The sequence below is a fragment of the Meleagris gallopavo genome, chromosome 7, assembly GCF_905368555.1.
Source record: "Meleagris gallopavo chromosome 7, MGAL_WU_HG_1.1, whole genome shotgun sequence".
NCBI classification, from domain to species: Eukaryota; Metazoa; Chordata; class Aves; order Galliformes; family Phasianidae; genus Meleagris; species Meleagris gallopavo.
Window position 1 is genome coordinate 17,664,456 of NC_139410.1, and position 485,940 is coordinate 18,150,395.

The 485,940-nt window shown below is 37.6% G+C and overlaps 14 protein-coding genes and 1 long non-coding RNA gene across 53 annotated transcripts; 5 read left to right on the top strand and 10 right to left on the bottom strand.

Annotated features, from left to right (window-relative positions):
- Positions 1–7,430: 7,430 nt before the first annotated feature.
- SP5 (Sp5 transcription factor) lies at positions 7,431–9,700 on the bottom strand. Its single transcript, XM_085228297.1, has 2 exons — positions 9,103–9,700; positions 7,431–8,836 (listed from the first exon to the last, which is right to left on the bottom strand). The coding sequence occupies exons 1-2, from the start codon at positions 9,151–9,153 to the stop codon at positions 7,781–7,783; spliced, it is 1,107 nt and encodes a 368-aa protein (XP_085084423.1). The 5' UTR covers positions 9,154–9,700; the 3' UTR covers positions 7,431–7,780.
- A 16,555-nt stretch (positions 9,701–26,255) lies between these two features.
- On the bottom strand, positions 26,256–223,020 carry MYO3B (myosin IIIB). 2 transcript variants are annotated; one of them, XM_085228887.1, is made up of 37 exons: positions 222,791–223,020; positions 221,103–221,244; positions 218,362–218,427; positions 218,110–218,149; positions 195,352–195,535; positions 193,739–193,873; positions 192,221–192,325; positions 191,856–191,955; positions 188,248–188,324; positions 176,441–176,586; positions 154,160–154,225; positions 141,331–141,486; positions 128,171–128,267; positions 127,138–127,254; positions 126,245–126,349; positions 124,093–124,176; positions 123,185–123,387; positions 122,691–122,789; positions 121,989–122,103; positions 121,479–121,605; positions 121,127–121,337; positions 119,507–119,654; positions 119,121–119,274; positions 117,332–117,420; positions 116,154–116,283; positions 101,989–102,068; positions 97,343–97,420; positions 96,158–96,363; positions 86,883–86,994; positions 85,788–85,950; positions 84,958–85,038; positions 76,852–76,972; positions 69,989–70,052; positions 68,969–69,101; positions 29,189–29,295; positions 28,768–28,814; positions 26,256–27,491 (listed from the first exon to the last, which is right to left on the bottom strand). In XM_085228887.1, the coding sequence occupies exons 3-37, from the start codon at positions 218,366–218,368 to the stop codon at positions 27,356–27,358; spliced, it is 4,023 nt and encodes a 1,340-aa protein (XP_085085013.1). In that variant the 5' UTR covers positions 218,369–218,427; positions 221,103–221,244; positions 222,791–223,020; the 3' UTR covers positions 26,256–27,355. The 2 variants fall into 2 exon arrangements, with proteins under 2 accessions (XP_085085013.1, XP_031410159.2); XM_031554299.2 differs by having other exon boundaries at positions 68,969–69,104.
- LOC146543983 (uncharacterized) lies at positions 222,946–237,167 on the top strand. Its single transcript, XR_014884579.1, has 3 exons — positions 222,946–223,300; positions 224,894–224,979; positions 236,594–237,167. It is a non-coding gene; the product is annotated as an uncharacterized LOC146543983 (long non-coding RNA).
- Positions 232,170–328,013, bottom strand: UBR3 (ubiquitin protein ligase E3 component n-recognin 3). 10 transcript variants are annotated; one of them, XM_085228879.1, is made up of 40 exons: positions 327,446–328,013; positions 314,580–314,719; positions 314,223–314,381; positions 312,379–312,522; positions 311,732–311,781; positions 308,488–308,554; positions 304,560–304,690; positions 299,800–300,028; positions 298,829–299,008; positions 298,025–298,158; positions 296,041–296,127; positions 295,383–295,448; positions 295,209–295,298; positions 294,380–294,508; positions 294,243–294,295; positions 293,472–293,605; positions 292,916–293,003; positions 291,540–291,679; positions 288,968–289,064; positions 287,375–287,516; positions 285,610–285,714; positions 284,852–285,025; positions 284,628–284,657; positions 283,045–283,505; positions 280,868–280,956; positions 275,836–275,985; positions 275,293–275,426; positions 273,002–273,112; positions 270,967–271,167; positions 270,084–270,220; positions 266,706–266,791; positions 257,527–257,632; positions 250,127–250,227; positions 242,195–242,319; positions 239,074–239,181; positions 238,475–238,585; positions 237,559–237,735; positions 236,194–236,403; positions 234,945–235,084; positions 232,170–234,610 (listed from the first exon to the last, which is right to left on the bottom strand). In XM_085228879.1, the coding sequence occupies exons 1-40, from the start codon at positions 327,889–327,891 to the stop codon at positions 234,493–234,495; spliced, it is 5,580 nt and encodes a 1,859-aa protein (XP_085085005.1). In that variant the 5' UTR covers positions 327,892–328,013; the 3' UTR covers positions 232,170–234,492. The 10 variants fall into 10 exon arrangements, with proteins under 10 accessions (XP_085085005.1, XP_085085003.1, XP_085085004.1 ...); XM_085228877.1 differs by having other exon boundaries at positions 270,955–271,167; XM_085228878.1 differs by having other exon boundaries at positions 285,607–285,714.
- A 19-nt stretch (positions 328,014–328,032) lies between these two features.
- Positions 328,033–331,967, top strand: METTL5 (methyltransferase 5, N6-adenosine). 5 transcript variants are annotated; one of them, XM_010713722.2, is made up of 8 exons: positions 328,134–328,275; positions 328,425–328,588; positions 329,254–329,368; positions 329,803–329,984; positions 330,349–330,431; positions 330,716–330,767; positions 331,382–331,431; positions 331,853–331,967. In XM_010713722.2, exons 2-8 carry the CDS (start codon positions 328,480–328,482, stop codon positions 331,898–331,900), a joined length of 639 nt encoding a protein of 212 aa, XP_010712024.1. In that variant the 5' UTR covers positions 328,134–328,275; positions 328,425–328,479; the 3' UTR covers positions 331,901–331,967. The 5 variants fall into 5 exon arrangements, with proteins under 5 accessions (XP_085085025.1, XP_085085024.1, XP_010712023.1 ...); XM_085228899.1 differs by having other exon boundaries at positions 328,033–328,149; positions 328,429–328,588; positions 331,382–331,967; XM_085228898.1 differs by having other exon boundaries at positions 328,040–328,149; positions 331,382–331,967.
- Positions 329,045–339,629, bottom strand: SSB (small RNA binding exonuclease protection factor La). Of its 2 annotated transcripts, XM_085228893.1 has the most exons (13): positions 339,493–339,629; positions 336,802–336,876; positions 336,280–336,383; positions 335,935–336,109; positions 335,662–335,769; positions 335,464–335,564; positions 335,155–335,226; positions 335,027–335,069; positions 334,194–334,334; positions 333,636–333,819; positions 333,354–333,476; positions 331,961–332,065; positions 329,045–330,442 (listed from the first exon to the last, which is right to left on the bottom strand). In XM_085228893.1, exons 2-12 carry the CDS (start codon positions 336,865–336,867, stop codon positions 331,968–331,970), a joined length of 1,215 nt encoding a protein of 404 aa, XP_085085019.1. In that variant the 5' UTR covers positions 336,868–336,876; positions 339,493–339,629; the 3' UTR covers positions 329,045–330,442; positions 331,961–331,967. The 2 variants fall into 2 exon arrangements, with proteins under 2 accessions (XP_085085019.1, XP_085085018.1); XM_085228892.1 differs by lacking the exon at positions 329,045–330,442 and having other exon boundaries at positions 330,883–332,065.
- Positions 339,630–339,969: 340 nt separating this feature from the next.
- Positions 339,970–348,142, bottom strand: KLHL23 (kelch like family member 23). The gene is made up of 3 exons (XM_003207570.5): positions 344,245–348,142; positions 342,634–342,786; positions 339,970–342,097 (listed from the first exon to the last, which is right to left on the bottom strand). Exons 1-3 carry the CDS (start codon positions 345,455–345,457, stop codon positions 341,787–341,789), a joined length of 1,677 nt encoding a protein of 558 aa, XP_003207618.1. The 5' UTR covers positions 345,458–348,142; the 3' UTR covers positions 339,970–341,786.
- A 637-nt stretch (positions 348,143–348,779) lies between these two features.
- On the bottom strand, positions 348,780–358,157 carry PHOSPHO2 (phosphatase, orphan 2). Of its 2 annotated transcripts, none has more exons than XM_085228897.1 (2): positions 357,346–358,157; positions 348,780–350,082 (listed from the first exon to the last, which is right to left on the bottom strand). In XM_085228897.1, the coding sequence occupies exon 2, from the start codon at positions 350,078–350,080 to the stop codon at positions 349,346–349,348; it is 735 nt and encodes a 244-aa protein (XP_085085023.1). In that variant the 5' UTR covers positions 350,081–350,082; positions 357,346–358,157; the 3' UTR covers positions 348,780–349,345. The 2 variants fall into 2 exon arrangements, with proteins under 2 accessions (XP_085085023.1, XP_010712020.1); XM_010713718.4 differs by lacking the exon at positions 357,346–358,157 and adding an exon at positions 350,207–350,340.
- Positions 350,457–356,982, top strand: CFAP210 (cilia and flagella associated protein 210). 2 transcript variants are annotated; one of them, XM_085228890.1, is made up of 9 exons: positions 350,457–350,919; positions 351,403–351,629; positions 352,272–352,445; positions 352,539–352,732; positions 353,591–353,747; positions 354,280–354,419; positions 355,195–355,387; positions 355,856–356,020; positions 356,453–356,982. In XM_085228890.1, exons 1-9 carry the CDS (start codon positions 350,457–350,459, stop codon positions 356,771–356,773), a joined length of 2,034 nt encoding a protein of 677 aa, XP_085085016.1. In that variant the 3' UTR covers positions 356,774–356,982. The 2 variants fall into 2 exon arrangements, with proteins under 2 accessions (XP_085085016.1, XP_085085017.1); XM_085228891.1 differs by having other exon boundaries at positions 350,457–350,901.
- Positions 358,158–358,321: 164 nt separating the features above from the next.
- Positions 358,322–367,515, top strand: LOC100542537 (cilia- and flagella- associated protein 210-like). 7 transcript variants are annotated; one of them, XR_014884576.1, is made up of 10 exons: positions 358,328–358,609; positions 359,356–359,512; positions 360,806–360,945; positions 361,637–361,829; positions 362,359–362,523; positions 363,104–363,210; positions 364,271–364,443; positions 364,934–365,272; positions 365,550–365,616; positions 367,118–367,515. XR_014884576.1 is itself a non-coding variant. In XM_085228895.1 (7 exons), the coding sequence occupies exons 1-6, from the start codon at positions 358,512–358,514 to the stop codon at positions 363,182–363,184; spliced, it is 834 nt and encodes a 277-aa protein (XP_085085021.1). In that variant the 5' UTR covers positions 358,329–358,511; the 3' UTR covers positions 363,185–363,210; positions 367,118–367,515. The 7 variants fall into 7 exon arrangements, 2 of the variants coding, with proteins under 2 accessions (XP_085085022.1, XP_085085021.1); XR_014884574.1 differs by having other exon boundaries at positions 364,271–365,272; XR_014884578.1 differs by lacking the exon at positions 362,359–362,523 and having other exon boundaries at positions 358,322–358,609; positions 364,271–365,272.
- A 4,949-nt stretch (positions 367,516–372,464) lies between these two features.
- On the bottom strand, positions 372,465–397,705 carry PPIG (peptidylprolyl isomerase G). Its single transcript, XM_085228889.1, has 13 exons — positions 397,561–397,705; positions 389,590–389,669; positions 389,408–389,482; positions 387,021–387,128; positions 386,480–386,524; positions 384,438–384,525; positions 383,224–383,253; positions 382,977–383,116; positions 377,204–377,408; positions 376,023–376,190; positions 374,875–374,959; positions 374,057–374,193; positions 372,465–373,731 (listed from the first exon to the last, which is right to left on the bottom strand). Exons 2-13 carry the CDS (start codon positions 389,648–389,650, stop codon positions 372,621–372,623), a joined length of 2,253 nt encoding a protein of 750 aa, XP_085085015.1. The 5' UTR covers positions 389,651–389,669; positions 397,561–397,705; the 3' UTR covers positions 372,465–372,620.
- Positions 397,706–397,996: 291 nt separating this feature from the next.
- Positions 397,997–432,039, top strand: FASTKD1 (FAST kinase domains 1). Of its 11 annotated transcripts, none has more exons than XR_014884565.1 (17): positions 397,997–398,211; positions 399,650–400,297; positions 401,676–402,172; positions 402,507–402,575; positions 402,902–403,027; positions 404,273–404,665; positions 405,825–405,935; positions 406,555–406,686; positions 407,657–408,143; positions 409,766–409,880; positions 410,389–410,517; positions 411,247–411,378; positions 412,279–412,392; positions 412,689–412,830; positions 413,849–413,963; positions 414,904–419,514; positions 420,740–426,670. XR_014884565.1 is itself a non-coding variant. In XM_085228888.1 (16 exons), exons 2-15 carry the CDS (start codon positions 401,838–401,840, stop codon positions 414,991–414,993), a joined length of 2,490 nt encoding a protein of 829 aa, XP_085085014.1. In that variant the 5' UTR covers positions 398,628–400,297; positions 401,676–401,837; the 3' UTR covers positions 414,994–415,013; positions 428,338–432,039. The 11 variants fall into 11 exon arrangements, 2 of the variants coding, with proteins under 2 accessions (XP_085085014.1, XP_019472724.2); XR_014884570.1 differs by lacking the exon at positions 397,997–398,211 and having other exon boundaries at positions 398,627–400,297; positions 414,904–415,003; positions 415,509–419,514; XR_014884569.1 differs by lacking the exon at positions 397,997–398,211 and having other exon boundaries at positions 398,629–400,297; positions 414,904–415,013; positions 415,509–419,514.
- Positions 416,988–425,081, bottom strand: KLHL41 (kelch like family member 41). The gene is made up of 6 exons (XM_031554298.2): positions 423,972–425,081; positions 421,317–421,474; positions 421,119–421,226; positions 420,264–420,449; positions 419,073–419,219; positions 416,988–417,939 (listed from the first exon to the last, which is right to left on the bottom strand). The coding sequence occupies exons 1-6, from the start codon at positions 425,079–425,081 to the stop codon at positions 417,828–417,830; spliced, it is 1,821 nt and encodes a 606-aa protein (XP_031410158.2). The 3' UTR covers positions 416,988–417,827.
- Positions 425,706–436,838, bottom strand: BBS5 (Bardet-Biedl syndrome 5). Of its 6 annotated transcripts, none has more exons than XM_010713710.4 (13): positions 436,683–436,838; positions 435,854–435,936; positions 435,307–435,402; positions 435,161–435,226; positions 433,631–433,680; positions 432,753–432,880; positions 431,708–431,843; positions 430,610–430,705; positions 430,032–430,094; positions 429,354–429,488; positions 429,158–429,241; positions 427,803–427,826; positions 425,706–427,689 (listed from the first exon to the last, which is right to left on the bottom strand). In XM_010713710.4, exons 1-13 carry the CDS (start codon positions 436,742–436,744, stop codon positions 427,588–427,590), a joined length of 1,125 nt encoding a protein of 374 aa, XP_010712012.1. In that variant the 5' UTR covers positions 436,745–436,838; the 3' UTR covers positions 425,706–427,587. The 6 variants fall into 6 exon arrangements, with proteins under 6 accessions (XP_010712012.1, XP_019472720.1, XP_003207626.1 ...); XM_019617175.3 differs by lacking the exon at positions 436,683–436,838 and adding an exon at positions 436,121–436,388; XM_003207578.5 differs by lacking the exon at positions 435,307–435,402.
- A 315-nt stretch (positions 436,839–437,153) lies between these two features.
- LOC100543473 (uncharacterized) lies at positions 437,154–468,754 on the bottom strand. The gene is made up of 36 exons (XM_085228280.1): positions 468,601–468,754; positions 467,261–467,829; positions 466,433–466,453; positions 464,937–464,996; positions 463,801–463,854; positions 463,456–463,500; positions 462,690–462,716; positions 461,736–461,780; positions 461,118–461,162; positions 460,440–460,493; positions 459,092–459,160; positions 458,692–458,760; positions 457,427–457,495; positions 454,982–455,050; positions 454,489–454,557; positions 454,333–454,401; positions 453,138–453,206; positions 452,765–452,836; positions 452,131–452,199; positions 450,814–450,885; positions 449,844–449,912; positions 449,380–449,448; positions 448,072–448,140; positions 446,934–447,002; positions 446,208–446,276; positions 444,795–444,863; positions 444,041–444,109; positions 443,168–443,248; positions 442,496–442,531; positions 442,148–442,184; positions 441,460–442,017; positions 440,713–440,954; positions 440,186–440,276; positions 440,013–440,081; positions 438,987–439,175; positions 437,154–437,299 (listed from the first exon to the last, which is right to left on the bottom strand). Exons 1-36 carry the CDS (start codon positions 468,752–468,754, stop codon positions 437,154–437,156), a joined length of 3,702 nt encoding a protein of 1,233 aa, XP_085084406.1.
- Positions 468,755–485,940: the final 17,186 nt, after the last annotated feature.

The window sequence follows — 485,940 nt, forward strand, 5'->3', positions numbered from 1 at the left end:
TGCAAAGTGTTTTGAAATAGTGTACTTGCACACAAAGATTTTTGGCAGGGCAGGAGAGAGCACAAGCCTGCAAAGGCAGTGCAGCAGCTGCAGCCTGCAACACCATACAGAGAGGCTGGGGGCTGTACTACAAACTCTTGTGAGCTATGTGAGGAAGCTGCGGGGAGTGAGCCAACTAAACATTTCCAAAAAGTCTTGGATCTTGTGTCTCCCCTCTGTATTCAGGAAGCTAAGAAAGGAATTGGGACTCTTTCTTAATGTTGATATTTGTGAGCATAAGCAAAGGGTTCTTCCTATTTCCCTCACCTGAGTCCACATGCAGTACAAAACGCGGCTCATGCAAAAGAAAGGCTCCCCAGCTGCTTTGTCTTCTGTTCACCCTCTTGATGAATACATTAATGACCTTCAGATCCATGAAGCTCTTTTTTCTTCTTTCAGCTAAGATTTTTATAAGGCCTGTTAAAAAAAAAAAAAAGAAAAAAGATCCACCTCCTTGTTCAGTCACCCTTTGTATATTCAAGATGGCACAGATGTAGCAGTTCCAGTTCCAGTATTTACATGGATTAGCTGGTGGCACTGGCCAGTTTTAAACAGTATTGCAGAGAACCTAGTTTCCTTAACAAGATTGCTCACAGCTCTATTCCCTTTCTCTAATTTAACTGTTTTAGCACTGAACAGATCCTAGATGCTGGCACTTTGTAAGCAGCTTGTCAGGGCTGTCACACAATTTATTCAAGCATTTTATTAAGAAGCTCAGACATAGCCTGGGGTCTCACGTAGGCATATAAGAAGATTTGGTTAATATTTTGGAAAATATAAAAGTATAATCTTTGCCTGCTTAAAACTATTTCTTTCAGTTCTTTCAGAGCAAATGAACAAGATGAAGTCAGCAGAGCCACACTACTGCAGGATCATGTAATGCTGGGAAGAATGGACCTCCTACATTTGGCTGCTGAAGTGAACATGCGATGTTTTGTAACATGCTCAGTAAGCAGCTGTCATGCATTTGACTGCTCTTTGCAGGGATCAGCAAAAGCAAAGCACTTCTGCTGCTCCTGGTCATTCTGGAAGGCAAATAATTTTGATGCAAGTGGGAAAAAGGAAGCCATTTGCACACTCCTTTGGGATTAAGTAGTTGAGAACACCTGACATTTTCACTTTATCTTTCCTGGATAATCTTTGATGAGGGAACCATGTGCATTTTCCTCTCCCTTCTTCACATGTGCATCCTAGACGTATGGAGAGCTGTCTAAAACAGGGGAGAATGTGGCAGCATGACTGACATCTCCTTTCCATACAGACGAAAGATCTGCATGTGGAGATCACAGGCACACCATCTGATCCTGAATGAAGCATGTGGGATATGACCCCAAGTGAAGATATGGGCTCTGGTCTAATAAAATTTCTTTTAGCCAGCTTTGTAATTAGAGCCTGTTTTGCAAGTGTGCTCTCTGATGGCTGGCTCATGTTAAAAAGGAAAATGAAAAATGTCTTTGAGTAGGGTAGAGATTAATACTGGTATTTTGTTTAAACAGCCCAGCATTGCTGCAAGGACGGGGACTTGCAGATAATAGGAATCTACCTTCTGAAAGCACAAAATCATAGACACACACTGTTGCTTCTGATGAAATTGGTGATGTGGATATTTCTAAGTAGAAATATTTAACTTATGAATATTATCTCAGTTTGGAATATTTGAATATTATCTTTCTCCTTGTGGTTCATCCTTCCTCCCATACTAAATGCTGTGGTCACATCACGCTCACTTAGGACATCTCTGTCACTGTCATGGCAAAACTCTGTGATTCCCTGGCAACAGTATATTTCTAATGTTAAGAAAGTTTGCTGTTTGTTATGGGACAGGTTAGCAGTAAGGACAAATTATGATGTTGCCTAAAGTGAGTTACTTGCTCAGTATGGGCATCAGTGGCAGGCAAAAGCAGCAAGTGCTGTCCTAGAGAAGGGAGATTGAGGTGAGCTGGGTGGAGGCTAGGGAAGTTCCTACCTTCAGGCAGATTGTGTATTTTATTAGGCTAGAGAGAACAAATAAATCCAAACGGTAATGAATCTGTGCTCACTTGAGGATGGAGCAGGCCAGGCTTTGACCACATGATGCTGCATGCACTATTATGCTAATCATGGGGGGGGGGAGGGAACACAACAAAATACATGTAATGTGTTTTTCCATGATTCTGTAGCTGTAACATTTGCAGAAGACTGGACAGTAGATGCAGGTGTACAGCACTGCTGCTGGCACAGCTTCTATTTTAGTCTAGAGGAGGGGAGGAAAAGGTGCAGGAGAAGAGTTGCTCTAGTGAGCACACACTACAGTGGTTTTTAGCATATACTGTTACACAGGTAAACTGTTCCTAGTTTAGACAGAGCTGGATGGGAACAGCTATCATAAAACAGATTATTATGATTTCTTTGGCAGTTCAATTATGTCAAAGGAAGTTTGAGCCTTACTGCCTCTGATGGAGAAATCTGAACCCCTACAACTCTGTACAAGGCCTCTGCACCACCAAAGGGTGTGCTTGGACTGTTTATGAGTGCTGACTCAGGTCATGCATCAGTACAAACTCATGGAATATTTGGAGCACCTGGCCACTTCAGTGCTTGGCAGCACGGGATTCCCTGCACAGCCACCTGCAGGGATGTTGGATCCCTACCACGTACCTGTGTGCACAGTGAGCACATGGGGCCCGAACACTCAGCTGGGCTGCTGTGACTGGCATGACTGAGCAGAGGTGTGACAGCCAGCTGGGTTGGGGATGTGCTGGGATTTCATGTGTGCTTCAGTGAATGTTTTCCGCAACAAAATTAAGAGGTGAGAAGAAAAAACAGTGACCTCCAGGTCAAAGGGCAGATTTCACTATCACTATCCATAATCTCCCACTGAATTGTCACAGTAACAAGGTCAGAACTCAAGTTTTCGTTACCCATAAATGAACACACCCTGTATGACTTGAAATCAGTTGGGAGAGAATATTAACAAGAAATAAAAGCAATAATCTTTTTAAAAAGAACCTCTGAATTATACACAACTCTGCTAGTGATTTGCTGTGATCAAAGCCATTCAGCCCACCAGTGCAGGGCTTTGGATCCTTCTGACACCCGTGACACTTACCTGAGGACTGGGAGCCTGGCTGATTGTCTGACACCTCCTGGTCCTCCATGCAGCTTACATGCAAGGCTACTGAAGGTACCTGCGATGTGATCCTTTTGTGTAAATATTTTTAATCGGCTTGTGAGGAAAATCTACAAAGTGACTCCATCACATACCAGACTGGTGGGGCACACATCTCTATCAGGGAATTCACAAGAATCTCATAAGAAGTATGAAATAATCGGAGAAACTGAAAGTGGTAAGATCTGATAACAAACTCAGCATTATTCTTATGTTTATCCCGACTCAGTGCTGGGATAGGCTGACCAGATCTACAAAATGTAACAAGGCTGATTAAGAAGTGCCCAAAAATGTCCTGTAATCACCTGAACAGAGAGGGATTTACCCCACTAAGCAACTTGAGATGTTTACCAAAGCACTTGCAATATCACTGAGCAGTAGCAACATGGACATTTTGTCTGATATAAAGTTTCAGCATCTTCATTTTATATCCCCTATTTCTTCAGTATTTACAATTAATTTTAGAGATAAGTGCAAATTTACAAACTGAAATAGTTACATTGTAGTTACTGTAAAACTTCATACAATCTCTCAAATCTGCAAATAATTTAACGTTTAAAAAAAAAAAGAGATAAAAATACACCTATGATTTAGTATGGAAAGAAGGATCCCACTGTGAGTTTCTAGGGAGAGCATGTTTCACAAGAAATGCTAGCATGTGACTTTGGGATCCAGCAGAAATATACAAATGCATCATAGCCAACAGTGAGTGGAGACAGAAACTTACAATAGGAAATAAAGGGAGCTGCATGGTGTGGTGTCCAGACACAGAAATAGGGGCACCTGTGAGACAGGATCCATCCAGAACAATGTTAAAAATTGTCTAAGGTAGCTTAGCCCACTGGCCTATGTTCTCATACTGATTTCATGCAAAATTTCCCATTTCTTAATAAAGTGGATTTCTCAGTATGTAACCAGTGGAGCAAGGATTACTATTTCAGCCAGAGTTGATAGTTTTCTGATATTATAAAAGCACATTTTCGCACCAAAATATTTAAAAGATAACTATTTACCTTTCCCAAAACAAAAGCATCACTCTGACCCCACGTTCTGTCCTTTTCACTTACCTTATGAACAACACATTTTCTTTCATCTTCTGATGCATCTAGAAAGTAAACCCTTGGCAGCTATGTTTATTATCCCACAGTAGTAGTTGAGGAACTCCTCTATTTTTTTCTTGTTCCATGAAATACAGTTTTATACTCTTGTTGCACTACTGCAGTGAGGATCCAGTCAGTGCGGACCAGAAGGTGAATTCTGCAGCCCCCTCTCAGGTGACAGTCTAATTCAAACCAACATGACAACTTGGTTGAGATGAAGCCCCAGATTAGGCTCATGTGATTTTACCCTTAACTAAAAACAACCGGATAACAATATGTTAAAAAAATAATGGTTGGAGACAAAGGTTTTGTTAATATTGTCAGCTTAAAAGTTTGTCGGAGTGCAAAGGCCACTTCTTAACACAGAAAACATGCCCAATCTTAAGTTCTTAAGTTGTATTACAGCTTTTTTTTTTTTTTTTTGAGTAAAGTTTAATTAATTTGAATTAACTCTGAGATGAATTAGTTTATTTAATGTGTCTATTCTACCAATGACATTAAGATTTAAAATTCAGGACTGAATTGACCTTGAGCAGCATATGTACTCAAACTGTGTGATAAAGAAGAATATTAATCATTTAATTTGATAAAATGAACAGCTGTTCTAGTTGATTGGAAACAGCTAAAAGTGTAAAACGTACTTTGTGAATGCAAAATTAAAAGTTAATTTTATTATAGAGTGCAATTTGCCAACTAGAAATACATTCCTGAGATGTAAGCAATATATTTTTGTAACGCTCTACCCACACATCAGAAAGGTCACGTAGATTTAAATGCCATATTACTATAAAAGTTGAACGATTTCAATTGAAAAGTGATCATATGATTTAGCTATTTAGAGATGAATATGAAACAGCTCTGACGGATTTGCCCTACATCTCCAATGAACAGTTTAAAAGCTGTAGTGACATAACATTTCATTAAATACAAACTGCTTCTCTCACTTACCTTGTGCCATGGATGCCTAGTTTTCTACTTTTCCATAATTCTGTGGGATTTTGGTATATGTTTGTTGTGCTGTTTTTGTTATCTTTTTTTTTTTTTTTAACTTAGAGATCAAGATTTTACTTACCATTTAGCATCATAGATTTTCAATGAAATGCATCTCTTTTAACAGGTATTGAACTCATTTTGGTTGCACACATTTTCAACCTATGCAATCTCACGCTGTAAATGTATCTATCATGTGGACACTATATGAGGTGCGAGGGTACAATATTAACAAAACATATCTATACAGAAAATCAAGCACCTCCCCCACCTCCAAGCATGGTGCTGGCACTGCCGGGTGGTAGTTTCCTGCTTAATGCCTGAAGTGTGAGTCTACAGTAACCGAGCGAGCAGTGGAAGTGTTGGCGCGTTGGTACCAGTCCTGTTGTGAGGAGTGAGTTAGAGCCCCAGAGATTCTGGCCAGACCTGTCAGCACAGATTGCGGGTAGGCATACCTCAGCTCCTCATCTAACTGGAGAACTGATTTCCATAATGGCCCAACTTAGATGTGATTTTCAGGCTGTTTTTTCTGCTCTCCCAGCGCTGCTCCCCACTCCCTATTCAGGCTGAACTTGTGCCAGAAGGCAGCCAACACACTGCTCCACCTTACGTTAGTACTTTGCCTTGGTCTGGGCACTTAGCATAGCAGAGAAACGCTGCTATCCCTTGGCCACCTTTGAGCCATTATCCCATCCTGTAAGAGGATCTTTTGTACTCTGGGGTACCACCATTCCTCCTCCCCAGCTACCAACAGAAGCTCTCTCATTACTGTCAGTTTGAGGCACATCTGATCTGTGTACAGAACTGAAAGACTACTTACTGAAAGAGACCCTTTTCTACAGCAGCCTTGATTCTGCAACATTACATTCCTACTGTAACTAAATCTCAAAGCAACGAAGGAGGCTGTCTCTGCGTGCCAGGAAACATTCTGAAAAGCAGAAGCATTATGTTTTTTCCTAATGACATATTTAAGTGACAGTTGTAAACAGGATGTGTTGTTGTCTCAATGACTTTCAGAAGTAAGGACTCCTGAACCGGGCCCATCTGTCACTGCCTCCGCTGCCATCACTCACTCTGTAACACCAAAGGCACCTCACTATCCCCAAGCATGCTTCTGGGGACTGAATGCTGGGCACTGAGAGCCAACCAGCAACCCAAAGGTGTTTCTCACAGGGTTTGCTGTGGCAGGACAGGTCATAGAAGGTTCTGCAGTAGTAAAGAACATAACAAATCAGGTCTTAATTAAATAATTTGACCCTAACAACATGGTGACAGAAATGAATTCAGAACCATAATCACTATGATATTGTCAAATAGCTATACCATAGAAACTTCTCATTATTTCAGAGGTGAGTGTTCTTGTGGTATCATCTCATCTCATTATTCCCTGAGAGCACTTCTCCCTCCCAGGCCCAGCGCCCCCACAGACACACTTGTCCTGCACGCCCCGTCACCACCAGCACTGCCCAGTCTGCTGCCGTGCAGACCCAGCTCTGCAGCCGGGCACTGTGGGCTCAGGCCTGTGGGCATCCAGGAAACACAGCCGGCCTGGGGATGAAATAACACGGTTGCTATCTTAAAAAGCAGAGTGGAGTAGGATTCTCTTGGTTTCTTTCAGGCCATTTTCAGTTAGAAAAGTAGAGAACTTGCTATAGTAAAAAAACTCATCTTTTCACACTGCTTTATGCCTGAACTCACGCGATGCCTGACGGCACACAGGAGACCCCAAAGGCTGTGGCTGCCCACAAAAAGTACCTGGAAACACAGTTTGGGGCGCACGCCGGGAGGAAAGCGAGCCTTGTGCCCTCACATCCTGCGCTCTGCAGACAGGTGAGCCGTGTCGCGCCTCAGCCACAGCCGGGCAGGGGACGAGCAACGCGGCCCGCGCTCCTCCGACGGCCATTCCCACCCGGTGCTGAAGTCCGGACCGGACGGCGCGGTCCGCTTCCGCGCTCGCGGCCCCACAGTCGTTAACGGAACAGAGCCCGAGGGGCCGCCGCGGGCTGGGAGAGGCCGGGACTGCGAAAGGCGCCCACCGCGAGCAGCCCCCACCGCTCCGCCCGCCCGGCCTCCCCGGGGGCTGGGAGGCGGCGGCCCCGGGGCGGGGCGGGGGCCTGGGGCGATCAAAGGACGCCGACTCGGCGGGACCTCCCTACTGACCCCAGTGTTAACGCATTTATTTTCACGCTGCAATCGCGGGTCGCTGTACAGAAACATGCTGGGGCCCCGCGCGGAGCCGGACGAGGGAGGAAACACTTGTATTAAACAGAGCCGTTAAATAACCTGTACACGGAACATCAGTCTTTTACCCTGAAAGCGCCGAGCGCGGCCGCGGGCTTCCCCCTTTCCGCCCCGACGGCCTTAGGAGCGGCGCCCGTCCCGGGGCAGTGGCCGCGGGGCCCTGCGAGCGTCCTGCCCCGCAGCCCCGGGCTCCCCCGGCCGGGCTCCCGCTCGCCGTGCGCGGTGCGAGTCCCGGAGCCGCCCCGCCGAGCGCCCGCGGCGGTCACAGGTCGCGGCCGTCCTCCCGCTTGACGGCGTCGGCCGCCGCCTTCAGCTTCTTGTTCTGGTGCGTCTTGACGTGCTTGGCAAGGTGGTCGCTGCGCATGAAGCGCTTCCCGCACTCGGGGCAGACGAAACGCTTCTCGCCCGTGTGAGTCCGCAGGTGCCGCTGCAGCTCGTCGGAGCGGGTGAAGCTCTTCCCGCAGAAGAGCCAGTTGCAGACGAAGGGCCGCTCGCCCGTGTGCCAGCGCAGGTGTGCCTTCAGGTGCGAGGTCTTGCCGTACACCTTGCCGCAGCCCGGGATATGGCAGACGTGCTGTTTCTTCTTGCCCGGCTCCGCCTCCGGCGCGCTGCCCGCGGCCGCCTGGCAGTTGGGGCAGCGGCAGCGGCGGCACCTCCTGGCCGTGGCCGCCAGGGGAGACTTGGTCTGCAGCAGGGCGGCGATCTGCGTCTGGTACTGCGCGAAGTCCGAGTGGCCCAGTACCAGGCCCCGCGGCAGCGCGGCGGCGGCGGCGGGGAAGCGGTGGGCGCAGCCGGGAGGGGCGGCGGCTTGCGGGATGCTCCACCAGGGCAGGTCCTCGGGCGGCGGGTTGGGCGAGAGCTGGCGGCAGGGCTGCGCAGGCGGCAGCAGGTTGGAGTAGCCGGGCGGCAGCGCGGCCTGGGCAGCGTACGGGACGTAGGCGGGGGGGCAGGCGGACGGCAGCGCGGCCATGGAGGAGGGCAGCATCTTGACGGGGGAGAACTCGTAGGGGTAGGAGGGGTCGGCGGGAGGCGTGAGGGGCAGCTCGTGCCCCCCCCCGAAGGACGGCTGCAGGTGGCTCTTCTGCGGGGTCAGCCCCAGGCTGGGGTGCGGCGGCGGCAGCCCCCCCGGGGAGTGCGCGGGCATCTCGCCGCCCCAAGGGTGGAAGATCCTGGAGGGCGATCCGAGCGTCGGCTCGTAGGGCACCGGCAGGAAGTCAGCGGGCGCGGCGCCCGGCTGTCCGATGCGGCTGCAGGTGGCGGCCAGCAGGGCCAGCGGCGAGTGCTTGGCCACGTCCGGGGAGGCGCTGGGGGTGCGGTCCTGCGGCGGCGGCCGGGGCGCAGGGAGGGAAGCACAGCGCGTTACTCGCCGCCGCCCGCCCTACCGAAACTTTCCGCGCCCGCCCGTCTGTCCCGGAGAGCCCCCACCGCGCCCCGCGCCGCGCCGCCGGGAAACTTCCCGAGAGCGGCATCTCCGTCCCGCCCGATACGGCCCGCGCCCCGCCTGGGGCAGCCCTTCCCTAGCCTCGGCGAGGAGCCCCGTCTGGCGCCCGCCCGGGCGGAGGAGCCTCGGGCGCTGGCACTGACCTGGAGGAAAGCCTGAAGCGAGTCGTTGCGGAGGACGGCGACCGCGGCCATGGCTACTGCGCCCGGGGCGAGGCGCCCCGTCGAGGCATGGGTACTCCGCGGGACTGCCGGGCCGCCTGCGCTGCGCCGCGCTGCCCTCCGGCCTCGCTTCCGCGCCCGGCCCGCCCCGCGCCGCCGATCTCCGCGGCCCGTCTGCCTGTGCCGGGATCACCTCCAAGAATTTGATAAGGACTTTGCTGGGCCGCCAGCCAGTCAGAAGGAAGATTTATGGCTTTGAAGTTTGCCGCTACCCAATCATCAAAGAATAGCGGCTCTTTCAGAAGCGAAAGCAAATCCTTTGAATCCACAAAGCTCCTATGGTGTGTTTGTTGGTCGGGATAAAAGAACTGATTATTAGGGGGGATGGGAAGGGAGGAGATAAAGGCGGGACAATTAATGAAGTAATCACTATGTGGGAAATGTATATACACAAATAATTGGATTTTCTTGATCAAAGGACCCCGTACCGCCTGGAGACCCTCTCGCGGGATGCGCGAGACACTGGATCCCCCCTCCCTCCTCGTATTGGGCTTTTTTCTGTTTTTTTTTTTCCCTTTTTTTTCCCTTTCCTCCTCCCCCCCCCCGCAATTAAGGGGTTGCAACGCAACCCCGAGGTGACAGTGTGGCTTTATTATCGCCCGAGATCACACCGCAGTGCGGACGCTCCACTGAGCGGGGCCACCCGGTCCGGGCTGCGGAACTTCCCCCCGCAGCCTCCCGCCCCCGGGGGATACCCCAACCGAGCTCCGCGCGTTCCCCGCTCGCAGCCTTTGGGGACTTTCGGGAGAGGACCGGGCGGGGCCTGGGGAAGGAGGGCCCGGAGGCGCAAGAGCACGGGCAAGCGGGCAGAGAGCGGCAGACGGCAGAGGAGCGGCGCGGAAAAGTTTGCTCTCACCCAGCGGGCGCCGACGGCCACCGCCGCGCTCCTTTAAACGAAGGCAGAGTCCCTCCCGGCAGCGCCTTTGGCTGCGGGCGGCCCCGGGCTGCGGACGGGCGGAGCTCCGAGCCCCTCCGCACCCCCTCGGGGCCGGAGCAGCGCCGGGCCGCGGCCCTGCGAAGCCATCAGCCCGGGTAACTTGATCCTCCCCGCGGCCGTCGGGTGCGATTGCATTCACACCGCCGCCGCAGGCCCTTTAAACGCCGGCACAGAGATCCTTATCTGCCTTTCCCGTGGAAACAATCGCCGTCCCCTCAAAGACTTCCAAGAGTCGTAGAGCTGAATTAGGCCGCTGTCTTTTGAAGGGATTAAAGCGCCGAGTCCTCTCCCACGGATCCGCCCGGAGTACCGTGGAGAAGCAGAACCCGACCCCGTGTCACATCCCGCCCGCAGCAGCCGCGTAACGCCCGGAGGCCACCGGCACGGCGGGAGTGCTGCGACGGGACGGCCGTGGCGGGCGAGAGGCCCAGCAGCGAACTGGGCCTCGTAATTCATTGTACTGCCCGTCTCTGTGCTGCGCTAAAACTGCAAAGAGCACCGAGTTTGGGAGCAGGAGCGCTGCTCAGCCCATGCTTGGGGTGATGGCACGGCTGCCACAATGCCCTGGGTTTGGCTTAGTGGATTGATCCAGCACTGCAAAAGTGCACCTGTTACTCTGTGAGCTTGTCACTGCAGAACAGTTAGGTGTCAAAAAAACATTTTCTAAGAGCAGTGTTTTTCAGCATTTCAGGAGTCACTTCTGAAACATCGAATTCTTCAAAGACTACTGCTGAACGAACAGGAGTGCTCCACAAACCCATCTTCTTCTCACCAAGTGCAAGCGCTCTGTACAGAGTCTCTGAGGAAAAAAAAAGGCGGGAGAAAAAAGCCGAGTGGGACTGACGGTGTGTTGGGAAGGAGGTGCTGCCAAGGGAAATAGCCTCAAGACCCTCCTAGACACTCCGAACTTGTAAGGTAGCTTATTTTAGCAATGCATACATGTTAGTGAAAGCAGGCAGTGCTCCTTGTGCCTACTGACACCACATAGATGAGTGCCTACCAACATGGGGAGAGTTTTTGAGATGAATCCAGCAGAAAAACCAAACCTCAAAGTACTCCCACCACTGCCAGAAGTGGTCCTCGGGGCAGTGGTGTGCTCCCAGCAGGCAGCAAGCCCCAGCACAGCTGGCACACAGTTGGCAGCCAGCAGGCCCTGGCCTGGCTGCTCGCATGTGCTGGGGCCCCAGCACTGCAGGCACTGGGTGAGCTCTGGCTCTGGGTGGCACTGGTCCATCACACACAGTTGCTGCCGACATGGGACTGGGGTACCAAGGAGATCTGGGAAAAGCTTTGGCTGTGAAGATGAAAGAACTCTCACCTTAGCTGGGCAGAAAGATGTACAAAAGCAGCCCTGGAGGATGGACAAAAAGGTTGTCTCAGAAATGTGGTGCATGGTTTGCTTCTATTTCACTTCAAACTTTGATGCCTCACTGGTGCAGGTAAGTGCATAAATTATGCAAACTATTCAAACAAAAATTTACACAGAAATAAATTAGCATCAGCAAAATGATTCTAAATGTATATGGCAGTTGTCTTACACTTTCTGCCCTCACAGTGCTATACAAACACAAATATATTCTTGCTATAGTCTATGCAGCAGGACCAGTTTCCATCCCATCTTTACAAGACAACATCTGTAGTCACACACACGGCAGCACCAGGCTTAGAAAGAGGAACCCCTTGCCTTCCTCTCAGACATTACCAGGCTGTTGCTCATGAAACTCTTCACCAAACCACCCCAGCTCTGCCCAGAGCTCAGGATCCCAAAGTGAAGCAGCAGTGACCAGGGAGCGCCAGCTGAGACATGTCCCACTAGCTGGTCATGCCAAGCCAAAGCATCATCCTAAACTGGCCGTGAGTCACATTTTACATCACTCTTCAGTAAGCCCTTCTCACCCAGGGCTGCACTGCTTGGCCAGCTGTTTGAGAACACAGGACAAGGAGAGAAAAAGGGCATTCCTCTCAGAGGCAGGGCTGCCAGCATGTCCATGGCTCCAGCTCCAGCCTAACAAATAGCAGCATTTTCCTCACACTTCTAGAACACGTGAGATGGAGGGCAAGCAGAATAGGGTACACTATCGGGTCCCTCTCCCTCAGTAAATCTCACATCCCTGTTTTTCATCCTACTGCAGAAAGCCCCATACTCAGCTTTACTGAGCAGAGAGTATCACATATAATATATGAAAGAGAGAAGGCTCTGTGGTTAAGGACAGATAATGCAATAAAATGGAAATGCATTCTTAATCTAAATTACCTATCCCTTAGTCTAAATTAGCCAGTTCTTATGCTGGGAAATGCAAGAGAGAGAGATTATGATGCTGCAGTGCTGGGACTCCAGTGTCCAAATGGCACAGCTCTGTCACATGAGCTCCAAACCCAAATAATGGGATTCAGGAGAAATCTGTTACGGAGCATCGCATACTGCTTCTCAGGAGGCCACAGGAAACCAAAAGGGACCATTTTCCCACATTTTTCATCTTAAAATAAGAAAGGCTGGAGGAACAAACAAATGAACAAAACAGCCAAGTATCCATACTGATACACTCAAGTACAGAGTTATGCCACAGCAGAATTCATACAGCAGTGAGTGGAGAAGCTGCCCATAAGAACTGAGGCAGGCTCATTGCTACATTTTTCACGCTAAGAATACTTGGCACATGCAGTGATTCAGAAAGAAGCTGTTCCATAGTGCCAATGATTCTCTTTAATGAGATATAGTTATCAGTTGATTTATGAATTTCTCCTGCCTGTTCTCATTTACTTGGCTCTAATTTAAGGAAAAGATCATTTGCATTCTAGAAGTAAAACAGTGTTTATAAGAGAACAGAGTAATCAAAATCCCTCTTAAATCAAGATTTAGAAATCACACAGAGGGATTAGAGGTAGTTCTTCCCACCCTCCCCAGAAAGGATAACGAGAGTTCCAGCAATGTGCATAGCCTTATCCATTAAACTTGGCATCAAAGACTCAAAAAAACCCATTGCATTTCCAGTTTTATCTGGTTTTCCATATGAGTATAGTGTTACCTTATCTCAGGAATTTAATGTAGGAAGAGACAAAAGGAGCCTTCTGCCCCAGCCTCATGATACCCCGATGACCTCCTCCTGGGAGATGCTACGCTCCCTGTTAATTTAGATACCATATGCCTCAATGGTCATCACTTCAGTGGCTGCTCTCTATTTTACGGCCATCACAGAGATTTTGATCACATTGTCTACTAAAACAAACCACTTCCTTGGTTTGCTATTGCTCTGCCAGTCAGAGGCACCTCAGCTGATCAGTATTTGCTCATTCTTAGCTACAAACAGCACAATTCAGTCACCTTCGCTCTTTCCTTTGGTATATGCTCCACTGTTCTTTATAGGCTACTTGCACTGCTTGAGGTTAAGCATCAGAAACCAGAAAGCAGTAGCAGAGGGATGTAGGATGTGGGAAGCAGCTTCACAGAGTGAAGCAGCACCGCTGCTCAGATGCACCGAGGCAGGAGGGAGCAGCCTGGGGCCAGGACCTTCTTGTTAGACTGCAGCAGAATCTTCTCTCTGCTGATATTCCGGCAGCCTCTCAATTGCCAGATCCTGGCTCAGTTTGTGTGTTACAGGGTTGGATGCGTTTGATCTCCTTTTCCTGTGCAAGACAGCATTTCACAGGGGAGACAGAGGCAAAAGGCTGTCACTTGTGGTGGTGAGACAGAAAAGCAACTGGAGAGCTCACACTGTAGTAATGCTGAGATCTGCCAGGAGAACTAGGAGTGGGCATGGCTGCATACATGCTGGTGCTGGGGTCACAGGTAATGAGAATACCAAACTGAATGGAGCAACTCAGTTTGCTCTGAATGATTGATTGAATCTGTTTTCATCTCTGTAGGGTGTTCTTTTTTGGCTAAAATAACATTTCACTCAGAAGTCTCTACACGGGCATATTCTTACATCTATCTATCTATCTATCTATCTATCTATCTATCTATCTATTCAAAGGGTGGAAACTTTGTTTCCACTTTCTTGTTCTTCTTGTTCCCAGCAAGCAATCCAGATAGTTTTCACAGACCACCTTTTGCCATCTCTATGTACACCAGCCAACCTACCAGGGACAGGGAATGTCACCCAGGAGTAGGGCTCAGTGCCATGGGCACAGAGAGGGGCATCAAAGCAACAGGCCCAAATCAGGAGATTTGTCTGAATGACAGGAGCAGCTGTGGAGCTGGGGAAACATGGGAACTGATCAGTGAGCAAAGTCTTGAGACAGGCCTGAGAAGAACTGCGGTCAAACTGTGAGGTGCGTGTTTTGGGAGGAGCTGCAGTCAATCTGTTGTACTTGTCACTGCAGTGCTGAGCACACGGTCTTAAAGCATTTATCTTCACACCTCTTCTATAAAGAAGTAGTGTGTTATTATTCTGCTCTTATCAAAGGAAACCACAGGAGACAACACATCTTGCCCCACATCACATCCTAACCCTACTGAAGAGGCATCTAACTTGGGGCCATATTGTTAGGATGTTCCATCTCATTGCCCTTTTTTCCTCAATCTTCACCCCCAATTTCAAGTCAGTCTCTCCTGCCTCTTGTATCCTCTCTCAGCAGCTTTGAATTATGAGCAGATAACAATCTTTCTGTGGGAAGCTGCTGAGGAGAGGAGATAACAAGCATGTGGCTGTGCAAGCACAATGATAAGCCAACATGCCCACCACAAATATTTCTACCCAGTCTGGTGGACAGTATTTAGAGCAGCAGGTGGAAACTGAAGAACTGAGCCTTACACCTTTGCTTTTAAAGGCAAAATGTCCTTTAGGTGGGCATAGCGTGCCTCTGTAATTCTAACACTGAGTGTACTGAGCAGAAAAATTCAGGTACTTGCTAATTCATAAGAGACCACCAGACAACCATACTTCTGTGTCAGTTTGATTGGGAGATACTCACGTGTTTTCCCTTACTGGGGAAAACATTCATTCCAGATCCTTGCTGATTGGTGTTTGGCTGGTTCCCCAGTCCTACAGGCAGGTACAACATAACATGCAAGCTTGCATCATGGAAGTCTGGACTGTTTGTGGTGCTTTCTGTTCTTGGCCATTCAGAACAATTTAGGACACAGAAAATGTTTTCTGCCTCTACCTTGTTCAACGGCCTTCCTGCATGTCTTAACTTTCAGTCCAGGTTGTGTTGCTGTTATCTTCAGCTATACATGATATAGAGAGAGCTCAATGAAGACTCCTAGAGCGCTAAGAACAAGCTTGTATGCCACCCATTAGATTGTATGTGAGCTATTGTTAAACATGATTTTCCAGCTGCTGATTAAGTATTTTATCAAAACCCACAAACACTGTGATTTTAATGAAAGCACTCAGATTCAGCCTAGCTAAGCAGACAGATTATGTGTTTAATTGTAATTGGGCTATAACCATCTGAGATCTTTATGTACGGAGAAAAAAAGAGTAATCAATATTCAGATAGTTGGGCGAATCGTGCTTTTACAGGCTGGAGGTTGAAAAAAATCAGTGATGTATTTTGTTCTTTTGGTATTTGTCTGATATCTCTTGATCAGTTTAATTTGGAGGTGAAAACATAAATGTAAGGTATTAAGACATTATGATATTAAGATACATCATCTTTTGTGCAATTTGTCCGAAGAAGCAAAAAATTTCTTGTGACACAATGAAGCCCCAGAAAATATGAAAATAAGTTTTTTAGATAGCAACATTCTCAAAAACCAATCCTCTTCATACGAAGGCTTACAAACAGCATATTTATCACCTGTCTAAGATTTTTATCACCTACCAGTAGCCCATCTCTCTGGAGTCCCAACTACAAAGTTTGTAGTACACCGAACAATTGCTCTTTTTGAAAATCAAATCCCAGGGATGTTTCTTTCTGTTCTTCTATGCAATTTGGCAATTTCTGTAAACTCAAAGTGACTTATGAAAGGAAAGATTATTTCTAATCCTTACTGTAGGTTTATAAAATATAAAATATAGTAGTTTTACTGTCTTTAAAACCTGATTCCTTGCAATGTCGCAGGCCCACAAAGGAAAAAAAAAGTTTTACTTTGCACCATCAAAAAGTGAAGATATTCTGTGATTTCAGTCAGAAAGGGGAACCAGATTCCAGGATACCGAATTTTAATATCATGGCAATTTTCTATTGTTGAAAAGTGAGTGTTTAGAACATCTAGGAGTTTTAGGTCTGATACATTTTATTTGTCTTCAGTTATGGAACTCCAATTGCCATTCCATTTGTACCTTTCTAAAAGCAATTATTTGGATTCACAGTAACTATACCACTTGTCTCCTCAAGAAGCTTCCAAAGCATCTCCAAGTGGCTTTCTACTACAATATTACATGCATCTCTAGAGGCTCTCCAAGAAGATTTGAGGCTTCATCATAGCCCATAATAGGGATCATCTTAAAAATTTAAAATTCACTCAGGGTTGCCTCTTCCTTGAAACTAACGGTTCCCTCCTTCCTCCCCCCCTCCCCTCCCCTCTTCTCTCAGGTGGTTTCCTCACTTTTCTTCTAAATCTCTCACATTGTATTTTTCTACTTTGTTGTTCCTAAGTCCATTTTTTTCCCCCTTCATCAAAAATCTCTCATGTCTATCCTTAAAATTCTTCACCCAAGTGCCATCCAGATTTGGATACAATGGAGATGAACCCTGTTGGAAGCAGCAGGGTAAAACACGACGGCTCTGCCCTCTCAGAAATAACAAATGACGTGTTCTCTTTGGGTCTGTGCAGCAGTTGGGAGAAGCGGCGAAGTTGGCACCTTGTCACTGCACCGTGGCAGAGACAATGAAGAATCTGCCTCTAATTCTTTGTGACACGAAAGAAGACAGGAGAGGAAAAAGCCACGGCCACCTTCATCTTAAGTTCCTTCTTCCTGGGAAACCAGGGTGACTGTGGCGTTTCCTGCATGCTGTGGCTTAAGAGAGAAAAAGCAGAGGTATTTAAAATACAAATGTTCCCAAGAAAATGACTAATAGTCCTCAACAGTATGGTCTGGGTCAAAAACACCTTAAAAGAATAAAAAGTAGCCTTTAAAGAAAAGGAATCAATACGTGTTATAAACACTACATTTCCTTTGAAAGTTTGTATCGCTGTACTTTCAGCTGCCAGCATCACTTAGCAGGACCAAGTGTCCTTTTCTTATTATCAAAGCAAAGAAATATTTATATCCTCAGGACTTCCATCTGCAAATTGTAAGAAAGCATTTAAAAAATGTAAACTATAAATGAACAAGTAACTGGAATTTATTTCTGAAAACACTGCATCGAGTTACTAACAAGTTTCTAACAGAGACAGCTCTTTTAAATTACTTCTATTACTAGTGATCTACTGACAAGTAAGCTCACCTTCTTTAATTTTTCTGTTGCAAACGGATTCCAAGGTGTCTGTTCCTGTTGCATACTGCCTCCTATTTTCTTCATAGTTTGCAGATACTCTCTAAAAATCATTGGGAATTTCTAGCTAAAGTGAAGAAAATGCGCCAAAGATCTAAGCTCAACAAAGGTGGCCATTTCTAACAACTTATAGCAAACACAAACAACACAGCTGGCAGCTGAATGCTACAAACGGGGCCCCATAAACAGGGCTCAGCAATTTTGTTTACGATCACAAGCTCCCAACCAACACTTGTGCCACAGAAGAATGTCCATTAGTTGCTATAAAAGCAAAATTGGTAGTGCTTTGTGATTGAGGGGACATCCCGACAGGCACACAGGAGCAGACAAACACCAACACATCGGAGAGTAGTATAAATTCTTTAATTTGAATAATTGCCACTCTTTTTTTTTTTTTTTTTTTTTTCTCTCTCTCTCTCTCCCTAATATACAAGCACGTTTCATTTTAGTTAGAAACATTTTTTTCTGTGCTACATTGAATCACATTCACATTTTTTTTTCAGGCTTAGCTCCCAGTAGCCTCTCTACATAGCATCCGGTATGATCTTATATCATGAAGGAGAAAGCAAAATGCCCGAAACAGTAGTTAGAGCTGTTTTGTCCCACTGTTGTTTTCTCTAATCTTTTGTTCAGTGTATGGAAAGATGCTAACCTTTCTGGGCTATCTTAACTGCAGTGATGTGGGTGCAAAGCAAATGAGATTTAGTAGATATGTTTCTGTTGTCATTACTGAACTTCATATGCTTTGCAATGTAGGGAACATGTTTTATTTCTCCTAACTTGAAAGAGGTTTCTGTCTTATTGTTGCAATTTATTAAGGGCAAACAATCTAGGGCTTATAATAGGCCTGTAGGCAGAACAAAGCCCTTGTCAAATGGAAGGGTTGGCTGCTCAGCTGGGTAGCATGTAAATGTGCAAAAAGAACTGTTCTGTTCAAAGACACTAGACATGCTTTTTAAATAAAACATCTCCTATAATTGAGAGTTGCCATTTAAGTGTTGGGTCGGAAAAGTTAATTTTTCAGAAAATAATTTAACTGAAGAAAGAGGAGTCCAGTGCTTTTTTTTTTTTTTTTTTTTTTTTTTGTAAACTCATAATAAGCAAACCTTCACATACCATTAAGGTTACTAGAGCCCAAACATCATGTGCTTCTATACTAGCAGTTTATTTTCATTATATATCACTGTGTTATGCAAGTTAGAATAAGTTCACTGTGTGAACTTGATCTTATCCACAGCATATATTTGGGTTTGGTTTTTATACAAGACATTACTTTGACGTAGTATCATGTCTCAAAAAGTAAGACAGTTTCACATCATACAGCTCATTTTAAATTTCTCATTATGTGCCTCCTTTGTAAGAGCTGAAATTAAAATGACAGATAAAGATAACAACATAATAGGCGTTTTTTTGAGCACTGTTCCACTTGGGCACTGACAGTCCTTTTTTCCTCTGCTGCTGAAACGTATAATCAGGACAGTATCATCAATTAGATTTTTCACTTTAACTTTTCATAATGTTTCCAGACTTAGCTATTTGGCAAAGACAATTGGGACAGATTTCTTTATTTTTTCCTCTGGCCTCAGACTCAAAACCCCCCACTTCCCAAACTGTTACCACCGAAGAGTTTATTAAATGGCTGAAAAAGACAGCTGGTCCCACCATCTGTTAAAAATTTTCAGGGGCCAAATGAAACAGGTTACACCTTTAGCCATGCCAAGTCTTCCAATACCCCCTCCCTCTCACAGCCTGTGGAGGGCTAATCTGAATTTCACGCTCTGATTTTGCTATTGCTAATGTCTGAGCTTCTTATGTGTGCTTCTTGTAGTTGCTTATATTAGTTCTCGAGCAGTAACAAAAGCAATCCTTTCCTTTCAACCTCACTCATTTGCAATCAGCGGAATCCTGGGTCTATGGTTTCCTTTACAATAAGATACTGTACCTTGAAGGAAACCCACAGAGAACCTAATATCAGACTTTTTGGAGAAACAGTGAAAACCCAGGGTACATTTCTGTTGTTTTGTAGCCACTTTTCTATAAATGCTAATGGAAGTAATTCAGATGTGCCAGCAAAGGCAGAATCTGCAACACACTGCAGGTGTGAGGGGGCTGAAACAAAGGGGATGCTAACCCTAATGGTATTTCTTGTCATTAACAATTCTTTGATGTTCCTACTCCAGGCTCTCTTTTATCTTGTAGTTTTTCAGCCATCTTTGTTAACATGCAGTGCAACTAAATTTTTTTTTTCCCCTAACCTTTAAAGACATCTGCAAAATGTTTATGCTAAGTTAGTTTCCATAGCATCTTTCTGTAACTCACATTGAAGTAAAATGAGATAAAGCTTGCAAGGTTATCATTAAAACATCAGTAAGTTCCTATCATTAAGTGAAAGGAGCAGATCAATAAAAAGGAACTCTTAATGTTACTTTAATAAGGATGAGTTTCTCCTAACAGGACTGGGGATTAACTTCAGTGTAACAGAAGTGGTGTTTATAATATAGCAGCTCTGTTGATAAGAACCAGTTGGTTTTACTTGGACTCATTAAGAAAAGACAAATCACAAATATTTCAATTGTAAGAGATCAGTAACTTTCTGTACTAAAGAGCCTTTCACAATAAAAGATATTTAGGGGCATTTTAATTCTCCAGAAGGGATTTTTCTCCCGCTAAGTGGGCAATGGCATTCAGTCAAGGTGCTGTAGGTGGAGTTTCTCCGTATCCATCTGTCTTTCCACGACTTACAGATGGAAAAACGCTGTGTCTTTTAAAGTGTTCAACTCAGTAGGATGACAGTAAAATGAAATGAACAATCAAAGCACATAAGATGCCAACCTGAACTACTGCACAGCACTACCAGCAGACTCAGCGCTATGCTCTCATCCCACCGGTCATGTCCTGTTAGATCACGTCCCATTCTATCACAGTCTGTTGCATTATTGTTGCAGCATGCTGGAATGTTAAATGAGCAACATGATCAATCAATACCAATTTCCAATTGGAATTCAACTGTAAATCTGCATTGAGTTCAAAATGCTGAAGACTCTAACACAAGTAATCACAAGATACAGTTTCATGTAGCCTCTCATCTTGCTTTTCTTTCAAAACTTCATTTCTAACAGATCAATGTTATGAAATAAATTGTCTCTGCTTGCATTAAATACAGGAATTATCTTTGAATGTGAAGGTGAGCTTTCATCATACCAATCCTACGTATCAAGAATATAAAGAACAGTAGTTACATTCACTGTTTCTCTTTTAGTTTACTTTCATCTCGAGGCACAGAGACAAAGCAGTAGCAGTGTCCTTAATATACTTGTCCCAAGTTTCAGCTGCGTGGACTGACAGATTAAGCAGCATCTCTTGTTTCACCCACAGCATTCAGCAGTCTTGGAAATCTGTATGAGAACTGGGGATCTTGGATTATCAATTTTCTTAAATTATTAGATTATTTGTAATTATGCTTCTTAGCTGAGCTCATTCCTGTGGTGGTAGAAATTACAAAATCAGAAGTTTCTGTTTCAAGGACGTTGTGATCTCAGTAGGAGCTGCTCTGTCAGATCAGCGTTTACCTAACTGCTCCAGTTGCATTAACTGTGTTATTTGTTGCTTGTAACTGGGGGCAGCAGTAAGAACAGAAAGCAGTGAATAAACTACATCACACCATTTGTGAAAACAGCTCTTCTACATTCCCCTCTCCTTGCTAAGGACTCCAGCAGCAATCCCGTATCATCACCTCCCAGAATAGAGAGCTCTGTGAGAATCACATCCACCAGAACCACAAAGCCCTGCCACCCCATCCCAGGCTCAGCCATCCCATCGGCACATCTCTCATAAGAACGCCTCTCTTCTGCTACTGTTTTAGACAGATATCTTCACCTGACACTTGCCATGATCCGTAGGATGATAACTTTGGGACACAGCCCAGACAGGTTTCCCTCCCTCCCAGTTCTGTGCTCCAGCCCAGCTGACTGTCTCCAGTCTGTGTTGTGTCCATACTGGTTTTGCTGACAGCTTCAAACCCAATTTTCACTGGAGACTGTTCAGAAACTGGGCCTTTGGTCTTCTGCAGAATGCAAATGTTAATCTACCTACTTGCCATCTCCATTTCCCAACAACCTTACAAAATGCTATTTAAATTGTGGAAAAATAATCTCTCTCTGCATCTTAGTTAAAAAAAACGGCTCTCAAAAAAAGCAAGGGATTTAATCTACTGCTGGCCTGATCAATAATATGTAATCTAGTTTGTGGAAATGTAACTTCAAGATGTGTTTTTCATTTATCTGTTCCTATGTCCTCTAGCATCACAGCACGAGTGCTACAGAAAACATTTCCCCAGTAACACATTGCATGTATTTATTTTTCTGACTGATACTGGATTTATACGTGTAATAAAATAATTTCCAATAATTCTTGGGAAATTCATTAAGATGAATCATGGCATCAGCCTGAGTTTGAAGACACAGTGTGCCATTACTTTGAATTGTTGGCCTCTTCCCTTCACAGTTCCAGTCCCAGCACAAAGGAGACACAAAGCCTCTCACAGACTTTATAACCTCTAGCTCAGGCCTACAGGGCTGCTCCCAGGTCTTGGCTTCTCACAGCATCCCGTGCTTCTTCTGTCAGTCTGAAATCCTGCTTTGCTGTCATGCAGAAACATTTTCTGTTAAGTAAGCATTCTGCTGCAACTCCTCTCTGGGGTGAGCTGTCTTAAAGAAAAGGCACACTAACAAAACATACTCCTGATGCTAACAATAAAATTGATATTATTTTTAATATCTCGTTATCAGAGTAAAAAGTAGGATAGGTAAGGTTATTAGATGCCATGTCTTGTGCATATACCAGAACTAAAACTACTTAGTTGTTTCCTATATAGGATGACACTTCTGTGCCATATGGCCTTATTTTAAATCGTATGTACTATTATGTATCTGGTTAACCAGAAGACATTAAAAAATGCCAGAATTTGGTTGTCTCCCAAAATTCTCCTTCTGTTTTGAGAAAAAAAAAAAAATTAGGAATGAGAAATAAGAATATGGTTGACTTCAGCTATTTATTTCATTGCTAACTCTTTTACAGTGCAAAAGCAATATCCCTATGCATGTTCAATTCTTTTAAGAGAAGGGAACTAAATATTCAAATATAACATTAAACGCAAGCAAACAAACAAAAAGGACAACATTTAAGCTTGGAGCTTAAATCTGATTTCACATAAATACAAATCTGATATAAAATAGTGACTAGTACCACTCAGATACCTTGACTTCCAGTCCTTTGCTTCCACTACAAAATTACCTTCTTACTCTCTGTCCATAAGGTCAAATATCTTTTTGCTTAATTGTGTACTTCTTCATTTTTGCTGAAAAAGAAACTTGTGGATTTCTACTTACAGTTATGGACTTGAACTCTAAAATGTGAGATTTGATCATCTGTTCTCATACATGTGAAACCAAGTAAAGATCAACAGATACTGAAATGAGAGCACTGAGCATCAATGCTGTGGGAACTGGGCACACATGTATTGCTCCATCAGAGACAGCCACATCACCAGGTATATGAAACACCTTGATTTCCTACAGTTTACTGAGTTCAATATTGAATAAGACTGCTAAACCTACAGACACTACATTTCTTTTAATTTTTAATATTGTCTATATTTAAAGCTGTGTCTGTTTTTAAACAGAATAGAATATATAAATAAATAAAAAGATTTTCCATCACTGTAATGGATGGTTGATTATACTAATAAAGGTTAGAAATTACTCAGTTAAGACTACTGTTAAATAAGATACAGCAAAAGTTGAAGAGACCTGAATATGGAAAATAGCAACATGATGAGACTTCTTACAAATCCTTATGGTCTGTAGCCATTTATATGGAATGAGAAGTGCACCGGAGGTGTGTAAAAAGTAGTGTGAAGAAAATAACTAGTAGCTCCTTCTTACCCTCTGACAATGCTATTAGAAGGTGCCCTATTCCATTAGAAAGGACCATGTTTAAATAAATTCATTCTCTTTGAAACAAAAAAATCCACTTTGTTTGCATATGCCATGCACAGTTCTCATAACCACAACATATCAGAAGTTAGGAACTCAGTGGAATTAAAAGACGGTGGTACAAATTACTTGGAAGTACAAACACGGTTATATAATATAGAACAAAATATCACGTGAGAATATATTTCTAAAAGCATTATGCAACTACAGTAAATAACACAAGACAATCAATAGCTGTTCAGTACTGAGGGAAAAGTATCTGCTTAAAAAATGTGGTCATTGCCACCAAAAGGAACAACAGCTTTTGGTCTGACTGGTCTCAGCAAAGTTTCTAGTTTTACATTATATAGATGTATATTTTATAAGATTCTATGTAACAGCTCCTCAGATGGTGCGATGGGGACTACTTAAAAGATCCTCAGTACACAAAAGCCCTTTCCACGACTCTTATGGCATATGGGTGAGGGAGGTCACAGTGGGGGCAAATTTAAAAGGGCTGCAATTTACTTCTATTCTAAGGTCCTTTATCTTACTGAAGTGATGTAAATGTTTAAGTGAGAAGCAAGTTTAAAATTACCAAATGAAAGGGACTAATCTCCAAAAGCTCCCTGCCCAATGTGAGTTGGGACAGAGAGAAATTTTCAAGCTGCCATAACTGAAAGGCAGAACTGGCTGCTAGTGCCATTAGGGTCTGCAGAAGGGTCTACTAAAATCTCTTGCTGGTCGTCACTCTTTACTCTCCCATTCACTGAAAAGTGTTAAATGTATTACAGATACGGTCTATGAAATTTTCTTTTTCATAACAGGACTTAAAGTCTTTACTTTTATAAAATATTAAGAACAGGATGTTATGAACTATTAAGCAAAACACATTAATATTTCAGGATAATATACGTGAAAGAAAATAAATCAGAATGCAATAATAAATAATAAACCAAATGAGAAAATCTGAGCAATTTGTGTTGACATATGCTCACTGACCACGACCATCAGACTGACAGGTCTCCTGCACTGCTTCTCCCTATTTCTTGGGGCACACTATGCACCTGTGTTTGTATCTGATCTCGTATATTTTCAGAACTATCTTTTTTAAAATTCATTTCGTTTTTGCACATTTAACTGTGAAAATCTGTTCTGACCAACTGGTCACCGGCAGCACAATGCCGAGGAGATGGCCTTTAATAATCTAAAGGGATACATGTGCACTAAAGTAAAGATGAGAAAAACCCATCTCAAGGGCGTTACATGGTGAGTGTGAAGTGAATCAGACAAACAGCATATGAAGAAAGGGGTTTATTTTATGAAATAAAGCCAAGCACAGATCAGCTCTGTGCACAGTTCTGACTCAGAATGCATAACTCCGCAGTGGTTCTCAGATAGTAACTTCAGAATAAAAATATTAGTGACATTAAACCAATTTGAAAAGTTACATCAGATGTAGATAGTGGCATTTCATATGATAAGGAAAATGTTATTTACCCTTTCATGCAATTCAAGATTGCTCAAAATATGACACAAAATCTTTTGAAGTCCATTTCTGATGACTAAGATTGATGCAAACTCAATAATTGGGAAGAAGAAACAAGAAGAACCTAAGGAATGCATCTAGAGAGTGTTTGTCTTTTGTTTTGCTTGTTATTTAATGTTCTGAAGCTCTTAACTCAGCCCATTCAGCAAAGTACTTAATCATAACCTGAAATTTCATTGGTTTCATAAGGACTTGGGTTTCAGCTTAAGTGCTTCTCTGAATTATATTATTATATTATTTTTTTTACTTCTCTTTATTTCTTTATGAAATTAATACAACTACTCCACATAATGCATTACTCAGTGTAAGATAAGCTTTTGGTTATTAGACACATGATGTAACACCTAACCGGAAGGCTTGCTTCTGTTTAACTGAAACAATTGATAAACTCTCACTATACATAATAATGATGTGCATTGCACTAACAATAAAACATTATTTTCCCAGTGAAACTTTATTATCAGAAAGGAGAGATGAAACCACAAAGCACCAATACTGCTAGAGCTCCCTAAGACCTATGCCAGTATAAGAATGTAGTTTAGTTATTGGACTGTTTTCAAAATAATGTCATTTTCCATCCGGATATCTTGCAGATTAATGGGCCTGGAGAATATATGCATTATGTAGGAAAAGTTTTATGTTATTTTTTTTTATGAGGAATCATAACAAATACTTCTTGTTATATTCTGAGAAAAAGTAAAGAAAACTGACCTTCATGGTTGCACTGCATCTTCTAATGTAATGCAGCTTCATCTGCAGCTACTCACCAATTTAATGAGTCCTTAAGTTTTAAAGGCTCTAAAGCCCACACCCAGATGTACAGCAGAAGAGAGTAAGGAGTGAACTGAAGGACTGTTGCCTCTGTTGCAGGATTTTAACTATTGTCACACTGTGGGAGAAAAGTGAATGAAGGCTTGTCCTTGGAACAACAGAATCCTCTTGTTCTCATCTGCCCTGCCCTGACTTCACTACTGGGTTTATTTGATGAAACAAAACTTTTGCTGAACTATCTACCTTCTAACCCTATTCTAGCCTAGGGATGCTCCGACCACATTTGCGTCTTGTTTCCTATGCCATTTTTCCTCATCCTGTGGTCAAAAAGATGGATCCAGTGAACTTGGATTGCATGGACTGCACCTCCACAAGTAGGAAGGTTTGTTGGCACAGGTCATGGCACTCATTCGAGGGGAGATGAAAACAAGCATCAACATTAAATCTGTATAACAAATGGTCAGATTTACTCAGCATCATTTATCAAAAATTAAATCTGCTCAAAATTTTTTAAGGCAGTACACATAAGAAAATTTTATTTCCAGAAGTTTTTTACAAGAGATGTACAGAAAAGAAAGAAAGAATTGTCACAGATCAAAACCACGGGTCAAAAGCTGAAAGTAAAGCAAAGCAGTCAACTTTTCCACAGAAGTTGTTACCAGCAAAGTGTCTCTGTTCCATAGAAATAAACAATGGTTTCACTAGGAATTTGGAAAAAAAGTGAAAAGCAAGTAAAAAAATTTGCCGGTGACATTATTTCATGTTACATACAAAAGAGCTGTGGAAGGGGAGGAATCACTCAAGCACAGAGATTAAGCCCAGGTTAAGAAAGATATGAGATACTTGCACAGGTAACAAGAATACCCAATCATAACGATGGTTTCCATCAAAAGGGCTATATGAAGCAATCTGAAGTCATCTAATGTTAGCATTCAAACTGTTTTGCTTCTTATATTTGTAATAGTTTTTCCAGTTAAACTCATGGCAAACTAATACATCATAAGAAAAAATACTTGTGAGGTAAATTAAGACACGTATTACTTTAGATGAATTTACTCTGTACATTTTTGTAATGTTAAAAACCATTCACAGCATAGAAAGTTATAAACGATAGAGTTTTAATTAGACTAAGGAAATATAGAACATTTTCACCATGATCTCAAAAGATGCTTTTTAGTACAGTGTTCTTTTAATATAGATCAGTTCCTTGATCTTATTTTCCACACAACAGTTGTGCCAGCACAACAGACGGGATGGCACAGGCTGGAAACAGCAGCTGGGGGAGTGGGGAGGAAGGAGCTGGATCTGCGTGAACTAACCTTGCTGCTAAGGAAATGTGCTGGTTAACAACATCAACACATACAGGTAGTGCTGCCTCCTCTACTGGAATTGCTTACAGAAATACAATTTGTATCTGCAAAACCAGATCTAAATAACTGAAAGTAAGTTGCTAACTGAATGTGTATTTTTTTTAATGGATTACATAAGCAAGCACAAAGTTAATTAGAAGAGATTACCAGCAAGAAAATACTCTTAGCAGTGTTAGTCAACAGAATAAGTTCAGCTTTGAGCAAAAGACACTCTTCTTGAAGAAGGAGGAGATGGGGAACTGAGACAGCTGTCATCTTCAGGGATAGATTCGACAGCTGACAGTGATTTGTAATACTCATCCTCTCCATCAAGCACTTTGATTTGGCTTAAAGAAAACAAACAACATTTATTAAGTTAAAAAATCGGTTATGTCAATATCTTCAGAAACAGAAAATTCTTTATGGATGCAAAAATGAAGGGTACTAATACAAGAAAGGAAAAAAAAAGGCTAGAGTGATTTGAACAGAGAGATGTAGCTTTTACACCTGCCTTTTATGTTGCTACTGCTGCTATTGCTTATGATTGGAATTGGAATGGTTCTAAGGATCAGTGAAAGGCAATACAGTTTTTCTTTTTTAGCTATACAGAATGATAGACAAACTGTTTGCATCAAATGGGCATTTCACTCAAGCAATGTGGGTTGGTTTTTTTTGTCTGTACCATACATGTGGTATTATTTTGGTAATGCATTTCAGCTGACAGTTTACTGTGCATATGAACTAAAGAATACATCACTAATTTTTTTGGCAAAGCCTTTGACACCAAGGGTCCTTCATTTTCTAGTGAGTATGATGAGCAATGTGGTCTCATAGCAGTACTTTTGTTCCAAAACAGGAATATAGACTTTTTAAAATAGTGGAGAGAAATTGAGTAAATAAAATTCTGCTCAGTCATGCAAAATTTTGGGCTTTAACCTCGACCCAAAGACCTTCTATTCATCTGGTTATATTCAGAAGATCAATTAATAAGTGAGAAAATATTACAGAAGCTTCTAATATATTCTTGGAGTAGATGCTTTTGCAAGACCCAGTATATAGTGGTCCTCACCAATCCATGTCACCAGTCAGTGAAATGTTTTCGTAACTCAAAAGTAGCCAGTTGGACTTTCATAGACTGATTTCAATTTGTACCTATTTCCAGGTGGTAACTGTCCATGTGACAACAAGAACTGACTCAGCTGAATTGAGAAGAAGCAACACTCTCTTGGGATGAGGGGCCTCTTAAAATCTGCTCCCCCAGGAAGGCTGAAACCTATCGTGAGGAGCTGCAAAGCTGGTCATATTCTAGGTCAGAGGACTTCAGGTTAAATACCTTTCATCTGGCACCACTCATTAGTGGCAAACACATTTTAAAACATAAAGATTATTTTTGTAGGAGTACTCAGAGGAAGCTGGGGAGCTGTTTTTGAAAGAATCAGTCTGCAGACAGCACTACATACGAGTTTTACATTTGCTTCTGTAGAAAACGTCCAACGTCAATGCACAGAGATATGTTAATTGTTTATTTTTAGAAGCCTCTCTAGAAAGTTTTGCATATTCTGTAATATCACAAAGGACTTCTTCTGTTTACAGTTGCATAGAACTAAGAAGATAGATATTTACCCAAGTTTTCTTGGCTTCCTCTTGCTCCCTTGATATTCTAGAGTTCCCTGTGGAGAGGGCCAAGAACACACAGTCAAAGCAAAGCAGCAAGTCGTTAATTTTTAATTCAAAGTGATTTTGTGTTGAATGCAAGCAGATGCTGATAATATCAGAAGTCACAGCATAATTTTTTTGATCAAAGGGCTCAAGTGAGCCTGATGAAGCATGCATCTTGCTCGTCTTTGATAAACCACATCAATTATTCACCGTGAAGGCAGACATCCTGACATGAAAGCAACAGATAAAGAGCATAAGCACATGTTCAAGACGAGAGCAGAAGAACGTGGGGGTGGGGCTGGAGGGGCTGAAACAGGTATTAATAACAGAATTATTAACTGGAAACAAAGCCAGTAAAACAGCTTTATTGCCACTTTGAACTCACATTTAACTGGTTATAGTACATGTTGTCCTCAGGGCTATTCAGCATTTTGGGCTGCTGACATCGCCGACGAGGTGTTCTCAGCTTCTGTTCAAGACAGTTTTCTGAACCTACAGTAAGATAATACTATTTAGTTTTAAGCTGTGCCAGGTGCTGTGAACGTCTTAGGGTATTTTAGTCAGTAAACAGTCCTTTCTTCTGTCCCATTTGGTCCCAGATCTATTAGCAAGTCTTTCCTATTCAAAGTGAGCACAAGAAACTTGGGAAATCTTTGTTTTCTGTTTTGAAACTTAGTTCAAACGCAAGTTTTTAAGCATAGCTTCACTTTTACTTTTAAAACCCTTTTTTAATGCTTCCTTTTGTATAAATCACACAGCTCCATATTCCTTTCACTCTTTATCTGAGTATCTTCTGCTATCTAAGCAGGAAATGAGGGTACCGTGACCAGCCAGGGATACATCCTTCGCAGCAGCAAAGACATTTTTCTACAGTAGGAGGTAATAAAGCTCTTTGACTTATGAGACTTACTCTATTATCACCATTTTTATTATGTAGAAAGGCTACTTTTTGATGTGGCTCTCTGCTTAATCGGAGTAATCAAACTAGTTTGGAATTACACTTTCTTAGTATAATTTGTGGTGCACTGTAGAGTAACAGTTGCTTAAAGCCATCTGGAAAACAGAGGCTAAAGATGAAGGAAATATTTTGGAAAGAAAAGATTCTGAAAAGAACTAACAGCTTTTTTATTTTCATTTGTCTTTTTTTTTTTTTTTTCATGCTAAGGACGAAAGACATTATGGTGCACTATACTAAATTTCACCAGGAGTTTCTGTGGCACATCCTTCAGATTACCAGAACAAGTGCTTTCAGAAGCACTATTTACTGAGAGACGGAGTGGTGGGTAAAGAAAGCTCATTCATTTTCCACATAATTCTCTCAATATCTTTGACTTTTCTGACATCTCCCTCCTAAAAATTATTTTAATGACAGTGCGAACAGAGAGTTTTTGGTGGCACATTTGTACTCCATACTGCATGGCAAATGTGCTCTGACACAAAGGAGCAGCACAAAGATCAAGCAGTGCAGGACTTCTTTAAGCGTTTCAAACCTGAAGGCAGTGTGCCTTGTGCAGATGTAGGGCTCTCATCTCACAAATCCATGTTTAAGATTTGGTGTTAACAAGCATGTAAACAAAGAAGGTCTATCATACACTCAGGCTCACAGTCTGCAAATACTGCATTTTTCTGCAGTTACTGAGGGAGGTGTAGGAGGTGGTTGCGCTCGGGCCCTTGCAGCCTAAGGACAGACTGTTCTATATTTTCTTTCACTGTCTTTTTTCTGTCTCCACGGTAATCTCTAAGATATAGTTTCCTCTCAGTATGGAACTGTGATTCTTGTTGCGGGAGAGGCTCTGAGCCCACCATCATCTTCCCGCACAACGCCTGGGATTGATGGCAAGTTAAATGGCACCAGGGATCTGACTGCAGAGCTGGGTCTCAAAAATGATTTTATAGAGAAGGGTTACATTTTTTCAGTAATAAAAAACAAATTTTAACTAATATGCTTGTATGCTTGCTAATTATAATACCCAAACCTTCAGTGATTTATACTTTTCAAGTTCAGTAAACCTTTATATTCTATCTCAACAGACTGTGACAACTGACCTCGCTACTTCTATTGTATAAAATAAGGCAAGGCAGAAGCTGCTCCAGAAAATGCTTGAAGACGTGTGGAACTTGGGTTCCCAAGTGCTATTTGTGTCTTTGGAAAGTTTTTTTTCTGTTACATTTAGATAGCAGATAATGGTAATCTTCTCTCTGAAATCTCTGACAGTTTTACCAAAGGCTTGCTGCAGCCATGTTCTATTCTCTCTCTTTGCTGTGAAAGTTATTCAAATTGACCTTAGAGCCTTCTGCCATATCAGGTCAGTAGGCACAATCTTTGCAAGCAATGTGTTCAGTTGCAAGGCCATACAAATTCCTTTTTTTCAGCAATGTAATTCTTGAATAACACTCCAAAAAATTACTTTTTCAGTCTATCAAAAGGTCAGTATGAAAAAAGCCCCAGGCTTCACAGTTATTCATACTTCCACACATCTCTCTGCAGCTTGCCAAAAGTAAGTATATTCCACATAAATATTTGTAACTTCTCAAACAGTACTGTAACACGATGGGGGGTGCTTGTGTCCTTTCCCCCAAGATGCTGTTGAGGCCTTCATGTTATTTTTCAAAACATCTGTATGGTCTTCATTTTTAAAATGTCTTTTATTCATTAGGATTCTGAAACACTAATATTTTGTTCTAACTTTTTATATTGATGCTTAATTATTCCTGTATATCCCATGGGTGGTCTGCAGCTTGTGTCCTCCAAAGGAAATACCCTTTCAGTGGGCCCATTTGTCTTAGTGTTTAGCAGCATACTATACGAACAGTAAAAAATCTGGTAACATTTATCATAAACTACCATATCTGGAGAATACTGCATTAACATGTGCTCAACACTCAGCAGTTGAATAGGCAATTTAAATGGTGTTCTATAACATTTTGCTTTGATGGCAAACTTAAAGCATCCAATAGGAAAAGCTAAGAGCAGCAGCACCAATGTCATTAACAGGGCATTATTTGTGTTGCACCCCAATTGCGCCAAGAGCGGAGCACACCCAGACTCTCAAGTTTCCTACAGATTCAGAGTTTGGATAAGAGAGTGCACACACGCACTTCCTTCAGGCTGTCCTTCAGCACCAGTCTGAAATAGGGTAACGCCTTGCTTTTGTCCAGAAGAAAACTTTTCTTCCAGTGAGCAGAAAATTTTCATGTCGCAATTTCACAATTTCAATTAATAAATCTTTCATGACAGCACATAAACAAAAGGGTATATCTCCTCCTGACAAACGTGCTATGTCAGCTGATCTGGCCAGCATAGGGTAGACTGAGGTTCTGAGTGTCCTCCTTTGCTTGCTTGAAGCTAGAGAGGCACATATGGGTGAACATCCTTAAATCATAGAATGGCTGGGTTGGAAGGGACCTCAAAGATCATGTAGTTTGAACTCCCCTGCCATGGGCAGGGCTGCCAACCACTAGATCAGGCTGCCTAGGAACACCTCCACCCACAGCTTCTCTGGGTAACCTGTACCAGTGCCTCACCACCTTATGAGTGAAGAATTTCTTCCTTAATGTTGCTCACAGTGAAGGGAATTAGAAACTGGCAAATGGGTAAATTTGACTACAGTGTACGTACTTATAACTAAACAATCCAATGGGGTTTTTATTTAATCCTCTATTATTACTACTGGTTATTCTTTTTATTCATCAGTTATGGTAGAGACCAGGGGCTTGCACTGCTCAGACAGATTACAAAGATGTGTGTTTTCAACTAAACGTAAAGTCAGACATTTAAGTTACATTTTTCAGAACTGGGAATGGCACAATCGGAAAACAGCACCTCCAGGAGAGGCTTGGGAATCCTACGGCTATTCTGCTGAGCATGAAATAGACTGGGAGCAAAGCGGAGCGCTACTCTGCAGAAACAAGGAAATGGTTCTACCGTTGACTGCAGAACTGTTTTAGAGAGTTTTGTAAACTGAAGAATGTTTTGAGAACAATTTGAGATCTGGAAAATTTGCCTTACAGTGAAAAAAAATTAAAACGTGATGCTTCATTGTTTCAAAAGAAAGACAAGAGTGTTTTGAAGCAAATCTAAGCTCCTTTATAGAAGGATTATAGAAGGTGGAGCGCTTTTCACTTTAGGAAACGCAGGTCTGAAATGTTTGAAGGCCATGCGAGGAAGAAAAATCCAGAATTTAAATACAGCACAAAGTGAAAGCAATCAGTCAGGAGAAAAAAAATATTTAGCAGTATGATGGAAATTCAAGATGAGACTGGAAGATTTTAGAAAAGCTGTACTTTGACTAAATCTGAAGTTAAAAACTATTCAAGATATCAGATAGATCCATTCTGACCTAATGTGAATTCATTTTCTTTGTGAGTCAATCTGCAGAAGATTTTTTGTAGATTTTTTGATTTCTGGTATCTACTTTCACCTTCGAATTTTCATGTATTTCTTCTTGGTTCTTGTATGGCTGAAACAGAAATATTTTTCTTCAGTTTGCCATCACATCCACCACATTGACACTTTTCATGAGATTTCTTGGTTTGAAGATGATTAGCAAGTTTCATATGCCATACCTTATTTAGATGATTTTCTGTTTAGAAATCTTTCAACAAACTGCAAAGGACTTTTTCAAAGCTGCACAAGCTGACAGAGTCAGATATAGGGAAAGACTTTGAAATGCTCTTTAGTTACAAGACTTCTGCATCGAGGGTTTGGGCCCTGGCTGATGCTTTCAGAACAGCACTTGAAAAAAATGTTTTTCCAATGACTTCCTGTGAGATGTATGACTTCACTCTGATACTCAGAGTGAATCTCATTTAAATGTCCCATTTGCCCTGCTTGTCTCGATATTGAAAACTTGTAGACAGGCACTGGGCATACTCTTCAGAGGAATTGCAAATCATCAGATTCATTCCTGAAATGAAGTTGGGGTCTTCTTCAACTGTTCATGATTAAGACCTTGCTCCAAAAACCTCATGATGCTGGTGACCTTGCCAAACACTACTAATTCTTCCTATTTGTCGAATTGTGCTGAGAAAATGGTGACCTGCATTTGGAAGTTGTAAAATCCATAGATGCGAATCAGGTTGTCTTAAGACTGGAACAGCACAGAAAGGGCACTAAACTCTGGATGACATCTTACTTTTAGTAATGAAAGCACTGAAGGGATCTTTGTCAATGCGTCAGTGCTACAAAGCAGGCTGCATCGCTGACTCCCATGCTGAAGGGACTCCATCCACTCCAACTCACACTGAGGAGTGGAGTTGAGCAGTCAGTTTATTTCTGAAGCCATTCACCCAAAATAGGTTTGGAAGGCATCGGTCTTATATTTTTGTTACAGGTGAACACAAACTTAACAACACAGGATGAGCAGTCCTTCTGTAATTACTCAGACACAGGGAGATTTATCATATGAGGAGAAAGGGCAGCTTGGTACAGAAAAAGGGGCCATATTTATTATTAACGTAGTAAGCAAATAAAGTAGATAAATCAGTATGACCAAGAAAAATAGTAAGCATGTGTCTGATTTCCAATCTATAATATCAGATGAAACATGAAAGTGCAACCCTTAATTATAAGCAAATATTAGCACAGACTCATGGGATCTCATCATAACATTTCAAGGTCTACATTCATGAAAATTTAAGCAATGTTTAAAATCATGTTAATTTGTTCTTTGTTTGTTTCTTTTCCTGCCAGTCTAATTTATTCCAAAAGACTTTGGTTCTCAAATCTGGATATATTGATCATGCCTATATAAAGCATTTTTATAGCCTAGGGAGAAGAATTTTTGTGAAAAAAAATTGTCTTTGTTCTCCTTTGATAATTTATATTTATTTTGATGTTTTCAAGCATTTCCAGTTCTGAATCATTTTTCAAGCAGCAAGTTAACTTCAGTGTTTCTCTTGAAGTCTTGGGCAAATTCAGAAATGACCTCACACACAATGATAATATACATTCTCCTCCTGGACTGGCTGCTAAGCGGGTAATTAGGTGCAACATGCTGACTTCAAGGAACAGTTACATTTTCTTCTGTGCCATACAAGCCTCTTCAAGAAAAGGACCCAAGGGGCTAGTGATTCTGGTCCCACTCATATCAGTACTAAATGAGAGCGACTGAGCATCGCTTATGCAGTAAAAATGCTGTAACTGATGTAGGCTTTGTGATTTTAATTATTTCAACTTCATTTTTAAAGAAGAGAAATTTACAAAGAGCACATACTGCTGTCAGGCCACAAGTGTTCACACAAACACATTTTTTGCTTTCTCATTCTGATGGTTCTCCACCTTTTGCACAAATTTGTATCACACCTCAATTGCAAAAGGGAAGAAAAATGAAAAACTTGCTGGAGAAGAAGAGTGAATATTCAGGTAGTTATACTGAGCTATACTCAGTCAGGATCTCCAGTGAGCTCCTCTTGTGTCTGCCTGCAGTACTTAAGCCAGCCCAGACAACACTATCTTGCACATCCCTGTATGAAACTACATTGTGACTGTAGCATGAGCACACAGACTCACAGCACAAGGTATCTGCACACTGCTGTTACGTGCTACCTACTTTGAATATGTTAGAAACAAGGGCAGCATAATGGCTGTCATAGGTTTCACAGATCAAGTTCTGTAGAGTAATCCAATAGCTTCATATGGGAATAATGAAGCTACCAGGTCTATGCTATACATTATAAATATTAAATATAGTAGTTAAAAAAATCCCAACAACAACAAAACAAAACAACACAACAAGAATAACCAAAAAACAACCAAGAACTAGAGGCTGATGGAAAACACCATCTCTGAAATTAAAGACTGTCAGATGGGAAGAGAACACTAGAGCTAGAAGCAAGACAGAAAAAGGATGAAAAATGAATCAAATATGATACTGAGAAACTAAAGAGTAGAAGAAAAAGAAAGAAAACAACTACTAACGGTACAGCAGTAGAATCTAAGTTCTGGCAACAGAGGATTTGATTAATCTAGTAACATCAGAAGCCTGGAGGCAAATTGGCGGATTTAATACTATTAACAATTGTAATTCTCTCCAGGATACCTCATACTTACTCAGCAGTAACTTCAATATGTTCAATAAGGCCATCCGCTCTGTTGATATAGTGAGATGTAATACAATCGGGAACCATTCTTGCCACCAAATTCCCTTACTCCCTTCCTCTACAAGGAGTGTCCAGGAATATTTATAGGGGTCAGTACTTCTCATGCTGTTAGTGGCAGACATACATGGAAAGAACAATAAATCACACGTTCTTCAAGGAGTTAGAAGGCCTCAGCCCTTGCTCACTTGCAAAATATCCTACTGGAGCTTGGCTCAATTGTTTCTAAGGAAAAAGCTGTTAACTAATTAAAAAAATATATATCCATTAGTGCTTACGAAGAGAGATTAATTCTTAGCAAATCCTGCAATTCCTATGCACTCAAAGCTCTTGCTTGGATTCAGTAGGTAAGAATAATAACTTAGATTTAATTATCTTCAGTGCAAAGTGCTTTGTGGTCTAAGTCTATAGCTCTAAATGTAGTTACTGGATTCACTGAAAACACAGAAAATCTGGAGGAGCAAGAAGTCCTATCATAGACAGTTATAAAACAAAACAAAATTGAGCTTCACGATCACCTCAGATCCCCCACACAACTGTGGTGAACTAGAATTCTGTTTATTCAGATGCAGAGTGTTCCTAGTGCCAAGAGCCATAGACTGCTAGGGAAATTCATGTAGCTTCTTTGATGTCATGTGCATCCCAGAATCTGTAACACACTGCTAAAACTGTGAGTGCAGCCTTTTGTTTATAGCCCTAAACAGAACCATTTGAATACACACACTGAAAGAACTCTTAACAGGAGCAATGCGTTTTCTTCTACCCAGTGATTCATTACTTACAGCTTCGTTTTGGATACTGCAGTTCCATGCAAAGACATATGCTTTAGATTATAAAGCACATTAAGCAAATCATAAGTTTTTCAAGATGGTATGTAAAGGCTGTTTTTTGCATCTGTTTGTTGCCAAAGACCCAGATGATACTGTAATTAGAACAACAAATATTTTATGTGAAATCAATCATTTATCTGTCTCCGAACCCCAAGACAATGACTTTTAGATACACTGTCGGGAAACAAGATGCATAAATAGTTAGAATCTTGGCTTTGGTTGTTTTTTCCTCTTCCAACAAAATTCTGATCCTTCAGTTTTTGTCAGTTCTTTCAGTTTCTATTGTGACTGACTTAAGTATAGAATGAAAATGCAGAGATAAAACAAAGCTTACCAAAGAACTAAACCCTCAGTGACTGACACAGATGAGATCCAAACCTGTCATCAAATAGCATGCTTCTACAAGGACAGTCCTGAAGACATCTTCCTATAATCATTGAATATACACAACCTTTCATGTGTCCTGCATGTAATAACATCTACAAGAGAGTTTCAGAGGTGTGACAAACAGCCAGCTAATCAATCAAAGCCAAAGAGGTTTACATAAACACAACTTTAATTTTAGGAAAAAAGTCATGTGAAACCATCCTGAATGGCAGAAAGTAGTTCTGATCGATAAAGAAATGTTAACTGATTATTTTTCTTCTCATCCTTGAATATGACCCAAAGCAGTTACAGAAGCTGCTTTTTATTAGCTCTTTTCAGAAGAGACAGTTATTGATGAAAAACAGGATATTTCAGGTATGCTGGAGTTAGTACATATCACAGCACATTTCCTGGTTTTAGAAGACCTGTTTGATCCAGTAACTACCAGGTGATAAGAAATAGCTGTCTCACATTACCATGTGAAGTAAATGATGCCTCTCCTGCTCTTTGAGTGATGCTGTATAATCATTATGAGTGACTGAAAAAATTTGCAGGAGAAAAGCCTACTGAAAGCAATTAAATACAAAGAAATCACTTCCGGATTGGGAAATCCCAGAGCCACAAACCATGCTAGGCTGGAGTGTGTACTGGGCAAGTCTCTCTGCTTGCCCTACTTTTATACTATACTTTAAGCTTTTGCTCTTGGTTATTCTCAGAGAGAAAATTAGACTGAACAGACTATGCTCCTTGTTAGGTTTTCATTTGTGAGGCTTACAACTTTGAAACAACCAGGCAAGAAATCCACTCCAAATAAATGAAAGTAGCCCAGATCCCCAGGAAACATCTCAATCTGTGGTTGAGGTAACTCCTCACAGTCTCTGGATCAGTCTCTTCAGTGCAAAGATGATCTCAAAATTAGCATCTCATATTGTACTATGCATGCCTTTTTGATCACATGACATGAGATTAGCACGAGCTTTTGAAATGCAGTAGGAGAAAACTCAGGCAAAGAGAAATACAAAGGCAAGCCAGGCATTCTTCAATTTTCTAGACATGCTCGATTTTCCATTTCTGTAAGCATTAGTTTAAGATACTAGTCTTGAAGGATAAATGCTTGGAAGACTATACAGGCACTGTGTGCCCGGAGGTTTGCTGTGACACAAGCTTTTCTCATCAGCAGTATATCACAGCTGGGACTCAGCGTGTTGGTGCAGTTAATACATTTAATGACGTTAAGAATACAGGATTATAAAGAACCTCAAGTGACTGCTTAGGCTTCCTCATCTTCCAAAGTAAAAATCACATACCATGATGAAGATATGAAAAATTTTCAAAATTGCTCAGGAGCAAGAGATCTTTAAAAATATCTTTGGAAATACAGCATCAACAATGGAAGTATTATTTTTGCACAATAAAACAGCTCTTACTTCAAAGAACAATTAGGATGATGAGTGAGTCATCTGATTGATTAAATAGCTTTGGAATCTAAAGCATCATGACAGCATCATCAATTTCAGAAAAATCCGCCAATGTACAGTTGGATCTGTTAATGCACAAGTTTTCAAACTGTGGATCTCTCAAGAACTATCATGTGCTAATATGCTTCAGATAATTCACTGGACACTTGGCATTGGTTCCTCTTGTGGACTCCAGCCATAAAGCACAGAGGGAAAAAGATAGAAAATAACACTGTGGTTAACTTTCGAAAATAAAAAGTAAAAATATTCAGTACATTAGAGACCAGTAACAGATCAGAAATACCTTTCTAACACTGCTTCTCTACAGGGCCAAATGCTGAAGCTGCCAAAAACGCATCATACAAACGTAGGGAGCTGTGCAAGCAAAAGTAGGACAGGAGGCAATCTGCAAGTTCACAGTCTGTTACAATGTGGTTCGTAACAGGCATGTGTTTCAGAGTTGCTGTCCTAGCATATAGCCTGGATGCTTTTAAAAGTAATCTCTCACCTTCTTCCATACTGTAATAATAGCATTTTTATCCCATATCCTCAGAGATTAAGCCACTTGATTGACTTTGAATTCTGGACACACAGGAAATTTGTATTAATTTAGCATAATGATGAGGCGCAATAAAGGCTCTCTGGAACCACAACAGCACGGTCTCTAAGGTTTTGTTCGTTACAGAAACACAATTTGCATATCTAAAGGCTTGAAACCATGGGTCCATATTGATACAAGTAGTATCTCAAATTTGAGTGTAGCAGATTCAGCATATATTTCAAAGAATAAATGGTAGAAGACCAAGATAAAACTCTCAGTAGATTTCTTCATTAAGAAAGGTTTTTTTTCCTGAAATCAAGGTAGTTGGCAGCGTTACCTTTAAAGGAAATATTAAAGCTTCACTGAAAAAAGTGAAAAAGTGAAAAAGCCACTAGTTAAAAATTTGCTTCCTGGTTGCTAAAGTCATTTGGTTTGACATTGTCAGTGTTGGAAGTGAAGAAGGTATCCAGGTTAGACAAAGAAAACTAATGCTACAGGGCTGTGTGCTACAGAGACCCATTCTTTTAAGGGGGTGTAAATTGTTACCAGAACTCCTAACATTAGACCTAAAATTAGTGATGATTCCCAAGTGATCTACAAATCAAACTCAGGCCAGCAAATTCCCAGTGAGCATTTTGAAAGAGAAACTGAAGAAGCATGAGCAAACTATTCGGTCAATAACAGAAATAGAAAAATAAGTAGGACTGGAAAAAAGCTTCAGGCATTAAAGGTATCTGTGCTATTTGAACGAGCACCTAGCGTTTTTAATCTCTTTCCAAATCTAAATCAGTTAGCATTTACTTGTAACTTACGCTATGAATCTGTGCTATGGTAGAATGCTGACACATAAAAACAAAGGGTCATTATGTCAAGTCTCTGGAGCAGAGAGATGTAGTTCATTAACTTTCATCCAGAAAAGGTAGGTGAGAGCTTCTAGCAGTGGAAAGGTCCATTCAGGAAACAGAAGAGGTGCTCAAAGAAAACTCCCTAAAAGAGGGAGCTCTGCCAAGAGTTTCAGCACCGGCATGCTCACTCTCAATAAAGTAGTTCTAGGTTGTGTATTTCATGATACCCAGCTGTACCATCTGCATTAAGAGTTTGGGAGTGAATTCATAGCATCAGTTCTTTTCATCCAGTGCTTCCCAAAAACATTTAAAAGAAACTTTGGCAAAGAACTTCAGCTCACAGGAGTGGAGGAAGACATACAAGTGTGCATATACAAATAAAGTGAGTTAGTTGACTTTCTGATATTACAGTGACTAACTTACATGACAATATGTTTTGTTCCAAAATTACACTTCTTGACAGGGCACAGCTTGCTGCAGTACATCAGCCCACCATGTCATATTCCCCTCTGAACACAGCTTTGCACGAGTGTCACTTGTATTAAATTGGTAAATTCTACAGGATTGAAGTTGTTATTTTTCTTATGAACACACAACTGATTTTGGTGACTTTGATGACACTTTATTCCTCAAAGCTAAACAAACCCTCCTTTACCAGAGTGGCGATTTTCAGTTTCAAACTGAAACAATAACAGAGCTGATTTTTTTTAAATGTTCCAGCTCACTCCTTCCTGAAAGGAAGGCTCCTTCACGGTGTCTCAGTGCAGGTACACAAAATTTCTTGTTACTCCATACCAAATGATATACAAAATTTACTCTGGGAGTTGATTTGGGTATGTTTTCCACTTCATGACTACTTGATTATTTTTTCAGCTCTTTCTTAAAGTTCAGTACTACATTCTTGGCTGCTAATAAACTAATATATCCCTGCAGAATAGCTTGAGATATAACAACATCAAATTCTGTGTCCTGATTCTGCTCTTGGTCTGTGGGTACTGCAGAGCTAACAAAGTTTGAATTAACACTTTATTTGCTACTGTGCACTATCTCCTTGCATGAAAGATCAAAGGACCACATAGAGTTGCAATGTGAGTAAACTACTACATTGCAAGTATGCCTATTGCCATGCAATCCCACTTCTGATTTATCTGTCACTAGTACATGAGCAGTCTGGCCATATTAACATAACACTGTTCCATAACATATCCTGCTTCTCAGTAGGACTAATTAGCTTAGGCACGGGACAGCACTCATCCAACTACACTGCCTCCAGGGTCTGATTCACATCTAGCTTCAGCAGCTTTGCAAAAGCACTGGCATGCGTGGAGTCACTATATCATAAATTTATATTATGGTTTATTTTACACTAACTTTCCCATGGAGACAAAACCTAAAAATCAGCTTTACCACTGCGAACAGATTCAAAGTCTGCTGTAAGTAATGCTGCAATAATACTGACAATATCCTGCCCCCAGCAGCAAGGCTCATATCCTGGGAGCGCTAACAATGATGCACACCTTCACCACTACAATTAGTACCTCTGAAGCCAGTCTCAACAGTAAGCATACAAACAAGGGAACAAATGGAAAGTGCCATCAAACCACATTGATAATAACGTGGTTTAGAGAAACATGATTAAAATAGAACTGTGTAATAGAATCTCAAACTCTTCCCTTTAGAAAGGACTGTCTTAATTATTTTGATCATTCAAAGATCCTGTGAAATAAAAAAGCGACGAGAAAAGAGAAATAAGTATTTCTCTTACTTACAGAAGACATAAGAGATTTTAAAAGCCCAGTACTCCTTCTATCTACACAATACTTGAATTAACTCACAAAGCAGTTTGATTTCAGTGATAAGTGAGAACCATATCCTTCCCACAAACACACAGTAACACGGAGGAGTACTCAGGTTAATCTCAGATGGCAATTTCTTACGTTATATTTTTCAGTAAAATAAGCTCAAAAATAACTCTTGGTTTTACAGAAAGTATAATTTCCACATGTAGCTGCTCAGTATCGCCTAAATTAAATGTATGTGAAACTGATGGGTGGACAGAGGCAAACTGAAGATAATCAGCAAATTTATGTTTTCAAATAAAGTACAAAACACAAATCACTTTAAAGAGCTGTATAAAATTATCATTTAGAAAAAGAAATTAAATCACAATGTTGCAAAAAGCAAAGATATGACCCATGGACCACAAGTTACAATTCATTGTTTGCTTTCACAAGGTAGAATGGCAGGAAATTATCTCCTTCTCGTCATGCATTTCATTTTTGATTAGGAGATTTTGCATTATTTGTAACTTCAAAAACCAGCCACAAAAATATGAGGTGTCGAGGATATTTCTTTCCTCTGAAGATACTATTCTCTGTAAGAAATCTGTCTCCAACACCACATACTGCTAAACAAGATTTTCAGTTTTTACTGCAGACACTTATGTCAGCAATCTACATGAACTCAACACATTATGTCATTCCATAATGACAGATCACTCAGGGCCTCACATGATGGGACGAATAATCCTTAAGACAAAAGTTATTATTTAAAGATACACTGCTTTGCACTGCATCACCTGGCAGAGCCAGCAAAGGACTCACATCCCCAACACACTCTTCTCTTTCCTTCATGGCTGTCAGGGCTGCTATCAATGTGAACAGAGAACTTGCAACACTGGCCTAGAGAAGAATGAATTTTCCTGTCATCTCTGCTGCAGTGTTAAAGTTAGATGCTTAATAATAATGCTGTAAACTTCAAACTACTTATTTCACTGGAGCACAGCACACGGAAGGGAAGAGACACTCAATGACATTATGAAGAGCTGCATGATTTCTTTCTCCCTTGATACAAGCAGCAGCAGCAGCTATGCCATTGTGCAAGGCAGATTTGACCCTCAGGCACCAGCTGTGAATCTGGGCTCACAGAAAGGAGGCTGAGCCCTTCTGAGTCTATCCTGTAATGAAACAGCATGGCTGGAGAGGAGTCAAGGAGACAAGGATCTGAAAGAGCACACATGGACACCTTTTCTACCTTGATTTGTGGATGAGGAAAATATTCAGAAGTAAATGTTTTATGTCCTGTCATGAATCACATAATTGAAGAGGAGGCAAAAGCTTGTACTTGGTGTAAAACCAAAGGGAGAAAAAGAGCGATCCTGCCTGCAGCTGGACTTTACTTACCATTTCAAACAACTCTGGGCATTTTTATAGTTACTAATATTTAAAGAGAGACCAGTACAGCCACATAGCATGACATACTGAACAGCATCTTGCAGCATGTGATGCTGTTTTTCCACTTTTCAGACTCCTTAACAATTCTCATTGAGTATAGCTCATGGTAACCTGGGGATAAGAAGTGCTTTGCTACACTCTGCTAAGTGTAATTACTATGGCATGTAGCCATACTTCTAACATTTAGTGAAGGCTGAAACTATGGCATTTTAACATGGTGTCCACCAGAAAAATGTAAATATTGTCCCTACTCAATGGGAAAAACAAACAAAGTGACATCACAAGAAGTGTCTTTTTTAATGGCATCCAGAAAGCTCTTGATTTTAATGGCGTTTGAACATGAGAAACTATTATAGTAGAGCACAAAGTCAATAAAATGATCTCACCAGACTTGCCAACATGCATAAGGGTTTTTATCTTTAAAAATAGGCTAGTACTTAGCTGTATATGAGTGAAAATGCTTAAAGATTTCTGAAAGGTGTTCCTGCTTCTTGGCCATTAGCATGTCACACCACAATAATTTAAATCTCCTTTCAGTTCTGGGTACTCAAGATCACAGCCCTCCTAATTTCTAAAGTGGGAGACAGAGGGAGATTTCTGCTTATGTGGAAGAGAAACATTCTGACAAATATTCTTCTGTGTCTGAGTTAGAAGTTAGTCAGACTTCTTTTGTATTCTATTATTTCTTCACTAACACTGGAATTTTAGGGCAACAGAAACTTTTTTAAATGAATTCAGGTCATATTAGCTAACAGTTTCACCTGAAATTACATGAAAAAAACTTCAGGCATGTTGAAACAATTCATTCTGGCATCTCAAAAACAAAACATTTTGATTTTGTCACAAGGGGACTCCTTTCCCAAAACAGAGGAGGTAGTGCTGCCACCCCTGATATTCAAAAACTCAGTGATTAGGCCATGTTGTTAGATTGTGAAAGATGCAGCTTCAAACACCTCCTTTAACTGATTTGGTACAGAGACCTGAACCCAAACATCACGCTTCTCAGGAGAGTAACCTAACTGCTGGGCTAGAAAATATTCTTAGGTAGTTTTCTCTCAGCCTCGTTTGTTGAAAATGTCCCACTTTGCATAAAGTAGTTAAATATTCATTGAAACAGAGATTGAAAGCCAGGTGCTGGCCCGCTTTTCTTTTGACTGCTCAAATTGCCACAGTCTCAAGCCTATGCCCTACTTACTATTTCATGCACATTCCACTGATGGGAGAAAGGGAAAAAGAAAAAATGCTTTCTTCTCCAAACTTCTACATCTGCCTTGGGCATAGCCTACACCACTGAAAATACAGATTAGTGAAAGTTTTGAGCCTTACCTTTGGAAGGACAGTACAGAAGGCAAGAAATTATTACTTTCCAACATGTGGAAAAATTTAAAATAAAGCTATTAATAACAAGAAACAGTATTATTCAAAGGGAAAAAAAAAGTGAGAAATCTGCATCTATTTGTATCCAACGTTTATCCCTATTGGCACAATTAATAAAAACTATGCATAAATCACATGAAATTCATTAAATCCACGGGCTCTAGTTGCTGACTAATTGGTAAATATACTCTTGATAAAAATATAAAACGTATGCCAACTCCACATTTTAAAACTTGTTTCTGGTTAAGATGTCTCTGCTTCTCAGTTGCTTCACCAGCAGAGTTTCATTTTCACGGTAATTGGAGAAACAATGATGCTAAGAACTGTGCCAATATATCTTCAACTACAGAGTAGGAAAACAAAAGCACAGCTCTATTGAGCTTACAGACACTGAGAACCTGGCTTTTCTGTGTCTACAACAATTTTTAACGTACCTGTGAGTCTAAGACCTGCTGAAGTCAGCTGAACATTTCAGCAGACCCTTCTGGGTGCTTCAAATGCTTTATGAATGTGGCCTTTAGCACTTCCTTCTGCAATGTTGCCTCCAGCTAGTGCTACAGGACTGCATCATTGCTTAGTGAAACTTTGGGTGAATCAAACATAGCAAATTCTGATAGATTAAAACTTGAGGAACACCACAGACCCATGCCTGAAATAGACAATCTGACTGTTGGAATTAGACACAAATAAAAACTTCTTATGAAAAACCTGTGATTAGTTGTGGCTATAGCCATCTACCCCAACACATTCTAAGGTCACAGAAGATCCATCCCCACTCCTCCTGACACTGTGAAGCCTCTGCAACCTCCCCAGCCTAGCACACTCTGCTTTCAGAGGAAACATGAAGAAACAAGGGGAAAAAAAGGAGGACTGCATGCAGTCATCTACAGATATTATAAATAGGGAGCTCAGCAAGAGGCTGTAATACTTACAACTTCTTTGAATAAACCCATGGAAAGCCCCATCTGAAGGGTCTTTTAGCCACCAACACTGATGTCTCTGATTATGGAAGGCCTTCCTGACATCAAACAATCCCAGATGCAGAGAGGCCTTGGGAGTTAGCCCAGTGCTTTGTTTGGGCCCAACCTCAAGTTTTCCATATTTACATTTTTCAGAAACATGATTTAGAACAGATGTTATTGGACACCAGAGTTCTTTCTCCAGGGTTGGAATAGAAAAATCACAGCAGAAGAGCGAGATATGGAATAGCTCAATTTATATTTTGAGAAGATATTGATCTGCATTGCAAAGAAGGGGCAGATCCTGCACATCTCCAATTTTAGTTTAATTAGATTTACATTCAAACATTAGCACTTGCTTCCTTCTGTTAAGGCTCAAGCAAAATACTTGGTTTGATTGTGAACAGCCTTTTAATTAAATGAACCATTTGGGGCTGGAGATGGTTTAGGACCATCTCTGCTTGTATTCTCTATTTCTGCCATTGACTTTGACTGAACAACATATTCAAAGTACTTGCCCCAAACCACACTTATGGAGTGCATGTTTTAAACAAAGAATGAAATAATGTTGACAAACAATATTACGAAATTGATACAGCTTTAATAGTGGCTTAATGAAAGAAATGGGAATACGAAACTCCCTTCTTCTCTAGACAATGGGTGGTGAACTAAGCTGTCCACAATGGAGGGAAAAAGTTCAAAAAAACATTTGGAAACAATACAATGACATATGGTCCCATATGCTGAATCTATAATGCTTCCTAATTCCTTCAGGGTAAAATGTACCCTTCTCCTGAACAAACTCCAAGTAACTGGAATTTGCCTGTTAAGACTGAAGGAGGGAATAAAATTTGCCCTTTACACACAGACAGGACACATGGCTGTGAAGCAGCTTCTCTGCAGTTGTCATTCTACACATTGATTGGAGCAGCATTCGCAACTTATTTCCACCCTACCTTGTCCTGTTGCCACTTGGGGTTAACATATGCATCTGCAGTTTTCTTCACTGATTCACGAAGGTAACAACTGACTGCACTACCTCTGTTCAGAGATGAAATGGAATATTTTTTTCCACAATCCCTATTCTCACACTCCTTATTGATGCAACATTCCAAACTTCAGGGGCTCCAAAAAGGACATATACCATTATTTGCAGCCCTCTCTGGCCATTAAAGTACATCTTAAAGGTTATTTTATAGGTAATTTATTGCCAATAAACATTATAGTTGCTGGTTTTGAATTTGCTTCACTATGATTGTTCCAGGAGCAAGTAGTAAGTTGTAGCCAGTGGTCTAACTTCTTTGTATATTAGTAGTTTTGAAATTGTAAGTTATTAATAAGTTAGTTTTTAATTCTTGTATATATATAAAATATGTATAAAATATCTCTGTTAAATACAGCACCCTTGCCCCCTTGCCAACCTCCCTTCAGGAAGAAGCATCTTTATATTTTGTAAATAGCTATCTCTCCAGTCCTCTAGGACTGTCTTTACCCATTCAGCCAAATGCAGTCCTCTGCTGCAGATTCTTCCCATTTTGACTAGGTCAGGAGATTGAGCTGTCTGATCCATAACCCAGAAAAAAGGATGATTCTGTGTTTTACCCAGATGTGTTTGCGGTAAGAGAAGTGACGTGCAAACGTTAGAGAGAGTACCAGTGTAGTAACTGGCACCTCCACTGAAAAATGATCTGTGACTTATTTTGATTTTTCAGTTCAGCTGATGGCCATCAATAGGGACAGCCACACAAAAGATGTGTTTCAATACCCGAGACAGAGGAAACAGCGCACATCTACACAGGTACTATACGTGCTGTCCTACAGGAATGAAAAGTCTTCCCTCCTTGGGAAATTCACCTATCCTGAAGGGTAGAAATGATCATCCCTCTTCCAAATAAAAGTCAGAACTGGGGAAAGGCAAGTGGTGACTAAAAGTTTGCAACAGCTACTAAAGACCATTTCAAAAGATAAACCAAGATGTGTCTGACAAGTGAACAGAGAAGGGAGAGAAGGAATGTTATCTCCTGTGTGTTCATCTCCAAAACTACTCGTTCTTTTAGTTATTTGCTCTGTCTCTTTGTTTCTAGTCTCTATAGGTCAAAACACTTGGAGACAGACACTATCTCCGATTTTCGGTGTGTACAACATCTCTATCAGAACACAAATAAGCACCAGCAGTGTAGCAGCCTGCATTGATAATAAGAGTGATGCCTGCCAGTCTCCCCCCGCTGTAATGTTTTTTGTCTTTAAAAACTTACATTAACTTGACACTTGGTGCATTAGACCATCACCAACACTTGGAAAAGTCATCTTTCTTCTCATTTAATATTTGGATATGCTTAAGAGTTTGCGTAAAATATTTCCATTGAATGTTTGATGTAAAAATGCTCCAAGGCAGATAGATTTTTTCAGTTAATATTTCAAAATTGCTTCAAGACTGGATGAAGGATCTGATGAAATGCTTCTATGTTCTAATTCTCCAGCTGGAAAATGAAGTTCTATTTAATATTTAAAAGGTCTTTTACAAAATACACAGTACTATTTAACACTACCTGGGCTATTCTGCAGGAAAGGGAATGGAAACAAACATGCCTGAATACAAGGCCCTGCAGCCACTCTGCAGCTAATTCACCAAAAACCTTTAATGAACGTAACCACATCCTTCCTTACAAATGAGGCCCTTCCCCACAAAAAGCAGAGCCAACACGTTCTTGGAAGACAATTTGAAATGATGATTGGGAGATAAAATCATCAACTCACATAGGACAAAGATCACCTTTTTCTACATGGACTGAGGCTGGTATTTGCGTGTAAACATCCTTAGATTGACCATAAAGAAGGGGCACCATGTGCAATTAATATTTCCTGTAGAAGTTAAAGAAGCAGATGGGTTTATATCCCACTCATCGTTTGACTGATTGGCTAAATTGGCTTTACAAACAGCTGGGAATGTTTTATATCAATCTCCTTCACATCCTTTCTCTAGTGACTCCCTTTTCCCTCTTGAATCAAATTTCCTCTTGCTTTGTGAGGGCAGTTCCTAGCCAATTTTGCTCCATGTACGTGTAGAATGACTGATATCTGCTGACATATCACCACATCATTTGCTCTAGAATGAAACAGAACTTCAAAAAGAGATGGCAGGTTGCAGAAGAGTTGCAATTTACTGACCTGCTAACTACCTTGTCCTGACCACTCCGATCCAACTACAGTGGATGCTTATTCAATCTCAGATTGTTCTACCTTGCATCTACAGTGGAATATCACTAGCCATTGGAGGATGGTCCACAGATCCCAGCCTTTTTTTGTCAATGTGCAGAGGACAAGATTTGCTGTATGGTAATGATTAATTGATATATTTACTATAGAAAGACACAGGAACCATAAGCCTACTAGAAGAATTAGCCCAAACAGTGCACAAGACTGTGAGTAAGAAACATTTTAGACTTCCCATCCTGCTCTGTCAGGTACAGTTGTCTCTCAGTATAACTTTGATTAATATATATATGTATATATATATACACACACACACATATGTAATTTAATATATGTATTCTTCAAGCATAAATGAGGAAAACCAATTCTTTCTTTCATTTGGAGTCTTTTTCAGATCGCTAAAGCAAACAATGCAGATTATTCTCTTACTTGTAAGATCTTGCAGCACTAGCATATATGTTTTAAGCTTTCTCTGTTTTTCTGATCTTTCAAAGATAACTCTTCACTGCAAGCTCAATTCTATGACATATTTGTATCCTGCATCCTTTAATATTGACAACAATGACTCAGGAGAACCTAAGGGCTACAGATTTAGAAATCATGATGCACTAAATGCATCTCGTGTATCTTCTTAGGGCTAATTTGTCTGCAAGGAATACAAGGTTCACACTGTGTTCAGCACCTAGTTCCAATTCATATGAAGCCAGCTTCAGAGTGCTTGTTACCATATGGATAACATCCCAAGATACTTTCACCTATACATCCCATAACAGAGAATTACAAAAACCTGTTTTAGCCTAAAGACATGGCAAATTTGCTATTCATTTTGACTGCTCTTGATCAAGTAAGTTTTTTATGGAGCTGATGACATTTTTTTTTTCCTCTTCCTGTTGCAGTCTGCATACGAGAGTTGATTAAAATCCATCAGGGTTCCCAAGAATACATCCATTTTAGGGCCTAGCACTTTTACAGGCACATAGTCTTAGGCAAGTTAAAAACCCTCTGCATTTTAGTTTCTTTTCACAGAATCACAGAATTGTAGGGGTTGGAAGGGACCTCTAGAGATCATCGAGACTAACCCCCCTGCCAAAGCAGGTTCCCTACACCAGGTCGCACAGGTAGGCGTCCAGGCGAGACTTGGATATCTCCAGAGAAGGAGACTCCACAACCTCCCTGGGCAGCCTGTTCCAGTGCTCCGTCACCCTCACCGTAAAGAAGTTCTTACGCACATTCGTGCGAAACTTCCTATGCTGCAGCTTATGTCCATTTCCCCTCATCCTGTCTCCACGTACCACTGAAAAGAGACTGGTCTCACTGCTATGGCCGCCACATCTCAGATATTTATAAACCTGGATCAGGTCCCCTCTCAGTCTTCTTTTCTCAAGGCTAAACAGACCCAGTTCACTTAGCCTTTCTTCATAGGGGAGATGCTCCAGGCCCTTCACCATCTTTGTGGCCCTCCGCTGGACTCTTTCCAAGAGATCCCTGTCTTTTTTGTACTGGGGAGCCCAGAACTGGACACAGTACTCCAGATGAGGCCTTACCAGGGCAGAGTAGAGGGGGAGGATCACCTCCCTCGACCTGCTGGACACGCTCTTCTTAATGCACCCCAGAATGCCATTGGCCTTTTTGGCCACGAGGGCACACTGCTGGCTCATGGCCAACCTGTTGTCCACCAGGACGCCCAGGTCCCTCTCTGCAGAGCTCCTCTCCAGCAGCTCATCCCCCAGCCTGTATTGGTGTATGCAATTATTCCTCCCTAGGTGTAAGACCCTACACTTGCTTTTGTTGAACCTCATCTGGTTTCTTACTGCCCAGCTCTCCAGCCTGTCCAGGTCTCGCTGAATGGCAGCACAGCCTTCAGGCATGTCAGCCAATCCTCCCAACTTCGTATCATCAGCAAACTTGCTGAGGGTGGCCACTATCCCCTCATCAAGGTCATTGATGAAGATGTTGAACAAGACCGGACCCAGCACAGACCCCTGGGGGACACCACTGGTTACAGGTCTCCAGCCAGACTCTGCACCACCAACAACGACCCTCTGCGCTCTGCCAGTCAGCCAGTTCTCAACCCGCCTCACTGTCCACTCGTCTATCCCACACTTCCTCAGCTTTGTTATAAGGATGTCGTGGGAGACAGTATCAAATGCCTTTCTAAAATCAAGGTAGACTACATCTACTGCTCTTCCCCCATCCACCCAGCATGTGACAGCATCATAGAAGGCCACCGAGTTGTTGAGCACGACCTCCCCTTGGTGAACCCATGCTGACTATTCCTGATAACCTCCTTTTCTCCCAGTTGTCTGTTTTATAATGAAAGTTGTCTGTTTTATAATGAAAGGGATTTGCCATCTTAAAATTTTTTGGTAGTTTGTAGTTTTAGAGTGATCTGAGATGCTCTGACAAAAAGCAATACTGCTTTAGTATTGCTAAGTACTATGAAACCAGAACTTGACCTCCCATTTGAATTCAGATTCACGTTTAGAAGTTGCGGTTGAAAACTGCTAATTCTTACTTTAAGAATCAGATCTTAACATTGCAATGACTTTGTTTTCATCTGTATGCAAGATTTTAAAAATAGGACTGGTGTTTCCTTTAATTAGTATTTGATACAGTATTAATATTCCTATTTATCTTCTACATGCCATATGGATTAAATTCTCATTACTTTTGATCTTAATACTTTTAAAATATGTAAATCAGCAGACAGACACCCGCTTTAAAGCAGTGTTTGCACACCACATCTATTATTGCCTTGGGCAACAGAAAATATCTGCATTGCTAAAATTTCAGAATTGTGAGGAAATCTTGAAAAATCAGATATTAAACTGATCAATCTAGACAAATTATATAATGACCAAATAAACTGCAGCCTTTTACATTTAGGTACATTTTAAAATGACATTAAATGTGATCAAAGACCATTGCAGAACATGTACTTAAAATGGATCAAGAGAGTTGATTTCTGAAAGAAGGATGCTTTCACAGATTGAACTAATTCTAGACACAATGCTTTAGATTGCTTTTTGAAAACAAACAAACATACTTTTAATCTCAGACATTAAAAACAACAATTTGTTTTTATGTTTTTGGAAGATATTAAATCAATTCTATCTTTTCAACATTATAGTATGTTGCTCATTAATAGGTTGCATAGGGCAGTTTTTCTTAACACTGTGGTTAAGTAGAGAGCAGAAATCTATGGGAATCAGTGAAACAAAGAACAGGCGAAGAAGATGCTTTGGACTGTCATATCTGTTCACACTTGTAAAGAATCTCTGATTACGTGGGAAGCATTTGCATCTACAAGTTCAAAAATGCTACTCAACAAGTCCATGGAGTAGTATTTATGAATGCACTAGTTGGAAAACAAAAGCTTATTCTAGTCATTTTATATTGGGTCTTATATAATAAACTTGTAGCAAGGCTTGCTAATTCTCCCTGCCTACATAATACTGCAGAACTGTATGTCCAAGAGTTTCCAAAAGAAATTAAGAAAGCTTTGAAAAAACTGACTTCCACTCTCTAACTGGAAGTTGGAGAATGGGCAGTTTGTAGCTGCAACCACATCCTGTGTGTAGCTCCTGGATGCATATCCATCCTCAACCTTTAAGTTTTGGAAAATCTGAATTGATTCAGAAATACCACAAGAAAATGAATGTTGTGGTAAAAAAAAAAAAAGTAATAAAAAAAGCACTGTTCTTTAGTATCAGAAAAGGCAGTTCCAAGGAAACTAGGTTGTGCTGGGTTTATTAGTCGCTCTTTTTTTTTCTGACCTCATAAAAAAAATCCACTGAGTTCATGGAACGTTCTCCACTGTTTTAACTCAGCTGTGAATACAGGCCTGAAACCCAGCACCCTTATGCATTTCTAGCTCCATGCTTCTATTTTGATTGTTCTAGGAATCTGCACGACTAAAATTTGGTGCTTATCCAAATGTCATCTCAGACAAAAGGGAAAGCCTTAAGTTTGATCATGAGGCCATGTTTGGCACAGTTCATGCCGAGTGAAAACCCAAGCTCTTTAATCCTGTGCTGCAATGGCATTGTGGATCATGACTCTACTGGGCCACACCAAGCAGAAGGTCCATAGCCTGCTCCTAAAAAAGGCAGTGAAAATTTCTGGAGGCAAATAAATCAAAATTTGTCCCTTTCTCTGAACAGCAATTTAGTTTACAGTCTAGTCCACGTTGGCAAATTCTATCAATTCTTTATTTCTTACTATTACTTGGATTAAAGTCCCCAGCTAGAAATATTGCTATTATTTTACCAGAACAATTCATTCCATCTGGCAAACTGCTTTAAGAATTGCTGCACTGTGTTCAGAAACCTTTCCAGCAAGGAGATTTGCTGACATACATCTGCAGTACAGTTACATTTTTCTAAGTCTTCTAACTGCAAACACAGCCTGCCTGGTTCTGTGCATGGCAATTTCTCCAGTGAGAAGACTGCTAATTCTGCTGAACTACAGCAGGCTATTTCCCCCTCTCCCCTAGAATTCCTCCTGTGTAATACTACGGTAAAAGCACATTTGTTTCACAGAAACGTGCAAGCTATAGTCATACACATACACCAAAAAGACGACACATCAGCATCCTTGAACTTCCATAAACCTGACAAGCACTGCAAACATTATTCTGAAATTTCTACGCAACTAAATTATTTTCTCAAAGTTATTTGCAGAAGCATCATTAGTAGAGCATTACTTATCCAAATATCAACTGCACATCCATAATTGCGTTTAGATTAACTAGGTGACAGAATGTCTTACATGTCATTTAAATTTCTCTTTTAAGTGTCTTAATGGCACTGCAGAGGACAATGCATCAGTTAGTTATTACATCTTGAATACCTTCTGAACTTCTATCACAATTACTGCTCATTACTGTTTCACAACACAGATAATATAAACTCTTCGTCTTGAATACAAAACATCACACAGAAAAGACTATTCCCAGTTAGCAGTTACCTATACTGTTAAACACAATTTACTTTCCAATCCATACTTTAAACTTCTAATTCTAAGCAATCATTTAGAATCCACACTTCCATCTCTTTCACACTGAATGATCTTATTTAGGCAATGAGTGCTATGAACTTTAAACAAGAAATGTGAGTAACAACCACCCCACCGTGAAGGATTGGGCCCCTCATCATCAGCCTGTGACTGCTGCACTTGTTATATTCAGAAGGAGGAGATGCTACAAACAAGTCTGTGCTAATAAATCAAGGATCTCTTGGCTACTGAACTCACAGCTCTGTTCTCTAGTTAGTTCACAAGTATTTCATATCAAAGGGATGCAAATGTGGAGGTTTAGAAATAAAGGAATAGCTTTTGAATACGAGGCTAAATAAAAATCCCAATAAGCAATACTATTAATAATCTGTATCACTTTTATCCAGTGAAACTTTCTGAAAGTTAAGCATCATGCTCCACAGTAAGACTCAATGTTCACTTTCACCTCTGCTTCAGTTAGGGGACTTACTCAGTTCAATGACACAGCATCTACAGAAACTACATCAGAGTACTTTATGAAAGTGACCCCATTAAGATGTGTTCATGCAGCTATTACAAGTTAAACTTTGCCTTCCATTTTTTTTCATCACCAGGATCTGGAAAACTCCTGCCTCCCTCCTTATAACACCAGGACACATGGCACATGCACATAAAAATAATCTTGGACTTTCCTACTTGAAACAGCTCTGCAAGCACCTCTGCAACTGCCATCTGAGCTCTGCTGGCTTTGTGTCATGGCAGAGTCATGCCAAACAGCTGCATGGGTTATAACTCATTCCAGACTCCTGTGGCTAGACAGTTCTGGCAAGAGCTGAAGACAACTACTTCCTCATCTCCCCTGTGATGCTACCTACCCACAGGGAAGAAGAAAGGGTACTGTGGTAGAACACAGACTACCTTAATGACCCGCATAAGAGAAGGAGCAGTTCTCAGAAACTCTCACCTTCCTGACCTGGCACTACAGACCACACATTCACATGAGAAGATGGCATAATCAGAATATCAAATTAGTAAAGTCTATTGTTCTCAAACAGCAGAACTGTTTTAGATTAGTGAAGGCCTCCTTCCCTGCATTCCAGTAAAAAGAGGGCCTTGTTTCAGTTCTAGATCACTCCTGGCAAGTGGGCTGGGAACATGCAAAACACAATGCACACCAGCTTTCAGCACACTGTTGCCTTCCTGCTCCGAGCTCTGTCATCCACTTACATGAAACAGGCCTAGGCCCATCCCACCAAAACTTGTTTTGCTCAGTTTGTTTTTGTCTCAAAGGGTCCTTCAGGGGAAAGAATGTGGTAAAAAGTCCAGCCACGTTTATTCAAATTGTTTATATAAAACACACTTGGTGCTTCAATCTGTGGGAGCAGTATTTTAAATGTTTGTGTTTTTTGTTTCTGATTTGTTGTTCTTACTCAGTGTTCTGATGTTGGTATGAACAAAACCAAACAAGATCCCAAGCATTAGTTTAACTAATGTAAACCAGATACAATGGGCTAGATTTACACATCAGCCATGCTTATTCATGGTGTAGCATGAGGATACATGATGAACTTAAGCATAATGGGCCTAATTTAGAGTTACCCTGAAGTCTCTTCAGAGAGTACTCCAAGCATAGAAAGTGTGTTTTCTGCATGCCAGCTCCGTGTCTTTGCACTGACTCATCCCAGGATAGGAAGCCTGCTAAAGCAAGGCAGTACAAACCTGAACCAAAGCCATTAGGGTAAAACGCTGCAGTATGCAGGAAAAAGTCTCTGTACTACTGAATCCTCTCCTTTTCTCCCAGTTTCAGCTACTGAAAGCCATCTCAAATATCTAGATTATAGCCAGGTTCCTATGGCAAATCTTGCAAATCTTAACTGGCATGAATGGTTATTTGGAGAGTTACTGAATACTTTGGAGACTGTAGCTCTATTTTCCCTCAGAAAAGGGCTTTTGGAAACTCTTAATGATCTGATCCCAAGTTCTACTGAAAACTCTTATAGCAATGTTTATTTATTACATTGCAGATAATGAAAGTAAATAACGCTCCTTCAGACAAATCAGATCTGCATCTCTTGATTCTTCAGTTCAAATTCAGGATTTCCATGTTAGAAAACATCTCTTGACTTCCTTTGACTCTGTTTTAAGACCTCTCATGATTCCTTTAAGCATGTTTTTCTGCTGTGGTTGTTACCTCAAAGAGCAGCAGTGTGAGCCTTTGAACACCTACAGAGGACTGTAAGGAACACATGTGAGGGAGAAACTAATTCTTCTGTCTGTAACAAATGGAACTACAAATCTAAGGATATTCAGTAGTATTCTTACTACTGAAATTGATTTCTTTGGAGAAATTATTTGACAATATCAAGGGAATACCATGTCATTTATCTTTTTTTTTTTTTTTTTGGTTTAAAACTAAGACATAAGCAACAACACAAAACAATGTTTTCCCCCCAAAGTCTTATTATGTTCTATTTGACTTAAGTAGAGATCAAATTGGGAGACTTTTTTTTTTTAAATAGCAACAGGGAATAAAACCACTGAGTTTGCAATGGACTGGATCTTGAGAACCCACTAATAAAGGCTGACCTTAAATACTGATTTGAATTTGTCTGCCAACTTGAAGGATAAGCTGTGCCTTAATTCTCAGAAGCAACTATCAGTTCAGCTGAAAGTGGTTAAAGAATCATGCCCAAAAGCAAGGCACATCTTGTTCTGCTTCAGATGACCCTGCATAGTCATAGGACTTAAAGGAAAAGTAACTAGCACCACAAAAAGCTCTAGAAGAATGTGAACTTAGAATTCCTGCCAAAATCTGAAATGGTAGATGCAAAACAGTACTAGGTTAATGAATTCAAATTGAAATCTAAAGGCCTTAATCCCTTGCTTAGGCCCAACTTTGAATAAAGAGATGGATGGAAACAGAAGAAAAAGCCCATAATGTTAGAAGGTAAAATGGTGCAAAAAAATTGAACAATTTTTCGAAGACAAGATCTGCCTGAAAATTAAGTTTGACTCATTTAAAATCAAACTGTTTAACTCATGCGCTCAATGACTCCTCATTTAATCCACAAAGAAAATTATGGCATATTTCAACTCAGCATGAATTAGCAGTATAATAGTGATTTATTTAGATCCTGTTGAGATCATCATTTTTAGAAATATGCCTACCAAAAAGTAGAAGGCATTGTAGTTGTATAACTGCATTTAATAGGACAGTGAAATACAGAATGCAAGGCTGTAAGTGCTAGAGGTCCAGTAGGAGTAATCTCAGTTTTCCCTCTCCCAGTTAATTTTTTGGAATGTTGTTCTAAAGTTGAGTGAATTGCTAAGTAACTGCTATTTGGAGTCTTGTATTTTATTTTCTCTCTTCATTTCTTGTGACATTATGGACACACTTTACTATTTGTTTGTTTTGGACAGCCTCAAAAATTTATAAATAATAATTAAAAAAAGTTTAACTGAAGGAAAGGTTGCACTACACAAGGGAAAATTTCCCTTATTCCACCAGGTCTGTTCCTTATCTTCCAAGATTTTGGAGCAATTATCACTCTACTCTTTCAAAGGCACACACTTCATAAGCATAAAGAAAAACTATGTTCCAATAATGGTGCAAACTGTTGCAAACTAACAAGGCATTGGTATGGGTACTACAACAAAGGAGATAGTTTAATAAGTATTGACAATCCTTCAAAAACTTCTTGCCTTTCAAGACTGCATGAAAGATACCTCTCCTTCAGTAAGAAAGCAATGTACTCCTTTCAAATACTCTAATGCTAAAATTAAACTTTCCTCTTTCTTCAGCATGCATATGAGAAAGCAATGCTAAAGAAAACAGCAGTATACTTCACTGCTGTGGTTACTGAGTGTTCTGTCATTATTGAAACAAAATGCTTTTTTTTTTTCCCCTCCATCTTCCCCCCCCCCCCCCAATCTCATCTTCCTCTTTCTTCCTTCTCTGTCCTGGTTCTCTACACAGGCTTTCTGCTTTGATGGTGTATTCCTTCTATTCCACTTTTGGCTTGCTTTCTGTTCACATTGTCTGTCTATATGCCTCTCAGCTTTTCTCTGCATGTGACCTTCCCCATGGTTTCATCTGCTATGGTCAGTGTCTTTTGCCCTACCAGTGGACCACTTCTCCAGGAAAACATTCTATTTTTTTCAATACTTCTGTTAATTTTTTTTTTAAAACAGGAAGCTAAGCCAAAAATGTTGACTGCCCATCCTTGCCAATCACACTACAAAACACTGCAATTCTACAAATAACAGAATTTAAACTGCAGAATGACTGATATTCATTGTTTTTCTGACTGTGCATGTTTACTTTGTGGATGGGAAAAGGAGACTGAGTTTTTGTGAATTTTGTGAAACTATGATTTTCTTCAACATGTGTCATGACAAGCTTGTGCTGAACAGCACTGCTACGTAAGTAATTTTTGAATTAAAACATGTAAGGCTGTGAGTTGCCTATGATAATTAAGTATGATAATGAAAATCCTGCTTAATTTTCAAGGCTGTGAAACATCTCTGCTTTTGGCTGTCTCTGTTGACTGTTTCTATCAGTGAATGTTTCAGAACAGAGTACTGTTTGCAAGCTACTCTGTCTGCCCATGTGAAATTTCATTTTTCTAACATAGTTAAGCTCCTTTGTGCATGAAGGGGAGGAACTCACCCTTCTTGGGACCTAAATCAATGATCAAAAGGCACAAAGAATGATTCTTAACACAGTAGACAGAAAACATATTTACTATAGATTCCTAACAGCAGTTCTGAATACCACTGGCAGGGCCAGATCTTTAAGAGCTTATAAACAGCAGTACTTCCAATTTATCAGTTTCTTGTGAATGAAAGATTAATTGTAAGCACATGGAGAACAACAGATCAAAGGAATTGATATCACTTGTCTGTAAGTCTGATGAGCAAAATATAAGAGGTGGGCCCAAGCTGGAATCTTCTATCTGTACACCTTTGGGACACCAGATCCAGATCTGAACTTCTCTAAAAACAAATCAACAACATAAAGATTTTTTGTTACACAAATATCTCTTTTATGTTTATATTTTTAATTATAATGGCTGGTTATTTTGAAATTTTAGTACTACACCCATGTAAGCTGCTACTCAGATTAGTTCACAGGACTTTTTTCATGGACCTGCAGCAAACTTTTTTCCTCCCTGCAAAAAAGCCTTTCAGAGCCCACAAGCTGAATGTTATTCACTGGATAATTATGCTCTTTTTATCATAACTAAGAATATGCAGTAAAGAACAGCATTAAAAGAGAGTAGAAAAAACAATTGCACCATTTTGCTGGAGGGCATTTTTGCTGTTTGCAAATCCAGAACTAAAGAAAGAGGCTGGAACAATACAATATTTTTTTTCCTCATTTTGAATGTGTCTTGTATGTGTGCACATGAGGCAAACATAAGCACAGTGGTGAAAGGTGTCCCAAAAACAGCACTACTCTCACAAAGCCATGGCCAAAGAGCCAAAGACATACTTCACAACCTACAGAGAGAACTAAGTCCAGCTCAAGGTAAAGAATTGATATAGTTATCCAACCTAAATGTTAGGCAATCACACATTCTCCAAGTTTGTTTCCTTACAAAATGTTAAAGTGTCATCTTACACATTTCCCATCTGACAGGATCTTTCACCAGCACTCATAATGCTGTTCAGCTGTTCACAACTGTTTCCTCCACTCTCCTCTACAGACTTGGCCCAGCCAGGAGGCCAAACTACCACAGCAAGCAAGAGGCTACTTTTTGGTTATATAGTGTTTGCCACCTTTTCACAACGCTCATTGCTTATGCTTCTATGAGAGATGCTCTGTGCCAAACAGAACAAACCTTAGAGACAAAGAATTGGTCCTTTGATGTTTTTAGTAAGATAAATAATAGAATTCATTAAACCATTCTTGTAAGTTATTATAAAGTCTTGTTGCCTGTCTGATAGCATGTAAGAAAGCAGCTTCTCCTTCCCATATTGGCAACAATTCCTCCTGTGACTGTGGTATTCTTATCTTCCCTTAGGGGACAGGTGTTACAAGCAGGAAAGGTGGAAGTGTGGCCTTTAATTTCTGGTGAACTGCCAATGTCAGCCAACACATGAGCACAACTGGCTCTCAGTAATTCTCTCCATATGCAAGAAAGATTCTCAAGAAAGATTATCCTTGCCTGGGGACAGAAACGATCTCTACAAGATAGTAATTACTATTAGAAGCCAGTATTTGCTTTTGCTATATTCAACTTAGCCATTTTAAGCCAATTGAGATAATTCTTGAGAGAACTGAAATGTAAAACAGCTAATGAAGTAGAGCAAAGGAACACAATCATTGTTATTAGCAGAACTGAGTGATTCAGTAAGAATGAATACATTATCTAAGATAATTTCTTTCCACCCAAATACTTCACTACCAGTCCATCATTTACAGAATGGAAAACCTACTGATCAAAATTATTTGTGAATAACTTGTGAACATCTAGAGATACATGTGCCATTGCAAATATTTTGTCCCAAGTATCTATACTTTACTTGTCAGAGGCATTATTTTATTCATTTGCATTGATCAGCCATACAAATTATACACCATGGTTTCTATTAATCTGTGTATGACTTTCAGTAGTTAATCACAGTCTACAATTCTACACTGGGATAATTACGCAACTTAAAAAACAGAAAAAACCTGAACACATACAAAATACGTAAGATTTCAAAATCTCAATTTTTTTCAGAAATAAATTTGATACAGTGCTTACAGAGCTATCTCATACTTAACATACCATTCTGTCACCTTCACATTAATTACGCTACCACTTTTACCACTGCATTTTCTCTCAGTACTATTCATAGAGAAATATAAAGATGTAAGCAACTCCAGAACGCATACAGCATACAACATGCAGTGAAGATCTGAACTCCATCTATTTCTATTTACAGTTCTAATTTCAAATATCAGCAAATAACCAGAAACAACTTGGTAACTTACAGCTAGCAGAAGACATTTTTCTATCACAGTTAACGATGAATTGTTTAACCTTTCTTTTCTTACAAAAAGACCTGAAATAAAAACACTGCCAAAACTTTCTGGTGTTGGGAAAAAAAATTAAAACAGTATCTGAATCATCTTTTTCTTTGCGAAACACAGGAAATACCAAATATAAAGTAATATCAATTGTGGTTAAATAAACTCAGAGATAAAGGAACTACACTGAGAAGACAAATACAATTTTCATACTGCGGGGGTTCAATACTTTATGGAACCATTTAGAAATGAAGGAACAATGAATTGGGAACCATGTTATTTCCCTGGCTATCTGAAACATGCTGCTGTTTCAGAGGTCTAGCAGTGGTGGCTAACTAATATAAATAAGGCTAGAGAACTCTTAGAGAAACTTCAAGTATTAACAAGAGATCAGGGAAGTACTGTACGATAAAAAGTCTAACTACTGTATAATCAATGAATATAGAGATGTTATAATTGAGAAATATATAGGAAAGTTAAGCTAAGTAAGGTTATCCCAAGAGGAAGATAATAAATGGAAAATGCTTACTGATGTTGCCAGCTCACAACAGTCTCCACAAGGAGGGGTCTCTAGGGAAAGATCCTTCCTCAGTGGCAGTCAGCATTTAAATGGGATTTAGGAGAGGTGCAGCCATGCTCCACCCCTTCCAGTAGCACAGGTGAATTGTCTTCACCTGTGCTCCCGTGGCTGACTCATTGCTTGCCTCAGGTGGTCAATCAGAGGTTCAGGCCATGATTCAGCTATTCCCATACAACTACCAACAAAGGAACGGCAAAAAGGGGTTCTCAGACAGACCTGTACATCATGAAGAGAAAACCAAGACAGATACAGAAGGTGAAATGCAGTTTGGGTCAGAAAGATATCTCTGGACAATATGTTCTAAGGGGAGAAACAGAACTCCTTCTAAAACCTGTATCTGTGGCACAATATTATTATGTCTATTATTTGACTTCATTAAATTGATCATACTTTTTTTTTTTTGAATAAGAAATATACATTCTCTTTTTATTGCAATGCAGTTAACATGAGCTGAATATCAGCATATTATAGAACAAATAGTGAGTCCAGCTGTCTGTAACTTTTTATACATGCAGTTTACCCATGCAGTTAACATGCATTTTATTTTATCTCTCACCTTTGATACTAATCAGTCATGATTGCAGGTCAAATCCTTTTGCATAGTAAGTAATCACAATAACCAATCCAGAAGTAAACCAGTCTATAATGAAATTCACTGCCTAGGGCTAAACACAGAGCTAACATGTGTTTAACAAATCAAAGCTTTTATTTATCACTTGTCAACTGTTTGTGTCTTTGTCTGTTGGAGGGAAAAAAAAAAAAAACAATTAAGAAGCTGAACAGTAAAGAAAAACTTAAGAACAGCATAATTTATTTTCAGATTTGTTGGTCTTAAGAAGAATGTAGCCTGCAAATCTTGCCATCACAGAGTAGCAAAAGGTTTAACAAAGCATCTGTGAGAGAATCAGTTCAGAATACAAAAGTCATCAGTGTAAATCACAGATCACAGTTCAACAGACATGATTTATGTTTTGGAGTCAGATTTTCTGAATCTACACTGGAACTACATATTGAAGGACTGAAATACTACAATAGAGGTACTGTGATTCTCACCTCAATGGCCCATGAAGCTAACTGTACTGATCCAAAAAAATCAATATTGGGCTCTCCAAGGGATGGGCAGGTCCCCCCTGAAGCCTCTTGCAGGGTTCTACCACATACAATCCAGTGCACAGTAATAGTTTACTTGCACCAAGAAAATCCACCTGCATAAACAGTCTCACAACTCGAGGTGTTCATCATTTCTTATAATGACAGAAACAATAATGATTTCTTGAGATATAGTTTTATTTTCAGTTTATTTTCTCAAGAGACATCCTAAAAAAGTATATTTTCCTTCATATGATTTCTATTTATATATTTTCCTGAAGACAAAAATGAATGATTTGCAAATGTGATTTTTTGTTTACTATGCTCAAAGTCCAGTATAGATCACACAACTGAAGAGGATAGTAAAATGGTGATACTTGATCACTAAAGGGAAAAAGGAAAAGAAGCTACTTTTTCTCCTGCTCGTGTCCAGTCAGACTTTTATTCAAAAGAAGCAGACACTGCTGAGGGAGGATCCTTTCCACAGAAATTCATTACAAAACATATTTCATTAGCAACTCTTCTGACCTAGGATTCAACTCGTCTGCAATGTGGTACATAACAGGAGATTACTGTGGAAATCTCATAGCCCTTGTACAGAGCTACAGCAAGTTCAGTGCCACCAGATCATACTCAGTAATGCTACTCTGGCTTCTTCAGTGTTTCCTGTAAGGTTCAGACTGTTCCATGATCTTATTATTCTATTTAGTAAAAGAATGACCAACTCAAACCTAACCAACTCATAAAAAAACAAAAAACAAACAAACAAAAAAACTCAAAAAAGTCCTACCCCCGAAACCTTTGAATTCTAGATATGCAGAGAATTTTTTATGTCAGTTTTATTAAAATTAAGAGACCCAGTTTCAATTACTGTTTTGACTTTACTGGCTACAGTCAAGTTTTTCATGATTTACATTCCTTCAATGTAAAATTAGTCTCAGTGGGGGGCTTAAAAATGATGAAATGAAACTCCTGATTATATGACCAAAAATAATTCTAAATAGATGAAGACAAATAGAAAGCTGAGTTGCACAGAGACCAACAGCTGAATGCCTTGGGTTGATATCTCACTTGTGGAAAACGGCTTCCTTGGTTCAAAACATCCGTGTCTTGATACCCTATCTTGTCTGAGATACATCCTGACTTTTATCATAATACTTATTACAGTCATGCTAGGATACTGGCTTTCTCTGAGTTAAAGCATAAAAAGTGCCCACTACCAAATCACTAATGACTATTGCTTTGCCATTGCTGCCATCTTTTTTTTTTTTTTAAAAAAAACAATGCACAAATAGGAATTACGTGAGATTACAGTTAAAATTACAATACAAAATAAAATTACCATGCAGAGTAGGATATATTCCCTGCATTTAAGAACACCTGATGTACAAATGAAAGACATCAAATCAAGGCTGTACTCTAGGGCTGAGACAGAGGCAGCCTACAGAGTATTTTCAAAGAAAATCTACTTTGGAGCAAAGACCATACACCTAAGTATAATTGCTGTGGCTTGGGTGAGATTTTTTAATTTTGAGCACCCTATTGCCATAGCACCAAAGAAAGACAATGCACATGTATCTATGATTGGTATAATTTGCCTACTAAGATTATTCTGCCATTAAGACAGAACAATGAATACCTGAAACAATGTTTGTATATTAATATTGTCATATCGTTTCCAGTAGATAAAATTTTTAAAGTATGGAAATTTACAGTAATCAGCTATGTAAATCTTTTTGCTCAGTACAAATATATTCTAAATGCTTTCCAAAGTAATACATTTCCATTTGCCTTTACCCAAATACTCCTTTGACTTACATTCAGATTTCAACATTACTCCCATTAGAAAGACAATATCTGAAATCTGAAATATCTGAAATGTACTAGCAATGTTAAGCAAGATATTTGCAAAATGCTTAAACATTTTTTTAATTGGCTTCTTGACATTTAAGATCTTAAAGACACTGATTCAGAAGAGCATTTGTCCAAGCATCCTAAGATAACAGTTGAATTTTATGAAATTTACTATGCGGATAAAGTGATTTTTCTGAAACAATTGCATCAATACCTCTTATAAATGCAATTATCTATAGCAACTGCTCACTCTAAGATTTTCTTCTGCTTTTAAAGCATCTTACCTAGAATGAGGTAGGACATGTTACAACATGGTAGGAAAGAAGATTGCTGTGGTCAATCACAGCATGGACTCTAGTCTTAATTAGAAATAGCTAGCACAATTAAAATGACAGCTGTTTTCTAGCTGGAATAGAATCGAAGAATCGTAAAGATTGGAAAAGACCTCTAAGATTATCTAGTCCAACTGTCAAAAAATAGCTAAGACTATCTTAGCTGAGGCTAAGTTATTTCCCAGTTTAAAACAACTAAACAATTTAAAACATTAGGACTTGTAGGACAAGTAGGACAAGTAGGACTTGTGACCTACTTGCAAGTAGAACTACTGTGGAAGGTGTCACGACTTGTTTGAGACCAAGAACTTAAGTTTATCTTCTTGTTACACTTAATTGTACCTCCTCCTTGCACTGTTGTTTTCACAAGCTATGTTTAGGCCTATAAAATGCTAAAAAATGCCATATAAGATCATCTTCATTTCAAACAACTCTGAGGTAACAGGCCTCTCTGTGCCCTTATACTTTGGACTCTGTTCAGGAGAATTTCTGTGCTTTCAGAAAATTTGCACAATCAAGTAATCTACTTGCGCTGGGAATCTGATCATGCCCAATAAATAAAGATTGCATTTTCTCACTGGTGGCTCCGTCTGCTATGAGAATAAATCAAGGTTTGTGTTTATACACAAAGAGAAAAACATACACTCCCATTTAGACAAATTACTTTTAAGGAAGGAGAGCAACAGAGGACTTTCAAAGGAAAAACAAAAGGCAACACCTTTGGCTATTATACAGACCGCTTCTGTCTCCTCAGAATGATTTATCTTTTAATCTTCACAGAAAAAGAATTCAGATAAATGAGACAGAATAGGGGGTATTTTTGGAAAATGAAAGCTCAAACACCTAATGAACTCATTTTAAATTTCCTGTTTAGAGTGGCAAATCTGTAAGCATCACCTGTGTGGTAACACCTACAGAGTAACTTTTTGGGAATATTGTCTCCTTTGCCCACAATGCCCCTTATTGAACAGTGTACAGTACTGCCTAAGTTGGGCAACAGCCTTCATCGCCATCGAGCACTAACGCATTTTGTTATATGCTTGCCCTCCAACAGAGCAATAAGCAATGATTACCTTTACATGTTTCTTCCAAGCCAGCACAGCTATGTTCACCAAACTGCATTTTATGATTACCAGAAGAGAGGAAAAAAAAAGAAGCACAACATGAAAAAAAAACCCACAAACATTGCAAGGCAAATATTCAAAATGGGTCACTAATGAGTAAGTCCAGCTTGAAACAAGGCTGGATCCTAATTTCCATTAGTTTTCAAAATATGAAAGATAAAATCAAAGGGCATATTGCATATTCTGACTTTTACAACTACAGTGCAAGTTTCAATACCTCAGCTTCTAAATAGAGCTAGAGATACTGCAGACTGCATAATTCAGAACATCTCAGAACCCTGGCAAATTCCTCTGCTTCTCAAAATTTCAGCACTGCAGCCAAGCATGAGGAGCAAGACAGAAAATATACATCAAGAAATACGTCCTTTTCTCCCACATGAGAATATCCACTGTAAGAGACTCCAATGCTCTCACACATTTAAAATGTCTGTGTTAGAATTAAGAGTTATGTTGTCCTCTGGTCAATGTAGAGATACTAATAGCTTTTTACAAACCTATTTCTTATTCATTTAGGACAATCTCAGTCATATATACTTTTGAGCCAAAGTTACATTGGTGAGCTCTCCATGAATCACTTCTTTCTTATTTATCATTTCAAATATTCTCTCTATTTATTTCTTCTAAGAAAATATAACAACTCAACCTCTGGAAATTATTTATCTCTGCAATATTTTGGTTCTGTCACCACTACGTTTTTGTGATTAGAATGACTAACTTCTGGCTCAATTATTAGTATTGACTGGATCCTCCACTCCATCTTAAAAACAAACAGAAACAGGCAGAGTGTGTTGTTGGAATCCTTGGCTTTGTTGCTAGCCCTTCCCCACCACCCTGGCAGAGCCAAAGGGAAATCCTGGGCAGCACTGAGCCAGCTCCTGGAACCCTGTGGCACTACAGCACATGCATGCACTTAACTTGCACTGCACACAGTTTGGTCACAGTGTTCAGTTTTTCTGTGACGCAGTAGAAATCCTCTTGAAGTGAAAAGAACTTTTATTTCTGCATTGATTGCAGAGTGTCAAGATCTTTGTGAAAATTTGATGGTCTAGTTTTCCTTGTCCATACTACTGATCAGAGTGAGTAACCTACAATATCAGAAAGCTGGACAAAACGCAAACTAGTGCACTTGATAAATACACTGACAAATACAGAAACATGTAAACTCATGTCAACCATTTTCTCTCTTTTGAGAGAGAGCCCCACCCTACTGAGGCCTCAAGAAAAATGAGATGCCTATCCTCCACTTTGAGTTTAATCCTACATATAAAGACTCCCTCCTTTAGCAAATAACAACACTGCTTCAAAACTGTGCAAGAGACCGGTGCAGAACCCTACCACATTCCTTTCTCTGTTTGTCTTTGTGTTCCAGGTTCATGGAATTACCACCATGATGACAGAAGAATTCAATATGAATGTGTAGCATAGCAGAGTGATGTTTCATTATGAAAAATCAGTCTCCACATTATTTGGACAACCTCGTTGTCAGCTTTCTGTTTGGTGAAATACAACTCATGCAGTATAGTCTCACATTATAAAACATCCTTATTTCAAAAGTAATATTTGCTATTTCACTTGGTTCTCACAATAGGTTAAAATACTTTGTACTTAAAAATATACCTTATACAATAAGACTGAACACAGATTGCACAGGGTGTGAAAGTACCTGAACACAAGTGCTTTTGTGCTTTTAAGAAGTATTCAGCAAGTTTACGTCTCCAACAGTCATTCATGGAAGCATGATGTATAGGATCATTTGAGTATCTTCACGCTTTACTGAGAAATTCCTTCCACGCTTACTCTTTTACACATACATGTTTCTTAAATATTCAGATTAATGTTGCATTTATCTCTTTTTCAGTCGGTATCCTTCTATGACTTCATATTCTCTGAAGTCTTTCTGAATTACTAGGCAATGGCTTGGAATCAGATGTTTGTAAGGCTGTAATTCTGCCAATTTTACTGTCTATAATTGTTTAATTTCAGATACAATGTAACTGATGTCAAGGATACTAGTTGCAGAGTAATGTACAATATCCATTGGCAGTCAGGATGACAGATTTGGGTCCTAACTGCTTTCCTCAAGAGGGTTTGCTGCAATGAAGATATTTTTGTTTGACGGGTTTATTGTTTTAGATGTAATAATTTAAGATACTAATGCACACATTCCCTGCAGTCCCACACTATGGATTCAAAATCCATATGGACTGAAATGCATCAAGAAAGTATAATGGATTTCTCAACATGCTGTGTTTACATACCACTTTGTTTTTAGCATGGAAAACACATTATGCCTGTGCAGAAGACTAAAAACACTGACTTTATGTTATTTTGTATAACAGAAGGATCTCCAGATATGTACCTGTCTTCTTAACTTTAATTTATAAATTGTTCAACTGAACGTTATAAAGTTTAAAGACATTAACTGCAGGATGAGGGATATTCAGATAAACATTTGTAGACTGACAAGATGAAAGGTGTCCCACTAAATATATAAATAGAAATATTAATATACAAGAGAAAATTATAAACAATTCATTTTCAGTAATAAGCTGGGAATTCATGTATTATCATTCCATTTTGGTGTTAGTCACAGGTATCACACTATCAATCTGCTTCATCTTAATTTGTGGAAGGCATTCTGTGATACAGTATTAATATTTGCTTCCAGGAATTAGCAAAAACTTAATGATTACAATGACAGAGAAAAGTATTTTGATAGGTATTGATTTCCTAGAATAAATGATAAATTGATTAAAACTCAACAACTGTCATAATGCTTTATTTCAAGTTCTTAAACTATTAGTGACCATGGCAAAAATAATATATAAGCAAATGAAATAGAAACCAGATTGCATAGATTTTGGAATTATTATAGATGTTCCTGACTAAATCACGATGAGTATAAACAAACATGTTGTCTTTCGTTCTGTCAAACATGAGAGATTTCATCACTGTCTACCACTTGTGAAGCTGGAAGGCAGAGAAAAGCTAAAACTCTTGAAAGGTATTTTAGGATTATTAGCCATGTTTTCAATAGAAATTATTTTACAGAAATCTCTATATCTCTCCTCTGTAACTCAGGTAGTTGAGAGTTCTTAAAAAATTCCAGTTTGAAAATATGTAGAAGAAAGTTGGTTCCTTTATATTTCCTGGCTTCCAATGGATTGTTAATGAGTATATAAAGCAAGTCACATGCTGATAATGTGCAGCTTATAAACAGTAAATGAATGATTATTGTTCTCTGTTTTCCTTACCTCCTTTTTTAGAGTGTCTCAAGGGACTTGATTGATGGTCTGTGATTGACTGAGATTGGCTAATTAATTGTGAATCACTCATCTTTAACGTATTTTTTACAGTAAAGGAAGAAGCAGAAATCTCATCCCAATCCTTCTGGAATAAAGAAAACTGTTTTAGGCATTCAGGAAACATGCTGATTTCACTCTGCCATGATAACTTATACCTGTGATCTCACAGGGAGCAACTTTGTATTCTTCACAACTCTTTGAGAAATGACTAATGCGAGATTAAAGTTACACAAGATTCTTGTGGGTTTCAGCACCACTGATTTAACATCCATGTCACAAACATTTGTTTATTTTTCCATTTAACTTATTTATCCCCTTTCCTCATGCAGTTAAATCATAGCATGCACTGTATGCTGATTTCCTCTCATAGTTAATTTGTATCTTTAGAAAAAAGCTATAGGAAGGTATTAATCTGCTTAACATTTCTAAGTACATCATCCAAGGGATTTTGTTTTTTTAATCTTACATATGCTCAGCAGAGTTACTGGCAAAAACTGTACATTTTCTCCATTTCATCCTTTCAACATCAAATGGTAAGCAGCAAAAATTGGATCAGACTTCAAAGACTATGCTGTGCTCCAAGTCACAGAGCGACTCCTCCATTTCACATATTGAATTCGAGCAGGATATCAAAGTGCTACCAAAGAACCTCAGGTCCTTACTAAAAAAGAGGCTCTAACATCTGTAGAAAGTGAAGTGCACAGACAAATCACCTCAGGGAGCTGCTAGCATTTATTCTCAGCAGCAAATTTCCAGCCTTTTGATTCTCTTATTCGCTGTACCTCCCTGTCTTTCTACAGAACTAAAGTTCTTAGCAAGCAGGCTTTTGTCTCAAAGACTTCAAAACATTACTAACGGTTTCATGTTCGGATGGCGATGCCAAGCAGCCATGAACACGCTGCAGAACTGTGGACTCAGGAATTTGAAGTTACAATGCAACGCTATTTTAGAATACAAACTTACTGGTACCTTTTTTGTTTGTTTGTCAAGAAAATCAGGCACGGCAGGAGAAGACTGGTTACTTGTTTGCGGCCTAAAAGCAAGGTTAAAAAAGAAAGGTAGTTTAAATATTGTAATTTCTTCATTCTCATAAAAGGCTTACTGACATTGTTGATGCTCTTCCCCTTTCCCCCTCCCCCAGTCACTAAATACGCACATATGATCAACTCAGAGAAAACACAGACCGGTCCCATTTCCTTTTATAAGGAAGTGCATGTTATTAAACACGGTAACAGGCTACAAGCAATAAATATGTCATTAAAAAATTGTCAATATGTGAAAAGTGAGTTTATGAGAATTCTATGAGATTGAAGTAACCTGTTAAAATTAATTTTACAAGATTTAACATGAAATATTTTTTTCCTCCAGAGGCTGTGAAGAGCTGTTTTTCACATAGAAATTCAAACTTGGGCACTCAGGAAATTTGACAAAGAAGGAAAAAGTGAGACAAATGGCTTCATGCTCCCCTAAAGCTGTTTGGGTTAAGTAAGAATTCTTACATTAACTTTGTCTGTACCTTTTATTATTTTACTATACAAATATTAAAGGTCAATTTCTCCTCTCATTAAAGCTAACTGAAGTATCATAAAATCTTCTGTAAGCTCTGATGCTTGTTGGCAGACCTTTGAAGTGAATAGATCTTCTCAATACTAAATTCTAAAAAAAACTTTGCTTCAGAATCTTTAGTCACGCAAAATCAAAAAAATATTCTACCAATTTCATTCAAGAGATAACAAAATTGAGGTTCATAAAGATTATTTGATAAGCTCATGATCCTATAACTGGGATTAAAAGCAAGACTTTCTATTTGTCAAAACTTGCCTCAGTCACTGCATCATTAATTACCACCACTGTCACAATCTTTCTGAAAATACAGTTAACTACAGTTGTATTTCAATGGAAACACTTGGAATGTAAGCTTCAGTCATAGATTTCAGATTATGACAGACATCATATTTTTTTTTTTTCATAGATGGCAAAAGGCTTTTTAAGGCAGTAAGCTTTTTCAGTTTAACCTCCATTTATTACAACTGAATACCTTTCCGCCCTTTCAGTCACAGTGCGAAGAGGAAATATAAAGGACAAAAATTACTTTATTGAGTAAAAGAAAATAGAATTTATGTTACCTCAATTTTCATTTTTGTTGTTACTTATACACTGAATATAAAAGACTCATATAAAAATAGAACAACACATTGAACTCTAAAAAACTGTCTGGACACATGCACATTTTACCTTTTAAAATGTAGCTTCTAAAAATACTTCAAACTGAAATGACATGACTGAAGGACTTGAAACATTCTAGACTATTACCTATTGGATATGAAAACAGTATATCACCACATGCACGCATCAGATGATATATTTATTCTAGGATATCCACAGAGTTTACTGAAATATTTAAAGCCTTATATTGCAATAGAGTTTAGGCTTTTAGATTAATTTTGTCTGAATGTGTTACGAAAGCTCAAGGGGCTGCTTGAATTGTTTCAGACTAGATCACAACAATAAAGACAGTATCATGGTAGTCAATAAGCTATTTTGGTGAGTGGAAACAATAGGAAGCATTCATGGACGTAGCAAACATCAAGTTTTTCTGGAATGTTGAAATTTTGTGAATGAAGTTTGGATTTGCTTGTTGTGTTTGAGGCTTTTTTTTTTTCCCCATTATTCACTGATGTTATGAAAGTAAAGGAAAATATTCTAAGCTGTAATTCATATTTAATACTGTTTTCCTAAGGATGGAGGGATTCATTTTGAAAACACACTCTAATTTGTACTGAGACACTTCTCATACCAAAAAACAATAAAAAATGTTGAGGACTGTATTTGAGCTTGCATTTGAACATGTACCATATTGTCTGCAAAGTTCTTTTTCGCTGTTTCTCTTGTATATACTACCTTGTACTTAAATAACTACTTAGCAGGATTATTTAGATAACTCGTTGATTTCTCCCAAAATTACTCAAGCATTTATTGAGATGATTCTTCCCCACCTCCCCACACTGCAGAAAATATACCCAATATAATCTAGAAATAATGAATAAACCTCAAGTATTTCTATAATGGATGTCAAAATCAAAATCAAAATCTGCTCTTGAATCAGTATGTTGTAAATGGACCAAACTGCCAAATAGGAATAAATCATGATCTAAATTCAATATTCTGGTTTTGGGGTGTTTTCAATCTGGATCTACATTTGCAGCTTGGATTACGTTCTATAAATAATCTAGAATTTAGTACGGTTTTGCCAGCACTTCTGCTTTGCAAGGGCTATAACATTATCCAAATGTTTAAAGCATGAAGGTTAAGTTCAGTAATTTGTCTTCTGTACACCATAAGCTAACAAAAATCAGCCTCTGGAATTTTGAAGCCTTAGAATTTTGATTTTCTAGCAGGATCCCAATGCTATCATGTTTTTCACAACCAACCAAAAAGCCACGTGATATGTAATTCTGCATTTCTGCATGATAAACTACAAGAGAACCTTTGGGATGTTCAGGAATGCATCAGTAATGTGCAGTAGCAAGAACAGCCAGTAGTTTCCTGTGTTGTATTATATGATCCTCACTTTCTTTATCTATGGTCAAACTGCAACAGCATGTATGGTTAAATTCTGTCCACAGATGAATGTTCTATGACTTTTGTTGGATTCCGTTAAAGCTGCAGAAGCATTGGAGAAGATGGCAAAAGTCTTTAAGTCCTGAGAACTTTTAATGGTATGTTAAAATAATTGAATTGAAATAAAATATGAGTTCTTGCTCTAGAACATACTAAAAGAGATCAGATCATTGACCCCATAAACTCAGTGGCAAACAGGAAACTACATAGAACCAGAAAGCACTTGTTTTCACTTGGTAGAAGATAACGCAGAGATATGGGTGCTGTTTCCAGAGATTAATTCAAATTAAGAGAAATTGTCAATTTTGTAAAACATTTTATTATCAGTCAGGGATTTATTACCATAAGCCATGAACAGGTCAGGGCAAGTCCTGAGCCTCAGCTGGCAGGGGACTGTCTCCAGCAAAATAAAACAAAAAAAAAACCCAATGAATGAATCAAAGAAACAAAAACATAACACTACCACCAGAGTTTCCTTAATGCTGTCATAGCAGAGGAATAGACAATTTTTCTTAATCCTAAATGGTATAAAGTGGAGTCTTCATTAATAAAGAGTCACGACATTGCCATTCAGAGGAATCTCATCACGATACAAAATTAGGCAGAGAGGAACCTCATGAAATTCAGTGAGAGGAAATACTATGTCCTGCACTGAAGCAACAATAATTTAATGCATTAGTACACTCTGGGGGCCAGATGACTGGACGGGAAGTCACAGAGGACTACTGAAAGACAGGTGTTATTTCAGGTGTCAAGATGGCAGAGAACACTTCTGAAAACATGACATCAGCTGTAGAAGCTGAGAATCCTGAGATCAGACTCTGAGATCTTCTGTATGATACTGCACGTCAAAACAAATGCAACATAAATGCAGTTCAGCATCAGCTAGTTCATATGAGTGAATGCGTATTGGTGGCTAACATCTGAAAGCGTGGCACCTGAGGATGTGCAGGATATTTTCAAGTATCTTTGATGAAACTATTTTCACTATGATTTTGAAAAATTTTTACTTGCCACATTTGCAAGACAGCAATGTTTGGGTCAAACAGATGACCCAAATGTCAGCACATTTACCTGGAAATTTCACAAGAGATTCAGCTTTGTGTGCCTGGTTTTAATCAGGCAAAACAGAAATTTGCAGCTGAAAATTCACCTCAACTGTCATGCCCATGTAGTTTTTCCACTTTATCATCCTACCTTGATTGTCTAAGTCTCATCTGAACATAAAGAGTTTTACTAAAATAAAAACTGTATGGGGACACACATGCTGACCAGTCAAAGCTTTGACTAGCTAAGCAGAGAAAGCTGTAGGAGAAAAATCACAATTGATTTTGAGTCAAGAGAACTAATATTGATGTCAATTATCTTTTAACACACAGAACTCCACAAGAAAAGAAAGGAGCGAGGGATACTCACTGATATGATGTTACAGTTACAGACATAACTATGTGGAAACAATGCTTTCTGCCGTACTACAAAGCACGTGCGTTGTTAAATTAACAAATGTGTGCATTTAATCAGCATTTTACAGCACTTTTTAGCTTATTTCCTGCATTCATCAACTAGAGAGTGTGAACTAGGTGTAGAGACTCAATTTCATTGAAGGAATTTAATTTTTTTTAAAGTGCCACTTTCCTCTAAGCACTTTGAAATTCATAACTTAGTGTTTTAAATACATCATAGTACTGGAACTTTTTTTTTTTTTTCTTTCTTAGTAGATCTTTGAAAAAGTAACAGGCTGTTATATATCCTATGCACATAACAGAAAAGATCTTTATGTGATTTTCCTTTTGTATCCTGAACACTTTTCAGCTCCGTTTATATTTTCCAAAACTACTAACTAGAAAGCAAAAGAAATGAAAAGAAATGAAAGGAAATGAAATGAAAAGAATATTTTATTATTCAACAAATCAGTTCAATGGTATGTGAAGCCACAGTGAGGCTGCCTTGTCTAGAGATAGATTACAAGCTACTGTGTTAAACAGCTGCACTACTATTCACCACTATTTCTTACAAGTTTCCCATATGACTGAACAGTCATGCACTAAAACACAAAACCCCCAAACAGCTACCTGTAGAAGAGAGCCTTGATTTATGGTAAGGAAGTTATCGTATTTAGTCCTAAGATTCTGAACATCACCTGTGAAATGCTCAACATATTCAAGTCTCACTGAAGTCACTGGAACCTCAGGCCACTGCAGGGAAATATATAGGATTAAACAAATAAGCTGGGAAATTCATTAGGTTTTAAACTGAGAATTGCCAGCAGTAGTGGCAGTTTAGCAGCTCCAGACAAAAAAGGTACAAGTTTTATTACCTGTCTGATTGTGTACAGCAATCAGGAGTGTGTGCAAGAACTGAATAGCGAATGTTTTTTATGTGGGCATCTTCAATCTAAATATTTAAAGGCATTTAAACACTGATTTCAATATAAATTCATTGTCTGAATACCTTTAGAAGTGTATTTGTGCCCCATAAAGCCCAAATTCACCTCAACAACTACAGATCCATAAAATGTTTATGAGCCTCAAGGGATGTACAGCTGAGAAAACTGTATCTAATCCACAAAGATACGTTTGTTTGGAAAGCAATGAGGAATTCTGGAAACAATCTAATGTAGAAAGGGAAGAAAATAATTCTTGGCTACCTATATACAAAACTGATGAAAAAAAAGTTTAAAGAGGTCATACACCTTCAAACAAGTTCAGGTGAAAGCTTCAAAACACTGAAAAAGACAAAATACTTATTTACATTGTATTTTAATTTGTAATTTTAATTTGGGTTGCCAGACAGAATTGACAACAGACAGGTTATAGGCTCTATCTTAATGCCATGCAGACTGGAGAACAAATAGCTATGAGTAGTTCTAAAGAGATCGCAAGATAGTTCCCCTCTTAAATACCTAACAGACAGAGGCTGCTCCACACACATGAAGGGAAAGCAGAATCACAAAACATGTTGACTCTATAAGCTGTGAGGAGACCGAAGGACAGAGATATGACAGTAAATTGTAGCGTGTTCATTCTTTTCCCTGAATAACATTACAAAAAAAATTGTATATACGTTTTTTTTTTGTCCTTTTCCACCAGCCTGAACCTTATTTATTTATTTATATATTTATTTATTCTGAAATCAGACTACTGCAAGGGAGATACTCTGGAATATTATTAACCTGAAAGGATACAGGTGATTACACCTGGACAAAATCATTTCATGCACTAAAGCATTTAGCAGACACTATTCAATATAAAAAAAAAAACAAAGTTCACATGGAAATTAATGTAACTCAGTGTTCTGAAAATACACAGAGAAAGCTGAAATACTTTCTCAGAGGAAGAGTCAGTGTAATTAAAAAAAATCATATCAACAACAACAAAAACAACAAACAAAGCAACTTTCTCAATGGAATAATAGCATCTAGTTGCATTCAAGCAAGTCACCGGTTTCCTCAGAGAACTCATAAGAGGTGTAACAGGACCTGCATTTGTGTGCTGTATAGAAAGACTATAAATTAACAGAAATAAGAAGTGCAATAAGAACTGAGATTTCCTGATGTCTATCCCTCAGCAGGGGACATGTTATAGCTCTTAGTCACCAAAATCTGCTGACCAAAGGGATTCCTTCAGCCAGCACCTCTTCTGCAACACTGTAGGAAAGATAGACAAATAATAGATGGAGCAGTTCCCTTCTCTACACAAGAAAGAGCAGGTCAATATTGGACTGAAACAACTCCACTAGTAAGGAAGATCAAAATATTCTTCCTCTACAAAGAGGGAGGCACCACTACTAAGGTTTACAGTATGCCTAGGCTGTCAGTGACTTGGCCATCTCTTTTTTGCAAGTCTTTTCCCTCATTAGAACTCTGCATGGAGCTCCACAGGCACAAAAGGGTACATTTCTACTCTTGAAAATCATGCATTGCAGCCAGTTCTGAAATGCAGTCTGTGGTTAGGGGTATTCTGGGTACTTGTGAGAAGTCCACAGAAACAGGACATCAGTCCAGGGCAAACACTACTTTAAATAAATCTCACTTATTTACCTGGAGAATACTGAGATGACTATGCTGGTGGGGGTGCTGCTTAACCTACAGGTGATCATCTTCAGAAAACGGCAGGCTCCCAAAGCACCAGTTGAATCATGATGACGTCTGCTCCTCTCAGATTTTACTGTGTGCAAAATTACTTCTGTAGATAACAAAGGATTCAACTCACCAGTGCTCTTCACAGTCAACATCAGAAGTAGAGCAGCTGCTCATATGCTGAGAATCTGCTACACAGCCAGTGCTCTTCTTCAGTCTTGGATAGTTTTTACGAACAATATATCCCCTGAAAGCTAAAAAACAGTTATGAATCAGAGAAAAACTCTGCAGAACCTGAAATACAGACTGGCACATCTCTCTGCAGCACAGAGCTGAATGCTCTACAATTGGAACGTCTAAAATCTGGGTTAATGTTGTATGGGACATAGGATATGGGATGTGGGACACAGAGCAACCTCACGCAGGATCAAAATAACAATATAGGTAACATTGGGAAAGCAGGAGGTAGAATAAAGAGAAAATATAGTAAAGAATAAAGAGAACAAAGTTGTTGACAAAAAGATCATCTCATGCCTGATATTTTGTAAAAACAACAAAAGTGTTCCGTACACAAAAGAGGAAAAAAATGCAGTACTTGGAATCTCTCATTATTACAAAATTATGGAATAATTTTTTATTCATTTTTCCTTCCATTTAATGACTCTTAGAAACTTAACTCAGCATTCATCCTTTCTTTTTGCATAAGGAAAAGAAGAAAAAAAATAAAGCTACCCTGATCTCAGCTACTCTTTCCATAGGAAGGACTATAATTGATCTCTTCTTTTCTATTTTAATTCATGTTAATGACCTTCTTTCCAGCCATCACAAAAATGTGCATTTTTGCACTTTCATGTGCGATACAAAAAAACAAAAAAGCATCCTAACCATTCAAGCTGTGGTATGCAATGCACCATAACAATCTAACGTTTTCTATGCTACTGATGTTTCCAGTGTAAAAAGCAGCAAAAATTGCCTTTTAATGAGAGATTACTAAAATAAATAACCATTCCCTTTACAGAAGGCATGACAGAAGCTGAGCCTGCTGAGGTGTTGTACTGAATACAGAGCTCAGGTACCATGAGGCTGAGCAACTTTCCACCCTTAATAATGAGACTGGAAAAGTCTGCCTATCTGGCAGAGATGAGGCGAGCACTCTCTTGCCCCATGCAATCAGGCTTCCAATTCTTAACTATCCCCCACTGACCAGACAAGGAACCTACTCTGCTATTGGCAGCAAAGACAGCTGGCTGGCAGCCACCTCTGCAGCTGAAACACGCTGAGCAGCAGTGTATGGACTACTGTAAAGATAAAGAAGCACTGAAATAAGTGAAGTAGTAAGATAAGCATCATTTTTCTCTCTAGTAATTTCTCAGTTTCAGCAGTTGCTTTGCATGTGTGTGTGCATGTGTGCGTGCATGTGTGCGTATAAAACCACCCCCAATATCTCTATGATTTTTTTCTGCCAGATACCTACTAATGACGGTATAACTATTTTTTGTCTTTCCCTCATTCACTACACACAATTTGCTTTATTTCATTTTGTAAACTTTATTTTTACTCTGAATTCTGTTTTCATAAATATTTTCAGGATCAAATTCTCTTCAACGGAACCCTTCCTTAAGCTGGCTTCTAACATTCTTTTAGAATACCTCCTATCTTACAGGTAAATGGCTGTGCTTTTCCTGTTTTCCCATAGACTCACAGGACAACTGAAGTAGAAGGGTAAACAAACATTTTTCTGTCTCAAAATCTTCATCAAGAATTAGTAGAACTGCATCTTTTCAGCATTTATAACTGGAACTATAATGTTTCAATGGAAATGCATATGCAGAGAATTCTACTGGGGGAGCCGGAGAGGTTGGGAAGCTGTTCCATCATGGCAATTTGCATTACTGACTGGTGCTGGTTTTGACACTAAGCACTTGGCTCAAAGAGTGTGAAATTAGCAGACTCATGTTGCTAGTGCTCCATGAACAATCACTGCATCATTGAAGAAGAATGATTACCAGCTGTCACCTCATTTTCACCTTATGCATTCTATATTCCAAACTTTACAGCAACAGTATCTCTAACCCTGATCTTTACATAACCAATGATAACAGGACCTAAACTCAAAGCAACCTAGGAACATAGGAATTAGGAATTTTAGAACTTTTATTTATTTTAATAGTTATCTTATTAGAGTTAAGCATTTTCTGTGACACCACTGAGGACATTACTTTTTGCTTTTTACACTAACTTTGACTTAAAGTGATCACTCTGCCAGCTCCAGCATGTAGCAAACAAAGAACATATTTACCATAGGGAGCCTGAAATTTGGCATACTACAGTTAAAAAACTTTATTTTAAGGTCTAAGCACTGAGGCATATACATTACATGCAAAGTTACACAATTCCAAATAGCAAAAATCCAGGCATTTTTCCTCTGATTCCCATTGGAAATATACAGTTACAGACTGAAATGTGAAGCACAATGAAAGATCAAAGCTAAATAATCATAGGTCTGTACCTGAGGCATGAAGAACAGAGATGAAGTACTATTTTAAAACAGCAGAGGGATTCATTCTCAGCTGTAAGAAATCTTGTTAAAAAATATTTCTATATAGACATATTTTTAAGATATAACTTAAAATAGTACATAAGAACAATTTTGAACAGAAAGCTCAAGTTTCCTGAATAGAAGGTGTCATGACTGTTTGTAATCAGAAATTGATTTGCTACAAACAGCATATGACCTTCTTAATTTGCCTAGATAAAAGAGCATTCAGAAGCTTAACTACCAACATCTGAGGTGATTTGGAGCCCATAAATCTGATTTTTTGCTTCATGCCAAATTAATTCCACTGAACAGTAAAAGAGAGGGGAAGTCGTGTCCTTTGCTAAGTCCCATGAATACTTCCCCTTTTTCACCTCTCAGCCTGGATGGAACTTGGGTGATGAATGCTTAGTAGCAGGAAAAATAACTAATGTCCTATAATCTCTGGCAGAAGCATTACAAGAAAGCAGGCCTTGCTACTGATGCACATCATCACTTTGATGTATGGGTTTTAATTTTTGTGCATTGCACTAAAAAGTTTTATCTCGAGACTTGGTCAAACAAAAGAAGTGTGGATGACTCTGAAACTGACTGTCAACATCAGTAATGAAAAGAAAGAAGTATTCCAAGGTCTCTTGTCCCTTCCTGATTTTGCCAAGGGCATGAAATCTAGTAAGAATGGTCAGGAAAAAAAAAAAGAAATAGAAAAAAAAAATTATTCACAGAAAGATTAGCTCAGAGACAGAGATAAAATACAAGACCTCATCCTTCAAAAAACTATTAAGGCCATCTCACTTTTGTTAACATGCTCCCTGCATATGAGCAGGAGGTTTTTAATGGTTACTTGGTATACTAGAATTGAAGACTGAATGGCCTAAGCTGGTACAGAACATAAAGAGATAGAGGAGTAAAGTTAAGTAAAGCTGTGTAGCCTGTACAAATACATCTGAATGTGAAATCAAGATAATAAAATGACTCAGTTCAGCTACCATTAAAAGAAACATATTTCTTCAGAGGTTCTTATCCTGAGAATGCTGCTAAAAGGAAGATGACTGACATAAAAAATAAAGCTGTATCTGTTACTTAGTATTTGTTATTTTCAGGAATGATAAAAAAAAAGATGTATTTTTAGATATAATAATGATGTGCTTAGAAGTATTTGGAACATTCTAATAACATAATTCGTAGAACTTTACAACATTACTAGCTGAATACCTGTACACACACATACACATGAATTGACAGAAAAAATAGGGTTTTTAAGAAATGCTTCCTTTTCTGCTATTGAAGCTGACATTAAACTTTGCTGAAAAAAATACTGCAGGTAAAATTTTTATTAAAAACTTACAGTTATTATAAATATGAAATAGTGCATTCCAGCTTTTCCCAAGCCCTTTTTTTTTTTAAACAAAATAAATTTCAGCTGAAGCCCACGAAAGATATATGCAAATAGTGAGATATGCAAACAGTGCATGGGAAGAAGTTGTAGAAAGCATTTTGCAGAATGTTTTTTTTCATCTGATTTCCTTCTGAACATACATCCCTTTTTGTTTAAAAAAAAAAAAAGAAAAAAAAAGAAAAAAAGATTTCGGTTCTGTTCTTTTTTCTTGAGTTCATGATAAAGAATTTTCCAATACAATGTGACATATGGTGAGTGCGTGAGCACGTGTTGGAGGAGGAGACAGTGGCTCAATGGATTAGTCATTTGCCTTTCACCTCTGGAAGCATAGTTAAACTCAGTCCTGACCAGAGTTGCAAAGTATATTCCAGATGGCTAAAGTGGGCCTAATTAAAATGAATTCAGTGATGTCACCTCAGATCTAAGTGAATTGTACGCACCACTCATTTGGCATTTTGGCAACATCACCTCACAAATGAAATAAACAGATTAAAATCCTCCTTTAAGACTTTCGGGACAAGGGTCACTCCACATAGAAATATGCGTTTTCATAACTAGATTATGTATCTTTATAATTCTATTATCTGTTTGTTTTGTGTATTGTTTCCTTTTTAATTCTAATTAATGCTTTCCTCTAATGGAAAGAAACATCCAATGAGACTTGCATGTGAGACAGACCAGTAGAGCAACATTTCAGTCAGATGATTCAGTGGTCATACACTGATTTACACCAGGTGTGTATCTGGCAAAAATAATTTTCTAAAATAATTTATTTCAATAAAATCTTTTTCATTATATGTAGATGTAAATTCAATCAATTCAAATCCCAATTACAAAGAAATACTTACACCAAAGTGCGAAGTGTTACTAATGTGAAAACTTTACATGAAATAATTCTTCGCCGTTCCCCTCCAAGTTAAAAATTGCCTCAACGATACAGTTTGGGAAAGCCAGACCAGAGGAAATAAGGAAGGACTTGTGTAACCTGCACCCCATTTCTCATCTCATAAAATCTGTACGTTCTGAAAACCTGCAGTGTAGATACGCTGAAGTAAGGCAGCTTTTCCTTCCTCGGCTAATTTAAGCTCACAAATATTTTGTCTACTAGCTAGAGTGTTTCCCTTATCTAAAATAATGACCATTTTTTTGTGTAATATTATACACTTAGGAAATGTATCCTCAAGTATATTGTGAAGGGTTTTTTTTTTTTTTAAGTTTGTTTTTTCTTTCAACATTTCATCAATGGATAGCAAACTGCTGGGCCCACAGAGATCTCCAGACCACCAGCTCATGTATTTGAAAGGCATCTGTTTATTTTTAAAATGCAAATGTAGCCTACCTCAAAGACTGACTTGCAAGAAATGAACAATCTGAACAAGTCAAGAGGTTTCCAATCAGGAGCTGTGTTCCTCCTTTATATCAGGCTATGATCACTTGCTGTCAAAACCACTTAAACAATATCCTGGAATCTGAATGAAGTCCCCCCACAATTAAAATGAGCAGGATAATCCTGCAAGAATTATTCAGGCAAATCATTTTTCACACAGTTTAAAGTAATGATAAGGTCATTTACAAAAGAAATCAGCGCCTTTGAAATGCTGACTTGTAGACAGAGGACTGCCTGGAGGAGGGCCATAGATAACAGTGAAGACTGGCCTCCTAACACTACCCTTGCAGTCTTTGGAACTGATTCTGATGAAGAGAAGGCCCAATAAGGTTAATACCCCTACTTTGATCTCTGTCAAAGCGTACCAGCAAGAATTAATTTACATTTCAGATGAAAAAGGTTGACAGCATGAAAAGGCATCTTGTTTCTGGTATGTGAATGTGCTGTAATAGATCGGGAATTCTGAAAGGAAGTTCTGAGGAAGCTAAAGGGATAAGCCGAGCGGCTGCTTTTATTGGGAAAGAGATGAAAGGAAAACAAATTTCAATATGTGCTGTTCTGTAAAAACATGTAAGCCAAATGCTTCCTAAATTTCAAGGCCTGCTTGAAGGCTGAGGATGGGGGAGGGAGAGGAGGGAGAAAGAAAGGGAAGTACATTTATTTTAATTATACGGTTTTGCTAATGTCTGGATGACAAATGCCAACAATATATCTCTCTGCCTGAAATGATTCATTAAAAAAAAATCCAAAGGTGATCATACTCCTTTTTACTGAAAAGCTGCCTTGAAATACACACTAACATTATAAGATGTGCAGGGAAAGTAGAGATTTGGGCTTGCTTTTGTTCCCATGTCACTAAGCACTTTGGCAGTGTAATGTAAACAAGAAAAGGATGTCTGTGTATTTTAAAAGCAGGAAGATGGCCGCCATTCACAAGCATGAGCTTTGATTATAAACACTGAATGATTAACATACAGAGAAGAAAAATGGCACAAGAAGAATTTTCAAATACGAGGTCCTAGATATAGATTTCCAAAGGCAGAGTGAAACATGCTGGGGATTATTATTATACCTCATTGAGTGCAGTACCAAAGACAGGAGGAGCAGCCAGCATAATTAATACAGAGGTGCATGTGTCACTCTTAACCCTACAGCCTTAATGCTCATTCACCCAGACTGATCACTGAAACTGTCAAGTGCCAGGTTACAAAAGAAGGCAGTGTGTCTGTTGGTTGGAAAAGCTCTAATAGCATTCCTCCAGCACTAGGTCCAGAGGACAGAAGCGTCCAAATACAAGGATGTGTACAATCCCACTGTCTCTGCTCTGCCATGTTCAATGCATCTCAGAGATGACAGGAAGGAACAAAGCTCTGAATCTCTTCCATGCATGCAAACAGCAGAATAGATCAGTTGCTTTTTCCAAAGCGTTGGTAATATGCATGCACTTCCTACATGCCTAAGAAAGCTAGCTGAATAAAATTCTAAGGCCAAGTATACCCTACAGCCTTGAAGTAACATTGCTACACACCACCTTCCAATGAAATCTGAGATAACTCTCCTCTTAAAAACTGTTAATAGTGGGAAAGTGAAGGGTCAACCATTTCACTTTTTTTTTTAATGACAAAATGCCATCATAAAAGTCAGGAAATCCTAGTGCAGGTATGGACAAGCATAAATTTAGTGAATACTCCAGAAAGCAGTTGCATGTGGCTCTTTAAAATCTGGTCATTATGAATAAAACAAGCGACAACACAAAGGAGAGGAAGAAGGGGAGAGAGCACTCACACAGTTCCTCAGTGCTTGTAGTAATAGGAAAAAAAAATCTCCTTAACTGTTCTCCATTTAATATAATGATCTGCATTTAACACTAGAGCTATAGTTTATGATTATACATAACAGTATGCACACTAAGCTATAAATTACTATTTTAACCTAATGATAATCTGTTCCTTTCTGTAACCAGATTGGTATTCTTCTGTTTTCTGCTCAAAGTCATTCTGAAGCTTATTTTCAAAGTAGGAAACTTAGAAAAAAAAAAGTTGGATTTAGCAGGAATGGCTTAAGAAGAGAAAAAAGTAAAGGAATATTTATAACTACTCCATTTCAGATTGACTTCAGGTTATACGATGCAAAATAGAGAGGTTACAAAGCTTAAGGACCTATGATAGCATAGGCAGCTGGGAAAATAAAGGTGGTGCCATGATTTATCTGTAGACACATTGCTACAGCTCATTTTTGATCAGGTATAGTCTCTCACCTGGGGTTGGACAGGAAAGGTGTGTTACACTGCATCATATGGAGACTGCTTCATTCTGGCAGCATGTGAAAACATCACTGAGTTCGCAGCAGTGGTTCTGAGATTTCTATGCCATATGGTACCCTGCTCTCTACTAGAGACCTGCACAGCCCTATGGGCCTGTTCCTCCAACAATCTCTTTAAAGTTCATTCAAATTCATATTGATACGGCTGCATAGGAGTCTGGCAGAGAGTCAGAGATTGGCCAAAGCTAGCAAACTCAGCATGCAACTGAAAGGGAAACTTGACTATCTGCCAAGATCGGTACTTGACAAAGACAGAAATGCATGTCCAGTGCCTCCAATCCACACTTATAGTCAAACATATTCAGTGCTTCATTCCAGCTCTGCTCAAGACTGAATCATACTCATTGTGTTGAGAAGAATCTTAAAGAATTAACAGCTTTTATTCGGTATGTTTCAGAAAGGTACTCAGAAAAATCTCAGAAAAAGTGTCATAACTGTCACAGATGTCATTTGATAGTGAAGAACAAGTGACGAGAAGCAATGCTTTTGACAGATTTCATTTGAACTGTACGTATTTCTCTTGGTTATAAACACCGACACATGAAATCACCCACAGCAAAATAGGTACTGGCAACCAAAATAATGTTTTAATTACCTGCTTGAATATGTATAGCAGCATTATTTCTTCTGTTCCTTATTTCCTTGTACTTCCTGCGAGCTTCATATCCTCTCCAAGCTAAAAATACAAAACCATGTGCTGGAAATTACATTTATTTAAGGAAGTGCTACAGAGTCTAGAGAGCTAGAGATGTGCTGAAACTTTCATCCCTCCTGCCACAACCACTCCAGCCCCCACCTCCAGTACCTCCTCCTCACCCACCCACATGTTGAACTCTGAGTTCATGACTGCAGTACTCTCATCCTTGCAACTTCAAACACTGCTTTACTCGTCCAAATTTTAATTGTCACCATGTGCTCGCTGATGTCCTAATCCAAAAGGCAAAGGTGCATGATAATTGTGCATCATCAGTCAGCACAAGAACTCCCCTTCTCACATAACTCCCCAAATTCAATATAAAAAAGCCTGCTAGATTACTGGCAATCAGCCTTTTGGGCCCACCCCATAACTTATGTTATCTGTAAGTATGGTGCACATAAGAAGGCAAAGGGGGAAGAGAGGAAGGAGAGCTAAGATATCGCATTTTATGTATGTGCTGCAAGCTAGTGTAGACGCACCTAACAATATTTTCCATTTATGTACAGGCATCACATCCAAAATTCTAAAATATTTTAAATGATTACATTACTGAAAGCTAAGATAACACCCTAGAAGTAAATCAGTAATATTTGCATCAATTAGCTGGCGAGAAAAGTACCTCCCATTATTTTGATTTCATATAAACTATTATGAATAAATATTATACACATAATTTAACATCTTAAAATGCCAAGTTACTCAATGAAATAGGAAATGTGAATATTTACCTGACTGTATGGTAACAGCACTATTTTCTCTTTTTTCTTTGGCTTTCTTGTACCTCCTTGCTCCAAGCCATCCCTTGATATAAGCCTGCATGACCACCACCCTCCCTATAACTTCTCGCAGGAACAAATTTAACTGCTCTATATGGTAATACTTCAGAAAAACCTGAAATGGAACAACAAATTCAGTATTACACATAGGTAGCAGCACAAGCTATCATATTTTGCCTTTTTGGAAGCCTTGTATTGGCCTACTTCAGAGAACTTTTTCTAGGAAACCTCATAAAATACTAGTTGCTGTTGTGTTTTTTTTTTGTTTTGTTTTTTTCTTTAGCAATTTTGTGAGTTAAATAATTTGCTTTCAGTGTGCTGAGGGAGCTTCATTATTCCATTGAATATGGTCACCCCACTGCAAAATAAACCACTTATTTTTGCCCTTAAGAAAGTAAACTGGTGAGAGGGAAGCTTTCATTTATCAATAGTTTTAAAATACAGACTTTCTTGACTGTTGGGGCATAAATCTCGGACTACAATTGTTTTAGACAATACTGTCTAACAACACTGCTTCAAGAGGCAAATACTATGGGTAGTTACATACACTCTCTCCTCGTTTTTCCTTTGTGCACAATAAAACAACTCCGGATACAACATAACTTTCTTCTCACAGAAGTCAACCAGACCATTTTAAGCCATGATCAAAGGCTCTTCTATCAAAGAAACAGAAAAATCTCATCTGAAACTCCACAGATAATGTACTAACCAGACCCACAGAACAGGTCAGAGTGTAAAGTTTCAGTCACATCTGATTAATAGAAGGATCCTCAGGACACTATCACAGCAGGCACTGACAGATGTACCATCTTTATCAAGGCAGCCACGTGCAGAGTGCATTTTGGGGAGGTACTCAATGCACCTTTTCTCCAGTAGCACAAACTCATCTGACTTGGAAGGGCACCTCTGTAACCTAGAAGGCTAACTAACTGGAACAAATTCCTTGTTAAATTCTCTTTTGTTAATTCACTCGGTACTTTGCAAACCACTGTTAGATAAGCTTTGCTACAGGGACGCTAACCTGGAGAAAATATCAGCATTCTCTACCTTGGTTTTTCCAAGAATCCAGTTTTCTAGTTTAGCTTTCTCCAAAATGGTCAGACAGTTTTCTCTGCTGCCAAGGGGAGACTCATGTGCCTTGAATGCAAGGTAGTAATACCTGCAAAACAAAATGACAAAGAAAGAGTTGACTTGGCAACAAACGTGTACTTCCACTACTACTCTCTAGCTCAGAGATGAAACTCCAGAAATAACGGAAATATTTCTAAGATATATTATTTGTGACCTGAAGTCCATTTCTCAGGAAAAAAGTCCTTAAAGTCTATTTCATCAGTAGAATTTTGCAGTATGTTAGTGTATAATCAATGAATGTACAGATATTATAATTAAGAAATATATCAGAGAGTTTGGCTAAGCAGGTTATTATACCAAAAGAATAGATAGAGTGCTTACTCAATGTCCTGGGCTGGCTACAAAACTCCAAAGGAGGGATCTCCAGAAAGAGATCCTTCCCCACTGGTAGTCGGCTCTTAAATGGGTCTAGGAGAGGTGGAGCCAGGCTCCACCCCTTCTGGCAGCACAGGTGAATTGCCTTCACCTGTGCTTCCAGGGCTGACTCATTGCTCACCTCAGGTGGTCAATCAGAGGTTCAGGCCGTGATTCAGCTGTTCCCATACAGTTAGTTACTGGTATTGGTCACTTCTCACAAACAAGTATAAGTAGCCTTGATATTTGTTGGGAAAGAAGGATCCACATAAGTTCAAGGACTCTTGAGCTTGTAACAAGACCACCCTGTCAATAGCACCAAAGTAATTTTCATTTTCAGTATTTCAAACAGAAAGACTGCAGATTCTCAGTCTGTGAAGAAAAAGGCCAGCACTAGTAGGGCAGGCAGCACAGAGTCTGTATCAGCAATACTGACAGATTATATATGCAGAGAGGCTGCTACCGTGTACAAAGAATAAAGATTAGTTTACAGGAAAAACAATTCTCATATCAATCTTAATTTACAGACAGCAGGATGTTCAGACTGCTTGACATCTAAATTTTGTGTTTCCAGAAAGAGGTCATATATATGCACAATTAAAACAATTGGCATTGCTATCTTATTGGTAAGGATCTTATTAGTGCTGATAGTTAAACAAAACTAGTAGCTATTTTAAAGAAAAAAATAAAACAAACTACTCTTCATTCAAATTAAACCATTTTTGATAGACACAAGGATTTCTATGGTTATGTAAGTCTTTAGGCATTTTGCCTTTTTTCTGTTTGATTGGGATAATCAGTCAATGGGAATTATTATGATAACTCTAGTGGCCTCCAGATCAGGCCCATAGTAAACAACTTTGACTTACATTTTGTCCAAGATCCCAAAAAGAACAGCCCTGAGAATTATGTGAAATAAAATTATGGTGCAAAAAGATAACAAAAAAGAGATGCATACTTGTTGGAACTGAATAGACATGAGAAATGACTGTAACAAGCCATGCTTGTAAAGGCACCATTTGTTCATGAAGGACAGTTGTACAGTAATCAAGTAACTCTATTTGCAAACAATCATGTTACATAACAGCAAGAACACTGGCTTGCTAGTTTACAAGTTCAAGGTTATTTTACCACAAGTACACAGTTAGATAGTAGCAACTGCCACCTCACCTCTCATTTATGAACCATCACGTTTCTTCTTTAAGTTTCACTTCTGCAGGAACTACTCTATTTACATTGCTTTTGAAAGGAATCAGCAGGTTCAGCAAACTGATCTCCTAATTACCAGAATGGGGAAAAACCATCACATAGTCCTTAGAATAAAGAGAAATCTGACCAGTGAATGTCAAAGACAGATTCCTCTTGTAGCCACATAAAGGCATGAAAAAATTCTACCTCATACTGAAAAAAAAAAAAAATACTGAGAAGCAATTATAAAGAATGGAACAGCGCAAGTTTGTGGTTTTTTTTTTTTTTTTTTTTAAATCAGGGGAATATGATTTTCAAATATTAGCTCCAGTTAATCTCTAGAGATTAGCTCCAGTTGTCACAAGAAAGAAAAAAGAACCACTAAAATAGTCAATAAAGATCAAAGGGGAACAAAATGATGTCTGAAGGCACTGGAATCTGTCCTGAACTGGAGAGATAGATATTCACCAACTGGAGACACTGCCCACTCTGAATAATGATAGGAGATTGTGTGTTATCGAGTTAAAGTTTTTTTAATGCAGTCATTTTATCAGTAAGATGGTATTGCAAATTATTTAGCCAAGTCTTTCAAAGTACTAACAGTCATGGCATTTAGCAGGTATGGAGAAACAGCAGTTTAAATCTAGGCAGATTTAAAAGAAAAAAAATGCACATTTCCTCTATTTTACTATTAAATTTAACGATACATGATTTCACAAGACAGCATTCTGACTTGCACTGATAGAACTCAGATATAAAATGTACATATCCCAAACAATTTGTCATAGTTTGCAGTTTCAACACGTGCTTGACAGACATGTCAGAGAAGTTGCATCAGTAGTAAATTGCTGATTGCTACAAAAGCTATTTCAGATCAGCCTTGGCATTTATACATATGTGTAACTTAAGTGGTTTGTTTCTTTCCTAGAGGGAAGGAAATCTTCAAGTCTATGCTATTATCAGCTTTTTGCATGTTCACGTATCTTTTAAGACATGTTGTAGCTGGGAATTTTAAAATCATTGAACAATATTTAGATAGCAGAGGTGCAAATAGTCAGGGAGAACTCCACAATTTTTAAGTTTCACAATCTTATCAATGACAAGAAAATGCTTTGTTTTCTAGCACTGCCTGTTTTCATGACTAAGTCACTAACTACAAACACAAGTAATTTGATTTGTGCTTAAGATAACAGTATCACAACATAGCGTATGCCATGTAGGGCCATCTAATTTATGGAATTTAAGATCTTTGTATGGCAACAAAACACATGCAATATTTTGGAGGAAGATAAAATGTTTCACCTTAATGCATCTGGTGAAAGTTTACAAATATTATACATGGTGAAATGGTAGTGAAAATGTCTAGTTATGCAGCCAAGGCTTTGGGCAACATACAATTATAACTGTTCATTTTGATTTATTGGCCTAAGAACATCTCTATCATACTTAAGTCTGCTGTACAGAGATCACAAACATAGTGAACACTATATGATTTTATCAAGGGAAGAAACTAACTCCTTAAATGCAGAAATGTAGGGCTACAAATCACACATACTTCCACATATAATAAAGAATAAAGATTTGCAACTTAGTTTTTTTATTTGCACATTTGCGTTTGTTCTAGCAAACAGTGCAATGGTCCAAAACACTTTGTCTATATTAAGCCAATACTTTTATTTCTGTTCTTAAAAATTAAGTTTATAGTCTTTCATTTGTTGTTACATAGGCATGGAAGGTCTTAATGAGCAATGAGAAATTTAGGACTACTGAAAAAAAAACAACAGGTAATTTAATTGTAACACACACTACTTACATATTCAGACATTCACAATATTATGTCTTAAATGCACAAAAATACTCATGGAGGACACATGCTGTGGAATCTTCTACCTATTTTGAATTCGGGATGAAGAAACAGTTTTACCCTCTGTTTTGGAAATAAATACAAGACTGAAAGAAAGACTTAAGTAGATAAGAAAGAACAATAGTCTCGCTCCCAGGGCAGCTTGCTAAACAACTGGCTGTAGGTTAAAGTAATGCTGTGCCTGGTCTATACATAAGGTACCATCTAAACAGGATCTTTGCACTACTTCACTGCATTTAAATAGAATAAGAACCATAAAGGCTATTACAAACCAGTTTGCATGAGATTGAAGACATACTCCAGTCTGCTGGTAAGATTTTCTTCTTTGGATGCAAATGGTTACTCTTCCTAACACTACTGAAGATCTGAATGACGACAGAAAATGATCACCTAGGCTGAAATTAAGAAACTGTAGCATTCCCATGTAACTGGTACTATTGTTTTAAGCATAACATGGTTTCATTTGTTTTGAAATAAAGACAGTAAATTCCTAAGTGCCATACTGATGCAAAACCACATTTCTTTTAAATTATCCATCCTGATTGAAAATTTCCTACATATATTCAACTATATGTATCCTAAAAGCATTTGACTGATCACATTCTCAGCAGCAGTGAGTAAAAGAGAAGTAATTTCACCTCAAAAGAATTGATTTTTCAATAGATGAAACCTGTTTGAAATTATATATTTCTTAACCATTGGTTCCTATATTGCTCTACAAAAGATCCTGTATGGATGTTAATATCCTCATGCAAAACATATATTAGAGCAGGATTAACTTAGATTTAAGAGTAATTAGAGACAAAAGGAAGTTCATTGGAAGTTGAATTTATCCTCACATGAACAAATACAAAGGTGGGACATGCAGAATTAAAGACATCCAAGTGTACTGAGACACAGAAAACATCAGATTGCTGCTGTGTGTTGTCTGACTTATGTAAGGTTTTACCTTAGACAAACAGATTGTAAATGGTTCAATTTCTCTCCTCTCCAACCCTTAGGGCTGAATTGTGGAACAGATCAATAAATAGCACTTAAACAGCACCATTAACTATTATAACAGTGCCTCTTACCAAAATTCCCTTTACAGAGCCCTTAGGCCTGGAATGCAAAGTTCTACACACCAAGGTAACGATTAACAGTTTTTGTCCTTAAAAAGAATATTTGCATTAAAATATTCTGGCCTGATGTGGAGAATGGGAAATGACATATAAAAACCTTGAGGTGTGAGAAGGAGAAAATATGTTTCTAACTAGACCCCCAGCTACAAAAGGCCTATTCTCAGTATTCAAAAAATGCTTGTTCCTTCTCAGGCCTAGAAATGGAAAGTTAAAATACAATCAAAAGAATCATCAAGATTTTGAGCACTGAAGAAGCCTGTAGATAACTTTCAAGAATTCTCAGCTTATATTTGTTGCATCTTACCTCTTTTAGAGGGTTCCCCAGTAAATTGTATAAAGCTGATTACATTGGACTCTGCCGTAAGAGTATGAATCAAAAAAATGTAACTGAAACGTAAGTGAAAAAAACATCCAAGAGACTCTTAAGAAAGATCTACAAACATTTTCAGTACCAGATACCTAAATCATGCTGTCAATCAGATAACCATAGAATCACATATATACTCCCCCAAAAAGCATATTTTGGTCCATTCTGTATTTATAACTTGTAAGGGATTATCAGACTTTTCACTTGTACAGATTTCAAGCCTCTTTCATCCTGCAACTGTTTACCAGCATTCTGTGGATGTGAAGAGTATAGAGAGAAGATGTGGAAGATACAGTAGTTTATCGTATATAAAGTGTAAAGTGTATGCAGATCTGGTGAAATCTTAGATCCATTGAAAGAAACAACAAACACTTCCATGGCTTATAGAAAATTAAAATAAGGTGAATGGAAATGTTTTTTCTCTAGAATTCACTTGAGGGTTTTGATACTCAATGTTAAAAGTGAGAATGCAGTAAGAATGCACTATTTTAACAGTAAGTATTAAACTCTGTCTAGCAATTCAGTTGGCTTTTAATACCTTTAATCCCTTATTATGAATAATAAACAAGCATATCACCACTGGTAGAAGAAAAGTAACATTGAGAACTTAGAGACTGTGTCAGGTGTACTAACAGAGACCTTATGCAAATTTACACTGAAAATTCTTTTAGAAAAAGAAGAACCAATCATATTGGGATTATTGTTACAGAAATATTACTGGTATTGCCATGAGTGTATGTTCTGAATGACATTGTCTATTAAAGAGGTAGCACTCATAGGAAAACTGCATTCTTCAGTTCTAATGCAGTACAAAGATCTTCGATGCAGAACATAAACTATCAGAGAAGTAAAAAAGAAAAAAAAATACAATCCTTACATGAAACTTATACAAAACTTCTCAAAACATTCTTGTGTGCTTATGAGGTGCCTGAAGTCTGACATCATTTAGCACCATGAGACTCTCAAGCCTCTTATATTTCAAAACATGATATAGCATATGATACATTACACAGAAAGTGCATACAGGACAGGTATATCCAGTAAGGACACACCTGCAGATCACATCAGAAGCCTAGGCACTGGAATATAGGAAATAGTGTCTCATCTAGTGGGAATTTCAATGTATGTCCTTACTAAAAATGCACACTTTCCTTCGCTGCTGTGCGGTGCATGGTCACTATGCAGCCCTGCAAGCCAGGCCCACCTTGCTGCCTGATCACCTTAATAACCTGTATCTGATGCCTGGGATCACAGTCTATGAAAGGGACCACAGAGCTCCACAGAAAAGGTGAAGACAGACTCGTGACAATGTGGGATGTGAAACACAGCAAATGGAGATGAACTGCTGAAAACTTGATAGGTTCAAAGTGTTTGCGAGGGTTGTAAATTAGATTTCACTACTTCAATTAAAGTAATCACTTTGTTTATACATGTGAAACACATGATTCTATCTTTGGCTACAGTACCATTGTATGAGTGAGTTACAATTAAGACCACTCCTCACCATCTGTTTTTTATCCCAATAAACTAAATTCCAGGTTTGCAACCTGTGAAATAATCTACTCTGCATGAAAACAGAAGATGGTGAAGAGTAACGTTACAAAGCTTTATCTTTTGTTTACCTCCCACCTGATAAACTCTGAATAGTTCTGTTCCCTGCCTTTGACTGTTTTGTCCTCATATTTCCTGCTAAGAGTTTACAAAACAGCATTATTGAACAGGCAGACAAGAAGCACACCTATTTGTTTAATAACATCAAGGGAGAAAAAGTGCTGGCTCATCTGTTTTGTTGTTAAGTTGTTCAAAAGGATCAAAATACCAATTAACTTGCTCGCTTAGAAAATCTTTGATATCCTCAGATTTACTGACATTTTGAAATTCTTGTTCATACTTGCCTAATGTCTTTTTGATTATGAACAAAGAAGTGCCAATCTGTTTAGCATTTGACCTGTTTTCTCAAACATTTTTATGTATTCAACTACTTAGTTCCTAAAAACACTTGACTCGTGGCTGTAAGTGGAAGAAAAATGTTTTCTGTTCCACTGATATCTTTTTTATACATTGTTCATTATTTTTTTCAAGAATATAATGGAATAGAATTTGTTTAAAAATGATGCATAAACTGAACAAAGGAGAAAGAATTGCCTGCCTCACTTTATATTCTGAACTCAGTCAGAAGCCTTCCTTCTATGCTGGTGGGCAAACTGCTAAATCACCTCCCCCAGGTCTCACATATTGTCTTTTCTGAATGAATTACACCAGATTGGACTTAAAACTTGGGGACTATCAAAAAAGATGTTAAACACAAATTGCCTGTAGGAATCTGTAGGAATGGAAAGCTACTTACCATTGCTTTTATTACCATTAATTTTCAGGATTGTACTCAGATTCCATGCATTTTTAAATGAGAAAAATCTATTGATAGGAAGAGGCCTAATTTCTTAATTTACATCAATTTCAGTGAAATTAATCTTTGTTCACTTATGTGCAGATAAAATTTCAGGCTCTTCGTGATGTTGCAAAACATGTAAGCGATCAGAAAAATTAATCTTTTTGTTCAACCTGCTTTAAAATTGTATGACCTTACTAAAATTAGTCACATAACACACAAATTAAAGGTGGAGGGAAATTGTGTCTGAAAATTAAATTGCTTTGATGGACAAATGAACATTTTAGTTATCCTTCCTGGGATACAAATCTCTTATGTATTTCTGTTACATATTCCTTTAGCATCCTAATATATTACAAATCAGAAAATTCAGTAATTTTTCAGAATGAATTGATTAAACTACAGTTTATTGGTCTACATCTGCCTGTGCAAGAACCACAGACACATGAATTCAAATGACTTATCTACAGACATGTACATTTTCTTAGTCTCTGGGTTTTTGGAAAGACCTATGGAACTCTGTCCTCTTTCTCAAAAACAGTCAGCTACTTCCATCTAGTATCATATGATTTTGATTTTGATTTTTTCAGTAGATTCATTAACTCTGTACTCTCTGGATCTCCAGTACAGGAGATAGCAATAGAGGGTCAATACAGCCATTTGCCAGTTGTTCCTACTTTTAAGGAACCAACCGCTTAAACGTGCTGCTTCTATTTCATTATTGAGTTATCACCCTACAGCCTTAGAAAAAAGTAAATAATACATAGAAAAATATTTTAGCTCTAAAGGAAGCCATATAAAGACTGTATAAACAGATAGTCATTATAAAGACAACTGCATTTCCTGAATCAGATTTGAAACTTCTTGATACACAGATCCTTTCAGTAATCAAACTAGTATATAGTAGCCATGATAAGGGTTCAGGTCAACAAATATCTGGTTGTAATTCATGGTGAATCCAAGACACATGACCATGGGGAAGCTGTTAGGAGGAATATTCTAGCTAGAGAACTTTTGTGCACACACAAATGTTTTTCTCCAGTTACACCTGCATTTTACATCTCTTCATTACTAGGCTAATGTCAGCGTACAGACATAAGCTATTGACATTCCTACTAACTAGTCTTGCTCCAGAGCAGAAATAGTTTTTACATTTGAATTTTCATACTTCCGGAGTTGATAAAAAAATAACGAAAGGTTGAGGGGGAAGAGAAAAAGGGATGAAAGGGTTGTAAAATGGGGAAAAGGAGAGGCAAACATTCTTACATGTTATGTCTCTACGTGGGAACTACCCTAGTATGATACAGATTTGAAATTATGCCTTACATTTTTTCAGTATGTCTTCTCTACACACTAAAGGATGTAATAAATCTAGTATGTTATTCACAAAAATATTTTAAACCAATTTTTACAATGCTATATGTTTGAAATCTGTATTGATGAAAAATTCTCTGGAATATTTCTAGTTTTTCTGATTTAATTAGTGTTTTCAAGCTTGAAATTAATACTCTTCTAAAACAGTTGCTCTTTTTTTTTTTTTAACAGTTCTTTTGTATCAGCTCTTTCTTAAGCATGTGGATCTTATTAAAATGAAGACTGACGTTCACTGACCTTTCAAATCCCTGTATTATCTGAGCATGATGCTTATTGCCACATGTTGCCTCTGCTGCAGAAATCATAGTGATGGTCTTGCTACTGAATACTAACTGCTTACTGCAATTCTCCCTCTCCTTCTCTTGACCACTCTTGTAGTTTTTATCTGATAGTTACTGCTTTTATTAGAATAACATAGACTGTACATGTACAAACCAATCTTTTTAGAACTTTTCATTCTGTAAGATACAGAAAGATACAATATATTTTGTTGAATAGTACTTGAAAATAACAGTCATGCTATTGAAATCTTACCTTTTCACAAACTCTTCAAAAAGGATGCGATGAGAATATCCTTTTTGACGTATTTTGACAGTTTCCAGAATTCCAGTGTATCGTAGCTGCAGTAGAACTCTCTCATGAGAAAATGTTAGTGCTTCTCGATCATCATTAGGTTTAATGCAGCGGATAAAGTGAGGTTGTCCAACAACCATTTTGGATAGAAGATCCATGAGTGAATACTAGTGAAGGAAAAAAAGAGATACAGAGACTTGTCTAAAAAAACTGCAACTCAATTATATAAGTAGGAAATATATTTTGTAAACAATATGGAATGATTGATTATACGTTAATTTGTCATGACAATGCTAATCGGTATTCAAGTTTTTATTTTTTTTCAGCTTATGGCTGAAATCCAGAATGTATTAAATGCTTTTAACTGTTAAACACAAATTATGATTCTAGTTCTACTTACCCTATTCTCTTCACCTCTCTTTATATTACCTTCTTGTAGTTTAAGAAAGCTCATATTGATATTATTAATTGAGAAGTGTCCCAACTATCACTCTGTTGTAGGCACATTTGATCAAACAGTTATCCCCAACAGGAGAATAAGCTTACTGTAAAACAAACAATCAGGTAAGAATCACAGAAAACCATGTAGATTGGGTTGAATGAAGCTACTGGTTTAGTACTTTGCCCACAGAGAGCACTGAATGTATCTGTATCATTTTAGGGACATTTCTGAGGAATCTTTTTGTCAGAATCACTGCTACAGACTGCATATTCTCCCAGGGTAATCCACTGAAGTGCCACATTATTGTAACTACTCAGAATGCTCTTAGCATTTAACCTGAATATTCCTGCTGAAACATGGGCCCATTACTTCTTGCCCTACCCAACCTGAACACTGAATACAGCTTATTTCATTGCATGAAAATATTTCTGCTTCATTCTTACCTCGTTATCCTACAGTCTGATCAGAATTTGCTGCAAGTACACTCAATCTCAATGCTGCATACAATTCCAAGCTGACTGGATCTGAGTGTGGTCAGTTGGTTGTAGGCTGCATTCAGACAGCAGATGAGTATTTTCAGACTCACTATCTATTTATTTTTTTAGTCTCTTACTTTCCTCTTTGATCTAACAACTCCACATATATTTCAGAAATATCTACTGTTCTTATATTCAGAATATTTATTTACAGTTTAACTGCTGTACCCTAAAATAGGAAGCCATAGTTTGTCGCTTCATGTTAGTTGTTTCCTCAGGGTGCCGCATAACCTCCATTGTGTCAACCTGGAAGACAAAACTCAGATGTTAGATCTGTTGCAGAAACACTGCACACCCACCCCATCTCATTCACAAGAGCTAGGCTTGATGTTTCTTCTGGTCATTCTCTCAGGTGATCACATTCCTAGCATCTTTGGAAAAGGTACACAATGAGCAGTCTGCCAGCCAGCAGTGAGTACTCTCATGAGTACTTTTCACTGTATAGTTGTTTGTGAGCTACATCATGGCTGACATAGGCAGCAGTATCACTTTTTTATTTCATGATATACCTTGAGAGAGGTCAAGCAGTAAGCACACCACATTAAAAAAACTGCATGTCATGTTTCCTTTTCTCTTTAAATTATGCCTCAATACATATTTCACCAAGAAAGCAGTAATGTTCTTACTCTGTTTAACATCTTGGTGCCCTCAGTCACTACACGAGGTACAGTCACTCACGAGGTGAGAGCAACTATTACATAAGGTAGCTAGTGACAGAGGATGGAAAAACACAGGCAATTTACAGATTCCTGCTTGGCCTTTGGAAATAGGGTGGACATTTACTTGACTTCAGTACTATCAGCTCCTGTCTAAATAGCTTGATATCCCAAACTCATTCACAAAACAAGAAACTATATTTCACCTGTGTCATCTATATATCAGACCACTGTTGATGCCTTCATTTACTAGATCTTCCTAGACTGACAGACTCTTCTGATCAGGTTAGGGGAAAATTTCACACTTTTTTTCATGGTAGTATGGTGTTAGGCCAATGGAGCAGCTGTCAAGATGCAATACCTTATGAAGCCTTCCTTACTTTTATCATCATTGCAATGAACTCCATTGGGTCTTATTTTCTATATAAAGTTACTATTTCTGTAATGACCTGGAAGAAAATTATATAAAAAAAACTGCCTTGTTTGGTTACGCATGGAAAAATGTTCTCACAACATAACAAGTGGCAAACAGAGTAGGTAACCACAGAACATGCAAGTCCTTTCCTATCTGCTGTTGTGTCTACTATAAATTACACTAAAATGCCATTTTGATGCCAAGAATTTCAGCAGTCTCACTCAGCTGAACTGCTGTTGCATCAAATACCACTTTTTCAGCATTTCTGTAGAGTTCACAAGAGTTATTTTTAGATAGTATACATGGACAGCAAACCCATTGCTTCTTGTATATTTTACTTATATTGTCAGTACAGCTGTTCTTATCAAAATGAAACCAGAATTTATGAATGAGTATAACCATGGTTATCAATCACAAGCAGATTGTGTTGCTGTATTGCAGCTCAACAAAATCAACCAGCATCCTGCATGCATGGGGCATTAGCAACATTTTAGCATTCACTTGCTTTGTGGCAGTTTACCATCTGCTCTGACCAGGTGGCATTTGTATAAACCAGATAATGCCATTGTCAGCACCTGTGCTACACCTCCTGGACTTTGCTCCATATGATCATTTCCAAAGCTCGCTGACTTAAAACCACTCTTCTGAACATTAACATAATTGCTGAAAGACTACAGTTTCAATAAAGTAACTGTCTCTCTTACCTTCAGGAGATATTTAGGAGACTGCATGAAAAATACAAAGGAAATGAAGCACTAAGTAGTAATAGACCAAGAAAATGGATTTTGTGTTGGAGAAGAAAGAGAAAAATTCTGAAGACAAGATTCAGAATACAGATGGTGCAAAGGGAGACAGATTTCCACAAGGAATTTCAGCATGATTTTGCAATCTCTGATGCTCTTAGCCCTAGGCGGGGTGTATGCATTATTATGCATGAAGAAAAAAAAAAGATGCAGTTGGACTTCAATTTTAAGACTATTAACAGAAAACTCTGTAATATATTGAAGGATAAAAGCTTCATCAGCACAGATAACATCAAACACCTTAAGAGGTCATGTGACAAATTAATAATCAATGACCTAAGCAGAATAGCAGACATGTCCATGGGGAAAATTTTGGGAACGTTTCAAAACCATCTTGGCAAGACAACTGTTGTTTGAGCTTTGGTATCTAAAGCTCTGGTAAAGGTCAGGAAGAAGACAACAACCTTACTAGTGAATACTGACAGTAAGCCCATAATAAATGGTAACATTTATTAGAATTGTCTGTTAGAAAACAGACAATCACAAAGAACACCAACAGCAAAAGCAAATTGTCTGAGGACTGTACTAAAGCCTAATTACCCATGAATTTGAGCTTCTAAATTCGATTCTTGGCTGTCTAGAAAAGCATAGACTCCAAATTAGAATTTTGTTGGAGTTTCAGTAGTCATGAACAGTTAGTCACAATTTAATAACCGCTGTCAAATGAAGGGTGAACTAATGCTCTACCTTTTGGGCAATACAATAACATTAGTATCCCCTTTTCACAGCTGCTTACTGTCACCAAACTGGTAGAATCTTATGATGCTTAAGACTGTGATTCTGTCAAATATGGTTTACTACAACCTGCTGGGTTCAAAAGGGGTTTTGTTTTGATTTTGTGGAGGGAAAGGAGTGGGCAAACAGATGGTCAAAAACATTTACAAGGAACGATGTAATACAACTTTTTTTTCCAGAAAAACAGGCTAAAACCAGTACTGTGAGATTCCTTTTTCTTTGGAGTTGTAAATTCAGATCTGTACAATCTGTAAGAACTAGGGTCAATTTCAAAATCTTATGGACGAGAGACATTTGAAGGTATTTTTTGATAGATTCTGAAGCTGGGGAGATTTTGCTGTAAGAATTTTAGAAGTTTTCTCTCTAGTTAACTTATAACATTGAGAGTATATGAAGTTAAGCAGATTTATGGGAGGGCAATAATCACACATACAGTAGACAATACATATCATAACTGATAGAACATGAGAATGTCATTATATCATTGTGTTTTAGATTACTAGCTGCTTCTTTAAAACTAAAATGAAAAATATTCCAGCTGTTATGTCACATTTTTACATGATAATAGTCATGGTGTACGATATACATTTATATGATTACAGCTGAAATGAAAAACAGTTGACCTTAAAAAGACAAACTGTTCCATCACTAAAAAAAGAAACTGCTTATAGTAGTTTTGAAACAGTATTACAAGAATAATTTATGGTATCATGTCACCTTATGAGGTCACTGCAAATTATCTTTTTCACATGTTGACCACATCTGCTGTTAGCATGGTATGAAATATGATAAAACCAATAAATACACTAAGCAAAAAAGCTCATAAATTAAAATATAAACAAATTTCCACACTTCAAAATACAATTATTATTCTTTTGGAATCATTTTATTAACTGTAAAATAGTAATTTAAAATATTTTTTCTTGAAGTTGTCATAATTTCATAAAAAAATTAATTAAACTGGTGGTTTTTTTCAGCTAAAAAATTGTAACAATTAATGTTTTCTGGATAGTGTTGCATGTATTATGGATGTATTTTAGTTCCTTCTCTAAAAATATGAAGGGCCTTAAACACTTCTTAGTACGACTGAATGTGTTTATCAAAGCTTTAAAAGAGAAGTGCTGTATTTTATTCCAGCTGAAGCAATAAAATGCATGTTTACAAAGCTTATGATGATATAGCTGGATGTGGAAGACAATGTTTGTATAATATAAAAAAAATTGTAAGGCCATAATCTGTCCTTCAGCACTGAAAGTGTTTAAATCAGGAAGGGAATAAATCTCTTGAATCCGAGTCTCTATTTACAGGTACAGTAAAAGATACAGATGTCTGGGTGACTCATAAGAATTACTGTATTTGAGTATGAGCTCCTTACGACAGGAGAGAGTATAAAGAAGAAATAGAATGCACAAAACATACAATTCTACAGACTTTTGAATAGCTGCTTTGATCAGATAGAACATTAAAAAAAATAAATTTGTTTGCTTTGAGGTAAAACAAAAAACAGCAACCAAGTGATCACATTTTAACAGGAATAACTGGAAGTCAGGAAGGAGCATAGATGTTATCAACTTGAGGTGCAAGAGTTTTCCTCACATATTAAAGTGAACTCAATTGGCTATTAACTACAATAAAAATCACCCTATCCTTTTGTAATTATGCCACATACCTTTTGGGTAAAATCAAAAAGTGTTTATATTCCATGGTTCTTTTTACTTTATAAAGAATAGCAGTTTTGCTGAGCGGTTCTTTTCTGGTTATTTGCCAGTTACAAAGGCCCCTTGGTTTTTGAACTTTAGGCTGAACAGAAGAGGAATGGATCACCGTTCTGTTTTGCCTTCTGTTTGGTTAAACACACTAACCAAATTTTAGCTAATTAAATCTCTTTTTAGGCCAAAAACTGCCAGAAGAAAGCCTTGAATCCACTGAAATCAAGAGAAATGTTGCCATCATTATAACTGAGATTTCATTACAAATGTTTAAAGATTAATCATTGTTAAATTGATTCTTCATTGGATTCCACAAGAAGGTCTTCAACAAAACTGAAAACAATGCTCCCAGCTAAGGTATCTTTATTTGTGATATTAAGACATACTCATTTGGTAAGAGCTTCACTATATACCTACATCAGCTAAGCATCATGCCCTTAGTCTCACTGTAATATTTTATGAGAAACTACCTATCTTCAAACAGAACATTACTAACCTTGATACGCCCAGCACTAAGCTGTGGAGGCAAAGACCTAGATGCTGCTGTCACTCTGGCTCTTGCCTGTGCCAAGTTACCTGTTCAAAAAGAAAGAAACGCATGCTATAAAAATTGTTCAATAATCTTATCTGAGAAAACATTATATGGTTAAAAAAAATCATACAACAGAAGTAAAAATAGCAGACCCTACTCCACTTCTTATACACCCTGCTCATTAAAAACCTTGCCTTGATGAGTGTGGGCATGACATGGAGTCTATGGTTGATTTAAAAGAGAAAAAATAGCCACCAGTAAGGTGGCACATTGCTGACCTCAACTACTGATCTGACGAAAACAAAAATAGCACAAAAGTGTACAGATCAGTCAGTTGTAATCAATTTCTCTGTGACTCTTTCAGAGATTTTAGAGAAAAAGGCAGCAGAAAGAATCTTCTTTCTACAAAAATCAGTGGATCCTTAAGTGTTTAGACATCATCTTAAGCTCACAAACTAAAGAAAGAGATGAGAAAATGATAAGATAGCATCTTTTCTTGACCTTTTGACATACAGCCTACTTAATCCCCAATCTTATTATCCCTTGGGGTTTTCAAAGACTGACTCAATTCCTCAGGCAAAAACACACTGGTGTCAACTGCAAAATGAGCGCCTTTTCTTTAGTTGTACAGTATGATATATCTTAAACTTTTTCCATCGTACTTGCAAAAGGTCAGTCATCATAAAATAGCTTTTCAAAATAAAGGCTCAGAGGAGAGAGGAAGTGATATGGGACTGTGCATATGCAAGACACTCTGTATATTTCAAAGTTTTAGCAAGTCTAGCACAAGATGTCCAAATGTTTTCTCTGGCTATATCTTCAGAGGCTAAACTGTGATTAATAGCATTGAAAGAACCCTTTGAAGCAGGATTGGTGACATCAAAGCCCTAATCCATGGGTGGCAGGATTTTTATAATGAGTGGGAAGCATTTTAACACATTTCAAAGGATTTACAGCATGAATAAACAATAGGCCTCTGCAGATGTACCACACACCTTTCAGAACCAGAACACATAAATAAGTGTCCATTTTAATTTAAATGTAAATAAAGCGTTAACACTTCTTTCAGATGCTAAGTGCCTCGTTTGCATCAACTCCAGTGTTTAGCTATTTGCTTCACAGAAAGCCAGTCACTCTAAACAGTCTTCAGTTTTGATAAACTATATATTACAGAACTAGTAGGGAAGCAGGACAGGAGAAAGAAAAAACAAGAGCACTTAATCGCTGGTAGTTTTTTTATACCAGAGAAGAGCACAAAGTGCACCTAACACTGAAGGGAACTTTTGCTCATCACTGCAAGATTGGGAAATACCAATCTGCTGGGAAGAGTTTGGAAGCCAACCTTCAGAAACACAGCAATGACATTCTTTCGAACAATTAAAACATTCTGTATTCATTTTCAAAAGTATTTACCTCTTAAGATGCTGGAATTGGGATTGACACAATGATGCAAAACTGCTATGTCATTTTCAGATTAAGAGTGTTGATACCTGACAGTCTAAATCACAGTGCAGAATAACAGGAATATCCATGATTTTGGAAAATGCTTTAAGGCTATAGTGTTCAGGTTAATGAGAACTACAATTCCATTCTGAAAATCTTGTGTATGTATACAAATATGCACGCTTATAAATACTTGTGTTTTGAAAATCTTATACATGGATACATACATTCATGGTATACAAGGTGTACACATCTCTCTGCGATTAAAATGAGGACTTTAATGTGGAAGTCATTGGTGAATTTATTTTTCTCCGTTCCAATTCTGATATTTTTATATGTTTGAAATTAGTCATTTTTGCCTTTTTATTATTACTAAAGCAGAAAGTCTGGAAAGGTTGTTTTTGGCTATGCATAGGACCAACAATTCAGGTCGTCTTTATGGTTGAAAGCATTGCACTGTAGAACTGATGACGCTATGTGTCTTAAAACAGCAGAGTTTGTTCGGAGAATTAACAAAACTGAATCAGATTGTTTGAAATGACAAACGTTAAAAAATTGTTGCATTTTTAACAAGTTACAAAATTCTAATAATTAAAATTTAGAATCAAAGTTTACTACACTCAGAGCTGACATTAGGTTAATTACTATCGATTACTAATATCTCCAAGCTCTCCCTGAGCTTTTCACGCTGAACTAAGACTATACTTCACATTTCTGATCTAGAAAAACGGGCAATTTTTTTAAATTAAGTATATTTCATGACTTCACACACTAGAAGGAAATGAAAAAAGTCAGTTCCTACTTAAAAATGAAATGCTCTATGTATCACAATTTTGCTCATTGGTTCATTCTTCCTTGGAGTCAGCCAGAACTACATATTTACGTCACATTCCCAACTGTACAAGTCCTGAGGCAGCTGACTACCAGTTTGACAGCAGTAGTTTTCAGAATTTGTTCAGATGTATTTATATAAAATCCATTATTATTTCCAGTGCCATAACAGGTGTTGAGAAAACAAAGTTCTGTTCTTTACAGACAGAACTGGCCTCAGCTACAAAAAAAAACAAAAACAAAACACTGCATATGTTCTTTGTTCTTTCAATTTTTACCTTTTTTTTTTCCCCCCTCAGTTTGCCATATTACTAGCTATTTCCATTACACATGAAAACAAAAACTGTTTGTAGAAAGTTTTTAGAGAGTTTTAGTTTTACTTTCATCTGAGCATCATCTCAATATCTTACTTGTGTTATTTGCTCCAGGGAAGAAGCTTCTCCAAAACAGAGTTCCTGGTTTTCTTAATGTTACTCAGAAATCTTCACCTAGTCTTCTGATATGAGCATGCTCTTACTGAATATTTCAGCTTGATATTTACTACTCAGACCATTAAATCAATTCAGAGAAATAAGTTGCCGTATAAGTAAAGTGTGAGGCCTATATGTGATGAATGAAACAACTGCTGAATCTTGTCTGGGAGATCTCCTATATATCTGATTTGGTAGTAAGTTACAGACAAGGCAGTGCTTAAGTGATCAGGACTGCTCTGCTTGGTTTGTAGTTTTTTTTCTATAGGTTTGGAAGTATTAGTTGTTTACCATGAACTACCACTTTTATTCTGGGTATGAACATGCATGCCAGCAATATTCTATTACCTGAGGGTTACGTTCAATATCCTATACATTTGCTAAGTACTACACTAGTATACATGGTACAGTCAAAGTACATAATAGTTTACCTTAGCACAACTACAGTTTACTACTGGGAAAAGCAAATTTCAATCAAAATCAAATGATTTGCTGTCTAATTTGCACTAATAATTTCATTTTTCTTCTTTGCAAAAGTAAAGACTAAGCTAAGAGTAAGACCAATATTCATTTATGGATTTTTATCTGTTCTTATTTCATATGTCAAATGATCTCCATTGGAGTTTGTTAACTACTCAATTGTAGCACAATTTGAAAGCCACAGAAAAAAAATGTTATCAGGTTTTTCTTTTCCAGATCAAGCATAAAATGATGTTTCAGTAAAAGTTCATCTTAACTAGTTCATGCTCAGGAAAATGACTACTTGCAACTTGCCCAACCTATAAAACTAAGAACAAACGTGGCTTGAAAATTAGTTTACATAATAAGAGATGTTTTACCCAGAATTAGAATGATGTTTATAGTCAGTAAACATTCAGAGTACCTGTCCCTGCACTTGATTTTTATTTAAAAGGTCATTTATTGTTTTACACACCAGAAATAGTAAAACGTTATTCCACTTTGTGAAGAACATCAGTATTTGAAGAACAAATGTTTTTAGATAGTATCATAGCCAGTTAAAAAAAAAAAGCTCCATGCAAGGTTAAGCTGGTTAAAGGTTAAAAGACTGCACTGTGCCTGTCAGAATTCTGGCTTTACACACATTGTATGATCAGCACTTCAGACAAAACACAAATGACAAGCTCATAGAGTTAAAAAAAATATTACCCATACTAGATACAATGCCAGAAAATGGACAAATTAAGAAACTTAAAACTCCCTCAAGATTTTCTGAGTTTTTGTTCAGTTTTTAACTGTTCTTATAAATATGTACGTGTTCAACTCTATTCACATGCATTTCCTTTTCAGTTTGGCTGGACTTCTTATCTGAACAATGAAGACTCCTACCTGCGTGTCTGCAGGAGACAAAGGTTTCTGGGATTGATTTGTGTCAGTAGGGGAATCAGCCAGCCCAAACATTTCTCTTTTTTTCTTGTCTGTATAATAAAGTTATGAGTGTCATTAGTGCTTCGTGAATTTTCAGTCATTAGAGTCTGTGAAAGGCTCCAAGAGCTTCCAACAGAAAGAAGCAGCAGTACAAAGTCAATCCAGTCACTGCTAAGCTCACTGTCTCTATGCTCAGCATAAACTTTGCCTTGAAACTGCAGAGGAAAACTCCTATTTCTTCAAATATATTCTCATTCCAGCTAGGTGAGAAAGACAGATGTCAAAGAACCATATCCCTTCCACTACACAAGCCCAAGCAGGAGAAGTTCTGAAAGTATGTCAAGCATTTACATAGCACAGAATGAAGATATGAGTTGCCTTTTTCAAGTTGGACTTTGGAAGCATTCTCTAGATTTTAGAAAAGACAAGTCTGTATTCATGGATTCTCTCCTGCATCCCTAGCACTTACTATGTGATTTGATAAAATTAGTGATTTCTCAAGACATTGACTTTCCACACCAATCAGGAGAAATTCACTCTCTGGATGGAGTTTCTAATGTTACTTAACATATGTTATTACTCCACTATTCTTAGGTGATGTTTTCTACAAGTAGTATCAAGCAAAAATTACTAATATTAGCACTGTAATTATAACTACATTTTCGTTATGCCTGCTATAGACCACTCCTCACTTCCAAAGTAAAAGCATGCCAGGTAAGAATTACTGTATGCTTTGATATAACTTCTAGTTCATGAAGTGCAAATGACTTACAGGGAGAGAGTCTAGTGACAATGTCACCTTATTGTACAAGCTTTACCATAGATACTACTATTACAGAGAGGGCACAGTACAAGCTCTTATCCTCATATATTTTATTAATTTCATTCCTGCTTCTGGTTCAGATAAAGAGGAGTTACTTGCAGATACAGTGTAATATGTTTGGAAATGCTACCATGCATTCATATTTCATTGACATTACTTCTAATTACTGGTAAGCACTTGCACTCCAGGAGAGGTACAGAATCAGACAATGTCTGACACACAGAGATTCTTCTCTGTCTTTCAATACATTTTATCTAGCCTAAGGAAGTTGACTGCTTATCTTCATAACGCATTTTCATCTCCGTAAGGCTACGCTTTTCTTGGCTTGCCTATAAGTGGATACATATAATTTTTTTTATTGGGTGCTAATTTGAATCTGGTCACTGACTACCAAGAGTATATTTTTGAGTTACAGAAGTGACTTAAGCTAATCTTGTGCAATAAAAAGCTAAGAATGCATTTTTCTATTATACTATATGTTTTACACAGGAATGTATTTATAAAAATACTATGCAATATATATTGATCACTACATACACACTACCACTGCTGCTTATTTTGAAAACAGAATTTCTTTACTTCCCATTTCAAACGATTAATTAAATAATAAGAAATGGTATTTCCAAAATTGGATCCATATTACAAAATAGAATCCAATAACCATGAAAACTTAGTAATAGGAAGGCCAGCCTAGGAATAATCTAATTAGAAGAAAAAAATATTCAATTTTTTTGACCATGATTGTTTGAAATGAAAAATCTATGCCATAGTAAACCAACAGTTTCTGATCACAAATCTCAAATCTCACTTCTAGCATGAAGTGGACATAGATCATGTTTATAGTTACTTGAAAACTTTACATTGCTAGACTCCCTACTGCATACACCGCAGACACTTCAGTGGTCACTTCTCACTTCAACAAGGCAGCCAGTGGTAAACACAACACTGTTTACTGCAGCAAATAAATCTGCTTGTAAGCATGATTCCTGTCTTGTTTAATGTTGTTTTAACACAGTAGGTTAGTAGGCTCCATGTAGAATGCAAGAGAATAAAGACATTCCTGACAGCAGCTGAGATGAAATGAAGGTCAAACTGCCTACTTGTATTCCACGATATGTAAATGTATGGTCTTCAGTAAGAAAGGTCTTCACTTTAACCCTTACCTAGTAAGCACCAAGAAAGAATAGATTATGGTATGCAATTAATTACTGGTAGTGACCAAGATGCTTTTAAAACACAACCTTGACTGTTAATAGCTACTTGAAGCAACTTGTCCAATTTTCCAGCTAAATTGCAGGTGTGCAGCCATCTACCCAATGGTGAGTATGTTCACTGAAATGCAGACATTTTCTGAAATATCACAGGCTTATATGTGATCATGCAAGCAAATCAAATGTGATCCTCAGACCATCACAGTCCCATGAAACAACTGCATTTATGGAGCAGAGAACATATGCTACCATTTGATTCTGTGATAAACATGTTTCCAGGTGCAGGGCACTGGAGGGACACATTTGGAAAAAATGATGGCAAAGAAAGAGCAGATTACGTGTTGGACAAACTATCTGGCCACATCCTGATGGACAAGGTTAGGTACCTCGGTCCAACCAAAGGACTAACAATGGAGTGATAAACAAAGTACAACTGAGAACTAACTGTCTGAAGCAGCAGTGAGACAAAACCAAAAGAATGAAAAACTGTTCAGAAAAAGCTTTTAGAAATTATGGTAAAAACAACACTGGACTTATCTACTGTCTGATGCCCGGCATTTTTAGTCAGGTCTGCAGCCTGAGTAGTTGGAGACCTGAATAACGGGCTGAGACTGACAGGCTGACTGTCCTCTAATGCCACAGCTTCAGGAGACTGAACAGATCAGGCTGCAAAGTCACTTATCTTTTTTATTATTTATACATTATTGGAAGATATCGATTATAATTTTTCAGGTATAATTCTTAGTAACTTCCATCCATTTCTCTGGCAGCATAAGATTTGATGCTGTTATATGTGATCAGATTGGGACAACAAACCTTGAAACCTTGGAGGAACAGCAGATAATTAAGAATCCTGCAGTAAAGCACCTAATCGCTAACAGGATGTTCACTGCTTCAGCACATTCCGAGATTCCTATAACCACTTCCACAATCCAGATTAGAAGGAAAAAATGGCAGTATATTTTCAGTGAAGATTGTAACATTGAAGAACATTCTCAATTTTTAGTGTTACGAAAAACCCCCAAACAAACAAAAAGAAAACACCCTTACTCTAATGATGTCTATGAAGACAAATTTATTTTTTCTTCTGCAGGAATCTGATAGAATATATGTTGTATTTATTGTTATTAATAGATAGCAATTCAGATCTGGTCTCCATCATTTTATGCATTTGACATCCTTTATTTTGTGTACTGTGTCCAGTTCTGAGCTCCCCAGTTCAAAAAAGATAGGGATCTCCTAGAAGGAATCCAACGGAGGGCCACAAAGATGATATAGGGACTGAAGCATCTCATGTATGAGGAAAGACTAAGTAACCTGGATCTGCTCAACTTGGGGAAAAGAAGACTGAAGAAGGATCTGATTAATGTTTACAAATATCTGAAGGGAGATGAGAGGCAAGTGGATGAGGCCAGGCTCTTCTTGGTGGTGCACAGCAATAGGACAAGGAGTAATGGCCTAAAACTTGAACACGTACTTTGTAATAAAGGACAAACCCACACAAAAACATTTTGGATATTCCAAACAGCGATGTTATCTGCATATTCCACAAATCTATCTGTTCTACAAAATCACTGGCAAATTTAAAAATAATCACTCTTACAAGGCTTGATTTTGGGAGCTACTGAATGCCAGTGATGAACCAAGTCTCTGACAGAGTCTGATGTTACAGAGCATAGTGCCTTTAGAAACTACCTAGCAAACTATTCATTAAAATAACTACTGCATAATGTTGTCTGAGTATTTCTCTATTTAAATTCTATATTTTAAATTCTATAGATGCTGCTCAGTGAGATCCTATAGCCTACTAATTAATATAAAAATCAGTAACATCTTGTATATAATACATCTGGATTCCTCCTCAATATTAAGATCAAAATATATTGATAAGTATATGACAAAGTGCTAAGATCATACTTAGTCACTACTATGAGATAGTTTTCATTGTAGAATTGAAAATTTTGTTTAGAAAATGAAAATAGAAAAGATGTTTCTTCTGAAAGAAAGGTAAAGAAAAATTCTTCTCAGTATTTGTACTACAAAGGATATCCTACAACGAATCACACCAATGAGCTCATCAAGTTCTGCTCTTAAAATCTGTCTACTTGTACTTTTTCGGAGGGTTCAAGTTGTAAGCACTTGGAGAAAAGAATCCACGTTATGTCTTATGCCCATTTTTTAGAACAATGTAATCTGTGAAGCAGCATATTAAAAAGATTGGAGTTCTGCTTGGGCAACATCCTTTACCAAACAGAAGCATGATAAACCTAACTCAACCTTCCCAGTTGTGGTGCTTTCATGTGCAATTCCAGTGATTCACTAACACTATTTATAGAGAGTTAGTCTCAACAGTAAATAATTGTTATGTCTTGGGTACAGTCTTAGCAGGACTGAGACGTTAACTTTCATCTGATAGATGGCTCTCTTTCTAGATGAGTTCCATTATTAGGGCTATCGTATGGCATGTTTGGGATCCTACTGCTTACAAGTCTTGTATCTGTGTACTGTATTTGCCCTGTGAAACAAAGCCTTAGGATGAGAAGAAATATATTGTACTGTAAAATGCTGAACTGAACAATGAAATAAAATGCAATCAAACTTTACCTCCATAGTTAAGCTATATTTAATTTAGTTTATACTGATGTCCCACATCTGCAATTCAGTAACGTTCACAATTGTTATGTTACACATCTGTGGTTGCACCAACACACTGGCAGCAAAGCAAAACCGATTAACTTTTATATGCCTTCAGCATATGGACCAGCCAGAAGTAGGAAAGCCTCTGTTCTGAGTGAAAATGTACAGCTTCCATTAACCTGATCCAAATTCTTAGAACATGTAAATTGATTCATCTGTAAGTAGTGAGACTATAATTACAATGGCTTTGTTTCCAATTAATTTGACTTAGACTGCCTGCAGTTACTTCCTAGAGGTGAAAATACTAACACAAAAGTGCCATTATAAGTAAAATTTACTGCAGGATAAATTTGCAAAATTAAGATGTATTCAAGACTTTCACTCTATTGTGATGTATGGAATTAAAAGAAAAAATCTGCTAAGCCCAGATGAAAACACACTGTATTTCAGTAAACAAGTCTGACTCGGACCAAACCAGAAGCCTCTCCACTACCTAGTACCAGAGGAAGTGCTTGTGTTAGGTAGGAGAGTGCAGTAACGGGCTCCATCAAAAACAACGTCAAAACCAGAAGATTGGCCAAGATTTCACCCTGTGCCCAGTAGTTTCCTTTCACCGAACTGAAATAGAAACTGACAAAGAATGGTGAAAAGCAATTCTTTGATGTGATTTTGCAAAAAGCCTAGTTCTTGTATGCTTTAGGGTGCATAAAGAAAGAATGGGAATAATATGTGCCAGGCTTTCTCAGCATGTAGTCTCTTTGCTTTTTTTTTTTTTTTTTAAATGGGATATACATTGTTTATCATTAATTTTTGTCTGATGGCTGTATGTAGGGCAGGAGACGCAGAAGCACAAAGAAAATAAACCAAAAATCAATACTGAAGAAAAGAAGCAACCTTTAAGCAGGTTAACTCTAATTAATTTATTTTTGAAAAAATTTTCCTCAAACTTTGATGAAGATTCTCCCATGTTAAAATATCCTAACTCTATGGTGAAGGTTTTGAAAACTTTCACTTTCAGTTCTCTAGCTCTCTTATTTAGGGACTTTGTGCAAGATGACCTTATTAATCTCGCATGATATATAAATTGTACACTCTGATTGTGTGAGCAATCAATGCTACTAAATGCGCCAGAGGTGATGCTGCTATAGCAGTACTGGTGCTCAGCTCAGTCTAATATACACAGCCAAGCCCAATCCCTACACAGCCTTAGAACTGTGACAGAAACGTTTCTGTTGTGACTCCATTCTGGGAGTAGAAGGCTGGAGTATTTTTCTTTTCCTCCCTCCAGGTGGCAACTCTCTCTCCATTCTCTCCATCAAGGATCTAAGGTAGAACAGAGTCACCGTGACAAAAGCTCTAAGGGTCCGTGAATTTTAGAGGGAAAAAAAAGTCTGCAGGGATTATGTTTCAAAAGTAGAGAATGATGTGCTACAACTTTTCTGAGAAGCCTGCACCTTCCTACCTCCCCACAGTCAGATCAGTTGGGGAATATAAAGTGAGCACAAAAACTGGAGGAGGAAGCTACAGTCACAAAGACCCTAGGGGGTTTAAAAACCTCAAGCACTCTAATGATATCAGCATTTAAACGTGATGCTGCAAAAATTCTGAAGTATCAGAATGGAGTCAAATGGTCTGACTCCTCACTACTACTGGTAGTGAATGTACCAGGGCTCTCCTTAATCTTTTCCGTTAAACCCACTTCTCTTTCAAGTGGACTCTTCTATAGGTTGCATGAATTCTTTCCTCTCTGATGCTTTAGCTGTGACAGCAATAAACCAACACTACAAACAGGAATGCCTTATAAATGGGAACATGCATATTCAACTGGAGTAGTGGCAGGCTTTTTTAAATGCTCTATTTCTCTTCATATTTGGAGTAAATTTCATTTTAGTTTTAGAATATACAGAATCCTCAGCACTAAAAAAACTGTGCATGTACAAAAAGTGACAAATCCAGCAGCAGTTGAAAGAATGGGAGGTTAAGAGTACGTTCATTCAGGTCCCTAGAAAATACAATCAGACTCCAAACTGCACTCAATGCACCTAATTTTCCACTGAAGGAAGAAAAAAACAAGCTGGGCAATCTATAAAACTAATCCCAGAATGTTTAAGTTCTGACATCTATATCACTAATTCTGCGCTCTTTTAACCATAAGTCGCTATTACAAATGTGCATTTAAAGCCCTGCTGTTAATTTTTGGCCTTTTAAACTACATAGTCTTCTACTGTGAAACAGAAGCATTTGTTAAGAGGGGATAAGTATGTTTGATAAATTACAGGGATTAATGTGATCTTAAATTAGTATAAGAACTTAGTCTTTTTAATATTTATTTTCTTGCAGCTGCTAAGTTTTTGACAGAGGAAGAAATGACAGTTATATAAATATACTTCAAACACAAGGTCTTCCCGGAGTGGGAAAGGCATCCTTTTGTTCTTACTGGTATTTAAGAACTACATTTCAGTATCTCGCAGACCCGCGCTAATAGTTTCAAATTCCCTCTTGCTTCTGAGATAGCACCACCTAGTGACTCTTACGCATATTGGAGAGAGCCGCTTGGCAAAAAACACGTATGCTGCAAATTCCAGAGCTAGTTGCAAGCAGATGTGAGAATGTGCTGTCACTCATCTTCAAACAAAACACCAGAGATACTGGCAGAAGGCTCACTTCAATTCAAGGTTACCTGGAGGGATGCAATATGGCTTCCATGTAAATTATTAACTTTTACATCAGTTAGTAATCTACAAAAAGCTGAAGAAAATTGTATCAAGATCATGAATCTTAATCTGTAGATTTCCTGGCTTTAGAAATGAAGTACATATTGAGTGGAGGGAATAAGGTTTAGAGGCAAGGGCAGAGCATAATGGGAAATTTACACAGTCACTATTCTTTTGTTTACAAAAAGCTTCTTTGTAGAAAGTTAAGTGAATAGCGTTACCTTTCTTCACTAATGCAGAGATGAAACAGCACTGCCAGTTATACCCTCTGCCTCAGCCAAATCTTTCATTTATCTTGCAAGCTGCCAAATCAAAACCTGGCAACAATCTGATTTTAGAACACAGAGGCCCCAAAACAGGATGTGGGTGCCAATTATATTAGACAGCTGGAAAAAATAGAGCAAAATCACAAAGACTTTCAAAAAAGAGAAATGAACTAGGAGATTTAAGTTACTCTTAAAGCATCATGCACAGGAACATATGCATAACGACTGACTTGAGAGAAATACAGATTCAACTTGTTTCTTGTACTCCACGGAAAGGTAAACTTCCTTTTATGGGAAGCAGAAACCACCCAATTCATTTAAATAGGAAATAAGGAAAAGAAGTGGTAACATGCCAACATGGTAAACATACATTGCTGCAGAGAGAAGTATTTCCTTCCTGAATCTTTTATGCGTGTTGGGTAAAATTCTCAGTGTAGTCCTGCTGTCACTGAAAGTACCTCTAGAAAGCCAGAGGCAAATAAGTTTGCATGAAATCAAACCTACAAAATTTACAATAATTGTGACTGATAACTGGGAGAAAATACCTAACCTTTTTCGTTCTGACAAGAGCTCTGTACAATTAATGAATATACCGATGTTATGGTATAGCAGTATACAATTAACAAATAAACAGATGTTAAGGTATAACAGAGAGCTTGGCTATGATGTTATTACATCAAAGCAGGAAACAGAAACGATAGGTATGCTCACCCATAACCTAGACTTGCGAGGTAAACTCCAGAAGAGTGGGTCTCCAGAAGAGATCCTTCCCTACTGGCAGTCAGCTCTTAAATGGGTCTAGGAGAGGTGGAGCCAGGCTCCACCCCTTCCTGCAGCACAGGTGAATTGCCTTCACCTGTGCTCCTGTGGCTGACTCATTGCTTGCCTCAGGTGATTAATTAGAGGTTCAGGCCGTGATTCAGCAGCTCCATACAAGCTCCAAGGTAGAAAGTGGCTGGTAAAGAGGGAGGGGAGGCATATTTGACCCAATGTGAGCTTTCTTTTTAGCTTTGTTTGATCCATCCAGCATAATAAATTCTTTCTACCAGTCTTTACTAGGGACTCAAATGTCAGAAGAAATAGACTCAAAGATTTGTGTTTCCTACTTAGGCAATAAACTATCCTACTCTATCTTAACCTACGTCTCCCTTCGTCTAAGCTTGTCACAGCTGAAAGGAGAAGCAGATTCCTCAGCGGATTCTCACCTCTCAGGGTCCTCTAAAATTGAAATTTGAAGGGAAGTAATCCAGAGCCTTCTAATTACAGCAAAGAACAGATTAGTAGGAATCTATCGTATGTAGAATATAAACAGATATTTTGCTGTCAGTTACACACGTGCAAAGAATGTTGCTATATCTGGGTTACTCCAGATGTTTTTTTTCTATTTAGAAGTTTCAAGATAGATTGAGGGCAATACCAGAGGCTGTGACTGGACTACTGAGTTTCCAGAAATCACAGACAGATATGCTGCACAAGCACTGAACTGTACCTACAGGCTATATACAGCACTACCTACTGCACGTACACTTTTTTCTACCCAGAACATTTTTGGTAGAAATACAACCATCACACTTGTTTATATCATATCAGACCAAAATAATTTTGCAATCTAATACAACACATTTTGATTATTCCTTATTGTTACATCTTTTTCTTATTAATTAAGAAAAAAGACCTTTAAGAACATGGAAAGCATTGACTGACATTTTTAATGTGTACCTTTCTTGTCTTGTTGGCATGTATACTGCATTTATACACGTCAGTAGTATTCTGACAACAATCCATGGAGAAAGCAAATTTTATCTTACTATTTTATTTAGCCACTGATCTGTGCACTTTGAAGTAAGTCACTGTCAACAAGCTTAAGACAAGTGGAATTTATGAAACCTAGCAAGCCAGTATGCATACTTTAAAATCTGGAAGAAACTATTTTATGTACTGCACCAATGAATCTAAACAGATGGATATTATCTCCAAACTAACAACCAACATTACAGGATTTAGAAATTGTAAGAAATGCTACACAAGAATATATCAACTGAACTGAACTTAGCAAAGGACACAGAACAAAAACAGATTCTCATTCTGTTTTCAAAATGAGTTCTTGCCCTAAACACCCTAATCTCCCTTTCTCTGGAACAGCGAATGAATCTTGTCTCCTGGGTTTATGGCAACATACTTTTAAAAAAATATATCAACACTACTATTATTTAACACTTTAGATATCTAGGAAACTTTCAACAGCAGAAAGAGCTGAAAAGCAGAGGTTTGTCCAGAAACAACTAGATTTTCAAAGGAGGAGGTGGCTGAAAATGTTGCAAAGTAAGCAAAGCTGTTGCAGAAAGTACCTGTTTTGGTTAGTGGGCTAGAAAACAGCTGCTGAAGAAGTTTGTTCTCTGAGGTTCTCAGCACCACCACTATGTCAGCAGGAAGAGTATCCCTATTCTTCTCAAGAAATGCGGAGGCATCATACAATACCTAGCATGGGAAACAGAGTCAGATATGTTGCCAAAAAGTGTTCCATAAAAACAACATCTGCAAAGGACTTAAAAGTGTACAGCTAACACATTGTCTTCAACACGTGAACCATTTTAAAAACAAACCAAAACCACTTGCATTAATCACGTCAGTGCAGATCAAATTGGGTTAAATTGGTTTTAGTCATGTTATATTATGGTTTGTCACATCAAACTATGGGATGCATGAAGTAATATAACAGAGATACCTCATTAAAACTTAAGTTGACAGTTTACATGTGAAATAAGAAATGGTTCCCAGGCAGTCAAAATTTATTTATTGCTTGCACCAAACTGATTGGTAACTAGTTCTGTTGTGGGAAAAGGAGTAAGTTTCAGATGTAGCTCACTATCAAGAAGCCTGTTAAACATAGAATAGACTTTACTAATAACTAAATAAAACATTGTTATTTTATTTTCACTTTATTTGTGAATGAAGATTCATGCGCCTCACAAGCATAGCTCATGTTACATGAAACAATTGGACAATCGTTCCCATATAAAGTAATAGGTGAACTGCTGAGAGCAAGGTAGGTGCTGTGGAGTATGGAAAGTCATCTGCGCTAGCAAAAATTACACCATTCAGTCTTTCCAATGATCTCTGTGGGATTTTAAGTTCAATTGCAGACACCGTTACACACTGTCTTTACACAAATATGTATCCGTATATGATCAAACACAGAACGACTGTGGTGTTCACACAATGTTAAAAACTGCATAGCCTGTACTGGTTCCAGAGTTGTTCCTTTAAAAATATCGTAGTGACGGTGTTTCTGGAGCCAGACTTCTTTCAGAACAAAAGGTGGCTTCTGTCCATCTAATTTTTAATAGAGTCCTAAGGATAGGTTCTAGAATGGACTACTTCACACAGAAATTTTATCATAGATTCTTTGTTTCTTAAAACTTTATCATTTTGTCTATTAAAGAGAGGAAAAAGCAATAACTCCGGTTAAAACAGATAATGACTACAAAACTATGACTTTAACTAAATAAAAATCACATGACCTCACCTTTCCAGCATAGTGCTGAATACCAAATGACAATTCCACTCCTTTTGGTCTCCAGAAGTATTTGCATCGTAAATTATCCTCAAATTTATCTAAACATTTGAGAAGTGAAGTTGATAAAAATGAATTACAGTGATTAAGTAAAATCTTGCTCCTAATTAAGGCCTGCTTCTTGCTTGAGAACTCGGAACTACTGTAAGAACATCTATTGTCAGATTACCCAGTAATAATTATACCATCTTAATATTTTCTTCCAAGCTGCTACTACTGGATGGAATAACTCATTCAAAACTAGCCCAGTAAAAAGGTACTTCAGATCCCTGTTCTTGCAGAGTTTTGTGCATCGGAAATAGAGAACAGTGAGAGTTTTATTTATTTTGCTTTCCGAATCATGTTTTAAGTATAAGTCAACATTTTCAGGTTGGGACCATATCCCAATTGCCTTTGTATGCCTATAGGAAAAAAAAAAAAAAGGCTTCTCTCCAAAATTTTTCTGTTTCTTGCAACGTACCTCTGAAGAGCTGACAGAAAAAAGGAACTAGTGCTGATACGGTAAAACTTACTATTGTATTTCCTTATCTGGACATGCAACTAGAGATTCATGACCAGAATCAATTGACAAAATTATCTTTTGCTTTGTGTAGGTCAGTCATTACTACAAAAATACTTTTTTTTCTGATATTATAATCCATTAACATTTTATTTTCTTTCTAATAATTTCCTTTCTATGTTTTTTTTTCTATTAATGTTTATTCGAGTTTGAGAATCCTTGTAATTAATTCAAAAAGAATTAAATTCAGAATTTTGGCAGGTTGCAGGATAGGAGAGGGGGCAGATTTTGTGTTGGGAGAGAGGGAATTAGGGATGGTCTGGCACATATAGAGTGGGCAAAACATCTCAGTTGCTGTCTCCCTGACACTTTCAAAATGCAAGTTCAATATTTGAGATTAACAGTTTCATAGGATCCCCAGGCAGGCTCACAGTTTTAGCACACAAATAAGGATTGGAATGAAACCACAGCATCATTCTTCGGCCTCATTTCAAGTCACAGTCCAGAAGTGAAAAATCTTGTACATATATCATGCAATTTACCAGGCAGTTGTAATTTTTCTCTAAGTGTTTGAATCCCTGCTGCAATGTTTGATTGAACAAACTGAAATTCTGTTACGTACTACAAGGAAAAATGAAGTTCTAGTAAATAAAAGCAGAAAAACATTTTTAAACAAAGCATGCACTATATGTTTTAAAGTTTGTGCCAAATTTGTTAAGACATGCGTAAACTATGCATGAGGGAAGGGAAATATTCAGCCAGATGGCACACAAAAAATAACACACACTTTCTAGTTATGATGAGATAATCTGCAGTGATGTAATATTTTCTAATTGGATAAACATGGGCCTGCAATCCTGGGAGATCTTAGTTTTACTCTCAACACTGATGATAACTCACAGGGTGGTCCTAGACACAAGTTCTGCTATGTCTCAGCTTTTCCTTTAAAATGCTGATAAAAGCCTCTTGATGTACCTCATGTACAGGGACAACACAGAGGTTATTTCCCTAAAACACTGAAAAAACAAGCTCTTGACACAAGATATGTAAAATAACTTCTGCAATATAAAAAACATGTGAAGCATAGAAGCATGGTGAAGCATAATGAAAAACACACTCAAACTGTCAAACAAAATGGCATAGCCTCAATAGGACACTTAGACTAGAAAAGCTTAAGTAAAGATATCACACCAGGCTCTCAAAATACATTAGTTGTTTGCCAGGACTTCTGCTTGCTCATACCAACTAATGTTAGGTCTGTTGCCTGAGGAAATCGACTTTCTTCATCTAGTAGAGAAAGGAGACCCATGGGTTTCTGGAGGAACATATCCAGAAGTGGACGGTTGTCTTCATACTCCACTGTAGCAGCATCAATTCCCTCATTCTGATATTCCATCTACAAAATCAACAAAGTTTTAATATTGAACCACTAGGACATTTATGATGCATAGGAATACTCTATAGGCCCCAGCAACATTATTTACAAAACAACAACAACTATGCTGAAAGATGTGAACATTACATACACTTAAATCCCACAACTATTTTATAGTTTATAATGTATTCCTGAATATAATCTATGGGTCAAGATGACAGATTCAACTAGACTTCATGAGAGCTGAATTTACCTGTTCAAGTGCAAAAATATGTTGATTGAAATAAAACTGGATCTGCTCATTAGCAATATTTATGCACAGCTGTTCAAAGGAATTTCTTGCGAAGTTCTCGAATCCAAATATATCTAGTATACCAACATTCATTCCATTTTCAGTATTGCTGCACGTGAAAAGTCAAACAGAATTCAGTATGGGCAACATCTAGTTACAATCAAAATAAACATGGTAACTAAGATGGCACAATCAATTCAGTTTGCTGCAAAAACAGAGAAGAAAAAGTGTATTTCAATTTATAATAATTTGTGCATTTGTTGAGAATCATTAACACTTTGGGTTTTCCACTTGCCTTTTACAAATTCCCGTGAAGAAGAAAAAGAGAATCACAACTACTTAATAACAGACTTCAGAAATGCATTAAAATAAGTGGTTCCAATAAACACATCCTGAACCAAACCCACTGACAGATCCTCCAGGTAGATGAAAGTTGCCAAGCTCTATTAGCATGTTTTTGCTACACTCAGTCAGCAAGACAATTACCAAATCTGCTGCTGCTATAGCAGGATTATTAAAACACCATGTGTTAGCTTGCAAGATTATATACACTCAGACAACAGTAACCACTGGAAATGCAAGTATGGATCGTGTTTCTCCAGGGTATAAGAAAGTGGAAGTAGGGATCTCCAAGCTATCTCTAAGACAAGAAAAAGTACAACCTATTAACTGGGTGCCTAGGCACAGAATTACATTAATAATGCAATACATAGGTTCATTCACAGGCTGCCTGTACATAACAACACATTATGTCATGCAGACATGCTCTGAAAGGGAGAATGCTATATGCTAAACTTCTCACTTTGGCTCCTGCATAAAACAAAGAGACTCAGCTTACAGTCAGAAATAGCATCTGTTTATATTCAGTGCAATGAAAGGGAACTGGAGGTCTAAAAACTCTCAAGATACCTTTCTCTATCTCAGTGCTGTCAAGGATGAGTGAAATTACCTCTAGTGAAATTCAGAACTAGCATCCTTAAGTTATACTAGCAATAATTATTCCATATTCTATGTCCTACTACTGCACTGTTTTCCTCCTTGCTTTATCCAGTCTCCCAGCATGGAAGCAGGAGCACTGTAGTTAGTAAAAACATTTTTACATCACCTAAGGGGTTCTCTTATTTTTAGAAATCTCTACAGCTGTTTGAAATGAGCAAAGCAACCAGATCATTACCTGACAATGAAAACACCATCAATCTGCATTTACTACAAAATTACAATGACGGAAGTACTGGAAGGACTTTGCAAACATACTAATGTTTTCAGCATACTTCAAATAATTACTGGCCATTGGTACGATTTTAATGCTCTCTACATGCAAAGCATCTTTTTAAAGAATTTTACATAATTTTAATCGTCAATTTCCACTGACTTCAGTAGCTAAATTTCACTCAGTTCTTTGAGAATGTTGGGTTAATGTCCTGGAAACAGAATTCCGTATCACAGCATGAAAGCCATTTTGAAGCCTTAGCCAAAATAAACACAGCATTTCTTCTGCGAAATCAAAAAATATACAAATGGATGAACCCATCAAAGACATATGCACAGTAAATACAAATGATTCAGTGATGTGTAACTTGCCATATATTTTTATCTGGCTGAAGAAGTGTATTAATACGATTTACGATCCAGCTGAAGAGTCTGCCATAAAGCGCTTTAGACATGGCATCTCGCACGTCAGCTGCTTTGTCCACAGTGTTTGTTCGAATAATAGTCTCCCCCCGTGTTACAACACAGTGGGAGGTTAGGGCCTCTTGCAGTTCTTCTGACCCAATACTTAGCAGTGCAGCAGCTGAAAGATAGTGTAGAATATATATATAAATTATGACTGTTCTGAGGACATCACTAGCATAGCCTGTAACCACAAGTTACAGATTCTCACAAATACAGTCCAATGGCATTTGCAGAGTCAATCATGTTAAAATGTAGTTACCATTATCTAAGGCTTCTGGGTTTGGAACTTCACTTTTATCTGTTTGGTGTTGTGAAGAAATGGCAGCAAACTCAATGTTTCCAGTATTTAAGATACCAGTCAGAATTCTGTACACTGAATACACTTCCTGTAAAAATGACAAAAAGCACCCTCAAGGAATCCAATCAAATATGTACATCAAATTTAGTTTATGAAAGAAAAAGGTGAGCATCGGATGGTGATTAAAGTTTGTAGATTGTCCAAAGACCAAGTTCTAATTCAAGGAAGCTGTTATTTACACAGAAAGAAGATTCTATAGAACTGTGAATGGACTTGCCTAACTACAAACTGAGACCTCCTACTAGTCCTGGCTTCCAGGTGTTTGGTTTTACTTTCATAATTCATTTCTGTTATAAGAGAGATTCTGTGGCATGCTGTGTATTCACACAGCCAAATGGCAACCTAAGCACAAGCAGCACTGGAGGTTGTTTTCAGGAAGGTCGACAGTGGTTTAGCAACTGGATATCTTACCTCATCAGTGAATCCTATACTTTTAAAGCAATGCTGAATTGCTTCAAATTGCCTTCCATAGGAATCCTTAGTAACAATATCGTGCATTACTCTTCCAGTTTCATTATCAATGTATCTAAGCAGAGTGAGAGAAAGAAAGCACTAAATAGGTGATAAGTCAGAACAGCCTACAGTGACTATAATGCAACTACATCATTAATTGAAAAAAACATTTATTTTTATTTTAGTGCTAATTCATAAGACATTTTTGTTTCTGTTGCAGTCGCTTTTGCTTATTCTTTGTTAATAATCTGTTCATAGTGTTACTAACATTTTAACCGCATGCTCTCAACCAATTTAGAATCATATAGACCAGGTGCTCTCTAGATACAAATACCAATTAAAAAACACAACTTCAAAACATATTTGGAGTTCCTGAACTGCAAGAAAACACAGGGTAACTGTCCTGATCTGAACGTATGATAAAATATTTATACAGTAATGCTTCTTCCTTCTCCTTAAATGGTTCAAGTTTTTAATACAAATACTGTAATTCCTTATTGTCCATCCTTTTTTTTTTTTTTTTTTCCCCTTGAGAGGACTAAGAAAAGATCCTTCAGGGATACAGGAGGATTACGACAGACTTGAAGAAATCATACAGAAAACAAGATCTGATCAACAGATAATTATAACGAGTAGTTAAAACATGTGACTGATAGTTACCTAGGAGGCTTTTTTTCAGGAAGCCTATATTCAGAAAGTTTCTTCTGATGATAAAGGCCAGCATAAATATAATAAAATATATGGAAATTTTTCTCTCCCCTAGAAAAAAGAAAAGTACGTCTATAAAGTGCATATGTTTATACTTGCAATATCTTGTACAAGGTAAAAGCAAAAGTCTTTATCATGAGCTCATTGAGACAGGTGGCAAATGATCATGACCAATACTAATGGAAGCCCAAAGATAACTATTTCAGCTGTAAAACAGAAAATCCAGATAATCACATTATTTCTAAAAAAATAAAAAAATAAAAATAGAACAGGTCTGGATTTTGGTCCAAAAGAACCAAACTATTCTTGTCATTAATTGTACTGCACAAAGGATTACTGCTTCAGCAGGAGACACCACTGGAAGCACATATATAAGAGTTTTTAGAGAATTAAACAGAGTCTAAACATTACAAAAATGTGAAAGGACAGATGATCAGGGCACCTACACAGCCTGTTTTATAACCCTTGACTTTTCAAGTAGATACTCAGAAATCTTTGCCCCCATTACAGCTCCTGTGGGTGTAAACATCATTTCCAGATATTTTCCGAAGCGACTTGAGTTGTCATTGATGGCAGTGCAGGCATTCCCAAATGCTTCAACCAGAGGATTCACCTGAAGTATTTTCTCACGCAAAGCACGATTATTGGCCTTGACAGAACAGATATAAATCAGAAGGACCATTAAAAGAATATATTGCCTACTCAGAATCCAATCCCTGCTTAAGAAGCATAATATCCCATTATCCCATTCTTATGGAGTTAGATACTCCATTAACCTTCCTATCTATATAATAAAAGCCATACACTGAAGGGGAAAACACCTACAGGTAAGGAAAACCATATTCTTCCTTCTCTGCAATTATTTTACCTCTGAAGCTTCATATAATTTAGTTAAAGCAACAAAGCCACCAAAAACTGAACAAAAAGAATGTTACCTAAGACAACAATCATACTAATACATATACTTGTTAAATTTACACACTTGATTTCCACACTATTTTGCAGTAGTAGCATTACTCATAACATTTAAAAACATAAGATCTTCCAAGATCAGAGCCAAAGCAAGATCTGTTATTTTTTATTGTATACATGAACAATGTTATAGGTCATTAACACTGCAGATTACTACAAGCACTGAACATTTGGAATTTGTCACTTTCTCCTACACTAAATGGCTTGGTGCAGGTCATACTCTAATGGCATGATTCAGTACTTACAAATGCTTGATTACTCTGTCCCTGACTCAAGTGGGTTAATTCACAAGAACCATTTTTAATATTAAACATTTAATAAAGTGGAAACGCTAGGGAGTGGGGAGCATTTATTCATTGTTTTACATGATTGCTAGAAATACCTTTCCCAAGAAGGTCAAATGTTGGACGATCAAATGGGCACTTTCTGTCTTTCCAGCACCACTTTCCCCACTGATGATAATGCACTGAACATACAAACAAAACAGTAAGCGTACAGTTCACCACATGGTCGATAAATAGATTCTCACCTATTTCTGCTCCTATCTGTTACTTAAGGTTTAGTACCAAGACTGTAAAATATCTTAGGAGTCAGATCTCTCAAGTCCTTTCTGAAAGGACTCACCGCAATCATTCCTTTATTCCTTAGATAACTAAAATTGGGGTTTGATGTCCCTTCCGACCTAAGCTATTCTATGATTCTATAAACTGTATTTTGCAATGCCTGTAAGAAATGTGTGCACATGAGAAGGAGTGAGTAAAATTCTAAGCTTTAAGACATAGAAAGGAATGACCTTATCTACAAAGCTAATCCATGCTATGCACATACACAGCCTGTAAAAATCAAAAGATTGCCACAGCTAGTTCACATGACTTAATTATCAGTGCATCTGAGCTCATTTCATTGAGTTCATATAAATTAATGGAAAACCAAGGTAAAGCTGTATTTAATACACTAACCAAAAGTTTGCTCCTGGCACTAAAAACTATCATAAGGTTTGTTGCTGCATAGAGATCATCATGTACATGATGCTGATAGTCAGACTAAAACAACAAACCTAAACATTTCAGAAAAATATGCATATGCTCATAGAGCGATTCTGGGAGAACATGTCCACATTCTTCTTGATTTGGCAGACTGTATAAAACACACAGTATTTTATAGGTTTTCCAAAGGCTTACAAACTCAGGGATTAGCCTGAAGTTACCTAAACTACACAGTAAACATAAAAGATTTTGCTGGGAAAAGAGACAAGGTCTTAGAATACTTGATACAGTGATGACTGATACAGAACTAAGCTTTGTGATATTTTGAAAGGGATAAGACAACATTTTTACACTCCCAGAGAAAGATTATCCATTATTCCGTCTCCAGCCTGGAATATATGGAGGAATTTCAGCTGTTTTTTTTGTTTGTTTGTTCATTTGTTTTGTAACAAATAAAACAGCAATGAATTCATATGTTTGTGTTACCTGAAATTGTCTTAATCTACTTTAACAGAGGAGTCACATACAACACTTTATACAGTTTAAAGCCCGTGAGTTCCTGCATGACTCATGCTAGCCAGAACATGACTTGAGATTCCCTAGAAACGTTAGACCTATAGTCAACAAAGGAAAATACAAGGGAAGGTTGAATGGATAAACAAACAGAATAAATACATTTTTTGTCTAGCTACACCGGGCATCTAGTGCATCTTTAGCTGAAGAACCTGCATAACTTCTCAGTTAATGGAGATAAAAACCATTGCGAGTAGCAAACTATATAAGCTAGCAGGCATGCCTGGATGCCTATGAGTAATTATAGCTATATTTGCATAAAGATTTAGATCTAAATGCAAATTACTTCCTAAGAAGATAGGAAGGATATTTTATATTAAAAATCTACAAAGTTAGCCTTGTCTGCTGATGACAAAATTGATTTTTTCTCCAGATAACAATATGTAATTATTAGGCCCCAATATTCATGTACATACAACACATCATGTTAGAAAGAGTGCAAAATTACAATTTTAAGAATGTAATAAAAAGGAATCTAACTTTTGCAGCAAAATATTTCATTCTCATTAAAATAACTGCAGGATGTGCATACTCATTACATTCCTTCCTTGCTTGTTAAATTGCTTTCTACTTTATGCAACGGAAGAGCAGTTCAAACTTTGTTAACCTGCTGAAGTATTGAGTCCCTTATTTTACACAGGTGTAAATGATTACAATATCTAGAGCAAGACAGGCTAGAATCAAAGTGTATTGCAACAGCCTATGACTGGTGTCAACTGCCAGCACTTCATGGGTGTGCAGGAAGCTATAAGGTTAGGTAACACTTCTATTTAACCTACTTAATCTAGTATATGATCTTTCATGTTGCTATGCCCTCTTCAAAAGTCCCAATTAGATTTTGCTGTTTTTCATATACAGGAATAAAGGGATTACAGAAAAAAAATCTCAAAGCACAACATAACCAAACTTCAGCTATATCATAGCAAAGTGGCACTTTGATTAATGTAAAATCTAAAACAAAATTAATATTTTTACCTGATCTTTGCTGAACGTCACCATACTTTGGTAGGCAGCATCTGCAGAGGCAAATATGTGGGGGGGATTGGATGAGCGCTTCATACCATGGTAAAGCTTGGAGAACTAGATAAAGAAAAAAAACACAACAGTAAAAATACAGAATTTAACTATACACTTAAGATCTGAAAAGGAGAATACTGAGTATCTTCTGCCTGCTACCCCACAAGGTCGGTAGTTGCTTGTTCTACTGCAAAATTCTGACTGAAGAGTGGTAATTCTTGGTACTGCCAATGTTTTTCAACATTTCCTTTACAACATGGTGAGGAGACCTGTATCACAAGGAACAGAATTTCAAACCGAATATCCAGATATTACCAGATATTACCAAAGAAACTGCAAAGATAAAAGAGAAGCTGGAATCTGTTCCTCTGCCTGCAGCCCTGACTTAGGTACCCATGAGACTAAGATTTATAGCTCCACCACTCTTCATAGAGAATTCAGTTGTCTCTATCTTTACAGCATTCAATTCACTGATTTCTTTTAAGCCACAACTGATGGCACAGGACATGTAATAACCAGTCAGAGCAATTGTTTAGAAAGCAACAGACTCAGCATGAGGTAGTTTATACAACTATCTTCTGTTTCCCAGAAGAAAGCCCTAAATGCCAGACAAGAGGAACAGCTGTGGCTGGGGCAATCTTAGCACTCCTGTGGAATTTGTGTCACCAAGCAGAAAGCAATTAAATCAAACAAGACTAAAGTAAAAGTAAAAATAGAGAACAATTTGTAGACATAGTTTTTTGGAGGAAGAAAAGACTGAGGTTTAAACTGCACTCCCATCATGTGAGTATTTTAGCAAGTAGTGTTATTACAAAATGTAAAGAAAATATTGTACTTCGAGTCTCTCTTACCTGTGGAGAGTAAATGTTGAGATTCTGGAAAGGGTTTAAGGCTATCAAAATATCTCCAACATACGTATAAATTTGTAAGTCGGCATAGCGTTTCTGCAGCTGATGTATAATTGTATCCTGAGATTACAAAAAATTTGATTGTTAAGCACTATTTTCCCAGTCAGTGAGATTTTTGTAAATATACTGAGAACATCAATTAAGAGGTTTGTACAATAAATATTACTAATTATTTCTCAAACACCAATATCACAAAATAAATAAAAAAATCAAACTTTTCACTAATGCCATAAAACTAAGTTAAATGGCACATCCTACTACCAGATTAGCTTGTACTTTATTTCATCAGTTCAAGAAGTAAACTTTCTGAAGATAAAATGGCCATACAGATTTGCTTCTGCACTTCACAGTACATTTCCACTTAATTTTTATTTGAACATGAAAAAAGGATAGTAATTTTTTAATGATTAATTTTTTACTAGTAGTAAGAGACTGTTTTAAACAGGATGCTAAAATAATTTGCTCTTATGTATTTTTCTTACTGGCATGCAAGTTAAGGATTGTCAGAAAAATTTTTTACAGATACTCTGCACATAGCTATATATGGTATATATCTATCTATCTATCTATCTATAGATATAATGAAATATGCAGCTGATGTTGTTTTACCATGTTTTACTCAGAGACTGTAGATAGCCTATGTATATTCATCAGTTTTAGAAAAGCCACTTCAATCTACATTTTCATTACCAAACTTTCCATTTTAGGAAATTCAGAAAATATTTTAAACCAGTATCACTCATATTTAACCACTTCCACAGAATAGGATTCACTTCTATTGCTTTTACCTTATTAAATAGATTATTACTAAAGAAATGGTGATAGCAGATAGATTATGAGACAACTCCTTTTCCATGCTGAAACAAAAGCTTCCAAGAAGAAACACTTATCATTATGTTAGAAGAAGCCTGACGAGCAGAAACGGGGAAAATGTAAGGCAGAGAGATTGGAAACTGATGCTCAGAAAATACAGTACCTCATCAAGAACTTCTAGATTTACCAGATCATCATCTTGAGAGTACTTGTCAGCACCATCCACATGGTAGGGTCTTCTGGTATGTATTCGTTCATGCCTGGAAGTTTAACAGAGCACCAGTGTTATAAAACTTTATTGAATACAGCTAACAATGAGGCAACAGAAAGTCATAGGTGAGTTTCTGCCACACAGAAAACTTAGGTATGCTCTCTGAAATTTCTATTTGTTTATTCTTTCATAAATGCAATATATCAGCTTGCTGTGCAATCCCTCTTTTCTAACTCAGTATATACAATTCTGATCTATTTATCAGTGTTCATAGATGAAGATCTATTTGTAGACTTACTACTTCACACTCATGCAGAAAAGTATTAAAAAAATCTCATTTTCCTTCTTCTAAGTTAATAAATCACCACTCTGTTCAATTAAATCTTTATCCTATGTAGCCAGTCTGTAGTTTTGCTATCTAATGAAGTTATAAGAAGTAATAAGTAGAATAAAATCCTCCTGTACCTTTGTGTACAACAAGGTGCTTCCCCAGATGACCCTAGAACTGTTCCAGAACATTTTTGAACCACAGCTGCCATCAGATTCTAAATTGTGTGGATGTGCAGTCAGCTTGTCCTCAGAGATTTAAGCCACACAATAAGTAGCAGAGACAAACTGTCACATAACCCCTTTATAATCAGATTATACTGAAGGAATCTTTGAAAATGCTGCGTATATATTTTTAAAGTGTCTATATTGTTGAAACAGGGACAAATCAAGAGGTTGTAACATGTTTTCCATGAAGGGGGTTAAATATGAGTGCTGTAAGCACAAGTAGGCTTTTCTTTACAACAAACATAATCAAAGCATAGTAGAAGGACACCCACCGAGACACAGTCTGCATCCTGCTGAGTAACATTTAGCATTGATCCTCAATGACAGTCCTGACAGACTGTTTCTACATTAGTTGCCACGTAGAAAGTAGGAATCACATGATCATACATCCAGAAACAATGCTAAATATTAGATCAAAGAATAACAGAATGATACTGTGATGTGGCAGAAAATACTCTCTAACTGTGATGTTGAAGGTTAAGATGAAAATGTAGCAGGTCTTTTTTTCTTTAATCTTATCATCACACACTCATGGAATTGTTTAAAAAATGAGCATTTGTTCTTTTATGTGCATTTCTACATTTGAACTTAGATTTCACTCAATAAATAGACTGTTTTCATAGCCAAGAGCTATTATAGCATCATGTACAAAAGAGTTATTGCTTGGAAAGTGTCTAAGAAATAGGAAAGTGAAAAGCGTTATGTATTTACTAATAATTGTGAGCTATACTTAAAGATCCTCATTACCTACGTCCATTTTTATTCATGTTTTTTTTATTTTCTTTGGTTACTCCATGAGTTCTGGATAACTATTCTATAATAGTTTATTTGAATTTTAATTAAATAAAACAATGCATGCTGTTTTGTCAGCTAAAAAATAAAATACAAGCATTGCTAACAGCCCCACTTATATTTTACATCCTACATTTCCAAATACAAATGGTTGTCTCCTTGATGTACATATGAAGAAATGAAGGAAGAAGAACACAGAAGATCTATTAAAAAAAAAAAAAATACAGTGCCCAATTAAAGTGGGCAATGAAAGTAGTGTGAATTTGTTCAAAGTTCCATTCAGTTAATTCTTCCATTTTCAGATTTTTGTTCGGTGCTTACCATATTCAAAAACATTATGCTTTGCTGACAAGCTAGAACTTCATGCAAGTGGGACTGTATGTAAGTGGCCTAACATACTACTGTTTTTCTAATTGTTGTTTCAATTTTAAAAAAGAATTCAACCTCTTATTTTGCAACTGAGAAAAATTCTGTTGTAAATAATGCAAACTATTTAGAGATGGAAGCAACTGTCAGTCCAAAAATGAAGGAAATATTTTAACAGTTGCTTGTGTTCATAACCAAAATATTAAATTGCAACAAGTTGCAAGTATGGATTTCTCTAACAGAGGTGTAGGGATGTAGGGAGGAGGGGTGCATTTAAACCTAAGCATCTCTAATTGCACAATGGCTTTGCAAACTAATCTGTTATCTGATTGTGTATTAAACTCCTGCTGTTTGTTCTCCTTAGTGATAAACAAATCAATTCTGTTATTGGAAAGGTGTTGTGTTTTTGTTGTTGTTGTTTGTTTGTTTTTTTAACTCTATGTAAATAAAAATTAAGGAAACTAGCCTAGTCAAATATGTAAAACAGATACATTTGTGCACACACTTCTTTAGGCTTAACTCATTTTCCTAAGAACATGATTAGGAAGAGGATTTTAGGAATAAAGCATCACATTAGCTTCAAATCTCCTGCTGGCCTCATCAGTTTTCTATTGGTCCTAAGACCCACTGATACATTGACAGTGAAAAGGAGGAATACAGACAGTAAACTTTTATTATTTTCACAATTGTACATCAGAGGCATACTCTGCGTTAAAGTATTTTGGAACAATTATTTCTTAGAAAGCACAAAGAAACACTTTTAAGTGGGGAAATGATTGTAGTTTTGGGATATTTTTTTTTTCAACAGTGCAAATGATCAGCCTTTTTTCAATTACTCTTAGAATCACAGAATGGCTTAGGTCAGAAGGGACCTTAAAATCATCTAGTTCCAATCCCTTTGCCATGGGCAAATTCTAAGTAAAAAGAGAACTGAAGGTATTACGTTCCAGGAATGTTCTAAGTCATATCTTGTAGGATGTATTCCCTTCATCGCAAAAGTGCTGTAAAGGGCTATTCACTCAAGGCACTTGTAAAATATAGGAATTTATTCTAGAATTCTAGTGATGAGCACTTGAAAAAGTTTCTGTCCTCCTAAGCATTTTCCCTTTGCCTTTTTATCAGGAAATAAGAGCTAGAAAGGAGAAACATTTGGAGGAGGAGCAAGCAGGAAGTAGTGCTACTCCTACTAGATATCAGTTGTAGTAATAGAAGTGCACTGTACATAACTATATGCTAATACCTTGCAATCAAGCTGATGGTGGGGAAGGAAAAACAAGATGGACTACAGATGCTTCTAGATTGAAAAATCACTTCGCTGGCAGGTCCAGTCTGGGAAAGAAATTAGACTAGATCATGAATGTTAGTGTTTATTGGCAAATCTCGCAGTTCCAAGCTCTTCCCTTTCTACCCCTAACATTCTTTTCTAACAGTGCTTTTATTTTGCATCTTTTTGCTGTTAAGTATTTGTTTATTGTTTTCCTAAGATTTATGTGGAAAAACTGTTTCTATACTAGCTCTTCTTTACATTATTGCTGATTTTAAAATGAGTCACACCCAAATTGAGATTAAAAAAACAAACAACAACTCAACACAGTGAGTACCAAAAAACAGCGGTGAATGTGCAGCTGTCATGCAGAGAAGCACAGCCTATTCCTTGTGCATTGCAGAGAATAAATCTTGCTCCTGTACAGTAAGTTTCAGCCTGGAGTAAGTTGCTGAACTAAGGTCAGAATAGAAAGACTGACACAGCCTTAGTTACTCAGTATAAATGCTGTAGCTATAACAAACATCCATGTAAACTCCAGAAAAAAAGTGGTATTCTGTAGACAGATCAAGGACTGATTTTGAGGACCATGACTACTTTGATTTTTCTTTTTCCCAAAGTTTTCAACTCAGTCATCTGATATCCATACAGACGAAGGCTTGAAGTATTGCATTTGCCACATTAAATCCTGTGTGTACAGCATTTTACAATCAGAGGAGTATTTCTGGTCCTGTTTCTCTTGTTTTCTCAGTCCAAAGGAAATTACTGACTGAATGCAATTGAGTTCATTGCAATTAATTGCTTTCAAGCCTAAATGTGAACTGGCAGAGAAGCTAGATAACTAGTTTTACTTCCTTGGATGGACTGCAGCAGCAGTGACCAGCTGGTGAAGCTGCTAACCATCAGTCACATCCTCTAATATGTAACAAAGTATCCTGAAATCTACCTGCCTTTCCCAGACAACTACATGTTTAGCTTCCTTATTTGAGGTCTTTCCTGCCCCAACTTCCCCCTCATTTTTTTCCAATTCACTTCCTTTTTTCAGGCTTCTTTAAGTTTGATTCTTCCTGATGTATACATTTTTGCATCTCCTTTAAAATGCAAGGATCTGTGGCTGTCCCATATAACAGTGACACACTGACCAACATGACCCAGGATAGTGAACTCTTTATTGTCTACAGTGTACTTGTTAAAAAAGATCTTATCTACCCCAACAGTGGAATTCTTTCATTATTTAAAAAACTGAAACAAGAGATTAGTAAAAGACATCTTCTTGCTTGCTTCTATAAGAAGCTTATTTATAGAGGAACATAAGCTACCCACACTGAAGAAAAACATCTGAGAGAAGAGAAAGCCATGTCTGAAGTTGGCCTCTTCAAAGCTGCTGATAATTGGGAAGCGGCCGTATTAAACCATATTACCAAAACCATTTGATACATCATCTGCATTAGATTTCAAACATACAATCACTTATAGGAATTTCAGGCCAGGAGTTATTAATCACTTGTGGAAATATAAAAGACCATATCTGTGCTCAGCTTCAGCTCCATGGCATTTGGTAGAGAGGGATAACAAAATGAAGGTAAATGACAGCTAATAATTAGATATATTTTTTAACTGAAAATTATTATAAACTTATCTGCTATTTTGTATAGTTGTTCCACATTAACTGTCCCTAAAGAACAAAAGAGACAATCTGCACCTGTGCTAAAAATATTATCAATCATAATATAATATTCATAGTCTAAGATGAAAAATCCTACAATCAATCCTCCAAAGATCCATTACCTCATTTTCAGACCTCCATGTAACAGTTTTCAATAGTAAGAGTTGCTAAAATTTTGAAAGATAGCTTGTAAGAACAGGAAAACTTTCAGAATGTATTCTGTAAATATCCTTCCTCTCCGCTTGTAATTCTAAGCTTCTAATCATGTATTTTCCTTCCTGATGTTCTCTTTCTCTACCAAAGTCAAAAGGCATTTAAGACAGCTATGGTTACATTTGAATTCTTCCATCTCACAAACTGTTGGTATTTTGCTTTTTTAGATTTTCATGTGATTGCTATACTGCAGTGAACATTAAGATTGTTTGTAAATCAGTAACTTCTTAATGGTTGTAAATTCAAAGAAAAAATACAGACCATTTCCATTAATTCCGTCTCCTTTTGCTGATGGTCAGCAAACATTTTTCAAACATTCAGTTAAATGTTAAAAATTCTCCAGTTTTCTACTACTTCTACTCATGAGTCACTAAAATATTTAATATTTACAATTTGGAATTTGTATCTCATTTGGAATTTATATTTACAATGGAATGAAATGGAATGTTTACTTTTATTTTTTTAGAAAGGTCTTTCTATAGGATTCAAGACTTTATCTTCTTAATATGTACTAAGTTTCCCTTTTAAATGCTTCCATTGCAAGCTCTATGGTGTTTTAAAATATTACTTATGGAACGTTTTACACTCCCTTACTTAAAAGGCCTCTGAAATGCTGAAATTTATTTTTCCACATTTTTAAACACTGAACCAGCTGCCAGCTTTACTAGGTTTGGATTAAATCCTGAGAAGCACAAAAAGATAAGGGATAATATTTTACTTTGTTTGGAAATAAACTCCAGAAAACAAGTCCATTTTTTGCAGCGCATTTTGCCAATGTAGTTAGCACAAAGAGTCATTTAACATTTAGGAATACCAGGAAAGAGACTAAACCCCTTCTAGCTACCTCCTTCAGCAGGTTGGCAGTCAGCCCAGTTGCTAGAATTGCTTGTGCTATGAATCAAAAAGGCAACTGATCCTAACAAATGAGTTCAAAAGTCTGAAAGACATCTGGAAAGTGAGCAGTTCTCTCTTACTGTCTCCCTTAATGGATTATCTAACACATCAAAATACTGTTTAACAAAAATACAATCTACACAGTGCAAATGTTTACTGCTGATTGACAATTAACAATATCTGTAATCTAATGTATATTTACTTAGAGTCTTCCCATGCTGGGGCAAAAGGAATGTCAGGACAAAACAATTAGAGCTTCAAGTGTTATGCATGTTTCTCTTTGTTAATAGGTTTACAGCGACCAAAGCTATGGTAGTGTTTCATATAACAAGTCAAAGATAAAACTCTTGTCTCAGATAAACTATTATTTATTTTTATAGGAATAACACATGAAGTAAAGTTATCTACTGCAACTTCATAAACAGAGAAGCAGGGATATATCGAGGGAAAATGACAGAACAGACATTACTTAGAGAGAGAATGAGGAATAAAGCGATCATTTCAATCCTATAGCATGATAATAATTCAGTGAGTGCCTAACCATTCTTGATATTTTCCTAATACACAGTTACGTGCATCTCTATCTTGAATAGCTTATCCTTAGAACGCAGCAAGATACGCATGCACTTGTGTGTGCTTCTCTACTTTGATAAAACAGAATTAACCACAAAGACTTTATTAATCCTTATTTATTGTTACTAAATCTTAAACTTTTTTTTTATTACTCTGCTTATGACTTCTGACGAAGGTTTGCAAATTCTGTTATCCATATCTTACTGTAACTCAATTTACTGCTATACGAGGTACAAGTCTTCAGGAACCAATCACATCTCTTGTGCTTGCAATGTTATTATGCACATGAGGACACTGTTTGAATAACCTGAAAGCATTTCACAGTATTCATGTAAGTCCAGGACAGGAAAAAAAAAAAAAAGAGAATAAATAAAAAAAAAAGCAGGCAAAAATCACCTCCTGTGATTTTAAGAAATGCTTCCTTCCAAGATACAACTACATACTGATGGCATTAAGAATGCTCTGGCTCCCAAAATGTGCAGGAAATCAAAATCCATGCATTAAAAAGCAGTCGTATTTCACGTCAGAAGAAAACAGGAAAGAAAATTTTCACCTTGCTGGAGGAAATTATGTAGGAAGCAATGTTCTGATATACTAACCTCTTCACTTTTTAGGAATTGAGAAACTCATAAAATAGAATTGACTATGTAACACTGGATATAATTCTAAAAATAAAACTTCATATATCTGCTTCTGTGGCATTTCTATATAATTAAAAATATTACTTTTCATTACTATATTACTTAACTATATAACATATAATTGCTAGATCATTTTCATACTATATTAATTAACTTTGATGATCAAGTATTGTTAGAAACTGGTCAAAACAAACAATTTTTTTTTTAACAAACTTAATTTATAAAAGGGTTATGAAGATGTGACACAGGACCGTCACAGCTTTCCCTCCTGAGAGTATTAGAAAGATGCACTGCAAATTGGAGCACTGCTACTGAAGTTTCAGCTTGGCCCAAGATGATGGCAAAACTAAATGTTTTCAGTCTAAAAGATAACCACAGTTAATCATAAAAAAGAAGAAACTTGTTCCTCATTATGCGAGTGGAAGAAGCCCATCCTTATTTTTCTGAAATACAGTGCCTGCTTTCATAGAAATAGGACATATCCACATCTTACTGATAAGAATAGTTCAGGGGAAAATATAGGTGGTGGAAATGTTTCAAAAAATCTTTTTCATTAACATAGCAGGAGCAAGAGTCAGTGCTGTTTTTTATTTTAAAAAGATATACCTTACATTAGCTTAATTTTTTTAAATTATTAATTTCCCACCTAAACAAAACAGAGCATGAAACTCTAGAAAGTTACCTAATGGCAAAGAGATATGGCAAAACATTTTATCAGAAAAAAAAATCTGATGATGGCAACAGAAGTGTACATTTAGAAGGCTATTCTGTGCTCAGCAGAGACCCTCAAGTTCTAATATATGAAGATCTGTGCCAAATTTAATCTTAACTATTCTGTGCTCAATGAAGTTTGTAAATTAAGTATGAAAGAAACTGAATTGAGAAGTTTCAGGCCGTGACTCCAGAAGTCATGCCAGACAATTCTGCTGAATGGTGACAGCTTCTTTCTACCTCTCTTATCCCTTATTCCTGGTCACTTGAGATAATCCCTTTTCTACTTCAACTAAATTAGCTGAGGAACCCTTCTCTGCAGTCACTAACACAGTAGAAAATCATCCGTGTGTTTCTGCTGGCTTAATTTTTTGTTCTACTTTAGAAGCTCTGATCCAGGAGATTTTGACGACCATTGGAGCTGAAATGAAAAGAGGATCAGGAGGTTGTTCCTGGAGCTGCAGTAAAATGGAAGAAGTAGGACAGTTCTTCCCTTTTTAGTAGCAGTGAACTGCTATAACAGCTCCCCACATTTCTCCATCAAATCTTTAGAACACTTGAGAAATGTGAGCTACAATCTAAAACTCTTTGCCAAAGAATTTTTGCCAATTCCCCTTTCTGAGTGCTGTAGTTTTCCTTGCTCTCTTGCACCAGCTTCATCACTTCTACAAACCCTCAGTGAGTCAAACAGACTCAGCAAAACAGAAGAAAAGCAGTCCTGATTTTCTTTGCTTTTGCCAGGTTGGCTTTCTCTGCTCATTTTGTGAACTCAGTCAACTCCCTGAGACATCAGACAAGCCCAATGGCTACTGGAAAGTAGGACTTGACAATGACCTGAGCACATTTGTGGACTCATGTTTCGAGTTAAAATCACTAATGCATTTCAGAACAGATCTTTGGCTACAGTGTCATATAGCAATGGGAAGTAAATTCACAGTGCTGATAGAGGTTTCCTTAGAGCAGACAGAATTGCCTCTTTAACATAAACTACTACCCTTATAAGATGTTCCAGGCCAAAATGAGCAAGTCTGTGCTAGGAGAGATTCAAATGAGATTAACACAGATCTATGACGCACTCAATACATCCTAAAGCTTCCTGGTAAGTATAATCACTTAGAGTTCAGACTAAAACATCATACCAGCACTCTGATGCCAGTGCACTGTGGATTGGGAAATAAACCTATCCAGACCTGTCTGGGAACTGGAATGTGGATTAGAAATGCCTCTCTACCTCCTTTCACTGCATTAACTAGATCTTGTGTTTAGGTGCCAGCTTAGACCTTTATGCACATATTGTTTCAAACAGTTAATAATAAAATTCTTAAAAATGCCTTCAAGGGCTATTTGTCTCTAGTAGTGTGTTGTGACAAAATTCAAATGAATTATTATACTTCTATTAATATAATTAAGAATAAATGAGTCAAAGCTAGTAAGCCAACTGGATGCTCAGATTAGACCCAGTTACACGCTTACTGCAACCACACCTTTGCATATAGCGTGGCAACGCCACAAAAGTAACCGCCAGTTAAACAGCCTGAACATGAACATCACTTGGCAAGGGAAAAGTGATTATATTCCCTATGTGCTCAAACCTTTCCTCACAGATAATGGTGTGGTTAGAAAAGGTGGATTGCACCAACTTAACCGAAAGATTTAGTCCCTTTTGTACCTGCCATGAGCCACCTCTCCTTCCCAAGCTTAACCAGCTCCATATACTTAGCAGATCAATAATGCAAGTGACATTTTCTGCAGGTTTACTACACCAAACCAGGGAGACTCACCAAAGAATCATGTGAATACCAGAGCCCAGATTAGGCAAGGAGTGGTACTGCCCAGCTGAAAGTGAAGCTGCAGAAATAAGTCAAAGACGAAATACGAGGGGAACCACTCCTGTCAGTGGTAAGGAGCTGTTAAATCAGCTCGGCACATCTGGTCTAACCACATCATAAGCTTCATTTTCGTTCTCCTGATTTCATCTAGTACTCATTGGTATTTTTTCCCTCAATATCCCTGCCCCCATCTCCTTCACAGATTGTGGAAAAATAACATGAATTATAGTCAAGCATAGTCCTTCATTATCTCTAAACCAGTAATACTGAATTACTAGCCTTCAGTCTTGCTCTCTGCAAACGATCTTAAGTGATGTCCCAAAATAGACATAACTGGGATGGTTCAACTGGAAAGAGAATCCTATAAATAAATTTTTAAAAGCACCACAACTGCTGAGTCAGTAAAGCATCAAAAGATATAGAGTGCTCTGATGTTGGAAGACTTTCATGTGAGACGAAACCCAGACACCTCCTGATCAGTTGTCATCACTGCTGACCCCCTGACTTCCCTCACAGTAGAAGTGCTGTTAACATCAGCGCCCTGACGATTTTCTAGGTTCTGGAAATTTTCAGCATGCACTCTGTGAGATATATGCTGTATAAATGAAAGAAAATATTCTTTAACTCATCTTTTAAGTAACTGATCTGTAGTGTTGCTATGTTTCTAAAAAAGGCATCTACTTTTCTTTATCTCTCAGCACTAGGGAATTAATGCACATTTTACTCAACCTGTCATGTGTACACCAATAAACAGAAAAAGAGTATGCACATATACCCAGTGGTATAATAGAAATGTTTCAGTCAGCCTGGGTTTTAAACGGCCTTTTTACTTTGAAATGGTGATTATACACTCAGATCGCTTCTAGAGATCACCAGAAATGATTGCCAGTAAACTATTTTAAAGCACCACCTGGTCATGTGTTCTTCTGCATGTCAGATTCTGCATTGAAAATTAATTTATAAAGGCATTACAGAATTTTTAAGGCTTTTCACTGCTACTATTTTTCCTAGAGGATAAATCTTTCTATTACAGAGATTATGAGATGACTGTGCATAAGCCTTTGGGGAATATTATAATTAGATGGAGATTGATTCTCTTGTAATAATCTTTTGTTTATAGTCCAACATTAACTGGCTGGTAGCAAGTACCTACTTAAAATTTAGAACTTTCCTACTTCTGGGAGTATAAAACTGCTATTTTCGGACCTGCAGTTTAGTGTAGGGCTTTACAACAGGAACATTCAGCAACAAGGCAGGTAGCATTACAGAACACTTGTTAACATAAGAAAAAGATTTCAGATGCTTCTAGTCTTCAAAATCCTAATTATTTAAAATTTATTCTTTATTTACTAAATTGCTCCTTAGAATACACAAAAAAAGGTTGATTTTTACCGTTGGAAATGTTATAAGATTCTGCAAAACAGAACACAGACTTGGTCTTTTGCATGGATATGATTTTCCAGTCTTACTAAATTTTGCCCTAGTTTGATCAAGTCACAAATAGTGGGAAAAATCAGTTCTTCACCGTTCAGAACAATATGTCGTATATTTCAATGCTGGAGCATACTAAATTTTTGTCCTTACTCTCTGTCTTAATCAAAGTGGGCCAGTGCTTCAAAATAAAAAATAAATAAATAAATAAATAAATTAAGGAACTAGCAATGGAGTTGTAGTATAAAATTACAGTGATCCAAAAAAATCAGAAAGACATTCTATTTTCTTCTATTAGGGAAGGCTAAGAGAGCTGGGACTTTTCAGCCTAAAGAAGGCTAACTGCAAACTTCATTAATGAATACAAATACCTGAAGGGAGGGTAGAAAGAAGATGGAGCCAGACTTTTCAGTGGTGCCTAGTGGCAGGACAAGGGGCAATGAAACCTGAAACACAAGAGGGTCCAGGTGAACATCAGAAAGCACTGCTCTACTATTAGGATGACCAAGCACTGGCACAGGCTTCCTGGAGAAGTTGTGCAGTCTCCATTCTTGGGGATGTTCAAAAACTTTCTGGACACAATGCTGGGTACTCTCCCTGTCTGTGCACCCCTGCTTGAGCATGGGTTGAATCCAGAGGTTCCTTCCAACTTTAACCATTCTGTGATTCTATGATTCTTTAATAATAGTTCTATGATATATTGGCTTCAAAGTGAAGGTAAAAGATTTCTCTGATCTTGTATCTGCCTCTTAGTACTCAGAGTAATTCAGAGGCACGGTGAAAAGCAAAACAAAAGACCAGGAAAGGACATGGTAGGGACAAAGTATGCTGAGAGTAGGGGTTGTTTAAGAGTAGAGGAGAGTCTACAACGGAGCTCATAAAGGTGAAACTCTCACTTTCTTAGTGATGAGAAATAAGTTGTCTGTGAGCTACATGACTAGATTATGGACAGACTTGAGGAAATGCTGGCTTGATCTTGACTTTTTCTCATCCTACATTGTGCAGCCAGATACCAGAGTAATTTATCGAAATACATTTTGAATTCCTTATAGTACAAGGATCATTTACACACTGTATCTTTTATTTGGTCAACGGCTGGGAAAACTCCAAAACCTTCTGTGCCATCCAAGCCACAGCTGTAAGTAATCTGATCTGTGAGGTGTTACATGAGGAAGACCTGCTCAGGGGGAAAAGACATGGCAGGAACATACAGTGAATGCTGGCATAGCACCCTTACATAATCTCTGATACAGTTTTTTGAGGGAGAGGAGGAACAGAAGTCAGCTTCACCTTGAAACCATACTTACAGCTACTCTATTATTTTAACTTGCACATTTTTGTTTGTGCTTTTAGCATTTAAGCTACAGAGTCTAATCACATATAAGTATATACATGTTTATGACTTGTGAATCATGACATTTAATATTCTCCATCAACATTAGTACGTGTTTGTTTATAATAATAAGCTAGAGCTTATCTCATGGTAGGCAAATTTCATATTGCAGAATGATTGCTGAGCTTGGGAAGGTATACTCATTTGCATTTAATTCTTTTTAAGACAGTGAAATCCTGCCACCCTCTGGACAACAACTAAACTAAGACATATATTATCAGCCTCAAAAGTAAAAACAAACAAACAAACAAACAAAGTCATATTCATTGTTTTTTAACATAGTTAAATTAATTGCTAGACTGAATGAAAAATAGCAGTTATTATGAAACTACAAACAAAACAATATTTTAAGTACTGAATAACCTACTTAGCATTAGTATCTAATCAAAAGAAAATCCATTCTTAACCTTTTCTAACAGCAACTTCATTGTTCACCATTGTATTTCTAAAGAATTTGTACCAAAATACAAGTTTCTTCATGACAAAAGATAAAAAGACTTCATAGACCAGAACATTCTGGAATTTCTAGCGTTTCTGAGATAAAGTCAGGAGCAAATACGTATAAAATAAGAGTTCAGGCGGAGAGAGAAAGTTAAAAAGAGTTTGTATTTTTAGCTTAATTTGTTGCATTAAAATCTAGCAATATGATAGTACATCTCTTGCATTCACATGGCATGCCTCACCTATCGCTACTGATATTGCTAGTCAGTGCATTAATATGATCATTTGAAACAGTAAATGTCTGTTTGGGAAGGAAGGCTGTTGCATATGTGTTGTACAGTACCTTGTTTTTGCTACAGAGCCTAGTCGCTGCTGTTCTTGGATAAGCTCAGCCAACTGTTTTTGCAGAGACATATCTTTACCATGCACTTGTTTAATAAATGGATGCTCCAAAAGGTGGGTGACTGTAGGACGTTTCTCGAAATCCTTGATAAGACACCTGCAACAGAGAAATAGTGGTCTCATGCAATTATGTTATTTCATTGCAGCATGATTTGAGTTTGCTTACTTCACATAGTTGTTATTGCACAGTTTGTTTGTTTATGGTATGCAGAGAAAATTTTCTTCTACATTGGAATAAAGATGACATTAATACTTAACTAAACAAATTCATCCTGCAACTCTATTACTTATAAAGGTTATGAATCTTAGATTATTTCAGTCTTTTTTTGGAAAACTGTAACTAGCTTACTATGAAAAATTGACATTGTAATTGCTGTACAGTTAATAGACACCAAACAGAACCAAAGATGAATAGACAATATTTCATTCACTTTAATTTTCTACCTACTCTCCAGTGAGAGCTTTGGCCAAGAACTTCAGGACATAGCCTAATAAAATCTAATGTGAAACTTGCAATACATCAATAGTTCAAACAATTCATTATAAGCTTTATTCTGTGTTTAAAATAAATATTTCAGATAGAGCTCCTATACTGTGATGCTAAGTTTTTAGCATAAGAACCATAGAAAATTCAGCAGACCCTCATAATTCAGAATGGAACAGAAATGAGTGTCAGATTTAAATGCTAGTCAGAGTACCAAAGGTAGTCTGTGATAGAAACAGATGATCAAGTAGTAGAGAGCTGTATCCTATTAGATTAGCATAAAGTGTAATGTTAATTTCTATAATAAAGATTTAAAACTGAGAAGATCATGATTAAACTAGAATTCTCTTCTGTACAGTAAAGTTTAAATAATACATTCCAAACAGAAAAACGATCAGATTGCTTTAAAGTACCCTTTAATTCTTCTTTATATTAAAACTACATTGTTTTTCTCAGTTACGTAAAAAAACATTTATAGTAATTGAGAATGTGAAAAAGAAAACCTGCAATTCCATATGCATGTCTGACACAACAGCTATCATTTCAGTGAATCGTAGTCCAAGATGAGATTAATTGATAGATGCATTCATATTATACACTTCAAAATTACATTTCATATTTGCTGCTATTAAGTGTCACATCTGAAGTACTTCCTGTACTTATCTGGGGCAAATATAGCAAATAAACATTATCTTTTCACCCCCAAATTCAATAAGACTTTAATATCTTTTAGAACAACTGATATTCTAGAAGTATCAATGCAATTATTTTAAAAATTAATAATATCTAATATATGCACATTAATTGATTCTAAATATTATCAAATATATCAGAAAATGAATAACATTTAGCCTCACCTCAAATACTTTTCTGAAGTCTAAGTCAGGTCTGAAAATGATCCTGAAATGTCTTTGGACATAACTTTAATATTTTAGTTTCCTGAAAAACATTTTCTCAATCTCTCCTTGCTACATCTAGTCCAGTCTCTAAAATCTGCTGCCAGTTTAACTGTTTTGGTGGGTTTTGCTGTCAGACAGAACTAAGGCCTCCTGATAGAAAGACTACCAATAAAACCTGTGTTATCTCCTTCCTTCAGAGTACAAGGCTATAAATACAACTCCCATCCTCCCATGAAGAAAGATCCATCATTAGCCTTTAACAGGTTCAGACATCCACACCACACACTCCTTTCCTTTTGTTATCCATGCTTTTTGTCAGTACACCCACACAGACAATACAGTCCATGCCAATCCTGATTATATTTATGTGCTTTCTGTGAAAAATGAAAAAAGCATCTGAAAAGGAAGATACCATTAATCAGATAGGCAGAAGAAAAGAAAATGCAAAACTATACAAAAATCATGACTTAATGTCATGAATTGGACATGCATATGTCAGTCTGAAAAGCTCACAGGCTCCTGATTTTTACTAACAGCATCTAGAAATTCATATCATGTATGTTATACTGCTAATATATAAATATTCCTGTTTCATTTGAATACATCTCAAATATTACAGTAATATAATTGAATTCAAGGGAAGACATGGCAGAAGTTACTTTTTAATAGTAACAATATGTGAGATTAAATGAAATCTCCTTTCGAAATTACATGGTTCCACATAGAACATTCACAAGAAATGCTAATATAAAAATTTTCTACCCTGTGCTATGCAGTTATTACACTGTTCTTCACTGAGATCTGGTCCAGTGCACCTCCAAAGATACTCTATGGACAAGATCCAGAAGTTGCAAGAGAGAAGTTTTTTTCCATATAGAAGGACATGAAACATTCAAATATCCAAGATACTGCATTCATATAAGTTTTTGAGAGGAAGGGAAACATTTTAAGGAAATAAATTCTCAGCTTCTGCATTGTGTGCCTGAAATCCTAGCTCTCTGAGTCTGGCACACATTTTTAATGAGTACAGATAAGTTCTGTCAGTGAGAACATCTTGAAGACTACATGAGGGATTGATTACCTTTGCTTCTGTTGCATATTCTTGCCATGCCTCTGTCTTCTGCAACTATTTTTTATATATTTTTTCATCTATATGCAGCTTTTATTTATTGGTAGCAGGATATTTTTGCAATCTGTGGCCACTTAGGAATTCACTTGAAACACAAGTGAAATTTCAAGAATTTATAAGATGACTAAGCTAGCAACGCCAAAGACAGATCTCTGTGATTCTGGAATCAAAGTCTCCATTCCAAGCTCTAACATCTAACTATTCTTGGGCCACCATTTATGAGCTGGTGAAAAAGGGAACATCAGGCTCACTGCAGGTATTCCATAAGGGATCATCTACACTGGAAACAATTTAATACAGAAAACATTAATGCAGGATAGCATATTGATCGTTATGATGTTAAAGCCTTCATGAAGGTGACTCATTACAGCACTTCCTACATGCCTGAAACAGAACTATGTGAAAAAATTAATCACATGTGTATACATGGGTACTTGCATTCACAGTTGTCATAACCAACCAGTACATCCAATCAAGAAACATATTCCTCATAAAGGAGAGAAAAAAGAAATCAAGAAGTAATATGTAACTTTGAAACTTAACGTTATTAACATTTTAGAAGAAGAGTAACTGAGCAGCTTTTATAATGTCACTTACCAGAAAATATTATTATTCAGCATGGCCAAAAGAAGTCTCAGTGTGCATTGTACGTGTAAATCTTAAGAAATAGTATCACTGAAGAATTTGCTTCTGAGGAAAGGAGAAAAACTGCAATATCTTCAGGTATTCATCTGAACCCGATGAATTCATTTAAGACCAATTTTGAAAGCACCTAACCTAGCTGTCCAACATCAAACATATTGCAATTATATATATACATATATACATAAATGTGGTGCACCTGCAATTTAAGTCAATTTATTTGGGCCATGGAAATTATGCAATATAAAACATACATGGTAAGACTGCCTCACATGGAGCAAATTGAATAGAATATGTACTGCAATATGAGTTTCACATAAGGTATGATGAAAATGTGATCAGATGTGGTTTGCAATTTTTTGGATCTAAAATAATGTGCAGTGCTAGTACAAAGAGATTGAAAAGGAAACAAACACTGTACATGTTGTTGATCCTGATGAAAGCTAATTCATTACCTAATTTGAAATTCTAGTATCTTCCATCATGCTTTCTTAGCTGAAAATTAATTTTCAGAATTCATTAGTATCACTACATTAAACATAGGTTGCAGCCATTTGCTGCAATCTCACATCCAGGCTCCTAAGCACCGTTTCCATTCTGCCACAATTACAGGCAAAGATGAAGCATTTATTAGCAAGTGATAAAAGCAGACTCCCATACATGCAGGCCTGTCTGTAACAGCCTCTAAAAATTCACTAGCTGCTTGCACTTGGATGATAACATTGTTGGAATTGCTATATCTCAACAATGTAAATTGCCATTTTGCAAGTAAAAAATCAGATGACTGAAAGGGGAGCAATTTTATCAGCATTCATGAGCTAATATTTATTAATGAATAAATGGAAAGGAATAGATTTCTTAAGAAATGCAATGGTGGTCTAAATCTCCTGTGTGCTTAGAAACAGAAAACAATTACTAAATGTCATTCATTACTGCAGCAAAAGCAGTAGTAGAGCAGAAGCAGTAGGGTTTTTAAAAAAATTCCTTTTAATCAGATACTTTATAATTCATTCGGCCACAAATATTTTTTTCATAAAGAACGTAAGAAGCTACAATCATAGCTCAGATACTTTATAACTGTTCTCTAGCATATTGCTTCCTTCAATTTTTACATTTTAAAAATGCTACATTTTCTGAAGATTTCTCAATTGCTAGCAGTGGGTTGCTGACACTTGTTTTGTCTCACGAGCCGAAGAGCCAGAGAGACATCTAGTCACTGTTTATCATCAGCGTGCACAGAAACTGAATATGTTATTTGGAAGAAATGATTACTGTGTATCATATTTGTACTAGGCAGGGAACACACAGCCTCTGGGCAAAAGAGAGAAAGCCTCCGATCTGTTCAGCAATTGATTTGACATGATTCTCTTCTGGCCCCGTCCCACTGCCACACTCCTCCCACCATCCATTTGCTCCTCACACAGCTGTCATTATTCCCTGCCTTCCAAATGCTTCACTTCTTGCACAAGTACCTGCAGCTCTCTTTGATGCCTATAAATGAGGAAGCTTTCAAAGATCTTGAACAGGACTTCAGGTCTTCCTGAGGTGCTGAGATCCTCTCCTATCAAATACAGATAAAATAGTTACCAGGTTTCTCCAAAGGAAGAGACGGATTAGCTGGGAATCCAAAGAAGAGATTTCCCAAAGGAAAAAGCAGAATGAATTAGGTCATATTTTTGTGACTGTTTCTCTATATGGGAAAAAGAAGGTTAGGTTCTAGGATTTTATTTGTAACTTTCTTGTATTTTCCCATTAGAAGGTTGTTCCACAGTGGAAGATTAATGAAATCAAGAAGATAACCTGAATTGGGTTGCGCTCCTGCCTAGAAAACCAGACGAGCAGACACTAAGTAAGAAACTTTCCAGTCTTTTCTCTTCCTAAAGATGTTCCAAACCAAGTAACTTATATGAGAGATAAAGAGGCAGAAATTTTTCACTTTCTTCCCTACAGAATTTTTTTAGCTGTTACTTTGTTGTTTTAAGAAAAAAAATATTGTTTTTGAAGAAGTTGCTCATTATGTAATATCTATCCTCAGTGAGTACAAAGTGAAGAACAAATTTGTTTTATCCTTTAAAAGATGTTGTCTAATCACTGCAGTGCCAAATTTCAGAAGTCGGGCTGGGGTGGGATATTTGTTCTTGACAGCAGCTTTTCCAATAGCAGCATGCAAGGAAAGGAGTTTTATTCAGTGAACCACTTCCACCCTCTATGTTAAACATATGTATTTCTTTGCCTTTGCGCCATAAAAGGACAGCAAATGTGTCTTACGCTGTGCATGGAAGACAAACATGGTGCAATACGTACTAATACCCTTCAAACTATGGGACTTCTTAATTAAGTTCATAATAAAAAAGGTTCAGTTGAATTGTTTTGAAAATAATGTTTAGAAAATGAATCCTAGTCAAAGTGGATATTGCTAACATGAGCTTTTCATGGGACAGAATTTGGACAGCTAAACCAGAGCTGAGTCAGTATAGGAAATGACTAGAAGTGATTGCAGGTAAGGGCTTCTCCATGAACTCTCATAGATAGAGTAAAACAAGACAAAATCTATCGACAAAGCTTGCACATCTGGAATAAGTACTGAATATTTAAGCAGAGAAAAATGACAATTATTTGAGGATTACTACTACCACTGTATTGATTGCTGACTGCTATTAAATATAGGTCATGTTATTATTTCTGAGGACTTACTGATGTGTTCGGTTTTGCTACCTGTTGTATGCAGCCTCCCTCCTAGAGAAAATGCATAGACATTTATGTCATGTTATGTCTGAACAATGCTGCTCATGTAAAATTAAACAATGGCATGTTGGTGTGATAAAACATGCTCTTATCTGTGTACATAACAGACCTCATTCTCCAGTACTATTTATCAAATGTTTTATTTGTACAGACTTTTAATGTCCGAAGCTATTTACTGTCATAAAAATGAGCATTTGGGGATACTGTAGCATGTACTCATTGCTATGATGGTGCATCATATTCAAAATTAGTCTCCTTAGACATACTTAATCCTTTCTAGGAAAGGAAACAAAAAAAGAGAACTCAGAACCTCAGCATCTCTAAAGAAAATAATAATTATCTTTATCGCATAAGAACTTTTCAGATCAAGCCAGTAGCACCTTGGTTGTTTTTAACTGACTAAAATGCTCTGCTTCTATCCAGCACACTGACTGTGCCTCCTATCTGCGTACCATGTGCAGCTGTAGCAGACACGAATCAGTCACATGCAGGAGAGAGGTGGAGAGCAGCCATCGCCTGTGTTACATTCTGAATGACGAAGGGATACGCCTGCTGCCCTAAAGCCTCCTAGGAATGGGTTTGCCCACCCTCCACTGCTGTAGGTCACTCGTTTGCAAAAAATGATCTAAAAACCTGTGACAGCTCTGCCAACAGCATTTCTGGTAATGGTCCTAATTCAGCAGGACACACAAGATACAAATAACCTTATCTTCAGAACTATATATAGCTGCCTCTCTGGAAAAACGGAATGCTGGCTCTGAGGATATGTTATAAGCTAAACAGATCTCCTGTCTTGAATGAGCATACCATGATAAATAACAAGGATTTTGTTCTTCCTTTGCTGCTAGGATGAAAGTCTGAATTTATGACAAAGTAGTCAATTACCAGATGCATAACATAAATTCTGATGCTCAGAACATGTTTATGTCTTTATTGATCTGCTTTTTGGTAGCAAATGTCATAAATAACTAATCTTACCTAGCAATGAGACCAACACTTAATACTGAAATGTCACCAGCACCTGTTTTCTAAACAAATCTTTCCATTTCATTTTTAACATGAAGCACCGTAGAGTGTAATTTAGAACACACACTTGAAACCTATGAAAGGTTCGCACAACTTTGAAATTGTAAAATCAGGTGTAGCAAATAGATTTCTCTCTCTTCTACAGATTCAACTATAACAACAGGTTTCCCAGCTTCCTTTGGGCTGAGTAGACATGGCAGTTTGTTCTGGCTCATATAGGTGGTTCGGGAAGAAAAAATGGGAAACCATGCAGTGGCACCTCCCTCAGTTCTTGTAATGGTCAAACTTTGCTCTAGTTGAAGCTTTATTAGAAACACCTGAAATTCATGAGAACAATTCTAGCAAGCATATCAAAAATGTTCAAATGCATTTATTCACTGTACCGTGAAATCAGGGTTTTTCTAGCCTTTTACCAGCAATGAGTCTACTCTATTTCTTTGGCCTGTCTTTGCACACCTGGGAACACAAAAAGCTTTTACAATTGAAGCTTTTTTATTACAAACAGTACATTTTGCATTTTGTATCAAACATTCTCCCTTAGGTCAAATCTCCTTTTGTAATGACACCATGCAGCTGATTTGAGGCAGATGGAGCATACAGAAGCTAGAAGATACGGAAAGCATACTTAAGGTGCTCACAGCATATTTCTGTTACATCCCCTATCATAGCAGAAAGAAGAAAAGAACAGAGGCAAAGCATTCAGTGCCACTGAAATAGGAATCGTAGATACACTACGTCAATCACAGAGGAATTGAGAAAAGTCTTCTCTCTTACACACCATTAAACTGACCATTTGATGCCCTCTTCTCCAAAGGTGGAAACTCCAACTGTGGCCACACTGATGTGCCTCCACACAAGCTAGATAGCAATCGCCTGGGCAGATGAGACCAGATTAGTTCTACTAACTGGGGGTCCACAGGCAACAGCAACATTCCTACCACTCCTGTGTGCCAGACCTGATCTGGATGCCATGGCCCACAAGACGACAGCTGACATATCCTTTTCTCCCTGAAGCTTGCCTTCATCTATCAGTACTGCTCCATGCTCAGCTCTGCTTCTGATTACTAGGTGCCTTTGAGCAAGACATCCTTTTTTTCTAGCTGTAGAACTAGGAATTAAACTTTTTTCTTCATTATGCAAGTACAGCTGAGAGGAATGAGGCATTTCTATTCTCCTGCTGCTTAATTAGTCCAATGTGAAGGAACTATTATCAGACAAACTGGGGATTATTATTTGTTTTGTGTTTTTTTACAAGTCAAATTCTTACTGTTTATCATGTTTCCACACTTTTGCCTTTCATACCATCAAAAACACTTTCCAAACAAACATGGATTGTCTTGAACAAATGTGAAACTCTTCCTTTGACAACAAGATTAGTTTAACTAGAAGGGATAAGTTCACCCCTAAAAACAAACTACTACAAAGTTAGCACAGACGTATTCTACTTTTGTTCTAGATTGGAATCAGTCAAGAAGAAAACTGGAGCAGTTTAGGGTAAAATTTGGGCTAAAAGTTCTGAACATTTTCAGAAGGGAGTATGGTAGAAAGTACCAATCAGAGGCGAAAAGAAATGGCAACAGTTGTTGGTGGTGGATTGTTGTTTTTTGTTTGTTTTGGTTTGGTTTTTTGGGTGGTTTTTTTTCAGAATCATGGGCAAATGACAACAAATGAGTGGTTGAAAAATGAGCTTCTACCAAAATGGGCAGAAACTTTGAGATCATGGGAAGAGGACCCTGGATGCAAGGAAAAACTAGACAAGAGGTTGACAGATTAGATACTAAATGCAGATTCTGAGATGTTGCTCAGCTATAAAACACAAGCAGGATTTTGGCACTTAGTTACACAGAAGTTTAAAAAAAGGAGTAAGGAAAGTATCTCATCAGACAACTATTTCACATGCTGTCTTTGATTCTACAATCTCTTCTGTAACACACTATTTCTAAAATTGCTAATGCTCCCCAAATAGACTTGTCACTCTAGCACAGATGCACATCTTTCTTCCTGCACTATCCTTAGTAAGTAAACTGTTGGTTGTTTTTTGTTGTTGTTGTTGGGTTTTGTTGTTTGTTTTTTTTTACAGTGGGAATAGCAAGCCAGTGAACAAACAGACGAAAGAAAATGAGAACAACAACCATTCATTGTTAATGATAAGGAATTCAGCAATCTACTGAGAGAAAGATCTAGATGCTATGACATTCATAGGACCTAGCACTATTCTTTACAGAGTCTGGGCTTCAAACTTCTATAGGAATTTCTCACTTCTATGTAAAATTGTGGCTTTTTCCTAAAACTGCTCATTAAAAAACTAAAAATAATTGTATCCATTATGTATGACCATTCATCTGTACAAAAATGTCTCATGCAACACCCAAACGTATTGGAGTTCTTTTGTCAGGTACTACAATTTAGCATTTCAAATGAATCTTCATATGGATTCTCAATGACTATAGTCATGAATAAAATGTAAAATTTTCAGATTTGGTGGTAACCTTACAGCATAGCAATTTGCATCTTTCTCTCATTTGCAAACCTCTTGGTCTTTCTAACACTGTGAAATTAATGAATTATGTCAACTACATATCATGCTCTCAGTGACAGAAGCAGTAAAATTGTCTTTATGTAATAGAAACAGAATGTCACTAAACAACTGCTTAGATTGTGAAAAAATTGATATGCATTCAGAGCATTTACAAGCTATATATTCTGTATGATTTCTTAATTGAATCACTCTGATGTAAACTCAACAACATGAAATGCAGCTTGTAAGGCTTTTTAAAAATGAGTGCAAAAATTAAGAATATTGAGACTGAAAATTAAATTTGTATTGTATTTACAATACCACTGCTGAAATAAACTTTACTTTCTGATGATAAATGATGACCATAAATCCTGTAATTTCACATTGTGACTTTACTACTTCCTGAATTCCTTAATTCTTGAAGTCCTTCCATTTCATGAAAGACTAATTCAAAGATCCACAATAGCTCATCATTGGTTAAATAAATTTAAAAGGAGAATGTCTGTCTCTGGAGACGCCATTGCTCATTTTAATTAAGATTACCATTTTGTGATGTAATGTAAATAAAGGTTATTGTATCCTCCTGGTCCAAAACTATATTAACGCTTCTATCTGCCCCTAGAGATCAGTCAAGATTTAAACTGCTGAGAATATTATTTGCAGCATACAGGCTAATTTTAGTGACTTTTGAAAAATTCATTTTATCATAAAGTCTATGTTATTTAATGAATGAATTCTGAACCACTTTATGTCTGAAATGGTGGTAAACATTTTAATCTTGAGAGAACAGTAATGTCTACACTGTAGCTATCAAGGAATTAACTTCTCAAACATTTATAGACAGAATGTACTCTTCAAAAGCGGTATTATATTTGAGCACAGAAATGAATATAAGTAAAAGTCTACCACTTGTAGGAGCCAATCGTCCAATAATTGATGTGGTTATTTATTCAGCCTTATAATAGAAATAGTAATCTCTATTAATAAGTCTTTAAAAATAAACAGATAATTCTTTCTCACATTGTAAGTAGACCAGCCAAGCTCTTCATGGACTATTACATTAGTCCATGTATTAGTATAAATAAATAGCCATACACAGAACTTTACTGATGTGTTTAAACCTATGTAATTCGCTGCGTGTATCTCAGTAGATATCACGTACAAATTGATCTGCCAAATATGTCTTGGCTGAAGTTGTATCTTCTCAATTAAAAAAAATATATTAGCTACACACATTACAGTCCTCTTCTTGAGTCAAGCTTAGCAACACTGGAAATATAAAAATAAATTCACTGAGTTATTAACTTCCTTGACCTGCCCTACCTTCAGACTTCGTAAGCATGTATCTCAAATAATTGTGCTGCCACAATAACATCTTTCTTGGAACAGCAGAATCACAGCTAAAAAAAACTTTTGAAAAAATAGTATGTTGCTTTAACAGTTTAAAGAGCTAACCATGAAAGTAAACTCCGACTTCCAGCTCAGTCATGTTGCAAATCACTCTAATACAAGAGAAAACATTTGTAAGTAAAATGCTTCTTCAGACAGTGAAAAACATTCTGGCATTTCAAGAAGTGACAAAGGGGGGACGGGAGGGTGAGGGTGGGGAAGGTTACAATGACCAGGTTTGGCAATCTTGGCATAGATAAAATTATTGTGTCAATAGAACTGAAGTCAGAAATATGCTTAGGAACAGATGAATGCTTGTTTTTTTGCCAGTACAAGGTCTGGCCCACAACTTGAACCAGATAAGCTTGTTATGCAAATCACATTAGCCATCCGGAAGGAGGTAGATAATGAAATTATTCCAAAGCTAACCACTCATCACAAGGGCGACAGGAATATCAGACAAGGTACCAACATATGGATAAAGGACAGTATGGAATTTATACAGCCATTGCTTTTAATTTATCATAAACTAAGCTGTCACAAGGCAAGCGTCATCAAATATGTAACTAATACACATAAATGAGCCAACAGCTCAGCTCACAGTAACAGCTAAAAGATTTGTGTTTGTATTACAACTGCTGCATCTCTTCATGTTAAGGGATTGCATATGAGTATGCTTCCCAACTTCATTGTATGTTAGTGTAAAAAATTAAAAGCAAGATCTGTAGACTTGCAGATGTTGCTAGTGAAAGGAAGTAATTAAGCAAAAGTAATTAAAAACAAATATACAATTGTAAGATATCGAAAATTGAAAGGACAAGATTAAAAACAATATACGTTGAACTGAAGGACTGAACAAATGTTAAATCTGATTTTTTATCCTGTTCTCAGACGAGACTTCTAAAAAGGAAGAGCCACTGATGCCAGAGTACCCCAAAATATAGGGTACTATCCATAAATACTGTAAAAAGAATGGTTTCTGTAATAGAATGTAATTCATCCACAACATAGTGACTTTCATAGTTAACCACTGATTCCACCACAGATTACAGGTACACTGATGAGTAAAAAAGGACATGCATAATGGAGAAACAGAACTTAATTCAATCTGCTTCAAAGGGATGTACTTCTACTACTTATACTGGAAGAGATCCTGGGTCACAATGCAGTAATGATAAAAACAGCTGTCTACTGCAGGCCAAACATTATATTTTGCCTAACCTTCCTGGTCAATTTAAGCATCAGCATGATGAACTGGAATATATATTTTTTAAATTGTTTATAAAACTTGCATTAATCTTTCCATTCATAACTTATTTTAAAATGGGAAGATATTATTACAAAACTGACTGAAAAAGTTGTTAGGTACAGATATTGTACTACTCCACAAGAGACTATAGATACACTGATACACAATAGATTAAAATGGAAATTTACAGATATTCAAATCTATCCTGAAAAATCAGTATTGGTGAGCACTGTTCAAAGTATTTCGTTATCTGGACAGTAGAAACTTCACAGTGTTTGATAATATCACATCCAGAAATTCTTTAGCATCTGTGGAACATGTCACAGTATTTGTACAACTCTTGTTCATATGCATGTTGGGTACACAACTCACTGAATATTAGTAAAGTGGAAAAAAAGGCAACTGTTTTCTTTCTTGTCTTTTAAATTCTTATTTTAAACTGACCAGCGGCCATTTTCACTAACCCTTTTTCTCTTTGACACAAAACTCCTCTGCAAAACCATCAAGGAAATCAGTTATATTTATAAATATGCTCCAACTCTATCATGAAGTCAAGAAGCAAGCTAACTAAGGAGTTCAGAGAAGCTGTGAAACAAATTACACAAAAAGATGGAACTGCTGAATAGCTTTCAACATCTGAAAAACAGTGAGTTTCTGAATAAGCTAGTTTTGAAACAAATAATACTCACTGTGAAATGAAATGGTTGAATCCTCTGCACCATTTTTCAGGGTGCAGCAAAGTAGGAGGAGGGTTTCTGAAAAACAAAGTTTTGGGATTTAGAATCTTACTGTTTATAAGAATTTTCTCAGATATATTCAACAAAAATAATACTGTGCCCACTAGGACTAAAAAGAAGATGGAAAATGTAATGCCTGTTCATTTTTTCTTGCTGCTGCTTTTTCATTGACAGTTTTGCTCTTTTCATGTCCTTCTCCTTTTATGTCAATACCTTTGAAGCTGGCAGTGAGTATAGCTCACAGTATGCTTCGCAATATTTCCCTTTTAATTCAGCCTGACTCAGTAAGGATCAACTTAGATTGGAAGATTAACCTAGCCATCACACTCCTTAAGCACTTTACCCCAGATTACTGATGCTGACTGTGAGTTTTTTAAGTATGGTTATTGTAATAAGAGATACCAAGCTATCAACATATTGTGAGATTTCTATCCAGGTTTTCATCAGTTTGGATGATTTAGGAGATAAAGTCTCCATGCTGTAAATGCTATTAAAAATGGATGTTATTTTTAAAATGACATTTAGTGCAGTATTGTCTCTTCCACAAGCATTATCTGAAACTCTGATGGGTTCCATGTTACTTGGCATATGATTCTTTTCTGACCATTACAGTTAAATTACATAAACATACACAGTAAGGCCTATTGGTCACCTTAAGTGGACTAAATTTCAGTGAACCAGCCTATAGCAAGAAGTGGTCATGAATTACAAACTGTGTTATTACCTCCCAGAGGTTTTTTCAGCAACCTAACTTTTAGTAAGTATTGCAGACTATTTAGAAGTCTTAAAATCAAACTTTTATTTTATATATTCTTACTAACTTATTTTTTTGCTGCGTTTGAGGGCTCAGTTCCATGGATCACATATTACTGATGTGACAAAAAAAATCACATATGATTTATTCAAAATCACATATGATTTATTCAAAAAACAGAAACATCCACTAATAGTCTGGATTATACCATGAATCGTACCATTTATATGAGGGACACATCTGACAGAAAGACACTGCTTGGAAACATCTCACAATGCAAAAAGGCAAACAGCATAAATACAATATAAATTAGTGTTTATCTGCTTAGAGGTCTTGAATTTTTCAATAACTGATTCAAAATAGTTACATTTAACAATTACTCTCAAAAAAATCAATTTAAAAAAAGAAGATACCATGTGGGTTTGTCATAGTAGCATCATTTTTGTTCATCTATATCTATTCAAAAGAAATGCAGTCATCTAATTTCACTGCAAACTGTCGTTTTCTGAGACGACTGTGTTATTACTTTTCTCCTTTCTTATAGGAGACTCAAGGAACACAATTTTCTTTGTGAAGAAATTCAGAATGTTGGAGATGTGTACCCCTTATCAAATTTACATGTGGGAATCATTTTCAGAGCAGCCTTCGTACAATGAAAAAAAATCAACTATATACAAGAGAGGTAAAACTTTCCATAAAATGAAAATTTTTTATCAGCTTACACAATCCATATACATGACCTCTGCAGACAATTTTAAGGGGCTCTTGGCCAGATTAGCACCAGGTCTGTTGTCAGTGTTTATTTTGCAGGAAAACTACTCTGACAGGAAAATAAATCTGATAATTGGTATTCTGATAAGTACAAATTTTTATTGTATTGCCTAGAAGTAAATTGTGTTTCTTTTTAGAATGATACCAACACTATCTACTGAATATTTATCATGAAATTCTGAATTTCACTGCAAAATAATTTGCTTTTGCAAAAGCTCAGTTACTGCTCACGAAACATGTAGGTCTGTCTTCCCAATTCACACCGTTCTTGAAGTCTTGCCATGGTGGTAACAACGGTGTTTACAAAAAACATAGTGTTTGGAGACACTACTCATAGTCTCACAAAGAACTTCTTCAAAAAAAGATAAAACAACACATAGGACTTAAAATATTTGCAGATGTTATGAAGGAAACAAGTGGAATTTCACCACGGAAGAACAGACCAACTGAGCAGATGTCATTCAGGAAATGTATTTACTCATTTGCAGGTTAATGACTAATGAAGGAAGTAATGTTTTTAACCACACAGAATACGTTATGTCCAATGAATCACTAAGCTACTAAGCATTCACTGAACACTATCTCAGAGGTAGACAAGTATGCCTTATGCCAAATCGTGATCATGAATATACATACAGGTGATCATGAATTCTGTAACTCTACAGATGTTTTCTTGAGCTTGATGCTTTTGCTTTTGTATTGTTGACAGAAGATCCTATGTTTCTCTTAGTGTTTTCATAGTAAAATCATAGAATTGGTAACCCCCTCTGTTCTTAAAATCACTAAATATTGGGCTGACATACATGTCCAGTACATTAATTCCTAACACCAATCTGTAAAGCATATTGGACCCTTTGATGGAAAACACTACCAAAATAAAAGTACAAAACAGGGTTACCCTACTTTGGCATTGTAACCATAAATAATTTCCAGGAACGATCATGACAGTCATTTAAGCTTCCCTACAGTCTGTTTATCTAAGGTATCACAGTGCGTCTTTCATGGTGAAGGCAGAAAACATCAGCACTTCGATGGCACCTCCTAAGTGCACTCCTGTCATACAATTCAAATCCAACTTTTAGGCAAGGTATGCAAGTGTAACACTCTATTCAAGTATTTAAGCCTTTTTTGTGAGCACACTAAGCCCTCTGCAGTTTGAAATTAATAATCGATCAAAACATCTGCAATTTGTATCACTTAAAAGAGGAAAAGTATAAAGACTCAGTGTTATCAGATGCCAAACTGCAGAGGAACACAGCACTTGTCTCATCACTGTGGCTCATCAAAGGTAAAACTAAGGCCATTTGTGACACTAGCTTATATTTCTGACATCCCTGAATTTTACCAACATCGAGGAAGCTTCTGCGATACTCAGAACACATTCACAGATAGACTAAAATCTGCTTCTTGTTAACTTGCTGAGATAATTTATTCTACCCTTTGCATACAAAATCAGAACACTTTGCATGTAACCTTTCAATCACCTTGGCCACATATACGATAAGTTAAAGGACAACACAGACTCATTTTCTACTATAAGTGATGGAAATTGGGATAAATAGATATATTAGTGGGAGCAGCAGATACACTATTTCAAAAAGCAGGTATAATTGGGCTTGTCTTTCAAAAATGTTCTTGTTTGATACAAGACAAGTAACCAACCATGTATTTCCCAATTTTGTGTCTTTTATCCTTTCGCTCTACAATTAAAAATTAGTCATGGAACTACAAGTTCTGTTTCCTCAGGAAGATGTACTGTTCTTGTGAGGAACTGGTCTACCCTCGTATTCAGCACCTTCCATAGTAATAGTGATGCCATTTTTCACAGGGAGTTTTGGTTCAGTAAGGACTCAAGATTCTGTCTGTACAACAGACCTCATGCAGAAGCACAGTGTTCCTTACAACACGAAGACAAGAGCAAGCTTATCAAGCAAGACCTGCTGCTGAATTCTGAATGACACACATATAGTTAAGTGCTGGAAATATGTTAATCACTTGGACTTTACATGTTCCCCATCATTCAGCTTGCTCCAAAGTCACAGCTGGTAAAACAAAAATCACCCATTTTACCACAATAAGGACAACGATACAGTTCAGTAAGCATCATTCCTCCTTTATGGTAAGCTGGGAACCTAATTACAGATCATAGATATTAGATTGTTACTGCAAATGGAAAGTAAATATTTTCATCTTAAAATAAATCTATCAAAAATTTTAAAAATTAAAAAAACACCCACTGCTTTTTAAGCTACTTTAGTAAACTTACCATACAAACAAAAACTAAGATAGAACCTCCAATGACCAGATTGTATCATCAGCCTACTATACTGTTTCTAATAGAGAAATTAGCAGATGAACCTCCAACATCTGTCACCATGAACAGGCTCTGTCAGCTACAGCCCCATACATACAAACTGTGATGGTTTTTTTTTTTTTTTTAGCTAACTGAAACAGGGCAACTAGAAAGAATAATTCTGTTGACAGTCACCTACATTGTATGAAGACAGAATTTAAATGAAATTAAGTCATCCATGCCTATTTCCAAATGCTACGTGAAATAGCCATATAAAAAGCAGAAAGTGAACCATGTGTAATAGTGAGATTTCTTTATAAAAGTTTACATATAAATAGTGATTTGTATTTAGGTAAGTGAATATTTGACATCAATTATTACCTGAAAAATTCTCATATTAGTTTAAAGTTGCACCTTTGTAAAGCATCCTCATCTTGAGCAACCCACTGAAAATAACAAAAGGATCCTTAACAGGACTCAGAGGATCTCCCAGTCTACAGACCATTCAAACAAATATGAATTTTCCACTGAACTAACTGAAAAACTCTTATCCTAAACACTCTCCCATTCATCTGCCTCCTATTAAAGTGTACTCAGGTTTGATTGAATTTCACTATTATATTTCAGCAATGTTCACTCAGCAGGATGCAGGGTATGGTTTCAGCTCTGTAAGGTTAACAGAAACTGTAGTTTAGATGCCTCCAGGAGTGGAGAATCAGCACAAAATACTCTGTGTATTTGAAGGCAGGCCTTTGAAATTATTCTTTCAAAAGAAGATGGAAGAAGAGAGAAAGGGTAAAAGGCATGTTCCTGACAAATTTACTTTTGTACTTCACCTCTTCTCTCCCTTTTCTCGAAAGGAATGTTTCCTCATGTAACTATCTAGTTCAAAACTTTTATCACAGGACTTCACGAATTATCTACTAGAACAAAGGCATATTTTCTGAAATAAAGTTAAAGTACCTTAATTATAACAAAAATATGCTGCTTTAAACCAAGATCTAGACCTAGCTTGAGAACATTAAAACCTACCAAGAAAACAGTTAAGAGGAAGCAGCATACATAACCCTACTGTCTCGCTGTAAAAAGTGATTATCTTGCTAAAGTACTTCACTGTCTTTTAAATACAGAGAAAGTTATGTTTGATATTATCACACTGGAATGAATGTTCTGTATATTTCATAGATTATACAAAATGCAAAAGTCTGGTCTGAATTTAAGGGCTTAAAAAATTATATTGAGTTGAAAATAAAACTGACAAATAACTAAGACTGTAAGATAATAATTGTTTGACAGGCTTTAGGGTAACCACACACTTTAAAAGCTTTTTTTGTAACAAAGGCTCCCAATCCAGGGTAATACAAATGGAGTATCTCTTTCCATTCTTTCTCAGAAAAGAATGATGGCTCTGCACACTGTGACATGTAAATCCACACACACTTACTCCCTTTCACTTATGATTTTACATAACTCTATTTATTTTGCTGCCTCTAAGTAAACAGGTGGATTAACAATGAGCAGGTACAGCTGTAAAACAAATGTAAATCCGAAAATGAACAAAATATCAAATATCTCTTTAAACAGATTTAACCGAAGATTTATTCACAAGTCTCCGGTTCAGAATATTTTGACATCCACCATAATGAGAAGAAAAAAAAAAAAAAAAAAAAGGTAAAAAGTAGTCAGATTCAGAATTATGCACAAATCTCCTTTTGATTTTCAGGATTCATTTTATGTATTGCCAAAAGAAAAGCACTTCAGGAAGGATATAAAAGAGCCTGTCAAAAGCAACACCCTAAGAAATCTCCTTCACTTGAACAATCCTGTACTTGAAATGGTACATAAAAGTCATCTTTAAAGTAATGAATACAGAAATAAATAATGTGCTAGCCACATTACATCATTTTGAAGGTCAAATTATAACCTTCAGAAAATGCATTTAAGAAAATCTCAATTATGGATTTTTTTTTAGCTTATACAGACAGAAATAAAATGGATGAAAAAGTATTGCAAAGTGTTCTGCTTGGGAACATCTGGGTTATCTTTGACTTTTTCCCTTGAACATTGCAATTCACAGGCCACTGATTTCAGTCAGATTTGGCAGCTGCACTTTCATTAGTCCTTTTTTAGGACTTGACAAGGCATCACTTATTCCTGTCATTTACTCTTCAGTTTTCAGATTCATTTTCCGGCTTCAGTGAGACAGAAACAAATATTTTATTTCAGAAATACTTTTGGATGAAGGTGAACTCACAGTTTTGCATTCCAATGGTCAAGGTTCAAAATAGATAGCATAACTGAATTATAATTATGCTTTATCATCTCAGTTATTCACAGAAGTTTCAGAGAGCTAAAGAGGCACCAGCAAATCAACAGCAATTGAAACAAAGGAAATAGAGATTTTTATTTGTAATCAATTCACATCTTGACTGCAATATAGTATTTTGCTTTTCTATTAAAACCGTGGCTCTGTGAATCTGAAATGGAGGAGAAATGTCAGTTGCAGTGAAATCAAACGGGACAGTAATGCTCCTTTGCCTGGCTGAAACACATATGGTGTTGTCTCGACACTACAATTTTGTAGTTGGATTAGTAAAATACTGCAATTACAGGGCATATTTGTAGTGTTGTCTGAGAAAATAAAGTATCTTAAAATCTGAAAGTGAAAATCACACAGGTAAATTTCTAACTGCAATTCAGCTGTACATGTTTCAAACTCCCAATGTATACCAATCAGTTCATGAGGCCCGATTATACCTCATGCATGAGGATGCTGCCCAGTGGAGCATATCCATTCTTGGAAAGTTGTCTAAAATTTGGCTCAACAAGAGGAAAACTAACATAGACATCATAAATTCTTTAATTTAAGAAATGGAGGAAAAGGGCTTGAAGACTAATGTGAGCAAAAGTCTTTAATAATTTCAGACAAACAGTTATAAGAGACCACTGAGATATGATAACAGGAAAGCGCAAGCAGAGAAAGCAAGAAATAGTTGAGGAGAAATTGGTGATGCTGTTACAAAGAAGCAAGATCAGCCTTCGGGGTAATTTCCCTCTATGATTCTACGGCCCCAAAAATGCCAAACCAAAGAGTAACTTTCATCTCAATAAAGCATTCAGATTCTGAATGAGGGATCAGTAGATAAGATTTTCTGTTCTGCCTATCTCTGCCAGTAAGCTTCTATGATATACTGGGCAACATTTTTTGCTTCTTGTGTTCTTTACTTTTATTAATTTAGCTCTTATTTTCAAAGAGGAAAACACTCTTATCCTTCTATTTCACAGATAGAGGAATGTTTTAGTTGAGGATCCATAGAAATAAAAATAGTGACCCCATAAAATAAGTTTATTACCATACGATTGATACGGCTAGTACTGAATGTGGAATTCAATAATGGTTGATAAAAACAAGCAGACTGCATTTTCAACTGGAAACAAGGATTATTCTTTATTTATATTTTTTTTACTCAGAACTTACTGTTTTTGGTTTAGTCTGGTTCATAGCATTGTAAGAACAAATATTATTCTGATTGTTCTACCTGTCGGGTTCATAATTGAATATTTATGGAAGGAATACATTAGTTGATGGTGGCATGTTTCCAATGGAACATTATGAGGAATGTTACAAAGATTGTAAAGCAATTGACTAAATGCCAAACCATAAAGAAATGTGCAAGACCTGTTCTCTTTTCAGGTAATATGCCTTCTGATCACGAGGACTGTATATAAAATAGAATTTGTTTCTGTCCTATTCCTTCTTCCAGTAAGCTTTCTTTCAAAACACTTGAAATTTTGATTTGCTTTTAAAAAACACTGTATGACAGGAATCATGGTAGATTACAACTGGAGTGAAAACTAATAAACACAAGCACCACCTTTTTGGGGACCAAAGAGGACAGAATTGAGAAAGTAACTTTAGAAGAAAGATAATTATAATATTTGAAGTAGCATAGTGATGAAACATGGTTGGAAGACAGAAAAGAGCTGATGTAAATCATTCTGCACGGGTTAAGAGAAAACTGACATTTGCCATAGGCAGATGACATGAGAAAATAGCAAAGGATGTAATCTAGTAAACAGAAATATAATACAGACCTTTTAAAAGTGTATGTTTTGAAAAGTGTCACTTCTGTGGCTGCCACAGAATGTTACTACATAACAGACTGCAGTATCCTGGTAAGGGGTACAAACTGCAAAGTTGCTAATGGTGGAGGAATGGACTGGAGGAATATATTAAAATAAAGAATCAGGTATGAGATAAGCATGTTCTTCAAACCATGGAAGATAAACTTCATGTATAATTTGAGTGTCCTAAATAAAGTTAGATTTTTGCCATTGACTTTAGCTGGGAAAGGATTTCATTTTCTTAGGGTATCAGTGAAAACCTTGGTAAAAACAGTGCATAGAATACAATAAGCAGTAAGTGTTGAGGATACAAAAATACGTTTTAGCTGTCTTTTCCTATAGTAGATATTATCACACTGATTAATAATCTGAATTATAGCAACATTTTAAATTTAAAAACATAGGAAAACATCCTGTACTTACATTCCAAATGAACTCTGATGGTATCTAGAATCAAGCACTCTTTTTGTGTCCTTTTAGACATCTAACAACAGTTAAACCATATATGTCTTCCCTGGTTTTTCTGGAGTGCAAAGTTCTGACACAGCTGTTCAGATCCGTCATTCCGATTTCTTCAAAGAGAGCTCTCACAAAGAGCATTACAGCATATTTGAGTTAAATGAACATTACCTGCACCTGGAGTTTTAAAAAAGTCATACTAAGTTCTGCAGGGCTTTAATATCCAAACGTAAGAAATAAAGATAATAAAAAAAAAAAAAAAAGAAAAGCTTTTAAACAACTGTTAAATAACTCAGCTGAGAATGAAAAATATTTTTAAAGTAATAGAAATACAGGAATTATAATTAGGAACTTAAAGTAAATTATATATGTGTTAACATGACACGAGCAGTAAATTTTAAAATATCTAGAATGGCTAAACATAGAAGAAAATTCACTTGCATCAAATAAGATTTGTTTTTGTTTCAGTGTAGGGTGGTTTGTATTCTTTTTGTTTCCCTAGACACTTGAAGCAGATGCTGCCTGTAAAAGTCTGACACATTTGCATGCTAGCAACAGATCATGGTTCATCAGCTTGTGCAATGAAGCTAGTTTCTAGCAATTCAGAACATCCTCACCCAGCACTTGTCTATTATGTGAATAGCCTGATAAAAGGGAATCTGATGTAACCTAAATTATGAATGAAGAAACCTAGACATTGCATTTTGGCTAATTTAACAAAACTAAACTGCATAAAGTCAAAAGTCAAACTACTTTAGTCAGACAGGTATAAAGATATAAGATATTATAACTACTTTTATCTAGTAGTCTCACAGACTGCACTACTGGATGCCAAAGCACAGGTATCAACTCTCAAGAGGAAAGTTGTTCCTGCCCCCTCAAGACAACTAAAGCAAGGTTTGCACACACACACACACACACACACACACACACACACACACAAAGATAAGCACTGCCCTTCCAAATGCACAAGAGTCACTTCCAATCAAGTTCTCCTACAGATATGTCTTATTTCTCTCCTACACCACATGCCTGATTTTCCAGCCACAATCTAAGACAATCTCCTACAATTATGCTAGAGAAGACAGCACTGTGTCCTCCCTTCAAGAAATGTTTAAGATGGCATTGGAGCTGGGCTGGTTGGCAAAAACTAAGGTTATCAGTTCTTTCCTACATACACCATCTGCGCTTTCAGCTATGCTTACAGAGACTCCCAATTCCAAGGCCAAACTAGACCAGTATCACCATATCAAGTGGTACATGTAATATATTTTGCACCAAATCCATCAGTGTGACTGAAGAAGAATATTTTGTAAACAAACATATTTCACCTCAGTTTTATGATCACAAGAAAAGGAAAGTCAGCTTGTTCATCAAAATATTCACCCTTATGAAATATTACCATAAATAAACTGATACATTTTCCATTTAAATTTTTCCAAATATAGCTTCCAGTCATTGGATCTCATCCTTCATTTGCCAAGTACATTAAAGTAACAACCTTAAATATCTCTACCCTAGAGAAAACAAGAGCTGTGTTCAAGTTGCCTTTGACTTTCTCTTAGATCTGTTATAATTTTTTTTAATAAAGCCATATAAATTTTTCAATATAACAAATACAAGAATTCTCATCAAGAATAATCACAACTTTCCTGAAAAAATAACTTGTTTTTTTTCCGGTTTTACCAACCCCTTTCCTTTCCTTTCCTTTCCTTTCCTTCCCTTCCCTTCCCTTCCCTTCCCTTCCCTTCCCTTCCCTTCCCTTTCCCCTTCCCCTTTCCCCTTTCCCCTTTCCCCTTTCCCCTTTCCCCTTTCCCCTTTCCCCTTTCCCCTTTCCCCTTTCCCCTTTTCCCTTTCCTTCTCAGATAATTTTTTTTCCATCATTTTTTTTTTCCATCATGCTCTCAATGTTATTTTTGAAGGGTTATTAACAGCATCAGAAAAATTAGTCCAAATACTGTCTCATTCAGGCCTGACAAATAAATTAATTATCCTGTTCTCAGATTTCCTCCTATATACCAGCATGGATGAAGTGAATCTTTCTACCACAGCACAAACTAATATCAATTGGAAAGGACCTTGGGAGGTCTCTACTCCAATCTCCTGCTTAAAGCAGATGCAGTAATGAGATCAGATGAGGTTGCCCAAGACTTTCGCAGTTGGGTATTCACACTGGGAATTCACTGTCAGTCAGCTATCTCCATGTAAGTACTGATGGTACCACAGGACCAGACGAACAAACCAATTCACTATACCATTATTTACCACATTCTTTCTCTTTCCATTTTTCTCCCTTTCCTGCCTGATATTTTTTCTAAACACAATACTACTGTGACCTTTGCACACATAGCATTCAACAGTCATTTAGTCTGACTACATATCAGTTTGGTCACATGTAAAACGTGGTCCCCCTGCACAGAATGCAGTACTTGGTGTCTTCCCTTGGAGTTATTCTTGGCCTCACAACAGCACTGTAAGCTTGCAGCTCCTGGAAGGATTCTTGAGAGAAGCTGCAACACAGCTATAATCTGAATGGCCTTTCATCAGCACAGAATAAATCCAGAGAAATCATTATTAACTCTCTGAATACCAGTTATCAAGATTTATAACCAATGTCTACTTCAATAAATATTTCTTTAAAATTTTTCTGAGTTCTAACTTATGATTGCACCTGCGATAGGAAAGAAATATAAGACATTAATTGTTAATAGTAAATGTGTAGATACGCCTAATGCCTTATTACTGTACTAATTATGAGTAATGATTAAATATACTCCTCGGAATTTTAACATTAATCAAACTGAAAACTGTAACAAGCAAATCAATACCTTTCAAGGCACAGCTCATTTTCACCAAACATGTCCGCAGATAGTGAGATTGTTTATTATTGCATGTTTCTGGAAAATACTTATTACAAAAATAAAATAACAATTACACATTTGATACAATCCTAAAGATGATTATAACCATGTTAGACTGTGACTAGCATCTAAAAAGTTTGGCTTCTATTTTCTTCTCCTTCTATCATTACTGAAATAATTCCTTTACAAATATGAATATCAATACTCTATTTCTGAGGAAGGCATCTGTTTTTCAATTATAGCCCACGAAAAGCTTTGGTACTATGAAATGTGGAAGGTGTCTTATTCTCTATGCAATACCAAAGTATGGTAGATTATCTTTTTTCAAGCAAAAATCTAATTTAATTTTTTTCATTCATTATAAGCAATATCAGCTAACGAATTCCAAAATTAACCATTTGCTAATGGTCTGAAATGTCGTTTCACTTCTTCAGGATTGCACTCAAAACACTAACAGAATTGCATTATCCTCCTTGAAACAATAAGTTCCAGCTTGAATCTCTAGGGCACAAGTATGGCACATTGCCTGCGTACTGATGGCCTTTCAAAATCATAAGCTGAATACACAATAACTCACGAGAAAACAAATGTGTGTTTCACGTGCACAGCAAAGGAAAAACATGTATTAAAAAAAAAAAAAAAAGGAAATATAGATACACATTAGGTGGAGAATGGCTTGAGAGCAGCCCTGAGGAGAAGGATTTGGGAGGTTTGATTGATGAAAGTTTCAACATAAGCCAGCAATGTGTGCTTGCAGCCCAAAAGGCTGGGTTACATCAAGAGAATTGTGACCAGTAGGTCGAGGGAAGTGATTCTGCCACTCTAACTCTGCTCTTGTGAGAATTCACCTGTCCAGTTCTGGAGCGCCCAACACAAGAAGAACATGGAGTTGTTGGAGCAGGTGCAAAGGAGGGCCAAAAGATTATCAGAGTGCTGGAGCACCTCCCCTGTGAGGACAGGCTGAGAAAACTGGGGCTCTTCAGCCTGGGGAAGAGAAGACTCTGAGGAAACCTCATAGCAGCCTTCCAGTACCTGAAGGAAAGCTGGGGCGAACTTTTTATAAGGACATGTAGCAATGCAGCAAGGGGAAACAGTTTTAAACTGGATAGATTTAGACCACATATCAGGAAGAAATTACTGTGAGGGTGGTAAGACAGTGGAACAAGCTGCCCAATGAGGTTGTGGATGCCCCCCCTTCCTGGAAGCATTTTTTGAGCAACCAGGTCTGAAGGGAGATGTCCCTGCCTACAGCAAGGGGATAGGAACTAGATGATCTTGAAGGTACCTTCCAACCCAAACCATTCTATGATTCTATGAAATATTTGACAAAAATATCACAGGTAAAATATACAACTTAAGTCTATACATATACTCCTAAGTTGCTATTTGATGTGAATTTAACCTGAGATTGCACTCCAGTGTTAAAGTAAAAACTGAAAGGCAACATCTTTGCAGTTTGTCCTTTTGTCTCCATGAATGACTGATTAAGATTACCAACTCTTACTAGTAAAATGCTTCTCTCTAAAATTGAACAACACAAAGATGAGATGCTGCCTGAACATAGTCAGCATTATGGCTCCAACCTTTCTTCCCGATCTCATCATAATTATAGATGGTACAGTAACTTTTTCCCCTCTGCAACAATGTTTTAATTCAAATATTATATTCTGCAAGGCCCAGTGCGGAAAAAAAAAATCCTCTCTGAAGTATGCATGAAACTGAAAGTCATACTAGGCTGTTCAACAAGCAGCAATGACTACAAGTCTCTAGGTTTTAATGCAAACCTTCCTAAAGGAAGTTTGATGTCAGAACATCATCTGTCCTCAACTGTGGATGAATATCAGCCTCCAAAACAACGTAAGGCAATTCATAGGCCCTATGTACAGTTGCAATACTTGGTACTTATTCTCAGCAACGGGAATCCAATGTTATCCTTCTTTCTAGCAATCAGAGAATTTAACACGCTAATGAAGGCTTCATTTGCCTGCAGCTGTTTCAAAGGATCTGGGGGGGAGGGCAATGATTTCAGTTTACACAATTTAAATCCTGATGGACCATTCTGAAAGGGAAACATAATGCAATTTTAACAGACTTAGCAGACTCTAAACAGTCTGCTTCATGCATGCTCACTTAATACTGAGCAAAGACATTCTTAAAATTTCAAGCTGGGAAATCTGCTCTGGTTACCTTGGTGATAAACTAAAGACAAAAATTGCACATAATTGTTGCTGATGTCACTGCTCTCAATTGTTTCCAAGGTTACAGAGCATCTTGCATAATTGTGATGTTTCATTTCTAGTCTGAATTGAAAGCCCATTTTCTGTTCTCAGTAAATTGTTTAGTGCTGCAGGTAATCTATCTAAACCTTATCTAATAAGGCATCAGCAGCATCTCAGCAACCTCTAGTAATGATGCAGATTTATATGTTGAAAGTGAAGCTACCTTGCTCTTTACTGAGCAATATGAGTCCTAGATTATCTCTATTTTTAGCCTAAGAATCTATTTCTATAACAAAGTATATTAATCAATCATATAAAAATTATCTGAACAGTAAATGTTTTACTGCAAAGCAATGTTACACGTGAATTATCTACCTAGAAGGAAGCTGTTCTCTTGGCTGAATAGTGGAAAATTGGCTGTTAACTATTCATAACTGACTGATTTTCTCTTCTCACTGTCTTCAGACTAATTTTAAATGCAGAGCACAAGCACTTCTCTAGACTAAAAAAAAAAAAAAAAAAGAAAAAAAAAAAGAAAACCTTCAGCCAGGCTAGACTTTATTACAACCTCTAGTTTACCATGCACCATAGCAAGAACCTCCTTAAAATCAGTAATCATTGTATGTTGGATTAATCTCTTGCCTTCATAGTATTACTGCCTCAGAAATACCATAGGCAGTGCTGCTATCTACTATACATCCATATAAATTTTCAAGAAATTGAGAGAAGTTTTAAAAACACGAAAAACAATGCATTTTTTATTCATGCAATTAAAGCAAAGTTTTGTAACTAGTTCTACCTCATAAATCTAAGTAAGCCACATTTGATATTCTCACTTCTAAAGGAGACAACAGTTAGTTGATGGCCATCTACCACCTCTCCTCGTGCTGGATGTGCCTATCGTCACTTGACTGCGCTCAGACTGCAGGGCTTGACCTTGTCAGCATGAAATTTTCCACTAGAGCAAAACAAAAGGACATTTACTATATCCTAGCTGTCTACTATTACTTATGCAATAGATTTTGAAAAGTAGTAATTTACTTTAGAAACTGGTTGACTAAAGCAGTTTAAGCGCATTTAATGCATGAAATGAATAGCATATGGAGTCACTAAAAACATCTGCTAGGCATTTCAGCTTCTACCTACAGCTCTGAGAGGGTTAGAGTGCAGCACTGAGAATAGAACAGAATACCAAAGGTGATTCTTCTTGTCTACTCAGAAAACAGCTGAGAGCTGGACATGTTTATTTTCATGATTATTCATTTCATTTCTCAATGAAATGCTACGCATGATTTAGTTCTACTGTAATTCCCATGAACATCCTAAGAACAAATATACTATGACAACATGTGGAAGGAGAGTTTTGAAGGAGATGGGAGTTCATCTCTCTCTCTCTTCTGCTGCTTGGCAGGCTAGCTGGTCATCAGTCAGCAGGTGCTGAGCAATTGCTTGTTATATATATTCATAAATATTCATCGTAATTATTATCCTTTTCCTTTTCTCCATCTTAGTAAATAGTTTTATCTCAACCCACAAATTCTACTCAGTATTTTTTTCCTTTTGATTCTATCCTCCCATCCCACTGGGAAGGAGAGGAGTGCACAAATGACTGTGGCGGTTAGCCACCTGCTACATTAAACCACAACAGCTACAATACATCTGAACAAAAAAAAACAAAAACAAACAAACAAACAAAAAAAGCATCTGCAATATCAAGTTCTATTTGTATACAATTTACGAATAGGAAGACAAAATCAGTGAGATGACATATGCAACTACATTACTGTTTATGCGTTAACTAAATAGCTTAGGAAAGAGAGGAGGGAAATTGCACCAAGCTAATTTAATTCTAGGGCTGATTGTCCTCTATCTCATGTAGTACACAGAAATGTTCATTATATCTTACCACTTTTTCAAATATATTAAAATGATATAAGGTAAGACCTCATTTTGATATGATGTCTGTTAAGTGCATACTCTTCATTTTTAGACCTACTGCTAGACTAGAAAGACTATTTATCCATATGTTTGATATAATCTTAGACACAAACAACTTTCTCTGCTTTCTAGGCACAGATGATATAATGAAGATAACACCAGCCTCTCATTACTCAGTTCATCCCTGACACAAATATTATTTGACATTATCCATTGAAATCACCTAAAATATAGGATCTTTGCAACATGGTCCAAAATCCTTTTTGCACTGGTACGTATAACCACCCTTTCCAGAATACAATGTCCAGAATACAATGTACAGTAGTTATCTCCTCTTTGCTACATAACTTTTCATATCCATTACTTGTCTTTGCAAAATTTCAAATTACTTCTACCTTATGAGATAGTATTGGTATGATGTAATACTTCTTACAAGATAGCATGATTTGAAATACTTATGGGTCTATTTTGTTTTAAAAAGCAGAGGTCTACTGGTGTTTGACAATCTCTGTAATATTTTGCCAAAACAGACACACCTACGTAATGCAGCAGATGGAATAGGCTAAAAGTGTCAATTCCCAAATTACTAACTTTGCTAGGCCACATTCCCTTCATAATTTAGACCCTTCTGTTGGAGATTTGAGAATATATTTCTAGACAGATGACATGTTAACAGAATTGTTTCATGGTTCAGTGTCTTCTCAGCATGATTTATCTGTAGGCACTGGAGGTCCCTTTTCAGAAGATTTATGATTTAGATCCGAGAATTCATTTTGATGAGGGATAATGTGTGTATCATTGCAAAACAGAACATTAACATTTGCTATAAGATGATGTTTGGTTTCTCATCAGCAGTTTTAAGAATAAGGCTCATGCATGTGGTGTCACAAAAGCTTCTAAAACAGTGCACATTCATGTAATAGAATGAATGAGAAAGGTTTCTAAAATTCTAAATTTCTAAAATTTACATTAGTCAATAAGTAAGTACCCCTTTTTCTTTCAAATTCACCTTATGCAAACAAAATTTAGGTCTGAAAGACTAGTGTCTAATGAAATTTCTTACTTAAATTTTAACTGATGTTTTTTCTTCGTTTCATTTCAGCTATCAGATATTTATTTCAGACATTGTGCTCTGTAGGAACAAGAAATAGGAAAATTCAAAGGTATGAAGTTAAAACTTCAGATCTGAAAATACTTTTTTTTTTTAATTATTATTATTATTATTATTTTAGAAGTGCTCATCATTCAGCGTCTCCTACAATGAAGTAATGGTCAGATTTTCAGGGAAGTGAGCATAGTGGAGAAACCTGTGCTTCATGCCTGAATTGAGATACAGAGTAAGGTTGGAGTGTTAACCTGCCCTATAAAGTGCAAGTCTACTTTTTCTTCTTGAATAAATTAAATCTCTAATATTTTCTTAAGGTGGACGCAATGAAAAGAAACTTTTTTATTGTTCTGTTCAAATAGATTTCCCGTAGTTGCAAGACAGAGTTGTAGACATGAGAAACAGTGTATGTGTGTCTCTCATCTAGGACAAGAATCAATACTGTCAGGTCATCAGTGCACTTTTGTTACCCTCTTCAAACTGCACACACAGTTAGTAGTTCCAGTTTAATATACACTAAAAAATGAAGGACATAAAGCAACATATTTCTCTGCAGCCTTTCTTCCAACAGTGCTCTATGAAATATCCACAGACAAGCTCCTCTGCAGACCTCATCATTCCATGGTCTTTGTCCATCCATAGCTCAAGTTACAGAACTGAAACATGAACCTGTGTTAGCTGGAGATGATAAGTTAAACAAATATCTTAAGTCTTAGAATAAAGATTTAATTCCTGAACAGAGTTTCCTGAGGATTGAAATTTTAGCTACGTTTTGCTGAGTATTTCATTTTCTAAAGCAGTATCACTCTGACCTTTGCTTCTATAGGTCTAACAGCTGTACAGAAAAGAGAACTGTAATTTGTTACAATGTGGAAGAACATTTAGGCTTTGTAACTAGTACCACCTGAATTTAATACATTATTTGCTTCTTATTTAGAGAGTGCAAAAAAATGGTTGACTACTGTTATCTTTTGATTTCCTTGCTCAAAGTAGTTTAAACAAAAAAAAACCAAAAATCTATAAAAGCCTAATTCTGTATTATCTGCTAACATGAACTGAGAAGGTGTCTCCAAAGATCGTGGGGGCATACGAATGTTCAGACATAGTACAGAATCATTAATTCACTGGTTGGTTTAAGCCCTATAAAGTCAAAGACTTGCAGACTTCAGTGTAATTCATTTAAATAAAGGTCTAGCTCAATAACTCCAGAAGCTGACTCAATGCCAAGGGTAGTGGCACAACTACTGGCTGTCTCCAGAAAAAAAGCAAACAACTAGAATTGACAGAAACTTAAGTACTGTCCCATTCCCAAATAGGGAACCACAATTCTCTGGAAACATGCATATAGATTTCTGTATCTAGCTTTGGCAACTTCACCATTACTAACATTATAAAGACTATTAACTCTTTGGTATTAAAAGTTGTAAACAATTACAATTTTTTCTGCTGATGCAAAGAAATCATCAGCATAAAAATTAGACAAGTTTAGCATGCAGAAGTTAATAGAAACATATGGATCTACTGTAATCAAGAATGTAAGGGAACAAAGAAACAATTTCAGATAACTCTGCCTGAGTAATGCCCAAGTATCATTTACTGTGAATGGCAATGTCATCTCTTCTCCAAAGTCAAATTAGTCTAATCATTTAAAAAAAAAAAAAAAAAAAAAAAAAAAGGGAGAATACATACAGAAATCAGATATATGCAGGAGGTCAATAACACACAACATTTATTGCTCATTATTCTCAGTAGATTTTTATGCTTCCAGATAAATTGGAACTTGACTGTAGGGGTACCACAGTCACAGTATAACTGTGCAACATGCTGTGTTGTCATTTTGTTTTAGTGTATTTAGTACATTAGTACATTGAACAATAGCTGAAACCTGATTTGCCAATTTCACATCAAACCACAAGAAACCACAGCTGAAAGAGGAGAAGTTATGAGCTAATTAAATTGTATATGTCTCTGTCAGAAACTAGAGTATGAGCACATATACAAGGCTGGAGCTCTGTGAGGTTATATCACTTCCTGACCCAGATTTTGAAATTACGACCATAATCCCAGAATTCGAACTGTGCACCTTAATAGTCAGCACCACTGAACTCCAACATCATCATGGCTTGAATGGCAAATTAGAGTTGTGACATAACTTCAGAAACTGATAGGCTCCTGCTAGTGGCCATACTGCAAGTGAAAGTAAAGCCAAGCTGAACCAGTTCTCCATTCCCACTGTATCCAAGAGGAGCATTAAGCTCCAAACTTCACTTGAAAGCAGTGTTATCACCACTCATGAACTTCTGATAATCAGAAGAGCTAGCCCTTCCCCCATGTCAGTAGATATGCAGACTTACAGTTTGATTTAAACGTTTGCTGGAGCAGAGCTTATTGTAGGGTGAGTTCTGGCAGGCACCTTCTGGAACATGAGGAGGCAGGGACTACTGGGTATTACTCAGATTAAATCCGTTCAGGTTGTATGAACACTCTGCAACTCACTTACCCCACCATAATCTAAGCTGTTTGATTGCAGGGATCAGCAGAGCAATTTTAAAACACAAGATATCCTAGGCACAGAACAAATGCCTCTGAAGGTTCAACAACTGTTTGTCTCACTTAAGAAACTTACTGAGTCCAGAGTCTAACTGCAGTTTCACTGAGTCAAAAACTAGAGCTGAGCACTTTGGATCATAGAATCAGAGAATCACTAAGGTTGGAAAAGACCTCTAAGATTCCCACGCCCAACCATCATCCCACCTTCACCATTCCCACTGACCACGTGCCACATCTCCATGGTTCTGGGGCACCTCCCTGACCCCACCACCTCCCTGGGCAGCCTGTGCCACTGCACTACCACTCTTTCTGAGAAGAATTTTTTCCTAATATCCAATCTGAGTGTCCCTGGCACAACTTAAAGTCATCATCTCTTGTCCTTCTGTGACTGGGGGACTTCATGCAGGTAACGGCTGGAGTCTCCACTGTGTCAGAGGCAGAGAGATTGGTATCTAGATGTTTGCTTGTTAGAAGCCAAAGAAAAATGTAGATTGGGTCTTCAGGAATTTGAAGCTCTCTTTAGCTCCTCTTGGTACAGCAGTCATCAGCAGGATTGAGTTCTCCAGCTCAGGCCACAGCGGAGGTTTGGCTGTTGACAGTGGTTTATCAATAGGAGTCCTGTGTGGAGCCAGCAGTTGGACTCAGTGATCCCTATGGGTCCCATCCAACTCAGAATGTTCTATGATTGTCTGACACAGCACTAGCAGAAGTCAGAGCAGACCAACCTTACTAACAGTGAGTGTTGTGCTATGTATAAATTCTTATGGATGTCATTTAACAATGGAATGAGAGTCTCCTTTCTGCAGTGAAAGGCATCAAAGTTACGTTTTAGGTTAATGCTGCAGGATTCCCTTCAATTTTTCTTTGAGCATCCTTTAAGACTCACTAGTGTGTGTTCGTAGCTTTTTTCCTCAGCTGCTTCTTTGGCACTCCTCAGCTCCCTGAATGAGTCTGCAGAGGCTCTTTTGGGATTCCCCAGTTCTTCAGGGCCACCCTCATTTGTGCTACTTAAACTTTGATCCAGAAAGCCAGGAGGGAAGGTGTGAAGGAGCACAGTGAGGCTGTTCTCACTCACTTTTGATCTTTTGGATCAAAATTATGATGCAGGAAAGGTCTTAGGCAAGAAGTTGAGAGGCAAGGACTTAAAGTTGGCAAAATAAACAAACAAACAAAAAAACCCAGCAAGGTTCCTTCTCTTTTGTTTGGATCTTACAATGACAATCGCTGGGGAGAGGAAATTGGAATCAGATGACCCCTTCCTATTTTAAGGCTGCAGAGGTTTATCAAATAGAGCTAGAGAGTAGCACACAAAAATAAAAGGAGGGAATTCTTCAAATAAAATAGAGCTAAACTGTGGACTTCCTTGCTACTGTGTGTTACAGCAGATAGAAATTTGTATTGAATAATTGAATAGATTCAGAGATGAGAAACCTACTCTGGATTGATGAAATGATCAATAGCATAACATTTGCATGTACAGCTTCAGACACAGACATTATGAAAGCAGAAAACGAAAATATGCCAGGTCCCCAAGCTTAGATGATTTTAGATTGAACAAGTTTTGATAGCTGCAATGTAATAGATTACTTCTAAACTATCAAATCACAATGAGAGAGGAAGATATCTTTTGTTTGTATTTACCCAAACAACTACCAGGAGGAGAAGCTCTATTTCCCCACTCTCTAGGATCTTATGCCATGCAGCACTTACTGCAGTCTTATCTTAACTAATATGAATACACAGTTAACAGTAATAAAGTATAGCAATAGCTCATAAAACACAGAGCACAGCAAAAACCCCTTGTCATAGAAGTCATTATCAAAGACTACTACTTTTATATTTAGTTAATGTTCCCATTATTTATTTCACCAAAATAGACATTTTATCTTGGTTTTGCTAAGTCATACAGAGATGCAACAGCAAATATGGAAAGAGAAAAAACTATGCACAGAAATCAAAGCCTCCACATAACTTATTCTTTGTATCATCCTTTCGCCTGCTATTACTGTATACCGTTGATGTGACTTCTGTTCTCTTAAACTGTTTTGAGCACTGATAAAATTTATAGATATTGCTTCAGTACGCTGAAAATTCTCTTGCTTCCCTAATTACCAGATCTGTTTTATACTTGTGCAAAGGCAACAAGACGAACTGCTGCTTCAGTATGAATAATTTTGCAAAGAGTGGTGGCAGTTCACGTCTGGGCTGGGGAGAAGGAGATAACTATATGATGCAGAACCTAGCATAACTGCATCTGCATATAAATAGACTTAATCAGAAATGCAAATTGCAATCAGAAGAAATTGTAAAGGCCTATGATAACTGAGCAGATAAGAAAAGGTCAAACTCTTGTATAGCTGAATGTTTTAAACTGTTATCAGCCTGTGGTGATTCCTTTTTTATGAACCAAATGTTGAAAAGACAAAATATACACTATTCTGTAATCAATGCCATACAAGTTCTGGATATATTTCTCCCATTTTTACAACTGTTCTGTTGTTAAACCCTATTTTATACTGTCAGTCTCAACATATTCAGGAAGCATCAATGAAATGAAAACAAAGTGAAACCAGAAATAGTCAGCATGAAGTAATACAGTTAATTCCACAGTTAAGTGGAAGTAATTTCTATTTCCTTTTCATTTCCATATGTGAAGCTCTGGATTGACATATCTTAACATCCTCGAGTAAATGAAAAACTAAATGACAACTACTGTTTGCTGAAACTGTTTCATAACACTGTCTAAACTGTGTATTTTTCTTCCATGGTAAAAGTGGCCTAAGACTACAGGAATAACATTGGAAAATGTTATTTAACAGTTTCAAACGTTGCCTTCTTCCTTTTTTGAAACAAAGGGTTTTTATAAATAGTAGCTAAAAAAAAAATATTAAATAGAGGTACTTATAAATTACATGATTTTACATTCAAGATAGAATAAAATAAATATGTAATGGTGTATCATTTCAAGGAGAATTTTTTTTTTTTTTTTTTAAGAAGCCAGGCTTAAAAAAAAAAAGACAACAGTACAACTTTTTGATCTGTTTTCTTATAATAAATTCTTAGGATTTGAACCAAAAATGTTTACCTAATACTTCTTCCACATTTGACTAGTGCTTCAGAACAAACTAGCGAGCGAAGAGAGCCATCTACTGTCATACCTTGGAATTTTAAAAAGAGTTTTCACTGGATGCATGTCAAATAAAGGAGGGTCTCCATCACCGAGTTCAATAGCTGTTATTCCCAAAGACCATACGTCACATCGAGCATCATATGAGTAGTCATATTGCTGTTCACAAGCAATGACCTATCAGAAACCAAAACAATGTATTAACATAATACAAATTCAGGCCATCCTAGTGTGACACTAAAGAATTTCTTTGAGTCATGCCTAAAATCCTGATTAGCTTTCAAATTCATATCCTTGGATATATAACTCATAACTCAGTTGGTAAATACCCCACAGAATTTATCAGTAAATGACAACTTCTCTTAATTGTTGCTTTTTAATTATTATTATTTTAAAAACAGTCTGTTGTGTTTTTGTTTTTGTTTTTTAATTAAGCTGCATGGAATGCTTCATAAATCTATACAAAGAACATTGCTTTATTAAATTCTGTTCTTGAACACACTTCCTACAACAACCATTGCAAAAGAAGACACAGAATCCATTTGATGTTATTCTTATCAACTTCTATGACTATTCATGAGGAAAGACAGATTTGCACAGCTACTTTTTAGATAAGAATATTCCTGTATTCATTTCTGCCTTTTTAAATAAACATATATTTTTTAATTTTAGTTAATCTCTACTAGGTTCAACTAATAATGATTAAAAAAAAATAAAATCTTAACATACCATGTTCCCTAAGACAAATTGAAGTTAACAGGAATCTTCCTTTGAACATCAGCAGAGTTTTGAATCATAAACTCGATGTACACTTCCAGTTAACTCATTGTTTGCACTCTAATCAAAAGCTAACTACTAGATACAAGCTGGATACATGACATTCATTTGAACATGAGATTCAGAGTACTGTTTAAATTTAGACTTATCTTTGCAACAGCAAAAATGTCAGTTCATTGGTTTTTTATTCTGGCTCAAGTCTGTATTCTTAAATCACAACAGTTACACCAACAGCAGATCCCTGCATACTGCTAATATCTACTTCTGTGATTTTTCTCCAAGTTCTAATTGTTGTTACTAATTTGTACTTAACCAGAAACATCTGATAGCATTTCCCAGGGTTGCTGTTTCTGTGTGAGATTATTTATTTATTTCTTACTTTCAAGTAATACTTTCAGTTTTACTTCCAAGCTTTGTGTTAAGGCTTCAGTTTAGGGCACTGCTTTGCAGAAGTGCCAACCTGCAAGTCAGCATCCCAGGTAGCTGCTGGCAGGCAGCCTGATGTACGGAAACCTTTCCTGTAGAGTATCCTGATTTCAGTTCAACCTCTCAAAAGGCTGCTTTTTCTCCAGAACCTCACCTCACAGACATGATCCTTGTTCTATTCAACAGGCACATATGATCTGTCCAACTCTTGCTCTGGAATTCATAACCCCATCACATACTTTATCAGAAAAGAGGTGTTACACATACGATCTACAATACTGCAAAAATGTATATGATTTAAGGTGGCAGTTGGTCACTAGTTAATTCCCCCCCTCCCCCTTTTTTTTTTTCCAACAGAACATCTAGAATGAAAACTCTAACATATTTCTTAGTTCTTTCAAGAATTCATTATAACCTTCATCTCATTCTAGAGATTCCTCATCTCTTGAAAAAGATACAGTAGACAGATTCTATGCAACTCATACAGCTTTAAATCGTCACTCTTATTTCAGAAGCCTATAGGATAATTTCATTTCATTATACTGAATCTTAAAAAGAAGGAAAGAAATGAAATTTCTTGTAAAGTCATGTAAGTCAGTATGAAGAACCATCGTCAGATGATTTGTTCTAAGGCCATACTTGGCATCAGCTGGTATATCCCCCAGTGCAGTTTTCCTCAAGGCTTGAAAGGGCACTTGTTTTGGAAACTATATAAAAAAACAAACATAATAAGGAAAAACATCTGTGTACTCATGCGCATTTTTTCAATTAAAAACAAACAAACAAACATGCAAGTCAGCTTCCAAGGCCATGACTCAGAGGAAGCTGGAAGTGGCTTATCTGTAGTAGACCCAATACAACGTGCTGTGGTCCTTCCTTCTTTATATAAGAAAAATTTTTATCTGCTTGATTGAAAGGCTGCTTAAAGTCCATCTGTTAACAGTGACTACTGCAAAAGTTGCCAAGTTCTCACCGTTGTGCTGAGTTTTTTGCAAATATTTGGCTATTTGTTCTCCAACTTTATGAAGCAGAGGAATATATTTTCATTTTCAAGGGAAGAAGCACCTGCTCAAGGTCACACTGGATCAGCAGCAAAACCAAAAGCACAGCTGAGGTTTCCCACATTTAAGACACCACCACTTGTTACTCTATAAGCACATCTAAATAGCTTCTAACTACAAGCTAATGGCACAATTTGCTGGTAAAGAGGAATGGTATACCAGCACTGTTGGTTAAAAAAAAAAAAAAAAAAAAAGCTTTGAGCTTCTCTCAGCTTTACAATGTGTTACCTACCAAGCAAAGAGAGAAGAATGAATAAAGCATCTCTAGATACCCTATGTTCCACCACTAACAGCTACAAATTCCGTAAATACAGCATATGGAGTTAAAATACTTGCACTCTTACCCAGGGGAATTAAATGCTGTCAGTTTGTCTTTCATTCCAACATCAGAGCCTGAAGTGATTCTTTTAGAAAAATATTCCCCTTAATCTGCATTCTTTTTGTTTCCAAAAATTCAACAATGGATTTTATTACCAAGTATATTTTAGTAGTGAGATCAGCTTCAGAGAAAATGCACTAAGTCAGCTCCTTTTCTGACATATCTATGTGGCATGTACATGACTGTAGTGACCGCTCTGGTTTGAAACAAGCTTTAAATTTCAGTGGAACTTATTATTAGAATCTCACCATCTTATGCACCACTAATAGAAGCACAGTAAATAGCACTAATTTTAATTTTCAAAGCAAGAGTTTGATTACAGCTTTTTCCTTGATGATCAGTATATATAGACAATTAGCTTTATATTTTGGCTAGCAGACAACTCTGCCTCAAAATTTAAAGAAATAATTCTCTCAGTCATAATTTACAAGCTAAGTCCTTGGGAGTGCCCCAGTTCTGAAAACCACAGGAACTCCCTGCAGAGCAAAAATCTCTGAAAGCCAGTTAAAAAAAATTCCTATTGATTCATCTTTTATTATGTTCCTGTCTCTACAGAGAAGTCAGAGATACTTATTTTTGGGAATATCTGCTCTTTTCAGTCAGAATTCTGGAGGAGCTAAAACAGCCTCCCAGCTTCTAAAGCTCTACTGATTCCTGCTCTGCGCAGTGGGACCTGAAGGCAGAGAGCCCAGAAATTATCTGGAACTGAAGAATCTGCTACTTCTTTCTCAACCTTATGTAATGACATCACATCTGTACCTGTTTTGTGTCCAGTAAAATCCCCCCATACTGGTAAAAGTCAAGAAGAAAAGGCAGTTTGCATCCCTTGATGTTTTGGGAAGATGTAGTTAATCTTGAGATTTGGCAGTGAATGTCATAGGAACAAGCACCAAGTATTTCACTTCAGCATAGGCTGTTTACGCACACACAGTAGCCCAGGTTGCTAAGGAGACAGACCTTTTGTACTAGTGATTTCATCACTGTTTCCCACCCAGTTATACTGCATTAGGATGAAAAATACCTTATCATCACACAGAAGAACGGGCAACATGATGGTACTTGTCAACGCTATTTGTGTAGAGGGTCACAGTGGGACAGGGTGAGGTGGGGGCAATTCACTGGTCTGGCAAAAACAGCACATAAATCAGTCACACTAACTGGAGGGCATTTAGAGAAGCCAGGGATTAGGCATTCTGTGCAATTTATAACTTTTACAGAAACATAACACTTCACAGAAGAACACAATATGATTCACTCCCTGACAAAAAGATTTTGTACTCAAGGATATAATTCTGCTCGCTTTGAAATCAATGCAAAGATTTCTCTGAACTCCAGCAAGCATGTAAGTAGATCTCGGGTGGATATGAAAAAAGGAAAACATAATACAGAGCACTAGCTGTTATTTGTACACTGGATGTATTGCTTCTGATCAAAAAGTAAGATCTACATATGTTTAGCAGAAGGAAAATACATCAAACCTTTCAAAGCTTACCGGGAATTATAAGAAGTGAACTTACTTCCATTTTGTCTACATACAGACAATGCATGCGTGAAACAGCTGCAAGCACACACAGCATAACAGACTGACAGTAACAGTACAGATCTGCTACCTGGAGACAATCACTACACAATTAGCCCTGGTGATGACCCACCAGCAGAAAGGAGTCTGTAGTTAGAATGTTGATATTCCTGAAGAAAGGCAGTGCTGTACTCAGCTGCCGTAGCTAACTAAGCAGCTTATGAGGTGTGTGAGCACAATGCTGAAAGCAGAGCACAGCGTATGAAAAATAAACGTGGAACAAAATTCTTACCCTTGCTGCAAGGAGAACAAAATTGCTAACTATGCAAGTAGAAATAAATCAACTGAATTTCTGTGCTCCATCTGACACTATGTAATCCAACTTAATTTATATATGTGGTAAATTTAAAATTAAATATTGTGCATCAGCATAAAGAAGTCAACACAAAAAAACACTGAGGATACCGAATTATCCAGAGCAAAGTTAATGCATATGTATTTAGGGTATATATAACATTTATTTATTGTACACACGCACATTCACACAAATAAAATAAGCAAATTCATGTCTGAAATTGGTTATGTATTCCCTCACCTTTTTATTTTAATTTCTGTTCCTTATTTGTGATTATCACTCTGTGGTGTATGAGAAAATGATTACATTGTTAAAAATGTTTCCAAAATAAGAAGTAATTAATATTTTGAATCATTTGCATTACTAATCGTTTCAATTAACATTGATTCATTTAAATTAATTTTCTATCAAGCAGCCATTTGTAATTTAACAGCTATGAATTAAAGAACAAAGCATTTTTATTTTTACATCATCCCAGTGAAATATACCTGAGACTATTGGACTGCCCTAACGGAAGACTACAATCACAGGGAAAAAGAGTACCTCTTATTAGTCCAACAGATATATGGACTAGTATAGCATGGAAAAAGGATAAGCTTTTGAGCACGTTTTGCTTTATATCATGGATTCATCATGGCTTCAACACTACTTATTAGTAGTGTAATTGACATGGTTCATTACCAACCCAGAGAACCTGGGCAGTAAGGATAACACAATCTCCAGAGATTTGGAAATGGTATTGCACAAAGCAACAGAAAACAGAGGCAACTACAGCCCCATAGGTAAATCCACTTAGTGCACAAATCTCTGTGCAAGAAGTACAAAATTTTCTCTCTCTTTTTTTTTTTTTTTTTTTTTTTTTTTTAAACTACACAGAAGTTTCACAAGTCTTCCACATCCGCTGTTTTGGTTGGAACAAATGCACACCTCCAGCCACTCCGTATTCCTTCACAAGATCATGGCTATGCTACCAAAGGTAACTGCCCAGGTACTGATCTTCCCTCTGGCTGCTCCCTGTTTCAAGCCCCTTCTGCCATTCCAGCCCCTAAGGAAGAATGTAGGTCTCCCAGAGACAAAGGAGGCAGTGATGTATTCTGCTATACCTCTCCTCTGAAGCGAGAGTTCACTGGTGCTGTTCTGCTGTACTGTCTGCCTCTCATACACCATTATCTTTAAAGAAACCTCATTATAGTTCAAAATGTAGCTTTCTGAATTCTATTGCTTTCCTTACAGGCTTTAAGCAGTTTCAGCATAACTCCTTGCTACCACAGCTCATTATACAAGTAGCCTGAAAATAAGAAAGCGGGGAAAAACAACCAAAGCAGAAACTGGCTTTTATTTCTTTATTCACTTTCTTAAAATGTGTTCTCCAAAAAGTAACTTTGTTTATATCATGCCATTCAGCTCTCAGAAGATGACATCTCAGAATCAGTCAGCTCAGTTATATGTGGCCTTCTAGAGATCTAATTCTATCCCGCTTTCTGCCAATCACCTGCTATAACAGCTCCCTCCATTCTTCCACCCAGTCTTGCCCCAGCTATTTAGAGCAAAGGTTCCCACCTTTTATTTCCTCATCTGCTTTCACACATTTATGGTGTAGCAGTTTCTCTCTCTCACGGCCATAGTATTTACCACATGTGCTACATGACCACACTGAAAGCCAGTTCCTCATTTCAAAGAGATAGATTATATTCCCTAAATATAACTGTCTAACGCATTGTGGTGTCCCATTCTTTTAACCCCCTGAAAGCAGTGATGTTATTTCAAATTATGTCAAGCAGACATTTCCTTTACACCATACACTTATGCCCTAACATAAACACAGTAATGTTAAACTACAGGCATTGTCCAAATCACAATGTAACAGAAGTCATGCATCCAATTATTCATGCTTTTTTTTTTTCCCCACACTAAAAAAATACATGCGATTTTCAAATATTTCACAATTAATTCTGAGGCCAGATAAATGTAAAATTCTGCTGAAGAAGAAGAAATGTTCCCTACACCTATGAAGTTTCTTCCAGAGGAAGATTTTAAATATAATTTAATATTGATTTTTGACTGGATGTCTTTTTATGTTTTCCATCTTATTTCATTTACTACAATTCACAAGTTTAAAAAAAAAAAAATTGCAGTTACAGCCAGTTCAATAGTTCATAAGTTGTAGGAGAGTAGTTATTACACCTTTGCAGAATATATTATGAAGAAACACTTCCAAAATTTTCCTTATTAAACAAAGAGAAGATATAAAGTTCATGAAGCTTTTTTTTTAAATCACAAAAATTTCATACTGTACAACTATTTTTAAATGGCTTTCTAGCAGAAAAGTGCATATATATATTATTGAAAACTATCTTACTTATACTGAGCTGTGGATTCCTACAGTTCATTATAAATCAGCATGTTCAAAAGCTCCATGCTCTCCTACTGTTTTGCATCACATTTCAAAATGCAGTTCTTCAAAGGATCAACTATGTTATAATTTCATTCCATTCAAATCATAATTATATATGTAGTTGTCATTTTCTAGCAGTTATCAATAAAAATGTCACTGTACTCCTTGTGGCTTAAATTGCCTTCAGCATCTTTTCAATTCTTTCTGTGTTCAATTACCTTTTTCTATTTTTGTTCCCAAACATATAGATTCTAACTGAGCTTGTTTTAAGGGTCAGGGTAAATTGCAAGAATCTAGCTGACTAGATCACAATAATTTCATTAAACAAAACGTGAACTGGTAAATAAAACTCAGTGTGCAGGTGTAGGTATATGCTTTTGTGATATTTCAATTACTTGGGAAAAAGAAAGTTTGCCATTCAGTTCTGGCTAGGTTTTGTCCAGCTCTGCAATGGAGGCTGAAAACAAGACACATTCAGGTTTGGGAGTGAGGAAGTAAAGGAAGTTCTGTTCCAAGATTTCTAATCTGTTTCCTCTTGCTAGCATTTAACACAATTCATCTCAGCATAATAGAAACAGTCTTCAGGGTAACTTCAGGTATTTGGCAATAGGAAGCTTTAAACAACCTAAACAACCACAGTACTTAAATAGTTCCGCCTTATTTATCTTTTTTGGTTTGACAGTTTTCTGTGTTCCAGCTTCTGTATGTCTGTTTTTCTAACTGTAAGATAATACTAGTTAGGTTAAACAGCAATGACTGATTTTCAAGGGAGTCTACTTTAAAGCTTCTCTGCCCTTGCCAAGTTCTTCAGATGCTTCCACACTGCCTGGTTTGATTCTGCATTTTCATTTTCAGCAACTTTTTGGTTCATTCTGTGTTCTGCTCGAAAACAAATGCTCAAGGACAAATCTTTTTGATAGTACTGTTACTGCTACTCAAACATTAGGGAAAAAACAAGAAAAAAATATAATGTCCCAGTCATCTCAAAACAGTAAAGCTACTGATTTTTATGCTGACCAGCAAAAAGAGTGAGCTGAACTAGACACCTTAGGACACCCTCCAGCCACAGCTATTTTTCAGTGATTTTAAGTACCATTTTTATATAATCCCTTTAATGCATTTTGCGAAGTTCATCTTACAGTATGATGCTTTTCCTCATTATACAGACTGTTCCTTATCCAGGCTTAACAGCTGATTCTTGTTTCCAGTGTATTTGTGTCCTGCCCATATCCTGTTATTCACTTGTATCTGAATACTTTCCTGCATTTTGCCAAGGAAAATATTCTGACAGTTTTACTTCACACTGTTCATTTCTCCAAAACACTCCTGTAGTTCATTCCTTTAAGGAAGGCTTCATCTTCCATTCCTATTCCCCCTTCTGTTTACATCCATCTTTCTCACCTATACCTGAAACGAGGCTCTGTTTTAGCATTATACAATCTGGGGCTTCTATGTTTCACGTGAAGATAGTAAGAATCCAATTAAAAAAAAAAAATCCTTTCTATTTCTCTGAATAATATTTCCTTCCTGTTCTTTAAGGAATATTTGGATTTGACATAGAATTTATCCTATGTCAAAAATTTTGGCAGCAAGATTTTTGAGACTTTTGAGTGCTTTTCTAGTTTTTACTGATCTCAGCACAGTTTCACATAGAAATCACTGTTTCTAAAAAGCTGCTACTCAGGCAGTCTTTTTCAGCTTATTTCAGTCCAAAGCATTCATATTTCACATAAAAATTTGGCTGCATATTTTAAAAATACCAGAATGTTCTCCCAAGATGTAAGGTAAATTGCATCTCACATGTCAAAGGAAATAGGTCGTTCATACAGACACAAAGAAAGCAACTATAGTGACTTGAGCATGTGTTACACAACTGCAAATTTAAAAGCTATTTCAACAACAGCAGGATGGATACCTAAGCATCTTGCAGCTGTTTTGCAGACTGGTACATCACGAAGCTTCATCAGTGTTTTTCACACAGGCATCAATATGTGATATAAATTACTATCCTTATGGTACTGGGTTAGTTATTTTGACAAATCTTTTCAAAACAGGCAGGATATCAAGCTAGCCTTGATCCTTTTTGAGTGATCCACATAATGCACACCAGTTACATGTATGTTGTATTTTTTGAACAAATGTGTCTTAGTCTCTGTTTATTTCTTTGGGTTTTTACCTTCAGAATGAGTATTTTCAGGTGGGATGGGTTATAAATTTGGTATGATTTGACATTGATTGCAATTACTCAAGCAAAACAGCACTGTAAAAATCACCTCCAAAAATCCGAGTTCAAGAAAATATTTCATAATATTTCTGTCACTGTGTAAAGGAGTGTTTTACAAAGGCTTCAGAACGTCTGCAATGAAGGTGATTCCATAAATAATGCTTGCACAGTGGTTTCTAAGCTGCCTTGTGTCTCTTTTGTGACGTAACTGGTTGTTATGGAGATGGTAAAATATCAACCATTTTTTGTGAGAGTGTGGAAGATCAATTTTGGATCTGTTATAGCAGCTTCTTTTCCCTGCTCATCTGTAATCAGCCGTCCTTACGAAGCTACAGAGATGTATAAGTAGTATAGTAGATTTTAAAAGAAACAGATGTTTGCACAACACTTAAAATTGTTTTGCACACGGAAACAAATTTACACACCTGTAACAGATGCAAATTCCACCCAAAATTCCTCTAAATTCAAATATATCTAAAGGTCTCCAATGCAAATGAGGCTATTATGATTTAGGTTTAACAGCTTACAAAGAAACAAGTCACTCCCTCTTCACTCCATTTCTGACTTCATAATCTACATCTTATAAAATTGCACTGTTTCTTACAGCAAGAAGGGCAACAATTAATATTTTTAAACCTTAAAACCTTCAGTTAAACATCCAATTGACCTTAAATTTACAGAGAATATACTGTCTGGAACCATTGCAGATTATTCTTCTTTATTTTTAAGCTATGCCAGCCCATGAGTCCAAGTGTACGTGTCCCCAGCAAGTGAAAGAATTCTGAACTTCAGGTTTTGCTACTCAGAAACAGAATTCTTGAACCATCTCGCAAAGTTAAACAACTATAACTATTGTTGCCTGTTTGGTTTTTTTGTTTGTTTGTTTGTTTTTGACATAAACCTTGGGAAAGCAAATGAGTTTTACGTTTTGATTATTATTATCTAGCATTGGCTGCTTTATAAATCTCTAAGTACTCGCTCACATTTTACTATATATTACAGCTTGTATTACAGCTGGAAAGAATATTGTGGTGAAAATGGGAAAAGAAACAAACAGGGAAGGAACCTACATTCAAAGATCTAGGTTCATAGGAAAGACTCCACAGAGGGGGGATCTCTTTCTGGAGATTCCCTCCCCAGTGGCAGTCAGCCCTTAAATGGGGTCTAGGAGGGAGGGAGTGAGGCTTCACCCCTTCCAGTCACACAGCTGAACTGCCCTTACCTGTGCTCCCAGGGCTGATTCAGTCCTTTCCTCAGGCAATCAATCAGTGGTTTAGCACTAGGTGAGTCCCATACTAGTTCCCATACACTAGAATATACACCAATTGCTCTTTTCACTCTGACATCTCTTCCGCTGTACTGACACATATACCTACTTCTATAGTATTTAAAAAAGTGAGTAGTAGCATGGATTACAATAGACAAACTATAAATGAACCCTTTTGTTTTTTCCTGTAAACACTTCTTTCCATTTCAGTATTTACCTTCATATTGTGGCTAATCTCATGTTATCAACGTGCTTGAGATTATTTTGTGTTATGTGATGTTATAGTATTAGTGCTTCTGAAACACTTTTTTATGATTTTTTTTGGCCCAACTACTTGACAAGATAGTCTGTAATTAAGGTTAAAGGACACACAGCTGAGCCAAGGTTTTCACAGAGTCTTAAATCAAGATAGTAATGTGGGAAGTCGTCCTTCTTCCACCCTGTATTTAAATGCTCAGACAAGCACACACATACACAAAAAAATACTTCCCTGCAGTACAACCTACAGAACATTCTGAATGTCTGACATAATAGAGAAGGAGAAGTAAATGTATGAAAGTACATTAAGATCCTCAAAAGATAGACAAGCCTATTTCAATATAGACATTAAGTCCTCATTAAATTTACCTATCCTATAAATACTGGTGCTGTTTGGGCCAATATTGTAATAGGTCAGGATGAGCATTACGAGTTGTGTCTCTCGCTAGCACACAGAAATAGGGTATTAACTATCATTTTTTAAAGGACCTTTCCTATATTTAGTGAATTCATCTCCATAATAGAGCAAATGGATCAACAATACAGATCAACTAGCCAACTGCAGAAAAACTGCATGCATTTCCTCAGACCAGAAATCTGCGTATAACATAGCAGAAAAACATGCACAGAATCATATTCACATGTGCAGGGCCAGATTAACTTCAAAAACTTTAGTCCAAGAGAGGATTGGTCCCCATATGTGTGAAACCTCAGGAGACTGCAGAATTGCAGACTGCAGTTTCCCCAGCCCAAGCTCTCAGCTGTAGATTCCTATCTACCTAAATCTATAGCACATACTCAACTATTTTGTGAAGGGTTCTTTAAATGTCCCATACTGGTACTTTTCACCTAAAAAGCATTTCTATAGAATTACATAGTGCTTAAATGTGTCTGATTGGGAAGTCATAAAATTTTCAAGACAACCCTTAATGACTTGGAGATCATCTGTATTTTTATGGAAACACTACAGAGACAAAAACAGTGAATACTGATACTGTTCAAAGAATCCAGTTTGTGTATTCTAGTAGTACATTCATTGACAGGAGCCATAGATGTGGAGAAAAGTAGAAATATGGTCCTTAGATGGAAAGAAAAGATATTTCTTGATTAAAGTGCCAACAAATCATGCATTACAATGAAGGAAGACAATTCAGGATTCAAAAAAACAGTTGCCTACCTCAGGAGCCATCCAGAAGGGTGTTCCCACTGAGGTGTTTCTACGTAGCCGTGTGCTGGTGAGCTGGGCTGAAACACCTGGAACAAAACAGAAACAAATTTGGCTTCAAATTCATTAAATCAGGTCAGTTTATTTGAATTATGTAGGAAACAAACCTCTGAGGTCACAGCTACAGGCCAAAGTGCAGTGTTACTACTGAATTCTTTGATTAATTTAATTTTTCCACAGCTCATCCCAGACAGACCACAGCTTGCTGTTTTCTTTCTAAATTGCTAAGAGATTTTTTTTATGAATGATCTCAGTCTGAAGCACTTTCATTCAAATTCAAAAATTTAATCAGCTCTTAATATCACAGATGCCTCCTTCTGCCATTTTTCATGAGTATAACCTGGAACATTTCAAATTCCAATCTGAATTTAAAACCTATTTTTCAGAAATGTTGCCCAAGCCTACCTGAAATTTATTCCCTGAATGCTGCTGGCAGGAACCTTGCAGAAGTTCCTTCTCAACAAAACATTTATGCACTTGTTTAAAACAAATCTTTTCCTGTGAAAAACATGGAAGCTTAAATTCTTGTACTTAGGAATTAAGCAAGTGCTTAAAACAAAGCCTGTGCTTCATTGGTTTTCTGACTGAGGCTAGACTAGTAAAGCACAGCAGAAAAAAGGAAGGAAGGAACTAGAGCAAAATGAATCAATATTAACAAATCAAAATGAAATTTCAAATCATTTTCTGTGCTCTTGTCAACTGTGTTCCTGTAGAATTCAGGAGAATTCAAATAAGCTGAACAAATGCAATACTGACAAAAATATTTCGCACTACCATTGTTGTGAAAAAAGAAAACAAAAGAAAACATGATCTACTCCCACAGTACCACCTACAAAGAAAAACAGGTAGAAACACATCATTTATGATTTGTGCCTGAGTAAGAAATTGAGACTCAAAATTAGTAATTTGTAAATTAAGCAATAAGGTTGCTGTATTGATGATTCAATTCTGTATTTATTTTTCATTTCAGTGTGATTGCAAGTCTTGATTTGGTGGGTAACGCTGTGAAACAGCTAATGACTGGAGTCTACGAGCCTCTGTACATTTAACTGTTTTCTCTTAAGCTAACCTAATTTGTAGCTGCCATCTATGGACATTCCAAAACAGCATGGAACACCAAATAGCTGAGACAGGGAGAAAGGGGGAAGGAGGGAAGATGGTGAAAAAGAGAGAAAGAACACGAATGAGTGATGAGTTGCAAACATTTTGGGTCAACATTTATTCAAATATGTCATGCTATTGAGTGAAGTTGAAGGAAAAAACATATTACACTGAAAAAAGAACAAGTTGAAAAGTCATGCAATAAAAGCAAACAAATAACTATGTGCAATCTTCTCAGTGTGCTAATATCCATACATACCGCCTTGATATGAATTCACTTTCTCTTCCCCCGTTCTATCTGTTATGTATAATGGATAGAACTCACTGACTAGGTAATCTCTGAGTATTTCCTTTTATCTCCAACAATTTGGATTCTAGACCCTCATTTAGTATGCCCAATTCAATACTAAATCTAGAATTATTATTTCCTTTCCTATTTTCTTTGCTCCTTATCACACAAACAAATCTCCTTAACATTCCTTCAAAATGGGAGAGGATTATTAGTTCCAGGGATTAGCCTAAAAATATCAAATGCATCCACTGTTTTTGTGCTCTTAATCTGAGATCTTTCAGACTTCAGGCACTCCATATGACAAAAGTAGAGCTGTAACATTCTCAGCTGCAGCTCAAACTTAGCTCTTCTGCAAGTAGTACAAAATGTTTCAGACTGGATACAAGGAAAATGAGGAACACAGAATGGCCATTTCTAAAAAGCTTGATGCAGGTGACTTGCCAACAAAGAGAAACCCTAGCAGAAGCAAGAATAGGCTCCCATTTGATGCCATTCTGCTGTTTGAATAGCAAAACCCTTCTCTTCCTGAACTCTGCATTTTTCACTAACCATCTTTCACCTCCTGCAACAAATGGGACAACTCTACAGACAACAGTTACAGCTGTAACTCAGTCCTAATTTGATCCTAAGTCCTTTCTATGACTAAAGCAGTGGGCTAGTGAGAAAAAGAGCAATTCAATGAAACCTTAGTGCATACTACTTTGTCAGATATAGGAAGTACATTTCGGTATTTCCTAGTGGCTAAGTACAAGGAAACACCTGAGTGTTTGCTCATGTCTTTTTCTGAGGTATATTTGTTGTATTTGTTATAATTTGCTACTGTTACTGGTGAATCTTAAATGTTAAGAAATAAAAAAGCCCCAGCAACATGGAAAGAGATGAGATGCCAGAAATCTTGGGATTCTCAGTTTTCCTGAACATGCCACTTAGATTTGTATACCACAGATACGCCTTTGGACTCAGGAGCTCCAAGCTGAGCTTCAGCAGCAGCTAATGCCATTGACATGTATGGTAAGAGTTGTCAGAGAAAGAAGCCAATATTTCCCAAAAGGGCGTAGTTACAAACAACAACCATACTGATAAAGAAATTACCTGTCTCCCTTATATTCCCAGGGACTTGCCGCAAATTTTGCTTCAAGCCATGTTTCTCCCACCACTATTTTAATTGTTACCTCTAATGTTCAACATAATGAATTTCTGTCCCTAGAAGGTTCTGAGAAGTTTGCTGCTTTCTTGGTTCCAACTTACTTTATAATCTCCAACACAATCATTTTTAATGTCAAACTTCTAATACTGATGATGTCATGGTATTCTATTTATTTTCCACTATATGAATTTCATTTTTTTTAATCATTACTATTTGCAGGATTTTTGGCACGTCATCGTATACTACTCTCAGTTTGTGAAAATTTTTCTTTACCTTCATGCACTACTAAACATACATCTGTTATCCAAGCAATACTATTCTCAATGATGATTATCTTATGCATTTTATGGTTAACTAATGAAACACATATTACTAATAATTCGTTTCCATTGCATACATATCTCTCAGACTACATACAGCACTGTGTTATTTTTCTGAATGGATATATGTAAGAAGAAAAATGCTGGACTGAATTAAATTTTATTGACAAGTCCCTTTCTCTTTTCCTCTCCCTACCCTTCTATTTCTTACAATATTTCCAGACTGGCCATGCTTGTATATAACAGCAATAATAACATATTAAATGGATATTGGGTTTTGGACACATGGGACCATTTTACCTTCTGCTCAGAGGGAACAAACTGCTAGAGGCTAGCAAATGTCATTTCAAAGAGAAGGATGTTTTCTTTTCATATGCAAAAGACAGAATTTAAATTTAAATTAGGACAATTACTGTGAAACTGACATTCTTTGCAAAATGAAAAAAAAAAATTTGTAAATGACACCTTCAAAAATATTTTAAACAATAAATTATTATTATTGCTCTTTTAAGTTAAAAATGTATTACTGATTTTTTGATACCATTTTCGTTCTTGCTTTCCCATTTTTCCTCCTTAAAATAATCTTGATAATTGTCCTGATAATCTCTCACTATAGCATTCTGCCTTCCCAGTGGAAAGTAAACAGATGCCTTTGGCTAAACTGCATGTATCAGGAAAACAAATGGGAAGTGGTCATTACCGAAGTCAACGAGCTTGACTCCACCTTCTGTTGTCAGAAGAATGTTGTTCCCTTTGACATCTCGATGAATGATCCGGTTATTGTGTAAATGCTGAAGGCCCTATATGCCAGCAGTAACAAAAATAAGTTTACTCTCTTATTTAAAAACAATTACCACCCTACTATTAGGGAATGTAATGAAGACAATCTGCACATAGTCTATAGAAACATCTGTCCACAGGATTACATGCTTGATATAACCCCTGCTGCAGTAATAGCCCAGATAATATTGTCAACATTATCATTCTTTGTAAATGGAAAATATATGCATGAGATGAGCAAATTGCACCCTCTGCTGTCATTACAAGCCCAGTGAACAACCTTACCAAGAGAGCACCATATAAGATGTATGAGATCATAGCTTCATCCAATTGTTGGCCACACTTCAGCAAACCTTTGACAAGTTCTGTGACAGACCCTCCATTGCACAGCTGTGAAGTGGGAAGAAAGAAAAGGGGAAGAAAGCAAGACATACCCTCAGTTACACAACACACTTATTTAGGCTGTAAACAACTACTGCACAAAACTGTACGACAACACAAGTCAGGGAACAACCAGATTTTTACTTTTCTACTATCCATAAATTTATCCATGTGAGGAAAATGCATTTTTTTTTTAATGTCAAAAGTCTTTAAAGTCTGGAAAACGTGCACCAAAAGCTACTGACAAGAGTGTACTTAGTCAGTAAGGTCTATATAGACTTAGTTCTTTCAAATTCTACATTCAATTTTGTAATATAGAGTATTTCACAATTTCACCATATAAAATTTTGTTATATGCAATACCACACATAACCTATCTGATGTGCTACACTTGGAAAAACAAACAAACAAACAAAAAAAAAAAAACAAAAAAAAAAAATCCACACATGGAAATCCAAGCTCAAATTCAATACAAAGCCAGTAGGCATACAGTAAAAAGCAACAGCAAAACAAAGATACTAAATCTCCTTTATCAATAGTTAATGGAATTTAATACGAAATGTCAAAGGACATTCATTCAAGCAACGCAATTCTACCATAGACAGAAGTTAAATGCATTGTTGAGATTCTATGACTTAAAGGGGAAGTAAAGCTTTTCCATTCTGATTCAAGTCATCATTCAAGAACAGGGAATAGAATTTCTAAAATGAACTGTAATTAAAAAGAAAATGCTAACCTTTTCAGCCTACTTATAACAGACCAAAGTATTTGAATGCCATTATACTGAACATCAGCCTGCGTAAATCTCTGCATCTATTAAGCCTGGATATTGTTTAGAAATCCTCACTTATCTTGCAAAAATCTTTCGCAATCACTTATCTGGCAACAAGACTACCATATGTCATTTTACATTTTTCACTGCAAGAGTACCGATTGCCACTGAAGAATTAATAATAGGCATTTCTGTTGCTAGTTTCTAGAACAACCAAATTCTAGTTTTATATTACATTTTCTCTGTTCATTTTGAAACAGGCAGCATGTTTGTTAATTGTTTACTATGTTACCTCTACGTAATGTTTCTCATTTCCCTTGAGTGCTTGACCTCTCAAAAAATTTGAAAATTATTTTTCCAACAAGAAAAATCAAGCTGTTTTTAAGCTGTTTTTAATCTTACCAACAAGGTACAGTGGTTTTCGAGGCAGAATGTAGCACCTTGAATAGAAATAAAATATAAGGACTTTCCCTCTTAAACAAATTTTTGTGAGATTTTCAACAGTACATTATGACATATCATCTATCACCAGTCTTTTGATAAATGGCCCCTATCAGAAAATCATGAAAGCTGTGGCTCTCCTAGCAATAGAAAACAGAGACCCACCAACATTCACTAGTTAAGATGTAATATTATCAAGATGTTTTTACCTCAAGTACTAGCCAGAGCTGTCCTCCCACATATATATCTGCTTTGTAGAACATCCCATAAAATCTAACAACATTAGGATGATTGGGAAGAAACTGCAAAATATTATATTCTGCTTCAATTTCTTCATCCACATCCTAAATAGGAAATACAAACATACAGAACATACAAACACAGTAAGCCTGTGTAAAGCAAGAATAAACTCTTATGGATAAAAAGAGCTATTTTTAAGCAGTTTGTACTTTTAAATGACTTTCTTCTAATGCTGCTGAAAGTACTCACATGAAACTGCAAATTAAATCCACAGTATTTAATTTAATCAAATCCTGACACTTGATTTTTTTACATGCAGAAATGTGAAATCTGTATAAAGCAAGCAGTTCCTCTTCAAGGACTCTTTTAATGAATAATATATGCAACTGGAAAAGTAAAAATTGCTCTAAACATTACTTAGCTATCTAAATAAGAATTTTTTAATGTATTAATTTCAAACATGCATATTTCTAAGAAAAATGTATGAAAATGTAATTATATGAACCTTTGATTCATTATTTTTTCTTTTCCTGTTTGTGGTCCAAACAGGACAACAGATGAGATCAAATAATTTCACAGAACCTCCAAGTGGAATGTTGTAAAAATAAAAACATTAAGACGGACATAAACTAGAAACTATTGAAAAGAGAAATATCAACATTCATTAAACAAGCAAATGTTACTAAGCATTTGTTAGTATGACAGTTCTGTGACAATTAAAAAATGTTGAATATCAGCTCATAGGCCAAAAATTAGAACAATATCTAAGCAGTAAATTTCCTTGCTTCTGCAGACACTGCAACTACTAAAAATATTAAACATTTACGTGGAGGGCCGTTTTGGCTTGTTTGTTTTTATCTATCTTGAGGCTATCATCTTACTTAGTACTTTTCCCAGAATTACACAAGAGAAAAAGCAAGACAGGCTTCAGAAGTAGTAGGTAATAGAAATGCAACCTTTCATAGTAAATATACTCGCTCAACTGTTACAATCAAACTCCAGCTTGATCCAATCTGTACAGTGGTCAGTTAATTCTTCCACTGAAAGTGAGGGCCTTGGCTCCACTAAAACTGGAGCTAGCAGAGAACCACTTCCAAGAATTTTACCTAGGCTTTAATTATTGCCTTTCCTTTAATTATTGTTTATCAGGGTTAGACGCTTACAGAAGACAATTGTAAAATATCATGAAGTTCACAGTATTTCTGCAATGGAAAAAGCAACCCTTTTAGGGAAAGTAGAATAAGAACATTTAAGATTAACAGTATCTTTTATCTTCCTTCCTAAAACAGACCCCTAAGAGGAATGCCTTTGTGCTTTCCTATCACATGGATGCTCCAAGCACAGGTGTCTGAATTTGTACTGGACGACTTATATAGATATAAAAATGAAACTTAGCAAATGCTGTTTCCAAAGAGCATGCAAGATGATGAAATTTTCAGCAGCATCTTTCAGGTTTCCTTCTGCCAACCCACTGTGCAAAAACATTTCCTCCACGATGCTTTCAATATCTTATGTTTAACTTATACTTTAAATGTATAAAAATTATTTTAAATTAGCAATGGAGTTTAATACTTTTACTTACACTAATAGGATCGAGAATCTTTACTGCTGCCAGACTCCCATCTTTCTTATTGGCAACCTTATAGACTTTACCATAAGTGCCTTTTCCAATAGTTTCTATAATTTCCCAGGTGTCTGTGGGATCAGCTAATGATTCTAGTCCGATCATACTAGAATTGTATTGAAATAATCCATACAACGGCTTCCTGAAAAACAAAGCAGACAGACATACAATGGGAAGCCTTAAGTAACTGAACTAAAGCAGCCGTGTTATGATAAAGAAATCTAATATTGAGAAGAAATGCAGATGGAATGACAAAGGAAAATCATGCAGAGGTATAAGATCACTATACAAAGGAAGGCAAAGAAAACACATTAGACCATTTCTCATTACTTACTTTGCTGCATGTATTAACTATTTGCTTTATACATTGCTGCATATGCTAAATAATTCTGAACCCATTTCTGAACTTTTGACAATATCTGATCTCTCTCCTTATTGCATGCACTTTTAATGGACATTTTATACAACCGGTTTAACACAGCTCATGAAATGAGACCTTATTTCCTGTGCATTAAAAAGCTATGTCATTCATGTAATGTGTTTTATCCAACTCCCTGGATAATTGCCAGGCAAACACTCAGTAGGTAAAACACTTCATCATATCTGATACATCTACAATGGAGCTGTATATAACCAGTTCATTAGTTTAGACCAGGCTGGCAGGTATCGTAAAATACAAAACAATTTGATACTAGACATCAGGAATGTCACTAGGGTAACAATTATCACTGAAGATGTTTCTCAGCAATTCCACTTGTCTCTGTCTCTGTCTCTGTTTCAGTCAGTGTGGCTATCAGTATGCAGACCACCTCAGCTACCTTTGCAATTAACTGGAAAATGTAAGTTCTGACATCCATGAACAAACTGAAGGAGAAAAATTGTAAAGTAATCTTGAAATAAGCAATTGAAGACAACACCATGGTTGACTGCAAAAGCTCCCAGTTTTTGGAGATTAATCAGCTAGCACCTCACTCCAAATGATCCCAAACAGACCTGACTTCTAAGGTTTGAGCCATTTCCTACTGTCTTCTTATTCTCTATAACATTCCCAGCAGCACTGACAGCTATCCGGCATCAAGAATTTAGTCAGAAAGAATGTGAGCCTGATAAAAAGTCTGAGAAATTAAAAAGGAATGAAGCAGCAGCTACTCAATGTAATTAAAGAAATAACTATGTTTTCTAATCATGCTAGAGAAGAAAATAAACTGCATTCAAATTCACATGCAGCCCAGATATGTGTACCAGAATGGAGATGTTTGTTTCCATGCTTGATACCTTTGCAGGGGAAAGAAGTTTTTAAATTCCTTTAAATGCCAAGAAAAAAAAGCAGTGACACGTAATTAAAGAAATTTACCACACAGAAAACACAAAACATTGCATTTCTTGATGAGGAGAGGGAAAGGGAGGAGAACAGATGAAAGGAGAGCAGAGGAGAAAAAGAAAAAGCTAGTCAATGTCATTAATCTGCTGAACGTCAATAACAATCAGGACAGTTTCTCACTACTTGGATTCAATACAGCATGCTACAAATAAAGAAGAGTATTCCAAACACATACAGTCAGCACCTCAATGTTGAAGCAAATCATGAGAGAGAATTTGCTGAAGTCGGTGAACAGACTGTACTGCATGAACTGAAGACAGCATCCTCAGACATGTAGCTTCTGATAAGCCAACCATAACAAGTTTTACTTGGGGTAGGAAGACAAATGCAAATGTAAGCAAGAACAGCTGTATCCCAAGTTTAAAAAAAAAAAATTAAACAAAAGCCGAAGACATATTGAACATGTCACTTTAATGCTTCATCAGTAAAGGCAGCTGGCATTCGCCTATCACTGTAACAACTAGCCTATCACATAGAATGTCCAAAAAATGATGCGTAGCACTCTTCATACTAATGTAACATTTATTAGAATGCCTCTCTTCCTAAGCAGCCAGTGTGAACAAATATATTTTTCTTTAAAATTAAAAAAAAAAAAGTTGTGACATTTCCTGAATTTGTTCTGATAAGTTATCATTAAACACTACCTCTGAACTTTCAACTTTTTTTTTTTAGCATTGCCTTTTATCAGAAAACAACATGGACAAAGGAGAATTTAATGCAAAACTGTTATAGATGGAGTCTGCATGAAAGAGAGAAGAAAAATTTTAATGAGTAAGCACTTCTCTGCATTTTCTTATAACAAAGTAGAACTTTGTTCATGTCCAGCTTAGAAGCAGATTTGCCAAATATGTAGCACAATCATCTTCTGCTTAAACTAGAAGTCTCTTCTTGAACTCAAACAATACATACCAAATGAGGTTCTGTATCTGCCACCAGTGAAAGTGTTCTTTGAATGCAACATAGTAAGTTATGACATTTCTGTGATAGATGTAAAAATTTTACATTATAAAAAAGCAAAAGAACAGTATGTACTACTATCTTAAACATTATAAATGTCTAATTTTTTTTAAAGTGTGCAACTTCTGCTTTTTCATTAGTTTTTGCTTGCTTACTCATTTACTGAGCTTCACAAAATAGTGTGCCTTAAAAGAAGGGCTGCCATATTTTTATTTATTAGTACAAGAAAAAGTTACACGTGAATGCAATCAATTCTATAAAACCCCATATCCACAAGACCTTAACTCTAAAATGTAAAAGCTGAAATTTCTTTAGGAAGGCTTTTCCTCTTTCACTGCTTGCACATCAGATCTCATATCTGTTCTGTGCTTTGAAGTGATATACAAAGGGTGGCTTCTAGCTGTGAAAAACTCAGCACTGTCTTCCCCAGAGGGAGCCTCAATCCATTTCAGACCTCCTGATTACAAGAATTTCACAATTTCTGCCACCAGATGGAGAAAACTTCTCAGTGGTTAAATCTGTTCCAAGCCAGCAAGCAAAATAGCCCACAGCAGATGCTGAAAAATTACACTTTGGCAATTAACTCTACTGGCTGGTGAACATGTTACACAAAGCTATTTGTGACTGCACACTCTTAAGCTTTTTGAGGAATGACTGGATGTTATCAACAACCCCTTGCACTCTGCCAAACCTTATTTTACATAATAAAGAATACAAAGCAAAAGGACAACTAGACAGGAGTCTTGACAAGATGTTCTCAGGCTGAAACAGGAGCAAATAGAAAGATTTTCGTTCTTTTTTTTTTTTTTTTTTCCCTAAAAAAAGAGAGAGATAAACTACTTTTTAAAGTAAACCTGTGTTGACCAACCATGAGAAACAAGAGGAGAAAACAAAATCTTAATGGGCTTCAGCAACTGACGGTATTTCTTTCAATTGCCCATGAAGTGAGACATTCTCCATTGAGAAAGTAAATCTCAGTAGTTTTTTTTGTAACACCAGGACATTTTGAAAACCTTTAGAAGTCACAACAAATCAAGTGAGACCATGTGCAACAGACTAAGTTTTAAGATAGCAAATGCATAAAAAAGTTTTATCTAAATTTAAAGAAAAAATAAGGTTGGCATTAGAATCATTAATTATGTATTACCCTCTTCACAGGAAGACAAACAGACTGCAAGGTTTGTCTGATAAAAAAAGAGTGGATGTGACTGTAAGGGCCTTGATTTAGTGACAGAATTCAGAAAGACAGGTTGATGATTGGACATTTTCCTGAAGGTCTTTTCCAACCTAGATGATTATATCATTCTATAAAAAGATAACAAAAGAAATACAGCTTACATACAGTCCACAAGTCATTTTTCCATTTGTGAACCAGACTTCTCTAATGGCTCTAAACAGCCTCCAAAAAAGCCTTCTGGAAATTACATGGTATTCCAGAAGTTCTTCTTTGATTCTCAATGCAAATTCACAAAGTTCAAACTATATTGTGAAAATAACAAAAAAGACTGCACAGAAATATTATGTAGAGATTTTACATGACGTAACAACCTCTAGAACAAAGTCAACATTTTTCTGGCACATGTATTATTCTGCAGCTATCTTTCTCAGAAATGATAGGAACAAGATGGACCCATAAGCAAGAGAAACAGTGCCAGAAATAGCTTAAGCATTGCAGTTTTCTTTTTGGTAGTGCCTTACTGAATTTTCATACAAGAGTTATTTGCCTTACTGACTTCAAACAGGCACCCTTTTTCTTGTTTACTGTAAAACAAGATAGCTATACAGGTTTTAAAATTAGTATGATCCTCAGTCCATCCTGGTGCTTTAAACAACAGTGGAATACAGTATTGTATAGTTTGAATTTTAATGCAGCTGTTAGGGACATAAAAGCAATTTCAGTTAATGCTAGTGAGAAAAAAATAATGTATACATCTAAAAAATACTGTTCCCACATGAATTACTCTTGCATACAGCTAATTTTTTTAGCATTATTTTTCCGGCTCTTCTCGCCTGTCTTGTGAAACAGCTGGCTGATGTTCTTCTGGCATCTACAGAAATAGTGAAAGAATGAGAATGTCATATTCAAAATTATGGTATTCCGCTATTTATAGAGAGCTCTATTTTGCTTCTACACTAAATAAATGAGCCATAGACAGAAGAATTCATAAGGCAAAACTGAGATTATCAGCCATGGCTTCACCCAGTCACGACAGCCTATTCTGGCTACTGATTGCCACACCAAGCCAGTTACCTAGGAAGAAATTGTTAGGGGAATTAATGAACCACTGAAAGCCATAAGAAAATCAATAGTCAGAACAGCTTTCTTTGCTAGTTTCCTCTTGCTGTTTCTTTCTGGCTAGTTTAAAACAAAGAGGATGTCAATATCCTGAAATACAGCATACAAAAGAATCCATCAACATATCATCCTATAAGTTGGTTGTAGAAGAAGCAGCTGCAAAATTTGATGTACATAGTTCTCTAGAGGATGAAGGTCAGTGACAGAAGATGGAGAAGGACAGAAATATATTTAAAAGCTGTTACAACTTAGGGACAAAAAGAATCATGCTTCAACTGATCACATTGTTTCACTAGGCCAACTTCAGGGAAAAATAGGACAATAGGTAATAAAACTGCCATTATTTAAAGGTGAAAGGCAGATCCCTGAAAACACTCCTGTTAAATTCAGTTCACAGAACAAGTGCCTGATGAATACAGAAACCACGAAACAGGCTCTGTGGGTACTGAAAACAGAGGTACAGAGAAAGTAGCCAGGAAACTACTATAGGTAATCTCTCTTTCAACATAATCTTAAACTTTTTAAACCTCTTACTAATTGTACACATTTCCATTCTCTACAAATAGTCTTCTAAATTCAGGAACACCTTTGTTACTTTCTGATCTTTTGCATCCTTTTTATGGATGAATGGAATAACTCAAAGTTGCAGACTTCTAAGATCATCTAAGTGACAGGACCAGGACAGAGCAATAATCAGCAGCAGTGGCTTATATCTAGATGATAGTTCTGAGGAAGTGTTGTGACTGTTGGCTTGCCTTTGCCAAGGTTGTTTCTATGCTTCCAGTCCATCACAACATGAAACATCAATCCCATTCCTGGGATTAACCATAATAAATCACACACAAAATACCAACTGACATAATGACAAAAACATTTAAATGTCACCTACTACTTAATGTAATTATTACATAGGTACAGAAATGTACAGAAATGAGGAGAACAAAAACAATTTGGTTAATTACTAACTGTGTTATCTGCTTCCTCTTCAGGATCTCCGTAGTACAATACACACCCCAAGCCCTCCATAATAGATATTCTGTGCCATCATGGATATATAAATGGGCATTTACTATCCACCTTGAAAACTTGTGATAGCCTGCTACTACAATACAATTATTCTGACATTTCTGTAATACTTGTAATAGAACAGTAACGCTATTTTCATTGTGTTCTGAGACAAAACAGGCTTAAATAAAAATGTTAAGATCTCACCTGGTGATACGCAGATAATTCTCTAGAACATAGGGAAATACTCCCTCCAACAAATGCTTTTCAAGTTTGTATGCTAGAATCTGAACATCTGGCTTTACTATCCGCATAATAATACATCAGCAGGATATTACAAAGCACTGTTTTTTAATGTTTTCACGCAACTAGACTTTATCCCAAACTAAAAAGGAAATTTATAAAGTAATTATGGTGGCTCTTAGATTTTTTTTTTAACACTTCAATGAAATGGTGAGAGTTTCACACTCCTATTCCTAAACCAATTCTGAACCACAGCATTTTTAAGATTATAACCTTAATTCAATTTTTTTAATCACATGTTTTGAGTCTAAAACATAAAACCACTCCAGAAAAATAAAACCACAGTAGAAAAATGTATGTGTCTAGCCCAGGCAACCCAGGCACGTGTTTTCATTTAGATTCATTGTATTATTATCTGTTGCATTACAAAAAATTAAAGTAAATTCTTACTGCACCATAGTGTTAATGGGTAAAGCATTTAATGTTTATGAATAATGCTTTATCATTTTTGTATTGTTCATATAAATCAAACAGACAAGACAACTACTCTGGGAGTACAAACACATCCCGAGGAATTAGCCATTTTCATAAGTAATCAGATCAAAGGTGCATGGAGGAAGTGATAAAGTATAGCCTGGCCCCTGACCAGCTACGCTGCAAATACAATTTTATTCTTACTTTTCTTGGAGGCCTGTCAGACCAGAAGGCATTGCTGACTCTGCTGTTGGTTCACAAGGAACTCATTTTATTTCAGATGTCATCTCATCTTGTTACTCTCTAATAAGCACCATGGTGCTCTTGAGAAAAATTCCATAATTCGCAGGCTCTGGGTAAACACCTTACTGGCAGCTCCCTCAAAAACCACATTGTTCCTCCCTTCAAAATTTCATTCTGATGTTTCTTTCTTAAAACGGACCTATGACTTCATGTTACTTGCTGCCTCTAACAGCCAGCTTACCAGTTTGCCTCATGTTTTTTTGTTGTTGATTGGGACTTACAGACAATATAATAGTAGCCTTAAATAGAGCTGCTAAACCTGAACAGAATGGGCCATGCTATTTAATTGAACACTGCCTCAATCGGCTGCATAATCAAGGATTGAACAAGCAATCACTGAGGTTTTCTAGAGTAGGAAGGTCTTAAAGATGAGGCTGAACTCAAACTATCTCCCCCTTTTTTTTAATAAAAACAATCTCTGGTAATTCAAAAAATTTCCCAGGGCTTTGCTTCTCTTCCATCTCGTCTTCATTGATGTCAACACTTCTGTTATGTATCAAATTTATTTATCTTAGAAACATTCAGCACCACTCATTTTCACAGAACTTCATACATATAACATGCTTTTTTTCCTCATCTACCATAGCTAAACTTCCCCAACCAAATACACACAAGAGCTGAAATGAATTGAATGAAAAGATTTGTAAACAGTAATTCACAGTGCTAAGAAAGCCATAAAACTTGTTCCACAAGCAGTGAAAGTACTGAATTTGATAAATCTGTATCTTTGAAATATCCTACCATCAATAATTATTAATCTTGCTTTCCAGAGGTCAACCTCTGTTGTAGCAAAGCTGGAATTGTTAGCACACAGATGGTCCAAGCAAATTAGAATGCATAAAGGACAAAACTCAATCTGTATCTTCACCAGAGAAGGTTTTGGTTTGTTTCCCTAGCCTCTGATTTTCATGAAAACTATAGGAATTTATTTGCTTCAGGTATTACTGCTTCTCTAATAATTCTGGATATGATCTTCTTTTGTGAGAAAATTCTTTCTCACAAAACTTCCAAAGGCTGGTTCACCAAGGTCGAGCAGAAATAGCCTAAGATCAGTGTTGATACTGAAAAATAAGGGAGAAAAAAAAAAAGATGAAACTAGGGCAAATTAGATAGCATAATTATTGGAAACGGCTGGTAAAAGCTAACTTGCATTCCTCATTAATGTGCAGAAAACAGCTTTTGCTTTCACAAAATTAGCAAGAGGTATTACCAACAACAAACGACATTTCCAGGGCTTCTGGGAGGTAATCTGTATTTAAGAAAAAAGAAAACAAAAAACCAACACCCCCTTGCACATGGCAAACCTGGTAATTTTTGAAAAGTTGTCTTATCTTTTGATGTAAATGGAATCATGTTACTAACACATAAATCATTAGAGATTCCTAATGAAGTTTTCAGTACCACTGAAAATAAAGATGCTGATCATTCATGAGGAATTACAATACATTCCATTTGTCCAACTGCTAAATGAATCAGTTCATGTCTACATCTCTGGACACCAAACGTTGAATAAAATGGTGCACCTAGTCAGTTATCATGATAAAATTAAGAGTTATTACATTATAAATATAACAATGAAACACACAAAGTCTCACAAAATATTAAGCAGAAGTTATTGTCCAAGACCTGATCCAAACATCTGAAAGCCAGTTAACAACTCAAATGGGAAGTTCTGATCAGTGACAATTCTATTAAAAACAGTATTTATATTATTTATATTTCTATTAGTTATCTAAGCAGTATCCCACCAAACAAAACACACCAAGCAGTTACAAATGACTAACAGCTAACACATCAATTTCACCTCAGCCTAGCAATTCAGCATTAAAATGAACTTAATAATCCCATGAGCCTTTTCAGTTATAAACTGAAGGTGGGAAATCAAGTGACTACCAGCTACAGTCCCCATGTGTTAAAAATCAATACCGAAGGTTTTCTCCATCTCCTTTGGCAGTATCTTGTCACAGCAATTAAAATGCCTGTGGTAGTGCTAAAATGGAAAGAAGAAGAGCTAAGAACTGAATGATGGCCCTTAGACCAAAACCAGCCTCCTCACTGCAGTCTAATTACAAAAGCTTGAGGTGCTTTGTGTACAGATGACAAAAAAGAAATCTAAAACAGATGTACAAAAAAGTTAAAAGAAAAAAACTGCAAACTTACATTAGCGACCTATTTTCTGAAATCAGTTTATATTATATTGGATTTTTGTCCCACAAAAGATATAGGAATTCTTCAGAATTAAGACAGTTTCCTCACAGTAGCGCTCGTATCTGTCAGTGCTGCACAGAACCGTGTGTTCTGCACGCTAGTTCCCAGGCCCAGCACTATGCAAACAATGCAGTACATGTTAGCTTAAGTGGCTGTCATGGAGGGTACAGATAAACCGGTTGAATCCTAGCAGCTTCACTTCGTTAATACTAAAGATCAGTGTGACACTAATTGATCCTGAGCCTAATCTATTTATCAAGTCTTTTACATACAGGAGCTGAAGGATTTAAGCCATTTAGTCATTCACAGAGAGCGAGCAACAAAACTGCTCAATTTTTTGAAAGGATATTCCTACTGTTTCACAATATACCTTAATTGTATAATGTAATCAATCATAATTCAACATTATAGTGCTCCAGTATTACTTTTACAGCAGTTTTATTCTAATGAGGATTTTAAATAAGAACAGACATTCTCTTTATCCATCAGCAAAATAATAATAAACCGTTAACCACGATACAAAGAGCAGCTCTCAGTGCTGACAATGACTCTTGCTCAAGATGAAGTATTTTCATCAGTAAGCTAGTTGTTATGCATTACCAGCATGTGTGCAGTAGCCTACCGTGACACCAATTTGCATAATTTCTCTTCTCTAACGGGCTTCAAAAATAATAATAGGCATGCTAGATAGGATCTGTTCATTTTAAACTTCCTTCAGCAGCTATCTTTATGGAGCAGTTATCAAAAGAACCTTCAAAGAATTAAGTTTAATAAATTATAGATGTATGAGGGCTGCTCCAAAAGTAACGCCTCCTGTTGTATTATATTGGCCCAGAACATCAGAGGTGGCTGTTGGTGGTATGGCAGTAGGGGTTCAACCTTCCCACAAATATTCCGTTACATTCTGTTGCCATGTGACAGATGGCAGCAGAGGGGCAGTCTGACAACATGGTGTCTGACATGGAAGCGCAGTTGAAGCAAAGGTGTGGAACTGAATTCCTATACGTGGAAAAAATGGCACCCACTAACATTCACAGACACTTGCTGAACACTGGTGGAGAGCAAAGAGTGGACATGAGCACAGAGAGGCAGAGGGTGGCATATTTCAGCAGTGGCAACAACAGGTCACTTCTGCTGTTGCAGATTTTTACAAGAGCAACATTCAGGATCTTTTTCATTAGAGGTGAAAATGCAGAGCTAATGGTGGTGACAATGTTGGAAAACAGTGTTTTGTAGCTGAGAATTTCCTCGGTCAAATAGTGTTATTGCGCTCTTTGTATTTGCTGTAGCTCTTATAGAAATAAATAGAACACATTACTTTCAGAGCAACATACAAATTCAAGTTATGCTCTCTGGGCCAATAACAGTTTACTCTGAATTCAGCAACAAAGACCTAAGCAAATCCTCAAACAATTTGCACAACATAATTCCAGCAGAAAGATGTTACAAAAAGCAGCAGCACAATGTCAATGTCTGCTGCTATTCACAATTAACTGTTAAACTTAAAAGTCAGTTCAGGAATCCTAAATACAGATAGATAAAAGAGAAGGATAGATTGTGATATGCTTAGGAGCTGCAAGAGTTGTTATACCTGCATACAATATTTAACGTTCCTTAATCTACAAGGAAGAAAAAAAATATCTTTGTTTTCTGCTGGTCTGAACCCCAAAAAGACATAAAGACATTACAATTTGTTAACATTTTAGGCAAGCAGAAAGAATAACCCGATAGCAAACTCTGAAGGAGAGGAAGCTTCAGAGAGAAAAGCGAAATAATATTCCACCACCATGACATTTTAACTGACGACTACTTTCTCAACTTCATGACTTTTGCATTTGTATATTCTGACCTGTAAAGCAAATAACACTGCTATACTATCATGATTCTCCAGATAGTCATCTGAAAAGAAGTCTTGCTTTGTGGCTGCAAAAAGGAATTCAGACCTGAGTGTACTTTATTATACATTCTTATGCGCGGTCATTGGCAAGAAAGACCTGATTTTTCTTTACTGAACAGGGAAAGATTCCCAAACATCCAACACAATTTGCATGCAGACCTTATCCCCACCAATGCAAAAACTCATCGCCAAAGTACTTAGCAATCCCAGTGAGGGAAATGGGACACAACAGATGCCAACACGGACACAAGCAAAACTCTGAGCTTGCTCCTATCAGGTATTTCACACTGAGAAGCACTAATCAACTTCAATCCCTTCTGATTCAAAGGATTTGGGGGAGATTAACACCTCGAAGAGCTGTGATCTTGAAGAGAGTACAATTTAGTAAGAAAATAAGAAAATAAAATAAAGTAATAACAACAAAAACTCCATGAAATTTTAAAACAGAATTTAAAAATAAAAGGAAGGAATGAACTGGCCTCTTTTCCAAGTCCAACTCTTGGGCTGCTGCAAACACTCCTGAAGAAAGTTCGGAGAATTTACAAAGATAAACATGACATGTAAGGGCAGTTCACCATGCAGTGGGTGCAATAATTATGACCTAGAAAAAAAACTACCTGTAGCAGCTCAGTATCAGCTAATCAGTTTTATTGTACATATCATTTGATTTAGTGAACAGCTCCATATTCAATACTGTAGGCCTCCAGAATTTGAAAAATATTTTGTGCTATCATCCAACAAAGAAATATGGAAGCATGTTATCTATTTGCTGTGTTACCACAACCAGCACTGAATGGGGAAGTCAGTTAAGACCTTCACCATAAAAGTAAATTAGACAGTACAACCAGCATGCAGGAGGATGCAGCACTGTTTGCATCACATTATAACCTACAGACATTATGTTCTACCACATCACAGAATCATAGAATCACAGAATCACCAAGGTTGGAAAAGACCCACAAGATCATCCAGTCCAACCATCCACCTATCACCAATACTTCTCACTAACCTATGTCCCTTGACACAAAATCCAAACGCTCCTTGAACACCTCCAGGGTCGGTGACTCCATCACCTCCCTGGGCAGCCCATTCCAGTGACTGACCACTCTTTCAGAAAAGTACTATTTCCTAATGTCCAGACTGAACAGAGCAACAGGTCGTTTTCAACAAGGACAATACTTGCTACAATTAACACCAGTTCCTAACTATGTATTTAAGCAAAGAGTATCTACAAAAAAAACAAAGCTTAAAAAAGAATGAAAGTGTGATAGGCAAAGCACCAACTGATTTCATTCATTCTAGAAAGATATCTTTACACGATACAGAGTGATGTGTTATAAGGGTTTTGCTGCCTTGCTTCAGGATGCTCCTTTTACATTTCAAGTGTACAAACCTAAGGATTAAGAGAACCCTTGAGATCCTCTTGACTGTAACTCATTCCCTGTACCACAGAAGTATTATTTTCTTACGTGCTTCAGGTTCTCAGTTCACAAATGAAATGAACTAGTACCTAACTGACTCAGAGTTGTATTGAAACATTCTATCACGTAGGTAGATACGCTTACACCACCAGGTATAAGCTGCTACCTCTCTCTGATGATTACAGCAATATTAAACCTAATAATCTGCGGTAATACCTTCACAGAACTCTCATCCACTGTCCTCAGGTGATTGTGCAAACAAGCAACCCCATGGACTGCTAGATTTATAAGCGTCCCTTGAGGCTCAGAGAGTGTGCATATCAGCCTCTCAGTCTGCTACTGTCATGAGAATATGACCTGTGGACCAGCTCAGCTAGCCGCACAGGTGTGCTAGCAGCTCCTTGCCTAGTGCCCTAGCATCCCTTCTCAGAGCTCTGTAACAGGGGTATACTTGCGACATGAAATAGATAAATGCACAGATGTAATTGGGGTTTGGAAAACCCCTTTAATTGAGCTATTACAAAAAGAGAATTACACAGTCAAAAAAAATACCTTGTCATAAAACATCCCTGTTTCAGCCTTCTGACATGCAAACTTTTTCACCTTAATCCACTACACTTAGCAGTCCTCAGTACCTCCTTCAAGCTTGTATTGTCTACCCTGAAAACACTGTTGGTCATTTCTAAATTACTCCTTCTGGTCTCAGTAGCAAGCTCCCTTTTTGTAGAGAGGCCGATTTTCCATTAAAAGAGTTGGTAGGTATCCTTTTCCATTAATCTCTCAGTTTTCCTTCGTAGGTAGTTCCTCTTCAATCCCACTTTGTGACCAAGTCCTCCTACTGAAGTCCAGCCTCCCAGCTTAAGATTAAGGCTTGATATGAGGGGTACTCTAGAAGTAATGACTCCTATTTTTCAAGAAGATATTGGTATGGCAGTAGAGGTTGAGCCTTCCCACCAATGTATTGCAAATGAGAATTTGCTGTATCAAATAGTGTTATTGTGTTCTTTGCATCTCTTACAGCTCCCATGGAAATAAATTGTAGGTTGCTCTGAAAGTAAGGCCTCCTATGATTCCCTAAATTGTCCAGACTGTCAATATGCTCAGTTTATACGTACATCTCTGTAAACAGACTTTCTCACAAAACTACTACTCATGCATTGGAAGGATTTTTTTTGCCTAGCTTAGAACAGAAATGGTTGCACCAAGAAGATACTCACTTGAGGGCCTTCCAGCAAAAAACAGTATTTTGTGTTGGCTTTTGGAAACTGCCATATCTGATTTATATCCATGAAGTATCAATTGTACAAAGGTAATTTTCTGCCATGAATTATTCATTTCCTGTTGTAATCAGTCATCTGAGATAGTCATAAATATTTATACATCCAGTTAATTCACTAATTAAAACTGAAATAATTCTAAAAACGGGATGTTATCTCAGAGGCACACTGACCTAACGTTCTGCTCAACTTTTACATTAGTGAAGCCAGCCACCATATGGGAGGCAAAGCATGACACAGAAATGGGTTAAGATATCAGGACAGAAGAGTGTTGTGTGTACCCTAGAAATATTATTTCACCATTCTCTAATTTCCCGGTTTATAAAATTAGAGATAACATTGCCTACCCTTGCACTCCTTTGCAATCCTTAGGCTTCTCACTACCATTGAAATAACCAAAGGAAATAATTCTCTAGAGACTGAGTTATTGACTTGTACTTGGACCTATGCAACTTCATTACCCTTCACAATTTCTAAGAAATGTTTTGGATTGCTAGCTGCCTGACAGTAGCACAATAATGCCTACAGATTGCAGGAGCCTATAGGCAGAAATTTCTCAGAGTTAGTCAACTGTACTGATATCTCTCACTCAAACCACATCAATATAACGTGTTTACAAAATGATTTATTTACTACATCCATAATAGATAATGCAGTTTACCAAGGTTTAGAACACTACAAGATAACAGAAATTAAATAATTCTACATGTATCTAGACTTAGATCAGCATTAAAGGTTTTTCTTATCTAATAAACTCACAGGTCTTTTTCAGCTTATATTCCCTCACCTCCTCAGAAGGGAATGAAATAATTTTCACTTTACAAAGTACCCCTGTCTCTGTGGTAATTCCTCTTTGTCCTCTCCCTTAAAACTCAAACCACTACTCATTCATCTATGAAAGGAGTAATCTGTCCCCTTCATCAAACTATATTTTGCCATCTTCTTCAGCAGCTGATGGCCTTAGGCCTAATGTGAAGTCTCACCTGTCCTTCACAAACGTCAGTGATTATTCACATCTAGCTAAACTTTTCACAAGCTGTCAGTCCCTTGTGAAGCATGACTTCCCTGGAAAATGGTTAAATCTCAGAAAAAGAGCCTCTCCCTATATAAAAAATGTAAATGTTAGTGTATTTGTTATCTGGTAAATAAACAACCATACTTTAAAGAGACACACAAACAGAATCAAACAGAATCAAGGTGTTTGTCTCATTTAACAGAGTCTTTTAAAGTGGCATACATTAATAACAAAATTTGCAAGAGTTATTTACAATCCTATTTTTGAGTGATCTTGTAACAAAGTAGTTCCAAGATAGGACTATGAATTCTTTGTCTAGCTGAGTCCAGAACACTGGGGAAACATCATTCTCATGATGTAAAAACAGAAGCTCTACTGAGAACATTATCAAGTAATGTTATAAACTATGAACATTACTTTCCTCTCATCATTGATGAAAAAGGTCAGTCATCAAAAAGCCTTTAAAAAGATTGATGATTTTTGGACTGAAAATTCATGTGTCTTACATTCAGTGGAAAGAAAAAAGCCTTCCTGACAAGGGCAGGTTGGAGAAAGCTGTGTTCTCTGAACAATGATTCTCCTTCAAGGATCTCAGGTCTATCATGAATTCAGAAATGATTCACTGGAGTCCTAGGCTCCAGAAAGAAATAAAGGAGGAGGAAAATCAAGTGGCTATAAACTACAATTCATTCTGTGCCTTCAACTATTGGATGCCTGTGAAAAGTAAAGAAAAAGTCAGCAGATTATGGTGCAGCTGATGCATTTATAATTTTCTGCTAATTCAGACATAGAAAGAATGTATAGTGCAGTGTTAGAGTAACAAAAGGAATGTGGTACTCCATGTAAAAACAAAATCCATTCAAAGTTTCTCTGCATGTACAAAGAAAATAATGAAAATCCATCTCTGTCAAAAGATAAAGAAACAATCATGCAAGTGTGGAAGTTATATAAGGCCCTGATAAAAGATCTTATCACGTTCACTCAAAGTACTGAAAAATCCAGAATTAATCTTTAGCAAGGCAATTAGATTTTGTCAGAAGACATCTATGCTAGAATGAATCTTATTTTGAGTGGGTTGTACTCTGACACAGCAAAGGAATTCAAAATATAAGAAAAACAATTCTGCTCAGACACAGGCAAAATTAGCACATAAAATTGCATATCAACAAGAAGAACTAGGACAGAATAGTGCCAATTACATGAATAAATAGCTAAGAATACATTACATCATTTTGCAAAAGTTTGTGCTGTCAGGATGTCTGCTTCATTCAGGAGGCATTTGGCATTCAGCCAAAGGCCATTGCTCTTGGTCCCTGCCTGAACTATGGCTACAGCCACACACCCCATTGGACTAAACTCAGTCCCTGACCTATGGACTTGATCTCCTGGATAGACCTGGAATCTGTCTTGTTGCTTCCCACTCACCTGGCCGACATCCCTGGGCCTGTTCCCCTCACCTGGCCAGGGTTCTCTAGAATGTGTGCTCCCTGGCACAACCCCTGCCCATGTTTTCACTGGCATATGGCTCACCTGACCAACAGAGCAGCCTAGCCCACACCGCAGCATATCTATTAGCACTTCAACAAAGACTTTTTTCAAACTAGCTTATTTCAGAACATGCAAAATGTGTATGATTTTCATCAGAGTTGGTATCTATATATCCTTTAGTGCATATCAGGAGCTCAAATTAGTGAGAACCAACTACCCTATTAATAGATGAGACAGATGATTTTTCTTATGGTCACTACTTTTTACCTGCTTAAAGACTGATGAAGATATACATGTTATAGTATTGGCTAGTGACACATTTAACAATTTACAGACTCTTAAACTAAACTTTAATGGTCATATTTTACACTAGATACTATAACATGGAACATACAAGGAAAGTATTTTAAGTTAAATAAACTCATTTTTTACATGCACACATGGAGTAAATTAATATTTGAGGATAAAAGGGCATGTTGTTCTTACTTAACTAGGTAGTTAATCAGACAGTCAAGATTTGATTACATCAAACCCCAAACTGTAAAGCAGAACACTATCTCAGGATATACTTTTGAAAGTCCTCACTCCCAACACCTATATTCAGGTTTTTTTTTCTTCATTCCATTAAACAGCTTTCACAAAATTCTGACAAATATACTCATCAACAAAATTAGTTTTCATCACAGATTATAAAACAATTCCAATTTAAGTCTCTGGAGTTCATGAAAGCATAAGACTAAGTTTGAATGGTAACAAAATATTCTTCTAGCTGATGAAATATTCATACCCATTTGTCATCAAGATTTTAATAAGTAGAAAAACAGCCTTTTCACCTTTGTTCAGTACCAGAACAGAGCTTTCTTTCATTCAATTCTGAATGCTGAAGTAAGATGTCTCCTGAAACATTACTCATTTCCCTTTCCTGTACAACACAGTACAGGAGATACTTAAATTTTACTTAGAAAAATGACTCCATGTTGTCAAAACAAAAGTTTACATATTTACACTATTCAAAGCTTACAGAAGTTTTCATCATTAAAACTTTAAACAGCTTCTGTTCTCTGCACCTCTCCAGACATGCCACTGTTGGATCCATGCATCAGATCTAAACATTCCCTCAAATTCACTGACTACTGAAAGTCCCAACATTTTATAAAATCTGTACATTCATATTCATACCAAAACGCAGGTAAGATGCTCTATATTCAGTTATAGTCCTAAAATCATGAAATTTGTTTCAGAAGAAAAACACAACTCTACAGATCTAGAAAATGTGCAGTGAATTGTTTCAGAGCCCCATCACGTTTTTAAAAAAAAAACAAAACAACATTTACTGAGCCCTCACATCACTGTAATGCTGATCTCTGGGTCCTTCAGTTGTTTCAGGAGGTTCCACTCTACTACCAGCTTCCTGACTTTCAGACACCTCATTTGCAGTCCCCATGTTGCTCTACTGAGCAGATTCATCAGATTGCTGAATCTCACTCCCAAGTTTCCAGCTTTACTGGGGTTTAAATTCTACTTCCAATTTCCTGCCTCATGCACATGCTATCAGAGCTTCTGCCACTGCTCCCTGAGGAGCTGTTTGGAGTTCTTTTTTCCCAAACAGCTAATATTCCCTTTATTTTCTCACAGGCAGTTCATGGTAAAATGCAGAAAAGATTTGGACAGAAACTCCACTGCAATACCTGAGTTTGTGCATGCACGTGTTATCAACAGTCAGTACAAGACTACCGGATGACAGAGTAAACTGATACTGTCAATCAAAATAGAAACTGAGACCAACATTCTCCAAAAAAACCCGAAAATTGGAACCTACCTTTTTTTTTTTTTTTTTTAATGGAAGCTAGAGCCATGTCATGACTCACCCATTCAGAGACACGGAATCAGGAAGAATGACTGCAGCATGAGCAGGTGAACTTGAGGAAGCCATATTTCTTATGTACTTTGAGGACCTGACAGCATTGCAATCTCCTGGAACTTGGTGTAGCACTGAAGCCTAAAAAGCTGCTTTACCCACATCACTGCTCTGCAGTTTATCAGTTTGCAAAAGGCATGCCCCTGGACACACTGCCTTTTACATGTGGAAGTATCATCACAGTTTTGGGGATAGAGGGGAGGGATAGGGAGGAACACAACTCTGTCACAACTGTTTGTAAATTAAAGAACATTATCTATCTTTTAAAAGTAAAACTGTATTATCAACATTCAATGTACACATGACATCCCAAGTCTTTCAGTCTGTCACCTTCCAGTACAGAGTATAGTTTAATTCTTTTCCAAATGCCTTTACAAAGGTTGGTGTCAATTTCACAGCAACTACTAAGCTGCTGTGAAGTACCACGAAACCACGCATGTTATCTCAGCACTGCTGCCTAACTCAGTCAAGATCTGTGCTGAACAATCTTATGCCATCATAAATGCCTTTTACTGAGCTGTTAAAGGAAGCCAATTTCTCTGTTATGACATATACATGATAACAACCCATCATGATAGTCCTTCACTGTTCAGACCAGAAGGAGTCCAAACTACAACTGGTTATAAGCACTTTACCAGACGTAGATGATTCACTGACCATCTCCTCTATAATTAGGAACGTAATACTCAAATGGCTAAAAATATAATAATTAAAGGAATGGGGGAATTTTCCTCTATAAACATAATACTAATCATTTCCGAAAACTTTCTCAAAAGAACTACAAATTAAAGATATGGTCTTTGTTAATATTCTGTAATTTCTGAAGATGTACCTTACCTCTTTTTTTTTAATTACAGGAAATGTTTTGATTCATGTTCCATAGCTCCATCTGCTACAGTTGCTTATAATGGAGGTGACATTTATATTAGGTTTGAAAGAAGAAAACATATTAGAAAAGGTAGCCTGACTGGTCTTTATATCCACTTCACAGGCTGCACATAAAGTATAAAGATAATCCATATAACTATTGATAGAAACGATGAGAGAACAAGTGAAGACAAGATGTGCACCAAACATGCCCTTACAAATGAGATTAAAAATCAATCGTATCTATCATTCAGCAATCCAGAAAGTTTAATATAAAGTGTGAAAAATGTACAAGAAGGCAGGAAAACTGTCACCCCATTCTGCTCTTCTTAGTACTCCTTGTCTAATTACTCCTCTTTAACACAGTCAGTCTGCTTATTCTTCACACACAAAAGAAAATTATTAACAACAGAAATACTACATACTTTGAATAATAAAAATTGTAAGCTTGTTTTTTTCTTCTTTTCCTTTCAGAAGAGGTTTTGCGACCAGATAACATAGGTCAGTGACTTTCTATGATGACAGGCTGTTTGGACATGCTACTGACATGACAGGATCATTCCATGGTGGAGGTGAAGGAACCAGTTAGCGATTACATAGGTAGAATCTAGACTACTTAAATGACAAATCTAGAGATAAGAAACAAACAAACAAACAAAAAACCCACAAGTTCTCTCATCCTCTACGTCTAGATTTGCTGGCTACTGTCCTCAAAGTCAATGTATTAAAAAGTATGCAATAGCCGTCACAGGGAACTTTCCAGTAATTTGTTTCTTCTACATCAAAGAGAAACTGTGCTGGAGGACAAATATTGAAAATAATTTTAAAACAAATGTTTTGATTAGGTGACAGATCCTGTAATATCTCAGGTAAACTGCTAAGCGTTTGAAAGCAAGTCATCTTCCACCAAACAGAGTATCAGTGTGTTCAGTGGACACTCGGGTCTTTATAACCCTAAGGGGCAACCCTTTCTCTGGAAATTGTTGCATCAGATTAAGTTATTTCTCCATTTCCATTTTTCTCTCTGCTTAAATTAATTACTTTGTGTTAAAGTCTACTGCCAAATTGATAAATCTGGATACATTTACCCAGGCATGAAAGTAGGGAAGATAATGAAGAAAGAAGTGAACCTGGAACCTCTAGCCCTGCCTGTCTTTCAGGACTGGATTAACAACAGTTTCCTTCTATTCTTCTGTTCATGCTGGGCTGCAAAACAGAGAAAAGAATGAGTAAAGAGATCATGAAAAAGACAAGAATTGGCAACAGCACAGGTCACCGACAAATAGTAGAACAAATCATTATTTAGCTGAGCTACTATAAAAGATTCTTCTCTTTCCCTGTCATTTTTTCAGCACCTAAGCTGAGGAAAGAAATAGCAGAGAACACTAAATCAGGAACATCTCCACTTGGCAGAGTTTAGTAAAATACTAATCACTCACATGGAAATATTTACAAGACAAAAGGGTGGGATTTTTTCTTTTTCCAAGTAATAGTGAAATATGAAGATGAGAATACCTTGGGATCATCATTACTCTTGCAGTTCTATGCTTACTCAGGAAACAATAAAAAATGGAACCAGCACTATTCTGAACAGTCTAAACCAGAACTTCCTGTTGTTTCTGATTTCAATGCCAAAAAGAAGACTCCACCTATTTTTTTTAATCTTTTTTTCTATTATCCACAAAAAAAAAGAAAGAAAAAAAAAAAAGTCTTAACAGACAGAGAGATGCCTCTACCTTGTTATAACAGAGTAAGAGCCTAGTCTATTTTTCCATGCAATACATGTCATTTCTGTATGAATTTTAAATATGGATTGATACTTGGTGTACCAAAGCCTATACCAAGGCCCTTTTAGTATGCAGTTGGTTAGTGACACCAAATCCTTCTAAGGAACTGTTCAGCAAAATTTTCCATCTGCAGACAGTCAGAAGTAGAAACAGCACACCTGGAACAAGAAAATGCTGGACTGCAGTTAATGGACTCCATTTGAATGAGTACAAAGGCAAGAAAGAGGAGAGAGAAGGTGCAACTGAATACCTAGAAGTTCAGTACAGCCTCCCTGACAGAACTGGAATTAGGTCAAGGATAAAGTGAAGAGCTTACTTGGTACTACAGCAATCTGGCAGCCATAGGCCTTAAGACAGTTTTACCTGAGCAGGTATGGTGCAACACTCCAAGATCCTCCACCTAGTCCCCAGAGCGTTTATACATTTAGAGATCTGTAATGCTAAAGCGCAGTGGAGAGCATGGCAGTGACAGCAGGCTAGCAAAGTCCTAGGCTGCAGCAAGGATTAGCCCAAATACAGCAGCCATTGACACAGAAACAAAGGGGAAAAAAAAATCTGCTTACCCTTGAAAGGTCTCAGGTACACAGAGATCTCCAGCAAGATACCTGTACCTCTACTGCCAACTCTTAAATGAGGTCTGGGACAGGGTGGATGCTGGCTGCACCCTTTCCAGTCACTCAGTTGCATTACACTTACCTGAGCTTCCCTGGGTTGGCCCTGCCTTCCCACCAGGTGCTCAATCACTGGGTCAGGCTGCAACTTAATATTTCCATGACACAAGTAAAGGCATTTTGGAGAGGAAACCATGGCATATAGTACAGACTGTTGAGCATTCTACAGATTTATATACCTTGTACAGACATCTTGGCCAAGGACAGAGGCATCTGCTGGCTAAAAGGAGTCAGATCTTTTACACACATGGTTAAGTGCCTACCCCTGCAAAAATGTGCCAGTCTAACTATATTTTATCTTGCAAGAGTGAAGATCACCTTAGCGTGACAGCACCAACTGTTTTGTCATTAGCTCCATTACCACAGTGTCTTAGGAAGAGACACTCCTTCTGCTATAATACTTGAAAATAGACATGCAAGAAGATTAACTTAACGCTTAGATAGGAAAATCCTTAATTGGAACCTGTGCTACATTCAGTGTTAATATTCTCTGCAAACTGATTTTTCTTTTCAAATTCTTTACAATGAAATCCTTGGGTTTCCTTTCATAAATAAGTTGACACTGTTGTGGCCATGAATTCTGAGGGAAGAGTGAGCTACCATATTTTAATTTTATTTTATTTTGCAAAGAACACACAAAGGAAAAAGTGTGCTATGAGTCAATTCTCCAGACAGGAGCTGTAATGAAAGCAGTACAGTTCTTTCTTATGGCATTAAGGCTATAAAAGCTTATTCCTCTTCCAATACTGCAGGCACTGTCCATCAGCAAAACCATCAACACTACAGACTCGTAATCAAGACTAGCAGCCTTTAAAGTATGATTTGTAACAATCACTCTTAGAAGAAAACTGAGAGGTGAAGTCTGTAGAAATTAAACATGGTAGTTTCTTTCCAAGATGAGGCTGAAGAGTTCTTTCAAAAATACAACTAAGAATTTTACCAGCACGGACATCTGTATTTCATCATACCATGCACCACACAGTTCAGAAATCTCTACTAGCAACTAATTTATGAAAAGGAGGAGAAAGAGAAGTAACTGATCAGTCAGAAGGGCTTTTCTACTCCTAGGGAACGTTAGAGAATAGAATTAATACTTCTAATGCAATCTGAGTCAAATACAGTCGTGCTGTCACAAATGAAGGCCACATAGCAGAGCCACTAATCAATGTAATTTTTAAACGCGCATTCTCAGTGAGTAACTTACTGTTTCTTTACTATGTTCTTGTTATGATAAGCCTGGGAGTCAGCTATTTTGCCTACATCGGTAGTTGTACTTTCACTACTTGATAAATAAATAAATGAGAAAAGGAAAGAAAAAGGTTAAGAAATCTATCTCCAAGCAGAGTAACAATTCGTAGCTAATAGCTCCCCACCTGGAATAGAATTATGACATGTTACCAGAGTGAGACAAGGACTTATCTATTTTGTGGAAGTGAGACAGAACAACACAATACATCTGTTTTTCACCAACATGCTATAGGACATGGAGTTTAAAAATTCTTTCTTACCTAATCCAGTTTACTTCAGAATTTGCTGAGTTTGCAGATACTGTAACAACAAAACAGAAAAAGAGTAGAAGCTTGACAGCTTTCAAGACACCTGAGATCTTTGGCATATCTCCAGCTGTTTCAAAGTAACTGGCTACCCAAGCTAACAGCTGTTGACATATGTGAACATTGTTGTATGCATCATAGTTCTGTTTCAAAGATGGTTAACAATAAAAGAGAAAAAGGTGAAAAATTAAAGCTTGTATTCCTTACCTGACATAGCTTCTGTTGGCCATATGCTGGACCCAGCAAAAGGTGCTCTCCCGCTGAGCAATACACCTGGAATAGTTGAAGGTTGAATTATTAACAAGAACATGAGGAGGTCTCGAGCACATGATGAATGAAACAGAAATCCAAAACTTATAGCCTGATTTAGTTGGTAAAAAGAACTTAGGAGAGTTTCCTGAATACTTCATTTGCTCAGTTGATTTATTTCAAACAGGATGGCACATGGAAAGAATCATAGAATTATAGAATTACTCAGGTTGGAAGGGACCTCAAGGATCATCAAGTCCAACCGCAGCCTAACCACGGCACCCTAACTCTAACAACCCTCTGCTAAATCATATCTCCAAGCACCACATCCAAACAGCTCTTAAACACGTCCAGGGACGGTGACTCAACCACCTCCCTGGGGAGCCTATTCCAATGTTTAGCCACCCTGTCTGTAAAGAAGTGTTTCTTAACATCCAACCTAAACTTACCTTGGCGCAACTTGAGGCCATTTCCCCTCGTCTTGTCTCCTGTCACCAGTGAGAAGAGATCTACCCCACTCTCACTGTAAGCACCTTTCAGGTACTGGAAAAGAGTAATAAGGTCTCCCCTCAGCCGCCTCTTCCCCAGACTAAACAGCCCCAGCTCCCTCAGCCTCTCCTCATAGGGCTGATTTTCCAAGCCCTTCACTAGCCTCGTTGCCCTTCTCTGGACCTGCTCCAGTACCTCCACGTCCTTTCTGTACTGAGGTGCCCAAAACTGAACACGTACTCAAGGTGAGGCCTCACCAATGCCGAGTTCAGGGGCAGGATGACCTCCCTAGTCCTGCTCACCACAGCATTCCTGATACAAGCCAGGATGCCATTGGCCTTCTTGGCCACCAGGGCACACTGCTGAAATGGGATGATGCTTTCTTGCGATGAAGAGAATGATGAACACTGTCCCTCAAACCATCAACCTTTTACAGAGGGAATTTAACTAAAATGGAAACATCTGGCTCTTATGGTTGTGGCACGAGTTCCCATTCCCCTGGTCACCTCTCTTTTTAGTGATTAGCAGCTAACGTACTTCCAACACTGTGTTGTGGCCTCCAGCTTTTTTGTACGTAAGATCATAGATGTGTTCTTCCAGCAACTGTAAGACATACTGATACAGTCTCTAAGTTCATATAGTGTTTCAGGATAAAAACTGGGTCATCCAATTAACTCTGAATATGGCACAGCTGGAATGAAATCTACGGATTTCTGGGCAAAGGCTGGAACTTCTTTAACATAACTTGTGTCTTTTGATACTGCTGATAGCAATTAGAAAGCACCAACTAAAATAAGAAGCCTTGCCAGGATGAAAGGAAAAATTGTCATCAATTTTTCTTCTCAAGAGAATTTTCTAGTTCCTCTGTATTATGTTCCATAGAATTCTTATTAATACTTGAACTGCTTTGCAGCACAGACTAATGATTAGCAAGCATTCAGAAAATGACTTCATCTATTCAGACGCTTTGTACTGTTCCACCTAAATGCTACATTCCTAATTCTGGGGATGGGAGACACAAGACTCATAAACATTAACATGGAAGTTGGAGATTTAGGTTGAAACTCACAACAATGAAAAAATAGTATGTGGATCCAGGAAATGGGCACCATTAAGGAAAAGGACATATCTGAAACTACACGAATTAATCAGTTCAGTGCCTCTGTGTAACTGGGAGTAAGAGCCTCAATTTGCCTTCTCCACTTGTATGCCTTGTTCCTTATGAAGCAGCAGCGTAGAAGAAAAATCACATACTCCCTTGCCCTCCCTCCTGTGCCACCACCACAGGTGAAGTCTCAGCTGTGTGATTAGAGCTTCCTGCCTGCTGCAAAGCACTCATAAGGGACAGCTCAGCTTTACCAAGGTGTTTTTCAGTTTTCTGGTGTGGCAAGTCAACGTAAAGCCCCTGCTTTTTTTAATGCAGCAGCTGGTTCATTCCGAGCTTTCCTTTCGCTGACACAAAAATCAGTCACTCCTGACAAGACGCCCCTTCCCAATTCCACTTGACCAGACCTCTGAATAGGAGCACAGAACTCTGTGAAGGTGTGAAAGAAGCATGCCAGGCAGGAAGACTAGGAGGAATCAATAGTAGACAGATTTAAAGTATTATTAGATGGTTGCTCCTTCTCCATTTCAACCTGCAGAGTATTCCACTGCTTTAACCAATCAGTGGAACAGATGCTCTCCCCAGCTGCATGCTGTCAATTCTTAGGTGATCACCACCTTCACTGTGAACCTTCTGTGTTCTAGATTTTCCTGCTGCAACTCCCTTACCTTCTCTCCCATCTCCTCTCACCATTTTAGGAGCTACAGGTCTGTATTAAACAGCACAGTGTTCATCCACCACAGCAAATAAATTCACATATTTGATACCTCTTGTTAACACTAAGACTCCATACTTTAGACTGCAATGCATTAGAATTTACTGAAAACGCCCACTCTGAACTTACATCCTGGACGACTGCTGATACAATGCAGCTTATTTATTCTCCCACAGTCCAGCTCAGTTTAATTTTATGAAAAGGAATTAAACTACAAGAGAATAAAACCAGGACAGATCTTTCCTACTGAACAAAGAGCTGACTGTTCCTGCAGGCACTGAGCATTCTCCTCTTCCCTTGAACAAATAAGCCAAAGTGCCTTTGTATTCTTTAACTCAACATTAGTGAAGTTCAGCAGTAGAAAAGGTTGGTAAAAAGTTTAGTGCTCACCTGGGTCAGTTATGCTTCAGGTTTGTATGAGACTTTTTCCCCCTTTCTCCTTTTCTCCTTCTAACACTTAGGTTCTTCCCTCATCTCACTTCCTGCTTTATCATGTTTCCTTGGGTTGGATCACAGGAATTTTCATCTAGAACTGAAGAAAAAGGAAATCTGTAAGAACTAAGGAAAGAAAAGCTACTGCTACATGCGGTGTATCTCTGTCCTGTTTAGATGACAGCCTAGAATTAGGGTACAGAAAAATATCACCAGCCAAGTTTTTTTAAGCTAAATATAAGCAAATGAATTTTCAGTATTTCAAAACACCTTCCTGAACACAAATGTTCTTTGAATACCCTCACAGCACTGCACAGTCTATGAGCACTTTGTTCATTATTCTCTTCTCCATCACTTCCTCTGGCAGAAGACTGGCAAAGACAGTAACTTCTGTTTTTGCAACACAGAACATTTCCTTAGAAAAAGTTTTGCACTCAGGAGTCTTTTGTTGTCCTCCAGCCATTAGCATGCAAGAATCATTATCTTTGTCCACTGAACTTTTTATTCTGAATGCATTTGGCAAAAACACTGCAAAATTGGTCCTGGCAGGTCTTAAAGCAACCAAACAGCCACTGCTCTGCTTGCTATATCTCTCATCCCTGTACTCACAAAGCCAGTAATACAGGTATGTTTCTTCTAACCAAAGACTTTGAATGGTACTGGAGAAAGAACTTATTGTGCATATAATCAGCTGAGCAGCAAACAATTCTGAGGGGGGAATCACACAGCTGTCCTCACTCTCCAGCATGCACCTGTGTATTGCTGCAGACAACCCTCCTGCAGGTGCTTAACCACAAAGCACCACATGCAGCAAATGTCAGCACAAAGGGTGGAAAAGCTCGTATTTTCTGTTTCCAAACTGATCTGTTTGCACTTAAACTGACCTTCAATTTGAAAAGGGTCTGAATTGGCTTTCAGCATCCTATGCTCACCTCATCTCCTAGTAGGACTGCTGTGTGAAAGTATCAGCCCAGGGGCAAAAGAGCTCTGCTTGGTTCAGGTCACGTTTTCATTTTTGAACAGAACTTGAGTGAGCACTTCTATTTTCACTTTATGTGCTACAGTGTCAATAATTTGCATCAACTCAGATAAACACCAGATGATAAAAGGACATCACGTTAGGAAAATAAATGCATTACAATTTGAAAACATGCATTAAGAATTGAATGAAGTTAATTTGGGGGTACAAAAGGGGTCCAAAAGGAATTTGACGTATTTTTGGATACACGTTTTCCACAGAATTCGACTGTGGGCTGAGACAGAACCAATTCACTGCGTTGGCAAGAAAGAAACCTCAGTAACTGCAGCTGGATTGCTGACGCTTGGCCAGCATTATGCATTTGCACTAACAGGAATTTTCACACAGGAACAGAGTTTTGTACTTAACTGTTTCAAAGTACCTCAAAGCAAAACACCAAGCGTGGGTTTTCATTGCACAGTGGTACTGGAATTTTAGAGCACAGATTTCGATTAGAAGAATTAAAAAAACAAACAGAAACAACAAAACACCAGGTTTTAAACATAAAAACTAAGAATTATTTTACATTTGCAAAGAAACGGAATGCACTGCTTTAGAGAAGTAACTAGAAGGACACTCTAAGTTCGCCTCCTCTCCGGTCGCTTGCAGCATCAAGCACAGCTGTTACCTTCCAAAAACGTAACGTCTGTGTACGCTCCCCTGCAGCAATGGAGTTCTCAGACTATCGGGAAAACCCTGGCTCCGCCGGCTGCCCCGGCTTTACTTCGGAGAGGGGACAGCCTCCGCCCCACTCGCCGCGCCAACGAGCCGCCAGTCAAACGCACGCCGCCATTTCGGGGCTGCGCTTCGCGGAGGTGCGGCGGCAGGCGAGGGCGGCTCCGCGGAGCTTAGCTCCGCCGAGACCGGACGTGGTGGCGCGCGAGATTACCTCAGGGCGTAAGGGCTGCGCTGTGCGGATCAGCGCGGGGAAGAGCCGGGCTCTGGAGGAAGGTCGATTAAAACCATAAACCAAGAGTAAGATTTAGTGAGATCTTAAAGGAGTGGTGAGGAGCAAGAAATACAATTAGTGCGTACGTGTGCATAATTGGTATTACGTTGATTTCACTGAGATTTACTGACCACCTTAGTGGGCTCTGTATCTTCTGCACGGAGACAAAACGGTTATCTGAGAGCACAGGTCAGTCTGCGGTCTGAGAATTCTGTCCTGGAGCAAAATAAATGCTTTATAAAGCACTTCTCCCCCATTGGGAGTGTTTTTCTGGTGGAACCCTCCCGTCTTTGAGCTTTGTATTTGTATTTCATCTGTATTTGGGCTTATACGGGACAAAATCTTCAGGTTGTTTCTGGTTGCTTGATTAGGAGAAATTCAGATGGGTATTTCTCTGATACACTTCTGTTTAACAAAAAAGAGAAAGGGAAGAAGAGGGAGCAAAAAGAGCAACAAATAGGCTCTTCCCTTTCTCAGTGTGCAGTGCTTTTCCCAGCCTCACGTCATCAGGGCTCCTGCTCCACTTTCCCCAGCTCTCTCAGGGTCAGCATTGTGCCGGCTCATCGTGAACACACTCTGCTTCTTCCATGGAGTTTTTCATTTTATCTCTCTCAAATGTGTTCAGACCCATAAAATGAGCAGACCTATTTTTATAGTCAGAAACATAAAGTTCAGCTCTGCCTTCCCCAGGCTGAGGTTTAGAGTTCTGCGTTTAAAATGATAAGAACTGGTATTCCAATTGAATGAGATACAAATAAAGAGCAGCTACTGTTTATATCAGCTTCAGCTAGATCTGACTCCCTCCAACCACAGCATCAGCTCTCATCTAATAATTTTTTTTAATTAAGAAATAGTCTGTAAGTAATGTTCATAAGAATAATAAAAAAAAGGGCTTTGTATCCATACATTTCTTCATAATTATTTGAGTTGCAGACTGTAAAGACTAATCCTTCCTCTGCACTTTTCTCCATTACTGCATTATTTTTTTTTTAAACAAAGCCGTAATTCCTAACATTGAATTATCATCATTCTGACAAAAGTGCAATGTTTTTCTTAAACCTCTCTCTTAATTACTGGATTTTGTGCTTCGTAATCCTATGCAAACACATTTTTCTTGCATCCACATTTTAGTAAACTACTTCAAAATAATCTTTCATAAAAAGTCAAGCAACTGAAAGGCAAACCTAGATTTAGATAATCAGTAAAGAATGTAGATAATCAGCATTTTCTCTGAATTCAGCCCATCATGACATTAGCATGACAAGAAACTGAGGTGATCTGATAGTTTTGCTGAGCAATGTTCCTTTTCATATTACTGCTGTTTTGCTGAATTATTATACGCTAGTGTATACAAAGCCTTCTTGACAAGCCATTTTCTCTATCCACAGTTGCAAAAATTCTGTAGTATATTATTATATAAATTGTATAATAGCAAATAGTAATACAGACAGCTCACACACCCAGGCTAGCTGACCCTCCTGAACAGCTAGCAGCCTTGTCTAAGTGGGACCTCAGTGTTTAATTCTACATACTTTCAGCTTACAGATATTAGAACACACAAAGACGGGAGATCTGGTATCCAGATTTCTCCCATAGTTCATATGTTGGCTTTTGAATCACAGAAACTTCCCTGATTATGACTCTTTTGTCTGCTACAATCTGGACTTTCTTGGGCTCTGTTACAAAAGCTCATCCCTATTTATTTATTTTTTAATCAACCCGTTGAGTCTGCTTGCTTGCTTTGTTCTGATGCTGATGGCTTTTCATTCCCTTTTTCACTAGCCCCTTGCAGACCAGCTAGAACACTTTTCGACAAACTGCCAGATTGTTCAACATACCTGTGTACAGTGAGGAGACAGTCATGATGGGTAAGTACACTGTACTGGAGCTACCATGCTTGCAGACTGTGTCACATGGTGGATTTTCAAGCAGACTTGTTTTCCGTGATGCGGCAATTTTCACAGAAATTGCAGTAGCTTTATAGGTGCAACTGGAGTGCACATCTTGCCAATAGAGTCATCCATGAATCTCAGAAATACCTTAATACAGAATTTGAAAAGGCAACTAAGGATTTAAAGTTACAAAATAAAGCAACAAAAGAAGTTATCTAACTTGCATATCTGAAATTTATTCCTGCTGAAATGACATAATCCTTCCATTTTTGTAATGTTACACAAGGTAAAGAAATAGGTTTATTTTCAGTTGCCCTTTACTGTACCTGCACTTCTTATTGCCTTTGATAGCAGCCAGACTAATAACATTATTGCTTGCAATAATACTGTTGCCAGTCCTAAACTGCAGTTTACATAAATGTTGAAACTGCACTGAAACCAGCTATATTTATGTACAACCATTATTTTGTTCTCGTTGCTTGCGAGTCTCTACTAGAACACTTAATTGTTGTTATATTTCTGATTACTTCTGCAGTGATGATAGATTCATTGTGAAAAGGCTCTGCAAACGCAAGCTCAGTGTGAGATGAGTCATTCCCATCCTTTCTTTAGATTATATTTTAAAAATAAATATTTTCTCACTTGTATAGCCATGGTAAGATGATAAAGGGTGAAAAACTATTATTAAATGAAGTATTATAAAATTCTATGGGCTCAAGAATTTAATGGATATGGAATATTTTTTCCACAGTTAATACTATGCTGCGTTTAACTGATGAGTGTATTCTATGAATGAGTGCAGTTGCTGCACATTGTCATTTGTGTGAGCATGCACGTGTGAATCTGCTGGTATTTAAACTGGCATACATTACTGACTAGAAGTCAGTCATGTAACCAACAAAATATAAATGGAAGTGTTTTAATAAAAAAATATAATTGTAATGAAACCTCTTTCTGTAATTGAGAAATTGAGATGCCCTGATATAGTGTTAAAATGTTCTTATTTAAATGGATATAAACAAGCATTATTCACTACAGTAAATTTCCTCTAGAAGTCCAGATTTCATGCTTTTTAAATGCCTGTACTGAATGCAATTTACTTTGCCCAGAGATGGCCTTGTAATTACAAACAGAATGCCTGGTTGCATTAACCTACACATATCCTAAACACTGTTTCATCAGATGTTAAAGCAATAACATTACACAGGTTTGCCTGAAGAGATATTATTGCTGGAGATCTTGAGGAGACCTCTCCCTCCCTGTGTGTCTGAGTGCTGCCTGTTCCCTGTGGCAATACAGCTGGTAGAGCCAGGACTGCTGAATGTACCTATTTCCATGAAAATCCTGAGGCAGTTTGAATTTTGGCTATCCAAATATGGATACAGCACTCTGAGTTCTAAGTATCTGAGTTAATGAATATTTTGTTATATTTTCTTGACCCACCAGGTCATGTGGGTGCTACTTTGATTTTTCTGTCTTAGCTATTAAATAAATGCAAATGCTTCCTTGTTCAAGAAATGCCACCATCTTGGAGGAAAAAAAAAAATCTCTGTGCATAAGCAGAAAAAAGAAATCTTGAATATAGAAATACTGTATTACCTGATTACAGAAAACAGGAAGGGGAAAGAAACTGAGGTGTTTTACAGTGTGAATTTGAAAGAAAACAATAAAACAGCAAAGGGGGCTGAAAACAACCTCTATTAGGAGATTATTAAGCAATGGATTAAAAGATAGTCACAGAATAGTTAAGGTTGAAAGGAACTTCTGGAGGTTATCTGGTCCTATGCCCCTGCTCAAGATGAGACCCAGAGCAGGTTGGCCAGGAGCTTGTCTAGACTGTTTTGGAAGGAGAATCCACAACTTCTCTGGGCAATCTGTGGCAGTTCTCGGTGAAGCAGGGCTTCCTGATGTTTAGATGGAGCCTCTTGTGTTCTAGTTTGTGCCTACAGTGACTTGTTCTAGCACCAAGTACCAGGGAAGAGCCTGAGTCCTTTGCACTCTCCCTCCAGGTATTTATACATGTTGATAAGATCCCCTCTGAGCCTCCTCTTCTCCAGGCTGAACAGTCCCAGCTCTCTCACAGACTTCTTGTAAGAAAAATGCTCCACTCTTTTGATCATTTTGGTGGCCCTATGCTAGCTAGCTGCTCTGCAGTATGTCCATATCTCTCTTGTACTTCAGAGCGCAGAACTGGACAGAGGACTCATTAATGATGAGTAGAGGGAAAGGATACCCTCTTGACCTGCTGGTGATACTTTGCCTAATGCAGCTGGCAGTATTAACACAGGAATGGATTCTAGCATAGAGGATTCCACTCTTTAAGTAATTATGTTTACACTGGTAAAGAGCAGAAGCCACTCAACAAAATAATAGCTCTAGCCAAGACTAAAGTGCAAGATACATAACCATAGCCCAGCCCTTATGGATCATAACCACAGTTATCACTTACGATTACACTTAACCATGGACTACAGACAGGCAACTGGAAACAGAAGAGGGGAGAAGAAATACCTGATACAGAGAAAACAGTGAAAAGTAAATAGCATGACTGAACTATAGTGAGTTATTGGATTAATTCCCAGCTGTAAACTCCAAGGGAAAGGTGACTCAGAAGACTTAAAAGCCAACAACAAACAATGCATATAAATCCTACATATCATATGTTCTAGAAACCAATTGCCAAGACAAGTATCTATATTCTAGAAAATCATCGGTATCACAATTAGCAAATGTCGTGCTCTTCCACAACATGAGTCAGGTGACCCAAATTCCATTAACTTGTCCTTTATTAATGTCTGCAGAGTTTAAGTGTGCTCCACAGACCAATCCTTAGGAACAAACTGTTTTGTACAGCTTTGTTCACATAAGCAGCAGCAAAATGATTGTGAATGCCATTATCGTCCTCCTGGCATGATTGGGAATGTAGCCATCCTCATGGCTACATTCAGAATTATTGCTGGACAGACAACAGAATTTTTTTTATAAATGTAATTATAAAAATAATTTTTGTAAATATCTAAGTTTACTCTCGGTTGGTGTACATCTGAATCACCAAGCTGCCAGCATCACACAAATGCTTGACCTGAGGAAGTATAAGACATAATGAGTAAAATTTGAAAGATACTTATGATAATTGTTTATATTTTCCCATGTTCTTTCTCCTGCCTTTCCACACACAGCATATACTTTTTTCCATAGTACAGAAAATTAAATGCCACATTAAAAAAAAAAACAAAACATTAAGTATCTCATTTTATACAAGTAACCTTTGCAAATTCCAAACAATTATGCAGTATACTACTAAAATAGTAACATTGGGTTAAGAGAAATCTACAATTTTTCACTGGCCTCCTTTTTCTTAAAGCATGGTATCTTTCTAATGAGTTCCCTTAGTGTTCAGCATCCCTCATTGCTGTGACACACTTACTAAGGTAAATCATTTGAGTGGGCTTAGCCTTCTTCTATTTATTGTTGCCATGGGAAACATTTTGTTGGTATTCACCAATGCAACACTTCTGATGTGCATTTCAGGGGACCAGATACAATAGATGTGCAGCATCCTTGGAAATATATTGCACAGAACAGCATTACTGAAATACCTCTGCTTGAGATTGTTTCGTATTTCTTACCTCTTTACAATGACTGCAAATTATAATTACTAATTGTAAAATTATATGTAGTAATCTGATTAACATTCACCAGTTCTGCCCACAGTTTAAAACACTGTCCCAGTCAGTGAAATGCAGTTCTAATAGAACCCATTTACATTATTATTATTTTAATATTTTAAATATTTTCTTCCTTGTATAAGATGGATTATTTTCCATACGTAGTCTTGCCTTTATCAGATGTGTGACTGAAAAAAGTAATCTAATAGGAATAAAGCATAATTATGAGCTATTTCTGAATAACTAGGTATCTGAGGGTTACTTGAATAACATCAATCACTTGCTGGGAAGTATCAGTTGCACAAATACAGTTGTACCAAACTCACGAAAGGCAATAAGCATCTTTGACTCTCAGCATATGTTTGTTTCTTAAGATAGCAGCTTCTGGCAGGAGAAGACAGGGTGATGTACAGATGCACACGATATAAATGATGATGAAGAGTCAAGGTTGGCTGCAGGAAACAAAGCACTTTTAATTTCCTGGTGATTTTGATTACTGCCAAAGTACCTGTGTGGAAAAAGGTGATGTTTGAGCGTAGAGGCAGTAACACATGAAAACATAAAAAAGCATGAAAGTAAGGGGAAGCATGAAAGTACCATATCTCACTCAAGTCCTATGAGCATATTTACAATCCTTTGATGATGGCAGATCCTACAGTCTGGATTGCATAACACCATTTGCCCTACCATTACAGAGGAGCACTTTCATTTACTTACAGTACAGAGCAGGGGATGCTCCTTGTCCTAAAGGAGTTTACAACATAAGTGCAAGACAAGAACAGTGGGCTCAAGCAGACAGCTAAAGAAACTAGATGACATAATAGTCAACTAGAGCAAGAAAGCAAGCAGCCACAGCTTCTTCAGAATAATTTTCAAGCTGTACCCTCTGGCTAGTTGTCCCTCCTTAACGCTCTCTGAGAAAATGTTATCTTGTTTGCCAGCTATTGTTACATGATTTTCAGGAGCTGCTTGGCTTCTTTTGTTGTGGAATAATACACAAATAAGGTAGTTGCACATAAAATATGTAGCTAATGAAGGCACAAAAAGAAGTTGCATTACATGGAGAGAGCTCCAGGTTGCCAAAGAAACAGAAGGAAAATAAAACATCTCACAAACTGTATTAGTGGCTTCAATAGCCAGGTGCAAATGATATTCCTTGGCACCTGAAAAACAAAGGCTCATTATCTACTTTAAGCATTTGTTCACATGTAATCCCTTAAAACACACTGCTCCGTTTTGATGAGAAGTGGTTCTGTACACAATCCCATTTCTACTTTAGAAGATCTCTTTTAAGGCTAATGCATGGATACAGTGGAGATGGCTGCACACATAAAAGAACCGTTTTTCAAATGAAGACAGTTTTTTTCCCATTGAAAGCTTAAAAATAAAAATAGAATGAGCCCAGTGTCACAATGATCAGAAGTTCAGCAGTTGTAAATAGAAAGCAGTCCTACAATGGGAAATGTATTAGACAACAGGAGCTACAAGCAGGTCAGCTGGCTAAAACGTACAGACATGCAGCATAAGGAATTGACTGAGAGAGCTTGACTTCACAGGAAAAGTTTATCTTAGAGAATTCTTGCTCTGTGATGGCAAGTAATGGAAGAAAAAAATATATTTTTAGGTCCTGTCATTAAAACATTTGTTTCCATGCTCTAAGGAAATGAAAAGGTTTACCACTCATGTGATAACTACAAGAGATACAGACAAAGGGATTCTTAAATTCAATAATGTGAGGGATTTCTTTTGAACTGGCTACTGTTTTTACAAATTAAGAGAACAATCTGCTCTACATCAAATAACAAAATTACAGGAAACAATTTTATAAATAATGGTCCTTTTATGAAGGCTCATTTAGAAACATTCCTAACTGGGACTCAGAGCTAAATTCAAAATGCTTTTCAAAAAATATATATATTTTTTCACTTCATTGTTTCTGGTGCCATGCATAAGTATATTTGCAAAAAAAATCATTGTTTAGGATGGTAAGATTAGCTTTTAAAACTATCTTTCGTTTAACAACATTCAGCTGTGCTTTCTCAATGGTATTTCAAAGAAACAGCATTTGAAACATGGGGTATTAAATCTTCTGAGCAGCTTTGGTGATGAAAAAGTACAAATGCTATTGTATTGAAAAATCTAAACTCACCAGGGAAAAATATATTAATTTACTAAACCACTCTGCCCATTTTTGAGTAAGATCTCAAAGTGTTCAAATTCCCTGAGTATATTTTTCCTACTTAGGCATGTTCATTTTCAGGAACTGATAGCTAATATAACCTAGTATATAATATATATTTATAGCTGCAGTGATAGGACAGTATACTGGCAGAAGAAAAAGTCCCACGTTTGGACTTGCAGCAACTGAGGCTATTCTCAATCTACGAGCACTTGCAGGCTGACAACTGCCCATCTGAGAAAAAGCAGAGGTGCTCAGGATACAATACCCCACCAAAAGATGGCATAACTCTAACATGGGCTTTCACTGACAGCAGTGAATAATCCACGTAACAGAGAACTGCCACACAGCCAGCTTTCTCATTTTACATGCATCCATCATATCCAGGAACTGATTTAATAGAGAGCTGGGCACCTTCATACACTGGGTCAGCCCATCCCTGTGATATTCTTATGTTGCAGACAGCATTGCTTCATTCTTATCTAGCTTAATGCTCAGTCTCCATTCCTCACTATCCCCACCTCTGAAAACAAGGAAGCGCAAAGCAGGACCAACAGAATCCAGCTTAGATGAAAAATACATGTAAAAACATACCAAGATCTGCATACTAATTTACTGTATCTTCTGGCAGCTGCATACACACAGCACAAACTGATCTCACGGGATTCCAAAACTAAAATCATTTTTTTGGATGCTGGACCAAAACAAGCACTTTCTAAAAGCAAAACATCACATTCTTGTGCAATACTGTGAGTTAAGTGAGATTCCTACTGTAGAAGTGATGAAAATACTCACTTAGAATTTCAGGCTGTCACTAAAAGAAAAGATGTTATTATGGCTATTATGCAAAGGTAGCAACAATCAAGACTGTTTCACCAAATTTATCAAAGGTCTTAAAAAAAAAAAAAGGCAAAATTTAATACACAAATATATACATGCAAAAACTTGCAGTGGTAGTTATTCCAGAAGCACATTTGACAGAAGAAATGATCAAGAACTACTTTCTCAGAAAGACAGTTTCTTAACTCAGCATTTTAATGTTAGTGCTTTGCAGCAGCAACATTGTAATAACAGGCATAAAAGTAAGCACAGCCTTAAGTGGTGCAGGTTTGCATAAAATGAAATAATCCAAATTATTCAAACGTACAAAACTGAATGCAAGCAACAAAGAAATAAACAAATCAGAATTACTCTCTACACAAAGTACTTTGCTTAAAATTCTGACATTCAAATAACTGCCTGGCTATTGTGTGGAATTCAAAAATAATTGCATTTTGGATGTCTGAGGGGGAAAGAAAAAAAATTCACCAACACACAGATTGACAGGAGACTTTTATTAACATATCTTACAATGCCGATTACTGTATTCCTAGTTTTGTAGTTCTCTGATGCATTTTAAAGATAGATTTATATTCTACAGTAATGTACTGTACTTAAATGATCATTCCTACAGGATATCACACCAGAACATTTGAGTAATGCATACACACGCCACTCTAGTTTGGACCTGTTATTTTTTCAAAGTTAGCTTCATAAAACAGGATAAAAAAAAAGTAATGGGGGAAATCAAAATTCTTGTTTAGCAGCATGCAAGGATATTCAAGTACAATTTTCAACATAGTAATTTTTTTGTGTTTTTAAATTGACTGGTGACTAATCCACCAGTACTAAAATAAACACTATGAAATACCCCAATGTTAAAGTTAAGGCTATTAGTTTAATTCACATCCATATGCACAACCAGAGAACGCTCCATTTCAAATAGAACACAGTAATCAAATTCTGGATACGTTATCTCGTGTGAATATAGCATCGGTGCTTCAAACTAAGGATTACTCAAGTTCATGAGCCCTGTAATAATGTTATGCTGGAGATGTAAAGAAACTTTTTGCTTCTCAACCACACTTACAAAATGGCCTGATACTCATAATGAGCAATGCAAAAATATTACAGGCAGAACTTATAATACAGTATCAAAAAAGTAATATTTTGGAAAAGACACAGCTGTTTAATTGGTGAAACAGTAATTTTAATCTTACAGGAAGTACTGTAATACTTTTGAAATATATATATATATATTTATACGTATGTATAAAAACCAGCATCCGTTATTGTGGGGGGTTTTTGAGTTGCAGTTATCCAGAAAAATTCATTGTATTTAGTCACTTTTCCTTCTGTCTATTCTCCTTGATTACTACACAGTCATTTTGTTTCTCCTATACACTTTTCACTAAGTAATGACTTCCACTGGGGAACTGTTTTTATTGTATACATTTTTTTATCATAAGATGTTTTTATTTTACACATACAAATTTTATTTTACACACAAGCTACGAAAGTCAAAAATACCAGGAACTGCTTGGTAGTGCTGTATGAAATAGCCAACATGTCCAACACCTGTGGAAAAACATCAGTAGCGATATGTTACATACCAGTATTTTAATTGTAATCTTTCCTGCCAGTGTACACAGAGCGGGGTTTAGTCCAGTCTGGCCTGTTCTCTTGAATTGTTTTAGCCCTCTAAACATGAACTGATCTGGCATTCTTCCAGCGAGGCTGCATATGCATTATGTGTTCACATAGGCTACCCCTCGAGTTTTTTTTGTTTTGGTTTCTTTTTCCTGTCCTTTGGAAAACCAAGCAGAAAGAATATTGATTATTCTGAACAAATGCAATAGAAGAACCTCCTGAAATGACAGGAAAGATACAAAATTGTTTCCTTTGTAGAACAGCCCGCACATTTTCAAACCAATAATTCTGAAACATACGTCTGGTCTGTAATGAGAGACAGGCTTATGGCTGTTACACTTATGATTGGAATCTGCCGTGTCAGGTGCCATGCTGATTCCCTATATACAGCAACTTTTGTATGTGTTATCACTAATGGTTTATTCAATTGATATGGAAGAGTCAGGAAGAAAAAAAAAAAAAAAAGAATGTGTTTTCTGGATTATGTTAAGAGCAATGACCTACCTAATTTACAATTATTTCATGAATTTTACGGAAGAAAAAAAAAAAAAGTATGAAATTCCTGAGAAAGCATAAGTTTTCAGTAATGCCTGAAATATTTCAGCAGACTTCTTGTGGTAAGTGAAATAATCTTTAAAATTCAACTTTCAGACCAATTGTTACCATGCAGTCTCACAATCATTGTACAATTCATGTCTAATTACAAATGCATACCAAGCAAAAAACCTCAAACCAACACAAGAAAGGCAAAAGAAATTATCCAACACAGAAGATGTAGTACACATATACAGTTTCAGCAAAAATTGCTAAAAACTCAACTCCACGCAGAGAAAAATAAAAACTTGACAGCTATCCCTGGAGCCTCTAAACAACTGTAAGTAAAACTTGTGCTTCTTAACAATATCGGACAAAAAAAAGTAGGACTACTGAGTGCAATCATTGCTCACACCATTTTGAGGATTTAATTTCAAATTATTATATGACTATTTAATAGCAACAGCAGCATATTATGCAAAAATTTCACGTGTTGACCAAGTTCCATTTCCCTTTTATGCCCATTCCCCACTCTACCCCGAGGCAAAGAGCTGAACTCCCATTCATTTAAAGCTATTGTCAGTCAAGATGCATTCATTCGTGGTAACAGCGATGATATGGTATGAAGATGATGGTGATTTACAAGCCATTATAATGTGGCCCCCATCTTTTATTGATATGATCGAAAGTATGAGACACCCACTGCTGCTCAAGCACTTTGTATCTTTCCTTGCATATGTAGAGAGGTTTGCCACGCCTGTTTAAAAAAAACAAAACAACATACTAATGATTAATATGTCACATAAAATGGAAAACAACTTCATTGTTACTATAAACATTGTCAATATAAACAAATATATAGGATATTCGTATTTCATCCTTCCCCTCCCCCAGAGAAGCATATATTTTTATAAGTAGGGGGCTTTTGGTTTTAAATAAAATTGCTGTGCTCCTTCTCCCTCTTGGAGAAACTTGCATAAAATGGGAGTTTTCTCTTCAAGTAAGGTAGAGATTTTTATCTTTACTGCATTATATGTAACTGATACACACAAAGCAGCAACAATAAAACGTATTTGTAATTAAATTATTACCTAAGATCTCTGTCTTCTTCACCATGTGCATCTAGATAAACAGAGCCCCAAAGGCAGAAACGATGGCCTCTTATGATGATGATTACAGACGCATTAATCAAAAGAAATATTCCTGTCCCAGCTCCACAGTTTTGTGAATGCTGTAGAATTATGAGTGCAGAAAGGGAAGAGTACAAAGATTGTTAGTCTCTGTTAACTTTATAACAAAAAGGACTTTCAAAATATAAACTAATTTTCTTGAAACAACATGCATTATTTTCTAGGGTACAGTTTGACAAGGTAGCCTGCCCCAAAATTCTCCAGACAAACCAGAACTCTGTATCTTGTGCTGCCATAACTTTACATACAAAAATGGTTCTGATGACAAAATGGAAAGTACTCATATTCTGTTAGGAGTTACATAAGAAAAATGAACAAAATCATTCTCTACAATACTTATAATTTGTTGTATAACAAACCATTTAGAATCACCAAATATTCTGCACAGATGGCAAAAAAAAAAGAAAATAAGAAAAAATCTTGCCTTCTCTATCTACGCTAATAGATCTAGTATGCAGTTCTACAAATCTAATTTTTTTTTAATTAATTCCTGTTTGCTTCAATATGTCACTCACTGCTGTTATGTAAAGTATGTATTTTTTTCTGTATAGTTTTATTACAAGTAAAGGGTTTGACTCCACTGACTAAAGTAAAATGTAATTAGTTACATACATTCTTAATTCTTTTCAGCTGTTTGCATGAAGCATACACCTTAAATGTAACTGTTAATTGCATTTTAAATTTTGCCTACTTCTCTCTTCTCCCACTGTAATAGCAGAATAAGAGAGAAAGATAAGTGTAAGGAATTACATGATCCTTATGGAATTTATTTGGGTTTGATTTTATGCCCTAGTTATAAATTTTTTCTCAGTTTTGTGAAGCCCATGTATTTCCAGACTTCTAGTAACTGTTCAGTGATATGAGCATTCTGAAGGCAGCAAATTTCAATAGGTTAAAATGAAAACAATGTGTCAACACTGCCCACAACAGCTTTTTAAGAGTTTTTCCACAAGGGGAAATTAGGCCAGCGGCTTAAAAAGATTAATAAAACTGTTTTTCAGAATCCAATCTAGGTCCAACTATTAGAAATAAACGCTAAACATGATACAAGCATTCATATGAGATCAGGAGCACATCAGGACCAAGCAATGGAGTTAAAAATGTCTGTCAGAATGAGAACCAAGTGCAGAACTGGAATTATCCCTCTTACCAGTACACATTCACAGTAACTCTGTTGTTTGCAGCATAATCCTTTCAAGCATACAAAAGTACCACAAACTAGACAAACAGCAGGATCTTTAGGAACCTTGGTACAAACAGTACAAGTCTTTCTGTGATAATACTGAAAAATGGTATTATAATTCTCAGGCAACTGAAGGAGACGTGGTAAGTCCCACTTAGGCTCCTGGATAAGCAAAGCCTAGAAAGAAAGAACAATGTATCAGTTCTGCACGTTCACTTATATAAAACTAAGACAAGATTATTGAAGAATGGAAGAATACCATTCTCTCAAGTCATTCTCTATTTCACTTATTAGGAAGTGTCGTGCAACAGTCACCTGCTTCCGCCTGAACACCCTTCCTGTGGTCACATTTTGTCTTTTGTAACAGGTACAAAATGAGTGCTAACCATTTCCCAAGGACGTTTTCTAAATGTGACACCACTTAAGTGCAATAACCTTCATGGCTAAAACAGAGAGGACTGAGATGAGCGTGAAGAGAAGACTGCTACTCACCACATCTACTGGATGAAAAAAAGCTATAGTGTTGAAATATTTCTAATTTCTGTTTCACAACTAACTTCCTAATTCTGCTTATTCAAATCGTGGTGTTTTTTGTTTGTTTTTTTTTGTTTGCTTGTTTTTGTTCTTGAGTGGGGTTTTTTTTTGCATCTTTGGCAGAAGATGCACTATCTGTTATATGTAAACTGTTAAACAGCTTTTATCATTTTGATCTTTTTCAATATTGCTGATGATTTAGATTGGGTATAAGGAAAAAGGTGTTGTTTTTGTTTTTTTTATGATAAGCGTAGCAAAGCATTGGAACAAGTTGCCCAGAGACGTGGTGGATGACCCGACCTTGGAGATATTGCAGACCTGGCCAGACCAGGCTCTGAGCAACCTAATCTAACCCTGTTCACTGCAAGGGATTGGACTAGATGACAATTAAATCCTTCCAACTCAAACGATTCTTTGATGCTCAAAAATATCACTAGCATCTAATAGGCACAACAAACTTCTGCTAAATATTTTCTTTGAAGAAAGCTTCTGTTACATGACCTGAGTAGGCTCTAGGTCCAGAAAATATGGGTACACTTAGAAAATAGAAATGCCATCCTTAAGTTATAATGTTTCCAGTAATCATATTGAAAACAGTTACGTTTTCTTATTCCTTTTGGTAACCATTCAAATCCATATCCACTAACTAACATTTCTGATCACAATGTCTTTCTCATATACAAGTCAGATTCTCTGATCCTACACAAGAGGGCATGTACACAGTCAAACAATTAGCAGCTGCTTCTGCATTAGCACCACATCAGCTACACTTGTATCACAAGTACTTTTGCTACATACCTTTACTTGATCTGGATGTCTGTCTGCAAATGAAGCCAACTCTGAGCACCATTGTGATATCATGTCAAATGCTGGCACTGGCCAATCAAGACAAGAGGCACTGGTGAATTCATCAGATGACTGAAAAGATGGTAACAGACCCAGACAGTTTGCAAGAACTGTGAATTCTTCATCTTCCTTTTGATACAAAACCAGAGATTTTAGATTAGTGCCTGTGCTTTGAATTTTTATATATATTAGGCTATACACAGTTTATTTAAAAATGTTTCTATTCCAATAGCAATGGTAAATGTATTAGCATTATTGTACTAGAATATATTCACAAAAACAGAAGAGGTTTCATTTCTTAATTTCTTCTTCCAAATTATCTCAAACTGGATTCTCAAAATAAAACTAGTCAGAATAAGAAAAACAGAACAAAAAAAGACCGAAATAGTTTGTAGCTGTAGGTGAGAATTTTAATGCCATGAAATGGGGAAGCAGCAAACTATTTAAATCAGCTTAATCTCACAGAGCTTAAACACGATTGTCTGCTGATGCATTGTCTCTAAGAATAAAGCCCAAATATGAACAGACATTAAGCAAACTCAGGACTGAAGTCTAGTCTTTGTGCAGATTATCATCTCAACAAATGCATTGTAAGTTTTAAAGCTCTGCTGTAATAATTGAAACAGATAGGTATGTCCTGTTAAAACAAGCATGTATCTGCTGTGGGATTTTTTGTTGTTGTTTTGTTTGTTTTAAATATAATATTTTTCAGGGAAAATGCCCTGGAAAAAATACAAAGAAGAGAAATAATGTTACAGAGGAATGCTTTAATACACGCTAAGGAAAAAAACAAAAACAAAAAACACACCAAAACCAAAACAACAGCTTTTAAATGGATACATTTGAGTGTGCCCCTCCCAGTCCGTACCTGGCAACTAGGTAATTCCCCACCAAAAAGATGGTGTTGAAGTAGGCTGGTGATCCTGAGGAAAGGTAGGCAGAACTGCTGCAGATAGCACTCTACAGAATCAGGATTTACCTACGGGGGAAAGAAGTAATTACTAAATTCTGAATAAGCTGTTGCCAATGTAAGAAACTTCAGTATTTGTCAGATGTTATCTGCATGCACTCCCATTAAGGTACAGTGTATCAAACACATGTTTTGAAGGCTGGCAGTCCACTAATAATCTGAAAGAACTTTGTTGCTTCCAACCCCCTGCCCCGCTCCATAGAACTTACCCAGACAGATACTTAAACATTCAGTTTTGCAAGTTTTTTTGAGCATATGATTAGAACACACAATTATAAGAAATATTTGTCAATAACTTTCTCAACACAGCACTGTCAGTAAAAGAAAGGTTTGCATAGACAAACTCTCCCAAGGGGATGTGCTTTGATCTAGAAAATAGAGTGGCACTGCAGTCTTTAGCTAGATCAGAGTAAACTCATTACAACAACCACGCTGAAATACTTCAACAAGAGATAGAAAAGGGACGTTATATAAATTTTCAAGAGATTTGCCAATACCACTGTTAATTCATCAGTCTCTTGTTCTTCATATATCTTTCCTATAGACAGCTCGCTCACCACATGACCCAGCAATACTTCCCAAGATTTTTCTCCATTGCATGTATTCTGAAAATAAAGAAATAAAAATTGCCTGGTCACAAAAAGGAGAAGAATTTCCTGTAAAAGAAACAGTGATAAAATACATTTTCCTTTCATCAGCATATGCATTTTGACTTATAAAGCTGCATAATATTTAAAACAATTGAAGGCATAATTTTACAAAAAGGAAATGCATTTAGTTCATAATTACATATATTCTAAACAGTGTTCTATGAAAACACTTTCTCTGCATTTCTTCTTTTTTTTTTCCTGTGAGAATATAAAAACGTTTACTTTAAAGTTAGAAATAATTGCTTTATGGATAGATGGTGTTTTGGCAGAACTTGAATTTTAATAAAACTGATTTTAGAAAATGATTTTTTCCTAAAATGCATCAGAGTAAGTTACAAACTCTTGCCATGTATCGTAAATTGGAACAAGTCTATGAAAAAAAAGGAAAGTTGTGTTTGAAATGAACAGTATCTACTGCAGATAGGAAAAACATGTTTAGTAGAAAGAATAAATAGCCACTTAGCTTTGTATCACACCATTTAAAGGCAACAATTACAAAAGCCATCAGAAACAGAAAGCTGTGTTCCCATAATTACTTTTCTTCCAAGTCATAATAAATTGTACCCAGGGAAATCACAGTAAGAGTTTTGAGCTACGTTAGTGGTTTGACCACTTGGCGTCAACAGAGGGGAAAGATTTCAGCTCAGGTATGGCATCCAGAATATCGAACAAACACTCACTTGGCATTATCCACAAAAGACGAAAGTGTGATCTGTGTAGGCATCATAGGATCAAAACATCAAGCGTTGACAGCATGCAAGAAAAAGCCAGCCTGAACCAAACTTTTAAAACTATTTGGGCCTTCAGAAACTGAGGAAAAGCTATGTTCCTTAAATAAAGACAATTTCCTTCATCACATGCAAAGCAAAATACTTAATCTGAGTACTAAGGCTAAGGTTATGTTTGCTCGGCACTAGCAAGAACATGGCTGATGAAAGAAGAGATGGGCCGCAGCAGAGCTGGGAGAAAGAGGGAGCTGTGCAATTACCACCAGCCAGCACTCAGACATCTCTTCAACACACATTGGGTCCATGCAGCAACATTATGCAGGGTGAAGAGGAGGAAGAAAATCCAGAAATACATCTGGGGAAGGACAAGCTCATCTGTGGGCCTTTTGCAAAACTACTGCTCTTGCGCTGGAAGTCAAGAAGGAAAATACAAGGATAATGTAGAGATCAACCTAAGCATGTACAGCCAAGCTTCTGTTAGAACTTGGACCTCTGTACACAGATGATCTATACAAGACAAGAGCAAGGAGGAGGATGTTTTTAAGAGGGAGTGAGAGACTCTCAATGCAGCATATATGCAGCAGGAGCAGCATTCCTATTTACCTCCTATTTTTCGTTCTCACTCAGGAAACTGTCAACTTCCAATGGGCTTATCACAGGAGAAAAGCCAAAATTCTCAACCTGACAGAAGTTAATTTGTTGGGCTCTTTAAACCACATTAGATAACAGGAACCATTCACATTAACGTACTGTTTAATATACTACAATTTCCCACTCAGTCTTAACATCCAAAGACAAGCATGCCAGTGAAAATTTCACTAAAATGGAGCAGTCTTCAATATCAAAATAAACAGCTACTTTAGATATCCATTATCTGAGACATTATCATTATTTGCAAGCCTAAAGCACAAGTTCCTTTACGTGCTGCAAATGCTTTTATGTTTCCATAAGAAAACATCTTAGTAATATAGGTAGCAAGCTTACCTATCACATGCCCTAAGTCCGTTTTTACACAATCAAATCTCTCATTGTAGACAGCAAAATAAGCATTGTAAATGTATGTTTAGATAAACCCAAACTTCTGCTGCTAACAAAAAAGCAGCCCGTGTTTATCACATGGACTACAAAAGAATATAAACTGGTAACACTTGAACATGTTTTAATGCCTTCCTCCAATGTTTTAAAATTGTAGAACAATCCATCATTTGGGAATCACTTAAGTAAACAGAAAAACACAAAACAAAACCAAAAAAACCTAGAACAGCAACATTCTTAAGCAAATGTTCTTGAAACTGTAATGACATGAAAATACATTGAAAGAATGACATGAATGGAAATTTAATGAAGTGTAGTATTATTCAGTGTTGGCCAACATATGTCATCAGCACCTTGGAGTAGTGATAGACGAGAGCTACAAATCTAACTTACACGTGAAAAGCAGGTCATGTTTCTCAGTGTGCCTTTCGCCTTACAGCCAACATAACCAGGTGTTGTGTAGAGGAATACTCCTGCTTCCATTTCCTCTCCTGGCCCCAACACTTCCATCTTTTCCATTGATACGCAGCCTTCTGACTAATCAATCCATTGAGCAGAAGACTAGCTGAAGGATAAAATGAATGACAGTGCTGGTGCGGGAAGAAGGTGTGGAAGAATGGCTAAGGGAACTGTGTCTTTTGGTAAGAACTGGATTCAACCAGCTTAGCTTCCCTTTAACTCGTAAATGCCATCAAAAGACAAGGAAATGATACGGAAATATTTCCCCTATTTAGTTCACGTGTTTCTTAAATTCCTTCTTTGTCTCTCTTTCACGTGAGCACCTCAGACTGCAAATTGAGAGACATCAGGATGGCTAGCCAAGAACAGTGTGAACAAGAAAAACTTTTTCCAGCAATAAGCTTGTCTGCCTGTATGTCTGGTAAAGGAGTGGTGCATCTGACCAACACATGGTTTACCTAGGAAGGAATACTACCTTTTTACTGTTGTAACAAACTCAAAAGTGGTACTACATAGTTATAGTCTCAAAGCTGAAATTCAGTTCTGGAACTGGAAGGTTTCCCTAAAACCTGCAAAACCTGTAGAAATTGCACATGCAGAAACAAAATACTGGATTTTTGTTAAGAAGCAGCAAATTATTATATGTAAAACAGAGGTATCTTGTTCCATTTCTAGTATGTATATATGTAATATGTATATATATAAAGCTCATAAAAGTTCATTATTATTTTAATAAATTAACCAACCTTTTTGAGAGCTCCTGACTGCTTCCATGCCATCCTATCTTCAGTGCTGCATTTAACAGAAAGTGCTGCCAAGGCTTGGGTGTACAATAGAGTAAACAGCACCTTTACAATGCAGGTGAAGTGTTCTGTAAAACAAAGGAAGTCATTTAAAAACACATAATATTTATAACAATTATGCTGACTGCAGAGGCTGTAGCTAAAGATTTTTTTTTGTTTGCTTTTCATTTAAAAGTATAAAAAAAAAAATCCAAAGACATAAAACCATTATATTTACTTACTTTCAAAACCAACTTCAGTAGCCCTAGTGAACTGAACAATAAAGGGCAAGTAATTTTCCACTGCTCCATATGTTCATCTTAATCCTGATCAGAAGTAATCACTCCTGAGGACTTGGTGATGTTACAAAATTCTGTTTTGCCCAAACGCTGCCTCATGTTAAGCCACTGACTACTGATGGCTACAACTAGGTCCTGTAGATGTAAGCTAGCATCCTACCATACCAACTGGTAGTGACTAAATTTAACTTAAGTCACAGTCATACAAATACTGGAAGATTAATTTTGTAAAGAAATCACAGCACAAAGGACATTTATCATACTCCAGTTTCTTTCTGCTTTCAGATATGGATCCAGTCATATCAGACATGCTGCAGATCACTCTTATATTGAATAATTATTTACCAAACATCATGTGAATACAGAAGTAGGATAAAAGATAGACCATTGTCTTAGAATTTAGTTTAAAAGAAAAATCTTTACTGGCTTATGCTTCTTCATAGTATTTAAAGGGCTTATCTCCTACGTACAAGCTGCAGGAAAAAGGCTTTGAAATCTTTTTCTGGGAAGCTAACAAAGTTGATATGCAACGTCCTAAAACTGGAACAGGAAAAAGGTGAATGTAATCATCTCTGAAAGGAAAATGCAGCAACAATCACTGTCTCTGTTTACTTTGGGCTGTATCTCTCTTTGCAAATGATCTGATTTCTAAAAACTCCAGGTAGATCAAAGAAGTTTCTATCATTAGTTTCACCACTTCTTAGGCGCAAGTATAACAGCAATATATTAAAACAATGTACACAAAAATGAAGATTTTATTTAAAAAATCTACTGAAGCTTTGAAGTCAAACAAAATAATTTTATTTATGTAGACACCTTACAAAAATTGGGTTAAACTCATTTTTTTTCCCCCAAAGGATTTTAACAAGCTTCTTACATGAAGATGAAAAGGAGATAAGCGAGATGAAATGCCTTCCTTCTCTTTTCTTCTACCTGGTATCAAAAACCACTACTGATTTCTGAAACGAACACACCTAAGACTTAGGTGCATAATGAAGCTTATGAACTAACAATTGTTTTTATATTTAACAAGTGTTTACAAATGAATGCAGAGATAGATTTTGACACTTTTAATGTCATTGAGTGTATAAAACAAGTATAATTTAAACACTTAAAATGATTATTTCTAATGATGAAATTAAAACTACCTTTTTTTTTTTTTTTTTTTGCATTATTTTCCTGAGGTGTTCACATCAAACATGACAACAAACTCCACTATACTTCACCCAACCAATTCTTCAGCAGGTAGCATTATAATATCTCCATATTTTCCCAGAATGGGAATCCATCATATCCCATTAACACTCTAGGCCACACTTTTCTCCTCTGCTGACACTTCTACATCCATAGAAATCCTTCTGAGGAATAGAAGGGGTAAGATTTCAGTAAATTTTTTGGGCTGAGATGCACAAAATTCAACTATGAGCACTCAGAGAATTTATAATTGCCTCTTCAGCATGAGCTACAGTCTACAACTGCAGCTATAAATGACCTCAAGCACAGAGTTCCATCTCAGCCAATAGCAGACACAAGCAATAAAGATCTGTGAAAACAATAATGAAATTGTTTTTTCTGCAGACAAAACTGTGTCAAATAGAAGCAAAAACTTCACATTTAACAATCTCCTACATTCATAAGACAAGCTTACTGTAGAAGCCGTCTACTTTAAAAATATTTGGTGCTGTTCTAGCTTTAAAAAAAGGAAAGGATTCAAAGAGAATGTAGGCAAGTGTGATTGCATACCTATACAAGTACCAGTTGTCTTCCCAACCTCTTGCCTAACTGCAATCTCTTTTGAAAACTGAACATCTTATTTAAATATGTAGACCAAGAGGGGCTCCAAGAACTTTGGTGAAGCAAACTCTCAGCAAGAAGGTTGCCATTTTGGCTAACTTATCAGCATAGATTAGCTGTAATGGTTCTCACACCTTTGGTTTACCTCTTTACATATTGTGTTAAAATGTAAAGTTTTACTTTTGATGTTTTAAGTAATAAGAATAGTTCTCTTCATTCTTAAAATATTGTAGAACACAATTCACTCAATTCAACTAGAAAATATTAACATTCAGCTGAGAGAACATTTTCTGTGTTCTTTTCTTGATTTTTTAGTCACATGTTCAAAATCAGAACAATAGATATATTAAAACTTAGCTCAGCTTAAAACACTGGTATGCATTTTTTGTGTTTTGATTAGAATACAAAACAATACCACAAATTGTTCATAATTCAAGTGAACAGAAGGCAGCACTCTTGAAGCATGAAAGATTTGGAATACACCACCCAAAAGACTCTCTGAGCTAGGCCTAACAAGACAAGCAGGATCTGGAGATAGAGAGCAGTGACATCTGTATTTTAAATGCTGCCCTCTCTGTCTTTTGCTTTTTCTTGGAAATTCTAGGCTTTGCTGACTAGAAGAGCCTCTTAGAAAAGTTCTGTTTGCCAGCTGTATTTGAATACAGCTTATATTAATAACAGCTGAAAGATGATTTCACATCTAACTGAAGAAGCAAAAGTGTGCAGAAGGCTCTCTCAGTGGAAATCAAGGTATTCCTCCCTAATATAACATTGCAAAGATTTTGGTTCTATCAAAATTATTTATGTCAGTAACAACAGTCTGTATTTCAAAGATCAGATTTGCATCTTGGAATTTATTTTTGTTGCACTTAAAGCAGGAAAATCAGACCACTGATCACCATTCAGCAGTCTGCCACAGCCATGTCCTCCTCTAGATAGCTTCTTCTGTGGTCATACAGTGCTCACATGGCACACCTTAACATGCTAATACTATTACATTTACTAAAATCTGATCTTTGTTAAATATGATTCTTCCTCATCTCTAATTCAACCTCATAGCTAATTTTTAAATTCACTAGAGGTTTTTATATCTCACATATATGTTTGAAAATAAATTGTTGTTGTATTTACTTACATAACTCATAAATGATGATGAATTAGTTTTTTGAGAACAGAGAATTATGTTCCAAAAGTACACATTCAGCTAATATGGGAGAATGGCCTGGGCTACTCTTAGGAGGTCCTGACTTCTGTAAAATTTTATGGCATATATTCAGGAAATAAATAAATAAAATTAGAGGAGTATTTCAGAGATAGTCTGCTAGTCTGCTGTATAATGAGGGCCTAGGCTTAGAGAACATGTATTTTAGTAACAAAAACATCCTATGAGAGGTGCATTAAAAAAACCAGTAGGATGACTAACTATCATCCCACTATTATATGAGATCTCTTATTTCTAGAATGAAAGATACTTGACACATGCAGGTATCCATAACATTAGAGCTGTTACATTCTCATCTAGCACAAAGAGCTGTTTCCTTCCTTTGTGAAGTGCTATCTTGTCTGCCTTTCTGTTGATGCTGCACTGTGTTTTCCTGATGGCCCCCTGGTGGAGCCTGTGTACTTCTGTTGTTTTTTTCCCCTTCAATAACCCTAAAGGTTGCTAGTATAGTATAGTTTTGTAGGCTGTGATGCCTTGATCCCTCCTGCTGCAGATGATACACTGTGAACCATCCTGCACTAAAAGCAGGTACTTAGGTATGTATCTACAAAGACTAATTAGTACTATTCTGACAATCTAAAAGTTACATTACTAAGACTAGGTCACTGTAAGTGAGAGAGTTTAGTACTCAATTTTTGTACTTATTTTTGCACAATGTTGAGAAATGCTTTTATGTTCCTACTTTAAAAAAATTTTTGGAACCAAATTACTTCACAGCATCCTATTCCATTAAACGCCCCTTAAAAACAGAGCTCAAAATACCTTAAGAATAGAGTTTACATAGGAAACATTTCAAGAACCCCACCTTTAGCATTAGTGTAAGAAGCGTGCAGGTTCAGGTTAGTGCACTACCAACAATCTTCCAGTTTAATTGTGAGCAAATCAGATAGCATATGCTGGCAGGTGATGACAGCAGAAAGAAAGCAAAAGGAAGAACCTTCGAGCGAATTCAAAAGGGCATCTTTATATAAACAGCCTTTGAAAATTTTCTTCCTCATCTACAACTTGATCAGTTATTTGAACAAGTATCTTCAGAACAGAGACAGCACTGAACTTTATATAATCTTTGAAAGGCATACTGAAAGCCTCAATACATATAGATAAATACTTCAGCTTCCACATTCAAATTTGATACTATTCAAGTTGATTACATTCGTCCTATTTTTAGACAAGATCCTTATCCAGTCATTAAAGGAAAGCTTAAATGTTCACCCCGGTGCTGCCTGCTCTACTTTCATTGCATGTCATTGAAACTTTAGAGAAAAGAGAACATGTCAGAGCATGCAGGTCAGACCCTTCAGCATCCAGGCCTTATCAGAGCTGGAAAAACAGAAATAAAAACAAGGTATGTGGAGGCTGAACTTAGGTGTTACACAGCACATGAAAGTTGAGCTAAACTCTCAGTGTCACTCCCACATCACAGGCGCTACAAGCAGCATCGCCGGGCTGCACAGTGGACCCCCAGCTGCCTGTGCTTTCTGCCACTCCCTGCATGTGTGGCACCAAGGATAGCAGCAGGCCACTGACAGCCAGCTCAGCATTGGCCCGTGCACCTGTGAGCCACACATACACCCAGAATCAGTTTTGTTTTGTTCTATTTTTAAGTACTTTGTAACAGTGATTTTTTTATTTTTTTATTTATTTATTTTACAAAACAAAATTTGAAACCAGTGGAAGCTACGAACACTGTGCAATACAAACCTGTTTCCAGAGATCTCAAGTCAGGTCCTTGGACAATAAAAATTTTCACATTTAATGGCAACTATGAAGAATAGTTTATTTTTAATTAAGAGATTTGTTCAATATGTAGGAATTGTGTCACCAAAAGGCTGTAAATTTGGTTTACAAGGACATTAAGTTTTTAGTATCCAACAAGCTGCTGTCTCCATTTCTGTACTACCTTTCTTCATACAGAATACCGTTTTGTATTTCAATAAGAAAGGAGCTAGAGGTGCTAAAAACAAAACCCATTTACTATTACTCACCATTGGTGAGTCCCAACTGTGAACTGCTCATCCTCTGCACTACAGCTGCAACAAAATTAAACCAGAACCTCCTTTATGGATTATGTGTTTAGTCTTGTGCACATTTCAAAATGCTGAGCATGTAAAACTATAAAAGCTACACTCATGTTCTAGCGTCAAGCATTTTAACAAATAATGATTAAAAACTTCAAATTATTTTCATTTATTGAACTCAGAGGCTATTTTGCTGATTACACTACAAAAGAGGTATACTGTATCTTTTTCATTCTCTTCTTGACAAATTTGCTAAGTGCTTGTAAATGCTCTGACCTCCACCACAAAGTTTCTCCTGCAGAAAAGGATTTAATTTGCTGCGTTCGTTGTGATGTGTCCAGATCAATTTTCTTCTCTGAGTGAAAAGGCTGAACGTTAATGGCATTTTTATTACTTAATTGATGTCAGATCGTAAAAGATACTGACAGCCATCCAAGAGTTAATAGGATAGTTAACACAATTCTTAGTGCTGTATCCGAAGGGCAAAAGATGAAGTTTGGGTCCTTCCTTACAGAGCCCTCCTGTTTGTCCATTCTAAAAACAGTTTTAATGAACAGAAAGATGATTTAATACTTGAGCTATTTTAGTTTCCTGTAAGGATACAAATATTGCTTCTGTGAACACATCAACATGCCTATAAAAAAAAAAATACTGCAGAACTAGTCCCATTAAAAGACAGCACTAAAAGAGGAAGGAAATCTTTCATTGACTCTAAGCCCCAAAAAATTCTTCATCACCATTACCATCAGGTTCTGCACCACACTGCAACTACACTGCAGAAGAGTTGGTGTTAAGTCTTTTGTTAAAAGAATATACTCAAACTTATCTATCAGCACACTGGCGTCTGTCCTGTCTGAATGCTGACATCAGCCAAGCCCACAGCTCCCACAACCTGCAATCACTTCAAAGCAGCAAAGAACATTCAGGAAGCAGCAGGGTCAAACATGGATTTTTTTCCATCTGTCACTAGCCTGGCATGCGACCCAGCAAAACTCATTTTTACCTTTTCACGCCTAGCCTCTCTACCAAGAATTAATGATATCTGCATTCAACTCTGTGACCTATACACCAATTACAAAAGTTCTAAACAAATATGTTATTACCTATTTTTCTATTACCTGTTATTACCTATTTAGAACTGCATTCTACACCTCATGACAAAGTATTATGAAAGATCTTTTCACTCTGCCTTTTTTGATGAAGCAAAAATTAGAAAGAATAAATGCTAATTTTTTTCGGATTTAATGCTTTGCAGTTGTGAAGCAGTTACATTCATCATCTTCCTGCCACCTGCCTTTAACCTTTCAAATGCAACACATACTAAAGCTAAGAACAAAATCAAGATGTGTTACTGATGTGCAGTATTTTACAGACTTCTCCACAGGATGCCTTACTGTCATTAACTGAACACTGCCTTTCCTAGGATAGACTTTCATAAATAGTATTCTTCAATGCTTGAATGTAAGCTACAAAAAGACTAATGTTTGTACTTTGTACAAACAATTACTTTGGCTTGACCACTCCCTTCCCTGAAGTTTCTCTGTTTAGACTGTATTTTGCTGCTCTTAACTCAGATAAAGTTAGTTTACATTAAAACTGGTTTAAAAAAAACAGAAAGGTATGTGTTTTCAACAGCATGCTTCCTACTCCAGATTTTTTACCTAATAATCATTTGGACATGTTTAGTCCATAAACATATACACTGAACCAAAAAACACAACCCACCATGTTAACAGACACACACAAAGTTGTTTGAGCTCAAGTTTTAATTCAATTTGAACCATCAGTAGTGAGGACTGAACACTTGCTTCAGCAGAAAGTTAGGTGTATGTAAAACAGCCTTCATATTTACCTATAAATTAGCAAAAGCCAGTAGGCATGAAAACAGCCACACAGATCCCAAAGCAGATTAAAAAATGGCTTTGTTCTCTCTTTAAAATCAAGGTATAGCTATAAATAATCAAAGCAGAGAGCAGAGGGGCTAAGTCACCATAACCTGGAGCATATACTACTAGCAAGATGGACAAGTTTTCATTCCTTTTATACAGAAAATTATGTTTTAAAACATTTTTCATTGCTAAGATGATAACCATGGTTCTTAAATTAATATTTACTCCAAATTTTTTTATATGCTGTCTCTACTAGGGTTGCCACATCACAGCAATTACCTATTATACACAAGTGCTGCAATTTAAACTCTGAATTTCAAACTAAATTACAAACTTTCAGCCTGAGGCACTCAGTTCAACTCGAAGTATTGAGCTGCCCGTCTAAGAAAAGAGATGAAGGTCAAACAAAGGACACTTCTTCAGGAAAAGAAATAGTTTTGGCTCAGCTCTTGTATCTTTACTGAATAGGCTGACTGATAAGGTGAGAAGACAAGGGACACAGATAAGCCTGTCGAACTACAGCAAAAATTTCTGTTCAATGCCACCTTCTGTAGATAAGGAAGAAACATTATTTTAGAATGCACAGTAGGCAAGCTACAGTTTACAGTTCTGGAAGTCACCATGAATGCACACTCAGAAATAATCTTTTAAATATACATATTCTTGCAACATACCTTTGCGCAATGGCTGAGGCATGGTTAAAATCTGGATTAGCAAAAGGGACGAGACATCTCTGTAAAGTACAGGAACTTCTGGCAACTCTTCACTTATCAGCCTGGAAAGAAAAGCCAAAGGAAATTATTTTTCATTCTACCATATGACTCTTCATTTTTATTTTGTACTGAGTGTTAAATAGTATTATATTTTATATCAAGCTTTTAGAAGCCAATAACCTGTCAAATCATTAAATGACATTAAATTCATTTAATGCTACAAACAGATTGGAGTAACTCATAAGGATGTTAACTATTCCGGTACCTAACTTGTTATTCTAGTTATTCTAAAACTTTCAAGAACTGTCTGTACCAGCTATTTTTATATACTGACTCAATCAACATTCAGTATTTCCATTTAAAAGTTTTGGTCCTAATCTAACAAAATACAATGCATAGTTACATAGTAATGTAATTTTTTTTCCCCCCAAAATATGGAATTTCACAAGTATGCTATGACAACAACTAATTCAAATTGCATTGATGTTACAAGGAATGTTCCTATTGGGAAACACTGAGACCTCAGAAAAGATTTACCTTCCTTCATGCAAAGATATGAAGATTCAAGCAGCCAGGTGGAATTATCCAGTTTTACAAACTTCATTCAATATTCCACAAAGCTTTAAGGACAGCAAATAAGCAGAGAGACAGTGCAAACTTCTGAACTAGTCAGATTCATTCAATAACATTATCTTATTGCCACATACTTAAAAGCAGAGTATGTTAGCAGATGGGAAGCAAAAAGAATTCTCCACTCATTAATTGACAGGTAAGCACGATCAAGATCTCAAGCAAAGATGTATGGCAATGCCCAAACACAGCCCCCATTGTCTTTCCTTTTCTGCAACACAGCCTTTCTTCTTCTGCAACACTCACAGAAAAAACAGCTGTTTGGAGTTTTACTCCCATTGCCAAACAGTGCCAGCACTAGTTGGCTGGCTGTTTAAATGCCAGTGGAATAACTGAGACAGAGACGTCTGTTTGAGATGATTATCTCTGCTACTACAACAGGAGTTGCATTGTGAGGAACAAGTATAAATGATCAAATCCATTGTGGAAACCAGTCTCAGGCTAACAGATAGAACCATTGGAAAGGAAAACACCACACGCTACTGAGTTTCTCTCAATTGCTTGGAAATTTAAATGTTGCCTTCAGACATCCAGATTTTCTTTTGAAAATCTCTTCCCTTAGTCCTTAGGCTTTTCCCATCTTTTTTCCTCTTCTGTTGTTCTTCTCACCCGAAACTGCAGGAGAACATCTCCCTCTCTTGGTGGGAAGCTCACTTATTTAAGGCAGCTATAAACCTTCACACAACACAGCAACTTCACTGGGCCCTTCATAAAAACCATCTGAGAAAAATCAGCAAGCCAAAATATATCCAACCTGCTACAGCTTCAAGGGTTGCTGAAAAAAAAAAAAAAAAAAAAAAGGGAGAAGCTATCTGTCCTGCAGGTATATTACAATTGATGAAGTGTATATATATATATATATATATATATATATATATATATATATATATATATATATATATGAATATCCTTATTATAACGTTAAGTCTCAAGAAGTACAGAACAAAACAGCCTCAAACAGCAAGAGAAAAAACTTTCTGTAAGGTTTTTTATATAATCGATCTGTAATTTATAAACAATATATCATCTAAAAATTGATCATTTCAGAAAATGACTGCTCTGAAACATATAATGTAATATTTATATACGGGTGCCTCCTAAAGAAACAGAAATTAAATTCTAGAGAAGAGGGAGTACCAATTCTCACTTTCATTACCAAGAAGACATTACCAAGTCTCACTTTCAAAGTGATACAGATAATGGATTTGCTTATCTTAAATTAGTTTCTCTAATTTAAACTACGACTAGTTATATTCTACAACCCATGACACTGGTTTTTAAACTTGCTCTCATTATGTGATGACTGAAAAAATGTAGACAATCTCTTAAATTATTTCTAACCTTTATTTTTTTAATTTATATGTAGTTTTCCCCCAGAATTTAACTTGAAATAAGGTTAAGATATCAACTTTCTGGTCATGTTTAGTTGAATAATTGATATCCTTGTAGTAAAGAGCATGAGTATAATTTAACAGTCACATAACAATGAGGACAAATACCTAGTCTGACAAAATTAGGCAAAACTTCTCTATATACATAATACTGTGATTGACTGCTAACATTAAAAATAAATGAACTTATTTTTACGTGCAGGAAAAAAACGAATTGCCTAATTTATTCATTTCATATAAATTGGAGAAGTCAAGTCACATTAAATGTCAACGTTTTACATAAGCTGCTTCAGTTTATATCAAGCACAGCACCACATTAAGCACTTAAAAACTGCTCTGTCATTCAAGAGCCAATGCAAGTTCTTCATTATGATACAAACTGAATTTGTGAAATATGCTTAGAGTACGGAAATTACTCATCTGCTTATAATACCCAGTGCACAGGGAAACCTTGGTAAATCTGACTGTACAAAAACTTCTGCCACAGAAGCAGTGAACAAAATGAAAGGAAGTATAATTTCAGATGGGACCAAAGTAATGTAAAATGAATCCAGTTGCAGTTGTAATCTGTGTCCTTTTAAAAATAAGAAGAGGTGGGGAAATGAACTGCACAATGAAATACAAACACACCAAAATAAAAAAAATGCATTGTTCAATTTTCTCTGGAACTGACCTCTGCTCCAGTCCAAGGAAATCGGGCTGCACGTCCTTCTGACCCAATATCAGAGCTGTCTATATGCTGACAGCACAATGATAGAGTCACTTCTTTGGGAATGGATACAGAGGAAGAAAAGACTGTTCTGCTGTGAAACAAGCAGCATCTCAACTCTACACTCTACATCCAAACAGGCACGCTTTTCCTTACATATAACCTCTCCTTTCCCTCTTCTCTCAGCTACAGAGACTTCAGTTTTGTTTGATACTAACATCAACTGATTACAAAGTTAAAAATTCAATAAAGTGGAAGCTTTGAATTAACCTTAGGCCTCTACTAACTGTAGAAACTGCCAGAAACAGAAAGCCCAGGACACAGGGATAAGGACAAAGCTGAACAAAGGCTTCATCAATGAGAGCAAATTTATATATTTTTAATTCTGTATAATGTGAGATGCAGCCTGCAAATCCCAGCCTGCGGAAAGGTCAGAGTAATACACAGCTCCTGATATTAATAATTAGAAGGTAGAATTCTAATATTTATTCTGGCTAGACTCCAGGATATGATCACAATTCTTAGCTGTTGCTGTGTCACAGCAGATCATTCAGCAAGGCAGTTTTTCTCATTACACAACATGGGATTTCACTGACAGTACTGAATCAGACATTTCCCATTCTCCTTTTCACCACTGTGCCCCTGGCACTCCTCTGTCTCCCACTGCCAAACACATCAAAAATAACCTTTCTAAAAACAGATGAATTCATTGACTTGGTTCAAGACGCAGCATGCTCAAGTTACATCAAAACAGCTGAAGACTGTGAGCTACTGCTGAAACTGCCTTAACATGAACTGAGTCACTGGGGTTTGAGGCAGAATTGTCTGTTCACTGAAATCTGTCGCAGACAATAATGAACAGGCTGCGTAATACCATCTCTCGCACAAACCTTAACTGAACTCATCATCCTATCCTCTATCTTCACAGAAAGTTTTATTCTTCCCATCTCACAACAGTTTTTGTGATGGCAGTGTTAGTTTCCCAAGCAGAGTTGATCAGGTCTCATCTCCATGCTGCAGTTCATTGCCTGGTACAATATTATAAGCAATCACTGAATCAATCAAGCTTAGAACAACAACAAAACACTTTAGTAAAAACAACTTAGTATATTTCAGGATTTCAGTTCATCGTGTGAAGTTCCCATTCACTTCCCAATGGCTTGTAGTGCAAAGACTGTTAATGCTTTACCAAATCGTTCTTGCTAGTACATGCTCTTCGTCAACACAAACAAAAAAGAAAATCCCTCATTGAGATGTACGTTTAAAGAAATACATATCCTTTTATTTCAGGTTTGCCATTCCTGAAATTCTGGCTATTTGGACTAGTCCATTGAATTCACATCTGGGTCTAGTAATTATTGCCTCCAGCTGCTCCAGCTTCATTGTCCCCTGCCAGAAGCTATTATTCCTCACAGCACAATAGTTGGGTTATTTGATCATCATTGAAACCAAATCCATCCCTAACACAACAATTTGCTTATGCACAGTCTGTGGGACCAAGCATATATTACATTTCACTGAATGAGCCACACAAGAGAAAGAATCCACTATACCATGGTGTGAAAAATCCAGCACTAACTCCATCTATTCTCAGGAGTTTCACAGTTCATCAGATTTAGCTTTACATTTTTATTCCCCTCTTCTTCCTTCCAACAGCTTACATTAACGCCCTTTTTCATACAGTATCTTCTCGTCCAAAAACACCTTTAATTTCTCCTTTACCCTTGGTGTCACTGCATGAACTACTTCCTCTCTTCCTTCTCAGCTGCTATTTTCAACTACAGTGTGAACGAGGTACAGCTAGCTGACACTTGGCAAAAACAGAGACTTATGGAAGTGTAGCACAGCAATTCTTCAAGTCTTTACAAATTACTTCAAACAGTTCTTCCTGACACACGAAATCTAAGGCACAATATGTGAATTATGACAGCTGTGGATAACCAAGCTAAAAAATGTTAGCTATATATGGGTATTTTTAACAGTAAACATGTATGTAATAGAACAAGGGGTTGCGGACAGACTGGAATACAAGAAATTCCATACTAACGCCAGGAAGAACTTGTTTCCTGTCAGAGTGACAGAAAAGTGGAACAGGCTGCCCTGATCCCCCTGAGAAGTTCTGGAGTCTCCTGCTCTGGAGATAGACTCATCTGGACACCTACCTGTTTGACCTACTGTAAGGAACCTGCTTTAGCAGGGGGTGGGCTCTACCTCTAGAAGTCTCTTCCAGCCCCTGCAATTCTGTGACTGTGAAATAAACAATGATGCAACTAACCTGTTTGAAAAATTACTTTCAGCTGAGATATAAGTAAGAAATAAAGAGAAAATATAGTGTGTAGGTAGAAATCTTTATTATGAAGGAGAAGCTTACACTTCAAGATTTTCAACTTAATAAATAAGAAAAAAGAAAAATAAAGTTTCTTTGTGAGGTAAATTAATGAATCTGGTTTAAATTTACTTTGCTCCTTAGACTTTCTTGACATTGCACTGTTTGGAACCAATGACAGTGATGATTGTCAGATCATACAGACATTTTCCTCTTGCTGATATTTTTTTCCTAAGAGCTTTACTTAGCCTTAAAGCACTGGTCAGGTTGACAATTTAGATTACTTGGTTAGCCTCAAAATGGCGAAGTGCTATCTACATTTTAGATCTCCCACCACTTTCGTAAACTTCTCCAGTTTACAGCAATGTATTTCCTTCTAATTGCTCCAAATGCTCTTTCCTGTATACACGATTCTGGATCTCTCAAAATGCCTAGACACTGAGAAGTGTGCAATTAGATCATTCACAAGAATGCCATCTTGAAGTTTAATTACTACTTCAGATTTCTAAAATACCATAACAGATATCTCATGTTTTAATCTGTATCATAAATAAAGTCTCAAATAATCCATGAATCTCTTTTTTCTGCAAGCTTTTTGGGGTCTGCAGAATAAGATAGTAAATGTACCAAGAAATGAAGGAAATACAGTTAGATTGCATCTGTGCATCTGCACAGTAACTATTTACTAGTAAAGTGATCTCTCAAGTAAAGCTTCCTAACTCTTTTCAGACTTTATAGTCACAAACCTACATCTACAAGCTTATCATGAGATCTCCTGAAAACCAGTGCAGAAAACAGGAGAAGTGCTCAAATGCATTCCCAACACATACTACGAAAGCGTACTGTTATGTTCCATATTACCATTCATTTCTAAATACAGAAATATCTAACTAAATACAAACTTACTTAACTATATTTTACCTGCAACAATCTAACTTTGATGTAATCAATGCATGATGAATTCCACCAAGTCTCTAAAAGTGAAGCAAGTTGCTGTTTTGGAAGACATACAGAAAAAACAGACCCTCTGTTAACATTTCCAAAGCCAGCAAGCTCTTCAAACACCAAAATCAGAAATGCAAGATCAGTTCCACAGCCACTCTGCAAATAGTCGATCAAAATGGTCTTAATTTTGCCTGATATAACTCAGCAACCATACTCCAAATTTATTAACCTTGTTCTACTGTTCAATATAGGTCAGAGCAGAACTGTATGAAAACAAAGTTAAAAAGAGGCTTGAATGTATGTTGAATAAGATGGGTTTTCAGATTCTTACTGGTTTACTGGTAGATTAATTAGATTTAATTAACAGAAATTCTTACTGCAATGATCTAACACTGATAGCAAAGAAGGTCTAGAACCAAGAAACCCAACAGTAAAATCTCAATTAAAAGCAAACACAAATGTTTCAGGACTTTTTTCCTCATTTGTACAATAGAATTGCTACATTGCTATCCTAAATTAAAGTTTGAAATCTGATGATGCTCTTCACTTCAGGATCCTAGAAACACACCAAAAAACATGCAATTGGACAGGAAATAAAAGGACTGCTTTCAACATTGTTTCAAGCTATAAAGTGGAGATTGTAGCTCTGAAGAACTTGAGCAAGGTTCTGGGATTTAAAAGAAATATTACTTTCCTCCTGCGATGTTAAGGCTAAGGACAGAATTCAAAGTAAAGAGTCTCATTTTAGGAAAGAAAGAAGGTTGTAATACATGATTTTTCCACTCCTTGTCAAGGTAGAATCTGAAAAGCAAAGGATCTAATGTAAAGTTAAGACTAGTCCTTATATTGGACAGATACATTGCTCTATGCATTGTACTGTTAATCCTTGTACACCTCCACAAGCTTAATGTTATAAAATCAGACTCAGGTGAATAATTTGTTTAAAATAAGAAGCATGATGAAACTTTTAACTTACAATAGAATTATTTCTCACTTGTATTAGGCCTACTTATGTCATTTCTGTAACAGCTTTATGAATTTAGTATCAACATAAGTTTTGTCCAGCATCCATACCAAGAAGTACATCAATCCACTTACCCAACAGCCAGAAATCCGCATGTATTTAAGCTTGAAAATGATATATTTAAGTTTTAACTAAAAACTGGAAAGTGTGATTTTATGTAGAAGAAATTGTAAGATATATTATTACAAAGATATACACACAATTTCAGATGTTAAATTCATAAGCCTACCTCAAAAGAATTTAAACTAAGACAGAAAGTTACTCAAAACTCTGCTGAAAGAATGCTTTGTTAATAAAATAAAATAAAACTGGTATTTGTTAAATTAAAATACTTGCTCTGAATTTTTATCTTGCATCGTCTGGGTTAGCTTCCTCCAAGGATTGTATGCAGAGTCAATACTGTAGAGGCGCATGTGCATGGCCAACACATGGAACAGCTGATCTGAGGGGTGGAGAAGACAAACTCCTGATTATTATACACAATAATATGAAGTATTTCACATGAAGTTGCCATCACTTATGTTCTTAAAAACAGATATACTGCTAACACAAAAGGCTTTTATTCTTTTCTCTCATATGGAATTTCTGTGTTCAACATATCTGAAATTAACCTAAAACGTTTCTGGAAATGCTGCCTTGTAGCAGGATTGCTCTAGTCTTTCGTTCTTGAAGGTTATTATTCCTCTGTCCTTCTTAAGATTATTTTGTAGATAACTTTTGGAACACAAACAGATCATCTTCACATCACAGAGACACTAAAACAGCAACAGCGTTCACAATGGAAGAGATCTGTATATAACCTGCAGCAAAGTTTGTTGATAGTTTTCAAAAACACCTGTACAGTCATTGTGTAAAAAATATTATCTGCAAAGCAATTCCAGATGCTTTTGAAAAAAAAAAGGAAGTGTACTTAATTATTCATACACATTATTGCAGTACCATGTATTAAAATGCACAGCTTTCAAATCGCTGCAGACAGAAAGTGAAAATAAAAATTCTCTTTTTATTGATCAACACAACTATAGACAAAATCCAATCTACTCCTCTAAAGCCAAGAAGACAAGCACAATTTATGCAGACAGCATTTTCAGAGAGCTATGTACAATAAGAATGTCAGATGTCAATTCTTTCTCTGTGCTTACAACACAGTCACAATCTGGGCAAAACATATAGCAAAGTCATATCTCAAAGTATTATTTTCCATGATTTTGCTCAAGTTTTTCTTCCTGCCACGCTACGCCTTGCTTTCTGTTTCTCCTGTTCACTCTTATAGGAGACTGCTTCCTTTCTCTCCATATCTTTCATTTTCACTTTTTTGCCACAGTATCTTGACACGTTTCCCTCCCCCCCTCCTCCGCCCTCCCCTTCCCAAGATTCTTATTCTTTCAACTAATCCCTTTGCCTCCCACTCTCTTAATCTCCCTCCCTTCTCTACAGCCCACTTGCTCAACCTACACACTCTCTCACAGGTCCGCTCTTTTAAGTAGAAATAGCAGCTATTAATTTATTTTCCACAAATAGACAATTACTCAGAGGGATGCAATTGCCAAAAAAGTCGCATGATGAAGTCAGCTGACTGTCAGAGCCTGAGGGCTGTAATTAGCTCCTGGGGTTTGCAAAATAATTGGAGATGTAGATGGCATTGGAATTGATTGCTGTCACCTGCTTTCTGAATAAAAGCAGTCAATGAGGACAAAATAAGTCATCTTTTCTCCTGGCAAGAGATTCTTGCAAAACACTGCTTTGCTGACAGACTTCAAAACCCTGAAATTATACTGATGTTTCATAAATCTATAAATGGTTCGTTTATTTTTGTTTAGAATGAGAGCCATGAAAGCATTCATTCCTAACCTCTTGTCTCTGTGCTTTGAAAATGAACGCCAGCTTTTTCCAAAACACTCCTAACTTCAGGCAGAAAGGGACAACCATGCAAAAAATAAAATACTTAGCATAATTAATCAACCCTCTTGTCCTTTAATAGCTACCTTCCTGAGACTCCACTAACGCAAAATGAAACAGGCAAGTATCAAACCCTAGAAGGAGAGAATGCATCTGTAACCTCCAAGCAGGTAACATTATAGAGTCAAGACACATTGTAACATCAAATGAATCTGAACAGAAACATTGAGGTTAGCAAGTTTACAAGATTTTTCATACGTGACAAGGCAGCCATTGCTGCTTTACTACGCATTGCATAGCATGTAAGTGTAAAGCTGGAAGTAGTAAGACATGGTGACCTTTCACAAAGCATTTCGTACGAAATGACTTAATACTGTGATAGTCTCCAAGTCAGTGCGACATGACTCAGCCAGCTCTGAGCCCAGGTACCAAAGGAACCCCGCTTCCACCCATGGCAGCACTGCTGGAGAGCCTGCCTCTGTGCACCCACACATCTCATCTGTCTGCTCCTCCGGCATTCGCATTCCTCACAAGAACTGCAAGAAGTACTTGAAGTTAAGGATTGCCCAGAGGAAGACACAAAGGTTTATTTCTTCATAAACACTCTTCTATTTTATGTCACAGCATGAGGATACATCAACTGATATTTGACAGAAGAGTTACAGCATGTTTTAAGATCATGCCATGGTTTACAGTTCATGGTAAGTGCTTAGTTACATACTCTCATTTTGCATAGTGTTTTATTTCATTTATTTACTAATTGACTGAATTCCACTGCTTCACCTCAAATTTACCAGCACCTACAGTGCAGTTGTGGAAAGCAAAAAGACATCACCAGAGCACTGAGAATTTAGAAGAGGCAACTTTTTTGTGCTCAGTGTACCTGATAAGTGTCTTGTGCTTATAAGACTGGCAGAAATCTGCCATAGACCACAGAAACACCAGAGGTTTTCTTCTTATGTATTCATGTAAATATTTCACTCTGAAATGTAGACATAAAATAACAGAATGTTCTCCCTTTTCCTGATGTGCTGCTTAGAAGTTTTAAAATAAACTTACGTTTTCTCTCTTTAAAAACAACAACAACAACACAACCCACCCACAACAAATATCAGCACAGCAGGAAGGTGGCAAGGGCTCATGAACAACCCAGCCCAGCCTTTGGGGGAACAGAAAGCAAGGTCACAACGCACATGACATCCCTGCCTCCTGGCATTCCCAACACATCATGGCTGATTCTCTAGAAGATCTTCATAATTGGGAAGGACTGGCTCCATCTTCCAAGGAACATTCTCATTGAAGCAGAGTAGAAAAATATTCAGTTAGACAGCAGTGTTAGCTCTGATTCATTTTAGCCTTTCCTAATTCCATTCCTAAAATCAGAAAAATAAAGCTATTGTTCCATATGCTGCTGCTCTTGGTACTTTTTTTTTTTTTTTTTAAGCTCTTCTTTTACCAGCTCTACTTCCCAAACTTACCAGTGTTGTAAGAGAGAAGCAATGAAATGAATTGGAATTAGTGCCTTTTATTAAAGTACCATCTTTGCACTGGGGTTGAATTTATTAGAGAACGCATTCAAACATTTCCCCTCTCATAAAAAGAATAATGAATATTTTGTCTATATATCCACACTGCCTACACTAGCACCTGTAGTTGTTTTGCTTACTGTTTTCAATATTAAAGCATGCTGATTTCACAAATGTTGACAGAGTTCTTAAAAACACTCTGCAAGCAGGAGTCTATAAAAAAGGGGGATTTCATAGCTCTTTTCATGTCAATCCTGGCACGCACAACACAAGACAAAGTTAAATTCAGAGATGACCAAATGTGGATTTGACAGATGAATGGCAGAATTTATAACAATGCCATGCTGAACTGACAACAGGAGTCATTCACAAAGTTGAATACAGCAGCAAGTTCTGGGCTCACTAGTAATCTTGGTTTGGTCTTTGCCAAAGTGATCTCAAATTTCTATTTGGTTTGTTTGTTTGTTTTTGGTTTTGTTTTTTGCTGTAATTTATTTTCTTCTCTTTTTTCCAGTCTCTTGACCATAAAGTAAAATCTCTCATGAACAAAGTTGAAATCAGATTTTTATCTGTCATTAACATCACTTCAATGTATAACAGTGTGCTGTAGTAAATATGAAAATTAACTATTACTTGACCTTGTTTTGGTTGCAGAAGTCTAGATGGCATGTTTATTCCGAAATTGTGTTTTAGATGGATCTAAATAACACATCCTGACTACATGAATATCTCCACTTTGCTATTTTGGTCCAATCCTTTCTTTCTTATTTCCAAAAATGAGTATTTGCATTTGAAATGCAGCAGTAAAGCAGTTCACCACAAGGGGTACAGAAATCAGCCTTGTGTCAACTGCTGTGTGAAGATCTTACTAGACTCAGAGCACTTCTTCATCCACAACCACCACTGCAACTGTCATGGTCACAACAAAAAGCACATGATAGAAGCATATAGGAATTGATTGTTAACATGGGAATTGAAGAATTTTTTTCTTCTTGTAGAGTTTTTGTGTGGTCTACTTAGTAATAGCAGCTGCAAAGATCTGCTGATAGCATCTTTCCACTCATCAATAATCCAGTAGGTCGGAATCAGTGAAGAAAAGAAATGTGAAAGTTAAGAAAAGCCTAAATCTGAAGTCTTAATTACTGATGAAGCAACTAATCATTCTCTATATTAAACTTACCAGTGTATGAAATCTACTTTAGCAATAGAATGCTTTTTTCCTTATATAGGAGGTACCTCACTCTTTACCACTCTCATACCAAATATGAATGCCAGATATTAACTTTTTTTTTTTTTTTTTTTTTACACAAATAATTGGGATCATTCGTTTGTGAGAAGAACTGCTGTATCAAAGTTAGAAGGAATGGATGCCTCTAAATTATATATATAAAAAGTATTCCTGAAAACAACTTTTTTTTTTTTTCTTTCAGTGACTGGAGAGCACTATCTGCAAACATATTTGCATTAGTATATTATAGGAAGAAGGATTGTTGTGCTGAGCAATTCATGATGGCATTGATTTTAATTCCTAGAGGAACAAACTATATTCATGTGAACTGGCCATATTGTCAAAATGGAGGCAGATATTACAGTTGAGGTGGTTAAAAATACTGATACAGATGGAGCAGACGTACAAAAACATCATGAACACTTTAGAAAATGCTCAAAACATCAAGAAAATTGCTCAGAAAAACAACAAAAGTACTGATTAGACTGATACTAACATCATCATTGAGATAAATAATTCCACCTATTTCACCTACTAATACAAAATATAGACTTTGAATGAACAGAAAAAGGAAAATAATAATATTAAAAAAAAAAAATCAGTGAAATTATAGCTCCTCAATGGTTAGAAACATCACAGAAGGTGTAATGGTCCTGGATGCTTTATTTAAGGCCCGATTACATGAGTCCCAAATACTTTTTTGATGCCCACATTCACATCAAGTGAATGCCTCTTCCAATTAGTGCATTTGATGCCAAAACGCCAGATTCTGTGAGCTATAGGGAGTGTAAGGAGGAAGAGCTCCACATAGGGAAGCTGGAGCAAGAGGACAGGAGAATTTAATCCTTCCTGTAAAACAAAACAACAACAACAAGAAAAAAGCCACACACACACACACACACACACACACACACACAAAACCAAACCTATCCTTATGGCAAAGGGAAAAAGAAATAATAATAGCAGTAACCAAAAACCAGAAAGATCTAGTTAGAATTTTCCAGAAACACTCACTAACTATTGCAAAATTACTAGAGTAGAAGTCACATAGAAATATTTCTACATAAATTAAAGAGAAATATACATTAGTGGTAAGAAGTACTAATTGCTCAGCCTTAATATTGTGTTCTGCAGATGCTCTGTAAATACAAAACAGCAGAAACAAAAACAAAAACCACTGGATCTCAATCATCATAAAGTAGAAAAGCCTGGACAATCATTACATAATTATATGTCATAATCATTCCCTAAAACCAACATAGAACAAGGCTGTAGACTTGAAACACAGTGAGGGCCTTAAGATACACCTCTACTTTCTGCCTTTATGAGTCCTTTGAGTGCAGTAACGTGCTCCTATCTGCACGCACACACACACACTCCCACACATACACTTGAAATGGAACTGTTACAGTCACATTTTCTTCAGCATTCTTGTCACACAAACTCGATCACCAATGCAAGCATCTACATTAATCATTCTTAATTTTACTTCTCAAGAGCAGCTGCCCTCATGGCACAATCACTAAGGCAGCTCGTGACTTATTCGTTCCCACTGCCTCCGCTGATGCCTGCTGCTCAGCAGCTCATCTGGGACAACATGCTGTGTTCTGCCACATCTAATCGCCAAACTTTACAGTTGTCACAAGAGCACTGCGGAGCGGTGTGCTTAATCACAGGAGATACCTCATTACCTCATAAGAAAGGAAGAACTGGTTATATTTTAAGTTATTTTTGCCATACAATGAACCGTGTTTAAAAATAAAAAAAGCAGTTTCAGTGCTTACAAACAAGACTAAGGAAACAGCATGTATGTTCTAGAGGGGGTGGGAGCCTTCTCAATCATTCTTAGCTCACCACGTAAGGTAATGAAGAAATTGAAGGCACAGTCTAAGTGAAAACTGAAACCAACCAACCAGGAATATCTCTTGGAAGAAAAGACTTTCTGAAAGAAAATCTTATTATACAAGGTATATATCTGAAGAGTAACACTCTTTTTCTCCCTCATAAATGCAACTGTATGAAAGAGGCAATGAAGAAAATACATAATTACATAATTGCTTTGCAGAAACAAACTCTGCTGTATATATGGAAAAGTAATTCTGCAGTCATCAGTCATACTTAGATTACCATCCAAAACTAAATTACTAGCACTAAATAGAAGAGTACAGCTCTGTTCTAAATGGACCCCATAACCTTACATTAAAAATGAGTCAATTTTATTGCAAGATTAAATATGATTAGTTTACTACAAGACGATTAAAAAAAAGTACTAATCCGGTACATAAAAAGCAGCATGTGAACATTTTAACAGTGACCAGATGATATTTATGTCTCCACACTGTTTAAAGCACACCACGTTCATTTAATGTGCCTTTCACCCAAACACTTTCATTGTCTTCAGTTTTCTGAGAGCAAGTTAGATATTTACACTAACATCTGATACAGATCTACATATGAAAAAATATATCACTCTATAGCCAGAAGTGGGCAAAAAGCAAGTGCATTGCTTTTAGATACTGTCCCTACCTCTTCAGCAGAAGATACACACTAGAACCCTTACAATAATAAAGCTGAGGAAGAAAAAAGCAGAGTTTTTGCCCAGAACATTTGGTCAGCAGAAGTACACAATTCAAGAAAGAAACAAAAAAAATTATAATAGTTTCAATATATGAAAACACTTGAATTGGATCATAGGGGGAAAATATTCCCGTGTCTACACACAAAAATTCTGAAGAAGATTCACAAGTTGAAGCTTATTGTATTATTTTATTCTTTACATAGACAACTAATGCACAGTCACAATACTGGAAGTGCTGCTATCAAAATACGCCTGAATTATCACAACTGAAAGTATTAAAACCCAGACAGTAAAGAGTTGTAAGTTTTATCAGGAAATAATCAATACGATCAAAACAATAATCAATAACATTCCCTCAAGCTCTGTTCTTTTACAGAAGAGAGGCACTCTATACAAAAATTCCATGCTTTCATTTGCAGGGAGATGAACTAGCTGACCTTTAAGGGTCCCTTCCAACTCAAATGATTCTATGATTCTATAATGCTGAAGAATTATGCATTTCATAAACATTTAATATTTTGTAAATACATACTTTTAGAACCAATAGTTTATGTAATTTTATTTAAATCTTAGGTAAGAAATTAAAATTAATTAAACCTTAATTTAAATCTTAACTAAGAAGACTTTCCATATTATTCAGTTGTGAGGAAAATACCTATTTCACTGGGATAAACAAAACTTATAGGAAGTTACCTACTCTAATGAACAGGTAGTGATTCATTCTTTAAGATACATACAATGTTACTGGCAAAATATTAGAAGTGCTGGAAAATAGGAAAGTCTAATATATGTACTTAGACATGATTTGTCCCGTTTAAATCCTTATCCAGCATAATGTAACTCTCCAGTGAAGATGCATTCTCCACATACAATTCCCAATTTGGTAATTCCCCAAAAACAAACATTTCCAATGACAAACACGTTCTACATGCATTTCAAGACTTGAGATACAGATACATATATAAAATCCTGACTGATCTTTTCACTAGTTGTCAGCTAATAGTATGCTCCTTTTAAAGTAGGATAGAAGTACTTAAAAGCCCTTCTTTACGCAAGGTGAGGTTGAAGGGATGGTGCAGAAAGAATTATGTATTGCATAAACCACTTACAGTCAGCTACCACGCCTTCAGCTTAGTGGAATTTATTTTTTACTTTGAGGTAGTTCTTCCCTTGGCATCAATTGATACAGTTCAAACAGAAACAATGGAGCTATATAGGCATACACTGAAGAAGCTGTCCAGTCCTCTCATAGTTCCACCATTTTCTGTAAAGTCATGCCCTTTTAAAAACCTGATGACATTATTTGGTGCTAAAGCAATGAGCAAAACATTATCCTATTGATTTCACTTAATGAAATAATCTGAACTCCCTTTGCTAGCGGTAACAGAAGGCTCCTGGTCTAGCGTAGACACAGCGAACACCAGTACATGATAGGATTTATTTGATGGCTCATCACCTCAAATGGTGAGGAAAGCACTGTCTAGAGATAACGTCAAAAGGCAGAGATGGACCCAAGTTTTCTGGCATTTTTAGTACTAAATCTCCTACTGCTGCAGCAACATAAGCTCAATTCAAATAAGTGTTATTAGCAGTAGTATTCTTTCAGGCTTTCCAATTTTTCCTGACCAAAAAAAAAAAAAAAAAAAAAAAATCCATTCCTAATAGTTCACATCCCAGTAAAAGAGATTTTATGTTAAGAAAATAAATTACATCTGTCAACTACAAATGCTTTATTTGCTGCTTATTGAAGTTTTAAGAACAATAAAAATTTGAGAGATTCTATTAAAAAAAAGTTGCAAAATTCTCCCATCAGTTAAAGAGCTACAGAAGCTAAAATGGGAGACACCATCTTTAGAAACCTGTTGCTATGATGAGCTATGTTAGCACTCAAAGGAAAAAAAGACATGTATATATATGTATATATAACTACTAATAGCAATTGCAAGAGTGAAACAAAGTTTTCCTGCTTTGTACACAAGTTCTGCTTCATCCTTAAAATACTTACTATAGTAGCTTATAAAAACATGAAATAATTAGAAAGTACTACATGGACACTGTGACAACTGCTTTCTAAATGGATTACACTTGCAATACATGAATAGCTCTAACAAATCACTTGCGAAAACTACACTTCAGATTTCTCAAATTGTAACAAAAATAAAGACCTGCTGTAGCAGAAGAAAAGTTCTTCAAAGAAGAAAGTTAATGTTACTTTAAAAAAGAAATAGACATTTTGTTCAGTCTTCTCATAATCAGTATTGCACTTCAAAAAAACAAGACTTACTTAAACATGATCTTTTCCCAGCTGTGCTTGCACCTCCTGAGCACAGATTGCCTCCTCGATGGACAAGTTCGAGTTCCAGATTTGTTCTGCGTGAAAAACGTTAACAGTGTTGGAATAGCATTCTACAGACTTTTAGAGACATGAGAGAGTCACCCCAGACTCCCAGTGTACATACTAATTTCAAGAATGCTGTGAACTTATATTTAGTTTTGGATACTGTCAAAATATGTCTCAGGATAAAGCAAACATTATCAAGATACTGCCATACGTAATATAAAGTGGTTCAATTAATAAGTTCCATATTAACTTTTATTTATTTCTCAATCACGACTCTCTTAATATGGAAGCTTCTGCCCACACAACTCCCTGAAAATAAGGGAATTTATGTGCAATTTTGAAAAGAAAATGCACAGCTTTGTTAAATTTCAGTCAATCAGATATGCCTGAGAAGTGCTCTCTTTAAAGGCTGGGCTTTTGTTTTGCTTTAAACAAAAAGCCAGTACAACAAGTACACCATCAAGTCGCTAAGTATGAAAACAGCTTAGATTATAATGGAAGTACTGATCTTTGCTGATAAGTTACTTAATAAAAGCATTAGAGGTTAATTCTGAACAAAACGCTGGTATTCATGCAGCTCATTAGTATGACACAGGAGCTGTCACTAAATCTCTCCATGCCACATTGACGCTTGCTTTCTCCATATTATTGTAATCTGATACTTAGGCATCAATTGTTTAAGCCGTATTCAATAGCTTTGTTTGATTTTGGAATTGGATGTTTTGGTACTGCATTATCTTTTACCCTCAAGACTTGGAGCAAACAATTTGCATTATGCTCTCTTATAGGCTGTTTTAACAAATCAACATACATTCCTTTAATTAGAAGGAAGGAATGAATAAGTCTGTCCTTCTGAAATGTTATTTTGCTTATTTAATACAAAACGCAAAGCTCAGTTTTAGTCCTTTAAATAAAATCAAACAACTTTATTTTCAATACAACATGATAGAATACACATTAGAATCTATTCAAAAATTATATGCATAATATATTTAACTTAGAACATCCCCCCCCCCGTGCATACACATTTATGAAGAAACCAAAGGATAACTATTTAAAATATTTCATTAAATTTCAGTACCATCAGTTTGAAAGAACAATATATTATTGATATGCAGTGTTTATTAAGACACTTTCATATGTTTTTAAAATAGTAACATTTCAGAATATTACTGTGCCTAAGTTTGCAGCTTATGCCACCCATTTCTGAAGGAATGCTTTAATCCTCTCTACTCAGAAAAAAGGCAATTTAACATTGATAATGTGCCTGCTCAGAGCTCCATCTGGTTGCTGCTGATAAGGGCATCTGTGTGACAGGGGAATTTTCCACTCTTCAGGCGATTTGCAGTGCTCACTGAACTTCTAAAAATCTACCAGCAAGGAAGCAGGGATTTCATATTAGTAGACAAAATAGCAACTGTACATCAGTACGTGCCAGTTCATCATTGGAATATAAATGAAACCAGTATGTTTGATTTATAGAAATCTTTTGATAACTAATTTGGAGAACAAAAGTAATGACAGTTTCCCATTAAAGCATTTTTAAAAAAATTAAGTCAAAAGGCACTACCTCTATGAATAAGAACACTTTTAGATCCAGTATGTTCAATTTTCCATTCACCAAGACATACGTACTCTGACAAAACAAAACTAAGAAAGAAGTTTTTCTGAAGAAACCCTTCTTCATGTATTCTTCACTCTATGTAATGTACAGAGATATTTCTGGAATCAAATACTTCCTCACACATGGCATACTAATTCTCATTTCTCCACTGCCCCAAGCTCCTCAAAAGCCGGAGCTCATAGTTCAGCTTTCATGAAAAGCTAAATATTAGCCTTTCCTCTTTCCTTAGCTCCTTTGAGACACACTGAAGCCTTGATGGAATAGCACACAATAGGAAAAGCATCTTCTGTTAAACTGAAACACATCTCCCTGTAAGATGGTCTACATCAGACACGGCCCCAGGCACTTTTGAGAAGAACTAGTGTATCTTCTGCCTATTCGAGCTCCATTTTGCCTAGGGAATCTGGTAATAAAAACTTGCATACCACCTACTCTCTACTGAAGGGATACAGAGCTCTCTCAAAGAAGAAAAACTGATATCTGTTATCACTCATAGATATCTGGTATCTGATAACAAAGGATATTTCAGAGACATCTGTGTTCCACTGTTCCACCTCAGCCCCCTCAACAGGAAGAAAACAGGATAAAAATCTATACAAGTGACAGTTTCCTCTATCTAAAAAAATTATTTGCGCCATTCACTGAAACAAAGAATTTTGTAGAACAGTGGCTTTATCTTCTTACCCATAGAAAAAAAAAACTGAGAAAACAGATTTTGCTAAGTTGTGCAGACTCCTAATTAAAAAAAAATAGCTCACCTTCATGTCTCTTTGTGGGCTTTCATGAAAGAAAGAATGTATCAAGGAAACAAGCAGTATGCAGATACTGCCTGTTTCTTTACCCTGTATCAGGAAGAGTACAAAGAACTAAAAATAGAAATGCTACTGGATTATATCACGTGCTTTCTTGCATATTCTCTGCAGGAAATAGGAAAGTCGGGATCTAGAAAATTATTTGGTTAATTTCAGCATCATCTTCTGAGAAAGCCTTGTGTAACGGTAAGTCCGAAAAGTTTAACTATTCAGAGCATATTAAAATTAACAGCACAGCCAGAGCAAGAACCATTTCCTTCTCTTGGCTCCCCTGGCTGTGGCTGTGATACTGACAGCAGTATGTGTGGAATCACATAGCCCAGAAAAACACTGGTAGTTTCGAAACTTTCTAGAAAAAAAATAAATGTTAATCATATGAAAACTCCAGCTGCTGATGTAGGAAAGGCTCCTTCTGTGAGCCCCAATTAAGTAAAGAAAACTAATGTCTGATGGAGAGATTAAAAACATCTCATGATTTAAAAAGCATCAATACAGCAGTGATACAGAAATAATCTAATGCTCTGAATAACAGCAAAGAAGATTTAACAGCTTGGAAAGGAAGGAACAAAATAAATTCAGCCAAAAAAAAAAAAAAAGCAAAGCCTTAAACAAAAAAAAACAAACAAGATAAGCAGCAGACAAGATGGTCTCCATGTTTTGTACTCCACTGCATATACTAAAAATGAGCAGAGAGATGCATCACTCCATCTTGTGCATGCCTGCATATGAAAATCAGAAAACCAAATCTTGATGCACTAAGTGCTCAAAAAGTGCTTTGTGGAGAGCACGCAATACTTTTTAAAATGTATTTACTTACAAGAAGAAAACTTGTTTGGTAATACCATTAGCAATGAACATATAATAAAATTAAAAAAGCATACTCACCTGGCTACTGAATACATGAATAGAAAGTCATTGTCAGGGGATCCAGGACTCTTGCTATAATCTGTATACTTCTTCTGTGTGGTACTTTTTATGTCTTTCATTACAGATTCCATTTCTTTACTGAGGTTTGTTTCAGACTATGAACAAGGACACAAAAGTTTACTTAGTTTTACCCAAAGAAGTTCAACAGCAGATCACAAAGTTTGGTACTTTCATGTTTATATGAATACATTCACAGTTATGTAAAAACAGGCATTAAAAGTCAATATTCTGTCTCACAGAATGTTACAGGTTTTTCTGACTCTGAGAACAGTGCAAGCAGTGAGATTCTGCACCTTGCATTATTTCAGACATATCTGCATCGCACAAAGACATGAAAATAACACACCTCCATCAAGACTGGAAGACTTTAAAAAAAAAAAGGTCTTGTGAAGCTTTGCAATATGTGGACATCTGGTAAACTACACTCCAAGTACAAATAATCCACATCTTAAATTGCTCTTAACATTCTTTTAACAGTTTCCAGTCAGAAGGATATTAATATTTTGATAGTGTAAAGAAATGACAAATGAATTTAATATTATATGACTCAGTTCCATGTAAATTACTATGGAGATAAGTGAAAATGTAATCCACAAAAAATAACAAATCACATTTTTGCTTTTTTTTTTTTAATGGCTTACTCTAGCGAACAATCCAATAAATGCTGCAAGTGCTTGAAACATTTTGATTAAACAATGAAATAATGTTATCTTCCATATAAAAAGAAAATGAAGCTTCCCATTTTGTTGCATTTCTAAGAGGTCACAAATACAATATAAGGTAAAAACCGATACATAGAGGCAAATTAACAAGGATCTTTCTGCCTTACACTGATGCTTACTGGGAAAGTTCCCAGCTGTTCTTGAAGATCTTCCACTTCCTGTACAAGATCTTGCATGCACTTGTTACTATGACTTTGCCAAAGGCTTCTTTCCACATTGTTTCCAGGATAACAAGGAAGAACGCTGTTAGCAAACTGCCTACAGAGAGGACAAGTAAATTCCCCTTTGTCGACTGAAAAACCCTGGAGGACCTGGTCATTCTGAAAGAAAATAAAGAAGATGTAGCTGAAATTTGCTCAAGATTAGACACTGTAGTTCTAGGTGTATTGACTAACAGAAACTCAAACAAAAAACTGTAAAGAAAAAATAATTCTCACTCAATCAAGTGTAAAGCTCTACTACAGACTGCTGCAATCCTCTAACTCAACTAATATTTCTAATTTTAAGTACTCCTCAATGTTTACAATAAAATAAATAATAAAATACGAAATACTTCAGTGTGGTACTTTGAACAACTCATGTGTGTTGTCTCTGATACTTCCCACCAAGTTTGATATTCCTTTCATAACATCTTTTCATTTGTCAAAAGATAGTTTCATTTTCAGTCACAAAGTACTTAAATATGTTTGAGTAAACACAAACCAAGAAACTTAAGTAGCCACTGGAGAGTAGCATGGAAAAAAAAAAAAAAAAACCCACCAACAATTGATTATCATGAAGGATAAAAAGAGAAGTATCTCTTTGGGAAGTGCAGCCACCTTCAGGGTACTCCCACTGCTGACAAATGATACTGAAGGCTTCCCGCCCTTGGCGGAAGAGAACAGTTAAATCAAGTCCAACTAAAACTTAAATATCAAGCAATTGGCCCCAGTGCTAAGACATTCTGAACTTACACATGCTTTTCTGGATGCTGATCTTCGATCCGACTGTATTTATCCACATAAACACGAAGTCTATAAATCATTTGGGTACTAGGAATGCTACAAACACCAGAATTATTACATGCTAATCCAGCTAGCTGTGATAGAAACTAGGGCCAAAAATTCAATCCATAAGTCTTGAATGAGATGGAGTAAAATTTTCTTTGGTGTTTAGGTAAGAAGCCATCAGGAAAGGAAATTCAGTATCTACATGATGAAAAAGGTTACTTTTCTAAAATTCTGTGAAGTGAGATTCTACAGTGAAAGTCCAAATTTTACTTAATTATCTTGATGACACAATTATCCCTAGAGGTATCTTTACAGTTAAATGAAAAAGAACAATTCATTATCGAATCCAAAGGTGCCTCAGACTCCAGCTCCTCTAAAGGTGAATTTCACTTGATGAACAATGCTGATAGTTAACTACAGAATGTTGTCATAAACTTTGTTTCTATTTTGAGAAAAGCTATGAACAAAACAAAACTAAGGAATTATCACATAAATACTTTTCAATAAAAAAGCAGTTCCACATTGGAAAAAAAATAATAAGTTAGTCCTTATTTTATTGCACTAAATAATACAGAAATAAATAATTGCTTAATCTGATGACGTCCTACCACTGTTCTTTTTCTAGTAACATTCTAGAGTGCCACTAAGATCTGCAATTGGGCTGCAAAAAGAGGCCAGCAACTTAAATAGAAACATCATCCCATTTTCTCAGACCATATATGAAAATTCAGTTTTGACATTAATAAGTTTATGCTTTTGAAATACATCTTTTTTCTTCAATTCCTGGGTAATTTCTACTACAGATAAAACACCAAAATAGGAATCTATTCAACAGAAATGAAAGAAAACATGAAAAATGCACTAAGTGAACATGCAAGTCAGAAAAAAAAGAAACAACATGGATTTCACTTAATGACAGTGTTACTTTAGTCAAGCATTATTTCCTGATATATCTAAATAAGTTATAAAACAAAGTACTTTCGTTAGTAACTTCAAGGGGTAATAAGAAATCTACAGTTTGGTATGGTAATAAAAGCAACTTGTCCATTGATGCAAAACATAAGTACCAAGTCATTTTTCTCTGAATTGGACAGCATAAATCCAATTGAATTTATTGAGAACTATATAGATCCAAGTGAAAAAGACAATCTGCAGTTTTACTTACCCGTAAAGATTCCATGTAAGATTTATGACAATCAATGTGCAAAGTGTGACCACAGGTTTGTACATAAACACCTCCTTCCCAGCCTATTGAGACTGCTTGCAGGCAGGAACTCTAAACAAATAAATAAATAAAATACGTATAAAGGTTATAAAAGATATTCACCACAGCATATTTTACAATTAAAAAACAACACTGCATGCAAATAACAACATAATTTAGAAGATATATATTATGGAAATAAAAATATACATATTTTCATAAGGTATCTACTTATACTATATAACTCACATGTCTGCCATAATGTTATTCTTTCCAACAGAGCTCATCACTTCAGTTAAATTTCGGTAGTTCTCATCACTTAAGACAATGACCTCTACAAAGAATTTCTTGCAGTACATTATGAGAAAAGCTCTATACTTCTACCACCTATTCCAGTCACAAGCCTAGCTTTCTCACGTACAATAGCAACGTGCTCCTGCAATGGATTTTATTTAGCTTTTTTATATAATAAATGTAATAACTAACTCAGTTATATAACTGAACACCAATCTGTTATTAAAATTCAGTGTCTTTTTTTTTTTAATAAGTTGTTAAACAACACTGCCAATAATACATCATACAGGCAATCATGTGTTACTAGGTTTAGTGAATTAGGTTTTATACTAGGAATGTTTTGAAAACATGAACCTTACTTAAATATTGCACTTAACAGCCCACATTTCAAACTTAAGCAATTGGTAGTTCTTGAAAAAGTAATGAACTGAAAAAACAGTCATCATTGGCAGGCTTACAATAAGAAATTCTTGAAAATATGCTTGCAAACTATATAGATATAGTCAACCTAATTATTGATTATAACTAATCTCTGATTCCCCAATAAATAATTTCATAGACAGATTGAAATTCCAATTATACATTTAAACAAGACAAAACGATTTACAGCTACCTAGTTTGTATATAGAATACAACTTTTTCCTATTTTTTCCCTTTGTAGGTAGAATAAGCTATAATATGTTTCATAACTAAAAGTGTTCCTATCAGGAGGCAAGAAATTTTTGCTTGGAAATCTGTTGTTAGAGGAAGGACACTCACTGGGAAGGACACAGATGATAAACAAAGGACTTTTAACGCTTAGCTCAGCTGAACATGCCACTCAAGACACTATCAGATGTTTCCATTTTTATGCCAGAAGTAATTTAAGGATTAATTCTTTCACGCAGAGACATATTTTAGTACTGACCTAGAAACTTGAAAGTAGAAACAGCTTAATTCAAATAATGTTAATGACTGAAATTTTTGAAAGCAGGATGCATTTGCTCACTGCATTATAGCGTATCTTAGACTAGTCTGCTGTTAATGTTACTGAACAGAAGTGGAAAAATGCAATTTCTTTTTTCTCTTTAAAGCCAGTATCTAAGCTTTGAAATGCTTATTTGGTTAGACCAGCCCAAGAGCTAGCACATCATAGGATACACCTCCTCCTCCTGAATGATACCTCATGACAAAATTATATTGTCTTACACAGCTGTTTTATACAGTAGCAAGGAAAATAACAGGCAGCATTTCCATAAAGGTCTAACAGTGAACGAGTCCTGTTAAGTAACAAGAATTGGCTGTCAAAATTAAGTATGAGAAATCGTAATGTACTGCTTTTAGCTTCATGAAGCAAAGCAGAACTCTCCTTGGAACACCTAATAGACTTCAAAACAGACAATGTATCAATGAATGCACATCTGAACTTCAGTAATTTTGTGCAATATTCAGGATATAGCAGAACAGGACTTTCTTCTGCTGGCCCCTCCTTTCCGTTCACTCATCTTCACTTTCTCTATGGCGGTTCAGAAAACTATTGCAGGTCAAAACAGTTCTTTCCATTTTCTCTCTCCTGCTGAACTACTTATTACCAACAGTAATTCCTTGACTGAGTTCACAGAATGGCCAGAAGAAAGCCAGTGTTTTGAAAACAATACTGAAGACAGCAAAAATGCATCTCAATTATGTGGTCACGCTAAAATGTCAAATATTCTCTTCTAGACAGTACCTGCAGAGATATTTAATAAATATACTTCCGTAGATATGGTAGTTACTTATGCCAAAAACATAGCTAGGGAAAAGCTACACATCATATGAAAATAAGGACCCTATCAAATGTAAACATGAACTATTGCAACAGGACAAAGTGTTCACTAAGTGTAAAAATGAAGCTACAAGGAGGACTCTGTTGTATTTTCATTTACCTTTTCACACAACTAATTTCTTAAGTGGTAGTTTCAATCAAGTGAAATACTTACATCTTTAAAGTATCGCTGTAAAGTTGTAAGCCTCACATCATGCAGTGCTGCACAGGTATCCCAAGGGTATATCTGCTCCTCCTCAGTAGTTGGCAGTTTCTTTGGCTCAGTGCTATTGCGGCATTGACCCAACACTATACAGAATAAGAACAATAAAGAATGCAATGAATAACTATAGACCAAAGAATAAAGAAAACAAACAGGAATACTCTAGCTCACAGCTACAATGTGTTCTGTTGAAATAAGACAGTAAAAAAACATTTCTAAAAAACTAATACTGAAAGCAGTGCTTTTGCACTGCAATTGTATACACACACAGCTATTTTCTTTTCTCTTTCTTCTGCAACTTATTTCCTATATATACTTCGGGGTTTGTAGAAATTATGAAGGAATTAAAACTGTTCAACTCTTCCAAACATTTAAAATTTACCAGTACCCTCAAAAAGATTCATTGTCTTTCCACACTTCATGATACTCAATATTTATGCATTCATTTTAAAGGCTGTAGAATCACTGCTTATCTCGTAAATCACACGTTCATACCTGAAGATGCTTGTAATAGTACAACCAGCCCTGTAGGTCTGTCTTCAGTAGAAGGCCCACTTTGTCCACAAATAACACAATCATATATTGCCTCAGAAACATGCTGTTCTGATGTAGCTATCTCCATGGCAATATCAGCATCTGGTGATTCTAAAAAGGGAAAAGAAAACCAAGGGAAAGAAATCCAATTGCACTTGCACTGATGTAGTGAAGAACATGCCAAAATGATTTCTTCAGTTAAATCTAGAACAAAAATATTGAAGGCTACTTGAAACAAACCTTGCTCTTTAAGGTAGAAAGAGACCTACACAGGAAAATACACTTTTCCCATATTCAAGACTTCTGTATTAAACTTCATCTTTTTAAAACATCTATAAAACTAAGATGCAACTTCTATTCAATTAGATACTATCCCAAAAATTCTAAATACATTGAGATGAAGGGTAAACAAATACAGAATCTCTGCTAAAACTGGAGATCCTTGTAACTATTTCCATCTAATTATTGTCAGAGTAAATCTAGAGTAACAATTTTAAAGATGCAGAGACAACTCGCATGGAGATTGGGTCATCAATTTTAATTGCCAGTCATTCAAGATAAACATAGTTTAAGGAAACACAAAATTATTTTTCTTTTTAAATGAGAATTGGACAGTCTTCAAAAATTTGGAATGCATTAACTAAGTAATATGTTGTTAAGCTATATAAGTTAATGGATAATTTTAAATTTGCTATCTAAAATTTCTACATTGTGATTTCCTAGAGGCACAGACAAACATACAAGGCTAAAGATCAGCTTCAGAGTACTGAAGCAATTGCAAGCGATACGACTTAGCCCACCTGACAAGCAATGGTAAACAGGTTTTAGAAGCAGAGGAGGGTACAGCGTTAACCAAAATGGAAGGAATATTATGACATTTGTACAGCTGATTTAATATCACAGATGGGCCAAAGACATAGACCTCTGGGGATCCTCTAGTTCAACAGTCCCAAAGCAGGGCCGGTTACCACAGGTCCTGCAGGGCTGTGTTCCATCAGATTATGCCACCAAAGTTAAGTGGAGGAAGATTATATTTGGAGACACAATGAAAATTCTTTAATTAACAATTCTCACACATTCCTAATTTCTTAAGCTTAGTTCAAGTGAAACTTTATGCATGGCCAGAGAAAAGTACAGAAGTCATTTCTGCAGACTGCATACAAATAGGATGTGCCAAGATCTGCTTGAGATTGTCTCCACCGAAAACATCTAGAAATAAAGCGAAGAATTACTTTTTTGTTTGGAAGAAAAGCACCTTAGGACTATGTGATTCTCTCCTAATCCCTCAGGAACACATGGAATATGAACGTACATGCTTTTTTGTTCTTGCCCAGTAAGTTTTCCAAAGAAAAACTTCCTGCTAACCTTCAGCCATGTGCTTCATCTCCCTAAGGAGGCAAAGGTGCTGGACATAGAACCCAAAAAACCTTCAGTCTTTCAACAGTTCTCATGCAGAACAGTATTTAGGAATGCTCTCTTCTGAAAGCCCATTGCAGAAAAAGTTTTTTTTTTTCTTCTATGAAAGACTCCAACATTCTCATTCACAGGGCAGCATCAAAATGACATTGTTTTAGCATGTTTGGATTTCTCAGTCAGTTATTGAGGATCATGTAAATGAAAATGAACTGCAATCTTCCTTGACCTACAGCTGTTAACATTGCACACACATTTATCACCATCTAGTGGCAGTCAAATGACACTGAACAAAGAAACAGAGCAACTGAAACATTTTTTATTGCTCAAGTCCAAGCAACCAGAAAACCTTCTAGCAATTGAAACGCATGAGAAAGGAAACATTAAAGCTATTTTTCATATTTAGCATCACCTCATAATTGTGCAAAGCATACTCACACATACCTGTACATCAGAGTTACATGACATGAGAATGACCTTAGAATTGCTGCCTTTTATTTTTTATCTTTTCCTAAAATGTCATAAATGAAACACATGCGTGCATTCAATATTTTACTAAGTGCCACACTGTATTCTTTTCCTACAATCTGATTTTGAACAATTCAGCAGAAGTCCTTAAAATGAGCTAACATTTTACTGATAACAAATCATTCATTCTTAAGCTTCATTCATCATTTTAAACCTGAGGAAAAGAAATACAGATCTTCAAACATAAAAGAAATTTGAAACCAATTCAGTATGCGTGATCTACACTTCCATTTCCTACATACAAAAGGCACATCAAAAATCAGGCCAATTTAATTTCAGAACTCAGTGATCAAATGCACATTTCCTTCCAGCTGCTTAGACCTAGTGCTAGGCCACTCCACCAAACAACAGAATTCCACGGGACCTACATTTCTAGCACCAAGGAGGACTTCCTAATCAATCAATTTCCTCCAGAGATAATGAAAGAAAGCAAAGTTGCAGTGCTATTTTATCCATTAGATATAGAAAACACAGAAACATAGAATAAAAACCATAAACGTAATTTAAAAAAATTCCAAGCTCTAGACTGCTTAATAAAACAATTACTCTATTAAATGTCCTTTTATATTTATATTAGGAATTTGAATGTAATATAACTAAAATTCTTCTAGTTTAGCTTTGAAACAAAACTAACACCACCATTACTATCTTGATTGTATGAGGTGCCACTAAAAGTGGAAGAATAACCTACACCTCCTCCTTTTGCTTCCACTGAAGCTCAAACCCTCACCACTTTTTTCCCCAACACTGAGAAGGTATTCCAATGAAAACAGCATTTTGTGTTACGGGCCAGAACAACGTTGCCTTACTGAGCACTGAAGGAATGCTTTACTGGCTATTGCAAAGCCATACATTTAGGGGTATTATCCCACCATCTTTCAAACCATTCTTGCATAACCCTGCAGTTTTCCTCTGAAGATAACCTGCTAGCAGCCAAACCAGGACAGCTCAGCACCCCTCTGAAGGATGCAAAACTCCATGATGGGAAAGAGAGGAGGGCCAGAGTACCTCCAGGGCTAGGCCTGAGCCTGCCAGCTGGGTAGCAGCCATGTGAGACAGCGAGTGTATCTCATGTTAATCATGCTTTGGAAAGCAACCAAAGATGCTCATAGCTTAGACCTCTGAAGAGACAGTTTTAAACTAATACATTGCACTCACACTTGTCCTAACGATGGCACTGCACATGAAGAAGAATCAAATGGGAAATGCACAATAAGGTTCATCCTATGTCATAACACAAACCCCACAGCCTTACAGCTTCAGGGCTTTTCTTTGTCCCTGTAAATTAATACAGAAATCAGGATAAATATGAATGAAGATAAAAAAATCATTGCAGGATGGAAATATTTAAACTGTGACAGAAACCCAGGGTGGTGCCAAGCACTCAAACATTCCCATGTTTTTATAACATGGGATCTTATAATCTTTGTTTAGTCTCTGTACCAATAGGAGCAAGAGACCCAAAGTTACAAAATCTCTGCATTTGCCACCTCCTAGCCAGCACCCATCAGTCTCCTATACCTCAGTTTCATCACAGAACACGCTGTTGTCTGATTCCCACCCCCCTTTTTTGTACTCTCCCTAGTTTAAAGGCGTGATTCATTCCCGCTCTTTCCCCTACCCAGCCAAATCCCCAAACCCAAAGGGCTGTGTAAAAGTGTCTGAACACGATACATATAATTTACAACCTCTGTCTTTAGTCAACATATTTCCTGCTGTATACCTTGTGCATCAAAGTGGCCCCAGGCATCAAAGCAGCCATTAGCATGCTAATATCGTTTGTACTGACCCAGCACATCTATTCTCTAGAGATCAGTACTTAATTTATTTTTCTATCTGGGTTCAGAAGATTGAGTGTTAGGAAATATATGTCACCTTGCATTAAAACTTTGCACTTCTTTTTATAAACTAGCTAAGGAGCATTAGCTTGAAGGACAAAATGAGGTCCTGCTGAGACTCAACATCACAAGAAAGAAACACAAAAAAATCACATCAGCCACTTCGGAAATAGACCAGTCTACAGATTTTTCACTAAGTTACAGTTGATTAAACATTTTTGCAGCTTTGAATCACTGTATTTCATATTTATGAAACTTACAGAGATTGTTTCAAATATCACTGCATTTTTTAAAGGCTACTATTAACCTGAGGCAGAGAGATTTATTTTTGTTCTTAGCAAGATCAGCCTGAAGGGCAGCACAGTTTCCAAAATCTCTTGCATGAAGTTCCACATGATAATAGGCAAGCTTCACACCAAGACAAACACTCCCAAAACAAAAATGTAAAAGCACCTATACCAGCAGCCTAGGTGGCCTATGGTGCCTTCTATAGCATGTTTTTGACTCACTGGACTCTCTCAGGTATTTCTATGTACTGCCCTTAGTAAGACATTTTTTACATTTATCCTGCAAACAGCTACAGACAGCATAGTGGATTCTGTTCCATGCTAGTTCATTAACACAACTCTTCCTAAATTTCACTTAGTTATATGCAGGCAAGCTTGAATGGCAATGCAGTTGTACAGATGCCACAGAACATAAACAGAAGGTAACAGAAAATGCACATGTTCACTTAATGCTTTTTTCAATTCTATGCATAAATTCAAAATGCAAAAACCTTTATCTTATTAAAATGTGATGCTCTATAGCAGTCTTAAATTACATATTAAAAAATTCCAATGCAGACTAATTTTGGAAAGTTTTTTATAAAAAAGGAAATACTTTCGAACACATCACACTAATTTATTAACTTCATCCACTGCATACTAAGTTAAAAAAAAAAAAGCATATGTATGAAAGGTAATGTGCTGTTCTCAAATATTTTAAACAGATCATTTATCCTATTCCTTCACAGTTATGCTTTCTACAAAGATAATACTGAACACATGAGTTTAAGCAGCTTAAGAAAAATTTAGTGCAGAAGCTGATATAGTGATAGAATATGTCTGGGTTTTGTTTTTTTTTTTTTTTGCTTGTTTTAAACTGTAAAACAGTAACACTAACATGAAAATTAAAAAAAAAAATTAAGTGCAGTTAATCACAGAAAAACTTACCAACATCCATGGCAGTTTCCATGAAGCTTTTCTGCCTTGAGGCAAATTCAGCCAACAATTTCTGTTGCCTTTCCCTAGCCTTCTGTCGTCTGAGTGAAAGAAAAAGGGGAAAGTGGGGGGAAAGGCGAAGAATGGAGTAAGTGTCAAATAGAGTGGAAAAAAATAATGTCAGGCTGATTACAATTACCACTTTAGATATCATTCAAACTTCAAGCTCTCTAACTAAAAATCTGATTTTTAAGGAAAAAAAAAAATATTGCATTAAAAGTAGATTCTGTTGGTAAATAAACAAGCAAAAACTCTTAATTATGAAAGGAAGTCAAAATTCTGTCCTAAAAAAAAAAAAAACCTCCAGAGGATCCTTGCTATCACTAAAAACAACCAAAGTTGTTTTGAAAATTGAAGAAAACACTTCCACCACCCAGGGCCTTATTCTTGAAAGCTACCTTTCTACTATACAAAGGCAAAGTAACAGTGAAATGCCTGGCATCACAAAAATCCAAGTTCTCATGAACAACCAATCAACTTGCAAATGAGGCAGGCTTTTTTCTTCTTTTTTTCGTATCACCCCTGATGGCAAGAGAAATGATAGCGAATAACCTTTATCCATTTGAGATTTTTCATACTGGCATCTCCTCCCCAACCTCCACCCATGATACCGACCACCAACAGTTTTTACCTCTTGACTTAAGATTGAGATAGCTTCCAGTTCGAAAGCACTTGTTATAGAAACACTTCATTCTTAAAATATCACATTTTATTCAGTTATTTCTGTATAATCTCCTAATTCCTGAGCTCACCAATGCCTGTTTTCATTTTCTTTTTACATCCATCACTATTCCTTTACCCACTACAACATGCATATTTACCAGATTTTCCTCTTCTGTAACTATCAGGAAGGGATCTTCAGTTTGACAAGAGTTTACAGATAAGGGAAATTGGAGAGTTCAAACGGGGGAAAACCAAACCAAACTCACACTATAGCTGCTCACCAGATGGAGCATGTGGGGAGTGCTTTACATAGCACGGGCCAGTGCAAGTAGGGAAAAATCTATCAGAGCTATGAACTCCGTTCGTGAGCATTAACAACAATATTTTTTCCCACCTAGTTAGAGATGATTAGGACAACCAATGTGGAATTTCAAAACACCACTCAGCATTTAATATGAATCCTCTTCAGTTTGCAGAACTGCCTGACACTCACTGACACGTACAGGCTTAAAACAGCAAATTTAATGCAATTTGTTACCCTAAGGTGCCAGGTGCCCTGCCTTGTCAAAGCTTCTAACCTGCTTTCCTAAAGGCACCTTAAAAATCCAAGCATCTCTGCCCATTTATCTGTCACACTGCAGAGCCACCGTTTCTCAAAATAACTTCTATTTACAACAATCCTAAGATTCATTATTTTGAGGATCATATCAGGGCATTCGCTAAGCCTGTTTTTATTTATTTCCCCCTGGGAATTTCTCAATATATGCCTCAGCTGAAAGCAGAGTGACTGTAAATAGAGGCCTTTAGTAAGATGATATAAACAAACTCTGACAGATTCAGTACAGCTCAGTAATTTTCCATGATGGCCAATGAGGGTATGACATTGCAATTGAAAAAAATATTGCAAGCAGCTCAAGTTCTCCTCCAGTTCTATATTTTGGTTTCTATGGTGACAACTCCTTGTATAAGCAAGGCCAAATCTGTCATTATAGATCAAAGTAACCAAAGAGGATCACCACTGAACGCTAAGTCTGCATGATCTTCATTAGTACAAAATTGCACTTACAGAAAAATAAAAAAATAAAAAAAATAAAATCAGGAAAAAGTAAAAATTACAGCCTGGCTATATAAAAGCAATGCCAGCCTACGAGATCAAGTCATTTTAGTTATTACATTGTCAATAAATGTAACAGGCCCCAAATGCCTTTATGGATTTGAGAACAGGAAGATGACATAACATTCATTTTCACGTATTTTATTCATATTCATAGATCACTGCAAATGTTTTATGTTTTCTAAAGGGAAATAAATAACCTCACCCCCTTCTGTAAGGAAAGCTACTTGATTCTTTGATCCCCATCTTTCTGTAAATACAGAAGTCTAGCACTACTGAGAACCAGATCAAGCAGTAGATGCAAAACACATATTGCCCTTGTGCACCCTGTTATTTATGTTATTTATGTTACCTTTCTTCTTTATCCAACGTTTTCTTCTCTGCAGAATTAATTTTTTTGGGTGGTACAGGAGGCGTCACCTTTCTGCATATCTCTTCTATTATACGTTTATTCAGCCTGCTCTGTACAGCAGCTTTCAATAAAATTCTTTCTACTGCTGTCATTCCATCACCATGAGAGTATCTTGGAATTTCTGGGTGGATTAAAACATCCACATCATCCAACCATGGAGGATAATAAGAGTTTTGTTTTCCTGAGAGTTTGTGGTGTAATTTAATCAGCAAGGATAGCATACTTTCTTTAACTTCTAGAATGGCTGTGGTTAGCTGTGGAGTTGCACCAGGTGCCGACCATTTCATTGATGCTTTGGGCCGAACCACCTGATTTGCTTCACTGGTGTTCCGATTGATGATCTCCTGAAATTTTTTTCTACGTTCTGCAACCAAACTGAACACTTGAGCTGTCCCCGAGTTCTTGTGGAAATAAAATAAATTACAATGTTTAATTTTCAGAAATAAAGGATAAACAACATACATTTACAGAAATATAGAAATATAGAAATATTTTTAATTAGGAGAAAATTTACAAAACATTTTAAGATTCTCTCTTCCAAACTGGAAATTCAAAGTTGGTACACTAAAATGTTAACCCTGCATATCATACTTTTATACAAACCCGATATACACAGCTGCATAAAATGCCAAATAAAGAAGAAATTCTGTCCATACCAAAAAGCCTAACAACTAACTTTGTTCCCATTAAATTTAGAATTCCGTTCTCCAAGCAACATTTTCTGCTCTTTCAGGAATATCTGTCATTTTCATATCTCTGAGCTATTTTAAATTTCTTTAATACAAGTCTGCTGAGCACTGTCACACCACATAGCTCAATCCCAAGCAGGTGATCCCAACATCCCCACAGGCATTGTCCATTCTGCTTGAATTAGCTGAGATCCAGGAGACACAAACCCATTCTTGCAAGCAGAGCTCACTATGCAGTGCCAACAAGTGCAGTTACACTAATGAACAAGCTCACTCAGTCAGTCCCAAATTAAGGAAACATGGAAACAAATTGCATATACTAAATCCATAGCAAAAATGTTTCCTGAATATTCATTTTGGCTCCCATTTGCCAAAAACAAACAAAAACAAAAAACAAACAAACAAACAAAAAAACAACAAAAAAACCTGCCAAAACTACTTGGTTTCAAATGCACTTTCAAATTAAGTTTAAACTAACCTAGATTTGAGAAAGCTAGAACTACTCTGAATTATTAAATGTTAGTATTATCTTGGCAAGACAAAAAAAAAAAAAAAAAAAAACTAGGCCTACACACAAAGCTCAAGCAGTAAGCTAACAAAGATGTTTTACATTTGATATAAAGTTTTAATTTCAAAATAAGTATAAATTTAAGGACCGGTTTTTTTCCCCGCAAGTCCACAACCTAAGATTACAAATCAAGAATACAAAAAAAGCAATATAAATTAAAAGAAAATTCGGGAAAATTAGAAGATGTCACTGAATGTTACGGTGAGCATGATTAAAGCCACATTGCTAGTTAATTGCTTATGAGAACAAACTGCACACAGATCTACCTCTCTCTGAAGGCTCTTCCGCCTTGAACTCTGGTAGATTGAGGACAAAAAAGATTAATTAACTGTAACATCTGGAAGAAGACAGTTGAAACAACTTCTGATATAAAAAAAATATTAGAAGAAATTTATAAAAATACTAAGAAATCTCCCCTTCCCTCCACCCCAAAACCAACCAACCAAAACCATCAGCCAACAGGAAAGAGACAGTATTCACATATACTTACTTGTGATGAAGCTAAACCATCTGAACTGGTACTTGCAGGTGGTTCTTTCTTCACTTCTGGAGCAGTTTCTGGTACTCTTACTCGGACATAGTTAATGAAATGCCGCATGTTAGAAACCAAGTTACTACCTGGAAACCAACTGTCATGACAACGCTCCTGTCCACCTGTAGATTCCTGAAGAAAAAAATAAAATTGTATATATTTCCTCATAAAAGCTACATAGATCATTGCAATTTATTAACTGCACTGCAAAAACTTTCAGCTCTCCACAAGATACCAACATTATTGTAAAAGTACCTCACTAAAGTTGATAATAGTTTTTTAATTAATGACTGATGTCTACCTTGAAGACTACAACTCTGATAAATAAGTATGTATTACGTTATCATTGCTATCTAACAAAAGCACAAGAAACAGGGAAATAAGAAGTTGCGCAATCTAAGAGTAACACAACAAAGAATCTAAAGTTTATACAAGTCAATCTAAAAAATGAAAAAAATGCAATTACTATAAGAAAAATATAATTGCTAATGACAACATTGATTATGATTTCATTTGAAAATCTAGGAATCCGAGTTTTAGATTCAACTCTTTTATTCCAATGAGCTACCAGTACTGATTTAAAAAATAGTAATAAGGATGTATAACTGATCTATGTTGAATCACTACACAATACCTTTTTAATAAAAAGGTTTCAATGAGGTTTTTTTTGTTTGTTTGTTTGTTTTTTGTTTTTTTTAAATGAAACATCTTACCACCTCTTCATCTGATTCTCGTTCTGGAGAATTTTCCAACCCCAGTTCAATCAAATACAAAACCATACAAAGGACATGTTCTGACAAATTCTGATGATCCATTAATATCTAGGCAGAAAAACAGATAACCACATCTTGAAAGGTTTTTATCTTTCATATTCTCATAATCTCAATTACAAAAAATGAAAAAATTAACATAAAACAACAGAAATTGACAAAAGCATGACAGACATCTGTAAGTTACATTGGGAGGTAAAGAAAAACGTTAGGTCTCACACGAACAAATACAAAGTACTACCTACAAGTTTTCTTTCAGCACAACCTTCCAGGTTACTTAGACAACAAAAAGCTTTGAGCTACATACGCTATTTTCTTTATTTTTAATAAAATCACTGTGCGTTCAAAGAGTTGTGTCATGAGATATGAGTATCAATTACCAGGAAAACATTAGACAGTCAGAAAAATATGAACATCATTTGCAACCCTAATGCATTTTTTGTAGACACTGAGCTCCTACTTCAGTACTTAACTTTCTTTTTGTTCCATCATAACACTTCAGAAGTCTTATCACATTCATGATATTTTTCCACATAGATTTTTGAAATTGCACTCATAAAATAGCAGAAGCTATTGCTTACTGAAACTAATTTGTCAGCTTTTGAGAAATAGTATTTTTCTATCACAAAGGTGAAATCTATTGAATGAATTCAGATAAATTCTTCAGTTTTCATTCATCCTAATGGTGTTTTGTCAATTTATAAGATACTTCATTACAGAAAGAAATTGGGTAAAACAAGAGATAGAAATAGGAAGCTTGTGAATGCCACACACTTACTGCTATATTTAACACATTTTCTGTTCAACAAAAGTTTAACTGTGAAACTGTGAAACAGTGAAAGAGCTTAAGGGTAGCCGGAAAATCACTGATGTGCCTCAATCAAGCCATTTTTCAATAGCCCCTCATCTGCTTCTGCAGCACATTGCCCTGAGAACACTGTCCAAGTACAAGGAAAGACTGAAAGACTCATCCTCTGATGCATGTCCTCTTGAAAAACAATGCAATTCTCTTAAAGAGGACAGCTAACTATCAAAAGAAAATTTAAAGGCATGAATTAGTTCTGAAAAACAAGCACTATAACATTATCAAAGACAGAACATATCCAGAAAGTTACTTTAGAACCAACTACAGATTTGAGACTTATTTGCCACTTTGGATGTAAGGCCATCAAGGCTGCACACATTTAAGAAGGCTGCTGCTGCCATCCAGCTCTTTTCATCCAGCTCATTTCAGCAGGAGCCAAAAGAACACCATACAAATCAGTATTCTATCCAAAACCAAAATGCAACAAGTCAAACAGCAACTCTGATCATTAAGAGCGTACTCCTTAAAGTAGGACAGCCCATGTACTTTGGATACCTAACTTAGGAGTATGTAATATGAACTAGTCACTCATGAAATAATCATCGTGATAGACCTACAAAATAAACGTGAAATAAATCTCTCTGCAGTCATACAACCAATTAATGAAAAGAATTTAATACAGTTAAAAGGAAACTTTAACCACTTCAGTCATTTTGATGTTTTAATGCTTTTTAGCTCAGCAAGCAAGAAGAATTCCAATTGAAAACATTACCTCATGAGAACAAAATAAGTGTTATATAAATTTGAAACTTACTATTCAAGAACACCAACAAAACTACGACTCTAAGCACTCCTTTCTACAAAATGAAAATAAAATACTGGACTTAATGAGAATTATGACTGTACCTTGTAAAGAAGTGTGAACAGCACAATGTGCAAGGTTTTACAGTGTAAAAGTTTTACGAGACCTTTGTAACTCGGATGTAATGGTGTTCTCTTCTTGTAAGGAGGCCATGGGTTCCCAGGGAATTTACCACTCTGCTTTAAACTGTTGAAACATATTAGATTTGTATTAAACATGACAGTGATGCAGACAACTGTCTGTTACAAACAACTGCACTGCAATCTTTCAGATATTCAGATCAACTTCAGAATTGATGACCATTTCTCAGTTTAATTTCTAAGCAACGTTCCAAATATCAGAACATATACACAAACAGCATACAGTTCCATTTTTCTGTGAATTACCACTGATCAAAATGACTTTTGTAGAGCCATATGAATTGTTAATTAAGAATTTCATTTTCTTCCTAAGACTTACACTGAAGAGATGGAGAAATTCTCATGTCACCAAAATTCACATTAGTCAGACATCAAACAAAATTCACATCTGTACAACTAGATTACAGGAAGCAATAGGAAACACTAAAATTTTTTAACTCTGTAGACATGACTGTGTTGGTAGAGCCAACTACAGCTTAAGCATTAAATTCAATGTAAAGATGCCTTTCTCTTACAGTACGTGTTTATGATGAGCCTTTGATTTAAGACAATAAGCAAAGGGGCAGAGGATTATTTTACATTTTAATAATTTGAACCTGATTTTTACTCTCAAGGAATGAAATAAAAGAGAACCAAATTAAGTTAGGTGAAGTAAAATCTGTAAGAATAAGAATTTTACTGGATGGCACGTAAAGGATAGAATAACAATCAAATTTTGTTGCATCTTAGAATTTAGAAAGGTATCCCTGAATGTCTTTTCCTGTATTTAAATCAGAATTCATTGCATTTTTCCATGGTTTCTGTCATGGGTGAACAGATACAAGAAAAATGCATTACCTTCAACATTATTTCAATAGACAGAACATCACAGAAATCACATTGAGGTTGGCAAGCCATCTAGTCCTATCCTACACCCCTTCTCAAGTTGGGATGACCAGAGCAGATCCCAAGGAGATCTCTAAGGAGGAGACTCCACAGGTTCTCTGGACAATTTGTGCCAGTGGCTCCAGCAGCCACACAATACAGAAGTGCTTCCAAATAGAGCCTTTTTGTTCCAGTTAGTGCCACTGCCTCTTGTCCTGGCACCACTGGAAAGAGCCTGACTCATCCTCCTTTCAGTTTCTTTTACATATATACATAGACATATAAAGTAATATTAATGCTTCAGTTACCTAGATTTAAATAATATAAAAAAGCTCCTTTCTGTAAGTGATATGACTTATTTTGAGCTCTAATTGTTAGTTAAATATTAGATCTGTAATTTGTCACTTGAAATGCATTAAACATATATGGAAGAGTAACGCACTAAGCTATCCAGAACCTTGGATAAATTTACGCTGTGTAAATTTATGAGCTATTTACTCAAAGACAAATGTGGAGCCTGAAAACACTGACAATATGGTTAACGTTTCCAGAGAGCAAAACCAAAAAACAAAACCAAATCCTGTTGTGCAATAAAAAGCAAGATATTACATTTCTAAAACTGATTCAACTTACAAGGCTGTGTATCTGTCCATTGCAGACTGTACATCTCTACGGTAAACTGTTCGAAGTATTACCATTACAGGGTCAAATTCTTTATCCCAAACTTCAGCTGTTGTTTAAAAGAAGTCACAAGTTACAATTCTCTTTACAGACATTACAACTTATCCCAGAGTTTCTTCTTAATTAGCTTTATATCATTTCCCATTATATAATCATTTTTGCAGCATAGTACATCACCTTTTTCTAATTCATACTACTAATAATGACTACTTTCTATATTAATAACTATTACTACTTATCAAGACATTACAATTTCACCAAAAATATTTTTTTTGTTTCCAAAACAGAAAATAACCCAGTTGTTAAGGGTATAGGCCTTTTCTATTAAGTAGCTTTATTTTAGTGTCTTCTACCTTTTTGGTTTTTTTTTGTTTTGTTTTTTTTTTGTTTTGTTTGTTTTTGTTTTTGTTTAAATGTAATGCTTTACTACAGGAGGAAAGAATCATACATTCCTGCTTAAAAACACACTTGGAACACATTAATAGGACATTAAATTCTAAATAAATACACGTAATTGAATCTAAGTATATTTAGGCAATCCCAAAATATATTATCTGTACATTCCTGTATGAATCTTGCCTTGCTCTTTTTAATCTCTGAGCACATCTAAGAAAAGGTTATAATCATTTTTCCTTTGGTACTTGATAACCACGTGTATTCTTGAAAATAGGAAGCAAAGACTGGAAAACTGAAAGTTAGCCAGCAGGTGATATTTAAGTATTAAGTGCAGTGAGCCAAATGACTGTAACTTTACACAGTTTTTTGTTCCGTCTTGACAGTGGTCAACTTTCTTCTCAAATTCTGAGATCAATCATTTAGAAACATGCCTTTATAATGCTTATATGTATTATTTTGGCAGTAAGTCTTAATTATCTCCATTTCATTTTGTAGCTTTAAAGTAAAATGCTGTGGCTTCTCAGAGTGATCACAAATACAAGTCTGAGCAGAATATTAATAAATTCATTGCACTTTTGCCCCCATTTAAAAGTCAATCAAAACCAAAACTAAAGTTTCCAATCTAAAGACAAATGAAGACATTCCCCTTTATACATCTTTCTGAAGTTCCTGTGACAGCAACATGAATTCAAGAGTGAATGTAAGAAAGGATACAAGGAGAAAAACAACAGAAGTTTAGCTCCACCAGCAGGCATAACAAAACATACGCATTTACAACATACTTCAAAGGGAAAAGCAGGCAACTTCATCCCACTGCTGAGATTACCTCCCACAGCTGGGAAGACAAGTGGTCTGTATTCCTGTTAACTTCTACTAATGTTCATGGTTCTGCAGACATCCTCATGTGCTACTGAGGAGGAAAACTTGGCATAGTTTTTACCCTGTGTGAAAGATGATCAAAGAACAGCCTGCTTCCTAAGTTTTGTTTTGTTTTTCTTTTTTTTTTTCCTCCTACTGGACAGAGCGTTTGCTATCACAGCCTACAACACAGCCTAAACCTGCTTTTTTTTCCCCCCCTCTTCTAAATCAGCAGTTACTGAAAACGTAGGGTTTTTGCAGATCACCAAATAGATTTTTTCCCCCCTAATTACAGGGAAGCAAGGCATTAGGTTGAAGTGATCTCAACATGACTTGATTTAATTATGACAAGCTGTAAACCCCAATTAGTGACAGCACCTAAAATATCATTCGTTTTGAGAACACGTACACATGCTCCACACACACACACACACACACACACACACACACACCCCCCTATAAAACAAAGGGCTTCAAGTGTCAGACTCAAACACCCCACAGGATGGATCTAATCCACCTCCAGCTTTGCTTTGAGCTGAAATGCAACCAGAACACAAGGAGTATTTCAGATTCTTAGGAATGGAACAGTAATGGAACGCTGTGTTCTAAATTCTTCCTCTCCTCTGATATACCAACACTGTGTTGAAACCAATTTAGATGGCAAGCTGGTCTGGGAAGAAGCCTCATTTTTGCATTGTATGAATTACAGAAGTACAGAACAATATTCTATAACTGGTCTAGCTTGAACTTTGTTCTAGATTCTCACTATTGACTGGAAAAAATGTTGTAAATTATCAAGAAACTTAAAGCAATATTAAAAAGAATTTTGTACCATTATATTTTTTAATTAGTAAAACGTGAGCAAATTTGGAGACCTAATCTTGAAAGTAACACTTGTATAAGCAGTCCTAAATTCTAAGGAAAAAATCTGACATGTCCAGTCATCACATACCACATGATTAAGTATGCAGATTATTGAAGTATAAATAACATACCTGCTCAGTTCTCTACTTTTCCCGTGCTATCTAAAAATATCTGGTCAATATTACAAGCTGACTTTTACTTATAAAAAAAACATACAGCTAAAATCTATTAGCAGTCCTTAGAAATGTTATTAATTATAAGCAATAGACAATAATGAAAAAGAAAAACAGAGCTTTCTCTTGTGGTTTTGTTGTTGTTAGTTTGAAACAAAAAGAAAACAAAACCCCTCTGGTTAAGCATCTCACTACTGAATTAATGGCAAGACAACGCTGATTGATTACCGTACCTTTAGGTGTATACATTCCTTGTTGCATGGAACCTCCCGGTTCAAAAACAGGAGCTTTAAAATCAGCAACTGCTGACAAGACTGATTCAAAGCTTAAGCTTCCTGGAATAATACCACTTTTAGGATTGGGATTTTCTGGAATGTAATGTTTGTGTTAAGAAAAGCAAAAGTGAATTTAATTGCAGGACACAGCATTTTACTTCTATATTGATGCTGACGCTCATTCCAAAGGCTACGTTTGAGCAATGCTCTGTGTTTACCACAAGAGGTCTGTATGCTCCAGCTGCTATAGAACAATAACAATTACTGGAGTGATCCAAGGTCTCCAGGCTAGGAGATGACTTTTTTTTTTTTTTTTTTTTAAGCAAAACCAATTGCTGCATCTGCATACTTACTAGAAAGCAAAGTATTAAATAAGAACTGGTACCTATGGGGTATACAAATATGTTTTTGTGTTTGAAACTGTTTATGAATGCTAGTGGATTGCTTGGGATTCATACACGTACCAAACAAGTTTCCATCTTGGACTGGCAACTTTTCCTTTTGGTAGCAGTACTTTATCAGCTTACTGACAATATCTCAAATCACAGGCAGTGTTTAAAATAAGAGAAGTGATTGCTTAAAAGAATCACTTGTTTTACATACTTTAGCGAATCACTTAAAAATAATCAAGAATGGGAATTTGAAACATTAGGAACATAATTAGGAATATAAGTCAAATGGAAAGAAATTAAATGGAAACTGGATTTAAAAATATAATCAGCAAAGATGAAAGAAAATTTATATATGATTTACAAATGAACTGTTACGGAACATGACATGAATGTTATAGACGGGCAGGAAGATCTAGAATTTGCTATCAGCTAAGTTAGATACTTTCCCCCAGAACAGAGACATTTCACTCTAAATTCAAAGCAGCATTCAGAATTGCTATTACTTGCATTTTAAGCTTTTGATATGTAAAGCAAAAGCCTATACAACATGAGTGACCTCTTTTTACATTGGCATATAGTTAGCTATAATCAAAGGCTAAAAAACAGATAAAGGTGACACTGACTACACTATCTAGAACATATTTGGAAAACAGACTTTTTGCCTTATACTTGACTTTTGCAGTATTAAAACAACAATAAAAATTAAAACAGCCATTTAACATTTAATATTGAAATTGTTTAAAGCTAGTAAGTCTTGCTTACTTTTTAAGGAAGACAAAAGACAAATCAAATGCTTTGGCTGACGATATGTATATATAAACACATCTTTACACAATTTGTTAAGTTATGTAAGCTGAAAACTTGTTCAAGCTCCAAAATCCCATTATTCTCGCAGTACCTGTCATTTTCATTCCCTCATGCTAGCTAAAATATTCCAAGGATATAAGGTCCAACAATGAACTGTGTGTCCTGTCATTCATGCACAGTTGGGCTACCATCTCTGCTCTGAGGATCTCATCATCTGTCATTCCTAGAACAAAATAAAAAAGCCATTAAAACAGCATAACACATTCTGTATCCATTAGCAATTAACACAAGTTAAATTTGATGCAACGTTAAATAATAATACAGTGCTATAAAAATACAACAAAAAATAGGGAGGGTCACACCTGAGAAGCAGTGAGAAGAAGCTATGAAACGGACACAATTCCAACCAGAAGAGACAAGTACGAATTAAAACTGCTTGACTTTCTGAAAAACATGCTAAATCTCTCTGTGATCACATAACACAACTCAGCTACTTACTTCCAGTAAAGCTCTTTTTCTCCATTTCCACATATTTTTTCCCTTTCCAAATAATAAGGGATTAAAATTCAGTAAGTGATGAAAATGAAACCAAGTATTCAACACTCTACACTACTATTTGGTTAACCAGCTTTATCACTTTAAAACAAACAGCTTACTTACATACAAGTACTCATACAGTAGTGGTTCTTACCTAAATGTAAACGAAGACTTAACAGAAGGACCAAAAATGTTAAAGCTCCTTCCAACATGGATCTTTCATGCTCTGAATCAAGAACTGTATTTTGATGCTGTGATGCCATTGTTAGTAGATCTACCACCTTGAATCTAAACAGCAAAGAGCAAAGTCAGAAATATTATTCTCCAATATTAGACATAATGTTAAATGTACAATTAACTCAGGACACCATTCAAACAGCTTTAAAAAAAATACAAAATAAAATGTAAATAATGCAGGAATATAGAACTCTCTTACTTCTGGATGTCCTATAGTGATATTTACTCCACAGGAAAACAATTTATGTTTACCAAGAGCTTAGCGCTAATAACAAACCCTCATTTTATTCTACATCCTGGAAAGTGGGCATCTGTTCTGTGACTCCTACTATTGCAGTGTTGTCTACTTAGAGTTAGCCTAATCTGAAACCTTACACAAGAACACATGAAAGAAAAAAAAAAAAAAAAAGCACACATTCACCACCAAAAAAACCCCTCACACCCTGAAGACACCCCAAAATAAAATACCTGCAGTTTCATTACTGCACTGTAAATCAAAAGCCAACCACATAAAAAAAAAAAAAAAAAAAATTGACAATGTGAGGTAACTCTTTCTGCCTTACATAAATATTAGCTTTGGCTAGGCAAAGTTTTTCCACAACATCAGATACGTATCTTCTCTCTCTCACATAAGTTAGTCAACAGTTAGCAAAATATTCAATTAGAGCCTTTTGTCTTTGCATCCTACCTTTCAAAAACTGATGAAATAAAATAATCTGGGTCAAGCCTAGAAGCACAGACCTATGGAAAGAGAACAAATTCATTTTACTCATTGGTTTGTTTATTTTCAGACACTGGCTTATCTTTTCAGAAAACTTAACTTACTTGCAGTAGGTAAATGTCAGGGTCAATCATTGAATTGCAGAAATGAGACTGCACATAAGTCATAGCCTGTCCTTTAATTTGCAGGCCATTTCTAACCCACATGTTGCTGTGAATTTCAGAAAGGCTTGCCTGTTCAGGGAAAACAAAATAAAAATTTACAAACAAGACTTTACAGCTATTGAAGTCAACACTAGCAGATCATTAGGAACGACTGCAAGTTTATGAAACATACCCTTTTACAGAAGAACTTCCATTTCATACAACTCAAGTGATCAAAGGCAAAGCAGTGATTTATTTAAACCTTGAGAAGTACTGCAAACCTTAAGTAATCGATGTTTAAAATATGTTAGGTATAAAAGTAATGATCACAAATATTGCTTACTGCTATTTACAGAAAAATGCAGCTTTCTAAATAAATGTATTTCTGAAACTGCATCCACTTTTGAATTCATTCTCAATTTAAAATTTTGAATTTTCAGATTGTTGTTTCTTTTTCAACCAGAACCCCATTAGTAATTACTTCATGAAGAAACTTCTGTTTTTAAATCTAGCCATCCTGCTATTCTTTTTGAAAGTGCTATAATGACTATTATTATCATACTTACACAAGTTGTTAACTAAGAAACTGTTAACTAAGAAACTAATGACATTTGATTTTGAAAACAGGAGGAGAAAAAATTCACCCTAACTATTCAATATATTCTACAAGTCATATCCTTCCTTGTAAAATATTTCTATGTATATTCAAATTACTGGAGCTAAAACAATCAGACAAGTTTTTATCAGGCATTTCTGCCTCTGCATCAAATACAGAAGTCTGGATACATACCTGGATCTGAAGTGGATGAATCATTAGTTTCATCAGCATCTCCTGATCTGGCAAGATAGTATCCAAATCTAATTCTTGGCACTTGACAGCCTAGAAACAGAAGTACACGTTGTACCAAACAATCACATCAACAGGGAATTTCCATCTTCTGTGCAACTGAAAACACATGCTTACCTTACTTAAAAACATGGCAAAGTAACGGTGCAGTGGCAAATGAAAAGTAACCTGGTTAGGAGCTGGCTAAAAATAAAAAGAGATACTTTATCATAATATATTTAAAAAAAAAAAAAAAAAACCACACACCAAAAAACCACCCACATCTAGAAATATATTTTTCACAACCACTAAGAACAGTTATCTTGCATGCCCTAATTAAAGGGACTTACTTTCCACCAACCTCATATATTGCCTCATGAAGATTCAGACACGTATTACTTTCTGAGGATTCAGAAATGTCCCTCATTCAGTCTCCTGTAGTTAATCTCTCACATCCCAGTAGATAATGACTAAGATAGCAAAGCTGCATCCCCATTACCTTATCACAGGAGGACTTCTGCCTTGCCACTCCTCATTCAGTGGAACAGAAGTACAGCAAAGGCCCTGCTTTGTAAGACTATTACATTTGCAGCAGCATATTTAAATCATTAAAGCTCTAGAAATATAAGATCCTATAACATGACACTGCAACTATTAACTACAAAACTCACTTCAACAAAGCAACCCTTTTTCAATCAATACCAAGAATAACAGTTTAGTTCAGACACAGAAGTGCATTACTTTACAGTGTTAACCACGTTTTCATAGCATTTTGTTTAAATCCATTGAGACATACCTCATCTACGAAATTGATAGCATCAAACCAGTCCTGAAGCGCTTCAAGGCAATATCTAACAACATTCCGTGTGTATTCTTGTGTTTCCTGCAGGAAGAGAAACCACTGTGCTACAGAACTCAGAAGAGTGCAGAGGTCACTGTTTTCCCAATATGAATAAAGGATTATTTCAAGACATGTGTGCCCTCATCATATGAAAATCAGTAAGCATTAGGATAGTTTCATAGTTACTCTAGATGGCAAATATTTTAAAGGTGAGAACTGAGGCACTTTCAGAATGATCAGCTGCTCACTGTCTAATTTATCCATTTAATTTTACATAAAATTGTGTCAACATTAGTAAAATTGTCTTCACGTACAATCTAAAGGAGTTCCTGTATCCTGTAAGTCTTATTTATTGAAAGATGTTTCATTTTATGTACATTGTACTAGCAAACTGCAGTGACAAAATAATACTACACGTTTTAAAAAACAATAAAAAGCTTTATCATGATTGTGTATTAAAAAGTAACTGTATTATAATGCCTTAATACTAAAATATTTCTCATATTAAACCATGTACTTCAATACTAGGACTGTATGCTGCCTTCCAGGGACAAAGAACTGAAACGCAAGCATGGCAGGAGGGAGGAGGTAAAGCAAACCACTCTCCCAACAATGGAATTTACAAACCCCTCATTTCTCAAGGTCTTTTCCTTTAATCTGCCCTTCCCCCTAAATACAGACTCCAGACCTGCCTCACACTCTTAGGATATCTGTAACACACTTCTCATACAAAAGCCAAGAGTGCTTCAGCCAGGTAAAAGCTTGCAAGTGTTGACTTGCTCAGTCCCCTTTTCTCATCAGAAAACACATCAGCCACGTTCCTATCCTGCTACTCCACCCTCTATGGCGACAAAGCTCAGCCAGCTTTCCTTCAGGCGTGAGACACAAGCTTAGATCTCTTCCCACCCATTAGGTTTCACTAAACACATACAAAAAAAAACACATACAAAAAACTATAAGACTTCTAATTCTCTCATAGATTTACTGAGAACTACCAAAGGTTTCAAACATGGGGGTGAAAACATCTGACACACAGTCAGACGGGACAAGAAATTGTACAGGCTTTAATCTAAAAGCTAGTCTTCCTGTCCCTCCAGTAAAAAGAACAAACTACTTTCAAAAGAAAAAAAAAAAAAAAAAGTAATTCAGTGTTCAAAAGTTATACTAATATATTCACAATGTATCATTATCATTTACATCATGGGAAGGTTTTTGCAACTGCCTGATTAAAATTGCTTAAAAAAAATGCACAGAAAGCTCATGCACGTTTTTTCAAAATACTATTCAATTTAGGTATACTGTCTCATGTACATTATTACACATCTTAAATACTTACCTTTGAAATAAGCTTATCATTAAATAAAAAAATAAACCATAAGATCACAATAAAAAAAGTTTTACACACGCACACACTACGTATTCCTATAAGCTGATGGACTTCTTTTTCTTAACTGCGTTTTTACACAACTAGCAAATAGTAAATACCCCCAGATGTCACTACCTAAAACATTTTTACCTCATCTTATTAGTTAAACAACACAAAAACACAACTACTCCACTATCCATCATTATGAACTGTCCATATGCAGACATAGTATACAATACAGTCCCATTAGGGATGACTTATTTATCTCCTTTCTCACTGAACAAAGACAAAACGGCTCATAGACATCTACCAAGTTCTTCATCAGATGAGAAGTTACTCCATATATACAATCAGTTTACATCCTAGACCTAGAGTCACAGTTCTGGAGACAGCTAATTAGGTACAAGCATGAATTCTATATTCGTTGTTCAGAGTATGCAAGCCGATTATTGCATTATACATTTGGTAGGCAAAGACAGAAGATATACAAATATAAAACAGACCTTTCAGATTTTAGAACTCTTAAATAAGTCATGAATAAAGTATGAATAATTACAGAAATGTTAGTCTTACCCTAACTTTGCAGTGTGACAGAAGACCCCACATTGGCTGGGCACAGGCTTCCAACTCAGCAGCAAAGGCAGCATAGTAGGTCTGTGATTCAAACTCCACATGCTCATTTAATTCTCGTTTATTTAAATTCATACCTGCAAGAATTTAAGCAGAGTTATACAATGGAGTACCTAACCAGGACTAAGTGGAATGCAGTATTTGTAGTGTAACGCAAAGAAGTTTGAACATAAACAGATCTGCAAAGAACAAAGTCTCTAGATCAGGCTCTGTAGCCCTTGCCATGAAGATAACATTAACATGTACAGCAGCCCTTCTACTTTGAACCTCAATAACTCAATCAGAACTTTTGGATGGAAACACCTAGGCCTCTTTCCAGACGTGACATTTGTCAATTTTTAAAAATTCCTGATATTATTTTATATCCACACACAATTTTCCTCACACAGAAAAAAGATCCAAGTTTATTTACTCAATATTTAACTTCCAACTACATCAATGAAAAGCTTCTGGCACAAGCTACAATTTACTAAACCTATAATCTAAGAATCATGACACTGTGAATCTCTCTCAGTTATGATGCAAATACTCTTTAACCATTTCACACAAGATACATATCAATAAGATCTTCTCCTAATCTACCTGTGATCTCCAGAACACATTGTTACCTTCCAGAAATGTGCAGTTTGAGAATACTAGGGAAATATTTACATACAGCAGCATAAGGATTTTGCTACTGTGATTATTAAGCTGTCCTAACATCTTTGTATGAACACTGACTTTAAATATTAATATCAAAGCACATACCTTGAAAGAATGATACAAAATTCATCCATGTTACCAAAAGACCATGATCTTCCAAAAACTTCTTTGCCACGCTTTGGTGTGAAAGTATGTTTATAAAATCACTAACAAGGGGCCAGTATGTATTATTCTTCAGTAGTGCTTCACCACAATTCACCACAACATGTAAACTATTTTCTTCATCTAGATGTAAAAAAAAAAAAAAAAAAAAAAAAAAAAAAAAAAAAAAAAAAGGAAATAAGTTGATATTTTTTACAGAATATACAAAAATAGCTATTTGGATTTACTGTAATCCTGCAGTAACACACATACAATCTGCAAATAAAAAGAATATTTACTCTGCAAAACTTGAAGTTGTTTTATCATGGACTGATCAATACAGATGCCACTTAAGTAGGAGATATACTCAGATCAAACAAGTTCACAATCTCTGAAGTGCCACATGAACTGTAGCTGTACCAAAACTTCTAATATTCACAGACTTTCATGCCACTGAGCTGAAGGTAACTTGTTTGCATGGGAACATTTAACATAGTTCAAAACCCTCCTGAAATCACAGTCTGGCCAAGTAAAGAAACATTTGTTGTGCGATCCACGCAACAAGGTGTACAAATTCTTCTTCCCTCTGTGCTCACTTGTCAATAGCCACTTGACAGAAACCCTGTTTTGTTTTCCCTCAAGGAAAACATGGCAAATTCAATTTCATAAGAAAGTTCTCATACTAGTGCCAAAATGAAGCAAAAATGGCAATTCATATCCAATGGATGTGGTGGTGATGCTGAAGAGACACACGATAACAGACGCGCACGAATTCAGAGGCAAGCCTTTTATGAATACTGCCAAGGTGCACAAAAAAAAAAAACCAAACAATGCAATTTCTCTTGTGAACTTCTGAAACATTTGAATTTGATACATTTCCCATTAATCAAGCTACCTTACAGCACACAATCACAAATTCAGTGATCAAAACCTACCTTGCAATTCACTTTTAATAAGGCAACTTTCCATCATATACAACAGAACTGTGACCATAATATCCAGAAGCTGACATTCTTCCGTTACTTGGCGTGCTAGTTCTTCATTGCTGAACAACTGAACACTGATATGCACAATTCTGTTAGACATTGTGTCTGACTCATGGCTTTTCTTCAGTGTTTTCATAATAAAAGCATAATGCTGAACAAAGGTTTTGGTAAAAGCAACCTGCAAATTATAAAGAGATGTGACGTTAACAAGCACCACACAAAAATTACTGTTTTCTTTCTTTCATTCTTCCTTTACGGAAGCACGATCAGTACACCCTTGAAACATCAAGTTGCCATAACAAATCAAAACTGATGGTCCTAGGTCTAGTTTCTAGAAATAGTTCACACGAAAATACCTATTTATAGGAAGGAGTAACTTATACCTCCAATTTTACTACATAACCTCAAAATTAAATCTTATTCTATAATTCTTCAGTGAGGAAAAAGAAAATAAAATCCTTAAACACAGAAATGTTGAAACGCAAAATGAAAGGTCACAGCATGCATGTGAGAATAGTAATGTTAGAACATTAATCATATTTTTTTTCCTCCACAACCTAGAACTGGGTGTGATGTCCCAAAATGATACTCCACAAACAATGAAATAAGTGGCAGCTAATAAAACGGCTGTAACTTGAACACTTGAGATCATCTGTCTATTCAGTAGCATTTTGATTAATCTATCAAGGATGATGTTTCAACATGGAATTTCGCCTCCTAACATAGTATCCTATTTCTTTTTTAATAAATCTTTAGAGCTTTCTCTTAAGTAATTGGGTAATGAGTAGCAAAGCTTGTTAATGACTCAACTGTTTTTTTCTAAAACCAGATCAGTATTTAAATATATTGATAAATATGACTAACACCTTGTTAGTCCTCAGCTGATTGTAAACCAACTTTATGCACCACATGTAAATCTGGGCATATCTGCCAGCTTTGAAATCACTTCACATTCAGTTCTTTAAAGATTTGAATTAATACCATCTGCACTTGTTTTGCTTTATTGGAAAAGAAAATACAAGCTGCAGTGTGATGAAAATTTTCAGCTCGAAGCTTAAAACTCCATGCCTATTCCTTCTTGGTACTAATCTTTCATAAACATAAAAGAAGAAATTCTAAAACCACTCTATGTCAGATGTGTTTTCACTAGACTGTACACAAATCAAAAATCATTTTACCTGCCTAAAACTTTGTACTCTCATATTTCAACTATAGCACTACCACGTTAATCTCATTTAGAGGACATTCCCAAAAATATCACAACAGCACAACACACAGCTGTTAGGCAGAAAGACAGCTTCTTCCACCAAATATCCTGAAAACTAAAGATCAAGTTGCTGATGCAAAATAAATATGCAACCAAACAAACCAGGGTATGTCACTGCAGGAAACATTATTACACAGTTTAACTCTCCTGCTTTAACTAGTCCAAAACAATGGTAACCTGTACAGTAATAGAAAACATCTTCTATTCAGCATCCAGCACAACAGTAATTATTTGCAGCCTCTCAATACAGCCTCTTGCAGCAAATACATTCCAACATATTCATAGACTACCTAATTTGCTCAGAGTTCCTACAGTAGCATTCTGTATTCCAAGCTTGAACAACCTACCATACAAATTGCTTTAAAATAAAGTTTGATACAACTGAAATCATTAGCAATGGCATCTATAACAAACACTACTAATGTTAAGCCTCAGATACAACTGATACATTTGGTATCTTTAGTATATTAATGCTGGTAGCATGATTTTAATACTTTTTAAATAATTTTAACAAATACAGCCCTTTCCAATTTTGAGAGAAGAAACAAACTCAGTGTCAGAAGTTAAAATGCTGAAACAGTGGTTAACTGCAGTCCATACATTAGAATAGCCACAGTGAGTTTAATCAGTCCAATCAGCTCAGTGTCCTGCCTTTGAGGGCTAACACAGTATGGACAACTACAAGATAAAAACAGAATGGCACAATAATGAAAACATGACAGAGGACATTTTTCCAAGTACTCACTTGACTTCCAACCATTTGCAAGAAGTGGCTTCCTAAGACAGACATTTTCTGTATATTTAATTACCTTCACTAACTCTGTATGATCTTGCACAGCCCCTTAATTCCTAGCCTATGTAAAAAAAGAAGTTACTTTTTTCATCTCACCCTTTCTTTTGGTTGCCATTCAACAATTTCATATTTTTTAGGATCCTAACATCAAAGCCCTGGTTCAGTCAGAGAGAACTTTCATCTCCCATGCTGCCAGGTGAAAGTTGTACTAAAGTTTAGTTTCCAAGAGAAAAAACTGCTTTACAGAATTGGTACATCTGAACCGTGCATTTGGGAATTGGTGAAGTCCTATTGCTCTAACTACCTCAACCTTCACTATGGGAGATGTCTGAAGATATATAATAAACATATTTGTTGATTCATTATCAGATGCTTTTGCATTTCACCACTTTGGTTATTCCAGATCACAGCAGAGCACCACTCTTAGATGATTTTTACTACTCCAGGCTTCTGCTTAGAGTCAACCACTGCTTTGCTTTCTCCTTGGTTACATGAAGGCCAGTCCTTGTAATTTTTTGGAAGCTCCAGTAAGTTTCTCTGCTATTTTCCTTTTTTTCACTTGCAAGTCTTCTAATCTTCAAATGCCAGAGTGCCAGAAGGGATGCCTCAGGCATAAGTGCTGTAAAGAAAAGATCATAAAGCTAGTTAACAGTATTTCAGTCTACCACTTTCAACAGCTCTTCCCAATACTCAAACCCTAGAAGAAATACTTGTTCTCTTTTAAAAAAAATCTGTGCAAACAGATTGCTAGTGGTTCACTGGCTGCTGTGTAGGCTATGGTGGAGTTAGTCAGCTACATTTATGCCAGAGACCAGAGATTTCAGTAAATGCACACATGCACAGACACTGCCAGCTCTGTGCCCACCTGTCTGGCTAGCGAGCTCAATTTATCAGAAAACCAACCTCGCAAAAGAATTCTGACGGTTTAACGACCTCAAGAAGAATTAGACAAGTTGCCACAAGAGCAGCAGCAAAAAAAATTAGGATGACAGTACACTGGTATAGATGAAATGGGAGAAAGTAGCAGAAAACTGAGAGATCATTCTAGAAAGTTTATGTTCCTACAGGTATTTCCTGCTCTGAGTTTGCTTACTGTTCAAAAATCCCCTTCAGACAATAGCAGCAATTAAAAAAAAAAAAAAAAAAAAAAAAAAAGATTCTAAAAGATTTCAAAAACGTAGGAGCTGTGCTAAGTCTGCATATAGGAGCTGAGTTAAATTTAATCAAACAATTAACTTGCTAAAAAGAACAAAAGCAATGTTTAACTAATTCTTTAGTTTAAACATAGAATACAAAGACAGACTGCTTAAATGGTGGCAGTCAGCAGGAAGCAAACATACCAAAATCTGCATTCTCAGCACACAATGAAAAATATTATGATGACATTCACTGAAGACTAAGACTTCTTGCCAGTGAAAAATGATCCTAAGCTAATTAAAAACTATGGTTATTACATAATATGAAGGTAAACATAGCAACACTTACCAGATTCTTCTGTTTGCTGCTAACACTTGGGTGTTCTCACAGGCAGGTGTTAAGCTGGCAAAGGATCAGGAGAACTGAATGTCCACATGAGTCTCCAAACATCATGAAGAATTCAAACTTTATGATAAGAGATGATCAGTTTACTAGTCCTCATGTCTTCTTATGTGTTAGCTGAATCCAGGATGAAGATGGATCTAAGCTGGTATCTCTAATCAAAATACTGTCTTGACATGGACGAAGCATAGACGAAGATTCATGTATTATCCTTCCCTTTTTTGCAAGTTATCTTCTTCATATCCTTTGTTCCAATGCAGCAAGGTTTTAAGGGGTATGAATGAAGTATGGCCCCATTATAAAGGGGATTATCTGAAGAAGTCTACATGCTTGAAATTAAGGATTTCTTTATCTTTGCCTCCCATCAGGAATTGAGAAGATCCAAAACGTTAGCATTACTCAAAGATACAACACGATCAGAGCAAAATGTTAAGACTGACTGCTATGTATATTAGGTCTTGGAACATGTAGAGCAAACAACCAGATCTGGCTGCACACCAAGATTTAAAACAGGAAGATGACATCCAGCCTCCATGACTCCAAGCCAGGAGACACTTGGTATGGACAACTGCAAAGCTCTTTAAGGAAACAGCTGGAAGGCTGCCAAAGCTGCACAGGGCAAAGCTGCAGCAAGAACACTCACATTATGAAGGCCTAGATGGAGAAATTACTGTCTACTACATCGGTTTCAACAGGAACTATAATTTATCAAACGTGCTACACTGCAGGATTGTTTAGCTTTGATCCACATTTCTGACCGATAAAAATTCACTTTACAAAGTAAAATAAATCTAAAAAATCCAACAGATGCAAATGTGAACTAACAGCTAGACAGTAGGAGAAAAACAATAAAGAACAAAACACACAAAACATGAGAACAAAATTAATACTGCTGCTCCAGAAGTTATCAACCTTGTTTTGTCCACTTCTCTGTTCAAATATTATTTTCTTAAAGTCTGAAGCACGTAATCAAAACCAAGTAAATGATCTGCACTATTTCTCTACTTATTATACAGATATAAAGATATGCCTTACAAAAGACTGTATAATATGCACTAAATACGAGAATTAGAAAAAGATGCTTTAATGCAAATGACACAAGACAAGTACCTTATAATCTTGATCTGGCAGCATGTTGAGTAAGAAAGTCACCATCTTCTGTGGAAATTCATATTTTATTGTCCAAAACAACAATTCTTCTAGAAAACATTTATGCTTCAAAACATCCATGATAGACTGATCTGTATAAAAGGTTGGAGGAGGGGATGTGTAACAATTATGTTGTAATTTTTAATCAATAACAACAACTATAATGCAGCTGCACTGACATAGAACTAACAAAACTTAAAATCTTAGTGCACTCTACATTTTTTTTTCAAAAAACCCTAAGGAAAAACAAAAATGGCAAATACTACACATCACGGACTACACAAGAATAAAAAAAATGCCCCCAGAGAAATAAGAGAGGTTTTCAGTACAATTCTGCCAGAGTCCAGTCTTCAGTGATTGCACTGAATTGTATCACCTTACTGCAACAGCTCCACCCATTCTAGTCAATCTCAGCAATTTACACTCTTTAACTGAAGGAAGCAGTTAATGTACAGCAGTACTTTGCTGAATTGAAAACAGCAAAACCCCACTTACGTTTAACTGTTTTACCCCATAAGAACACTTATGTTCCATTTGCAAAGCACTAAAACTTAACAGAAATAACAGTGTATTAGCTATTCCCATTTTTAAAGCAATATATGTACTTAGTTTTCAAGAGTTATATGTATCTCAAGTCAGTGATGGATCTCCTTTCTCAAAGCTATTGCTTCGTTTCTTTATATAAAGCCACCATAATGCCCTGATCAGATAATGAGAGGGTATGAGACAAGTCTCATACATCCCCAGTGAACTCCTGGCAGCTCACTCTGTCATCTCATTCATGCTGACACTCACTCACACATCCCTGGGGAGTACCTATAAAGAAATCAAATAACCTTTCCAGTTTGTCAGTCAAGTTTTCAAGGAGATTAGCTTTATGATACAGTTTGCTGCAATACTGCACAAACATCGACCTCTGCTAGAATAATCTGTTCATAATGTCATGGCTCGATAACAGCATTAACTAACTTTATTTAAAAGAATTGCTACAACGTAAAGTCTATTTACCATCATTCTTCCAAAGAACAACAGGTATTGTTCGCTCCCAGAACATACACAGAGTACAGAAAATGGTAATATTACTTCTTTCTAGTTCAAAATCGACTTGGGGACAAACCCATTGCATGCACAATGCCATACTACAGATGGGACTGTATGAAACGATTCCATCAGCACAGATCCAGAGGTGCTGAATCAGGACATGTTCTAGCCTTGGAGACTCACCACTTCAGTAAGGTATGTATGACAGCTTTAGGGACTGCCCTGAATGACTTTGTGCTCACTAGAGAAGAAGGGATCCTTGTTTACCATTACCAAAGGTCAGAGTTCCCGTGTCAAGTGATTAATCAGTTCAAAATATCTCAGGAATTGTGAAAGAAGATGAGAAATAATGAATATTTTAAGTTTCAGGGACTCTAGCAAGTCACACAAAGAGGAGAATATTTCACTCAGTATGTTTTGCAAGTGCTGAAGTAAAAAATTACCTTCATAGGTTCATGAAAGATGTTTTAATTTTCACAAAATATTTTGTAGATGTCACACATCACCTACTGCAGCAAATATTTGATCGATCATATACATTTTCCTCCCCATGTCTGTTTAAGAAAATACGTATGTGAATTTACTCCCCATGAAAGCTTGGAAGCCACGCAGACTGAAGTTCTCCGTCCAGACATCATATGTGTAGGCACATTTCAAGTGCTCTGGTGAAAACACCAGGCATGAAGACAAGTACCACAACGCCTTATATGTTACAGATGTGCAGTTTCTCTGACAGCATATATTAATGGTTTTATACAGTGGTTTCAGTCAGTTTCCACTTATACCTGCTACAGAATTTAAGTAGGCAGAATGCTCTTACCCAACTTGGAAAATTTGTTAATAACACTTGGACTAATGTTTCCACACTTGTGAAAAGCACCACATGATTAAATTTCTTTCAATAAACTAAAAGAAAAGGAAATAATGCCTGTGGGTTCAAAACTGTCCTAAATGTTATGTATTTCAGATGGATGCAAGTTTTAAAACAGAGTAACAATAAAAACGTCTCTCAATACTCAGTTGCACACCTGTACCATCAACATCTCAGTATAAAAACAGTAACACACTTGAAGAAACCACAGAACCACAGCCTGTTTCAAAACATCTTCCTGGAATATGAGGCTTAGTGTTCTATGATATCCCCAGCATATAAACAACTCCAATATGAAGCCACTACCACTACAGACCTGGAACAGGAGAGGGAGTCTGCTTGTACCAAAAGGTAAATCTGTTTTTATTCAATACTCAGTTTTCTAAAATTTTCTTTTCATACTCTTATTTTATACCAAATTGGACATAAAATATGAATACTGAAAACTTCAGAAAACTATTCAATATTTAATAAAAACAGATACTTACCCTTTCCCCCACTGGCAGACTCCCTCCTGTGGGGCTGATATTAGGAGCTACCAACATCATGAGCACAGTCCATGTTGGGATACCTCAGTGGGGGGAAGACTACAATCCTGGGGGGAAACCAAATGTTGAATTAAAGAACCACTTTTCCTGGAATGCCATTGCTGATACTGGTTTTCAGATCTCGCAGGTTCCAGATCTCTGAGCTTCCTCCCTGCCTATTTCCCAAAGTCAGTTATTAAACATCAGAAAGACCAATTTTTTCTTGCATTAGCCAACTAACTTACATTTTAGGCAAGAAAATAGTCTTCAAGTAAGAGAGCCTTCCTTGGGTGACAGTACATTTCTTGCATTTCTCCAGAACTATCACTGCTTCCACAGCATATTGTTTTGTTAATTCTGATTTGTTCCAACTTCCACTCAGCTTCTCTTATCACTGCTTATAAAAACATCTACTGCTGTAGTACACAGAAATCAAGGCACCCATCTTCAGAAAATTCATCTTCCACGTATCATTGCTAATATCACCTCTTAATAACACAAATGCCAAAACAGTCAGTCCTCTGCTTTTCTGGCTTTCCAATCTTTTTTCACCACATCTGAAAACATCAGAAATAAGCAGTTTGTGTTTTCCAGAACCCTCACAGTACTTTCATTCCTTTCTACTGACTCCATGAACTTGCACATCTCAAATTCAAACTCCAAACCTTCACTTCAAAGCCTTTACAGGAATTTTATTTCAACTTTCACAACTGCTTTTCACCCAAATGTTCTTTTCTCAAACCCTGCGATTTCTGCTTCCCATGCCAGACTCCTCACACTCCCATGAAAAAAGTTTTTAAACATATTTTAAACACAAAAACCTCAGGAAAAGCATGAGATAGGGTTACCTTATCTTTAGCTTATGGTCATTCTTGAATTAAAACTCATGATAAGCGGTACTCATCTCGGGCTAGAAACTGTACAGAGGATTAATTTCACTCTAGGGAAATAATGGAGTGGTAACAAAGGAGACTTCAGCCACATATCTTTCCTCAAACATTACTAGAAGAATATTACAGAAAGACTAACTAGAACTAGAGAGAACTGCTCTTGCCTGACTGAGAACACAATCACATTGCGTAGTGGCACAATGAAAAAAAGTTGCCAAGAATAAAAACAACAAAAACCTGTTTGCTGAGATGTGCTGCAGTCTTGTCAGCCACAGAGTGAAAATAAAATTGTTAGGGGTCATCTTATGACATGAAGGTGACAGAATGATTGGTCAAATTTCCAGAAAGTTGCATTCACTCCCAAAAGAGATCAAAACTGCCAATTAGTACTATCTCGCTTATTATTCTTTTCAGACTTCGTCATATTTAATACCTGCCACGTGCAGCACCACAGTGCTTGGGAAGGGAAATGAATGATAGTATTCCTAGATAATTTTTTTTTTTAAGATAGACAGAAAGCAGATAGGACACACTGAGATCAGAACTTTTTACATAAATACCTTTGGTGCTGCTGCTTAGTTTCACCCTCTTGCGCTTGCCCACACCTTGGCTACCATCCTGGTCCTCCTTGGATAGGGAAAGAGTTTAAAAAAGTTACAATTGCATATTTACAGTGTTATTGCCAAGAGACTGCATGCACTCAAAATTCTGGTTTAACTATCAAGTTAAATCAGAAATGTCCTGAATACATTCTTATCACAAAATACTTTCGCTGCTTACAGGAAACAAAGTGCAATACCGCTTTAGGAATAACACAATTTTTTTAAAATCACTTCCCCTCCCCCTCAAGTGATCTTACCATCTGCAAGTTCAGACAACATCTATTTAATCAATTTTGTCAGTAAGCTGCTTTGATGTCTGAAAATGATCACTACAAAAATGTTTAGCACTATAAATTTTCTGAATGTTGCATATCCAAGGTTTCACTATACTCATCTGTAAGGATTTGTTTGTTTGATTCCTGAAGAAGCACCATTCAACACATTGACTAATAAAGTTGGTGACACAACCAGCTGGACAGATCAACTAATCAACAGAAGGTATTGATTCAAGAATAAAATCTTTTTGACACCTCCAAGAGGCAAATTCGAATCGCCTGTTCCCTACAGAATCAAAGAAAACCTTCATGCAGGCACTTGCCATCTGAAGCTCTCAATGCACTCTGCAAACAAAAGAGCAAAGGTTCCAAAACACAATGCAAGTTAAAAACATCACCACCACTTCACAAAATCTAACTGGGTATCAGAAAATAACGTGACATTACAGGATGATATTAAATGCTAAGTATATCTTTTCTAATAATGGTAGTCCTAATGAAACACTGAAATGAAGAATAATTTCTGCAGGTGCTAATAAAATGAGAGATAACTAATGCAAGTATCTACTGCATGATATATAATCAATATGTATAATGCAAATACATGAACAATATTATTCTTCATTACACAAGTGCCCTGCTTCAGTTCCAAACTTCAAGAGAAATGATAAAGAACATGGAACTGAATTAGTAACTGTTCTTCCTTGGGGAGAAAGATAGTTCATATTTTAGATATAAGTACTGACCAAAAGTATCATGTTGATGAAAAGTCTGAGTTTTTTCCTCATCCTTTCAGTACCATCATCTGAAAATCCTGCAGCCAACTTTTAAGGATGGACACGCAATTACAGACCACAAGAGACCTAGGAGTTCATAAACACATCACTTCTGCACTCAGGAGCCAGTCTGCTCTCAGCATGCTATCTCTGATCACACCCCCTACCCCACAGAGACTAAAGTCTCCAAATCAAAAATCTGACTTGATAAGACATTACTTTGAACTGGAAGAGTTTGCAATTTAAGTCTCCTGTCCTAAAGACAAGGATTCTGAGCTCCTATTGCTAGAAGGGTGATAGATTCAAGTCTAACAATCTCATCAGCAGCCTCAGTGAAGTCAGACAGTTTTTAGAGTTGGCAGAATCATGTATTTGGGCATGCAAATTTTAATTAATGTGTCGGATTTAGACCTTCAACACTACTGCTCTAGCATTTCCCATTCTGAAATATGAGAAAAAGTTAAACAGTCTTCACTGCAACTTTACAGTCATTTCACTGTCAAGAAAATGAAATTAACAGCAATCAATGAGAAATACTTTGTGGGATTTTTTTGTTTTTTCCCCCCCTGCCTTTAATAAAATCAGACAGTACAGAAAAGAAGTATTAAATCTCAACATCAATTGCAAGAATTTTAACAGTCTTGAGACAGTGAGTGCTAGGTCACACTGCATCTCCCAGGCCAAGGGATGAAGAGTAAGCACATGGGAAAACCAATGTAAAACATCTTGGTTTTACCCACTTGATAATGCTCTGTAAATACACCCAAATAACAGCAGAAATAAACGCAGATTTGCTTTACGTAACAAAATACTTAATAATACACCTAAAGTGTCTCACTTCTATCCTAAATTCAAATAATAAACGTTATGCAATTTACAATTCAAGATACATCTGCAGTAATGTAATAAAATACCTACATACAGTAAATGGCAATATATATTTATACCCTGGAGATCAGAAAGAAAAACCTTTCCAGATAAGACACATCTCTACTTCACAAGCTACGGTACAATTACTGTATCTCCCTCCTTACTTACTTATAAAAATACTTTCACCTTGAAATTTACCCCAATAAAAAAATTTCCCCCTAATAACCTGTCTGTACATTCATCTTGGACATCTTTCTCAAGAAGTGCCACTGACGTCTGATCTCTCTTCAGACTTCTACAAGTTTAGTTTACTCCACTGTTCTGGCAGAGGTAAAACACTTTGAAGCATACTGAGCCATTTTAAATTTAACTGAAAGTATCTGAGCTTATTACCATTAACTTGCACTGCCTTCCCCATTGCCAGGCTTTAAAAGCAATACTGTTAGCAGTCATTGGCAGGTTTTTGTTTATTTGGTTGGGTTTTTTCTTTTTTTTTTTTTGTCAAGTAATGGTGAAAAAAAACTACAAGTAATACTCTGAAAGTGCCAAATTATAAATAGCAGTGCTGAAAGCATGAGATGCTGCTATGCTTGTGACAGAGGCAAATCTATCATACAACTGCTTTAGACATACACAGACATTGTTTTTACTTCAATACTTTACTTCACATATAATTTCTCATAGGAGTTTTAAATTCTATCTCACATAATTTGAAGTTAGTTATGCTAGCCCTACCATACGCCTAAGAATCAATTTGAACTGCTACTAAGTCTCACTAGTTGATAATAGGTTTTAAATAATAAGGAAAAAATTAAAAGAATAAATTGAAAAAGTAACTCAACTTGCCTCATTAAGAGGGAAGAGATTCCCCCTTTTCACTCCGCCTCGATTTTTTTGGTCAATAAGGTCGAGACTACACATGGGAATTTATGTTGAGAGAAATTCTCACTGCCACTCTCACCAGTCCAGCCAGATTCTCAGGTGCCCAAAGCTGCTAGCGCCATTCAGAACATTGTGTAAAACAAATTTAAGTTTGTTTTAATCAAGTCCAAATTACTTGAACTTTTGAACTACGCACATGGTTTCTTCTACGTTACTTACATAAATTGAACCGAAATAATGCAAGAAGAAGTAAGAATTTTTCCAAGAGGTTTTTAGTAAATGGAGGGCATAAGATGTGAGAAAAAATGTGGTAGATGAGTAAATGTTTGCAGGATTTGGATGCAATCTCTCCATTTAATACTGTTGCAGTTCATTATAGTCTTTAAAAATCAGTCTTACCTCATCTGAAGAATCCCCTTGTCCTGATGTTGCCGTAGCACCTGCCAAACCTTTTGAAATAAGAAAAATTAGAGATTCCTTTCATAAGTCTTATACTGGAAGAGTATTTTATGGTATTTAATGAACCAGTACGAAACAAACTACGTGAACTTTCTAAAAAGAATGCAAAGTGCTCTACTGAGAAGATGGAGTAAGATTTCCAAGCAATACTCAGAGTACAAAATTCTGGATTTCCAAAAACATTGCACAATTTCAATGTACTGTACTAAACGGAGACAAGCTCTTTCAGAAATTGCAAAAGTCTACAATAGTCCTTACTGATCAACAACATTCCTATTGAAGTGCTGTGAGCAGGTGAGTTAACCTAGTTGCAATGACAAAATTCCACCAAAATCAAAATCAACTTGCCTACACAAATCTTGCCTACACAAATTCCACTAATTCTATGGCAGAAAAATGATGCTTAGTATTTTAGCAGCAAAAAGAGAACAAGCTCAGCATTGTTGATAGAATCGAGTCCTGCAACTTGGTGCTGCACTAAATAACAGGTTTCATCAAGATTTACTGAGGTTTGCCTTTTAAAAATATAACTAAATAAACAGTAATAAAGAGAGATGTTATCTCTTAAAATATATTTCTGCACAAACCTTGAATGGCTAGTGTGCTAGTACCAGCTCCTTGTTCCTCCATGCCACATGTAAGTTTATCCTCAGGAAATGCCAGTCCTGAGCCTTTCAAAGCAATGAGGTACTTTTCATGACTTTTCTTCGCACTTGCATTCTCTCCAACACCTTGAATACACATGAAAAACAGCATTACAGAACATATACGAACCAGGCAGCTATTGCTGTAATACTCTGTACAAGCATCTAAAAACGGTCAACATTTTAAAAAGCTGCACAATTTTTGCACAATTTGAAGTAGAAGCTAATTAGTTTTTCACATAATGAACTGAAACCTAAGAAACCAGAGATCGTCTCAGTTTTTTCATCCTCTAACTTGGTGTTAAATAGATCTACTAACTTGGTGTTAAATAGATAGTTTCCAGAGAAGGGAAGACACTGACATAATGGTAATACTCCACATACAAATTTTAATATTTGGAATTTCTCTTCTGAAGTTCTAAGATTGTAGCTGCAATTAACAAAATCTGCTTTAAAAGATATTATCACTTCAGTCTAATGAGGAAAAGTCACAGTGCATGCTTTGGACATAAAATTTACACCAAAGGTGCAAAGAAAAAAGAGAACTGACTCTTCAGCAAGGTCTGCATGGTAAGACAAGAGGTAATGGTTTCAAACTAAAAGACAGGAGATTTAGACTGGATATAAATAAGTTTTTTGCAAGAAGTGTAGTGAGGTACTGGAACGGGTTACCCACAGAGGTGGTAGAAGCCCCGTCCTTGGAGGCATTCAAGGTTAAGCTGGATGGGGCTCTCAGCAACCTGATCTAGCTTGTGGACATCCCTGTTTGTTGCAGGGGAGTTGGACTAGATCTTTAAGGACCCATTCCAATTCACACAACTCTATGATTCTAAGAAATAAATTTTAAACACACATCTGTCCTATAAGGAAAAGAAACATTAGAGGAACAAACTGTATTAGATGTTTAAGGGAAAGAAAACCTATAGATGACAGCAACATTTTAGCTATGCAGCTTTCACATTCAAAGTCAGAAGTGCAGGTTTTGTTCTGCTATCCTCTTCTTTGCTTTCCCTACCCAGAAAGAAACTGGATCTACTTCAGACATGTATTCTCCATTTCACAAGTCCTTTCAAAGATATGAGAATTACCTGTTCCTCAGCTAACTGCTGCCCAAGCCAATTAGGGCAACTTATAGCTACAATAATTATCATTTGTTCCCTACCTATGCAAAGGAAATACAGAAAGGACTCAAAAACGATACCTGCTAATCACAAAGCGACAATATGGAGCTCAGGATTGGGGGACAAAGAGAATGCCAAGAGTGATTTAAAAAACATGTTCAGATTCCTTGCAACTTGAAACAGGATGGAACAAATAATTGTGTGGACAGGATTATTTGTTTTTAAGAAAAAGAAAAAGCTTTCCACAGAACTGCAGTACATATAACGACCTTTTGCTTTTCAAAAGTCTCCTCCAGTAGCATCTACAAGAGCAGACATTCTCATGAAGTATACTGAACGTGTTCCAGTAAGTGCAATGCATCTTATTTGGCAGTTGCAATCTGCCACATTCAATTCTCTTTCAAGAGAATGGATTTCTTACAAAATTCTAGAAATTATGCATCTTCGTACAGTTATCTGGGACACGGAAGACAAAAGATGTGTGATCTATAGGTCTTCTGCCAACCCCCCTTCTAACAACAATAACAATATTCTCAAGAACACACGCTTCTTTGGGTTTTGAGAACTTAGATTAAAAACTTGCAGAAAATGAAGCGATAAAATTTAAGACGACACTTAAGGTCTCCAAAATGTAACATATAAATACTAGAAATAACACAAACATACCAGAGCTGAGATCTTTGTAGAACTGTTGGCTAGTCAAAACCTGGGTAAGAACTGATCGCATTGCTCCTCCCATTTTGGTCAAGTCTTCTAGAAAGGAAACGTGAGGCTCCAAAACCTGGAGGATTTTATGAAGGTCTTTCTCTGATGGCAGATCAAGAGCTGAAAGTCACATAACAAGAACTTTTGGTATAATCATAATGTAAACTGTCCAAGACCTACACAATGCAGAACAGTTATGACTACTATAAAATGAACTAACACATAATGCTCAAAAATTCACATACATGTGTTTTAAACTGATCCTGACTTCATGATCAATAGTATGATATGCTAGATGCGTGTAAATTTAAAACATACCTGGCTCATTATATCCCTCTCGTAAGTGCTGAATAAGACTAAAGATAAACTGTGGAAGAACCAATTCTGACATCATCAACAAGTCTTTTGGAACACATGGAACATTTGAATTTGACTTAATCCGGTGTCTTTTACAAAACCTACAACAGACAAGAAAAACATTAGCTAAGCATAGTTGAGCAGATTTAGCATACACTAAGAAAACACTACTTTTTTTTCCACTTGTCAAGACAGCATATACTTGCAGATAGCATGGAAACAGTATTCTGTTTAAGTCCATCTTGTTTCTAAATCCAAGGAATTATAAAGTTGTCCATTTATTTCCCCTCCAAAGTTCATGTATGTGACAACCTGGTTTCGTCCCTTACATATTACAGGCATCTTGCATTTAACAGTTAGAGAAAAATGCTTTGTTATTTTATCTAGACATACCTCCTACTTTCTAAGCAATCTAATTGAAAACATCCAACTAACACTGTTTCCCTCTTTTTCTGAAACAGTAAGAGATTGGCCTGATGCTTCAGCTCTCATACACAGGATAATATTATTCAAATCAAAATACATTTAGAACTCCCAAAAGTAAACAAGCTTGCAAGATTAGTATTTCAATATAGCAACTAACATTAACTTATCAAAGGATGATAGAAAACTATGAAAACTATGCTTCACTTAAAAAATGAAAAAGCATTTCTTCACTGAAGAATTCCTGTATGGTGGTAACAGAGACTTAACTCATAAACAAAGACATGAGGTTGAGCTAAACCCCATTAAAGCAGAGAGAATGATTTTCCACTGACTTAACCTACATCTGACTGAAGAGCCACTTTCCTGCTCCCAATCTATTTTTAGAAAGGGCATTTACCAACATCAGTTATTTATCCATGCCAAAGAAGTAGCTAAGAAAGAATAAGGAGGTCTAAAAACACAGCATGAAAGAGTATATTTGACTAGAAAGATTTGCTACAGCTTACAGGTAATTTTTCAACATGAAGATTCAGAAAACAATTCAGTATCAATGTCATACAGAGTTCTGTCTAAATATAAAAATTATGTTCCAAATTTATCTACATCTTCGCTACATTTGCTATGCTGTATCTGTCAGAAGAAGCCTGGTACTCTGACTATTCCAGTACCACCTTCAAAAGGGGAAGGAAATAACAGAAAAAGGATTTAGGACCAAAAAACTCCAAAGTAGATACAAGTCTAGTGATTATAACAGTATCTTCTCCAGCCCATTTTTACTGAAGTGCAGCCAGCATCTTCACAACACCAAAAACTAAGAGCTTCTCCTTTGCTGTTACACATTCCAGATTACACTTATTTATTAAGAAAAAGAAAGCAAAGACAGCATTAGTCAGACAACGTGCAGTTCGTAAATAGTCTAACCATACCTGGGAAAAAAAGGTGCCCAAGAGAAAGAGCTCAGTGATAACTGACAACTTCCATAGTCAGTTTGCACAAAAGAAAGATTTTCGTTTTGGTCATTCACAAAAGTGAACACTTGCAAAGTCAAGAAAAGCCATTCACTTTCACTTCTGTCATCCACATTTGACTCACCACACACAGAAATCTGAACGGCCCTAAATCACAAGTCTGGCACCTTGGTGCTGCAGTACAGGACAGTCTTAAAGCTATTTGGTTTCACTTTCACCAATAAGAAGAGATTAAAAGTAAAAACAATAAAAAGACTTAAAGACACACTAGGAAAAAAAAATAGCATGCAGTGTGTTTATAAGTCTTCTATTGGTCTTCTCCATATATTCAGTATTCAGCCAAAAGATATGTTTTAGTGGGTTCTCATCACAAGCTAAGGCAGTCACAGTAACAAAAGCAAGATTATTAACTCACATGCAAAGCAGTTTTGAATCCCAGCTTCTGCTACATACAGGGCTCCCTTCCACGGGACATAAAAAGCTCTGCTCCCCAGCAAGCCTACACCAGGAAAGTGCTTGTGAATCGGCCTCTGGGTCCGCTATCCCCAATCTATTACAGCTATCCTGTAGCTGAGTGATGAGAATCACATCTTCAGATTCCCAAAAAGGCTTTACAGCGTGATATAAATATTTTTAATACAGATTTTGGAAAAATCATGGAGGAAACCAAGTTATAAGTCACTGTAAGGAAATATGCTGTCCTGTCACTGTCATACACACAAGTTACATCAGTTCCAAATAGAGAACAATTTCTAGATACCAGATCCTAAACCCTGCAGTAGGAATGCTCAAGTCATTTTATAAGATGAGCCATTCTCTATATCTATCATTCAAAGTCTGCATGCTGTCAGAAATCAATATAAGATTCAAAACTAGCAGCTAGAAAAGTATACATAGTTCTAGGATCTTTACACATCCTTACTGAGACCATCTGCTGCTGGACAACATATTGGCCATACTGAATTTCAAGGGCAAGAATTAACCTTGGGCCACGATGACCCAGAAAACCAATGCTTAGGTTTTACAATTTAAAAACAAGAGTGAAGAAATCTCACTGAGCCCAGGTTTGTAATAACTGCTTATGAGACTCTGCTTTATCCTAAGCTTTAAAAAGCATACAACGGAAATACTCATCCTCTCTTCCACTCAAAGGCCTATTGCCTACACATTTCCACAAATATTGACCAAAATACCAGACAAAGGCTTCCAAAATCCTCAGCGTTTAAAAACAACAGCTGTTTTAACTAAACAGCCAGAATCTCAAGCTGTGACAAGGAAGAAACAAACTGAAGCTTCTCATATAGACTGGAAGGGACACTTGTGATAACCTTCACCAACAGATTATCCAGTCACCAGACAGACAGCAAACAAGCCTATTCCTTAATCAGTCCCCTATACTTCTGAAAGGGCTTCTTCATCATAGCATCAGTTCGTCTTTGTAAATATGTTTCAAAATGCTCCAGAAACCGTCAAAAAGAAGAAAAACACAGAAGTATAAAATACAAATCTGCAAGCGGACAAAATCATATTCTTCCTTATTCTTTTCTCTAATTCAAAAATATACTTGAGTTTTGATGGTTTTGTTTTTTTTGTTTTGTGGGGGTTTTTGTTTGTTTGTTTGTTTTGGGTTTGTTTTTTTTCCTTCTTCTTCTACAGTTTCCTATCTTTGAAATTGTTTTTCACAAAAAGGCACAGCTAATTTCAGTAAAAGGAAGGAATAGCAGAGTAACTGGCAATTAAGTAGAGGCTTAACAAGCAATCACATGACTTCAAATACAGTTATTGAAATGTCTTATACTGCACTGAAATGTTATCATTTATGTCAGAGTAAGGAATACTGGCTATTTTCATGTAAGCAGCATTAACATCTTCTGAGCAACCTTCACTTTAGACTTTACAGATTCACTCTTCCTCCTGTTTGAGCCTTTAGTGGTTTCCCCTGGAATTTCTAAAATGTATGTTCAAGGTAAAATAACTCCTTTCCTTTAGGCTACAGTTTCACAAAGGCTTTGGTTGAACTAGGTCAGCTCCCCCAGTTGTCTTCTGCCCTTACTTCTTCCAGCACTGCCACTCGATTGATCCTGTGCTACAGCAAGGTCAGGGAACTAAGCGAGCAGAAAATTACCTACTCCTCAAAAACAGATCCACACACAAATATATAAAATGTATAAAACACACAGAACAAAGATATAAAACCAAGAATGCAGGAGGGCCAGCTGAAATTTGAATGTGCATAATGTCTCGCAACTAGTAGACAAGGCTCACCATGAGGCCAACTCCTCCACTTCAAAGGAAGGTTTTTAAGCTCCCCCAGTTACTACAGCAGCTAATGAGTGCCTTTGGCACCAGCCAGGCCACACCTTTACAGCTTTTGAACACTTGCACGGCCTTATGCTGCATCCCCCTGCATCTCAAGTTTCAGTCACATTCCAGAAACTTGACATAAGTTCAGGCATACACACGGGGACTATTTTTACCCTCACCTTTTCTCACTGTTTTGTTCCCTGTTTCCCCATGTTTAGAAGTCATTTGTTTTAAGTCGAATGATAAAGTTGCCCAATGAAGGCATCCCATTCTCAGAACGGGCACCTAATTCCCATAGAAGCTTTTAGGAATTCTCATCTGGATAACAATTACTGGACTCAACAAAAGGGCTCCAGGAAAACTCCACGGATCTCAACTCCTAAACAACTCAAAAGCAACAAAAACAAATCTGTATCTTATTAATCTACTCAGTAGCAATAAATCACATTTAAACTGAGGTTTTATTTAGGACAATTGCCACAAATTTCATATCATGTATTGCATGACAGAATGTCATATAGCGTTTCATAAAGTATTCAAACAAAATGAATAGATTTTGCACATAAGAACCCAACAAACACTTCAAAAAGAATATGCATTTTGTCCCAACTAAAACCAGCAGGCAAATACTACGTTGTTTCCACAAAATAGATGCAAGATGCAAAATATTTTGAGGGCTACAACTGACTTCTAGAGATCTTACAAACTGATTTTTCATTCTTCACATACTGGTAAAGAGTTTTTACAAGTTTTCCCTTCCTTTGCTATTCACATACGAAAGCAAATGTTAATTCAGAACAAAATATAACTTCTATAAACAGAATTAGAAATTCATCTTCATGAAAAAGGCCTTTGATATATTGCAGCCTTGCTTTATGGAAATCCACTTTCCCCAGCCAACATCAAACATGACGTTAATTGAAAAATAAGGCCGACTATCCCTCTTGTTAATTTAGGTTCAGGTTTCTTTGCTCCCTACATTAATTCCGTAGTTGAATTCAATATTTCAATAGCTAAATTCATTCCTTTCACCTGCAAAACAGGCTTCCAAAAATGAATCAGTGTGGTGCTGACTGCAAGGCCTGAGCAGTGACAGCTTCTGCTCTGTAAGGAAGCTACCTACAACCAACAGATGAGCCGTGACAGAACTCAGCATTTGCATTTCTACCACTAGGGATGTGCTGGCAAGGAGCAAACCCAAGCAGAAGGATGGGTGTAACCCTCCTAACCAAGAAGGCTCCAAAGTAGAGACTCTGGAATCAAGAGAGGATCTGTGAAATGTGCAAGGAGGCCCACAAACACACTTAAAGGACATCCTTCCAGGATGTAAGCGCTTGCAACAAAGCTGTCCAGCCATTCTAGGAGGCTAGAAATCCTGGGTGAGGTATTTGGGAGATATCCTGACCCCAGCAGGACAGGCAGGAGCTCCCAGCAGATCCGCAGTGCTGAGTGCTGCTGCTCCCCAGTGAGGACACAAAGCAAACAAAGAGGCTCTGCAGAAGAACACTTCTGTTATTCCCACTTAGTTCTCAGACACAAGCATCTCATACAGTAGATAAAACTACAATGAGTTTCACTAATGCACAAGTACCCACCATCAACCAGACAGTAGGTATGGCAGTTTTTATTGCAGAACCTTTGAAATACAGCAAGAATGAGGAGAAATGGATTTCTGAAGAGAGCTGGAGCTGAGCTTATGTTCGAATGGACACACAAAGTTGTTAAATCTGAGCATTTTGAGAGAAAAATGGGTAATTCGGAAGATCAACTCATCTTCTGACATAAAAAATACCATCTGTCTGAAAAGGGTGAATGCTCTGGGTTATAATTACATCACCATAATTACACATAAGTACAGGCTACGTTTACTTCATTTGACTGAAAAGCCTCAACTCACACTATTTTAAGTGTATTTATACAATAACAGACACACTGCTAGATGACTTACAAACATGATACCCCTCTGAAAAAGCTACAGCAAAGACAAGAACGTGGTGACTGCAAAGTATAGCTCTTGCATGTTGAAAGTATAGCTTCATGCATGTTTATGACAGCATGAAGATCATTAGCATCACTTTAATTCAGCCATTTGCATGCATGCATATAGTCTCTAATCACATTTTCCAACAGGAAAAACAGCTCTTTCAGTTGAGGACAGGTATGGCACCACCTGAACAAGTAGTTCATTTAGCATTTCATTGGACTGAAGAAGGTAGTGAAAAGAACACTCTTCAGACTCAACTCTAAAAGGCAAATTTCTTCAAAATTAACATTAAAGAAAGCCCATGACGTAATTATTTGTGTCCAAAAGTATTTCACAACATGGAGGCTAAAGGTATATTTATATATATTAAAAGTATATTTATATATATTTTTTTTTCCATATACAGAGCTAAAAATAAAGAAATTAAGATAATGCACAAACTAATTCAGGATGCACAAAAACTCTGTCAGAGTTCTTAGCCTTGCAGAACATTCACAAAGCAGAATTCCCAGCTGACATCTGAAAGATGAGCACATCAGCAAGTACAAAATATGGTCCAAATGTATCATCCCAAGCCATTAGTTCACATACAGCTTCCCCATTCAGTTGCTTTCAGAGTCCCATCAACTACCTACCTTAAAGCACAGGAACAGTGCACCTTCTACTTAAAGAACAAAAAGCAAAAGTTTCAAATCAGAGTTAACAAAATACTTCTCCTACTAAGGAAACAACTAAATTTCCCCAAGAAAACGTAAGCAGGTCAAACACCCAGTCAGTAGCAGTTTGTCCCAAAGATTTAGTCTGACAAAGTTCTAAGTGACTGCATAGTATCACACGTAAACTTCCATTTCTTTTGGATTTGAGTCAGATGCACGGATTTTTATTAAAAGTTGTCTACTTCAGTTGAAGATACTATTTTAAGCTCCAACAAAGTGCAATATATGTAGTTTACAGTTTTCTTGGAAAGATAAGTGCCTATGAGTTCTATGCCAAAGCTATTATTGCTGCAGGCAGCATGCAAAAAGCAGAGATGGGTCCTGACAAAGGCAACAGTTAATTACACAGTCCTTGTTATCGTAGGATTCAAATGGCTGCTCTGTGACTTAAACATAAAGAACATTATTTTCAAAGTTTGCTATCAAAAGCCTCCATAAAGAAGGGCATCTATGAGACTGTTACTTAAATCACCTGCAGTTGTCCAATACCACTGCAGACTTCTTTTAAATACAGAATTCCTGACATTCTGCAAGTTCTAATAAAGAATGCCCCGACACCTGAAAGAACTTACATTGATTGCCATTAAGAAAATGTAAAAGAAGTGCCTTACAAATGTGTTTACCAGCATGCACCCCAAATACTGGCTACCCTGCTGCCAATGGATCCATTACAGTTCTGCGTAGATCAGATATGACCAGACACGTGATGCTCCACCCTGACATGGCAACTTTACAATCCTGGAGAGCTGAGAATTTCAAAAAAGGGATAAGGGGAACTTGAGAAGATCAAAGCAAAGGAACTGATAGTCAACATTTATTAGCACAAATCCAAACAAGTCCACACAGACTTCTAAAACACCAGCTCTTCTTAAATTGAGTACCTGTCAAAGTATATTACAAAGCAATAGCTAATTCACACAATAAATAAATCAAATTTCAGGCAAGGCATGCTATACAACAGCACTGGTCTGTTCTTCAAGCCAGGCTGACCTTACTAGCAAGAACTAGAGGGTTAGGACTATCACTTATTTTTTTTCCACAGAGGGTAACACAGCAAGAATTGAGGCTTTTAAGTGTAAAAAGTTGTGCATGTTGATGCATTTGAATCCAAGGGGATTCAAATCCGGGGACAGTCACCTCATGCTCTTACCGACGCCTGTGGAACAACTGAGTTTTCCTGAGGCATGTATAAAGCACATGGCGTCTAGTCAGGCCACAGCTCTGAAAGCAATAATCCAAAATTATCACTTGGCTGCCAACCATTTGGAAAACACTGCAGCTTCTACTTCAGAGACTGATGCAGCTCTCACTGGATACATTCTTATGAGAAATCAAGACAGACAGGTTTGTGAGTTGGCTGTAAGTCATGATGGACTTAATTACTAGTGATCCAAGATCTCTTGCTTTCCAAGGATAAGACCAAACTTAAAGCCCTACAAAAACTCCTGAATATCATCGTGGAAGTCTAAGCAGCAATACACAATGACAAGCTTTACATATGGGGGAGGGTGAGGAGGGCAGAGGGATTCAGTTATTTTCTGCACAGTAACTATGTTTCTTCAAAATGCTCTGATCAGTACAGTGCAACATGAATTCCTGCAGCTTGTTAGTGGAGGATCAGGCTGCTGAGCTGTGTTTTGAAGGACAGGACAGGGTTTATTGAGACTCTCGTGCCAAGGTAACAGGCAGTACAACCCAGACTTAGCTCCTACGTCCTTTCAGCCAAAAGTCCTTAGTAGCCCAGAAGGTTTCAAAACTAAGAAGCTAAACGGCATTGATAACAACCCTGCAGAATGCTACACATAACTCCCCAACAATCCTGAGGACCTTTCAAGGAAGTATCAAAATGCTCTTAGTCCAAACTCCTTGGCTACACGTACAGCCTCAGCCTGCTCTTGAAGCATCCAGCCTTCTGGAGAAAGGCCCAAACAAGTACTCCTCCCCTCTTGGAAGCTGCATCACTAAGCTGCAGGTCCTGGAGAACTGGAACCTTCTGGCCCACCAAGAACACAACTGACAGAGCCACGCTGGAAGGGACAGCTTTGAAGCAGCAACACCTTGCCTGTGCTAAATACTATTTGCTGTTGCAGGACAGTTGACAAAGTAACCATATAATCTGCTTACAGCTAGCAGCACAGTCATTGCCTGTATTTCTCATAACCAAGTCTTAAACTGACTTTTCTGATCTTAAGTAGATCACAGCTGCTACAACCGAAGATGACATCTTGCACTATGAACACATTGCAAAGTAACTGATATAGCAGCTTTCTCAACAGCAAGCTTGTTTTTTTCAACTGCTTGTCTAAAAAGTTTTTTCAAACATAGGAGAAACATCCCTTACCTTTTCACCTGGCAAAACAAATAGAAATAATATTCTGCTACAGCTCCCACATAAGATGGAAAGACCATTTCTATTGAAAAGAGATCCTGTACAGCAGCGTCTCTGAAGACAGATACAACAGGGAATTTTGAAGAGGGAAAGAAAAAAGTGGGGATGAAGTAGCAAAGGTCATCAATACGAGGTATCTACTGTAGATAATTTAATCTTAACTAAAACTATTGCGTGTTTCCTGGTGCAAACATTTTTATGTCCTGAAAAAAAAAAACCCAGAGCCAATTCCAACTAAATTAAAGCAGGAGAAATTAACAGGTTGAAAACTGTGAGTATACTTCTTATACTCATTAGAAGCATGAGAATTCTCCAGTCTTTTTGTATGGGATCACAGTAGACCCAATAGATGACCACAGACATCAAGATGGATCCGGCCCAGTGTGCAGATCAGATGGGATCTCCAAAGCCTATAGCGCTGTACCCTCTCGGACAGCAGAGCTAAAAGGAAAAGCAAATATGGATAATGAGAGACAAGGCTGCAGAACAGCTACAGCCATTTACATGGAGGTGCTGTTGGACACACAACACATAACACTGACCTGTACCAGTCACCTTGTTTATAACTAGAGTGTTGTTTTTTTTTTTACTTCACACAAGCCTACTAATAAAGAAATGGCCCACTGTCACATGTAGAAATTGATAATTTCTTAGACTTTTTTTAATAAGTCACAAGAGAAGGCAATGTTCCATGTCAGTAGAGCCACCAGTTGCCATAACTACCATCAAATACACAGCAAACATCAATGCAAAAGCCTGTTAAATGAAATTCTTAACCTGGCTTTTTGCCTTTCAGGATATGCAACTTTTGATGGAGATATTATTCCCTTTGTACTATAATGCAGCACTAAAACATCTGCTTCCCACATGATTAATTTAACAAATAAGCTAACACACAGCAAGGCATACTCAGAAACAGGACACGGGGGAATGAAACAGCCAAAGAATAGAGGCTCTGGTATATCAGGTTATTGCCTACAGACGGAAAGAGGAATCGGAACAAGATAACCACAAAAGCAAGACAGTACTCATCAATAACACATCACTGATTAGTTTTACTCTTATTATAACCACATGGCATATTGCTTCCTTCAAGCTTGTTTTATAAACTACAAAGTTTCATTCTTACACAAGACCATCTACCAACCAAAAAAACATTCCAGTCTGAATTTCCTCCTGTAGAACTGCATGTTTGTTCCAAACAGATGAGCCCATCTGCTGAACTGTGAGCATGTCTACCATCAATGCTTTAGAACTGAAGAACTGTCTCCAGAACATTATTAAGTACCTCCGACGGAGCTGCAAGTTTCATCTGTCTATGGCTCAGCACCACACAGGAGAGAACTACAAATTATTTTTACCCACTGATGTATCACCGGTGCTCAAAATCTAGAAAACTTTGTCACAGCTAGTGCTTTTCGTACTTGGACAAGCAGCTACATCCTTAAAATTTATAAATGCAGGTATTTTCTAAAGTCTAAATTACCTTCTGTTAAGATTAGATCAACTGAAGTTAACCACCAAAGTCACTGAGTCCTGCATGAGAATCACAAGGTTTGAGAGCATGACAATCTGTTTTTTCTGAAATAACTGAGAAATGCAGAAGATACCTAAACCAAATTAGCAGACAGCTATCACAGTATATCCTGTCTTTTCCATAAAAAGACATCAGATACAAAAAAAAAAAAAAAAATCAAAACTAATATTTATCTCTAAAATTGCAGTTTTGATTAGTGCCAAAAGATTAACAAACATATCTATCCTCATGTTGCAGACAAAACCACCTCTAGAGAAAACGAATAGATACTCCAGATGGTGAGCTGGAGAGGTCTCCTTTACAGCAGATCTGTTAGCTAACACCCCATTAAAACTATTTTTCAAATGGGGAAAAAAAAGAAAAAACCCATTAAACACATGGACCAGGTAACAGTAACCATGAGAAACAAACTACTACTACTATATGCTCATTTACAGTACCTACAAAGAATTGTATCTACCATCTGCCTACTGAGTTTGCAAGCAGGTTCCACATTTGATTCCTCTGCTATTAATAGAAGCTCTGGTTGGGGTGGGCAAGATTACACTGGGCTAGTCACACTCCTATTTCCTGAATCGACAATGAAAGCCTCCCAAGTCACGTGTAAAGCATTACCTTTGCTATTGTGCAGCTGATTTGTACACACAAAGGTCAATCAATTTATCCAAACACGCTGCACTGAAGTAATTCAAGTCAACAGGCAAAGCTGCGTGTTTGTGTGTATGTGCACAAGTATGTTTGCACTTGTTCATGTTCTTACATTAGTTTAAATTTAACTATCCCACATGATGGGCGGGTTTCCCACCCACCGGTAGGTTTAGCTCTGTATGCCCAGGGCTGGACAACACTGCTCAGCCAAGAGTATCGTTCCTAGACCAACATCGTGAAATCCTGTAGCAGGAAGGACTAAATCCACCAACGAGATCTACTTTATACCAAAGACGATTTACTTCTGAATTCCAGTACTAAAAGTAATAACTAGAATAAATATAAGAGAAATGCCCTGAGGGTTTGCATCTGTTTACACTCCAAATTTATCAACTTATCTTCTTTATTAAATCAGCTCTCTTCAAGAAAAAAAACTGTTTAAAATATGAAAAGACAGTTATGGAAGCCATAAACTCTGAGATGAAAGCAATATTAGAAGTCATCTTAATGTTTATCCGAAGTAGTTCAATTTATCCATGTTCTTTTAAAATCCTACCACTATGAGGAGCCCTCAATCTATCCCACACTGGAAGAAGTGACATGTATTTTTGTCTGACTTCCCAAGATCAAGGGGAATTGTTACTTCAATGATGCTGAGGAAAGAGAAAAAGCAGAAGTTGAACAAAAACTGAAAGAGAAAAAAAAAATCACTTCAGGAGCAGCCCTTTAAAGTCAATGAAGACCTATCAAACAAAAGGACCAAAAAAAAAAAATTTCATCCATTGGGGGGAGTCCTCAAGTGGAAGAGGCTCCACCAAAGAGGAAGGATGAAGAAATGGTGAAGGCAGAGAATTAACAGGAATGGAGGGGTGGGGGCAAAAAAACATGACAGGAAACAAAGAAAGAAAGCACTTCAAGGCCTAGAGCTGGAGAACCGTTACCACAGGCACCAAGAAACAGAATCAAAAATGCAATCTTTAAGCAGAACTGCACACATTAAAAAAATGAGGTGTTAAAAACACAGAAACTAAGGAAAGCATTTTAGTATTTCCACACTTCCTTAGCTTTTTCTGATACCACCACAAGAGAGGATTTACTGGGAGGAGATGGATCTTCTGGAAGAACATCATGCCAGCAAGGCTAAGGCAACCCAGACATCTCCGCAGCGCTGGTCAGAAGCCCCACTCAGGTACTCTGAGTTGCCTTCTGGCAAACCCGTGGCCCTCCAGTAACAAACAGGAGCACAGTGAGCTCCAGAAAGACAGCTGAGGTGTATGAACGAGGATCCACCCAACACAACAGCCCGTTGGCCGATCTGTCCTCCTACCACTGAGTACAATGGAACAAAGGCAGATATAACGAGATACCGAAGTCTGCTCGTAACGCCGGGCACCGTCCTGACCACAGCAGGTCTGCACGTCGACAGGGCGCTGCGGACGCCTCCCTTTCCTGAACTCTGCCGTACCGCACCCACATAAGCGGTTCCGAGACCCCGCTTTAAAGCTGGGCGCAGCCAACGGGAGGCAATACCACCCGCGGCTCGGGAGAACCGAGACCGGCTCCCGCACCCCGACCCTCCCGCCATCCGCCGTACGCCCAGATGAAGCGCAGTGCTGCCCGCGCCCACCCTGGGGCCGGCGGAGCAGGCCGACACCGGGCGCGGCAACTCCCGCCCCGGCGGCGCCCCGAAAGCCGGCCCTCACGCAAGGCCACCGACCAGCGGGAGGACCAGGGCCGGGCCGGCCGAAGGCCACCGCTCACAGATTGGCGGCAGGTGCCCGCCCAACGCCCCGGCCCGCAGGAGGGCGGCCGCCCGCCCGTCGCTCCCGCAGGTGCCCGTCCGCCCGCCGCTCACCCGGCCTCCCGCATGACGTTGCCGTCGCCGCAGTCGCAGGCGCCCCCCGCCTGACTCCGGAACATGTTGTAGTCGTGCCCGGCGTGCTCGCCCTGGTGGAAGCACTCAGCGCACAGGCTCATGCAGGGCGAGATCCCGCAGGTCCGGCAGCGGTAGGCCACGAAGTTGGCCGTCCACACAAGGCCGCACAGCGTGGCCGGGTCGTAGGCCCGCACGGCTTGCACGAAGCCGTCCCAGGGCTCCCCGCCCGACAGCAGGCAGCGGCACCACTCCAGCGCCTCGCCCGCCGCCTCGCCGCCGCCCGAGCCCGCCGCCGGGGCCAGCACCCGCTCCAGCAGCGCCCGCAACTCGCCGGCCGCCGCCGCACCGTTCTCGCCGCCCAGCGCCTCCTTCAGCCGCGTCGCCGTCGCTCGCTTATCCCGGCCGCTGGCGCCGGTCCCCGCCATGATGCGGAACCGAGGGGCCGTTACGGCCGCGCCGGACTCCCGGCTCTGGGGCACCCCTCACCGCCCTCCTCTCCTTTCCTCCTCTCTCCTCTCCTCCCCTCCCTCCCGGTGGCGCCTCCCTCTCGCGATACCGGGGAACGGCTCTCCCCTCCTTCGCCATCCGCCCCTCCCCTTCCTCTGCCTTCCCCGCCCGACGCGGTCCCGGCAGCGCGCAGGTTCGCTGCCGGCGGCGCCGGGAGCGAGAGAGCCGGAGTGGGGGTACGGCCGTACCTGTAGGCCGCAAGAGAGCCGGGAGGGCGGCCGGACGGGCAGGAGAGGGACCGGGGCCGGGGCTCGGCACTTGGTGCTGGGTGCCCATCGCTGGGAGCGGAGCCCCGCGCTGAGGTGGGCGGCGCGTGGCGGGAATGGGGGCGCCTGGCGCTGTCCGGCCCCGCGCTGTCCGCCTGCAGGGGCCCAGCTGTCAGCTATCAGCTGCCGCGGGGGGCTTTAAGGTTAGAACTGATCAATATAGTGATGCTTTGTATTTTTCTTAGCTAGAATCATAGGAGAGTGGGAAAGGACACATGAGGATCGAGTCCCAGCGGAAACATGAAGAAATTAAAGCTCAAAGAACTGGAAAGCTGCCTGCAGCAGGTCGATACTTTTGAAAGTCCAAAAGTGCTCCTTGAGCAGTACCCGACAAGACCCCACATCGCAGGTAAGGTTCACTCCGTGCTCTCCTAACACGTCCCATTTACCGCTTCTTCCTAAGGCTGTCGTATCTCCCACTGTACTCATTTACAGCTTTCACCACAGAAGTAGTTGACAAATTTTATCTAACAGGAAGATGGATCCATTAATTTTTAATTATGTTAACTTATTAGAAGTAAACTGATAATTTACAATCCCAAATTAGTGTTAGTGGATTTAAAAGATATGTTGTGATAGAAGCATCTTAGCCCGTAAGTGGAAGCTGGAATGGTCATATTTCATGACATACAAAAGCAGTACTGCAAGTACAGACACTCACCTCTACCATAATTGTGAACTTTTCCACTATCTTAAAAGTTTGGAAGTTTCTGTTGATTTTCCTCCCCAGAAAATTAGGGGCATACCTTTTCCACAAATTTAAAAGTTCCCTAATCTTTATGAATTATACTCACCAGACCAAAAATACTGTTTGTTTTTTTTTTTATTATCTGGAAAAAAAAAAGTCTCATTTTCACATAAAAATGAAAATGAGGATTACAGACAATGAAAACATGGGGTTAATTTTGCATGATAAGAGACATTCAGTTCAGAGTTTTCTGAAGGCAGAAGAAAGTAATTTCATTAACTGGATGTATATTTGGAATTACTGATGGTATTTCTTTCTCTCCTCAGCGTGTATGCTGTACACAATTCACAATACTTTTGATGATATTGAAAACAAAACAGTTGCAGATTTAGGATGTGGCTGTGGCATGCTCAGCATTGGAAGTGCAATGTTGGGAGCAGGGTAAGTATTTCAGTACTAAGTATTTTTTCTAGTACAGAATAGGAGAAAATAAAATCATAACACAGCAGTGCTGAACAAATCATAGGCACTTATCTGGTGCCTATTTGTGCTATTTAACATGTTTCTATGGTCAGTAGCCTCTCAAATAGTGGAAGAAACAGACAGTTGCCATGAAAGAAACAATAACATTTGTTTTCTCCTGAAGCTGAATGAACACATGGAACTTCTCTCACAAACCTTAAAAGGATACTTGGAAAAAGCAACAGCTACTCTCATTTCTATAAGCACTGAACTTGTAATTGCATGCCTTTTTCTGAGTTAATACAAGTTTCACGCTGCTCCTTTTCAAAACTTTGCTACAGAATTGGAACAGTTTTTATTTTGCAGACTAATTGGTTGTTTTTGTGTGTTTTTTTGTTTTGTTTTAAAAATAGATTGTGTGTGGGGTTTGACATAGATGCAGAAGCATTGGAAATATTCAACAGCAACCTTGAAGACTTTGAGCTCACAAACGTTGATGTGGTTCAGTGTGATGTCTCCTCTTTACCAGACAGCATGTCAGAGACTTTTGACACGGTTATCATGAATCCTCCTTTTGGTACCAAACATAATAAAGGTTTGTAATTCTGAAAGTCAGTCAGATGCAATTAGGAACAAAGTATCAGGGGAGATACTTTTAATGAAATCTCTCTTGCAATATGGGACAATGTTTTGCTGTCCTGAAATCAGTTTTTTTTTAAGTAGAGGTCAACCACTCCAGTGTTACAGCTAAAAATCACTAGGTTTCGAACACACAACACTATTTCATATCCCTTATTTTTTTTATTAAATACAGTTGGCAAAGTTGCAGAAATGCTTTCTATAATGTATTCACTGCTGTTTCTCAAATAGCTATTGCTTCAGAAAAATTGAAGCATGAAACAGTTCTGTAAATTCTCTTAAACTTGCATTTAGCAATTCTGATTTCAGCACTTTTCCAGGAATGGATATGATCTTTCTGAAAACCGCTTTACAAATGGCAAAAACAGCTGTCTATTCCCTTCACAAGACTTCAACACGGCAGGTAGGTCCTTCCTGTTAATAGAGTGAGCATTAAACAAACAATTAAGTAGCTGATAATTTGTCATACTGTCTTTAGCTTCTTTGATTTGTTCAATGGCTTGTGCCCATTTTGAGTGAATACTGATATCAAAGACTGTGATTTTGCATACGTGGAGATAAGTACATCTAATGTTTTAGGTTGAAAAACAGGAGCATTGGAGACTTCCTAAATTCATACAGGTGTGTTGATATTCATAGAACTCTGTAAAAATCAGCCTTTAAAGACAGCTCTGTTTAACACTGCAGCATGTTCAAAAGAAAGCAGATGAATGGGAAGTGAAGATGGAAGTCATAGCAGGTAAGATTAATTTCTTATTAAAAGTATTTTCTTGGAGGCTAACAGCTGTAAGACAATACAAACTTAACATCTAGAGGGAAATTTAAGTATGATTTAAGACTAAAAATGACGCAAGTGTTTTTTAACCTTTTATTTAAAAAAAAAAATTGCAGAGTTTTATTTCTTCCTGGACTAGCTTTTGTCTTCAGGCAGAAATTACCCATCTTTCTGCTTAAGAAGGAATAACATAACCAAAAAAGTGAATTCTTAAATGAGATATCATCCTGCCATTGCAGCCAACCAAATATTTTGGGCAGTTCAGTTATTCTCCTGATCTTTAAGTATCATAAGCTATATGGTTTATAGTCATACAACTTACTTAAGACATGGAGTTGCATAAGTGCATAAGATGCATTTCTGCTTCTCAGCTGTCCACTTATGTCTGATATAGGCAGATTAAATTTTCAGTCCTAATTAGTGAAGAAATCTAGCATAGAGGTCAAAACTATTATCCAGTCAAGGCTCAGAGGTGGGCAAGAGACACAACAGAGCATAGATATAGGGTGTAAGTTAATAAACTTACAACTTACTTACAATAATCATTGTAGAGTAACTTTTTTTTATACTGTTCACAGAACTTAGATATGACCTACCAGCATCATACAAGTTCCATAAGAAGAAATCAGTAAGTATAAAACCTAACCCAACTGAGAATAAAGTATCTTGTATTAGGGCAACTGAATTCCACTGAAAGAACCTAAGTTTTATGGTCACATCTACTGGATGATTCATAGCATTTGAGAAAAGTTTCTTATGATAGCAGTAAGTTCCATTGCAGTTAATACTTAGTGGTTGAACAGAGGGATCAGTAATGAGCAGTTTTCAGTTCTGAATTTATTGGTAGCTACTATGTAATATCACTTTGAGATTATGAAGTCTGTGGCACCTTTTACATTTGAATGGGATGCCAGAGAATTTGAGAGCACTGACAGTATAAACAAAACTATACATACAAAAGAGTTTTCCAGAGTGGCATCTTAAGAATAAGCATGCTGCTTTAACAACAAGTTGTAACCCAATGAAATGAAGGTCTCTTCTCGTTATAGGTTGACATTGAAGTGGATTTCATTAGATTTTCTACCAGAAACTCCTGAACTGAAGCATGTCTTTAAAACCTATTTAAAATGAACTAATAAAAACAATGGTATTTTTACTTTAGTATTACTGAGCTCCGTCTCCATTTTCTGTTTTCAGTTGTTTTGGTGCAGATTCTTCTTTTTCTGTTTCTTCTAGCGGTCTCTTCTTAGGACTTACTGGTTCTGCAAAATTGAATACATAGTCAGTTATGGTAAAGGAAAGCCTTTCCACTACCTCAAATCTTTTGGAAAAAAACAAAACAAAACTTAAATTACTCTTAAATGTTCATATATGTTTGCCCAAGCTTGGGTCCTAGATTGATCCTCAGCGTGTGGCTATGATAGATGGTTTGCTTATTATGCGACTTTGAATTTCTATGCATTCTTAAATAATGAATGCATTCCTTGTTGTCCTGGTTTCAAGTAGGACAGAGGTTGATTTTGTTGACAGTGTCTGGTATGAATCTGTGTTTTGGCTTTAGGAGAACAATGTTTATAACAAATTTTAGTTGCTGTTGAGCAGTGCTGCGTAGAGCCAAGGTCATTTTAGCTTCTTGTACTCCCTGCCAGTAAGGGACTGGAGCAGTACAGAGAGCTGGGAGGGGACAGAACCAGGACAGCTGACCTAAACTGGCGAAAGGGATGTTCTATACCCCATAACATCATAGAGAACAACTGAACTGGAGGAGTTGGCCAGGGGTGTCACTGCTTAGGAACCATCTGGGCATCAGGCCAGGTGGTGAGTGCATTCTGCATCACTTGTTTTTTAAGTACGTATGTATTGTTATCATTACTATTTCTGTCTCAGTAAACAGCTTTTTTTACTTTAAAATCTCAACAAGTTGTGGTGTCCGCCCTCCAATTCCTGCCTGCATCCTACAGTGGAAGGGGGAATTAGCAAACAGCTGTGTGGTGTTTAGCTTTCTGCAAGGTTAAATCACAACATCTGTAGAAGTTCTACCACTAGGGCAGGTAAGAAGATGACAGAATGAAATCTAAGAGGTGTAGGGTTGAATGGTTGTGTTTTGTTCGTTTTTGTTCTTTGTTTTTAAAGCAGGTCACATCTAAACAACAGAAAACTTAGCTTTCACCTTCTCTGAGCCCCATACCACTATCCAGAACTACTGGACTTGATATGCCTCAAGATGCTGGGGGTGGGAATGGAGAGAGTGGCAGTAGTTGATGATAACCACCATACTCAGTGCAGAATGCCTTGAATAGTCTTGCAGTACAACCTCAGCATCTAGTAAATGTTTTAATACTTTTTTTTGTGTGTGTGTTTTGGACAATTCTAACTTTTGAAAAGAGTTGAGCAGAGGACCTTAATTGTTACTTTACTAGTACTGACAAAGGACAACAACTGAAGTACTACAGCATAGGACCAAACCAGAAAAAATTTTAGAAAACAAAAAATTGTCCATTAACAAGCCCCCTGCAATAAAGAAGGTGCATCCCATGCAGAATAGTATACCTGTTTTATTATCATCTTCGCCTTCTTCCTCATTCTCAAACTTTATTTTCTTGCCCTGAAACTGTACCTTCCCTTTGTGTGCACCTTGAGGTATCTTCCCCCCTCTTCCTTTAAGTTTGCGTCCTGTTGGGATAAGATGACAGGAATTTGGTATCATTCGTCTTTTAATTGACAAGCTTAAAATTATGCTTTACAGTTAGTGATTATTTTCTGATAATAAAATTGTGAATACATAACACCACTCCTAGAACATTCTAAATACTTCAACCAGTCAGAGAGGACCTTTTCCTTTCTGTTTCAGCAATTCCTGCTGATCTTCTAGTATTTTTTTCAGAGCTTCTTTCTCTGCATCTCCTTCTAGCAATTCCCAAGTAACATCTTTGTTCCGAAGCTGTAAGTTTCCATTATGTGCTTCCTTAGCTTTTTCCAGAGCTTCTTTTGCAGCATCCTTAAATAGGATGATTCCCTTAAAAAGAAAAAATAGTATTTGCATTTGAATTTTATCATGAGAACACTCAACTTGAACCATGAACATATCCTGCTATGTACCTCAGCAAGTTCAGTGTTTGCATGGTGTGAAATATCTAGACTGAAGCAAAACCCTCAAGCTGTTATAACAAACACTCTCACTCCCAGGTTTCAACTCATCAGCTGAGGAGGCTGGAATCTCTACTCATCCTTTTGAAAGAATTTAAGCAAATGATTTTATTCTCTAAATATTCTGCAGTTGCACAAGTCAAATAGAAAAAAACAATTACTTGATATAAAAGCATATGCATTTAATGATTCAGTTTCAAACTAGTATGAAGATCTTAACTGCATGTCCAAAGTTATACTGACCTCCTTTGCACCTCTTACAAAGTGTATCCATTTGATTTCTCCATGATCAGAAAATACTGCATGGAGATCTTCTCTGCATGTTTGATCATCTAAATCACCAGAAAACTTCAAAAGACATCCTGTCTTTTCTTCTAGAGATTTCTTTAAAAAAAAAAAAAAAATTATTGAAAAGCCAAGCTTTGAATATATTTTTCCATCCTTCTAGCGTAACATTAAAACATGCTAACAATAAATAAGCAACTGAAGTCAGCCTTCTTAATACCACAAGTAAGCAAAGCATCCTTGCTATGTATTTATGCTGATGTCCAAGTCTCCTACAGTTCCACTCAGACATTTTTAAAATCACTTTTTCTTTCTTTGCTTACTGATTCATTTATGCGTAAGTTGGGAATCCTTTCCATACGATATTTATGCTCTTGAAATTTTGAAAAAGTTCCAAGGGCTGAGAACTCAGGTTGAAAATGTACATAACAGAGATTATGTCCCTACAAGGCTCTTTAATTAGGAGAAGAAAATGGAAGAAAACGATCATCTAATTGATGCATTTAGGATCCTGTCTAAGCAGCTAAACGTACCTACTAATTCAAATCCAGGATATGAGCCTTTAAGCAAAATCAGTCTCCTGAAAATAAGATGCAATACCATGACAAAAGGAAGTCTTACTGTAGGTTAGTTTGTGGAAGTTCATCTCAGCTTTTAAGAACGTGATCTATTATAGAATGTAAAGGTGTGACTATCCCCCACCTTAGCTTTACAACATGCAGCTGCAACAAGACTGTTATTGAAAATCCATGAAAAAACAGTTTTCAAGTACAGACATAAGAAATTCATACCATCTCAGCATCTGCTGCTTGTTTCTGTTTTTCTTCTTTTTCCCTGTAGAGAAGTTAAGATTAGGTAAGAGGCGGTTCTTGTATGGTCAGGTGATCAAAACCAGGCATTTCTGCTGATAAGGACTTACTGTTTAGCTCTTGCTTTGGCCTCTACTTTGTTTTGTTTCCTTTCTTCATTCTTCTTTGTACAATACTCTTCCCTTCAATAGAATGTAAATTTTGTTAATACTACTTAGATTATTCCACTGTAGTTACTTTACAAGACAGTCCCAACTGTTAATTGGCTACTTCTGTCTTTAGCAATCAAAATACTCATCTCCAAAGTAAGTGACAAAGTGACAAAGACATCTGTGTTATCGATTCTGTAAAGCAGTACAGAAACTTCAATCCACCCTTGACCACTCTTACTAGCTCATGCATCAGGTAGGTGGACTTACTTGAAAAGCACTATCAGCTCTGTGTCTTTGTACTTTTGGTTTGGGATTTCTGTGAACTTCTTGGCAGATTCAACACTATCAAACACTGCAAATATTGACCCCTGTTGAGTAAGATATATTCAATTTTAGAATAATTTAACAAAATGTACTCTGCAAGGCATCCCTGCCCCAGGTCTAACTGTTCATTGCAAGAGCTACCTTGAATGTTTTCTGCAGTGTTCTCCTCATTTGAATGTTTTCAACTGGACCTTTATCCTCCAGCCATTCTTTGATATCATCGAGAGTTGCATCTAATGGAAAGCCTTTCTGTAAAACAGCACAAAGCTTCAATTGCATGCAACAAACTGTAATACCTCATCAGAAATAACTCCCTGACTATCCACTATGAGTTAACTCAAGTTGACTTTGGTTAGATGCTTTTCAGTCAAAGCCACCCAGAATAGCTCAGAGCAAAGGAAGAAGCTTACTTACAACATATACTGATCTGTTTTTAATTGCAGCCTTGTACTGGTCATTTAATTCAGGAAGGGGTTTATTTGGAGATCTTCTGATTTTAGTTTTGTCTTCATTTATTTCCATTAGACCAGTCTTGGATTTTCTTAGTGCTTCTACTATAACACCAAAGTCTTTTGAAAGGCGACTTAATCTATCAAGTAAGGAGACACAGATTATGAAACATACACAGGGCAAAGCTGAAGCCAAATGTTGAAACAGCAAGAGGAAATGCATGTGCAGAACAGACACATTTGGCCACCAAAACAGATTTTAGTAGCTGAAAATTACCCTTCTGTCCAAATTAGATGTGCTTTGCTTTACCTGTTGAATTTGATCATTACTTCCAAAGGCACCCAACCATCATCTAATTTGATCTGTTCCTTTAGGAACTTATCTCTTGGTAGGTTGTGATTGCCAAAATAGTACTGCAAAAAAAAAAAAAAAGATTTGTTTTGGAATGTTCACACTTCAAAATCTCTTTTCCATTAGACAGTTTACAGCAGTGAATGGAAGTGTTCAAAATTCTAGTTGTTATTTTTATTGGAATTCTCATATTACTACTTCCTGCTTTAATGTGACACTTCCAAAAGTAAATCATAATAGCAAATTATGCAGCATGCTAATATTTTGAACAGCACAGATTCCCAAACAGGATTTTTCCCCCCACAATTAAGCCATACTGAATTAAAATGCAACTTCCTATTTGCATGCAAAGAATAACCCCAACAAACACAATAATAAATTGTTTACTGATGCACAACTTCCCATTAGCCAAGTCCCTACCCATTAAGGTCTCCAAAAATTACATCTCAGTTCAGGTCCCAAACTATAAATTGAACTTACCTCAATTTGCTGACAGATTTTGCTTTCCAAGATAGACATGTTTTCACCATCTCCATTTTCAGCCATTTTCACCAGCTGTGTTGAAGAGAAATCAGAGCAAAGTCACTAAATACTAGTTACCAACTTCTACAGAGCTTTTTCTGTAGTGCTGCATTTAATTGCAGCCTCTACAAGATCTTCAGCCGCCTTTATTTTTGTGAATCAGCTCTAAATGTGACCACAGAACTTCCAGGTGGAAACTGGAACAATTAACAAACACATAAAATACTTCAGTATTTCACTTTTTTGGCATTCTACATTCAAGATTGAAATTTTATTTACCTTTTTTCTAGTCACAGATCCACAGCAATAGATTTGAGCCAATAACAACTAACATTTATCAAATCAAACCCAAGGCCTCACTGCCAGGCAAAACATCTGTAACAAGGTTTGTTTAATATTCCCAGTAAGTATAACCACTTCTCAAGGAAAGAATGAGGAAAAATGCAGGTTTGTAAAGGTGTCAGAAGTCAGTCTGAATTCAGCTTTAAAAAGGGAAGCACAGATTTTGACTTTCTCCCTTTGGGCTCTTATTATACTCATCAAACCCAGCTGCAGAAGATGAAGCAGATTCATGGCCTTCAGTTTCCCCAGTTCAGTCAGTGAACATCAGGACTACAGGTGAAGATGGGTTTGCATTCCAGTCTTGCACATCCTAGTCTCCACTACTGTGCTTCCACCTGTACCTAAACACTAGGACACTTTCAAAAGCATGATTTTACCAAGTATTAATCAACAGCCACACTCAAAGCGCCATCCATTCATCTATAAAGCACTCTGCAGAAACTCAGGCCACAACCTGCTGGCTCACAGTTGCAGTCACTTCAGAGATGTCCCACAGCAGCCAGCCCAATTCCAGCAAACCAATCAGTTCACCACCTTACTCAGGTGCTGCTGTCATCATTACACTCCCCCATGCTGTTGTCCCTGGCACCTGACTCCCAAATAAGTTTCTGATATAACCTAACTTTGTTGAATTTATTGTCAGCCTACAGAATAGACTCAGCTTTTTCCCCTGGATCAATTAATGAACCACACATTGTGTGCCTCTGCAGCACCTTATCCAAGGAAGGCCACCCACTGAAGAACTGTTCCACTTGTTTCATTTTATCACTAACTTGTTGCAGATTCTCAGAGACATAGTGACAGGGCTGGTGGGGCTGGGAGAACAATAGACCATGAAAACCAGGAACGCCTTTCTGTCTGGGAAGGTGACTCTGCACACATTGCTATGGCTCTTCTCCAACATGGCTGATTTTGTTAAGCGCTACGCAATCTTTTAAGTGAACCACTGGCCTGTAGGTGCTTTTCACAATGCAGCCTACTAGGAGCTGTGGAAAATGTTACTGTCTTGCATATTCTGTGGGAAAAAGTAATATGATAGACTTTAACTATGTATCTTTTTTAAAGAAACCCCAGCGCAAAGAGAGAATGTGCAGCTCTACCTGCACTGAACTGAGGAGAGGAACCGTGCACCACCAGCTCACAGCTGGCAGCGGCCAGCGGGACAGCAAGAAAGGGCCAGGCGGAGGCAGCTGCTATGAAATCCTCTCAGAGGTGAGATGCAGCCAGGCTACACCAGCCCGGACCTTCAGCTCCTCTTGTTGTTTAGTTTTACAGTACCAAATGGTACTCTTCATACAAGTCTCTGTTAAAATAAGATCAGGGGTCCTTTAGGCCACTAGGCAGTGCTGCCCAGATGAGGAATGAGCAGAGGCAGCATCTGAGGTGATAGGGTGCAGAAGTGCTCAGTAAAGCCAGCTGTTATGCTTCAGTTTTGTCATTTAGAGAGAACTCCCATTTCAGTCTGCTGGGCACAGCCTGGCTCTTGTAACCCCCCAAGAAACTCCCCTTCCGAACCACACAGGCACTCATGTTTTTAGCACTGAGTACTGCAGAGGCAATTAAAAAATGCTGCGGTAGGAGTGCCCTGCAGCGTTATGGAAAAACGGGCCCTCGCCTTCACGCGGTCCCTCCCGTCCTTTACGGCCCCGCCGCAGCCCGGCCGCCCGCTCTGGGAGCCCAGCGCCCGCAGCGCGCTTTGCGCAGAGGCCCCGCTCCGCTGCCAAGAGGGGTAGAGCAAATCCTACCTCCTCGATAGCGCTTCGGGGCAGAAAAACATCCCGTAAGGAAGCTTAAAGCAACGGAGGACTACGGCAAGCCCTTGAGATGAAGCCTCACAACCGGGAAAGTTCTCCTCCTGGGCCCGGCATCTAAGCCGGCAGCGCCAGAGGCCGCTCCGCCCGCCGCACACAAGGACCGCCGCAGCAGCGCGCGAGAGCAGGACGGGCGCGAGGTAGAATTCGTCGTGCCGAGCAATAGGTATGAGAAGTACCGACCCCACCGCGAGCCCGCCGATTCGCTCCCGGGCCGGCCCACAGGGCACGGCCGTGCCGCCCGCCACGTGCCGACACCCGAGGGCACGCAGGGGCGCGGCGCGGGACGCCGACAAGCAGCGGGCAGCGCGCGCCCAGCGCGGCGGATGCGGGCGGCGACACCATCCGCCCGGCCCCGCGCTCCCGGCCTCCGATACCGAACGGCCCGGCAACGAGAAGCGCGGCCCGGAACGGCCGGCAGCCCCGGCCTCCTCGCGCGGCCCCCGTCGCCCGCCCGCCCGGAGCCGTCCCCGCGCGAAGCCGCCCGCACGCTCACCTGCGCCGCTCGGCCCGGCTCAGACCGCGCGCGGCACTACTCCGCCGCTTGAAAGGCTGCAGGCTGCGCCGCGTGCCCAGCAGCCACCGCCGCCCTCACGTGGGTGCCGCTTCCGGGGTGGGGCCGCCGCCGGAAATGGCGCCCGGGGGGCGGGGCCTAGACCGTCATAGCTGCGGTTATTAGAAATTGTAGGCGTTCGTTCGAATATGTTTGTGTTGAAGATGGTAACGGTGCTACAAATACTGGCGTCACGTGGATAAAAGCTTTAATAAATCGCAGCGAATTCATCGATTCAGCTTACGTACCGTTCCTTCAGTTCGCCAATGAAACAATCAAACGATCGCCGCCCCCGGACAGGGCCAGGAGCGCAATGGCCGCCCGCGTGCAGCTCACCGCTACAACGGGCCAGGGGCTGAGGAGCCCGTTCAACAGGCAGCGCAGGTTACCGTACAAAAAACAGCACCAGTAACAATAAAGTCCTTGAACTTTTACTCTCTGTTCGACGCATTCAGAAATCCCTAAGCCCTGAGGGCTTGTCAGAAGTCACGGCAGATGCCGCACCGCTCTCCCAGCCCCGAGGTTCCCCTCGCAGCAGCAGGACGGGGCCCCAGCGCCGCGCTGCAGCCCCACAACCGCCCCGTCTTTCCCCAGAGCTAACACGCCGAGTCTGGGAGCTGACGGAACGATGCTGGCAGGCACTGCCGCTCCCGGCCTGGCTCCTAACCCCGCACTGGGCTGCAGCTCACAGGGGTGGGAGGTGGAGCCTAAGAACGTCGAGGCCAGCTATAAGCAGCTGCTCCCATCATTGTGTTTTCCAATACGAAAACACGGAGCTTTCCCCTGAACACATACACGGGTTGGCCTGCAGTTCTGCTTGCTGCAGAGATCACCTTCAGCTGTTGTGGTGTCCTTTACAGCCCCACCAGAGTGTTAATGACGCTCTGCTGTGGCCATTTCCAGGGGAATCAAATTGCCTTTAGCTCTTCTGCTGTCTTGCTTGGCTTGTGTACATCAAGCAACAGCAGAGCTCAGTTCCTCGAACAACTTTACATTCTAGAGTCTGTAAAGAAATTAATCTGGACCCTTCAGTAGCTGGGCAGATAACAAAATAGAACAGTGAACCCATGAGCTTCTGACACAGCATCAAACCAAGAGCTATGCACACATCACAGGGTTCCATGTCAATGCTCAGAGTTGTGTGCAAACTGCTACAAGCAAATGCAGGGGAGGAACAGTAAAAAATGTCAAATAATAAAAATGTTCAAAATATTTATGATTAGGAAAAAAAAATGCAGTGAACTCAAAGTTCTCCTCCTTCTCATACCTGACAAATCCAATAAAACCCGAGCTTCTTTCCAAGAAGAAAGGGCAGGGAGTTTCCATCACAGCATGTCACAGCCCCACACTGTTCCTCCCTCCTGTACCAGCAGCTGGCAGCTGTTTCTGCTGTCATTCTGTAAGCAGGACTGCAGGGCCTGTGCAGGCTAACCCAGCCTTGCTCTGATAGGATCACTTGTGTCAGACTGCATGCAGTCCCGCAGCAGCAGGGGGACTCTGGACCATTCGGTCCCACTCCACCTTCCATTCTAGGAGAACATGTGTTAAATATCAAAAACAGTTATCATAGTAAGGCTTTTCTCTCAGTATAAAACATACAGCAATCAACAACAGCTGCAAAGCAGTCCAAAATCCCACTACAACACCATGAAGCTGGCATACAGTTTCTGTTTGCATACCTGGGCTACCAGGTGGTATTTCTTCCCCCTTTCTCTGTGCGTATTCTTCTTCACTCTGGCATCTGAAGGTGGATTTAGAGATGCCCTGCAGCTGCCTGCAGTTCCTGGATGTGTAACACTACTCTCCAAGTGATATCACTGTGTATGTCTCACACATCAAATCTGTGGCAATGAGCCATTCCTACATCTATCTTCAGAGTATCAAAGATTATATCCTAAGCCCGCTGCTCCACAGAAAGGCAAAATACGTTGGTTTTGCTCACCTTAGCATCAAGTTAGTTCTATCCAGTGATTGGTAAAAATAAATTTGTTTTTCACTGTAGTTCTGATGTACAAAGCTGTACAAAGTATTATTAGAGTCATTTGAAAGTTTCCATGACAGAGAAAACATGGAAATATTTTCCCCATATTTACCCTTCTGAATTATTTAAAACAAATTGTACAGTCCTTAACGAATGTGCACTAAGAGATTGTGTTAGTTATCTCGTTCATGAGGTAATCAGTACCATTAGGAATATCATATCTCTTTTCTTCATCAGTGCTATGAAAATCTAATGCTTACACATTATACACACAGACACAGCCATGTGAACGCATGGCGCTGGGAAGGTTGCCTACTGCTTCCCATGTGTTTAGTTCAGGGTTAAATTTCTCAATACTCTGCAGATACGTTCCTTTGGAATAGGAATATCCTCCTGTCACATAGATGCACCCGTTCATCACCACTGCGCCACACTCCATTCTCCGTTCCAACATGTGAGCCATCTGCTTCCACTCGTCCTGCTCTGGGTCATAGCAGTCTGTGATCGTGGTCTGTCCACCCACAAAATAGATCTTGTTTTGTAATGTGATTGAACACAGTCCATATTCTTCAGGAAGAAAGGAACACAGTTCAACTCAGCACGATAACATTAACTGACACAACAGGCACGGGGCACACAGAGGTCAGCTGAGGGTCCTCAGTGAGCTGAGGGGACACCTCAAGGATTTCTGCTACCCATAGTCAGAGCAAGCCCAAGGTGTTACAGAGCACACATAGGAAAGCAGCAGTATGCACTGATAATCTCTTTAGAAACTTACTGTTACCAAGTGTAGGAAATAAAGAAAATCCTTTTAAAAAGCATACAAAAGATCTTTGCCAAATGTCCATGAACAAACAGATTTTATGGAAAGCTAGCTTGCTATCATACTTAATAAATTGTAGCCACTCCTTAGCCAAATGTTTATGGAGTGATTTCCATACAACATATGCTTGTGAGAAGGGCTTTCCCCTGGTAAATGGTCAAGCATCCACTCTGGACATCACTGCCCTACCAGATATCTTCCTTTCAGTCAGAACACTCAAGGGGGTTTAAAGGCCCCCAGTTTGGAACAAAAACATCACACTACAGAGCTTGTTGTTTACCTGGATGTGGACTTGTGGTGATGATGCTCCACTCATTGCTACCCGAATGGTATCTCTGGATCTTATCATAGGTGCAGCTTCCCCTGTAGCCATAATGACCGCCGGTTACGTAGATGACTTCGTGGAGGACACAGGCGGTGGCGTTCCCAACACCTGCACAGTACAACAGTCACAACACACCTTCAGACCACACACAGCACCCAACGGCACTTCCATCAATAACCTCAATTTAAATAGCTTGTTAATTAGTGTTTTAGGATGAAATTATGCTAGCAAGTATTTAAATTAATGTGAAATTAAATAAACTGCCAAGACATCTTATTTTAGCAGGATAAGTCATGAACAATTAAATAAAATTGCAGTAACTGACATGTATTGCACGTTACATGGCCACAAAGAAAAATCACAATTTTTATGCATCACTAAGGGCACGGTAACACTGGTTTTGGAACAGGGAATTACTTCCACTAGGTTTAACTCATTTTTAAGTGTCACGTATGTGGCAAGGACAAAATCAATGGAAGCTGAGATTATGCAGTGTCTCAGGGTATTTTTCCTGATATTTTTAATCTTTCTCTTATTATTAACAATGCTATTATACAAAGAAGGACACAAATGAAATGTAGCTGTGATAGCTCTTTCTCTGGGAGAACAAAACAAAAATAAAACAATGGCTCTGCAAGATAACATGGACAAAAACTAGCATGTTGGTGCGTTTTTAAGCCTCTAAAAAGTTTCACACAGAAAATGGGCCCAAATATCTGCTTGCAGTTTTAGTGTAGCATTCATATTTTTAAATTAAAAATGACTAATAGTAATATTTGTAGGAGATATGTGAACATTGAAGAAACAGTGGAATGAGCACAGTGTTTTTCTCCTGTTAAATACCTCAAAATCTCTGAAAAAAATTACTTTGCAACAATTTACAATCAAATCTTTTAAAATATAGCAAATAGTAAATAATTACATTGAGTTGTAAAAATGTATGATAAGATGTATGATCGTTTATAAGCTTTATAACAAAATAATATCCTATAGTTAGGTTGTTCTCCAAGCGCACGTATTTTCAGCAGGTCACTATTTTGGCTGCTAAAAATAGGTATCTGTGCTTTTCATTATCTTTACTCCAAAGATTTAACTAAGGATCCTGAACTGGTGATACTCTGGAATATAAGAAAGCTGCATGCAAGATGTCTTAAATGAAGATGCACTGATAAATAGACTGTACAGAAAACCATCAGGCCTTATACCAAACTAACACAGTCCCTTTACTGGAGCTCACTTTTTGAGGACCTGCTGAACAGATTCTAATCCCAGGCACTTTTCTAACTTCTTTCCAACTCAAATAGAAATTTATTTCCTGAAGGAAGACAGACTTAAATGGCACTGCCATTGCTTGTTCACTCTGTGCCTGACGGCACAGCCCAGTGTAACCGTCGGATGTTTGTAGCAGCTTGGCCCTCACAGACCTGAACCAAAGCCTCCCAACATCAATGGGACAATCCCTCTGAACTTGACTATGCTCTAGCCCTGAATGTGTCTGTGACACTTCTCAGTGGCAAACACGAGAGGACTGACATTGAGGCTAATGCCACATGAGAGCTTACGTACCTTTGATCATGTTTGCAATAGGAACCCATTTCTTTTTCAAAGGATCATAGAACTCAGCTTCTTGCACTGGAGCTCCCTTCCGGTAGCCACCCAGTGCGTAGATGCAGCCGCTCAGGGATACTGCACAGTGGTAGTATCTTGCATCAAGCATGGGGCAGCCCTCTGCCCACTCATCCTGCTCGCTGTTATATATCCACACAGTATCCAGGGCTTCGATGCTTTCTGTTCTGTAGCCTCCTGTCACATATATGTCTGGCCCCAGGCTTGTGACCCCATAGCTCTCACGAGTGTGATCCGGCATTTCTGCTCCCTGGAGCCACGCATTAGTTAAAGGATCCCAAACGTGCACTTCTGATAAGGGATGCCAATAATATCCTCCAACCACATACATGGTGGCCGTTGGTCTTTTGGAAAGGCCTTTGGGACCAGGGTTTAGGGCACTGCACACGAGGGACCTTATCTTATTATCATTAAGTCGGCATTTTTTTTGCAGGCTTAAAGCTGACCTCAAATACGTGTTATCTAGGTCTAGTTTGATGCAGCTCAGCAGTTCATAGATGTCTTCAATTCTTTCCTCTACATTGTGTGCAACCCACCTAACAACAGCTCCGACAGCCGCCTCTTCTTTCCAGACATTGAGGTTCTCTCTGGAGAGGATGAAAGCCAGCTTCTCCTTGCTAACGTCCAGGAACTCCTCCTGCTTCCACACTTCTTCAAACTGCCACAGCAACATCCTCCGGGACTCTTTTTCCAGTTCCAGGCAATTGTGGTGCTCAGCAAAGGCATGCATCCCAAGGCAGTTGTCAGCATCCAGATGCCTGACTAGAAACTGCTCACAGGCTCTCTTGACTGAGACAAACTGGAGGAGATCAGCCGCCTGCAGCAGGCTTTGCACATTTCTCTTTGTTATTTGGATCTGGGAGGTGTACGCATAATTCACGAGGGCTTCCAGGACGGCGTGGCTCAGCTCGGGAAGCCTGATCTGGTTTTTAGATTTCTCTTTCATATCGGCTGTGAACATGGCTCTGAAATAACAGCTGCAAGACGCCAGGACGACTCTGTGGCAATGCAGCAGGACTCCCGAGGCGGCCTGAAGCGCGATGTCAGTGAATAGCCCGTCTAGGTAGAACGCCCTGAACGCGTCCAGCAGGCACGCAGGGTGCGATGAGTCGCGGTAGGCGAACACGTAGTCCTCCTGCCCAGGCAGGGCCATCGTCACCACTGAACAAAGACACCCGCAGCCCTGGTACTCACCCGGCGGGGGCCCCTCCACAGGGTCAGCAGCCCCCAGCTGAAGGGCGGGGAAACGCCGGCCCGAGTCGCTGCTGCCGCTGCCCCGCAGCTCGACAGCCCCCAGGGAGGGGGGGAAGGCTTATGGCAGCGATGACATACGGCCCCGCGGCTGTCAGCCCTATTAGGGACAGATGCTCCGGGAGCGTCACCAAGCCGGTGGCACACGGCCACACAACAAAGCCAGAGTGCCTCTGACAGCCTGCGAGGAGCAATGTGGAGAAGGGATCCCCTAAAGAGGAGATAAGGTGAGGGAGGGCTGAGCCCTCCTCAGACACCTGAGTGTTTGCAGAGCATAAATGACAGTCACAAACCGTGCTGGCTAATGCACTGTCAAGACTGTGCTGACTCCAACTTTCAGGCAAATCGCCCAGGAAGAAGTTTATATGGCTATCACTGCTTCTGAAAATGAGGTTCACAGTTTCTCTTCTCTGCTGGCACATTTCCAGCGCTACATGTAAATGAAGCACAGCGGGCTTAAGGTGGTTGTGCTCCCCCCAGTGGGAATTGGACCTTCGGACCCGCAGCCGGGCTCTGCCTGCCCTGTCAGTGCCCTCCTGGGCTGAAAGGGCTGTCCAGGACCCCTTCACCAAAGGGAGGCAAGCATTTGCTAGGTTTAGCTAAGTGCCTGCACACCCTAAAAGGAGAAATTAGGAGAGTTCCTGCTCTGCACAGATTAATAAGCTTTTTTTTTCCTTTCTTTCTTCTTTTAATTACCGGTGGTACTTTCTCCTTAGTTCCCACTGAAGTGTGAATTAAAGAAGGAATCTGAGTGGGAAGGTGTATATGGATATCCCACTCCATCCCTCCTCACACAGATTGTGCAATAGGACTCACACTTTCCATTGGCCTTTATGTAATAGCACAAGATGTGAACGAGCTGATCCAAAAATGCCTAGCAAATTCTTCACATATCTTTGTCTTCAGTTTTTTTCAGCCACTTTTGATGTATTGTCAGCCCACAAAATCTGAGTTATGTGGTGTGGTGCAGCCCAAAAATTACTGCAGCCCAGCTGCTCTCACCAGCGGCTGTCCCACAGCTACACTGCTCACTCCTCTTCTTTCTCTGGAGCATTCCCATGTAGGGTCCTGATTCTGTTTATACGTCCCTATGCCAACAAGTTTGTTTTGCTGCTGTTTTTCACTTTCCATTTCACCAGCTGCCTATGGACAAGCAGGAACTTCTCTCAGCTCTTGGCCAGCCTCCTAGCATATAAGGTTAGGGTATAGGATTTCAGCTCAGTACTCCCCATAGTAATTGGTGAGTGGTAGCAGGCCTGTTACCATACAGAAAATTTCCATATATACAAGAGCTTCTCATTACGTATTCTGTAACATCTAAGCACTTCCCCAGAAGTTGACACCTCCCTTCCACAGAGAATGTTGTTTAAACAGCCAGCAGTCATGTCAGTAACAGCCTACACTGAACCAGCGCCCCGTCAAGGATCTGCTCTGCCCTCTCCTTGCCTCTTCTGGCTGCTACCAGCTAAAGCTACCTTCACAATCTGGAGATACTCATCTCCCCCCCTTACACTCAAAAGTGGAAAAGTTTGGTAACTGTGGTGCTACAGAAAAGTGATCTCTTTTATTAAGATGGGAGCAGGGAGGGCAGAGGGGGAAGACCTCATTTATTGCTTAATGGCTTACCCACCGGAATGGAGAAGTTCTTTCTGTCTCCAATATGCACTTTGCCCAGAAAATAGCATCGGCTCTACACTCTACTTGAAGTGATTGGATCATAATTGCAAATCTTTTCAATTAGTTGCTTCATCTCTTCTCATCTCCTGCTTCCTTACTCTTAAAAACAACTAAAAAAAATTATTTCAGTGTGAAGATGAATTTCTTGCTCAAGGAATCAGCAACGGAGAAAACTACAACATGAGGTTTCTAAGGCTAAAAAAATAACAAATGTAAGTGGAAGTGAAAGATGAGTACTTATTTATATACCAGGTGGTTAGGTTTGCACTTTATTTTTTAAATAAGCAGGGAGATCTGGGGACAAACTGAAAGCAAGCTGCTTTACAACCAAGATATGGAAAGCACAATATCTGCAACCCTTAGCAGCATACCTAGAATGAAGGAGATGCACAACTTTGGAGGAAAAAAAAAATAAAAAACCCAACACAAAAAAAACCATGCAATACCACACAAGATTCATCACTTCTCTTTTACAGGCTATAATTCAGCAAACTTAAACAGCTTGAAACCCTTCAGTTAGTCAGACGCTGTCTCTGTGCCCATGCACAACACAACAGGGTAAACTCCCCAGTACAAACATCTCAGACATCTATCAATTACCCATCATTAAAGCCATGCTCCTGAGAACCCATATGTATCACTGGGGACACTTCAGACAACGAACTGTTCAAAGGAACCTTCTGTAATTAGTTAAAATAGATGAAGAGCTAAACGCCAGACTATTTACAAAGCAGTACTCGAAGAAAATCTTCATTTATACATTACTGCCCCTAAAACAGAGGAAACCATTTCTAAAAACACTCAAACAAAAGTGGGTAATAACAACATTAAATGTCAGTAAGAAAATGAAAACAACACCCAAAGACAATGCAGAAGACATCTACATCAACTGCAGACTGCTGAGCCACATATCTGACACTTTCAGCCATATCACTGCAGGCTAGGCAGAATTCTAAGCTTCTAAGGCATATAAAGGCTAAAACAGACAACAGACAACAGCAGACTATAGCACAACTTGGGACCTTCGGGGAGACTGTAGGAAAGAAAACATTTGGCATGAAAACAGATAATTCAACTTTAATGAGACTGAAGTGCCACTGTGTGCACAGTACAAGTCTTATGGTTCATCTCACCACGAGCGAGAAACATGCTCACCGCATGCTCACAAATGATTCCTTATTCAAACACAGGCAAATTTTGTTACACAGTTAGAACAGACACAGATGTTCCCTTTCAGCTTGTAGGAGAGGATTACAGGGTGCACATAGACAAGAGTGAATAGGTGAAACTGGTATAAGAACGCATAGGGACACACAGAGTATGCTGTGGGCAGCAGAAAAAGCAGCAGGTTGAGTCCCAGTTGACAGCACAGGCTCTGTACCGAGTGGCAACAGCGCAAAGTGACAACATTCCTCCTGTGCTTCAAGAAAGAACCGACCAAAGGACTGGTGTTCTGCAGACTGACACCCACGCTTGTGTTAAGCCACTCTAGGCCCTTACAGGAAAGGAATGCACTACAGAATACCTTACAAAATCAGGCATTGCTCTTCTCAGTGACAGTAATTTTTATTGTCTTTAATACAAACTATTAAAAAGGAATTTAGTTTGGTAAAATATTCAGTATATTAAAAATATAAATGCATCTTCAGATCAAGCGGGATTAGAGACTTACCAAATCATTTACAAATTAAACATTTATCCCTGATTAAAAAAAAAGTATTCAAAGCCAGAAGTTCCAGAATCACATTCCTGGTAAGTAAAGCATATAAATTCTTTATAAATAATTATTCTTTTGTGCACTAATCTTACTCCTTCCCCACAGCACATGGAACATCACTTTGGTGGTTGATAAAGGCTCAGGATGGAGAATGATGATTCCTCACGCAGCCCCCTCCCCCCCACATGCACAGTTCTCCACAAATGTTGGAATGCACACTACGCCCAAAAGCTCTTTTAACATCACTTTCCCACTATTGACAAAACTGAAAATACAATTTTATATTATGTTTAAACAACATAAGTTCAGCTAATATCCCAGTTCTATAACGTGCTTCCATGTGCATTCAGCGTTTCTCACCCAGGAGGAAAAAAAAGATAAATCAGTTTCCTTTTATTACTTCAAGTGGTCTTCTATAAGCAGCTTCAGATAAGACATAATTTCAACAGCAGATGACCAAACCAGAACAGAACACTCTATAGGACAGAAATCTCGAGAGAGCTGAGAAATCTTTTTCTCTAGGGTATACCCATGCCTGGGCATAGCAACATCACCCTTCTTCAGAAACATCACTGGGCACAAGTCATTCCCACCATCGCCTATATAGGCAATCTGCGTGTAACTCACTCCTCTCTCTGACTGTTTATCTAGAAACTCTTTTAAAACTTTCCTTTTGCAAAGGTTTTTAGGGCACTTTGGACAATGGTGGGCATGAAAGTTCTGCACGGTCAGGTAGCCAGTACTGCTGAACGCCGCTGGGTTTGTAAACACTTCATCAAATACCTCATGGAAATTGGCAGCTTTTAAAATCCAGTCAATAAATACCGTATTAGAATCTGAAACAATGATGCAGTCGAAAAACTCTTTGTTCTTGCCAATAAATCCCAGAAGATCGACCATGCCCGCAGTGAAGGGAATTGCTGTCATGGCTCTTTTCATGTCATCTTCTCGGACACCACTGTCTCCCAGGTAGACAAAGACTCTGCCCATGTATTCTGTCCAATGTCCCGGCTGGTAGGAGTTCCGTAACCCACTGGGAAGCTTTTTGTCAGGAGCACATCTCACAATCCAGGTGTCGCTATTTTCATCTACGATTGTATGGTCAAAATCAAAAGCCAACAGAAATTTCATGGCTGTCCATGAGTGGTTCCCAAAACAAACAAACAGAGAAAAAAAATATTTACATAAAAGAAACTACTGAATTGTTACCCCGGTCTTGTGCTCAGAAGAAAAAAAATATGCAAGAAAGACAAATACCTGAGCAGAGAAAGCTATTTATGGCCACTACAACTTTGGGAAAAGTAATGCTGAGGCTAAAAACAGCAGTGTGGGAAGGTCAGAGCTGCAGCCCGTGCCAAACTTCTGCCCGTAGCAGCCTTGGACTGCGCCCAGCGGGAGCTGCAGCTCCAGCCGCGGGCCTCGTACCGCAGCAGCGGTTCCACACTTCCCCGCCAGCACTCCCAGCGCAAACAAACCGGGATCCTCCAGCACCTGGAGGGACCCTCGGATGGCCCCACAGACTTCAGAGGCATTCGGCGAGCGAAATACCGAGCTGCGGGCGGCGAGGACACACCAAACGGAAGGAACCGCGGCCGGCGAAAAGCACTGCCGCCTGCGAGTCCGGGCTGCAGAGCACTACCTCAGCCTCCGCGACAGCTCCGCGCCCCGGCAGGACGAACCTCACGGCCCTCACCGGGCCCCCGCCCGCCGCCGTGCCCGAGCCGAACGCGGCGCAGGCGCCCGGGGAGCCGCGGGACGGCAGAGCACCGAGAGCTGGGAGCGGCACCGCCGGCCGCACCGATCGCCACTTCCGGCCCGCGCCGCCCGCCTCTGCTCCGCGCCGTCACGTGGCCCCGGCGGGGTTGCCCGGCAACGTGGCGCACACACGGCGGCGGGGCCATCGGCCATGGCGGCGGGGCCGAGGCTGACGCGCCGGAGGCGGCGGCAGGCGCGTGAGTGGAGCCTCGCGGGTGCGCGCAGAGCCGCTCCCCGTGTCCCTGGGGGTGTCCCCGGTGGATGGCTCCCACCCGCGTCCTTAGGACGTACGAGCGCACGGGACGAGGGCGGCAAGGCACAGCCGCACCGTGCGTTGCGGCCTCCCCGGCGTTTCTCCCTTCCTCCCTCCCTTCCTTCTGGGAGCGCTGCCCGGTCCCGGCCGCTCTCAGACCCACGTCCAAGGGCCATCCCAAACTGCCAGGTACCACAGGTCAAACCTGCGCACACAGACGGCCGTGGGACTCTGAGCAGTGCCGCAGCCTGAGCACCAACACCTCTACGGTCAGAACGCGGGAGCAGGCACTCTGTGCTGGCTCCGGGGTGCCGAGCTGGGGAGAGCGACAGTAAAGACCGCTTGCTGTCGCTGCCGTGCACGAATTCAAACGCTGAAACAGGTTTGAATTCGGGATTTTCTGACTCCAAATAACATCAGTACTTTTTTTCCCCCCTCCATGCAGCATCACACAGATTTGAAGCAAATAACATTCTAGATGGATGTTTTCTTCCAAACGAAGTAGATCTCCGTCAGGTAATTGTATTGCCAAGAGCAGAGTGGCAAAGGATGCAGGACAGCCTCGGCAGCATGAGCAGAGAGGCAGCGCGCATCCTCGCGGAGCAGAAAGAACGACAAGAAATGCACTTACGCTCCAAAGCGGCTGTCAAAGACTGGACGAACACCATTATGGTAAGCACTGCGTGCGTTTCTAAACTAGGCAAGTTGTTTTCATGTATGCAGAAAGAGAAGAGCCAAGCTGGGTGGTGTGATCAACACGCCCAAGGGACGGGATGCCATCCAGAGAGACCTAGACAAGCTCGAGCAGAGGGCCTGGACGGACCTCGTGTGGTTCAACAAATCCAAGAGCAAGGTCTCACGCAGGGTTGCAGCAACCCCCATTAACAGTGCAAGGTGGGGGACGTAAGGACAGAGCACAGCTCTGCCGAAAAGAACTCGGGGGTACTGGTGGATGGCAAGCAGGGCACGAGCCAGCAATGTGCCATCACGGCCCAGAAAGCCCACCGTATCCCAGGCTGCATCAAGAAAAGTGTGGCCAGCAGGGCGAGGGAGGTGATCTGCCCCTCTGCTCTGCGCACCACGACTCTGTGACTCTAAAATGCAATAGTATTTCCAGTGTAATCCCTTAGTTTAACATTTGCTTTTAAACATGTATTTTAACTAAGCTCTGCATAAATAGTTTAATTGCCAAACCTGAAATGCAAAAGAAAAAAAACAAAAACATCATGGAGTATGCTATCTTCAGAATGGTTTACATAATCCATGATTTTTAAATGTGGTTTAAAAGAAGGTGAATTTTTACCTGTATTGTAGGGCCAGGCACAAAGGAAACTGAAAGCCAAAAAACTTCGTGAAGAAAAGCAAGAGGAAGAAAGAAAGTTACTTGATTTGGAAGAAGCAGAATTCCAAGCAGCAAAATGGAAGGAGACCATCGATAAAGCAAAAACTTATCTGTACCACCAGAACGAAAGAGTGAAAGGGTTGCATGTTTGTTGACAATTTACAATTTTTCCATTCAAATAATTTTGAGTTTCTTTAAACACTTTGGACATGCAAATTACTAAAGTTGTTCTCTTGCAGAGTGCCCTTCTACTTGCTGAGGTCCTAAAGGAAAGGGATGCTCAAATTGAATTTAAAAAGTTAAAGTCAGATGTTAACAAAAAGAAGGAAGAAGAAATAGAACGTAGATGTAAAGAAGCTATTCTCAGAGAGGAAGAAAAGGTACATCAACGTTATATGAATCGACTGGCACTATGCAGAGATCAGCTGGAACAGTAAGTAACAGTAAAGTAGGATTATTTTTGATTAATTATTTAGACTCTCTTCTCACAAATACACTCTATAAGGCTTCTACCGAGAGTTAATAATCATTTGTCTCAGAAATGTGACATTTTAAAAAGAATAATCCAAACAAAAGACCTTGCACAAAAAGGAGCAGCAGTCTGGTAAAGCTGCCAACAGTCTGCACATGAAATCACTTCCAGTAGGCAGCAGTAGGTTTTAACCACATCACTATTTCAATTTTGTTCCTGACAGTGTATTCTAAATCAATTTTGATTCCAGAAAAGGAAGAAATTAAGTCAGACTGTTGCTTTGGCCATAATCAGCTGCCAGATAATGCATCTAGAGAACTCATCACTGCTACCTCCACTCTTTCAGCTGTTCCCAAGCATATACTGGGGAGTCACCAATGCAGGTGACAATTACAGAACTGCTGGCTAACAGAAGGAATCAAATTCCCTGATGCAGGTAGTAGGTTTAAAGTCTGGTCTCAAGTATTCCAGGTCTGGAAGAATACTACTGGTTTGAGTTGTTGCCTGCGTGTCCAGACAGAGAAGTGTGGGAATGGGGAAATCTTGCCCACTGAAGCTGCTGCAGTGATATGGCAGAATGTACTGGATGCAGAGGTGCTTACCAGTCAACTGCAGTACATCTGCATATACTATGTAGCTAATTTCTGGTGAGATTACCACTACAATGATGCTGGTTTTTACCTCACACATTCTACCCACCTTCTCTTCAAAATACCAGATATTTTAGTGTTAAAGTACCTGTAGACAAGCAGAATCCCTATCTGCTCATTGCTTCATATGGCCCCTCACTCATAAATTCCACTCCTTTTTTTGTTTCAGAATAAAAGAGCGCAAGCATCAAGCAGATCTTGCCAAGCTAGAAGACAAAAGAGAAGGAGAAGAAATACAGAGACTGAGCCAATTGTACCAATTAGAACTTCTGAGAAAGATGGAAAAGGAACAGGAGGAAAAAGTTGAACGCCAGAGGCTGTATCATGTAAGTAACAGGAAAGCAAAGAGTTCAAAATGTTCACTTTGTTTTGGCTGTCTGGAGTGAAACAGTAATGTTAATTAATATAGCTTAACGGGCCTACTGGCAACAGGAGGTTTGCTGATAGCTTCAGTATGCCAGATACTATGTACCTGCCCAGTTTTATGCCCATTTTTCTTTGTAGGAAAGGGGAATAATTATAGTTTGTGAATATGAAAATAATTGGAGGGGTTTGCACAGTCCTATCCCTCTCAGCATTCCATTCTCCCATGTGCATGGATGGGAGCAAGGGATAATGCTCCTTGCTTTGCACAGTAATGGGTTGGCAGAAGCAGCTCCAACCCATGTCTGATGCTTGATTCTCCTTCTTTCTCTTTTCTACCACTTCCCCTTCATGCATGTTCAAACCAGATGAGGAAGCAATAAGAATCCCTTTCCTCTCCATTCTCTTTGAAAGAAACACGAAGAGAGGGAGTTGCTATTCCAAGCCTAGATTTTCTAAACTTCATGTTGTATCAGGATCATTTTGCCTATGCAGGAACATGTAGCTAACCAGAAAATAATCAAAGCAGTGGAGGAACAAAAGCAAATGGAAGAAGATGATCGGATTAGAGCTCATTTCAAAGCAAAGCAAACTATTGCCAAGCTGATGAAAGAGAAAGAAGCTGAAATGCGTAGGTAGGTTCAAAGCTAGCTTATAAAATGTATCTAAATTAAGAACTGCACATTTTTCTTATTCAAATATTTCAGACTAATGACATAACAAAACCCACAATTATTCTGTAATTAAATTCTAGTCAGTGGGACACAGAGAATTCAGGACAAAAAGGAAGTTCTTTCACAGCATCATTAGTAATAGATCTGTGCGTTAGTAATAGATCTCCTCACTCCTCAAAACATAAAGATTTACAAAAGTGCAAAGTTCTACTCCAGTGTGTTGGGAACAGTGGTTTTCTATATGTCCTGACAAGCCTCCACCCTCTCAGCAATTAAAGACAAAGTATCATAGTTAAAAAGTATTTTGGGGCATAAGCTGTACTTCTCTGAGATAGATCAAGAAAAATAGTTCTACTTCTTAACAAGGTACCTATATTAATTAATTAAATTACTTCATTAATAATGCTATTAGTAAAGTCTACCTATTTAACACTGAAAGTACAGCATGAATATGCCAGTGAGTTAATCTAACTGTTCCTATTTCTGGCCAATACTTCCTACAGGTCTCTCCTAAAAGCAAGATTCTAGGCAGACTCCGAATGATACAGCATTTCATTGTAACAAAAAATTGTGTTACAAAAATATAGGGAACACTTATTCGCTAAATCAGATAATTTTAAAAAATACAACAGGAGGAATATGAGGAGATGAAGAAGTGGAATGGGTGGGGTTTGGTAGAAGCAGTCCTTCATGTAGACTAGGTGCATATGTTATGAATACTTACGTTCCTCTACAGAATAACACAGGAACACCGGGATAAAATTGTTAGGCAATTAGCTGCCCAAATGAGTGAAGCAATGAAGATGGAGGACGAGCGTATTGCTAGAGACATTGCAAAAATAGAAGCTGCACAAGAAAAAGAACAGAAAGAGAAAGAAGCAAAAAAAAAGGCTGCCATTGAGTCTATTGCTGAACACCGAGCCACTGTGGTAAGAAATCTAACCTGTTCTCCTCCCTCTTTCTGGCATGTACCTAGGAATACCTTCTAGGAATACTGTGTTTTTTAGCGTGTTTAACTGTTAGTGAGACATACCCACAAGTTCTCAGTAGCTGCCTTGCATATTTATGATTTACAGTCACACATCTAACACCTTAAGCAAGCCACAAGGTACCTGAGTTCATCCATTTGAGTTTGAAAGCTCTGTAATTGTTAGTAATTTGTGCAAACACTTCTCAGTCTCAGCCCTGTTTCCTGCAGTCGAGGAGCCTGTCAGTGCTGCCAGAAACTGGGCCTGGACAGAGTGCAGCTGCCATCATCCAGCACATCAGAGCACTGGTGTGGGACTGCACTGTTATTGCTTCTGGATCTGGCCTGGAGAATGGCTGATTGAAAGACATGGCTCCTCAAACTAGCAGGGTACATATTTGGTTAATTCTCTCTATTTTATAAAATGCAGGTCCAGATGAAATTGGAAAAGGAGAGAGAGGAAAAAGCAGAAAGTAAAAAAGAACTTCAAGCGTTAGTGGAAAAGAATCAGATCTATCTGGAAACAGAAAAAGCCAAGAAACAAAGACAACGTGATGCAAACATAGAAGTACAGAAAATTCAGATCCAGCAAATGGTAAATGGAAGTGCCGTTCTCTTCCAGTACCTTCAAAAAGGAGCATGAACCTAACTGACAGTGCTAGTCAGTGTGGGAGTCACCCATACAAACCCTTTCCCATCAAGGAGTGGTGCATGAGTGAAGGCTGGTTTGCAATGACACATCACTTCCTGTCCTGTGTCTTTATGTATGGCTGCTGTCCCCTTGTATCTTCTGGGCAGATCCCCAAGGAACAGCAGTGAATGCTGATGTACATTCAGCTATTCAGTGTACACTTTCCTATGGTGGGGTGAGCTGAGAATGAACTGGGGAGGAATGATATCTGACAAGCATGGTAACATCACCTCCAATCTCCTGTAAGCTTACCCTCTCTAAATTTTAACAGACAATTATGTTGTGAAAGAAGTACTAAGCTTTGTTATTACCTTTTTATTTCTTTTTCTTCCTCAGGCAGAAAAGAAGGCAAAAGAAAAGCAGGAGAAGCAAGCAGACTTGGACTACAATGCTCAGAAAGAGCTTATTGCGCTCCATAAAGAACATGAATTTCAGAAGTATGCAAAGCAAGTAATTGAATCAGAGTCCAGGACTACACATCATCTCTATCCTCTCCTGAAAGCTTCCAGAGAAATAATAGGACTTGGAGGTGGCCCATTTTCCAGAGGAAGTGGAGGAACAAATCCTCATTTTCAAGAGCAGGATGTCGCTGAGACCCAATTACCTTGTTGTAGCAGTACTACTGCTGAAGAAGTTAAAACTATGGAAGAGCACTGAGACTATCCAGCAAGGAAAGCCAAAAGTAGTTTTTTATGTGGTTAAAAAACAAACAAACAAACAAACAAAACCCCAATTTCTTGAACCTTGAATCTTCAGTCAAAACCATAAATGGATCTACATTAAATATATGCTATGAATCTGAAAGTCCATTTGAAAAAATAAATTCCATAGAATTATGTTCTAAAAAAACACCAACTTGTATTTTATGGAAGTTGTAAGGTGTTTCTTTGCTGAAATTTTTCCATCACATTTTACGTGATGTGAACAGAGTTATGGTTTCATATAACTGGCTATAAGAATGCATTATATATAATTCTGACCATCAACATTACCCATTCCAGCCAAAGGCTCACTACTACTGTTCCTTTTTCATTATTTTTCTATAAATGCACTATCCCATGTTTTTCAGTCTTACAGGATATATGTGTGATACAGATTCCCAACACCAAAAAAAGGTGCAAAAAGTTACAGTGCTTGCTAGCCTATTTCCATATTCTGTATTCTCCGTAATGAAAAAAAAATAACAGAATCTACAGGGCAAGAATGCACACAAAAGTCAGAGTACTTACGTTACTGCAGTTTCTGTAGTGCTTTGCAACTGTCCCTGTAAAATTAATGCTTTGCTGTAAATTAGTTATGTAGAAGTAAGGATGTAAGCTGGTCACAGACAAATGTGGTTATCCAAAAGGCAAGTAAGTCCCCATGTAGCTGTAAATAGCTATGACAAAAATACCACAGCAATAAGAAACAACACAGTTTGGTGGTTCTTGCAAAAAGAATAATATGCAATCTGCAGTAGGCAAATTCAGATCTAAAATTGTTTCTCAGGGAGCACGGAACTCTTTGGAGCTTGCTCTGTTGCACAAAGCCACACATACATCTCGATCCTTGAGATTTGTCTCTGCTGAAACGTTTCCATCATGTTTCACGTGACATGGACAGTTAGAATTTCGTGTAACTTCCTCTGCGATATCCTGGGCTCTGAGCAGGACATTCCCACTTTGGGGTCCATCAGAAATACGGCCCAAGGAACTTGAAGCTTAGCTTTGTTGCACACATCCTTCTGTTCCAACCCCGAGCTGTCCATCTCTCTCGGCCAGGACATTAGTTAACACAAGTTGTAAGAAAGTTAGGAAGTTTCACAAAAAGGATGATTGATAATATTTGGAAAACAGGTCTTTGTGTGCCATCAACGTTCTGAGCCTGGCTTCGGAGAGCAAAAGGCTCTCACATACAGCACGGGGCCTGGAGCCAGAGGGCGGCCCCCAGCTCGATCACAGCTCCTCTTATCTCTGCTGTGTAGCGAGTGGACGTGTTCCTTCCTAACGGCAGCAATCGCCTCCTCGAGGAGTGTCTTCTAGGCGGGAGAAGGGAGGACGAACCCAGTCGCCCCGCTCCCGCGCAGCCGAGGCCCGCCGTGCAGAGACACAGCGCACACAGGCACCCCCGGCGGCACGGCGGCTCCCGCCACACGCAGCCCTGGGGCCCTCCAGCAGCGCGCCGGGGCGGAGCCGTGCCGTGCCGCCATCGGAGCCGGGGCGTTCCCATCTCTTCCCCATTGTTGTCCTGTCGCTGCTGGCTCTGCTCGGTAGTGCCGCTCTCCGCATCGGGGCCGCGCGGGACTGAGGCACTCCCGCTCTGGAAACAGAGAAAAGGGGGCGGGCGTGCCGGGACGGCTGTCGCCGCCGGTGGGGATCCGGAAAGTCGATTTTCTGTCTCGCGGCGGAAGCTGCCGATGGAGCACGAGCAGCCGGGCGCCGAGCAGCGGGAGGCGGAGCGGGAACACGGCCGCTACATGGAGCGCCGGGCGGTGGCCAGAGAGCAGCTGGCGCAGTGAGTCGGGACGTCGCGGCTCCCGGAACGGGGCTCGGGTTGAAAAGCCTGCCGGGGCTGTCAGCACAGCGCCCACAGGCAATGTGTGTCCCGGGCTGCCCAGCATCGGCCCGGCGGTGCCGCGCTGGGCGGAGGGAGCGTGTCCGCTCGAAGCGGCCGGCGCGCAAACGCTGCTCGGCCTCTGGTGCCTTTTTAAAGTCAGTTCTGCGGCTTCAGAAACACCTCTTGTTGGTGGGGAGCTAAACAAGGGGTGCTGTGTTCTGGTGCTGAGGCAAGCGGGTTGTCTCCCTGGGGCAAAACTTGTCGTTCTTGCCGTTTCCCCACAGTGATTCATAGGTCGGTCTGACGGAGATGGGCTGATGACTTCTGCGCCTCCGCCCGCGCTGTAGCGCTGCTCGGAAGGCTGCGCTCAGACAAAAGCCGAACTTGTACAGGGAACGGGCCAGCTGTTAAACAAGTGAATCAAATGCAGGCTGTTATTCAAGTCCATATGCTGGTCATGTCTGCTTTTGCTAGTATTAACTTAATCAGGAAATTCCTATACTTACTTTCCGTGCTGGAACTCAGCTTTGGCCGATGGATTTGTAGCTACTGTTTTAAAAAACATGATTCTATTTTGATCTGATGTTCTGCTTTCAAGTATCAGATTGTTCGGTGTTCAAGTACCTGCAGATGTGTGGTATTCCAGTCCATTCCCTATGTCATGAAGTCCCCGGGCCATCTATTTCCTTCCCTTTCTGTTTCAGAATAGAGGAGCACAAGCATCAGGCAGACCTGGTCAAGCAGGAAAACAAAAGAGAAGGTGAAAAAATACAAAGGCTGAGCCATTTGTACCAACTGGAAATTCAGAGAGGAAAAGAAAAGGAACAGGAAGAGAAACGTGAACACCAGAGGCAGTATCATGTAAGTAACAGAAGGAGAGAGTTCATTACGTGCTTCACCGTGAAGCACTTGCATTAGGACCGTGAATAAATGGGTCTCTTGGCAGCAGGTTTGCTGATAGCTTCAGTAATGCTGGGTCATAATCCTCTGCCTTGCTAGCTGCAAACAGTGTTGTTCATGTCCTGTTTTGAGAAGGGCCCTTTGAAAGCTGTGATGTGACATCCAGAGCTTTGACTGGTCTGTAATGGAAAACACTCGTGCAGGCATCGAAGAATAGTCCTGACTTGAGAACTGGATTTAAGCCTGTTTTAAACCGACTGTTCTTTGTTAGGAAGAGGGGAGTAGGCTGAGTCTGTAAACATGAAAATACCTTTATAAGTTGTCTTTCCCCTTGTGACTAGAGTTGTTTAGGAATTGTTGGAAGGGACCCTGAAGATCATCTAGTTCCAACCACCCTGCTATAGGCAGATACACTTCCCTCCAGACCAGGTTGCTCAAAGCCGCATCCAGCCTGGCCTTGAATGCTACCAGTGAGGGGGCATCCACAGCCTCCTTGGGCATCCTGTTCCAGTGTCTCACCACCCTCACAGTAAAGAATTTCTTCCTAATATCTCATCTGAATCTACCCTCTTCCAGTTTTAAACTGTTTCCCCTTGTCCTGTCACTACATGCCCTTATAAAAAGTCTATTAAAATTACTTATCACACCTGCTGTTCTGCCCTCCACACCTCCTACATGAACCCCAATGCTTGCTAAAACAAGGAGGCAGAGTTCGAAGTACTTTGATTCATTGGCAAGTGAGACAATACAAGGAGAGAACTTCACTGAAACCCTGTTTGCTTTTTTTTCCCCCTTCCTATATTCCTTCTGGTCCTCTTACTCCATTTGCCTTCAATCTCACACATGTGAGAAAAGCATTAATTGCCATTTCTAGGTGACTACAAAATGCCTTGTGCCTTACACTTTCACAGTTTTACAGAGTTACTGTTTGTATCCTTCAGAGCCTGCGCCATGTGAATGACACTTGGAATGGGAGATTATTTGTGGGCAGTAGGAAAGGAGAGGAAAATTTAACTGAAGGATATTGTGCTTGGGACTGTGACTGCATACTAACTTTATTTTTGTGGTAGTCTATGATAGTTAGATCCTGAGTGTTCTCTTCCATCTGTTCCTGTGTCAGATACCTTCTCCACTGTTAGAAAGAGCTCTAATTATAGACTAGATGTGAAGGCTCTACTGGATTTTTCTTTTCCTATTAAAAATTTCAGAAGTCTCATTCTGCATTAAAATAAAAGTTCTTTTCCATTTAAACAGGAGCATGCAGCCGAACAGGAAAAAATTAAAAATGAAGAGAAACAAAAAGAAGACAAAGAGGATGATCAAATTAGGGCTTATATTAAAGAAAAAGAACTGATGGCTGATCTGAGAAGAGAGAAAGATGCAGAGACCAGCAGGTAGGTTGAGGGCTAGAGTTCTTCGTGTTCTTCAAAGCACCAACTTTTTTTTGTGACAAATGTTACTCTGAATTCTTATGCCACCAAAATCAAGTGTGTGATACAAGCGACTTTTCAGTAATTAAAACCTGGAAAAAGGTAGGAAATTCAGAAGAAATGCTTATTAGTTTCAGTAGTAATTGGTGCTCTGCAGTCTCAAGTCTTCCAGTTGCCTAGACCACAGATCTCTGCATCAGCATGTTGCCTCTTTCTCTAAGACATATAAAGAAACATAATATATTATACTAACAAAAGAAATTGTTTACCCGCTTAATTGTGAGCATATGACATTTCTGAGCCAATGCAACAAGTTCCCTTTGCATCCTACTTTCAGTCAGTACTCCCAGCATTGGCCTGTTTTGGCAGTGTGCTAGCTGAACTGTATGATCCATCTCATTATTGCAACAAAAAGCTAGCATAACAATAAATATATATATAGGGAGCGTTTATTTGCCACGTTAGCAAAATGAGGTCAAGGAGCTGAATGGGTGGGTCTGTGTGGCAAGAGAGAAGGATGGAGTCATAGAATCATATTAATAGGTTGGAGAAGACCAAGAAGAGAACTGCTGATTTTATTCTGAGAAATGCCTTGGAAGGCATAAGCATATATCAGATATTCTGGTATGATATGGTAGCTTTTTTTGTGCTTCAGGCTAATTGAGGAGCATCAGGACAGAGCTTGTAAAAAACTAACTGCACAGATGAACAAGGCATTGAGGATGGAAGATGATCGTCTTGATCGAGCAGCTGCAGAGGTTGAAGATGAGTACCAAGTGAAAACCAAAGAGAAAGAAGCTAAAAAAAAGGCTGCCATTGAATCTATTGCTGAACACAGAACCACTGATGTAAGAAACCTAATCTGTTCTTGTTCTTTTTTCTGGTGTGTACTTAAAACATAGAAACATGTTTTTTAACGTGTTGTTAGTAAAACACACACATGTATTCTCAGCTGTTTTCATCATATTCACAATCTACGGTTATACATCTAACACCTTAAGCAAGCTGCAAGTGGCATGCAGATTCATCCGTTTGAGTTTGAAAGCTTTGTAATTGTTGGTAATGTGTGCTAACACTTTCCAGTCTCAGCCATGCTTACTGCAGCTGAGGAACCTGGCGCAGATCAGAGCTCGTGGGGCTAGTGCCATCCTTCTGGGTCCTCTCTCCCACCTTGAGTTGGGCATCATCTATTGGTGCTGTCAGAAACTCTGGGCCTGGCCAAAGTGCAGCTGCTGTGATCCAGCACACCAGAGTGCTGTTGTGGGGCTGCATCATTATTGCTTTTGGATCTGGCCTGGAGTGGCTGATTGCAAGACATGGCTCCTCAAACTAGCAAGGTGACTATTTGGTTAACCACCTCTATTTTATAAAATGCAGGCAAAGATGAAATTGCAGAAGGAGAGAGAGGAAAAAGCAGAGGGTGAGAAGGACCGCAGTCAGTGGATGACAGATGATCGTATCTACCTGGAAATGGAAAAAGCTAAGAAAGACAAACAGCATGATGCAAATGTAGAATTACAGAAGTTTCGAATCCAGCAAATGGTAAATAGAAGCGTAGTACCCTTCCAGCCCTTTCAGAAAGAAGCATGCATCTATACCAACAGCACTAAATATTGTCTGCAGGGCAGGACTGGAGGCATGCCGTGTGTGATGTGTTTTGTTTGTGATCTGTGTGCACTGCAGATGTTGGGACTGGGGAACCAGCCACATCTCAGAGGAGTAGAACAGAAATTTCTTCTGGGCTTCCTCAGCTTGTATTGGTCAGGGAGGATTACTAGGAAGGGCTATTGATAGCAAAGAGATCAGCGCTGCAAATATGGCCTCAGGAGACACCACTTAGGAATGGAGATCCCCTTTCTGCAACTGAATTTCCCTTGAGCTGATGACCTTATTATTCAATTTCTTGCGATATCAGTGTCCCAGTGTGGGAGCCGCTCATGCAAAGCTTCTCTTCCCAAAGAGTGTTGTGCAAGGCAAGTCGGTTTTTTTAAAAATGCACTATTGCACTTTTTTCATAACTTGTAAGATGAATGGGATAAGAATTCTGAACATAGGTGCAAAAGATTTTAAGCTAATTATGTTGTAAAATAAATATTAAGCTTTGTTATTCTCTGTTTCTCAGGCAGAGAAACAGGCAAAAAAACAGCAGGAAAAACAAGCGGACTTGGACTATGATGCTCAGAGAAAAGCCACTTTTCATTAAGAGAAGAAATTTCAGAGATAAAGACAGTGAGTAACTTAATGTGTTGCAAATGCATGTAACTTTTATTCTCCCCTCCAAGCATCCAGGGTGGTAACAAGGCTCGGATTTAGGCCTCCTCAGTCGGTTTTATTCCTCTTTTTCTTTTTTTTTTAATCAAAATTAGTATGGGATACTGTTGGAACTCAGCTACCTCAGTGTGGCTAAACTACTGCAACAGAATATTACAAAGGAACATAGAGGCTATCCAGCAAGAATTCATAAAATACCAGTTGAAGATTAGAAAATTAGTTTTTGCTAACTGTAAAAGTAAATGAGTGTTCATTTATTCGGCATATTAAAAAAAAAAGCTTGCGTAGCACTGTCCACATTCTTCCTTGACAAATGTATGTAAGCTGGTGTCTTGATCAGACACTGAGCAAATTCTTGGAATTGGGCAGGAATGTTGCGACTTATGTGCCCCTCAAATCCCTGTCCAAGAATCCAGCCAGGACTCAGAGCGCAGTCCCAGGTATTGCTGTAGGCTGCTGAGCTGTTTCTGGACAGCAGGACATGGATTCTTTGTATCCACTTTCACTTTAGTCAGTGCGGCCCAAAAGGGGCTGGTTGTGGAATGAAGAAGCTGCTGCTGAGAACATAACATTCATAATGCACGTATTTTGGGGGGCATTTACCCAAAGTAGCAGGAGTCTGGGGTCATGGCTCAATACTCCTCACTATTTGGAGCATATCTTCCTTCTTAAGTTTTCATCCAAAAGGCTCCAGTTTATCATTACTCTGGAATGTGAAAAGAACAGTAAATAGGAACAACGAGAACAACAAGAGATCAATCTCAGACTAGCTTCTCATCTACAGAAAAATGTATTCTTGCTGAACTATCAGCTAAGTCATACAGAGTTCTTTCCAATTATATTGGAATACCTGACTTGTTTGGAAATAAACTTTTTGGGGAAAAAGGCATGACAGAGGCATGGCAATTAGCTTCTGAAATAGTCTCTAAAAATCCTTTTATACTTTTTTTTTTTTAGTTCACTAATGAAAAATGTATTTCCCCTCTCTCTGAGCTAGTGCACTTTTTATTACTTCAAGCTTTTTTCAGCAAAGAATGGAAACTTTTAATAAAGGCTTTTGATGGCAGAAGCTGAAACCTTAAGAAGAAGCACTGACTACAGTAAGAGTTGTGCTGAAGTCTGCAGAGCTTGATAACGCTCCAAATGCATACCCAAGTGCACATTTACACATGCTCAATACATGTGCAACTGGTGAGTTAAATGGATTTTAGTCTACTTGCACAGCAACAAGAAGCAAGGTGGATTGCAGTCTTATTTCCTACTTAGCTTTAAAAAAAATCAAAAGCCCTGTTCTGTAGATTGTGTGCATTTGAAGTCCACCGTATGCTTATACCCCCTTTTTCTTGGAACGTCTACAGAAATACCAAATTCAACTACCAGAAAGTAATTCATCCTTTCACTTTATCTAGAGCGAAATAAGCATCTAGGGTAGTTTTTAAACACACTGGCTACATGTGGATTCAGTTGCTTATTTCAGCATTAAAAAAGCATTAATCAGTGATATTGCATTGACTTCCAAAGATGTGTATGCTTTGTGTGCTTGTTTTAAATGATTACCTCTAGTTAGTGATCCCTATAATAGAGCAAAGAAGTTGTTTTAGCAACATGAAGAAGTAAATAGTTGAGGTTCTAGGATTTTTAGTGACAAAACATTATGGTAACATTTAATTGTTCTTTACAGTTGTCCTACCTGAAAGGCAAGAATGGAAATCTTGCAAGAACAATAATACAGAAGACTAAAGTAATCTGTATGTTTGATATGTTGAAGAATACAAAAAAAGAAGAAAAGACTGGGAAGAAATTAAAAGAACAATTCACTGTGCAATTAAAAGCAGATGAAAGCTATTGAACAGCCTGAGATGATAAATAAACTGAAACAGTGAGAAAGTTCAGCTCAGTGTCTGGAAAGGAAGAAGCTAAGGAGGAGCTAGGAGCAGCCTGCAGCTGTTGGAAGGGTAGCACAGCTAAAGCAGAGCCAAGCTCTTCGTACTGTCAGATGACTGATATAACAGATTAATATGTGGGTTGATTGTAAAGACACACTGTGTTCATGCTGAAAGAGGTTAAAATTGGATCGTTTTGACTAGAATGGTGGTCAGCTATTGAAATCACATTTAAAGGCTTTGAAATCACATTTAAAGCAGGAAGTTGGTCTAGCTGATCACCATCTCTAGTCTAATGCCAAGTGTCACTGCATATGTTTATTAGCTAAAGTTGCAATTTACAGTTAGCAAATCAGAACATGCTTTGAGAAATAACTTGACTACTAAACATGAACTACTGATTTTGCTCAACAGAGCCCCCTCTCAGCTGGTGCGCTGCCTTGCTTCAGAAGTCATAGGACACATGCACATAACTTCACAGGTATTGGTCTTATGAAAAGGCCAGGACCTAAGAAATGCAGGGCGATCCTAGAGGGACTGAAAAAGTCAAATCAAACTGTGTTTTTTACAAATATGTCACACAACTTTGAGGAAACAGGTTGGCACTTTAAGTGCTTACCTCTAGTGTCACATGTGACTTTTCAGGACAATACCACAAGTCTGATGCCTGTATGGCTATAGCAGTAGTCTTCTCAGATTGAATTCTGACACAGAAAATGGAATAGAGGAGCTTTTTAAATACCTCATTCTAGGTAGATTTAAGTTAATCACTGTGCAGTTCTTTACTGTCAAGTGGTGATCTGGGCTAGAGTTTACTAACATTACAGGCTGCTACTGCTCAACTCAGAGGAAGGATGAAGATGACACCTAAATGGAAACAAACATTTACTGAAGAGAAAAGTTGGCACCACAGGGCAATTAAGGATGAACGCTGTCAGATGCCACTATAGACTGGCTATATATAACTCTTCTGAATTTTTTTTTTTTCAAAACTTAACGGTGGTTTCAGGTCAATGAATTTGTCGTTTTAATGGCTAAGTTTTTTAGATTTGTTATTTACTTATACCTTTTTCATATTTATAACACTCTCCCATTTCAAGACATGTAATTTTCCTCCTTTGTCTGGTAATGCATCCTTGTCTCTGCTGAATCTCCATTCTTGTTCTGACAGCGTATCTTTAAGGAGTTAAAGTGAAAGCTGCAGCTACGATAAGACTGTATAAGATACCTTTCTTCAATTCCTTCTATTTAATGTGTTGTGCTATGTTTCTAAATTTGGACTCCCTAGTCATTCCACTTATGCTCTTGCATTGCCACCAGTGCAATTTAAGCATCTGTTATGGTCTAGTAAATGATTCAAACCTGCTATTTAATCTATTAAACCAATCTTTTAGAAGATCTAAAACAGCTTTAAAACACAGCTGATTGTAGCTACTTGATACTATATTATATAAACCACCATCATATTTTTTTTTTAATTATTTTTTTCCCTTCTGGGTTTCTCATCTCCAATACATTATCCAGAGAAATTGACAATTCTGTTAGGTACTGAAGGGTGTGTCAGAACTGCAGGCCCAATAAAATTCAACATTAGATTTTTGCTCATATAATAGTAATTTTACTACACGCTCCCTTCCAAATAAGTAGCACCTCACTGGACTTACAGTAGTCTGTACTGTTTAAAAAAGAAAGCTAGAAAGCTGCAATACTTATTGTAAGAAACAAGTAATAGTCACTATGCAAACTAGAGACAGGTTCAAAGGTTTGAGGCTACCAAAACCTGGAAGCTATGCATCCAGCACTGGAACAGGGGCATGGCAGACGAGAAATTTGGACTGTCTTTGGTAAAGCTTAGCATTACGTTACTCTGCAGGGCAATTACTGTTGTTTCAATTACAATCCATCAATTCATAAACATTCAGTTGTACAATAATTACAAATCACACAGCAGGACTTAAACTTTTTTTCTTTCTTCTTCAAAGATACATCTGACAAGCATAGAAGCACCTACAAATGAATAAGAAGCTATAGCCACTCTGCAAAACCTGCCAGTGCCTAACAGCTGAAGCTGATTGGAACACATTACAAGACATGCAACGTGCCAGAACCTGCCTATATTCAGCTTCAGCTCAAGAAACAATTGCCTTATCTACAGCCATAGGTTTCAATAAGCAATTTTAACAGTGATTACTTTTATTATGAAACACAGCAGTAGATTCACTTCGAGGAGGTCAAGAGGTAAAAACCTAAACGTGTATTTAAACCTGACATCTGTGTTGTACTCCTTGGGTATTACTGGGCTTCTAAGCTCAAGTAAAACCTTGTGTTGTGGCTTTAAAAAAAACCTGAGTAATAAAAGTGAGTAAGCTGTTCAAAAATAGCTGCCTGTAACAGTAATATCAGTGCTGAGGGGTTTTGTTGTGTTTTGTGTGTGTGTGTGTGTGTGGTTTTTTTGGACAATTTTCTACTTAATTTTATTGTGGAGAACACAGTAGAAAGACTAGATTGAGAAAGCTGCAGCATAGGCTCAGTCTCTAATTCTTTATGGGAAAGAGATGTCTGCAGCAAGACAGTTGTGCGCCTGGCACTCAAGTTTCTAAATTAACTAGGAAACATACACAGTGAGCGCATGGTGTGCTTCTCTGCTGTCTCCTAAACACTGCTCTGGCACAGCCAGGGTGCCAGAATGGAATACTGGTGTAGGTGAGCTTTTGATCAAAACTTAGCTTTGCATTCAGTTCTAAGTTGGCAGCTATCCTGCTGCTGTATTTAAATTCATGTCATCAAATAGGAACATCTTCTGTAAGTGGTGAAAACTATTCTCCATAAATACAAGATTTGTTTTTGCATGTAAGTACAAGATCAAAGTTTGAAACTTGCAAAAAAGCTATAGGGATAAAATACTAGATCAATTTAGTTACACAGCTTCATTTTTGTGTGCTGAATTAGATATATAGCCTGTCATTTGTCTATTAGCAAACATTATCGTCTAGTTCAGCATGAGATTGAAGATGTGAATAGCCAGATCTTAATAAAAGCATATAAATTTGGGTTTAACTGAAGAGGTCATGTCCTGACATCACATCACCACATCCTGTAAATCTGTACAAACAACAATTCAGAAGGCTTAAGATTTGAATCACAAGCACATTTAAATGCACCATTTGCAGCATGTGAACCAGAAATGAGCAATTCCCTTAATTACATACAAAAAATTAATACTGCAAGCACACTTTGCAGACACATCAACTATGCTAACAAATACACCAAAAAGAAGCATTTATTACTGAAAATTAATTTAATACACAAGATATACATTTCCTTTCAAGAACTTGTGTTCTCCCAGCTGAGAACTGGGTCATCATCCCAGTTGAGAAGTACAGGTTACAAAATACTGAAGAGACAAATTTCAAAATATTTCACTAAATATTATTACATGCACACCACTACTTACACAGTTCTTTTAGCTGCTGAAGGAAACCAGTTATCAGCTGTTTCCTCTTACAACATATCATAAATAGGCCTAAATTATTTCCAATCCTTCCCATTATTCCTTTAATTAGCAGTTATGGCTAAAGCAATACAGTGACTAGTTTTTTAATGTACACTTACAGGGATATGTACAGAGTATGTAGAAATGGCTGCCTGCCAAAAACTGGAAGTGCTTTGGATGTTGCAAAATTTCAATTTGAAGTCAGGGTGCTGGTGAAGCTAAATAGTTCATTTGATGTTATGGTCAGAGCTTTCATGAATATAATTTTTGAACAAATATGTTAGAGATGTGTATTTAGCAATGTAAGATCTGTCCTCTGAACTTGTTCATGTTAACTACCATATTCATTTAATATAAACAGTGACTGTTAAGGAAGGACATACCTCTTTTACTTTCGTATAGTTTTACTATCTAAACTAATCACTTTATTATTGCTGTCCCTTTCATGGAATACCATATTAAGAAAACTTACTTTGATGTCATAGCTTTTCCCCCCACTCTCCAAGTGAATATTACTTCATGTTTTTATTTAGGAACAAGTTCGGTTGGAGTAATGTTTCAATGATGTGAACTGTTCAAGGATAAGTAATAAGTACTACACTAGAAGTACACACACGAGCTGGGAAGCTTAAATTTTTTGCTAGAAAACTGCAATATTATACCAAATTCAAATTTTGCAAAATGCAGAGTTCATAAACATTGTGATATGCATTTTCTTGAACAATCTGGTTAAATGTTGCATTAGAAAAATTACAAAAGCAAAAGAAGGAAAGCAGCATGTAAGAGTTCTTAACATTTATGTCATGTTGACTCTGGAAACATGAAGATTAACTTTGTCACTTGTATCCTCCAGGTAAGTTGACAAAAAATTAACTCATGACTGCTACTGAAAAATACTACTGTCTTTTATCAAAGTTCTTCAAGTATCGGGGAAGACATAAATCATTTAAAAGGAGGTATATGGTAAAACATAGTATGTTTATCTTGAGGCTATTGTAACCCCAAAAGCAGAAAGATGCATTTTTGACAATTTTTCTGGAGTAAGGTCAGTTCTCAGCTGCTGACAGCACAACCTGCCTTCTAGATGGACCTTTCTCCCCTGGCCTCATTCAGAAGGAATGGCCACAAGCATTTTTCCAGTACAAGTAAGTATTGCTTTCAAACACGCTTTCACTTCAGTTCTCTAAGCCAAAAGGCCAACAACTTATGACACTGCTGCCAAAGATGGCACTGAATTACACTCTGACCACAGTGTAAGGCTGAGAACAAAAAAAACTGCTATACAGGGGAGAAGGGTTCCAGGACAGCAGGAGCAGTAGCCACAAGCTCACCAGGCAACAAGAGCTCAGTGGTGCTTGGGGACATCCTGCTGTCCAAAGGACTGTGCTTCAGTCCCACTGAAAGTCTTATCAGCATTCTTAATTTCTAGACAAAGAAAAGCACAAATGTGGCACATTCCCCCTCTCACAAGACTGCAATTTTTGAACTTAAAGCAAACAAAGTGCTGAGCATTAAAACAACTGAGCATTAAATACAATACAGACAATGCACATACTCAGCAAGAGATTAAGAGTATCCCACCATGTGCAATTATAAGTGATCAACTTCTTACATGTTACCCTAAAGACCAGGAAAACAATCCTTGTGCCACTTATTCAGATGAATTTTAACCTGCTATGAAAGAACTAGAGAGCATTTAATCTGTACAAATTTTTGACCTATAGCAGGGAAAGCTCCATATTAAGAGCACATAAGTGCATCTTTTGAAATTATTTAGAGCTGCAAATTACAACTGAATCTTTGACATTTTAAATAATTATGTTCAAGACTTAGTAACCACTTAAAAATTTTAAAATCATTCCCTATGATTACCTTACTGCTGTCTGGTGGTATTTTTACCCTTTACTAGAGCAGGACGTGACATAGCTGAGGTTTTTTTGTTTGCAGGCTTATATGGCCTTCAGTGGCATTGGCAGGAACATTCTTAGTAGTGCAAACATACCTCTTGAGCAATGAGAAGTTGTGTAGCAGCTCCCTAAAAGATTAAAGAACACTGCAGTTTATACTCAAAGAGATCCCAAAGTGCACCACATATGCATACTGCAGAGAAAACATAACTTTGTGTGAGCTGCCACATACATTTCTTAAGCCTAATTTCTTCACTTTTTCTTACTATCCAAAATTGAGAAGGAACTGCTCCAAAGATGTGCTGAGTTCTGACAGGCAATACACACAACAGGCCCACTACAGGTCTTTAATTTACTCCCTTTTAAATACAGTTACGTTATCCACCCTGTTTGGGCTTGGAAAACATTTTTACAAATTCGGCGTTAAATAACAATTCAAAATACATACTAAAACACTAAAAATAAAATAAAATAAAAAATAAAAAAAATAGCCAAAGTAACTCCACAAACCATTCTACTAAGAAGTGATACTACACACCTCTAGTTTTTGTCCAGTAAGAGTTCCTCACTTTGTTCACAATCCTGTATTTTCTTTTGTTCTCAAGACATAACAACTCGTTATTTCCTTTAGAGTAATAACTGTCTGGAGCACAACGTCAAACCAAGTTTCAGCAATTCTGCTCATCTGCTGTGGACACACTCATAATAAAGTGGGTTATTATATGGCAAAAATACTGACAAACATTACAAAAACAGTAAGAACAAGTTATATCATGCAATCAGAAAATCTGCCTTAAAAATCAACTACTGAAATAGTTACACTTCAAAACGGCTTTACATTAATGCCCTTAAGATTTCTTAGAAACCTTAAGATTTGCCAGCCTTTGGTGCAAGCAGATTGAAGGAACTGAAGGACTAACAAAAACGTGGGGGTTTGTACCACATTTGATCTCTCAACCCACAACATAGTCATCACATACCAGCTCTAGGCTCATGGCACATATGTAAGCAATGCTGTAGCAACCAAACTAATTTCCTTCTCTTTCATGAAGGTGTGTTGAAAAAGAAACAAGGTAGAGTCCCAAAAGAGGAAAGCATAAGAGGGAGGGAATTAAATTGAGGAATGTATGCTTGAGGATGGGTCTTTAGAAAGTGAGAACACAAGGAGGGAAGCAATTTTTTGCTTAAAATAGTAATAATTTAAGGGCCTGTCTTAACTGCTTTCTCTAACTGTTAAAAAGCAGCAAAAATATAAAGGATTTGCTGGTTGTTCCTTATTCTGAACAGTGACCACCATCTCCGAGATGTGCAGACACCCACTACGAATTCTGGTAATTCTCACTTTCTTGTGCATTCATTAACTAGGAAGCGAGGCATGGCAGATTGAACCCAGGCTGAATTTTCTACAGTAGACAAAGATGAAAGCATGGAACAAGAAGAGCAAGGTTAGGGAAAACAACAAGTGATAAACACTTCAAAAAAACCTATTCTTCTGCAATCAAATACAGGACAAAGAAAGAATTCCCAAATACAGATGACTGGCTTACTACACAAATAAATTCTACTACTGACAGTGATGTATGTACAGAGAAGAATTAATTTCTGTTAATCACAAAGTGAACTAAGTCAATCATTCTCCTCAGAAAATAAAATCAAATCCTAGGATTTGTACCTACTGACTTACAAATGTACCAACACTGGAATGATAACCCCTTGCAAAATTATCCTGTGCTTAAGAATACATGTAGTATATGTGCAGCTTTTTTCACAGGTGAAAAAAGCTTTTTCACAAGCCATTGTATGCACCAATGTAAATTCACCAGGTGGAAAATACATGTGGTACAGAAAGTATCTTCTTAGCTGCTAACAAACAAGGTTCCATAAAACAAGGAAGTATTTAAAACACAGCACACTGTATTACACGTAGAATTTGTTTTTCATTTCAAGTTTATTAAAACTTTAGCAGTACAAATGATCCAGGTTTTAGATTATCAAAAGACCAAACTGAAGTCCACATCTTAAAAAAAGGCGTTCCTCAAAACGTCTCTAAAACTTTGAGACAATGGAAACATTAAGTCCAAATACTCATCCATGCCTGTCATCATCTGTTCCAGGACTTGTTTCACGATCAGACTTTTTATCCTTACTAGGGGCATGATCTCTGTCCTGACTCTCTGATTTTTGGTTAATTTCTTTTTCAGCTGAGGATCTGGTCTTTTCCTTTTCATTACTCCTGTGTGAATACGATTTTGATTCTCTCTCTTTGCTACTTGGTCTCTTTTTTGAATCTGGACTTCTATCTTGATCTCTACTAGACTTCTTACCTTTACTGGATTCAGGACTGCTACTTTCATGGCTTTTTGAATGCCTCTTCCTTTGGCTTTCACTATCATTCCTCTTATATGAGCTTCTACTTTCTCTATTTGAGTATCTTTCTCTGTTTCTGCTCTGACTTTCCTCTCTCTCTGAGCTCCTCGAGTTTCTCCTCCTCCTATTTTCTCTTCCTCTGTATCTATCTGGTGTACCTCTCCTTTCTCTGCTTCTTGATCGTCTTCTTCTTGATTCTCTATCCCTGTTCCTTGAATATTCTTTACTTCGACTGCGATCTCTGTCTCTGCTTCTTGATCTACCCCTTCTACCCCTATCTCTGCTTTTGCTTCGTTCCCTTGTCCTACTGCTGGAACTATGTTTTCCTCTAGCATGCTCACGCTCTCTGCTTCTTGACTTATGTTTTTCCCTGTCTTTACTCTTCCTATGGTCATGTTCATTACTTCTTGAACCTGCCCTTCTGCTTCTCTCTTTACTCCTACTTCTTTCTTTATCTCTCCCTCTAGAATCATAGTGCTTTTCTTTTTCTCTATCTTTCTCACGCTCCCTCTCTTTGCTTCTTGATCTTCTCTTCTCATCATGTCTGCTGTGTTTGGAGTCTCTTTCTTTACTTCTTGATTTCTCTCTGCTTTTACTATGGCTTCTAGATTTGCCTCTTTTCTTGGTCTTGCTTCTATTATGCTTGTCATCTTTTTCCAAATTTCTTCTCATCTCCCTGTCTTTACTGCTGGATTTATGATCTTTTTTCTTCTCTTTTTCCCCTCTTCTGCTTGGACTTTCAGAAACTTGTCTGTGGTCCGATGTTTTTCTCTCCCTTCCTCTTCCTGGGCTTTTTTGATTATCTTTCCTGATTTCATTTATTTCACTCCTTGGAAAAAAAAAATTAAAAAATTAAAAAAATAATTTGAACCTCCTCCACTCTGAAAAATGAAGTCAGGACTGAGGCTGCTTCATAATTGTAGCTTAAAAATCACATTACATCATTTATAATAATAATTACATTTTTATGGAAACGACAAATGAGCATGATTAAAGTCTGATAGTTAAGCAATGGGATAACTAAGTCAGTGTGTCTTGTTTTCTTGGAATTAACTATAACTGAAAATTGAAGAAAATATGTATTACTTTTAATATATACAAAAATTTAGATGAACATATTTTAATGCACATACACCAAACAGAAATCATCTTACTTGTCTCCTTTTATCCATCTTTCTCCACTAGACACTCTCATTCTTTGAGCTCTTTGCATTTCTTGCCTCCAATGTGGAGGAGTTTCACTGCGTCGGAATCGATCTCTTGACCTGGATCTGGAAGGAGTCCGGTAACGCTTGACAGAAGAAGAAAAGAAAACCAGGTGCAAGTTAGCTATCAAAGCACATGAAATTCAAAGCAACGTTTTAATCCCTGGGGGTTGATTCCCCACAGCACCTACCATCCAGATAGTTGTACCCAAACACTCTTGAGAAATCTTCTGTTAGTTTTTAGTTAGTATAAATGCAACTGACTTGACAATTAAAATTCTTCTTAGCTTTGACAAGCAACACTAAAACAATACTTCATACTTTGTTCAAAAGTTTTTATTAAAAATTGGAAGGATAGAGACTTCCATTATAAATACATTTGTTACAGGTATAGCATACAGTTGTACAAAATCAGAAGAAGCAACCTGACAAGTTCACCCTTGTTAACAAAAACAGAAGTCCTTCCCTGCATTCCTGCTACTCACATTGTACTGGTTCTGGTCCCTTTCTGATCTGAATCAATTCACTAATTCACAAAATACTACAGCAATGCAATTAAAGCATTTGCTGTTTTACATTCTCTCTCCTCCAAGTAAATTCTGTATGCAAACAGGAAATTAATTTACCCTGTTGTCCTACTTCAAGCTTTAGCCCCTACATCAATTATGATGCACACTTTTTTTTTTTAATGTACAAAATTGACCATCCTATCGAAAATGGAGTGCCACCACGTTGTTTGCTTTGAGGAAGGGATTGCAAATATTTACCCTTGGTCCTCTTCCTTTTATTTTCCTTCCAGATCTGGTCACCAGCAGCCTTCTCTGGTACGTTGACTGGGAATTCGATAGATTACTAAAAATAAAAATCGGTATTGTTTGTAACATCAAAGAAGGAAGGAAAGAAGATAAAGACAACGTCATATCCTCACACAGCTCTGAGTGACACTATTGCATCCTGGCAGCAACAATACACGGCAACCCTCTGCTATCAGTTCATTTCATGAGAACAGCTGATGCTCACTTGTAAGGCCTGATTAAACCTGTTACTGTAAAATAACAGAAACTCAAGAGATGAAGTTTAATTATTGAATTGCATTTAAACCTTTCTAGCCCTGGCAGAAACAGCTACAATAATGGGCAATCATGAAATCGTTCATCGCATAATTGTGAAACTTAAAACCTGAGATGGCACAGGTGTTATAAAACAACGTTCATGGAACTTGCGTAATTTCCTAAGGGCATATTCAGTAATTACAAAGCAGTAGCTTTCCATATGAAACTTCCACTTAGGCAAAAAGTAACCTACTTGAGACAAAGCCTGAACGTGTACAGTTCATGTGTTTGTTTAACAGATTTAACCTAAAAATAGGTAAGACAAGCTTGCCTAGTCTCTATATTAAAAGGATTTTATTTGAAAGAACGTTAGAAGGAGAAGAAAGCTACGAAGGAAACAAAAACTAATTTTTAGGTCTACTTTCCATTGGAAAGCTGTTATGCAGAGAGAGATTTTCAATATTACTGTATCAGCTAGCTAATTAACCAAAATTTCTCATGAAAGCTTCAGTTTTGGTTACTAGGAAGTATTTCACTAGACTGCCGAGTTCTTTTTTGGGGGCAGACTAAGATATAGACTCAGCTTGGACAGCTATAATGAATTCTAAATGAAATTGCCATCTATTTCATTTGCTTTTTCTTGAATCAATCATTTTAAAATTTTTCATTCACCAAAAAACCATACTGAAACACTAAGCTTTTGCTCTAAAAAAATAAAAACAAAATCAACAGTTGCCAACTGAAAAAATGATTCAGAAGAACAACATTCAGCTGTTTAATAGGGAAATAACTCAGTAGTTTTAACACAGCATTACAACCATACCACTATCTGTGTCTAGTCAGACTCAAAACAGGTATACTACCTCTCTCTTTCCTTCTCTCTGCTTTTCCTCTCTTTTTCTTTCTCATCTGCTTTAGGAGGACTTTTTCTCATTAGGAACCGGTTTTCAGGTATAGGAGGAATTTCTTCAGGACGGACAGTAGATAACGGCTGTGCTTCGGGGTTTTCATCTTCACTTTCACTAGATGAACTGTATTTTTGTATAAACATAAATATTTATGCTTAAGGCAAGTTATGTGGATGAGAAAAAAGCATTTGATCTATTTCAATAATTCAGAATTCTCTCAATTCAGCATACAAATAATTCTGATAAAAATCAGAAACTTGGGGAACAAACAGAACTGTCTTAGAAACAACTTTCTCCTACACCCTTACTCTGAAACATGCCACTGCAGTAGATTTTTGACTAATACTTTTATGTAGTCCAGTAATGCAACACTGCACACTTATTTTGTATTTAGACAGAGCTTTAAAATAAATATATATCAAGAATGATAAGTTCAGATTTTTACACTCATCTATATAACAGACTAAAAACTATTATAACTCCCAAATAGTTGATATAATCAATAAAATTCTGTGAAATAGACTTAATTCCACAGAAAGAAAGCTTAGGCCCTAAATGAGTGTTTCTTACACTTTACGATTAGCTTGGAAAAATGTGACCTGTGGTGACTATAGATTACAGATTATAGAACTATCAGATTAGAAACACCACTTTCAGAAATAAGAACTTTTTGAGTTTTATCACATTCTAGAGAAACTGCAAAACTTCGGCACATCAGTCAGAACTAATGGTGTACATATATTCATCTGTACTTAATTTTTTTGTTTAGTTCTGCTTATACTCATGTGTAGTACAGGAATCCCACTGCATACAACTGAAATTGAACTCTACAGAATTATCACCACTTATTTAAAATCAAACATTCCTGCAATTTTTCAAATCCAATATATGAAATTCTTAGTCTATTTCCTTCGTTCCTGTACAAGCTGCAGTACATATGCATATAGATATTGCACTTTGTCATCAAATCAGAAAAAGTAAGGTCATATATGAAAACAGTCTCCAAAACTTCCACATATCTACTTCCCCAGTTACAGAATAGTACTTTGTGTTGTTACAGGAGAGGAAAACAATACTGCACAGGAATATGTTGGAAAAAAAACAAAACAAAACAAAAAACAACCCTCAATACTGACCTTTTCTTGCTTTTCTTTCTCTTTTTCTTTTCCTTCTTATGTTTCTTGGAATTCTTCTTGTGTTTCTTTTTTCGCTTTTTAGATTTCTCTTCTGAAGCACTCTCAGAATCTGATGATGAATCAGAAGACGATTCTGAATCACTTGAACTTTCCGAGTCGCTGGATGAGGAAGACGACTTGTGCCTTTTCTTGTCTTCTTTCTTGGCTTCAAGTCAGAACAATAAAGACATATATTTACATATCAAACAGTTATAAATCACCACAGAAAAATAAACTTATCTAGGAATTTCCTAAGCTGCTTATAATTGTGTCATGAAAGCACTTCACCAAAACACTCTAAAACAAGGTTTTGGGGAAAAAGACTGTTTCTCCCAAGTAAAATGCAGTATAGGTCTCTAAATATATTAAGGAATTTAAAATATTTTGTTTTCATAAAGAAGATCTAAAATACTAAACTTGTACTGTCAAGAATTGTGTAATTGTGCATGTTTTGCGATGACATTTTATATAACATAAGCTATATATGCAGTATTCTTAAAAATTAATTTAGTAAAATTTATAAAATTATTTGACTTTCAATGTAATCTGACATCATGTAAACGATACTCAAACCACAAATGAGAGAAGTTTACAAAAAGAAAATAAACTGTACACTAAGTCCTTTGAAGTTAGCCCAACAGAGGGTAGACTCAGATGACTAATTTTGCTACTACGTGAAATAATGCTCAGAGAACAGCTCTACTCCTTTAGCTCATAGTGTTTTCCTACACAAAGACACAAACTGCTTATCTGGTATGAAAAAGAACCTCACTAAAGAGCAGGCTAGTCCTTAATTATGTTCATCATCATTTCTCATGTGTCTACTGAAGCTGCAAATCAGAAATTTATTATCCATCTGACAGTAGTCCAATAGGAAGTAACACATCTTTTCATCCCCTCTAATGGAACTCAGACCTACTTAACCACTACACACTTCAGGTAAATTAATTAAATAGCATGGATATTCTCTAATGCATTAAGAAATTCCTATCAAGCTATTATCCACAAAATTAAAAGTTCTATTGAAAGAACGGCACACTCGTTGTTTCTGTATAATCATAGTTAAATTTTTTAATTAGTATCAAATCTTATTTGACATGGCTCCTATAAATTGCAAAGGCTATCACTAACCACACAACACAGTATCAGTGCAGACAAAAAAAAATTAATCTTCACCATTAAGCAATTACACACACAAAAAAAGTAATTGTTTCTACATAAGCATGGATAGAGATCTGAAGATTAAAAAAAACAAACAGTAACATTCACTTAAAGAACCTGAGGCAGAAGAAACACTTCTATGAAGAGTAGATGTGGAAACTGCCCTTTGGAAAAACCAAGCAGCTATTTCATGGAATAGCACACTGATTTTGGAATTATCAATATTAGGATCTCCAGCTGCTTTGCAGATATTATCAAGTTGACTGACACTTGTGAGAAGCAGTAGTAGGCATCAGTAACATCAATCACATGACTGCAATATATAAATTCTCCAATTTGACAACCTCAAATTGCTTAACCTCATTTTTCCAAAACAACAACTTAGAAGGCAGCAATTTGTCAGAGATTATCAAAAGCAACAAAATTGCATTCAATCTACTGTTCAGTTGGTAAAAATAAAAACAGTAAATCAATTTCTGCCTTGCTATGCATTATTTGTAGTAATTGGCTAGCACTTCCCACCAACTTTTCATGAGAAACAATGATTCTCATTTGGACTAACACTGTAAAATCAGAAAGGACAGATCCATAGTTGGCCAACCAAAACATGATTCTAGTTGTGGTTCAGGTAGGTTCTTTTTGATAAACCATGCGCTGTAGGAACTTCACATTGCCTCTTGCAAGTTGGATGTAACTGGATATGCCTTCAAGTAGAAAATTAAGTGGAAATGTACTATGCCAACTCTATATGGTTCCTAATGCACATGAGAGCCAGCACATTTCAGAAGATAAATAGGAGGCACTACCTCCACGTAGGAGCAACCTATGTACTCTGTGATGACAACTCGCTCACTCTGTCCATGAGCAAATACTATTTTGAATACAGAACCAGCATGGTTCTGGTCAACTAAAGATCAAAACCACAAACAAAGCCACTCCTGCAGCATGAAGGTCATGAAGTGAGAAGGAAACAGACTTCTATTTACAGTTCAACTGTTCCAGATCATTAACTTCAGGACTAGGTTTCATCTTACGGTCACATCTGAAATAGATGCCTTACTTCCTACTCCATTCACTGTAACATATATTCACTACACTTCATGAATTACATGATCACACTGCACAATACAATCTAGCACTTCCCACATTTCAGTTTGTTATGAAATGTAGCAACTCTTAGTTAGACGTGTGGTATCAGACTCCTGGACTGAAACAAACAAATGACCTGGCCAGAAACAGTCACAGGCACAAAGGTCAGAACAGATGATCTCATTTCATAATTTACAGCTTCAATCTCTAGCTTCATTTTGAACTTGTCAAAACCAGAACACACAGTTTGTACCCAATGGTCAGTTCACTTAAAAAATAAAAATAAATTCACAAAATAGAAAACTGTGAAGCTACAACTGTTAAGAGCCACCAGCTGGTAGAAAGAGGCATACCAATGCTATGCAAAGAGCTTATGGAAGAAGTGAGTATCTAGGGGTTGGAGGGACAAGAAAAGAAGCAAGAAAGGAGACAAAGCAGAAGTCCGGACAAACATGATTTATCAGAATCACTGCTTTCTAAATGTTTTTCATTGACAATCCATGATTTCTAAATGCATAACTCTGCATCATCACTTCCAAATTTTTACAGGGAAAAATAAAGGTACTAACTGAAGTGATAGAACAATTGAATTACAAAATTGTCCTCTGATGAATGAGGAAGGCAGCCATAATCCTTTTAAGCAGCAGAAGGCACGCGTTTACCAGCAGTGATTCTTTAGGAATGTGTTCAACATCAGTGAAGATCATGAAACAAACCTAGCAATGTAGTCCGCAGAATCCTCTAAAAAAAGCCCTTTTTCCATGAAAAATCTTCATTAAAAGCTCCCAACAAATACTGTCCAACTTGCAAGCCATTTTTGTTACCACAGTAGCTCATCTAGTCTGTAATGACCCTAGAAAACACTGACACAACAGTAGGTTTCCTTAAGTTTGTTGTGGCTTTTTTGTTTGTTTTAAAAACAGCCTCTAGAAGTTTCCCTTACATTTTAAGATTTTTTAAAAATACCAGTTGGCCAAAGAGATTCTTCCTCTATAATTTAGCTTTTTCTCATTCACTAAATCACCTTTCCACTTCAAATAATAAAAATAGGGAAAAGCCTACAAACATCCCACTTTTCTAGGCGGTCAACCTCTAAACCCAAGAGAAAGCTTCTGTTCTAAGCCTCTGCAACACTGTAATTCAACTGTGATCTTTAATTATTCAATTCACATAGTGTCCAGTAAGTTAATTCACTCAGGTGACCATCTTCTCATCCCTAAACAGTCCAGTTCTTCTCTATGAATGCTTCCATTTGCTTCCTTCATAATATGCTTCATCCCAATACTCATGACGATAGCACAAAATTTTTCCTCAGCTTCCAAAAAACATCCAAATCACACACCTAGCTTCTAACTGTGATTCCTCCTAGTAGTGCCATCCTGGCTTCCCAGGCAAACTCAAGAAACATTAGTGCAGTTTTCCCTCCATACAGACTTACCCAATTCCTTTGTGTTGCCTATCAGACAAGCCTATAAAATAGATCTTAATTTAAGCCTCCTTTGCTATCATAACATAACCTCCCACATAAATTCACCACTATTATACTTCCCTTACTGTCAATCTCCTTGTTCCTTTGCCCTAGATAACAAATTCCCAAAAGCCAACTCCTCTGGTAACTGCTTCATATTTCACAGCATCAGTTCATTTTCACCTGCTATTGCTGGAATGCGCTACAAATACTTTCTTTCACTCTTAGATGATTCAATTGATCATCTTCCGTGCTGCTACTCACCTCCCAAAAACTGCTCCTTTCCTCTGGCTTCTTCCTTATACTCACAGGTATCGGGGTTTCTCCTACTTCTCAACTTTGGACAGCAGCTTGGCTGATGTCTGGCTGACAAACACTTCCTTCAATTTCTGCTGCCTCAGGCTCAGTTGCTTCATATTATGCATTTAGCAAATTACAGTCATACCATCACCTCTCTCAGTAGTGGTGGACTTCCCTCTGTAGATCATACAGAAAACCTTTCCCTTTCAATAGAGGGATTCTCCAATCACCACGAGCATTCTGGAAAGTAGCACCTTCATCAGGGTGGCTCTGCATTAGTGCCATACTCTTCCCTGCACTCAGGCACTAAGACTGGGAAGACAGAGGGCAGGGCTGAATATTGCTGATTCCTAAATACTCCTGCTGCCCACTATTATTTAGTACTGTGCCTTATGGTCAGTTGAGTGGTCTTCCCCATCACTCTGGCAGCAACCTCTCTCCATGGCACAACAGACCAGCTACAGGGAGCAGAGCCTCCAGGATCCTAGCAGTACCAATCCAAAGAGGTACAATGCAGACAAACAAGCAGGACCAGTCAGATCTCTCCAGAAAAGCTAAAGGAAAAAAATGCACTTTTTTCCCCTGTTCCTTCAATGAGTACTTTAAAAGCCTGTCTAACAGCTATAAGTCTGTGCAACTGAAACTACGACTTCCATCTAGTCATTCAAATTCAAGATTTTTCGAGTGACTTTAAAAAAAAAGTTTGGCTAACCAAGGAATACATAGAGCATGGGAAACTAGTGGAACCCACTAGTTCCATCCATTTTACGTTTGTAGTCCTACCTCTTCATTTTCCAACCAATACAGCACTATTCTGTCCAAAAATATAAGAACAATGTTCTAATGCAGGACAACTCATGGGTTAATTTAAGAAGTTGCAGAGCTTTTGAGAAGTCACAAGCCACTACTTGGAATTCTGAGAGATTTAAAACATCACTTCAGGACACACATCGATTCCACAACATGTAACCAGAGAACTACTATAAGGAAAACAAAACAACCAAGAAGCTCAAGTTTGAATGGCTACATTTTCTATAGGCCAAACATACAATGAGCCTTGTCTCATGCCTCAAAACCCTTAGTGCAACCCTTCACAGTACTTATCACCAGAAGGTGCTGAGAAAGAAAAACGATGACAATCCCTATTAGAATTCCTACTGAACACGTATCATGAGTCTCATTTACTGAGATTTTCTATTGATAGCAGAATCTTAGATTGATACTTATTTTTTAAGAGAACCAGAATCCAGTCTCCAATACCACGTTCAACTCTGGAACAGGAGAGCAAAGACAGATTCTGTCCCATTCCAGCTTATGAATACAGTTTATAGCTATTTAACAAGGATATGTGCTAAAGGGAAACTTCCTACTTCCAGGCTTTCCTACTCTACATGCCTGTTGTGGAGACTTACTTGAAACTTCAATTTAATTCAGAAAAAGACACAGTTATTGAAGATAGTCAGACTGTTACTGCACCTAACACAACATCTTTAGGACAAGTGCTTACCAGTTTTGTACTAAGGCTGACCTAGCAGAGAAAACATCTTCTGCACCAAAACCAGCTATGTTTTTTCAGAGACAAATTGTACTGCAATGTTACTTAATTCTTTCTGATTGTATCTCCATAACATTAGCAAGAAAGTCTCTACTTATTTTAGTGTCTACCAACAGGAAAATTAGCAATACAATAGCACAGTTTACATAGTCAAAGCATACCTTTGGATTTTGGAATCAACTCTCCGCAACTCAGTATGCGTACTTCAGCATATGGTTTACTAGATGCATCTGTTTTCTGGTTTTCTATTTCTCTCACAACTTCTTGACCTGAGATGACTTGTCCAAAAACAACATGATGTCTGAAGAATTTAAGCAAAAGTAAGAATTCTAATATTTAATTTTTAAGGCAGAAAATCCCAAAAAGCAGAAGATCCCAAAAAAGTATAAGAAAGTAACAGATACTTACCCATCTAAGTGAGGTGTAGGTTTAGTAGTTCTGTTGTTTCCAGTGGGTGCGATTTAAAGAGGAAAACAGAAATCAATTTTAGTGGAAAGTAGACAACATTTGAAGCATGTACACAGATGATGAAAGTTACAGAATTAATAAAACTGAATACAACCAAATATATATTATTCTAAGTTTGTATGCAGTTAAAAACATTGTATGATTTATACAAACTACCTATTCAATCCCTTACCACATCTTATTGAACAATTTGTGATAAATTTTTAGACGCATCCTTGTTTAAAAAAGTATTAAGAACTGTATTTCTTAAATTACAGGAATACTACCAGGAACAGAAATAAAAATTAAGGCAACTGTCTCAGAAGAGCAAAACTGGAAAAAACAAACAAACAAAACAAACAAACAAAAAAAACAACAACAAACTTACGGGAAAATAAACAGCAAAGGAAAAAAAAATCTGTATGTACAGAGTATTTGACATCAGAAGTAGCACTGACTCTCTACACCTACAGACAACTGAACAGTTGATAGCCTTTCCCTGTATTAGAATTACTAAGGCATACATGTCAGGCATGGCAAAAACAAACAAACAAACAAACAAAAAAACCCACCAAACCTGAGCCAAATACAGTAACAATCACCCAAATATTCCAAAATAATGGTTTAATGATAAATCACAAGCACACCTTACCATATTAATTATGGTAATGAGACATGGATAAGACTGATTAATTTCAAGTATTTACTTCTATAGCTAAATTAAAGAAGCATGTAATCCAGATGCATGTCAGAGGTTTAAGCTTTAGATATAGCTATAAATGAGACTGCATTGAGAAATTATCCTGTGACAGAAAACTCTTCTGTTCCTTTGAGCTAGAGAACCCCTGGAACTTTTTTGCTTCCTTCCAGACAACATATACTAGAAAAAAGTGAAAAAGCTCTACAGGGAGCTAACAAACTTAAGCTATTGCTGGAGTTAGAAGACAGCTACTAAAGAGGACCAAAAGGTCCTTTAGGTAGACAATAAGCACCAAACAGCAGAGTGATAAAACCTTTCCCTGAAGAGCTCAGTAGGAAAATGGCTATTTCCATGTAACTTCCTAAAGAGGCATCGACTTTTATATATTGTAGACTACCTCCCATGTAAACTCAAAAATAGTCTTTACAGCTTACAAAACAGCAAATCACACATTCCAGAACAGTTCAATACTTACATAAAGAACTGTGAACCATTTGTATCCTTTCCTCGGTTGGCCATTGAAAGAAGAAATTCTTTGTTGTGCTTTACAGCAAAGCTTTCATCTGAAACAAGTATTTTCAATTACTTCATATACATACTGCATATGCTTAGATGAATGCTCTACTCTAAGTAAACTCATTCATGTTAAATAAATTTACGAGTCACATCTGTAAAAAGTTGTATTAAAACTCAATTCAAGACAAAAGCTATTTTTTCAAATACATTATTCTTTTTATTCTAAATAATGTAATTTAAGAAGGGGAAATATGAATTAATAGCTTACAGTCTGAGAAAAACTAAAAATGGAAAATGGAATTTTCTTTTAAGAGATTTGCTTTATTTTCTTGCTACCAACATTAATAGAGCAACAACTGAAAATAATGAGTTATTTTTATTCCTCACGTGCTGGTCACTACGTCTTTGGAATAAAAAAAAAAAAGTCTTCAGTTATGCACTATTAAGAAACCCTGTTTCTTCCAGAAAGCATTTTATTTTTTATTGCTTAGTACACAAGGATAGTCAGTTTGATAGCAATAACAAAATGCTTCTGTTTCTCTGTCATCTACACAAATGATCTTAATAAGCCAGTCATTAAGAAAATAAGTTCAACTTGAATGAAGCTTTTTCTTCTAATAAGCACATCACTTTGACAGTTTAGATTGAATCTCAATGAAATTGTATGAAGTAATCACCATTCCTCATTTAAGACACCTGTAAGAGAGCAGCCTGTCTTCCTCCTTCCACAAAACAGCATAAAAGTTGCTTGGGGATCCAAACTATACAGATGAAATTTGCTCAGTACTCCTTAAATACAAAGGGCAGGAGCCAGCATTAACAAAAAAGAAAAGTATGTAATCCATATGTAATCCCATCATACAGTGTAACAGCCAGTAATAGGGACAGTCTCACATACTCTATATGGCCACCTATATAACTGCAGTGTTGCAGAACACTGAGTGTCTATCTAATCCTACAGTGGGTTGGTTAAAGATGCCACACAAGCAATACTTTCTAGAGATTCAATTTCACACTGTGACCAAGTTGAAAAAACACCTTGCAACTGCCAGAAAGTAGAAGTTCTCTTCTCCCACTTCTCTCACTTTTTCTGGTTCTCATTCTTGCCTATGTATTAAATGAAATCCACTCACCAATAGGGAAACAAGCACATTTTTTGCTTTAACATTCTTCAGACATTCTAGCATGCAGCGAGTTTGCAGTATGATACACATGAGGGCCAATGCAAGGTATGACCTCCTCCTTTTGGCAATTGCAAACTGTTCATTCAACACAACGTCTGATATAAAATTGCAGCCTGCCTCTACAGTGAATCATTCTTTTGATGCCTTGCTGCAAGCTCAGACGAGGTCCAACATTAAAAGTGGCAGGAAGGATAACCTGCCCTGTCAGTGGTGGCTAGCCATCACGTAGGTTTAGGTGTAATATGAAACTGCTCCAAGAAACAGAGATGCTCCAGTACACTCCTGATAAACACAGGCTGAGAAGCACACTAGAGAGAAAAGTTCTTATGCATCGATGATTGAAGGAGAACCAGTACTGTGAAAAAATGGATGGCTTCCTCATACTAAATTCCTCTTGGATTCAGAAAAGCAGGGTTTTATACTGTCTTACAAAGGTAAGATTTGCAAGAAAGGCATAATAGAGTCAAGTTTTCTCCTTTTGACTGGAAAAAAAGGTAATCGCCAACTTTCAGCCAGCTACTGAAGCAAAAAAGATATGTTCAGAAACAGAATACTGTGCTGAAAAATTTTCCTAAAACTGTGAATCTGGTAAAGCTGATATATGAAAGCATTTGTGATTTTATTTTTCATCAACTAAAAAGGTTCTTGTTTTAAAAGTAAAATAATGTTACCTGAAGTAAAATAAAAGGCCTCTAGTACCAGACAAAGTCTTCACTAAAACAATGATGTTGTTCAGGGTTACAGAATTGGAACTACAGAATATATAGGCAACTGCTTACAGTATCAACAAAATAAAGCAGACTGATACAATTCTCACCTTCAAAAAAGCCACCATAAATGGATTCTCCTCCCCTGCCATTTCCTTGAAAGAAAAAATGTGAGTTAAAACTTATAATACTGTAAAAAGTTGCATCACGTGAAAGATGCTTCATAATGCAGAATACCAACATAGCTGCATCCAAGTCACTCACGTTATTCTTCAAGATATGCAAAGATCAAGACATCTTCATAATACCATTAAGCAGAAGCAAACTTGGAGAAAAATGGAAGTTTTCCTACATTCTGCTATATGCTCCCTTTTTTCTTTACTTCTCGGCAGAAGATATATTTTATCCTCATATTTATAACTTGCAATTAAGTACTTAATGCTCTGAGACATGAGGTCACAGAGCAGAATACGTGCATATAAATTTATGTAATTTTGTTACACAAGTTTACATGTAAAGTTTCTTACGCCAAAAATAGGTAAAAAAAGCAGTTAAATTGCGTAATTAATGTAAACTGATGATGCTACACAGGACTCCCAAAATATTCTACTGCGTAAGTATTAAATTTTTCTTGAAAGATTTTCATCATACCTTCACTGAAGTCACCGCCTTGGATCATAAAATCTTTCACTACCCTGTGAAATAGACAACTTTTGTAATGCAATGGCTTTTGGGTGGATTTTCCTGTACCCTTTTCACCTAAAGAAGAGGAAAGGGAACAAAAAACAAAATGACTCTCTGTATCTGTACAATCTCCATTACAAAAATTTGTTACTTAAATGCTTAATCAAAACTATCTACCAAGCTCTGAAAAATTCGTTTGTGAGGTGGATACATACTTGTAATGCCAGTAAGAAAGCAACGCAGAAACTACTTTTTATTTCTACAGTTATACCAAAAGAAATCCTTATTTACATTAGCGTATAACATAATAACTTTTTTTCTGCCAGTCCAGCATCACATATAGTCATAGCACAACTAATTCACAGAGAATTAAATTGAGAGCTCACACAGATAATGGAGAATGCCACCTACCTGGAGAGGCTTAAACATGTAAGGGGAAAACATATTACTATTACTGCTGAGAAGACTCCTACGTAGATTGACAGAAATTAAACAGCCAGATTAACATAACCATCCTTGCTCAGAAGCAACTGAGAAACTCAGATCTTCAGTTACAGGACTAAAGTAGCATAAAAGCTCATAGCCAAAAAATAAAATGGGAAAAAAAAAAAAAAAAAAAGAGACGAGGAGGGATCAAGAAATGATTTTAAAGGAACCTTGTTGCCTTCCCAACTCATGATTCCAACTGCCAGCCTCCTCCCCTGAATCAGTTCTAATCCTCTTCAGACTCATAAGCAAGCCCTCTGCCTCAGCAAAACACTACCTACTTTTCCTCCTACCTTCAAATAAATAAGATCTCTGCTGAGATAGCCAGATGAATGGCTCATGGTGGGGGTCCTGTGAATGTCAAAGCCAACCTCAAGGTAACAGTGAATGTAAGAGTAAGGAGCAGGGACTATCCTGAAAGATAAAGGATTCTTCCTTTCACTGTCCCCAAACCATTGACTGTATCTTCTTACAATCTCATTCCGAGCTGTGAAACTGGCAGTTACCTCTGAACTTACCTGATGCCTCCACATGGATCTGAGTAACTACAATAAACATTTCTGATAGGAACTTTGATAAATGTGCGGCTGTACACTGTGCTGGCCTGTCACACACCTAACAGGCATGCCAGTAAAAACCAGAGGTGCTGACCTATTTTTCAAGAAGATAGTATATCTTTTTCAAAACCACCAGAAAAAAGGCAAGTGTAAATAAAATTAAAATTTAAAATGTTTATGATATCATAAATACTTTGTCAAAATACTTTCTTCACTATTCTTAAATATTTTAAAGCAGCATAGCAGTTCAGCCCCTGATTTTAAATCTGATTTGATTTTAAACTAAACAGTGAACTAAGTTTCTGATCTGAGAGGCTATTCAAAGACTTCAAATGAAAAATCTAAATCAGTTTTCAGAGAATAACACCTTGTGCAATAAATCTGACTTTTGGACATTTGACAGAAAATAAAGAATGCCACAGACACATGAAAACGTGCTACTATCGAATAAGAAGAATCACTTTAAGGTTCGAATTTGTTAGCAATTTTTGATAACCTGATTCTGAACCAGAATCCCTAGATGAGATGATGCTCATGAATGCTGCACAAAGCTAACTTGACATGAATGCAATTATGTGCTCACACCTGATTCAGATCGTATTAGTACTAAGTGATTCAGTATTAACAGCTATGAAGCACTGACCTGAAAGACAACAAACTGAAAGAAAAGAAAGTGGAAAATGCTGAAAACATTAAACATGGATTTAGGTATTCACAGAATCATTCTTGTGATAATATTCAAGTTCTGCTAAGCTGTGAGCGTTTCCAACCAAAATAGGCAGAGCACTGAGAAATAATTCTACTTGGAAAAGCTTCTAGGAAAGAATCTTCTTAAATAATTTCTTCAGCAAATAACTGAATTTCACTAGGACTGGAAATCAACAGTATCCTACAAAACCGTTGTGAAGCAAAATATTAATGCATACCAGCAACAGCTTTCAAACATATACAAGTATAGTAAAACTGAAAAGTAATCCTCCATGCCTGACCTCTTATTGGCTCTTTTAAGATGGATGATGTTATACAATGTGAACAGTAGTATCCGCGCTAGTAAAAGAAAATCAGCTTACCATGCCAGCATTTAAAGTTGATTAGTACATGCTCTCTGCAACATCTTAAGCCAAAAACTACAACTGCTTTGATTCTACATCAGATATATATGATAAATTTGCTAAATCGCCAGAGATATGAAGAAGTAGTGTTTGATGTACTTAGGTCTACACCTCAGCAAGTCGGAAAAATGTTAACACAGATGTTAAATTAGCAAACATGGTATTACATTTGAAATTATAAATATTAAGATCTACAAACCTGTGCAAAGGCAGCGAAAATTCTCACATGTCTTTGGACACACATCAGAAAATAGTTCAAAGACCACTCTTCCAGCTAGAAGAAAAAGGCACATTTGTTATGAAGTTAACTAGTATTTGTATTATCCTTAAATATTTTACAGGAATATCCCGTTATTGAATTGATTGTTTTCATTTTCTTACCAGGAACATTGTTGATGGCTATGTCGAAAAAGCAACGAGGTCTCTGGACCTTTACTCCCATGGCTTCGAAAATTTTAATACTGTAAATAATAAAAAATAAAATTGAATTTATCCCTCTGTGTAGTGAATCTATGTTCAAGTTCTACAATGTGGAAGCTTTTATACAGACAACAAGAATTGCAGAAAAAGATAAAAATAGAAACCTAGAAACAGGTAGCAAAACGAGTATTTCTAAAGATTAAGAAAGAGCTACTTATGTATTTTAAGCCATTTTCATGTTTTGTTGAGCCAGTGAGTATTTCTGGTCATTTTTGCTGCAACGTTATCAAGTCTAAACTTCAGTGACGTATTTCAGGTGAGGAATTACAAACACAAAAGAAACTGTATGGTGTGGGGATAATAAAGCTGTAAATCTGCTTGCTTTCCAGATGGTACAGGTAATCACTTAAGTTGTCTGCTCCTAGAATTCTTGGATCTTCAAGGTAAAATAGTGTCAGAGAAAGACAGTCAGCTTTGAGACCAGACAGCTGTGTCAAACAACTTTTTGCAACTGCCTTTCAGTTGTTTAAACAGACTCATTTTTGCAATCCGCTTGGCTCAGCATCAGTGGCTGAGGTGGCCACTCATCTCCTGGTCAGGGGGGACAAGCCTTGTGGCAACCTCTTTTCCTCAAGAATACACTGGTGGCTGCATTTCACAACCCAGCCAGTTAAACTAAGATTCTATTAATACACCTTGACCACAAACTACAGCAACACAAGAAAGTACTCTGTGCTTGTAACGGTGAGGAGCACAGTGAGGTGGACAGCCCAGAAATGATGAACTTCAACAGCTGCAGTTGAGTCCATCATTTTGTGACAGTGTAAAATGAACAGTCTTGCCGCTTATCTCGTATTTTGCTTTCACTCCCCATCCATGCTGAGAGCAGCATCCATCTGCTCTCGCAAAATAAACAGCCATATAGCCTGCTTCACTACTTACACAGCACATTTTCTCCCATGGCAAATTACAGCAATGGCTTTAGACCCATCCCTGTGACACCTGCAGCATGATTAGCACACCTCTCCCATGAGCAACTGCCCAACTCCTCAGCGGGAAGTACAGACCCGAGGTGAAGTGATGGACTTCCTGACCATGGAGGTGACAGGCTGACAGGCTGCCCCTGATTGCACATGTTATTGTGTCAAACTTGGATGTAAAGTAGTAAGCAAAGTAACATGAAGGATTTTCACTGAGCTCCTCATAACAATTGAGCAAGACAGGTGAGCATGCTTTCAGAAATACCAGGACTTCAGCAAAAATAAGGAGATTGGTCAAAGAGCAGAAGTTAAGTTACGATGATCAAAACTAGAACATGTTGCTACGTGGAGGATTAAACCTTTGCTTTTAGGCATATTTCCAGCATTCTTGCCACTGCAGTGGCAAGAGCTGCTCTAACCAGGATCAAAACCACTCCACACCATAAAAAAAGATGTAGGTCTTCCAAAATTACTGCCAAATGAAACAATTCTGGCTTTGTATTGTTTCTTTTCCTTTTGTGTCATTGCTTATCTGTTTATCTTGATACTTTTAATGCAACTCGTCTTATGCCTTGAAGCACATAAATCCCCTTGTTTTTGCGTAACGAGCAGTAACTTAATTTCGTTTGCAAAGTCTTCCAGCATCATAGTTATAGCACTTCTCTGAGACTGCATTCTCTCTGAATTCAGAGAGGAAAAAAACAGTGATAGCAAAAAGATCCATAAGACTGGAATACTTCCTCCAGAAGTTGGAATATAATCCGTAATTTAAATTTTTTTTAATTGCCAGAAAACACTACTCAAACACCTTTCCTAAAGCCTCACCCATAGCTGTGCCACAAAACAGCCTCAAAATATGTAACTGTTGCTATCTATCACTCCAGTTTATGAAGGAGAGGCCACAAAGAATCAAAAGACTCTAGAACCATGTTAGTCTGCATTCTCTCTCCTTGTGCTCAGCATCACTCTCAGCATCTTGCCAAGATTACACAGCAAAAAACTGCAAGAGCAACACAGGAAGGATTTACATGCAACACCACTCAATAATTTATCATCCACGTGATTCTTAGCACAGCTAGACTGTGCAAACACGCAGAACCTCAGCAGACATACACTTAGCTGTCTAACAAGTTAATTCACACAAGCCAGAGATTCACCAAAAGCAGCAGCAGCCCTGCCTTAGCCTGCTTGCTCTTCTTCTGAACTGTTTGCTGCATCTCCTCTATTACTATTAACACAACTTTTGTAGCCAGACAGAGAATCAGAAAAAGTGCACAAAGCCGGGGACTTGGATGCTGCTGGGTCACAGGTAGCTGGACCCACACAGGGGATGCAGATAAGGCAGGCAAGAGGACAGGCTGCCCATCAACTCACACACTGCCAACAGCACAATGTGCTACACAGGCACACAGGAGAGGAAGAGAAGACTTTTTTTTGCAGAAAGCCTCTCAGAACAAATGCTACAATACATGTTGTTTGGTGATCAAACTGACGGGCTGAAATGAACCGAGACACCTAAGGCCCAGCAGTGCAGCAATTGACTAATCGTACCCACACTTGAAGCATTTTGGCCTTCAATGGGTTGGGTGAGGAGGGATTCAACCCTGCTTCACAGGTAATCTGCTTGAGAAATAAAGGTGTCTACATGAACATTTATATACAGTACTTTAGCCAAAAAACCACAAACTGTTTTAACAAGTCCTGTAACAGTATCACTTCTCCAATAAATACTGGCTGCAGGTGGTACTAGATGGCAACAGCTCAGGGCAGGCATGCCGACTGGACACACAACACACCAAATAAACATACCTTCCCTTGAGGAGATGCTGCAAATGCATCTCTTGGGAAAAACACTAAAAGGTATCTCTTTTTCGTGCAGAAATTGACTCTCCTGAGCTATCCAGAACTGCCTTATCTTTAAAAACATTTGGAAAATAGAATCAAAACCTACTGGAAAGGCTGGGGTACGCAGGGTGCTAGATGTACAAGCAGAAGAGCGAGCTGACAGGCTGGATAAAGTGAGTTACAGCCCTCTTCAACCAGGCTAAAATATCAGCAACATTTACCTTAAACTACCTATACCTCAAGAGAGCACTTGCTTTCCAATATAACCAGCACTTCAGACACATCTCCTCACTGAGGACAGTACTACTGAGTCACAGATGATCCATGTAGTATTTAATAACAAGTTCAGTCACTTTACAACTTTACAACGATCACTCAAAACTTGTCTGTATTAAAAGCAAGTACACAAAGTGATTTCAGAACCAGCAGAGAAATCTGAGAATATTAAGAATAAAAAAGAGAAAATGACATGTAAAGCTCAATACTATGTGTGTTGGTAACAACAGGGCTTACATGACTTGTATATTTTTCTCCTTAAATTTAATTTCAGTTAAAATGCAGATGCTACTAGCTCACAATACATGATAAAATTTGAAGGGAATTTGATTCTAAAGTCAATCCAAAAGGCACCCGCTGTATCTACATACAAAAATAAGCTGTGGAGAAGGGCAATCTTACTTACAAGTCAGCTTACTTACTCCTTCCAAAACTATGTGTTTAAAGGATACAACAATCCAAGTACTATTCTGAAATTACCATATCACTCAGAATTTTCATCCATCTCCTGCTAGAGGAGCTTCTTACTAAGAGAAGAAACAATGCAAAAACAAACAAACAAACAAAAAAACCAACAACCTAACAATCAACCACCTTCAGTATGCCTAAAACAGACCATTTGTCAATAAATATTAAAGCACTCCATGCTGAACTGTTAATCTCATTTTCAGAAATAAAAGAAATACAACAAAAAGTGTTTTTCCAGAACAGCTTCACCTATAACCAGTGCATTCCCAGCTGTGTCTTTCAGGGTTCACATCCCTTCACACCTGCATTATTTGTTATTTCACTCAAGTATTTGTCAGATAAAGATGGCCAGCTCCTGGCCAGGATGCAGACATCCATTCCCTTCCAAAATGAGCCATGCCAATGAAAAAGATAACCCTCACAGACTGTTCACAAGCATCTCTGCCAGGGATTGTCACTCCTACTAGTTGATATATTAAAAAACACATCCTGTGGAACTTTTATTTCCAGCCAAAATTACTTGTGCTATCAAGGATCTAGTAATAGTATGCTTAATATAACAGAGCTCCTTTCAACTGAAATGCGTTAGTCAAAATGGGTTAGACTGAAGCGTGCCCTCACAGATGCACATCAACTGGAATATCCACGCATCACACATCTCATGAGAGCTGAAGCAAATAGCAGTATGGGACTATTTCCCAGTTCTGAGGAAAATAAACCCTTCACCTGTAACCGTGGCACAAAGCTCACTGGACTGCCAATTTGTTCCAGCCCCGCAAGAGCACAACAGGTTTGGAGCAAAAACGTATTTAGTAGGAAAAAAAATTTACTATGTCCTCTTCTTTCATTTCATTCTCTATCACCACCTACTCATATTTACTCTCTCCTTCTTCTAATTTCTCCTTGACTTTGTCTTCATATTAGTTCCTCGCATCAATTTACAGTTATCTTTGGCAGCGGTCTTCATTCAATGCCCAAATGAAAAATAAAGCACATAAATCCACATTCCCAGCATTTTGTTTCAGGTCATCTTCACATTCACGAAGACAAATCTACACCGATTTATATTGCAAAGATAGCCATCCAGAACCTTCAGAAATATTTTAAAGTAATATTTTAAATGTAGAGAACAAAAATACACCAAGTGACACCAAGCATGCATCGCATTCACTAGTGCTGTTCCACAATCACTTAAAGCCACGTGGGCTAAACCCCAGAATGGAGGGCTCACACAACAGCGTGGCCAGCCCTGGTATAGGTGGATCTCCTTAAATACGTGAAAACTACACCCTCCTCTGCCTCCTTTCAAGAAAAGACTTTGGCAGCAGCACATATCAACTTAATATGACAGTGCAGCCATAGCCCAAGAATGGTATGTTTGTTTTATACAGATTAAACTGCAAATGAATGTATCATTGCTAAATGAGACACATTATCCCAGTATTAGTGGCATTATGAACTTCCAGCTCTGTAGGATGATACTGAAAGCAAGAACAAAAATCCAACAAGCCCAAGCCCAATCTCAATAATTTCCTTGCTGTGTTTCCAAACAGCAGAACCTCCCAAATAGCAGCAATGACAACTAAAGAAATTAATTTGCTTTCATTTTACTAATCAGCAGCACAGGACTGTTTTGCCAACAGATTTTTTTAAAGGTACTACATTTCATCACATTTCAGATTTTGGATGCCATTTGGCAATCACATGGACTTAAAAAAAGCGTTCTGTAGGAAAAAAAAATATTTTACAAAGGTCTGTGGAATTTCTCTATCTCGAGTAATGCTGAAAGTGTCTTTTGAACTGATTATATATTTTTCACCCTAAAAAATGAAATCAAGGGAAGAGGTACCTGACAAGATCAGTCATTGCCTGCCAGGAGCCTGCTATCTTCTTGGAGGGATGTTAGATATCATGTTCAGATTGGTCCTGAATAAATACACAGAATGTACTCATACACTACTCTACTGCACAGCAGAACTCATTTACATAACTTTTCATAAGATTTTTTGCAGTTAACATAAAATTGAGCTTCTTGTATTGAAGTACACAAGGAATGCACACCCAGATGTAACGTCTCGGTTGGAAGAACACAGAAGAACACAGAAGAAGCTGATAACATTCTCCTAAAACCATCTGAACAGGGATACAAGTTCTCCCAAGATCATGCCCTTCCTTTTAGTGTGCTAATAAAGAGAAACCTAAAATGAAAAACACCTTAAAAAGCAATGCACTTATGTTGACACCAAGGAAAAACTTTGATGTTGAGAGTAAGTCATACTTTTCTATCTGATTTACACAGAAAAGTCTGGGTTTTTTTTCCTTTTTTCTTTTCTTTTTCTTGTCTGCTGTTAGAGTTGTGAAAAAACACAGACATGTGTTTTTTCAAATGTTTTCCCAGGTCTGTGCACAACTAAATGCCTTTAGTTGCTCACAGCACTCCCAGAAGCTGTGAAGAACATGACTACTTCAATCCTATCATTCAGAACTAGAAACTGGAGCTGCATTAGGTCCAGAAGAAGCCATTAATTAACAAACCAGAATTTTAGAACTAAAAAAATACTAAGAAAAGACAAGTGTTAGTGTTGTGTAAAAGAGAAAAAGTGTTTAAAAGGTCCAGTGTAATCAGCAAGTCAGACATCTGCTGGAATCACCAAAACAGACTTCAGACTTCTGTCCTAGCTACTGAAGACCAGAATAAGGCTAAACTGTAACAGCTGGACACACAGTTTTTAATGCTGACATATTTGCCAACCATAACACCCCCAAAAACTTGTTCTATGATCTCGTTCTCCTCCTCTCTCAACTACTTTAGTTCTACACACCTTCCCAGCCCCACCCCAACCTCCAACCAAATCCTCACTCCATTAGAAGACAGCTGGATGTGCTCCTGGCTGCTTCCAAATGAAAAGTGGCTCTTGTATGGGAGCGCACGTGGCACAGAGGATTGAAGTGGCAGTGGAAACATCACGCTGCACTACAGTAACATCCTCCACTGCAGCACATACACTTAACTCCCAACTCCCTCATAACCCACTGATTTTCTGAAATCCTAAGGCCAATAAAAAAAAATAAAATTAACAGCTGGATGATCGACTGGCTAACTCCTAAACAAAAACTGTTTCACAAAAAAGGACTGTAAGAAATGGTCTTATTAAAACATATAGCCTCAAAGGATGCTCTCCAAGAATCCTTTATTATTTTGTATGCCCCCCTTCAGAACTACCACATATACTAGAGCCATACTTTTTCAGATCATTAAAAGTAATTAAAAAAACAACACGATAAATGAAAATTATACATTCTTCAAATGTAAATATAGTACTACTTCAGAAAACATGTCTAGTTGTCATATTCTGATCATTTACTTAACATGGTGGCACCTAAAAATGTGACTCATGTGCATTATTGTGAAACAAAATAAAGCAAAAAAAAATTTTTTTAAGCCCATTATCTATCTCCACCCAAAGAACAACATTTCCTGCAGGTAATATAGAACAAAAACACGAAAAACTGGATATTCTCTCTTACTAAAACTTAATGACCTTAAGTCGAATACTGAGCAGCTACCGAAGTGACCTCCTTATCAGGCCTATGGAAGACACCTATCTGAGTGAACTGTAAGGCAATATAACAGAAATCTCAGCCTATTTCAATACACTATTGCTTTTTCTCCTAAGCCTCTCTTCTCCAAAGCCTCCCAAGGATTTCAAGAATAACCGTACACATGCAGTACTAATGGCCTGGTGATGGCCATAAGCGTGACAGGTCTAACATGCATTTTCCACGAACACCCGTCAAGGGCTTTAAGAAAGCCCCAAGAGGGAGCGGAGGACCCTCCTGCCGCCACGGCAGCTCCTCCAGGCTCCAAATCCCAGGGAGAGGCCTGCGGAGGGAGGAGAACATGTGGCACGCAGACAGCCGCTCACTTCGCCTTCTGGCGGAGGAGGAAGGCTTCATTCAAACTCCGAGGCCGGCGCCGAGCAGAACCCAGGCCGCGGGCAGCGCGCCGGGCGGCACGTTCCGCAGCGGCCCCCACCGTCGGCCGCAGCTTTCACCAGGCCCCGGCCACCGCCTCTCGCCCCAGCCCGCTCGCGGCTCCCCGGGCCCCGCGTTCCCCTCGGAGGCCGCCCTCACGCGGGGTACCCCGGGCCCTCCCCTCCCCTCAGAGCCGCCGCCCCGCACGACGAGCCGCGGCGCTCGGCGAGAGGGACCCCGCGGTGCCCCGGCGGGCCGTGGAGGCGCTCGGTTCCCGCCCCCTCCATGCCGGGGCTCGGACCCCGCGACCTCCGTCCCCGTCCCCGAGCTCTCGGCGGCCGCCCGGGCCGCGGCCCTTCCCCGGCCTCATGGCCGTACCGGCACTCACCCCGCTCGCGGCCCGCGTCGCCCCGCGCTCCTCAGCGCCTCGCCGCCATGTTAGAGCTGGTGCGGCACGGACTGCGTCAGTGGAAGGAGAGGGCGGGAGGGGACGACCCCGGGGGCGGTGCAGCAGAGGGGGGCGCGGTGGCGGGAGAGGCAGCGGCCGAAGCCTCGCGGGGCCGGGAAGGGCGCGGGGTGCGGAGGTACCGGCCGCGCGGAGCTCTCCCCGGTGGCGGGGACCGCTCGGAAGGAGCCCGAGCGGTTGGGGGAAGGGGCGCCCGCCCCCTCGAGCTCGTCAGCGGCGCTCCGCCCGCCGCCTCCACTCCCCTCAGCCGAGCCGGGCCTGGCGGGAAGGAGCGCGGGCTGTGAGGGGCGGGCGGCGCGCGCCTGCACCGGCTGCGGCCTTCCCCGCTTGCCGCGGCTGGAGCTGCCGTTCGGCCAGCGGCCCGGGAAACGGCCGGGATTTGGGTCAGTACAGAGCTCCAAACGGCTCCGGGAGCCGCTGCAGCAGTGCCTGGCGCGTGGAGTGACGGGATGTTAGGAACTAAAAAGGAAACTATCGTGTAGAAAAATGTCCCTGATCTTAACCTGTGTGTTTATGCTGCCATTCAAGTCGTGTCAGTCTGCAATAAAAACAGAAGCCTTCTTGCTCTGAGCAGTGAGTACGGGGTTTGTAGTCGCGTGTAATGGGAAGGGAGGATGCAAGTCCTGTGGTGAGATGCTGAGAAGCCTGTTGAAAGCAGGAATGTAATCTTCTCCTTCCAAATTTCTAACCAAAATTAAAATAATAATAATTATAATTAAAAAACAACAACAACAACAAACAAACACAAATGAGAGATTGACTTGTGAGTCAGGAAGTTCCGAAGTAAGCGGAGTACTACATGGTGAATCAACACCAGCTTCAATAGGCTTTGGTACAAGGCTTTCTTCCCCTAAATGTCCTGCTTAAAATGTAAGAAATTTTATCTAGCCTCTTCAATTTGCTTTAGAGGTTATTAATTGATTAAATAATTGATTTCATCCAAATGCACTTGGCGAGTCAAAATTAACAAATTCAGCATCTATTAAATGGAAAGTCCATATGATTTGCAGAAGTCACCTCCATGCAGATAAGATGTACTTTTAAAGTGGAAGATCAGATTTCCTAAAGTTAAGTGAGTTTGCACAAGGGTAAGTGCTGCCCTGAGTTCCCCATAGGGCTCAGGTCCTCTCTGTCACTTACGTGTGTATGTGTCCCTGCAGTCTGCAGCCCAGGCTATCTGCATTTTACTATTTTACTAGTTTGAAGGACTTCCATATTTGTAAGTATCCAATATTTCAGGTGTAACAGCAGATGAGACAAAACCAAACCTGTGATATGCAGCTGCAAAACAGTCAATCAAACACCAGATAATACATGGCCTGAAGCCATGCCACAGAAAGCTGGAAGGATAAATGAGCACTATGAGTGTGGCATTACCATTGCCTTAAATCAGTTGATGCTGACTGACCACATCATCAGATATTGGATGGTGTTTGTTATTTTCACTGGTGGTAGAGAAGATACAGAGAGAGGATTTGGAGCTGTTTGTATGCAAATATAAATCACATACATGTCACAGTATGTTATATTTGTGTTTCTAAACTTGACGTTAGATCTGTGTCCCAAAACTTGTAATTTAAAACTTTTCTTTTTTTGCAAAGTATAAGAAAATACAGCATACAAATGCAGTAATGTGAATTAATCATAATGTTTCATTATGTATAATGTTACTGCATAGGGCTGCAACAAGTTAGGAGAAAATTCTTTCCTCAGAGGACAGTGAGGCCCTGGCACAGCTGCTCAGAGGAGCTGTGGGTGCCCCATCCCTGGGGTGCTCAAGGCCAAGTTGGATGGGGCCGTGGGCAGCCTGCACCAAGGTGTGGGACTGGGTGTTTTGTAAGATCCCTGTGATCTGTATGTTCAGTACAGTGAAGCCAAACACCAGACCGATGTGGTTTTTTTTAGGCAGAGGTGATTTTCCCCCCCTCAAAGTATATTATATAAATGGTATATATAATGGTATTGATGTGACCTTGGAACTTTACAAATATCCTTTGACTTTGCTTGGAAGGTCTGACCCTTCTCCCTGCTCCTGGCGATTCCGACAGCCACGGGGCTGTACATAGCATGGCAGGGATGAGCGGAGCGCAGGGGCTCCGTGTGAGCGAGAGGTAGCGTCCATGGCTTCAGTGAAAATGCCAATTAAGGCCTTCTCAAACGATGCTCAGCGGGTGTAAGGATGCCTTACAAGTTGCAGACAAGGCTGGTTCTTCCATTTCCTTACTTGAGCACGTTTTTCTCTGAGTACTGTACCCCGCCGTTTCACCGGTGCTCCCTTAAGCCGGCGCTAAGCCGACCGTAGGCCGCGGGGCCGCCTCAAGTCTCCTGCAACGCCCCGGCCGCTCAGCTCGGCGGGCCGCCCTTCGGAGCCGTCACCTCCCCGCCCACCGCTCGGCTCTTCGGCGGCGGCAGCGGTACGTACGGGCTGGTGGCGCTGGGCCGGACTCCGCGCGCGGGAGGGCTGGGAGCGGCCTTCCCTCGGGCTCGGGGTAGGGCGAAGCGCCGCGGGGCTGAGGCCGACGCCGTGAGTCGGGCTCGGAGCTTCCCGCTGCCCCCCTTCCCCTTACACGCCGACGCGGCCGAGGGAGCGCTAGGCTGCGGCTGCGCGGGGCCGCTCTCCTTGCTGCCGTATCGTCAGCGTGTGTCCTTGTCCTCCTCGGTGAGCGGAGGGTTTCCGGGCTTTCTGTAGTTTGTAATGCAGTTTTGAGAATGCTTTTTGCATTTCCACTGATATTAAATGACTTTAGATACCTTCCTGTGCTTTTAGTTTATGTTCTGCACAGTAAATAGAAGTAGTTATTGAGGGAGGTATACATTTCCTGGCTTGAATCTGTGTGCTTCTAATTTTCAAAACACTTGGCATTTTTCTTGTTTTTTTTTTTTTTTGTTTTTGTTTTTTAGAAGACGTTAAAATAAGTTACAGCTTAAAATCATGTAGATTTGTGTCAAATCCCTTCCATCTGCTGAATACTTTCCAGAAAAAGCAGTGCTCGGAACCGGCCTGCAGGTTGTTCTGCATTGCTGTCCCTGCTCCCAGCTGCTAGCACAGGGAAGAAGACGATTCACTCATTCTGACAGCTCTGTATTGTGGCCTCTGTTTAAAAGCCATTGGTACAACCACTGATGATTGCTGCTTGTGGCTATCATCACTAGGCATGTTTGGTTCTATGCATATGCATCTATGCGGCGTTTGTTGATAACTTGAGAAATGTGGAGGATTGGCAGTCTTGTAACAGCGGTAAGCTTAGGACTTAAGATTTTATTGAAGATTGCTGGGTTGTGATTTAGCAGTGGCTTGATCGTCCTTTGGTCTGTGTTTCACTTTGTCTAATCCACTTTATGAAATCTTATAAGAGGTCCTTCCTAATTCTAACAGCGTGTATCTGTGTCATTAGATGGAAAGGCCAAACTTCTTCTGGACACTGCATGGAATAAATAGCACCACATAAATTTTCCCAGTGATAAATTGGATAAATTTCTTTGTAAGCACAAGGAATGAAGCAGGCAGAAGCAATAAAAGCAGCCTGTAAAAGAGGGAGTAGAAGGCAAATTCATTATTAAAAAATTACTTACTGTGTAATAACTGGAAAATGTGTACCTTTTTGCATGCTTTCATTTTGCACAGGGAAAAAAAATCATGTTATGAGGCATCATAAGTTAAAATAGTTTGGAGCTCAGGAGCTTGTGCTCACTCATGCTTCCGTATGAAGGCAAGTCTCAGTGACTTGTGCTCTCCTTGCACGTGAAAAAGCCCATCTTTGCCTTCTCAATATTAGCATGGCAGCACATGCATTTTTGGGGTAGCTTTTTAAATATGGAAGTATTTTTTAAATTTATTTAGAAAGTTATTACCAGAGGTAATTATTAGCCTTTTCTTAACACTTCTGGGTGTTTTGATGTTCTTTGTTCACTCTCAGAAGAATTCAGAGCATGGTTTTTTTTTAAGCTTACATTAACTACTACATTAAAAGGCAGATACATCGATTTTTAGCTAGGATTTATGACTGTGTAACTGCTTTAATTCTGTCTCACTACAGGTACCTCAGAACTGAGTTATCAATATAGTAACCACACAGGATGAAAAGAAGAGAAGTGCCCATTTTTCAGATGCCCAAGTTTCTTCTGTGAGACAGTGCTTTGCTGTGAAAAATGAAAGAATCTTTCTAGACACTGTTAAAGTAGCTGATGGACTTAGAAAAATGCTTTGTTTGAGGCAAGTTTGCTTGTCTGCATGGAGACATTACCAAGCCCGAACTCTGAGCAACGATCTGCTTCTGAGCCAGATTAATAACTGTACCCATGAAGATGAAGTGTTCAGCCTTGTTGGCAAGAACAAGGCCAGGCTTTCTGAAAAGCATGTGGGAATTGCATTGAATGTGTTATGGCAGTTGCAGAAGAAGAAGCCACTTCTCTTAAGGACTTCTGACTATGTAAGAAATCACTCCCAGTTTCTAACTCTTTGCTTTTTAGCAGAAAACAATGTAGAACACATGGATAATGAGGCAATAGTGGACACTCTGTATAGTATACTGAGGTAAGCAGTATTAAGTTGATTTTCCCATCTATGTATTGTGCATCTGGTAATAAGAGGGGAGGGTGTTTTTGGAGTAACACTCCAGCTGTAAGGAAATCTAACTTCCTGTGCCAGATCCAAGCAGGGTTGATATGTTTTGTACTCCTGATAAGTAGAATTATGATTATGAATGCATAAATGTTTACAATGTGTTTTTGGGTACATTTGTTTGATTGGAAGGAACAATAGAAAGGTAAAGCATGATAAATAATGGGAAGACATTTTTATCTTCTATTTATTTCTTTTAATTTCTTAAGCAAACTTTCAAACCGCTGTGTCTTTGACTTTTCTGAAGGCTCAGTGTGGAAAGCCATGATTCCTTGGCAGGAGTGCTTGTTACAGAAGCGTGGAAAAGATTAGAAAGGCAAGTACTGAACTAGTATGCTTTGTGAAAAGTGTAAGTTGTAGGTGTGGTTTGCTTCACACCAGGTTATCCTGGCTTCTTAAATAGTATTGACTTCTGGGTTGTGTAGGGTTTTGTACAAGCAATATGCTTCCTTGTAAAATACCTGAGCATTTTGTCTGAGTTCAGGATATCACTATGTCACAGGAAATGTGTAAATATTTTGTTCCCGTTTTGTAATTTGAATGTTACCTACAATTTATATAGTTGTTGAATTAGATTTTTGCTTTCAGTTATTCACTAGAAATAAAAAGTAAATATTCTGTCTTTGTTTGATGTCTTCACAGCCTTAGTTTACCAGCTTTGTCCAAATTTGCACTGTGTTTACATAAGCAGCGCAGACATTTTAGTCCCCTAACTGGTAAAATAGCACATCTTGTGGACATGAAACTGGATTCTGTGCAGGATATAAGGTAAGTGTCAAAGTGAAACTGAGTAGTGTGGGAAACAGTATGTCACAATTACTGTTCTGGGTGAGGGGGTTTTTTTTTTTGGTTAAACATTTTCAGTTTTTCTCAATTGAAGGTTAATTCAGTTTGGGCTTTGTGGAAAAGATGTGATTTGTGCATTGGTTTTCACAAAAAAGTTTACTCAGGTTAAAACAATATCCCAATTACTTTTTGAAGAATTTATTTGTAAACAATCTAAGTGCCTAACTAAAACTAATGTTTCACTTAAAGTGGAATAAAAGATATTCCTTTAATCTGATTCTAAATTTCTTCTGAACTTTTCTGAGAATATACAGGTCAATTCACCAGATGTCTGTTTTCCTTGAGGCTAGTAGTTTCTCTGTTATGACATGATGAATAGTGATGAGGAATCTTAAATCTGTTTTTATTTATCTTCAGAGCATTTTTTGTCAGGGTGAATCAATCAGTTCTTTTGCTGAGGTGTCTGTTACATTATCCTGATGCTAAAATTGAGTTAAATCATAGAATCACAAAGGTTGGAAAAGACCTCTAAGACCATCCAGTCCAACCATCCACTTGCTGCCAATATTTCCCCGCTAGAACCATGTCTCTTAGTACCAAAGTAGAACCCTAGGCCAAAAAGTCCAAGTTTATTTTTCCTGCCTCTCTTCTCCCTGGGCCATTATAGCAAATGCTGCTCTTTTTCCCCCCCTGCCTTTTCCAGCACCATTTATTACTATTCCAGTCTCTATTTATTTATTTTTGGGCACACAGAGCCAACTTATGAATTTAACTGAATGAGACCGCATTTCTTTGCACAACTGACTCCCCTTTGTCTGAAGTTATCCTGTTAGGAAGGGATTTTTTTCTTTAGGATTGATGGCAACTCTTCTCCCTGTTCTGTCTCCTGGCAATTGTTTGGGTTTCTTTAATTTTTCACTGAAGATTAAAGATCTTTTTGCAAATTTAAATGAGACATGTCAGGAGTTTGCCTTAGGCAAGCACTTTTACACAAACAACTTTGTAAGAGTTAAAAAATCCCAATCATTTCAGTAATTCTCTAAAAGCAGAATTTTTAAGTTATTGGAACAAAGGCTTTTTGCTGAACTGTTTTTTGTACATTAGATTGTGAACAGCCAGCAACATCCTAACTAACATTCCTTTATTTGGCTAGTTTATTTGAGAAGTCTAAAATGTGTTACTTAACCGTGTTCAATGTGTAAGCTTAAAGTCTCTTGAATTTTTTAGGATCTTGTCAGTTTTGATGATCAGTATATTTGGTGTCATCTCACGGAGTTTTCAGGACCGATTACTACAGAAGGTAGAACAACTACTGGGAGAAGAAGTCCACTTCAACTACGCCAAAAGAATTGTACAGTTTCTTCAACTTAGTAAACTGATGTATCCTTCTTTGCTAGAAAAATGCAACAAGATTTTCTTAAAAAGCACCTCTCACCTTGATTTAGACAACATTTGTCTTATTTTTGGACTGTATGAGCAGCTGGGTTTTGACAATGCAGAGTTCCGCTTGATTGCTAAACAGCTGCTGTCTGAATCAATAGATGATTACCATGATCCTGAAGCCTTTGCAAAATTATTTTTTGTTCTTGGGCCTATGGCTGGGTCCAAGATAAGAGAAAGGTAAGATTCTTAACAGGTATTGTTTTTACATAGTCTTTCACAGAAATTGAAAATCTGTTGGTGTTTTGGGGAATTTCTGAGTCTACCTATGACATCTGATGATTAGGTTTTCTACTCCTAACTTTATAGCAATGAATTGTTTCATTACAGAAAGCACTTTGTTTTGTGTAGGAAGTTGTATCTAGTAACTAAGGTGCATGGGAATACTGTTACTCAAGACCATCTTGTTGCTCTGTCTCCTATTATTTCCTTCCACTGTGGATAGTGGTAACAAACTTTTTGTCTTTTTCCTGAGAAATATATGTAATAGTGTGTATTACATTTTTTCCTTTTAAGATCTGCAGTAGCTGAAACAATTGGAGTCTTGTCCTATCCCAGTTTGGTGTACAAAATCACAGAATTGTAGAGGTTGGAAGGGACCCCTAAGGTCATTGAGCCCAAACCCCAGATCACTGAATCTGGCCCCTAACCACACCATATCCAATATGAAAGGGTGGCAGCAGGGAATCCTCCAGCATGAATTCAGCAATCGGAGCCCTGTATTACATTGCAGATCTTGGTCTGCCTGCATTTTTTTGTGCCACAAAATCCTGGTATTATTCATGGTTTTCTCAAAGTCTTAGGCAGAATTTATTGTATTAGTTATGATTAGCAATGTTTTCAGACTTTACTTCAGTAGTATTTCCTTCTCTTCAAATCTTTGGATATTCTTTACCATAACTTACACAATAAATTATTTTCCTTAGAATAAGTTTAGCCAGTTAAACTGGCCAAAACCTTTTCCCAGATCTTTTTGTCTTTATCATGAAAGTCAAAATGACGCAGCACAAGTTATTAGCCTTATTTGGCCCAGAATCAGTTCAATTCATATTTGATTTTGTGATCTGTAGCTTGCTGGTTGGTGGTGAGTTTTTATTTTTGACTAATTTCAGAAGTGTTGGACTCAGTGTCCTGATTTAGTACTTTTGCATCTTTGTCTGTGCCATGCTGTTCAGAAGACTGGTTCACAACATAGAATTATCTAGTTGGGGAGAATCTGTTTTCCTGTATTTCCTGATTTAGTCTGTTGTTCTTTCCCTCTTCAGACAAGGAATATTGTTACAATCTTTGCTGTGACTTTTCAGCAGTTTTTGGAAAATAAATTCTTTCTTCTCTTTAGGTTGCTAACAACTGCAGCACTCATCGCAGAAGGATTTAGCAGTCATCAAGCATTAGTGATACTGAAGACAATGCAGAAAATGAAATGTAGACATTCTCATCTGCTTGAAAAGTAATTTTGTAAAGACTACAAAGTAATTGTGTTCTATAGCTTATAGATTACTTTAATGTATTAAGAAAAAATATACGGTATCCTTCGGGAGTGGAGAGTGTGTCACCTACAAACACATGCACTCTGCATATAGTTAGCTGTTACAGACTTTAGAATACCACAATTTGACCCTGAAGTGATTGAGTAATTCAGGAATTTCACAGAAGGGCATTTCATTTCTAGCAAGTTATGGTAATATAGCTTTTAGCTTATTTACTATTATGTGATCTGTTTTGTGTAAACTTAGCCTGTGAGAATTACTGTATACTGCTGAGACAAATGAGAATGTAGTAAGTTGCAGAGTGTATACCCTGTCTGGCTGTCCTGTTACTAATGTGAGTTGTTTCTTCAAAAGTTATTGTGCCCTAACTTGAACTACTAAGTCTTAAGAACTTAAGCCAGATTCTCTGCAATTGTAAACTGAACAACAAAACTGAGATGGAGAAGAGTGCAGGTGTATATAATTGTCTATTTAGTTACTGTGCAACATGGGGAACCCCTTCTTCATTTGGGGTGTTGTGTTCAGCAGTATCTTTTGCATTAGCATAATACCACATCATCTTTTTCTGTTTGTATTCAGAATGGTTTCTGTTCTGCACAGACACTTGGATAGCTATCACGTATCGCAGTTGGTAAAGTTAACACAGTGCTTGGTGTTGTTGCATTGCCATGATCAGGAGTTGTTTGCCAAGCTGAAAATGTTGTTATTTGGGTAAGTGTTTGTTTTTATAAAATTCGGTGTCTTATTTAATTGAAGTATTACACAGTAGTCTAGTTAATATTTTAAATGACAAGCTAAAATATTTGTTTTTCTGAAATACGAAGAAGTAACAAGCTATTACAATGATTTAATTTGATCAAACACATAAATCAAAGGATATGAAATGGGTTTTGTCTTGGCTGTAGATCTAGTAGTATCTTCCAATAAAAGTGATGCCTTTTAAAACATTATTTTTCCCCCTCCACTGGCTACTGCAACATAGAGACATTGAATAGAAAATTTTGGCTGATACTATGTAGGAAGGGCATGTATTAAGCTCTTCTTTGATACTTGAAGAAGCAGTCAATGAAAAGTAAGTAAGGATATCATGGTTGGAACAAGTGAGAGTACAAAGTAGAAATACTCTTCTACAGAACAAAGAACTTTCTAGTTAGTTCTCATTGTTGTGAAGAGATCTGCCACCACTGCTTTCACTTTTTGTGGAAATTATCCTTGACCTAGGAACCCACAAACTGAGTTAACAAAGGGCAGATCTTCCTTAGTGAGTGCTTCTGTGCTCTCAGTAACACTTCAAGCCTCACGAGCTAAGATGCTCACTGTCATCTTCCTCTTTTCGATTTGAATGTTAGAAGGAAGAAATTAATGTTGAAATGAAAAAAAAAAAAAAAAAAAAAAAAAAAGTCAGATAGTCACTGTCTGTGTGAATTTTGTGCCACTGATTTTGTGTTTCTTTTATTCCTGAAACAATGTACTACTCTTGCCTTTTCGAATAGAACTTAGATGCAACACTGCCTGTGGCAGGGGCTTTGGAAGTTGATGATCCTTGAGGTCCCTTCCAGCCTAGGCCATTCTGTGATTTTATGAATTTGTTTGCTGTCTAAAAAAAAACAAAACCAAAAATAAGCGAATGTTTGCACTCTGTCAATATTGATGGCCTGTTTTTCTTTCTGTCTCTTTTCAGTTTTCTAAGATCTAGTGTCATACCTGCTGATACTGCTGCAATAATTCGCACACTGGCCATGCTTCCATCCTCTCAAGTGGAGGAGATCATTATAAACAAAGCTACAGCAGTTTTACCTCAATGCAGGCTCCAAAACCTCAGTTGCATTGCTACAGCTCTTGTCAAATGGAATCATTATGACAAGTTGCAGTGGCAAAACACTTCTGAGCTACATGTAAAGCTTCTGCAAAAACTAAATGACTATGGATTTCAGAGACTTCAGGAAGCCAGGAACTTAAATCTCCTGTTGGAAGAACTCACACATGTGAATGGAGAGTGGTTGCAGGAAGTCATTAGTGAGGAGACTGTGGCTGCGTGTCGACGTTTGATAGATCAAGTAACATGGGCAAATATGTTACAGTTGTCTATTTTTCTCGTAAAAACAAACCATCGCTGTCCTTCATTACTTGACAGAATAGCATCTGTGACTGTTCAAAATATAAACAAGGTATTATAGTTTTTCTTTTAATCTACTGTGTAAGTTCTTCAATTAGAAAAGGACAGGTTAGTAGCAAATGGGATAGAATTCAAGCCTGGAAATCTTGACTTTTATGGTTTTACCTAGTTGTTTGTTTGCTTCTCTTGAATTTTGATTAAACATATAACTTTTTTTTTTTTAAAGTGAGTTTACACAATTCACCTTTTCAGCTCACTTGAGCAGTTTTATGTACAGCAGTTTTTTATTGGTGGAACGAAATTAAAATTATGCAGATTTGGGCTTGGCCTCTGCTTTGGGAGTAGATATTTAAATTACTGTAGCTATCTCGTCCTTTTCCATGATGCACACAGCTTATAATGGCTCTTGCGTTGGACCAGAAGTCATTCTAGCTCAGAATCCAGGCTTTGACAAACGTGAGAATATGTGGTTTTGTAGCAAAGACAAATGAAGGTTTTGAGATCATCTCCCTGGAACAGCCTTTCACAGATGCTGAGATTTTCCAGGCTAAAGTGGCCTGTAGATAATTTTCTTTAATAGCTGTTTTTGAATCTGTCCTATGCTTTTTTTTTTCTGGATTTCAATCTGCTAATTTTTCATGCACTACTAGTGATTTTTATTTTTGTTTTTAATAATGTAAGAATGATTGTTTAAACACATTTCCTTTCATTCCTTCCTTAAAACTGTTTACTGAAATTTTCCCTACATGTCAATTTATATTAAGAACTGTGTTCAGCATCTCCATGGATATGTGCTAAAAACGGTTTGGTGTGGCTCTGCACAGAAAGGTACATTCCTAGAACTTTTTCTTGTTCTGCATCCTTCTTCAGTTGGCGGACTTGAATAGCGCAGTGCTAGGAGCACTGAACAGTTCTCCTGAGCATTGAATTAATGTTTTTCAGAGAAAAATCCACAGTGCCTCTAAGAGTTTTTTCACTGTAACTCTTTCAGCACTTGTCTTTCTCTTTGTCCACTGAAAGCTGTTTTACTTCCACATGTTACTTTGCACTTCCTTCTCCTTACTTTTCCTTTCTTAAGTTCCTGTTCAGTCAGCATTAGGTCAAATGGAATCCTTTGTGTTCAGGTTTTCATTTGATCATATTAAATATTCCTTTTACCTCTTTACAGTATAGTCACATTGCATGGTGTATATATTTTTTGTTAACCATTCTTGTGTGGATCTCCTCGATAGCCTGAGTTTTTGGTCAAAGACACTCTTTTCTCAATACGTTCTCCTCCTTCCTTCCCGCCCCCAAATTAGGAACTCATGTAAAAGACATTCTATTTTGTCTTGCAACAGTGTAGTTCATAAAACAAACAAACAAAAAAAAACATTGGATGGGAAATCTTTTAAAAATCTTAAAGTCTAAGCACATAGTAGCACTTGGATCACCTTCATCTAACAGCTTTTGATTTTTAGCCATAGTTGCAATTTTAATGACTTGTGCATTTTGTTATTTTTATGTTTTTATCTAGGAGAAGTTGAAGACCAGAAAATAACAAAAACAGAAAACCCAAAAAAGTCCTTCATCATTGAGTTTCCATATTCCGAATAATTTATAAAATCCTTTTTACTACAAAACAATTTTAGAATACTTTTCAACGGCTCAACTTAGGATACTTTTTTTCCCCAGATCCACCCACTGGAAATGTATTTCATTGTCTATCTTTTCTCTGTTCTGAACTATGATCCTCCTGCCAATGAAGAGTTCTTTCAGAGTTGTATCCAACATCTGACTTCTAACTTGAGTAAGTATATTAGAGGAACATGGGCTGAGTGCTGCTGAAACATTTTATTTGTACTGGACAAAACTGTGTGTATGATGGCATTTTTTAAGCCAAGTGAAAAAACGTGTCTGTGTGCTCTGTGAAATTAAACATATATTTCTGTGGGGTTTTCTGGCTTCATTTCACTCTTTACAAAGTACTGTTTGTACAGGACCAGCAAACTATCTTGAGCATAGTATAAAGAAACTGAAAAGTCTGATTAATGTACTGTGCTGTCATTGAAAATAATTGCTTTGGCATTCCCCAAAGAATCATTACTTGAGAGCAGGACATATTTTAGAGCTCACCAAAAATGCCTAAGTTGTAGGGGAAAATGTGTAGATCTATTGTGGAGTTAGCTTTTTTTTTTTTTTTTTTTTTTTTTTTTTTTTTTTTTTTAAATAAGAGAGACTTGGGAAGCAGAAAAGCATTACAAAAATCCTTTCAATGCCCTGTAGTGTAAATATGGATTTCTGTTTCATTTGTAAAGGTTGTTTTGAAACTCATCACTTGGTGCTGCTGGGTTACATTTTGGCAGTGGCTGGGTATTTTCCTCCAGCTCTCATAAAGACAGTATTTGATGTTTCGTTCCTAAGCAGATTGGATGCTCAACTTGAAGGTAAATATCTAGCTCTGATGAATTGGGTTATGTAACATTTGGTATAAAATGGAATTGTGGTCATGTATGTAACTTGAGAAGTAGATTGTACATTGTTTGGTCTTCTGGAAAGACTGCTCTGTATGATCTAGTCAGTATTTGAATACTAAAAGGGAAGGAATAAACAAAATCTATATTTTCGAAGTACTGGCATATATTACAGATGATGTTGCCAAATAAGACAAGTTCACTCAAAAAAAATTGTAGTTGATTTAATGCACTTGGTATACTTAATTTTAATGAAAATAAAATTACCTGAAGATAGTACTATTATAAGAAATTGTTGCAGTCCAAAGCTCAAGAAATAATGTGGAATTCTGGTCTGCAAAAAATGTGTCCCACTGGACTCTACTTCCTAAATAAGAGATTGAATGCTTGTTTGACTGTTCCCTGTCCTTGTTTGCTACTGATGTGCTGTTACCATTTTGCCATCAAAAGATAAACGATGAGAATTTAAATCACTGCTTTCTTCTGTCATGCTATTGCTCCCAATATTGAGCAAAATTTATTTTTATTTTCTTCTGTCAGGGATTTAGTGAAGCCTTCTAAAATTGTGTAGCATGAATTTTATAAATGCCATAGTATAAAGCTATCGTATTTTTAGTAAATGATTCAGAAGTATCCATCTAGTTGATTATAATGGGTTTTTCACTTTACAGTTCACACTTTTTTTTATGTTGTTTAATTTAGTTCTGTCTGATACCTTAAGGCAGAGGGTCCGCTCACGGCTTATGAAATTGAACAGAGCAGTCTGTCTGGAATGTCCGGAGTTTCACATCCCTTGGTTTCATGAGCACTATTTCCAGCGTGTCTTGTGTAAAGGTAAGTCATTGAGGAGAGCTGCCCTTGTTATTATAATAGTCTGTTTTCAACAGTCTGCTAGGCAGTTGTTCGTGGACACTTAATAGGTGCAAAACAGCAAGGCACTTCTTCCCAGGAGAACCGATATACTTGAGAGGAGGTATTTATATGTAAGAAATACGATTTAAACAAAATACAGCTGGTATATATGACATGGAGGATGGTGTAGGAATTGGGATCATCGAGATTGTCTACTGGAGGAGATGCTGTGTTTTCAGAATGGAACACTTTGATGACTTAGCCATTAGGAAGCTAAACTGCTGTCATCTTCTTCAAAAGAGTCAAGGTCCATCAAGGGTGTGAAATGGAGTGGTCAGGTGTTCAGTCTCATAGATGTAGCAGCTGAGAACTTTCAGAACAGCAATGATCTCAGGAAGTCTAGCTGATGCAAACACAATGTCTCCTCCATTAATTCTTACGGTATTAATTCTGCTTTGCTATCTGTCAGACTAATCTGCTTTCTAATCTATGAGACTGAAGATGTTTAATGGAGCAAGGTATTAAACAATCTGCAACACATGGAGAAATAACAGCAGACTATGCCTGTAATGGATGCAAAATTATTAAATACTTATTTAACAGTCTAATAAAAACAAAATTCAATTGATTAAACTTGCAACCAAAGTGCTTGTAGGAAAAAGGAGGTGGAAATTCTGTATTTGCAGTTTGTGCTTAGTAGGTACCTTTCACTTTCTACCCAAAATATGATGATGCGACCTCTGAATTGTGATGGAATAATACCAAGGATCACTGCTTTAATTCAGTAGGCTGGCTATCAAAAGTGCAATGTCACAAGGTACTGTTTCAGAACTTCAGCTGTTGTGTATTTTGACTTATTAATTCTTTGTTTTGTCTTTGTAGGCATTAGCCGAATAAATCCACTGCGACAGCATTTTCACAGAATGCTGGCAGAGATCTTAGGAGGAAGCCATTATGCAAGAGTATCTGTTCTCACACCGTACTACTATGAAATAGGTGAGAAGTTCCAACTTCAAGGATTGTTTTGGAGACTGCTGACAGCACTAGTGTCACCAAGGGCTGGCAAGGCCCTGGGGCTGTCTATTTGAAGGCCACAAGATTCCACAAATAAGAAATACCTGTTTTGGCGGTTTGTGTAGAATACACTTTCTAACAGTTTTGCATAATTCAGGTACAAATGTTGGATACCTTTAATGATGGTTGTCACTTAGTTTTGTCCAGAAGCAAACACTGCGCTGAACAAACTGTTTTCCCTTTTTCTGTCTGTTTTCATCTGTTATGCTTTCTCACAGATTTTGAATGCATTCTGGATAAAAATAAAAAGCCTCTTTCTTACATGACTCAGAATATACTTCTGGATGATTTGAGTGGAATACACTTGAGACATGACATCAAGGATGAAGAGAGAAAGGCATTGCCACAAGGGGCTCAGAGGTTAGTACATGGAATTCTTACACTCTTCAAGCTTTAGATCATATTCAGACCAAATTTTTGTTGTTTATGTCCTAAATAGTCGATGGAACACTTGGGCTATTTATTTTTCTATTCCTTTTTCTAAAAACTGTATTAGATTTAGCCTTTCTGTGTGTAGTGGTTTGACCCTAGCCAGCAGCTAAGCTTCCATCTACTCACACACTTACTACTTCCAGTGAGATGGAGAACAGAATCTGGAGGGAAAAAAGAGAGGGGAAAAAAAAAAATCTCTTAGGTCAAGATATAGACAGTTTGATAAGTGAAGAAGGTTTGTTTTTTTGTTAAATGAAAGAAAAATCAAGTGATGGAGATGCAGCCACTTATCACCAGCAGACCAAGTGCAGCCAGCTGCCAGGCAATGATTAATTTGGAAAAAAAGTTTATTGAGGAGCATGATGTTACATGGTATGGAATACTGCTTTGTCCAGTTGAGGTCAGCTGTCTCAGCTGGTCCCTTCCTAACCTCTTGCCAAACCCAGCCTACGTTCTGTGGGGGCAGAGTGAGACGCAGAAGGTCTTGATTGCTGTGTAAGCAGCATGTAGTAACAGACAAAACATGGGTATGTTATCAACACTCTTTTGGCTACCAGTCTAAAACATGGCACCGTGTTAGACATTACGAAGAAAATTAAATCCACCTCAGCCAAATTCAGCACAGTAGAGCAGATAGAGATATACTTGAAATGTGTATTTTATGACATTGGAATACTCTGACCTCTTCTAACGTAATCCTGCTGGTTTTGCTGGTTTTGCCATTTGAACAGAGCAGATGAAAGAAAGAAGTGTTCTTCCTAAAGTTCAAGTATCTCCAAATAGATGTAAGAAAAACATTTTGTCTACTTTCAGGGAGTTGTTTAATTTTCTTTGTCTATGAACTGTTAGATTTATCTTGCAAAAGTCTTCCTGCAACTGTCAATGCTGAACTAGAAATTTTACTTTATCTGAAAGTAAGTACACTTTTTTGTTTGTTTGTTTGCAGAATTGCTTTGGAATTTCTTGATTCGAAAGCTTTTAGTAAAGATTCACGCCACCTGAAAGGAGAACCTGCAGTGAAAAAACGACACCTGGAAATACTGGGGTATCGGGTCATTCAGGTGAGTAGCCAACAATATTTTGTCTTCTGTTGAGTTGTGTTGGTTGTGCAGATTGATGGATTTTCCTTCCAACAGATTTAAAGACAGTTTTCATCTGATAGTTAAAAGCATCTACTGAGTGAGAGCAATTTTTTAATTTAGAGGAGTAATTTCTAGCAATTTATAGACTTAATAGAACTTAACATCTCTGACAGCAGCTGCAGAAAAGCTGGAGTCAAAAAGTCCTAGTGTTACCTCAGTGCAGGCAAACTAGCAATCTGAACATAGCCTGAGTAAAGGAGAAAATATGAAACAGGAGTTTCAATTCAGCAAAGATTTTTATATGAGAAAAAATTGAACACACTCTCATTGCACACACAGAACCAGTTATGGCAACTTGAAGAGGGTGGTGGAGGCTGGCTGGTTGTGGAGTGGTAGTACTGTGACTGCAAAGCTAGTGACCAGTGTAAATTCCCACTCAGGAGCACAGACATATTAGGGGACTCATGATGAATACTGATTCTCCCGTATAGATATATCAATACCTATATCACCTACTCTGATTTTAATGGGAAGCCTTCTATAAGCTTAAACTTTTTTGTTTGGGTTTTGTTTGTTTGTTTGTTTCCCCAAACAAAACAAACATCCTTTCTTTTATTGCCCTGACACGCCATTTCAGTTTGATACTTTAGCACAGCAAACTGGTGACCTTGGGTTTTTCTCTCTTAATGGGTTTCAAAATACCTCAGGTGAAAGATGGGGTAATGGAGTTGTCATAGCCTGTATTATATGGGTATCTGCTTTTCATCTCTGCAACTATTACTTTGTGGAAGCAAACTGACAGAAGGGAATGTGTGATAAAATATTTTAATGTGAAGAACAGTAGATCCTTTCTGTGGTGTAAGACTGTGACTTGTGTCAGGCAACATTAGCACTAAGTTTGTGTCACTTTGTTCTACAGATTCCTCACTTTGAATGGAATTCTATGGTTCTGTCCACAAAACCTGAGCAGCTTGAGTATCTGAGAAAACGTCTATATGAAGCTCAGTGATACCAAAGATTTAATTACAAGTAAATTTTTTTATACACTTTGTATAACGTTAAACTTCTTGTAACCCTGGAATACCTGCTAAAATTTGTCTATGATTCAGCTGGACTAAGGCTTGCCATAGGGCATTAGGTGTCATGAGACTGGATCCTACATTTGTTAGGGGTTTTAGAAGGTTGGTCACAATATGCTACAAGATGTGATTGAGATGCATAAAAGCTCCCATTTCTGGAAGCTATTATTTAAGTATATGGATCCGTGACTGTTTTGCCATGCAACTGCATTATTACCTACTGAGATTTGACCAGATATTAAACTGTCCAAAGAAAGAGCTGGAAATACTGACTATGGAAGAGGAGGTAGCACATAGAGTGGAAACTATGCCTGTCCTCCAGCATGTGACAAAATGAGCAATAGGGATCAAACATAGTCTCTCTGTACTGTGAAACTAACAAAGTGAAATGTAGATTTACTAAGAATAGGACTGCTATTACAGCCATTCTGTTTTCGTCTTCTAGAACAGAGAGAACGTGGGTGACAATGTCAGGGGAGGGTGTGGTGAGGAACCTCCATCTGCTTGCTTTTTCTACCCTGTGATACGGCATGTACAAAAGAAGGCTTGAATCCTCTGTAATGCCTTGACATACCTGAAAGGTAAAGTAGCTTGAGAGGTCTGGCAGTCACCCATTAACACTTGTGGTCCAGTTCAACTTGGAAGGGATAACTGAGGGATGAGGAGGAAGTACTGTTTGTGTCAGACATAGGTACCCATTAGTGATCGGATAATTTGTGAAAATGTTTGTAATTATGAGTTGGACCACTCCTTTCTAATAGCAATAAAACAAAATTAATCTGTGTAAGCTGCCTGTTCTGTAAATGAGTGCACAAAAGAACAAAATAAGGCAGAAAACTGAAACCAGAAATTGAGACCAAGAAAAGTCTTCAGAGAGTCATAAATGCTGCCTTAGTTATCAGTGGTGAAATTGCTTTATTTGTGGTGTTTCAAAACCATCAGCCAGTTACATTACCAGCTTCCTATGATCGCATAGAACTAGGGTTTTGTCGGGAGCTAGAAGATACTGGAATGTAGAAGGAAAAAGTGGAATAGCCAGGAGAACGTTAATTGTAAAGTAATAAACTGTAGGGTGGTTATAATATGGCAGATCAGCCCATTTTCAGAAGCAGCCATGTTTGGCTATAGTTCCTACTACCTCACACTGATTGCAACTTATGCCCCTGTTTCACATCTACAACATGCCTACAGATCTTGCATTTTTAGAGAAGCAATAGAAATTCTTTTTACCATGTGCTTCGAAGCTTGGGAGAAGTAAGCATCTACATTTCTGAATTGACCATTGTGCACCTGGCTTTGTTTTTTTTTGGTTCAAAATCTTGATAATAAGAGAAAAGTGTATTTTTTATTGACTGAATCCAAATGAATGCAGTGATGAAAAGCCAGGAAAAATAGACAGAACTGACCAAAGCTGCAGTGTTCTCCTGAGGCAATCCTCCTATGTGGGATGACTGAGAGTACTAGTAGATGCTTGTCTGCTTATGGTGATGGTGCTTCTGATCAAACTGACAAGGGATGAAAAGGGCTCTTGTAGAACTACGAGTGCTTTGGGGAAGTGCCATTGTATAGAATGAATACACAGTGTATAGAAGGACTGTATGCACATTATATTTTGTGTAAAATGGAGAAGATAATTATAGAAGTTAAGATAGCCAAAGGTGACCTTCAAGTCAGAGGGCTGTTGTGTGACCCTGCTTCTGTACAGGTGGGCATCATCTAGCAGCCGGAGAGTGTAAAACGTGACAGTGGCTGTAGCTGAAGGGATCATGCAGGGATGGTCATGGGCTTGAGGTGGACTCTGCAGTTCAGGTACATTCAAGTTATGTATGGATAGAGTTATGGTACTCACAATGTGGAGAGGATTAAAACTGACTAAAAGTGGATTCAGAAAGTGTATCTACACAAAATGTAAGACACCATCATGTAATATTTTAACAGCATTAAAAACGAAGTTTAATCGTTACTAGTTAAAAGTTTAAACATTAAAATGCATCAGTTATTTCTTAGGTAGGTGCTTACTCATGCAGTTGTTCTAGCATTTTTCCATGAATGCTTCTTAATGGCCTCAGATCTCTGAGAAAACTTACCATTAAATATTTGCTTTGGAAATAAATACAAAAGCATAAAAAAATGGAAATCTTGTCATGAGAAACCAAAACATAATAGGCAAAGCTATTACCCATGTAAAATTCTCTTTTTTTTCCCTCACAGCTGCCTACTCTGGCTAAGGTTGGTGCTTCTGTTTTTAATATGCGCTTCAATTCCAGGCTACATTAATTATTTTTAGAAGGCTCCATTGGAAATATTTTCAAAATATGACTAAAGAATGCAGGAGTTGCATACATTGTTGAAGGGAGAAATCAGGCTGTACAAACAGCTGGTGAGAATAAAATCAGCACCTATTAGTTGTATTTAACTTAATCCATTCATTCTTGAGCACTGTTTTCAGATTAGCCACCACTATCCTGGACTGAGAGTAAGGATATCTAACTAGTTTTATTTTCCATGGAGTAGAAGTCTTCATTTATTCTAATCAACATTAATTAGAATTCTTCAGGATTTTAAAAGTTAGCAAAAATTCACTTCTTATTGATTAGCTAGTAAATACCTTAAGACTTGGATAGACAGATTAACTGTTTAACAGTTAACAGTATAACCAGTATGCTGCTACAAAACTCTGAACAATCTGGAGACGTTTTCATGCAACAAATTCAGAAGAGCCTATGAAAACTCCTGCATCATATCGAATTTTTCAGCATTTTGTTTACAGCTTCGACAGCTTGAAGAGATTTAAACGTGTAGCCAAGCAGGAAGCTCCAGTCGCATATCGGATCTCTTTCAGTATACCAATCCATTCCTTCTTTTCATCGTCATACCTGCATTTAAGAAAATAAGGTCAAAATGTAGCTTTGTTTAAGAAAAGGAGAATAATCCACAGGTTCCAAAGGCTTGTAGCAAGCTTGTGCTGAGCATTGCTACGAAAAGCTGCTTTTGTTCTCTAGAACTTAAGACATTCTTGTCCATGTGGGTTGACTTTTTCCTGAACCCTAGATCTCATTGCGGCCTGTTTCAAACTTCACTTCTATAAAAGTTTCCCCCTCCTGCAGATCCCTTCTAAATTTTTTCAAGTTTTTACATACGAAAGTGGTTTTTATGGGCATTCTTTCTATGGTTTTGCCACTTAGCACTCTTCAGTCTAGCACAGTAATGGAAGAGTCACAGTAGAGACACAATATTTCATCACTCCTACTGTGACATAAATAAATCTAGCAGACTTCTGACTTTTCTCAGAACAATTACTCATCTGGCTATTAATACATATATACAAACTTTTCTGTACATGCAGACTTTATTGCATAAAAATGTCGTAAACCAGAATGTTTTTATGGCACACTTAAAAGGCTAAACCTGCCAACAGAGACAGCCACTTACTCTTTTACCACGTGTCACAGAATTGTTTGAGTTGGAAGGGACCCTTAAAGGCCACCTAGCCCAACTCAGTGCTAGGTCAGGTTGCTGAGAGCTCCATCCAGCCTGACCTTGAAGGTCTACGAAGATGGGGCTTCCACATATCTGGGCAATCTGTTACAGTGCCTTACCACCATTATTGTAAAAAAAAAAACAACAACTTCTCATGTCCAATCTAAATGTCCCCTCCATTAGCTTGAAACCATTTCCCCTTGTCCTACCACAACAGACCCTGCTGGAGGCAAGAGTCTGTCTCCTTTTTTTTTTTTTTACAGCCCCTGCTTTAGATACTGAAAGGCTGCTTTTAGGTCTCTTCAGACTTCTCCAGGCTGAACATTAGTAGATTGAAGTAGTCATTATATCCAAATCTTGCATGCCTCACTTTCTGACAAACATTTTTATTTGTCAACAAGTCTTTGCAACTTGTGTTATGGTTCATTTCTGAAGATAAATGTACTACTACTGTTACTCCCTATTGTCTACAAACATCACTGTTCACTAGAGCTTTCTATTAGGAAGGTATGATTAAAGTTAAACTTACTTCCATATGTCAGTGACTTCACTGGGTGCAAATTCTTTAGATTCGAGCTGAATCATTGCAAAACCTCCAATAGCATACAAAGATCCACTTAAGGTGACTAAACTGATAGAACTTCGCTCCTGGGGAAATTCAGGCACAATTTCCCACCTGAAGATGGATAAAAAGAAAAACATACATGTCAAATATAAGTGAAGTTTACTAAATGGTTAGCACCAAAATACAGCTCTGGGTAATATAAATGATGTTTTTGAGGACTGACTGAATGAAACTGATTAGTAAAAGGAAAAAAATGCTGAGATCAATCATCAGTGAGTTTGTTTCTCCATCCTTGCAGGAACTTCATGCAGGAATGAAAGTCTTGGTACAATGGAATTACATCTATCTCCTTCCAGAGACCAGTTCTTACAGGTCTCCTCTTCCCACCATCACTGATATGCTTTAGGTAGTTGTTATGTCTCTTCTCCTATTGCTCATTTTTTCACCCCTGTAGTTTCCAAAATGAGTTTTCATTTCAAGCAGTAATTTGAGTAATAAGTGAATAAATTAATAGAGCTCATTAACATAATTTCAAATATTCTTCCAAGCCACACATAGGAACATACAAAACATACAGAAATTTCACTTTGAAACAATGTTAACATCAAAACTAGTGAGCTAATTTGCTTCTTACAAATGTGATTTGTCTGCAACAAAACAGTAAATGAGGACAATAGCCTGCAGATGTTTTCTGACCACAGGTTGCGCCTGTCTCAACAGTGGAAGAGTAAGAACGCACCACACATAATGATAACAAAATTACCTTTACTTTCAGTTGATTTCTATACAATAGAGTCCAAAGTTACCTTACAGAATTACTTGCATAATTCGTTTATCTATTGTCAAATGCTGTTAGTAGGTTTTTTTGGTCTTTTTAAAGTAGGTCTTGAAATTTAGTTTGTGTTGTGAGGTTGATGGATGCAATGCCACTCATCACTGTAGATATCACAACCAACTGTGTTTATTTACAATTTAAATACTTACATTAATAAGTACATTGAGGACCTCTTAAAAGTTAAGAGGTATCATAATGAAGTTTTGATAATTTTATTCTAATATCAGCTTCTGAACACCTTTGCGACCATCTCAAGATTTTAAATGATGATTTTAAATGATAAAACATTTGCTTAAAAACAGCTTGAGCATTGCACTCACTTATTTGTGGTCAGATCAAAAGCTTCAACAGATGAAGTAAGGCCTTCTTCAGTGACACCACCGGCAATGAAAATCTTGCCTTTATGGATGGCTGTTCCAAACATTGAGCGAGCCACTTTCATTGGAGCCAGGTCTCTCCAGTCTCCTTTCTTTGGATTGTATACAAATACTCTATTAGTACATTTCCTGGGGAGAAAAAGGAAAACTGTAATCATTTTTAATGAACTTTGGCTTCTTCCAAGTGAGACCTAGCTGAGGCAGCTTGTGCATGTTTCTGTGTTGTGCCCCTCTTCCTCTCCATCAGGTCCTCTCTCATATCCGACCTGGGGATAGACAGGACAGGTCTAAAAAGCACTTGTCACATCTTGTTCTACTTAAAATATTCACTTGCTTGAAGAAAATACCACCGCACACTGAGTAGCAGTAAAAGCTTTTTTTTTTTTTTTTTTGGTTTTGTTTTTGTCACACACATTTAGGTATAAAAGGCACTACAGGTGAGAAAAAAAAAAAATGAAGAGCTGATAGTGTAGTTCCTTGGTATTTAAGCATTTCTGTCTGGAAGGAAATAACACTTATAAAGAGGATCCTCAGAACCGTGATGAACATGTATGCAGTTTCCCTTGGAAGTAAGTAAAATGGCTAAAACAACTATTTGAGATTACAACTTACATGCAGTTTTACCTTATTGAGAAAAAGATAGCCTGTAGACTGTAACATGCTGCCTTCTGCAAACTGCTAGTAAATTTAATGTAGAGATGTAAAAGAGAACAGCCTAATGTCTGAGTGAGGACATAAAATTATAAACGACCCATCAAATAATGTTCCAAATAATCATGAAAAGACTTAGAGACTTACTTATCATCAGTTTTTCCACCAAGAGAATATATCAATCCATTGTTTGAGATGGTAGCATGGCCGTATACTTTGATGGGTAGTTTTTTGATCTCACCCCATTTCATTGCCCTGGAACAAAGAATACTGCTGTTAGGCTCCTTCAGCTAACAATGGGCTGTATATATGTCCTCATTGGGCAGAATTAAATTTTAAACATACACAGGGTCATAGCACAATACTGAATCTAGAGACTCCTCATTGCGAAGGTCCTTGCCTGCAATTACATAGATCTTGTCGTCTGACTCTCCCAGCCCGAAGAGACACCTGGCTGACGGCAGTGGAGGAAGGGCAACCCACTCACCAGCAATGCTATCCAGCTGAAAAAGTACAACAGAAGTGTTATCAGAGGCAAGTAGTAAAAATTCACATGACAAAACTGTTCTACAAATCTCACTCAGTATCTCAACAGCTCAGCTGCTCACCTAAACAAGCTATCCCTCCCTTGGTGGAGCTATCGAATGTTAATTTTTACCCACCCATGCATCATGACGCTAGCTCCCAGCAAATGCTACACAGCTCTCTTTGCACCTGCTCACTCTCATTCCTCACAGAGTTTCTTTGCTTTTTTAAGTTCTTCTTTGTTTAAAAGTTCTGCACTCTGTGTTGGAAAGAATGTTTAATTCTTCCTGTCTGAAGCAAACACTTCAGCCATTCCACAACTCCACATTGAGCAGGTTGTGCTAATTGCTACAGTGAGAGATGCCAGACATTATTAACAATCTCAAAGCGTTATTTAGCAAGTGGCACAGATGTTTCTTGTGCAATCCCTAGAGCAAAAGAGGTGATGTTTCATCACAAATAGCTGCAAAAGTTCCTGAGACATCTTGATAAGGACTTCACTCCTAAGCAAAAAGAGAGGCAGTACAGCTCCATTGGCAATACCATCGATGTCATCCCTACTGAAATACTCCTAAGATGTATTGAGGTGAAAACACCAAAAGACAAGCAGCAGGAGGGCAAAAGAAAAAAAAAAAAAAAACAACAGCAGAACATTATTTTCATAGAACTAGAGTACTTTTTTTTTTTTTTTAATATCTAATAACATTCAACCTGAATGCTCCTAGCATATGGTATTTTTTCTCTTCTACGGCATATAGATTTGGTTGATAACGTACAGGCAGGAAAGGTAAAATCTGAGTTGGCTTGAGTGTAAGTGCATTTGATGTAAAATGAGAAAAAGTTCAGTCAAAGCAATCAGATCTGGGTTTAGCTCAGTGACATTTTTTTTTCTAGAAGCGTGTTCCATAGTCAAGATAAAATGCATCTCCCAGATTAGATGGGCCACTCCTACTGAACTAGTTCTACAGCAATGGTGAAGGGTAGTGCAAGGCTGTGGGTTGCCCCAGGAGCTAGATTTGGGTAGAGGTCAAAACATGCAGATCGCAGGTGACAGCCTAATTCCTGTATCAGTCTTGAAGATGACATCTGCGCAGTTGATAGAGCAATAAATAATTAGTCCTGCGTTTTTGAGCCTGTGGCAGCCTGGTTTTGTCCTAGGTTACCAGCTACCAAACCATTTGGTAACAGGTTGTAATAACAGAGTAACAGGTGCATTACTAGCAGAGAAAGGACCATTAGGAAGTGAATGTGGTATGGCACCGTATTAACATTTTTCAGAGCAGCCAGGTGAGTAACGCAGAAAAGTATTTTAACTATATGCATTAATGGCAATAAGGAACTATAAGATGGACAAGTGAGGAAGCAGGATTTCAGGCTATTAATTTAGACATATAAAGTAGCATTCTCAACGTTTAATCAATTTTTAGTATCCCTCTTGAAGTTTAGTTTTTCAGAGACCCCTATCTAGTAGCGTCATTATTCAGCTCTGGATTATGTACAGAAATACATCAATTTGGTATACCTATTGAAAGAATATAGCTGCAACAAGTTCTGCACTTCACTGATTAGCATTTTTCACCCATAAAGGGACATGAAACAGTGCTAATCCCCCTCTAGCAAAATGACTTTCCTCTCATAGCTTTAAGAAATTTTTGGAACCAGCTCTTTCATGGTCTGCGAAATCAGTGAACCATAATGCTATAAACACTCAGTATTTTCATTTTTAGATATGTGAAGGTTTTAGAATCCTATCACTGACTGTCACTCTGTTTTGCTTCATATTGTCAGAGGACCTACTTTCACACTTTCAGGTCAACGTGCCTAAAAACAGACCATGGCCAGTAGCACACTGTATAATTCACCCTAAGATCATTTAAATTTTAAAAAAATAGCATGTAGACAGATAACTAAATATACAACAGAATTCGTTTCTAATGTAAGCATGCCAAATTGTTATTTTGCTGCTTTTCTGAAATATGTCATGGAAGTTAGTTTGTATTAATTGGCTTTTTAAAGATTTATACACATTAAAATTTTGCACTCAGTTGAAACATGGTAGTTAGTATACTGACATTGACAGCTTGCCAGGAGAACAACCTTCTACCAATAAATTATGTTTTAGAATGCCCTTAGGTTTTCAGATGTAAATATGACAAAAGGACTTGTGAAATTTCAGTGAAAAACTGACATTTAAAATACAGATATTATTCTGTCCTAAAGATATTTCACACACAAGACAAACATTATATCTATATACAAGTCAGTCTTTCCTGAGATATCACCATGGGTTTGATCTTGAAAGAGAAGATACAAGACCCTTGGTTTAATTTATATCTGTGAGACAAGAAGAGCTTTCTATTGGAACTACTCTCCACTGACCATACAGAGTCTTGACAATTCACTTGCACAGATTCTAAGTACCTTAATAATAACTCTTATAAGCACTTACCACACCAATAATTATAAAGCTTATACCTGGAAGAAGTACGATTGGAAAGGCTGATCTTTGTTCTCCTCTTCCACATACAGTCCTCCAACAATGTAGACCTGATTTTGTTTGGTGACTATACTGGAATGGTTTCTGGGAATCTGTTCTGCCAGGGCTGCCAGATAGCATTCATTTTCGAGAGGATCATAAGCTACCGCAGCAGTGTCATTAACCAGGAGAATTAGGTCTTTGACAAACATGCCGTGCCTGGGAAGGTCATTTAAGTAGCCTGGCAGCAAATCTTCATCTCCTACATCACCATTTACTTCCCCTTTGTTTGACTTTTCTTTATTTGTGCTAGAGTCAGGCAGTTTTCCAGCAAAAGCATCCTTAATAATCTTTACTTTTTTCTGAATATCTGAGTTGCTTTTAATTATATCATCCTTCTCAACATGTTCTTTGAAATATTTTTCTGGCATAAGACGAAAACGTATGCAGTCAAAAACTTCTCCTAGGCTCTTTACTCTGTTCTCCTTGTCTGACCGAACCCATCTCATTACTGCTTCAAATACCAGTTCTTCCTTCTCTACGTTTAAGCTGTCAGGTGAAATAACTGAGATAAGTTCATTTGGTGCAAGCTGCAGGAAGTCCTCTTCTTTGCAGATCTGCACAAAATGATCTGAGACAAAATCACGGGCAGAAAATGCAAGTCTTGGGCAATCAAGCAGAACACCTAATCGAAGGATAGCCAGACAGTTACCGACAGCAAGCCTCTTCTGAAGATAGGAGACACACACGGTGAATACAGAAGGGATCTGGAAGCGACTGGCCAAAGCAAAAATATCTTGCACGTTAGAATCATTAAGATCAATAGTTGCTGAATAAAGGTATTTGACAATCATATCCAGGATGTTGGGATCAACGTTATCTAGAACTACCTCCTTCTTTTTCTCTTCATTTTGCTCAGATAAGAAATACTCACGAAAATAAGGGCTACATGCTGACAGAATCAATCTGTGGCAAGGCAGACTTCTGTCACCAGCTTTTAGGGAGCAATCTACAAATTTTTTCTCTTCCAGGAGTTCTTTGAGGCCATCCTGAAGAAGGGTGGATTGGTAGAGTCTGAGTTCTTCAGTGAGTTCCCTTTGGGAATCCATTTTGCAAATACGTGGGGAAGGGAGGGAGCAGAAAGCTTTAGCTGTTGTCTGCCCAAATGTCTGTCTGTAAAAAAGACAGACCAATGTGCTTTGCCCTGCCTGAAGCCTCTGCAACTTAATCTCACTAGCTAAATATAGGTACCTAGTCTTACAGGTTGGAATTTAGGATGCATGGTTTGGAAAAAAATAAAGAGTTGTTCTCACAGCTGTCAAAGACTGAAAGAAGCAACTGTTGCTTTTAGTCACTATGGTCAGGTTTTGCCATCACTCTCCACATTTAATCAGTGAGATTACTTGCAATGTAAGAAATTACTTGACATGAGGAAGGACGGCAGAATCTGACCCTCAGTAAGACAGCTATGAGCAAGATCATAAACATACACTTTATCAGTATTCTCAAATACAAGTATTGCTAATCAACTTGTCAGCTGCAATTACTGTTTACTTTGTCAGAAAGTTGCTTAATACCTTGCCTTGCTACAGACTATAAATGAAGTTTTAGTCACAGAGATATTAAAAAGACCTTGACTTTACTATATAAATTATCTCTATTCTAAAATAATTTTTATTACATACATCAGCATTTTTTAAGATACAGATTTAAAAAAATGAATTTTGAGCCGCTTCTTATCACTGATTTGGTTGTATTTATTTAGAAATAAACAATTCTTAAAGTATAAGTTATTCAGGTAAAGCACTGTTTTTAACAATAATTTAAAATTAGGTCTACCTCCCACTTCCAAACAATCATTCCGCATTTCAGATCATCTATAAACATCACCAATTCCCTCACATCTGATTATTTTAAAAACCGTATTAGCTGCTGTAAAACTAAACTGAAGACAGAACCTAATAAGTAGAACAGACAAGAGAAAAAAAACAAATGTAATATAGCACATGTACATTATTTAACAGATCTTAACAAAAACAATTTTTTAAATCTCAATTTTAGGTAAAAGATCCAAATTAATCAAGTAGTTTAAGAACCATGAATTTGGAAAATTTACGCATATGGTGAAAATTCAAAGTTTAGACTGGGAGCATATATGGTGGTAATACAAAGGAAATCTGAAGCTATTTAACGCACCTTGATGAAAGACTGTACTTTGCTCAGAGTATGCTTTTTACTCATATATTACATACTTTTCTTTGAATGACAAAAAGACAACTATTTGAATGCAAGATATACACAGTTATAACATCACTCAAGTTTATTGAAATCATGGTTTATTTTCAACCATAGGTAGTGTTTCATTGAAATATATACCTTGAAAGATTTACTACAATCAGCACAATTATATTTTATGCCTTACTATAACAGTCAGCTGCTGAACAACAGCTGAATGGACAGCTCATTTGACTTTTTCCACTTATAGAAAATACTACAGAGGTCTTATCTCTCTAGAAAACGTAACAGCTGCATCTTCCCTTCAACAATAAATGACTCATTTCTAACACATAACGCCATAAAGGTCTAATGACTCAGACACAGAATCTATTTATGTGTGTGCTTTATCATCCCTTAAAAAAAAAAAAAAAAGGCTCTGACAAAAAAAAAAAAAAAAAAAAAAAAAAAAAAAAAAAGAGAAGATAGCCAGATTACAATAAAGTACCTGGAATGATAAGTGAAAAACTCTTCATAAATGATGAGACGTGAAAACTTGTATTTGAAACGGCATTGCTTTTTGTCAAAAAGCTGTCAGTAACATAACACTGGCTCAATGACACAACCAACACAAATACAAAGGGTTGTACATTTTGTACATCCATGCTGCGCAGAATGAAACAAATTATGGAAATTTGAATCGATTATATTGGAAAAGTACTTCACTGTTCAGAAATGTGTGAATACTTTGAACATAAAACTGTATGCTATATACTGCATTATCAAAATGGTAGAGGTTTCCTTTTTTTGACATATTTCTAGGTAAAACAACATGGTGTGGCTGTTCCTGGCAGCAGGTCACAGGGCAGTGTGTAACCATGTGGGGCACAAAATTGCAAAAATGCAGCTAACTGACAGAAAGTGGTGGCTGAAACAGGAGGATGGACCCTGTGCTTTTACAGGAAGAGGCTTCACTGCTCTAATTTAATTAAAAGAAAAAAAAAAAATCATAAAACCATGACACATGCTAAGAACACTGGGGGTATTGGTGTGCCAGCAGCAGCCAGGCAATCACAAAGCAGAACTAAAACATGTACTGCACAGCATTTTAGCATAGTAGTGGTTGTGAGCCATAAAATGGTAGCTGAAATAAAATGGCAGCTATCGTTCCTGTAGTAACTTTTATACCTTCATACGTTTTGAATAATCTTTCTCTTATGACATACCCTTAGTTCATATTATATAACATTTGCCTAGTTTTTTGTGTTTTTTTGTGGGCTTTTTTTTTTTTTTTTTAATTGGCATGATCTTTTGCTGCCACTCTTGTTCAATAATACACAGATCTCACTGAATCAGTAAAGAGTCTTTCATTGGATGGGAAACAAGATGTAACCATCTAAATTAGGTCATTACTTCCCAGAGTCCCTGGAGCGTGAATCCATCCTTTAGCTTCTCTACTGCAAGTCCTAGTTCTTCTGAAAACACAGGCTCCCGATCATGTTGCTTTTGAATGTGCAAGACGTTAAAATTAAAAGACGAAAAATAAAAGAGTATACTTTAATTATCCAATTTATAACAACACAAATCTAACAGTATGGAGAAAAAGATGTTCTTACCTTGTTTTCATCAGCAAAGTAAGCCTGTAAAAGAAAGAAACAACTCACAACCTTGAGAAATCACAATTTAAATACAAGTTTGCTAGTAATTCTTTGGGTGAAAATTGGTAAGTTTTCTTGAAGAAAACACATTATATATTTTTTATTTTTATTTTATAAACAAGATCAAAGTAATTCCTATGTTGAAATCAATTACAAAAGAGTTCCAACAGAAATTAGAGACCGTTTTCATTAAATAACATCAATCTCTGAATTTTCTGACATAATAAACAAAGATTTTATAATCACAAAGTTTTCACATTGCATTTGTTATGCTAACAAATACTTTGTAGGGAATAAAAAAATAATTTTAGTCAGCAAGCAAGCTAACAGCATTTTAATATTTTCTGCTTCATATGCATCAGCATTATTAAATTTTTTAAAAAATGAGACACAATATGTAAATAGTATTAAAATGCAATCAACATCACACTCAATATAAGAAATGAACACAGAGTAACCGCATAGTTAATCAGTTTTCTACTTTTTCACTTAGGCCTGTGAAAATTATACTGTCTTTCCAGTTCTGTGTGGAGAAATTAAAATTCAAACTCTGAAAGTATCTGCAGCTTTGTGTTTGGACCAGCAGGCTATAGATGTTTGTATTTGTGAAGAAGAACCTGATCTTTAATTCAGGTGACAAAGCCATCAAGAAAACAAGCAAAATCTTCTTTTACGGAAAAGGTCTTCAACCACACTGAAGACATGGTTAAGTTTAGCATGTGAACACCTTCTACCTGTGAAATCAGATGAATCAGGTCTTTCTGGGTTGCAAGAAAATTTGGAAATTCCCAGAAGGAAGATCCTGGACAGCCTAATACATGTAATTTTATTTTTATTGCATTCATTTCTGAAATAAAGGGAGAGGGATACTAATACCATTTTCTAAGGTGGTAAAAACAGGTGTGCAACAGTTGGCAGGATTGGCTCAAAATTATTGTTGCTTTTCTAAAAATCTTTTAAATTTGAATCTCAGGTGAATGTACAGATGCCAACTCTTATTAAATCGATTCCAAAAGAAGAAAGACTTTTTTTTAATATGATGTATTTGATTGTACTGTGTGGCTAATCATCATCTTAGTATGTGGAGAAACTACATACAACTACTACTATCTACTCCTCTTTATTTTGAGAATAGTTTGTGCTAAGATTAAAAAAAACACACCCAAAGTAAATGCACACAGCAATCAGGATTTTGATTAAAAAGTATGGAGGTGTGCTTAAGTACAGAAAGTTTAGTTGCAGCTAATTAAAACTGCATGCCACTTATATTTGAATACAAGCTTCTTCCCCCCCTCTTCTGTGGAGAAGCTTACCACAAAAGCATCTGTCTGTTCACCAGGTTCTATTTCCACATCATCTTGAACCTGCTCCACTGTTAGGTCTTCAAGAGATTGAGGCTAAAAATTAAAACACTGAATAAATTCATATCTCCAATACACATTTAATGTATTTTTGTTAGTGCTTGCTAATACAGTATTGCATCTAATTTAGAACAGATGAATAGACTACCTTTTCTTCCATTTCATAATCCACTCCAAATATAGGGTTAGCTGAATAAACTTTGTGAAGTGAATTAATTTCTTTCACTGCCTCCTGTAGTTTCTCCACAGGGTCTATTTTAAAGCCAAGTACATATCCTCCACTCTGTGTAACAGAGAAAAAAAGACATTTATTATTGCGTATTATTTAAACAACTGCCTCTCATTCCTCTTCCAATGAGGATTTGTAGTTTAATGATAGCAAATTTAATTTTGATGATAAAAACATTACTTGTATTTTAGTATCTTAGTCTGCCACTTAAACCAGGAGTGAAACAAAAAATGATTATGTTTCTTTATGGGATAACTAAGCTTTAAACTGTTAGCCCATTAGATAAATGGAAAACAAATATCTTAGTAGGTCTCAAAGAATCTGTCAGAAGACACAGTCTCTCTAACAGCTAAATACTTTAAAGTGGTCAGGCTGGTTTATTGTTGCTCTGCTTAGAGACACTGTAACTCACAACAGCCATGTTTACCTGAACATACTGATATTTTAAGAAGTGTGAAGATGAATTTTTTAAAGCTGTCTTTTAATGGCCACACAGAAGGAAATCTGCAAGCGGCTTAAAAGCAGTACTGTAGCATTTCATGTGCACAGCTATCTAATTCTGAAAACTGCTATTTAAAGGCTACTAAAGCTTCTTACCTGCTGAGAACTCTCTATCACAAGAGCCAAGCCAAACTTTGAGTCTCTTACTTTTATTGAACGCTAGTGGTAAAGAGGTAAAAACAAAACAAATAAACAAAAAAAAAACATTATAAACTGTTTTGGAAATACCTGATATCATATTTTTTTTTAAATATTATTATTTTATTGTTGTTTTTTTTTTTAACACTGTAGTAATTACTACTATACCTCTTGGAAGCTTGGCTACTGGCATTCTCTCTATTTCAATTCTAAAACAGTAAAGCCTCAGGAAAAATGTTTTATCAAAATATTAATAGTTCATTCCCAAACATTAGATTTTCAGCTGACACGGAGCACAAGAGTAAATAGTTTGGAAATTAAAAATACAAGCCATTCCTCAGCATCTCAAATTGCTAATGGAAACTTCCAATTCATCTGGACAGAAAAGAAATCCATGCTGTAGTTAGTGCTGGTAAGACCAAATTTCTCCCTGACATGGGGACATGAAATACTAAGTCAATGTGAGATGGGAGCATTAACTGAATACCAGAACTTATCCCATTTCATTTTGAAAATGGCTGCTTTAAGATACTTACAATTTGTAGATATGGTATGCTGACATTAAAGCTGTCATTCATATTTGCATGCCAAACTATTCTCACATTAGTAATAAAGAATGTTCCCAAATTTCCCTATTAAAGAAAAGGTATGTTAGAGCTGCTTTGAAATACTGAGCCTTTCCCCCCTTTGATATGATGATTACTGATACCTGTTTATCACTAGTAAGGTATAGCTTTCCAATTAATTCAATAAAGGCCTGATCCTTTCCCACAGAAACCAGTGGAAATGCTATTAATGTCTGCTAGGAAGCAAGATCCAATCTTTAAAGCATACAACACCCAAGTTGAAAATCACTTGGGAGTTCCTATTGCTGCAGCAAAGCAGTATCAAATCACAGCACGGCAGACCTAGTGAGAGTGCATGGAGTGTCTGAGAGTGTGCTTAACTGTACAGATCTGGAATTGGCATACAGAGTAAGTATAATGGCATGTGGGTTAAACTTAGGCAATTGTGTAGATGTGTGCCAAGGGAACGAAGGGGAAAGAACTTTTTAGCTTGTCAGGATAGTCTGTTTCCATTCTGGACTAAAGCTATACAGACAAAAATAACAGCTCCCATTTTTTTTCACAGCTCTGGATAATACCTGTAACTAGTTCCATGTGTAATAATGGAAATAGTTTCAATTTTCTCCTTGAAGTCTTTATCACTGCACATTTTAAGACCTAGATCCCCATTCCAATATTTTCAATTTCCAGTAATCGAAAGACAATATAGTCTTACAAAGTAGTCAAGGCTGCAAGTAGACATACAAACATGCAGCAGAGCACTTTGGAAACAGCAAGATTGTCTTTCAGGATGATACAGAGCTTCACACTCATAAATATCTTTTATTAACAGAAGCTGCATATCTAGTTCCTTGCACATTAGCTGAGTCACGTAGACTTTGTCTGCCAAGAAAAGAACTTCACTGTGCTGAATGGTAAATATATGAAGTCAGCTTTTCTGCATGCAATAGCTAACGAGCTGAAGAGGATTGCTTCTGAGGTTACAAAACTATAGTAGTACAGTTGCTAGATGAAAGCTGAAACATTTTAACTTCATTGCAGTCAACGCAGTCTCACTTTTCACTTTACCTGGTCACTTGATAAATTCCACACTCCATTGATTTTATCATATATTTGTTCTTGTGGCAACAACCTCAGTTGCTTGTTCTGAATCAAAGCACTTCTCAGCTTCAGATCACGATACATTTTCGAAGTTTCATAAGCTCTGAAAAGGTAAAAAACACAATGTTACAATTTCAGTATTTTTTTATTACCTTTCAGTGCATGTTTTAGCAACAATGTGAAATGTTACATTTTCAACTTTCCTGATTGCACAGAAACAAGAGTACTATTAAATCTTCATCAGTGTAAACCGTTGTGTTTCAGTTCTCCTTAATCAAATTAAACTTAGAAGAGTTTTTTTTTTTTGTTACTGTTTTGGTTTCTTCTGTCATCTGTTTAAACTCCTATATTGTTCATGTTGTTTCTTTTCCTTAAGATTGTCATGTCCCAACCTGTACTGCAAAGCATAAATTGCTCCCATGTTATATAGAGTATGGACATAAAAAACAGCTTATTTTTCATTGCTAGTTTAGTCAAAAACATCTAATTATATGTACTCAAACACCAACACCTAATAATATGTACTATTATCTGTACTCCATAGCTCTTAAATAGAAAGCAACAGTAGTGTACTATGCAGACATTCATTCAGGTGGCTTACCTTTAGGTAGGAAAGAAACATCCATCTCAAATCAGAGTTTTAGTCAGACTTAAATTATCTTTAGAACTCCCACTTCCACTACATGATCAACAATCACAGACATGGATTATAGACATAAATGATGAATCAAAATGCATGCTTAAATTAGTTTTTTTGTAATTTAATTTATTCAGCTTATATTCAAAGGGTGAATGCTTTAATCCATGACCCTATTGACATACATTAATTCTCTTTACGTACAGTTATCTAGTAGAATTTGTGAGCATTCTCTCTCCTCTTTCTAAAGATTGCGTTGTCCTCTTTTGGAAAGTTTGTCAATGTTAAATATGGATAGTCCACCAGTAGTAGTAATCCCATGTATTTAATCCACTGAATTTCATAAATGAACAAACACTATTTTAAGTATGATACCTGTGCACAGCAATAACTGAAGTGAAGAGTCTGGGACTCCCAGGAACAACATTGGTAAATATGAACTCAAATCGTGTATTATTACATTTAGTCAATATATACAGAGCTTCTGTCTGTCCCCGTAATTTCTGTAAGGAAAATTTGAAATTTAATATTTTGACAGCATTGTAGCTCACACATCCAGCGGTTTTTAATCCTGATTCTACCACTGATCTACTGTTGTCTAGCGATTTACTGTTGTCTTTCATTTCTTTCTTTTTCCACCGCCACTGGGAGCTACCATTTCCATCAGCAGAACTAATGAAGCCTGGCTGCCATACATTTGTAGTATTTGCTTCTTATCATCCAGTCACCATCCTTTTTGCTCCAAAATGCCCTGGCTCTGCATCCTGTCTGTTACCTACCTCAGTAGCTGTGCCAGGGGAATAGGAGAGTTGTGCCAGCCAAGGGTGATGAGTGTGCTGAGCAGCCATGCCGTACATAGACCAGTTGGTGAGTTGGCATCTACCATGTGGCTGCCTGAGGAACCTACAAAATCTCCATGCTACTTCTTTGCTACTTGCCAAACAAATGGCTTCACAGTTGCATGCAATCAGGCTATGCATTTGAGAGCTTTCTTGGACGAAGTTACTGTTTCTACATTTTTGTTAGCAGTAGACACAACAACAGGCATTTCACTTATCAAGAACAGAGAAAAATCACAAGACAGTGTGATTACATGAGTTTTACTACCTTAGGGAACTAAGTATACAAATATGTAAGACTCTCCCAAACTAAATTCCTTTATTGCTTTTTCTGCAAATAAACATGCTGAAATAAATAAAAATAACAAATAACACCTTTTTTCAGTACTTTAAAAAGTATTTTTTGAAACTTACTGAGTTGGCAGTTCTTGTAGTTATATTTATAATGCAGTTGTAACCAACAGCTAAATGGGAAGAAAAAAAAATAACTGTTTTGAGAAAAACTGTACTCAAATTTATGAAGCACAATACTGAATTTTGTAGCTTCGGGTGCTGTTCTCAAGAATTCCATACTGTGGTTAACCATCTGGGCTCTCATCATAAAATCAAAGACCTCAGGAGGTCATCTGCTGCAATGCTCTTCTCAAAGCAGAACTAATTCCATCTGGATGCTCAAGGTAGCGTTCAGCTCAGTTTCGAGTATTTCCAAAGAAGTAAGGAGGTATTTCCAAATCTGAATATTTCCAGAGTCACTCTGGAAGCTTGTACCACTGTCAGTCTGCCATTGTGGTGAACATTTTTTCCTAATATCTAATCAGTTTCTCTTGTTTCAACTGTTCAGCTGCCTCTCATCCTATCAGTAATACGCTACAAGGCAGCCCATTTCATCATGAAGTCACACTTAGATTTTACCCTTAAAAATAAACATTTCTACAGCAATATAATACTTTGTGGGGAAAAAAAAAGAATTAAGGAGGGTCAAAGAAAAAACAGCAGCAAAATAGAAAGGATAAGAGGAGAAGAAATGAGAAGAGGGAAAACAAGGTATAAATTTCATTTTGCATCTTCTACAGCAATGTTCTGATACAAAATAGAAACAGAGAACTCATCCTTGACATTCTACATAAAATTGAAGCTATTAAGTGGTGCTGGGCTAAATCTACTGATACCAATTATTACAATTTACCACAAATCAGCCAGATTCTGAAAAAAGAGAGAGAAATGGGATTTGCTTCTGCAAGATTTTGCATCTCCAAAAGCTCAGTTCTGGCAGCATGTTTGTGTTGTGCACTTACACATGTGCACATGTATGAGAGAGCACATACAGAAGAACAAGCAGTCAGAGACCATAGTTTGCACTGCTTAGGAGCAGAACAGATTTAATTACTGACTGACTTTCAGGAACTGAGCCCTGGAAATGATCTGGGTACTGAGTAAGTGCATCTTGGCCCTACTTCAGCAAACTAAATTCCAGTAAACTAGCTGGCTACTCACACAGTTAAAATTAGAAGCTTATTCAGATCTCACAATAGTAAATTTGAAAAGGTAGGTACTTCTGGGGAATAAAAACCGTATGTGAATTAAACAGGCAACAACACAAGGTTTAAGTAATGCAAAATATGAAGAAACTCAAACTTATGTTTCTTTCTAGAAAAAAATAAAACAAGAAAGTTCCAGACAGGTTAAGCAAAAGGGACGTCTAAAATACTCTTCAATTTCTGTCCTGATAAATTGCCATTGAATATTAACATTTTGCTAGGAATTAAAATAACAGTTTCCATATTACAGACAGATTCATCAGTAACAGTTTATTTCAGACTGTATAAAAACAGCAGGCCAAGATTTTACTATTCTGGAGTGCAATCTATGGTATTGTGAACATATAGCATGCCGTCACAAAGGAAACAGCATATTTTCAATTGTTTAATAGAAGATAATACTTACAGAGATTAACTCTGGGCAGAGACAATGAGCGCCAAATAATCCTCAAATTTGTCACAAGCAGTCTACCTGGAAATAAAGGGTGTAAATAGTTTTAATCTGAATAGCTACCATTAAAGTAAACATTCAATTCTGCGGTAAATATTTACCTCTAGTTTTGCAACACCATAATATTCCTTCCTCTTGCCAGGAAGAAGAAAAAGAGGATATCCCTGCAGGACAATCTCTATTCGTCTTCCATTGCCCTATTTTTTTTTAATACCAGGAGAACAAATCCAGCAAGAAGGAACAAATGAAAGAACCTCTATGTATACCAGCACTCCTCAAAACCAAAGACCAAACAGTAATTGATTCCATATCCACCTGACTGTAAAAAAGCAGAGACACAATTAGCACACTGCTGCTCTGAGAGGGGAGGAAGGGCAGACAGTGCATTAAGAGCCCAGCTGACTTCATGAATAACCTTGCCTCTTTATGTCACATGCAAACTTCTCCAATTCAGCAGCACATCCAGCCACAGGAAGGGTCACTGAGCATGCTGGCAGCCCTACACACTTATACCTTCCATAACTGAATGAGATACTATTTGAAAATACTCCCAGCAGAAACAGATCTGTGAAACAGAAGGGTTCATTTTCTGAAACAGATGTAGATTAACTACCAGGAAGGTTACAGTTTTCCTGAGCAAGTAGGTACCTCTATCTCCATTGTTTCCTTTGGTATCTTCAATGGACTCCAGGCAGTCTATAAGGACTTCTCCAGATCTCATTTTCATTTGCCTAAAAAAGGAAAATAAATAAATTAATTAAAAAAAAAAAAAAACCAAATTAATGAAAGATTGTATTTATTCTCCCAGGAAGGGCTATTTACATTTCCTCACTCACTTCCCTTTTTCCCTTTGCTTGGTGCATCACCTTACAGCAAATGCACATCTGCACGCACACACAAATCAACCACACATACCTGAAGTCGTCACTGCCACATAGAACACATGAAAAATACCGATATCTTTATTCTTAAATTGTAACAGTAAATAGCCGTGTAGGAAGTGTGATAAGCAAACTGCACCCGAACACTGGGAGAAGGCACGTGAGGGCAGGGTAGAAAAGCAAAGAGCTCTTGTGGATCTCAACGTCTCCTGCCGTAATTTTGGGCCCACTACACAGACATTACAAAAACAAAAGCATTCCCGTGACGTGAATTCCCCTTTTACTTTGACTTCCCGACGCCAGACAACAACACCCCTCCAACTTATAGCTTATAGCTACGTTCGGGTGTTTGTTTTTAACAGACAATAGCGCCACCTCGCGGCACCTCAGCCGCACAGCACAGCCCACCCCGCCTCCTCTTTCCGCCCCTCCGCGTCACGTGACGGAGCAGCCATCACACCGAGGACGTCCCAGCACGCACTGCGCCGCTCAGAGCGGCCTCTACCCAGTTTATCGACAGGCAGCGATAACTCCGGCCGTCTGGTCGAGTCCCCACAGTCCCGCTGTAAGGGCGGGGCAGGCAAGCAGGCACTCACTGCGGGGAGATGTCGAACCGGACATCTCTGTCCTCCCACAGCACGTCAAGCACGGCGCTCATGGCTGTCCGCTGCTTCCCTTCCCTCCGGCGACACCTCGCGCCGCTGTGGCAACGGGGGCGCTGCCGCGCGCTCCCGCAGCGCTCGGGATTGGCTACCGACCTGGAGGGGGCGGTGCCCGTTCTCCCGTCCCGCCCCGAACCCCGTGGGGCGGCGGCCGGAGGTGCGCGGGGGCGTTTTGGCGGGAACGGCGTGTGTGGGCGTTGTGTGAAGGACGGCCGGGCGCCTCGGGTCACTGGGTGCGGCTTTTCCTCGTGCCTTAGATGTGTCGGTACAAGGTAACGGTCACGCTGTGGATGAACATTAGATCAAACAAAAAGAACCCTGTGAAGCTGGTAGATGTAAAATGTACTTCTAATTTAGAATATCTCAAAAAGCGTATCCAGATGAATGTACTTTAGTTGTAGTATCTTACCATTCGCTCCTCCTCCTCCCAAATAAATAAACTTTTTCCAAAACCACGCCGTGCATCAGGGCTGGCCTGCCGAACGGCAGCTCTGTGGAGAAAGACTTGGGGCAGGTCTTGTGCTCCTGCATGTGAAGGAGACCCGGAGCTCCTGGAGCACAGTCAGCAGAGGGCTCCCAAAATGATAAAGGGGCCTGAGCACCTCTTCTGTGGGGAAAGTGGGAGAGCCAGGCGTGCTCAGCCTGCAGAAGAGAAGGCCCAGGGGGGAAATTTGATCTGTGTGTGTGTGTTTGGGAAGGGACAGCATTGAGAGAATGGGGCAGTGGTGCCAGATGAGATGCTATGGGCGCAAATTGTGTAAATAATGTTTAACCATATGAACACGGGGAAAAACTTCTTTCTTGTGAGTGCTGGCTCAGGTTGCTCAGAGAGGTTGTGGAGTCAAAAGCCATCCAGACTCAGTCCTGGGTGATGTGCTTTAGGAGGCCCTACTTGAGCAGGGAGTTGGAAATTTAGCCATTTCTTGGATGTGCCTTAAAATTTTTATGGAAGTTATTCAACAACTAGATGTCATTCTTGAGGCCTAATTCAATTTTCCAATTTCTGTTTGCTCGGGAAAAGAAAAAAAAAACATTCTGGCTTCATATGCAGGAGTGCCTAATCCATGGCAGTTCCTTAACAGGACTATGGCAGAAATCCAGCTGTATAATCAGGAACACACCTAGCTGTAACTCAGTAGTGAGAGCAGTTTTCAGTTCTGTAAGGCTTCTGCTTACCCACTCTCTATTCAAGCAGTAAAAACAAAAACAGTTTATTAGAAACAAGCTTTTAAGTATATAATTCAAGTAATAAGAGACGTATCAAATAAATGTGAGCACAAACATGAAAAGCCATAGGGCAGTGACAGGCAACAAAGAATACACTCTGCTTAGTTTGATGTTCTGAAGATAAGTTAAAGGGTTTGTAAGGAACAGTAAAATAATAAATTGCATTTAAAAGTCAGGGCTTTTAGAATAGAAACATATGACAAGAACCATTTTAGGCATGAACTAACCTAACTTGTTGATGTCAGCTACTGGTGTAGTCACTTATACAAATTTGTGGAAGTGTTTAATTTCATTTGTCATGTACCTTGATAGTTACTGGAAACTGAGGAGAGCTGCTAGATAAAAGGTCTGCATCTAACACAGATGGGGTTGGGAGAGCTGGGTAGCTCAGCTACCTCCTTGTCTTGTAACCTGGATAGCACGTAGGGAACAAGCTGTTGCATTCTCTGTTTTTATCCAGTAACCCCTGAATAGCAGTTGCATGTAATTCAGAAGTTGATATTCTGTGCTTGAAATTAAAGTAGGATTTGTGGGAACACTTTTCCTTAAAGAAAATGAAGACTTCATTGCAGAATCCATGCCAACTTGTCAGGTTTCTGTAACAGAGAGGAAAGAAGTTATATGACTTCTAATGACCAAAGATTGTTTTCCAAAGCCATACGTATAATTTAAAATGAAGTCAGTGATTGTGTAACAGTAGTATTTAGAAGGAAGTATGATTGCTATAAGAGCTATGCTGGTCTTTATGGAAGTTATGAATTCCTGATACTGCTGGAAATGTGTTGCTTTGTTACATAAGGACTAAATCATAAAATATGTGCAAAAGAAATTAAAGCATGCTTGCACATGTAGATTTTTTTAAAATTAGTGAATGTATGACTTCACAGTGTTAACGTTCTTTAAGTTAGTGGGTTCAGTTTTACATACCATACTTGATACTTCATGATAACCCAAGTAAGCAAGACCTTCATCTTGCTAGTTATTAATATAGAGATAGATGCAAATTCTTACCTCCAGAAGAAAATACACAAGCCTCTCTACATTCCTCTTCACTCTCAAAACGATTTGCATTTCCATCACAGCCACCATACCAAAACTGAGCACATGCATTGGCTTGTTGATCATAATACCATTTTATGATATAAAAACGGCATGGCCCTTGATCCAGCCTTAACTTGCATCGGAGGTCCAGAACACTTCCTTAAAAAACAGGAAGAAAAAGGAGTGGACGCAATTATGTGTAAAAATCAATTGTGACACGCTAGTCTCACTCACTCTAATAATACCGTTGGATAAAAATACTCTCTCTTAAAGTTTAACATTGTTACATCAATATTCTACATGTATCATTGGCAACTAGTATCTGGAAACTTAAAGCGTAATAGAGTATTAGGCAGCTATCTTAGTCATATCCATGTTCCCAGGAGGCATGCTCTTTATATGTTGTTTTTCCATCACAGTATGTTGCTACTGGAATCCAGAAGTGTGAATCCCCAAAATTATGAAAGGAACACATTCAGATTTTTCATATGAAAAGAATGAATCCTTTGAACAGTCAGTTTATTATTATGCTTTCCTTCAAATGACTAAACACTTTTTCCTGTTTCTCTTCTGAAAGAGAAGTCTGTCCAATTCTGAAATCACTATGTATCTTCTGTCCTTAATGAGGCCTCCCATTTCCTGATGGGAGACTGACCCTTTCTGGCTAAAGAATTCTCTGCTCACTGGCCCACCTCACCTGGTACTGCATTCTCTCTTTGATGCCATTTATCATCTCTGCCTCAAGTTATAGCTGACCTTGTTCTCTGAGATGAGCAGTGGGATTTGGAACTTGCAGAGACAATAACCGGTTAATAGGCTGGCCAAGAAGTGCAGCTAGATTTTATAAAATCCTGAAATGTTGTCTTTTCCACAGCATGGGCTCATGAAATCTTCAGAACTGGATGGATTCAACAGATTGACTCTGATTTAAAGCATTATAAAAATCAGTATTAGGGTAAGAGAGAAGAAAATGACACCCTGGGTATTATCTATTACCTAGCTTTGGTGTGAGCTTTGCAGTTGAAAGCACTTTGTCTGAAGATGATGGTGGCAATGATGTCACAGCTGTGGGTAAAAACAACAACAGAATGAAGCAGTGATTTTTTTTTTTTTTTTTAATCAGCCAAAAGTAACTAGAAGTTGAAAAAAAATAACGGTGATAAAAATACCTCTAGTGTCCACTGTTACCAACGGTGATTGTTCTTCCTTCTCTAGATCATCTTCATAAGCTTCCTTAACTACCACAGTAGGTACATCAGTCTGAAATAAGCATTTTATTTTCAAATATTGTGAAGTGTCTCAAAATGAACAAGCCTGTTAACATTTACAGGTTTCCTAACACTTCTCCTTCCCATCTACCCTGACTGCATTGCTAAGAATCAAGATTTCTAAGAATCAAGATTTTAACCTCACCAGATCAGTTTACCAGGAGGGTTGTCAGTCCCAAACCTGCTGTATTAAACTCACTATCAGTAACAGTATCAGGACTAAACTGCGGCCATTAAAGAATTGCATGCACGCAATATATGAACTTTTATTCAGAACACCAGCACTGAGCATAGCAAATTAAAGGACCTACTGCAGTATGTGCCTGCAGAAATGAAAAGAAGTTAGATATTGCATCAGGCAACAGAGAAGAAAATAGGTTAAAAAAAAAAAAACACCTTCATTCATAAAATATGCTGAATTTTCATACCAGAACCAATGGCTGAGGAAGATCACCAAGATCCAGAGGACTTTCTATTGTAGATACCCCAGGTGTCTGTGCTGACAGTACTTGCCCATTAATACTGTTGTTCTGAAGCACGTGATATGAAGGACTTGAAGATACTGAATGGAAAGATGGTCCATTTATGCTTGCAACATTTCCATTACGCTTGTAAATGAAGGTACCATGCTCATCTTCACAAAATTGGTTGACTAATTTGGACTCCAGAGCTGTTTGAAAGAAGTTAAAATTCATCATACTGAGAAATTTAATGGATTTTTCAAATTTAGATTATTCATGTGTGTAAATAATACACATGTAATCCAGTACACCTTTGGAATATTTATACATATCTAAGATCATTCTAGGCTCTCTGAACTATGTTTTTTATCATCACAGATTTACCAGCCTATAGGTCCTCTACACGATGCACATTTCCACTCCAGCAGGTCTGCAGTGTGTGAGCACTCCCTCTGCTTAGGAAGCCAGTTTAAACGATTGCTTTCATAGCCTGTAGGTGACGTCTTTGGTAGGCACAATGTGCTCTCTTTCATGTCACGGCTTATACCATGACTCCTTAAAAGAAGACAGTTTTATCTCTAGGTTCTCATAATTTTGCACCTTGTAAATAACCCTCATCATATCAAAACGTAATTTACACAAATGTAACGCATTTTTTTCCTCTATTCTGAGAATCATCAGATATAACACAGAATAAAACTGCAGCAAACACACCTGGGAGAGTATTAAAGTCATCGATGAGATACATATGCTCTCTGTCCGGATCTGAAGCGATCAGATTGAGTTCATGCACAAACTCAGCCTGCGTTGGATCGGAAGTATTTACAATTCCTATTGCATACATTTCGATGTTTGCTGCATGAGCCTCTCGAACGACAACATCCAGTTTCACCGCTTCTCTCTTGTCCGCTTGGCCGTCAGTGAGCACAACAGCTACCTTCCGCACTCCTGTTCGAGCACCTAAAAACCCTTCCTGGGTTGCTTTACGGATAGCAGTTCCTGTGTAGGTGCCTTCTCCCATGTACTGCATTTTTCTAATTGCTCGTTTAACATCTTGTTGGGTTGTATGCTTGTTGAGACCAAATTCTAGCTGAACTTCTAGACTGTACAGTACAAGGCCAATTCTGGTAGCATTTCTGCCTACAGTTACTCTGTCTACTAATGCAGTTACAAAGTCTTTGATAATCTCAAAATTCTCTGGTCCCACGCTCTCAGAGCTGTCAATCACAAATACAAGCTCCATAGGAATTTCCTTACATTTAATACCACAACCTGCAAAGGAAAAATGAAAAAAAGCAAACAGATCACAATGACTACTGGAGGTTCTTCTGGAAAGAAAGAAAATACAAATTTTACGAAGAAAAGCAGAATGCGTAATAAAAAAAAAATCCTAAATACTTACCACATATCTCCTTAATTAGTTTAATTATATCTTCTCTCTGGATATGAAAAAATTAAAAATATTTTAACAATTTTCTCTTTCAAATGATGTATAAACTTGACACTATCAAAGGTTTTGTTTACTAACTGTAAAAAAAGATGTAGAAGAGGAATATGTCAAATCATCAGGAATTTTAAATTCCTTATCAGCATGAAATAGATGAGAATAAGCCTTTAAGTGGTTTCTTTCTATATTATTACTGCCAGAAAACTCTTTCTGGAATAACTTACATAGGATTTCAACTGGTAGTACCTTGTATTTTGTTTATAGTCACATTCTAACAGGTCTTAAATAACGGAACTTGCTTACTGTTAGGCCTTGCTCTCCCTTTGGTCCAGTTTTGCCCTGTAACAATGATCATTAATTAAGCTATGCAATTAGTAACACTGTAATTCAGAATATGACTTCATCAGTACCGGTATTAAAATAATACTTAGCTAATAAGAACTTTTGCTAGAAGACATAGTTTTCCTGTGATGCTAGCTTGTACCCACCATATCCACAACCTTTTAATGTGGCAAGGCTTGTATGGTAGCGGATGACCTCATGTCTTCTGTTGAATCACTGATTTTCAGTTTACATATACTGAATAGCATGCAAATGCCAGAACAGAAGAGTACATTTTGTTTTCTAGCTTTTGGAAACCAGCAGGAATTACAAATTTTCCTCCCTAAACCTGTTCATTAGCGTTGATGCTAAGTCTGATCTACCACTACTTGGCAGCCACGTAATAGGACTGCATAGCCCTATCTTCTTACAACCTGACTGTTGGCTTTCACCGCCTTGAGAAGGAACCCACATCTGTGTTTTGAAATTGGGGTACTTAGCACAGAAATGTCTTCCTTATACTTTCAAATATCTTCATATTTTCAGTTTCTTAAGCGTTTCAGATTAAGAGTAGTTAAATAGCAAGAAAAACACACACCAGCTTTAGAATTAAGCAGTGTAAGAAAATGGATGTGATAAAACTGAGTTACTCACAGGTTCTCCAGATAAACCAGGATCACCCACATTTCCCTTTTCTCCTTTTTTCCCTTTTTCACCTGTTGCTCCTCGATCTCCCTTTGAAGTTGCGTAGATAAGCAGACAAAGTGTAAGTCAATTTTTATTACATTTTTCACATTTATTTCTGGCTGCTTTTGTTGAATTTACCTTCAGTTTCTGACAAGAGTTAGAAATGTTCATTAGAGACTGTTTAAATGAATTAGTATCTGTGAATAATTTGTACTATTAAGTATTTCTATGGAGAAAAATAGCTCAAGCAGTTTGAAAAGTGAACCATCCCAAACAAGTATATGGAGACAGGGATGTTTCTTAGGATACTGCATGATGGAAGTGAATGGAAGTGTTTGAGGAAAATAAGATAACGGTAGGGAAACTGAGAAGAAGGGAGCAGGAGGATTTGGATTGGGTGATGGAAACGTTCTGAGAAACCTTTTGGCCTAGGAAAGGTGTTCAGAATAGCAAACAAAGGAAATAGTGCCTTTTGATTTGATTTCCGTTAGGCTGTGGAAGTTCGCATATTCGTTATGAACTGATCTCGACACACCTTTCTTTTAGTACTGATGTACTCCTGAAATTTTGCATAACTGTGGGTAAATGAAAGGCAACAATGTTAAAAACAATATCTGTATTTCTTCTAACTGCACTAGGAGATAAGCCTCGTACGATACTAAAATATGCAGTGCAGAGAGAGATGCTGCTGTTAAACATTAAAAGGGCCATGCGAAAGGCTGAAGTTTTACTCAATCCTGATCCCCTTTTCAAAGAATCTTCAGTGAGAGCTGAGCAGACTGAGCATTTTCAGTATGTTGGCTTGGGTCTCAGGCATTCTCTCTGATTTCAATATCATACCTTCAGTCCCAAAAGCCCTTCTCCAGGGGGGCCTCGTGGTCCTGGCATTCCTTGAATTCCTGGTTCCCCCTAATGATAATCCAGGTAGCGATGTTAACTCTTTGTAGTCATTCATTATGCATTAGTTTTGAATGTTTAAGCAAAGTGTTTCAGCTGGATTTTAACAACTATCTTGATACACCTGAGGCACTGTAATGGCTTGCTTATATTTCTCAAATACTTCAGTAGTATGTTTACTCTAAGATTATATTTGAAAACGGCTTGTTATCTAATTCTCCTGTTCCCTCTTAACAACCTACTTTGCTCCTTCTCATTTCTCCTTTCTTTCTTTTGTCTCTTGCATCTCTTTAATATGTTTCACGTAAAGGTACAAAATAAGGGGAAAATGGGATATTTTACTCCCAAGTCCAGGATAAAGAATATTCTTCTACCATAAGTGGTAATTCATGTAGCAATTTCAAGGTGTTTACATGGGCATGAGAGACTGAGAAAGAGGGAATGTTATTTTTCATTTTGGCTCATTCTGGGAGTCTGTCTTTCTCTGAAAATTCCTCCTCTCTCAGTCCATACACCCTTGGGCTTTCTGTTGTTAACAGCAGCAGATACAGAACAATTTGTAGATGCTCACATTAACTTTCTCATTTGTCCAATCTCTGGCTCTCTTATCATATAAGAAACAACAATGTGAGACTTGTTTCTTAATTTCTAAATACTGTGATGGTCAGATTGAACACTCAACACAGAGTCATCTTACCTTAATTCCTTGAATGCCTTCACCAGGAGGTCCCAAAGGGCCAGGCAGCCCTGGGCGTCCTGCAGCTCCCTAGAAAGAAACCCTGCATGTGTTAAATTCACTACTCATAATGAAAATGCACAACATATTGTTGTACGACTGCATAATTTCCTGTCAGTCCTCTGCCACATTCAGTATCTTTTTGAAAGTAGCGAGGACAAGATTTCTCTGGCTGACAACTTTTTTTTTATCCTTTATCATATTATTCAAATCCAGTTAATTCTTCAAAACAAAAAAAAAGTCACTCAGGACTTTACAGCCAGTGACCTTAAATCACCTTGCTGACAGAGATGATTGTTGTCTGAAGGATGGATTGTGTTGGTGGGACGCCGGACATTGAATTAAGATTTAAGAGAGGTTTATTATTTCCTAAATGCTATGCTATCATTCATCACCGCTGAGCTTACACAGTAAGACTTGTAGAGACACATAAGAATGTGGCACTGCAAATAGTCTCTTGCTGCCAATGTACAAGATGGTTTTTAAAAGAACTCTAGAGAAAATATTACAATTTACATTTTTCATAGGAAGTAATCAAAACATAGACAGTACAATGTTAATTTTATACCTATATTGCTATTCTAGTATCCTTGTGTGAAACTCTCAGTTTCTTCCATTTGTAAGGATCATTTGTACAGTGAAACAGGTGGGATTAGTGCTTTCCTATTGCTTAACCATGCACCTAGCCACGTGGGTGGGGAACAAAGCCACACTATATGTGTGATACATTATGATGTTGCAAAATCCTACTTTTGTCATGTTTTGGTTCTTTCACATTAATGTTCACATTAGGAAACAGTTTTTGTATTAATAGACTTCTGAATTTGAGCTGTAGAAGCAAAAAAAATCCATTTTGTAAGGAAAATTGTTCATTTCCAGGCATTTTTCGTGGTGTATTTTCTAATTATGTTTACACTGGAATATTATTGATTGACTTCATTGAGTGGGGAAAAAAGGGTAGGAGGAATAGCTCAGCAGTTTGCCTGTAGCTTTAAAAATAATATAGGCACTGGTAAGTGCTTGCCAGACCAGTAATCCTAGGTCAGGACAAATGCTAGAAGAAGTGTTTGCTACCAAATTGGAGCTACAGTCTGCAGGACCTAATATTTTGTTGCTGATCTTTGTGCAAGTTATCACCCTAATTCCTCTCCTGCATTAGGAAAATGGCCATGGTTTAAGGCTGGTTAGCAGAAATGTTTCTGCTATTCTACAAAATGAAGACACTGTATTTCTCAGTTACCTGTTGGATTACTTGTTTCTAGTGTAACGTGAAGACAAAACATACATATCTGTATGCATGATCACACATTTTTATACTGTATTTTTCTTTTCTAGAAAATAGAAGATAAAGATGCAAGTGTTTAAATAGCTTACTTTTGGTCCTGGCAGACCTTCTCCTGGGGGACCTGGAAGACCGACTGGTCCTCTACTACCAGGAGCACCCTGAAAACGGATACTTTAAAAAATAAGTAGTGAATACAAAATTTGACTTGTCTCTAGAATTATCAGCATCTGCTGTACTCAAACAGGACAAGGCAAGGAAAATTGTTGAACAGATCACTGTAAATATAAACAGTGCTATACCATGAATACTGCAGGCAGAATAAGGACATTGGGGTGTATCAGTGGCTAGTGGTCTAAACATATCAAGACATGCACGGTCAGTTATGCAATAGTTAGGCATTACAATTCCCATATCACAAAATAAACTCCAGTTCCTGCAAGTCAAAGATCTTTTTGCTTTCCTGCCTGTCAGACTGTGGTCACACTGGCATATTTCTAGCATACTTTTCTTGATAGTGTCTTCAGACAGTTAGCAGATTGATGAGAGTGAAAAAAGATGTACATTCTTTTAAGAGACATTAGGCGTGTTTAAATAGCTGCAGTCAATCTATCAATTACCTGTATTCAAGTAAGCCTGTAATCAGCATCAAGATGGGTTCTGAACTGAAGCTTGAAGATCTTCTATGGGATCTACGTTTTATTTACTGACAATTAAAGCTGTATGAAAAAGACAATCTGCCTGTGATCTATGGGTAAGAACTATATGTACATGGAGTATATGCATGCATTTACTTTTCTTGCAGTTAAGATCCGTACCTTAGGTCCCGGTAATCCAACTCCCTCAGGGCCTTGCTCACCAGGAAGCCCAGGAAGGCCTGGCAAGCCCTGAAAATTGTGTGCAGAGATAGAATATTAATTTTATTTCAAGCTGTGTTGACTACATGCATTTGTTAACAATATGGCTCATAGCTTGAATACGTTGACTCTTTGTGGGGTCACTGTGGACTGAGGTTAAATTCCACTCGGGTAAGCTAGAAGTTGTGTCACTGGTGGTTGCATTGTATGTTCTACCTCAAGCAAGAGACTTGCATGTGTCATGTGTCCAGAGTGGTTGGTGCAAAAGCACTTATAGGATTGGATTGCACTGAAATGCCAAGAAGTATTATAAATGCTTCAGCTTCAAATTTCTGCTTTGATGTTCATTAATTTTTACTCCTAATGTTTGTATGCATCTATATAGTTGTCTTTTGCACAAATAAATGCTAGTATGTAACCAAACTCCCCTGACTCTGGCCAGCATGACAAAGCCAGGACTGGTGGAACAGGCTATGTGGGGCCAGTGCTGCGCACATATGCTCTCTTGAGGGGGAAAAATAGAGAGCTTTTTCTCTTTGTATCCCTTTTTTGCAGATGTTTTTCCTGTCTACCAGTACAGACTTCTGGCTGTGAAGTAGGTTAGCCAGTTCCTTGTGCCACCCTCAGCCACCCGATGACTAGAACTGAGGACAGACTGCTCTTCTGACTCTGGACAGTAGTTGCTTTTTCAGTAGTTCTGGAAGATTGACAGTCACCCAGAGTTCATACCTGTGTATGTGGACACAGCTGTTCAGCTGGGCTATGTTCTTCTGTTTGGGCTTAAAATTCTGGGTGGCTGGGCAGAAGATAGTAACCTACATTAAGGTTTTGAAGGAACTGATTGAAACTTCAGTACTACTATAAAAAAATTCTCCTATTGGAACACGTTGCATTGTGTAATCAGGAGGAGTCAGGGACCTGTAAGGTCTTGGACTAAGAGGAAGATTTCTTTTTTCCTTCCATGCTAAAATGCATTACACAGTTGAAGAGCCTAAAATACAAAGCAAAGCTTTCCTGGCATGTCAGCCATGGAGGCTAATCACTTTGCTTTACCTATTTGTTCCCATTTCACATTAAAAAGAAACATCTGTAAACTTACAGGTGGACCGGGGTAACCATCTCCTTTCGCCCCATAGGGCCCAGGGAGTCCTGGAAGGCCTCGGTCACCCTGACAAAAGCAGGAAAAACAGATGAACTGACTGCCAATGCAATTGCTAGCAGGAAATATTCCATGAGCATGAAATTTCTTTATCAGAGATACTGTAAGTTGATTTTTATCTATGCATGTATATTACTGTAAATTATTGTAAATTATCAGTACTAGACAATACCAGATTAAAACTGGAATATTTAATAGCGCTGTGGTTATACAAGACCTTTCACTTCTAAGTCAGTAATCTGAATCTTTTTTAGAGCTCTGTCCACTGTAATTATGATTTACATTTAAGAAGGAATGGCTTCAGTTGCACTATTTTCTTATCATAATTACTATTATTCTAGTTTTGAATGCACAAACCCATCCTGACAGACAGCCAAAAGCTGCTCTGAATTGCACCTGAATGGATGACATGAGCGGATGACTGTTTGTCTCTGCAGCTGCCGAAAATATGGGCATGCATAACAATGCCAAGAAAATGCCCATGCAGAAATTTTATTAAAAAAATGAAATTGTAGAAGGTTTTACCCTGTACAGCTCATCAGACATATCTGACAGTGAAGCAAAAGCACAAATACTGATAGCAAACAAAACTTATTAATAGCAAAATGCTGAGAGCAGCCAAAATTCAGTATTTTTTCAGGCTTAAGATCAGTCAGAGGACAAGGGGCAGGCAATATTCAAGAATATTGCCAAATTCGCTTAGTTAAAGCCTGAGGAAAAGCTAAATTTAACACTGAGACAGTACTATAGAAGTGCTGGAGAGAAGTCCTTAGAGATTAATTACTCTTTCATGTTCTTTCACTATTTAAGGAATCTCTTCTCACATGACTGGATTGGCTCATGTCCTAACATCTGTTTGGAACTTATGTATGGAACTCTGTGCCATACTTAGAAATGAAGCAGTTTACCTAAAAACTGCTCAGAAAAAAACAGCTGCGTTTAACAGAAATGCTGTTGTAAGCACATAAATCATGTGTTCTCACTGTATTCACTCACTGAAATTTAAAAACAAGGTTTTTTTTTTTCCTGGTTCTCTGCCATCTGAAAGCTTATGATTCACAGAGTCTGAAAGATTGACTGTCCATGGTCATCTGACTCTGCAAATCCTTATACTATACCAATGCAGTACAATACATACAGTAAGTGTTGTGTAACACCTTGCCACCCTCAGTGATAGGTGTTGCTTCACCAAAATCTTGCCTTATTTTACAGTTCTATCAGAAATTAGTTTATCAGTTCAGGAGCTACCTTTGCTCCAGGGAGCCCAAAACCTGGTTCTCCAATTGGTCCAGCAAGACCAGGTAGGCCAATGTCACCCTGCAATGAAGAAAACATGTACCCTAGTTGCATATATTATTAAACACCAACTAGTGATTGTTTTTGGTTTTTTTAATTTTGCTATATATACAATATATATAAATGCAGGTATTTAAGATAAACACTAAGAGCAGAAGAAATAAAAGTATTTTGATACTAAGGCTCTCAAAGCCAAAGACAAGAACACCTCAAGCTGGCAAATAGTTAATACCAGGCCATGATGGTAACTAGAATGGATACAATCTATAACTCTATTGGTAGGAAATAAGTTTTATGTAACCTCTTATGGCTGAAATAATTTACATGAATAGTACCATGGCCTACTTTGTAGTTTTCACACCGTGTTTAGAAGTACTAGGAAGTACTAGGATTTAGAAATACTTGGAAGATGTTACCTTTGGTCCAGGCACAGCTCTTCCAGGAGGGCCTGGCATTCCAAGACGTCCTGGTACACCAGGCTCTCCCTGCAGTGAATGAAGGAGAGTGAAAACAGTGCTGCCTTTTTCTCTGAAAGTAGCACGAGCATCTCTTGGAGAAAACATTTGTGCATATTAAATTCTGTTAGAAGTTTTATTATTTTATTTATATTCTGTTTTATTTATATTAAATTTATATTAAGTGAAATCTAACCATTGAAGAACTGATAATCAGTATAGTTTTGATTTCTCAAGGGAAATGAAAAGTCCCTGAATAAATACATATTACTAGAAATCCTTTTCTTAGTATATTCTAGACTCAGTCCAGCACACCCAGCACTCAAAGCCTCCTGCCCAACTGTGTAGCTATACAAGAAAAAAACATTTTTTTTTAATGTCACAACAGATTGTTTTTTTCCAAATAGTCCTTTCAGTGTACTTTATTACCTCTTGATTTTTTTTTTTTTAATCTTACGCTGAAGTACTGCTGTATGAACTAATAGCAAAAGACTTAAACTGTAAGATAAACTCGGGGTAGCCTTTCTCTCACTTTCAGTAAGAATTCAAACTGCAAATCAGTAGAAAAATACCAGCTGTGAGTCTGATCAGTGTAAGGGAAAATGAAGTTGTGATCCATGTGTGTATGCCACGCACCGTATTGTCTTCCCAAATATTTCAGCATAGAATGACACTATTATTATCCTCTAACTTTTTTCAAGTCAATTCTTCCCTTCTAAAGGAAGCAACACAGTGAATATGAAGTTTCTAAAGAATGCTTCTGGATGTTTATAATTATTGTGGTGTCTTGCTTAGGAAAACCTTAGCTGAACTTGGGATTTTTGGTAGTTATTTTTTGAGAAGTTCATTTCACACAGGTTATTTCTGAAATCTAGGATAAAGCAGAGTTCTGGAGGAGTGTTTTACACACACAGCGTGACAATGAACATACTTTAGCTCCTGCAGGCCCAGGCGCTCCTGTTGGTCCTGTTAATCCACGTATTCCTCTCTGACCTTGATCTCCCTACAGAAACAGAGAAGATACGTCACACCAAAATATTGAGTGTGTTATCTGAAATTAATTGTGAATATCAGTGAAACAAGGTGAAGTTCTATATTGCAGCTGGTGCACATGGGCTCTTTCCATAGCTTTCATTGACAAGCCAGCTAATTCTGCTCAATAATTGTCCAGTTTGGTATTTGTAAAATTAAAACCAATTAGATCCCAAGTGAAATTAAATTAACTGAATTGCCCATGAATATTACAAAAAAAAAAAACAACAACCCAAAAGTCTTAAAGATCACATATACCCTTGCAGCTGAAAAATTGAGTAATTACGTGGAAAAAAATATTGTTCAAGAGAACTAATCAAAACAGAAAAACAGATTTACTTGAAGGTATTTTTTGCAATTAAAAAAAAAAAGGCCACTATGCCCTCTCTAACTTATCAGCTTGTGGTTTCAGTCAGAAAAAGCCAAGAATACATAGTTTGTTAAGTGCTAAATGGCTTTAGTCTTTATTAAGCTGTAATACTTATAACAAAAGTGAGAGGACTATGAGTTCAGTCACTCTGAAATGCTCAAACAGTCATTAATTTTGATGATACATGTATTTATTGGTACATGACATCTGCATGTATTCCCTACCTAAGGTATTCTGAAAAGAGATGTCTTGATTTTTTTTTTCCCCTCCTGAGCTGTCTTTAGCATTTCTGGCTCTTTACAGTTGTAATACTTAATATGTTTATTTTTCTTCTGTGATATTTATTCTTTTTTGTCTAGTGTTTGGACAACGACAATATTTCTCAGGATAAAGATGCTGACGCGAGAAACCAGGATTACTTCTCCATTTATGGATCAGCACAGAAAACCAGTACAAGAGGCAAAACCCAAGGAGTCTCGCCAGTTATTCTTACTAAGAAAAGCAGTAGACCCAATAAAGATAAACCTACCTCTCTGTGAGACTTCTTGTACCAAGCATTATAATAGGTACTGAGCCACTGAACTCTTTTACTATTATTAAAAAAAAAATTATGAAAATGGTGTTGTGGATAGTATTTTATTAACTTCACTATTTTAAAAGTTGTTGTTTCAGGCTGAAAGAAACTCTACAGCTAGCCACTTCTACAAACAATTATTAACCTATTTATTGAGATTTATTTTTTAATTACTTACATTGGAGCAAAGAAGAAAAGATCTGGACAAACCTACTCCTAGAGCTTTAGAATGTTTCCTTTTAGAGTGATTCCTTTAGTAAAAATGTTCTTACCTTCTCCCCCTGTATTCCAATGCCTGGAGCACCTTCAGGACCTCTTAGACCAGGTAGTCCTGGTTCACCCTGGAATGAAAGAAATCAAAGCACTATTTCAGAGAACTACACAGACAATAATGCAAGATCAACTCTATAATTACTTGAATAAGCTCGTTAAAATCATAGACTTCTTAAAGTCATTGGGACAACTCTTACTGATTCAGTGGGCTCAGGATTTTCTTCCCATATTCAGAAGCAACTATTGTAAAACTCTGGGTGGAAATGCATAAAGTAGCATATTTCCTAATTAATGATGGAACACTGAGTACATAATGTAAAAATACAGGGAGTTTTCCATTCATCATCAGAAAGCTGCTAAATGTTACCTGCAGCCATTTTAGTGGTCTTCCTTCTAAGCAGGGAATTTGATGGGTTGAAAAAAAACAGCTGTAAGATAACACAACCAACAACACCCCTAAAATTGAAAAAGTTTCCCTAGAAAACATTTTTGAGGGTTTTTTTTTTTTTTTTAATGTGCTACTTTTCCCCTTGTCCATGAAGATCCTCTCTTTTAGGTTTGGATATTAGCACAGAGTGAACAGCAAGAATGCATGAAGGGAAGCAGGTGGGCTGCAGAGAGAAATAAACCAACCTTTTGTCCAGGGGCTCCATCTTCTCCTGGAAGGCCAGGCAGACCTGCCAGTCCTGAAAGGCCTGGCTCACCCTGACATCAATAAAAGTAAGTCTTACTATTAAATTCAGACTCCAAATCAAGTAAATCTATTTTTAAAAGACTACTAAACTGTATATATATTTATAGGAAACATTTATGCATATGAACCCAAGTCTTGTAGTTCTTTCGTTATAATGACAACTCCCATGTATTACAAAATAAGGAAGTGTCTAATTGTTTAACAGTCTATTTCTAGACTTATTTTTACATGCCTACAGAAAGAATACTCAAGAAGCACAAGTTTTCCAAACCCAAATGAATAAATAAATGAATTCATCTATTAATAATATACCTTAGAACCAGGCTCTCCAATACCTCTTTCTCCTGGCACTCCAGTCTCTCCTGGCAAGCCTTGTTCACCCTTAAGTAGAAATTAAGAGCTTCATAATGGAAAAATACAAAGCAAATTCATTGCTCATTATATTTAAAGAAAAGATTAGTGTGATATTACCTTTAGTATAATTTGTTAAACACTTGGTCACAAAGATTAAGAATCTCAAGATCCCTGGGCACCTTTCGAGCTGTCACCAAAAAGTTGCTGGTGGAAATGATTAATGATGTAAATCTGTAATTATACATCACCATGAATGTTTCCCACCAACAATTCAGCAGTATACCTGAGCTCCTCAAGCAGTTTATCTTCTTTCTTTGTACCAGTAGTAAAACATGTCCCTGTGTAATCACTTCAGATGAAAGAGGCAATGCTCTGATGCTCCAAAATGCTCTACCTGGTGCGGATCTTAGACCCACTTTGCACCATCAGTTCCTTACACTATTCTGAAATAGCCTGCAGGCATTCAGAACTTCATCTGATGCTTCTTTTCAGAAAGTCACTCTAAATCTCCATTCCAAACACTTTAAGGTTGAACTCTTCTATTAAGAGTTCTGGATTGTGCAAATTAGTCAAGACTAGATTACTATGACAGTTTTCCTTCAGCAGTGGTAATCTCTATCTTATCTTGGACCATTCTTAACTCCTAGATGCAGTAAATTCACAAAATCAGGTGAGAAACAGGCAGCAGAATTAACAAGGCAGCTAATCTGTAAGCTATATATATATTTTTTCCTCCTGGAAAATAAACACTGCACTGAGAATAAAAGATATTCTTGAAATGTTGATATTCTTTTATGTCTAGTGCATAACTTTTTGGATTTGCTGCACCTGCCTACAGCATGATGAAATTGCAAGACAAGATCAGACCTCTCTTGCTGTGGAAAAATACCAGAAAAAGTAGTTTACTGGCTGATTTGGTACCTCAAAAGGTTTTGTGGCAAGCTAAGACAAAACAAACAGAGCTATGCTATAGATTCATTAGGGCTTTTCAGTGGAGTGGGAACTGCTGTGCACTTTAATAATGTTAATAAAGAAAATAATTTCCTGCAACTAAGTTAGATGTTGATCCCTTCAACAAGCATATAGATAGAGACAGACCACTTCTTATTCAGAGAACACAAGAAAGACTTTTTACTTCATAAAATTCTCTAACCTTTGGTCCAGGTAGTCCCTGTCCTGGTAACCCTCTAGAGCCCGGAGGTCCTTTGGGGCCTTCCACTCCCTGAAAATATTATCTAATTACTAAAAATAAACAATATTCTGTTATTAGACATTTAGCTGTGGAGTGAGGGGAAAGTGAAGACCATACCTTCTCTCCTTGAATTCCAATTCCAGGTAATCCTATTGGCCCAGGTAAACCAGGTGGACCAAATTCACCCTGGCAAAGTGCAGATTAGTTGCATAAAAGTAAGAAACAATCTGGGACAGCTCCCATGATAATCATGTTGACTTAACAACTCCTTAAATTAGTGAAGCTGAGGATGTGACCTTTTATCTTACATATATGCAGTCATTCCCTCCTGATTCTGTTGCTGCTAACAACTGATAGTCATTTTTTTCCCATTCTAAACCTTAACTTTTGCAGAGAATCAGGTTTTTTTTGTTAACATTTCCATTTTAATATGAAGATGCATTCAAAAAAGTTAGGAGAATTTATTGAGCATAAATTTGTCCACAAAATACCTTGTTGTCTAGGTGTTTTTTTGAGTGACTTGCCTCAGTGCACTGTTTGTAGTGAATATCAAGGCTGTATTGTAGATTTATTGGCACTTTGCTAATCCCTTGGTGTATGTACTACTCACCTTTTCACCTTTTATGCTGATGCCTGGAAGTCCACGAGGGCCTTTTGGTCCATCAAAACCACGGTCTCCCTACATGAAAAAATATGTTAGCTATAGAAAAACACAGCTGTTCTCTCTGAAGTAACTAGAGACACTGTGTGCTATGTCATCTCAAAAATCAAAATGAAAAGGACCAGAAGGTAGTTCCTGGATTTGTTTTCTAGGATACCAAAGAGATTGTCTTTTCATTCAAATGAGCTTGCTCTGCTGTTTGAAATTATTGATGAAAGAGCTGAACAAGCTATTTAAAAAAAAATATTTTTTAATCTTTTTACTCACTTTGATTGTTCTGGGTCCTGTTCTGCTTCCCTTCAAATCAATAGCAAAGCCACAGGTGATTTGAATGTCAACAGGATTGAGTTCTGAGTCTAAATTGATTCCTCTAATTTCTCATGGATTATTCTCATTCAAGTGTGGCAGTGAGGATCTAGCTCTAAGAATTTTTCCAGAATAAAGACCAGACCAAGTTGCATTATCATAGAATTGTCTTTCTAGACATTCATTTACAGTACAGCAGTCTCTGGGGAAATGTAGATTAATAAGGAAAAACACACTGTGATTTCTTGTATTTCTGTTAATACAACATGTAGAGACAGATCATTAGCTTGTGCAAATTGCCTCAGAATTCCCCAAGGCAATAAACTTATGCCCCAGATAGGCTTTTTCTCCCTCTTTCATCCAGTTTCAACCTTTTAACTGAAAAACATCACGAACTTTCACTTAAAAGAACATTCCTTAACCTGATGGTTTGGAACACTTGCTTATATTTCTCATTTCACTGAACTGTGTTGTGAGTTACTAGCAAAAACATTCTGCTGAAAGAAAGCAACTGTACAGTTTGCTTTAAGTTAAGAAATCACCTGCTTAAAATGCATTTTAAACTGTAGATCTGACTTGGCAGCCATAAATAGAATTTATGATACGTGTATAGACTCTGTTTATACATGCTTGTCATCAGCTCAGATTTGGCAGTCAAAACTGTGCTTTTTTTTCCCCAAATCAAGTGCACCAGTAATACTGGCAGAATTCTCCTTTGGCTAATTTATTCTGCTTATCTCAAGTGCTCAATAGTTTCAGTAAGATTATGCGTTATTCCATAATTGTTCCCACTGCACATTGTTGCTGTACACTACTTGTTAGTTGCACTATTTCTTCCCACATGAATTGATATTTCAGCGGCAACGCAGTGATTTCTAAATATACTTTCTTCAAATTATGTTTTCATTGATAAGATCTGTTAAGTGAAAATAAGCCATCAACAATGAGGCTAGGCAATTTATATAATTCATCATAAAATAAGTACTGCATATTTTAAGAGATGCTAGCAGTAGTCAAATTTTAACCCAGCTTAGTACAGTATTGTGTGCAAAGCAAAAATGGTAAGATGCTTAGTAAAGGAACAATTGATGCCTGCATCTATGAAACAGATTTGTTATTGTTTTCCCAACCAAAACTGATTTGATAGATGAATAAAAATGAGTGGACCTATAGCACAGGCGTACAGGAGAAAGGAACTCCTTGCTTTGTAGGGTTGAGGCTGTATCTCATAACGCTTAAAACTATATTAAAATGTAAGAACTCACAACCATGTTAGTGTTAAGAAGCCCACCAGAAGACTTTTGTACAATGTAGTGAAGTCTACTACTTTAGAATAATTTTTTTTTTTTACTATAATAAACACTCAACCAGTTCATTTTCCAGGAAAACAGTTAAGAAATCAGTTTCATTTCAAGAAGTATTACTCAAGTCAAAGCCACATAAAAGGCCTTGGAGAGTATCTGTTTCACAACAGCCATGCCACTTGTAACCAAAAGTCAAAACGACAGCCAAGACTGTGAGCTGGTTTTCAGTAGACAAAAAAAGGAGCTCACAGTGTATCTAGTGTCCATCCATGTAAGTGCAACTACTACTGTCATCTGAAAAACAGCAACAGCAGTTTTTTTTTTACCCACAAACTGAATCCAGCCATTTGCTAAAATGCATTAGCCAGTGGCTGAGGTATTTATTGAGCTTAGTAGCCTGTCGTTAGTGAGAGCAAGGGTCCCTGTATGTAAGATGTATAAAAAAAAGCAACCAAAAGGCAAAATTTTCATTTAAGGAATCACTTTTATAATAATTCATGTAAAGTCACACACTAGAAACTCTTTTGCAATTATAGCTTCTTTCCAGGCTTAGGTTCTGCAAATAAAGTCTCAGGGGAATTAAATAGCCTCTTGAACCTCTAAAGCTGATATCTCTAAAGCCTAGATATTTTGTTTGGACCAACTGAATTCTGATATTTTAATTGAAGCCATATTTTATTAATTTAAAAGCTAATTTGTCAGGTTCTCGTCTGCTGCAAACTTGTTCTGTCATGTAGTCATATAATGATGCTGCTCTGCTCCTAGAACACTTCAACTGCAGTACCTTTGCTCCTGGAAGCCCTTCTCCTGGTAAACCTCGTTCTCCTTGTACACCTTGTGGTCCTTGAGGCCCCTGTTAACATAAGTATAAAATGATCCAGAATGTGTTAATCAGGCAAATCAACAGCAGCACATTCTATGTCATTGTAGGCTATAAGCATGTCTTTAGATGTTTGTATGTAGTTGTAGCCTGTTAAAAATTATATAGCAATATGATATTCACAATGAATCAGTGATGAGCATTTTGACCTGCAGCAATAACAAGCCAGACAGTATTATTTTTCTAGTGACTTATTAATCATGGAGTATGTAGTAATTCCTCTTTCTTATATTTCTAAAGTTTTTACTCTCTAAACTTCAGTTTCCAAATTGTTACTAATCCTTATTAACGTATCAGTATAATCACGAGAGAAGGAGAACCACATTAATGTCTGTGCAGAATGAAACTGAGGAAAATCTATCAAAACAGATTTAATGGCAATTGGTGAAAAGAACAATAGTATGCTTTTTCTCTTTCTGAAAGCAGATCTCATAGAAACACAAGGGACAAGTAAGACAACCAACTTCTTTATTAAATGCAGTTCAAAACCTGCATATACTCCACCTGGTTCACAATGCTTTCGTGCATCTGTTTTGCTTTTCTGTTTTACTCCTTGAGACTGCACATACATCACAGAATAGCATTAGGTTAGGCTTAGAGTACTCTCTGTAGTAAAATAGGCTTGAAAATAGTTCTGTATGCAGCTTTAGAATTATGTCTTGTTTTAAGGCAAAGCTAACTGCATGGCATTCAACCATAAAAAGAACACTCTTTTGTAACAAGCGTATTTGCAAGTAAATTTTCTTAAAATATGAACTTTAAAAAAAATTGTTTTTTCTTATCACATTAACAAAGATGTCATGGCTAACAAAGGTGCACATCACAGGCTCCTGTTCTCGTAGCTCTTTTCTCTGTACTGTTATTGAAAAGAGTCAGAAAGATGTAAGACATGGATTTTAATCTCTCGGACAGATCTATTAAAATATTTGTCTGGTTTTGTATAAGGCTATTTTTCATAGTTTGGAGACTAAGATAATTAGAAAAGTCAAGGAACTGGAAAAAGTACAGTTCACTGAGGAAACTGAAAGACAAAATACTATGTATGATAGAGGAAGCTAGTTGAAGAAAGAAGAGCATCATTTAAAATACATATTTTTCAAATTATGAAAGCACTGAGAAGTCTTCCTTTCTTTCCCACTTCCCCCTCTCCAAATAAGAAACAGACATACCAGAACTCCTGGCTCACCAACTCCAGGTGGGCCAACTGGGCCTGGTCTTCCTGTCAAACCAGTGTCCCCCTTCAAAGAAAGATATATTTTGAAAATGTCTTATTTAGTTATTTGCATGTGTGGCACATAAATACTCATTGCATATTCTGTGCTTGCAATATTTGGTGTAGTTGAATACAGGAGTGGCAGAGAAGATCCGAGTATCCTCAGACTTGCACAGCAAATGAACTGGTGCATTTCACTGCATTAGAAGACAGTCTCATTCTACTTTTTCAGTACTATGAAAAAAATTACTGGGGAACTTGAAGTTTCTCATATACCATAAAGTATATTATCTCAGCTGTCTCAGTCTTTATTCTTAGCCTATAATACAAGTAATATGGAAGACACATGCTTGTACCTTTGGGCCTGGCAGTCCTATTCCAGTCTCTCCAGGCAAGCCAGGTGGTCCGGGGAGACCTCTTTCACCCTTTCAAAAGAATGGAAATATAAACAGTCCTGGATAAGAGTTAGAATCTAAGGAAATTGGTTTAACTCAGTTTGTTGTAAAAGAACAGATTTTGAAATTTATTTTTTGTATATCCTGAATTTCAACCAATTGATATTATCTTACACATTACTTCATCTTCTCCCGTTCACTCCCGTTCAAAATTCCCTTTATTAAGAGCATAGATATTTTCTATACAAAATGATACCAGCCAGAAATGAACAAGTGTTTTGTTTCATGTGTGATAAAATGGCTTTCATTCACATCTAGCTGGTATATGATTAACTGTTGGCCAGTAGGCACTCTAAACGTGGTGCAAAAGGAGATGCAAAAGAGATAAAGTAGAGGTAAAGCTAAGTAGCACAAAAGTATGTGCATTTTGCATTATCAGGTAATGTGATACTTAATTTTAAAACAAAGAATGGCATTCATTTTCAGTTTTTCTCCACAACATTATTTTTCAGTAGCTGGAGAATCCATCAGCCTTGACCGATTTATTTTTTTCTGAGAAGCAAAGCGTGTCTGTAATCTCTGTTAATGAAGTTTAAATGGACCCAGTAATTGTGTGTAATATCCAGTGATATCTGTGTTTTCTGTTAAAAAAAATGAGATATCAGATCATCAAATAACTGAACAAAAATTTACAAGGGGGAGAAATAGGAAGTACACCAAGCAAATCTTAATGATTTAGTAGATTTTTATCATATGGTTTTAAGACAAACAAAAAAAGTTTTGTTGTTTACAGAGGGGATCTTGTAGTAAGCATTGAGTGATTTCTGTGGCCCACCTCCAGAAGGCCCACTGCAAGATTGTGTCCTGAGTTGTATTAATCCTAGTGACTTTTAGATATCTTTTGCTGAATATCAGTAAACAGGACTAGTAATTCTCAGCTACTGAATTATTTTGAGAGAGTGTGTAGTTTCAAGAAGAGTTTGTATTAGAGATCCCAAACAGAATTCCTGCTTCACACTTACGGAAAACATAGCTGCAAATTGAAAACTAAACAAATGTGATACTACACTGCTACTACATTTTATTCTGTGGTGCTGCTATATTTTGTCTGTTTATGACAGAAGAACAGAACTTGATTTGGACCTGAACATAATATAAAGAGCAAATACCTTTCTTAGTAACCTCTTAGAATGCAGAGTATATGACCCACTAGCAACATCACGTTCAACTGCATTCTCTACAAAAATGGTAGGGGTCGTATTGATACATTTTAATATCAGTAAAGAGGAGAACTAAATACAATTCTTGCCTTTGATCCTGGTAGGCCTTCAGGCCCCTGATCTCCAGATTGTCCTTGTGGACCCTATTAAAACAGGTGCAGTTTTAATGAGATTTTTCATGGTTTCAGAATGATGGAAGTTTGAAAAAAAAATCTCTAATTTGCTATAGACTATATGAAAGTACAAGTTATGAGCATTTCAGAACAGAACTTATGCTTTCTGGTGCATGCATAGATTTGGCTATTCTAGGTGTTGGAGAGATCATTTGATTGTCCCTTTGTTTCAATATAATAAAAGGTAATCTATAGCCAAATCTACTGAAGCATCTATTATGGGCTAAATTTCTTGGCCTTCAGTCACAATACTGAGAGGAAAAGAGAAAAAAGTGCTTCTACATACTTCTGCAAGATAGTTTAATAGACATCATGAATGGGAAATGAGTGATTTTAATTTTTATGGAGCATGTTTGCTGTGATCTTTGAGATCAAATTTATTGCAAGAGTAATTTAGTTGTCTAGAGCGCTCTTCCAAATTCTTGTTTATCTTGCTGTTTAATATGATTTTGGATGCCTTGAACTCAAGTGGCTCAAGAATTCCATTAAAGTTGTATCATGATATTATTTCAGAGCTTGGGATCCTAGCTAACAAGGTCTTCTTGTTTTTATAGCTTCATTTTTTTTTTTTTAATGTTTATCTATTTATTTTACCTGCAGTCCTCTTGCACCTTTGGGGCCAACTGGACCTTCAGGACCCTGAAAGAAAAGTGGGGGGAAAAAAGGATACATCTATTTAAATTTGGTCAAAATCATTTATGTAACTTTATTAAGGTATCTGATTCAAATATCTTACCATTAAAATTGAAAAAAATCAGGAGAGGCTCAGTAGCCAGCAAGTATTGACTAAGTATTTTTTAAATGGACTGTAGTAATCAGAATTCAGAGGAAGAATTACACACCAAATATTAAAGAGTAATGTTGGAGCTACAAATCTTTGTCTTATTTTTACCTCTCATTCCCTCAAAATACTACTGCTTCCCTAAATACTGACTTCTCCTGCCCACTAAAGTCAATTAGAATTTTACCACTGTTACAAGCAAGCTCAGGCTTGGGCCTTAAGAGTTATCTCAGTGAAATATAGAAAGAAATGAGAAAGTTACTGAAAGTGGTATCTTTGCTCACTTCAGTTTTAAAAACCAAATTTTTAAGGTTTCTTCAACTTTAGAATTAATGTTTGCCTCACATCTATCATTAGGGTTGTCCAGGGAATTACAGTTTTTCTACACTTCAAGTATTTCCTGAAAGTCTAACAATTTCATGGCTACTTACTCTGTCTCCTTTTATCCCCGGGATTCCACATTCACCTCTTTCACCCTTAAAAAGAGCGGAGACAAATATTTACAATGCATATTGAATGTACCATCCTGAACAGTCAACAAAGTACACTTGGAAAGAGTACCATAGTGAGATAGCAAAAGAAAAAACAGAAAAAGAAAGCTCACCCATATCTGAACACTTAGACTTATAATGAAAAGTCCCACAAAAAAGAGATCTCTAAAAAGAGATCCTTCCCTAGTGGCAGTCAGCCCTTAAATGGGATCTTAGAGTGGTGGAGCCAGGTTCCACCCCTTCTGGTCACACAGCTGAATCACCTTCACCTGTGCTCCCATGGCTGATCCAGTCCTTGCCTCAGGTGATCAATCAATGGTTCAGGCGATGACTCAATAGTTCCCATATACACTCTTATTCATTGAGTGCTTTAGGTAAAAATGACCTAAATGTTATTATCTTTGTGATATATGGTAGCAATTGTGCTGTAAGGGAAGGGAAACATACTCAAGGAGAGCTTATGCAACACCTGGTAAGGAGATGTTGTATAGGAACTGTTGGTCATGGCCTGAACCTCTTATTGAGCACCTGAGGCAAGCAATGAGTCAGCCACGGGAGCACAGGTGAAGGCAATTCAGCTGGGCTACCAGAAGGAGGTGGAGCCTGGCTGCACCTCTCCTAGATCCATTTAAGTGCTGACTGACAAGGAGGAAGGATTTCTTTCTGGAGGTTGCTCCTTGTGGAGTTTATTGCAAGCTTATGTCATCTGTGAGTGTTTTTCATTTATTATCTTTCTATTTTTGTAATCCTACTTAGCTTAAAACCTCTGTACACTTATTGATTGTACAAATGTCATTGTTATCACTAGTGATTACTAAAAATATAGTAATGAGCATAATTAATAGTAACCTCAAATTCTGATACACATTCAGAGTTTTTTACTGAAAGTAGTACCTTTTCTCCTTTGTAACCAGATTTTCCCTGGAAAAAGAAAAAAGTAAAGTAGTTTGTAAGGATATATGGCCAAATGAAGCTATTAGTAGTTTGCAGTCACTAGAAACACAGCATTTCAGGTTCTAATGAATGATTATGGGAGCTCTGATAGACATTACAACATAACTGTAAATACTATACTTATTGGTCATGATAGATGCTTTTACATGCGTGGACAAGTCTTATGAGAATATCACTTAGTCTGTGATTTTGATTATATAAAAGCAGATCAACTGGAATTCATATTTCTATTGTAGTGAGAAGCATACTAAAATAGGAAAGCAAGAAAGAAGTCGCAAAATAATAAATATATACTGATTAAATATGAATGAATAAAGCAGAGTAATTCATATGTGAATAAACTCAGAGTCAGGGACATTGGAATCTGTGTTTGCCAAATGAAAAACTGAAACAGATCTGTAAAGATGTAGGCAAAGCATCAATTTCTGTAATGTTCTTAGATTATTAATATCAAAGTTTTCCTCATTTTCTAGGATGCTTATGTATTATTAGATACTATTTTTCTAGTTCACTCTTATAAGAAGGAATATTCAGTTTCTTTTAGCAATCATAGTGTTTTCAGTTCTTCTAATGTTAATGAATCATTAACTGGTAAGGCAGAATTCTTTCCTATTCTAAAGTTTTTTTTTAATGTGCCATTTTTTGTCTTGAAGTAAATTAGTACTGCTCACTAGAGAAAAAAGAGACTTTTTAAATTATTTTTTACCTCTATTCCATCTCGTCCTGGAATTCCACTAAGGCCTGGTTCCCCCTATGAATAATCCAAAATGAGAATTATTGAAAACAGGAGAAGATAACACTTTCTGGGCAAGCTGAGTAGCCATCTCAGTAGTACAGGAAGCATACCAACTCCCTCTTTTTGCACTCTGGTGGTTTTATGTTAGATATAAGATTTAATTGTTTTAAAGGATCTTAGTCATTACTATAGCAAAGAGGAGTATGCTGAGTTTTGAAAAAGTCATAGATGGAAAATACATGAGCACTTTTAAGATGGTCTTTCTGTTTTAACAGGGTAACAAATCTCTTTCCCAAATCTGAAAAATCAGACCACCTTTGCTCCTTTTAGGCCCGGAGTTCCATCATCCCCAGTGCGACCCTTTTTGCCCTGAAAAGCAACAAAATAAAGTTCTTATGTTATTAATGTAATTTTATTTGACAACATATAGACAATGTATTTTTTATATTTAGGTTATTTGCTTCCTGTATATTTATTTTTAAAAATATCTATATTGAATTTCTGAAAGTTTAAAGACTAGCTCAATAGATTGCCAGTTTTCTCCTTTATCTTTGTTATAAATGAAGTTTGATTCTCCTCTGAACACAGATGATAACATGCTTTTCTAGCTACTTAGGTTGTTAGGTGGGTATATAGTTTTCTTCTGACCCCTGCATGGTTTTTCGTAAAAAGGAACTTGGATTCTCCAAGTAAAGACAAAATAACTAAATAAGACTACTGTTTGTGCATTACTGACTACATTTTCAATTAAAGTGTGCTGTACAATGCAGGATAAAACAAGTGTGTATTTCTGTTTATGCAGGTCAAAAGAGTGAGAATGGACAGATCTCCATGGTTCTGCTTCAAGCTCTCTCAGTCTCTTCATTTTGGATAAGGAACGTGAATTGCTGTGGTGCCTTAGTTTAACATTAGGGATACCTTATCAGTCTGTCCAACTTAAAGGTACTTTTTGAAACATAAACCCTTTTGAAAGTAATATTGTCTGTTTTACCCTCATTAGTCTCAACTGGCTGTTCCTATTATTTCAACCTCTTGTTATCTCTTGCTTTCAGAGACTGTTTCAGTTATTAATGGTTTTGAGCTGGGTCTATTTAGCTCCACCAGATCTAGTTTTCTGATTGTAACAGGTGAATTATTGTTCTACTTGGGAAAGTTGGCCCCTTCCTGCCTTTTAAACTTCTCTAACTAATAGGAGGGTCTCACCGGATCACACTATACTTTCTTCAGAGGGTGCATTTCATGTCAGTGAAATCTCTCTGCATGTTTCTGACTGTTGTGACATTGCCATGCAATGGATCTGTGGATGACTGTGTACTGAAGCTTTAACTTTTATTTTCTTAGGATTTGGGTTCAGATATTTTCCTGAAAAATACCAACAATAAAATAAATCTTGATTTATACTATATATCAGTTATTCAGCAAAAGGAAAATGAGAAATGACCACTACTTACAGTAGGGCCAGGAAGACCTCTCTCCCCCTTCTCACATTTGCATATGGTAGTCTGGGAGCACTATGAATGAAAATGGTAAATTCAGATCAGTACCTTTTAGTAAAGAGAGAAAACATGTTAATTCTTGAGTGGCTACTGTGAATACACCAAAAATGATCAGAAAGCTGTTATATTTAAATATTTTTCAGAAATCTTTTGGTTGACAGTTTACAAATCATCAAGTGTGGCCTTTATACTCCATCCCAAAATCTGTATCGTTCCAACTCCTTAGATTGCATCTTGATAATAGCTTTACCTCTAGATGCCTCACAAGATCAGTTTATTTGCATGCGAGTGTCTGTGATTAGTGATCTGTTTTGATTACTAGTCTGTGTAGATACAGCCTAGACAATGGAGTAAGGAAATATGTATCATTTTTTCTTCGCTGCACTCCTACTATGTATGTAGGATAGATCATAGTCTATTTCTAGCTTGATCTATACACAAAAGACATTATTGCTATATGCTTTTATTTAGTTAATGGTATTCATTACAGTAGTTTCTAATCTTCATTTTCTTTCATCTATATAGTCATGTGTTCTAATCAGACATCACTGTGGTACACAGTTATGAGATTTTTTTGGATCTTTCTGAGATGTCAAAATTGTTAATACAGAATTTGTACAACTCGTGGGCTTATTTTGGGAGGAATAGTGTTTTTATTTTTGGTTGTATTATTTATGACACCTCCACTCAGCTTGACAGCATCTGCAAATGAAATGTTTAAGGATCATTCTTGTATGAATATCCCAATTATTAGTAATGTGTCCTCCAATAATAACACTTAATGGCTTGCTAATTCAGGATTTATTTTGACAGAGAAAAATCTCCACGAGTGGAAATGAGTGAAAATTAAAATGTTTTAAGTTTTGCAAACACTCAAATATTTAAGTTTCCTTGAATTGCTCATCAGAATGGACTTTCCTTGAGATAACTGTACTTTAAGTGGGACTAAAATTTTTATCAGGAAAGTTGGCCTCATTCACCACAAAATGGGCACACCTACCAATGCTTGCAGTCAGAGTAACACAGTGTGGAGAAATGGAAAAGTGCGATGGTGGAACCTTGGTTTCTTCCTTTTCTTTAGCTCTTTGACACAGAAGCTAGTTAAGGGCTAGAACTGCAACACGTTCAACTCTGTCATATTTTCTTATCCACCAAGTCTGGATGTTTGGATGACTTTCTGAGATACATAAGCAAATTCTCACTAACCTCATGCACTGTTATTTTTCAAATATGAGAATAAGGAGAAAAAGCAAATGAAATTAAGATAGCAAAGTAAAGCTTTGTTGTGAACATACAAAATCACATAGTTCTACTTGAGGGCAATCCTGCTGGAGTTCATATATTCCAAATAATTATGCTATCAGTTTTGTTGAATTTTGTGTTCCCACACAACAGTAAAAGTCTATAGGAATATATTAAGCAGGAATGCTGTGTGGGAAAAACTAACTTACTTGTTCCTCGGACAAATCTTTCTGCAAAAACAAATATTGGAAATAACATTAGAAACTTAATGTCATAATTCACTCAAGAATACCAATAGATGTAAAAAATAATTATTTCAGCAGCTACATAAAAATTAAGCAATTAACATATTAAGCAGAATTAATTAAGCTTTAATGAGAAACATATTAGGAGTCTGTCTGTTCTAAAAAAAAAAAACTTAAATAATTTCATTTCCTATTACAGATTGTTAACTGCACCAATCACTGACTCCTTGCCAGCCCAACTTGCTACATTTACAATGGCAAATAGATCTAAACCAATGGAGTTAGCTAGGTAGTTGGGACAACACACTTAGGGACTATACTGCTGTATTTTGAAGTGCTGAATAGCAGCAGCCCCCTAGTATGAATGAATGAATGATACATATTCTGCACTTGAGAAAATCAAATGTCTTTCTGATGTATGCCTAACAGTATGCATATAGAATGAGAACAGCAAGAACACCTTAGAAAAGATTTAACTTGGAGTTTATTTCTCTTTGGTAGTCATCATCTAATTAGCTCAGATAAAAATATCTTTCTAACAGGTCTTCTTGGGTCTAATTCAGTTGAGGCTTCAATATTTTGACAGACAAGACCTGAACGATGTGGAGAAAAAAGAAACCTGTGCGTTGGCACAGTGGTTTTATTAATAAGGGTACATGAACCCATAAGTGGGCCTCTTTAAATTGTAAAAAGTACAGATTTCTTTAATATCACAAGCATTCCAAATTATTGGGAATAAGACTTTTTTTTCCACATTTCTCTAAATGTTTGTGAACATATCTGTATACGTACCATTTCTGTGAGAACCTTCTCCACAGTTCCTTTCTCCTGGAGGTTGGAAACAAATCTGGATGCTGGGACACTGGCCAGGAGCCGGAGCTTAGCAGCATTGCTAACCTCTTCGGCCACTCTGGTCATTCCCATTGTGAACAACACAATTCCTTGGTTTTTAGCATCAGCTGTAGCTGCAAAAATATCTGGGTTTCTTGGATGGTCAACTCCATCAGTGAAGAGTACAGCTAGTTTCAAACTATCTGGAGTCCCTTCAGTCATGTAGAGTTGTGTAAGATTAGTAATAGCATAAGTTGTGTAGGTACCATGACCTATGTAGGTGATAGGAGCAATGTGGGATTTGAATGCTTCAGGACCTTTCCAGTCATGAAAAGTTTGCTCTGTGGAAACAGTGCTGCTGTACTGAAGTAAGGCCATCCTCCAGCTAAGGGTCCGTCCAGAACTAAGCTGCAGACCTTTCATTTGGTCTACCACTTCCAAAACAAATTTTTTTTGCTGTTCATGATTATAATGCTTAGCACTTTCGGAGCTGTCCAGTAAAAAAGCAATCTCCAGAATGCAGTCTTCATCTAGAATAAATAGGTAGGTACATGAGTGGAGGGTTTTAATAATAAATCTCATTCTATCCTTACCCTTACATGTATTTATGTATTTTTTTAGCTTTGAAGTTGAAAGTTAAATTATGGAAGTTTTGGAAAACACCTGAGATCACAAGTGTGAAACTCTTGTGAATGCAGAACATAAAGAGGTTGAGGAATTTGCTCCAGAGCAAACACCTCAGGAAATAAGAAACTGAAAGTGAGGTAATGTCATGGAATGAAGAATGTTGCTGTGATATTTACACACATGTTCTGTCCTGATGCTGTTTACCAAAATGGGAGCTGGAAAGATGAGAGTCATCAACAGGAAAATGGAGTGTTACAGAATGAGATATTGGTATGTGATTTAATAGAGCTACATTATGTCACTTAACTGACTCCTATGTCTAGTGACATAAAATTTTATAAGTAGGTTCTGCACTGGTGTACACTGGAGAGTAATAATTTTCTGAACTACTGAAAGTATTACTTCTATATAAATATGTAGACTACTGTTTTTGAAGTGACAATAGCAGGCTACCAACCATATTAAAACAAAACAAAATAAAAAAAGACAAGTAATCTCCTTTTATAAAATACAAAAGGAGAGAAGAGAGAAAGGAGTAAAAACATTGAAGTCCAAAAATACAGCATGTTAAAATGTAGAACAAGGTGAACTATAAATAGTATCTTAGAGAGAAGCTAGCCATGTAGATCTGAGCAAAGGAATCAAGAAGAAAAAAGTTTTAAAATAACAGTCACCTTGATCATTTGGGCTAGGATATTTTTCTACAGTATTTGACAGAATGTGTTTAATTGTGGGTCTTCTCAGTCCATATCTTTTTTCTTCACTGAGATTTTCTGCTAAAAATTCATGTTCAAGTATCCACAAAAGCCACCAGAATCTGAAGAACATAATTTATTTGGTTTCTGTTTCCTAAACAACACAAATAAGACAGTAATGTAGTACAGCAGTACAAGGACAATAAAATGTTCAGTTTTGCTTTGACAAGTTGCTTAACAGGATGTATTTTCAAGTATAGTCCATAAAAAATGAGCTGGCTTTATTTTCTTTAGGTAAGAGCTTCTCCAAAAAAGATAATGAATAATAAACATATTAGAAAGGCTTTCAGGTATAGTGCATATAGTTATTGCACTTCGCATACTGGAGGCAGGCATTCTACAAACATACTTCATCTCTCCCTAGCTTCCTGGTAGTGTTTATACAACCAGCACTCCTCAGAAACCTTAACATTGGCTGTGCCCATATGGGTGTAGAGTGAATTCCAAGTGAAATTCACAGATGTCTTTTAAAACCTGCTTTGCTGAGAGCTGGCACAAAAAAACAGAGTGCAACCAAGTTTTCCTCTATTCTCTCCAGTCAGGAACCCTATATACTGAGGGTCACCTTGCTGAGACAATGCTCCTGTCTTTAGCTGTCCTACAGAGCAACAATCATCTCTGGGGCTGCTGTCCCAGCATGCATGTACCTGCTGTACAAGCCCTGGGATATGGGCACAGAATGCTGTGCTACCTATAAACAGAACTTTTTCTTTCTGCAGGATACTTGTTTGTCCTGGGTTCACAGGCACACATAGAACTCACAGACTGCTTAGGGCTGATAAGTCAGTCCTGCCCTGCTGCCATCTCCCTGCAAGCTCTTCCCAGCTAGGCACAGCACATAGCAAAAGGGCAGCTCAGTGTCAAGTATAAACCTGCCAGGATATGTTCATCTGAGAGAAGTCCCTAACACAGCCAGGACTTTTCAGCCCCTTTTCAGGATTTATGGTGTCCTTACCTTGATGCTCCAAAGCATGGGCTCTGCAGATATGCAGGGTGCTGCCTGGATGCTCTGCCAGCTGTGTTGTCTGCCTGTGTTGGATGCTCTGTGAAGAAAGGAGGGAGAAGTAGGGTTGCAAGCTCCTGTGAGAACTGGTGTCTTGTGTCAGGAGGGGCCAGCGGAGGCTAAGAGAAAGGGGAAAAACAGTAATCTTCACTCCCCTTTCTAAGCACCCACCCACTCTTCTCCTCCTCCCCAGGCTATGCACATGTATCTCAGGTTTACACTCACATGCTTCAGCATCCCTGCAGCCTTTTAAATATACAAAAACTTCTTGTGCATACTCGCAAACTTATGGATGAGGAGTGCTCTCACTCCAACATATTTTCCTACCTATCAGCCTATGTCAGTTGCTGATGAGATTATCCATCATGAGGAAACAAACAAACAAACAAAAAAAACTGGGCAATTAGAGAGCAGTGCAGTTGCTTCAGACTTGTCTGCCACACCTGTCCTTTCAAAACCTGTAGAAGAGACCAAGGATTCTGACACAGTGTGATGGCTTCAAAACCTAAGCCAGGTGGCTCTGCCTCCTGAAGGCTCTCACTTCTACCAGGCATGGGAGTTTGTCACCTAATTCTTCAAATACCCCCAGAAAGCTTTTAAATATGAACAAGTTTATCAAACAAGTATCTCTTTTACATATAATAATTTTTTTTCCTTGTGAACCCATAATCTTCCACTTGCATGCACACAAAGACTACTTGATTCTAACCATTGCCCTCTCCTTAAGAGTCCACCAGTTCAGCCCATTTTCTGTATGACAGTTACAAATAAGGAGTCTGAGGGGATTTCCCGTTTGTACTGACATTTTTAGATTTTGGTTAAAGCAAGAAATGAAAAGACAATTTTTTGCCCTTTAGGGAATACAAATAATATGGTGTTTAACTGAAATAGATATAATAAATCTCACATAGCTCCTAAATCTTACTGAGAAAAAATCTAATTCTAGCAAGAAAAAGCATGTTAACTATGGTTGGGATTGTGTGTCTCCAATAAGCATAACATTGTCATTCTTTCATTTTTACTGCTAATTTTTACCTCAAAACATAGTTGGCAAATAATTTCTAAACTATATAGCTATTCTACTTGTATGTTTTGTAGCAAGTTCTTGGCTTCAGGATATTTCCTTTTATTAATGAATAATGTTTAACCTGAGGACTTTTTTTTTTTTTTTTTTGCCAGGTGCAACTTCAAAAGCTTAGTGGGGCCTCCACATTTTATAGCTGGTTGTGTAGGATGCATGGTATTAATCTGTCAGAATTCCAGGTATGTGACATATCATATAGTACGTTTCTAGACTTGCAGTCTTCTGAAATTGAATGTTCTCAATACATGCACTATTCTTACGATGACATTTTATCAGAACCTAAATGATGCAAATGTAAAGTATGTATGCAATGATGCAGTTGAGACAACTCTTAAAAGTGAACAGTAAGCTTTTTTTGCCTCACTTAATACAAACTTTACCAAGTTTAATATTTACCAGTTTAGCTGTTTCATGTCATTACAACATAAATATTTTTAAAATAGAATAAATGTCTTAAAAGCTATGATTAGGAACCATAAAAGGGAAACCTAAGTAATATTATGCCCTTTTTTTTTGTTTGTTTCCATTACCACTGTATAGGTGATAGAAGCAGATAGAACATAATTCCTTTTTACCTCTGCTCTCATGGAAGCATTTTGTCTCAGAGCTTGACATGATGCTTCTGAAATGTGTTCCATTTTTTTTACCATCTCAGTGTGAATAACATACATTTCTTGTCTGCTGTGAACTGTTAAAAATCTGCATGTTTCACACCATCTTCTAGTCTTTCATGGCCTCAAGACAGTCTTGCCCATTTAACCTTCCTGGATCATGCTGTAGTAGTATTCCAGGAGTATTTATTTCATTTCACTATACCTGTAAGTACATGACCACTATGCTAACTAACTTTATCTAGTAAAATAAAGAAAGCATGACATTTACAATATTTTGAATTCTGATATTAAACATCAATGTTACAAACAACGTGGTTTTACAGTCCCTTAACTTGTATCACAAGTGTGAATTTTAAGAAAAATAGTTGAAATATTCAAATATTCAAAGACAATGGAAAAAAAACTAAAACCAACTTCACTGAAGGTTGTATCTGAAGAAAGATAAAATGGAAATCTGTAATGAGACATAGAAGAGAGGGTGCTGTCTTCAATATTTTCAAATTTTATCTCCATGTGGTACAGCCAAGAAGTCACACTGGGCATAATCTACTTCTAATATCAATATGATAGCGTTTTGAATATTTTCATTTTTAGTTTTCCTCTTTGAGAGATATTTTCTGCCTTACAGCCTGAGTAAGTAAACTCATGTATACTTGAGCAATGCTTACTTTCAAGATCTGTGGCATTCAGCCTTACAAGGGAATGAAAGCATATCTATAAAACAATACCAATACATTTTTAACATACTGAATGTTGACTGAACATTTACTAATACTGATCATTTAACTAGATCAAGAATACTCTTAAAATGGAAACAAAAGGAAAATCTTAAATATTTGATTTGCTGTTTTGGTACCAATGGCAAAGCTCCTAGAGAATTAATTATTTTGAATTTGCTGTTGCATTTGTTACTTCTTGTAAAGTATACTTTGCTGGAGCGTTCCACCTGCCTAACACTCAGCAACACGGTAACTGCAGCAGTGCCCAACTCTTACACTACTCCTTTCTAAATACAGCCATTATACGCTTCAGGGCAGAAGCTCGGGCGGAGCTGTAGTAGAAAGCAGATGCTTCCATCTCACCCAGCGCATCAAGAAGACATCATCTGGCATTCAGAAAAAGAATTACTCTGCTGAAAGAACGGCTTGGAAGTTACAGCATGTTGCTGTACTTAGCACACAGTATTTTGAACTGAGCACGATAAGATTTGGCCAGCGTTTTCAGTATAAATCTGCGTGTCAGAATTGGCATTTGCAGGATTTTTTGAAGCGTTTATGAAAGCACGTATTAGACCCTCCGCGCACAGCGGTGCTCGTGTTGGCGGGCAGACCTCGGAGCTGTGAGCGCGCCCTGTGCGCTGGCGCTGCCCCGCTCTCCAGCACGTCTGCAGCCCGCCAGCCCCGCGCCTTCCTGCTCCTCAGCTGTGCGCGGGAGCGGCTCACGGCTTTGGCTGCCGCTCAGCCCGAGAGGCGGTAACAAGAAGGTTAACGTCAGAACCCGGCTGTCTCTTGCTGCCTAAGCTCGGTTTGCATGCGGAGCTACCACAACTACGGCACCTGTACGTGCACGTGGCTCAGCGGGAAGGCCTCCCGGGCTCCGGCCGTTTAACCTGAGGAGAACTTTCTTAAGAGTGGAGACAAATGGTGTGAGGGGTGAAATGGCCGATGGCTTTCTGAAGCCTAGCAAGGATCTGAATGGATCTTTGTTTCTGGCTCTGAGAACTGCTGTAGAAATCGAGATGTTAATGATGGTGTGTTTTGTTTTAACAATATTTTTGTTTCAGTGAGATTTTTATTTTTTAATTTTTATGTCTTTCGTTTGTAGCTATCAAGGAATTGTGTTCTGTAAGTTGTGTACTTGTTAGTTCTGTGCACCAGAGAAGAAAAAAACTGGCAAGGCTCTTTCCTATGATAAAATGATGTATTCTGTTCCTTTAACAATGCATAAAATCATAAATGTTGGTTTAAGTGAAATTTGTAATGGGATATCATGGCTTTACTGGTACTTAAGTTAAAACTTAATAATATATGCAAACACAACTAGAAGAAAAAAGTTTCAGCTTTCTGTTTCATGGTAAGAAATTCAACATACTGAGAAATCTGAAAGTTAATATTGACTTCAGATACTCTGCTTGCCGCATGAACCATAGATATTTAAGGTCAACCATAGCCTAAATAGTATTTACTTAACTCGAAGGCCTTACCTTCCAGTGAAACTCTGCTGCTTTATCTCTGAAGTACTTTCTTAGATACTTGTTGTGCAAATAAGCAGAGCAGCACTCTGAAAGCTTTCTTTCCTTAGTTCAAGCTGCAAGAGTTGTTGGATACTAAAAGGAAAGAGTTGGATGCTCTCTGTTTCCAGAGCTGGTGAGAGATTCGCTCTGGGGTAGTTTCTAGACTTCTTTTTAAAAGCCTTTATTCTGTAGCACTATGCATGTGTACTTAACAGCTGAATGGTTAGACACGTTTAAGAAAACAAGTTTATATATTGTACAAGTTTTTAGCTGGTTTATTTTTTTATTTTGAATGATATAGATCAATTGAAGATTTTCAAGTGGATTTCAGAGGAGAACGCTGAAAGTCTGAAATGGAATCTCAGTGTGGAGTCTCATTTCTTCAGAAGCAGGTAGGTATGCAGAGAATCAGTTAGAAGACTTGGCCACTAGGGGTCAGTCTTAAGTCAAGCATGAATGATTGTGGGCTTTGCTGACTGCGGTGGGATGGTTTGAGGTGTCTGGCTGAGCTAGTTGTTGATAAAAGTGCTCAAACCTGCATACTTGTTTTCCAAAAACATCGGGAAATTGATCTGTAACACACAAGCTCTATGATTGCAGTCAGTTTCTTTCAGAAATCAACCAAAATATGTCATAGGGTGGCTTTATTGTCTTGTTGTTCTATTGAATGCTGAGTTTGGGCATTGTACTTTACTTATGGATTGGAAAGATGTAAATTTCCTTCCTTCTTGACCTGTGGAATGCTATCATAAATCACTGCAGAGATGGTGTTGGTCTGTAATGGAGAATGGGCTACTGGAAGCGTCCCTGCATTGGACAAAAGAGAGCAAGAAATATTTTCTGTGTGAATGGCATTTCCTCCTGGAATGACTGAAATATAGGCTTTGTTAGCAAAACCCAATTAGTGTATTTACTGACCAATGCATGACAGTTTTCTTTGGATAATAATTTAGATAATTCTAGAGTTAATCTCACGTTATAGACCTTCATCTTTCACTTCTAAAAATGACTTAAAAAGCATAGGTTGTTCTGTTGCATCCCAGAAAATAAAGTGGTTTTTGTTGTTGTTGCTTACTTAGGACACAGTTCCTGTACTCTCTCCACAAATGTATCCTTAATTGAGCTTTGTGTATGCAGTAAATGTATAAGGGTATGTTGCATTTTCTTGCACTGTGCATATCTATATTTGACAAATAAGGAGGCTAAAAAAAACTACTACAGGAGACCTCAAAAACTAGTACATGAGCTTTGCTAATCCCTGTTAGTGAATGGGGTTTGGATTACTGGTAATTCAGCTAAAATTAAGGTGTTAATTCAAAATATTCTGTAATGTTATCATGGCTAAAGTAGATCTTGAATAATCTCAAAATATTAAGATTTTTAGAAAAGTATAATTTAAATTCTTAAGAAAGAAGATGTAAGACTACTTAAAAATTAATTTCAGAAGGTTTTCAAAATGAGCAAATTACAATGTCATTTTTCCTGTTTTTAAGGAGATCCAAAGGTAGCCTAACTGCTTGCTCCTTTAAATTACCTGAATTTATTGCTTACACTTTCAGGAAGTTTTCTTGTCCTCGTTAAACTGCTTTTGAACAGTGATGTGATGATAGTGGCAAAGCTGACAGGACTGGGAAGGAATGTTTCTCACCGTTAAAATTAATGAGAGCTGATTTCTTATATTTTTGATACTATAAGTTGAACTGAGATAACTTTGAATACATGCTGAGTATTAAAATGGCAAGATACCTTCCATGGACAGCATCTCAAATCATCTTCATTGTATCTTTTACGTTCTAGCTAGGCAGTTAATTATGTAGACAAGTCAGCTGCAGATACATATCTTAGAAACAATGGTGTTCTGTTTTTTTGTTTTTTATTTTTGTGGAGTGTATTTGATTACTGTGTGTTGATTTGTAGAAATTAGAAATGCTGGGAAGCTCTGGGACAGAACTGCCCCCAACAGTCTTGAAACTCACTTCCATAATTGAGGTAATGACATCTTCTCTGCGCCTGTGAAGCTGGTTATGTTATGAGGTGATGCTTTTAGGCTGTAGGTGGGAGGCCTGGGAGAAGATACGTGATGTAGTAAGGTTAGGTTGAAGAGAACGGTGGTATGTTTTCTGCATGCTTGTGAAGCCTGACCTAGACAAAGCAGTAGCCTTACAGCACCTAGGCTTGTGGTGTAGAACAAAGCGGTGGATTTTGGACCCTCTTACCCCAAGAACATCTTAAGTATATTAATTTCAAACTGGGTTGGCTTTTTTGGAAGGTCTTTAGTGTAGGGTCGTATATGACAAGGAAAAATAAGAGGCTGGTGTATGGGCAGAGAATGGTGGTGTGAAAGTTTTAGCTAAGGAAACAGGTAGGCCACAGATGGAGTTAAAACTGTAGTCAAATGTGCTGAGCAAGCAGCTGTTGCTGTGGGTGAAGGGCCGGCTAAATCTTGGATTCATCCAGAACTGTAAGCTTCTGAGAAGCAACCAGTGATTTGTCTTAGTTGCTCTTCCCATAGGCTTCTTGTATTCCTTTGCTTATGCTACTAGTTAGTTTTATTGGCCGGATGGAGTAGAACTTCTTAGAATTTCATATACTTAGTGTGCTATTAGAAGGATTTAAAAATAAAAAAGAGGAGGGAAGAAATTGAAGTTGCCTAGCTAGAAGTGATTGCTCCTGGTTCTGATCATTATATATTACAAAGCATGCTGTTATGTAGTTAGGATGGTTACTCTGCCAAATGAAAGCAAGAGGAATTTAGAGAGTTTGTAAGGATTTTAATGATAGTTGGCTGTTTTTTTTTTTTTATTATTGAGCACTTCTTTCCGACAGTCTTCACTGTGCCAGCTATTTAGTCCATCTCAGTCCTGTCAGTAATGGCTACTATCAAAAAGAAGATAAAGTCAAGAAGAAAGTTCTTTGTCAAAGACTGAGACATTAGGTGTATGGGATACATGACTATTTTAAATGCTTAGTCATTCATGCCATAGGCCTTTCTGAGTAGACTCTTGCTATCTGTGTCTGTTGTTCAGATCTGTTAAATGTCACCTGAGAGAGCAGGAAAAATTTCTTCTCCTCCCCTCAAGCCCTTTTAGCCATGGATGGCTGAAGTAAAGACCACTTCAAAGGCAAAGCATGGCTTTTATTTTCTTACTGAGCACTGCAGTGGCAGCAGGCAGTAGCCTTAATTTTCCCATTTCAGTTAAATGTTATGACTATGCCTGGTACTCTTCATACTTGTACATATCAGGAACATCTCTTGTAAAAATGCTGGAATTGCAGTAGCTTAAAATTGGTGTTGTGGAAATAGGATCATTCCCCATGCACATTAACTCCAAGGCAGAAAACACATGTGACTCAACATCCCTTATCTTCAGCTCTAACTCCTTTCAGGAGTGCTTAGATAAGATTAAAAGAAGCAGACTTCCTTCCAAACATCTCCCACTTTTTCACCTGAAGAAATTTGCTGAGAAAGGAGCAGAGTCAGCTGCCAGCATGTCACAATGCAGATTGAAATTCAAGGAAAACAGGGCTCATTTCTGCAAATGTGCATGTGAAACTGAGCTCTTTTTCTGATGTTGCAATCAAATTGACAAAAAAAAAAGTTTCTATTAACTCCTTTTTGTCATTCATTTTCAGTGAAAAATAGTGTAGAACAAATATTAACTCCAAAATCTAAAGGGATTCTGACATGCACTTTAAATAAACTAAACCTGAATTCAGCAAACTATTTGAGCTGCAAAGATAGGTAGTCTGAAAATGTAAATGTGACATTGCCCACAGGACTTTACCCCTGTATTTTTTTTAATCTTAGGGGATCAGATCTCTGCTTTGTTTGGCAGATAGAGAAATGCAGACATAAAGATGAAAATGACATTAAAACTAAATAAAAAAGGAATATTCAATAAACTTATCAGGTAAAGCCACCAAACAAAATATTTAGTATAATCAAATTGTTTTTAATTGTTTGTTTTTGACCTCTCCATTCTGAGTGTAAATTTCAAACCAAGGAATGAGTTACACAACAAGCTGCAACAAGAATGTGATGAAGACCCTAAAAATACTGTTTTGTACAGGGGACTGAATACAATCTGCTGTCATCTTATCTTTTGTTTTAGCAGAAAAGCATTCAAAGAAGGTGTCAGAAATGTAACGAGTACTGTTGTAGGTTTTGAAACCACAGTCATAGACTCCTAAACAGAATCTGGCATGAGAGTTTGTGTTACAGCATTTTTAGACTGAATGTAGTTGGAAGTATGGACAAGATTAAAAGCTTGAAAGTGCGCACTGATACTTTTCTCACTCATTTCTCTTCCCAAATCATTTAAAATAAAACCAGATTAGTCTGGTGCTCTTTTCTATATGATTGAGTGATATAATTGAACTTGTACATTGAGTTAACATCATACCCTTCACAAGTACAGAATAGATCAAATGTAGTGAATGTTTTCAATAAAACTGCACGTGTTCTATGCTCCTGGGTTGTCCCTAGACTGTGCATGGGAAAGGCTTATGATTGTGTCTTGTCCTACAACTGGGTGAAAGAATGCTGTGGAAAAGAGGCAGCAAAAGGAAGGAAAAGAAAAAGGACTCTGACTCCTGTAGCCCCTCTAAATCTTCCTAATATCTTGTAGGCTTGTCTAAGGCTAATTTTCTGCCAGTGATTTGAAACCAGAATTAAATAGTAGAATCCTCACTGGATTTTTCCTATCCTAGAAATGTTTATATGCTCTTTAGAGACTTAAAGAAATTCTTTAAAATATAGAACTAGCTTTGGAATTTTTGAAAGCAACAGCTAGAACTTAACTAGCTAGCAAATGGTGGGATAGAAAGAATGGGTTTATAATTATGTATAAGTAGGTTACAATGCACAGTTAGTATATTACTGTGCGTTTCTGAACAGGAGATACAAACTTTAAATGCTATCTAGAGTCAGTACAAATCCATACGTAAAAATCAAAGTATTTGTTCAGGTCCAGATTACTTAAAAATACTGGAAACACTGTTATTCAGTGCAGTTATTATTCAGCTGTTAGAGGTAAAATAGCTATGAGTAATTTTTCATGTTTATTTGATAGTAGCACACAGAGGTCCTATTAGGATTGAGATAATTGAATGGGCAGTGTAAAAATATGATTAGGCACCAAGATAGTAAGTTTTAATGAAAAATACAGCTTGAAATAAGCTTGTGTCTATGCTTAGGAAAAAAATGTAAGATGAGCAGGTATGGTAGCAAGTTCTATAGCCTGAATTAGGAAATAATTCATGGAAAGCTACCTTTCATTTTAAGAAGGAAACCAGTCATCTCCTTCCTTGAAGCATCTGATTGAGAACACATAATGCGATTGTCTCTCTTTGGATATGGGTTAGACGTGATAGCAGCATTATTTTTAGATTAAAGACCTATTTGATATTCTAGACTATGGAAGACTCAGTATTCTTATCATTAACCATTAGCAGAATCTCAGGAAGAATGGGACTCTGCATAGTTTTTTCTTCAAATTTGACCTGATTGTTATACTATAAAAGCCTAAAGGTCAAACTCAAATGGAAAGCTGCCCCCAAATCCTTTGTCTTTCACTGTCTTTAACTCGGAATGTGTGTGAGATGTTGACAGGTGGCTTTAAAGTACCTTTTGCCCTTCCCTAATCCTGGTTTAGGGGGATTTAAACATCACAGACATAGTTAGTAGTCAGCAAACTGCTCTATCTCATACCTAGTTGCCCAGGGATCACAAGGAGCTAGCAAAATACAGGAACTGTATTGTTTTAGCTTCATCTCTTTCTGGTGTGCACTGTTGTTGTGGTCTGGAGTAGAATCTGCTCTGATGACTCTATTCCATATTCAGTTTCTATGAGGTTTTTATAGTGGTAAGTTAGTTCAAACCAGCAACTTCATAGTTGTTAATCTGATCTTTTATCTTGGATTCCAACTCGATCAATTTGTGAGTTTACATAAGAAGTATGTTGCACTATAAAAAGAGTAATAAAAACTGCTGCAGTTATTGATTACATTCTTTTTGTTTGCGGTACTGTTCGCTGTCTCTTGTAACTTTATCTTTAAAGAAGAAAATTAGCATCTGCAAGGAGAAATAAGGAAAACAAAAAGGGGAGGGAAAGGAGGGAGAGGAAATAGCAATTTAAAAGAATGTGATCCATACGGGAATAACTGAGGATATAGCAGCAGAAGCAGAGAAGAATGGGATGTTCATTAAGAAAATGGTAAATGGTTCTTGGTGTTATAGATCTACCAGTAACATTTGGTTTTAATGTTCTTTCATCAAAATGACCTTGGTGTAGAAATAGAAGAATGCTGACAATAAGAGGTTATGTAATTTCTTAATTTATGTTTGTATTATTGATTTTAGTCAATGCTTCAGTAATTAAAATAATCTGATGATAATTGGAAAAGTTGAATGATAAAAAAAAAAAACAGGAGAAAAGTTTAATGTATCTTGGTTGTGTCATAAGTTTTACTGAGGCTCACTTACATGAATTAACAGGTGAAAAAGCTTCTCTAAAGCTAATATTTTACAAGATACATCAGGCTTGACAAAGCCCAAGCTAGATGGAATCAACAGTGATTATTGGCAGTAAGATGCAAAAAGGAATAGACATAACTAGTTCATATTACAAGGATGGTGACTGTGTTTATTGATGAGGATGTAAATGTTTGTCTGGAATTTTCACTAGGTATCATGCTGGAAATACAGAGAGAGAGATCTCTATTTCTGCTGGAAAATGTAAACATGAGTCAGCAAAATTTCTTTGTTATCATCATGTAGGATCATATAATCATGTCTGTAGGATGATGACAGCTTTTAAAATAACACCTTTGCCTTTGATACATGTACTCTTGCTCTTCACTATGTTCAAGAAGTAACAAGCCTTGAAGACCGTTCAGAAACAACAGCTAATCAAATTTCAGGACGCTGTCTGAGAAGTTGATGAATAAACTATTTATTGACTACAGTGACTTTCTGCTTGCATCTAAAACAATATCTGGTTTCTAAAATCATGCCTTTTTTTTTTTTTTTTTTTTTGTCTCCTTTTGAAAAATACCTTATTTTCTTCCTGCAGTTGATGGCTTTGGGGAGCTGGTCATTGCTGATTAATCTTAGCTGACTATTGACCTTTGGAGCTTTCCCTTGTTGGTATAATAGAGCCAGAGTTTAATCTTATGTCCTCCCCCCATTTTTTTTTTTTTTATCCAGGAAAAAACAAACAAACAAAAAACTTTTAACTGCAACCTGTGGAAATGATCTGAAAGTTTTGAGAATTGAAGACATTCTTAGCAGTGTGTTCCTGATCACCCATCAGCTTTTCACAGGTATATGGAAATGGTAATTTATCAGAACTACTGAATCCTCTCTTTTTTTTCTACTGTGCAATAATTAACTGGTTATCCAGCTTCATAATTCAAAGGTCTAAGATTTGATGCTTGTCCTCTTAATTATTTCTGGAGTTTTGAGTACAACACTACTATATGAATAAAACATTACTTTCAGGTCAATATGAGGTTTCAGGCTCATAGCCTTCCAATTAATGAAACAACACTTCTTCTGTACCTAATCAGCCGCAAAGGATTATGGGGACCTAGGGCATTTTCCTTAGTATCTCTTAAAGTGCCTGACACAAAGTGATGTAGCTTCAGTTTTTCTGGGAAGTTGAAATGTTAAACAGTCATTCCTAAGGAATGAAAGGAAGTTTTTAATGTCCAGGGGAATATAGTAAGAAACCTGCTATTTCTTTGAATGCCTTGTAGCTCTGACTTAAAATGACATTTAAGGACAACTGTTTATCTTAGAACAAGCTAACCAACAAAAACAAAAAAGGACCTTTCTTGCTGCTGAAAACAACAGTAATTAGAATGGATACATCATATAGCTTTGTTTGTAAACATTTTTTTTTTCTTCAATCTCAAAGTACAATTCCAGTAGGAACAGTAGGAACGTTCCAGTAAGAACGAGTAATGAATGTGTTACAGTTTCTTGACTCTGCCCTTCACCATGTGATGTAGTGCAGCTGCACTAGAAACTCAAGTGTTGCAGATCCAAAATTTCTTAAGCTTACCACCAGAGAAGTAACTTAGTGGTTTTAAGATCGTATTCTGAATTATGTTGATCGGTCTGTCTTCAAAACAGTAGGAGGTACCTTACTCTGATGGGTTCTTTGCAAGTCTCCTAATGAGGAAAAGATGGAACTGTGGATTATACAATAATAACTTCTGTATGCAAGAATAGGTGCTGACAAGAAGAAGGAATTCAGTTAGATACCTTGCAAAATACAAAACACACCATTACACTGTTCTTGATGGTAAACTTTCATTTAATTCTCATTCTGTGATGTAGCTATAAAAATAACATTGCACACTCTCTTGCTGGTAGCTTGAGTGACTCTAGCTTCTCCAGACATGGAATTTCCAGTTTCTCCTGGCTGTTAAGGTACAATCTGATGAGATGTTCACATGAATGGTGAAGTCAATTCGAGTGTTGTGTTCCTTACTAGCATTTGCAGCCTGCTCCTGCGTTTGTTGGAACTGTGCTGTAAGGCAGTCACAGCAGTCCCTCTCTCTTGAGAACCCAAATAACTGCAGGGACAAAAGGGATGATGATTTGCAATGCTGCAGCTCAGAAGGATGATAGATAAATGAGGAATTGTGAACTTCTCAAGGCAGTTACGTTGCTTACCAAAGTCTTGGCCCACTGAACAGTTCTGTATCTTGTTCCTGCAAATGAGTACTCCTAAGGAGAAGAGCAAGGTTGGTTTGTTTGTTTGTTTTAAATTATTGTAATCCTTTTTACCTTGTGCATTCATGAGTTTGGTCTCTTCTTGTCAAAGCAGTTTTGCAGGTTGGCTGAATCAGGTAATATTTTCAAAGCAAGAGGCTTGGGTACAGTTCTTTAGCAGTCAGCTAAGAATGGCTAAAAATGTAGCAATTATCTTGAATTAATGTTTGCTTTTCCATTTTATATTACAAAAAATATACTGTAAATAACTTACAGCTCAATGGTTGGTATACGTAGGGTTTTGCGGGGCAGCTGTATTTTGGTTGTACACTGAATATTTTTGTTTTCAGAAAGATTCTTTCATAGGCCTACTGATGTCACCTTTTCTGTGAGCACAAAACTTGCTCACAAAATTCATGGAATAGTACTATATTTTCTGCTTTTTTATTAAGTAGGAAGTGTTTAATCTCTAGCTGTCTGAAATATGTATCAAAACTATAAAAGTCTGTCATCTACAATCTCCTGTACTGCTAAACCATGTTCTCTTTTGCTCGGTGTTGTTTGTTTCTTCTTTGGTACTTTTCTTTGGATGCCTTTGGGATCTCTGGAGCATTTGATCCTGGTTATTGGAAAAACATCACATAGCAATTCTTAGAATGTTAGAAACTCATTTTTGAAGTTCATCCTGAACATCCCTGAACTCTTTGATTAATAGGGATGTATGGCAAAGAAAATAGGTAACTTAAGATACTGGCACACACTATTGGCTATTTGGTAATTAAGTTTTGAAACCAGCTCTGTGGGAAATGACAGAAGTAATTTGTGAGACATTCTAGCTTGAATGCTACATTAATGAGCAGTAATCTTACCTCTTACTAGGTCTACTCTCTTGCCCATTGTAGCATCATATCTGCATTTACTCACACCGTTTGCTGAGGTGGATGTTATACAGTTTTATCCCCTTTTGTACAACATACTTTTCTCTGAGAAGACAACTGACTTTTTTTGATTTTTCTAGTTCTCATCTATAAAGTGCCTAGGAGATACACCTACTTTTACATCAGAAAACTGAGGCACAGAAAAGTTCTGTTTAAACATATCACTTGATTTTTGAGTATCTCAGGACATCAAGGACTCAGTTTCAGTGTATTTTGTATATGTTAAAAGCACAGGTCCCGTCAATTTTGTTTACAGTACTGAGTACTTACTGTTCTGCTGGACAGGCCCAGGTGTCTCAAACCAGAAGTGAATGCTTCAGAAGCTGAAGTGACTTCTTATATAGAAGGCTGTTGCCTGGGCAGAACTAGAGCAATGTTCTCTAGTGTGGTATACTTCTTTCCTTTCTTGTTTCATTTGCTGTTTGTATTTACATTTATGTAATATATGAGAAGTGTACTTCCTTCACTACTTCGTCTTCCTCAATGATGATACCTGCTGGTATATTGGATGAGGTAGCATCCTATGGAAAACAGCAGGTCTGGGCTTCAGAAATGAAAATGCTTTGGCTCTTATTTTGAAAGATGTGCTATGCATTTCTCTCCTTCATGGAATATGATGTTGAGGTGCATAACCTTGGAAGTAGATTGTATTGTACAGGGCACCTAAATTAACATGGAGAAGACTAATATTTCTGTTGTTTTATACAGTGAAACCTGAGATAGATGCTCATTGAGTAATTATTTTCTGCTATATGAGCGCTCTTGGGATATTCACTTATGGTTTTGCAGTGCTGCCTAGACTTGGCTGTAAGAATGAAGTCTGTTTTCTGGGAAAATATCAAGACAAGGATTCCAGTCTTGAGTTTTCTCAGCATAGCTCAGTTTGCTCTCATAAACCGTCTTCAGAGTTATTCCGTATTACCCTATTTCCCTTGTGAGCATCCTAATACATTTTTAGAACATAAGTTATTTGGAAATGCCTCTTTACTCCCTGTTCCTTCTCAGGTACAAATTCTATGTGTTGCTTCTTTGCAGGGCAGAGATGTTCCTGCATGGTCAGTGAATCTGAGCAAAAGTATGGAGTTCTGTTCCTTAGAGACAAAGTGCCAAGAAGCCTGCTTGCAGTAAGACAGGTACCAAGAGCTTTGATAACTAGAGCTACAGCCAGGGGGAACACATGCCTATCCTTGTTCTGTGACTGTCTCCAGGGCTCAGGGACTTGCTGATTGAACCAAACAGTGCCAACCAAGGGGGGAAGGACAGGATTGGGAGTATTTAATCTTTCTGTTTTCTTCCACATTTCAGGTAAAGAAACCCTCTCCTCTCTATACTGTTACTGTTAAAATCCTTCACAGGCCCAATGCTGCAGAGTAAAAAAAACAAAAACAAAACAAAAAAAAAAACAAAAAACAAAAAACCAACAAAAGCAAACAGAGCAAACAGGGCTGTTTGGTTGTTGATGTTGTGAATGTCTTTGCAAGTCTCACTTGTTCAGTGGCAGTTTTCAGAAAGGTGCAGTTTCCATGAGCTTCTTTCTGTTCCAGGGCGCAATAATTAAATTCCAGATTGAAAGAGAAGTTGTAATGTGTTACTAACCAGGAGACCTTGAGAACTTCGCTCCACAGCACTGGCTGCACTGAGCTGTCCTGACTTAATGGGTTCTGTTCTGGCCTGATTCACAGCTCCTGGGTTGAATGTTTTTTTGCTTTCATATGGACTGTGTATCCACCTTTGATCCAGTGTGTTTGTCTTCTGGAAATCTGTGCCTTAGTGATGAATATGCATTAGATGCTTGAGAACAATGTCAAGCAAGGCCCTCTTTTTATTATTTTGAACTTAGATGGTTTATTTTTGCCTTTTAAAAAAAGTTTTGAGAAAAATACCTCCCAGGCAAGTAAGTGCCATTATTTTAGGTATTGTGAAATGTGATGTAGCTTATATCAGAAACTTGGTGAACTCAAGGGCTGTTTTCTGCTGTTGTGTTAAATAAGCGTGACACTTCAAGTTATAAAGCAGCGAAGATGGATGAAATCTGAACAATGAACTTGCTGCTGTTGGATTGTTACGCTATCACTGGGTAGAGATCGAGTCATTTTTAGTTTAGATTTGTATGATTTTTCATACCAGTATTCTTAGCATGGCTACAGGTAGCCTTGCTTTAGTATGATTAAGCAAAAATAACAAAGTAGCTTATCATATTAAAGGCGTGTGATTTCATGATGAAACTTGCGTGTGAAATTCAAAACACAGTTAGTGACATAAAATGTTTTCTATTTGGAAAAACTTAGGTTTATTCAAGGACAAATTGGCTACAAGGTTACCAAATGCCAGTGACAATTACATTACCCAGTAAAGCACTGGATAATGCACGAGGCAGATCCTGAGCCTCTGTAAACTGTCCTGAGAAGTGCAGAACAGACAAGAAATTTGTCTGACCTGCTGCTTCTTTGAGTGAATCTCTCCCCTCCTCCTTTAGCCATCAGCTTTGTGTCTTTATCTAGTCATACATCAACCCTGGTGTTTTTGTCTATTTGTTAAGAACTGGATGAGCTTGGATACTGCAAATTAGAACTGAACTTTGGTCAGAAATCAGGCCTTTCAATTTTTAACTTCAGTGCTTAGCATGCACCTTTCATGTGTAAGCAACATGGCTGTTTGTTCTAAA

Bases quoted from the DNA above. Each gene is read 5' to 3' on its own strand.
- SP5 (XM_085228297.1), bottom strand. From the start codon at position 9,153: ATGGCCGCGGTCGCCGTCCTCCGCAACGACTCGCTTCAGGCTTTCCTC. The intron at 8,837-9,102 runs GTCAGTGCCAGC...CCGCCGCCGCAG, and splicing joins CGCTTCAGGCTTTCCTCCAG to GACCGCACCCCCAGCGCCTC.
- MYO3B (XM_031554299.2), bottom strand. The intron at 154,226-176,440 runs GTATGACAGTAG...TTTGTTTTTCAG, and splicing joins ACTCTTTTTAAAATTCCAAG to AAACCCTCCTCCTACTTTGC. The intron at 126,350-127,137 runs GTAAGAGAGACT...TTCTTTATCTAG, and splicing joins TCAACATTTACTCTCCACAG to TTCTCCAAGCTTTACCATGG.
- UBR3 (XM_085228876.1), bottom strand. From the start codon at position 327,891: ATGGCGGGGACCGGCGCCAGCGGCCGGGATAAGCGAGCGACGGCGACG. The intron at 284,658-284,851 runs GTAAGTATATGT...TCAATCTACCAG, and splicing joins ATGGTTTAGCTTCATCACAA to AGTTCAAGGCGGAAGAGCCT. The intron at 238,586-239,073 runs GTATTGGCAAAT...TTTCCCCCGTAG, and splicing joins AGACTGATGAATTAACAGTG to GTAAATCCTGATTCTGTAGA.
- METTL5 (XM_085228899.1), top strand. From the start codon at position 328,480: ATGAAGAAATTAAAGCTCAAAGAACTGGAAAGCTGCCTGCAGCAGGTC. The intron at 328,589-329,253 runs GTAAGGTTCACT...TTCTCTCCTCAG, and splicing joins GACAAGACCCCACATCGCAG to CGTGTATGCTGTACACAATT. The intron at 330,432-330,715 runs GTAGGTCCTTCC...TTAACACTGCAG, and splicing joins ACAAGACTTCAACACGGCAG to CATGTTCAAAAGAAAGCAGA.
- SSB (XM_085228893.1), bottom strand. From the start codon at position 336,867: ATGGCTGAAAATGGAGATGGTGAAAACATGTCTATCTTGGAAAGCAAA. The intron at 335,770-335,934 runs GTAAGTAAGCTT...GCTGTTTTACAG, and splicing joins AAAACAGATCAGTATATGTT to AAAGGCTTTCCATTAGATGC. The intron at 333,820-334,193 runs GTCAGTATAACT...TTTCTTTTTAAG, and splicing joins TTGTAAGAGGTGCAAAGGAG to GGAATCATCCTATTTAAGGA.
- KLHL23 (XM_003207570.5), bottom strand. From the start codon at position 345,457: ATGGCCCTGCCTGGGCAGGAGGACTACGTGTTCGCCTACCGCGACTCA. The intron at 342,787-344,244 runs GTACGTAAGCTC...TGTACTGTGCAG, and splicing joins TATTGCAAACATGATCAAAG to GTGTTGGGAACGCCACCGCC. The intron at 342,098-342,633 runs GTAAACAACAAG...TTCTTCCTGAAG, and splicing joins CACCACAAGTCCACATCCAG to AATATGGACTGTGTTCAATC.
- PHOSPHO2 (XM_085228897.1), bottom strand. From the start codon at position 350,080: ATGAAATTTCTGTTGGCTTTTGATTTTGACCATACAATCGTAGATGAA.
- CFAP210 (XM_085228890.1), top strand. From the start codon at position 350,457: ATGGCCCCACAGACTTCAGAGGCATTCGGCGAGCGAAATACCGAGCTG. The intron at 350,920-351,402 runs GTGCGCGCAGAG...CCCTCCATGCAG, and splicing joins GCGTGAGTGGAGCCTCGCGG to CATCACACAGATTTGAAGCA. The intron at 353,748-354,279 runs GTAAGTAACAGG...TTGCCTATGCAG, and splicing joins AACGCCAGAGGCTGTATCAT to GAACATGTAGCTAACCAGAA.
- LOC100542537 (XM_085228895.1), top strand. From the start codon at position 358,512: ATGGAGCACGAGCAGCCGGGCGCCGAGCAGCGGGAGGCGGAGCGGGAA. The intron at 361,830-362,358 runs GTAAGAAACCTA...TATAAAATGCAG, and splicing joins CTGAACACAGAACCACTGAT to GCAAAGATGAAATTGCAGAA. The intron at 362,524-363,103 runs GTAAATAGAAGC...TCTGTTTCTCAG, and splicing joins AGTTTCGAATCCAGCAAATG to GCAGAGAAACAGGCAAAAAA.
- PPIG (XM_085228889.1), bottom strand. From the start codon at position 389,650: ATGGGAGTAAAGGTCCAGAGACCTCGTTGCTTTTTCGACATAGCCATC. The intron at 387,129-389,407 runs GTTTGTAGATCT...CCTCTTCTTTAG, and splicing joins TTTTCGCTGCCTTTGCACAG to GTGAAAAGGGTACAGGAAAA. The intron at 376,191-377,203 runs GTCAGTATTGAG...ACAAAAATACAG, and splicing joins AGAAAGAAAAGCAAGAAAAG to TTCATCTAGTGAAAGTGAAG.
- FASTKD1 (XM_085228888.1), top strand. From the start codon at position 401,838: ATGCTTTGTTTGAGGCAAGTTTGCTTGTCTGCATGGAGACATTACCAA. The intron at 404,666-405,824 runs GTAAGATTCTTA...TCTTCTCTTTAG, and splicing joins GGGTCCAAGATAAGAGAAAG to GTTGCTAACAACTGCAGCAC. The intron at 408,144-409,765 runs GTATTATAGTTT...TTTTTTCCCCAG, and splicing joins CTGTTCAAAATATAAACAAG to ATCCACCCACTGGAAATGTA.
- KLHL41 (XM_031554298.2), bottom strand. From the start codon at position 425,081: ATGGATTCCCAAAGGGAACTCACTGAAGAACTCAGACTCTACCAATCC. The intron at 421,475-423,971 runs GTATAAGCTTTA...GTACTTTTTCAG, and splicing joins TCCAATCGTACTTCTTCCAG to CTGGATAGCATTGCTGGTGA. The intron at 421,227-421,316 runs GTATGTTTAAAA...TCTTTGTTCCAG, and splicing joins GTATTGTGCTATGACCCTGT to GGCAATGAAATGGGGTGAGA.
- BBS5 (XM_010713710.4), bottom strand. From the start codon at position 436,744: ATGAGCGCCGTGCTTGACGTGCTGTGGGAGGACAGAGATGTCCGGTTC. The intron at 435,227-435,306 runs GTAAATATTTAC...CTTTATTTCCAG, and splicing joins ATGGTGTTGCAAAACTAGAG to GTAGACTGCTTGTGACAAAT. The intron at 433,681-435,160 runs GTAAGTATTATC...CTTCCCATTTAG, and splicing joins TCTGCCCAGAGTTAATCTCT to CTGTTGGTTACAACTGCATT.
- LOC100543473 (XM_085228280.1), bottom strand. From the start codon at position 468,754: ATGTTCTTCAGATTCTGGTGGCTTTTGTGGATACTTGAACATGAATTT. The intron at 453,207-454,332 runs GTTAGAGAATTT...TTTCTACTTAAG, and splicing joins AGGGACTACCTGGACCAAAG to GGTGAACAAGGCTTGCCAGG. The intron at 442,018-442,147 runs GTAAGTATTTAG...TTTCCTTTGCAG, and splicing joins ACTAATTAAGGAGATATGTG to GTTGTGGTATTAAATGTAAG.